Source organism: Oryctolagus cuniculus, chromosome 16, assembly GCF_051225735.1.
Source record: "Oryctolagus cuniculus isolate XC-2025 breed Fujian yellow rabbit chromosome 16, ASM5122573v1, whole genome shotgun sequence".
Classification (NCBI taxonomy): Eukaryota; Metazoa; Chordata; class Mammalia; order Lagomorpha; family Leporidae; genus Oryctolagus; species Oryctolagus cuniculus.
Window position 1 is genome coordinate 43,942,739 of NC_142882.1, and position 567,978 is coordinate 44,510,716.

The following is a 567,978-nucleotide window of genomic DNA, read 5'->3' on the forward strand; positions in this document are numbered from 1 at the left end:
ATTGTGGCTCCTTGCAGTGGTTTGGATATGCCCAAAAAGCTCCATATGCTGGAAGCTCGGTCCCTTGTGTGGTGACAGGAGGGGTGTCTGGGTCCTTAAGATGTGGGGCCAGTTGGAGATGATTGGCTGATTTGGCAGTGACCACCCTCATGAAAGGTTTAATTCTCAAGGAGTAGGTTAGGTCTCAGGGAACTGAAATAGTGGCCAAGAGAATGTGCTGCTGTAAGAAAGGCAGCCTGGTCCTTCCTTGATCTCTTCTTCCTCTCTGTGTCATCTCTTCGACAGGAGCTCCCACCAGGTAATGCCATCTGCCCTGCCATCAAGCAGCTGGAAGGCCCTCATCAAGGCTGACCACATGATGCCACCTGCTACACCTTGGACTTCTAGCCTCTGAAGCTCTGGCTGAATCACCATTTTTCTTTATAACTTACCTAGCTTCCAATATTTTGTTTTAGCCATGTAAAATGGACTAAGACACTTCTCTTTTACAAAACTCCCCAGTTCTATCTTTCTCTAACCATTTGTCATGTCCTTGAATATACACCTGTTTTAGACTTCTTTATACTACTCTTATATTTGTAATCCATTTGTAGTATTAGTGAAGTTTTTCCTGTGGGCCCATAGTCTCCTTGGTTGAACTGTGAGTTTTGAATGTAAGGCAGTGGCTCACTGTGGGCCCCACACAGTGCCCTGCAAAGTCTGTGAAACCATCTCACCCCACCATCCAGGTGTCCACAAAGATGGTGGTGGAGTTTAGAGAAGAAAATACTTCCAGCATTAACTATCATAGAGTACATTGCTGTACTGAGTGGAGACACAGTCCTTTTACTCATTGATAATTTTCACACCATGTTATTTTTAAATCTGTTCCTTTAATATATATGCGTGTGTGTGTGTGTGTGTAGGTCTTATTATAAATAGAATGGCTAAATACACATCCTAGTTTTTGACAGAGCCAGAGAAAAGGATCATGCATAATCATGGATATCATGAAAATACTATCCACTGGTTTTCAACATTTTTGACCTCCAAACACATCCAGCTTTAATTCTATTTTCCACAAACTTTTAAAAATCCGCTTGTATTCTGTGTGCCTATAAAGTATACAGGAGTCATTCACTCACCAAAGCATTAAAGCTCAAACACTTCACTTCTGCTACCCAAAATGGCACCACTTCTGCCCCCAAGTGACTCAAGTCTGGCAGCCAAACATGAAAGCCTGGGTGCCGAGTGTCTGGCAGCCGGCCCAGCATTCCACCCTGCTGTTTCAGAACACCATAAAATACGGACAATTTAATCTTTTCAAATCATTTGGTCACTGGCTGTGATTTCCGCAGAAGAACTTCAAAGGAGACAGGTACCTTTGTCAGCACTTGCTTCAACGCCTTGAGTACCTCAAAGCCTGTGGAACATATTCTTGGGATTAGGCTCCGAGTGAGTGTGTGGACGGCCTAATAGGTCGCCTAGGCAATAGGGAGGTGCTCAAGGTGACCTAATTAAGAGATGATGGTGTCAGTCCAAGTCATCACATGTGGATGGGACACTGCTTGTTATCATAGAGCCACACAGAGATTGTGATGTGGACTGTGGAAATCAGTGCATAAAAATAGTGCTTACTTCTCACCTGGGGAGGAAGCACATTTACTTAAATATACTCTGAGCCATAACCTCGTATAAATCTGTGTGAAATACAGATTGGATCATTCCATCTTATGGTCACTTGGAAATTTATAGCAAACCTGAAAGCTATCATTGCACCATTTTGGAGGATATGGTATGATTTATGTCAATAATAATGCTGATCTTATGTGCAGACAAATTCTATCTACTGAGAGCAGCTGATTTCCCTTGACCAAAGCGGAGACCATATTTCAAATTAGGGAGGGCAAACTCAAAAGTATCCCAGCCCAGGACCCTATCGCCCTAGTCAAGCAAACCTTATCATGATGGCTAAAACTCTGAGACATAGTTCATAATTAAAATATTCTCAACTTATGTTTTTTTTTAAAAAAAATACCAAAGCAACACATTTATTTGACTCTATTATGCATACACATGCATACATGAGTGCATTAAATAAAAATTACTTTTAACTTAAATAACACAAAGTAGTATGTCTCTTCTATATTTTTGGGGTCAACAAAGATCCAACACATTCAAGGTTTTGCTGAGAACCCTAGGGTCATTTTTCTGTTCTCAGTTTGGTGGCATATCTGTCATACAAATATTCTATTTGTTTCATTTTTTTTCTAATTATAAGGTAATTTAAATTTTCATCTATTAATTTTTATTTTACTTGAAACTCAGAAAGAGGAAGAGACAGGGACTGAATCAAGAGCCAAAAACTCCATCTGGGTCTCCTACCTGGATGGCAGAGACCCAAGTCCTCAAGCCAGCATCCGCTACTTCCTGCATCTGCATTAACAGGCAGCTGAATGGCAAGCAGATTAGCCAGCATTTGAACCACGTAGTGACCTAACTGCCGTGCCAAATGCCTGCCCTGAGGATAACTTTTAATTCTCTTAATCTTAGTCTCCGTGTCACTCAAGCCACTTCTTTGAGATTTTATTTCTTGTTTTCTTTATGTTATACTTTCAGTGCCAATAATATTTACTATGTTCTTCCCTACCAACACAGAGCTCCATGATTTGTCCTAATAGCACCCTCCTCCCTCCGATATGTAGCACTGCTTAGATTTTCAAATTCTATCTCTGATTAATGCCAACCAGTTACTTTCTCAATTACTTTTCCTAGGCCCATCATTGGAACCATCTTTATACTGCTTTTCCCCTTTGACTGAGAAATTGTTCCCGCTGTGTGTATTCTCAGGACTACATGATTCATTCCTAGCAAATTGCCTCTTTTCCCAAACATCAGGTCACCCAACCTGGACAGTGATTTGGACCAAGAGAGCCACAAGGGCTAAAGACATCTAAACCAGGTGGTGGAGGAGGAAATGAGAATATCCATCACTCTCCACATGATGGCCCACTGAAAACCTGCAGAACCAAATCTACTGTGTAGTGTAAACCCTCTCTCTCCTTGAAGACTGGTGTCATTCACCCCTACTACCAAGGGACCCAACATGGTACCTGGCTCTTCTCTCAATGAATTTTTTCTTCTATATTGTAACTCTAATGTCCACCAATAGAATATTTTTTAAGATTTTTTTATTTATTTGAAAGTCAGAGTTACACAGAAGAAGAGGTAGAGGGGCGAGGGCCTTTCATCCATTGGTTCATTCTCCAGTTGGCCACAATGGCTGGAGCTGTACCGATCAGAAGCCAGGAGCTTCTTCCAGGTCTCCTACATGGTGCAGAGGCCCAAGGACTTGGGCCATCTTCTACTGCTTTCCCAGGCCATAGCAGAGAGCTGGATCGGAAGTGGAGCAGCCGGGACTCGAACCAGCGCCCATACGGGATGTCCGCACTGCAGCCGACGGCTTTACCCGCTGAGCCACAACACCAGCCCCACCAATAGAATATTAATAGCAGAGAAGTAAATCGTAATGAATCTCATAATTGTGATAATAATTAGAAAAAGTGGTGTTGGTGGTGGTGACCACAATTTAAAGACATGGGAAAAATAATGAGACAATATGTTCTAAAAAACACCATAAAAAAACAATATGTATATATGACCAACTTTATGTTAAATAGTATGAAGACATAAACCTTAGTATAGTTCATACCTACAGAGCTGGATAAGCAATTTTTTAAGATTTTTTTTCTTTGTGTTTTTATACATTTGGTGAATTTGTATTTATTTCCTATATTTTGATACTTTTTAAAATTAGGACTAATGCTTCTATATCAAATCTAGAAAGGAGAAAGTCTTTTAGCTTAGCTTTGTTTGTAGAAGCTGGGAATAAATTTAAAGGAACCCATAAAATAAAACCTGAGATTAAAGTGAATATTTAGTAAAATGAAAAAAGAGCTAATTATTTTTAAAAAATCTAATTGAATACCAAAAAATATGGTCCTTTGGAGTAGCACAGCATCATGGAAAAAGTGTTAATTAGAATTATGAAGAAAAACAGAAAAAGAATAAGAACACATTAAACATAACAAGTTCACAGAATAAATAAAGTTCTAACAAAATTCAGCTTAATAATATTTTGGAACTAAGATCAATTGATTATTTTATAGAAAGTATAAATTACCATGCTTACTGAAGTTATATAAAATCTAATGGGAAAATAACTATAAAAATTTGTAAAGCTGTTTTTAAAGAGCTAAATCAGAATTTCTTTGGTAAATCTGTAGAAATCCTTAAAAGCAGCAATAAAAATCCTTTGCCATGAAAATGTTTCAATGGACAAAAGAAGCTTATATTGTGGATTTTTAATATAACATACAAAAAAGAAAATTACCACGTAACTTAAGTTATTCAATATAATTTATATTAAACTTAAGTTATATTGAGTTATAATTATTATATTATTGAATATATTGAAATATAATTATTATATTAAGTAAAATTTGTACAACAAATATTATCACATTGCAATGAAACATACTATACAAACATAATAAAGTAATGCACATAAGAGTCCACTAGTTTTTTAAAATACCCTAGAAGTGTCTCCCATATAAAGCCTGTTAATAGTCACTATATTAATAGATTTTTTATTTTTATTTATTTATTTATTTATTTTTGACAGGCAGAGTGGAGAGTGAGAGAGACAGAGAGAAAGGTCTTCCTTTTTGCCATTGGTTCACCCTCCAATGGCCGCCGCAGCCAGCGCACTGCGCTGATCTGAAGGCAGGAGCCAGGTGTTTATCCTGGTCTCCCATGGGGTGCAGGGCCCAAGCACTTGGGCCATCCTCCACTGCACTCCCTGGCCACAGCAGAGAGCTGGCCTGGAAGAGGGGCAACCGGGACAGAATCCGGCGCCCCGACCGGGACTAGAACCCGGTGTGCCGGCGCCGCAAGGCAGAGGATTAGCCTATTGAGCCACGGCGCCAGCTTAAGTCACTATATTAATAGATAAAGTAATGAAAATGGCACATTAATCTTACTGTTAGTGAATAATCATATGATAAAATCCAATATCCATTACCAAGTCCAGAATAAAATTTAGCTGATCTCTTGAACTGAAGGCATGCAATGACCTAAAAACATAAGATCACAATATTCATGTCAGCAATACTGCAAAATTATCAATACAGAAACATTGGGGAGTGAAACATTGTGGCTCTATGTTTGGTGGATATTTTCAAGTTATTACTAAGGCAACCTAGCACCATTTATCAAAATTTCCATTATTTGACCCTCTGATTTCTATTTTTATTTTTTTTTAAAAGATTTATTTATTGATTTGAAAGTCAGAGTAAAAAAAAGAGAGAGGAGAGGCAGAGAGAGGGAGAGAGTCTTCCATCCGATGGTTCACTCCCCAACTGGCCACAATGGCCAGAGCTGCACCGATCCGAAGCCAGGAGCCAGGAGCTTCTTCTGTGTCTCCCACACGGGTGCAGGGGCCCAAGGACTTGAGCCATCTTCTACTGCTTTCTCAGGCCACAGCAGAGTTGGATTGGAAGTGAAGCAGCCAGGTCTTAAACCGGCGCCCGTATGGGATGCTGGTGCTTCAGGCCAGGGCATTAATCTACTGTGCCAGAGCGTTGGACCCAACCCTCGATTTCAATTCTACATATTTATTCTTCACAAACACACAGGTGGCCAATATTTCTGTATGGAGTATCTTTTGTGACATGAAAAGTCTTAAAACAACATAAATACTGTTCAATGGAGGAGAGATTAAACAAATTAGCATATGTGCTAATAGAATTCAGCCATCACAAATAACACAGTAAGATACATAGGAGACACTTGCAAAAAGAAAGAATGCTGCAGAATAAAAAATAGAATATGACTATATATGACTTACAAATGGTATTTACATTAAGAAATCATGTCCAAGCAGAAATGACGTGAAATCCACAGAATGCATGATGGAAACGGGCATGGTATCAGTATCTGAATGTTGGTGTGGAAAGAGCAAAGAACAGTGGATGTTACCTTGTTACCCTTATTTTATATAGTTCCATATTTTTAGAATTTTTTTGTATGAGTATGTACTATTCATATTATTTTAAAATTAAAAACAATAGAAAAATAGAAGTTGTGAAAACACCTATGTAGGTATAAAAATGATCAGACAGGCATCCTCTGAAGATTTTCTTGCAATGACAATTATTACCATTGGGTAAGGCTTTCAGTAGCATCTTTGAATTGTGTAGTATGCATATTCATGGAGATAATAACAAGAATTTTAAACTTTATTCCATAGCTATATAAGCCGAATGGACAAAAATGTTAATGAGAACACTCACTGAAGAATTATTTCTAGTATTTAATATTTGGAAACAAGTTATAATATATATAAATATTTGGAAATACATACATATTTGGAGATACTTATAGTATGATCTGCTTATTTATCAAAGGAGCATTTTGCCATTCTAACATCTTAGAACACATCTCTAAGTATGGCAGAAGAAGTGGCCTGGGACTTATTAAAGAAGAAACTGCAAGACAGGGCTTAACATTGCATCTAGTTTTTGTAAGTTAACAGTAGTAGTGTTATTTGTATAATGATTGTATGAACTATTGATGTATGCTCTGTTAGTGCATATGTGTGAAAAGTCAGAAATAGTATACATCAATCTGTTGTCAGGTAATTGTATAATCTTTCTTATGTTTGAGGGCTGAGATGGAAGGAGTTCCCTAAATCTCTGCTCTCCTCCTGATCAACGAGCATTTGTTGACTGTTCAAATCAGAAAAATAAGAATATATTACCTATGGTCATTCAAAACTGCCTACATTTTAGTTGGCCTGCCCACACAAACATTATACTGAATGTGAAGGGTAAAATTAAACATGCTGCCTTTGCAATAAAAGAAACGGAAGTTAATCTAATACCTGTGAATATCTTTTAATTCAATGCCATGTTTGTTACAGTGCGAATATCCCAGAGCTCAAAGATCTATCCGCACACACCATAGCACTACTGTAGCTGATGTCAACAGGTGGGCATGGCCCCAGATTACTGTCAGAGAACGCAGTTTCTCTCTGTGTAGCCCTATCCACCGTAAATACTGTCATTAATTCCTATATCGGGGGGCCAGCACTGTGGCGTAAGGGGTAAAGCCGCCTCCTGCAGTGCCGGCAACCCATACGGGTACCCATTCAAGTCCCAGCTGCTCCACTTTCAATCCAGTTCTCTGTTATGGCCTGGGAAGGCAGTAGATAATGCCCCAAGTACTTGGGCCCCTGCACCTGCATGGGAGACCCAGAAGAAGCTCCTAGCTCCTGGCTTCAGATCAGTGCAGCTCTGGCCATTGTGGCCAGTTGGGGAGTGAACCAGCAGATGGAAAACCTCTCTCTCAATCTCTCTCTCTCTCTCTCTCTCTCCCTCTGCTCTCTGTGTGTAACTCTGACTTTCAAATAAATAAATCTTTAAAAAAATCTCCATATCATTTCTTAAATATTTATTTATTTGAGAGGCAGAATTACAGACAGAAGCAGAAAGAGAGAGGTCTTCCATCCACTGGTTCATTCCCCAGATGGCCACAGCAATGGAGCTGGATGGATCTGAGGCCAAGAACCAGGAGCTTCATCTGGGTCTCCCACATGGTTGCAGGGCCCCAAGCACTTGAGTCATCTGCTGCTACTTTCCCACGCCAATAGCAAGGACCGGGATTCGAAGTGAAGGAGCCAGGACTTGAATTGATGCCCATAGGGGATGTTGGCACTGCAGGCAGAGGCTTAAGCACCGGTCTCTAATTCCTAGATCTTTTTTTTTTTTTTTTTTTTTTTTTTTTTGACAGGCAGAGTGGACAGTGAGAGAGAGAGACAGAGAGAACAGAGAGAAAGGTCTTCCTTTGCCGTTGGTTCACCCTCCAACAAAGCCAGGAACCAGGTGCTTCTCCTGGTCTCCCATGCGGGTGCAGGGCCCAAGCACTTGGGCCATCCTCCACTGCACTCCCGGGCCACAGCAGAGAGCTGGCCTGGAAGAGGGGCAAGCGGGACAGAATCCGGCGCCCTGACCGGGACTAGACCCGGGGTGCCGGCACCGCAAGGCGGAGGATTAGCCTATTGAGCCACGGTGCCGGCCATAATTCCTAGATCTTAAAATCAGTTTTGTTTTATCATTTAATAACGTAAAAATGGTTCTCAATGGCCAGATTTTTCATCCTCACCTCTGTAGGTTGTGGCTGAGAATTTTATCTTTCATAGAATCCTGAAGGTAGAAATAGATGGGTGGCATTATTTTTACTCCACCCTTCCTCCACTGTATGTATCATCTGTACACTCTTGAACAACCAGAGCTTAAATTCTCTTTAGAGAAACTCTGTTCCTTTAAGATATTAGGACATTGAGTCTGGAATTCCTGAGGATATTAACAAAGAAGATTAATTGTTTTCAGAAGATTTTATCTATTTCAGACTTTGGCTATAATAAAAATTTCTTTTTTTTTTTTTTTTTTTTTTTTTTTTTTGACAGGCAGAGTGGAGAGTGAGAGAGACAGAGAGAAAGGTCTTCCTTTGCCGTTGCTTCACTCTCCAATGGCTGCTGCGGCCCGCACTCTGCGGCCGGTGCACCGCGCTGATCCGAAGGCAGGAGCCAGGTACTTCTCCTGGTCTCCCATGGGGTGCAGGGCCCAAGCACTTGGCCATCCTCCACTGCACTCCAGGGCCACAGCAAAGAGCTGGCCTTGAAGAGGGGCAACCGGGATAGAATCCGGTGCCCCGACCGGGACTAGAACCCGGGGTGCCGGCACCGCTAGGCGGAGGATTAGGCTATTGAGCCGCGGCACCAGCCTTATAATAAAATTTCTAAACATTGCTTATTTGTGAAGCTAATTTTTTTAAAAATGAAAAATCTTGGTTTTGTAAATTTAGGCTGTATTTGTTGTTAGGAAATATATTTTAAATATATACATTATATCACACTGAAAACAGGTGATAAAAGCTTGCTTAGAAAAGGGTTCAAGTGCTTGGGCACTCATCACTCACAAGAAAAACTGAGATGGATTTCTGGACTCATGGCTTTAGCCTGGCCCAGCCCTAACTGGATGCTGTGGTCATCTGAGGAGTGAACCAGCAGATGAAGGAGTCAGAAAATACAAACAGATAAACTTAAAAAAATGTTTACCATGATCCCTTGGAATATATGTTCAGGAAAAAAAAATACTGTCTTGATAATAATATCTACTTTCTCTGGTTTAATTTGTACTTAATTCTGGAGATTTCAAGTTTCCCAGACATGAAGTATTAAATAAGCATCTTAAATAAGCATCTTATGGGGACCGGCGCTGTGGCGCAGCAGGTTAACAACTGGCCTGAAGCGCTGGTATCCCATATGGGCGCTGGTTCTAGTCCCGGCTGCTCCTCTTCCAATCCAGCTCTCTGCTATGGCCTGGGAAAGCAGTAGAAAATGGCCCAGGTGCTTGGGCCTCTTCACCCATGTGGGAGACCCAGAAGAAGCTCCTGACTCCTGGCTTCAGATCGGCGCAGCTCTGGCCTTTGTGGCCATCTGGGGAGTGAACTATCAGACGGAAGACCTCTCTCTCTCTCTCTGCCTCTCCTCTCTCTGTGTAACTATGACTTTCAAATAAATAAATAAATCTTAAAAAAAAGCATCTTATGAAGCCTAATTTTCATGTTACATTAAATCACAGTAAGGAAAAAAACTCTCAAAAATCTCAAGTATACTAAAATCCAAGCTGATATGGAAAATAACATGAGGAGGTAGATACATATTCTTGGAGGTTTTTTGTTATAAAGTCAGATTTGACAAAGTAAGATTTGGATGACTGCTTTTTTTGAACTTACACACAGAGTCACATTGTATTTTATATGTACTTGTATACATATAAGCAGGTACTTAAAATAGTTCATGGAAGAATGGAGTTAAGAGAAAATGTGAATTTTCCATGCATCTTTGGGGGACCCTCGTGTGTAATGTGAACATATTCAGGCACATTACCCCACATGCAGACACACATGCGCCTGCTACAGCATCTCTTGGAATCAAAACACCACTTCTCAACCACAATCGCCCTCACTCAACCGTTTCTAGGCAAGGTAACTCTCTTCTCTAGTGAGGCTGCTTTTTAATTTTGAATCATTTCCTCTGGATTTCCATGGCAAAATTTATTTTGTAATATTTATATTAAAAAACACTGAATGGCCTTATTAGCTGCAAGCTATAAATGCCACAAAACAGATTTGAAAATTGGAACACGCCCAACATAAATGGTTGCCGACGGTGGATGGGCAGACGTACGGCACAGGGCAGTAAAGCCACCACACAATATGAGGAAAATCATTAAAAGATCTGGAAAGGCATCAAGATGGCTGGCCCCTTTGTAGTCCCAGCACAAAGACTGAGCCTTATTTCTACATATTTTCCCTGGTGGGGAATAACAGCTTGAAAACAATCCCAGATGTATTCATTTGTGTAACTATTTGCTTCTCGTAGCATATAGGCATGGAAAAATTACTGAAAGGCCTCAGTTCTGGACTTGTATTTTTTCAACGTCAGGCTTTGAAAAATAGCACCATTTTTCTTTAAAACCGTTCATTTACCTGGAATGTTGGCCGGCAGGCCTATAATATGGACTTGGTTTTGTTAAGATTGAAAAAATGCCCAATGGCAAGAGAGGAATGGGCAATTGCAGTGGATAAAACTAAATATGAACCCAAACTCAGCTGAACAAAGGTCCAAGCAGGGTAAAAAATAGTGTGTTTTTTTTTTAACAATTCTAAGCCAGCTGAGGAACTCTATATTCTGTGGAAGAAACACAAATTTAGAAAAAGTAAGTGATCTAGAAAGTTTCCTTTAAAGATACTGAAAACAGGAGTCAACTTCCTTTTCAAGCATTTTCTGCCTTAAAGGCGTCCTGTCATTTTAGATGATTCTGATATTGGGACAAGAGCATCAACAACTAATTTGGCCATCAATTTTATAACATAAATAGATTTACAGTTATCTATCCAGTTTTTAAAGTTTTGAACATTTGTGTAATGTTAAAATGAATGATTTCTCTTAAATGCATGTATAATCTGGCTTCACTTGTGCAAATGGTCTGTGAATTCTGCTTTCTACAATCGAGTATTCACTAATTTTATAAATGCAGTGTGTGTGTGTGTGTGTGTGTGTGTAGAAGAGGAAAGAGACTACAAATCAGTGTACTATTGCCTTCACTTGGTCATGTGCTTTTGATGCTATTTAAAAGAACACCAGGAATTTAAATATTGAGTGATATAGACAACTTCTCTTTGTAAGCATTTCAGTGTGACATACATGTTGGTTGTTACTGCCATTGCTTTATAACCTCACTGTTGTTTAGAATGAGATGAGGTGTGTTGGAATTCATCATCCGTTTGACAAACGTTTAACGAGCACCACGGTTTGCCAGGCACATTCTAGTAACAGTTTTCCACAGTGGTAACGAAACCTCAATACATCACTTGTCCAACAGGCTTCTGCACAAAAGCAGCTAAAATCATTTTTCGGAATATTTTAGGAAGACGATGTGAGACAAGAGATTAAAAGGAGAGTCTTTTCTTCACTTCCAGATCTCTCGGTATCTTATAAACATTACATCAATCCCCACGTAATTTATGTAAAGGACTTATCACTTGAGCATGTGGGATTGATATCCTGCCCCAAAGAGAAAGCTCCCTTTGACTCAAGCCTTCGCCTGCCCTGAGACATACGATTAGCCACATGACGATGACACCAGGAGGTATGGATTGGATTAATTTCAAACAAAAATAAGGAACTCAATCTAAACTATGTAAAACTCACCTCACTCTGATTTATTGCTTTCTTCAGACCATTGAAGCTGCAAATAAAATTTATGAGGGAAGAACAATAAATTAGGACTGGATAAAGGCATGATTTTAAACCTCGAGTTGCTTGTACAGTTAGATTTTAACACATAAAATTGGGAGCATAATACCAACAAGTTAATAAAATCAGCCGAGTGCTGACATGTAAAAACATTTTTTTTAACAATTGGTTGGCCGATCAGTTAGCCTTGTTGACAACTTGAAATTTCGAAAATGTACTTTGCTTACATTCAATGAACATTAAAAATGTAGAAAAGTTCATAAATACATGGAACAGAAGTTCATTGGTCTTGGGATATATTTGGGGGGTATGGAAGCTGCCTTTAAAGTTAAAACTGTAAAATTACCACATAATAAAAGCCTGTGCTTTGAACACTAATTGCCCAGTTATTAGGGAAAAAGCCCTCTTTTCCTACTCTGAGGAAGGTGTGATGTATGAGCTTTCTTTGGTTTCCCTGAGATGTGTTTTATGTCTTGGTTCTACCGCTCTTTTCCATGTCTTCTTTATTTTAATTGTACTAATATGCATTAGTATCAAGAAGGCATTAGCTCTATGATGATCCCTATGGTGTTTTAATTGAGAGTAAATTGCCTTCCATAAATGGGACCTCCTTCTGGCCCAAAGACCCGGCCCACCCTGGTGGTTGAGGCACAATTGCTCATTTGAAGAGTTAAACCAAGGCACCCTAGCCCACTTTGTCAGCTGCCTGGAGGGAAGTTGTCAAGTCTGGGACCCTGCTGCTTTATTCCTATAACTGTGTTTGAGAAACACCTCACAAGTGGAATTGTGGTTGCCTCATCCAGAAAATGTGGAAAGGATTAATGTGGCATGTAAAACAAATCACTCCTGAACTCAGCTGAGAAAGTGGGTATTAAAAGCACTCCAGTCAAAAGGGCTTTAGTGAGAGGGTCACGGTGATATACAGTCAGCACATGTTGGGTTGGTAATGCTGCAGGGCCTTTGGAAATGGTAATGGTGCATGGGTGTAAAAGTCTTTCAAGACCTCTTAAAGGCACATGTGTTTCGTGAGCGTGTTCGCCAAACAAGGAACCTGTTATGGGTTAGATTCACTGAAGCTTTTAAACTTTATTGATTGGTTTGTAGGATTCCAGGTTCACTTACTGCTTTAAAAAAAAAAAAAAAACTGTTGATAAACACAGGCAAGAATCTCGCTTTAATCTTAACCTTATGGATCAATAAACAATGCGGGCTGTTGCCTCCTCTTCGATTATAACACTCGCGATTTATTTTTACTATAGAAGTGTTTGCTGGTTTTCTGAGTTAATGGACGGTCCATCTATGATGTTCTTCTAAATCCAGGTGCCTTGTAGATTTATTTTGAGGGGGAAAAATTGGGAGGGGGAGAGACCTGAAGATTTCTTGCTATTTGAAATATGAACCATAGCCTTAATAAAAACGTGTGGGTTTCAAGTTGAGAAAGAACAAATAAACCTGCTAAGTGTAATTTCATAAACTGAGACCGTTTTCCTCAGTATTTCCACTTTTGGAAGGAATTCATTCATATCTCACATTATAATGCAAATATATCATTGTAGCCAAGGTTCAGCGAACTTTTTAAAGAAAAGAAACAGAATGCAGTAGCTTGGTACCATTTAAGTAAAGTGTCTCCACCTATTCTCCTGGCCTTAGTTTATATTTGCCCTTTATAATGAGATGCTTGGATTATTTTGAATAAAGTTTTACCATGTCGGTTCATTCATTTTCCTAAATAACCTGGACCAAAGGATCATGCAAAATCTTTGAAAAGATGAAAGCAGAGGCAGAGGTTGCAATAAGCAGGGAGTGATGCATTTGAGTACTTGTCAGCACATAGACAGAAACAAGCATGTGTTTCTAGGTAAGACCTGACACAATAGTAAGACAGGTAAGCAGGAAGTACCAGCAAACTAACCTAAAACTCACATCAGTAAAGCTAAACAAAAATATTACATGAGGCTGAAAAAGTCAGGAAGTTTTGGGGTTTGGGTTCAACACACCCAGGTTTGGTCCCAGCTTATAGCCATGACTGTGAATATTATATTTTTTTCACCATAATGCAAGCATGATATTATTTGTTACCTTTGCTTTACTGCAGGCCTGGTAAAAGTCAAGATCAATAATTTCTCAGGAACAGTTTCCCTAGACACTGAAATTACAACCAGCCTGAGGGACGCAGCAGATATAAAATTTCTTGCCCTCTCTGTAAAACTCATAAAGCATCATCATTGCCCTGTTTTTAAATTGAACTTCCTGTCTTGGGCTCATGCACGGTGCTGCTCTCTCCCTAGCACATTTGGCCAGGAGGAGGGTGAAAGGTATGCGCTCATGGTCAGTGCGTTGAGTATGAAATGGAAGAGCAAGGCGCTAAGTACAGGCTAAGCTGTTGCTACCTTGCATTTCACTAGGTAGCGTGAAACACTGCGGCGATGGCTGCTTTGCAACAGTGAACTCAGCTGGGAGCCCCGAATGTGCACAACAGTGGCTGAAAGGAACATACACAATTTCCTGTGCCAAATCATCTGTATAAGCAAGCCACTCCTCCTCATGGGGGTGGGGGTGGGGGTGGGGGTTTGCCCTCACCTCCTTTGGATATGCAAATGCATTTAATCCACATAACTAGTCTCCAGCAAATAGGAGTCTGTGGCCACGTCTTCCTACTTTGCTTAGTTACCCTACCAGGAACGGCCAGAACAACACAGGATTTCTTCATTCTCTATGCTCTCTAATTTGTACCACTACTGACGAACCTCAAACCATGCAAAATTGCCTATTCTAGGCTCAGAATTTTTCCAAATGAGCTTCTGGTTGTGTTAAATATCCAGAAGATTAAAGTGCAAGGTTTGTGTGTTTTCCACAATGGACAAGGCGTTTACTTTTTAGACGAGAATAATGGCAGGAAGTAGATGATCTTGACAACAATCTGTGTTTCATGGTTGAGTATGTGTGAGACTGTGCCTGCGTGTGACATTTTTTTTACCACTTTAAATTGGAAGTGTTCTGAGCCTTGAGTGATGGATTCTGTGAGGTCTAACAGAACCCAGAGCTGGGCGCTGGTAACTGGGAAATCATGAGCCAATTGTTTCCCAGTGTTCAGTGGAAGTGACTTTGAATGCTTCCCCAAACACACTAATTGGAGACCTGGACTGTGTTGAATTTTGCAGGTCTCCACATCTCCCAGACCAAGATGTGCTGCACACCTGTACAACAGATGACCAATTTTAATGTGCAAAGAAAAGCCTCCCCCCATAAGAACATGATGTTTCTTTCACGTGGTGTACATACAATTCAGCAAAGGGGTTGAATCATGCCACTTAGCTGTAAGTTTTCATCGCTGAAGACATTTTATAGGGCTTAAATTTTATATAGTCCAGTATCAAGTAGTACCACTAATTGCACGACTTCAAAGTAGACATATGAGCTCTACTTTGATATTATTTTAGTGGCAAGCCATCGCTGCCCTTACAATTGTTCCTACAAGGTCCTATATTAACATTATTACTGGATATTTTGTTTAACTTCAATTTTAGTGAAAATGTTGCCTCCTGCTTAGAATGAGAATTTGAAGACTGAGATTAAATTGATAGAGAAAATCAAGTCTGAATCGGTTTATGGCCCAGAGGTACATTGGGAATCCCATAAAGCATTGTTTCAGGAACCTGGTTAGTGTTCTGTGCACCTGCTCAATGTTTTTTCATCATCACAAATGTCAAAGTGCTCAGTAAGTCACTGGAGTTTGAATGACAGCCATGCACTAAGCAAGCAGTTATGTTTTTTCACTACCAAATTGGACCATAAATGATGAAAAAGAGGTCAAAAAGGAAGTATGGAACCATACAAATTTGAAAGGGGAAACTGCTAATAGCCATAAACCCGGTGCAATCAAAGGCTTGGCAAGTCATTGCAAATTACCTGCTCTGTGAATTACTGATGGCGGAGCGTTATGATATAGAACTTTCTAACTCCTTTCATCTGTAGTAACAGGGCTTCTAATAGCTCATAGATCAAAAGCAAAGCTCTGCCGGGGGGATTCTGATACAAACACACTAAAGTTGCTCAAGCATAGTGTACATGAACAAGACGTTAATGCACAGCTAATGTGGCTTTGGAAGGACTTGTTACTTAATCTAGTGTATGTGTTCTGTGGATGTAGCTCACCCATCTAAGATTTATAGAAAAGGAAGATTGGAGGGGCATGCATGACTAATTTAAAAGGAGGAGTGAAATCTTGCATGATACTTTGCATTAGGGATTAAGGTAGTTTGGTATCTTTCAAGCAAGATCTTGGTAATCTTTCAAATGCAAGGTACCAAACTCCTAAATCCTTTCCATCCAATTCAAGACTCAGACGTGTGGGAGTCAGGAGCACTCAAAAATACTTCAGCTAGTATTTTTGCTATTCAGGTGAATAGCTATGTCAACAATCTCTCTTTGCTCTTGCCTCTTTGCTGGAGATCAGGAGTGTCAACTAAATGAGCAATTTTATTCTAGGTAAAAAAAATACTTTGCACAATGAAAGATTTTGTAACAAAGATTTGGCTGAAGTGCTGCCCAGTTAGATTTTGTTCTGACACAAACGTGGCTCTGGTGCCTAGGAGGGAAAGTGAGGCAGACAGATGAGGTAGGTAGTTGCTAGAGAAGAGATTTCCTGTTACACTTGGGTCCTTTGTACTTGGTAGCAATGATATGCTTGAGATGGAACTCATTTTCTTGTTGGTGCTTACATCTTAACTCTTATATAACTCTCTTTAATTCTTATGTATGAATAACCTATTTTAATTCATGTTAGTCGTTGATCGCTTGTTGCAAATACAGTGGTGAAATAAGATATAGAGCATGTGTATTTTCATAACGAAATGCACTTCAATGCACACGTGGGTAAAAATAAAGAACCACAGGTTATAAGAGATGTAGAAGGTTGAGTGAGTATTTGAATGGGATGCTATTGGAGAGGAATAGTCAGAAAAGACTCTTGGGAGAAGTGACATCTGAGCTGGGGTATGATGGATGTGAACAGGCTTACCTGGTATGGATCAGTGGTTGAGAAAGAACAAGGAGCACAAAGCAACTGGATCATGGTGACCAGGGCGGTTATCCAACACTACCGTGGTGTGCACCTAGATGGCAGCAGTGGAGGCAGAAAGGAAAGAAAGTAATTTGAATTTTTTGTACCACAATAAACTTAACTTTTAACTCCACTTTCCCACAAAAAAATTTGAAGTACACTCATATATCCACTGGTCAATAAATTACAGTATTCATGGACCCTATAATTAATACAAAGTAAGAAAGACCAGGGTAGGTGTTGAGTGGAGCAGTTAAGATGTTGCTTGGGACACCCTCATTCCATATTGGAATCCTTAGATTCAAGTTCCAGTCTGCTCCCAATTCCACCTTCTTGCTAATACAGACCCTGGGAGACAGCAGTAATACCTGAAGTCTGTCAATCCCTGATTCTCATGTAGGGAATCTGAATTGTGTTCCTGGCCCCTGGCTTTAATCTGGTCTGGCCCCGGATGTTGCAAGTATCTAGGAAGTGAACCAGCAAACGGGAGTCCTCGCTCTTGCTCTCCCCCCTCCCTGCTTTTCAATAAATAAAATAAATTTTACGAAAGAAAAATATATGAAGGCTATACCTGAAATTTCTTTTAAGGCATTTGAGAACAGCATCTGGAGACTCTCTCTAATCAGATTACAAGGGGAAGGCATGAGGCAAGCATGAAACTGGATAGACAAATCAGAGACCTCTGGAGACATCTCTGTAATAGAGAAAAGTAAGTGTCTACAATAGTGGCCCCCATAGATCCAAGGGCCAGGCTCCTGGGAGAGCATTTAATAGATAATTCTAGATAGTTTTGCATCATATGTCACTTCTAAATGCTGATAATTTATAGATGCATGGGTAGTTCATTATATTGTGCAGGTTAGTCCTTAAAGCCTCTTTCATTGTTTATAATTTCTCAGAAGATAAAGACACTTTAACTTATGAGTAAGTAGAGTGAGAGGAACAACATGGATCCATAAATTACCAAGAGCTGATACTAGAAAAGAAACGTAAGTAGCCAATATGCTGTTACTAGGCTTCCTTGTGCTGTTTTGGACATAGCATACCCAGAAATTATATTGTCTAGCTTGGATGAAACCAGAGGATTTAAGACTGTCTATAAAACTGGGAAAAAAAGCATTATATTTTCCTTTTTTAGAAAAGTTTTTTACTTCTTTATTTGAAAGGCAGAGTTACAATGAGACAGAGAAAATGAGATCTTTCATCTGCTGGTTCACTCCCCAAATGTTTATAACAGCCAGGCCTGGGGCAGGCTGAAGCTAAATGCCAGAAACTCCATCCAGGTCCCCCATGTGGACAGCAGGAACCAAGCGCTTGGGCCATTTTCTACTGCTTTCCCAGGCACATTGGCAGGGAGCTGGATTGGAAGTGGAGCAGCCAGCACTTAAACCACTGCTCATCTGGGAAGCCTACATTGCAGGCCATGGCATAACCATTGCACCACAATTCCAACCTTGGGTTTCATTTTCATAACATGATGTAATGACACAAAGCATTAGACAAAATATTAAATGTCAAGTCTGAATCGCACTTTCAATTAAAATTTTCAAATTTCCAGCAGGAAACCTGAGTTGACTTTCATGTGCAAATGACTCCCATTAGGACATAAGCTTGAAGAAGAAGTCCTTGTCAGCAGCTGGCAAAGGCAGTGTTGGCCTTTGTCAAGGTCATGGTGATTGTTCCTCCAATTCGACATTTGCACCTAAGATATTTGAAACTAAAGCTGAGATTTTTGTCTGCATCAGAGCAGTCAACATGCAATAAGCTTAAATGTTACAAGGGGAATACACATGCCAGATATGAGCATCCCAAATGGTGTCAAGGCAATGCTTGAGGCTGCCACTCACAGCTAGGCTTACTAAGAGGTTTGCAAAGTTCTCCTTCCTCACAGGCTGTGTGTCCCAGCCTTTGGGTCTCAGGAACTTGACCTCAGCTGTGCTGTGCTAGCACACTCTGACCCTGAGTCCTGAGTGGATGTCTACCCATGCAACAGTTATTTCCCATGGAAAGTGACTACTGATTGTCCAAAGCCTTTAGCACAACTGTGCCTTCCCTCTGAAACAAGTGCTCTGGAGCCACCCATCCATGACCTTCTGAATGTTCTTCAAGGCTAGAGACTACTTAAGCAGGACATCAGCCACCCCAGGCCCCACGTGCACTCTCCAGGACTGTCAATCCTAAATGTGCCTCCGAGGCCTCTTGGGATATTTTGTGTCCGAGAAGTGTTGCTCAGTGACTGCAGACGCCTCCTTCCAAATGCATCACTTATATGCACAGAATATTTGCTCATTGTATTTTACTGCAATAAAAGCAAGGGTTTCTATTTTAGCATTGTATTAGTCTGTTTTTGTGTTGCGGTGTCAAAACACCTGATGCAGGGTTCTTTTAATTTTTTAAATTTTTTTTTTATTTGACAGAGTTATAGACAGTGAGAGAGAGACAGAGAGAAAGGTCTTCCTTCCGTTGATTCACTCCCCAAAAGGCCGCTACAGCGGGCGCTGCACCGATCTGAAGCCAGGAGCCAGGTGCTTCTTCCTGGTCTCCCATGTGGGTGCAGGGGCCCAAGCACCTGGGCTATCCTCCACTGCCCTCCCGGGCCACAGCAGAGAGCTGGACTGGAAGAGGTGCAACTGAGACTAGAACCCGGCACCCATATAGGATGCCTGCACCGCAGGCAGAGAATTAACCAAGTGAGCCATGGCACTGGCCCCTGCAGGGTTCTTTAAAGGAGAGGGAAGTGGGCTGGGCATTAATGTAGCAAATAAGACCCTACTTAAGACACTCACATCCCTTATCAGAGTGCCTGGGTTTGAGTGCCACTTCTGTTCCCCATTCCAACTTCCTGCTAATTCCCACTCTGGGAGGCAGAAGACGATGGCTCAAGTACTTGGGTCCCTGTCACCCACACAGGAAACCTGAAAGATTGATTCTGGGCTCCTGACTATGGCCAGTCTAACCCCAGCTGTTGAAGGCATTTGTCTATGGAAGATGGATCTTTGTGTATCCACCCACCTCTCTCTCTCTCTGTAATAAATGAATAAATAGGTAAAAGAAAGTAGGCATTTAATTAGCTCATCATTTGGAAGCAGAAAGTGCAAGACCAGGCAGCCCAGTCTGCTCAGCCTCTGGTGAAGCTCCCCTCAGCTGATTCATAGCATGATAGAGAATCTAAAAGGAAGCAGCTGAGCATAGAAGGGGCTGCCATTTGCATAGGCGGCCTCACTTTAATCCCTTAGGATGACCTAAGTTATTTTCCATGGAAAATACCTTAGTATTTGTAGTACCTTGCATTACAGCCCAGCTCTTAAGGTTTCCACCATCTCAACACGTTCAATGGGAGATCGAGGTCCCAGCCTATGAGCATCAACAGAACACACTCCAACCATGGCCAGTCATAGAAAGCATATTCTGCTTTCTCTTATAGTAGAACTTGGAAAGTCAGACAGACCAAGGAGAAGCGGCAGAGAATTCTCTTGGGACCAGGCACAGTACAGAGGCTTGCATTCAGGCTCCGAATTTTCAGTGTTCATTCTAAGGATGCATCAATGGAAGGACGGAAATTGGGCTGGAGAGAGAGACAGGACTACCCTGTATTCTAATGGCAGTGCTACTCAGTAGCAATGTAGTATAAGCTACCGTGTAATTTAAAATTCAAACTTTCCAGCCAGGCACATTTCATAAGGTGAAAGGATGCACACGAATAGTATGCTTTATATAATCCAACAAATCTAAAATATTTCTATTTTAATATGAGAACATAATCAACATGTTTTCTTAAGATTTTTTTTAATTTTATTTATTTGAAAGACACAGTTACAGAGAGAGGTAGAGACAGAGAGAGGTCTTCCATCCACTGGTTCACTCCCCAGATGGCCACAACGGCCAGAGCTGCGCCAACCCAAAGCCAGGAGCCAGGAGCTTCTTCCCAGTCTCCCACGTGGATGCAGAGGCCCAAGGACTTGGGCCATCTTCTACGGCTTTCCCAGGCCATAGCAGAGAGCTGGATCAGAAGAGGAGCAGCCAGGACTAGAACCGGCTCCGATATGGAATGCCAGCACTTCAGGCCAGGACTTTAACCGGCTGTGCCACAGCACCGGCCCCTCAACATGTTTTAAAAAAAAAAAAAAAAAAACTATTAAAAATATTTTACAGCCATTTTTCACACAGTCTTCAAACCCTTAATGGACAGGACATCTCCATGAAGACTAATGAACTTTAAAGTTTCACTAGCCACTGTAGCCAGTGGCTACTGTGCTGGACAACACAGCCCTCAGGTGTAATGCAAGCGAAAGTCACCCCCGTGATTGGTTTCCTGATGAAGACAGTCCCCTTGGCTGGGTGTTGTAGTCCATGCGAGACAGGCATCTAAGCCAGGCATGGAGTGGGGACGTTGCTAGTCAGCCGTTGCCTCATCACGTGTATGTAAACTCTGGTCTACTCTGGGTCAAGCTATGCCCCAGCAGAGGCATGAGCTGGAAGGTCTTTGGGACACGCTCATACCCAAGTGTCTAGAAGGAAAAGGGAAAAAAAGTAGAAGCAAGGAGAAAGCTAAGCAGCTGGGTTCTAGGGAGGGATGCTGAAGTCCCTCTTCATTAACACAGGTTAACACCTGCATTTGCCTCTTTCTGAGGAACACAGCAGTACACCAAGTCCTTCCTTTCTTTCATTTTCCAAAGAAGTAAAAAAATGAATTCAGATGGCACACATTCATTTCTTGTCTCAAATAGTAGTGGAAATTTTACCAGGATGAGAGAGGAGGAAGAATATGCATTGAAAGTATGAGAAAAGAAACAAATTTTTCAATTTTGATCAAAACAATGTTTCCATTGCAACACAAATTGTCAATCTTCTTTAAATATTCAATTGTGCATGTTTAAAAATATCACTGCAGGAGCTAGAGTTGTGGTGCATCAGCTTAAGCCACTGCCTGAGATGCTAGCATCCCATACAAACACCAATGTGAATCCTGCTTGCTCCACTTCCAGTCCAGCTCCCTACTAATGAAAGCACCTGGGAAAGCAGCAGAAAAAAAAATGGCCCAAGTCCTTGGACCCCTGTTACTCATGTGGAAGATCTGGAAGAAGCTCCTGGATCCTGGCTTCAGCCCGTGCCATCCTCAACTGTTGCAGCCATGTGTGAGTGAACCGGTGGATGGAAGATATCTCTTTCTTTCTCTTTCAATCTCTCTCTCTTTCTCTCTCTCTCTAACTCTGCCTTTCAAAAAAAATAAATATATCTTTTCTAAAAAAATATCATTGCAACCATTCTCTCCTTGTGTATCTTACCCGATACTGAATTTAAATTTTGTCCCTGTGATTGCCAGTCCCTGGCTTGGTCTGCTACATGTGCACATTGCTAAGTTTCCTGTTTCCTTTTCACAGGATTTATTTACTTCTATTTTTCCCTTCATATGGGCCCAAGGCATAGACAGAGGTGTCGTAAAAAGCAATATATCAAAACCAAAAGTGTATGTTTTTCTATGTATAGAGGTAGTATACTATTTTTGAACCACCATCCATATTTTTCAAGTGTTTCTCCATAGTGTGTATTTTCTTCTAAAAGAGAGAAAGAAGGAGAGAGAGAGAGAGAGAAATTTGAAAAGAATTGCAAAATCTGTCTTGGAACTTCCACTTTAAATTCAAAACAGATCCCCAAACGTCTACTGGGATATATCTCTAGAATGACAAAGAATGTACACCTGTGATTACCTAAACCAGCCAAAGAATGGCACCATTGCTTCACATAAATGTGGTCACAGATATGTTTTATTTGGTTATAGAATTTTACCATAAATCCCATGGCTCAGTGTAGAATTCTATCTGTCCTGCAGGTCCACTTTTTGCCGTTAGATAACATTTTACAGCAAATGTCTGATGTATTGCTTCTGTCACCTTTTGACCACTAAGGGGTCTCAGAACAGCACAGTGGGTGAACAACAGGGAGACAAAGGGAATTCTCTGTCCTTCAGGCTTGGTCTGTGCATATGGTCATGATTTTCCAGCTTTATGATAATGAGGGGAATACATTTATTTCCCCCTCTGTGCCTGCTCAAGCTGATCCTTCATTGTTGAATTCAGCTGTTGGCCACAGGTAATACAGACCTGTTAAACAATGGAGGGGTCATGAGCGAGGTGGCCAGCTGGCTTTTACAATAAATAATTGTGGGCAAATACTGGCAGGTTTCAAGAACAGGTTCAGAGATGCGTGAGCCAAATTGGATGGTCATCTTGAGATTTCCAAGGGTTGAGCTGAAAATAGAAAGAGCCTGGGAGGTGTCAGCCTAGGTTGCCCATTCAGCCCCAGGTAGGGTAGCTCTGCACCTGCCCTGAGTTCATTGCAATAGAATTGTACCTTTTTGCCTTTTTTATAATTGCACACTTCTTAAGGCCTTCCTCTGTTGTTTCCATAATTGCTATGACAATTTGGATGGTTTTGTAAGACTAAATTTTCAGAAAGCTAATTAAACGTCAATGTGATTTCACTCAGATTCAACAAAGCTCAGTTTTCAAATTCAGGCAAAGAAAAAGAAAAGCAATCCGATTTGTTTAACTGGAAAAAATACAGAACAGTTTATAACTGTTTGAGTGAAAGATGGACAAATGGCCAGTAAAGCACAGGAAAAAGTGTTCAAGGACATTAATCATGAGGAAAATAAAAGTTAAATCCACAATGAGATACCACTAGATATATTCCAGAAGTTTTAAAATTTAAAAGACAGAAAATATCATGTTGGCCAGCCTGTGGAGCCATCATAACGTCCACCCACACCATGGAGATGTCAGTGGCGCTAACACTTACACAGGGTCTGGCAATCTCTTTATAAAACTAAACAAATGCCTATCACATGATCGAGCAACTTCAACTCTTAGATATTGACCCAAGAGAAATGAAAATAGAAGATTACAAAAACATTCATAGAAGCTTTATTGCTGAAAGCCAAAAACCTAGAAAGTAGCTCAACTTTTCATCAACAGATGACTGGATCAACAAACTAGCAGGTTCATACAATGGGATTCTATCAAAAATACGAAGAAATATATCACTGCAGGAACATAGATCTATCTCAAAAACATTATGCTCGGGGGAAAAATCACATAAGAGAATTGGAAACCATGTGATTCATTTAAGTGGCTTTAAAATTAAAAATGGGCAAAAACTAATCTATGATGTAGATATCCAGGTGTTTTCAGATTTGGCAGTCAGAGGGCTAGGAGGTGAGGATGAAATTGGATTTTACACAGTACTGTTGGATATCTCAAAACTGGTTTTAGTTACACAGGTGTACATACTCATCAAAAAAAGCACCAAACGAGGGGAGGGCATTGGACCCAGCAGTTAAGACGCTGGTTGGGTCACTTGCATCTGATATCAGAGAGCCTGGGTTCAAGTCCTTATTTCAGCATCCTGCTAATGCCCACATTGGGAGGCAGTAGGTGATGGCACAAGCACTTAGGGTCTCTGCCACCCATGTAGGAGAACTGGATTGACTTGCCTGTTTCCACTCTTAGCTTGGTCCAATCCCAGCTCTTATGGATATGCGGGGACTGAACCAATGAATGCAAGTTCTTTCTCTACCTTTCAAAAAATTAGACAAATAATTTTAAAAAATTGATCCATGGACACACAAGACTTATACATTTTACCTTATAGAAATTTCACCTAAACAACAAATCAATAAATATTGAGGTATAATTGATGATGAACATAATAAGTGTGCAGAGGTAAAGGGTGCTAATACCTAAAATTAACTTTGAGATGAGCAAGAATAACATTGAGTGAGAGACAGACTGATGAGTGGATGGGGAAATGTCAAATGAGAAAATCTAGGTGCTGGGAACATGAGTGCTAAAATTTAAGTTCTTCCTCTATATATGTAGCAGCAGGAAGATACATTGGCTTTGAAGCCAGGGGCATCAAAGTTAGAATTTTTTGAGGTTACCCATCATTAGCTTTGACTTGCTGGAAGAATTGAGTCTTGGTTTCAGTGTGAACCAAACACCCAGATTACTGGCACGTACTACTGAGCATGTTTCTGAAGAATAACCAAGGCACGTGGGTATCAACAATTCTCTCTCTCTCTCTCTCTCTCTCTCTCTCTCTCACACACACACACACACACACACACAATAGGATAAGACAAATAGAAACAAAGTTTAATAGCATTTAAAGGAAAGTTGAATGAGGAATGCAATAATAAAATAAGAAGCTGGAAGGAAGGTAGCAAACTATATAACTTCTGACTTTTCCTTTATTGCAATTTTTTTTTCATTTGTTGCCCAACATGGGTTACAGACTTCTTTCCTGCTCCCCTGCCCCCCACTGTTCCCCTCCCCAGGCTCCCCAAACACTGAGGCGGTGACAGCGATGATTATTCCTAAGCACAAACCTGAATGAAAAGCCCCATTATGGAATTTTTTTCACTTTTCCTGCAAATCTTCTCGCAACCTTCTCATAAATAAATGGGGCTAGAGTCAAGGAAACTGGACTAAATCCCTCTCTTACCACTTGGACTCTTCCCAAATCATTCATCATGGGCCCAGGCAGATGGGGCTTCTTTTTGGCTTATGTCTTGGGGAGATCTGGCTGTGGTAAGAAAAAGACACAAAGGAGACCATGCACAAATATCCAGGGCATTTTTACCAACCTACTGCTTAAAAAAAATACATGCAAGGAGACTGTTGTCAATAAATCCTCTGCGCGCTCGTACCAGAGGTGCTGAAAATTGCCTGGTGAGTTCAGAATTGCATCTAGAACTTTCTGCAGGAAGATGCTCTGACCAGGGAAGAAGAGAATTTCTGCCTCCAGTTTTCTACAAAGATCTCTGAGTTTCCAGTGGTTGTCCTTGGACTAGAACTCACTGGCTCTTCCACCTTGAGGGTTATTTCAATACTACTATTGTTCCCAGTGAGGAGGATGACTGCAGGGCACTGGGCCAGTGTGAGAGGGCAAAAATATTCCAGTCCCCCAGGAAATTATGGACGGTGCATATGCATGGTCCTGGAGAAATATATGGACGGTGAGAGTCAGAAAATCCATGAGAGATTGCACTGTGCAATTGCTCCTAAGTCTGCCTGGAACTCCACGTTCTATTTTAAATCTTAGAAATGAATTTTATGCCACAGTGAGAAGAAAAGGTAAAAGGGGACTAAAACAAAGAATAAAGCTGAAGACAGAACAACATTCCCTTTCACTCGAAGAGAAAGCCTCTTCATATTTTTAAATGCTTTATTTAGGAGACATAAAGTTATTTATAGGGCTTGGGACTGGTCTCTCTCCTTGAAAGCAGTCTGCCTGCTTGTGGCTGGGGCCATGAGCCTTTAAGTAAAAAATGCATTTTTCTATTTTAATTAAACGTGATCAAAGGTGCCCTTACAGCAACTGAATGAGCATGTGCTTTCCCAGTTCTGCAACAGAGTCTATATAAGGATATAGCCATGGGCTCAATGTCTCTGTTGTTGAGTCAGTAGTCCCTTCTTCCATGGACGACCAGAATTTTCCATTCTTTGAAACCTCGTGGTTTACTACACAGATGAAACACACCTGTTTCTGATATACAACCACCTTCGATTCTTGTTAACTGTAAAAAAAAATCATGAAATGGAAAAAAATCTGTGTTCCCTCTTCTGGTGTTAAATATAATTTGGGGTTTCACATTGCCGATTAATAGAAGCAAAGACTCAGCACTAAATCTGCATCCAGACGCAAGAGAGCGTAGTAAATCTGCAAATGGATATTGAGCCCTCACTGTGCTGTCTGTGAAAGTCGGGCCATGAAAACACATAAACAAAAACAATAGTAAGCAAAGAACTCAACAGATAGCGTACGTGTGTGTGTGTGTGTGTGTGTGTGTGTTGGGGGGTACTTTTATACAGGGTTGTCAGGGAACACCTTCCCTAGGAACACAAGATGGGACTGGGAGAGTCTGAAGAATGAAATTAGGGAAATAGAGATGCAAGTGGTAATAGATTCTTGGAGAAAGACCTTGCCCCGCAAAAGGAGCACCAGAAATCTTGGAGGGTGGAGGGATGGGGTCTTAGTCCTTTGTAGAAAACAAACAAGGGAGAGGCACTGTGGCATACAGTGGGTTAAGCCAGGGCAGGCCCTGCAGGCATCCCTTATGGGTGCAGGTTCTAGTTCCAGCACCACTTCCAATCCAACTCCTTGCTACTGCACCTGGGAAAGCAGCTGAGAATGGCCCAAGTCTCTGGGCCCCTGCTGCTCATGTGGAAGACCCAGAGGAAACTCCTGGCTCCTGGCTTCAGCCTGGCCCAGCCCTGGTCATTGCAGTCACTGGGAGCGAACCAGCAGGTAGATCTCTGTCTCTATTTCTCTCTATATATAAAACTCTGTCTGTAAAATAAAGAAAGAAATCTTATAAAAAGAAAGAAAGAAACTCAGTGTCTGCCTAAGTCACTGTGCCTACATAAATGAGAGATGGGTTCAAAAAGGAAGCAGGGGACCTAATTATTAAAGAGCCTTGTAAGTCACTACTAGGACTTTATTTTACCAGGAGCAAGATAGGAACTTCTGGAGGGGAGGCCAAGAGGAAGTTTTTATCTCAGTTTTGTTTGTTTGTTAAAAATTTATTTATTTATTTGAAAGTCAGAGTTACACACAGAGAGAAGGAGAAGCAGAGAGAGAGAGAGAGAGAGAGAGAGAGAGAGATCTTCCATCTGCTGTTTCACTCCCCAAATGGCCAAAATGCTCAGAGTTGCGCCGATCTGAAGCCAGGAGCCAGGAGCTTCTCCTGGGTCTCCCACATGGGTGCAGGGTCCCAAGGACTTGGGCCACCTTCCACTGCTTTCCCAGGCCATAGCAGAGAGCTGGATTGGAGAGGAGCAGCCGGGACTCGAACCGGCACCCATGTGGGATGCCAGCACTGCAGGTGGCAGCTTTACCCACTGCACCACAGTGCCAGCCCCTCAGTTTTGTTATGATGTAATGTCAAGGCCCACGTGGTCTCTGAAACAAGTTAGCAAGCCATGGAGTCTCTCTAGCAAGAGAGAATTCTGACCTAGACCGGGGTTGTGATGTGCAACGGTGAAAAGGGCTCTGACTCTGGACATACTGGGGAGCTAGAAGTAGCAGAATTTGTCGAAAGATCGGATGAAGATTTGTGAGAACAATGAATCAACAATTTTCTAAGGTACTGGTTACCATGTACTAAGAAAGATAAATATAAAGGTGTCTCCATTTCCTAAAGAGAGGGGGATTTGGGGCCGGCGCAGTGGCTCAATAGGCTAATCCTCCGCCTTGCGGCGCCGGCACACGGGGTTCTAGTCCTGGTCGGGGTGCCGGATTCTTTCCCGGTTGCCCCTCTTCCAGGCCAGCTCTCTGCTGTGGCCCGGGAGTGCAGTGGAGGATGGCCCAAGTACTTGGGCCCTGCACCCCGTGGGAGACCAGGAGAAGCACCTGGCTCCTGCCTTTGGATCAGCGCAGTGCGCCAGCCACAGCACACCAGCCGTGGCGGCCATTGGAGGGTGCACCAACGGCAAAGGAAGACCTTTCTCTCTGTCTCTCTCTCTCACTGTCCACTCTGCCTGTCAAAAAAAAAAAAAAAAAAAAAGAGGGGGGTGGATTTGGAATGTATACTTTGGAGACATTTCATTTGGAATGCCAGTTAAAGTTGTAAGCAAGGAAGATTTCGTAGGCAAATGGACACATCGTCTGGAGAGCAGGGGTGAAGCCCGAGTTGGACATTTCATATTTGAGGTTCATCAGATTCTCGTAAAATTCAGTGAGATCATGTGGGGTGCAAGTAGCCATAAATCACAAGCAACAGCTGAACTGTACTGCACAGACTGTGGACCAGGCTCACCACACCCACCACGGAAACAGAGAAAGAGAGGCCAAGAAGAGATGGCTATTGAGGGAGGTGGAAATTAGGACAGCATGGTGCCCTGGAAGCTAAACTGGAAACTATACTTTGTGCACAGGAAACAAAAGGTGATGGCATAAAAAATATTGCCAAGTGTCATCCTGCAAGAAGTGTGACCAGAGAGCTGTCGGGCGAGTTCCTCCGTCACATGTGGTAGGGACTTCCTGTCCCGCCATTCCCGCGACAGCTGTGTGAGTTAGGCGGCATTTAAGCCTGAAGTGGGAAGCTGGGCAGAAGCTTTGTGGGCAGGAGGCGAGCAAAGGAGGAGAGCTGATGCAGGGGCCTTATTTTACGAAAAAGGAAAGAGAAGGGACAGATCTGAGGAGCAGTGAGTCGCGCCAGTGGGGCTGTGGATGCACAGCTTCCTTTCCGCACACCTTGAGGGTAGGATCGCTGGAGCCAAAAGAGGTTCAGGCAGTGCTGTTGTCACATGTGCATTTGTGCATTTGTTTCTTTATACCAGATCTCCAGTGGCCACGGCTACAAGAAGTTTTAACACAGTAGAGAGACTTACTGTTTGTTTGTTTTGTTTTTTTTTTTTTTTTTTTGACAGGCACAGTGGACAGTGAGAGAGAGAGACAGAGAGAAAGGTCTTCCTTTGCCATTGGTTCACCCTCCAATGGCCGCCGCAGCACTGTGGCCGTCGCACCGCGCTGATCCCATGGCAGGAGCCAGGTGCTTCTCCTGGTCTCCCATGGGGTGCAGGGCCCAAGCACTTGGGCCATCCTCCACTGCACTCCCTGGCCACAGCAGAGAGCTGGCCTGGAAGAGGGGCAACCGGGACAGAATCCGGCGCCCGGACCAGGACTAGAACCCGGTGTGCCAGCGCCGCAAGGCGGAGGATTAGCCTGTTGAGCCACAGCGTCAGCCCTGGTTTTTGTTTGTTTGTTTGTTTGTTTTTTATCTTTTCTCCCAATCTAACTGTCACCTAACAGATCTTGTATTTTCATCTGTCCACATAGAAACAGCTATATAGGACATCCAGCTCTATCCATTTAGCATTGATTGGGTCTCATTTCCTGTCACTTCTGATGGGAAGAAAAAAAGAACTAAAATAAATATACAAAAACATTCACTGCAATGCCAACTCCCTGTTGTGTGCCAATTCTGCACACAGGGCAAAACACAGAGACGGGGAAGATGAAGAAGATAAGACACCCTCTTTGGAGAGTTGCACTAATTTATTAGTGAGGACAGTCTGAAAAGAAAGAAAGAAAGAAAAAAAAAAAAGAAACGCAAACTATGGAATTGGAACTTGGCACAGAGTACTCTGACCTCTGCCCCAGTCTCACGGAGATGAAGAAAGCTGTCTTGCTTACATGCATACACAAAATTCCTTCGGCATAGCAGTTACCATCTCTGGGGTCTGCTTAACTCACAGCATTAAAGAAAGAAAGACACAGCACAACGGATTACAGGAGATTTTTTTTTCCAGTGGCAGACAGGAAATATCTTAATAGATTCCGTTCTTCAATATATGAATATGATAAATGTTCTTATATGTATTTTAATTTTAGCACCAATTCTCAGGTCTTTTCCCGCATTTTTGTATGTCCGTGGCAGACTGGGACAGAGTCAGAGGACCCACTTCCAGTCCAAACTCAGTCACAGCTTCAGCCCTTGAGCCTCTTCACACCTCATCCCACTGGTGTGGAAGCAAGTGGCAAAGGTTCCACACTTGGGAGCCATGCAGACTTAGCAACTGTATGAAGCTGGGCAAGTGACTGAACCGTTTAGGATTTCACTTGTTAAACTGCAAATTAGGGAGCATAGCAGCTCTCAGACAGCGTTGCTACGAGGATGAAAAGAAATCATGTATGGAAAACTTCTGGCCCAGGGCAGACACTCGATAAATGCTCATTTCCTTCCTTCTTTAAACTTGACTATTTCAGTTCCAATAGAACGTCAAGACCTTTTTCTCCTTAGTTATGTTAAACACCATTTAGGGAAGAAATTACAGGGTTTTACCACGATTGCTTGTTTTACAGCGTTTTTTTTTTTTTTTAAATTGGCATCTAAGTCTTGTAGAGCCTAAGATACTTTCTATCTTTAGGGTAAAAATAAAGAATGGGCAGGGAGAGTGTGCTATGTGTAAGAGTGAGGAGAACTCTGATGTTTCCTGTTGGAGAAACTTGAAGATTATTTGGAGGGAATAAAGGGAGGATGGAGGGAGGGAGGGAGAAGGGAGGGAGGGAAGGAAGGAAGGAAGGAAGGAAGGAAGGAAGGAAGGAAGGAAATTAATTAATAAAGCAGTTACAGGGTTTATAAGTTAAAACTGAACCAAGTAAGAGAGAGGTACTTGCTGTTCACTCTCATTGAAGTGGATTAGGTATTACTCCCAGCATAACAGTCATCTTTCTTTCACCCAAAATAGAAACACAATTTTTTTTTTCTGTACAACTAAGTGAGTATATGGCAGGAATGTCAGCTCAGTGAATGATTCTGTGCTCTATGTAAGAGGAAATGTATTCTTTACTGCTTTGACCTTTCTCTTTTTCATATTTTGCCTGGCTACGTATTACAACCCTTCCTTTCAGTTCGCAATTAAAGGCTAATTTGCAGCTGCCTCTATAAAAACAAAGCGGCCCTCCTACAAATGAAAATGTTAAATTCTTCTTGTTTGATCCTGTGCAATTCACATCATCCAGTATCGCACAGCTCAGTGTGTGAGACACATAAAACGCCTCAAATATGAAAAAAAAGACACACAAGAAATAGCATCCCTTGGGCACTCTTCATTACTCAATACTTGGGTTTGTTACACAGTATAATGTATAAATGAAGAAAAAGAGGAATAGAGAGGTAGCAGTAATTTACACCTGTTTAGAAAGTTTGGCACTGTAGTCCTAGGGATAGGGAGCCATTTGCGGGGGGGGGGGGAGGGGGGGGCAGGCAGCAGCGTAACCAGAGCTATGAGAGCGTGAAGATGAGATCATGGACCAGCAGCAAGTCTTCAAATGCAGACACTTCTGGATTCATGAGGTGAGAATGAGCAGCGCAGAAGGCTGTAAAATTCATTTGAGTGTTTGAATTTGTTAACACACATTCTCAAGCCGTCTTTGGTATGAGATAGTACTCAGACTGTAAGGAGAAAAAAGAAAAAAGGAAAACCCTGTGGAAAATGTTCTGTTAATTGAAATCACGATGATCTTCAACATCAGAAAGACAATTAAGTGATTCCAATTTTTTTTTAGACAGGTAGAGTTACAGACAGTGAGAGAGAGACAGAGAGAAAGATCTTCCTTCCATTAGTTCACCCCCCAGATGGCTGCTATGGCTGGTGCACTGTGCCGATCCAAAGCCAGGAGCCAGGTGCTTCCTCCTGGTCTCCCATGGGGGTGCAGGAGCCCAAGCACTTGGGCCATTTTCCACTGCCCTCCCAGGCCACAGCAGAGAGCTGGACTGGAAGAGGAGCAACCGGGACTAGAACCCGGCACTCGTATGGGATGCCGGCACCACAGGAAGAGGATTAACCAAGTGAGCCATGGCACCTGCCTGATTCCAATGTTTTTATGTTCCATTGTATGTACTGTTTTGGTTTATTTGGTATGGTTGAAATTTGTCCTTTTTTCTTTAAACTTTTTCTTCAAGACAAAAGCAAGAATTATCAAGAATTTAATAATGACTTAAGAAAACTAATTTATGTTATGGTGACATGATCCATGCACCTTCTTACTTTCCTCCTGTAAAACTCAACATAGATATTATTTCAGCTCCAAAATCAGGAAAGGAGAATGGGAGATCTATGTTGGTCAATAATTTCTTTCAAAACAGGCAACTTGAGATCTAGGACTCAGACGATGAGAATGGTAAGGTGAGAGAACAAAGAGGAAATGAAAGCAAGATTGCCTTTCTGAAGCCTAGCATGTATTACAAAACAGCAATGTGCATTAGGAAAGTATGATTATCTTTGATGGACCTGAATAGCCAACCAGAAATGCAAAAAGCCAAGCTTTGGGCTAAAAAAATATTACAGAGGAATAATGGTAAACGTTGTTAAATTAGGAGGGATATAAGGAAAGATGGAAAGCATTGCAAGGGCTTTAGCTATGTAGACCAGGGTTTTTCCAGCTCTAGAGCACACAAAAATCCCTTAGGACCTCGATTAAAATAATACAGCTGTGGAATCAGCAGTTCTGGGTGAGAATCCCAATTCTGCAGGTCTGGCAACTTGCTGGGCAATGCCAGTGCCACTGGCCCATGGACCACATTTCGAGGAGGAGAAACTTTGACCAGGATGAAGGAAGAAATGTTTATCTCAGGAATTATAGCTACAGAAGTCTGAATATCAAAGGTGCACTCAGCCCAGTGGCAGCCCCTATTCTGATGGAACTCCTGCTATGAAATACAAATAAAACTGTGGAACATTTCCAAATAATCACAATATGACATATTACTAAAAGGCCTAACTTATTTCAAAGTCAACCTCAAAACAGCCTGGGGAGTAAATACTTTTCTTCTCCTCACTTTATGGGAGACAGAACCAAAGCTTGGAAAATTTAACTGATCCATCCAAACACACAAAGGATTTAGAAGCAAAATTCTCAACCTGGCATATCTGACTCTGGAGCCTAAATATATATTTAGTCAAGATTAGTACAATTGTGAAGCCTTCTCTAATATATTTTTATCCATCTTGCATACAAAGAACTAGTTCAAAAGATGCTGTAAGGGATATAATTATGCATGCACTTTGGGGCATGCCATTGTCACTGTCACTTTCCAAGACACTTTGAAATAACTGATGTTGACATTAAAAATAGTAAATACCTGTTGAATAGGAGCTTCAATGTAACAAGTAATCAATTGCCAGAAGCAGAATGAATAAAAGATGAGGATAAACCACTTTGTAGATCCAGCCTCTTAGACTAAAGAAAGGACAGACAGGTCTACAAAAGACCTGCTGGGGATTCCAGAGACCTGAACATATGGGATAGCTCTGAGAGCTTCGCATCTGAGAAAATAGCCCTTAAACTTTAGAATCCCAAAAGGACTTTTACTGTTGAAGGGCACACTATTAAATATTTTATGAATTCTGTTATTTTTGAAGGGTGTAATCCTTTCTAAGGTGTGTTGGCCCTAGCATCATTGAACCCGTCTAGACCAGAATTAACTAACAGTCATCATTTTCACCATGGACATGTTATGTTTGCTTATTTCACACTGTTTAATATACTCCTTCCTGTTAAACTGCATCACGGTGCCCACAGCACCTGTTGCTTATTTTTGCCAGGATGAAAATATTCCTTTCTCTGTATTATTCTTGTGTAAGGATAAGACGAACTTGCCAAGAGTTGTCATTCTTGAATACACCTGCCAAGTGTCAGATACTTTAAGAGCGGAAATGCTTATAGCATGTGCTGGGGCTGCTGCAGCTATCCTTTCCAATGCCAGTATTTCACAAGGGGTTGGGAATATTCAGGGTAACAGATTCATCCCTTGATACATGCACACGTGATTAAACACCCATGAGAATTCATCATACAACACATCCCAAGCTAGCTTTGGCCAAGAATCTATTTACTACTTGACACTTTCAACTTTTTAAAATTGAGGATAAGTTTCTTTGATTGTATTTACTGCTTTGTTGGCAGCGCCTAACATGAATGATGGCAGTAGGCCATATACTAAAAAAAATTTTTTTTTAAATCCTTCAGATTGAGTTTATCGTTAAGATAGAACCTTCCTGCTCATTTTGCTAAGGTCATTGCTTTTCTAAGGAGATCTCATTTCTTTCCACTCTTTTGTGGGTCATACACCCAGATTAATGCCAGTGCTTCTATGATATAGTATTCAGAGGTGAGCTAAGCTGAGATAAATAGCAAGGGTAAAACTATCGAAGTGCTAGGCTGCAGACCCTGCGAACACCAGCACATCCTCAAATCCAGACAGCAGCCAATCTCCTCCATAGGTTTCCCTTGGATGTAAGGAATATAGCCGATAAAGAAGCATCCATCTTTGAGTTCTAAGTCAGGTATCTAACAGGGTAATGATGGGAAAGGAAGGTGCTGGTTTTCCAAGACTTTCTCATCTCTGCCCTACCAATGCTTTCAGATTTTTATTGGAGTGGAATGGAGGGGAAGAAGGATAGAGAAGTGCTAGGTGTTTGGGTGTTCCCTGAGGGTCCATTGTGGCTGGGGCCTTGGTCTCCAGGGTTGCAGTACTGGCAGGTGGATCCTAGAGGGAGGGGCTTAGGTCATGGTGGGTGTGCTCTTGGAAGGTAGCTCTCAAGCAATCCCTTGAATGCCTACAAGAGGATTGTTATAAAAGAATAGGAGGCCTGCTCCCCTCTTACTCTCTCTGAGTTGCTCACTTGAGATGTGACCACATACCTGAAAGTATGCTCTCACCACTGGCATCCAGCATCCACCATGGAGCTCAAATTAGAGCTAAGCTGATGTAGGCACCATGCCCTTGAACCCTGAACACTGTGAGCTAAATAAACTTCTTTTGCTCATGAGTAGTTTGTCTTGGGTGTTTTGATATAGTGCCAAAATGCTGATAATGTAAGAAGGCCCTCTAGAATGTTGGCAAGTGGCAATTGCCAAGAGAGAATAAGGAACAGGGTCCAGAACTGCAGCTCAGCAAGTTAAGCCACCACCTGCAACACCAGTTCAAGTCCCGGCTGCCCCACTTCCAATCCAGCTCCCTGGTAAGGATCCTGGAAAAGCAGCAGAAGATGATGCTGGTGTTTGGGCCCCAGCTCCCATTCCCAGATGGTGTTAAAAAAAATCCTGGCCTCAGCTATCTGCTGTGGCCAGGGAGTGCAGTGGAGGGGCCCAAGTGCTTGGGCCCTGCACCCCATGGGAGACCAGGATAAGTACCTGGCTCCTGCCATCGGATCAGAGTGGTGCGCCGGCCACAGCGCGCCAGCCACAGCGCGCCGGCCGCAGCGGCCTTTGGAGGGTGAACCAATGGCAAAGGAAGACCTTTATCTCTGTCTCTCTCTCTCTCACTGTCCACTCTGCCTGTCAAAAAATAAAAAAAAAAAATTTAAAAATAATAAAAAAAATTCCTGGCCTCAACCTGCCTCAGCCTTGGCAATTTGGGGGAGTGAACCATGGAACATCTCTATCTCTCCATGTCTCTCCCTCTCTCCATGTGACTCTGTCTCTCAACTAAGTAAATACATTTAAAAAAATTAAAAAAGGAAAACTAAGGAACAGAGACACCGTTCTGCATTCATCGCTTACCACGTTGTGAAGGACAAATGGAGCCTTCCCAGTTTTGTTTTGTTTCTTCTTTTCTTTCTTTCTTTTTTTTTTTTTATAGGCAGAGTGGACAGTGAGAGAGAGAGTGTTGGTTCACCCTCCAATGGCCACTGCAGCTGGCGTGCTGTGACCGGTGCACCGCTCTGATCCAAAGCCAGGAGCCAGGTGCTTCTCCTGGTCTCCCATGCGGGTGCAGGGCCAAAGGACTTGGGCCATCCTCCACTGCGCTCCCGGGCCAAAGAAGAGAGCTGGACTGAAAGAGGGGCAACCTGGACAGAATCCAGCACTCCGACCAGGACTAGAACCCAGGGTGCCGGCGCCGTAGGCGGAGGATTAGCCTATTGAGCCGCAGCGCCGGCCTAGCCTTCCCAGTTTTGTACCATTCCTGGGCAGCCCATGCTCTCCATCCATGCTCACACGCATGTGTATAGATGGAAGGACATCAGCCTCCCTTCCTTGCTAAACATCAAAAATCCATGTAAAATTTTCCTACAACCCACAGCAAAACTACTCTCTGCAGTAGCCTTATAGCAGGACCATCCCACTTCACTAAGTGTGTTTTCAATTTTGAAACATGCAACAACATATTCCTAGATACTTCTCTCTCTCCATCTCTCCCTCTCTCTCTCTCTCTCTTTCTTCCCCCTCCCTCCACCTCTCCTTCTGCTTATACTTCTACATCTCCCTCTCAGTGTGCAAGTACCACTCATTGTGAAGTTCAAGCTGTTTCACAATTCAAAAATGAATTGCACATCCTAAGACCTCCACTCTTAGAAGACACCTGACTTCAGTTCTCTAACAGCAAGCTTTAAAGAACCTAATCCTCAACACTTTCTGACTGCAGCACCAAAATGGAACCAGGGGCTTTTCTCAAAGGAAGAGTTCCAATAACGTGATTTGTTGTTGTTGTTGTTGCAAGTCTACTAAAGTCTGCATGGATGACACGCGTCAACTCCTGGAGTGGGAGGTCTTGCTCCTGAGTGACATACTCCTTATCCTGAATTACCTACGGGGCCTCAGTAACCACATCTCTTTGGCTGTGAGTTATGGTTCAGTTACAAGTAGGATTTTCTCTGAGCTCTTTGAGACACTTAATTTGTAACTGATGTTACTGATGACAGAAAAACAGCATTGGAGTAAACTTGAAGACACAAAGCATTTTCACGTATACTCAGAATAAGCTCATTTTGCCCCACATGGGAGCAGAGTGCCTGCAAGGAATTCCTCTTGGGCCCCATGGGCTGCAAGTCTATGATGCAGCTGATAGCATGACTGGATGAAGCAGACAGCAAAACCAGAAAACGGAGTGCACGTGGCTTTCATTCTACTGAGAGGAACATGCCGGTGGCACTTGGAACTCTTGCCTGGGCCCCTAAGTCAGAGATCACCGAAAGGAATTCTGCACGCCATCACCACCAAAATCATGAAGGCTAATAAGGACTTCTTTCCAATGAAGCAGAATAATTCGAAAGCTCTGTCTTGTCCCGTCACATTGTCTGATGAACATTTCCAGAAGGAAAAGCTGTTTGTTTTGACTGCTGCAGTGGAACACATGTCGAAAAATAGGGCAAAAGGCCTCTTCTTCAATAGACAGCAGTTCTACTTGTTAATAAAAAGTCAGCTAGGACTGAACGCTGTGTCTCTCTCTTTTCCCTTGCAATTTAAAAGCCCTCCCAGATAAACCTTAGTGGTATACAACTTGGATCTGACATCCTGGCTTTATGCTTCTAACTGTTTATAACTCAGGCAAGGAAGTCATCTATCTTGACCAATATAGCTCAAACGTATTTTCTATGTTAATTACACGTGTTTGGACTGACAGTGCAGTGGTACTATTTCATTTCTTTAAAACAACAGAAGGGGTGCCTCTTTAACTCAACAAATGTAGGTAAAAATGCTTCCCAGGGTAAGTGTAATGTGTCTGGAAATTATAAAGTCACAGGCCAGAGAGTGAGAGCTTGCTATTCCACAAGGATGTCTTATGTAGATTAAAAACATGTTGGAAAAGTACAACATAATTGTCAAAAAATATCTGATTATAATAATATATGCATTGGATGCTCTAAGAAGATTGGCAACCTAAAAATAATCACCAGTGTTAAAAGGAAGCAGAGGCATTTTTTACCTTGACCCAATGGACATGTTCACATGTGGGCTGCGTCTTTGAGCAGGACCTCAGCCTTTATTTTACACTCACCAGAGCACCCGCGGTTAACCCCGTAATGGCCAACTGCTAGTTATTAGCCTACATTTGGTGCACAGCTGCATGGTTGTACTCCCTTTATTGTCATTTCAGCCCTCAACCCATTAGCTGCCTGGTGACTGCTGGCATGCAGAGCGGCCTTTGGTTAACTAAATCCCCATCGGGATCACAGCTGTTGTAAAGTATGCGGTGACAAAAATACTCATGTGCAATGCATTGGAGATAAATCTGTAAGCCCATTTAAGGGAAACTTGAAAAGCAAATGAGGGGAGCATTAGGTTTCCCAGCTTCTGAAACATCACAAATTACATATCTGTTATTTGCAGATTACACTTTATGAAATTCTGGTGCTTCCTGCTTCATGCAATGCATGATGAGAGCTAAGTCTCAAGGTGGTAGATACAGTTCTACAAAAAGTTTCCTACTTTCCTTCACTCAACAGTAAGAGAATGTGTATCATTCCATTCTTTAAGAAAAGTCCTCCACTTGGCACAACACCAATCCCTGTGTCAGTTTCTCCAAGCCAGAAGACCTGGCCCAGGGGTCTTATATGTGGGAATGAATCACACCAAGCTCATTCACTTATTTGCAGCAGGCAAAGCTCCTGGGTCTGGGTCATCTCACAGATGGCCTGGGTAGAGCACCATGAGTAATTCCAGGATCAGAATTGTCCACCTATGTCCACTGATGACCTGATGACAGTGGAAGATTGTGCTGCTTTGCTACAAGTAAACCTTTCAAAGCAGAGAAAAAGCATAGACAAAAATGACCTATGCTAGTAATAAGACGAAGGCAGAGAGATCTTTTTCTCTGCATTAATGTCTTGGTCACTTTGTCTAAACACAAAAGCAAATGACAGATGTGATCTTGGACTGAGCTTCAGTCCACCAAAGAGGAGTTGTTTCTGGTTAAAGCTGATCTAAAATTTTGCTTGAAAAGTCCTGTGTTGGTTAATGGAATCCTTACCCCAGCCAGATTCTGCTCTGTTCATTAAACTTTTCAGAGATGTTACTTAATGGTCAGTGACCTAGATTTTCCTCCCTAGCTGATTAGTTTAAATGTGCCTTAAACACTTATTGTTTGCCAGGCACTGGAGATAACCATGGATGCGTCTCAGTCCCTGGCAAGGAACCTAGGGTGCAGAATCTTGGAATCTCCTCGTGTAAGCCTCAGCCCTATGAGGCCCTCAGCAATGCAATGAGAGGAAAATGCTATTGGCTCTTTGTGTCCAACTCCACAACTTGACAAAGCACAAGAGGACTCCTGAGGGGTGTGTATTCACAATGCACTAGTGAATTATTAACCGACTTCTCAGTGATGTTTGCTGAGGGGAAAAAAAGACAGTCAATGATCAAACAGCTATCTGGAGCATAACCATTGCATGAGGATACATAGGGTAGAAAACTGTACACTCTGTTCTCAAAAAATCCACAATGGAGTGCTGTGGCGAAGCGGGTAAAACCACCACCTGCAGTGCCAGCATCCCATATGGGTGCCGGTTTCAGTCCTGGCTGCTCCACTTCCAATCCAGCTCTCTGCTATGGCCTGGGATAGCAGTATAGGATGGCCCATGTCCTTGGGCCCCTGCACTTGCGTGGGAGACCCAGAAGAAGTTCCCGGCTCCTGGCTTCGGATCAGCACAGCTCTGGCTGTTGCGGCCAATTGGAGAATGAACCAGTAGATGGAAGATATCTCTCTCTCTGCATCTCCTTCTGTCTCTATGGAACTCTGACTTTCAAATAAATAAATCTTTAAAAAAAATCTACAATGAAGTTCGAGAAGGATTTTAATAAATTAAAAATGCAATAGAATGTCTTGCAATGTGTGTGCATGCATGTGTGTGTACATGTGTAATAGCTGACTTAAAAAATAAGAATTGTGAATTTTATGTATGAAGCTAGAACTGCCTGGGAAAACTTTTTCAGATTAGAACCTCATCACCTCATGTCATGCTTCTGTATGTCCACATGATGTTCGGCTTCAATGGATCTTCCCCATCCACAAGAAAAAGCACAGAGAACTATATGGAATCCAGGAGTCGAGTGCCTCTCCACTCTGCTACCTGACACCCACTAACTCATCTCATATGTTATCACGAACTGTGAATTCTAGCGTTCTCTTCTGTTCATTTCCCTTTGTTCTCCCATTTGTCTTTTTTTTTTTTTTTTTTGACAGGCAGAGTGGACAGTGAGAGAGAGAGAGACAGAGAGAAAGGTTTTCCTTTGCCGTTGTTTTACCCTCCAATGGCCGCCGCGGCCGGCGCACCGCGCTGATCCGATGGCAGGAGCCAGGAGCCAGGTGCTTTTCCTGGTCTCCCATGGGGTGCAGGGCCCAAGCACCTGGGCCATCCTCCACTGCACTCCCTGGCCACAGCAGAGGGCTGGCCTGGAAGAGGGGCAACCGGGACAGAATCCGGCGCCCCGACCGGGACTAGAACCCGGTGTGCCAGCGCCGCTAGGCGGAGGATTAGCCTAGTGAGCCATGGCGCCGGCTCCCATTTGTCTTTATTTCCTGCCCTTCCTCTCCTTGCCTCCAGTATGTTATCTCCTTCTAACCCCTCTCTCTGTTGGATAATACTGTTATGAGGTGAGTCAGTCTCCCCAAAACTCATGTAACTGTTTAAACGCTGATATCTTTGTGGTAAAGGCTGATGGGTGAAGGGTGGAGTCTTGATGGCATCTGACAGGTGGGGCCTGTGGAAGGTCTTTGGGTCATGGGGTGGGGGGGGGGCATGCCCTTGGAGGGTGGTTCCTCCAGCGAAGTTTGATCGTGGGAGTGTCCAGTGTGACCCAGGTTCCTGCTCCTTCCTGCCTCACCATGTGATCGTACCCCTGTACCACCCATGTCAGCCTCCATTAGATGCCAGACAATGGGGCCTCCCAGCTGTGAGCTGAAATAAGCCTTTTCTCTCTGGAAGAGACACTCCTCTCAGGTATTTTAGATGAAGTAACAAAAAGCCAATGAATCCAGCTACGCTGCTCATTGACAGCAAGTCATAGTTTATAAAAGCAAAATTTCCCGTAAACTTAACCAAGATTCAAATCAAAAGAAAAAGAACTTTCTAGATTTGAATATGAGCTTTCACCTGCATGAGAAGACCTATGAGATAGCTTTTTTTACAACAAAAATAAAAAACATCAAGCTAAGGGTTCAAGGTTTTCCTCTTCTCTATTGTCATCAGAAATGCAGGCTCTGAGTTCTTATTGAGACACCCACCTGGTCTGTCAGGTATACTCTCCTCATTATTTCTTTTTTTTTTTTTTTTTTTTTTTTTTTTTGGACAGGCAGAGTGGACAGTGAGAGAGAGAGAGAGAGAAAGAGAGAGAAAGGTCTTCCTTTTGCCATTGGTTCACCCTCCAATGGCCGCCGCGGCCGGCGTGCTGCGGCCAGCGCACCGCGCTGATCCGATGGCAGGAGCCAGATACTTCTGGTCTCCCATGGGGTGCAGGGCCCAAGCACTTGGGCCATCCTCCACTGCACCCCCTGGTCACAGCAGAGAGCTGGCCTGGAAGAGGGGCAACCAGGACAGAATCCAGCGCCCCAACAGGGACTAGAACCCGGTGTGCTGGCGCTGCAAGGCAGAGGATTAGCCTAGTGAGCCGCGGCGCTGGCCTAAACTGCTATTTTTTTAGATGTATTTATTTATTTGAAAGTCAGAGTTACACAGAGAGAAAGACAGGCAGAGAGAGAGAGAGAGAGAGAAAGAGAGATCTTCCATCTGTTGGTTCACTCCCCAATTGGACACAATGGCAGGAGCTGCACCGATTTGAAACCAGGAGCCAGGAGCCTCTTCTGGGTCTCCCATGTGGGTGAGGGGCCCAATGACTTGGGCCATCTTCCACTGCATTCCCAGGCCACAGTAGAGAGCTGGATCAGAAGTGGAGCAGCCGGGACTTGAACTGGAGCCCATACGGGATGCTGAAGCTTCAGTGTAAAGTCACTGCGCCACAGCGTCAGCCCCTAAACTGCTATTTTTAATGACTCCTGCAGGGCCATGGGTTCCAACTCCCTCCTATGTTTTTCTAGACTAGCAAGAGCATGCCTCCTGGCCCTTCTGGCCCCAAAGTTTCCCATTTTCTTACTTGCTAAATTGAGGCAGTTTCTTTGCCCAGCTGTTTAATATCCTCTTGTTCTAAAGCTGGGGTCAATATCTGCTTTGTTAAACTTGTTAGGTCCAGCACTCTCTGATCACCACTGCCCTCCACTGTGGGTCTGAGGCCCAAAAGGATAAAACTCAGAAACTCTGCTGTACTTTCTAAAATGTTGTAGATGGCTGAGTTACTGTGCACATCTATTTTTTTTTTTCTCTTGACAGGCAGAGTGGACAGTGAGAGAGAGACAGAGAGAAAGGTCTTCCTTTGCCATTGGTTCACCCTCCAATGGCCGGTGCCCCGGCGCCCTGCGGCCAGCATACCGTGCTGATCCGATGGCAGGAGCCAGGTACTTATCCTGGTCTCCCATGGGGTGCAGGGCCTAAGTACTTGGGCCATCCTCCACTGCACTCCCTGGCCACAGCAGAGAGCTGGCCTGGAAGAGAGGCAACCGGGACAGAATCCAGTGCCCCGACCGGGACTAGAACCTGGTGTGCCGGCACCGCAAGGTGGAGGATTAGCCTACTGAGCCACAGCGCCAGCCTGTGCACATCTATTTTAAGAATTTTTGTCATCCAGTTGGAATTCCTTAAAAGTATCTGTGATTACCTTTATGGAGCTTTGTCTTTTAACAAGATGTCGGGGCTGGTGCTGTGGCATAGTGGGTAAAGCTGTTGCATGCAGTGCTGGCATCCCATATGGGCACCAGGTTCAGATTCCAACTGCTCCACTTCTGACCCAGCTCCCTGCTAAGGCACCTGGGAAAGCAGAAGAAAATGGTTTAACTCCTTGGGGCCCTGTACCCTCATGGGAGACCCAGAAGAAACTCCTGACTCCTGGCTTTGGATCAGCCCACCTCCGGCCATTGTGGCCATCTGGGGAACAAACCAGTGGATGGAAGATCTCTCTCTCTCTCCTCTCTCTCTCTCTCTCTACCTTTCAAATAAATAAATAAATCTTTTTTTGAGAAATGTAGTATGTTCCATGCCTAAATGTTTTGTTTTCCAGGCTTAAGGATACTGATGGCATGTACTAATCCTTTTAATCAAGGTTTTTCTGTGCTGTTGTAACTGACACAAGTAATGAGAATTTTTTGCATCTTGGGTTAGGTTTCATGTGTTTTTCTGTTGCCAATATTGAGCCTTGATTATTTGGAAGAACTGATTATTAAAGGAGTTAACATTATCTGCCTATTTTTTGATGATTGAGTGAATACCTTAATTCTGATTAGATCTTGCCCACAGCTTTGGTTAAAGTATTCAGGTTAAATGTACGTTATCAACTTAGTTGTATTTTAATTGAATATTTTGAGCCTCTGACAATTCTTTAGACTTAGAATTGTAAACTGAGTCTTCTGACTCGGGGGCTTCCAGTCTGATCCCTGGAAGAATGAGACACTCAACTTGGTGAGGTAATAGTTGTCTGATTTAACTCAAATTATGTCAAATGCATTGTAAGGTTATAAAACAATGGAAAATTTATGTTTATATAAAAGTCCAATATTTTGCACACTGGGGTTAGTCACTGTTAATATGATGTGTCAGGGTTGATCCCATGCCCTGTAGCTTTTTTTTTTTTTTAACAAAAGCTTGTCATGTGCATTGTGTCAATAAGGGTAGTAGAGATGTATGCTCTCTGCTTCATTCCCAGAGTCTGCACAGGGCCTGGTTGGCTTTGAGACAGGGAGCTGGCCGCTCTTCCCCAATGCACGCCTATCCTTGCCTGCCACCCTCCTCATCCCTTCCAGGCACCTAGGTGTCCTGGCACTAAGGGTTGAAGCCCCACATCTGCAAATCAGGGTGATGCACCCTTTGGTGGTCTCTAGCCCTGAACAGGGTAGCCACATTTCAGATGGGGAATTACCCAGCAGGCATGTGTTGGGTGCACGAGCACATGTCATTCTGGCCACAGAGCCACAGCTGGCTGAAGTAAAGAAAAAATAATGAAAGCAGACTTTGGTTTCACCCAAGCCACCAGGCTTACAGATCAGATTTCTTATCTTTAAAGGGGGTACTGACGAAGGCTCAGTCAAGTTAGCACTGAGTACTCAGACATTGCTAGGCCACTATATGGATCACGGAGAGGTCCAGCCGAAAGGGAGAAGGAAATAACATAAAAGGAGACCAATCTGGCCAGGGTGATGGACTCCCAGCTCTGGAGCTTTTGTCACTTATCACAAAGAAATTCACTTTGTTTCTTTTACAAGATTTATTTATTTATTTATTTGAAAGAGTTACACAGAGAGAGAAGGAGAGGCAGAGAGAGAGAGAGAGAGAGAGGTCTTCCATCTCCTGGTTCACTCCTCAATTGGCCTCAACAGCTGGAGCTGCACCGATCTGAAGCTAGGATCCAGGAGCTTCTTCCAGATCTCCCACTTGGGAGCAGGGGCCCAAGCACTTGGGCCATCTTCTACTGCTTCCCCAGGTCATAACAGAGAGCTGGATCAGAAGTGGAGCAGCCAGGACTCGAACTGGCACCCATATGGGATGCTGGCACTGCAGGTGGCAGCTTTACCTGCTACATCACAGCACCAGCCCCAATAAACTCATTTTTATTCTTGCAATGAAGAAGAAGGAGGAAGAGGAGAAGAGGCAAATTAGTGATATAAAGTTATGTTGAATGATTGCTTACAGTTTCATTTAAGACTAAAGCAGCCCAGTTCTCACATTCCTTATACTAAATGAAAAACAAAGAAGGTACATTAAGTTTAAAAAATTACTTTTTGGGCATGGCAAAAATAAGTTAGCTGCTATATTAGATGCTGTGATCACAAAGATAAATAAGTCATTAAGACACAGTCTTATACATCAAGACGCTTCAAACAACTGGTGAAATAGAAAATAACTCAAGAGGCCGGCGCCATGGCTCAATAGGCTAATCCTCCGCTTTGCGGCGCCGGCACACCGGGTTCTAGTCCCAGTCGGGGCGCTGGATTCTGTCCCAGTTGCCCCTCTTCCAGACCAGCTCTCTGCTGTGGCCCAGGAGTACAGTGGAGGATGGCCCAAGTACTTGGGCCCTGCACCCACATGGGAGACCAGGAGAAGCACCTGGCTCCTGGCTTCGGAACAGCGCGATGCGCCGGCCGCAGTGCGCCGGCCACGGTGGCCATTGGAGGGTGAACCAACGGCAAAAGGAAGACCTTTCTCTCTGTCTCTCTCTCTCTCTCACTGTCCACTCTGCCTGTCAAAAAAAAAAAATGACTCAAGAATTTGGTTGTAATAGAAATGGATTAAAATATGAAGAAAAGGTGTCATAAAAATACATTATGTGGGGTGAGCACCATGACTCAGTGGGTTAAGTTGTCACTTGGGATGCCCGCATCTCCTATTGGATTGCCTGGGATCAAGAACTGCCTCCACCTCCAGTTCCAATACAACTTCGTGGTGATGCACTCCGGAGGCAACAAGTGATGGTTGAAGTGCTGGGTCTTAGGCATCCATGTGGGAGACCTGGATGGAGTTCCTAGCTCCTGGCTTCAGTTTAGCACAGTTCTGGCTGATGTGGGCATTTGGAGAGTTAGCCAGTGCATAGAGAGGGGAAAAAAGATCCAAGAAATGTAACTAAAATTCATGTTACTAAATAAAGATGCCAGCTCTCTCCCATCACAGGAGGAAAAATTTGCAGTTTAAGGTGAAATAAATTGCTTACTGACTTAAAGACAGTACTCTTCACAGGAGTCTAACTGAATCAACAACACACAAATGACATTCACATTGTCCAGTTAGATCTAAAATTATCAACATACTAAAAGAACAAATAAAACAAGGGAAGAGAGAGAGAGAGAGAGAGAGAGAGAGAGAGAGAGAAACAAGAGAGTGGGAGGAGAGAGGAGAAAGAAAGAGAGAGAAAAGAAAGAAAAAAATATGTAATCCTTGTGACTTGCACTTAAGAAAAAAAAATCAGTGAACATGTATCTCATGACAATCTAAATGTTAAAACAGCAGACACAGATTTTTAAGCAATATGTTCATAATGAATGAAAGTGTAATCATGAAAGAGAAACAGAAAATGTAAGTAAGTACTAAAAATTCTAGAACTAAAAATAACAGTATCTGAAATCTAAAAACCACTGGATAGACTTAGCAACACAGTGTATGTCTTAGAAGAGTGAACTTACAAGAAAAGCAAATAGAAGCAATCCAAAAGAAGAATACAAAGAAAAATAAATTTAAAATATAGAGTCTCAAAGGCTTGTGAGGCAAGATTAAATGGTTGAACTACAAAAATTAGAGTCTATAAGAAGATGAAATGGAAAAGTAGCATATCAAATATTTGAAGAAATAGTGACCACAATTTTCCAAAATTTGAGGAAAGACTTAAATTTACAGATTCTGGTATTTTAGTAAAGCCCAAGCAAAGTAAATACAAAAAAGGACATCAAAACCAAACTTTTTGAAACCATAAATGCACAGAGAAAATCTTGACAATGTTAGAAAAATAATAAGGTATTCCATACCTAAGATCAACAATTCACCTTATGGTTACTTCTTATCAGAAACAGTGGAGTCCAGAATATGGTAAGATAACATCCTCAAGCTGTTGGAAGATGATGTAGAAGAAGGAAGGTTTAGAAGATTGCATTAGGAAAATGGGCAGTCAAGTGTTAAGAACACACAGTTGCAAACACTTAGGGTGGTATTTGACCTCATGGTTAAGAGGCCACAAGCAAAGACTGCATCTTATATTGGAATACCTGGGTCAAACACTCCACTCTTGATTCCAGCTTTCTGTTGATGCAGATCCCAGGAGGCAGCAGATGATGGATCAAGTAATTGAGTTTCTGCCACCCATGTGAAAGACCCAGACTGAGATCCTGGGATCCAGCTTTGGCCCGGCCTGGTCCTGGCTGCTGCAGATATGTGGAGGTTCAATCAATGGCTAGAAGCTGTGCTTCTCTGTTCCTCTGACCCTCAAAAAAAAAAAAAAAAAAAAAAAGAGAACCAAGGCCACATCAACCCTGAAGCAAGGAAGCAAATGAAAAGTTGTCTTACAGAGAACTATGAAGAAAGAAAGCAACAGGAGACATCCAGGGAGACACAGAGAAGTGTGCTCTCAGGAAGCCAGTCTGGTACAGAATTTGAAAAGGGAAAGTATAGTCAAATGTTCAAGCAGCAGAGTGATGGGGTAAGAGCAGGACTGAAAATAACCCTTTCAACTTGCAGTTTGGTAATTAAGTATGACCTCAGCAGGAGAAATTTAAGTGGAATGCAAATCAAGTGCAGATTGCAAGAGGTTGAAGACTGATTGGGTGGGGAGTGAAAACACACAGTTCAAGAAGTGTAAATGTGAAGAGGTGAGAAAGAAGTAATTCCACAGGGGAGGCAGAAGCATAGCCAAGGTAAGTCACATGCACTATGGGGAGGGCTTCACTGTTTTTATGTGCTGAAGAAAGCAACCTTTGAGTAGGAAAGACAAATACATAGGACTGGCTGCCAGGAAAGTGCTAGGATCAAGAGCATGGGTATAAATTTACAGTTTAAGTTGTACCGACAGGATTTTACCTTCTGAAACCATGGACAAGAAAAAGTGAAACTATAAGTGAATTTGTCTAATCCTTTTTTTCTGTGAAACTTGGTTGAGTTTAGAATGTCGCACGTCATCTACCTAAAGAAGAGATTGAATCTAAAAGGAGGTTCTACTTAACGAGATTGGATCTAAAAGAGGGCACATCTACAGAAGAGAAATAACCCAAAGTCTAGAGAAGTGTCGCCTTGCAGATATTTCTCAAAAAGACATTTGGGGGGCCGGCGCTGTGGCACAGTGAGTTAACACCCTGGCCTGAAGCACCAGCATCCCATATGGGTGCTGGTTCAAGACCCAGCTGCTCCTCTTCCCATCCAGCTCTCTGCTGTGGCCTGGGAAAGAAGTAGAAGATGGCCCAAGTGCTTGGGCCCCTGTACCCACGTGGGAGACCTGGAGGAAGCTCTTGGCTCCTGGATTTGGAATGGTGCAGCTCCGGCTGTTGCGGCCAACTGGGGAGTGAACCATCGGATGGAAAACCTCTCTCTCTCTCTCTCTCTGCCTCTCCTCTCTCTGTGTAACTCTTTCAAATAAATAAATCTTTAAAAAAAAAAGAAGAAGAAGACATTTGGAGGAGGAATTCTAGTCACACCCACTCAGCAGAACTAGAAGTCCTCGTCTCCCATTTATTTTCCCTAAAATCCTACTCATTTCAATATGGCAGCTGCTCCTAATAGGCCAGATTATTAAAACTTTCCAAATTCTTTCAAAACTTGTTGTTTCGTCTCTCTTGCCTCTTTTTTTCCATCTTTTTCTTTCTCAAATCTCTCTTCCTTTAATTACATGAATTATTGCAGCCTTCCAAAGTTGTACTCTTCTATTGAAGCCATTTTCTAAATCAACAAAGCAAAAACCTCTTATCTAGAACCTGTCTAATGAATGAAAAAAATAATAATAAAGAATAAAAGCCTCTCTCCTCATAGGAAACAGAAAATGAGGGAAAGCTGACAACCTTTTTAAGATCTGTCAAATTTACAGTAAAAGGAACTCTAAAATCTAATTATACAGCAGCAGATTGATTGAATTAATTGTACTGAATTCATGTAATAGAATTTAATTCTATAGCTTGTAAGACTGTTTATATATACCATATGTGTATGGTTTAGATTTAATATCACAGAAAGACATTTGCTATCTATTTATTAGACTCAAAGATCCAAAGTACAAATAGTATGCTATTGATCCCTAACATGTTATCATTAGCTATGTAGCTATATCAAAGTATTCTCATATCCTTTGTCCATTTTTTAATTGAGTTCTTTTTTTCTTATGACTGAGTTGAATCTTTGATATATTTTTGGGTAGTAACTCCTTATCATAATTTGCAAGTATTTTCCTCCATGCTGTAGCTTATATCCTCACTCTGTCACTGCAGAAGTGGCTTAAGTAGATACAATCCTGAATGTTCTATATGCTTCTGGCCAAAACTCATGGCCAGACACTTGCTGAACAACAAGGTGTGCTTCCTCTTTAGAAGAGAGAGAGAGGGCTGAGCATACTTACACATTAAGTATTCAGAACTACCCCCCTTACAACTCATTCCTCTTCCTCTAAAGAGCTAATCCTATCAGGGCTAATCCCATCAGGCTTGAGCCTAACATGACTCACATTTTTATTTGAGGTAAAGCTAATTCTAAGCATCCCAGACCATCTAGTTCTATGTCTATGACAGCTGAGGAGCTTTGTAACCTAATAGAACCAGGCTGCTACTTACTATCTCACTTTGGGCCATTCATATTTCTAGTATTTCAGGTTCCTCGTGTATAAATTGGAGAGGTAACATCATAAGAATGTTAGGGAGGGTTACATTATGATATTTGCAAATCATTTAGAGTGATGGCTAGCAAAGGAGAGTCCACTTTGAGTGTTTGTTAGCTAATTAAGTAAACAGTTATTCCCCTTAATCTGGATCAACCCTGCCCTCCTTCCCAAGTCTCTTTCTAGATCTGTGCAATTCCAGAATAGGCAGGGCCCACGTGTGATCTATGCAGTCACACAGGTCCCACGGTTAGAAAGGCTAATACTCAATATAATGCCCACCTGTCTCCACTCTGAAATTCTTATTATTACTGAACATTATGCCCCACATTTTCATTGTGCATTGGGCCCGGCAAATGCTATAACCAATCTTGACAATAAGCCACCCCTTGTAACTTCAAACTGTTCTCTGGATGTTCTCGTCAGCTTCTTGCCTTGGCTCCCTCTGATGTCACTTTCCTTACAACAGCCCTGAATAAGGCCGGCACCGTGGCTCAATAGGCTAATCCTCCACCTTGCGGCGCCGGCACACCGGGTTCTAGTCCCAGTCGGGGCGCTGGATTCTGTCCCGGTTGCCCCTCTTCCAGGCCAGCTCTCTGCTGTGGCCAGGGAGTGCAGTGGAGGATGGGCCAAGTGCTTGGGCCCTGCATCTGCATGGGAGACCAGGAGAAGTACCTGGCTCCTGCCATTGGATCAGTGCGATGCGCCGGCCGCAGTGCGCTGGCCGCGGCGGCCATTGGAGGGTGAACCAACGGCAAAAGGAAGACCTTTCTCTCTGTCTCTCTCTCTCTCTCTCACGGTCTACTCTGCCTGTCAAAAATTAAAAAAAAAAAAAAAGCCCTGAATGGCCAATGATTTTCCTCTTATAACCTGTACGTCACAGGACCAGAAGGCACCTGGTGAGGGTATGGGCTGCTTGTGGTTTTCTTCCTTTCTTAGTCACTGGCTCCCCTCTGAAGCTTGTACCATTAGGATAAACTAGATACGACATCCCCTTCCCACCCTCAAAGTTGCTCTTGATTCGTTCCTCTTTTTCTGCCATCATCCTGGACCTCACAATGCATATGTATGACCCCTTCAAAGTCTGCCTATCAGGTCCTTTCCTTCCTCCCTCCAGTCCCTTTTCCTCCACCCCTCCCCGGCTGGCAGCTACTCTCCTCACATTGCATCAACACTGTACCTGAGAGTGATTCTCCTCTAGCTGCCACCTGCTGCCTCTGAGCATGATCCTTCTCTCCTCTCTTTGAAACATCGCAGCCATTAGCTTTGCTTCTCACTCTGTCAACTTCTGCACCCTCTTTCCCTGGCTTTCAGTGAATGTTTCTTAGCAGAAATAATTCCCTATCAACTATTTTAACTTGTTTGCCACCTTTTTCTCCAGCATCCTGCCCTGGAAAAATCCAAAGCTGAAATCATTTTAAATTCTTTCCATGCCAGCACCTGAGAAGCTGAATGAAAGAAGGAAAGAAAAAAGGAAGGGAGGGAGGAGGGAGGGAGGGAGGGAGGGAGGGAGGGAGGAAGGAAGGAAGGAAGGGAGAGGAAAAAGAAAACAATTAGAAAGAAATTAAATCCCTGCTAAAATTTTCACGTGGGTACTCAACACACCTAGCAAACCTCTTGAGTCTCCCTTCCCACCCAGTAGAATCACAAACAACCCTCTTACATCCTCTTCAAACTATTGCCCTATTCTTCTGATCCCCTACTTCACAAAGTTGCTGGAATAATACTCCCTTGATCCTTTTTCCTGTCCTTCACTCTGAAATGAATGATTCTTACTCCCGGGAATCTTTGATGTCGATCACTCATGACTGCCATCTTGACAAGTCGACTCCTGACTTGACGCTGATGGACATTCTATGTTCCTTCTATGTTCTATGTTCCTTTCGGGGAATCATGTTGTCTTCCTTGTTCTTGTTTCTTGTATTGCTATGCTTATTTGTGGAAACAGTTGTTGGTTTTCTCCTCTGACAGCTTTTACCTTTACAATATGCCTCTGTGGCTTGGTGGAGTGTCTGCTCTCCAGTGGATACCTTGAGGCATATGCTGGGTGGGATTGGGGAGCTCTGGCCAGTACTTGAGTGTGGGGGAAGAGTCCAGGGAGACACCCAAGCTAGGCATGGTAGATCTCCTCTGTAGTAGTAGGGGTGAGGGGTGCATCCTGTCAGCTGGTGTGGTCACAGCACCAAATCCTCTTGGTCAATGTGAACCAAATGCCCAAGCTAAGCCCACAGTGCCTAGGCACCCAACCCATGCAGGCACATGAGCTTCACAAAGGATCTCTGTGCTCCTCAGTGTGAGCATATAATCCTGACCCTCTGAAGCCACACACAGCAACTGTCCAAAGACCCAGCCACACTCTGTCTCAGACGCTATTACACACAGAATTCCCAGAGTCACAGGGAGCAGGAGACCCACTCTCAGTTGCACAAGCCTCCCACATCTACAGAAACAGCTGTGGCATGCCCAGAGCCAGCTTCCTAACTGATAGAGGTTGGTTAGTGCTCTGCTTTGGCAAGTCTGGTCTGGATGCCTTGATAGAGCAAAGGGGAGGGGAGCACTTCAAGGGTATAAGTGGGTGCCCCGTCCCCGGCCAACCCTCCAAGCCAGACGCAGTCAGGAAGGACCATGGATTTATTCCTCTGATAAAATCTCAAGTTACACGTAAGCCATAGCAACCTCTGCTGGCCTTATTAAGATGGTGTTTCCTCCCTGCTGGTTGTCGGGTGCTGTGCTCCAGGAACATGGTGGTCCCTCCAGCCACTGGCTGTGGGAGTCACCAGCAATGTCCTGTCCCTGCTGTTCCACGGTGTCTCTCTTTTTTTTGTAGAATGTCCAATGAAAACTTCTCTCCAACTGTCCCTCAGGATTCAAGTTCCTCCCCTTTTCTTCTGTTATCTCCCTGCAGTCAAAATCAGCATATTTCTTCCCTATCCAGCCATCTCAGATCTCCAAATTATCAGTATTATAAGGGGAGAGAGAGAACATTTGGAAATGATGGAAAATAACAGAACAATTGACAATGATGGGAAAGTTTTATAATATGACTGCTCAGTAAATCATATCCTAGTCACATGTAGCTACTGAGAACTTTAAAGCATCACTAATACAATTAAGGAACAGAATTTTAAAATCTTATTTAATTTTAATTAATTTAAATTTAAATAACAGTTCTGGCTACTGCCTATCATATTGGACAGTCTAGATGTAGCAAGAGTGGGTCCAACTTTGTTTCCTTTTGGATAAATAGCTAATTGTCAGCTTCCTCTCCCCGCCTCTGTGTTTTTTTTTTTTTGAAAATTTGTTTTATTTATTTGCAAGATACAGTTATAGAGAGGGAGACAAGCACAGAGAGAGAGAAAGGGGGAGGAAGGGAGGGAGGGAGGGAGAAGTGAGGGAGGGGGAGAGGGGGGGAGAGAGAGAGAGAGAGAGAGAGAGAGAGAGAATCTTCCATCTACTGCTTCACTCCCCAAATGGCCATAATGGCCAGGGCTGGGCCAGGATAAAGCCAGGAGCCCAGAACCCCATACAGATCTCCTACAAGAGTGGTCGGGGCCCACATACTTGGGCTATCTTCTTTTGCTTTCCCATGCATATTAACAGGGAGCAGGATCAGAAGCAGAGCAGCTGGAACTTGAACAGATGTGTGTCGCAGGTGGCAGCTTACTCTGATGCACCCAGTGCCCTCTGAAGCCCCATTATTTTAAAAAAGCCATTCCTTTTCCTCTAACTAGAAATACTAATGTAGCCATATGTGAAATGTTCACACACAGACATCTATTTTTCCAGATTCTCTATTTGTTCTCGTGTCCATGTGGCTAAGCATCATATTGATTTGATTATGGCGATTTTGTAGTCTGAGAAAGATACGCACAACATGTTTCCCAGCTTTTTAAGCTCCTGCATGTCAACTGTTCTTGGCTATTTCTTCTTGCAGTGGAACTGTACTATCATTATATCCCATTCTAAAATCAGCACTTGACGAAGTTTAGAAATTCCTCAAGTTCACGGAGTAATTTTCAAGAATTGGCATTTTTCCTGCTTCATTCTTCTCTTTTGAGAACAGAGAATGTTTTTCTATAGTTCAGATACTGTTTTATATCCCTCAGTGGGATTTCACAGATATTTCTGCATACATCCTGTATTTTTTAATTATCTATTAGAATATTATGTTGTTTATTAAAACTAGGATTTTTTTCATTTTCATTGTTATTTGCTTACAGATAAGAGATAAAAGCTCTGCTCTTTATGTATTTATACTTTTTCTATCTTAATAAACACTTATTCAAGGTTTTTTCCATTCTTTAAAGTTTAACAAGAATTGGGATTTTTTGACGTACATTATTATCATAAGAAAAAACTTCCTATGTTCCAATTTGTAGACAAATTTTAATATTTTACCAAGGTAATGGTGGAAGCAGAAATTCTCATCTCAGTTTTCATGTTAATTAAAATGAGACTTTGTGATTCAAATGATTATTTTGGCTTGGATAAATCATTTTGTCATATTGTATAGTTTTTAACTATTTAATTTAGAGTTTTTATTTTAATATTTTGTTTGAAAGGCAGAGAGAGAGAGAGAGAGAGAGATCTGTCTTCCATTTGCTGTTCACTACCCAATATATGAAACAGCGAGGGCTGGATCAGGCTGAAGCCAGGAGCCTAGAATTCAATCCAGGTCTCCCACATGGACGGTAAGGACCCAAATTGTTGGGCCATCATCTGATGCCCACCAGGGTGCACATTAGTGGGAAGTTGGATCAAAAGTGAAAGAACTATGACTGAAACCAGGCGTTCCAATATGGGATGCATGCATTCCAAGCAACATCATTAGCCCTGAACCAAAATCCCTCCCCTAGAGTTTTTATTTTAAGTGCTTATTACATTTTATGATTGTTTGCAGAATTTGTTGAAACTACTCTACAGCTTTGATATTTTATCTTTTGATGCAACTGATGTGATAGATTTCTTGATATTAAAATGTTCATATTTTACAATGATTTTTGCATTTATATATGAAGTGGGACTACACTTGTGATTTATGCTAACTTTATAAGACCTTGGAGTTTTTTTACAATGGTCTGTAATAGGTTAAACAACCTGAAAGTCATCTTTTTATTTTAAGGGTTCAACTGAACCCAACTATGAAAAGCACACTCAGTGTTATTTTCATTCATGGTAATTTTTAATTATCCCAATTGATCACTTTTATGATTATTAATTTTTATTTTCTCCTAGGATAATTTTGGAATTTTAAATTTCACAATAAAAATATATTTATCTAGGTTTTTAACTATATTTCTATAGAATTGTCCAAAATATCTTATATCTCATTCCCATTTTTGTATACATTGCTCTCTTCTATTCCCCTAATCAGACTTCTCTTTCTTGCTTCTGAAAGAAGCATCTCTGATCCCCAGAGATCTCATTTCCCCCTCAGGGGGTCTTGGTCTGGCAGATGCTGACATGATTCCATATGGACTTTCTCTCTTGCATGACCCATAGCAGATGTGTTGAATCACCCAGGTACCTTTGGTTTCCACAGCTTCTGAAGGCTCACCATCCATGGCGAGCCAGTCCCCCATGGCTTGGGGTAGATGGTGTCTTGAATACACCTGACCCATTTGCATTTCAGCTGAGGGACCCTTGGCTATAGGCCATGTAGTCCTTGCTTACGGGTCTCAGAGGCTACATGACCGCTGGGAAAAGCGATAAAGGACATTCTGTTTTCAGGACAGACAGAAACAAAGCCTTGGGTTGTCCCCAACAGTTCCTCTCTAACTCAAAATGTTACATTCCCTAGGAGGGACAGGAACAAGGCCTGGACTATTTCAGGAAATCCCCCTCTGTCTCAGGATATGGCATTTCCAGCACACTCTATGGTTATTCTGAGAGCTACATGCAGGAAGGGGTGGAGAGGACTGGGTTCGTCCAAGGCCACCTGGAGAACTGTCCTGCGGGGGCTGTAATGACCATGCCCTTGGGAATGGACCGGAGTCCTGGGTTCTTCTGCTTCTTTCCCAGGGCATCTACATCTGTCCTCCATGCAAAGAGCTATAAGCCTGAGGGTTTTGTTTATTTGAAGATTTATTATTTATTTATTTGAAAAACAGAAGCAGCAGAGAGAGAGAGAGAGAGATCTTCCATTTGCTGACTCACTCTCAAATGGCTGCAATAGCCATGCCTGTGCTGCACTGAAGCCAGGATCCAGGAACTCCAAATGGGTCTCCCCCTTGGTGGCAGATGGCTCAAGTACTTCCCTTCCCAGGCACATTAGCTGGGAGCTAGATCAGAAGTTGAGCAGCCAGGAATCAGTCACTCTGATATGGGATGTCACTCTGATATGGGATGTTGGTGTCAAAACCAGTGACATAACTCATTGTGCCACAACACCAGCCCCTTCTTTTCTTATTTTTTGATGTGGAAATAAAAGGGAACCAAAGAGTTGCCAGAATGCTCCAGACCCATACTTCACCAGTCTAATAGTTTGTTCCACTTTGGGAGACAAAAAAGGGCCCAAGTAAAAATGGGAAACTTTGAAATAGAAAATAGAGAAAAGGCAAAGGGACACTGAGTTGTGCCAGGCACCAGGCCACTTCTATCTTATGTAATCCTGAGAATTACTGCACAAGGTAGAAAGGATTAACCTCATGTATATGAGAAGAAACCTGTTTCAGCAGCAAGGTGAGAAATCACCCATGAGCACTAGTCAACCCAATTCAGTCAGACCCCAAACACCATGGTTTTGTCAGAGAGCTCTTTTTTCATCCTTGAAATATCATTATTTGTCTCAACATACTGACACCCCAAAACATGTCTAAGTTTCTCAGCCTGAGTCTACAGTAATAAATGGTATAGAGTGGGTACTGGAATTTTCTGTAGTGAAATCTAAATTATTTTTATTTTCACCACAACTCAGTTCCCCCTTATTCATTTCCATAGAATTAAGGGTTGGCAATTTTAGAAAATTCACAGGGTTCAAATAGATAAAAGCAAATGTCTTTGCAACTTCTTAGCCATAAGGCAATTCCTGGCAAGCTCTAAACTCCTGCCTTGACATGGTCCAGAACTGCTCAATCAGACAACATGGCACTTTGAATTGAGCCCTGGAAGATGCTCACCAAAGTTGGCAACAGAGGTGTGTCTGGTGTGAACCACCTGATCCTTCCAGAACAGCTCCTGTCCTTCCAGTGTGCCCTATTGAAATGCTTATGAGTAAATCATCACTCTTCACAGACTGAACGTTGCCCACACACAGATTCCCGGACCCCTCTGAGTCTCTTATCATGCCTCCAGAACCAAACTCTGTTGACTAAAGACCACCCAGGAGTAGCTTTTCAACTGGATGTAGCCAAATTCAAATTCCCAGGGCTAAACTGTGTGGTCACCCAAGACCACACAGAGATGGGAGAGCAGATCTAGCAGAATTTGGGTTTGGACTCAACTTCCAAAGAATGTCTGACGTCTTCTCTAGCACTGAGAAACCAGGCCAGAAAGGCCAGAGACTCTCCACAGGCAGGATGCTTTGGAGCAGTCCATCATCCCACCACTTGGCTTCGGTGGAGCGTATGGGCTTCAGCTGTGCTCCTCTGAGGGTCATGGCCTGTGGATTCAAAAATGGGAGCTTTCCAAGAAAGTTATGAAAGCCATCTTTCCAATATAGCCTACTGATATTTGGAGGAAGCATTGACCCTTCTTTCCTCTCAGTTGTCTTTGTCTTATTGCTGCTAAGTTCATAATATTGTACTCAAGTTGTTAAGTAGAAAGTAAAAATTGTTAACTGGAAAATTACCTAGTGCTTGCAATTTTTAGATGGTGTGTTTGTGTGTGTGCATGTGTGTGTGTGTTTGCTATAACATTGGCTTTGTCACTTGACTTATTTACTCCCATGAATGTTTTTGGGAATAAAACAATCAGAAACATCCTAACAAAGATCCTATCAAAATGACTCCTTGAATTGACAACAGTAGGCTGGGATTTAGTACTGTTCTCAGTCTGTACAGGTACTGTTGTTTAGCTTTATTTCCTTGTATGTTTCTCTTTCCTATGAGCAAGGGTAGAATAAGCATATTGAACCATTCCACAGCCGAGAAATTTTGACCTGAATACATATTGCCAGTGCCACATTTCAAGTGTTTCTATTAAATGCATCAAGAAACTCCAAATGGGTGTTGTTATATAAAAGAGACATTTATTGTGGATGGTTGTAAAGAGATACTAGTATAGTTACATTATAAGTCAGTATATGATCTAACCTAGGCATAGACATGCCTCCGAAAAACTCAAATATGTCCTTCAACCATCAATCAACTCAAAGCCTGAAGGGTAATAACATTACACTTATGGTGCTCCACCTTCCCCCAAACCCAAGAACAGGTGGTTTTGCCATTAATTAAATAACTTAAAATTTCATCTAGATAGATAAATGATTGTCCAAGTGATAGTTTTAAGGAAAAGAGAAAATCCTGCTAGAGGTGTCCATTTCTTAACTAGGAAGAGGGGTAACCCAAGAGTTATTTGTCACCTCCCATGTAGAGTCACTTGTGCAAGATAGAGCCACCAATTAAACCGGAAAACACTGCCCTTACACTTAGTAGGAGAAACAGCTCATATAGATGAGAAAGAGTGTATAGCAAGATTGTACCTGGTTGGTTCAATCCCCAGAGGTGTCCAGTTCTACTACAGTAGACTGCTACTTTCAGTAACCTTCTGGTTTTCACCACAACTGCTCTGCAGTCTGGGCGTCTCATTATACATCCACATCCCTGGTTAGCAGACAGACTAAGAAAAGCTCCAATTTAGTCATTTATGTGTCAGCAAGCAGGGAGCCCCATTTCCTCATTGCCAGAAAACTGACTTCTGCAGCCCCAGGAGTGATGGCTGGACATTTACAAGCCATTTTCTTTGGCTGACAGTTCTGTTTTTAAACCCTTAATGGAGCATCTGCAACTACTGTTTTGTTGAACTAATTTCAAACACAGTCGTGTTTCTAGTAATCTATGACAGTTTTAAAAGTTTGAAGAGACCAGGAGTTGGAGACAACAGTAGAGCAGATGTGTTTCATTGGGGACTTGTTAGCATCTTACTAGGCTGTGTTATAAAGAAATTTCAGGAGGCAAACATCGGGTCAGGGAGAAACAAGTCCCCTTTAAACATACATAATTCCAAGTCAAGTGATACAATGAAAACGCATAGTGCACCAAATCCCTAGCTCAATGAACAGCAACCACAGATACATATAAAATAGTGTGAGTGACAAAAAAAATTCCTGAAAATACCACAGTAGATTTTTAAAAATATTTATTTATTCATTGTTAAATTTCCATTTGAAAGGCAAAAAGAGAGAGAGAGAGAGGGAGGGATCTTATAACTGCTGGTCCATTCCTCAAATGCCCCCAACAGCCAGGAGTGAAAAAATTATAATCATTTGAAAGTAAAATGACCACTGGTCATCTATGATACACCAGACAATGTTTTTTTTTTGTTTGTTTTTTTTTTTTTTTTTTTTTTTTTTTGGACAGGCAGAGTGGATAGTGAGAGAGAGAGAGAGAGAGATAGCGAGAAAGGTCTTCCTTTTGCCATTGGTTCACCCTCCTCCAATGGCCGCCACGGCTGGCGCGCGCTGTGGCCAGTGCACCGCACTGATCCGATGGCAGGAGCCAGGTACTTCTCCTGGTCTCCCATGGGGTGCAGGGCCCAAGCACTTGGGCCATCCTCCACTGCACTCCCGGGCCACAGCAGAGAGCTGGCCTGGAAGAGCGGCAACCGGTACAGAATCCGGTGCCCCGACGGGGACTAGAACCCACTGTGCTGGCACCGCTAGGTGGAGGATTAGCCTATTGAGCCACGGTGCCAGCCCCAGACACTGTCTTAATTCATAGGACTCATTAGTGACTCAAGAAACTGATTCTAAGGGACCTGCATTCTAGTGGTTGGGAGGCAACGGACAAATCTTTTTATAAGGTGGCATGTGCAAGGCAAAGAAAAACAGGTGGGACGGCCAAAGGAGCTTCAAGGGGTGTGAGGTAGTAGAATTCGGGTGGCCAGTACACTTTTTTGACAAGGTGACATTTGAACAAGCACAGTCTATTTTGACCTCTTCATAACTTAATTTGTAAGACTCTAGTTCCAAATCAGGTCATATCCACAGGTGTAAGGGATTAGGACTTGAACTCTTGTTGGAGAACACAATTCAACCTGTGGATAGGAGATTTCTTTTCCTGAAGAGTAGAAGACAATAAGGATGAACCTGAGAGCAGTTCAAAGCTCATGGAGAACAGACTGCAGACCCAGCAGGTGCGCCCTCTGCATTCTCACCTATCACTGAACCGCACAAAGGTGGGTTAACTTTGCATCCAAACACAATGTCATTTTCAATTTGTTTCGTGTGAGATTCTGTGATTAGAAATTATGGCATTAAGTAAGTGTGCCTTTCCCTCTAATTATATTGCTGAAATATTATTGATTTACTATACAGTATTCAGTGTGTTTGGGGATGAGAGTTGTTATGCCCCTCCCCCAAACAATGTATTATTTCGGGGAAAATAAACTATTATGGTAGAAAGTAACTGAATATCCACAAGTAAACCTATATCTTCGGTATAATTGCCAACCCAAATATATATTTTCATCAGAAAATACTGAAAGCATCACATCTAATGTATGCCGCTAAATGTTCTTAAATACCTCCACAGTCTAAAATTCTCTCCAAGGAGATTCCAAGGTGGCAGAATAGGGGATGACATACTGCACTAGGCTAAGGATAAAAAGTAAAAACAACAACAACAACAACAACAACAACAAAAAAAAACTTGTAGGAAGTGCACTCTCAGGGGAGAATTAGGAAAACCACACTGGAAATTCTAAAAAAAGAACACCATGGACCTGTGTGGAAGATGCGGACACATGGCACAAATACGGACATCACACATGAGTGCAGCAGCTAAGAGCTGGGGCAGGTGGCAGCTCAGAGATGGAGGTGAGACCAGACTGTAGCAACCCATGGTGATATAGCCAGAGGGAGAGTGTAGTGTGAGCCCTGCCTGGAGTCCTAGGGGTAACGGTTACCTGTGGACCCAGTGGAAGTAAAAGAGACACGTATATCTCACCTCATCCTCCCCACAACAGTGCCTGCTGCCTGGCTGAGAAAGGACGAGTGCCATCTTGGGCTTAGGCAGCAGCTGTGGAAGCCTTTTTGCAAGCACACAGCAACTGGCTGAGACAGGACGCCATCTTCTCAGCAGTACTGACTGCAGTGCCAGGGAGAGAGCAACATCTGGCCAGTGGATCTTCTATACAGGTGTGATCCAGAAATTCTGGAGAAGTGAAAAATCTACGGTCCCCACTGACTTTGAGCCTGGCTTGGAGGATTGACAGGTGGCTCGGCACCCACTTAAGAATGAGAGGTGCCCCCAGCCTCCCGACATACCGCAGGCTCGGGGGCTCCAACCGCCTAGTGGAGCTGGCTCAGGGAACATCTTCCTCTCTGTTGATTGGAAAGGCTGGCAGGGCAGAGCAGAAACTACACCCAGTGACTGTGGGGCTTTGTGTGCTGAGGCTGTGGGGCTACGCGAGAGGGTGCAGGGTGTAGCCAGGTCTCTGGGCAACCACCGGGTATGGCTGCACACGGTAAGATTTCCTTGGTTGCCTGGGGCAGTAGGGGATGGCCCAAGTGCTTGGGCCCCTGAAGATGCATGGGAGACCACGAAGAAGCACCTGGCTCCTGGCTTCGGATCTGTGCAGCACCAGCCATAGCGGCCATTTGGGGAAGACCTTTCTCTCTGTCTCTCTCTCTCACACTGCCTGTAACTCTACCTGTCAAATAAAACAGAATTATAATAAAAAGGTCAATCCCATTCATAATAGCTCCAAGAAGAATTAAATACTTTGAAATAAAGTTAACCAAGGATATCAACAATCTCTACAATGAAAATTATAATACATTAAAGAAAGAAATAGAAGACATTAAAAATGAAAAAATCTTCCATGTTCATGGATTAGAAGAATTAGTGTCATCAAAATGTCCATACTGCCCAAATCAGTTTACAAATTCAATGCAATCCTAATCAAAATACCAGTGACATTCTTCTCGGATCTAAAAAAAAAAAAATGCTAAAATTCATATGAAACACAAGAGGCCCCAAATAGCTAAAGCAATATATATATATATATATATATATATATATATATATATATAAAAGGCCGGCCCCGCGGCTCACTAGGCTAATCCTCCACCTTGTGGCGCCGGCACACTGGGTTCTAGTCCCAGTCGGGGCACTGGATTCTGTCCCGGTTGCCCCTCTTCCAGGCCAGCTCTCTGCTGTGGCCCGGGAGTGCAGTGGATAATGGCCCAAGTACTTGGGCCCTGCACCCCATGGGAGACCAGGATAAGTACCTGGCTCCTGCCATCAGAACAGCGCGGTGCGCCGGCCGCAATGCACCGGCCGCAGCGGCCATTGGAGGGTGAACCAATGGCAAAGGAAGACCTTTTTCCTCTGTCTCTCTCTCTCTCACTGTCTACTCTGCCTGTCCAAAAAAAAAAAAAAAAAAATTAAAAAAAAAACACACACACACACAAAGCCAGAAGCATCATAATACCAGATTTCAAGACATACTACAGGGCAGTTATCATCAAAAGAGCCTGGTTCTGGCACAAAAACAAATAGATAGACCAGTGGAACAGAATAGAAACTCCAGAAAGCAATCCATGCATCTACAAGCAGCTTATCTTTGACAAAGGAACTAAAATCAATCTCTGGAGCAAAGACAGTCTTCAATAAATGGTGCTGGGGAAACTGGATCTCCACATGCAGAAGTATGACACTAGATCCCTTCCTTACACCTTATGAATCCACTCAAAATGCATCAAAGACCTAAATCTATGACCCAATACCATCAAATTACTAGAGAACACTGGAGAAACTCTGGAAGACATGGGCATAGGCAAAGACTTCTTGGAAAAAAACCCAGAAGCGCAGGCAATCAAACCCGAAATTGACAAATGGGATTACCTCAAGCTGAGAAGTTTCTGCACTGCAAAAGAAACACTCAGCAAAGTGAAAAAACAACCAAGTTGCAAAATATGCAACTGATCAAGAATCTATAAAGAGCTCAAGAAACTCAACAACAACAAAACAAACAATCCAGTTAAGAAATGGACAAAGGACTTGAACAGGCATTTTTCAAAAAAGGAAATTTAAATGGCCAACCGACCTTAAAAAAATGCTCAAGATCACTAGCTATCTGGGAAATGCAAATCAAAACCACAACAAGGTTTCACCTCACTCCAGTTGGAATGGCTCTCATACATAAAAAAAATAAACAACAAATGCTGGTGAGGATATGGGGAAAGGGTACCCTAATCCACTGTTGGTGCGAATGTAAACTGGTGCAACCACAGTGGAAGACAGTATAGAGATACCTCAGAAATCTGAACATAGACCTACCATATGATCCATCCATCCTACTCCTGGGAATTTACCCAATCAAAAAGAAATCATCTGAAAGAGTTATCTGTACTCCTGTGTTCATTGCAGCACAATTCACAATAGGTAAGATATGGAATCAACTCAGATCTCCATCAACTGTTGACTGGGTAAAGAAATTATGGTATATATACACCATGGAATACGAGTCGCTTTAAAAAAAATGACATTTTGTCTTTTGTAACAAAATGGATGCAACTAGAAACCATTATACTTAGTGAAATAAGCCAGTCCAAACAAGACAGATAAAATTCACTTTCCCTTATTTAAGGTAACTAATAGAGTACCTAAAATGCAATGTATTAGAGTGAAATGGACATTCTGAGATTTGATGACAGCCCTTGTCTCTTCTGTTGAGGGACAGTGTTTTTTGTTCTTCATACTATTTGTTGAGCTCTTTTACTTAGTGTAAGGTTAACTTTATGATCATTAATTAAGCTGAAAGTAGATCTTTGTAAAAATTAAGAGTGTGAAAAGGGGAGGAAAGAGGAAGAAGATTTGGAGCATGGGAGGGAAAGAGGGTAGGGAGGGAAGTATCACTACATTCCTAAATCTGTATATATGAAATATATGAAACTTGTATAACTTAAATAAAATTTTTAAATAAAAATAATAAAATTCCCTCCAGTGGAATGAGAAGAAAAATGCTCCAATGTGGTCCTGGATGGAGCAGGTAAGAGATCCTCCAGGTGCATTTTGTCTTTTTTAAATTTTAGTTTATTGTACTTGTTTGAAAGGCAGAGACAGAGAGTGACACAGAGAAAGAGAGACAGAGACAGAAGTGGAGAAACAAGGAGACAAGACCCCAGGCTCACATCCCAAATACCACAATAGCCAGGGATGGGCCAGGCTAAACCAGGAGCCTGGGATTTAATCTGGGATCCCATGTGGGACCCAGTATTTAAGGTGTCATCTACTGCCTCCCAAGGTGCTCACTGTCAGGAAACTAGACTGGAAGCAGAGGTGGGAATTGAACCTAGGCACTGTAATATGGAACCCAGGCTTCCCAAGCAGTGTATTCACTGCTAAGCCAGATGACCACCTCCTCCATATCAGCCGTGATGAGTTGAGCTACATCCCCTCCCCTAAAAGATATGGGGCCCTAACCATACTACTTCAGAATGTGGTCTCACTTGGACACAAAATCTCCATAGACATAGTCAGGATGAAGTCCTTAGAGTGGGCCCTAATCTAATGTTTCTATGTTCCCACCAAAAACAAAACAAAACAAAAAGGGAATGGGGTGGGGGCTGGCATTGTGGCATAGCAGGTAAATTTGCCACCTGTGACGCAGGAAACCCATATGGGTATTGGTTCAAGTCCCAGCTGCTCCACTTCCAATCCAGCTCTCTTCAACTGTGCCTGGCAAAGCAGTGGAGGAAGTGGGAGACTTGGAAGAAGCTCCTGGCTCCCGCCTTTGGCCTGGCCCAGCCTTAGCTGTCACAACCATTTGGAGAATGAACCAGCAGAAGGAAGATCTCTCTATTTCTCCTCTCTCTCTCTCTCTCTCTCTAACTGTGCCTGTCAAATAAATACAAATAAATTTGAAAGAATGAGGAATTTGGACAGAGACAGAGACTGAGTGAAGATGAAGGCAGAATGCCACATAGACATGAAAGCTAAGACCAGAGTGATACATCTGCACACAAGGAACTGAAGATGAGAAACAAACCACCCAAAGTTAGAAGACAAGAAACAGTTCTCCTCTCACATCCCTCGGAGGAAATCAACCCTGCAATCCCTTGAACTTCAGCCTTCACAACTGGGAGGCAACACATTTCTACTGTTTAAGGCCCCAAGAATGTGGCACTTTGCTGTGACAGCCCTTCCAAACCAACACTCCAGGCCTGGGGTAAAGAGGGTTGATACAGATAAGACAGAAAAATCTAGAGCTGTTGCACACCATGGTCTCAATCAGTGCTGAGTGTCTGGAGTCTGCTCTGCTTTCTGCTACAACCCTGCCCGCACCCTCTCAGGGCAGCGTGGCCCAGCTGTTGCCTCGTGAGCCATGGGAGACAGAACTCAGTCTCCTGCAACAAGGGTGCTGATGGGTGAGCTTGTGTCTCTTTTCTTTCACTTCAGCTGATGAACTCCAGTGAGAAGTCTGGGATGGCCATGAAATGCAACATCCGTGTGACAGTAGCTTCTTCATTCTTAGTACAATATCCAAGCTTTTATTTCTTCCTTTGGGAAAAGAGGATGGGGGAGGCAAGGCACCCAGCTGAAGATTCGTTTTTCAGCTTCATTTGCTCAGAGGATGACCAATAGGCGGGAAGCATATTTCATAAGCTAGACACGAGAAACAGTTCATGCAGTTTCCAGAAGTTTATTCAGTGGACAGGTGCCTCTGCATCATTCTTCTCTTCTTTTGTCCCTTCCTAGAACATGATTATAATGTCCTGAGGTACAGCAGCCATTTGGGATTTTGAATAAAAGGCTAAGAGATTGCCCCTGGCTTCCCTGATCCCCTCGTGCTGGTGAAGAGATATTGGCATCTGCCCATCTCCAGCCAACAGAATGGGGAAATCGGAATTGTTCAATGTGGGTAGCAGAGAGTTGTCAATTTTGTGGGCACTAAATGAGGGCAGGCAGTCAATGCCTGTTTCTCTGATTCACCAAGACTTCTGCAAAGAGCTTCAGAAGTGCAAGTGCAGAAAAAGTACGGATTTTTAAAAGGAAGGACTTGAGGAATCTTTATTCTTTGGGTTTATGGTCACTCTGGAAACCCAAGAAACGACTAGAGCACAGTCTGAGAAGAGGCGTGATGCTGTGAAAAATGGGAAACTTTTTTTTAAGATTTTATTTTTTATTTATTTGAAAGAGTTGCAAAGAGAGGGACAGATAGAAAGAAACCGATTATGGGGAACATTTTGAAAGATGCTCCAGAACTTTGGAACCTGTCAAGTCACCTTGTTTTTCTTTTTCTTTTTAATGGATAGTGCTACATGTAACAGATTAAATAACAGTTACTCTTTGCTTCTAATAATTTCTGTTTCTTTTCTCCATTCAAAGGAAAATCAAAGGAAATACAGGGGAGTAAGCTATCATCTGAATCATTCTAAACTGAAGGTACAATCTTATTTCAGATTAGGTTTAGGTGGCAGCATTTGATACCTAAACAGTTAAGACATTCTTTGGGACATTCTCATCCTGTATCAGAGTACCCAAGTTCAAATTCCAACTCCACTTCCAGTCCAGGTTCTTGCTAATATGTACCATGAGAGGCAGCAGATGAATGCCCAAGAACTTAAGTCCTTGACACCCACGTGGGAGACTTCAGTTGAGTTTCTGCCTCTGGGTTTTGGCACAGTCCAGTCTCAGCCACTGTGAGCATTTAGGGAGTGAATCAGTGGGTGGAAGATCTTTCTACATCTCTCTTTCTCCCTATTTTGTCTCTCTGGCTTTCAACTAAAAATAAATAATACAAATACTGGGGGGAAAAAGGCTTACATTATCTTTGACATCACGTTAGAAACACATTGCCAAAATGCCTCTTAAACAAGTGAGCTTTAAGAAATTTCCCCACAATTTCCTAGTTAAGAAGCTTATTAAAAATCTATACTTTTGGGGCCAGTGCTAGGGTATAGCAGGTTAAAGCCCCGGTCTGCAGTGCCAGCATCCTTTATGGGCACTGGCTCAAGTCCTGGCTGCTCTACTTCCAATCCAGCTCTCTGCTCTGGCCTGGGATAGCAGTAGAAGATGGCCCAAGTGCTTGGGTCTCTTCTCCGAAGCCACCTGGGATATCTTGAAGAAGCTCTTGGCTTCAGATCGGCTCAGCTCCGGCCATCTGGGAAGTGAACCTGCAGATGGAAGACCTTTCTCTCTCTCTCTCTCTCTCTCTCTCTCTCTCTCTCTCTCTCTCTGCCTCCCTGTAACTCTGCCTTTCAAATAAATAAATAAATCTTTTTAAAAATCTATACTTTTGCAGCAATTTCCCTTTCCAATTTTATCCTTTCACATAAGAAGTCTTAGCTCAACTCAGTAGCAGGAACACCTGGTCCTGCTTCTTTAAGGGTGTCTTCTTCCACATGAGAAAGCTTCCAGGATGGTGCCAATACTGTGCACAGTGGATTAAGCTGCATATGAGCACTGGTACAGATCCCAGCTGCTCCACTTCCAATCTAGTTCTCTGCTAATACACCTGGGAAAGCAGTGGATGATGGGCCAGTACTTGGGCACCTGACACCCATGTGGGAGACCTGGATGGAGTTCCCAGCTTTCACCTGGCCCAGCCTCAGCTGTTGCAGCCATTTGGGGAGTGAACCAGCAAATTAAAGCCCCCTCCCTCTCCTTCCCTCCTTCCCTCCTTCCCTCCCTCTCCCTCTCCCTCCCTCTTCCTCTCTCTCCCTCCCTCCCTCCCTCTCTCCCTCTCCTTCTCTCTCTCTCCATCCCTTTCCCTCTACCTCTTTGTAACTCTGCCTTTAAAATCAATAAATGAATCTTAAATGGAAACAAAAAGATGTTTAAAAGAGGGAATAGAGAAACAGAGAGAATTTCCCTTTCATTACTTTACTCCCCCAATACCCATAACAGCCAGGATTGGGTCAAGCTGAAGTCAGGAGCCTGGAACTCAATCCAGGTCTCCCACATGGATCACAGGGACCCAAGTACTTGAGCCATCATTGCTGCCTCCCAAGGTGTGCATTAGCAGGGAGCTGGAATTGGGAGAGTAGCCAGGGCTTGAACCCAGGCATCTCCATACGGGATGCGGTTGTCCCAAGCAGCATCCTAACTCCTGTGCCAAACACCCACACTGGGAAAATATTTTTAATTGACACCATCCCAGAAAATTCAGCCAGAAAAACATTTTAGCATAGGTCCTACAGTGCCTGTCAGTCCCTCACTGACAATCTTAAGCAAAAACAGACTTAATTTGAGAAATATAGTATAATTCTTGGCCATAGAAACAAAACATTAAGTGATTCCAGAATTCTTATCTTCCTCTCCTCCTAGTTGCAGATTTTTAGTTTAGGACTAAGAGTCTGCTGGAATTTTTTTAATTGTATTTATTTAGGAGGGAGAAAGGCAGAGAGACAGAGAGAGAGATAGAAAGACGTCCCACATCCTCTGTTTACTCCCCAAATATTCTCAATGGCTGCAGGTGAGCTGGGACCAAAACAGGAGCTGGGGAGTCAATTCAGGTCTCTCACACAAGTGACAAAAACCAACTTGCTTGAGCCATCACTCACTATCTCCCAGGGTCTACACTTTTCAGAAGCTGGAATTGAAAAGCAGAGCTGGGTACAGACCCAGGTGCTCCAAGGTGGTTTGCAGGCATCCTTCCCAGCACAACAGCTAGGCTAAATGCCCTCCCCTCTGCTACTGTGTTAAGTGTTCCTTATCCTCATTCAAGCACCCTTCTCTTCATGTCCATAGCTGTTAGTTTCCTACATACTGCTTCTAAATGACGACTCTCTTGAGCTTCTTCACAGTTAGGAAGTAGATGTCTCAAATGCGTGTGGCGTCTTAGAATAGAAGACTTCCTGTTCATTATCTTGTTGGTGGAGAGGTTGCTGAGGTAGAGAGTATCATAAATTGGCATGCAGAGACAGGGTCAGAGTGGCTATTTATAAATCAGCCAGGGTTACATAGGTGTAAGAGAAGGAGCCGAGACTCACTCCTGTCGGCTCCCATTCCAACTCATATGCACTTCTCTGTACACCCCTTCTGTTATGGCTCCTGAAGTAGTTACATGTACTCCACCTGTGAGGAAGGCAATTGAAGTCACTCACTGCAGATAGAATTCACCCCCAGGCAGACCTGTCTTCCAGCTGAATTCTTATTATTGGTGAAAATTTATGAACGTAAAACAGCATAGAAAAAAAAAGTCTGCTCGAAATAAGTGTTACTCCCAACAATTAGGTCATTCACAAAAACTCTAACATTTAAGATCTTTCATTGAAAGGCGAACATAAAGTCATTCTTAAAAGCTGAACAGCTGACAAGCATTTCCAGGGGTGTCTTTTGCTTGAATTATGTGTTTCCCTTGGAGAGTTTTGTGAAGCCAGGTACAGGATGTCATAACAGTGTCTGATTGGTTCAGAGGCGTTTTGCTCTTAAATTTCCAGGATGTCTAACTTGTTTTCTCTGTTCCCCTATCTCATCAGTTATTACTAAGAAAACTCAGATTGCTACAATCTTGGAAAATGGTCTAAAATGTTAGTGAAGGATGACAATTGGTGGCAAAACTCCAGATCTCTTTTTCTGTTCCTACTTCATTTTAGCTCCTTGTGTAGTTGTGAGACTCCGGTTACCGTAACCACAAATACAAGGTTGAGTAAGCACACCCACAAGCCACAGCCCACAGAAATCAAAGCACATGTTGCAGGCTATGGTCTGAGTAACTGACGTCAATATCTGCAAGCTTAACCATCAGGTTTATCTGCATTTTCTCTTGAATGTTTTTATTTTTCTTAGCCAACTCTGTAGGAGAGTATCCTGGGATAATATATTAAAGCAAAACATTAAACCATTCCTCACACCAAGAAATCATTGCTTTAATTATGCTTTCAATAGATACTTGAGTGCTAACTCTGAAACAGACACTGTGGAAAACACTGGGGATATGATATAAACTGCATAAATATGGTTCTTGTCTCCATGGAGCTCACAGTCTGACATAAGAAATAAAAAAGAAAAAGTCAAACGTGACAAATGATACAAAGGTGATAATACAGTTTTCTATGAGGTAATTTAAAACAAAAAATTTCCCTGGGTATATCAAAGGCCAAACACAATTCATATATGTTAGGGTTAACGCCACTCAAACTCTCTCTTAAGAAAGCATTTAGGAATAGGAGCTGGCATTGTAGTTAGTGGGTAAAGCTGCTACCTGCAACACCGGCATCCCATATGGGCAATGGTTCGAGTCTTGGCTGCTCCACTTCCAATCCAGCTCCTTGATAATGCACCTGGGAAAAGCAGCAGAAGATGACCCAAGTGCTTGGCCTGTACAACCATGTTGGAGACCTGGAAGCAGCTCCTGGCTCCTATGCTCCGGCCTAGCCATGTGGCCATCTGGAGAATAAACCAGTGGATGGAAGATTCTCTCTCTCTCTCCTCCCCTTCCCTCTCTCTGTAACTTTGCCTTTCAAATAAATAAAATAAATCTTTTTAAAAAAGGAAATCAAGCAGTTAGGAATAAAAATAAATAAGGATGATGGTATAAGGATAACCATGAGCCTGCTATAATGTAAATAAAAATATTATTTTCAAACTTTAACCATTAAGTTTTGTATTTTGATAATAGAAATATAGTGTATTACAATATTTATGATAACATCTTTATATACATGAAGAGGTGTTTTGATTGTAAGTATAGAGTTAAATCAAAAGATAGGGACAGTCGTTTGGTGCAACAGTTGAGTCACTGCTTGGGGCACCCACATTCCATGTTGGAGTTCCTGCTTAGAGTCCCGGTTCCTTCGCTTCCACTCCAGATTCCTGCTAATGTACGCCCTGGGAAACAGCAGATGATGGTTCAAGCACTTGGGTTCCTGTCACCCACATGGGAGATGCAGACTGAGTTCTGAGTTCCTGGCTTTGGTCCAGCTCTGACTATTGCAGGCATTTGAGGAATGAACCAGCAGATGGAAGATCTCTGTCATTCTATCTCTCTCTCTCTCAAATAAAATGAAAATATAGAAATAAATTTTTAAAATGGTATATTGCTTTATGCTAACACTTTTTTATAACAGTGAGATGAAACCTGTCTTGTTCCTTGTCTTCAATCTGATGCACTTAAGGGTGTAAGTCTTTGAGGTGACAGAGGCAGCCACAGTCAATTAACATGATATGAAATGGGCAGAATGTGTATATTTATAGTAAAGTGGTGAGCAACGTGGACAGTGCTTTAATGTGGTAATACAATGACATTCCATTTTCAAATTATTCACCTAAATTATTTGGGTTTTTTTCCAATTTAGTTGCTTATTTGAAAGGCAGAATTACAGAGAAAGGGAGATCTTGCATCTGTTGGTTCACTCCCCAGATGACTGCAACTGGGGCTGGATAGGGCTGACGCCAGGAGCCTGGAACTGTATAAAGTTTCATACATAGGTGGCTTTCTTCTGCCACTGCTTTCCCAGGTGTTCTAGCAGAGCTGGATCACTAGTAGAGCAGCTAGGACTTGAACTTGCTCTCATGTGGGATGCCAGTGCTTCAGGTGCTGCTGCCCCAAATGCTGGTCCCCCCCCCCCAAAATTAGTTGTTAAGAAGCTGTATGCAATAGCCTGATACTAAGTCTAATCATCAAAAATAAGCAAGAAATGGGGCACATTGAAAGTTGCTTTCCAGTGATCCCTGTTAAATATAAGAGTGGGAATAAGAGAGGGGAGAGATGTACAATTTGGGACATGCTCAAGCTGACTTGCCCCAAACGGTAGAGTTAGAAACATACCAGGGGATTCCAATTCAATCCCATCAAGGTAGCATGTACCAATGCCATCTCACTAGTCCATTTGATCAATTTCTGTTCACAATTGATCATAATGATAGGACTAAGAATCAAAGGGATCACATAAACAAGACTAGTGTCTGAAAATACTAACCGATAGAACAAAAAAGGGAGAGAACGATCCAACATGGGAAGCGGGATACACAGTAGACTCAAAACAGAATGGCAGATGTCTTAAACAGCACTCTGGCCTCAGAATCAGCCCTTAAGGCATGTGGATCTGGCTGAAAAGCCCATGAGAGGAGTATTTCAGGCATGGAAAGCCAAGACACTCGGGGGGGGGGGGGACCTAAATGAAAGATCTCTGAGAGTGAAATCCCAGTGTAAAGAACAGGTCATCAAAGAAGGAGGTGCCTTTCTCTGAAGGGAGGAGAGAACTTCCACTTTGACTATGAGCTCGTCTAAATATGATCAGAGTCAGTGAACTCAAAAGGCTTCCATAGCCTTGGCAACTCATGACAAGAGCCTAGGGTGATTACTGATGCCATAAACAAGAGTGTCAATTTGTTAAGTCAACAACAGGAGTCACTGTGCACTTACTCCTCATGTAGGATCTCTGTCCTTAATGTGCTGTACATTGTGATTTAATGCTATAACTAGTACTCAAACAGTATTGTTCACTTTGTGTTTCTATGTGGGTGCAAACTGTTGAAATCTTTACTTAATATATACTAAACTGATCTTCTGTATATAAAGAGAATTGAAAATGAATCTTGATGTGAATGGAAGGGGAGAGGGAGTGAGAAAGGGGAGGGTTGCGGGTGGGAGGGAAGTTATGGGGGGGAAGCCATTGTAATCCATAAGCTGTACTTTGGAAATTTATATTCATTAAATAAAAGTTAAAATAAAAAAGAAAGTTGCTTTCCATGACTCACCAGACATCCATAGTGAATCTGAGATACAACCAACATACCCTAGGCAAGCCCCCAAACTGATTGAACCATGCCAGGAAAAGAACTTTGATCACAGTAGAATCTCCACTGTGAAAATCTTAGCCTCATGTTAATGACTTGGAAAATATGACAGCAATCACATTTAATTGACAGTAGAACATCGATTTTTGTTTAGGTCTGCACTGCTATAAGTCAGCTTAGAAAACTTGCCATAGGAACTTTGTTCCAGTCATCAAGATGATCGACAACCAGAATAGATGATAATAGATAACCCAAGTATTAACTAGCTAGGTTTTTGAGATTTTTATGATGTGAAGTGCCCTCCAGTTTCAACAGTAAGAATCAAGGCTACTGAAGTTTAGTGTTGACTCATCCTGGAGTTGTTGCAGTACAAGTTGAGTAAAGCAATGACTTGTAGAAGACCTGTTTCTTCCTTATCTTTCTGACACACATCCCCTTGATTGCTGGTACACATTTCACTGCAGGGATCCATGAAACCAATGCAGATCTGTACTTTCAGAAACTGACAAAGGTTAAAATCCTCCAAACCACAGAATCCGTGATGTTTGCCAACCCCAGATTTATCTGTCCAAAAGAAATACTCCTACATTCTCCCTCTAGTCTTATCTCCTGAAGGGCTACCAACTCTGACAGCTGCTATACTCACAGCTATAGCCAAGCCCATTCTAGAGCAAATAGTGCCAAGAATAATCTTTTTTTTTATGTTCACAGTTCCCAAGGGAGTAGTTGTCAAATGGCCAGGAAATCCATCTGTGTGGCCAACCCACAGAGAAATATTCTTATCTAGTGTATATTTATTTTACTACTTGGTATATCATAAATATGATCCAAATTTCTCTTTTTCATGGAATGTTAATATATGTGTTCTGATCAGAGGCCGGAAGTCTCTGCCATTCCAGTGCTTTTAAGAGAGTAGCAAAATAAAAAGTTTCATATTGTATCCAGATATTTTTACTCTATTCATTTTTAAAAACCCTACATGCATATAACCAGCCCCACGTTATATTAAAAAATAGAAGAACATTTTATTTCTTAAGTACATTTCAAAGGAAAATATTGGAATTCTGGAATATTTTTATATGGAATATGGCATATGTACATGTTTTAAAAGATTGTTGAATTTATTAAAAGAATAATCAGATATATATAATTGCTTCAAATATCTAATCATGGGGCAGGCGCCATGGTACAGCAAATCAAGCCAACACTTGAGACACACACATCCCTTAGCAAATCCCATATCATGTCTGGGCTACTCCAGTTCCAGCTTCCTGCTACGGCATCTGAAAAGCAGTAGGGATGGCTCAGTATGTGAGTTCCTAACACCCACTTGGGAGACTTGGATAGAGTTCCTGGCTCCTGACTTCAGCCTGGCACAGCCCTGGTTATTGCAATCTTTTGGGAAGTGAACCAGCAGATGGGAGATCTCTGTTATCTGTCTCTCCCAGTCTATCACTCCGCATTTCAAAGAAATAAATATTTTTATAAAATATAATCACACTAGGGAAATGTTAACTATGACAATCTAAACTTTTCTATATTCAGTCTAATGTTTAACTCCTTTTCACTAATCCATATACAATCTTTCACTCAAAATAATGAAAAATAAAATTTATATACATATTTTAATTTCTTGGCACTTTCTCTTTTGAAACTTCATGTTTTAAAAGCAATTAAAATGGGACTTTTCAAAATTTTCAGCTTAAGAAAGTTGAGCACCCTCATGCCTGTTTGCTTCCCCTCCTAAGACAACCCACTTCAAATGACAGTAAAGACAGTGAGAGTAAAACCTATACTCTCAATAGTGACAGAAACAGAAGAAGAATGAGGAGGCCAGCAAGGGGTTTAATAAGAACAGCAGAAAATAGATGGGGAGAACTCCTTTCCACTGTTGTTTCAGACTTGGAACCCTAATATAACTTGTCCTCAAATTAACTCATGATACAGCACACAAATGCACAATACCAATTAAATTCATGTGTCATAAAAGGAAAGGAATCAACATATGAAAGAGTTGTCTGTACCTTCATGTTTATAACAGCTCAGTTCAACCCAGATGTCCATCAACTGATGACTGGGTAAAGAGGAGTAGGAGTAGGTAAAAAGGAGTAGGGAAGTATCTTTATGTTCTTAGAATTGCATCTATGAAATACACAAATCATGTTCTCTTCATATTGATTTTTTTAAATGCTAATTTACAAGGTGATCAAATAAAATGAAACACTTGGGAATAAATTGAACAAAATGTGAATACTGAAAGTAACAAAAAAAAGTAGGAGAAAATGAAGAGCTAACTATATGATGAGATTTACCATGTTAATGAGCCAAAAATTTAAGTATTGTCAAGATGTCAGTTGTCCCAAGTTTGATCTTTAAATGCAACTCCACCAATTAAATTCTTGCAGATCTTTACATTAAAATTAATAGATATACTGCAACAGTGTCTTGCCGGGCTTTGTATCAAATCATTGTCAAACAAATTGGTAGAAATTATATACCACTATAATATTTATGATTTTGTGGATATTTTAAAATTTACTTTATTTGAGTGAAGTTGAAAATCTTGTCATTTGAATATTGTTTATGGAGCCTGCTTATTTTCCTCCTGGACTACAGTCTTTTTAACATTTATTTGTTAAACTCTTTTTTTTTTTTTTTTTGACAGGCAGAGTGGACAGTGAGAGAGAGAGAGATACAGAGAGAAAGGTCTTCCTTTTCCATTGGTTCACCCCCCAACACAATGGCCGCTGCAGCCAGCGCACCGCACTGATCCAAAGCCAGGAGCCAGGTGCTTCTCCTGGTCTCCCATGCAGGTGCAGGGCCCAAGCACTTGGGCCATCCTCCACTGCACTCCCGGGCCACAGCAGAGAGCTGGACTGGAAGAGGAGCAACTGGGACAGAATCCAGCGCCTGACCGGGACTAGAACCCGGGATGCCGGCGCCACAGGCAGAGGATTAGCCTATTGAGCAGCAGCGCCGGCCTCTTTATTTAGTGGAGTCATTACATCTTTGACTATAATGTAAATTTAAAATATATTTCCTCAAAAATAATCAAATATTAGGTTGGAAATATAGAAAAACAAGTAGACATCAAAATTTACCCGCAAATACAAAAGGCTATAAAAAACTGTTTTACAAATCAAGAACAAGTGTCAAGTACTTAGATCACATGGTTCCATGACTTATTCTAACACTACCATCATCATCATGACAGTCTAGTATTGGTTTCAGATCAATGGAAGAGAAGAGTGCAAGAATGGACCAGTATGTAAGTGGCTAATTAATTAACAAACATGCCAAGATAATTCTTAGGGTAAGATTAAAGTGTGACAAAGTGACAAAGTGTACTGGGACAATTGATATGTGAGTAGGGAAAATCAACTTTAACCCTCATAACATGGCAAGCACAAAATTTAATTTGAAACATAGTATAGAAATAAAAAGTTATGTGAATCCATTGTGAACTCTTTCAATGACAAAAATTGAAAAATTTTGGAGTACCAAGCAATAGAGAGTATGTGAATCAACACATTCTCTTGGGCATTCATGTTAGAAATATCTTGTGTTTCTACTGCATTATAAAATATTTTTGCAATATCTTTTGAAATTGGATAATAGTATAATCTATGGTCTATCCGCATTGTCATATGAGCATATTCAGGTTAACTTGTACATGTGTGATCCATGAAATACATATAACAGTATTCATTTCAGCACTTTATAATATGAAATAATGGAAGTATTAAATGTATATCTTCAAGATGACAAATTATAGTATATTCATACAAGGGAGAATTATACTATAGTAAAAATAAGCTAACCAAAGCCACATGAAACAGTTTAAAATGAATGTTATGGAGAAAATGTTAAGAAAAATAGGTAGCCTCAAAAGATTACATACTTCACATTATTCTGTTTATAAAATTCAAAACAAATTGAACTTACATTAATCTTTTCAGCTTTGATTCCTTGCAGCAGAAGATGGCCCAAGTGCTTGGTCTCCTGCCACCCACGTGGGAGACCTGGATGGAGCTCCTGGCTTCAGCCTTGCCCAGCCTTGGCCAGTGCAACCATCTGGGGAGTGAGCCAGGGTATGGAAAATCTCTCTCTCTCTCTCTCTGTCTCTCCCTATCTCTCTGTAACTATGACTTTCAAATAGATAAATATTTTTTTAAAAAAAGTAACAGAAATGAAAAATGAATAAGCACATGAAGAGCATAAATATATCTTTTGTCTCTAAAGAAAAAAATCAATTTTCAGGGAAATTATAAAAAAATGAAACACTGAGCTACCAATGAATTAAAGAAAAGTTAATCCTGGGCCATGGCTATGGGCGCAGTGGCTAAGCCTCCACTTGCAGCTCCAGCATCCATACAGGTGCCGCTTCATGTCCTGGTTGCTCCTCTTCTGATTCCAGCTCTCTGCTGTGGCCTGAGAAAGCAGTGGAAGATGGCCCACATGCTTGGACTTCTGCACCGCATAGGAGACCCAGAAGAAGCTTCTGGCTTCTGAATTCTAATGGCATAGATATTCTCATTTTTTATCATTTGGAATAAAAAAAGTTTATATGAAGAAATGAGATCTAATTTTTTGATCATCATCAATAAAAGAAAGAAAAATCCTACTGGAATTGTTTAAATTTGAGACCAATTGTGGCTACATAACGGCCCTGGTACTGTGAATAAAGTATAGCACCGGCTGTCATATTGGAAACTCCATAGTTAATATTCCAGAGAACACAAGCAATGCCATCGTGATGTTTTCTGGAATTGAGAAAAACAAGTAGGAGAAGAAAAAAAAATGGAATTTCAAGTGGCAATTCCTTCGGAAAAGGACTGTGAATAGAAAGAACCTTCTTCTTCTAGGTGATCATTTCCTGTGTGAATAAATCATGTTCAGAGAGGTTAAGAGCACAAAGCCAAAATAAAGAACCTCGTGCCCCTGGGTCCAGTGTAGCTCAACAGGCTAAGCTGTCACCCGTGACAATTTCGTCCCACAAGAGCGACAGTTGGAATCCGAGCTGCTCCACTTCCCATCCAGCTCCCTGCTAATGTGCCTGGGAAAAGCAGCAGAAGATGGCCCAAGTGCTTGGGCCCCTGCACCCAAGTGGGAGACCTGAATGGAATTCTTGGCTGCTGGGTTTCTGCTATTTGGGGAGGGAACCAATGGATGGAAAATTCTTTCTGTCTCTCCTTCTTTCTGTGCAACTCTGCCTTTCAAATAAATAAATAACTATTTTAAAATAATTTTTCTTGTACAGAACTGATATCATCCCAGGGATTGGCCAACACTGGAGCTTCATCTTACGCCTTCCACTCAAGACTATTTTTACTCCTGTGCCAAGGTGCTATCCCGTGTCCTATTGTGTAACAAATATCTGTTTCCCTTTGCTCCAAAAGAGGCTAAATAAGCCCAAGAACTGAGTGGCAAAAAGTTATCTTAAAGGCTTATGGAATATTTTACAATCATCACGGTAGGTGGGCTGAGTTGCCCACATCAGTCATGGAAAGGCGACAGAAAGAGGTACCTGAGAGCCCATGGGTTGGTCAGAGCACAGCTGAAGTGAGGCATCCTTCAGAGTTGTTGTAGACTGCACTTAATGTGAACACACCCACAAGAGGTGACTGCAATGCTCTTGCTCTCACAGCCAGCAGAGATCAGAGTCCCTCAGTGAGTCCACCTCACCCTATCCCTGGTTAGCCCTGCATGAAATTTATTCGGCTTGCCTTTGTTTTCAGATTTAAAACTGTCCTGGGGGACAAAACATTTTCTTTTGAAGGAATGCTAAGTTGCAAACCCATCCCCTAGCAAGGTGGCTGACACATGCTCCATTCCTTGGATGGTTTTGCTACTGGTGCTGTTAAAAGATCCCAGCTCTCTGGATGCTGTGAAAGACAGAGGACAATCTTGTCCAGAGACTAAAATCTATTCTCTTCCTCCTGCAATTAAAATAAGAAAAAGGGAGTGTTCCGATCGTGTTCCTATCCCTAGTTCTAATTCAGTCTTTCATCTTTCTTTCCAAGAAATTCCCGCTGGCACACGACACCCCAGGAACAAGGAAACCCCAAATCACATCTTGCTAAAATTATCCCTTGTGAACAAGTATTCCGTGTAGTACAGAATTGTACTAAAGTTTTTATTAATAGCCCAGTTTTGGGGCTGGCACTGTGGTGAAGTGAATTAAAGCCATTGCCTGCAGTGCTGCCATCCCATGTGGGTGCCAGTTATAATCCCAGCTGCTCCACTTTCAATCCAGCTCCCTGCTAATGCACCTGGGAAAGCAGTGGAGGTTGGCCCAAATCCTTGGGCCCCTGCAACCATGTGGGAGACCCAGAAGAAGCTTCTGTCTCCTGGCTTCAGATTGGACCAGCTCTGGCCATTGCAGCCATTTGGGAAGTGAACCAGCAGATGGAAGACTCTCTCTCTCTCTCTCTTTCTCTCTCTTTCTCTCTCTCTCTGTAACTCTTCCAAATACATAAAAATTAATCTTTCAAAAAATCTCAGTTTTGATTTTCTTATTTCCAGACTCATTGCACAATTTTTTATCTTGTCTTTATATTATCTATAGCTCTGTTTTATCAGAACTGAATGAATCTTGGGCTTTGTATTATTTTCACACCATGTAAAGAGAGATGAGGAAATAATTCCCCAGTCTCGGCCTTGCACAAAGGAAGGCTCAGTTAGGGAGCACTGCCAACCTCCAGACAAAATCTGTTTATAGGTTAGGAGTGCTTGCCATCCCTGCAGATCAGATGTCCACAAACACATTGCTGTATCGCCTCCTCTGACAGCTGCTGACTTAGGGGCGGTGACTTCACATCATCTCCCAGCTCACTGGATTTGCTCAAACATCCCATTCTCAAGCAAAGAGCAGGTTTTCAAAATTCTACCTGAACCTGCCCTGGGAGCAGCACGCTCTCATGTTCAGGGGCAGCATGTGGCTGATGAAGTATTTGGTCTAATCTCGCAAGCATCCCGAAGCACCTGCGGGCGTGGAGGCAGAAACACACTTGCGCAATGGTGTGTGTGGTGCTGATCTGTCCACAGCTTATGCACCACTCACACTGGCCTGTGTGCTGTGCCTTCAACATACCACGTGTGATCCTGCTTCAAGATCTTTTTATTTCCTTGTCCTCAACTGGAGATAGAAAGATGGTTTGCCTCTTCCACAACTGCGTGCTCAGACGTCGCTTTCTTAGTGAGATGTCATCGGGGCACTCGATTTAAAGTTACAACTCTGCCCTCCCAGCACTCCACAGCCTTATCTGTTTCTCCCTTCTCTGTCACACTCACCACCTTCTCCTGGTTTCTAGATTAACTGCCTCTTATTATTCTTGAACACCAATATGCACGACACTCCAAGATGCTCGAAAAAACATTTTTAATAAATGAATGAATTTAAAGATGATGTAACTGATGTCAGCTTATTATCTGGATATAAAGTTCAATGTGTCATTTTTTCAGCATAAGGCTGAAAGCTCTGTGTTCTTTCTAATATCCAATTGCTGGGGTTCCCCCTCCCCCAACAGATTTTTTAGCAACCCCCATGTCCAAGTATTAACATCTCACTGACCTTCTTTGTCAATTCTTGTTTGACATTTCCTAGCTCCACAAAGAGGGGTTTTCCAAGACAAAAAAAAAAAAAGAAAGAAAAAAGAAAAATCTCACAAATAAAAAAAAATTGGCCCTGCTGCAAGGATGAAGGGAAAGTGCCCCCAAGAGATCACGTAGACAAAAGGCAAGAAGAGCAGGGGCCAGGGCTGGAGGAGAGAAAGCCCAGGGCCCAAAGAGTTCCCTGCTCCTCTCCCCAGATGAAGTCTCTGGTCGGAGCCGGTCTACCCCACTCAGAGGGCCACTAGGATCCATGGCTGCTAGCCAGTGCTGTGCTGAACTCCCCAGCATACTGTGTCCTGAGCAGATGTCCGCAGGGAAGGGATGATTTCAGAAGATGGATCTGCCCCCGATGATTTCTCGTCTGGCCTTGGCTGGGGGACTTTTTCCATCTCCCCTAGTTTTTTTTTTTTTTCAGTCTAGATTTTTATGAGTTCTGAACAAGAGTATTTTAGATGTCCCTAGTAGCTGAGATCCAGTCTTAGACAAAAGTCCTCTAAGACTGAAATATAAATAGAGAAGCCTTCAGGATGACATCATGCTGTATGCACACCAGAAGTGACCACAAATAACCTACAATAACCTTTAAAATTAGTTTTTTCCTGACTTCATAAAACAATATTTTATTTGGCAGGCATATATTGGCAAGCTTCTTCAAGAGCTCTATTTGTTTTCTGTATCCAGGAAGACACAACCACTGTTTTCACATAGGTTTCCTTCTCTGCTGTGGTTTTGCCATTTTCTGCTTCTTTATGAGTGGCTGCTGCAGAATGTTTTTCTTGGGGACGTTTATTAAGAGCAGAAGGATATGAATGAACAACCATCCTTATAACAATGCAGGGCGGGTTTCTCCTTACCTTTCTCCCAAGTTCCAGGGACAGCAGTGGAACCGATCCACCACAACCAACTCGCTCTGTCCTGGGTTCTCTAATGTGTGGCTGGAGAACATATCTGAGAGTCCATTGAAGGAATTTGGTCCACTTGTCCTTTGATGCATTCCTTACATTCAAGATTAGACAGAGAATATAGCACCATGACACAGCTTGAAAAGAGGGTAAATCTCTTCCAGGCCAAAAAAAATTAAGCTCTAGCTTTGACAACACGGTCCCCTTAGAAAATAAAAGTGATATATTTTTTTCTAAGTATGCTACTGTATTAGAAAATGCTTTCTGGGAAGGAGGCAGGAGAGTGGAAAAGGAAGGAGGGAGGGAGAGTAGGTTGGGGAGGATGGAAAGCATCATTTTGTTCTCAAAACTGAATATATGCACTTCATGATATTTGCTTTCTTTGCATAAATAAGTACATAAAAATCCTTTTCCGAATCTAAGTTCCCACCCCTCGGTTTTTCAAAATCCTCTGCCATTTCCTAGAAGACGAAGAGGAAGGAGTATAAAATCTTCTCAAAGGCAATAAAAACAAAAATAAATATTTCTCAAATAAACAGCACTTCCAGCCTGTGCCACCGTATTTCATTTTCTTCTTTCTACCCCTGCTCACCATCTTCTCTCACACAGGCAGAGAGGAAGGTTCCAATAGTTAACCTTGTACTGTTGACCCAACCAAAATTAACTGGCTATGTAACAATTTAGTTGTCCATATAAAAACAGGAAGAGAGATTTCCCCAAGTAACCTTTATTCACCATGAGAAAAACAGCTGGCGCTCTCTCTCTCTCTCTTTCTCTCTAGCTGTGGCTCTCTCTCTTGCTCTCTCTCTCTATGTAAGCCCAGGGGGCATGGATGAAAGCATGTATGCTTTTTATCTCTTCTCTTGCAAATGGGTGGCTTTTCCAGTGGAAGTGTGCCAGTGCATAAGAAAGTCTCGTCAAAATATTTAAAATTCTATCTTTATAAGATGAGGTCGTTGAAGCAAAGCTTTCTCACCCCTGTTATGCGCAAAAAAAAAAAAAAAAAATCACGGCAAAATAACCATGGAAACCTACACCTCTTCCTCCTAGGAAAGGAGGGAGCGATTAATAAGAAACACTGCCCTTCCAACAACACAAATCCGAGCCTGAGTACCAGACTTCTTTTGTGTCCCTGCTTTTCAGTAGTTCTGCTACATTTCCCACAGTGCACTGCTGGGATTTTGTATTTTTTATTTTCGCTACGCATGCTCACACATCTGTTGCACATGTGTGATCAACCGACCGGAGTCCGAGCCAAATGTCCTGCAAAAACGGACGGAGTGGGTAGAGCATTCCTTGGAGAGTCAGGCACTGCCTCTGGTGGCCTGCCTCCAAGAGCAGTGGTGTAATAAAGAAAAGAAATCTGCTCATTTGAATTGCATGGAAATGAACTGTGTCCTCCCCTCAAAGACCATATGGGAATGATCCCTGGAGGGGTGGCGCACAACACCTAGGGCTGGCCGACTCCACTGGACGGCTGTAAACGAACCTGTGGAGTCAGACTGGGAGAGGCAGCCGGGCGGATGAGAAGCATGCAGCCGGAGGCAGGAGTCCTATCTGGTGGCCCTGCGTCACGTCTGAAGGAGAGAAACTCCATGGAAGCAAGAAACGCCAGCGAGCCAGCCGTCTTGCAGAAATCCTCCGTCTCCCATTAAAAAGCCATTCTTGGATCTCACCTCCGGTAAAGTGAACCCTGCTGGAGACAAGGCATTGCACCTGAGCAGTAGCCAGAGTTCCTTTGCAAGCAAATGAGCTCCGTGAGACTCAATGGACCTCTGCAAAGCAGAAAGGCAGTCTTCATAATCAAACCTGCACCAGAGCCCGGAGCCCAGGGACAGAGAAACCGGAGACGCCGGCTGTCCTGCCTGTGTTCTGGCAGGTCCCCTCAGTGAACCTGATCCAACCACATGTAGCTGGTGACCTGCAGCAGACCTGTGACATCCTTAGGGGCCACACAAACACACACCTCGATCTTCTCTGATGGGGAGGGATTCAGATAACATCGGGAAATTTGTTATGAGATACAAATACATATATAAATACATCAAAAGATAGGAAAGAGTAAGCTAAGTATTGCTGTGTTTTTGGAGTATGGTCCTTAATTACAAGAAAATCCTCATCGCTTTTACTAGTTTTAAAGTTTTCATTTATAGGAGCCGACACTGTGGCCCAGCGGGTAAAGCTGCCACCTGCAGTTTTGGCATCCCCTATGGGCGCGGGTTCCAGTCCCAGTTGCCCCATTTCTGATCCAGCTCCCTGCTAATGTGCCTGAGAAAGCAGGAGAAAATGGCCCAAGTACTTGGACCCCAGCACCCACGTGGGAGACCCAGAAGAAGCTCCTGGCTCCTGGCTTCAGATGGGCCCAGCTCTGGCCCTTGCAGCCATTTGGGGAGTGAACCAGTGGATGGAAGACCTTGTCTCTCTGTCTCTGCCTCCCTGTAGCTCTGCTTTTCAAATAAAATAAATCTTTAAAAAAAATTTTTCATTTATATCAAAAGTGCAGTCCTGATTCCTTCTTTCATCTTCCTTGAGAAAAAGAACATAATTTCAACTCATTCAGTCTAAAATCAAAATACGTTATATAGAAAAAATTGGGGAAATCACCTTAGACAAGGTGTTAATCTTGCTTGTACTTTTTCTGTTCCAATCATCTGATGATAATGATGGTGCAAGAATTCCTAAGACTTTATTTCCTTCTCAACCTTCATTTTGTTGTTTTCTCTAAGCTCAAAGTGAAGTTATCCATATACCAAAATTTAAATTTTGAATCAATGTGAATTTTTTTCTAAGTTTCCTGAAAATTGAAGTCTCATTTTTCCTATCAGATATGACTTTGTATTTATATTTCTAAGATTTCATTACAATAATTTTGAGGAAATTCTGTGATCGTTACTTATAAAAGCAAGACATTGTGTAATGGGGTAATAGTAGATAGTACCTCCTGAAAAGTCTTACTAACAGCAACTCATTTAATCTACACCAGGACCCAGTAAGAGAGATATTAATATTAACTCTATAATTCACAGATGAGGAAACTGAATTCTATCAGAATTTTGTGATTTGTCCAAAGTCCATAGTAGATAGTATGCCTGAGGTGCAATTCCATCTCTGTTGTCTGGAGCCGATATTTGGGAGTGCGCATGACACCACTGTACTAGAAGAGTCTTTGGGTTTTTTTTTGTTTTGTTTTTTTGTTTTTGTTTTTTTTTTTTTTTGGTTTTTGAAATAGGATCTGGCATTGTCACTTTAAACCTGTCTTTCCTATATTCCAAGACTATCAAAAGGGGAAATTCTAGTTACTTCAACAACGTTGTAGTTCTTCTAAAACATCTCATGGGGCCAATGCTGTGATATAGCCAGTAAATCCAACACCTGCAGTGCCAGCATCACATATGGGCGCCAATTTGAGTCCCAGCTGCTCCACTTCTGATCCAGCTTTCTGCTATGGCCTGGGAAAGCAGTAGAAGGATGGCCTAACTCCTTGGGCCCCTGCACCCACATGGGAGACCTGGAAGAAGCTCCTGGCTCCTGGCTTCGAATCTGTGCAGCTCCAGCTGTTCTGGCCACCCGGGAAATAAACCAGCAGATGGAAGATCTCTCTCTCTCTCTCTCTGCCTCTGTCTCTGCCTCTCTGTAACTCTGCCTTTCAAATGAATAAACAAAACTTTAAAAAAAAAAAACTATGTCACTAAATATTTTTCCTTTCTTCAAATCTCAAGACTTCCTCTGATTGAAGTGCTAATCCATTGTCCCTCTGTTTCTTCAACCTTTTATTCCCATGGGAAAAAAGCCAAAATTCTTTCACCTTTCCATAGAAGTCATTTTTTTCTAAATCAATGTATTTTGCTAAAAGTAGAGCTCTTTGAGTAAAACTCATGTAGGTAAATAGCTGTTGTTTTAAAATATTTTGAAAAAACTCAATGTTTTTAATGCAAGTCTGTCCATAAGGCTTTGCCCTCTGCTTGCTTATAAGTCATTTCTACTTGAGGCTCTCTATGAAGATTGGGAATCGCAAAAATGGCTCTTGGAAACCACATGGCAGTAGATAGCATTTCCACAGATAAGTGTATTTCATAATTCTCATAATAGCAACACAGATTTTTTTCACTATCATCAAATTTGATAGTGACACACCAAGGAAATGTCAGCCACTCTTCACTGGTGATAAAGAGGCCATTGGATTCTGAGGCCATTCTCCAATCTATTTATTGCAACCCTGTTCCCTGTGGCAACAGGGAAGCCCTGAGTACAAAGTGTGTGGGAAGATGTATCTCATTTTCACAGATCAGAAAGCTGAGCAGAGATATTAAATTCTATTTATGAGGTCAATGAAAATATCAGCAGACCGTGATGAGCCAAATCTCCATCCCACAAAATGTCTAAAAATACATTGGACTTCCAAGTGCTATGTAACTTGTATTTTAAGACATTCTGCGAAATGAACGTATTCGCAGAGCCACGCCTTTCGCTTCAGCACTGAGACTATCAGTGTTTATCAGAGGCACGGGAAGTTCCCAGCCACCTGCCAGCTGATCTTGGAGCAGAGAACGGAGAGGAGCCCCCCTGTGTATTTTTTTGGCGCACATCTGTCTCCAGAATGTACAGCGTCATCTGTGCTAAGTAAGCTAAAAATACTAAGTTTGTTCTTAGCTGGGGACCAAACTGTAGAAAAGCACATTCTCACCCTTTGCAGCTCAGATCTGCCATTTGAAGGATGGGACTAACTGTCCTACTGCAAGTTTTGGGTCTAGCTGCCCTTTTTTTTTTTTTAAACTGATTCCAAGGGTGGCTTGATTTGTTCTTTTGGGGGCACTTATAAGAATCTTCCTGAATCTTCGTGAAAGGCTTAGATGTGTTTTACTAAATCTGAGTAGCCATATTCACACAGGAGCATTTCCAGGTTTATAAGAAATAAACTCCTCATCATACAGACAATGTGGGTTAATATTCTTGGAAATTCTTACCTGAACTTTCAATTGTGAATTGAAGAAATTAACATGTATAGCATCCTCATGTGTGTGTGTGTGTGTGTGTGTGTGTGAGAGAGAGAGAGAGAGAGAGAGAGAGAGAGAGAGAGAAGCAAATTAGCCAAAAATGAGGATCTTGCAGGCCAGCCCAAGGATGCCTCAGAGATGTTTCAGTGGGAATGCCTGTGCCATCGGCATACAATGAACCATAATGTGTGTGAAAACGCGAATCTGAGTTCAGCAGTGCTCCTCCTTGCTTTCTCTTCCTTCCCCTCCCCTCTCCAAGTCCTTTCACTTCCTAATCTGCCTAATCAAATGCTAAGTCAAGAGCAAGAGCCACAATTAGGTTTGTCAATTAAAGCACAGAGTTCAAAGTTGACGCCAGAGTGAGTAATTGCTTTTGAAAACCACAACCAGCAGGCAGCTGCCAGATCTTTGCAACAGTTTATTTAACCTCAAAACATCTGATCAATTTTATTATCTCCACAAGAAGGAAGATGTCCCGGAAAGAAAGGCTTCACTATATGACACATCCTAGATGTTTGAAGGGAAATTCAAGTGCTCCATCCCTGTAAACAGCCTTTCGCCAGCGCCTTGCAGAGAAAACAAACCGAAATCGCACTCTCTTTGCTCAGAAGTCAGCAGAAACGAAGAACAGCATGATGTTCAGCCCCGACTGGGAGTGTGCAGCAGGGGCCAGGAACAGACAATTTACAAAATTACAAGGTTTAAAAACATCCAAGCATCCGGCTCATGATGTTGGGAGTTTTTATTCATCCAGAGAAGAGACAGAGAGGAGGCTGCCAACCTCACCAAAACAAAGAGGATCGCGTTTCCAGGCTGCTGCCTGCACTCTGCTGACCTCAGGACTCTGAAATCTGCCCCGTGGCTCCAGGGATGGAGAAGCTGGAAGCGTGGATGCTGAAGCCGAGCCTCAGAGCTCCCGCTCCACCCAACAGCCCCTAGAGGGGTTTCTCCCAGCTCCTTCTTCCGTTCTGACCCCTCCGTGTGCACCCCCGCCAAGTCCTCCCTGCAGCTCTCTGGGTTCCATCCCACAATGCCTCAGCAAGCACATCGCAACCTAACAGATTAAACAGACTGCACGGATGATCCTGCCAAGACGCGATCTTGATTAAGGACATGGGCTCTGGAGGGGTCTTCATGGAGTCGAAGGCCAGTTCCACCATTGCCTAATGGGACGATCCTGAGCACACAACTTCTCTTTGCCTTGCTGCCCCCTCATCTCCAACCCCATGGTTTGTTGTGATAACTGAACAATGACCACCATGCGTGAATGGCTCAGGACCAGCATGCACCCAGAGCATATTCTCTGAGAGAATTGGCTGTTGGTTTTTTGTCATTCACTCAGAACACTGTCTTCAGTTTCCTTTGGCCTGGAAACCTGGACTATTTTTTTTTCAAAGATTTATTCATTGGGGGCCGGCGCCGTGGCTCACTTGGTTAATCCTCTGCCTGCGTCGCCAGCAACCCATATCGGTGCCAGGTTCTAGTCCCGGTTGCTCCTCTTCCTGTCCAGCTCTCTGCTGTGGCCCGAGAGGGCAGTGGAGGATGGCCCAAGTGCTTGGGCCCCTGCACCTGTGTGGGAGACCAGGAGAAGCACCTGGCTCCTGGCTTCGGATCGGCGCAGCACTGGCCGTGGTGGCCATTTGGGGAGTGAGCCAATGGAAGGAAGACCTTTCTCTCTGTCTCTCTCACTGTCTATATCTCTACCTGTCAAATAAAAAAAATCCCATAAATGCGAAATATGGACTGTCTTTAAATTTAAAAAAAGGGATTTATTTATTTAGTTGAAAGTCAGAGTTACACAAAGAGAGGAGGGGCAGAGAGAGAGAGAGAGAGGTCTTCCATCTGCTGGTTCACTCTCCAATTGACCGCAAAGGCCGGAGCTGCACCAATGCAAAGCCAGGAGCCAGGAGTTTCTTCTGGGTCTCCCACATGGGTGCAGGGGCCCAAGGACTTGGGCTATGTTCTACTGCTTTCCCAGGGGCAGAGAGCTGGATCAGAAGAGGAGCAGCCGGGACTCAAACTGGCGCCCATATGGGATGCCAGCACTGCAGGCAGTGGCTTTATCCGCTACACCACAGCACCAGCCCCATCCTGCACTATTCTTGTGCCCTTGCTTTGAGGCCATGCTATAAGAAAGCTTTGCTACCACTGTGTACTTTCCCCTTCCCTGCAGCTGAACCATCTTAAACAATGTCCCTGAAGGTTCTAGAATACCAGTCACTCCCTACTCTACTTGTCTCCCAATATTTCAAGAAGACTTCAGAAAGTTTGCGGGAAAATGGATATTTTGAAAAAACTACAAGAGGATTTTATTTTTTGCACCAATATAAATTCATCTTTTCATTGCATTTTTTCAAAAACTTTTTTAAAGTATCCTCATACCATTTTCCAAAGATAGAGGTATAATGAGGTACAAAGACCAATCACTACACACACAAAAACTCTTTTTTGTTAAGATTTATTTATTTATTTGAAAGGCAGAGTTACAGAGAGGCGGAAGCAGAGAGAAAGAAAAGAGGGATCTTCCATCCGCTGGTTCATTTCCCAAATGGCCACAACGGCCGGAGCTGGGCCAATCCAAAACCAGGAGCCAAGAGCTTCTTCTAGGTCTCCCACATGGATACAGGTGCCCAAGGGCTTGTGCCATCTTCTATTGCTTTCACAGGCCATAGCAGAGAGCTGGATTGGAAGTGGAGCAGCTGGGTCTCAAACCAGCAACCATAGGGGATGCTGGCATGGCAGGCTTTAACCCATTATGCCACAGCGCCGGCCCCTACACACAGAGACTCTCAGTACTACATCTTTTCTGACCATTCTGACAATGTCAACTTGAAAAAGAATTTTGAGACCAAACAATTTAGAAAGATTTTGGAGGAAAGAAGCCACGCCTTTCAAAGCAAAGGCACTTCAGTATCCCATGAAACATAGGAACACGGCCTAAACTCATACTTTGGGTTTCATTTTCTGTTGATTTTCTTTTATGTCCAGGGCACATCCTCCTCTAGAACCTTGCTGCTGGGCTGGCGCTGTGGCATAGCTGGTAAAGCCGCCACCTGCGATGCTTGCATCTAATGTGGGTGCCAGTTCAAGACATGGCCGCTCGGATCTACCTCCCTGCTAACACACCTGAGAAAGCAGTGGAAAATGGCCCCCCAAGTGCTTGGGTCCCTGCTACCCATGTGAGAGACCTGGAAGAGGTTCCTGATACCCAGCTCCCTGCTTTGGTGTGGCCAAGCCTTAGCTGTTGTGGCCACCAGGGGAGTGAAACAGTGGATAGAAGATCTCTCTCTCTCTCTCTCTCTCTCTGAAACTCTTTCAAAATAAGTGAAAGCTTTAAAACAATTAAAGAACCATGCTTCTGATATCTTTAATTTGTATGAATTATTGTGTGTGTGTTCTTTGTACATTTTTATGTGACGTGCATTGATTTATAATCTAATAACCAGCGAAGTTATCAACAAGGAGTTCAACTCATTCAGTTTATTGCTTTCATTCATTCAACGGACTATTCTTACAATACATTCACGTTATTTTGTGTATAGTTTGTTTGTTGCTTTGAATTACCAGAGTAATCTAGAGTGTGTACTTACTATATTTTTCTGTAACCACTCTATTCTTCACACTTGATCTTAGCCAAAAGGCCGAGAAGCGATGCCACTCTATTCTTGACATTTACTTAACAACAAAAAATATTAACAGTCAATGGTTAGTCTCATATTTGAACAACTTGCTCTAAAGTTAAACGGTTCTGGGAATGCAATGAGGGAATCCACCCATCCCATGTTTTCTGTAATTTTCCAAACAACTGATTCTCTCTTTCACTTTCTAGTAAAGAGGCACTCAGAAATTAGCATATTTCTTTTTTTTGGTTCGAAATCTGATTGTTGGCAACCAATGTTTTGTCAATGAAAGTAAATATCTTTCCAGGACACTGAGCAACATAAAAAAAAAAAAAAAAAAAACCCAGACATCTCAAAAGCTCTGTGCAAACGGTCAGACCATAAATAAAAAGTAAATAACAACAAACCAGGTGTGCATCTAGTATACACATGATTTTGTTTATAGAAATGTAGGAAATGCATTATACCCCACAGCTGTCAATTCAAGTGTTTGCATTGTAGCATTATTTGTCATCATAAAACACAGAAAACAGTTTTAAGTGTCTATCGTAGGAGACTGGGATTTTATACAACGAAAAAAATGAATTCTGTGAGTGGACACAGAAACATTTTAAAAATTCATTGTTGGTAGAAAAGGCAGATCACTGCACAGTACTTTTCAAATGCCTCCAGTTTTACATTGAGAGAGAATATACGTGGATGGTGTGCGCACACACAAGAGTGCAGGTGTTTGAAACAATCTGGAAAGATTCAAGCTCCCCCAGAGAACAGCAAGTTCCAGAGGAAGCAGAAAACGCTTGTTACCTTTCAATGTTTATCCTTGCGTCTGCTTACATGTTTTTGGTTGTTTACAACCAGGATATATTCATTTCATACTGAACTTTTCTAAGGAGAAATACAATGATAAAAATATGACGCATAAGCCTGGCTTTTGAGATGGGCTGGAGACGTGGTTTTGCTGAGAAGTGGAGGGATGGAGGAACCAGTCTGGCCACGCTATCGCTCAGGGAAGAAACGTAGATGCGAGAAATGGATCCTGCCTCAAAAAGCTCGCCAACCGGCAATGCCAAGTCAAAGCAACACAAGCCTCGTTCTCCCCACGGCGACACACCACTTGCAAAGCTCTGGGACTTTCTGTTTGAGTTTTTGTTTCATTGCAATGAAAAATGGACAGAAAAATATTTCCATTTAAATAGAAGAAATAATTTTCAGGGAACTTGAGGAGTCAGGGGAAAAGTTTTTTGTGGTTGTTGATGCTAACACTAACTAGCAAGGAAAATGAGTTAGAGTGATTTTCAAATAGGTAAGATGTTAAGGAGTTAAGGTTTGTTTCATCTAAAGCATTTATGAGACAATCAACTGCTTTTTCCTGCATGAAAATTAGGTAGTTTCAAATTTAAGATGTATGCTTACTATGAAAGGTGCTGATATCACAATTTTTCATAATGATTTTTACTTTGGAACTTTTCAAATACTGTTTTATGCATCAGTGTTTCAAAATAGATTATATAGCCGGCGCCGTGGCTCAATAGGCTAATCCTCCACCTTGCGGCGCCGGCACACCGGGTTCTAGTCCCGGTTGGGGCGCCGGATTCTGTCCCGGTTGCCCCTCTTCCAGGCCAGCTCTCTGCTATGGCCAGGGAGTGCAGTGGAGGATGGCCCAGGTGCTTGGGCCCTGCACCCCATGGGAGACCAGGAAAAGCACCTGGCTCCTGGCTCCTGCCAGGATCAGCGCGGTGCGCCGGCTGCAGCGGCGGCCATTGGAGGGTGAACCAGCGGCAAAGGAAGACCTTTCTCTCTCTGTCTCTCTCTCTCACTGTCCACTCTGCCTGTCAAAAAAAAAAAAAAAAAAAAAAAAAAAAAAAAAAAAAAAAAAAATAGATTATATAAAATATTTTTAGTTTTTTTCAACTACTCAGTCTCAAATTAGTTCAATCTAAAATATTGACCATATTTCAAGAAATCTGGGGGGGAAATGACACTTTTAATGTTAGTATGAGGAAGATATTTAAAATTTAGGTAATCCATCCTTGGAATAAGTAGTGCTTTTACACTTGAGAAATACACATTTCACTTTTATTAAGGCGGGTACCCTCTTAACGTGAGAATTAAATGTTTGATTTTGTTACCATATAACCAAAACAGATGCCCAGTGAAGTATTTCTCTTAAATAATTTGTCTGAGAAGTCAGTAACAGAAAGTTTCAGACCAACACATATATTAATTCTATGTTAATTGTAACCGCAGCAAATAAAACAATAACAACAGACCTAACAATATACGTTGATGCACACTCACCTCCCCAGATGTTCTACATTGTTGGGAGCAAATAATTATATGGACTGCATTTCCGCACGCTGATTATAAATGGAACGTTTTATATAGAAAAAGAAAAGCATTAATGTTACATACTATATACTGAACTAATTTTTTCCCATAGTTTTTCTTATCAAAATATTTCCAAAGATGTGAATAAAAAAAATATGAGCGTACCCTCTGAGTATTTGCCCTTGAATCTTGCTTTCTATTAGCTTACTGCGGTGGAAGTGACAGGAAATATTTATGATGTTATACTCCCTCTAGTGGATACCTTTCAAATGGACTGTTCAGCAACGTCCCTCCCACTGCCAGGCATTTTTCGAGTCCGGGTTTCCGTGATGATGAAAGAGCAGGGTCTTTGCAGGTTGCCACAGTCTGGCCACGGCTGTCGCTGTCAAGCCAAGGGTGCCAGAGATACAGGCACCGTAGGGTCAATCAGCTCAAGCCCTTCCCACTTGTCACTACCTCAAGGAGTGAATGGAATGACGTCTTGGAATGACTATTGTTAGAAATTATGCTGACACCAAATCCAATCCCACTTTTTCCAACATGCACTTCTTAGGTATCTTAAACAACATGGGAAGAGTTTTCTTTCTTTACCATTTTTCTTATTTTTACAATATATTTAGAAAACATCTCAGCATAAAAATAACTACTAGACAAGTAAAAAAATAGCATTATGCAGTCATTTAAAAATATATATTATTTCAGGCATGGGTAACAAAATAAGAATGCATTATTAATAATCCATGAAATTGCAAACATAAAATGGTTATTTTCTTTTCCATTATATGGTGCCATTATCCATCACATCCAAAACTGAATGTTACACCCAATAGCAACTAGTTTATGCAGAAAAATATGCTCAATAAATGTTTAATTTGAATGGTTTGTAAAACTGTCTTTCTCTTTGTGTTAAATCACATAGTTCATTGCTATTGCATGGCAGATTTCTACTGCATGCATTGAGTCAAGTGCAACGCTCTGTTTTTGCCAACAGTGGCTCAGTCTGGGCTGAGCCTAAAAGAATTCACAACACAACCAGAGGATGAAGCAAAAATAAGAATACAGAGTAGCAGGACGGAGTCAGTTAGCTGACTTAAAACACACCTATTCCACCAAGTGCCCAAATTCACCTTCCCAATTTAAAAGGCTCATACCAGAGTGCTACAGTTTCAATAAGTTTCCCCCAGCCCCTCAAATTGGGAACTTAAATTCCAAGCAGCAGTATTAAGAGGTGGCACCTAATGGGAGGTTTTTAGGGCACAAAGAGCCCCATCCTCATGAGTGGATTAATGCCAGCTACAGAAGGGTTGCAGGCTGCGAGTTCTCTCTTGCTCGCTCTCGCCAGCTCTTTGCCCTTCTGCCACGAGATGATGTGCTGACTCCAGAACTGCAAGAAATACGTTTCTTTTTATGTCTATATAAGTCTGTGCATTCTATTAGAGCAACACAAAATGGACCAAGACACTGAAGAATCCTCAAAAAAAAAAAAAAAAAAAACAGAACTAGGCTATGATCTCGTAATAACCACTACAGGGCATATATCCAAAGGAAATGAAATCAGTCCATCGAAGAAGAAACACCTGCTCTCCCATGTCCACTGCAGCACTGTTCTCAGTAGCCAAGATATGGAGTCCACCCGTTGGCCAATGGATGAATGAATAAGGATTATATATATTATATACTCACACCATATATACACACATGCATATATATGCACAAACACACAATGGGATAGTTTTCAGCCTTGAAGAAGGGAATCCTCTCATCTGTGACAACATGGATGAACCTGCAGGACATTTTGCTCATAAAGGAAGCCAGCACAAACAGCTCATGATCATGCTTTTATGTGGAATCAGAAAGACTGAAACACATAAGACCAGGGAATAGAAGGGAGGTAACCAGCAGCTGGGCATGGGGTTAGGGTAGGCTATGTGTTACATTGGTCAAAGGTTATAAACTTGCGGTTAGAAGATGAATAAGTTCTAGAGACTTGATGTATAGAACAGGGTGCCTGTAGTTAATAAACATGTATGGTGTATTTGAAATTTGCTAAGAGAATAGCTCTTAAGTGTTCTCACCACAGAAACACCTCCACACACAGAAACTTTGTGATTTGATGCTGGTAATCATTTCTCAATGTACACATAAGCCAAAGCATCACATTGTAACTAAAGTCCTCCAGACACCCATGTTGCTGCAAATGATAGGATTTCATGCAAGAATAGCATTCCACTGTGTATATGTAAGCACTTGTTTTATTCACGGACATCTTGCATCTTGGTTGACTCCATATTTTGGCTTTTGCCAATAGGGATGCTTAAATGTGAGAGTTCAAGTATCTCTTCAGTATAATGATTTCATTTTCTTTAAATAAACACCCAGTAGTGTTCTTGCTGGTTCATATAATTCTGTTACCATTTATTTGATTTATTAATTTTTTAGATTTATTTTATTTGGTTGAAAGAATTAGAGAGGGCATGGGGAAGAAATCTTCCCTCTGCTGGTTCACTCCTCAAATGGAAAACAGTATGAAAGTTCTACAAAAAATGGTAACAGAGGGGTCAGGAGTCCCATACAGGCACTGGTTCGAGTCCCAGGTGCTCCACTTCTGATCCGGCTCCCTACTAATGCACCTGAAAAAGCAGCTGAGGATGACCCAAGAGCTTGGATCCCTGCAGCCTTTGTAGGAGACCCAGATGGAGTTCTGAGCTTCTGGCTTTGGTCTGGCTGAGCCATGGCTGTGTGGCCACTTAACAGTGAACCAGTCCGGCCGGCGCCGTGGCTCACTAGACTAATCCTCCGCCTTGCGGCGCTGGCACCCCGGGTTCTAGTCCCGGTCGGGGCGCTGGATTCTGTCCCGGTTGCTCCTCTTCCAGGCCAGCTCTCTGCTGTGGCCAGGGAGTGCAGTGGAGGATGGCCCAAGCCCTTGGGCCCTGCACCCCATGGGAGACCAGGATAAGTACCTGGCTCCTGCCATCGGATCAGCGCGGTGCGCCGGCTGCGGCGGCCATTGGAGGGTGAACCAACGGCAAAGGAAGACCTTTCTCTCTGTCTCTCTCTCTCTCTCACTGTCCACTCTGCCTGTCAAAAAAATAAATTAAAAAAAATAAGAAAAAAAAGAAGAGTGAACCAGTAGATGGAAGATCTCTCTTATTCTATCTCTGTCTTGCTCTGTGTGTCTCTCCCTCAAAAATAAGTGTATAACTCTGTCTTTCAAATTAATAAAAGAATTTTTAAACATTTGTTTATTTGACAGGCAGAATTAGAGAGAGGTCTTCCATCCGCGGGTTTACTACCCAAGATGGCTACAACGGCTGGGGCTGTGCCAGGCCTGAGCCAGAAGTCAAGAGCTTCATCCGGGTCTCCCATGTGGGTTCAGGGGCCCCAGCACTTGGGCCATCTTCTGCTGCCTTCCAAGCCACATTAGCGGAGCTGGATAAGAAGTGGAGCAGCCAGGACTTGATCTGGCACCATATGGGACGCAAGCATCGTAGCCAGCAGTTTTACCCACTACACCACAATGCCAGCCCCATAAAAGAAATCTCTAAACAATATAAATGGCTTTAAAAGAAGGAGGGGGAATCCATAAGCTGTACTTTGGAAATTTATATTCATTAAATAAGTTAAAAAAAAAGGAGGGGGTAGAAAATCATATTATATACTTTATTTATTTATTTTGACAGGCAGAGTGGACAGTGAGAGAGAGAGACAGAGAGAAAGGTCTTCCTTTTTTGCTGTTGGTTCACCCTCCAATGGCCACCGCAGCCGGAGCACCGCACTGATCCGAAGGCAGGAGCCAGGTGCTTCTCCTGGTCTCCCATGGGGTGCAGGGCCCAAGCACCTGGGCCATCCTCCACTGCACTCCCTGGCCACAGCAGAGAGCTGGCCTGGAAGAGGGGCACCGGGACAGAATCCGGTGCCCTGACCGGGACTAGAACCCGGTGTGCCGGCGCCGCAAGGCAGAGGATTAGCCTAGTGAGCCCTATATACTTTAAATATATGCTATGCAATTTTAATTTTTTGGTATCCCTCAGTGAAGCTGGAAAAAAGTAAGAGATTTCATCCCCCAAGGCCCACCCTTATGCTACAGTCCTCGCTCTGCCTTTCTCAGCAGTCACAATGCCTTTGTCATAGAAGCCCAAGCTGTGTTTACCCCTGGGGAAGGTGAAGCTTGGGCTGACTTCTCAGGCTCACCAACACTGATTAATTCCCCATTGCTTCACGTGGTTGAATAATTTGCCTTTTGGGTTATTTGCCTCTAAAAGAAGCAATTTGGTGGTGAGAGGGAGTCCAGAAAAGCATGGATGTCAATGAGTTGTGGGCAGGGGGTTGTGTGATGATGGGAAACCTTAGCATGTGGGGGTCCTCTCCCTGTATGGTGGGAGGGAGGGTCTTGGAGGGAAAGAGTTAGGGCCACCAGGGACGGGACACTCTCTTGTCTAGGCCAGCTCATACCTGCCATCCCATAGAGAAGAAAGCTTAGCCTTTCCTTTCAGAAGCGATGTGTGCCTACTCTAGATGAGCAATACAAGACTTGACTGTAGCATTTCCAACTGTATCTGCCCTAGGTCATCTCATCAGTATGATTTTGGAAAACCATTGCATGCGGGGGCCCGGTGGGGGCCGGGTGGGAGGCAGAGAAGACCTATTGGGATAAATGGGTAACTACACGTGTGCAGATTTCTTTGTATAATACATTGTGTGCCAGGCACTGATGCTTTTACAGCTGAAAGTGACATAAGCACATGGAGCAGCCCAAAACAATGTTTACCAAAGCATGACCTTCAACTTTCACCTGCAATGTTTGCCAACACAGGTAACCCAAGGTCTAATCAACCCGAATTTCTAGGAATGCTTCCTGGTATATAAAATGAGACAATACAGTTTGTGGGGGGAAAATGTAATTAAAGATAAAATTCTGAAATCCTTGCATGGTTTTTTCATATAAACATTTTTCCATTAACTTTTTGAAAATCCCTCATATGCATGGATTTCAAACATTTTTGCGGCCGGCGCCGTGGCTCACTAGGCTAATCCTCCGCCTAGCGGCGCCGGCACACCGGGTTCTAGTCCCGGTCGGGGCGCCGGATTCTGTCCCGGTTGCCCCTCTTCCAGGCCAGCTCTCTGCTGTGGCCAGGGAGTGCAGTGGAGGATGGCCCAGGTGCTTGGGCCCTGCACCCCATGGGAGACCAGGAAAAGCACCTGGCTCCTGGCTCCTGCCATCGGATCAGCGCGGTGCGCTGGCCGCAGCGCGCCGGCCGCGGCGGCCATTGGAGGGTGAACCAACGGCAAAAGGAAGACCTTTCTCTCTGTCTCTCTCTCTCACTGTCCACTCTGCCTGTAAAAAAAAAAAAAAAAAAAAAAAAAAAAAAAAAAAAAAAAATTTGCACTAAAATACATGCATCTTTTAATTCCATTTGCCATGAACTTTTTGAAGTTCCCTCACATTTAATAAAAACCTCAACTGACTTTCTGTATAAATACTGAAGCTTGAGAATCAGTACCAAGGATTTAGAAGGGTGGGAGGGATGTGGGTGTGGGGAAGTAAGCTTGAAAATACCAGTCATTGGTGCAGATGCTAAGAACCACTTAGAACACCCACAAGCCATATTAGAGTGTCTGAGTCCTGGATCCACTTGCAACTCTGGTTTCCTGTTAAGGTTGCACCCCAGGAAGCAGCAGGTGATGGCTCAAGTAGTTGGGTCCCTGCCACCCATGTGGGAGACCTGGGAGACTTCAACTGAGTTCCAGCTCCTGACTTCCACCTGGCCCAGCCCCAGTTGTTGCAGGCACTGGGGAGTTAACCACCAGCAGTAGCTCGCTCTCACTTGCTTGAGCTCTCTGTCTCTCTCTCTCCCTCTCTTTCTGCCTTTCAAATAATCTAAATACATAAAAATTAACGTATCAACCACCATGGGAGAAACCAAGCAAAAACTTTTACAAATCCTTGAGAAATTGGTATTTGAATACCAACATATTATTTCTCAATTATATTTCCATCCTGTTTGGAAAACAGATTTGGTTTCTTAGCATGAGCACAAAATTCCATAGTTGATTGCTATTTAGAGGTCATATTGAAAATGATTTATCTTTATTTATTTTTTATTTTTTATTTTTTGACAGGCAGAGTGGACAGTGTGAGAGAGAGAGAGAGAGAGAGAGAGAGAAAGGTCTTCCTTTGCCGTTGGTTCACCCTCCAATGGCCGCTGCGGCCGGCGTACTGCACTGATCCGAAGCCAGGAGCCAGGTACTTATCCTGGTCTCCCATGGGGTGCAGGGCCCAAGGGCTTGGGCCATCCTCCACTGCACTCCCGGGCCATAGCAGAGAGCTGGCCTGGAAGAGGGGCAACCGGGACAGAATCCGGCGCCCTGACCGGGACTAGAACCCGGTGTGCCGGCGCCGCAAGGCAAGAGGATTAGCCTAGTGAGCCGCGGCACCAGCTGAAAATGATTTATCTTTAAATTCTAGAGCCACTGTGAGTCCAGGGAAATGACAATCTGAGAATCCCAAGGTAAACTGAGAACAGCTGAGGAAGTAGACAAGTGCCACTAACTGGAACGATGGATGTGTTCATTTATTAGTCCATTCAGCTACATATTGAGCAGTTAATATATACAAGGTGTTATGTTCAATGATGTAAATATCAAGATGCATAGAGAAACGCATTGTGTTGTGCTTCCAGAAAATTACATTATAAACCACAGAAATCTCCATGTGTGCAACTTTTCAACAGATTTTATTTCAGGCTGATACTTTATAATGTATCAAGGTTTTTAGTTAAGCGAGAGAAAACCATGGGGACGAGCAAGTGGGGCTGTAGAGATCAGTGTTAATTGCTCACAGGTTCCTAACAGAAAGTAAACACTACATTTCTCTATAGGAATGATCTATTTAAATACGCATTTGGTGTGTCTTTGCTAATTGACCTATTTAGCGAATGTTATTAGTCACTGCAATGTAATTACAGTTGTAGTCAGCCCTCAGCTTTCTCATGCTAATCTGGCATTTTCTAAAGATTGGTCTACTGAGACTTATTCACAGGAACACCTGGGTTTGGGAGTTGGCCTTTTTTCTACTTTCCTTAAAGATGAGGGGACTTAAAAAATTTGCAGAAAAATGGAAGGAAAAGAAAAAGTTTAAATTGGTGCAAAGATTTTTTGAAAGGCATGCCATTATTTTCACATTCATTTTCCATGAACTCTTTGAGGATCCTTTGTACATGTAAGTACAGTCTCCCTCATTCCCAACAGTGAGGCCACTGAGGACGCCCTTTAGATGACTAAGGCAGTCTCGCAGCACCAGAGCCTCACGGGAAGGATGTTAAAGCATCATCTGTTAGCAGTCTGGACAGTGGTTCAGCACTTTGCTGTTGTTTGAAAGCAGTAAGAAAAAAAAATCTTCTGAACAAATATCGTGTATCTCAGAGACAAAAGCAGCAGTGTTGTAAAAGTGCCCGTAATTAAAACACACTCTCCATTCATACAGGAGGTTGTGGGCAGAACGTGAAGCACCACCTAGACTGATGCTTTTATTTCCTAATCACTATTTCAATAATAAACCTGGAAGAGTATTGACTTAGATTTCTTTCTGCTGTCAGAATATTTCCAGATTGAACACTATACAATGTACTTACATAAAAATACTTGATGTACACTCAAATCCATTTCTTTTTATAACTTCCCGGTGTTCTGAAGTCTAAACTTTCACATTAAATCCCAGTTTTTCACTTCAGACCAATTGTTCCTCCTTCTGCAAAAGCTAGCATCCCATATGCTTGCCAGTTTGAGTCCTGGCTGCTCTGCTTCTGATCCAGCTTCCTGTGAATGAGCCTGGGAAAGCAGCAGAAGATGGCTCAAGCGCTTGTGCCCCTGCACCAACATGGAGCACCAGGGTGGAGTTCTTGGCCCCGGCTTCAGCCTGGCCCAAGGCCCAGCTGTTGTAACCATTTGGGAATTGAACAAGCAGATGGAGAATCTCTTTCTCTCTCTGTCTCACCCTCTTTCTCTGTCACTCTGCCTTTCAAGTAAATAAAACAAAATCATAAAAAAAAAACCTCACTTTATTCTCAAACATCCACTTCCTATGAACCTGAACTCTAAGTCTAGTGCATCCCTGGCCTCTTATCCGCACATATCATAAACAGTGGGCAAAATCAGCTATGCCATTTTTAATCTAAGTAATTTAGGCAGACACTATGAGAATCTTGAGAAAGAGAAAATTTAGCTTCTGATACTTTATTTTTATTTTAATTTTTAGAGAGAAAAGGAGGGGGAAGATCAATCTTCCAGCCACTAGTTCATCCCCCAAATTTCTGCAATGGCCAAGGCTGGGCCATGCCAGAGCCAGGAGCCTCTTCTGGGTCTCCCACCTGGATGCAGGGGCCCAAGGATTTGGGTCATCCTCTGCTGCCTTCCCAGGAGCATTAGCAGACAGCTGGATTGCAAGCAAAGCAGCTCTGACACGACCAGCGCCCATCTGGGATGTCAGTACTGCAGGTGGCAGCCTAACCTTCTATACCACAGCACCAGGTCTGTTTTCCAAGTCTCCTCTTTGCCACCTCCTGCATGCTTACCACACTATAGGAGAACAATTTGTTGATACAGAACTGTTTCTACTGCTATAAAGGGTTGGGATGGCTTTTAGGATTTTAGGGTTTCAATTTTAACTGTTCAGCAAAGGAGCTGTGTGTTCCACTGTCTGGAGTCCAGTTTTCTCTGTGAAATAAGCCATTGCCCCAGATAATGTCTAACCCAATTAAAATTAGCTCAAACTGAAAATAAAGAATGGAACTTCAGATGTGTTCCAGCCTAGAGATTGGGATTTTAAAGGCAATCAAATCTTGAAAGTTTGCAACAGCCAAGAACTGGGAGAGATTTTTCTTGCCCTCCAAGGTCAAACCATCGGAAGTACAGCCATAGTATCACCAGTGTATTGAGTAAAATTGTACAGAAGGCAGTATATGCCTTCTGTTTGGCTGTCTCCTTCGTGATATTGGCAGTTACTCATCTGTCTCTCTTCTTTTTCTCTGCCTGCTCACCTATGAATTCCTCAGGCAGGCATCCCCAGTGGACTGTGGAGCCCATGTATGCAAATAGCCACAGACATCAGACAACAAAGAGGCAAAGAGGTAGAAGGTGGTCCATCAGAGTGCATGTTCTTCTCTGAGTGGCAGCGACTCCTCACAGGGAGTTGCCTTGCAAGGAAAGACCCCTCCTTGCAGGACAGCTGCATTTTTATAAGAAAATGCCCTAATTTTCACATGGAGGCAATTATTTTGTGTTTTCAGTACAGATATGATACATCAAATTGGAAAGCTAAATCCTGCTGGAGGTTTCTTCCAGTGTGTAAATGGTCCTTGTACGGCCAATGTGACGTCACCCCACATCAGGGGTACACATCAAAATGCTCTCATGTACATGTGAGAAGAGTAGTGAGAGTATACAGCATTACGACTTGCGTTGATATTTTTCAAACATGTTGGCATTTTATTCTTATAATTTTATTGCAATCATAGAGGCCTTGATATTAACTTGTTTTACTATCAACACATCCATAAAATTCCTTCAGAAAACAATCCGGACACAAGACAGGTAGGAAGAAAGATTTGGTTTGTGCATTATCACAGTGAGGTCAGTCTGGTCATGGCTGAGAGCCTGAATATCACAAGATGTGGAATCAACAGATGCCAGACACCATGCTTTAAATGTCAGTGTCAATAATAGCAAACACGGCCACACTTCCCAACTTCTGTGGAAGACTAAAGCCTCACACCACACATGCGCATGCACACACACATGTACAAACACACACACGTGCACACACACTTACGTAATCCATAAGTACATATGCACACATGTAGATTCACATTTCCCAGTTCTGTTCCCCAAAACAGATCTCAGCCCACAGGCTGACCTGCAAACCCAAAAGCAAATTCGACCACCAGATGGAGCTTAGCCTCCATTAAAGCAATGGTTATGCGAGGAAGGGTTTCCAGAGCATGTGAGAATTCTTCGTGTAACCCAGGAAAAGATTCAAGCAGAAAGGCGTACTTTCAAGGCGACCGGGCAACTTAAAGGTCTGTTTCGAATGCCAGCTTCCACAGGATCCACAGGATTCCCGGTGAGCGCTAAATTGATCGGATGCTGAGTGGCTGCTCATAAATGATCAGACAACTGACTTCCTTCCTTTCTTTCTGCTCCATCGCCTTTGTATTTGAACGTTGTTAAATTCCTACACATTTGAGTGCCTGCCCTTAAATACAATGAGAAGTCATCACTAATACAGAGTCTCTGAAGTGCAAGCACCAAAAGAAATAGCCCTGAGGATGTAAAAAGTGAGCTGAGCTACACACTAGAACCCATACATCCCATTGGACGACATAAAATGCAGTATGGAAATCACCCAGTGCAGTGCCTGAAATAGTCAGCTGGAAAAAAAAAATTACTTCTATCCTAATCTCAAAAGAGACACCATTTAACAATGAATCTCTACCAAACCAATGGGCTACATGTCTTTGAGACGCTTGTGGTGTGTTCAAAGCATGGTTGGGTCTTGCAGGGCAACCAGTTATAAGGCAAGGCATGGTGCTATTCCTCAGAGAAGACGGGATGCCACTACACAAATCAGGGAACCCAGATTTGGAATGTAAACTGGATGTTGAATTGTGGCTATACAGCCTGTAAGTACTAAACGGACAGAGAGAGGTCAGGCCAGGTGTACTCGTTAAGCAGGAGCAGGAAGAATGGTAAGAAGTGGGGAACTGAACCAAGAGGGAGCAGGTGATGCACTACCAGGAAGAGAAGAACCAACCAACCAGCCAACCAACCAACCAACGTGCAGCTGCAGGAAGGGGGAGCAGGGTGTGGTGAAGAAAGCCACAGGTTGCCGGTGCTTGTGAGCTTGAAAGGCAGAACTAGCCTGCAGTCAATGAGGATTAAGATGACAATTTGGTGAAAAGGCAAATGGTGGATCTGCCATGGAGAGAGTTCAGCAGAGACCAGTTGAAGTCATGGGTCAAGTGTCAAGTGACAGCATTCTTTGCAAAGCTTCTGAAGGAAAAGAAAATGGGGGGGTGGGGTAAGTAGTGGTCCATACAATGTCAATTCTGCCCAATCTTTCGTACCAATGGTTCTTCTAGATTCAGGAAAAATAAGATGTATAAAACATGCCCTCTACTCTGAAGTTGCCTGGTGGAAAAATACCGTTGGTTCTAAGATAAAGTACCACCTAAGTACAGATGGAGAAGAATCAAATTTGACATGTGTCGAAAGATGCTAACATCAGTGTCTCCAAAGGCCAAAGGCAAGTGAACACAGTGCTGGTCAGAAAATGGCAGGCGGTTTGCTCCCGTGTTGGACATTATGACCTGCAAGACTCGTCAAGACATGGGCATGAACTGGAGGGATGGAAGGGGGAGGAAGGAAGAGAATCTGGATTCCTGGGGTGCTCAAGGAAATACAGGCGACTGCATAGAAAAGGGCCCGAAACACCAAAGAAGGGCAAGCAGAAAGCACAGGACAAAGACAAGAACTGAGGGAATAAGTCAAGGTGGGGGGCAGGGAATACAGGCTCGGCTTTCAGTGCAGCCTCACTGAAAAGTAAGATGCCAAGGATGATACACTGTATTCAGCAGGCAATTGGAGATAAGAGCTTGTCATTCACGTGCTATTCACTGAGAGGGAGCAGGGGTCTGGGAGGGAATCAAACACTGCATGGAAAGAAGCAGCATTCAGGGCCGGTGCTGTGGCTCAATAGGCTAATCCTCTACCTAGCGGCACCGGCACACCGGGTTCTAGTCCCGGTTGGGGCACCAGATTCTGAACCGGTTGCCCCTCTTCCAGGCCAGCCCTCTGCTGTGGCCTGGGAGTGCAGTGGAGGATGGCCCAAGTCCTCGGGCCCTGCACCTGCATGGGAGACCAGGAGAAGCACCTGGCTCCTGCCTTCAGATCAGTGCGGTGCGCCGGCCGTGGCGGCCATTGGAGGGTGAACCAACGGCAAAAGGAAGACCTTTCTCTCTGTCTCTCTCTCTCACTATCCACTCTGCCTGTCAAAAAAAAAAAAAAAAGAAGAAGAAGAAGAAGAAGCATTCATTGCTTGCACCCTTTGTGATAGCTAGCACACAGACAGGCCTGCTGGAGTAATTCACTGCTGTCTTGCTCCCTGTACTTTTGCCTCCCCCCTACTATTTAAAGCTCGACTCCTGGCTTTATCATTCCCTGCCTTAGACATTTTGCAAAGGGAACAAAGCAGGGAGATCCTGAAGTTACAGAGTTACAGCTAAAATGCAACATTCCTTAGATTGTAGTAGTGATCGCTGGGGAAGGAATAAGAGAGGGAAGGAGGGAGTCAGAAAGAGAAAGATGGGAGACGTTTGAAAGAGATTCAGAGATCAGGAAGGGGAGGAAGGGACCCAGAAACCCAGGCATCTGGGGTGTGCTGTGGCCCCTGCCTGCTAGACCTGCAGAAGCAGTGGGGTCCTCTGTCGGCTGTAGGGATGGGTGACGACCAAAGGAACACTTCTGATGCTTTGATGCTTCTTATAACCCAGAGATTTTATAGTCCCTGAAGCAAGAAGAGCCTGAGGAATGCCTGAAGTGGACTTTTCTTCTTACCCCACAGGATTGGGACTTAAAATAAAGGATAAATGGAGGTAACCTGTGTTTTTCCGACACATGGATTTATGAATTGAGATTCTAACACGGTAGCATAATGGTTCTCAAGTATCACTTAATTTATCCATTAAGTCTGGCATTGCCAAACAAGTTTGTAAATCCCTCAAGGGTTTATAGCCCACCTCATAAAGGCTTAATTTAGGGATTATTGATATGGCTGCTAAACTGGAAATATATTGTATGCCTGAAAGGAACATTAGTAAGTTACTGCTACTCTTAATGGAAGTTGGAGTTAACCAGAGAGCTTGGCCTCAGGGAGACTGTATCTGAAAGGCAAGCACAGAACGCTTCAATATAAGATGTCATCGTTCAATGGATCAAGATCGAAGGAGGATGCGCAGCCCCACAGGGGTGTTTAGGGAAGGAGTTCCATGGGAAACTGTCAGTCCTGGGTCTATAAGGAAGCAGAGCATTCTTGCAAACCAGATGCCAGAAGCATCCCTTCCTCGGAATACCACGGACTTCACTTGTACCATGGACACCTTTCCATTGCCATCATTTTCATTTGTTTTCCTCACCCTTCCAGAAACCTTGTCAAGTTTCCTTGCAGGGGGGCAGTGCCGTGGCTCACTTGTTTGATCCTCTGCCTGCGGTGCCGGCATCCCATGTGGGTGCTGGGTTCTGGTTTTGGTTGCTCCTCTTCCAGTCCAGCTCTCTGCTGTGGCCAAGGAAGGCAATGGAGGATGGCCCAGGTGCTTGGGCCCCTGCACGTGCATGGGGACTGGGAGGAGGCACCTGGCTCCTGGCTTTGGATCAGCGTGACGCTGGCCGTTGCAGCCATTTCGGGGGTGAGCCTATGGAGGGAAGACCTTTCTCTCTGTCTCTTTCACTGTCTATAACTCTACCTGTCAAAAAAAAAAAAAGTTTCCTTGCAGAATTTCCATGAGACCTTGTGGTCTTGATCTTAAGGGACACTCAGTAAATAATTAGGGACCAGGATTTGCTGTGCTACTCAGTGCTCATCTTAATGGACTAGGAAAACACATATGTTGCTAAGGACTAGCTCTGTGGCTCAAAGCCCATAGAGGAATGAGAATCAAAACAAAAAACTGGAACACAATTGAGTAAGTAGACTCTAAATATTTTTTCCATCACCAGATCTTTTTTTAAATGTTCTGTGGGATCACGTTCAGATCCTAACTGATAAAAAGCAGTGCAAGCTTCAGGAAAGGGTCATGCCTCTCACTCACTAGCTGTGTGAGCCTAGAATATTCCCTTGGCTTCTGTGAGCCTCAGCTGCTTGAGGAATATCTGGCTAATTCAGAGTTTTCAGGAAAGTTGCATCAGATAGTACATGAAAAATTAATTGGCAAAGACCAAAGCACAACTGAATGGTAATTATTATTAAATAATTAGATAGTCTCCAAGCTACTCCTTTGACATAACAAAAACCACTGATATTAAAAGGAGAAAAAAAACAAATTCTGTCTTTTACATACTTTGCCCAACCTTGTGTTTCTTGGTAAAATTATACTCTTCAATTCATTGAAGTTTCATGAAATATTGCTCTCAGTTAGCTGTTAGATATTTTTGAAAAAAAAAATATAAACCTTGACTGTGGCTTAAAATTTAAAAACATCCAGAGGAAACGTATCTATAGGCACATCATTGTGGGTTTAGCTTATTGAACACATGAGCATTTTTCTTGATGAGAATGGGTAATGGTACTATGATAGCATAATAGTAGGATGGTACCATCACCTATTCTGGGGAGGATCCAACCCTGATACAGGAGGTACAGCAAAGCTCTTTGGATGGGGTGCAGTGTGCTGGAATGAGAAGGCCATGCCAAGATGGCCGCTGGCAAGCTAGCGTCAGTTACTCAGGAATGGCTTCAGAAACCCCCTGGGAAACCACCTAGCAATGGAGCCTGCCTAGCAACAGGCTGTGATTGGTTGGGGTATAAACCACCCCTTGACCAGATTGGCTGCCTCGGCTATATAAGCTGCTGTACCAACTGAAATAAACAAGTCTGCAGGCCACTCATCTCTGGCCCACTTTCACCCGACTCCAGGGGTCTGTGTGGTGACTCCACGCCTCTTGCTTCCACAGCAGCAGTGCAGCAGAGGACAGGCACTGCGTTCTGGTTTAGGAGTAGTGGGGCTCACACATCCAGGACCTTAATGTGCTTCTGAGAGGGAACTCAAGGGAGATTGCCCTGATGGGAACAGCAAACCTCCTTTTGCTTCTCTCAGGGGGGCAGAAATAGAAAGAATTTCTTTTGTAATAGAAAGATGGCGGCTGTTTCAGGGAGAGTGTGTCAATCGCATGAATCTAAGATTAAGTTCTTTGAGAGATCTGGAAGGGCACTCAGGGCTGACTCCTAAGTGTGTGTCCGTCCTGAGCTGGGACACACAGAGATGAGATGAAAACAAAGGGTGTAAGAAATGGAGGGACTTCTACAGCAAGCATGAAATCTCGAGGGGGAGACCCCCCAAGTCAGGCTGGTTTCCAGCTTAAACCATGTGGGCTCCTATTGTAGTAAGTTGAGTTAAACACACACACACACACACACACAAATGGAAGTGTAATTTTATTTTATGTCACAGGTTAATGAGACTACTATATCTGGGGAGTGCACCAGCAGATGGAACCATATCTCTCTCTCTCTTTCTCTGTAACTCTGTCTTCCAAAGAAATATTTAAAAATTAAAAAATAAAAAACTATACTTTGCTGTATTCACTGATTTATGCAATTTATAAACAGAATCATTAGTGACATATAATTACACATTGCACACATTTAGTATGTTACAAGAACATAAACAGTGGCTTCATATTTCAAGAGCTGTTTTATATTAAGCAACCAATAAAATGTAATAAAATAAAAATACAATTCCATTAAGGCAACATATATATGATTTGGGAAAGAGTAGTGTTATGTATAATTAACCCAAATCTTTTAATACTAAGATTCTCAATCCAGAGTCAAGAATAGTGGGTCTATAGTTGATTCTCTCTGCTATCTTATTATATTATATCATACTGCATTTATGCTAAATTCCTGATTTATGGCAGAACTTACTGATATTCCCGCTGAAATGTTCAAAACTCTTAATGTGTTTACATATCTTGGCTTCTTTCCAGATTTACGTGAACAGTGACTGATCTGAGAAACAAACAGACGGAAATGTCTTTGAATAGCATTCTTTCCCCGTTGGGTCATACAAACTTCCATTCAGTAGGACAGGCAACTGAATTCCTAAACTGGGCAGTCCTATAGTACATTTTTAAAACTCAGGTGGGATTAAAGAGAATGATTTTCTATTCAAGCACGAAAAGAAAAAGGAACTATGAACTTAACAAGGTCTTAAAAACACACACAGGATGGAAAAACAAATTCCTCCAAACTATTGAAGAAAATTAGTAACACACAGATTTTATCATCTATTTCCTTCTCCTCAAAGGGATGTTTTGTTATCCACTTAGACTGAGAAGCTTGCTTTCAACAAAATTCAGGGCTCAGATGCAAAGAATAGAAAAGGAAAAAATATAAATAAAAACCTGACATACCAATATACCAATGGATTTCAATAGCCCATTTTATAATGAGGTAGAACAAAGAACACAATGGATAACTCCAGGATGGCAAAGCTCCAAACCCTCATTCAGTTCATCTACAAGATGCTCTGCCAAGCCCTATCCAAATAACCCAATTATTACTGTCCACAGCCTAGTGGAAATTCTTACAAAATTGGCTCCCATATTGGATCTCCAGTCATGTCTGCACTCGGGTCAAAATAATCACCAGGATTTTGTTGTTGAAGTTTTGCCTCTGGGCTCAACAGCAATTTTGCACAATGGAAAGAGGGAAGGCATCCAGGTAAAACTCTGGATGGAAATTTAAATCAGAGTTCTCAAACCACAAGCAAAGGGGAGTCCTTCCTACATGTGACCCCATTCCCAAAAATACTGGCCAGTGGAAGTCAGGAATTCTAGATTTCCCAACTCTATTTGGCTTCCAGTGTCCCAGTGATCCAAAACTCTTAAATCTCTGCATCTGCCTTTTTGCAATGTCTTATCAAAAGACTGACATAGACCTACATGTAGGGACCCTGATAGGATTAACTAAGGATACATTGGGATAAACAAAAACTGCATTTGACTAGCCAGGCTTCTCTATGCTGCAAAACAAACCCAGCTGTTTCAACAACTCTATGGATTTTTTGGTAGCATCTTAAGTAGAGAATCTGCATAAGGTCTTTCAGCAGCAAAGCCATTTCTAAAAGCCAAGCTTCCCAATGTTTCAGGTGGAAGGGCAAAAACAATGTGGCTCCACTCTGGCCTTGATCCTCATCCCCAGTACCATTCACCCTAGAATTTCCCAGTGGAGCACACAGGGGTGGACAGATGGGATGAAGAGAAGCTCATGGCAAGCGAAGTCTTCATGCTTTCTTAGTCCTGGGCATTTCTCTGGGCTTGCCTTTCTCTTGTGAAACTGGCAAATGGATTTCAATGTCTTTTCATGTCTCCTGTGCTGCCGAGGCACAAATGACTACATGCAACTCTTATTTATCATGGAAAAACTTGCTTCTACTTCTACTTTTTTGTTCTAAAATAGTATTTTGCATCTTTTTAAATTTTATTAATTTTATTTGAATGAAATAGACAAGAGATAGAGAGAGGATGAAAGAGAGAGATGAAGAATCTCCCATCCATTGGTTCACCCCCCAAATGACTACAACAGCCAGGGCTGGGTCCGCCTGAAGTCAGAAAATCAATCTGTATCTCCCACAGGGGTAGCAGGAACCCAAGTACTTGGGCTGCCACCTGCTACCTCTTAAAGTGCACATCAGTGGGAAGCTGGAGTCAGGAGCAGAGTCTGGACTCAATCCCATACAATGCAGTATGGGATGTAGGCATCCCAAGCAGCGTATCTGCCTATACTCCTAATGTATACCCTTGCTTCTAACCTTTTCATCTTTTTTTTTTTTTATCCAAGTGTGTCTGACATTTATTGCTGGAGAAAATCCCCACAACTTTAGAGCTCAGAGATGGTGTTGATGAAAATCTGATGTGTGGATCAGTCTTTGATTTTACCAGTACATGCAGATCCAAGGAGGTTCCAAAACACCAGCACTGTGGTACGGTGGGTTAGGCTGTCACTTGAGACTCCTGAACTACATATCAGAAGGCTGGTTCAAGTCCCAGCTGCTCTGCTTCTGATTCATCTTCCTGCTAATGTGCCTGGGAAGGCAGAGCAGGATGGCCCAAGTGCTTGCGCTGCTGCCACCCATGTGGGAGACCGGGATGGAGTTCTTGGCTCCTGGTTTCAGCCTGGGCCAGACATAGAGGCTGCAGCCATTGGGGAGGACCCAGCAGATGGAAGATCTCTCTCTCTCTCTCTTTCTGTCTCACCCTCTCTCTGTTTCTCTGCTGTTCAAACTGAAAGTGTGTAACTTCTGCGCCCTTGTCAAGTTGCACCATAATGAATCGGGAACCATGTGTATGTTTTTGTGTTCAGAGTGTCAAAGGGCAAAAGAAAGGCTACAGAAACTCTGAAAATTAAAGGGCTTTGCCCATTTTTTTTCGCTCGCTATTAAAGAAAACTGAAAGTTGGCTCTTTGAGAGACGTTCTTTAAGAGATCTTAAAACAGTATGTTTTTAATACAGTATAGCTTAGTGCTTAGCAATGTATGATCTGAAATTAGATTCCCACTTGTCTCACTAGCTCCTTTGTTGGCTGAATAACTTACTCAGAGCAGGTGCAACTTGGTCTGCTCATCTCTTAAACAGTGATAGGTTGACTTGTTAGCACACAGAGTGCTTATAAAGAATAAAGAAGTTATGTACATAAAACACTAAACGGTTTTTGGAAAACAGTAGTCAGTGAGTGTTAGCTATTTTCATTGTCATTTTATAGGCCCATATCTTAAACCCACAATCGTTTCCTATTCAAGTGTGTTTCACCTCTCTTGGAAACTTTTCTACAACATTCTGGTTTATTTTTCTCCTCCAGAAACTGCTGACAGGAACCTCAGAGCCTTCTGATATTTTGGGATCACTCTCCCCAGCTACTCTCCTACAGGTATCCTGCTTTAGCAAGCTACATCTCTAGATATAGCTGAGACTTTGCAGGGCAGATACATCACACACTGGCACGGACTGTCTTCCCGTGGCTACCAATAAGTGTTGTAAAAGATGCTCAAAACTCAATACGAGCAGAAACCTATGAGATTTAGTGAGCTTGCACCTGCTGGAGCAGTCACCTGACCTGGGCTTGGTGGCTCCATGGGTCCCAGCTGGGGTTTTCACGCGTTTGTGGGTGAGTTGGAGGCCGGCTGTTCCAGGCCCCTCTTCTTCCTTCTGGGGGCGGAAGGCTGGAACAGGCATGTTCTTCTCATGATAGAGTCAGAAATGGAAGACAGCAAGCAGAACTCCTGAGGCTGAGTCTTAGGGGTTTCACTGCCACTTCTGGTTCGCCCTATAGAGCATAGCAGGTTTAAGAAGCATCCCTAAGTCAAAAGATGAACATACATGCCTCCATTGGAAGGTAAGGGCAGGGAGGAATATTTCTGACACTAGACACTGTGAATGATCACGATACTGTGTTTCTCTGTGTTTGAGTGTAACTTTTATATTCTTAGCAACAATTATAATTGCTAGAAAGCCCCCTAAAATTAGGGGAAAAGGAAAAGAATCCATTTGAGACTTCTGGTTTTAGAATTACCTTTTAATGCTTACTTATCTGGACGGGGGGGGGGGGGGGGGAGAGAATATCTTCCATCTGCTAGTTCACTTCCAGGGCTGGGCCAGGCTGATGTCAGGTACCAGGAACTCCATCTGGGTAGCAGGGACCCAAGCACGGGATGCACCATCTGCTGCCTCCCAGGGTGTGCAGTAGCAGGAAGCTTGATTGGAAGCCAAGGCGATACTCAAACCTAGGCATTGAGATTTGGGATGTGGGGGTCCTAACCGGCTGTGCCACAGTGTCCAACTCTAATTTTTTGTTTACAAAATAGACTTGAACTTAAAAACTTCTATCTTTCTATTATATAAAGCACCAACACTTTATGAGAATGTAATATTTATTTAGTTGTGACTAATTTATATTGAAAAAATATATACATACCTTAAATATAAATGGACTCAATTAAGGATATTAATAGTTTAGCTATTTATCACTTATATGTTGTATGTAGAGAACATTTTTAGACTATTTAGTGGTTTTACTTTTCATCTTAGAAATATGCTTACATTTTTCCACAATTTTGATACTAAAACATACTATATATATAAATGTTACAATGCCAGATAGCACCTGCAAGTCACTTCCAGCTCACTGATGTTAAGCCATACTCACAAACTCTAAATGAATTTAAAATTTTCATCTATTCCACTTATTTTCAAATTAATTTCTAAAAATAACTTCAATCTGGTGCTTTCCAAATTGTTTCCTTATTCATAAGCACTAAAATGTTGTGATTTATCCTTTCATGAATACATAATTAGTTTGAACATGAAAACAAGGTGAAATTTACATATGTTAAAATGGTATGCAATTTGATCTTTATAAAATGACTGCTGAATTTCTATATATAAAATAAAATTTAATAGTTACAATTATAATGCACTGTCATGGAAAATTGTGGTAAACCTTTGAAAATGCTTAAAATTATGACATTAGATAGGGATCTGACTCTCAGAGATGAACACAATTGCATTCAGTCATCTCAAATGGAGCACATTTATTTATTTATTTTTAAAGATTTATTTACTTATTTGAAAGTAAGAGTTACACAGAGAGAGAAGAAGAGAGAAAGAGGTCATCCATTTGCTGGTTCACTCTTCAGTTGGCTGCAATGGCTGGAGCTGAGCTGATCCGAAGCCAGGAGCCAGGAGCTTCTTCTGGGTCTCCCACATGGGTTCAGAGGCCCAAGGACTTGGGCCATCTTGTACTGCTTTCCCAGGCCATAGCAGAGAGCTAGATCAGAAGTGGAGCAGCCGGGACTCGAACCAGCACCCATATGGGATGCCGGCACAGCAGGTGGCGGCTTTACACGCTACGCCATAGCGCCGCCCCCAAATGGAGCACATTTATTAAATAAACTATCTCTTATCAATATAATTAATTAAACCATTGCTCAGATTGTGTTCCATTCCTAAAAAGACTGACTTTCAATTACATTTAATTAAAGAGCATAAATTTAGAAAACAAGTAGTCTTTCCATAATATTTCCCTGAGGTAGCAGCAATTTCAATGACTCTAAGGCATAAGTTCCATTTCTTTCAAAAAGACTTTGAAAATAATGTGGGAATGGACCATTTTAACTACAGTAAGCACACTTAGAGTCAATCAAGTCTTCTCTGGATCTCATTACAAGCAGTATAGTAGCTGATCTTCATCTGCTGGTTGAAGATTCTCTCCAGTCCCTCAACTCCTGGCTACAAGCTCTATGTACTGGAAAAGTGGCTGCGTTTCTTTTTTTAAGATTATATTTATTTCTTTTGAGAGGCAGAGTTGCAAATAAAGAGAGAGATAAAGGTTTTCCAACTGCTGATTCACTCCGCAGATGGCTGCAACAGCTGGAGCTGGGCCGATCCAAAGCCATGAGCCAGGAGCTTTATCTGGGTCTCCCATGTGGGTGCAGAGGCCCAAGCACTTGGGCCACCTTCCACCGCTTTCCCAGGCCATAGCAGAGAGCTGGATCGGAAGAGGAGCAGCCAGGACAGGAACCTGGAGGAGGCTTAGCCTACTATGTTACAGCACCTGGCCCAAAATGAACATCTTTAGCTCTGCTTTTCCACACTTGAAGAGTACTTCACACTAGCAAGTTGTCTACATTTGCAGCCCCATGACACTGGACAAAGTAATTAAGATCTCTGAGCCTTAATTCACTCCTCTGCACAGAGACGGATACAACCTATAAATATATATTTATAAATGTGATATTATGTTCAATATATATCTAAATGTTCAGTGCTGCCAATCACTTTGCAAACTATAAAGGAATGCATGCTATTTTTCTTTTCTCTAAGCATAATGTCATGTTTTCTTAACTAAATCTAATTAACACCAAATGTGCTGACTGCCTAGGAAAAAGTCATTCTAATTGCTCCAGGATAAATTCTCATCCACTATAAAATCTCTTTGTGGTGTTAAAAATGATGTTAGCTCAGCCAGCAGCCCAAAGCTGCTGCATTTTTTTTTTTTTTTTTTTTTGCTGCAAATCCACTCAGTTTCCCGCCTTGAAAGCCCTGAGAACTTGCTCCCTCAGCCTTGAGGAGTCTCCCAAAGTCGCCCAACATTTTTGCCTAAGGACTTCCAGGGGTGCCTGGCCTGAGCGACCCAGAGGCTCCTGCCCCCATGCAGCCTGCCTCTAACTAGGGCACAGTCCTCCCAACGAGAATCCACACAGGGCTCACACCGTCAGCCTTGACAGCCTGCCCTGACTGCTTAGTTCAATGTTTCTTAGCATCCCTGGAGACGGAGGGAAAGAGGGGGGAGCCCAAGAACTGAGATCCAAGCCCAAGTCCAAATGACACAGTTCATTTAGGAGAACAAATTGCCCCAATTACCCCCAGCCCATTCTATCCCACTCAGTATTACTTCCTCGTAAAATATAAACTCTCCTACTGGATACATATGAGAAATATGGGGGTGGGGGGGTGGGAATTACACAAAATGTTACAGAAGCCATTCCACAAGGTAGATAGTTTACAGTCTCTCACTGAACACATTTCACCCAAGATTTATAGTTCCCACACGCAACTCCAGCCCTGGCCCAACCTCATCTGATCTATTTTCATAAAAATACATGTGGGTAGAGAGTAAAAAGCATCTCTGATGACCGGATACCGGTAATCGTGAAATGTAACATAGGGGAAAATATTAATATTTTAAAAGTATAAGCCAGTGGAAATGTAAAGTGAAAGAACTGATTTTAAAAAGCAATGGCATCTGGATTTAAAGAATCATTTAACTCTATGATGGACAATGGTATTTCTAGTCTTACAGAAGATGGCCAAATACACACTGGCTAAAATCACATTTACAAAGCTTTCCAGACTTCTTTAACACTTAGAAAAATCAGAGACCCTGGAAAATAAAGTCAGAATTCTATTTTGCAAATGAAGGAAAACATACACCTTAGAAATGAAAGAAAAGAAGACTGTATTTGCTTTAGGGATCTAGAGTAACATGCGGCCAATCGTGAAGACATTTGAAACAAAGAGCTCCATTTCCTGTTGTTCTCTTCAGGGTTTTCAAGGTGGGGGGAAATTCCAGAACAGAACAAAAAGACAAAATACCACATAGAGGGAGGGAAGGGACACTTTTAGAATAATTCGGAAGCTTGCCCTTTAGCTTCAGTAGTGTGAGTTATCAGTGAACAGCGAGTGAAGACAGCAGGCCCAGTTTTCTACATCCTCATTCTCTGCAGGCTTAGCTCGCCCACCACTATTACCCTTTGACCTTTCACACCTCTGTGAAAAGGACCTTTAAGTGTTTTATTTTCCGCTACTGCCTTGCCTCTGGTTCAGGCAATTTATAGTCCCTACACACTGAAGTACTTTTTATGTCACAGATATAGACATTCCTCCAGCTTCTATAATCTGTGCACCACATTTGACAAGTTATAAGGAACAGAAGACCCACACTGTGTCTCATACAACTGGGCAAGCGCAATGGAGAGGCGTAGCTCGATGGTTCTGAAAACCTCAGAGGTCATTTTCTCGTCACATTCTTCATGCGACCAGCAGCTGACCAATGAGCCCGGGGTTTCTGTCTTTGATTAACGCGGCAATAATGGCGGCGCCTTGCTTTAAACTTTCCTGTAGCGTCTGCTCATCCTGAAAAGAAGGGGTAAAGCAGTCATTATTTCACAAGAAAAAAAAGGGTCACCCCTCACATCCAACAAGGAGCCCCCTGACTGTGGATTTTTATAAACTCAGACCACAGCCATTGGCATGGACTTAAGTCCCCAAAGGAGAGATGCTTTCACCAGCACTTGTCATTACAGACACACACACACACACAAAATACCAGTCCAAGATACCAAGAAAAACACTGACATAATTTCCAATGCTAACAGAAAGAAATAAAGGATTATTTTCCCTTGATCCGATTTCTGAGCAATTTTGGCGCTTCACTGAAGTGCGGATGCTTCATGGATGAGGCAAGCCTTTTTCTCTTCTTTCTGCATGTCCTCCGACTCTGTTATAGACTGTTTGTTATGAGTACTGGTGTAGAGAGGGGAAAAAAACCGTTGCTTGTGAATTAAGGTTCCGGCAAAATCTTGACAAGAGTAATCTCATAGGTCGCTAAAAAGTGATTCCACCTTTGAAATTTGACTGCCTGTGGAAATCTGCTTATCCTGTAACTGGCTAAGCCTCTTGAAGGTAGGAGCAGGTTATCACCTGGATAGAAAAGGAGCCGTGGAGACAGAGCTGTTGTCTTCACATTAAGGTCTCTGTGTTATGAACAGTGACAGGGAGAGGGTAAGCGGTCTCTACACGTAGCCCAATGCGCAAGACCTCACTTGGAACCATTGCCTCCCTTCCTTGCTGTTTCCTGCACCCACATATTCTGGGATAGCACGTCTAGGATGATGCCTCTCCACCTGCTCCTGCAGCAGAACCCTCTGTCCTCCGTTACTGGAGCAATTTCTCGGCAGTCTCCTGGACCCCACGTCTCACAGACCAGTCAAAGCACTGCTTTTACATTGCAGATCTGAACATCTCACCCTCCTCAAGGCTTCCTCTAAACCCCAGGAAAAAGGGTGACCCCTGTAGGTGGAAACAGCCTCTTATTTTTTTTTTAAGATTTATTTATTTATTTGAAAGTGAGAGTTACACAGAGAGAGGAGAGGCAGAGAGAGAAAGAGAGAGGTCTTCCATCTGCTGTTTCATTCCCCAGCTGGCCGCAATGGCTGGCACGGCACCCATCCGAAGCCAGGAGCCCAAGGACTTGGGTCGTCTTCTACTGCTTTCCCAGACTATAGCAGAGAGCTGGATCAGAAGTGGAACAGATGGGTCTCGAACTGGCACCCATATGGGATGCCAGGACTGCAGGGAGTGGCTTTACCCGCTACACCACAGCGCCAGCCCCCACCTCTTCTTGAGGTTCCCTTACATCATTCAGTTCTCAGTGCCTATAGCCACGTGGTATGGTGTGGTATGGTGTGAAGACTGACTGAATGGGGCCTGCGCTGTGGTGCAGTGGGTTAATGCCCTTGCCTGAAGTGCCAGCATCCCATATGGGCACCAGTTTGAGTCCCAGCTGCTCCTCTTCCGATCCAGCTCTCTGCTGTGGCCTGGGAAAGCAGTAGAAGATGGCCCAAGTCCTTGGACCCCTGCACTCTCAGGGGAGACCCAGAAGAAGCTCCTGGCTTCAGATCGGCTCAGCTCTGGCCGTTGTAGTCATCTGGGGAGTGAACCAGCAGATGGAAGACCTCTCTTTGTCTCTACCTCACTTTGTAACTCTGTCTTTCTAGTAAATAAAATAAATCTTAAAAAAAAAAAAAAAAAAAAAAGACTGCTATTTGAGCTCCTGAGCTAGGGCACTGGTTGATGCCTTTGCCAGCAAAGCTTCCCGCACCCTTCCTGGCTCAGCTGATCCTGATTACTCTTTGGGGTGCTGCAGCCCAGTTGGGGTGTCTGAATCTGTAGCTGTGAATTCCTCGAACACACTGCATGCTATTACTCTCCTTAGTCGACCATCTATTCTACCAGATGATGAGCTGCTTGATGTAAAGAATTTTTCAATTTATCTTTGAATATGGAACACTTAGCTAGATGCCTAACACATGGGTAGCACGCCATAAATTCTGACAAATGCAAACCAAGGGTGGCTCTGGCTATGATAAGGAGATCATCACTCTTTGTTGATGTTAACTGCTTGTTTGGTTACTTTGTTTACTCTTATTTGAAGGTTTAACTGGGAGCCTGGCAATAGTACAAGGAAACATATGATCCAAGGGTCACCACCACCTCTGCCTCCACTAGCCCTGGCCCTGGGTTCCTGATGGACCTGCTGTTTATTTCACCAACGCCCTTGACTGTGTCCTAAAGGGTGAAGCAAGGAGCAGAATGGTGACTGCTTTTTTTTTTTTATAAAATGACATTTCTTTAGTTTATGAAACCTTTTATTTAATGAATACAAATTCCGTAAGTACAACTTTAGGAATATAGTAGTTCTTCCCCCAAAACCCACCCTCCCAACCCCACTCCCATCCTATCCATTCATTATTAAGATTCATTTTTAATTAACTTTATTCAGAAGACCAACTCTGTACTTAGTAAAGATCTCAACAATGTGCACACACACACACACACAGTATAAAGAACCGTAAGACAGCACTTCAATATTGGATTTCAAAGGCTGTTCTGGTTTCCAGATTATCACGAGAGTGAGATGACATTTGAACAGATCATTTTAAAGACAAATGTGTGTGGATTAAAATATGATACACTTCTACAGGAGCAGAAGTCATCCATGCCACATCATACGTAAACACAGTGCTCCGACATTGGGAAAAACATAAACCAACTATTGACAAGCATCTGTCTCTCATAATGATAAAACTCATCACGGTGGTGCAGGCTCTGTAATACATACCTACTTCCAAGTTTGGTTTGCTAAATGAAGACATAACACAGATGACGATAATTAAGGCTTCCCTTGAAAAACAAACAGAAAAAGTCTACCTTGCCAGCCCTTACTTGTCATAATAATTAGAAGGTGGCACAGGAATAAATAAAGAAATTAAGAGAAAGTTGTTTAAGATCCCAGGGCTAGAAAAATCACATTTCTAGTCTTACAATAAATCTTCTGCATTCACTCTGATAGCTCCAAAATGTGTATATTTCTAGTTAATAAGAAATTTCAGAGGTTCTTTTAAAGATTAGTTTACACTATATTATTTTACAGGATTTATTTTTTGAAAGATCAGAATTCAGTGAGAACAAACTATGTCACTCCAGTGAACAGAGCTCACTGCATCATTTTAGTTCCAAAAATATGGAATTTTGAAATCTATTAAATAAGATGGTCGACACACATACTCTCAGAAAATCCTAGTATACACAATTTAGATTTCAAATTCATCAAAAAATTCCCTATCTCTATATAACAATATTGATAACACAGAAAAATACCAAAAAAATCTTGAAAAAGCATGTCTTCTATGAGTAGTGATGCTGGCCTTTTGTTCTATACCTGTTAAGTGCAAATCAAAAACACATTGAGAAAGAACCTGTTACAGTGGCTTTGATAAGCGTTAAAAAACTAAAGATAAGCGTTAGCAGGGATGTAGAGGAAAGGGAACCCTTAAACCTGTAGGTGGGAAAGTAAATTAGCATAGCCACAATGGAAATCTATGTTCCTCCAGATATCACAAATAGAACTACCATGTGACACAGCAATCCCACTTCTGGGTGTACTCGGATAAGCCAAGCCATTGAAATCAGGCTGTCCAAGACATGTCTGCACTCACACATTCACAGTAGCACCACTCACAACAGCTGGGGGTATGGAATCAACCTAAGGGTGCATTAACAGCTGAGTGGATAAAGAAAAATACAACAAAGTCCCATTCAGCCATAAAAAAAGAGAGAGAGAATGAAATCCTCTCATGTTCAAAAACACACGTGAACCTAGAGAAGTTGTTGAGTAAAATCATCCAGGTGCATGCAGGCATCTCATATGTAGAGTATAAAAGGGCTGACTTTGTACAGGTAGAGAGTAGGATAGCAGGTTACCAGGGGCTGGGGTGCGGAGTTAGGGGAAGAGGCAGAAATGACTATAATCAGATAGAAAGAATACAAAGCAAACAAACCAAATATCCAGAATAAGCAATCACACAGAGAGAAAGTAGAGAAGTGACTTCGGGGCTGGGGTACAGGTGTGAGGGGACAGGCAGGTAGAGGGGACAGAAACTGGCAGTGACCTCAGTGGTCATGGGGGTGGTGACCACAGCGGTCATAAGGGTTCTTTGGCGGGGTGATGAAAATGTTATAAAATTCACTGTGGTGATGGCTGCGCCATGCTATTAGTCAACGAGAAACCTCTGAGCCATATGCTGGAAATGGGCAGGTGGTAAGTGGATTGTGGTAAGTGGATTGAATTCCATCTCAATAAAAGTTCTGAAGGGCCCCTGCTGTGGCATAGCAGGTAAAGCCGCCACCTGCAGTGCCAGTATCCCATGAGCGCCAGTTCGAGTCCTGGCTACTCCACTTACGATCCAGCTCTCTGCCATGGCCTGGGAATGCAGTAGAAAGCAGTAGATGCCTGTAAGCCAAGTGCTTGGGCCCCTGCCACTATGTGGGAGACCTGGAAGAAGCTCCTGGCTCCTGGCTCCTGGCTTCAGATCAGCACTGCTCCTGCTGTTGTGCCCAACTGGGGAGTGAACCAGCAGATGAAGGACCTTTCTCTCTCTCTCTCTCTGCCTCTCTAATAAATAAATAAATAAATCTTTTAAAAAAAAAAGTTCTGAGAAAATAAAAAGCATTTCTTGTTGCAAGTGGACATGCAACGAACAATCTTTTAGTCCTTGAGGAGAGCAGGGAGCAGACAGGCAGAATAGGTGACCACTTGTTATCACTCACAGGTATGAATGTGCAGGGGTGGGGGAGAGGGTTCCCTTGTGAGTTCCAAATACCACTGGAGAAAGTTTTTTTTTCACCTAGCAACCTTATTTATTTATTTATTTATAATGGGGAGGGGGGAGCAGAGAGTAAAAGGAACAGAGAAAGTTTGCATTTTCTGGTTCACTCCCCAGATGCCTGTAAGAGCCAAGGCTGAATGGGACCAAAGCCACGAGTGGGAAATCCAAGCCGTGTCCCCCACATGGGGGGCAGGGGCCCAAGGACTTGAGCCACCACATGCTGCCTCCCAAGATGCACCTCAGCGGAAGGCTGGAAGTGGGAGTGCAGCAGGACTCAATCTCAGGCTCTCTAATACGGGAAGTGGGTGTTTACAGCCCCAACCTGAAAACCTAGAGCATACACTTGGGGAGTTTAAGGACAGTCAGAAGGGCACTGGATGCTGTGAGATGTGTTGATGGCTGCATTTTCTCCCACATCTAAATCTCTGACAGGGCTGCCATCGCTCACTTCGTCATCCAGTTCACTTCATAATCATGTCAAAGTTTTGGAGAAAACTTTTTTAAGATTTCAAACTCTACCCCCTTCAAAAATAATGCAAATGAAACTTTCAGTTGAAAATACAGTGTTCACTCTTTCCTTTGTGCACGACTATAATACAGCAAAAATAGAAGCCAGCTAGATAGGGGAGAAGTATACACTGCGGCAGTCAGCTTTCTCTAAAATGTTACCAAGAGTTATTTTTGGATGATGGATTTATGGCAATTTTTATTTCTTCTTTGTCCTTTGCTACATTGTCAAAATTTCCATAATGAACAAATTTCGTTCTTACAAGAAAAACAAGTTATTTTTAAAATTTAGCTTCATGACTGCTGAACTTCAGGGAACTGAATTTGATTTGTGACCATATAAAATCAATAAGACAGAGCACTGTCCACATTTCCGAAAGATGCTTCTCTCCATAAATATCTTCAAAACCTGTACTAAGAAAATATTTTTTTGTTTGAGAATTCTAATCTCCAATAAAAGGCCAAAAAGGAACCATATAAATAATTCACAATGTCTTGACTTTCTGGTGATTTAGATTTTAAGAAAAATATCAGGCAAGTGACGTTAAAAGTAACAACAACAAATCTGTACTTAATTTTACCCAACTCATAACAATTGTTCTCTGAGATCTTAGAGTTGCTTACCAGCTGAATTTTAAAAACAGCAGAAGCTATATTTATATATGTGTGTGTGTGTGAGTTTACATATGCTGCTTTTCAATTTCTATCACCTCAAACTGAATAATTTAGTAACAGAACTTAGCATTCTCATCTAGAAATTTACACTTAGCCATTTCTCTCTATCACTTGTAATTTCAACATTAGGATGAACAATACCATGTGTGGATGGAATATGTATACCATTCTATTTTAAACATAGAAGGTGAGTCTAAATTTACTCCCCAGCCAATTCAGGTTTGTCTCTACGACTCTGCCCCTAGTCTTTTCCTATGTGTGTCTGTTGTTGTTGTCATTGTTGGTTGGTTTCTTGTAGGGATTATATCCAGCATCTTCAGCTGAGCAAGGACAGACGGCTGCCTGCAGAAATTCTCAGGGGACCGCTAAGGCTTTGGCAAGCCCTTGGGAAGCCAGGGTGCGTAGGAGACGTCTTCAGTTTCCCGCAGGATTGAGACTGACAGCAGCACCTGCATAATTCATGGAAGCTCTTCCCTGACCCCACCCTCACCTTCCACCTCAAAACTTGGGCAAGGGAAGCCTGCAGTTCCAGAAGTAGATTGCTAATAAGTAGCAATTTGCAAGTCCACAAGTGGTCAATTTCCTAGGCTGTCCATGCCCTCACCATTACTCCTAACCGTCTCTTTCAATTTTCTGAAAAGACAACTTCTGGAAAAATTATTCCCAGAGGGCTTAAACTGGAAGGAGTTTCAAGACCAACATTTTAAGATAGTGAACCCCATCAGTTGTGCAACACAGATGTCAGTACTTGAATGAAAGAAGTGGAATTAAGTTTATGGTAGGCTGTTAGAATCGCATTTATGTGGATTTTGTAGAATACTATCTCAAAGAATAGCAGGAAAAGCTATGACATCATTGTTCTCCAAATCTTTATGGACAAGCTGAAAGGAAATCTTTTAGAGATAATCATCCCCCTCCATATAACACTCCGAAGGAACACAATGTACTCTACTAAAAAGGAAAACTATAAAGTGAAAATATGCGTATACATACTTAAGCTTTAGATGTCTCAGGAGATTAAACAGTCATTCTTGAGGAAAAAGTACTGCATTGTCTCAGTGAATTCCATACCCAAAGCCTAATTCAATTTCCATGAGCTACAAAACTGTCCTAAGATTCAGACTGCTCATAGTTTCACATTAATATCCTGCTGCCATCCTCGTTTTTGGAAAACTCTTGTCAAGATTATTCTATAAATGCTCCAAAATTTCAATACTCTAAAAAATCATGAATATACTCTTTATATCCATATCTACCTGCCTATCTCCACCCATCCAGCCATACCATGTACAATATCAAGCAATTGGACAGACATACTTTATGAACCTCTAACTAGTTTGTTACATTTATACTATAATTAAAGTCAAATCAAAATAATTTGAGACTAAACTTTTTGGTTGGTACACATTTTGCTGATATGGAAAAAAAAAATCTGATGGAGACACACTGTCCCCTAGTGGAGATGAAAATAAATGTTCAGTGCTTATAAATCCCCAAAACCCTGGGAAAAACCAATCCCTTGTTGATCGGGCTTGAGAGAAACACAATAGCTCTCTTCAAATGAAAGTCTCCCAAAACCTAAATAATAAAATGTTGGGTTTATTCATTAGCACAATCATCATCCAACAGTTTTATTCTCCTTAACAAGGACTGCTCTGTGCCTATCACAGGGCCCTGCAATACAGCTCAGTAAGTACTTGTGGAAGGAGATAATGAAGGAGGAAAAAAAAAAAAAAAAGAGTTGACAATAAAACTCTGGAGGCAGCAGTGACATTTGCTGAATCGGAACAGAGGACAGAGATGGGAACAAGCTGTCCTCAGCCAGCATGGTGAGAACAGACTACAAGGTGAAATGTGGTTGGCCAGAAGGACCAGACCTCTGGCCCAGGACACAAGACAGCAACCACTGTGTCGAGTATTTCTAGATCCAGAACTTGTCAGTCACATTTGTCACTGTCACACCCCATTTTCTTGAAATATCATCCGTAACGTAAGTTCCACTACTTAATAAAGTTGAAAATGTGGACTCATGTATGATGCCCCTTTGAACTAGCAACAAGGCTCTGATCCTAATAAAACTCACCTAGTTTTCCACTGTAACAACCCTCAACAGCCTTGCTCCAGCCACTGTAAGGCTGTGTCCACACCATCCTACACCTGGGTCCCTCCAGGGTGTCCCAATTGGCTGCTTTTCTTTGCCTGTGCCCACTGCTTTCCCTCACTAGAAAAATCACTCCCCTACACTGAACCCACATTATCTTCAGCACTTCTTCTTAGCATCCTGGGCCCTCCATGATCCACCCAACTAATCCTGCTAACTGTAATTCTCGCCTTTACTCTAAGAATCATACTCTTCAGATCATAATTGTCTGATCCTTGTTATCCCTGCCCCCCAGTAAAATGGTTTCCCAATAATTGTGTTTCCAATTCACATTAGTTTTTCATGGGTCCAGCTGTGATGACTTCCCTTAGGAAGTAACTTATAGCAGTTTTTCTCCGAATCCCTTACAGATAGTTAAGTCTCCATATCCATAGGTTTCATATATATGGATTTAACCAACCATAGGTCAAAAATATTTGAAACAAAATTTCTTCTTCACTGAACACATACAGAGTTTCTTTTTGTCATTATTCCCTAAACAATTAAGTATGACCACTATTTGCCCAGCATTTACACTGTATTTAGTATTATAAGAAATCCAGGGGTGATTCCAATTATATGGGAGTATGTATATGGTTGACGCTCAAATATCGCATCATACTATAGAGAGGATTTGAACATCTGTAGGTTTTGGTATCTATACGATGGACTTGGAACAAACCAGTCCCCTTAGACTACTAAGGAACAACTGCATTTTCATTAGGTTTGCATATATATGAGTCTTATTTTCTTAGCTAGATTATAAAGTCCTAAAAGTCTTCTCTCAAATTATATCCTAACCTTTATTCCTGCCAATAGCAGGAATAAAGATTTACTAAGTAGGTGAGCATCTGGCACAGTACTTTAAGATGAAACTTGGGATGACCACATTTCAAGTCAGAGTGCCTTCATGCAAGTCCTGGCTTCATTTCCAATTCTAACTGCCTACTAATGCACATCCCGGGAGACAGCAATGAGGGCTGCCTCCCTGCTGTACACATGGGAGACCATACTGAGTTCCAGGCTCCTGGCTGAAGTCTGACCCAGCCCTGGCTGTTGTAGGCATTTGGGGAGTGGGGATGGGGTGTGTGAACTTTATTAGTAGGCTAGTATTCCACAAAGATTTGGCTTAACTGACCATTAAGACATCTTTGAAACTTCAAGTATTTATTTTTGTTTTTAAAAATAATGTTGTTTTTTTAAATTTGTATTAATTTGAGACAGAAGAGAGATAGAGTATTTCCATCTATTTGTTCACTCCCCATAGGGTTGGAAGAGCTGGAGCTGGGCCAAGCTGAAACCAAGAGCTGAGAACTCTATCTTGGTCTCCCACTTGAGTGGCAGGGGCCCAAGATCCAAGTACTTGAGTCATTACCTGATGTCTCCCAGGGTGCATAACAGCAGGAGGAAGTTATAACTGAGAGCAGATCCCACCCAGGACTCAAACTCAAGCACTCAGATATGGAATGTGGGTGTTCCAAGCAGTGTCTCAACTGCTGTAACAAATGTCTACCCTGTAAAAATTCTGAAGTATTTAGATAAAGAATACATCATTATGTAAATCACCACCTAAAAAATCATAACAGAAAAAATTTGTACATGGAAATGGGTAAATGTGTTCAAAACAAGGCATTCATGCCAGGAATTCATGTAGATTCTTCAGTGTCCCTCATACTCACCAAGATGTACTTCAAAGGACAGGAATGACTGACATGGAACTTCTCTAAAATTCTAAGTGCCAGAACACAGTGGAATCTGAGGACCAGATTGTTACATAACACCCTGGCTATCTGTCAGAGGAAAAAGGAAGAAGAACTTTGGGGATGTGCAAGGACTCCAGGGGTACACCAATCAGTGGAGCCCTTCTTTAAAATAATGTTTAAAAATTTAATCAATGATGAAATAAGTGAGGAGGAAAAAGAATAGGAATTTCTTTATTCATCCAATGACTGTTTGTTGGGCATACCAGGCTCTAAGTTATATGAGAGTACTTTAAAAGGTTTGTGGAAATGGAATTAAAAGATAAGCTTATTTTGATGTAAGGAAAATTGAAATCCACACACATTGTCCACAAACTTTTGAAGTTCCCTTGTATGTTGAGATGTGAATGGATAGATGTGGCTTTTCTCCTTATGGAACATATACTCAGGCAAATAAGACAAATATATAAACACTAAAATGCATTCATAATTACAAGCCATAAATAAAACAACAGACCAACTTAGCAGCAAAATAAATTCAGCACAAGAATTCTCGGGGCAAAATATTTTAAAATCTCTGTCAAATATTTAAATAAATATAGAATAAAAATGAGCAAGTGAGACAATGTTCTCAAACATGCAATTTTCTCAAACAGAAAATTCAACTTTTACAGATGAAAACCAATGATGAATTCAAACAACAATAATCTCAAAGGATAGATCACATGAGGGGTCAGATACAGTTGAAGATAGCATTATTGAAACTGAAGACAGAGTTGAGGAAATGACTTGGCACACATGTCAGAGAAGATCAAGGAAAGGAGGTTAAGAGACTTGGCAGAAATGAAAAGAATGTCTAATGTCTATTTAAGCAGAATCCCAGAAAGAGAATAAAGACAGTGGAGGAAATGATAAAGAGGGCATGGTATAGAATTTCTACAAGCTATGGAACAAGTGAACTCATTTGTGAAGGAAACTGAGGATTCTCGGGCTGGGTAAACGATAGACAAATTCTAGGGAAAACAAAAACAAAAAGCAGAAACTAATGCCTGCCCCCAAATCTATCAAACTTGAATGCCTGTACTGCTGCCCACACACCCACACTCTTTTTTTAAAGGATGAAGACAAAATACAGGCTCCCTCTGATGAACAAAACCCAAGTGCCTACCCCTAAAAATCCTTCTGACAGTAAAGAATGCACCTGCTATGGAGAGAAAATAACCTCAGAATAAAGGTTTAACAGGCAGGAAGGTATGGACAATAAAGAAATGGCCTTAGGACAAGTTGATGAATCTAAAGGCAGTGGTCTTCAGAAAAATACAAGTAATATCTGAATGTAGGGGACATTTAAAAGAACAAAACAAAAATCTTGGGTGAGAACATTGGCATTTAGGTTGTAAGAGAGTGATCAAATGTAAAATATTCCGAGATTGATGAAAGTTTTGGGACAATGATTAAAATGTTAATATCAAAATTTCACATAAATATGTAAAATAAGATTTCAGAAGACCTCCTAACTGTTTAAAAACAGGACATGAAACTTTGTATCTGCTGAGAAAACAGTGGAGTGAAAACAACTGGAGCTTCCAGGTGTCTAAAGCCAATGGCGACTCAGAGTGTTTTCTTTAATCATTGCCCCTAAAGACCCCTCAACCGGGGATGGGGGCACACAGGGCATAAGGGGAAGTCCCTAGCAACAGAAAGCAAGGGGGCCAGGCAGCCCTCCAGGAACAGTATCTGAATAAAAAGAAGGTCCAAAAAATGACACACACACACACACACACACACACTGTCAACACAATCTCAAGACAGCCAGTTCCTAAGGCTAAAGGGAAAAACAAAGCAGAGAGAGAAAATCACCCAAGTTTGCACAGGGATGTCTTATGCTCCCGTCCTATCACAAATGTTTGTGGCAATCAGAATAGGCTGGTGACACACGGAAAGGGTGTAAGGAGTGGCTGAAGGGTATCAAGTCGACCTGAGAGTACCACGGGAAACATTAGCCTTAGGCAAGTGTGAGGTCTTGAAAAGTGCTGGAGTGTAACCAGCATGGCTATAGGGAAGGAGCTCCACATTCTGCTGGGTTGGAGGCAGCAGCTTTCTCCTGGGGAAGAAAACCACAAAAAGGAAGGGAGAAGCAGATTTGTTGGTTGAATGTTGTAGAGGAGCAGAAGGGGAAAAGTTAGGGCCATGAAGCACAGAAGTGGACCAAGCAATGGGAGGACGCACAACCCAATGAAGATAAATTGACCCAAGAAGTTGAATTTTGCTACACTGACAGAAGGGGGCAGCATTGAACTGGAAATGCTGTAAACTAATTAAGGCAACAAATTCAGTGAGAGGCGTTAATGAATATATACAATTACACAAAATTTTAAAAAATTGAACCACCAAAACGAACATCCGGAATACTCTCTTCACTCAAGAAAACACAAGGAGGCAGAAAATGTAAGATCATACTCCGGCTGGCGCCACAGCTCAAAAGTCTAATCCTCCACCTGCGGCGCTGGCACACTGGGTTTTAGTCCCGGTCGGGGCGCCGGATTCTGTCCCAGTTGCCCCTCTTCCAGGCCAGCTCTCTGCTGTGGCCAGGGAGTGCAGTGGAGGATGGCCCAAGTGCTTGGGCCCTGCACCCCATGGGAGACCAGGAGAAGCACCTGGCTCCTGGCTTCGGATCGCAGTGGCCATTGGAGGGTGACCCAATGGTAAAGGAAGACCTTTCTCTCTGTCTCTCTCTCTCTCTCACTGTCCACTCTGCCTGTCCAAAAAAAAAAAAATCATACTCCAACATGAATGGCATTTTTTTAACATGGCTCTGACTTTCAAAAGCATGCTAGTGTTTGTTTCATACACTCCAAAAAATAACCATCATAATCCACCAAGATAAGAGAGTCATAGGACGTGTAATATTAACAATGTCAAATGAACCCAAATGTATTACAGATAATCAAACTGGAGAGAGTGCTAAAGACAATAACTAACCTAATTGCATTTTATTCCACACGCAGAGACAAATTGCCACACACATGTATTATATTTTAAGTAATACATCCCCCCCACAGGTATGGTTAGCAGTTTTAAAAATTACACTTATGCATGCTCTTGACTGATAAGAAACAGATAAGAAAACGTGTTTTTGTAGACAGGGTTACATATAAGGAAAGGCAGGAGGGCTAGAAAGGTCCCATGATTGGATTGAAAACAAAGATGTCAGTTTGAACTCATGGTCTGCAGCTAGATGATACATGATATAGAAATACACACAGATGGAGACACAGAAACAGATGCAGATGAGCATGTCTGAATGTACAAAAATATACACACTCCCTAGGACTGTCCACTGAAAGAACTTACAAACAATGGTATGCCAGAAGCAATGGGCACCCTTAGCAACAGATCTTGGTATCTAAATATCATTCTCTAATGCAAGAAAATTGAGTTTCCTGGAAAAACTGCCAATTCCAAAAGGGGATAGGGAAAAGAACAGGATGGTTCTGAAACATCTCTTGGTGGCAGAAAGTGAGCAGGTACTCAAAATCCAATGAGGATATTGGGAAAGAAGACAAGTGAAAACTGGAGATTCCAGGTGCTTAAAGCCAATGCGGACTCTGAGTGTTTTCTTTGATCATTGCCCATACAGACCTCTCAACTAGGGATGGGGGCATGCAGGGCACAAGGGAAATCCCCATGAACACAAAGCAAGAAGGCATGTAATGGCAAAATCTGGGAAAAGGGGTAAGAATATAGTGCAACTATAGTTGCTTCATTAAGCATAAAACAAAACTAACACCCAGAGTCCATTTACACAGGTAGAGAGACAAATACATTGAGGAAGCAAACAAGAAAGCAGAAAGGAGGGAGGGGTGAGATATGAAGAGGAATGCGGGAAAACTTTCTTATTGTGGAGTGCCAATTAATACATTTTGGAAGAATGATGGAAACTGAAAAGCATCATCTGACTAGCAATACCATATGGACTTCTTGAATCATCAATGCATACTAAAATTACTAAAAGAAAGTCACGATTAAAGTTCAAGATAATTACATAGTCTAACTGTATCTCCCACAAGATAAGTCTTAATTATAATGGAAAAAAATAAATTTACGGTGGGGAAACCTGGCAGATGCCACCTTAGCCAAGTGATCAAAGTTAACATTGACAGCAGTGAGACAGACAGACATCCTGTGACATAGCACGATGAGAGGATGCAACGTTACTTTCAGGGCACTCTTGTCCAACAGGCATAGCTTGAATTGACTCATGAGAAAAGAATAGAGAACTCTAATTTGAGAGATATTACCCAAAAGTATGGGCCAGTATTTATTAGGAGTACAAAGTCACAAAAGATACAGGAAGATGCATCATCCCAGACCAAAGAACAAGAGACCTGACAGGAAAACACAGCATGTGTTCCAGGATTGGATGGTGGATCAGAAAATGTACACTAGTGGAACAAGTAACACAACTTGAGTAGGGTTTGTAGATTAGATCAGAAAGTTGCATCAACAATAATGCCCCAATTTTGATGGTGTGCTGATGTAAAATGTCAACATGGAGTTTCTGGATCAACAGTATAGAGGAATACTTTGTACTATTTTGAAACTTTTTTTGAGTCCAACATTATTTCAAGATGTGAATTAAAAATAATAGAAAAAAAATCAATGAAAAACAACTAACAAAAATCTCAAAATGCTAAGGAAAAGCACAACATATAGCTACAAGTTAGGTGAGGGAAACAAGCCCAGATATTTTTATCATTTCAATAAAAGTAAGTGGACAAAGTTCACGGGCTGAAACGCAAAGACTCTCAGACTGGATTATGATGAAATGCAGCCATACACCTTTATGACAGCCACACCAGAAACAAGGACACGGAAAGCTAAATGTTCAGTGACTGAAAAAGCTGTGAGGAATGTTCAAAAGCTCATAGAAAATGAGTACTGTGCAAAGAATTATGCATGGATTTAAAAAAAAAACATACCGCCACATAAAATTAGCTTTTAATTCCATTTTCCATAACTTCTGAAGTTCCCTCCTACCCCAGAGAGATGCTCATAATAAGACAGCTTGACTTCTTTTATTCTTTACCAAAGTGAGACTGAAACGTCATAAAGAGGGAAACGCCACCCCCTGGTATTCTCAGATCATTACCAGTCAAATCGGTAACACCCCTGGGGGACTTGGGGCCCTTCACCTTTGTGTCCCTCATTGCTGGCTCTGGATCACCCAGCTGCAGCAAGAATCCCCAGCCTTTGTGTCATATCAGTGTCAACAGATGATCAGAATCCTCACCCTGACCACCCCAGCCTGCCTTCAACAAGAATCCTCTCTAGGCTGGTTAGCCGGAAACCCCATCACCCGTGATGGTTTCTTACTAATTTTTTTTTTTTTTAAGATTTGTTTATTTATTTGAAAGGCAGAGTTGCAGAGAGAGACAGAGAGAGAGGTAGAGAAAGAGAGAGGTCTTCCATCTGCTGGTTCACTCCTCAGATGACCACAACAGCTGGAGCTGGGCTGATTTGAAGTCAGGAGCCAGGAGCTTCTTCCAGGTCTCCCACGCATCTGCAGGGGCCCATGGACTTGGGTCATCTTCTACTGCTTTCCCAGGCCACAGCAGAGAGCTGGATTGGAAGTGGGACAGCTGGGATATGAACCGGCGCCCATATGGGATATGCTGACACTGCAGGTGGCAGCTTTACCTGCTATACCACAGCAATTCCAAAACATAAAATCTCACAGGTGTTGATAATCAGGGTAGGCTGTTGGATTATACAGAGCAGTGTCTCAAACAGCAGCCAGAAAAGCTATGGAGTCCTTGCTGTCCAGATTTTGGTTTCTATCCACTGCTCCTCTGTATAATCCCTCATTTTTGTTATAATCAGACTAATGCACCATCCTCTGCCCTGCAAGGTATCAGCACCATAGTTCCTTGAATAAAGTCTCATTTACTGTCACTAACAAGCATCAGAAGAATTTCTCTTTAACTTTACAGGAAAAAGGAACAAACTATTCAGAGAGAAAGACAGACAATGGGCTTACCAGGTTATGAAGCAAAGCAATACAATGAACAATTCTTCAAGGATAAAGGCGAATTTTTTTGAATACATTTTTAAAGTAGATCACAAAACCTTCAATGAGAAATAGTAATGAATAAGGTTAAAGATGGTACCGAATTTTTTTTTTCTTGAACGGGAGTTACAGAGAGAGGAGGAGGAGGAGAAGAGAGAAGAGAAGAGGCAGGAGCTTTTGGTGGGTCTCCCACAAGGGTGCAAGGGCCCAAGCAGTTGGGTCATCATCTGCTGCTTCCCCAGGAGCATTAGCAGGAAGCTGGATCAGAAGTGGAGCAACCTGTTCTCGAACTGGTGCCCATGTAGGATACCCATATAGGATGCCCATATAGGATACATTTGGAGGTTTAATGTGCTACACCACAACACAGGCTCTTGAATTTCTCATTTTACAACAAAGACAAGCCAATTTACATTCAATTATCACTGACTTCAAGTTAATAAGAAATAAAAAAGTAAATATACATAGATAACCCAAAAGCAATCATCAGCAGTATAAAAGAGAATTATTCCTTACAAGGGAAAAAAGTAAAGGAGATAAACCCAAGAGGTAAATTCTAGTATTTAGAAAGTTATACCAATAGAAGTTGGTTAACGTAGCCAAAGCCACATAGATAATGACTGAAAAATCCAGACTGCAAACAAGAATCAGCATCTAAAAAGGCCAAACACTAACTGCTAAACCAGGAAAATTCTTATCCCAAAGAACATGCTTATAAATGATCAAGCAAAGCTTATATCCATTAATTTTTTTGGTGCCACTTGATATCAAGTTAACAAATCAAAACTGTGTCTTAAGATTTGAAGCCATTCAGCAGCAGAAACTGACTGTGTGGCCTGGCACCAGCTTTCCCCCCACAGCATGCAAGTCTCCTCCAGAAATAAGTAAAAGGTAACAACAACCACAAGGTTGAGTTACCTTTTACAATGGGAACAAATGAAATAATTCAAACTCTTGGGTCAATAACCATGACTCCAGAATTTGCCACCCCTAGACAAAAGGGAGAAGCAAGCCCTTGTCAGAGAATGCTGGTAGAGGAATTTTATAAAGTTCTACACAACAGATGTAGAGAACATGAGGTATGTATTGAAAAAGTCAAAAGCAGTGTTCTCTCTGAGGGTCTGTAGTTGCAAACACCCGATAAAGGTAGCCCAGAAGCTTGTCAGTTTCAGGAGTGATTTTACTGTAAAACCAACAGCCACAGAGGACAACAACTCCGAGAGCCAAGTTGCTAAAGCAAAGGCAAAAACCAAAATGCAGACCAAAAAAATACATTGATTTAACTGTCACAGCTGGTCGGCTGGTGGGTTTGGGTTCCCTGGCAGGGTCTGTTTTATGTTGAGAAATGATGAGTGCTTGCTTTGCCTGCTGACATGTTTTCCGCGAGGTGCAGGATGTGGGATTGGGAGGCGACGCTCAAGTTCTGCCCCAGTGTTAAAACAAACGGAGAGAGGCCTGGATAAAACGTGAACAAGGGCACGAGGACATGTCCCATGGCGCCCTGGAAACGCTACAGAGGGAATGCCAGCGTGTTTTCCAGACGCACTGCCTACAGCGCAAGCATAACGTGCCAGTTTCCTGCAGATGCTAATTGCATAAAGAACAATTTAAGTGTTACATAGAACACACACAATCAAAAGGAAAAGGAGGGCTACGAAATCGTTCTTCCTTTTAACTGTTTATTCATTCTGATTGGGATTGGAAGGCCTTGAAAAGGCACATGTCTGATGGCTACAAATAATTAAAATACTAGCAAGGGGCAGTAATAATTACAAGAAAGGAGATGTCTGTCTTGATTATACACACTCCCAGTGAAAAGAGCAAGGGAGATTTCTCCATACTAAATACTGCTGTATGAAAGCAACAGTGATTGATAATCTTCACAGAAAAATATTAAAAGACAAAAGGAGATGCGAGTTCAATAAGAAATTCTTACAAGAAATACAGCCCTCTCGTGGAGAGAAATATGTGGTTTCATGACTTGAAAAATGCCAGGAAAAGCTTGCACTGGGAAACCCTTGCTGGCTGAGATGGGCTTTGTTTGGATTTAAGCACTTACTTGGAAATAAGTCATCACTGTAGAGACAAAAGCAAAAACAGGAGCTCATGTGAACTAGTGAGGAAAACTGTACTTTATTCTGCTTTCTTAGAGATCTTAGAGATGTTTACTTGGGTTTTTAAGTGATAAGCCTGGTAAAATTAAGGAAAAGAAGAACAGGAAAGGTTTCTCTAACTGGAATAGAAGAAGCCTCAGGGCTGGCTCTCCATCCTGATTCACACTAATCATCTTCAATGGAAGGTGACAATTTCCTTGAACCTTCCTGTGTAGCATGCATTACCTTTCTGCCATTAACAAACTATGTGGGGGTCAGCTCAGTGGTGCAGTGGGTTAATGCCCTGGCCTGAAGCGCCAGCATCCCATATGGGAGCCGGGTTCGAGGCTCAGCTGCTCCACTACTGATCCAGCTCTCAGCTAAGGCCTGGGAAAGTAGTAGAAGATGGCCCAAGCCCGTGGGCCCCTGCACCCGCATGGGAGACCCAGAAGAAGCTCCTGGCTCCTGGCTTTGGATCAGCACAGCACCGGCCATTGCGGCCAATTGGGGAGAGAACCAGCGGATGGATGACCTCTCTCTCTCTCTCACTCTGCCTCTCCTCTCTCTGTGTAACTCTGACTTTCAAATAAATAAATAAATCGTTTAAAAAAACCCTATGTAGTCTAACTACAGACAAGAAATTAAGCCAATGCTTTAAGAGGGAAACAAAATAGATGTGTTTAAAAGAACAGTAAAAAAAAAAAGTCTAAAATTTGCTAGGCATATTTTAGCATAGCATTGTAAAACCAAAAAAGATAGGGGCAAATATTGTGGCATCAGGGTTAAGCTATAGCTTGGGATATCCACCTCCCATATCACGGTGCCTGGACTGAGAGTCCTGCCTCTGTGTCTGGTCCAGTTCCCTGCTAATGTGTACCCTGGGAGGAAGATGATGGCCCAAGTCCTTGGGTCCCTGCCACTCACATGGGAGACTTGGACTTGGATTGACTTCTGCCCGGCACATCCCTGGCTGTTGCAGGCATTTGGAGGCTGATCCAGTAGATAGGAGCTCACATTCTCTCACATTCTCTCACATTCATTCATTCTCTCTCTCTCTCTCTCTCTCTCTCTCTGTCATTCTACCTTTCAAATAAGTAAAAAACTTTTTTTTTTAAAAAAATAAGGATTTTAACTGAAAAGAGATCCCTGTTAGGAATTTGGAAAACATTATGCTGCATGAAATAAGCCAATCCCAAAGGAACAAATACCATATGTTCTCCCTGATCGGTGACAACTAACTGAGCACCAAAAAGGAAACCTGTTAAAGTGAAATGAACACTATGAGAAATGGTGACTTGATCAGCCCTTGCCCTGACTGTTGATGAACAACTTAATATGTTATCCCTCTTAGTATTTTTTTTGTTTGTTCTACTTAATACTTTAGGTTGAATACTGTAATCAATACACAATTATTCTTAAGTGCTGAAACTTAACTGAAAAGTGATCACTGTTAAATATAAGAGTGGGACTAAGAGAGGGAAGAGATGTGCAATTCGGGACATGCTCAAGCTGACTTACCTCAAACGGTAGAGTTAGAAACATACCAGGGGATTCGAATTCAATCCCATCAAGGTAGCATATACCAATGCCATCTCACTAGTCCCAGTGATCAATTTCTGTTCACAATTGATCATAATGATAGGACTAAGAACCAAAGGGATCACATAAACAAGAATAGTGTCTGCAAATACTAGCTGATAGAATAAAAAAGGGAGAGAACGATCCAACATGGGAAGTGAGATACACAGCAGACCCATAGAATGGCAGATGTCCTAAACAGCACTCTGGCCTCAGAATCAGCCCTTAAGGCATTCAGATCCAGCTGAAAAGCCCATGAGAGTATTTCAGGCATGGAAAGCCAAGACACTCTGGGGGGAAAAAAAAAAAAAAAAAAAAAACTAAATGAAAGATCTCCGCGAGTGAGATCCCAGTGGAAAGAACAGGTCATCAAAGAAGGAGGTACCTTTCTCTGAAGGGAGGAGAGAACTTCCACTTTGACCATGGCCTTGTCTAAATATGGTCAGAGTCGGTGAACTCAGGGGGCTTCCATAGCCTTGGCAGCTCATGACAAGAGCCTAGGGTGATTACTGAGGCCATAAACAAGAGTGTCAATTTGTTAAGTCAACAACAGGAGTCACTGTGCACTTACTCCTCACATAGGATCTCAGTCCTTAGTGTGCTGTACATTGAGATTTAATGCTATAACTGGTACTCAAACAGTATTTTTTACTTTATGTTTCTGTGTGGGAGCAAACTGCTGCAATCTTTACTTAATGTATGCTAAACTGATTTTCTGTATATAAAGAGAATCGAAAATGAATCTTGATGTGAATGGAAGGGGAGAGGGAGTGGGAAAGGGGAAGGTTGTGGGTGGGAGGGACGTTATGGGGGGAAGCCATTGTAATCCATAAGCTGTACTTTGGAAATTTATATTTATTAAATAAAAGTTAAAAATAAAAAAAAAGAGCACACGATAATGCAAATTATTTCTAGCATCTCACAATATTAGTTTGGTTGCTTATAATAGACTTACTAATAAAAAAAGGAATTACAAGAGATTGTAAATATTATTGATAAATGCTTTACTTTAACATGCTTGACATTTAAACACGATAAAAAGTGACATTAAGCTTCTAAGTTCTTATTTTCCTTCCCTTCCAAACAAAATAATTAGTTGGTATTTCCTTCAGTCTGGTACATTCTAATCTCCAGGGTATGTTAAAGCAGGAAATCAGCTTAAGCTATGAAAAGAACATCAAAGATGGAAGAGCCACAAGGGACTCTGAACCGAGGGAGGTCCAAATGCAAACTCTGTTTGTCTCTGGACTGTCTGGTTTGTCAAGGAACAGGATGCCAAGACCCAGCACTTAGAGCTCTGTCCAGCAACATTAATCACAAGAGGCACAGAATATTTTCTAACAATACCTGTTGTATAGTCTGTAGCAGATGGCCACATGGCGAAGATTATGCGACGACGATGATAAACTCTGAAACAAGGACTGCGTCCCAAGTTGTACAGTGTGTAAGACATATGGGAAGAAGTCACAGTACCACATTAAACTCTACAGAAATCCACACAGTGGGCGTTTAATAGGGATTCTGAATTTGTGGTGGTTTAATTCTTCACTTACAACTTCTTCCCATTCAGAAAAATGGCTTGACTAAAATAGGCAGAAGTTTTCCCCAGCACCCAGAATTTTACAAAATAAAAATTTAATTTAATAAGCATGTATAAATCTGAATTAAATTTGACTTACACAACACATATTCATCATGTTTTTAAACTGCTCATCATCACTTCTTGGCTTTTGGGTTAAGATCATGTGCAAACTGCTAATCATCTCTTTCCAAGACCCACTTAGAGATCTGAGTTGATATTTAAAATATTGCCCCTTATTTTCATTGATGGGTGCAGAGAGGAAACCACAAAAAAATAGTTCCCTGCTTTTGGAAACTAAAATATGCCACTCTCTATAAATACACAGAAGGCAGTTTTGATTATGTTAAATGCAGTAATTACTCAATTTCTTTATTACCAGTAAGAAAACAGTACCAAGCAGAGCTTCACCATTTATTCTGCGGTATTCTACATAATGTACAACGTATCTAAACATGACTCATGTTTTTCACACAAACCCATAGGATAATTTAGAAACACATTAAGAATAAAATCAAAGAATCAAACAGTGGGTAATTAACCACAAATTTAAATATGTGACAAAGATAATAGCCAAGACAGATGAGCTTTCCATGACTAGACTGCAAGTAACAAAAGTGTGTTATAAATTATAAGCACATTTTAAAAGATGGAATCAATTATTTTTTTTTAATTTTATGAAATAGGTTGTCCAATGGATGAAGGCCTAAGAATATATCAGAAGGACAAAATCTTATGGTGAGCATTTGTTTCAAGAAACCATTAAGAAGCTAGATGAAGATGACAGCCTGGGAACACATGCCTTCCCCACTTTAAGCACATGCAAAGGTTCAGCGGCGGCAGTAGCAGTGGCGGTGTTCGATGCACTGTGTGTACATGCACACACATGGTAAAATCAGAAAAGAAAGCGGGATGCTATGATATGACCAGGACCTCTGGAGAACTTTCGAGCAACAGTAAGAGATCGATCTGAGTGGAAACAAACACCACAGACCGAATCCACAAGGTAAGAAGGCAACTCTAGATTTATTTAAGCTCCAGGGGAACAAATCCCAGGAACAGGAAAAGACCTCGTGCTAATGTGCAGGGGAAGAACTCATGGCACTGTATCAGCAGTCACTGCATCAGCCCAACCACCATTCTCCACCTGCACTAAGGAACTGGCAGTACTCAGCATCTCACAGGGACGACTGGCCCAGAGGAAGAGAGAGAGGAATCTAGGGAGAAAGGGATTCTCCCTTAAGAAAACAAGCTATCAGTACACAAGACCCAATGCCTCACATGTTCTCGCACCTCACAGTCACTAAAACATGCTTTAGTTAATTCCAGAGATCAGCAGGAATCAAATGTTCAAGGAGGTCCACTATCAGGAAATAAAGCCACCATACTGAACAAAGAGAAATGTTTTTAATGGATGGCTGACATTTAAATGAGGAGTAAAAATCTTCTTACATCTAAAATATCAACAATTGGGCATGGAGATATTAAAACTAAAAGTATAATCACTCAAATGAAAATTAAACAGATCATATAGCAGAATGACTACACATGAAGAAGACAAATCAGCAACCTAATAACTGAATATAAGAATACATGATTTGAATGATAAGATACAAACATTCCAAAAATGCTGTGCTAACAGTGAAATGAATACTGGAGTTCTGTCACAGAGCAGTAACACAAGACAAAGGGAACTGAAATAATGATTAATCCCCAAACTTGTACAGGAAAGGAATTAAACTGATAGTATTAAGACTCAAAAGTAAATGGCATTTATATAATGAAAATAATGTGATCAGTAAATATTGTGTTAGCTGAAAACTGTAATGTGTAGGCAATGCTCTCTTACTACAATACATTACAAGAAATAAGAGTGTATTCTCAAGTCTAAATAGAAGCCACAAACTATTTTTTTTTTGTGGTTTTAGATAATTTTCCTTTTTTTTTTTTTTTAATCTTTTATTTAATGAATATAAATTTCCAAAGTACGACTCATGGGTTACAATGGCTTCCCCCCCCATACCGTCCCTCCCACCAACAACCCTCCCCTTTCCCACTCCCTCTCCCCTTCCATTCACATCAAGATTCATTTTCGATTATCTTAATATACAGAAGATCAGCTTAGTATACCTTAAGTAAGTATTTCAACAGTTTGCTCCCACACAGAAACATAAAGTGAAAAATAATAGATGATTTTTTTAAAATGATGATGAAATCAGATCAGACCTATTGTCATGTTTAATCCCAGTGAGAGTCAAGTTGGGAATTGAAAATTTCTTTCTTTCTTTTTTTTTTTTTTTTTTTTTTACAGAAGATCAGTTTAGTGTACATTAAGTAAAGATTTCAGTCGTTTGCACCCCCATAGAAACACAAAGTGAAATATACTGTTTGAGTACTCGTTATAGCATTAAGCCTCAGTGTACAGCACGTTAAGGACCGAGATCCTACATGAGGAGTAAGTGCACAGTGACTCCTGTTGTTGACTTTACCAATTGACACTCCTGTTTATGGCATCAGTAATCTCCCTATGCACCAGTTATGAGTTTCCAAGGCTATGGAAGCCCCTTGAGTTCTCCGACTCTTATCTTGTTTAGACACGGTCATAGTCAAAGTGGAGGTTCTCTCCTCCCTTCAGAGAAAGGCACCTCCCTCTTTGAAGACCTGTTCTTTCCACTGGGATCTCACTCACAGAGATCTTTTTGCCAGAGTGTCTTGGCTTTCCATGCCTGAAATACTCTCATGGGCTTTTCAGCCAGATCCGAGTGCCTTTAGGGCTGATTCTGAGGCCAGAGTGCTATTTAGGACATCCACCATTCTATGAGTCTGCTGAGTATCTCACTTCCCATGTTGGATCACTCTCCCCTTTATTTATTCTATCGGTTGGTGTTAGCAGATACTAGACTTGTTTATGTGCTCCCTTTGACTCTTAGTCCTTTCATTATGATCAATTGTGAACTGAAATTGATCACTTGGAGTAGTGAGATGGCATTGGCACATGCCACCTTGATGGGATTGAATTGGAATCCCCTGGTATGTTTCCAACTCTACCAATTGGGGCAAGTCAGCCCGAGCATGTCCCAAATTATACATCTCTTCCCTCTCTTATTCCCACTCTTATGTTTAACAGGGATCACATTTCGGTTAATTTTCAACACTTAAGAATAACTGTGTGATAATTACAGAATTAAACCAGTCATATTAAGTAGAACAGACAAAAAAAAAATACTATGAGGGATAATGTATTAAGTTGTCCATTAGCAGTCAGAGCTATGCTGATCAAGTCACCATTTCTCATAGTGTCCATTTCACTTCAGGAGGTTTCCTTTTTGGTGTTCAGTCAGTTGTCACCGATCAGGGAGAACATATGGTATTTGTCCCTTTGGGACTGGCTTACTTCACTCAGCATGATGTGTTCCAGATTCCTCCATTTTGTTGCAAATGACTGGATTTCGTTGTTTCTTACTGCGGTATAGTACTCTAAAGAATACATATCCCATAATTTCTTTATCCAGTCTACCGTTGATGGGCATTTAGGTTGGTTCCAGGTCTTGGCTATTGTGAATTGTGCTGCAATAAACATTAGGGTGCAGACCGCTTTTTTGTTTATCAATTTAAACTCCTTTGGGTAAATTCCAAGGAGTGGGATGGCTGGGTCGAATGGTAGGGTTATATTCAGGTTTCTGAGGAATCTCCAGACTGATTTCCATAGTGGAAGCCACAAACTATTTAACACTACTCAACATCTCACCCCAAGAAAACAAAATGAACAAAGAATGAAACGAGAGAAGAATGACTGAAACGTTACCTTAAGGATTTCTCTCAGAATTACAGGAAGCACAAGGATAACTGGCATAACAGCTAAAAGGTATCATTGTATCTGGGTTCTTGACCAATGTAATAAGACAAGACAAATAAATAGGACAGTTTCATACTAGAAAGTAAGACATAAATCTATCCACTGTAAAAAAGTAGTCATGTGAAATAGAAAAGAACTATGCACCAAGTTGTTGGGCACAAGGTAAACCTACAGACTAACGTGAGCTTCCATATATAAAAAAGAGTAATTTATAAAAATCAATACTTTCAAAAATTCCATTCACAAAATTGTGTACCTTTCAAAACACTGTCTATATTCAGTTGTGAAATGTAGCTTAAAGAATGATGATCACATGGTAAAATAAAATTAACACAAAAACTCATAAAATGAACACATAATGAATTCCTTAAAGAAGTCAGTTTAAAGCACTGACATTTCCAAATTGGAACTGCCTAATCCACAACAATATTAGCAACTGGGACTCAAAACAAGTAATTTGAATGGACATTCATAGAGTGTTCAAAAATCACAAATCACAAAGCAACTATAAAGTTAAATTTTACCCATCTCGTGCTTTTAGAGCTAATGTTACCATTAGTATGCTTCCTTTGAATTCATTCTGAGTGATAAAATCACCAACTATTATTACTATGTTTTGCTCAAGATATCAAAGGAATGAATTTATGTTACTTTTGAGGCTGCTTTAGTCTTCAACTATAGCCACAAAGAAGTTAGTTAGCCACTCCCAGATATTATGTGGGAAAAGAATAAAAAGACACGTTTTGGAAAATTAAATTAAAAATTTATCTCAAGTGTCCCAAGTAATACCAGTGACTAAGAATGCCATTTTCTCTTCTTTTCCCAGAGTTATACATAGGACTTTAAGAAAGGGTATCTGTGGTTACAGGAATCAGAGAAGGGTTTAAATGCAAAAAACTGCCAACCTGGGTTAAAGCTAATGTGTGACTTTACTATAAACAGGAAAGCCAGAGAACAAAGGGCTTCCAATACAAAGAAGAGAACCAGAAGACAAGGAACACAGTCAGAGGAAGAACTTGGCAAGGAAGATGGATTCTGGCTGGAATGTAAATCATGAGAGCTCTGAGTGATGGGGAGAAAAGTGAGCAAAAGAAGAGCGTCTACACCAGATGGAAAAGTCGAACCCAAACAACGCACTGCTTTAGTAGCATTCTGCCAGGGATCAAAAGCCAAGAGGACTGAAATTGTCACAAGTGTGATAACTACGCAAATAAAAAGCAAAATCACTAGGGCCAGGAATAAGATGAGTAGAAGAAGAATGGACACCAATTTATGAATGGCAGCACATGATCCCAACACCAGAAGTTAATTACTTTTATTTCATGATCAAATGCATGATGCACAAATTATTCCAATCTTATAGTATACTTCTAAATAGGAAACACTGGTGTATATTGCTTCAATTATTGTAGCTAAACTATAAAAGCAGGCAAGTAAAAGAGTCAATTTTTTTAGCAACCCATCAATTTTAATTAGTATTAACAAAGCCACTATTTTGAGGAGGAAATGACACTGATCCCTCTTGTCACATCACACCCCCTCTCTCCGCTCAAAGGGACTCTAGTTAGCCAATTCTCAGCTCTTTCAATGTGAGGTCTTCTTTCTCAATGCCTCCATGCCTCTCTGTAATGTGCTCCTTCTTCTACCTTCCGATCCCTGCTTAGATGGGAAAGTTGCTTTTCCTTACATTCCTCTTCTTCAACAAAGGCTTCTTGACGTTCCTGTCATAGCCCCTGTTCTTTTTAGCTCCTGTCTGTGTCCCAAGTTTGTATTTCTCCTGGACTGAAGCTCTTTGCTCTAATACCAGGTATCGAGTTATTCCATTTGTTCTTGCTCAGAATTCCCTCCTGAGTGTCTGTCATGATAACCAAGCCAGAGTAGGTACTCCGTGTTAGGAAAAGGGTGATAATTGGTGCCTCCGCACATGGGACACCAAAATGTTAGGAAAAGAGGTGAAGAACAGAGAGGAGACAGAAAACGAACTCGCAGCCAGGTTGAATTTATTCGGAGAAAATCAACTCACAGAGGTTGACCAACTGCCATCATGCTCACAGAGTGCACATGTGGCAGAGGCCCCGACCGCAGCAGGCTGGGCCTTTTTATTTCTTAGCTGGGCTAGGGGTCGGGTTGGGAGGCAGTAGGCGGAGAAGAGCTTCCCTATCCTGGTTCTTCAAGTCTGGCCCACTGGCTTCCAAACCTGGGGAAGAATGCAGGGGGTGGGGTGGGGTGGGGTGGGGAACCATACAGGGTGTGAGACTGAACTGGTCTCCTGAAAGAAGGTGGGGCAACAAGCACCTAAAATGGCTAAGGCTTATGTCCTTGTTCCCACACTCAGTACATATTTTGAGTGCATAAATGTAGAAGGAACGAAATGTAGGCTTCTGGCTCTTTCTGCTGCAGAGGTTTTGTAATTTTTTTTCAGCACGTAACTGTGGGGAGCAACTCGGACTAGACTAAGTTACTGGGATTAAGACTTATTCTATGCATCTGCTCTCCCACAATATGGCGCTGGGAGAGGAGTAAACAACTTCTACACAGCTGCCTCCAGTTCGACCAATAAACAGCAGGACCTGCTCCTGATTGGAGGAGAGCAGCGTACTCGGTGTGTGGGTAGCAGAGTTGGGATTGGTGGAAGAGGACTATAAAGGAGGAGAGAGACAACATGCACCAGGAACATCTAAGGGGGAACATCTGGATACCATCTGAGCAGCCCCCGAGAGAGCCGGCCGGCAGTGTGCCGCTCCCCAGCGGAAGTGGGGAAAGTGGCAGGGGGAACCGCCCCTCCACGGAGGTGGAGGGACGGCAGCCAACCCGGGAAGAACCAGCAGCAAACCCGGGGAGGGCCGAGCAGACAAAAGAACAGCGCAGGGTCCTGTGTCGTTCCTCTGTGAAGTGGGGGAGCGACACGTAACCTTTTTTTTTTTTTTTAAGATTTATTTATTTACTTGAAAGGCAGAATTACACAGAGAGAGAAGGAGAGGCAGAGAGAGAGTGGTAGAGAGAGAGAGAGAGGTCTTCCACCTGCTGGTTCACTCCCCAACTGGCCACAACCGCTGGAGCTGCGCCGATCCGAAGCTAGGAGCCAGGAGCCAAGAGCTTCCAGGTCTCCCATGCAGGTGCAGGGGCCCAAGGACTTGGATCATCTTCTACTTTCTACTGCTTTCCCAGGCCATAGCAGAGAGCTGGAATCAGAAGTGGAGCAGCCGGGACTTGAACCGGTGTCCATATAAGATGTTGACACTGGAGGCGGCAGTTTACCTGCTACGCCCCAGCACCGGCTCCAGCACGTAACCTTTTTTCTTTCCCTACTCTAAGTTTATATTTCTTCCCCTCCCTCCAATCCTTTTTTCCTGCTCACGGACTCCCAACTGCAATAAGGAGGAAGGCTGTTTCTGTTCAGGGTTTCAGCCCACTGGACAGGAGCGTAAGACCACTCCTACTCTCAGCACCCATTCATCCCTGGTGGATGGCAGCTTCCCATAAGACGTGGGACAGGCAGGGAAAAAGGCACACAATCAAATAAGTTACTATGGATGGCTTTCAAATTTGGCCCACATTCTACCTTGGATCTTCTCAAATTCCATCCACAGCGTGCCTATCCCATTCCTCTAGAAAGTCAGTGGTTCTCATCAATTATTGCAAACAACACATAATAGTGAGGTCATGGTACTGTCAAGTGTAATAGACACTTTACGATTTCTTTTGTTACTGTGAATGGATGTTATTCTGTTCTGAAAACAAAAGAAACCATCATTTATTTCTTTAATGGTGCAAAATTGGTTATTTTCCAGGCAGGTGGGATTTAAAAACAAAACAAAACAAACAAAAAACAAAAGCAAGAGCAAAAGGCTCTCTCTAAATACTCTGGAAAACCACCTTCTGCAAGGCTTGCTGGGCAGTGATGTTATGCAAAATGCAACTGGGTTTCTATAACAAAGGAAAGAAGCAGAGATGGCACCTTAGTCTGCTCTGCCTGGCATAGTTGATTGAATTCTCACAACAGAATTACCCAGGTTACCCAAAAGAAAAACTCTTTGAGTGACAATGGTTCCTACTGTCCTACACTACCTGTTCCTAAACTGAGGACTGCATTTCCAAAGGGCAAATGTCAACTTCCTAACACAAGTCCAGCCCTCGTCCTACCAGGTGGCAGTTCCTTGGAAGGATCCCTGGTATGTACTTTTTCCTGTTTACTTACTGCTGAGCATAGTTATTTACTTGTGGGAGGTAAGTAAGGACTCTCTGATACCCTGCTTTTTAAAATTAGAAACACCTTCAATTCTCTTTCTAACTAACACTTGGAAAGTATTCCCAGGAGTTGGGGCTTTAAAGATGAGGCGATTTATTTGTACCCCTCCCCCAAATTCCTATGTGGAAACCTAATACCCAAGGTGCTGCTATCTGAGGGTGGGGCTTTGAGAAGCAGAGCCCTCATTAGTGGGATTAGCGTCCTTATAAAAAGAACTCCAGAGAGCGCCCAGATCCTTCTGTACTGTGAGGACAGAGTGAAAAGACAACCTCACATGAACCAGGAAACAGGTCCTTCACAGATAGAATATGCCAGCACCTGGACCTGGGACATCGCAGCCTCCAGAATTGTGAGAAACAGGTCACATTGCTGCTAAGCCACCCAGGCTGTAGCCTTCTGTGATAGCAGCCTGGGCAGAAGACAGAATACTGTTGCCAAGAAGTAGGATTTCCAGTAGTAAATATCTAAAAATGTAGAGAGACTTTGGAACTGAGCAAATAGGTGGAGGCTGATGTTTGAGGTGCCTGCAAGCGAAAGCTTACCCTGCCATTTACAGCCCTCTGGGGAGGGCTCAGAAAGAAAAAGACAGCTGCAGAAGAAGCCATGATCTTCCTACAGGATGCCCAAGTATTCATGAACAGGATGCCAGTGCATACATGGAAAGCAGAAAGGCCTTTGGATGAGGCCTTACAAATGAGGAGCAGGTTATTGGAAACTGGAAGACAGGTGTTCCTTGTAAAGCGGCAAAGAACTCAGCAAAATTACACTCATGTTCTAGTGTTTTATGGAAGGTAGTGCATGCAAACAATGAAACTGGATCTGTTTTTCTTTTTTTTTTCTTTTTTATTTTTTTGACAGGCAGAGTGGATAGTGAGAGAGAGAGACAGAGAGAAAGGTCTTCCTTTTGCCGTTGGTTCACCCTCCAATGGCCGCCATGGCTGGCGCGCTGCGGCCAGCGCACCGCGCTGATCCGAAGGCAGGAGCCAGGTGCTTCTCCTGGTCTCCCATGGGGTGCAGGGGCCAAGCACTTGGGCCATCCTCCACTGCCTTCCCTGGCCACAGCAGAGAGCTGGCCTGGAAGAGGGGCAACCGGGACAGAATCCGGCGCCCCGACCGGGACTAGAACCCGGTGTGCCGGCGCCACTAGGTGGAGGATTAGCCTATTGAGCCGCAGCACCGGCAAAACTGGATCTGAAGACGGGAACTTGTTCCTGTCGACTGCCTACAGTAAAATATGAGAAGACATGGAGTTGGTAATCAAAAGCGGAGTGAATCTTAGAGATTTGGAAAATTCTCCATTTATCCATATTGAAAGGAATGGCACAGACTGTTCAGGAAAGACATAAGGTAGGGCCAAGTAACCATTAGAGAAGAAGATGAGTATGGACAAGCAAGCTCTGTTCATCAGACAATGTGGCGTCAGGATGGAGGAGCCACTTCAGTAGAAGCTGGGAGATATCAATCTAGACACTGGGGCAATAGTGTAGACTAGCCATCTCCACAGAGGCCGGGTGCTGCTCATCAAGACAACAGAAGAAAGTCACTGAAGGCAATTTGTAGATTAACTGGACTTCCTTTCCCCACGTAGGCTAGGAGTGCAAGGGCTCTGGGGACAAAGAAGCCTCAAAGGAGGGGCAATGCAGGTGTGGGTGCAGGTGCAGGTACAGGTACAGCTGCAGCTCTGAGGGCTGGGATGAGGCCTGGGCTGACAGTTGCCCCACTGTGGGACACTGATACCAAATTTTGGCAGCACAACTGTACACAGAGCCCAGGGGCACCTCCATTCAGATTTCTAAAGATATTAACACAGAGTGTTAGATTGGAGACTCTGGCCAGTGGAAACAGAGCCTAGGCAGCCAGGTGGGGTCACTGTAGATGGCCCCCAGTAGGGAGTAGGCCATCTACAGAGAAGTCGAGGGAGCAGATGATGCTTGTAGCTGTTGGGGGTCCAACCCCAGCCTTCCACAGCTGTGTGGGTAAGACTACCACCAGGTGGCCCTGGAAGGCACAGCAGGGAGCTCACGAGGCTGACTACCTAGAAAGTCTAATAAGACTGGCACTGCTGGGTTTTGGACTTACTTGGACATTGCTAGCTTGTTCTTCTTTCCTCTTTCTTGTAGAATTGGCAATGTGTATTTTATGCCTGTTAGCTCACTGCAGCTTGGAAGTATATATAGTATATTGGTTTCACAGGCTCACAGCTAGAGAACAATCGGCCTCAGGAGATCGTAACACGGTGATGAGCACGGATCTTAACAGAAGTATCTCACACATAGTGAAGAAGGCACAGAGTCCCTCAGGGAGCAGAAGAAGAACTGAGAATGAACCAAGACTGTGTAAAGGGAACTATTACCTAGAAAATGCCATTACAGAGGAAGAGCACATGTTAACAAGGTGGGAAAGAGCTGGAAGGCCAGAAAAAGATGCTTTTCCAAGAATTTTCCTGAAGTTTTAACACATAGGTAAAACCAATACAGGGATTAAATGGTAAAAGAAAAGGCCTAAGAATATGGACGATACTGATTCCTACGACTTGTTTTTGTAAATGATGATGGAACAGCATGTGGGTACGTGTATACAAATTCTCCTTCTCTAAATATTATGAATGCCTCTGCACAGTTAAGTCTAATCATAAAGAAAGATACTGTGAAAATGCCATAGGTAAGTGAATACCACATCAAACTTTTGTTAAAAAAATAGTATCATTTCGTAGTACAATTGATGGCTTACTATTATTCTTGTTTTGGAATATGGGCTTTTATACAGCATTTCCTTAAAGTGGAACTGACTTTTTATTAAAATGAATAAATAACACTAAGTGCCCTTGGCCAACATCTCAAGATCGTTATTATTCCAACTCCTATGCCTGAGCAAGCGCTGGGCAAAGATGGAGAAATTTTTTCTTTCTGAAGGTTGTGCTTTTATCAGTTAGTACCTGCTCTTTGAATTGTTCACACTTTTCTGGAAACAGAAAACTTGGCCACAGTTTTCTCAAAACAGTCATTTTTTCAAACACATAGGCAGCAGGTATTAATGCATCTAAACAAGTTCAGCATGAGCAAACCTCTGATTGGTCCTGCAGTGTTTTGTGGGCAGGTAAGACCATTACATATGAGCCGTCTGTTAAGTTTTATGCTTAGTAATTAGGTTATCTGAGAAAGTTGCTTCAACATATTTGGAATTTGCTTCCTCAGCTGACAGCAATTACTGACTGCGAGACCAGCAGTAGTAATTCTTCAGCCCCTTTTGGGATCCACAAGCTGGTTACCAACACCTAACCAAGGCACGTTAGATAGCAACAGTATACAAAGCTAGAGGAAAGGTTACTCTTTTCCATTAAAAAAAGAGAAAAGTCCCTGTTCATAAATGATTCAACAGCCAAAAGAGAAATGATCGTTTTACTGTCGTGTGCAACTTTATCTGGAGTCAGAACAGAACCTTGAACTTGGGAAGTAACAGCTCCCACATACTACTGACTACATCTTGCCCAGTCAGGACATGCATCTCAAAAAGCAATTTCCATATGAGCCAGTGCAAACATTTCTGGCTTCAGAAGTTGTTAATTTCCCATGAAACACTGCCTCCACACTATTTTTAACTTGTGTATGGTAATGATTATCTGTTTATCTCTGAAGCATGAAAATGCTTACAGCACCCTTCATGATGCAATTTCCTGTCCATGACCATTGCAGATGGAAGTCACATCTCCCTCCCAGGAGCAGAAGTTGAGAAGTGCAGTGCTTTTCCAATTAGCTTTTTTGCCTCCTAAATTCTTATGTTATTGGGCCTATTTATCAATAGCTTTTCAACTTTACCTTCTTAGATCAAGAAATGCAATTACATGAAAGCAATTAATGGGAAAGAGATTAAATGTCAAATAAAGGTTATAATTCATCTTGACCATGTGAGTAGAAAGCTGAGTGTCGAAACATTTATTATAAACTAGAAATTCATATTTTAAAAGTATAGGAATCCATTCAAGATATTTAAATGTAGATCTGAGCTAAGATTTCTTGCATGCCCTTTACCAAGTGTTTTAAATTAACTTGTTTAATACACTTAATAACCATATGATATGAATATTACTTTAGCTTTACAATGGGGAAATTAAACTACACAGGCTAATTATCTCATCCAAGTTTACAAAGCAAATAAGTGATGTCCTGAGCATTAAGTTCAGTTCCATTCAGATTCAAAAATAATTTTCTTTTTGGGACTTGAGGCTCTGTTCTTTTTGAAGTTCAAATAGGATCTAATTATAAGCTAGACTGACTTCAAATACATAGATCCTGAAACAGCATTACAAATTAATGCATACATACCACAGGGTCTTTATTCTTAAGGAACTCATAATTCACTGTTGGAGGCAAACATTTTCATGTCCATAATATGCCTTCTAGGGCTGTCTCCATTATGTCAGCTACAACACATGTCACCTACAGGTCACATGTGGAACAGCACTGTTTATTTCAGTGGAGTAAGAAAAGAATACTTAGAAGGGTACATCTATTCCTATGTTGTATGTGAATATACATAATTCATGTACATACATGAGTTACATACATAAATATATTAATAAGATCTAGAAACTATTCCAAAGTTCGTTTAGATTCTGAGGTATACAAGAAATTCCTGTATCTGAGAGCTTTGCACCCTATCATTTGGGCCAAGTTTGAATCCACTAAAATAATTTTTTTAAAGACTTATTTATTTATCTTAGTTTGAAAGGCAAAGGGACAGAGAGACAGACAGAGGTCTTCCATCCACTGGCTTGCTCCTCCCAATGACCACAACAGTTGACGCTAGTCCAAGCTGAAGCCGGGAGCCAGGAACTTCCTCTGGGTCTCCCACATGGCAGCAGGAACTCAAGTACTTCAGCCATCCTCCAATGCCTCCTAGGTGTATTTGCAGGGAGCAGGATCGGAAGCAGAGCAACCAGGACACAAACCAGAGCACCAGATGGGATGCAGGCTTTCCAAGCAGTGGCTTAACCACTGCAGAATGATACTATTACTCAGGTGATGTTTGAAAAAGACAACTTATGAATGGGATCCGTGCCCTGATAAAATAGGCCCAGAGAGCCGCTGTGTGCTTTCCAGTAGGTGAAGACATCAGCAGCAGGCACTGCCTATGTACAGGAAACAGGTCTTCCACAGACACGAACTCTGCCCGCTTGCTCATCTTGGACGGCCTGCTCTCCAGAACTGAGCAATGCACTCCTGTGGTCTACAAGCCATCCAGGCCACAGGATGTGGTCAGAGCAGTCCCAAAGGACAAAGGCATCTTGGGAAGGGAGTGGAATGCATGCATAGAAAGAGACTTCTGTTCTTCATTTGATATACTTCTACATTTTAAAAATTGCATTTTATACATATTTATATATTACATAGATTGTATATTATATAATTATTTTATACATTATAAAATTTACACAATATTATGAATTATAACATGTATTCATTTTTTAAAAAAATAACAGTACAGGGGCTGGCATTGTGGTATAGCAGGCGCAGCCACCTCCTGTAATGCTGGCATCCCATATGGGTGCTGGTTCGAGTCCTGGCTCCTCCACTTCCAATCCAGCTCCCTGCCAATGTGTCTGGGAAAGCAGCAGAGGATGGCCCAAGTTGCTGGCCCAAGTGTTTGGGCCCTTGCCACCCATGTGGGAGACCTGGATGAAGCTCCTGGCTTCTGCCTGGCCCAGCCCTGACCATTGTGGCCATCTAGGAAATGAGCCAGTATCAAAGAGCTCTCTTTCTTTGTCTCTCTATCACTCTAACTCTTTCAAAAATCTTAAAAAAAAAAGCATACCATTTAATCAAAGTTAAACATTCAAAGGAGGGTTAGATTTGAGAGAAAGATCTAAAATATTTTACCTAATTAGCATATAATTAATAACACCCTATAACATTTAGATTAATTTTTAATCATCGAACAAGAGATTTTATTTTCCTTTCAATAACAGACCAACCCTTTAACTGAGGTTTTCATTAGAATAGCTACTGTTTTGATGGCTCCATTTTTTTTCTATGAGCAATTTCATATACAAAAACAACTGGGGAGTAAACCTAATAAATAATTCTGAACCAGATTAAATATAACCATGACCTTTGCTTTTCCATTGCCATATTTCATGCAGTATACAAACAGCCCATGATGAATTATACAGTAAATTCTTGCAATTATAATCTTGAACAAAATATGAGATTTACTACACATTAAACTAGTGATGCTTCATTAAAACCTTAAGAAAATATCTTGTAGGAAAAATGATTTACAACATAAGCTTTATTCATTTTTGAAGTGACAAAAATTAGATAACATAGATATTAACACAACAATAAAACCAGTTTACCCTGAAAATCATCAAAGTGAATACATCATGAAGTATATCAACTACTCATATGTATCTGGCATCTTTAACTGATATGAAAACAAGATCATGGGGCTGGCGCTGTGGCACAGTGGGTTAACGCCCTGGCCTGAAGCACCGGCATCCCATATGGATGTTGGTACTAGTCCCGGCTGCTCCTCTTCTGATCCAGCTCTCTGTTATGGCCTGGGAAAGCAGTAGGAAATGGCCCAAGCCCTTGGGCCCCTGAACCTGCATGGGAGACCTGGAAGAAGCTCCTGGCTCCTGGCTTCAGTTGGGCACAGCTCCGGCCATTGCAGCCAATTGGGGAGTGAACCAGTGGATGGAAGACCTCTCTCTCTCTCTCTCTCTCTCTCTCTCTCTCTCTACCTCTGTCTGTTAATTCTTTCAAATAAATACAATAAATCTTAAAAAAAAAAAAGAAATAAAACAAGATCATGATTTCTAGGGCATATCTGCTATTTTCTCACCACCTATAATAACAAGCCACTAGGAAGGATATACAATTCACAGCCGAAATTTCTAAAAGGCCTCAAGAGAAGAAATGTGTTTAAGGGGGTTACAAGGAGAGGTTACATCCTGGGTGAAGGGGAGAAGTTTAAAGTATTCTTGAGTGTTGAACAAGAACAACAGAAAATAAATATGAGGACTTGAAGAACTACTCTCCAAAAATATTTTAGAATCATTCAAAAGCTGTCAAGAAAACATCAGAGGTTATGCAAATTACCCAACAGTGCATACTTGCCTGCTCCATGGTTATCTATCATTAGTGAGCTTTGAGCTTGTCAGAGCTGTAATCCTACCTAAGCTCCAAAACACAAACACAAGGGAAAACGCAATGTGATGACCTGGATATACTCTGCTCAGTACAGAAAAACATCTATAGGCCACGAAATCATTAAAACTAAATGGATGTCTCTTTAAAATTATCTTGTACTTTGGCCAATGGTAGGGAGTAGGAATCATTCATTAAAATATCTGTCGAGCCTTGTAAAGGGTTTATTTACTCTATGAGTACATCACTTCATAGAAGAATCATTAAGACAGTTAACTGGAGAGGAGACGCCACAGTGTCAGAAAGACTACAAGGGAAAAGCTGAGGCTAGCCAAGCTCTGAGACTTACAAACACCATGACCTAGGGTAGTTCTTCAAGTTTGTCAACTTTTTCTGCATGTGCAAAATAGAGATACAAAGCTTTCCTTGTTTGGTGGCCCCATCCCCCTGCCCCAACTGCCTATCCACACTAGAATTTTTCTAAGGCTTAAGTGAGAAGGTTGAGAAAGATCCCATCAAACCTTTTAATTTGATATACACATTTTATTACTGAATCACCTGACATTCCTGGGGGGAGCAGGCAAATTTGAACCCTTTACTTTATGAGTTTTTGTGAGCAAGTACTATTGATACTAAGATAATTAAAATGGAAATGCTACATAGAAGCCAGATTTTTTTTTTCTTACTCTCATAATTAGATTGCACTTGCCTTCAGGTCCCGGGTGCCTGGAATACACCAGCACTTACACAACAATCGAATGATAAACAAAGGAAGGGAAATGCATCCCTGTGTTACCCAGACTCATAGCTGCCCTGTGACTGAAGCTTTAACACAACTTAAATATTCCTAATGCTGAAACTTGGGGCCAAGAACTCAATCTGGGTCTCCTATGTGGGTGGCAAGGACTCAACTTGATGTTTCCTAGAGTATGCATTAGCTGGAACTGGAAGTGGAGCTGAGACTCAGACCCAGTCAGTCACTATGGGATTGTGGGCATCCTAAGAAATGCCTTACCTGCTGTGCCAAATGTATGCCCATTGGCATAATTTCTTATTTTGGTATTCAAACACTAACATCTAGAATGGTAGATTTTCCAGGTGGATACTGAGCTACATGATATGCAGAAGCATCATATTTGATGGACTTGTTCTGGTCAGCTATGTTTCCCATAGATATAATTAAATGTATGATTAGTATAATCTTGCCATCATGAAGATTTTTGTATCTTTAAAAAACAAGTAGAATTACTGTTTTTGATTAAGTATATCAAAGAGAAAAAAATCTAAAGAAGTTAAGTACCATATAATACTATGACTGGTTGAAGAAGTATAGACTTTGTGTACTTTAGTCATATAAATTACTCCACAGACACATGAGGAAATAAGCCATTGAGCTGAGCTGCCTTGGTTGAGGATCCAGGGTGAGGGACAGCAGTGACATTTTCCCTCTCTGGCCTGCTCTCCACTCAGAAGGCCCAGGAAACATGGGTCAAATCTTTTCTTAGCACATAGTCTGAAAACCACAGGCTTAAATCATCCTTTTTTATCTCAATGTTATATATCTTTCTCTATATCTTTCTCACTGGAAGATGTTCACATGGTATGAGTCTTTTGAAGATATCAAGTTCTATGGGTATCGAAAATTTCCCAGTTATATATATCTGTTTCGATCATCTAGAATAAGTTTATTTGCACATTTCTGCTATTTCTTAAAAATAGAACAGCTTTCAACATTTGGTGGTGAAAACTATTCATTTGCTTATTTTTTATTCAACTATTTATTGAGTGCCTAGTATACTGTAGGCATAAGGATAAGAGTGGAACGTTTCCCAAGAAACAAGTACCAACACATGACACTTTGCACAAGAATGTCCAAAATTGGTCAACGGACCTACTGTTAAGAAAATCCCCTTAGTAGATCCGCCTGCACTTGTGTGACTGGATTCCTGATTCCTGTATCTTCCTCCTTCCATGTTGGTGACCTACCCCAGAGGTCAACAAACTCTTGCCCTCAGATCAAATCCAGGCCACCTCCAGTTGTGATCAGTATCACTGGAACAGAACCATTCATTTACTATTTGTCTGCGGTTGCTTTTGCACTATAACATCAGGGTTAAGTACTCACCAAACAGGGGCAGGCTTTCTGGCATGGTGAGTAAGGCCAATGTCTGAGACCCCAGTATCTAATACAGGCTCTGGTTTGTGTTCCAGCTGCTTCACTTCCTATCCAGCTCCCTGCTAATGGCCTGAAAAAGCAGTGGAAGATGGCCCAAGTATCTGGGCCTCTGCCGCCCACAGGGGAGACTTGGAAGAAGCTCCTGGGTCCTGGCTTTGGCCTTGCATAGCCTTGTCCACTGCAGCCATCTGGGAGAGTGAAGCAGCAGATGGAAGATTTCTCTCTGTCTCTCCTTCTCTCTGTAACTCTTTCAAATAAATAAATAAATCCTAAAAAAATAGCCACAAATGCTGGATCTTCTTTAGGCCAATTATAAGACCTTCTTTATAAGATTTTCTTTAGACCAATTATAATGACTTATAAATAAATGAGATATTTTGACACCTGGGTTTCAAATATACAACGTACTAAATAGTTAATCAACATTCAACACCTGAACTTCATAAAAATTACCAAGAAACAACTTTTCCATATTTTCTTCTGTAATTTATGTAAATAAGGTAATAAATAAAACCTAAATTAGTTAACAGCTGTACAGAAATTTTGATTTAGTATTCTACAAAGACTAACACATCTGAAATATTAAGTACAAGACATTTAAGCAAGCTATGTGAATATGAATATTAAAACATTTCATTTTAAAGGGCATACCAGAAATCATATACAGTCTACACTTCACTGTAATTCTTACCCTTCAGAGCCTACTAATTATCAGTGTGTTCAGAAGATTAACTACATTTAAAACTGTATAAAGAGACGAACTCAAGCAAAATATTTGTGTGTGATTTTATGCAAACCTAGATCTTCCACTGAGTAAAAATATATGCAAGGGGTCCTCTACCAAAGACAAATATTCAACCTGTACATTTAACTTAGGCATAGGACTGCATTTAATTGTATATTTTCTTCTCTCCAAAAAAAAAAAAGTTCCAAATAGTACTAAATAGTTTGTACAGGAAGAGAAAGACCTATACTTTGAGATGCTTGGCAATTTAAATATAAATGCTGTAGAATTCTGAGCTATTGTTGGTAAAAATAATTGTTCCCCAAAGTTCATATTTCTTAAAGAAAAGTAAAATTCATGGTAAGAGCTTTCCTAGGCATGTATTTCCAAACCACTTTAAATTTTATTGGACACTTTCACAGACTACTTAAAACACAACATCTGATGTTATAAGCATAGATCTCTAATAAATCTCTAGAATAATGTATAATTCAAAATTCTATCATGGTGTTAAATTCTGATGAGATGTTAGGCACTTCTAGATTCTTTAGAGCTTTAATACATATCAGATCACCAGAGCACAGAGTAATGAATCTCAGTGCTAGCTTACCTATAATTTGATTTCTTTACATCCAAATAAGGCTTGCAACAGCATTTCACCAAAGTGATTTAAAGGGGAAAATAAGTACACAAAACATATATCAAGAACAGAATTGTCAGTTTTATGATACAGTCGTACATCACTGAGGGATGGGGGAAAGTTCTGAGCAGTGCGTTAGGTAATTCCATCCCTGTGTGAACACTGTAGCGTGTACTTACCCAATCCAGGATGGCTCTGACGTCACTAGGTGACATGATCTGGTGGAGTCACCACCACATATGTGGTCCATCCCTGATGGAAACACCACTGCTTGGTACATGACTGTTATATGCAAAGTCTGCCACCAAGAAATAATGTTAGGAAAAGGAAGAGAGATGTTTGGTCTTGTAGTTGGCCGTGTTAATTGTGTGGAAAGAACCAAGGACACTTACTAGCATGAAATAAGATACAAAGTCTACTTCATGATCATCACCACCACCCTCACCATGTCTTTAAAATGAAACAGACACAGAAAAACCTCCACGACTGACAAATTTCCTTCTGAGGGTTAAAGCACCTAGAAGTACAAGAGATAGAAATGTATGCTCCTCCCTATTCATAAATTATGAAAGTTGGTGAAAATTCCCTCTACTCAGCAAAACTTTATTATAAGACACTCAAGGAATTAGAAATATCCTAAACAACAATTTCAAGACTAAAGTCATTGGAAATACAGGGCCAGAAAATTGTAGCAGAGAAAGCTATTGTCTGGATTCACTTCAGCCAGTGTTAAATAGGATAAGTGTTTAGCACTGAAACTTGTTAATGATTACCAGAAGAGAAGCACCAATAATGTCATCAGATGGGTAGCTACTGCTCATTCCCCCAAAGGAATTTTTGAATGCTGGACACTTCCTTGTGATGGAAATAATATGAATAAAGCCTATTTCAGTCTGAGAAAGGATAACTAGCCATTGGTTTCCGTAATCATGTCCAAGGCACGAATGCATTTAGCATTGCACTTGCTGAAGTTAGCACAACATGGAATGAGTACTAGAATCAGGAGACTGGGTTGTGTGTTTAATCTGTGCAACATGGGGCAGTGCTTGGAAAACGTGTTACTAGAGGAAGAACACAGAAAACTACTGCAGCAGTCCTGCCAAGAGGCAAGGAGTCCTGAACTCAGAAGGAACAAAATGCGAAAGACATTTCAGAACAACAGAAATTATCGGGATTCAAAGTATCTGGAGGGTGACAGTAGCAAGAGGGCAGAATAGGAGGTCCCCAGCCTATGTCACCCCTCAGAAACACACCTGGCAGCCACCATGAGACAACAGTGCCTTTGTGGAGAAAAGAGAAGAGGTCTGAGCATCCTGGTGACACCCAAGGCCGAGGAAGATGACTTACAAAGGCAGGGCTGTGCACCTGTCGAAGGCCAGCGACCTCACTGTCAGCCTGTCTGTGTGTGAGACAGGCCCCAGCTCACCCTGCCTGCAGCCCTGCAAACAGTCCCTGGCAAGAGACTCAGGAGGGGCCATTGTCTGTGTGCAGTACAGGGCCTGGCCTGGCTTGTCTACAGTCCTCCTGTACTCTGCCATTAAGAGACCCAGGAGGAGCAACACCCATCCATGCCAGCCAACCTCAAGCCCGGCAGTTCCGGAAGCAACACTGTGAGCTGGGGCCATCCCCACTCTACCTCTGCCCACAGGTGGTCCTGTCTGCCCTGGGACTGGCCCAATGGACTTGGGAGGAGCCCAGGTTCAGAGACACTCCAGGTAACACGCCTGCCAATTTCTGACCCAACTTCAATCACTCAAGTAGCATGGTGAACCAGCTCCAGCCTTATACTCATCCAGATAGGAGGCACTCCTCCCTACCCAGGATACCCAGGGATCCAGCTGGAGACATCCATACACAGACACACACACACACACACATGCACACACACACACATTCTCCTGGTAATCTCAGGCCTGACTGCTGTTCCTAAGTAGCAATGCACCCAGCTCCAGCCATGGTCTATTGTGATCTGGATGCAGAATGGCCTGTTCAGGGACCAGTCTCAGTGGGAATGGAGGTTGGGGCAGGGTTGGGGTGGGGGCAAAATACATGGACAGGGACCCAGTAGAAGCCACATCCTCCTGTACTCATGCTAACCATGGACCTGACCAAGGACCTAGAGGCAACCACGAGACATTGCTGTAACCAATTTGAGCAAACTTCTGAAGGCAGTAACATTAGCCATGGACTATATCTGCCTAAACCAGTATGTAAAGCCTGGAAGAGATCTTTTTTTCAAATGCATAGACAACACAGATCACAAAGAATCAAGCAAATGTAACACCACCAACAGAAATGAATAAATATCCAGAATGGATATCCACGGAGCTCATGAAAAAGAATGCACAAAATATCCATTTTAATATTCAATAAACTGCAAGAGAAGAAGGATAAAATATTACATGGAATCTGGAAAACTCTATGAGAATAAACAGGGAAGTTTTTTTTTTTAATCTATAGTTCTCTAAGACTTTTATTTAAAATTACAACCAGTGTTCTCCCAACCAAAAAAAAAAAAAAAAGCATGATTTAAAATTATGAGGTTAAACTCCAGGAATTTTCCCATTCCCCATTGAATTCTATAACTTCTTGTGTTATTAGTAAACATATTTTGTTTCAAATCCTTGCTGTCATAAATTGTAAATGACCCTCACCACTATTGGACATGGATGCATTAGTTACCACAAATTCAGCAGCTTAAAGTACACAAATTATTTCACAGAAATCTGACACAGGCTCTCTGTGTTAAGGGCTCTAGGGGAGAAACCACTCCCTTCTACTCCCACTTTCTGTGCTACCCACATTCTCTGGCTCATGGCTCCCTTCTAACTTCTTCAACTTTTATGGATGTTAATTATCACATTTGGGCTCACTCAACAAAATCCATGGTACTCTCCCTGTCTGAACACCAACCACAGAGCCACCTTAATTCCACCTGCAGAGTTCACTCCCATCGCCACGCAAGCTGACATCTTCACAGGTTCCAGGGCTCAGGACCTGGACATTTTTGGTGGGCTAAAAGCATTGGCCACAGCTTACACTTTGAATGCTGTTCGTCTTTGTCTGTGTTTATAATCAAAGTGTTTCCCTTTAAAGAATGCTCATAAGTAAAAGTTTCAAATAGCAAGGAAAATAGCAAATGGTTTGTTTATAGAAAACTGAAGACAAAAGCCACAAGCAGGTTAAAAGAAGGTTTTCAGCATAACTTGTCATTTTAGCAATTTTAACAGAACCCAGGAAGTCTATGATCATCAAATCTGAAATCATAAAAAGTGAATGACCAGTCTCGCTCTTTACCTTCTAAAGGGGCAAACTCTGGCTTCCAGAAAAGCCTTTCCCTGACACTTGTTATGCACCTCTCTCTTATAAACTCCCAGGAATTCACCTGTTTGCAAAAATGCCTTCCATCAATAACTTGATATAAAGACACGTGGTTAAAACAAGACCCAGCTCAATTTCCCATCTCACACAGTTAGAAACATACCAGGGGATTCCAATTCAATCCCATCAAGGTGGCATGTACCAATGCCATCTCACTAGTCCCAGTGATCAATTTCTGTTCACAACTGATCATAATGATAGGACTAAGAACCAAAGGTCTTCTTCATTGCCTTCTTAGGGATAACGTCAGTTATGCAAAAGTTCCTGTATTAACAGGGCTCAAGAATTAATCAAGTAATGAGATCTCCCTTTCTAGAAACAAAATATGCAATTTTCCTACCTGAAGTTATGTTCTCTAAGCTCTTTCAGGAATGCAACATGGTTGCCTTATTCCCAGTGCCTATCACAGGTCCTGGCACGCAGTACTGAGTCAAAAAGTATGTGTTTGAAGAATAAATAAAGGCTTATTAGTAGATACTCTGAACCTTCCACCACTTTCATTCTTACTTGGCTGACAAAGTCTCCTACACCATTATGTAAATTTTGCTTTAGGTAAAAATTCAACATTCAGTTGTATTTTACAAATATGCATTACAACTATGTACACGGGTTTTCATACCCTTCAGTAACACAATAGTCACTTAGTTCTGGCTCTTGTTCTTTTTGGTAAATGTTTTTCATTCATTTTTTTTTATTTAGTTGAAAGGCAGCAACGTGGTGGGGGGGGGGGAGAGAGAAAGAGAGAGATTGATTTTCCATCTGCTAATTCACTCCCCAAATGCCCACAATTCTCAATGCCTGTGGTCTTTCAGATTTTTCAATTTTAGTGCATTTGATGTTGACATCTATTCCATGTCTCAGGTAGAACTCATAAGTCTCTCTCCATCTTCAATGTGGTCTGTCCACTTACTACTTAAAATGCCTTGTTTAGTATTTATATGCCCATTTTATTCCTCCCAATGGAATTTCTTACATGGTGCATGTGTGTAATATATAAACACACATTTCTAACTTATCTATATATAAATACATTCAGCATAAATGGACGTATTTTTCTCTTAAACATATATCTCTAGAAAAATTAGGAATAATAAGTTTCCTTTCTCTTTTCTAAAATTTTTACTTACTCATTTTTATTTTATTTTAAAGGTAGAGAGATAGAGATATTGCATCCACTAGTTCACTCCTCAAATGCCTCCAACAGCCAGGGCTAAGCCAGGCCAAAGCCAGGAGCATGGCCAAAGCCAGAAGCTTGGAATCCAATTGGGTTTCCCAGTTAGGTAGTAGGGACTCAAATACTTAAATCAACCTCTGCTGCCCCCCTCACCCCCTCCAGAGTGCTTATTAGTAGGAAGCAAGATCAGAAGCAGAGGAGCTAGGACCCAAACCTGGCCAGTCCAACATAGGATGCAGGTGTCTCAAAAGCAAGTTAACCACTGCACCAAACACCTGCCCCAGCGGTTTTCTAATCAGAAATTGTAATTCTCACTTCCCATTACATTTAATTCTTTTCTTTTTATCAGCAAGGAAATATTCATGAATTCTGGCCAGGAAAAAATACATAGAGTATGATTACAGAGTAAAAGTAAGATAATACAGTAAGTATATAATAATTATTATATGCAGATTACTCATTTAATCATCTCTGTATCCAAAAGAATTTACAAGATGCAAGGTTGTCTTCCAAGGGCTGACTATTCACCTTGTCCTTCTATGTGATGGCCTAGAAATGGTTGACACTGGGCGCAATCATGAAACTACCAACAGATCAATCCTATCACACTTCCCATCACAGAGAAAGAAACTTCCCATGTGCCGACAGTGACAGGTGGTCCTTAGAACTGGAGCATGTTTAATTCTGAACAATCGTGAACTAGATGATAATAGTTGCATTGCCCAGGTAAAGTCGCCCATGCCTGAGAGAACATGGCTATTTGGTGAGGGAGTCAGGACTTGAAAGTCAGAGTTACAGAGAGAGGGGGAAAGACAGACAGAGAGAGACAGAGAGACAGACAAAGAGAGAGAATTTTCCATCCGCTGGTTCACTTCTGAAATGGCTCCAATAGCCAGGGCTGGGTGAGGCCAAAGCCAGGAGCCAAGAGATTCATCTGGGTCTCCCGCATGGGTGCAGGGGCCCAAGGACTTGGGCTAGCTTTCACAGATCATTATCAGGGAGCTAGATTGGAAGTGGAGTAGCCAGGACATGAACCAGCACCCATATGGGATGCAGGCACTGCAGGTGACAGCTTTACCCGCTACATCACAGCGCCGATCCCCCCTACTCCTTTTTCTAAGCCTTTGTAACACACACCATAGTCACTTCAGGAGAGGGAACTGATGCAGACCTTTAGAGTGGGGACAACACTTTTATTTTTCTTGCCTAGTAATATTTTTCAAATGTTCGTCAGGGCTCTCTTAATTAAACATGCCTGCCAAAATTCATAAAGACTAGTTGATAGGTAATAGCAAAACCAGCAGATAAGCCATAAACCATATGCAGAATGTTCCACTTCATGCACAGGAGAAAACAATCTTAAATGGAAAACAAAAATAAAATTCTGTTTTTGAAGTGTTCCCTTCAGGCTTGAACCATTTGTAGCTAGAAAAAAAAAAATGAACATCGAGAGTTAAGGATCAGTAAGTCTGAAATTTAATTTAAAGTAACCATTCCCAAGTTTTAAAATTTCTTCCAGTTTATTTAATTTCCACTTAATCTTCACAGAGGATGAAAATACTTTAACTTTCAAGCAGCCTCTTCAGGAACACTGTATGATATCATTGAAATAATACCATTACTGTAGGCACAGGAAAATCAACAGCGGGCTCAAATTACAATGTGGTGTACTCACAATGAGACCAGACATGAAATTAAAGAATAATGAGGTCCACATATGGTTTGTTTCACCAAGTCACCAGGAATCAAGTCAACGGTGCTTTGGAAGGAACTGGGTTGACCGGATTCAATGGATTACCATAACTATATGTGGGTTTTTTTGTTTGTTTGTTTTTACATGCTTTCCAGAGAAGTGATACACAGTCAGGTCTGCTCAGGGTCACATGTAAGGCAAAGGATTTAAATAGTGAAGAAGCTGAAACATTTGCCCGGTGTCCTGTCACAGCCTGGAACGGCCACGCACGTCTGGGACACCATCACAGAAGATACTATATAGAACAGCATGCCAAAGGAAATGCACAGGAAACATGCTCATGTCCTGATCATGCCATGGTCGAAACGTCTTGTGAGGGCGTCAGAAGCTCTGAGAACACACGTTACATAAATACGTGCACAGGGAAAGGGTTCGGTAGTCATGCAATCAAAACACTTATCTGGTGCTAGTTCTTAAACGTAGTAATGCTTACTCAAAATTCAAATATGTAGCATCTCTATAAATTGAACTAGCTCTGTGGCAGCCAGCCATGGGAACCATAAAAATCCTAGTGAAAAGTGATAGCTACTTCTGTAGATTCTATGCATGCTATCACAAAAAGGGGCATCTGGTGTTACTGCAAGAAACTCCTTTATTTACCTTCTTGGGAAACTCTACTTTCAATCAAACTGAACTCAGTTCAATTTTCCCACATGGGACTGAGCGACCCAAAGACTTGTGCTATCATGACTTTCTCCCATCATCGGACGCCTGGTTGAGTCTCAGTGACTCTGCTTCCAATCCAGCTTCCTGCTAGCGAGCAACCAGGAAACATGAGATGGCAGCTGGAATATTTGGGTCCCTTCCACCCAACGGGAAATGCAGATGGAGTTCCAGGCTCTTGGCATTGGCTTGGCCCAGCCCCTCAACTGTTGTGGGCATCTGAGGATTAAATTAGCAGAAGAAAGAAGCTCTCTCTCTCTCTCCTCTCCTCTCTCTTCTCTCTCTCTCTCTCTGCTTTTCAAATAAATAAACATTCAAAATAAATTAATTCCTTCCTGATGTTTCCAGAATGGGGAGAACAGCAATGCTAAAGAAAAGAACAGTCGGAGTTGTGGCTGTCAGTCAGGAATGCATGGTGAGTGAGCTGCACCTGCTGTAGGACAGCAGAGGCCCATGTCTCATCCTCTCTGTGCTGCTCCCACAGAGCACCAGGGGCTGCAGATTAGTAGGAGCACAGAGTTACGTCTCACCGTTCTGGAGGCTGAGAAACCCAAAGCCAAGGTGCTGGCCACGGGGCCTTTTGCATCATGTGCTCCACTGGAGTAAGGGCACAGGAAGAGGCAGAGGAAGGAGCAGGGTGACAGGGAGGGGGAGGAGACAGAGGTACAAAGGTAGAGGAGAGAAGGGAAGGGGATGGACAGGTCATTTAATAAGGAGCTCACTTCAGCAGGGACAGCATTAACCCCACGGTCTGTCTGTCCACCTCTTTAAGCCTCAGCTCCCCAGCTCCCCATGCTGCACTGGGGGTTAAAATTGCAACACAGGCTTTAGGGGAAACCATTTAAAGCACAACACATCTGTCTCACAATCCCTCAGGAAAACAGGAATCAAACAGTGCCTCTGGTGGTAGAACTGTGCTAGGACAGCAGCAGGACAGCCTCCCAGGGACAGCAGGAGGAGAAGATAAAGGGCTTGGACCGCAGTGCCTGAAGCAGCCAAGGGTGGTGGATCCTCTTGTAGCCATTTTAGCCTCTTTCAAGGCATGGGATATTCCATAAAAACAAGCAACAAACAAAAGTGGAAACAAACAACCTAGTTAAAATCTATGCAGTTACCTTGAGAAGAGTCTCCAGATAGTCGGCCTTGAGCTTGGCCTTAGGTCTCAACTGTCTGAAAGAATGTAAAGGAACTGTGCCTCTGTGGTGATCTGTTATTTGAAGCAAAATTAAATGAGAAAGTAAAGGCACACCCTGATACAGGAGTAGAAATACCGTCAGGGCTGGCGCTGTGGCATAGTGGGTAAATCCACCACCTGCAGTGCCAGCATCCCACATGGGCGCCAGTTCTAGTCCCGGCTGCTCCACTTCTGATCCAGCTCTCTGCTGTGTCCTGGGAAAACAGTAGAAGATGGCCCAAGTCCTTGGGCACCTGAACCCAGGTGGGAGACCCAGAAGAAGCTCCTGGCCCCTGGCTTCGGATCTGCGCAGCTCTGTCCGTTGAGGCCATTTGGGGAGTGAACCAGCAGATGGAAGACCTGTCGTTTTTTCTCTCTTTCTCTCCCTCCCTCTGCTTCTCTCTCTGTGTAACTCTGACTTTCAAATAAATAAATAAGTCTTTTTTTTTTTTTTTTGACAGGCAGAGTGGACAGTGAGAGAGAGAGACAGGTGAGAAAGGTCTTCCTTTGCCGTTGGTTCACCCTCCAATGGCCGCCGCGGCCAGCGCGCTGCGGCCGGCGCACCGCGCTGATCCGATGGCAGGAGCCAGGAGCCAGGTGCTTTTCCTGGTCTCCCATGGGGTGCAGGGCCCAAGCACCTGGGCCATCCTCCACTGCACTCCCTGGCCACAGCAGAGGGCTGGCCTGGAAGAGGGGCAACCGGGACAGAATCCGGCGCCCCGACCGGGACTAGAACCCGGTGTGCCGGCGCCGCTAGGCGGAGGATTAGCCTAGTGAGCCGCGGCGCCGGCCCAAATAAATAAGTCTTAAAAAAATACCATCTACCTGTGTTTTGTTACTGTCAGCAGAGAGCATTCTGGGTACATTATGCATATTCCAATAAGCATAAATAATATATATTTTCTAATTATAAAAAGTATTCATTGCATAAAAGTAGGAAAATACTTCTAAATGTGTTAAAACAAAGAATATCTATTATCTTCCTAGACATTTTAAAGTGTATTTTTTTGACAGAGTTATAGACAGTGAGAGAGAGAGATAGAGAGAAAGGTTTTCCTTCCATTGGTTCACTCCCCAAATGACCGCTATGGCCGGCGCTGCGCCTATCTGAAGCCAGCAGCCAGGTGCTTCTCCGGTCTCCCATGCGGGTGCAAGGCCCAAGGACCTGGGCCATCCTCCACTGCCCTCCCGGGCCACAGCAGAGAGCTGGACTAGAAGTGGAGCAACCAGGACTAGAACCCGGCACCCATATGGGATGCCGGCACTGCAGGCAGAGGATTAACCAAGTGAGCCATGCACTGTCCCCCAAAGTGTATTTTTCTTATATGCTTTTCTATTTGTGTATTTGCATTCATTTACAAAGATACTCTATAAATTGAAAACATACTTACTGCAGTGTCTGATCTTCCTGTTTATGATATATTACATTATTTTATGAGAATCAAAGAAGACTGCATGTCAAAAAGGGTATCATGCATTCTATGAACTAGTTCTCAGTGAAATTTGCCAGGCAAAGACTCGTAAATATTATAGAGAACTTCAACAAATACTCATAGTCTGCCACGGTGCTTTAAAGATGAGTTAAAGGGCCAGCACTGTGGTGTAGTGGGCTAAGTATCTGCCTGCAGCGCCAGCATCCCTATGGGCACCATATGGGCTCCACTTCTGATGCAGCTCCCTGCAGATGGCCTGGGAAAGCAGAAGATGGCCCAAGTGCTTGGGTTCTACACCTGTGTGGGAGAACAGAAAGAAGCTCCTGGCTCCTGGCTCTGGATAAGCCCAGCTCAGGCTGTTGCGGCCATCTGGGGAGCGAACCAACAGATGGGAGAACTCTCTCTCTCTCTCTCACTCACTCTTACTGTCTGTATTTATGCCTCTTGAGTAAATGGATAAGTCTTTAAAAAAATAAAAAATTTAAAAAGTGAGTCAAAACATTTTAAAAATTGTAATTTATTATATACTATGCTGTTTTATCTATTACAGATACTATAGTGCTCCTCAATGAAAACATAATCAAGTAAATGATTTTGTCCCAAAATTTCATGGAAGATCTAAACAAGCTAAAAGACACACTCTTAATAGTATTTAAGGTGCTGGGGCCAGTGCTGTGGCGCAGCGGGTTAATGCCCTGGCCTGAAGTGCTGGCATCCCATATGGGCGCCGATTCTAGTCAGCTCTTCTTCTGATCCAGCTCTCTGCTATGGCCTGGGAAAGCAGTAGAAGATGGCCCAAGCCCTTGGGGCCCCTGCACCTGCATGGGAGACCTGGAGGAAGCTCCTGACTCCTGGCTTCGGATTGGCATAGCTCCGGCCGTTGCGGCCAGTTGGGGAATGAACCAGCGGATGGAAGACCTCTCTCTCTCTCTGCCTCTCTTCTCTCTGTGTAACTGACTTTCAAATAAATAAATAAATCTTAAAAAAATAGCATTTAAGGTGCTGAAGAAAATTAGAATAGCAGAGAAAAGGATCTATGATCAGTTCCTCCATAAACATTTTCAAAATTACCACAAACACAGAATAGTTATATATGCGATTATGAGTGGTACTGATATGTTATAAACTAATAGAAAAGATAGTCAGCACTTTAGAAATGTTAGGTCATATAACTCCAGCATTTCACATATAAATAAGTAAAGGAATATTTTATAATCAAACAAGTCAGGGAAAGAGGCATATAATATGAGTTGTGAGCAACATTAATTTTCTGCAGCCTAAAATGTATGCAAATGGTAGTGATGTTTTATAAAAAATACTTTATATGGGATTTATAAATTGTGTATATATAAATAAGCATGACATAATTTGAAAATCAACTTTTTTGTTTATGTGAATCTTAATAGTCTCAAATAATCAATAACAACTCCCCAGTGAGACGCTCCAAATGCTAGAAGAGAAATTCCAGTGGACAAATGCTTTACCTCCTTAAGTATGAATTAAAGCAGGCATTGCCATTATTTTAGAGATGCTGTGCTAATTATTTTTCTTACTTTAAATAAATACTTACAAAATCAGTAGGCACCATTAGGACTAAAATGTGGACAAATCGAGGCCAGGACACAGCAGAAAATATTCTAATCACAATTTCTCCTGTAATTTCTAATAAAGCAATCTTTCTTTTTATTGGACAGATAGAGTTAGACAATGAGAGATAATAAAGCAATTATATCCTTTGTTTTTTTGGTATATCACAAGGAAAGGCACAGTCTTGCCTATAAAGTTTCTGAAGTTATGTATATGAATTTGAGACTATCTGAAGTCAGGAGGGAGTTACAATTTAAAATATGCTTTCTCCACACAGGTGTCTATACACACACACACACACACACACACACACACACTGCAGTGCGTGTACAAAAGAAACAACTACAGTCTTCGCATCCAAGAGTGTGATTAATATTCATATTTGTACAGAATCGACACAACCAACTCAATACAAATCTTGTAACATCTAGTTTTCAAAGTTCCAGAAAAGTAGGTCAGTTTTATTTCCTACCTTAAAAGAGCTTTTTGTTTTCAACTTGCATATCAACAATTTTTTTCAGAAACCAAGTCAATACTCCATGCTCTTCAGCAATAGATTCTACACTGTCTGTGTGATAGTATGCTTAATTGTAATTACCTTAATTTAAAAAAAAGACACTTTGGATTTCATATTCTCAAAATTCCAATTTTACAGGAGCATGTTGGTGGCATAGCTTGTCTGAATTTTATTTATGCTTTGCTTTAAGTAAAACCAATGATGTGAATTTTGGTTTATCCAGTAACATAAAAAAATAAAGATTTATTAGCCTATCAGAAAAATTCATTGTCAATTTCTCTTCTTATCTTCTTTATATAAATACCTGTGAGGTATTTAAGCTATACTACTACTACTACTACTACTACTACTACTACTACTACTAAGTAGTGAGCCGCGGCTCACTAGGCTAATCCTCCGCCTTGCGGCGCCGGCACATCAGGTTCTAGTCCCGGTCAGGGCACCGGATTCTGTCCCGGTTGCCCCTCTTCCAGGCCAGCTCTCTGCTGTGGCCAGGGAGTGCAGTGGAGGATGGCCCAAGTCCTTGGGCCCTGCACCCCATGGGAGACCAGGAGAAGCACCTGGCTCCTGCCATCGGATCAGCGCAGTGCGCCGGCCGCAGTGCGCCGACCACGGCGGCCATTGGAGGGTGAACCAACGGCAAAAAGGAAGACCTTTCTCTCTGTCTCTCTCTCTCACTGTCCACTCTGCCTGTCAAAAAAAAAATAATAATAATATAAATCAAGGTTCAGCAAACTACAATGTGTGAGCTACATCTTGCACTGTGTTCTATTTTTGTACAGTCTATGAGCTAAGAATTGTTTCTATATTTTTAAAGGGTTGCAAAAAAAACAGGAAAAGATATACATGACAGAGATGACAGGTAGTCGGTGAAATCTAAACTATTCATAACCTTATCTTTTATGCAAAACTCCTGCTGCTCCTTGATTATTAAGTAAATTACTACCCTTTCTGAAATTCAAGAACTCAATTTCAGAATGCATTTACCACATAAAGTGAACTGCAAACAACATAGTTACCTACCACACCCTCTTTCCTGTGCAATTCTCACACAAAGGAACCCGATCTGTTCGACACATCATAAGCAGCAGGCAGGTATGATTCAAGATGCTTCACTAATTGTATCCCAGAGTGCTGCATAGTATTAACTTTATGATGTCCATTTCACAAAGGGGATCCTGAACCTTCAGGACACAAACGTCCTTTTGGTCAAGAGATAATGTTCACATTGTACTAATTTGCATAAGTCACATTATCTCCTCCTAAACTGTGAGCTCTGTGACTTCTCTTACTGTGATAAACTTCAGGGAAGGCAGAACTTAGCAATGACTACTGAAATTAAATATCCAGAAAAATATGATGCTGTATTTTAACTTTTTATTACAAATAATGTCAATTTGACATCTGTTTTATATAGTAGAACATGGAACTTTTAAGCACTCCATCCAGAATTATAGACATTCATTTCAAACAACTGTATCTGGAAAACCTTTAATTGAGTCACTATTTGAAATGTTCGGGCTTGTGTCTCTCAGGTCATTTCATATATTCAGGGAGTCTAATAACAGACAGCAGCAAATAATTTGATGGTAGCTGGGGTAGCTGCCTGCTTCCCATTTCTTGAAACGGGATGAACCAAAACCCCCCAAAAAACTGCATCTACAGTTTTTATTTCAAGGAATTTAAATATAACAAATGGGGATAGTGCTGTAGCGTAGCAGGTAAAGCCGCTGCCAGCAGTACCAGCATCCCATAGGGCACCGGTTCGAGTCCTGGCTGCTCCACTTCCAATCCAGCTCTCTGCTATGGCCTGGGAAAGCAGTACAAGATGGCCCAAGTCCTTGGGCCCCTGCACCCATGTGGGAGCCCTGGAAAAAGCTCTTGGTTCCTGGCTTCAGACCAGTGCAGCTCCGGCCATTGCGGCCAACTGGGGAGTGAACCAGAGGATGGAAGACCTCTCTCTCTCTCTCTCTCTCTCTGTAACTCTTTCAAATAAATAAATAAATAATCTTAAAAAAACACACATTTATTGAGCACTGGATAAGTTTCATGGGCTTATTTCTCTAAGAATTATATGTTGAATGTGAGGAGATGTTCATAGAGAGTGTATCATCTCTAAGTACTCACAGGAACATAACTAAACTTTTACCTTACAAGTGTCGAGTAAAGATGCTTGCCCAAGTAGTACATATATGACTGATCACTGATAAATTAGTGTCTTCTTAGGCTTCTGACCCAGATTGGAACTGGAGAGTCTACTCAAAATTTCCTTGTTCCTGAGTTTATAAAATATTGAGGTAGTCCTCCTTGGGCAACGCTTTTATATAGGACTATTTTAGCAGTGATTTTATTTTCAAAGTTTGAAAAGGAAGGTCAGTTTTCATTATGATTCTAGGTTACACTTGGATACAATGCATCATTTCTACTTTATGTGTCTTGTTCTCTAACTTCTTTCTTTTCTAAAGCTATGAACCAGTTATTGTCAAACACACATACACACATACATATGTGTGTATATATACATATACATATATACTATATATAGAATATATATGTATGTTTATAGTATACATATTCTACCTACATCAATTTGCCTTCTCCAATAGCACAAAAAAATGCCTGCAAATTACCCTGCAGCCATATGCAAGCAAGTGCCCAATGGGTTACCTCACTGGATATGCTACAGACCAGTTCATAGGTTGTTGAATTCATGTGGTTAGTAATATGTACAAGCTGATTACCAGAAGCTACAACAGAAGATAGGAAACTCACAACATACAACAAAGGAAAAAGGGTTCCCCAGCTTTGGTTAGTTTGAGAAGAACTTCTGCCCAAGTTATGGCAGGGGGAAGTCAGAGCACAGACAAACATGATTGAGGCCAATGCAGATACTCTATACATTTCCTAGGTCCTAGAAAACTTTTGGGAAATTAAGCAAACACAAATGGAGGTACACCCTGTATATTCTTGCTGAGCTGGTGGAAAGCAAAATATAGTTACTATGTAATTCCACTGTCTAGACTCTAAAAAGACACGTGCTAGGGCCCCTATATTAAAGCATTGGCCAAGGTACAGACTTAAACACAGCTCTAGGACCAGCACTCATTCTCATTTGACTTCCTTTGCTTTACCTAGGTAATGGCCACAGCTCTATCTCAGACAAGATGTTGGCCAGTATTGCCCTCACCTGCACTTTGTAGCCAATAGTACAGATATTGGTAGCTTAAAAGAAAAGATTTTGCAAAGGAGTTAACATCTTTTCTTGTGGTTTGCATGAGTAAATGAAAGAAAATCCCCATATGGCCCTAGTCTTGAGAGTCAGGTGGTAGAGGTTTGGACCACATGCAGAATCCTCCCTCTGGTGACGCTAGGACTTCCACTGAATCTCCCCATTTTCTCCTCTCCCACAGAGAACGGGTGTAGGATATTATTGATGCCAGCTTAGAGCATCAAAGAGGCACTAAACGAATGGTGTGATTCACGAATGAATTTACAGATGACAGGTCTACATCTAAGAAAACCCCATCCTATGCCACGCCGAACATTTTTACTTTCCTGGAGAATACCTGCAGATGGCAGGAAATTCAGTCTTCAAGACAAAAACAAATGGTCAAGAGTTTAAAAAAAAAAAAAAAACTTTTGGGGGGAACCTTAAGAAGCTGATGGAACTGCAAATGTTACAGAGGAGTGCTTGCATTGACAGATACAGAAGGTTCCATGAAATTTTAGGGTGCTCACTGATCACCTGAAATCAAGCCAATAAGTCAAAATTAAGAATCTCTGATCTAGCTGGCACCGTGGCTCAATAGGCTAATCCTCCGCCTGCAGCGCCAGTACACTGGATTCTGTCCCGGTCACTCCTCTTCCTGTCCAGCTCTCTGCTGTGGTCCAGGAATGCAGTGGAGGATGGCCCAAATGCTTGGGCCCTGCACCCCATGGGAGACCAGAAGTACCTGGCTCCTGCCTTCGGATCAGTGTGGCGCACTGGCCATGGCAGCCATTGTGGGGTGAACCAACAGAAAAGGAAGACCTTTCTCTCTGTCTGTCTCTCTCACTGTCCACTCTGCCTGTCAAAAAAAAAAAAAAAAAAAAAGGCAAATCTCTGGAAATTTCACGGCCGGGCCAAAGAAGGAAGAGAAGGAGAAGAAGAAGAAATTATAAAACTAAAAAAAAAAAAAAAGAATCTGATCTAATCCAGTCCTTTCATTTTATAAATGGCTCCAAAGAGATGATATATTTTTGTCCAACACAACATAGTAAGTTAGTAGCACACATACTTAGGATTTTTTTCCCACTCCCAAACTAATGCCCTAAATGTATCCCATTGGTAACAAACCTTCAAAAAAAAGTTGCAGGCACGTTCACAGAAGGAAAAGAAATCTTCCAGAGTCAAACACTGACCCCTCTTTATTTTCTCCAAAGAACCAAGAAGTGAAATGTATGAGCGTGCTCTTGTTAGCCTGACCTGGACAGACGTGGGGAAAAGAAGGAACTCGGGCTAAACCCAGGACCTGGAAGGACTTCTGAGAGTTGGGGGAAGGTTCTCATATGGAAACAATATGATTCTGCAAGAAGGCTGCATTTATTAGGATAAGACGAAGTCATCCAGAACATTACGGTAATTACATTAATAACATAACATTAATTAGATTTCTAAATCAAACCACATGTTGCAGCTCCCTCTTTGAGCCGCTCCCTCTCTCCCAGGCCCCACTGTGCTTGGTGTCACCACCATGGATGCTGACAGCAAGCCAGAAACATGAACATTATCCCAGCATCCTCCCTCTCCCATGGCCTCTCCCTCTCTAAGAATAGTCGATTCTACCCCTAGCATCACCCCATGCTCTCCTCCTTATCATCCCTGCCATCCCAAGTCCGAGGCCCCCCCTCACCTCCACACCTGGCCCTGCTTCCTTCATACTTGCCTCTCTCTGCATCTCCCACATCACCCAGTTCATCCACTCAGCTGCCTTGGAAGGGATCTTTGTATAATGCTCTGGCTTGACCCCCTTCTGTGGCTTGTTACTGCAACTTTTTTTTTTCATTTTATTGAGTCTCTAAAACAATTTCAAAATCTTATACAATAATTACTTTGCATGGTTTTAAGATCAAGAGAAATGTTGATTTTGCATCATTGTATTAGCAGAGTGTGTAACAAAAGTAATACCACAATCTTTACATTTAGTTTATTTAAAAAAAAAATTGCAGGTGCTCTCACTGTAAAAGAATACTGGTCCTTTCTGTTCCTTACGTATGAAAAAATATGCAGGCATATTGAAATGTAGACTGAGGGGTGGGTGTTTGATCCAGTGGTCCCAAAGCTGCCTAGAGTGGCCACATCCCTGTGTGTGACAGCTCTGCTTCCAATTCCAGCTTCCAATTAATGCACACCCTGGGAGGCAGCAACTGCTGCCCAAGTGTTGGGTCCCCACCACCTTCACGTGTGATCTGGATTTATTGTCATTTCCTGGCTTCAGCCTGATTCAGCCCTTACTGTGGCAGGCATTTGGGGGAGTGAACCAGCAGATGGGAGATCTCTCCCTCTCTCTCTGTCTTTCAAATAAATAAAAATGGATAAAGTAGAGAGATGCTGTGGAGCAGCGTGGAAAGTGTGGACATGCAGCAGTGACTCCTGCAGCCAGCCGGGGGTTGGAGGAGCTGCCAGTTTCTGAGAGCAAGGTGAGTAGCAGCCCGTGCCACTGGTGATACTGCCTGAGTGAGGACCTTGCACGCCACAATGACTCTGAGTCCAGCCTGGAGCCCTAGCAGGGAGCAGGCTCCCCATCTTCCCCTAAGTTCACCTGATGTCCAACAGAGAGAAAGCACCATCCTGACATCACTAGAGGCTGCAGCAAGAAGGGGATCTTATCAGAGGGATAAATCCACATTGCCCACTGAGTTTGGCCGGGAGGGTTGGCAGGGGCTGAGCACTCATTTAGGACTGTGAGGTGCCCCCATCCTCTCAACCTATCACAGACTCTGAGGCTAAAACTGTCGAGGCAAAGCACCCATATTCAGAAAATCAACAAAGAACCAAACAACAGAGCTAATCGACACTATGAACCAAATGGACCTAACTGATATCTACAGAACTTTTCACCCCACAGCTGCAGAATACACATTCTTCTCATCAGGGCATGGAACTTTCTCTAGGATAGACTACAACATAGGCCATGAAGCAAGTCTCAGCAAATTCAAAAACACTGAAATTAAAACATGCATCTCCTCTGACCACAATGGAATGAAGCTGGAAAGTAACAATTTGAGAATCTCTAGAAAATATGCAAATATATGGAGACTGAACAACATGCTCCTGAATGAACCATGGGTCATAGAAGACATCAAAAAGGAAAAAAAAATTCCTGAAACGAATGCAGATGACAACATAACATATGAAGACTTGTGAGATACAGCAAAGGCAGTATTAAGAGAGAAGTTTATAGCAATTAGTGCCTACATCAAGAAATTGGAATAGCATCAAATAAACGAGCTATCAATGTATCTGAAGAACCTAGAAAAAAACAAGAAGAAACCAAACCCCAGATTAGTAGGAGGAAAGAAATAATTAAAATTAGAGAATAAACAAAATTAAAACAAAAAAGTACAAAAGATCAGTGAAATGAAGAGCTCATTTTTTGAAAAAATAAACAAAATTGATACACTACTGGCCCACTAAGCAAAAAAATAAAAAGACAGAGAAGATCCAATTCAATAAAATCAGAGATGAAAAAAGAAATATAACAAAGGATCACACAGAAATAAAAAGAATCACCAGAAATTGCTACAAACAGCTGTATGCTAACAAATTGTAAAATCTAGAAAAAAATGGATAGATTCCTGGACACATACAACCTACCAAAATTGAGTCATGACTACATAGAAAACCTAAAAAGACCAACAACCAAGATGGAGATGGAATCAGTCATAAAGACCCTCCCAGCAAAGAAAAGCCCAACCAGATGGCTTCACTGCTGAAATCTACCAGACTTTTCAAGAAGAACTAATTACAATTACTCTCAAACCATTCAAAACAAATGAAAGAGATGGAATCCTCCCAAATTCTTTCTATGAAGACAACATCACTTTAATTCCAAAACCAGAAAGAGAACTATAGACTAATATCACTGATGAACATAGATGCAAGAATCCTTAACAAAATATTAGTTAATTGAATCCAATAACACATCAGAAAGATCATTTACCGGGACTAGTGGGATTGATCTCTGGTATGCAGGGATGTTTCAACATATGCAAATCAATAAATGTGACATATTACATTAACAAACTGAAGAACAAAAAGCATAAGATTATCTCAATAGATGCAGAAAAAGCACAACCTCCTTTCATGATGAATACCTTAAGCAAACTGAATATAGAAGGAACATTCCTCAACACCATCAAGGCAGTTTATGACAAACTCACAACCAGCTTCATATTGAATGAAGAAGAGTTGGAAGCATTCCCACTAAGATCTGAAACCACACAAGGATGCCCACTTTCATCATTGCTATTCACTACAGTTCTGGAAGTTTTAGCCAGAGGCATTATGGAAGAAAAAAAATCAAAAGGATACAAATTGGAAAGGAGGAAGTCAAATTATCCTTGTTTGCAGATGACATGATTCTATATGTAGGCAAACCAAGACTCCACAAAGAGACTCATAAGAGAACTCATATGAGAATTCAGTGGGGCTGGTGCTGTAGCATAGCAGGTAAAACCACTTTCTGCAGTGCCAGCATCTCATATGGGCTCTGGTTCGAGGCCAGGCTGCTCCACTTCCAATCCAGCTCTCTGCTGTGGCCTGGGAAAGCAGTGGAAGATGGCCCAAGTCCTTGGGCCCTGAACCCATGTGGGAGATTTGGAATAAGCTCTTGGCTCCTAGCTTCGGATAGGCACAGCTCAGGCTACTGCAGCCATCTGGGGGAGTGAACCAACAGATGTAACACCTCTCTCTCTCTCATTCTCTCTGCCTCTGCCTCTCTGTAACTCTGCCTTTCAAATAAATAAATAAATCTTTTAAAAAATTCAGTAAGTTCATGTAAACATGCTTAAAAGATGAGGTAGAAGCAGGATTAACACAATTATTCTGGGTCAAATCCAGGGCTATTCTTGACAGCTCTGTTCATTCACTGGCGAAACTCAGTGGGTCCTGTGGTGTCTTATAGTTGACCTAAAAAGTGCAATCACTTCAGCTCTTTCTGGAAAACAAAGATAAGGTCTCACAGCAACAGTTCAGCTCCTGTGGGTGGGAGCCTCCTCCTCTCCCCTTGCACGGCTACCATCACTCTTCAGCTTTCCCAGCTGTCATTCAGATTTCACCTTCCTGCCCTTGGGTCTCTCCTTGGCAAAGACCCCTTACTCTGCTCGTCAAGGTCACTGCTCTCACACCCTGCTGCAACTTTCCTACTTGGGCAAATACTTAATCTTTCACCTGAGAATCCTCTGCGCAAATCAATGCTGACAACACCATCTACTTTGTAACACATTAGAGACCTTGGGCAGACAGGTCTATTTAGGCAGATTACAACTGAAGGGTGGCCCTTGAAGGCATTAAATGCTTGGATAGTTGAAAATATTAAACAGTTCCTTTTTACTTGAAATGCCCTTTTCCCTTAGTTTCCACAATGTTCAGTTTGCCTGGTTTTCTTCCTACCTGGATGGTGACTTTTCAGCAGGTTCACTCCCTCCATCCATCCCTTAAAAGCTTTAAGCCCCTGTCCCAGGCTGCCTTCTCACCTTTCCCTGTCTGGCTGGAACACTCTATCATATCTTACAGCTTCACCAACCCATAATCTGACAGACTTAGAACGCCCTGGCAGCAATAATGACAATGACAATGACAATGACGACTCACATTTTACCTGGCACTCTCCATGTTTAACACACTTAATCCTTACGGCTGCCTGATTAGGTAAACACTGTGCTACTTACTACTATTTTTATTTCAGCTGCAGAGATGTACAACATAAAGGCCAGGGAGGCTTCAGGAACCAGGCTGTGGCCATGCCACCTGCTGGTCTCAGAGCCAAGATCTGAACCAGATCTCTCGGCCTCACAGCTTTCTCACGGAAGGCTGGGATCGGACAGTGATGCTTTGCTACGTTGTAGTCCCAAGCCTTGCTCCAAGTCCCCAAGATTAGCCACAATATTCCCTGCAGCTCAGTTGACTAGCTGTCCTACTGAGAGGACATTCTTGTCAGCGGGGGATGAAAGTTTTATGGGAAACACTGCTTTACCTTAGATCTCCTGTTTTGCTGGCTCTTCAGTGACTGAGAACGTACAATGCAGGTTGAGGTTATTAATGGAATTTATTTTTTATAACATTCCTGGAGTAGTTTTATTTTTTTTTTAATGGAAAACATAGCAGAACCTCTAGAACCTAATATAGTAGACCATGGCAGGCACTTTGTAAAGAATATTTTTTCTTTTTTTAAAAGATTTATTTGAAAGGCACAGTGGCAGAGAGGGAGACAGAGAAAGACAAATCTTCTATATGCTGGTTCACTCCCTAGATGTCTGCAACACCTGGGAAGAACCAAGCAGAAGCCAGCAGCTTAGAGCTTCATCTTCATCTCTCACATCAGGGGCAGGAGCCCAGTTACTTGGGCCATCATCCACTGCCGTCCCAGATACATTAGCAGGGAACTGGATGGGAGTTGGGACAGCCAGAACTCAAAACTGGCACTCCAATATGGGATGCCTACCACGACACAGGCCTCTAGAGTAATTCCATACGTCTATTTTCTCATACCTAAATTTAAGATGTGTGATGCTACTACAAAGAGTTCTTGGAAAATGCAATTAAAAATAAGCTTAATTTGGTCCATTTTGAAATCCATCCACACAAGAGTTTTCAAAAAGTTCATGGAAAACCCATAGTACAAAAAATCTCTGTGTGCACTTCAATTTTTTTTGCACCAAAATATACTTATCTTTTAAAAAAAAGAAACCTGGTTTGAATAGGATGTGCCTCCTAAACTCACACCCCACAGTCCTAAGTTGATGGTAGCCAGAATGTGGAAGCCTACTCTCATTATGATGTTTAGTAGCATGGTCTACTGCAAGGTCCTTAGGTCGCTGAGGCACGTCCTTGGGAGGCTGTTCTTGCAAGAGGGTTGGTTGTAAAACCTTCAGGGCTGAGCGCAGCCACTCTGCTTTCCAGCTCACTCTGGGATCCTTCCTCCACATGCTGGCCACCAGACAGCCAAATAGGGCCTGTCCAATCTTGGACTGAGAACCTCCAAAATTGTGAGACCAAATAAACCACTTTCCTCATAAGGAACTTACCTTTGGAATTTCCTTGTAGAAACCAAAAGCTAACCCAGGACATGTTAAATTCTATTTTCTGATGAGCTTTCTGAAAGTCCCTTGAATAACTGCTCTCTTTGTCCCCCCTCCCCGCAAGAAAAACTTGAACATGTGGATATTCTTAATTACTAAAGTCTGTAAGTTTTTACTTATGGTTACATGTTGACAAGAAACACAGACTCTATCATCTGTTTAAGTTATACAAGTGAACTTGCAACTGGAACTAGAAGCTTAATATATTCAAATTTGTCTAAAGAGCTAAAATCATTTACTTGACATCTGGGAACAAGCAGCTATGCTTCTAAAATATGTTCAGTCGTCACCAGTTCCAGGAGTTAGATCAATGCCATAGACATATTCTTGCCATGGAAGAACAATACAGGACTACATAGGCTCCAGCAGTTGTCTATGTATTGGACTCCCTAACACACAAGGAGAAGGCACCAACTAACTGATGTTCTTATGTTCACTGTCAGATGGAAGCCACATGTGAGCAAAATTCAAAAATAGTCCTTTCCTTAGAAAATACTTAGAATGTGGTTACAAAACGCCATACTTGTTTTCTTCCACCTCTCTTTCTTGTTCTCCCTCCACCCATCCCACTCCCACTTAAGACTGCTATAAAAATCGTCAGCACCCAAACATGTTGGTAAATCCGGTCAAATACACCTCTACAGGAGCTCTGCCAGGCGCACTTGCAGAACTATGCATAGCCCCAGGTGTGAGTCTTAGTGCACCTCTCACTGTAAAATCTTCAGGTTGAACAAGGCCATGCGGTTTCAACGGCTTTATCTCAACTCTTCCATCATTTAAAGAGCTTCAAGGGCATCCATTAACTTTTTCTTAGTTGAAAGAAAGTGCAGAATTCCTCTGATCCCATTCTTTCTAAACACGAGCATTTATTAGCCACCGTTTATTTCTTACCCCTTCAGTGTTATAATACCCTTGTTTGTACACAAAGTGAAAATCGTGTTGGTGCTCAGCAGGCTTTGTTAATTACAGCATTTTTGCCTGTTTTAATTTGTAAAGTCTTAGAGGAAAGGAGATGTAGCTGATAAACATTTCTTTATTTAAATGGCTCTTTTTAATAGCAGGAGGAGTAGGCAGTCGCATAAATACCTAAAGAAAGTAAGCTGCACAACGTGCATTGGTTGCTTGGGCTTGAGTCCTGGTTCCACTCTTGATTCCAGCTCACTGCTAATGTGTCCCTTGGGAGGCACCAGGTGATAACTCAGGTACCTGGGACCTTGCCACCCATGTGGGAGATCAGGACTGAGTTCCAAGATCCTGGCTTTGGACTGGCCAAACCCTGGCTGGCTGGGACACGAGGAATGACCCAGCAGATGGGAGCTTGCTCTCTCACTTAAATAAAAGTAATTAATTAACTAATTAAAAATACTTCCTCAAGAGTCTCTGGAGTCTCCTTACAGCTACTGTGCCAACTGCAGACTCTTCTGATTGTCTTCCATGACTCTCACAGCAGGTCTTCTTGGTAGGTCTCTAAGCTTCTTTAGTAGGAACTTGGCAGCACTCTGATACAAGCTTCAAACTTCTTCCCCCTTCCCGATGTCCTTTCGCTGCTTTCTTCCAACATGACAATACAACCCTAAGCTTGGGTGCAACCTCTCCGGGAGAGCTCTCCCCTCTTTTCCAGCCTACTTCCATCACCAACTTCTCCACATTTGTAGGAAGTATGACAGGCCACACACATACTGGCAACCAATTTGCATAGAGTTTCCTAACTGATTGGGTTGAATTCATCCAGTCCTGCCATCAAATTTCAAGCACTGCAAAGCACAGGGAAAATATCGTCCTTTCTTTGGACATCTCTTGACAGATGATGCCTGTATCAGGCATTGAATACAAATATTCAGCCAGATGAAGACATTCCCTATCCCAGGCTTTCCAGGTGGACTGTACAGCTTGAAATTAAGGCACAGGGTCCAGGTTGCCAGGTCACTTGCTGACCTACAGGTAGGCATTACTTAGGTCAGTGCAGTGCACAGGGAAAGGGAGGGACTTGCAGATATCCTAGCTTTTACTGACTACTTGTCCTAATTAATGAGCAAGTCCATCTCTGAGCCACAGATGCCTTCACATGAAATCAAGGATAGAAAAGATTCACATTTCACCAACTTCTTTAATTCTCTTGAATACACAATACCTACCCTGCCTCATGGCTCTTCCCTCTACCTGAGAATGTCTTCCCTGTCTATTAACCTGCTTAATTCCTACCTATCCTTAAGTATATTTTTAACGAAGCTTTCCTTAATCCTCTCTCATCTCACTTTATTTATTCAATGTACATCCTTCCCAGTAGACTGTAATCTGGAAGAAAGAATGGATCACATTGTGTAATTATACATTGTATATCCAGTACACTGTGTAAATATGAAAATATTAGTTATTAAATGCTTCCTTCCTCTTTCCTCAGGTAATGTGGGAATTATTTTTAGCTCAGTACCTGAAGTGATTGTTCCTGTTCCTTGAAATGTGTTCCTTCTCATTTGATTATGGCCACCAACTAACAGGCAATAACTTGATTGTGAAAAATATGTTACTTACATAAGAAAGTGACAAAAATCAGGCAAACTAATACAGACATGGGTCTACAACACTGATAATCATGTTCATTGCTAAGGTAGTATCTCACTTGATACTCGTAAATAATGCTTATATCTTGATTTAATGTAGACAGATTTTTTTTTAAACCTGTTCATGTGAAATTATAGAATTAAAAAAATACAGGGAAAATATAATGTACTATATAAGAAGGCAAGTCTGGAATCTTTTTTTGGGTAAAAGCCATTATTAAAATGCACTACCCTGGGATACATTTCTATAATGGAAAATATAAAAATATTAAATTGATAGTAATTAACATTTTCACACTCAGCATCAGTGTTTTCAGTGTAACTCTACATGAATAGGGACACAGACTGGCAAAAGTCCTTAAGAATGACATAAAATATGTACACACATATAGCATTGAACAGAGAACTGGCACTGACATTCTCATGGAAACGAGAATGCAGTTGTCGACAAAACATGAAGATTCTGCCTCTATTTAGAAATGCTACTCAGGACAGGATGATTTGCCTAGCGGTTAAGACATCCACCCACCACGTCCGGAGTCCTAGATTGATTCCTGACTCCAGCTCCTGGCTCCAGTTTTTGGCTAATGCAGACCCTGGGAGGCAACAGTGAGGGCTCAAGTACCTGCATTTCTCCCAGTCATGTAGGAAACCTGGCTTGAATTCCTGAGCTCCCAACGTTGGCCTGGTCTAGTGCCAGCCACTGCGGACATTCACGATGTGAACCAACAAATGGAAGCTCTGTGTCTCAATTACAAATATAACAAATTTAAAAATGAGGTACTAATATGACGGTATCTAGCTAAAATTCTTAAAAAAAAAAAACCCTCAAAGGCTGTACAAATAAATTCTCTTGGCCTACTTTGTGCACCACTGAAGGTTAGGGTTAAGGAGTATACTTTAAAAAATGGGGCTGGGGAGAGAAATGCATACTGTGTGGCTTTATTTACACAACTGTTAATGAAAGTAAAGTTTTCAACAAATGAGGTGCTGATAACTACTCCAGCAGTTACAATCACATTTGGCTGAAGGTCTTGGCAAAGCACAGGTTCCCCGAGGGGCTTCTCAAATGAGATCAGAACCCCACACAGCTAAGGAGCTGTGGTCTCTGCACATCTGTACAGGAACTTTTATTAGGGAAGTTTCAGCCATAGAGAATTTGAGAAAGTGAAATCCAACTCGGAGGAACATGACTTTCTGTCCTCCTTAGAGAATTGCATTATCACATTTGTTTTATATAAATAACAAAGACTACGAAAATTACAACTTATCGCCACTCTAACTCCTAGCTTCGGAAAGGGAAGACATCATTCAAACAAGAACATTCTACAGTGGGAGATTTAAAACTATATGTACAATATCAATAAAAAGAATCTAAATGATAGGAAAAAACATGAGATCAAAAAAATCAACCCATTTTCATTCAAAACAGTATGAATAATGGAAAGTTAAAACAAGCTTCAGCTGTTCACTTGTCTAACCCTGCCAATCTTTCATTTAATGTAGCCTTATAATTAAACATTGCTAATCATAATCTAAAACTGAATGCCACAGCCATGAATTATATCTGTATCAGTAAGCATTTTGCATTGCAATGAAATATCTGAGGCTACTAACTCCACAAAGAGAAAAGATTATTTAGCTCACAGCTTTGGAGGTCAAGTCCAAGATTGGGCGGTCCCTTTTGTTTGGCCTCTGATGAGGGTGGTGAGCGAGAGAGGCAGTGTGTGCGGGATCACACAGAGAGCCAGGAGGCAGAGGGAGAGGCTGGGCCCTCAGGTCTTTATCACCAACCCTGGCGGGGAAGAAATGCCTTCCAGGGGTCACGTCCCCAGTGACCTGAGACCCTCCCAGGCCCACATCCCAACCTCCATAACCAGGTCAAGTGTACATCCCCTGGGTACTGCTAACATCTGGTTCTGAGGTTTGAGGGCCAAAGCAGATTCAAACTGTAGCAATATCTGAATGTAATGTTCCCCACAACCTGTATTCACAGGAGAGCACTCTCACTCAGACAAAACACAGGCAGTGGATGGAGGAAATACCAAGGCTCACAATCCAAGGAAGAAAATCCAATTGAAGGAGACCATGTCACGTGTGACCTCTGTGGTGTCACGTTCTCACTAGCACTTTCTCTAGGACAAAAGTGCCAAACTCAGATGCTTCTTCAGAACAATCTGCTGAAATGAGGTATTTCCAGGAATAACCTTTGTGTCTGTTTGCATGATGGCGACCATCACTCTCCTTAGATCCAGAAAACAAGCAGTGATGTACTGAGGGGATAGGAAGACAGAAGCAAAAGCTGACACACACTTAGGAGTTCAGATTTCGACTTTCCCAGTAGAGATCACCATACATTGGCTTTCAGCAGCTAGAATTTTTTGGTGACCTGCAGTTAGCATGTTTTTAAGATTTATGTATTTATTTGAAAAACAGAGTTAGAGAGAGAGGTAGAGACTGAGAGAGAGAGAGGTCTTCATTCATTGGTTCACTCTCCTTGTGGCTTGAGATGAGCTAATCCAAAGCCAGGAGCTTCCTCTGGACTCCCATGTGGGTGCAGGGACCCAAGGACCTGGGCCATCCTCCATTGCTTTCCCAAGCACACTAGCAAGGAGTTGGATCAGAAGTGGAACAGCTGGGACTGGAACCGGCATGATGCCAGCATTGCAGGTCAGGGCTTTAACCTAATGCACCACAGGGCCAGCCCCTGCACTTAGCACTTCTAATTAGAGTATATGTTAAAGGCAACTGTTAGACCCTAAATAAATTATAATAAGCTATGATAAACAATTAAAATACTGAAATATAAATCCCCAAAGTAGGAGATGATTGCTTCTATTAATTTATATAACTAATTATTTGTCTTATCTATCACAGAGATATCTGTGAGATACAGTTGCTTCATCTGTGAGAGTTTAAAAAATAATTTGCCATTATTGTCCCATTTCCTTTCTGAGGGTAAAAAGTAAGGAATTAAAACTCTTACATAATTAACCAACAAACAATTAAGAAACAGGCTGCTATAGTGTGTGTGAGTGAAACTGATTATCTTGGAATTTGATTATTGTTTCTAGCCCTTGTCTGTATTCTGCTGATCAGTGGTCTTTCTACTTTTTTTTCTTGTTGAACTCTTCATTTAACAGAGCATTAAGTCTTTAACTACAAAATAAATTAAAATATTTCATTACAAAAATGAAAAAAGAAAGAAGGGAAGGGGGAGGGAGGGACATATCATTAGACTCTTAGATTCTATCTATGAACTAAATGAAATGTTTTGTGGAATTTTTAAAAATTTTCTTTTTTTTAAATTAACTTATTTGAAAGGCAGAAATAGAGCAAGGGATACAGAAAGAGAGACATGGAGAGATCTTCAATTTGCTGGTTCAAGACCACACCCCCACTTCCACCCCCATCCCCAGATAGCCAGAGCTGGGCCAGGCCAAAGCTGGGAGCCAGGAACTCAATCCAGGACTCTCATTTGGGTGGCAGGAACCCATGTACTTGAGCCATCACCTGCTGCTTCCCGGGTTGTACATTAGCAAGAAGCTGGAATCAAGAGTAGAGTGAAGACTTGAACCCAGGCACCCCAACATGGGATGTGGGGATCCCAACAGCAGCCCCACCTCCTGTACACTGTTCACTTGCTAACTCTCTCGCAGTGCCTCTGCCACCAGACAGAAGATGGGCAAGGAGAAACTACAGGGCTTGGTGTGCACTGTTCTGGAGCTGGGTGTGTAGTCCTCAGGCTGCTGTAGAGACGGCTGCATCCTTGGAGACCAGGCAGTCTGTGGCCAGGGGAGTGGGTGGTGCAGGCCGAAAAGCAGAGAAGAGCAGAGGACAGTTTCATGTGACGACAGGGGAAATACAGTAGGAACGTTCTGGCTGGAGCACCAGCCAAGAACTCGTACTTTGAATGGACACATTTGGATGTGTAAGTCTTGTCTGTCGATTTTTTTCAACTAGGGTTTCTAATGCTAGAACATTCGATAAAACATAGTCTATTAATGTTCCCAAGTGAGAACCACTCAGTAGTTTTTATTTTTGCATATTATTTATCTGTGATGGTAGACATTTGCCTCAGAGAGTTCTATGATAGGTGTGCAGATGGCAGATCAAATGTCCACGTTCCTCTCAAGCTCTCTTTGTTTTAGGAACACTTACACAAGACCTGAGTGATCCTTGAGTCAGGTACAGATCTTTCAAGAAACACCAACTGAAGTGGCAAAAAGTCATCAATACATTCAAAATACAACAGAAATGCTTTTCTCTCTAGGAAACTAAGACCGTCTTCTTATTAAAATGCATGCTGTCCATGAAGGAATTGTTGACATGCTTTGTTTTTAACTGGAGAAATCCACATTTTTAATACATTTTAAGTATGGAGTCGGTACTTGACATATTAAATTAGTTTAGATATGCGTTCCTTGGAGGTTGGTTAGTGTCATGGACTGAGCTGCCCATGGGCATCACCTGGGACTCTTACTGATGCCTGAGTCCTGTCCCAGAGCAATTCCGTGAACCTCTCCAGGGCCAGAGCTCAAAGAGTCTTTCAGGTTGCTCAAGGTGATTCCGATGCAGGCTGGGGAGGCGGCCACTGGTGTGGGCTCCCATCTGCTCCTTCCGTGGAGGACATGACAAGGTGATCTGCAGAGTATTTCATTGTGAAACGCTGCAGACCTAAACCTAGAACAATCACTACACTTTGTTGGAAAACGTGTGGAGTACGTCCTTCACAATTCAGAATAAGGCAAGTGTTTTTGTTCTCATCACCACTTTTAATGGAATTGCTCAAGCCCTGGTCAATACTATAAGAAATGAGAAATAAGACGATGCATAGCTTGAAGTGGGGAATAAAACTGTTCATCATTTCCAAAACACTTCATGGTATACTTGGAAAGAGGAGTCAGATCAACCAAAGAAACTCTTAAAACCACTCGGAAAGTACAGCAAAATGTCCAAAGGTAGGTATAGAAGAATGGCACTTCCCTAATTTAGCAGTAAATAGATAAAATGAGGAACCATTCAGTATAATAAGAATAATTATAAAGTATGTAGGAACTAATTTTTAACAAGTCTTATTTGCTCCCTATAGGAAAAAAAAGGGGGTTAAAAATTAAAAGGCATAAATAATACTGAATTCAGAGATATTCCGTGATCTTGGATGGGATCACTGAATATTGTTAATAGCTTAGACCTGCAAGTAAAGCTATATCTTCAGTGGGATATCAATAAAAATTTCACCTGCATTTCTTTATGAAGACTGATTAAAAGGAGCAAGCATCTGGCACAGCAGTTAAGGTAACCACTTGGAACACCCACATCCCATACCACAGTGTCTGGGTTTCGCTGTTCCTGCTAATGTGCACCTGGGAAGCAGTAGGTGACGGCTCAAGTACTGAGTCCCAGATACGCACACGTAAGACCCAGGTTGAATTCCAGGCTCCTGGTTTAGGCCTGAGAGTATCTTGTCTATCTGTCTCTCTCTGCCTTTCAAATAAAAATAAATATTTAAAAAAGATTTATTTATTTATTTGAAAGTCAGAGTTACACACAGAAAGAGAGGCAGAGAGAGAGGTCTTCCATCTGCTGGTTGACTCTCCAATTGGCTGCAACGGCTGGAGCTGTGCCGATCTGAAGCCAGAAGCCAGGAGCTTTTTCCGGGTCTCCCATGTGGGTGCAGGGCCCCAAGGACTTGGGCCATCTTCTACTGCTTTCCCAGGTCATTGGAAGTGGAGCAGCCGAGACTCGAACCAGTGCACACGTGGGATGCTGGAACTGCAGGCGGTGGCTTTACTCACTATGCCACAGTGCTGGCCCCATAAAAACAAATTTTTAAGAAATTTTGAAAAGAATATTGATTAGGAAAGGGCTTTGAATAAGCAACTCACTATATTGGGAACTGATTCAATTCTTACCCAAAACTACAAACTATATTAGCAGCTGGGCTCCAAATGGAGTTCCCAAAGACAGTCAACCAGTGAGTGAAGGGGATATAAAGCAGGAGAATCAATTAACATTGTTATCTGTGGGGAATGATTTCCTAAGAACTCCAAAACAAACAACAACAAGCTGGACCAAGCTGGACCAACCTGTATGACTGCAATTATGAGACACATTAAAAACATGCTTTCAGGGCAAGTCCTGATGGAACTTGGAAAACTGAAATGCATCATTATCTCAAGAGTAGGGGAAGTGCAAGGAGCAAGCTTGTAAACCTTCCTCTTTGGAAGGCTGAGGTCAAAAATCCTTTCCTGTAAGGAGACAGCTGATGAGTCTTTCAGGCTTTGCTGACCACAAGGCTCTGTTGCCACTGCCCAACTATCTTTGTGGGAGGAGCCTTAGCACAAAGTAGGTGGCTGCATCTTAACAAAACTGCAGCCAGAAAAACAAGCAAAAGACAGACCTGCTCCATGCGCAGCAGTTTGCAGATCTTTGTTTTAGAAGTCCACTCTGAATGAAGTCAATTACAAATCAAAAGCCATCTGTCTTCATGCATAGTCACAAGGAAAACATTAAATGCGGATAAGATGATGGTAAGACATCATAGAATTAGAGGAAGATAAAAGTACACCACAAAATATTTAAATTGCTTAATTTCAATCTTTCTTAAAAATTTTTAAATTATTTTTATTAATTGAAAGGCACATACACACACAGATGTTCCATCTGCTGGTTCATGCTCCAAATGCTCACAAAAGCTAGGATTTGGACAGGCCAAAGGTGACAGCCTGGAACTCAGTCCCAATCTCCCATGTCGGTGGCAGGGATACAGTCACTTGAGCCATCGCCTGCTGTCTCCAGAAGTATGCACATTAGCAAGAAGTTAGAATTGGAACCAGAGCCAGGACTTGAACTCAGGTACTCTGATATGAAATGTGGACATCCCAAACCATGTCTGACTGGCTGGGTGAAATGCCCACTCTCTTAATTCCAATTTTCAACAAGTGTGCACATTTATATGGGATTCCTTAAAGAAACTCAATAGATCTTAAGTTATGTAGAAAAATTATATCTCCCAGTTACTGTATTCCAAAGGGGGCATCACCTTTACATTATTCAGCAGAAAAGTTAAGATAAACATAATCATTAATCTCCAAGCTACTCTCTTCTGTGGGTAACACAGCTGAACCGCAAACCTTTCCGCCCACGTTGTAACCAGTGAGAAGATACACCCCCGTTGCCAACTTGCAGAACAGGGGATAAGTGCTGTTGTTTCTCCAGCACCATCTGGAAGTCTGTGGTAGTTACGTTCTCCCATGGCACAGTGGAAATGCACCACGTGTGTAGGCAGGCGGTGGAAACCAGTGAAAACAGTTCCCAGAGACACAGGCTGAACATTAAAGTTAATTACGTGAATCTGAGAATCTACCTAAAGGAAAGTCAAACAGCTGAAAAACACTGAAAAGTTTGCTACTTAGAGGAATTCAACTGACCGGATTGAAATATAATAGAAATCCAAACCACGGTACTTTCTCAAGTATTTGGATTTAAAACAAGCAAAATATTTACAGTGCATGAGAAGTCATCATGATATCTTGATATACTGCTTCAACAAAAGTGATTTTTCGTGACTGTATTTTTAGACATACTTGTTTTTAAAAGAAATTAATTTCTAAGGAACATTTGAGTATAAGCATTGCTCTAATTCCCTTTCATCTCTGATGACAACAGAAAATCCGAGACACAGAGACTCAACCTCTTCTCCATCTACTTCCTCTGTACGCACCATCAGCAGAGAACCAGGAGAACAAGTTGTGTCCCTCAGAATCTCCATATTGATCTTCCTCTTTTAGGGGGAGATGGGGCAAGTCCTTTACTCTTTTTTCCATCATATTACTTAAAAGCAAAAAGCATTTCTCCTATTTCCTCATCTGTAAAGTGGCAATAATAAGAAAAGAAGGTCACAAAAATTGCATGAACAATGTGCTAATAACGTCACAGATGAAAGAGAAAAATAGAAAGATAAATTATAATTGAACATTTATTGCAACAGAATAGATGTCCAAAGGTTATGGCATTTCTTTTGGATCTCTGGATTTTTATCTGAAACTAAACTAGATAAATGACTCTGCTATTGATGATAAGGACACATTGCATTTCAGAAGATATAGATGGTATGGCAGTCATATGCATCTGAATGTAGTATCAAAGACACTGGTGAATAATTTCTTGATTTTGTAGGCATGATCCCTTTACCATCTTGCAAAAAAAATGGAAATTCATGCATACAAGGTGTCTTCAAAAATCATGGAAATGCACATTATGAAAAAATTATGGCTGGATTTCAAAGGGTTCTTTTGCACCAAAATAAACACCTTTAAATTCCATTTTCACAAAGTTTTTGAAATACCTTCAAACAATTAGAATCAATGTACTTTTAAATCTTACCCTTACAGATTGCAAGACTTCTTATAAAGCTGAAGTAATAGCTACAAAATAGTACAGGAAAAAGGATACACACACATTGAGGGTATAAAATGAGTCCAAACCCACACATAGTACGATTGTCATTGACCATGTGAAGAAAGTGCCAAGGCAACTCCATTGAGAAATGATAGTCTTCAACAAACAGTGCTACCACTTGATCTCTTTATGGAAAGAAGGGTGGAGGGAACCAAAACCTATCACACACATCTTACACTAAAATGTACTCAAATCAGAGTCAGTGAACTCAGGGGGCTTCCATAGCCTTGGCAGCTCATGACAAGAGCCTAGGGAGATTACTGAGGCCATAAACAAGAGTGGCAATTTGTTAAGTCAACAACAGGAGTCACTGTGCACTTACTCCTCATGTAGGATCTTTGTCCTTAGTGTGCTGTACATTGAGATTTAATGCTATAACTAGTACTCAAATAGTATTTTTCACTTTAAGTTTCTGTGTGGGAGCAAACTGTTGAAATCTTCACTTAATGTATGCTAAACTGATCTTCTGTATATAAAGAGAAACGAAAATGAATCTTGATGTGAATGGAAGGGGAGAGGGAGTGGGAAAGGTGAGGGTTGCGGGTGGGAGGGACGTTATAGGGGGGAAGCCATTGTAATCCATATTCTGTACTTTGGAAATTTATATTCATTAAATAAAAGTTTGAAAGCAAAAAAAAAAATTTACTCAAAGGGATCATAGATCAAAATATAAAACAAAAGTGTTTAGAAGAAAACATAAAATTCTTTTTACCTTGGATTAAGCAAAAATTTCTTAGACAAAACACCAAAATCAGACTCTACAAAAGGAAAGAAATGGATAGGTCTGGGGCAGGCATTATGGCACAACTGGTTAAGCCATCACCGGGATGCTCCTATTCCATATCAAACTGCTGCTTTGAGTCCTGGCTCCTCCACTTCTGAACCCCTTCCTGCTACTGCACCTGTCATGGGTGATGGACAAGTACCTGGGTCCTTGCCATTAATAGGAGAGAGCCAAATAGAGTTCCTGGATCCTGGTTTCATCCTGGTCCAGTCCCAGCTGTTGGAAGCACTTGGAGGGTAACCCAGCAGACAGAAGCTAACTCTGCCTTTCAAATAAGTATGTAAATAATTAGAAAACTTAACATATATATATATATATATATATTTACTTTAAGAAATACCATTACAAGAGTTAAAAGACACTGGCCGGCGCCGCAGCTCAATAGGCTAATCCTCTACCTAGCGGTGCTGGCACACTGGGTTCTAGTCCCGGTCGGGGCGCCGGATTCTGTCCCGGTTGCCCCTCTTCCAGGCCAGCTCTCTGCTGTGGCCTGGGAAGGCAGTGGAGGATGGCCCAAGTGCTTAGGCCCTGCACCCCATGGGAGACCAGGAGAAGCACCTGGCTCCTGCCTTCGGATCAGCGCGGTGCACCAGCCGCAGCGCGCCAGCCGTGGCGGCCATTGGAGGGTGAACCAACGGCAAAAGGAAGACCTTTCTCTCTGCCTCTCTCTCTCACTATCCACTCTGCCTGTCAAAAAAAAAAAAAAAAAAAAAAAAAAGAGCTAAAAGACACATTAAATACAGGCAAGGGACTTGTATAAAGAACATAAGAGTCTCCTAAGACAAAATAGAAAAATAACCTGATTTTTGAAAATGGGCAAAATAGTTCATGAGATAGATAATTCACTGACAGCACCGCACAAATAGCAAAGGACATAAAAAGATGCTCAATCTTATTTGCCATTAGGGGAATCAAATTAAAATCACATGAGACACCAACACACGTGCATTAGAAAGGTTAAAATAAAAACAATACTGTGCATGAAGCTGTGATGAGACTGGAAATTACATATTGCTAGGATAAATGCATCTAACACTGTAGAGCTACTCTGAAAAATCAGTTTAGAGACTTTTTCATAAAGCTAAATGTGCTCTTTGCAGCAGCCACACTCCCCAAAATACCTGTACATGAATATTTATGCCAGCATTATTTATATTATTTGTACTTCAAAATCTTGAAACAAAACTAAATATCCTCCAACAGGTTCTACAAATCCCCACTGGGTACATCCACAAAAGAATAATTCAGCAGTAACAGCCACCACCTATTGATTGACATAGGCAGCAGCATGGATTCAGTAGCAATGTATTACGGTAAGTGAAAGAAGCAAGACTCAGAAGGTGACATATTATTGGATTCCACTGTAACAATACTGTTGAAAAGCCAAAACTGCAGAGACAGAGAAGAAATCAATAACCGCAAGACGTTAGGGGTGGGGAGAATCATTAAATGGTCAGGATGAGGGACTCCTGTGGTGAGGGAAGTCTTTTGTATCCTGGGAATACTGGGTATTAGTCCATATACTTGTTAAAATGTGGAGAGGCATATCACAGACAGATAATCACAAGTTTCAGAAACAAAAGAAAGGTCCGAAATATCAAATACACAAAAAGACGTGTCTATGGTATGTTCACCTTGGGATAAATCAGAATTAATTCTCTTCTTTTAAAAAGTGATGATGGAGTAGCTTCTGTTCAGCAACATACAAAAATCACAGCTTTGTGAAGTACAGTTGAGGTTATAGGGGCCGGCATTGCGGCACGGGGTGCAAAGCCACAGCCTACAATGCCAGCGTCCCATACTGGAGCAGCGGTTCAAGTCTTGACTGCTCTGCTTCTGACACAGTTCCCCGCACATGGCCCTGGGAAGACACTGGATGATGGCCCAGGTACTTGGGCCCCTGCGACCCATGAAGGAGCCCCAGATGGAGTCCCAGGGCCCGATTTCAGCTTGGCCCGACCCTGCCTGTTGTAGCCATTTGGGGAGAGAACCAGTGGATGAAAGATCCCTTATTCTTTTATCCCTCTCTTTTTCTGTTACTCTGCCTTTCGAATAAATGAATCTTAAAAAAAATTAAGATTGTGGAGAGCAAATGATCAGTTAGGATTAGACATATTCACTTAGGGCTGATATCCACATGTATGAAGGGAACACGTGCACTAACCCAGAGAAGAGACTGGTATCTGTATATGTTTCTACCAAACACTCTTCAACATTAAGAAGTTCACAGGCATGACTTAAAAATGCAGAGCAAATAAATGTCAGGGGGAAAAACACTCTCTAAAAACAAAACATCCTGGAGCTGGCATTATGGTATATACCAGGTAAAGCTGCTGCCAGCGATGCCAGGATTCCATGTGGGTACCAGTTCTTGTTCCAGCTGTTCCACTTCCAATCCATCTCCCTGCTCATGGTCTGGGAAAGGCAGAAGAGGATGGCCCAAGTGCTTGGGCCCCTGCTGCCCTCATGGGGGACAAAGATGAAGCTCCTGGCTCCTGGCTTCAGCCTGGCCCAGCTTCAGCCTGGCCCATCCTTGGCCATTGTGGCCATCTGGGGAGTGAACCAGAGGATGGAAGATCTCTTTTTCTCTCTCTCTGTCTCTCTCTCCCTCTCCCCCTCTTTCTCTGTAACTCTGACTTTCAAATAAATAAATAAATCTTAAACAAGATACCCCAATTAAAATAGTCTACATAATTTGAATGATCTTTCTTTTTAAACAAAAGTACATAGAAGCTAAATAACAATGATAAATATGTTTATAAAACTAGGCATCTTCCTCCATGGGCATCAAAGGGAGGGCTATTTCTCTTGTGCAATTGCTGTGAACCTATCACAGTGAAGGTGGTTCTTCAAAGGCCTGCAACTTCTAAGCACATTCCTTTTTTTAAAATTTTATTTAATAAATATAAATTTCCAAAGTACAACTTTTGAATTATAGAGGCCCCCCCCATAACCTCCCTCCCACTTATTGAAGGAAACATAAAGACACAGCGAGATTTAGAAATATATCAAAGGTGTTTATCTGGTGTTTATCTCATGCATCCTGAAGCCTCATCCCAACTATGACACCATGCTGGAAAAGCAAGCTAACTGCAGGGCAAAGCAATCAGAAAGATGATATGGAATAATGAATGTAAAACATTTCTACCTGGGGCATAATAGGCCAAGCGTCTGCCAGCAGCCCCTGCACCCATATAGGCAACAGTTCTAGTACTGGCTGCCCTACTTCTGATCCAGCTCCCTGCTATGGCCTAGGAAAGCAGTAGAAGATGGCCCAAGTCATTGGGCCCCTATACCCATGTGGGAGACCCAGAAGAGGCTCCTGGCTCCTGGCTGTGGATTGACTCAGCTCTGGCCATTGCAGCCATTTGGGGAGTGAACCAGTAGATGGAAGGCCTTTTTCTCTGTCTTTCCCTCTCTCTGTCTGTAATTCTACGTCTCAAATAAATAAATAAATATTTTTTTAAAAAAGCAGAGAAATATTTCTACTTGATTAAATTATTTTGACTTCATGTTTTAGAGTTCCCTAAACAAGTTTTTGTTTTGTTAGATTATTTTTTTCACTATTCTCCTATTTTGGTGTGTGTGTGTGTGTGTGTGTGTGTGTGTGTGTTTTAACTCTAGCACTGAATTTCTCAGCAAACATTCCATTCTGTGAAAATGAAAAAGGATGGGGCCAGTGCTGTGGCACAGCAGGTTAAAGTCCCAGCCTGCAGCATCGACATCCCATATGGATGCTTTAAACAAAAAAAAAGGAAAAAAAAGAAAATGAAAAAAGGCTCCATTTCCAGAAAAACAACTCTAGTTTGTGAGTGGCAAATAAACCAATCCCAGAAGCTGTGATCACATTTGCACCCAGCATGAAAGAAGCTCTTTAGGTATGATTAAACAATGATCCTGGACCAGGGAGGTTATCCTGGATTACCTTTATCTAAGCAGGGCCAATGTAGTCCTAAGAGTCCATGTAAGATGGGAGGCAGGAGGGGAAGAGCTGGAAAGAGATGTGCCAGTGGACAGAGACTGGACAGATGTGCTTTGAAGATAGGGGAGGAGCCAAGAGTTAAGTAATTTGGCAATCTTGAGAAGCTGGGAAAGAAAAGGTACTGGATTCTCACTGAGAGCTTGCAAGGAATGCACCTGTTAACACCTCGCAGTTAGGGTCTGTGGTTTCTAGAAGTGTAAGGGAATAACCTTGTTGCAACCACTAGGTTTGTGGCCAGGTGTAATGGCACCGGTAAGGAAACCAATCCACTAGCATCTGTTTAGGCAGTAAACATCCACGGCTGTTTGTAGAGGCCTTGGGTTTGCAGCTATCATCAACCAATTACAACTCTCCTTTACGTCAATGGATATTTGTCTAGAGAGACCAGCAATGATGGCTGAATCTATCACGCATTCATATGAAAAAACCATCTATGCTTTCTGAACATCAGTAATGAAATCATTACATTAATACATTAAATATTCTAAATAAGATACAGAATCTGCTTTGTTGTTAACCAGTTACCACCACCACCAACTTCTATAGGTATAACAGTAAACTCATGATGCTAACCAGGTCAGATCCTAAAAGGTGGCTTCTTTACCACATCTCTAGCTTCAAAATATAGATAAAACATGTTATTTGATATCAAATGCACCAAAACTCACAAAACATGAACCTAAAGGCATGAGACTGATCATTTTCCACCGCTATAATCCAAGCTGTCTTGTCAGAGTACATTTTTTCAAAATTACATTCTTTTAAAATAATGGAAAATTTTTCTCAATTAATAAACAGTATACTCATAATTTATTAAGTTAATACAAGGAGATGATGCCTGAAATACCACAGCCTATATATAATAGCCCGTAAGATACTTTTATATTAAGAAATAGAAACATTTGAAAATATTAACAACACTATTAGCATACAAGACTATATTCTTACACAGAAATTGCTTTTTAAAATCAGAACGTTCTGTTAACAGTAAACAACTTCCAGATTTTCAAGCTGTTTTGTTTATAACTCACATACTTTCATATGAACAATGCAACTGATCTCTAACGAGCAACAGAAATAGTGTCACTTTGATTATCTACATTTATTTCTCAAGCTGTAAACCTGGTCTTCAACTGCCATAAAGATTGATAAATATTTATCACAGAGCAATAAATACAAACACATGTAATCCGTAGTCTGTAGTCACTTCATAAAACACTTTTTCTCATCTGGCTGAAAGAACTCTTGTCTCTTCCATACTTGGTCAACTAATTGGTGTTTAGGTAATATTAACAGGGATAATAGGAAAAAAATATTTTATCCTGGGGAAATTATAAGATGAAAATTATTCTAATTAGTGATGCTTGGGAAATACAAGAAGGTTTACTAGGAATTTGCAGAAGAGGATTTTGGACTCCTGGTCACAGGAGTAAGATTCCTCCTTAAAAAAAAAGAAAGTAAAAATCAAAAGGAAATGCAGATTGTCACCATGGTTGTAAACATCATTTCAAGTAAGATCCTATTAAGTCAGCCCATTGGGAACAAAGACCCTTGCAAGGACAACATGTTAAATAGGTGAGGTTCCTCATAAAGTCTTACAAGTAAACCTCCAATGTTAACTTGACCAAAATTGTTTAAGGACCTGGGAGCTAGAAAGTCCAATTCCCCCATTTTAATAAAAGGAAATTCACACTCAAAGGATGATATTTATTTGTTTATCTTCTCAGAACCAAGTTAATTAGCAGTGAAGCATCAGTCATGGCTCCCTGATTGCTGTGTCCTCACCTGTCAACATTTTTAATCAGTCCCAAAGTTTACTGTGAATTGTGTCACTTGTTGTCTTCTCTTGGATTTCTTCCACCTGCCCTGTGCCCCTCTGATCTCAGTCTACTGCCTTGCCTCAAGTTTAAAAACTCATGACAAAGAAAGGCCTGATGACCCATCTAAACCCTCATGGAGCTGCACTCATCAATTGGGCCAACAACTTTTAAACTGAAGCAACAACAACAAGAACAAAATGCCTTTAGATTTATTTAAGCCACTTTCTGTAAATGTCCAAGGAAATTCTTTATCAGTAAAGACCTTTGTGTCTCAAGTCCCAGAAAATCCTAAATCACACATGCTGACAAATCCTTGGTGGGCAGGACCCAAGCTTCTCATCTCACCTCGATCTCTCCTTCATTTTGATCCACTGTTAGCAATACCAGCTTCACCTTAAGGGCTTTTTTTATTGATGTAGAAGGTATGGAGATTTGCTGGTTTACACATGATGGGGTTTCCCATGGGCTTAGGAGTAAGAAAATTTCCCAGAAGCCTCTAGAAATGTCTCCTTATATCCTGATGGCCAAATTTCAGTCCTGTCCTAAAGCAACCATCACCAAGGGACACGAGAGTATCTAGTTCAACTATCCTATCTCTGGACCCAAGGGTAGGCTGGATTTTTCTGGCACAAGGGTCTATGCAACAGGAATGGATACTGAACAAAATGTGGGCTCTGAGCAGGCAGCCATCAATGTTCACAGCACTTTTAGCTACAAAATTTCCACACACAATATTTCTTTACCACTTAGGTCTTTTCAACATTGTCCAGTAGTGCTCACTTCGGCAGCACGTATACTAAAATTGGAACAAAATTGTCCAGCACAACCTCATGGTTCCATCCCTTCCTGAAAGGAAAGAGGACCCTAAGTCTCATCTGGCCCCAGGATTTCCAGATAAGAGCCAGTATCTTTGGAGACCCAAATTGCTTGGAGAACTCCACCTAAATGATGAAATATTTACTCCTCACATTGGCATACTAATCACAGTGGGGAAAACAAGCCAACACAGCCAGAGTAACATGCCAGAAAAGGGTCACATGACAAATAACCCAAAGTAATCACTGGCTCCTAGCATGCTCATAGCTGTGTTCCTAGACAAGGAAAGTGTAGCTATCCACGTCTGGGATGAGAACACGTTACCGCACAGCCCATATTTCTGCTTTCTGAAAGGGGTACTCCCTCATCCATTTTCATCCATGGTCATATTAATGAAAGTGTGTTGGAGGATGCCTTTTAAGGGAGCCATATAGTTATCAGCTCATTCTTCAGAAAACTGCAGAGCTTGGGAATTTGTGTTATGGGTTGAACAGTCACAATCTGTTGTGAGGACAAGTGTTTGGAGCAAGATTTCTGAAAAAAAAAAAAAAAAATCTCGGGAGTCTTCCAGCATATGTGACTGTAGTCAAATCTAAGGGATTGTAATACAACCAGTGAGCTCCTTAGACTCATTCTTGGAATCTATAAACACTAGTGTCCAATAGGCATAAGGTTCTATAACTGTCCATTCAACCATTTGCAATTTAATGGCCTCTGCCATAAGGCAATAAAAAAAAATCCCATACTGAATTCATAGCACATAACTGTCTTTCCCTTTGAGGGTGCAGACCATGCTTAATGGAAGGCCCCTAAGGAAAACATAGTGATTAGGTTTGTCTTCTGCTAAATTCCCCACCCATTAAATACCCAAACTCATGACCACCATAAGACCTGAGTTCAATTGTTCAAACCCTGACAGATTCAAACTACCATGCCATCCTCAACTTAGAGTTCAGTCCAGGTCGGCGCTGCGGCTCAATAGGCTAATCCTCTACCTGCGGCACTGGCACCCCGGGTTCTAGTCCAGGTCAGGGCACCAGATTCTGTCCTGGTTGCCTCTCTTCCAGGCCAGCTCTCTGCTGTGGCCCCGGAAGGCAGTGGAGGATGGCCCAAGTGCTTGGGCCCTGCACCCGCATGGGAGACCAGGAGGAAGCACCTGGCTCCTGCCTTCAGATCAGCGCAGCACACCAGCTGTAGCAGCCACTTTGGGGGTAGGGGGGAGTGAACCAACAGAAAAGGAAGACCTTTCTCTCTGTCTCTCTCTCACTGCTAAATCTGCCTGTCAAAAAAAAAAAAAAAAAAAAAAGGAGTTCAGTGCATATACAGAAAGACCTTTCACGGTCAAGCTGCACTGCTTTCTCTCAGTTTTCAAGTGAGTTAGTCTAAGTTCCTTTAGTGTACCTTGCAAACAGCCAACACAATCTGGTATTATTAACTTTTCTCACCAGTTTTCTCTAAGGTTGCATCATCTATGACACATGGCCAATTTCCAAAAGAACAATAAAAGTTTTTTTCATTGTTTTGTGAAACCAACAGCCAGGGTGACCTACATCCCAGCCTGGAGAGGTAAGATTTCACTGACCTATTCCCCTGCTCCTGCACCTATTCCAACACATTTACAATCGTATCCTGGCAATGCTGCAATCCATATGCTGAAGGCTATACCACAATGAATGTATTTTGCTGCAAAGAATGCTATTTTTGAAAGATTTATTTGTTTTAAAGGCAGTGTTACAGAGAGAGAAGGAGAGTCAAAGGCAGAGATCTTCCATTTGCTGGTTCACTCCCCAGATGGCCACAACAGCCAGGGCTGGGCCAGAATGAACTGAAGAGCCAGGAGCTTCTTCCAGGTCCCCGTAGGGGTAGCAGGGACCTAAGCACTTGGGCCATCTTCTGCTGCTTTCTTTTTCTTCTGCTGCTTTTTCCAAGCCAACAGCAGGGAGCTGGATCAGAAATGGAGCAGCTGGGACACAAACCGGTGCCCATATGGGATGCCACCATTGCAGGCAGCAGCTTCATCCGCTATGCTACAATGTTGGTCCCAAAGATTATTCTTTATGCAAATAAGATTATACAAGACAGACTTCTCTTGGCTCACAAAACAGAACTCAGACATAGAATACATTCGAGGGTTTTCTCATTCTGTCGTTTGACTATGCCACCAAGTTCCTGTGCTCTACTTCTCTGCTTTGCCACATTTAGTGTTGGCTCCACTGATGGGTGGCAATATGTCTAGAAAGCTTTGTGAAAACACAGAAAATACAAAACAGAGGAGACAACAGTATACAGAGAAAGCAGACAGACCTTCATGTTTTCCTAAGATCAAGGACAACTTTCCACAAGCCTCCAGCAGAATTCTCTTTATGTCCTATTGACTAGGATTAGTTTCAATGCCCATTCCTAAACTAATTACCAGTATGGGAAATAGCATTATTATAATTAGATTAGACTAACAATTTAGGGTAGAATGGATGGAGGAAGCAAACCACCATGACCACAACAAATACTCTGCTCATTGTTCAAGTAATTTTAGATCTAATGAACATATGGAAGACTATTTTGTAGCACGGACCCTTGAATGATAGGGTTACCTACTAAGTAAACATGAAATGTCTCCACTCTAAGACTTGCCGACAGCATCTTCCAAGCATTCCCAAGCAGTGTTAATCAGGATGACACAATAAACAATGGTCAGAATTCTCTTTATATCCTATTGACCAGGATTGGTTTCCATGTGTATTCTCAAAGTAATTGTTTATTGCCATCTCTCAGGACTAAATATTCTCATTATAGGAATCAATCCTGTGGCAGGTTCCAAGGACACATGGGACTTTGAGAAAAAAAAAAAAAGTAGACTTCACTTAATTCCCAGCTCTGGCTGTTACCAACAGTTTGATCTAAAGCAGGCTGCCTCGACTCGCTGAAGGTAAGTTTCCTTACCAGCCAAACAAGAATACTAGTACTATCTCAGCTCGCAGGCTATGGAGTTTCAAGTAAAGTCATGTATCTAGCATCTGCCCCAAGCCTTGTACACTTTGGATAATCAACTTATGTTTTCTTTTCCTTTCCTACACACAATTTATCCTCATGTATTCCCTCAATTTAAATCAACTGCTGTCACCCAGCATAAATACTCACACAGATTAGGTATTCCAGTAAGACAGTAGATTATCCTGCATGTACGGTGGTGGGTCCTTATTGTTTCAAAATCCATTAATAATGTTGTTCCCTAAAGCATCTTATTGAAGTATACCTATGTTATGGGGTCGGCACTGTGGCATAGTAGGCTAAGCCACCACCTGCACCGCCTGCATCCCACGAGTTTGAGTATGACTGCTCCACTTCTGATCCAGCTCCCTGCTATGGCCTGGGAAAACAGTGGAAGATGCCCCAAGTGCTTGGGTCCCTGCACCCACATGGGAGACCCAGCAGCTCCTGGATCCTGGCTTCAGATTAGCCCAGCTCCAGCTGTTGTGGCCATTTGGGGATTGAACCAGCAGATGCAAGAACTCTTTCTCTCTGCCTCTCCCTCTCTCTGTTGCTGTGGATTCGTTCTGAGAGGAGCAGAGTCACCACACAGACCCCAGGAGTTGGGTGAAAGCAGGCCAGAGGCAAGCATCCCGTAGACTCATTTATTGTAGTTGGTACAGCAGCTTAAATAGCCAAGGCAGCCAATCCGGTCAAGGGGTGGTTTATGTCCTAACCAATCACAGCCTGTTGCCAGGCAGTATCCGAAGCCATCCAATCACAGCCTGTTGCCAAGCAGGCTCCATTGCCAGGTGGGTTTCAAAGGCATTCCTGAGTAACTGATGTTCACTTGCCAGTGGCCATCTTGGCACGGCCTTCTCATTCCACCACATTTCCCCCTTTTCGTTTATTTTTGAGCAATGGGAGGCATGATTCTTGGCCATACCATTGTTGACCCCGTTTCCATGTGGTCTCCATATGTGGCTGTGCCTGTCTTAGGTTGTCCCTCAGGGGGTCTTACCCGTCATTAACTAACCAGCACTCAAGACGCGAGACCACAGGAGTGCTTGCTTGTGGGGAGCAACTCGGACTAGACTAAGTTACTCAAATTAAGACTTATTCTATGCATCTGCTCTCCCACAATATGGCGCTGGGAGAGGAGTAAACAGCTTTTACACAGCTGCCACCAGTTCGACCAGTAACCTGCAGGAGCTGATCCTGCTCCTGATTGGAGGAGAGCAGCGTACTCGGCGTGTGGGTAGCAGAGTTGGGATTGGTGGAAGAGGACTATAAAGGAGGAGAGAGACAACATGCACCAGGAACATCTATCTGGAGGAACACCTGAGCAGCCCCCGAGAGAGCCGGCCGGCGGTGTGCCGCTCCCCCGCGGAAGTGGGGAAAGTGGCAGGGGAACTGCCCTTCCACGGAGGTGGAAGGGTCGGCAGCCAACCCGGGAAGAACCAGCAGCAAACCCGGGGAGGGCCGAGCAGACAAAAGAACAGCGCAGAGTCCTGTGTCGTTCCTCCGCGAAGAGGGGGAGCGACACTTGCTCAGATAGGGGTAGGAATGAGGAACAATGGTAATCAGGAATGGCATGACCGCACACAGGCTGTGGGCCATTTAAGTGGCTGACCAGAGCTAGTGGGGTACAAAACAGTAATGGATGTGGCTATGGGCAGTTCCTCAGGGTAGAATGATAGGGCAGGTGTGTCTGCTAACAAGGCAGACTCTCAGTCTTGTTCAGCTAGTTCTGATTGACTGTCAGTTGCAGGCTTGATGTTTCTGGCTGGTGCCCAAATGGGCTGTCCCGCATTCTCTGGAAAGACACAAGCATATCCTTGGTTCTTGGTTAACAGGAGCCTTTTTACAGGCTTTGGAATCCAGGGCCCAAATTTAGTGTCCACTTTGAGATTAACAACAAACATGCAGGTGGGATGGGGTCTAGCAACTGCCCTGAGAGCCTGGGGTGCCTGGGGACTGCCACAAATGTGGGGATCCTCACTGGGTGCGGATGCGATGACCTCACATGGGTTATTGCCTCAAGGTCGTCTAAGTTCATCCCACGGGTATTTGGGGGGTGGCTGACTAGGCATTGCAGCATTGTCGGCTGTCATTTCATTTTCACTGTCAGAGCTCTCTCTCCCTAAGTCATCAACTGTTGCCTGTGAGGCAGAGACCTGGAGTGACAGGCTCTTATCACTCACAGATTCACCATGTTTGGTAATCTATGTGGATTTCTGAGAGGGGGGTATCTTTCCCATGTTTGAGCACTTAAGAGCGGCGTGACATGCCAGCTCTAGCCAAAGGAAAGGCACGCACAGCACTGCTGCCATAACAAAACAAATTCCTAGCACCTCAGCGGCTGATGGCATTCGGCAGGGGTTCCCTACATTAGACAAACAGACAGTGGTGTATCCGATTGTAAATATGTCCTGTGCTTAGTGGGGGACTTCCTTGATTCGTTAGGTCAAGGCCGTATGCCCACACGGTATCGCTGGAGCGTCACCTCTCTCGAGTGAGGGATGATGACTTGGTTCTGAATTCTGGGATGATCAGTCCCTTATGTGAATTTGCCAGGCGAACCGAAAGTAAAAGGAGAAGCCAAGAAGCAGCGTATGCTTCTGGGCGGTGTGTGCCTAACCTGGGGTCCCTTAGACCAAGGACAAGGACAAGGAAAGGGGCATAGGAGGGGGTTCTGCGCTCACCCTCACGAAACCAAACAGCACACAAAACACCAAGGGGCCTACTTGCCGAAATCAAGGGGGGACCTCACCGAGTCCGACACACTGTCTCTCTCTCAGTCATGTTGGCGTCAGATGTTGAGGTTGATTTGTTCTGAGAGGAGGAACGGTGGGGGCAAGAGGTACACAGTCACCACACAGACCCCGGGAGTCAGGTGAAAGCAGGCCAGAGGCGAGCAGCCCGCAGACTTGTTTATATTTCAGTTGGTGCAACAGCTTAAATAGCCAAGGCAGCCAATCCAGTCAAGGGGTGGTTTATGCCCTAACCAATCACAGCCTGTTGCCAGGCAGGCTCCATTGCCAGGTGGGTTTTTTTTTTGTTGTTTGTTTTTGTTTTTTGACAGGCAGAGTGGACAGTGAGAGAGAGAGACAGAGAGAAAGGTCTTGCTTTGCCGTTGGTTCACCCTCCAATGGCCACCGGCGCACCGCGCTGATCCGAAGGCAGGAGTCAGGTGCTTCTCCTGGTCTCCCATGGGGTGCAGGGCCCAAGCACTTGGGCCATCCTCCACTGCACTCCCTGGCCACAACAGAGAGCTGGCTTGGAAGAGGGGCAACTGGGACAGAATCCGGCACCCCGACCGGGACTAGAACCTGGTGTGCCGGTGCCGCAAGGCGGAGGATTAGCCTATTGAGCCATGGCGCCGGCCAACCAGGTGGGTTTTAAAGCCATTCCTGAGTAACTGACGTTCACTTGCCAATGGGCATCTTGGCATGACCTTCTCATTCCACCACATCTGTCTATAACGCTACCTCTCAAATAAATCTTTTTTAAAAAAGTATATATATATATATATGCATGTGTACACACACATATATTTCCACAGATATTCAAAAGCATACAGATTTTCATAATAATCTCATCAGTCATACAAGAGGAAAGTTAAAAAATACATAACATTCCTAATTTACACAGTAAAATTATTAAAATTATACTATTACAATTTCCCAGTTTTGAAAAAATAATCATTACTAAAGAATAAACCCACATCATCATTTCATTTAATTAACATCAATGCCTGATTACTAAAGCAACTCAGGAAAGAAAAAGAAAAATTGAATCTCTAGAAGCTTCCCTACAGACACGAATTTCAACCGACTTCCAAACATTCTTCATTGTTTCTATAAAATGTTATAAATGGGTTGCACAAACAACACACAAATATTTTAATTTACTGAGCAACGTGTAACATAAATGCTCCTAAACTCTTTCACTCACACCTATTTAATATCTATTTTATTGTGGTTTTCACTTAGTATTTTTCTGATATCCTGTTTATCTGACGAGTATTACATTTATTAAATAAGTGGCTTCATTATGACCTAAGCAATAGGAAGACATGAGTAATATGAGTATTACTCTGAAACAAACAGCAGAAATATTGTCTGGGAAATACTTCTTCGCTGCTTCTCAATGGCAGACACCCTAGGAAATAAACTTCAAATGTATATGCAATGTGCTTTTGTTTAATTATTATTCCGCTTTAAAAGGAAAACAGTAATTGCAGTAGTTTGTCTCCTACAATAGTCTGTGTTAGGAATTTTATTTGGTTTCTCTTGTTTCATCAATGCTTAGGGTGAGTTAAGTTTTTACACCCAAAGTTACACCTCTGCATATAATTTTGATTTTCTTTCTGAAAAAAAATATTTCCCCGGGTTCTCATAATTGTTACAAATATTTTATAATCAATTCAAAACCTCCCATGGAGGACACATATCCATTTACTTAATTAGTCCCATAGAATTGTTTAAATGATTTCCCCATGATGGTTGGACCTTTTTTTTTTTTTTTTTTTACGATTTATTTATTTATTTGAAAGTAGTTACAGAGAGGCAGGGAGAAAGAGAGAGAGAGGTCTTACATCCCCTGGTTCTCTCCCCAGTTGGCAGCAACGGCTGGAGCTGCACCAATCCGAAGCCAGGAGCTTCTTCCAGGTCTCTCACGCAGGTGCAGGGACCCAAGGACTTGGACCATCTTCTACTGTTTTCCCAGGCCATAGCAGAGAGCTGGATCAGAATTGGAGCAGCAGGGACTCGAAATGGCACCCATATGGGATGCCTACACTGCAGGCGGTGGCTTTACCCACTACGCCTCAATGCCGGCCCCAAGCTGGACCACTTTTGTACATATAATTTTCTACACTTTTGATACTTAAATGGGATAGACTGCCAAAAGCGCTGGCCTTACCTTCTTTGTTATAATATGCTAATTCTGGCACAATAAGGGTAGTAGTGTTAACAAAAACAGAAAGATATGCCCAGTACTTTTGTTTGTGGCTCCTGCGTGCCCCGCCCCCCATTTCAAGGTTAATTGAAAATTAGGAGAGTAACAGGAATTGCAATGTGCGAATCACTTGAATCACACATTCTATGTCCTATGGAGGTTTGGAAAATCAGGCAAGAATGAAGTCTTCAGATGTGAAGTTCTATAGGAAATACACAGCGCAAAGTAGCAGCAGCCACGACAATGCGAATCAGATGGCAACTACAAAAGGACACACATTATTTGAATCATGAACTCCACTTCTGAGAGGAGAGGATTTCTCTGTTCAGGAAGGAAGGCACATGAGCACCTCATGTGTGTGGCAGCATTGGTGGACTACGGGACAGTCCTGCAGGATGTCAAACTCCATGTGTCTGCACATTCACAGAAACACATTGTATTACAGGTGTAGACGGATCCACGGAGAGATCCACTACAACGTCAGCGTTTTCTCCATCCCTTCGCCACTCACTCAGTGTCTGCTGGCCCCTGCGAAAAGCGGCAGGTCACTACCAAACATGTCCACACCATCAAGTTATGGTAGTAGGGTCCCCATTCAGTTTCTCAGCAGCCCTCTCTCATCTCCCTGTGAATACAACTCTCTTTCCTAGCCTCAGCCTGCTTTTTTATTTCTCTTGCGAGTACCTGTTGGGAATCCACTGTGTGCCAAGTACAATGACGGGAGGGGATTAAGGTCTGGTCCCTGCTCTCATAAGGGTCTTCTTATCTGGAAGATAAATCATGCTCATTTGTCTGATTTATAGAGCGGTCACTTTCTTTGGAGAGTTTATAGAGTGAATGTTTATGTCCCACTTCCCCAAATATATATATATATATATATATATATATATGGTGAAAATATAATCCTAAAAAGTTGGAATTTCTCTCACCCCAAGATATCTGGAAGAGGAATCTGTGGGAGATAATTGGGCCTCATGAGTGCAGCTCTCATGGGTGCAATGAGTGGCAGTCAGCTAATTTCTGCCACCCATGTGTGTTTGTCAGGATGCTGGAAGCAGGCCCTCACCAGAACCAACTATGCCAGCACCATTGCCTTAGACTCTAGCTTCTAGAACTGTGAGAAATGAATTTCTGTCATTTACAAGCCATACAGTCTATGAGAATCTGTTCTGATGTCCTGACAGAAGGAAGACAGACAGGGGGTTGGGCTGGAGTCTGTTGGTTGATGCACTTGTTATTTTTCAACAAAAATAAATGTTCAAAATGATACCCTGCTTGGCTGAATTAGATATTGGAGAAGTCTTTGTCTCAGGACATGGTGCTATACAATTGGTGCTGATTAAATAATTTTAGTTCCAACTTTCTAACAACAATAAGGGCAAGAACAGAGTGTGCTCCTGGTGTTCCTAAGTATTCCTGGAAGGTAGAGCAGAGCAGTATCTCCGGAACTCAGAGGATGCTACAAAAAGAGGATGTGGCCCCAACACCAAGGGAAGCGATGGGTTCAGCAATGTTACTCAGTCCGTACAGGAAGCTTGCTGACAGAATCTGCCAGGCAAGAGCTAAGGGATCATTTCAATGCTCTAATTTTACTAAAGAAATAATGAAAAAAAAGAAAGTTATTTTTGCAGAAAAGATGAAAATCACGTATATTTCAGTAGGAGAAAGCTCCCCTCTGAGACTGCCTTGATTTCTACTTTTTAAGGTAATCATCTGAAGAGGCTCTCATACTCAGTCAATGAGAATCTTCTTTTGTTTTTAATTTCAGAATGGCAGCAAAGATTAAAACAAGCTATCAAATAATTTTTACTTTCTCATCGAGGATTATTCAGCGATTCGCAGAGCAACACGGTCAAGATCAGGCTTGCTTTCCTCAAGTGTCGCCCTCATGCTACCTGACTTATCCCTTATAAAATACCCTAGGCCAATTACACGTAAGTGCCATGCGGTTTGCCTTCTGTTCTGCTCATATGTTTTCAATTAGTCATGGTACAGTAAAAGCATGCACACAGTCTCCAGGCAAATTTCTAGGGGATTTTCTGTTCCTAAAACTTGAACTTCATTATGATATTTCTGGATTATGGCCCAATCGATACATTTACAGTGTTCTGTTTAGACAAAAGACATTTAATTTGCATTTCAATAAACCACACTAGGGTAAGTATTATAACAAGGCACATACAAAAAAGTGGGACACTTTCTTGAATCTTTCTCAAGCCTAACTGCTGCTTAGCAATTAAAAAAAAAAAACTCTAGATATTTTATTTTTCTGTCAACCTTCAAAGATTCAAAGCAACCCATTCAACGTAAAGTGAGCGCCAACAATGTGTACAGTGCCACTGTGGGCATCCTGAAATAAATGTTAATACACAAAACATAAGAAAAGTACCTGAGCAGCCGTATAAAGAGAAATAAATGGCTCAGTAGACACAAGCACCTACACAGCTTGGTAATATTCAGGGGACATGGGATGGACAGCAGTGAAATAATTCCTCCACCAGGACTGAGGGATGGATGAAGAGACAGGGATTTGATGACAGAATGGAGAGGAGACTCTTCTTTACATAGCAAAAGCAGGAATCGTAGGGCTGGCGCTAATTGTTGCATTGGAAATCATTAAGACAGCGTCAAGGCTGGGAAGCGCTGATAACCCAGATGAGCACTCCAGGCTGGGGTGGGATCTGGCCTGTGGGCCCTGACAAAGAGGAGCTGAATTCATGCCGGAGTGGTCTGTACGAACGTGGACAAAGCCGTCACTGCAGTCCCTAAGTAACCCACATTGTGCTATCTTACAGTCAGGGTAACAAGAAGGAACAGATGGTCTGAGGCAGAGAGCAGGCATGGTGCAGTAGGGCTGTTAAGTAGATCAGCATTAGGGTGTACAGTGCATGATAGAGACAGTAACCCCACTTCAAAACCATATTCACTCACTTAAATAGACACACTGTGATTTTTGAAAATATCTAAACCTAAACATATATGCATAATACACAAGACAAACAATGCCTCATATAGTATGGCAGCTGTTACTACTAAAAGCTTAGCTATCAGTTGGGCACAGGATTCTTCTCAGTGTCTGACCCTACTGGCAGCATTAGCGTGGGCAAATCACAAAACACTTGGAGCCTTGGTTTCCTTGCCTGTGAAATGGTGATACTCCCCTAACAGGGCCACTGCAAGTATAATGCCAGCTGACCTCGGAGTTCAGTTCAGAGCAGTTCAGCACAGGGACCCAGGAGACCCTCAGTAAAGAATAAGTCATCATCGTCTGCCCAACTTTTCAAAACAGGCATAATCTATGCCGGATTGTATTTACTTTTATAGACATTTCCCTCCAAAGGAAGGCCTCACAAATATAACCTGAAGACCATCACTGGAATTGGCATTTTTCCAATTCAAATGTATTTACTAAGTAAGACATAACCAATTAATATGCATCAGGGCATTAAACTCTTTCACAGGTCCTTACCAAATTCTATGATTTAAAAGACCCTAATTTAAGATCTTCCGGTCCTCATCATAATAATAATAAAAGGCAAAAAGAAATAAAGATAACATAAGTACAGATTGATATCTTACATAGATTTCAAGGCTTCCAATTCCATCTCTGGCAGATACGCAACATCAGGACCACCATAAAACTCAGCAAAAGCACAGTTCACACTCCCAAACTCCTCCACAGCAACCGGGATATGAGAAAAGCAGGGATCCCCTTGGAAGGAGCAAAACCACAGCAAATGGAGAAACCTGAGGACTCCCAGCAGTGGGTCAGGCACAGGAAGGGCACCACCGTGCTGTGACATCAGCTCATTTAGTATTCCCAGAGGGAAAACGCTCACGAGGCAAATGTAGGACGTACAAGCATTTCTACCCAGACCACACCACAGTCTGGGAGCTGGTGGCTGCCTATTCACTGGAAGTATCAGCCATGAGCATCAAGATGTTCGAGCAGGCACTGCCCCATTCCCACAGGCACACAGACTCTGAATCAGCAAGACAGCCAAAGGCGCAAGTCCTGCCAAAATATGAGGATCCCCTCTGTTGCCAGTACCACACAGGTTGAATCAAACACAATGGTTACAATTCCAAACTGATATTGTGCCTGACAGCCAACATCAAAGATCAAAATAACATGATCTAGGATAATTTATCGAGAGTACGTGTTTAGTTAATGAGAAGCAATGAGTTGGAGACTAGCAGTAATCACAGAGGAATGAATGCTCTTAGGAGTGGGAAAGAAAATTGCGTGGGAATACAGAACACACAGGGCCTCCCCAGCGAAAGTAGCCAAGGAAAATAGTGGGTTTTGGAACCCTTTTAAAAGATACAATAGCTTTACCTCATCAAAGCTGAATACGTTGATTTCTATCTTTCTTCTTCTCAATTTTCTTAAAAAGCATGTAGCTTTAAAACTATTGAATATTAAAGTAAACAGTAGAGGGGTTTTTACTGATGGCAATTACATGTTCCAAAATTTCTCCTACAATAATCCAACTTTACTCTATCAGGAATTCCCAACCAAAATGCCTGGGAAGCAGAAGAGGATGGCTCAAGTACTTGAGTTCTTGCCACCCACGTGGGAAACATAAATGGAGCTGGTGGCTCCTGGCTTCAGCCTGGCCCAGCCCTGGCTGTTGTGGTCATTTGGGTAGAGAACCAGTAAATGGAAGATATCACTGTGTCTGTCTGTCTGTCTGTCTCTCTCCCTTCCTCCCTCTCTTTCTCTCTCTGTCACTCTGCTTTCCAAGTAAATAAAATACAAAATGAGGTTCTAAAAGCCAAAAACATCTTTATTTTTAAAATGTCAAATTAAAAAGTGAGTTCAAACACAGAAGACTAGACTTTCAAACACAAGTCTACAATGCAAGTTCCATCAAAGATAAATGTCAAGCTAGCTTGCAGACACACAAACCAGATGTCTATCTGCAACCTTGTGCATATACCTTCAAAGGGGTCTGTTTTAATTATTCTCAATGTCTCCCTGAAGATGTCCAGGCAGAGCTATGCTAGAAACCTCTTGGCAACTGCTGATTTTAGTAGAAGATTCCTCTATTTTGGAAGCACCGATTTGTATAACACATAATGCAGAAAAGTTGGGATTGAAGCTGTTATGGGCAATAAGAACAAAAGAATTAAATACACTGCACCTTGGATCCCCGTATTATGAAATGAATCAAGTAACTATAATTAAACAAAAAGCATTGCTCAATAGATTTGTTCCATTTGGCTTCCGCTGAGTAACTGACAGTGAAAGGTAATCCCTCTGACAGACACAGGTCTGATCATGATATTCCTCCTGTTAAACTTTCAAAGGTTTCCCTTGACTTTAGAAAGACAATTTTATTGTGGTTTTCAGAACCAACTTCAGTCTGGCAATCTTGTAGTGTGGAACTGACGTTTGCCAAACACATTTGAGAACAAGAACTCTTCTCAACTTTGGAGTTACTCAAAGACAGCACCTCCCAGATGAACTTTCAGTCTTCACCAGTTGAATAATACCTGATGGTACTTACGATGTGAGGAGTGCCTTTAAATCTCTCTCTTGATTATAATTCCACATATTCGAAAGCAATTCATAATCTACAGAAAATTCTGAGAGCAGGCTAGATTTGAGAACTGGTAATGGCTTTGCAGTTCATGCTTTAGGAAGCAACCTACAGTGAACAAAAAGTAAGGAAATAAGAATTTCCTGTACAAGGACACTTCAAAGGTCCAAGGATAATTGGAAATAAAAGATAGGCTTACTTTGGTGCAAAAAGTTTCTGAAATATCTGCATAGATTTTTTTTCATAATACATATGTTCCATTGACTTTTTGAAGACCTCTCCTATTTTTATTGCAATGCTATTGCCCAAGCATGTGCTCTACAGACCGAGTGTATTCAATACTTATTTGCTAAAGGAATGGACTTATAACCACAGTTCAGTTCCCAGGCTATGGGGCTTTCCAGGTTGCTCCCACTAGTGGATTCCACACTGCAAGGTATTCAGACACTCAGTCTATCAGTTTCTTCAAGCATCTGTCTAAATGCCATCTTTCTCTTCTTCATTAGTTTATTTGAAAGGCAGAAAAAGAGAAACAGAGAGAGTGAGCGAATGTGAGCCAGTGCTACCATCCTTTGATTCACAGCCCAAACACCCACAGCCAGTGGGAGCAGGGCTAAAACCAGGAGCCAGGAACTCAATCTTGGTCTCCCATGTGGATAGACCATCATCTGCTGCTTCCCAGAGTGTACATTAGCAGGAATCTGGAATTGGAGGTGGAGCCAGGACTCGAACCTATGCACTCTGATAATGCACTATGGGCTTCTCAAGTGGCATCTCCCACTGGGGATGGCGAGAGTGAGGAGGATGAGGAAGCAGGCATCTCCCTCACATAATAGCTGGGAGGGAATGAACCAATTACTGTAGAACAATGGGAAACATGTATTAGAAATGTCACCTTTCGCCGGCGCTGCGGCTCACTAGGCTAATCCTCCGCCTTGCGGCGCCGGCACACCGGGTTCTAGTCCCGGTTGGGGTGCCGGATTCTGTCCCGGTTGCCCCTCTTCCAGGCCAGCTCTCTGCTGTGGCCAGGGAGTGCAGTGGAGGATGGCCCAGGTGCTTGGGCCCTGCACCCCATGGGAGACCAGGAAAAGCACCTGGCTCCTGGCTCCTGCCATCGGATCAGCGCGGTGCGCCGGCCGCAGCGCGCCAGCCGCGGTGGCCATTGGAGGGCGAACCAACGGCAAAGGAAGACCTTTCTCTCTCTCTCTCTCACTTCCACTCTGCCTGTCAAAAAAAAAAAAAAAAAAAAAAAAAAAAAAAAAAAAGAAAAGAAAAAAGAAATGTCACCTTTCATCTAATGTAAAAATAAGTTCAAGATGATCAGAAACCTAAACATAAGAATTAAAAGTCAAATTTACAGAGACACAGTGCTGTTGGATTTCTAACACAATGCACTGAGCAGCAGAGGCCACTTGTGAAAGGCTATATTCTGTACTATTCCTTTATATGAAAGTCTAGGCCAGGGAACTGATACAGTGAATAAACACCGAAAAACTGGAGAAAGACAAGAAGGATGGTGGACATGCTCTGTGTGTTAATGGGGGGGGGGGGGGCTTTAGGTAGAGCCCATTCCTCTGATGTGATCCATAGTTTCATTATAAAGACAAGCTATAGTTAATTACAAATGATAAGCCAGGCTGCTCCATTTTACAATGTTTCTTTCTCTCAACTGTCTTCAGACTCCCCAGTGAGGTAAGACTTCTCGCAGTCATAGATACAATTGGGTAATTTTATGTGTCAACTTGGATAGAATACGGTTCCTAGTAGTTTGGTTTGACATCATTCTGGATGTGACTGTGAAGATGTCTTAGATAAGGCTGACATTCACAGTCAGCAGACAGCAGGTAAAGGAGAGCACCCTGCATTACACAGGTGGGCCTCGTCCAGTCAGGTGAAGGCCTCCACAGCAGTCAGTGAGGTTGCACAAAGATGGCTCTCAGCCTCAAGGCTGCATTATGGAAATCCCGCCTGAGTTTCCAGCCTGCTCACCTGCCCTAGACAGACTTTCCAGTTCTCCTAATCCAGCATCAGTCTCTCTCTTTCCTTCTCAGTCTCTCTCCCTCTAAAGAACTCCGGCTGGTGCAGAGTTCTGAAGCAGCCAAAGTGTGGGAAACAACACAGGCGAGACGTGCCAGCGCTGTGCCCAGTCCAATGCTTGTGCTCACTGAGGCAGAATTTACACACTTAATGCAGAATGCACCTTGTAAGGATAAGCTCAGTGAGTCTTGACAAGTACATACAGAAAGTAAACATCCCCACCCCCATTAACACACAGAGCATGTCCACCATCCTTCTTGCCTTTCTCCAGTTTCTCGGTGTTTATTCACTGTATCAGTTTCCTGGTCTAGAACTTCCTATAAAGGAATAGTACGGAATACAACCTTTCACAAGTGGCCTCTGCTGCTCAGTGGGTTGTGTTAGAGATTCAACACCATCGTTCTGTTATCTGCAAATTTGACTTTTAATTCTTATGTTTAGGTTTCTGATCATCTTGAATTTATTTTTGCATTAGATGAAAGGTGAAAGTTGACATTTCTAAGAAATGTTTCCCATTGTTCTGCAATAATTGATTCAATGTTTTGTTCTTTCCCTTCTGAATTATCTTTTTTTTTTATTTATTTTTTTGACAAGCAGAGTGGACAGTGAGAGAGAGAGACAGAGAGAAAGGTCTTCCTTTGCCGTTGGTTCACCCTCCAGTGGCCGCCGCAGCCGGCGCGCTGCGGCCTGCACACCGCGCCAATCCGATGGCAGGAGCCAGGTGCTTCTCCTGGTCTCTCATGGGGTGCAGGGCCCAAGCACTTGGGCCATCCTCCACTGCACTCCTGGGCCACAGCAGAGAGCTGGCCTGGAAGAGGGGCAACCGGGACAGAATCCAGCGCCCTGACTGGGACTAGAACCCAGTGTGCCGGTGCCACAAGGCAGAGGATTAGCCTATTGAGCTGCGGCACCAGCCCTGAATTATCTTAATACTTTTATCAAATATCCTCTGACTATGGGATGGCATTTGGCACAGACAGCAGCTGGGATGCCTGTAACCCATATGGGAGTGCCTGGGTTTCATACCGTGCTCCGCACCTGATGGTAGCTTTGTGCTAATGCACACCTTGGAGGCAGCAAGCTGACAGCTCAATCAGTTACATTCCTGCCACCCACATGGGAGACTCAGACTGAGTTGTCTGCTTCAGGTTTTGGCCAACGAATTTTGGGAGTGAACCAGCAGATAGGAACTGCTATATATGTATGTGTGTGTGTATGTGTGTGTATATATGTATTTACTTTTATATATTCATATTTATATATTATAAACATTATATATATAAAAACCACATTTTTAAGTCAACTGACAATACATGTGTTGGGTCTATTTTTAAACTTTGTTTTGGGGTGTAGCTGGTAAAGCTGCTCCCTGCAGTGCCAGGTTCGAGTCCTGGCTGGTCTACTTCCAATCCAGCTCTCTGCTAATGGCCTGGGAAAGCAGCAGAAGATGGCTCAAGTACTTGGGCCCCTGCACTCTTGTGGGAGACCCAGAGGAAGCTCCTGGCACTTGGCTTCAGATTGGTCCAGCTCTGGCTGTTGTAGCCATTTGGGGAGTGAGCCAGCGGACAGAAGGTCTTCCTCCCTCTCTCTATAACTCTGCCTTTCAAATAAATAAATAAATCTTTTTTAAAAAGTTTATTTTGTTCAATTCCTCTATTTATCTTTCTTAAACCAATTCTATACAGGCTTGATTCTACAGCCTGACAAGTCTATAAATCAGTAAGCATGAGTCACCCATCTTTGTTATTCTTTTAAAAGCTATAACTAATCTGTGCTCTTTGCATTTCCGCATAAATTTGGGAATCTGCTTGCCATTTTTCAAAATAAACTTTGTTGGTATTTTGGCTAGGCCTGCATCTAATTATAGTTTAACTGGTCGAAGACTGTCATCTTGTCGACCCATAAACACAATAGATATGGAATCTTCCAAAAGTTCATGGAAAATATGTTTTTTGAAAAAAAACTGCAAAGAGTTCAAAAAACTTTTTGGCACCAAAATAAACTCATCTTTTAATTCCATTTTTCCTTGATCTTTCTGAAGTGGTCTTGTACATCTTCATTCACTTCAGAACTATTAATACTATTAAATTCCTCTTAGTGATATTTTGTCATTTTAAGCATAAAGGTTTTGAACATTTTTCTACACTTATATTCCTAAATCTTTTCTATTTAATCATGCTAATGTGACTTATTTTTTAACTTAAATTTCAATTTTTTGTTGCTGATATATGAAAGTAAAATTGACTTTTGTATATTGACCATATATTTAACAAAACAATAATCTTCTGAAGTTACTTAACTATGGAACGTTTGAAAGAAACATTTGCTAAAACCTTGTAGAATTTGGGAATGCATTTAGCCCAATGATTAAGAGACAGGTTAAGAAGCTAGCAGCCCATACTGGAGTATCAGGATCAATACTGATTCCAAACTCTTGCTAATGTGCATAATGGAAGGCAGTGGTGATGGCTCAAGTCACTGGGTTCCTACTCAAGACAGTGACCAGGATTGAGTTTCTGGCTCTCACTTTCAGCTCCAGCCCAGCCTTAGCTATTGAAAACATTTGGGGAGTGAGCTAGGAATAGGAGCTCTCCTCTTTCTCTGTTTCTCTCTAAAATAAATAAATAAATAAATAATAATAATAATAATAATAAAAACTATGGAATTATGGGACTGGCTTTGTGGCATAGAGGGTAAAGCTGCCACTTGCAACACTGGCAACTCATATTGCATGGGTTCGTGTCTCAGCTCTCCACTTCTAATCCAGCTCCCTGCTAACGCCTTCAGAAAGCAGCAGAGAAGGGCCTAAGTGTTTGGACCCCTGCCACTCATGTGGGAGATGTGGATGAAGCTCCTGGCTTCATGCTGGCCCCGCACTGGCCATTGTGGCCATCTGGGGCATGAACTAGCAGATGGAAACCCTCCCCCTCCCCCGTAACACTGGCTTTCATATAAATAAATCAGTCTTTAAAAAAAAAAAAACTATGGAATTAGCATTCTATGTAGCACAGTGGAAAGTTACTTCTAAAATAAGCTTGTGTCACCAAACAACTCTTATGTTTATAATTTATGAAATACTTGTCCTCTCAACCACATCTTCATAGAATAAAATTTTAAATAATTTAAATTTAAAAACTTTAAATTTAACATATAATTCCACTATTGTTCAAGCTGCAGCTCACAGCAAATTTGCAGCACTGCTTACACCAGCGCAGGACAAAATATCTCAGAGTGCGACTTCCCTGTGTGTGTGCACTCTGGGGTTTGAACAGGGCAAACTCACTGAACACTGCCTGCTTCACTCACACAGGATTCTCTCTCTCTCTTCCACAGGAATCTTGGGCCCTCCTGATCTCCACCAACATTCTCCTCCTTCAACCAAATAGCAATCATTTTTTTTTTAATATGATGGAGTCTGTTGACTTTCCTTAAAATGGGAAACATGGGGCTGGTGCTGTGGCTGTGGCATAGCAGGTAAAGCTTCCACTTGCAGTGCCGATGTCCCATATGGGCACCAGTTCGAGACCCAGATGCTCCACTTCCGAGCCAGCTCTCTGCTATAGCCTGGGAAAGCAGTAGAAGATGGCCTAAGTGCTTGGGCCCCTGTGCCCATGTGCAAGACCTAGAAGAAGCTCCTGGATCCTGGCTTCAGATGAGCCAAGCTCCGGCTGTTGAAGCCATCTGGGGAGTGAACCAGTGGATGAAAGATCTGTCTCTCTCTCCCTCTCTCTGTCTTTCTCTCTGCCTCTCTGTAACTCTCTGCCTTTCAAAAATAAATAAATCTTAAAAAATAAATAAATAAAATGGGAAACATGAATGGTAAAATTTTAGCCTAATTGGCCATTTCATCTTTGATGTAGAATTAGACACCTGTTTACCCACATAGAAAATGTCATTAGCAAGCAGACAGGGGGTTCTATAAGAGGACAGAGGCCCTTCAATCCCTTTAGCACTCTGCTGCTTAGGCCTGGAAGAGACCTAATTTAGACTGTGAGGAGGATACTGGGGAGGGTGGGCCGAGCTCTTAATTCTCCCAACACAACACTGTTGCAAGTGGATGAGACTTTTATCTCTGGTTCCTTCTACAACTCTAAACTGATTCTGCTTATCAGATCCTTGAGGGGCAAACTTCTCCCACTCTGCCGCAAAGATGTTTTGTATGCATACAACACAGAGAGACTCTTCTTTTTTATTTATTTTCCAAGTCTCAAACTCCCTTATCCAGTGTCTAACCAAATCGCTTTGCCTCTTAACCTTTCCCTAACATCGATGATGAGGTGTTTAACGAAGGAACATGTTACAGAGCTACAATACATCAACACAAAGGCACTATCAGAAAAGAGAAAAGGTCGCAGAAAAAACATTTCTGTCAATAAAAATAATAATAATCCACTGAGTTGTGTGAGTATAAGGTAAACTTTCTTGCTTTCCTTTAAGGATCAAGAGAAAGGGGTTAAGAAAGACAAAGCTGACCCAAGTGAACAGCAGTCGGATGCACCCTACTGCCATGAAACCTAGGCAACCTTCTAAATTTAGGCAAAGTTGAGTTTAAAATCTTTCTCTTCTTCTTGTGTTTTGTCTTTGGTGGCGGTGGCAGTGGGGAGTCAAGAGTCAGTTAAGAGGGAAGAGTGGGTTTCTGATGGCTTTCTGATGCAAGATCATCATTATCAACTCCTCCCCTATTAAGAAACCTGGAGGTCAATTAAAAAAGGCATGAAAAACACTACTTACAATGTTCTTTATAATACACAATTAGGAGCTCAATCCAAATCAAAGTAAAGCACACAATGATGCCTGTAGGCAAAGATAATTAAGATCAGCCAATTACTGTGGGCAGCACCTGGAAACAGCTATGGGGCCCTGGCGCCCTCTGCAGCCTCCCACCTCGGGGACCAAGCTGACCACCTCCTGGGGAATCCTCAGCTGCCTGCCGGCCAGGACAAGGGGTCCAAGCAAATGCATTCACAAATCTGCTTTGTCAAGCTGTTGCCTGGCACAGATGAAACTAATGATGCTAGTATCCCCTATCGGACAGCTGGTTCCAGTTTTGGCTACTCCATGTGTTCAGCTCCAGTTCCCTGCTGATGCACCCGGGAAGGCACGGGACAGCCCAAGTGCCAGGGCCCCTAACATGGATGCAGGAGACAAGGATGGAGTTCCTGGCTCCTCTATCAGCCTGGCTGAGCCTAGGCTGTTGTGGCCATTTGGGGAGTGAACAGTAAGATCTGTCACTCCCTTACTTTCTGTCGCTCTGCCTTTCTAGTATATAAAATTAATAAATCTTATAAAACAGATCTTCCTCATCAAACTGTGGATATTCCATTTCAAAGCCTCTTTCCTTTCTCACGACTGATGACAGAGACTGGTCCTTGGGTCCCCAGCACACCCGTGCCTAATTCCTTCATTTCTCTCTGCTCCACGTCCCACCACTGGTGCGAGAGGCCCTGCCACCCCCTAAGACGAACAGAGTCCTACCTCCAATACACCAACGAGAGGAGCCTGGTTCACAAAACAATCTGAAAAGGAATGCAAACCAGTTTGATTTTCAGGTAAACATCAAAAGCCCTCTAAATGTTAGTAACACAGCAGGGCTTCTAATTTCTGTCTGTGCCTACATAGGTCCATGTGTGTTTATAAAACACCTAGTTTGTTTTTTACTGTGTAAAGTCCTTCTGCGAAAGCCTCACTGATCAGGTGAGCACAGGTGTGCATCTGTGGTCCCCCTCCTTAGCTTATGGGATGTGGAGATCCTCAGTTTCAGGGCCTGGCTTCCTTACCACTGGAGGGTAGAGCTATCATCACCCACTTCAACTGGATAATTCTCAAGTTTCAATGAAACTCGTAACAAAGGGCGTGGTAACCGTGCTCAAAAAATATTTGCATGCTTCCCTACTCTACGAATGACTGATTTTATATTTTTAAAGGATCTGATTTTTTAAAAATATTTATTTATTTATTTGAGAGGTAGAGCCACAGAGAGAAAGAGACAGAGAGAGAGAGAGAGAGAGACAGATCTTGCATCCAATGGTTCATTCCCCAAATGGCCACAAAGGCCAGAGCTGGGCTGATCTGAAACCAGGAGCCAGGAGTTTCCTCGGGGTCTCTTATGTGGGTGCAGGGACCCAGTGACTTGGGCCATCTTCTGTTGCATTACCAGGCACATTAGCAGGGAGCCGGATTGGAAGTAGAGCAGCCGGGACTTGAACCGGTGCCCATATGGGATGCCAGCTCTACAGGCAGCAGCTTTACCTACTATGCCACAGCACCTGTTCCCCCATAACTGATTTTAACAAATACCATTCAATTAACAGTGTCACTAAACTAGACAACGTGACAGAAGAAAATAAGCACACGATCAGAGTTACTGCGGTGATCCTAAGCTAGCACCACAGAGGAATGGCTACAGAGAGCACACGTGTGTTCCAGAGAAATGCGAGGTGTTCCTGGATTCCGAGGCCTGCTGAACTTTCCCGACGCCTGGGTTTGAGACCCCGGAGGGACAGAGCTGAGTCACATCTGAAACAAAAGAGCCTCGGCATCCCACCAAGCTCTGATCACAAAGCAGCAATTGCTCTTGGGGTTATTTTCCCGCACCGGCAAGGACAGGGAAGCCGCCGAGATCACTGGGGGCTTTCTTCCTGTTTCCATAGCAACATGTCTTCTCACACCCTAATGATGTATCATCTTATATACAAAATAAGCAAACCCTGCTGATTACTCAAATGCTGACGGTCGTGTTTTAGTGAATCACAACAGGCGCTTTGTTCATCTGACAACAATCGTTGGGAAAAAACCTTTTTGGAAAGAAAAGCAAAAACCTACCCCTAGCCTGGTCAGACAGCGTATAAGGTTAAAGGGGTAAACATGACACACCTACCTCATGAATGCACCATTGTGAACCTGCGGGGTGCTGGAGGGTGAGAGCGGTGAGAGGGAGAACCTAGTTATGAAACCACACGGCGCACCTGGGCCTGACAGGAGCTGACAGCGGGGACATGACGGGGTGCGGGTAGGGAGGGGGCGCTTTTGGACAATGGTTCATGATTTCAGCTTAACTCTATGGAAATACCTTCTCTCCACAAATGAAATTAAGAAACAAGGAAATGTGCATTTAAAACCCCTAGCACTGGCCGGTGCCATGGCTCACTAGGCTAATCCTCTGCCTGCAGTGCCAGCACCCGGGGTTCTAGTCCCGGTTGGGGTGCCAGATTCTGTCCCGGTTGCTCCTTTTCCAGTCCAGCTCTCTGCTGTGGCCTGGGAGGGCAGTGGAGGATGACCCAAGTGCTTGGGCCCTGCACTTGTGTGGAAGACCAGGAGGAAGTACATGGCTCCTGGCTTCAGATCAGCGCAGAACGCCGGCCACAGCGTGCCGGGCCGTAGCGGCCATTTGTGGGGGGTGAACCAATGGAAAAGGAAGACCTTTCTCTCTGTCTCTCTCTCTGTCTCACTCTCTCTCTCACTGCTGCCTATCCAAAAAAAAAAAAAAAAAAAAAATCTAGCACTGTCTCATATACCAAAAAATAAAGTGTGTGTGTGTGTTGGGGGATTACAATTCTGGAAGGCAAATGTCCTTTACATCTGTGGATGTCACATTAATAATACCTTACTGTGTCTTGGAGAATTGGTCATTTTCCCATTGGTTTTACATAATATGGGGTGAGAACTGAAGAATGCCCAACAGGTGACCTCTCCATTCCAAACTCTTCACGGAGACAGTCAAACTCTAACATAAATCCCAGAGGCTAAAGCCCTCTCCCTGGGACAACCCCCTCCCCAACACCGAATCCCAGAAGCCCAGAAGCCGCAGGAGGAGTGGCCACTGTTCTAGCTCATGGTCCCTGGCTGCCATGCTTACAGCATTCCCTAGAAACAGCTGTGAATTTTTCCTCTGTCCCTTTGGGATGCGTTTCCTACAGCACAGGTGTGTTTCCCAGTGCCCGGAGAGGCATTCTTCCGCAATGTAATCAGAGGGAATGAGGTGAGTCTAAACCTCCCACTGCCAGTGGAAAGACATAATGCTAACGTCCCTACCCTCCCCCTTCCCCCTTCCCGTCCTTACAAACTGCCCATTTCCTGGGGCTGCCACTGTGGCATGGTGAGTTCAGCCACACCACTTCCAGCTCCAGTATCCCATAAAACCTTGGTTCCAGTCCCAGCTGCTCCACTTCCAATCCAGCTCCCTGTTGGTGCACGTGGGAAAAGTAGAAGATGGCCCAAGTGCTTGTGCCCCTGCACCCATGTGGGAGACCCTGATGGAGCTCCTGACTCCTGGCTTCAGTCTGGATCGGCTCTGGCTATGTGGCCTTTTGGGGAGTGAACCAGCAGACGGAAGATCTTTCTCTTTCTCCCACTCTCTGTGTAACTCTGCCTTCCAAATACATAAATTTTTAAAAATAACAATAGTAATAACATACAGCTAGTTTCTTCCTATTTTATTTCATTTCAAAGGCAGAAAGAGATCTCCTACCTGCTGATTCATTCTCCAAATGCCTGAAAACAATTGGGACTGAGCTAGGCCAAAGCCCAGAGCTGGCTCAATCTGACACTCCCATGTGGGTGGCAGGGATCAAGGAGTTGAGCCCTCACGTGCTGCCTCCCCAGGTGCACACTAGGGGAAGCTGGAATCAGGAGCGGGGCTGGAACCTGGAACCAGGAATTCTGAAAGATGCCACAAGGCATCTTAACCACTGAGCTAAATGCCCACCCTGTGGACCTCTCCAGAAAACACAGCTGGTCTGTCCCCGTTCACACTGGTACAACTCCAATTTTTCATGGGGCGTCTGCTCTCCATCTTCTCTACTCCAGGTGCCTGGCACCAGAACAGTGATCGACCTCACCTCTGCGGTCAGGTGGTTGCCAAATAAAATCTATTTCCACTGACTTAACCAACCTCTCTCATTAGAGGATGGAATTGGGGTCACTGTGTTAAATGAAATAAGCCAGATACAAAAAGACCAGTACCTCAGATCTCATTCATATGTGGAACCTAAAGAAGTTGGTTTTTCTCTGTGATGGTGCTTTTTATTTGTGTAAAAGCGATGCCCAAATACCTTAATTTTAAAAATTTACATTAGTGGGGCCCATACTGTGGTACAATAGGTTAATCCTCCGCCTGCATCCCATATGGGTGCTGATTTTAGTCCCAGCTGCTCCTCTTCCAATCCAGCTCTCTGCTAGGGCCTGGGAAAACAGTGGAAGATGGCCCAAGTGCTTGGGCCCCTACACTCGTGTGGGAGACCTAGAAGAAGCTCCTGGCTTTTGGCTTTGGATCGGCGCAGCTCCAGCTGTTGCGGCCATTTGGGGAGTGAACCAACGGAAGGAAGACCTTTCTCTCTGTCTCTTCCTCTCATTGTTTGTAACTCTACCTCTCAAATAAATAAATAAAATCTTTTAAAAAAATTCACATTAGCTTCATGGTATAAAGTTTTCCCAATAAAATGCGTGAGAAAAAAATAAAAGACCTACTGAATGCCCTTGAGTCTTCTAATGATTCTAAACACACACATGTGTGTATAGCATTTATCTTCCAACTCTGCAGAATGAGGGTCCTCTCTCCCCTAAAAACGCAGTAATTTATAAAGACCCACCAAATTCAATTTGCTACCATTACAGTAAAATTTTCTTGACTCATGTTTCCACACAGACCTTGCATTGCTCCTAAGCGTATGCTCAAACCATATATTAACTTTTCTGAAACTTGAGTAAGGATTTTGTTCTCACTCAACAGTAAGGATTTTGTTCTGGCTAGAGACTGCGTTATGGCAAGTTCACTGGGGGTGTCTCTGGAAAGTTTCCAGCTTCTCTGCGTCTCTTGGGCCTGAGTCCATCAGACATTCCACTCTGACTTACTCCAAAGCCATTGCCTTCACGTCTGTAAACTTCCAAAACAAGTGGCTTTCTCCCACAGACACTGTGGTTCCCTACAATAAATGCATTTCCGCCAGCTCATGTGAGTTCTTAAGGTGAGAAGCAAAGAGCTTGTGTTTGCCTACTCACTACATGATTCAGCCCTCACCACTGTGGTTTGTTAAATTCATGCCCCAGCGTGACTATGAGTTGTTTGACAGCATGGATTTTGAAGAGCATTCTCTCCCACTGGCAACTGGAATTATTAATCTGCAACCTTGAATCTATGTGGCCTTTCAAAAAATGGCTCTTCCACATCAAGAGCAATATTTAATCACATTAGCTACATGTACCATGAGTGCCTAGAAACTGGCTACATATGTATGTATATATACATATATTTAAAATATTTTCTGCATGACATTCATATTCCTTCAAATTCATATCACTTTTGAAGCTCCAGAATGATCTGACACATAAAAATTCAATAAAAATCTAACTGCCTCATTTGATTTCTAAACACCAGCCAATTAATTAAACTGCAGCTGTCTCATGTCTTAAAATTTCTTAAAAAGTAATTTGCTTGCAAACAATTCAAAATAGTCTCACAAGGCTTTTATACGAAGTATAAGCATTTTGTACAGTTAAATGTCTAGCATTGTGAAAGATTAATAAACTGGCAAATCACCAATTCCCTTAAGCAATGATGCAAACCTAGCAGACAACAAAAGTTCACCCAACAACGTGGCGAGAGAGCGTCCATAAACCTGAATCAGAAACAGCCAGCACACAGACACATTGCTTCACAGTTCACCATGGAAGGGTAGCGCTCAGTTCGTCCAACCAAAAAGAACCTTTATCTTTGCTCTTTCATTTGCCTTTATTTTCTCATCTAAACCTCTTCTCTTGGTATTTTTGGGCTATGTCTAAGGAAGAAGATAAGTACTTCCAAAACACATTTAGATATACCGAGTAGTCAAATTCACTGAAAGGAAATGAATTGAAATGATAATCATATATACTGTAGGCTGGAAGGGGAGATTAAGGATACACACACACACACACACACACACACGCCTTAGCATAGGTCTATTTAATAAAACATTGGAAACTTCTAACAACTTGTTTCCTTTCTGTTGAAACTAAAGTATATGAGCAAGTGGATTCTATATGTAAAACTTTTTAAGTCTTTAAATTTTAAAATTTGCCTGTAGCTTGTTAACATTTCTATACAGATAAATACTAAGGTATTTCAAAAATTTCATAGAACAATAAATTAAAAATAAGTTTATTTCAGTTAAAAAAAATGAGAAATGCACACAGGTTTTGCACAAAAATGCATTTTCCAGGATTTTGGAGACCACTCACATAATTTATAAATTACGATAGAATCGTTTCTTACTTACCAGTCCTTTAAACCTTTTATTTCCCTCTCTTATCTAACAGTGCAAGTTAGGGTATCCACTAAAAGACTGAATAGAAATATTATTGTGGCCAGTCTTTTCTTGCTTTTATTTTTTTAAAGATTTTATTTTTTTTATTTGACAGGCAGATTTAGACACTGAGAGAGAGAGAGAAAGAAAGGTCTTCCTTTTCCGTTGGTTCACCCCCGAAATGGCCACTACGGCCTGCGCGCTGCGCCGATCCAAAGCCAGGAGCCATGTGCCTCCTCCTGGTCTCCCACGCAGGTGCAGGGCCCAAGCACTTGGGTGATCCTCCACTGTCTTCCCGGGCCACAGCAGAGAGCTGGACTGGAAGAGGAGCAACCAGGACTAGAACCCTGTGCCTATATGGGATGCCGGTGCCGCAGACGGAGGATTAACCTAGTGCGCCATGGCGCCCCTCTTGCTTTTATTTTAAACATAATACTTCTAACATAGTAATTTTAATGCTTGCTTTAACTGTTATTTCTTATCAAGTTAAGGAATTTTCATTCTAACGCCAGTTTGCTAGGAGTTTTTCAAGGCTGTGTGCTGAATTTTATCATGTCTTTTCTCCAAGTACTGCAACAGTATTATCTTTCTTTTTTACTCTGAATATATAATAAATTACTACAGTTAGATTTTTAATAATAATCTCTGAATCCCTGCCAATCACTTTACACTCACGTTTATGAATATTGGCTTCCAATTTGGAATGTATTAACTTTTACATCTCAATAAGTTCAACCTAAACCAACATAAATATGGTTTAACCACTGTATTCTGTTCATGTTTTACAAGCTTTCAGGAATACAATAGCTATAGCATAGACAGCGACCATCAGAGAGGTATGGTACTTAGAAGAAGGAGAGCTACTGCTCAAACCTATGACTGTCTCACAATGCTTAGGTGTATTTGTTCCTTTTTTTTCACTCCATAAAAATCTCGTGCACATCTCTCAACAAGGGGGTTTGAGGGCTTCATCTATGCCAACCACCACTTGGGTACTGCAGATAAAAGCAGTGAGCCAGGGAGAAGCAATGCACCTTCGCTGAGTTCAGCTTTTAGATGAAGGACAGAGACATTCAGCATCAGTGAGTAAAGCATGGTGTGCCGGACGGTGTGAAGTTGCCGTGGAGGGTAGGTCTAAGGGGTGAAGGGGTTGAGTCCCAAAGGGGAGACAGGCAGGGTCACACGTTCAACACAAACTGCAGCATACCTGGGCAAAACCAGTATGAGGAAGAGAAGTGAAGCTAGGCATCACAACACAACACTCTCAACATACAAAAGCTCTACTTGCATTTTATTTTGGAGGGGGAGAGACTGTATTTTCAGGACTGACATTCAGAACAGTGGTTCCCAGCCAACTTCTTTCCAATGCAACAAAAATAAGGAACACTGCTTCTGGTGTGACCCAGCCTTCCCTTCCTCACTTAGGGAGCGTACTAGAGTAAAGAGAAAACTAGCAGGCATTACTACTGTAGCAGCAATTTTTAATCCTTCCCAAACATTCGAACTATTTTTCTAACAATATTCAATTGGTTGTGCATTTCACAAGAGATTAAAGATTATTGTGGTTGGCAACATGGTTGATTTATTTATTTATTTGAAAGTCAGAAAATTCACAGAGAGAGAAGGAGAGGCAGAGAGAGAGAGAGAGAGGTCTTCCATCCACTGGTTCACTCCCCAGTTGGCTGCAATGGCCGGAGCTGGGCCGATATGAAACCAGGGGCCAGGAGCTTCTTCCAGGTCTCCCACGCAGGTGCAGGGGCCCAAGGACTTGGGCCATCTTCTACTGATTTCCCAGGGCATAGCAGAGAGCTAGATTGGAAGTGGAGTAGCCAGACTCCAACCAGTGCCCATATGGGATGCCGGCAATATAGGTGGCGGCTTTACCCTCTACACCACAATGCTGACCCCATGGCCATCTATATTTTAAAGCCAGATGAAAGATTGCCTGTCATTCTGCATAGATGCTCAGTAGGTACCCCTAGTTGCCATCACTTGGACAGAAATGTTGACTGTCTTTAGTTCACTCATTAATACAACTGGAAACTGCAGAAAATAGTGACAGAGAATGATCTATCATGTGCATCGTGTCTGTTCTCAGTCCTGCAGGAAAGGCACCCTGCCTTTCTCCATGAACTCCATGCAGTTTGGGTGGGGCTCACTGGGTTCCAGGTGTGAGCAAATTACACAGGCCTGCTTAATTTTTAAAATTCCCATCTGGGTTGCAGTAATTGAACCAGAAAATAAAGGCTGTGTTTTAGAAACAGGTCTCACAGAAGCTGTGATCAGGATTTTCAGTGAAAATCTTGGGGTAGGGGCACACTCTTTGCACTGAGTTGACTAAGCTGATAGGATATCATCTGGGAGTGGTGGGTCGTTAACCCTGGTACTACTTAGAAAACCATCTGAGAATAAAGAATCCACCAGGATGAGACAGGAGGAGAGAGACAAAAGAGACGATATTACCCTTGTTACATCTGGGTTTGACGAAGCCTAAAGCCGTAACCTTGGACTGCACAGCTGTGTGAGTGTTATTAATCTGTGTTGCAATTCTGAAATTTATAATCAAAAGTCCCCAACCAATAAACCAAGTAGTTCATCAATTTGTTCAAGTGGCTTAAAATCAACTCTGCCTTCCTCTTCCTCTAGTTACCTGTAGCCAAAACTGACATAAACACTGCATTTTTAAAAAAAAATGCTTAAATCATCATAAAATTTTTTTCAGGAACAATGCTGAAATCTATATGTTACCATAAAACCACATAGAGATTTGCCACATACTTATTAATAGACTACATATTATTGAGGGAAAAAAATCACTACATTCAAAATTTCAAGAAAACTGGTTAAAAATTAAAGCATGAAGTCAGAATTCACACTTTTATGTTATTTAACAAATTGTGTCAAGCATGTATTTGCTATCTCAAAAATTGCCAATTTACCTAAGTTATAATCTTAGAATCTGAAATTCTTACATTTTCCTTCTTAAATAAAATTTTTAATGAAATTGGTAGTTTGGCCAAAAAAAATTTGTATGCATCTCATCTAAAGCACCAGAAAATACGTAGTATTTGAATTTTAGCCAATGTTAATCTGAATCTACTTAATATCCAAATAATATAAAGTGATAAAAACTTTGTGAAGGCAAGGAGTCCACACTCCTTAGCTGTGCATCTCAAACACTGGATATTTAATAAGACAATCAATCATAGACTTGCATGATGTACACTCAAATTTAGCACTGAAAGTAAAACAGAAAGGTCATGGGGAGAAAACCTCCCCTTCCATCATAACCCTCATTAAAATCAACAAATATGGGCTGGCGCCGTGGCTCAATAGGCTAATCCTCCACCTTGCGGCGCCGGCACACCGGGTTCTAGTCCCGGTCGGGGCGCTGGATTCTGTCCCGGTTGCCCCTCTTCCAGGCCAGCTCTCTGCTATGGCCAGGGAGTGCAGTGGAGGATGGCCCAGGTGCTTGGGCCCTGCACCCCACGGGAGACCAGGAAAAGCACCTGGATCCTGGCTCCTGCCATCGGATCAGCGCGGTGCGCCGGCTGCAGCGGCGGCCATTGGAGGGTGAACCAACGGCAAAGGAAGACCTTTCTCTCTCTGTCTCTCTCTCTCACTGTCCACTCTGCCTGTCAAAAAAAAAAAAAAAATCAACAAATATGCAACACAGGGACCTACTAAACTGATGTCTGTGATTCTCATGAAGTTTTTTTTTTTTTTTTAATTATAACCTGGTAGGTTATCTGAACTTACTGATTTTTCTTCACTGTACTTTTATTCAGGAGATTTGACGTTTACAAAGGCCTAGAGGAGACAGCGCTGTTGCTGCATCTTGGCACAGATGCTCTCTCAGGTGAAACCTACAGACCCACCTGCAGGGAATCTCAGGGCCGAACCCAGGGTTCCAGAAGACAGAGCCTCCCACCAAAGCAGCCACACGTGGTAGCAGAAGGAAACACCTGTCTGTCACAACTTATTTTCATGAATTTACCACAAGGGCCACACTAGCTATAGCTTAGCTAACTTCTGGAAAATAAGTATCTGTGAACATTACTAAAGTCTACACAAGAAAAACGATGCATTTTGAACACCTAATTGACCTGCTACGATTCTTACTGTGAAACCTCTGCTCAAGTGAAATCTACCTTTTGACTTCCTCAAGATGATGTGCAATGAGCATTCAAAACAATCAAAAACAAAGCAAAACAGCCGGCACGTGGCTCACGAGGCTAATCCTCCGCCTTGCGGCGCTGGCACAACGGGTTCTAGTCCCAGTCGGGGTGCCGGATACTGTCCCGGTTGCCCCTCTTCCAGGCCAGCTCTCTGCTGTGGCCAGGGAGTACAGTGGAGGATGGCCCAAGTGCTTGGGCCCTGCACCCCATGGGAGACCAGGAGAAGTACCTGGCTCCTGCCATCGGATCAGCGCGGTGCGCTGGCCGCAGCACGCCAGCTGCAGCGGCCATTGGAGGCAAAAGGAAGACCTTTCTCTCTGTCTCTCTCTCTCACTGTCCACTCTGCCTGTCAAAAAATAAAAATAAAAAAATAAAAATAAAAATAAAAAACCAAAGCAAAACAAAAAAATCTTGCCTTTTTTTCCACTAAGGTCTCAGAAGTAAGGGAAGAAAAAAATGTGAGGCAAGGTGAGCAGCACTGCTTGTGATTTACTTGACTTCAGGAAGTGAATGTGTGAGAATGACCCACGTTATGGTGATGCTGCTGGCAAGGCCTGGCCACCGCCTTAGTCTCTCTGAAAATCTGTAATCGCGATACAGCAGGAACAGCTACAAAAATCAACTCACAACCATCAAGGATTTATATCTATGATGTGATGCCATCAAATTACTGTAGGTAAACATTGGGGAAACTGCACGACACTGGCATAGGCAAATAATTTTTGGAAAACATATCAGAAACACAGGCAAAACAAACAAACAAAAAAACACCAAAAGCAGACAAATTGGATTATATCAAGTTGAAAAGTTTCTGCACAGCAAAGGAAACACTATCAAAGTGAAGAGGCAACAAACAGAATAGGAGAAAATATTTGAAAACCATGCAACTGACAAAAGATTAATATCCAAGACATATAAAGAGCTCAAGAAACTGAATAATAACAAAATAATCAAGAAATGGGCAAATGACATGAACAGGCATGGAATAATATTCATCCAAAAAATAATGAATTCCTTCTTTTTTGCAACAAAATGAATGCAACTAGAAACCATTATACTTAGTGGAATAAGCCAGTCCCAAAAACACAAATGTTATGTTTTCCCTGATCTGTGGTAACTAACAGAGTACAAAAAAATGTAATGTATACAAGCAAAATTAACATTTTGCGATTTGATGATTGTTTATAGTTCTTGCCTTTGCTATTGAGGAACAGTATTTTTTTCTTCTTACTATTTGTTGAATTATTTACTTACTGGAAGATTAAGCTTACAATTATAAAATAAACTAAAAGTATGTCACTGTAAAACTTAAAAGAAAGAATAAGAAAGGAAGGAGAATATAGGGTGGGAGTGTGGGCAAGTAGGAGGGTTGGGTGGGTAGTGTCACTATATACCTAAATCTGTATATATGAAATACATGAAATCTTCTCACCTTATATAAATAAAAATATTTTAAGAAAGGATGAAATATAAATGGCCAACAGACACATGAAAAAAATGCTCAGGATCACTAGCCATCAGGGAAATGCAAATAACCCCAGTCCAGTTATAATGGCTATCACCCAAAACTCAAAAAATAATAAATGCTGGCGAGGATATGGGGAAAATGGTACCCTGATCCACTGTTGGTGGGACTGTAAACTAGCACAGCCACTGTGGAAGACAGTATGGAGATTCTTCAGAATGCTGAAAACAGATCTACCATATGACCCAATAACCCTGCTCCTGGGAATTTACCAAAATGAAATAAAATAAGCACATGAGTTATTTTTACCCTCATGTTTATAGAAGCTCAATTCACAATAGCTGAGATATAGAATCAACCCAGATGTTGATAAATCAACATCTGGATAAAGACAATGGTATATATACAGTACAGAATACTACCTATCCATTTAAAAGAAATAAATTCTGTCTTTTGCAACCAATTGGATGCAACTGGAAACCATTATGTTTAATGAAATACGCCAGTCCCCAAAAGACAAATATCATGTTTTCTCTGATAATGTGGTAGATAATACAGAATACAAAAAAAAAGGTATAAGAATGAAACTGACATCTTATGATTTGATTATTGTTTTTAGCCTTTATTTTACTCCTGTGGAACACTGATCTTTCCACTTTTTTATTTGTCAAACATTACAGTTGGAGGTGCATTAAGTCTGTAATTATAAAGTACACTGAAATTATGTTATTGCAAAAATTAAAGGAAAAGAAGGAAGGAAGGAAGGAAGGAAGGAAGGAAGGAAGGAAGGAAGGAAGGAAGGAAGGAAGGGGATTGAGAATGGGAGGGAGGGAAGTATGGTTATCGTAGAATTGAACCCATGAGATCATGATATCTGCTCTCTATATAATAATAGCAAATATATATATAAAGAAGCCTTAAGTGAGGCTCTCAGCTCTGCTGCTGTCTTTGTCTTGTGAGGGTCTAACAGAATGCCATGGACCCAGTGCTTTAAAATGAACAGATATTTACTTGGCTCATGATTCTAGAGGCTGGGAAGTTCAAGGTCCAGAGGCCACATACTTGCTGCATCCAAGCATGGCAGGAGATACCACACGGAGTGAGGTGGGGCACCGCCATCCTTGCTGAGGATCCCACTCTCTCAGTAAGGGCACTCACCCATTTATCAGGGCAGAGACCTCAAAGACTGATCCACTCCTAAAAGTCCCACCTTTCAGGGCTGTCATTGTGGCACAGTGAATTAAGCTGCTGCTTGCAATGCAGGCAACACATGAGCAGAGAGTTTAAGTCCCGGCTGTTCTGCTTTGGATCCAGCTTCTTGCTAATGTGCCTGGGAAAGCAGTGGAAGATGGCTTAGGTGCCTGGGCTCCTAGCACCTACGTGGGAGACCCAGATGGAGCTCCAAGGCTTCTGGCTTTGGTTTGGCCCAGTGTAGGCCATTGTGGACATTTGGGAGTGAACCAGCAGATGAAAGATCTCTCTCTCTCTCTCTCTCTGTCTCTCTCTCTCCTCCTCTTCTCCTTCTCTCTCAGTAACTTTGCCTTTCAAATACACAAATAAATCTTTTTTTGAAAAGAAAGAAAAAGTCCCACCTTTCAACAGTGTTTACAAAGAGGATCAAATTTCCATCTTATGCACTCTTCAGACACCTTCAAACCATGGCAACTCCCCAGTCACTTGTTGAAAATAACTAAGCCCCTTAGCCTCACTGTATTTAAACAGTAGCTTACACTGGTAATTTTCAGACCAAATGCAATGCCTTCATTACTGAAGCTACTATCAGAAAGTAGCTCAGAAAGATGGGTTATCACATGTTTTAATATTTGCTCTATGATCAGCATATTTTTTTTAAATTGTTAGCACTGTCAGCTAAAATGTTAGATTTAGGGATCATGCCTATCCTTTCTCCATGGTGTAGAACTGAGAACTGAGTAATTAAACTGGGGGCAACTTCTCATCTAGGGTTTTAATTTGTTCTCATGAGGACGATTTAAATCCAAGTAAGTCTATACTGAGGCTGGACTTTCTTTAATTAACAATAACAAAAAAGACCACCCTCTCTGAAGAGCCTAAATCCTATAATTGCATCAAACTATCTTAAACACATCTTAAATATGGAGTCAAAAATTTAATAAAGGCCTAAGAGGATTAAGGTGATGAAGAATATGCCACAATTAAATTTTTTAGGATTTATATATATATATATATATATATATATATATATATTAGGATTTATATTGTTAACTTGAAGGGGAGAGTTATGGGGGTAGAGGGCTAGATCTTCCATCCATTGGTTTACTCCCCAGATGGCTGCAACTGTCAGGACTGAGCCAGGAGCTTTATCCACATCTCCCATGTGGTTACAGGGTCCCAAGGACTTGAGCCACCACTGCTTTTCCAGGCACATTAGCAGGGAGTTGCATCACAAGTAGAGCATCCAGGACTCAAATCAGCACCCATATGGGATGTTGGCATCGCAGGTGGAGGGAGGCTTCACCGGTTATGTCAAAATGCCAACCCTGACCACAATTAAATTTTAAACCTTACTGTATTCAGCAGAAATTATTATTCATAGTTCAAATTCACAGCTGAACAAATCAAATCAGAATCTAAGATACTTGACAAGTAAACAAGCAAGAAATGGCCTGCCTCACTAGACAGGAACTAGAAAGATGCAGTAGAATGCAGATGCATCACAACATCATATGTGCAGATGCTCTCATTGAGTACAAGAATCTTGGATGGAGCTTGATATTGGGTGATTGGTGTCTTTCCACAACAGTGTTTCTTTCCTAGAGAATGAAATTGTTTTGTTTTCTTACTTTACAGCATAAATGGAAACTCAAGTTGGCTCATATCAGCAAACTCAAGGTGAAGCCACATCAGTAGGTGATACATAGATTATCTCAGTGGTCCATATTGTAAACCACTTTGTTTCAGCTTACAAGCTGCAAACGAAAATTACACATCTCTTATTTAGATCTTCATTTGGATATCTCCAGTAAGAAAAATTAAAGCAAGTCTAACAGCAAACTTTCAGCTGTGTTTCTGAACCCCTCTCTGGAAAGATTTATCCAAATGCCCTATCTGGTTACAAATTATTTTCTATTACTATTCCGAAGCCTTGAGGCCATACATAAACACAAATTCTGAGTCATATTTTTAAAAAGAGGCAAATTCATTGTGATGCTCTTTTAAGACACAATCCCCTTATTCCTGATGGAGTTTCAGAGTGACGCAGTGATTACACCTACAACATAAACAACGATGGAAGTATAATCATGGTGAATGGTGTCTTTGTATAACATCTGTGTTTTTCCTGCCTGTTAAAATCTAGAGTCAAAAAGGAGTTACTTAGACATGTTTGTTATTGAACCAACTCATTTTCCAATGGCACTGATATATAATTGTCATTCTCCATTCAAGTAAGAGGAAGTTGCACCTTAATTAAAGTGTGTTTCCTTACCAGTTGTCAAAGGTGAGGAATGAGATGGGTGAAAAACTAATAAACTCCCCTATCTTCTATACACAAAGCTACACGCTAAACATTACTCATCTCGCTCTGATTCCCTATTAAGAAGGTCCCTCTCTGGTTCTGTTGTGATCATAATGAGAAATGTAGACGGGATTCTCAGAGACAACGAGCACATGCTCGAATCTGAGAAGCTGGCATTTCTAAATACCAGCTGTTTGTGGCAGGAAGGAAGGGACTTACACAGGACCAAATGCTACACTCCCCAGTTCTCTTCTCTGGAAAGTGGTCCTGGAACCAACTTGGTAATTTTGCAAATCATTTACCTTTGATCTCAGTGACATCCAAGGTTTAGTATGAAATAGGCACCAGCACTTCAAAGTAGTCAGGGCTGTCCTCACTGCTTAACAGCCATTTAACCTCTCATTTCTCCTATCTAGTTTGACTTTCTCCCCTCCTTAACGTTCTCAAGTTCTCCAGCGTGCACGTGACGGTCTCCACTTGACTCAGTTCAACACCGCAATTGGAGAGTTCTTTGGACAGCTGCTTCTGCACTTTGCATAATTAGTGTCCCATAAAGTGAAAATAAACAGAAAAAGATATCTCCCTTACTCAGATGCTATTTAAGGAAACACCACTGTAAGTAGAACACGTATAGCACATTTTATCCCAAAAGGGCTGAAAGAACTCCACAGGCATCAGAGAACTCTTGATTTGGCAGGACTAACTAGACAGTTGTTCTCTCTGCCTTTTCATCATGTCTATATTTCTCACTACTTAATCACTTGAAATATCAGAAACCTGACAATACCTGAAATAAAAATCCCATTTTCAATTTTTTGCTGAGTAGTACTGCAGTAGGAACTTTCCTGGGCAGAGTTTACAGGAATTAGATGACTCTCAAAGAAGTTTCTCCATGTGATCTATAAGTCTGTAAGCAGGTCCTTCTTGAAAGTCACCAGTTGTCGGATTAATTGGCTTTTTAAATAATTTCTAGTCCTCTTGAATGACCACAGATAATCTGCTTTCTTGAAAGGATTTGTCAAGGGCCGGTGCCACGGCTGAGTAGGCTAATCCTCCGCTTGCGACGCCTGCACCCCGGGGTTCTAGTCCCGGTTGGGGTGCTGGTTCTGTCCTGGTTGCTCCTCTTCCAGTCCAGCTCTCTGCTGTGGCCAGGGAGTGCAGTGGAGGATGGCCTAAGTGCTTGGGTCCTGCACCCGCATGGGAGACCAATTGGGGGGTGAACCAATGGAAAAGGAAGACCTTTCTCTCTGTCTCTCTCTCTCACTGTCCACTCTGCCTGTCCAAAAAAAAAAAAAAAAAACCAAAAAACAAAAACAAAACAAAACAAAAAAAAGGATTTGCCAGGCTTTGCAACACAACCTTCTGGGTTATGTGTTATTGGTCAGTTATGAGCTATTACTAATGAATCTCGCATGAAACACCATCATTTTACAGCAATTATTGGTTTACTAACTTGAAGTAAAATAATACAATCTACCTATAAATATAAGGGTACTTCAAAGGGTTCATGGAAAATGGATTTAAAAGATAAGCTCATCCATTCAAATACATTTTTTTTCATAATATATATTTTCCAGGAACCTTTTTAAGATCACCAGTATGATTGTGCCCCTGACCCCCAGTAATATAATGCTTTAACTGCAATACAAAGTACAACTAAGAGAGTCTAAAAATAATCCCTTATGACATGGGCCACGATAGTGATGAAGCCTCACAAAAACAAACCAACAGGAATAAGGAAAATATTAAATATTTTTAAAATGACTTAATTTTTTAAAAAAGGTTTTATTTTCATTTTATTTGGAAGAGGGGAGAAAGAGAGAAAGAGAGGGGGAGAGAGAGAGAGACATGTTTCGTCTACTGGTTCACTCCCAAAATGCTTGCAATCAAAGCCAGGACCCTAACTTATTTTCTTATTGAGATACCTCAACTCTGTATATTTTCGTAAATTTCATGCTAGATTTTAAGTCAAAGTCTAATTTTTAAAAAGCCCCAATGTCCTCTCTCTATATAAAACATCACTTCCACTGCTTTTACAGCATTTGTTCTTTCATACTGAAACTCTACAACTACATATGAGCTAGAAGTGCTATTATATTAGATCTATAAAAGTGAGGTCTATAATTCCACAATTTCGAGATCATGTAGTTTTCCCTGTTCCTAATGATCCTATAAATTCTGGTCTCTTCTACTAATTTCTGGTAACACATTCAGCCTAGTAATAATACACAATAAAGTACTAGAGATCCCCACGAAACCTCCTTACATGCCACATAAGAGCTGCCCCAACTCACCGGAGGAAGTTATCTGCAGCTAATTCACATGAGGAATTCAATGAAGCAAAGTAGAGAGGGACTACACACAATCCAGTCTTGTTAAATGAATTTAAAATGGGTGCCCTTGTACTTTCAAAATGCAGCGTTTACCAGGCTGAGATTTCTACAGGGGCTGAAACCCTGTGTGGAGCAAATTCTCCCCAGTGGTAGACAGCGGCTCACAGTGGACACTCAGAGCAAACCAATGACTGGCCTTAGAATGAATGGAAATAAGTCAATTTAAAATACAAACTTTCAGGCTGAGCCATGTCAATCTAAAACACTGTAGAATGAGATATGCCTTTGAAGACAGCATGTAAGAATACATGACTATAATATGAAACCTTGTTTATTTTTTAAGTTTAAGCATGGGGGCAGGTATTTGGCCTAGTGGTTAAGATACCAGTTCAGATGTCCGTATCCCAAGTCAGAGAGAGTGGACAGTGAGACAGAGAGACAGAGAGAAAGGTCTTCCTTTTGCCGTTGGTTCACCCTCCAATGGCCGCCACGGCTGGCGTGCTGCGGCCAGCGCACTGCGCTGATCCGATGGCAGGAGCCAGGTACTTCTCCTGGTCTCCCATGGGGTGCAGGGCCCAAGCACTTGGGCCATCCTCCACTGCACTCCCTGGCCACAGCAGAGAGCTGGCCTGGAAGAGGGGCAACCGGGACAGAATCCAGCGCCCCGACCGGGACTAGAACCTGGTGTGCTGGCGCCGCAAAGCGGAGGATTAGCCTAGTGAGCCGCGGCGCCGGCCCCCAATTTGTTTCCAGCTTATGTAGACAGTAGGAGGTAGCAAGTGATGGCTCAAGTGGTTGGGTCTTTGTTACCCATGTGGGAGACCGAGACTGCACTCTGGGCTCCTGGCTTTGGCCTGGCCCAGCTCTGGACTTCGTGGGCATTTGGATAGTGAAGCATTGGATGGAAAATCTTTCTCTCTGTATGTGTGTCTGTTTATCTCTTTACCACCCCTCCTTCTATCTGTCTCTCTCTCTCGCTCCCCTGCCCATGCTTTCCAAATTAAATAAATATATATAAAGAGGGGCAAGTGTTTGGGGTATTTGGCCTAGTGGATAAGCTACCAGATCAGTTGCCCACATCCCATATTGAAATGGTTGGGTCTGAGTCCCCTTCTCTACTCCCAACTCCAGCTTTCTGCTAATGTACTCTACAGAAGGCAGCAGGGATGGCTCAAATACCAGGGTCCCTAGCAACCATGTGGGAGACAAAAATTGAGCTCCTAGCTCATGGCTTGGGCCAGTCCCAGGGCTGGCTGTTGCAGGCATTTGGGGAATGAACCAGCAGAAAGGACCTCTCTCTCTCTCTCTCTCTCTCTCACACACACACACACACACACACACACACTTTGCATTTCAAATAAATAACGAAAATCCCACGGGGTGGGGCCTCTGAGCCCCAGGGTACCTAAGGCAGAAGAACCAGCTCCACCTGCTTCTCCGTGTTGCCTCATGAGCACACACAGTCACCAAGAGACTCAAAGTCAAGTATGAGTCTTGGATGTCCTCTGCAGGACACACAAGCCCCTCAAAACCCAGGTAATACAGAGAGGAGAGCATAAGCGACTCTGAGAAGCTCATGGAAAAAATGGAATTAAATGGAAAACATATTTTGGTACAAAAATATTTGAAATCCATGCACAGCTTTTTCACAGTTCACATGTTTCATGAATCTTTGAAGTCCTCTCATAGGCACAGAACTGAAAAAATATAAACCAATCTTTCAATGCCATTTTCTATGAACTTTTTGAAATCCCTTCATGTTTAACTATAATAGAATGATCTGGGTTATAGTCTGTGATATAAAATCAATTTATATAATTTTATCTAAATTAATGTTGTTACCTGGAGGAAAAATAATATCTCATTTTATCATTCCATTTCAGAGGTTTATACAATGACTCAAGTAAGTCTCATACAAATAATCATGCTTTAGAAAACAAAAATGTATAGGCGATTTTCTTCTTGTTTTACATGCCTTTCTGGATCTGTGACTGGAGGAAGAACAGAAGGAGGGGACTCAGGAGCATGCAGAGAGCTTGGTCTGCCTCTCTGACTACTGCACAGCCAGTCCCAAAGTCCTCATCCTATGGGAACACTCACAAGGCCAATCATGGCTTTCACAAGTTGTACCTCCCATGACCGCTCCAAGGAGAGGGCAGGAAAGCAAAAACAGGAAGTGGATGGGCGGAGACAGCGCCCGCCTGCCTTGCTGCTTGCTGCCGCCTTTTAATATTATACTACTGGCTTCAGAAGCCTTCTTCCCTGAGTCCTGATCCCCCAGCCCCACTCCACTGCCTTCGATTTTATCTTATTTTTGAAACAACTTTATTTATTTTTTGAAAGGCAGAGTTACAGAGAGGAGAGGGAGAGAGACACAGAGGGAGAGAGGGAGAGAGAGAGGTCCTTGGCATAGCTGGTAAAGCTCCCATTTTATTTTGATTAAGATGTCTGAAGAAAAGAGCTACTCCTCTATATGCTACACTAAAATACCTCATCTAATGAATAATTCCCCAGGTGGAGTTTGTGATTGCATGTGGAGAGGAGAGAAAAACCGAACTCACGCATCTTGTGTCACCTACACATCTTGTGTCACCTGATGGACCCAGTGCACCTTCCTGCGTCTCCACCTCCCCATCCCACGCAGCATGCAGTGGGGAAGCTCTGACAGCTGCATTTTTATACCTGGAGAACCAGGTACCTGGAAAACTTGCATAACTTGTCCAGGGTGCCGTGGCTAGGTTTTCAGTTTACAGGGAATAGGCACAAATTTTGTAGAAGAAACAATCAGTTCTAATACTTATGGGAAACTGTCCAACCTTGAACCTGTGTTCCTATCTCTAAATCTGTGAGCATATGAAATGCACAGATGAAATAGAAAACTGTACAGGACTTCTATATTTTATAGATGACAATATTTCTATTGCATAGAAGTTCACGAGCAAAAAATTTATTGAGAAATGTATACTCGTAAGTTTTTTTTTTTTTTCTTTTACAGGCAGAGTGGACAGTGAGAGAGAGAGACAGAGAGAAAGGTCTTCCTTTGCTGTTGGTTCACCCTCCAATGGCCGCCGCGGATAGCGTGCTGCGGCCGGCGCACCGCGCCTATCCGAAGGCAGGAACCAGGTGCTTCTCCTGGTCTCCCATGGGGTGCAGGGCCCAAGCACTTGGGCCATCCTCCACTGCACTCCCTGGCCACAGCAGAGAGCTGGCCTGGAAGAGGGGCAACCGGGACAGAATCCAGCGCCCCGACTGGGGCTAGAACCCGGCGTGCCGGCGCCACAAGGCAGAGGATTAGCCTAGTGAGCCGCGGCGCCGGCCAATAAGTATTTTCATTTAAGAGTTATTGTGAGAGTATTTGATTTCAATTAATACTGCAAACTGTAAGCGTGAACCATTCATGTCAAATATATTAGGTCTATAAGTCCTCTGCTACAGCATTAGATAAAGATTTTCAGATAATTAGAACATGTTCCCCCAACAATTTTATACCATGGGCCACGATAATGACTTGCATGGTAAAGTTGGGTTAACAATGATAAGTGAACATTTTATATAGGGAACTATTTAAAAAACATCACACTGTACCCCTCTAACTCTGTACAATTATTATATAGAAACTAAAACAAGGGGCCGGTGCCATGGCTCACTTGGTTAATCCTCCACCTGCAGCACCGGCATTCCATATGGGTGCTGGTTCTAGTCCTGGCTGCTCCTCTTCCAGTCCAGCTCTCTGCTGTGGCTGGGAAGGCAGTGGAAGATGGCCGAAGTGCTTGGGCCCCTGCACCCACATGGGAGACCAGGAGGAAGCACCTGGCTCTTGGCTTTGGATCAGCGTAGCTCGAGCTGTAGCGGCCATTTGGGGGGTGAACCATTGGAAGGAACCTTTCTGTATCACTCTCTCACTGTCTAACTCTATCTGTCAAATAAAAAAAAAAAAACTGAAATAAGACATAAAGAGTGGACTGTGATCCTTTATTTGGATTAACCTATGAAACCTCCAGTCAGGTTTGCACGGTTACTTGAGAATGAAGGGTGGGACCTGATTTGAATTCACTCAGCAGACCGTGAAAGGAAACTGTAGTGCATAGAGCTCCAGTCTAGATGACTCAAATCTTCCCTGATTCACGAGAAACGTCAGGAGTTCGTTGTTGGATCACGGTGTCAGAGAAAGCTTCATGTGATGCATGCACAGCCAAGTCAGCACCACGACCCAGAGGCCTAACCTCTGGACAAAGGCATGCGCTTACATTATTCATTTTCTTGGGGCTGGCGCTGTGGCTTAGCAGGTAAAGCCACTGCCTGCAGTGCCAGCATCCCATATGGGTGCTGGTTCGAGTCCCGGATACTCCACTTCTGACCCAACTCTCTGCTATGGCCTGGGAAAGCAATGGAAGATGGACCAGGTGCTTGGGTCCTGTACCCATGTGGGAGATCCGGAGGAAGCTCCTGGCTCCTGGCTTAGGATTGGCACAGTTCTGGCCATCTGGGGAATGAACCATTAGATGGAAGGCCTCTCTCCCTCTCTCTCTCTCTCACTGTCTCTGCCTCTCTTAAACTCTGATTTTCAAATAAAATAAAATAAAATAAAATAAATCTTTAAAAATTATTCATTTTCTTTCCAAGATTGATAAACTATTCTAAATTCTGTTTCAGAAAAATTAATAAGTGCTTAACTACACTGACATAGCTAGAGAATCATCCATAATTTTGCAAGCAACCTGTTATCTAAAAATGCACACATTAAGGAGAATATTTGGAGTTCAACACTACTTGTGGTAGATTTCTTTTTAAAAGCAGTCAAGAAAATATGGAGAAACTGCAGAAAAAGTATAGTTCAACACATTTGTCAATGATTTATAAAGCAATGATCAGTGATCGATCACTGACACACTGGAGAACATTTGTGGAGAACTTGAAAGGAGATCAATTCCCAATCCTTCCCAGATCATTTTTTAAAGGTGCACACAATATATACACATACATATATATATGTAAAATATATGAAGCAGAAAATTATAGCTAATATATCACATATATATTATGAATCAAAAACAAAAACACAGAAACAACAGAATAAAACTAAGAAGTTTAAAATCACCCAAACACAGAAAAGTCTTTTGCCTATGTGTATAGAAGAAACCTACACAAACACAAATGGGGATTAGCACCATCATGTGTAAAATGAATTTTTTAAAAGCTTAAGTAATTCTATTTAACCATAAACATCATATAAGTCAACCCTGTGGAAGTGCAGCCAAAAAAAAATCCAAGGCCATCTATGTTCTCAGGAATTTCTTACACAGAACAAGGCAGGTCTTATTGAAGTCAAAGAAACCACGTGTGAAGCACAGACTTTGAAGACAATACAATCTGTTCACTCTTCCAAGGAGGAACTATCAACAAACTGAAAACTTACCCAAGGAAGAGCACTTGATGTTATGCCTTACCAAAAATGGTTAAAAATCTAGAAAGACTTCATTCATCAGAGACTTACAGGACTATCCAGGATAAATCTAGGAAAACACACTAATGGCAACTACAGAGGAGGATTAGACGTAAGAGTCAAAACTCATGGTAGAAACCCCACAGAGAGTTCTATCTCATTGAACAGTCAACGGCTTTTGTGTAGGTCTTTCCAATAAACAGAAGTTCTACTTTCCATGTTTAACATATCCTTAGCAATGACAGAATGTCTGGCAAGTAAGCACTCAAAGCTGCCGATACCCAAATATCTACACAGAAAAGGTTATGCCAAGGGAAGGCCATGCCCAGAAATCCAGGGCACAGTGTGAGGAGTGTTCCCAAAGCTGCCTGCAGGGGACACAGTAGTCATGAGCTGTCCATGAGGTTAAAGGGCCATAGGAAGCAAATGGGAACTGGCCTACTTCGTGCCTGCCTGGTTTGGATATGGGAAATAAATGCTCCTTAGAATGTTCAAGACTTGCGAGAAGCCCTTCGTTAAAAAGTTCCGTTATCTCTATTTATTGACAGTTCCTCAGTTTTTTAATGGCATATCCGAGATTTCTCTGAGGGTCTTTTGGTAAGTTCTGTTTCATGTCATTTTGTACTGGACGCTAGATCAAGTTATTGAGTCAACTCCCACGTGAGTCTTTGCAGACAAGAGCACATTCTGTATTTAAGACATTCTCCCTTAAGTGAGACATCTTCACTACTGCATTTTGAAGAGAGAGCAACACGTTAAGTCAGCTATACTGTCTTCCTCTAATGTTGAGAGAGAGAGCCTGAAGGGCTAACATGCTGCGATCCTGAATTTCCAGTAGTTTTAGAAGGGATCTGGCTTAGCAGACAGCAGCTAAAAATGTGTCTCATCCCAAGTAATGGGTTCTACAGGTCTCTGCTTTCCAGGTGCACTTGTTCAGTCGAGGAGCTTTCTCAGGTATAGTGCTGCACAGGTATGTACTGTACCTATCCCATAAGTAGCACAGCACACCAGGAGAGTGAACACTCAGATTTCCAGGTTTAGTAGGTAAAACCCAAGATGCCCTGGTAAGTGTGAATTGCAAATAAAGGATTTTTTTAATGCAAGCATGCCCCATGTCATGTTGCAGGCACATTTACCTCTGGAAGTTGTTATTTATCTGAAATGCACATTTATGTAGGCATCCTATGCTTTATCTGGCAATGCTCTCTCATTGGAAAGTTAGCTACAGTATATGCAGATCCTTCCTGCCTGGCCTAGGTCATGAAACACTGAGTGTTTTGGGAATTGTACATGATCTCTAATCTCTCTGTTTTTTGGAGATTTGCTTAAATAAATTATTTTATATCTGCACAATATAGCTTTAGTAGTATATGTCCACAACTCCTTTGCACAAGGTAAGGAAAATAAACATTTATTTTTTCCAGGATAATATGCAGTGTACAACCAAAAGAAATGACAATTTATTGAAGAGGAAATACTTCTGACCTGAGTTTTTCCCCTTACTATGCCAGCTACCCATCCTTGGGCAATTAAATGCACCTCCTTGGGCCATCCCGACTTCAACAACCCCTAAAGCAATACAATCCAATAATCCTGTTAAAGTTGAAATTGTTCTTTCCTTGATGACCAAACTGAAGTCACAGTTGCATATTTTGGAAGCAGAGTAAATGATCTCAAAGGTAAAGAAACGAAAGGATAGGCTAAACAAGGGTCTTTATATCTCATGTCCCATTGCTTCAAATTTTGGATTTCAAATTTTAGCACACAGCTAAAAATTCACCTTATTTCATTTCACAAAAACAGCTGTCACACATCACCCACAGAGAACTTTAAATACCTGTCATTCTCTAGACAGTCAGTACAGAATCACTTTTACTCTGCACTATCAGAAAAACAGCTGACTGTTACAAATCTTAAAAATAAAATAACAAAGCAGTTGACCAACATGCTGGAACTCTCATACAGTACTTCCAAGAAACTATAAAGCTACGGATGAAAGCTACTGGTGCACAAAAGGCAAACTCATATCCTGTAGAGCATTCTCCAGATGCTTTGGTTCCATTTTTCTGCACTAAGAGTCTAGCACACGAGCTCTTTTTGCTTTCACTTTAACTAGCTTCCAGCTCTCGGAGACAGTAACAGTAAACATATTTCTCTAGTCCAATTCCAAGTCTTCTCATAATCTAAATGCCAGACATTGCTTTCAAGTGACTAAATGACACATGAGGGGAAAGAAAGTGCTAGACTACGCATATTTCTTAACATAAAAGTAAGCAATTTCAGATTATCTCCCTGGCTAAGAGTCTGGTGGAACTGCCAGTTACACACAAGAATTCAGTTAAACTTGAAATTTAAATTTAAATTTCAAATTTGGAACACACTTACAAATCATACTATTTGTCTGAAATTCAATTTTAAATGGGAACTGCACATTTTTATTTACTAACTCTGGCAATTCTGCCTGGGCTGCCTAGTTTGAGATATTTGTCAACTCACATCTTTGCCTAAAACATGTCTTTTTTCCCTTTATCTTTGCAGTCTACAGGTTCTATCGATTACAGAACATAACCAGGTATGCAATTTTCTAAGAAATCATTAATATCCCTAACCTTTAATAAAGTAAGGGTCTCACCACTAAAATTACAGCTCAAAGAACAAACAATTCAGAAAGTATGAGAATTTACTTACCTGTGGGTAACATATAAGAAGCCCACATAGTAAAATATTTCTTTTTTTCACTTCCTTTGCAAACTCCCTAATCCACATAAGGCTTTCCATTTTCTGACCAAGAGGTACTGATTTAAAATCAAGAAAGTATACCTGCAAAATAGAAAAGACAACAAAATATCATTCTCAACTTTCTTTTGGGGGAAAAAATGAAAGAAGCTCAAAACAAAATTACCACATCATAATTATTTTTATTGTACTTATTTCTAGTTGTGTACCACGCCATAAATATTTATTTAATAAGGTCAGTGAATGCCTCTTTATTAATACAAATACAGTAAACACTCATTAGAATTCAGTACTGGAAAACATACAATGCTAATATCCTATCACATCTTGTATCACAAACAGATAATCAATTCATTCAACTTAATTCATAATTTATAGTTAGACTAGATATTTCTTACATTATAAATGTGCTAAAAATTAGTGATCTAAATGAAAGTCAAGGGGAGTGATTAAGTAAAGTTTTTTAGAAGAATCCTTTTCAAAGTGATTAATAACTGGCATTTATAACAAATAATTATCTATTTCTTAAATACAGAAGGAATATATAGAATACTCTTTTTTAAGCAGTACTTTTCTCAAAAATATTCAGATGAGTACTTTGTAAACATTATTTTTCAATTAAATTTTGAGAATCTCAGGATAATCTTCCCTCATTCCTCAGAATTATTGAGGCTGCTTCTTATTAGACACAGAAACCTGAATCACAGGGCTGGCAGGTTAAGCTGCCACCTGCAACTCTGGGATCCCTTATGAGCACTGGTTCCAGTCCCAAATGCTCCACTTCCAATCCAGGTCCCCACTAATGCACCAGGGAAAGCAGCAGAGGATGGAAAAAGTGCTTGGGCCCCTGCCACCCATGTGAGAACTGGATTGAGTTCCAGGCTCAGCCATTTGGGGAGTGAACCAGAGACTGGAAGATCTCTCTCTCTCTCTCTCTCTCTCTGCCTTTCAAATATATAAATAAACCTTTGAGAGAGAGAGAGAGAGAAACTAAATCACAACACAGCCTCCAAAGAAACTACATAAAATGTAAATGCATACATAGAATGCACATTCATGAACATGTGTAATCTGCCACAGTAACAAATTTAGGACATTTCTGAAGAATTGTGAACTGTCTTACTGTAAGTATTTACTAACCACCCACATTTTAACATAAACTCTTACAACACCCTCACCCTCCAACACTAAGCCGCCCCTTCTTCCCTTCTCACTAGAATGGGAACACACGCTGTAGAAAATACACAGCCATTCATCTTATTATGTTGAGGTGGGCATGAGATATTTTCTCCTTCATAAAAACTGCCTTCTGTTTTTCCAGGGAAAATGACTTCCATAACATCCCTTTTAAAGAGAACTATACAATGACATGGAATACATATTAATTTGATAACTATTGCAATAACTACTTCTTGGAACGTTTCCTTCAATGTACTTAATTGAAGACATAGACATAGCTACTTCCTCCTGAACTCTCAGACACCAAGTACTACTAAATGTTCAGTCCACCAAGAAACGAAAAGTAGAGACAAAGGAAGAGAAGAGTGAAGTTTCTGAAAGGTGAGAAGCACAGAGCCCAGGCGGCAAGTACTTCTATGTGCTGGCCAGCTGAGGAAGAGGCTGTGTGATTCTGGACCCTGAGTGCCTCCGCGCTCTGTTTCCCTGGAATTAACAAAGGTGGAGCTTTAGCCGTTTCACCAGGCCACTGTGAAATGGTAAGGAAAAAAAAAAAAACCTCCCTCTGGAAAGCTGTGCGTGGGCTGGAGAACTGAACAAACTGCACGCGGCCAGGTCTCCCTTCCCTGCAGTTCAACTTCGAGCCAGCTGTCGTCCTCACTGGGACCTGGGTGCAGAAAAACCCAGAGGCAAGAGACGCTGGTTGCCATGAGCAACCTGAGCTCCCCCACCCCACCCCCGGGAGGACGGCCATGCTCCCTCTGCTGTGGGGAGTGGGGTGCCGGGGAGATGCAGACACATGCACCCCTGTGCGCTTTCCTTCCTGCCCTGCAGTACTGCATGAGGCTGGGCCAAACAGTGCCTAAAGGCTCCTTCGCAGCTTCTGAGCTGAACTTTCCGTTGCTACTAAAGGGCTTGTTTCCCACCCCAAAGCAGGCCACTGCTTCCCGCCATGCTGGGTTTGCCATGATGGTAGGAACTGAGGGTTGGGAGGACTGAGGGTCTAAGTCCTCTCCTGAGCCTGCGCTGCAGGATGCCCACACATGCCCACACCCGCCAGACTGGGAACAGCACTGCCGTCTGAAGGCAAACACATCGAGATGCTTTTTCTTAAAAGAGACAATAAGGAATTATTTTTTATTCCAAGGTATAACTAGATAAATAGATTTGTTTACAACCATTCTTGGTGACATACTTTTTTAAAAAAATACAACCAGGCCGGTGCCGCGGCTCACTAGGCTAATCCTCCGCCTTGCGGCGCCGGCACACCGGGTTCTAGTCCCGGTCGGGGCGCCGGATTCTGTCCCGGTTGCCCCTCTTCCAGGCCAGCTCTCTGCTGTGGCCAGGGAGTGCAGTGGAGGATGGCCCAAGTAATTGGGCCCTGCACCCCATGGGAGACCAGGAAAAGCACCTGGCTCCTGCCATCGGATCAGCGTGGTGCGCCGGCCGCAGCACGCCGGCCGAGGAGGCCATTGGATGGTGAACCAACAGCTAAAAGGAAGACCTTCCTCTCTGTCTCTCTCTCTCACTGTCCACTCTGCCTGTCAAAAAATAAAATAAAATAAATAAATAAATAAATAAATAAATAAATAAAAAATAAAAAAAATAAATCTTTAAAAAAAATACAACCAACTTCTTTGCAAATAGCAGACACATACTTCAACGATGACGACTGAATTTTTTGGTGGATAATGTACATGATTAGGCAGAAATAGGCAAGCTCACACTGGTAGATTATCAAATACTCAGTCCAAATCCCTTTTGTGGCCCCCACCATCAACTTCCCGACCAACTCCCCTGTCACCTCTGTCTGCCTGACCAGCCACCTGGTCAACTACCTGACCAGCCCCTCCTCTGTCTTGAATTAGAGCATGTGTTCCCAGGCCCAGTGCAGTGGCGTAGCTGGTAAAGCCTCCACCTGCAGTGCCAGCATCCCATATGGGTGGCGGTTTGAGTCCCGGCTGCTCCACTTCTGATCCAGCTCTTTGCTATGGCCTGGGAAAGCAGTGGAAGATGGCCCAGGTCCTTGGGCCCCTGCACCCAATTGGGAGATCCAGAAGAAGCTCCTGGTTTCGGATCAGCTCAGCTACAGTGGTTGGGCCATTTGGGGGGTGAACCAGTGGATGAAGACTCTCTCTCTCTCTCTCTCTGCTTCTGCCTCTGCCTCTGCCTCTGCCTCTGCCTCTGCCTCCCTGTAACTCTGCCTTTCAAATAAATAAATAAATCTAAAAATGTGTTCCCATCACAATATTCAGTTTCAGGTAATTTGGCTGGTACTGAGAGTATCCAGTCTGAATTATCAAAACAAACACCCGTATCTCCTTTCAGGAGGCACATCCTGGTAACTCGGGACACAGCATTACCACCCAGCTTTCTATTAAGCTCCTTCCCAAGCACAGCTGACTTACTGCATTTCTTCAGGGCTCTCCAGAGTCACAGTCACAGACCCCTTACCAGAAGTGATCAAAGATCCTGGTTCAAAGCTTGATGCACCAGCAATGTGGGCTAAGGCTGCAGCCAATGCCTTCACTGGCCTCTTTCTCTTCTTACCAATCTCTGAGCTGACGGCTGGAAAAAATCTACAGCAGTATTAAGAGATGGAAGCCAGAGAGCTGATGGCATTCATGCTTTTAGACTTAACTAAATCCACTGTAGTAGGGAAAACATACCCGTTTAAAAGTAATTCTTGCTTTTTGTTCCACATATCTTAGTTAGTTGACCTCTTTCTCTTCGTTGATAAAAACATATGCAAATCCCTGTCTGGCTAGCTCTACCTGTGCGTCCACAGTGATGGATACAGGACTCAACATCCCATGGAGAAGAACTTGGAATCATCAGGTCAACCTCAGGAATGTCCAAACCCTGGGCAGCCACATTGGCTGCCACCAGAATTTAAAATTACCTTCCCTGAAGCCTTTCAGAGTCATTTCTCTCCATGACTGTGCAAGGTCCCCATGTAAACACTGGGCATTCTGTTTCATGTGCAGATTCATGGCCATTTCAGATACATTCTTTCTGGTCTCACAGAAAAAGTCTCCTTTCAGACCCACTGTACACTTGAGGAACACCTCCAATAACTGCTGGCCTCTGAAACCAATGGCAAGGGATGTCCAAATGTTCCACAGTAGTTGCAGCCTCTTGAGTAATTTTTCCAATGAGGTCAATCTGTTCATATCTGAATTTCGTTTTTTGTTTTGTTTTTTTTTTTGCAGTTTTGTATAGGGCAAGTTTCAGAAGAAAGTAAAGTCTGAGGATTGTCTTCAGAATCAGTTTTGTAGGATCCCTGGATAAAATCTTCAACTTGCTCAGCAAAACCTAATCTAACATTTGATCCACTTCTTCAAGCACAACATGGTGTAGTTTGGAAAGATCCAACCAACTGCTCTGCAAATGGTCTTTGATGCGACTAAGCATCCCAACCAAGATGTCAATATCATTTTGCATATGAGTAATCTAGCTTTGATATGATGTCCCACCATAAAAACATGCTGCACTGAGTTTCCTAGATAGAGCTTTGAAGTCTTTGGCTACTTGGTTTGCCACATCCCTTGTTGGAGCCCAAACATCCCTTGGTGAGCAGCTTTTTTTTTTAAACTGGTTCTTGTTTTTCTTTGGAGCCTTTCAATCAAGAGAATGGCGTGCTTGAGCAATTAAAGCTTTTCCTTCAGTAGGACACTGCTGCTAATGATAGACTTCATGAATTAAGGAAAATAGTGCATAAAAGTGAGTAACGAGCCAACAATTCATACTGCTACAAACTGCTTGATTTCTATGTTATGCCATCAAACCAAGTACTTAAACTTATATGGAAAGTTTAAGACATGACACATCCAAGACATAAGAGAAATGTTACAAGTCCCTTTCCTGAATACTTGACTACAGGCTAAAAGCATTGCTATTTTATACAGTCAACTTTAAAAGAAATACAGATATGCATCTTAGTCTTACAAATACATACTCACATTAACAAAATGTAAGCATGAAGCAGTTGGATGCATCTCGAAATTCCTTTACTGCAGGTAAAGGCGTGATGACATCACAAAAAACAGAAGACACTCTCGAGCAAAAGTTCCATCCAGTACCATGAAATTTAAACATATACTTTACATACTTGTACTGCTACTAATTTTGAACTTCTAAAACACATAACCAATTATGAATTCCAGGGAAAAAATATTTTGGTATACAAAATAAAAACCACAATCAATTTTAATTTTAAAAAATCAGGGGAGGTTTATACACAGCTGAAGGTTGGAAAATGATCATGCAAACTTAGGAGAAATGTAAATGTTTTGCCTTGATAAAACAAACTTCCATCCTATGCATCTTTGTATCCAGTGAAAAGTCGAAAAATATTTTGTCTAGGCTGAGCTCTGCAGATTTGCTTACGGTTACATGAAGTGCGTAGTTTTTTTTTTTTTTTTTTTAACTCTTTTTGTGCTGTTACCTAATTAATTACATGGAAATTGCAGAGAAACATTTCCCAATTAGCATGACATTTTGAACAGTTCTCACACAAGCATAAAGAAGATAAGGATTATCTTTCTACCCTCTCCAAAAAAGTATGTCTAATTTCATGTCGATGAGAAGCAGTGAATTCACTCCCATAAGCTGGTGGACTGCTTAAACATAGAACATGTGGATGGCTTAGTGGCCTTGTGAGTAGGCGAGGTTTCTGGAAGGCAGGGCGTGGAGAAGGCTGCCCTCTGTCTCCTGTGTTCCCACACTCCACCCTGCACATGCTTTAGATCTGTCTAGCAACCATTCAGTGTATTTCTGGTCCCAGGTGAGTTCCTTTTGATTTTCTTTTATATATATATATACACATTAACAAACAAGTGATTCTCAGTTGTCTGGGAGGGCAGGTGCAAGGGGTCTATAACTAAATATAGTACACAATGATCTCTAAACCCCACACTGAGCACTGCCATCTCATTCCAGTGTCCCCATTACTGGAAAGGGAGTCAGGATTATAGTATGGGGGTAAATACACTGCCTGTTTTTGTGACTCAGAAGAAAGCCAATCTGTGAGGCTTAGTCTATGCCCAAATAAGGCATTGTCTGATGCCCACCAAAGAGGAAGGAAGGGTGTTCACTCCAGAAAGTTGTAACTGTCAAATAAATGCATTAGGGAGAACAGGTAGGCAGGTCACAGACATTCCCTGAACCTATACCATAAATACTACAGAGTGAAAAACCTGTGGGCATAGAAAATAAATCATGCAAATTAGGCCCAACATCTCCAAAGCATTGCTTCTCAAAGGAGCTATGACAGAACTCTCATAACAGAAGAAACTAAAGATCAAAATAGGAGTTTATCTTAAGAATTAGGGAAAAAAATAGAAAAACTTTGATCTTTCCTTAAATTGCTATGAATTATGTGAATTCTATTCATGAAAGTTCTTTAATGAAATGGGCTTTTAAAAAGAAGAAAGAACATTTCTATAAGATTGAACCAATTCATTAAAATAGGGCAAATTTAAATCAACATCATCATAAAAGTCAACACATAATTCTGATGAACAGAAACTAATTATGTTATAAACAACCGTGGAAACAGAACAAATGCTGAACAACTCATTTACAAATCTTTACACACACACACACACACACACACGCAAAACTAGTAGATTGAGAAATAATGGCATTTAACACAAGATAGTAAATAGTACTTCACATTAAGTTATTAACCATACAAAAGATTTAAATGTTTCATTTGATGCAAAGAACCAAAAATTAAATGAGTTTTATGATATCAGTACAAATGTTATATGTGTGTACACATATTTTTTCAAGCCTTCATTAACAAGATCAAAGAATAATGAAACCAAAATGCTGCATTTTCAAGTCATTAGGAAAATCACTTAAAAATAATTGTTTACAATCAAAAAATAAACATTTCTTCAAACTACTTCATAAGGCAGTCTCTGCTCTAAGAAAATATTTAATGATTGCTAGTGCATAATTACATTCACCTACAATCAACTCAATTAACAACTGTACCAGCTTTAACTGCCATCAAAAGTTAAAAGCAATCCCAATTACTAATGTGAATCACTGATTTATTTGGCTAACATTATTAGACAAAAATAATACACAGTTTGATCTCTTTGCAAAAACTATTAGAATAGAAATGGGAAATTTCAGAAAGGTAGTGGTTATCTTTTGCAACTTCACTGAAAGAAGCCATCAGACCTCCCATTGGGAGTTCTGGCCACTATCTTACCTACCTGTACTGCCCAGGAACTTTCATTCCTGCCTGAATGGCACTACTAAAAATCCTGCTGTGAGCAATTAGAACGGCAATAGGCAAAATTACATGACATCTGAGGGGACACAAACTGAGTTTTCCCTTACTGGTAAATGAAATACATTCCTGAAATACATTCACGGTGAGTGAAGAGTGGATGTACAAAACTCAACTCAAAATTGACATCAGCTCAGTTCTTTACTGCCCAAGTGTGAGCAGCAGGGTGACAGGGACCAAAATTATCTTAGTATATGAGAAAACTATTTTAAAGACATATACATCAGGGCAGGTGCTATGGCTTAGCAAGTAAAGCTGCCGCCTATAGTGCCAGCATCCCATATGGGCACCGGTTCGAGTCCTGGCTGCTCCATTTCCGATCCAGCTCTCTGCTTTGGTCTAGAAAAGCAGTAGAAGATGTCACAAATCTTTAGGCCCCTGCACCCATGTTGGAGACCCAGAGAAAGCTCCTGGCTCTTGGCTTTGGATCAGCCCAGCTCCAGCTGTCGCGGCCAAATGGTGAGTGAACCAGTGAATGGAAGACTTCTCTCTCTCTGTCTCTCTGCCTCTCTGTAACTCTGCCTTTCAAATTAATAATTTTTTTAAAAAAAGACATATACATCATAGAGTGAAGAAAGAATAATGCCTAAAAGGGAAAAAAATGATGCAAGCCCTACATAGGCCTCACCTTACTATCTTCAAACAGTTTCAGCCTACTGCACTGCAAGACCTTTAGGCTACATCTCTGGGAGTTGAGAGATGAGGTTGAGAGTCTGTGAGACCACTGTGGGTCGAGTTCACAGGACAAGGTACTTGAGAGGACACAGCTGCACAGAGAGAGAACTAGTGATCAATACACACACAAGCCAAAGTCAGCTGAGGATGGGACAAGAACCACCCAAAAGGATTAGAAGGAACAGTGCCTGATGTACACCCAGGATTGACACCATGGTGCTAGCCATGTGTCAGCACAGGAAAAGATTTGTTTTATTTACCTTATTTTTATTTATTTATTTGAGAGGCAGAGACACAGTGAGAAATAGGAAGACTCCTCAAACAACTGCAACAGCCAGGGGTTGGCCAAACCAAAGCCAGGAGCCAAAAAAAAATCAATCTAGGTCCCTCATGTGGGTGGCAGGAACCCAACCAATGGAGCCATCACTGCTGCCTCCCAGGGTCTACACTAGCAGGAATCTAGACTCAGGAGCACAGCTGGGTACTATAATCAAACAAGCAAACTGCAACCAAACCCAGGTACCACAAGGTGGGACATGGGCCCCTTACCTAATTGCCCACAGTGCCAATGTCTCAATTTCATTTCATTTCATCATATAGAATACTAAGAAGGGTCAAGTCTTACTTGTGGGGAATAAATAGCCCTAAACTAAGTGGACAAATGATTCCTAACTAAAAAGTCATAAAAATGAAAGCTAAATGTATCAAAGTGCTTTCAGTTAACTACATCCTGGAATGAAGTCCAAAAATATTCATAAGAATACAGAAATATCCAGCGCCTGGCAAGTTAAAAATCACAATGCATAGCAGCTAATCAAAAATATCAGGCAGGGCTGGTGCAGTGGCGCAGTGGGTTAATCCTCCGCCTGAAGCACCAGCATCCAATCTGGATGTCAGTTCGAGTCCCGGCTGCTCCACTTCCAATCCAGCTCTCTGCTATAGCCTGGGAAAGTAGTGGAAGATGGTCCAAGTCCTTGGGCCCCTGCACCCACATGGGAGACCCAGAAGAAGCTCCTGGCTCCTGGCTTCAGATCAGCACAGCTCCAGCCATTGTGGCCAACTGGGGAGTGAACCAGCGGATGGAAGATCTCTCTCTCTCTCTGCCTTTCCTTCTCTCTGTGTGTAACTCTGACTTTCAAATAAATAAATGAATCTTTAAATAAAAATCAGTCATTAAAAAATTAGAAAATGCAACTCATTTATGGGAGAAAATTAATGAATCAAAACCACTCCAGAGCTGATACTAGAATTTAACACAGTATTATATTACCAGTGTCCCAATTGTTCAAAAATATGTATGAAAGACAACAAGTTAAGTACAGAATAGCAAAGATGAAAAAATAGAACAGAATCAAAATTCTAGAGATGAAAACTACACCTTATATTTTCAAAACAAAAATACTGGGGCTGGCATTGTGATGTAGCAGGTAAAGTCACTGCCTGAGACTTAGGCATCCCACATGGGCATCAGTTTAAGTCTTGGTTGCTCCACTTCCGATCCAGCACCCTGTTAATTCATCTGGGAAAGCAACAGAGCATAGCCCAAGTGCTTGGGCCCCTGCACCCACATGCGAATCCCAGAAGCAGCTCCTGGCTCTCCTGGCTTCGTCTGATGCAGCCCTAGCCATTGCAGTCATTTGGGAGACAACCAACACATGTAAAATCTCTGCCCCTTCCTCTCTCTCTCTCTCTCTCTCACTCTCTCTCTGTTCTCTCTCTCTCTCTCTACCTTTACTTTTCAAATAAATGAAACAAATCTTTAAAAACAAAACAAAATGTCACTGAAGAGGATTCACAGCAGATTAGATAATGCAGCACAAGAGATCCCAGAACTTAAACAGAAACTATTGAAAATGGAGCAGCATGCAGGTGGGGAAGGAAGACTGAAAAAAAAAAAAATCATCAACGATCAGTTTCAAACACCATGACATACAGGTCACTGGACTTCCTAAATGAGGTGGGAAGAAAACAGAAAGAAAAAATCTAAAAATATAAAGCTGGAACCATTCCAAATTGGATGAAATGTTAAATCTACCTATCCAAACCCTTTAAGCACACACAGATAAAACAGTGCCCGGGCAGCGAGAGGAGGGAATTATCACCCATGAAGAGGAGATGCATACTTCACACTTGACCATGATCTACTGCAGATGTTAGAATCAGCAGGAAAGGACATTAAAACTCTTGTTGTAACTGATTCCCATGTACTCAAAAGATAGGTGGAGAAACATAAGATTCAAAACGGACCTGAATTCCACACCTAGAGTTGAAAAACTGCAAAACATAGGTTGAAAAATGCTGTGTTTTTTGGTTTATAACTCAAGAGCACTCTGTGTGTGCACGAAAAAGTCCGAGGATGCCACCATCACAGTGTGGCGCCCAACTCCACTGAGTTCCCGTGGGGGCAGAGCCACAGCTCAGCTCCTGAACCTGGCCACAGCTGTCACAACAGGAAGCTAAGCAACAATAAATCAATGCACCAAATGTCACACTATCCTGAAATCCTGTAAACTTTTATATTACAAATTACGTTTTGTTGGCTGGCGCAGCAGCTCACTAGGCTAATCTTCTGCCTGTGGCACCGGCACTCCGGGTTCTAGTCCTGGTCAGGTTCTGTCCCGGCTGCTCCTATTCCAGTCCAGCTCTCTGCTGTGGCCCAGGAAGGCAGTGGAGGATGGCCCAAGTGCTTAGGCCCTGTACCCACATGGGAGACCAGGAGAGGCACCTGGCTCCTGGCTTCAGATTGGTACAGTGCGCCAGCCGTAGCGGCCATTTGGGGGGTGAACCAACGGAAAAGGAAGACCTTTCTCTCTGTCTCTCTCTCTCTTTCTCACTGCTGCCTGTCAAAAAAATATATATATAAGTTTTGTTTGACTTCCAATTTGTGACAAGGGCACACACGTTCCTCATTTGAGAGCTTCTGGACCCATTTAACTGAAGAAAATCACAAGCAAAAATCCTCCTTCACTGATCTTATTAACATCCAACAGATCAATCAGGCTAATATATAATCCAAATAAAATACAGAAATTAACAGAAACGAAAATTCAACTACTATTCTGTAACTTTGATTTCTTTTTTTAAAAAAGATTATTTATTTATTTATTTGAAAGTCAGAGTTAAACAGAGAGAGGAGAGGCAGAGAGAGAGAGAGAGAGGTCTTCCATCCACTGGTTCACTCCACAATTGGCCACAACGGCTGGAGCTGCACCAATCCGAAGCCAGGAGCCAGGAGCTTCCTCCAGGTCTCCCCATGCGGGTGCAGGGGCCCAAGGACTTGGACCATCTTCTACTGCTTTCCCAGGCTATAGCACAGAGCTGGATTGGAAGTGGAGTAGCTAGGTCTTGAACCAGCACCCATGTGGGATGCCAGCACTGCAGGTGGCAGCTTTACCTACTACACCATAGCACCAGCCCCAGCTTTGATTTTAATCTTTTGTCTTCATCAAAATATTTAATTGTAAACATATACATAAACATATACATAAGTGTTAAAATTTTAGTTAAGAAGGACCATTAGTGCTCATAAGTATAATATTTTGTTTGCTAAAAATAGCAGTCAGTATACCACTTAGAAATTTAACTTGAAGAAATAATAAAGGATGCTTCCTCCAAAAAATGTTTGAGAATCATTCTCTAATTTCCAGTTTGGGGACAAAAAATGTCCCATTCAGGAATGAGAAACACTTAAAAAATTAATGCTATGTTTTTAGAGCACATACAGAAAATATTAAAAATAAGACACAAGCAATCCATAAGGTATGTTTCATAAAACAAAAAACAGGTATCATTAAGCTAGACAATTATGATTTTAAAATGAAAAAAATCTTACCAAAAAGCAAAAAAAAAAAAAAAAGGAAAATTCAAAAACTGACCTACACTTAGTGTAGGTATTTGGTGCAGTGGTTAAGTCCCTGCTTGGGACATACTATACTAGAATGCCTGGTTCAAGTACCACCTACTCTGCTTCTGATTCAGCTTCCTGCTAACACACCTGGGAAGGCAGGAGATGATGGCTCAAGTCCTTGGCCTCCTGCCACACATGTGGGAGACAACAATGGAATTCCTGGCCCCCGGCTTCAGTGACATGGGGAGTAAACCAGTGGATGGAAGATCTCTTTGTGTCTCCCTCTCTGTCTTTATGCCTTTCAAATAAATATATAAACCTTTTAAAAATATACATACTTTGCAAAAACTAAAAACAGTTATCTGTAAACTAGGCAATTATGATTTTAAAATGAAAAATGTAAAATTTTAAAATTGAAGTCTACTTGGAGTGAGAATTTGATCCAGTAGTTAAGTTGTCACTTGGGATGTCCGTATTCTATATGAGTATCTCCTTCAAGGCTCGGCTACTACAATTCTAATCCAGCTTCTTGCTAATGGACACCTTTGGGTCCTTGCCACCCATGGATTTCCTGCATGGAGTTCCCGGCTCTTAGATTCAGCCTAATGAGCCCTGGCTGTTGTGTGTATTTGGGGAATAAGCTAGAGGATGGAAGATACCTTTCTCTCTCTCTCTCTCTCTCTCTCTCTGACTCTGTGCTCCAAATAAAAAGAAATTTAAAAAAAAGGAGGCTAACAAAATCAAGACAGCAACATTCATACAGTCTAAATTTGTACATGGGAAGTCATGCCAAAGGAACTCAGAAAGAGCAGTACTAGTGTCGTTCACAGAATGAACCCACTCATTGTGTTACAGTTTCTGTTTTATTTCCTCACACCCTACCTCCTTCATTTCTGCAAGTCACCACTCAACACTGAGCAGCCCTAGACTGGGACAGGGTGGGAGGCGACAGAGCTCTGAAGGTCAAGTCAGAAGGCATTTCTGAGCTTTACACATGCTAAGTTTGGAAGTGGGAAAGAACCACGTGCACAAAAATATTAGGGAAAGACCCCAAGGGGTCTCATCATGCCTCAGATTTGAAGAATCAGGCAACAGAACAATGGCAAAATCGAACGAGATAGAAAACCACATGGGTAACATGGTGCATGTGGAGAAGTACAGGAAGTATGGTGTTAACAGAGGGCAAACTGTTCACCAGGCAAGGTCCATAGGGGATGTGAGCTTGTGGAAGGTTTCAGCTATTTGACACAGTTCCAATCAGTAAAGACTCTGATGGTACCTATAGTGATGTCAAACCTAAAATAGAGTTTAGATGGGTGGACAATTCTTGGAGGGAAGCAGAATTCAAGATTTTAAACTGCAAACCTTTGAATATTTCTGCCACAACGGTGAGGAATCACAAAGATTAGAAATTAAAGCGAAGCAGACATTATGGCTAATACCTTAAATCATGCAATGAGATGATGCAGACAGCATAAGTCTATTTAGGAAATGTCTAACAGGTGCAAGAATACTTCCAGAAGTTCATGAAGAAAGGAAGATAAAATATAAATTTATTTTGGTCCAAAAAATTGCAATCCATGCATCCAAGGGGTCTTCAGAAACTTCATGGGGCGGGACCGGCACTGTGGTGCAGCAGGTAAATCCTGCAGTTCCTGCATCCCATATGGGTACCTGTTCTAGTCCCAGCTGCTCCACTTCTGATCCAGCTCTCTGCTATGGCCTGAGAAAGCAGCAGAAGATGGCACAAGTGCTTGGGCCACTGCAACTGTGTGGGAGACCTGGAAGAAGCTCCTGGCTCCTGCTTTCAGATCAACACAGCTCCAGCAGTTGTGGCCAATTGAGGAGTGGACTAGTGGATAGAAGACCTCTCTTTCTCTCTCTGCCTCTCTTCCTCTCTGTGTAACTCTTTCAGATAAACAAACAAATCTTAAAAGAAAAAACAAAACTTCATGGGAAACACATGTTACTTAACACCATGCCTGGATTGCAACGTTTTTCCATCCCCCCAAATAAATCTATTAATTGCATTTTACATGAACTTTTGAAGTTCCTTTGCATTTTAGGTATGGGTACAAAGGCTGTTTAGTGTTGAAAATTTAAACCAAGATCAGCGAAATATTACCCATGGACCAAATCTGGCCTGCTGCCTATTTTGTCAATAAAGTTTTATTGGAATACAGCCGCATTCATTCTTCTACATATAAGCCTGCGGCTACTTTGGCTGCACAACTGTACAGTTAAGTCACAGCAACAAAGACTATATTATTCACAGAATCTAAAATGTTTACTCTCTGGCCCTCTATATGCAAAATTTGCTCACTTCTAATTAAAGAAATTATCTCACACCCAGGCAAAGAAAGGACTTGGGTTACCTCTTGTAAAATGAGAGTATTCTACTAAATGATTTCCTAAGATCCTTTCTCCTCCAGCTACATAGGTTTCCATTGATCAAAAAGGACGTGCACAGACAATAACAATAGCAGTTACATGGCAGAGTGAAATGAGAACTTGCTTATTTTTAAACTGGGGATAACTGTGTCTATGATAATCAACTCCCAGGATTGCTCTGAGGATTAAATGAGATCATTTACTTTAAAAGGACGGTGACTCATTTTGTCAAGCATTCAACAAGCGTCTCCTATTGCTGATGTTGACACCATCACCCTAAAAGGAAGCACTTGCAGGCCACATTCATTGGGAGGGTTCTGAGAATTATAGGTGCATTGGAGTTCCACCTCCAGAGACCAGGAACTCAGTTGGATTCTTGCTGGTGGAGCCAACAGCTCATTAGTCAGTCACTACCACAAACCCATGAAGGTGGAAGACAGATAGTGCTCTCCCAAGAGACTCTCTCCAAAGGAAATACTCGGAATATTCCAAGAAGACACTTAGGTGATTTTAACCAGTCTTGTCATACCATTCTCTCTACTACCTAATAGACTGTTTGATGTACACTCAGAAACTATTAATTAAACACCCATGGGACAAGCATTCTGTCCCACATGAAACTTCACTTAAGTGAAGTGTTTGTAATAAGCTAATTATTTTTAGATTTATTCAGATTACTTTACTCAGTTAAGGAAATAGCTTTATTTGTCTATTTTTATTTCCTAAAATGAGAGTGCTAAGAGCTTAATCAAGTGCCCGCGTTAGGCAGGGGAAGTGCTCCAGAGGCAGAGACATCACTGAACTCTGGTCTGTCTCCCCGAAGCTTCAGAACCTCAGCCAGAGGAAGAGGCAAATTAGCCTGGACAGTTCTCCTCCAGGATGTGAGGGGAAACTGAGATCTGGAAACTGATGGGGTCCTGCTTGGCGATGTGGGAAGAACAGCATCTTCCCCTAGATGGAAGAGCACAGAGAGTAGTCAGAACAGCAAAGAGCCAGGGGTGAGCCTGAAACAGAAGCTACCAGACCTTGGTCAAGGCTGAGGCTGCCGACCAGTCCGGCCTGAGGTCAAGCTGGGGCTTCTCCAGTTGGACATCATGGAGCAGCCTTGCCCAGTAGCAAGCGATGTGGTCAGCATTGCACACATTCTGGAAGCAGTGCAGGAGGAACAGATTAAGTGACGGATTTCCTGGTGCTTTGGGTTTAGTTCAGAGATCATCACTGCGGTGCAGCAGTCCAAGTAGTGGTGGTGGCTAAGAACAAGGGAGTGTTAATGACCCAAGATCTGTAGGCTGACATCCTGATCCCAGCAGTATTGGTATTAGGAGGTAGAACCTCCAAGAGGTATTTAGGTCATGAATATGGAGCCCTTGTGAATGGGACTAGTGCCTTTATAACAAGAGCCTGGAGAGGTAGCCTGCTGTCTTTTTGCCACCTAAAGGATACCACAGGAAGATGGAAGTTGACATCCTGGAAAGGACCCTCAACAGAACCCAACCATCCTGGCACCCTGACCTGAGACACCCAGGCCCCAGAACTGGGAGAAATCAACTTGTGTTGCTTCTCAGATACTCAATTAAGGAGGTAACTGACTAAGTCAAGGAGTTGTAGAGGGAATGAGCAGATGTGGAATCAAGATACAGTTAAGAAACTCATGCATGGAAAACTGGTGTTTGGTCAAATGAGAGAGAGGAAGTAAGTATAATCTCCAGTTTTATCTCCCGAAGCAGATGAGTAACAGTAAGAGCAACACTGGATGAGAATCTTTTTGTTTCTCAAGGTTGAACAGGCAGTTGAGTATCTCAAACTTGTTGGCAGAGTACAAGTGGGAAGATTTTATTCGTGTGCAAAAGCTTGCTGTTTGTGTGTGTGTGTGTGTGTGTGTGTGTTGATGCAGAAACTGCTATCCTAAAGCTGATTTGAAAAGACACATTAGACACCTCTATGGCTTCCTTAATACATGACTTTTAATATCACACAGAATTCCAGGCATATATGCAATTTAAAAATATATCTTTTATAATACAATGACTTTGCCAACTCTTACGTAGTGTCTGAGTGATGGATCATGCTTTTTTATGAAATCTTTTCTGTACTAATACTTCATGTTCTGAAAAAAATAGGGAAAAAACCATATTCTATGGGTTGACTCATTAGCAGGCAGGAAGATGGTAAGAATATTAGTAAGTCTCAGTGCTGCTCCCTTAGGATAAAAATCTACAGCTAGAAAGAGATTACTTCTGCAGTGTTCCGGAAAGCTTGAATCATTCTTTTACCAGTATAGAAATGTAGTGGAATCAGAACAAAAAACTTTATGATAAAAAAACATTCTTTGGTTTGAACTCTGCTTGCAGCAGGCTTCTGTCTGATGCTTTTGAAAAGTAGAAAATCGAATTCTTTAAGCACCAGAGGTTTAATTATATGAGATTCTGAAATTACATGCTGGGATGCTTAATTTACTGGTACCTACTAATGAGAAATGTAGAAAATATGTTCAAAATAGTCCTGGATGGGGGAGGGGGAGGGGGAGGGGGAAGGGTAGGCATTTGGCTTACTGGTTAAGAGGCTGACATCACACACTGGAGTACCTGAGGTCGATTCCTGGCTTTAGCTCCTGGCTCCAGCTTCCTTGCAAATCCAGATCTTGGGAGGCAGCAGTGGTAGTTCAAGTAATCAGGTCTGTACCATTCAGGTGGGAAAGCTGGACTGAGTTCTTAGTTCCTGGCTTCCAGCCAGCCCAGCCCTGGCTATTGCTGGCATCTGGGGAATGGACCAGCAGAAGGGCACTCTTGTCTATCTTTCTACCTGCCTCTCTGTCTCTAAGTGAGCTTGAAAAGTTAAAAAAAAAAAAAATAGTGGCCGGCACAGGGGTGTAGTGGGTAAAGCCACAGCCTGCAGTGCCAGCATCTGTGGGGAGCAACTCGGACTAGACTGTTACTGGAATTAAGACTTATTCTATGCATCTGCTTTCCCACAATATGGCGCTGGGAGAGGAGAAAACAGCTTCTACGCAGCTGCCTCTTGCCAACTTGAGTGATGACCTCCAGGAGCTGATCCTGCTCCTGATTGGAGGAGAGCAGCGTACTCGGCGTGTGGGCAGCCGAGTTAGGATTGGCGGAGGAGGACTATAAAGGAGGAGAGAGACGGCATGCACCAGGAACATCTAAGGGGAACATCTATCTGAAGGAACACCTGTGCAGCCCCCGAGAGAGCCGGCCGGCGGTGTGCCGCTCCCCCGCAGAAGTGGGGAATGTGGCAGGGGGAACCGCCCTTCCACGGAGGTGGAAGGGACGGTAGCCAACCCGGGGAGGGCCGAGCAGACAAAAGAACAGCGCAGGGTCCTGTGTCGTTCCTCCACGAAGATGGGGAGCAACAAGCATCCCATATGGGCACCGGTTCGAGACCCAGCTCAACTTCCGATCCAGCTTTCTGCTGTGGCCTGAGAAAGCAGTAGAAGATGACCAAAGTGCTTGGGCCCCTGCACCCACATGGGAAGACCCAGAGGAAGCTCCTGGCTCCTGGCTTCGGATCAGTGCAGCTCTGGCAGCTGTGGCCAGTTGGGGAGTGAATCAGCAGATGGAAGATCTCCCTGTCTCTCTCTGTCTCTCCTTCTCTCGTGCAACTTTGAATTTCAAAGTAAATAAATAAATAAATAAATCTTTTAAAAAATACATTGGAACGGGACTAACGTAAGAGAAAGGCTTAAAATAACCCATGACTCTTGTTAACAATCAAAGAATAGAAGGTCTCAATCATTACATTGGGGGCTGGTGACTGTGACATAATAGATTAAACCTCCGCCTGTGGCACCGGCATCCCATAGGGGCACTAGTTCGAGTCCCAGCTGCTCTTCTTCTAATCCGGCTCTCGGCTAATGGCCTGGGAAAGCAGCAGAAGATGGCTCAAGTGCTTGGGCCCCTGTACTCACATAGGAGATCTGGAAGAAGTTCCCGGCTCCTGGCTTTAGGTTGGCTCAGCTCCAGCCATTACAGCCATCTGGGGAGTGAACCAGCAGATAGAAGACCTCTCTCTCTGTGTCTGTACCTCTGCCTCTCAAATAAATAAATAAATAAATCTTTTTTAAAAATTACTTGAAAGAAGTACCATCCCACCTGATTTATGATTAGCACGACTGTTAAAATCTGAATGGCCCTGCTTAATCTATACATAGGAACCATGCACTACGAATCATATTAAACTAAAGCAGTGCCCCATCATTCCCTAGCATACAAAATATTTGTGGAAAGAGAATCCTCTCCGATGCCATCGAGAGCATCTCACTCTGATTACGAACAGTTTCTGGACTACATTTCCCAGACATTTAGTAACCTGAACAGGTCAAAAGACACTTAACTATTTGTAGGGATTGGCATTTGGTGTAACGATTAAGTAGCCACTTGGGAAGCTTGGATCTCATGAACAGAGTGCCTAGGTTCAAGTCCTGGCTGCCCTACTTTCCCAGAAGGCAGCACATGACAGCTCAAGTACTTTGGTCCCCAAGCCATGTAGAACACCCAGATTGAGTTCCTGGCCTGGCCCAAGCTGTTGCAGGCATTTGGTAAGTGAACCAGTAGATGACTGATTTCTGTCTTCCAGTCTGTCTCTCTACACCTTTCAAATAAATAATTATTTAAAAATCACTTGTTATTTGTAGAGTTAGTATTTGTATCTTGAATTCTAATTCCAGATTTGGTACCTTTACTTTGTCAGTTTCCCAAATCTCTTTTCTCCATGAAATAAAGCACTTTTAAATACGGGAAATAAATTCAGGTTTAATTATTAATTAATTAATTTGCAAAATATAATGTATCTGTATTATTATTCATTTATACTATATTAATTTCTTATCTGTATATAGCATGTAACTTTAAAATAATATAAGATATTGAAGATGTATTTAGTTCCATCTTTGTAAAGAAGGAGGGTGACTGAATTATTTCAAAGGCCACCTAACGATATTCAAATTGAATTCAGTAGTGCAAAAATATAGTGAGATAAATTCTGTGACATGTTTTTGGAAAACTAAATAGCAAAATCAAATGTTCAACTCCTTACCTAGGACTGAAATTAATGTAAGCTAACAAAGATGCCTAGTTTCATTTATTTTTCCCTTCGTGCATTTCACATTGTTTTATAAACCAACTTACTGGTATAGTGTTGACAAAGAAGTTCACGAGCAACTTTGCTCATCTGACCAACTTGAATAAACTGCTCAGAATGTGAAACAAATAGTGATTCCAAGCCCTATACTAAAGAATAATTCATTCATGAAATTTGGTAAAAGTTGTTGAATTCATTTCACTTGCCTGTGCCAGAAGAACACCATTCTATCTGAAAACAAACAGCCTTTATTCATCAAGAGAATGACTACCAGGAAGGAGTGTCCTGGGAGGATCAGTTCTGTATACAGCACCAGTTCCATGTCCATCACAATTCATCTCAGGGAGTTCCTGTGTCCCACAACACAAACTTTCCATTAACCAGTTAGCCATAAGCAAAGATTTCCTAAAACCTACAAAAACACAGTCAATTCCTTCTATTCAACGCCTCCTACAGGAACGATTTCATCATTCCTCATTCTTTGTGTTAGTAATGAATTCCTTCATGACCGCAGTTGGAAAGGGGTTCTGAAGGTATTTTTAACTGGTATTTATTCAGGTTTTATTATTGATTTAGGCAGGAAATACCTGAGACTTACTGTACAAGTATTAACAGCAGAGAAGGGAAAAAAATTTGAAGAATTTGCACAATTGATTTTATTTCTGCTGCTGAAGTAGCATTCAAGTCATGCGAGAGAAAACTTTAATATATCCTAAGTGAAAGCATAAAAATTCAACAGGCAATAAAGTTATTATAAGTGTCTGAAGGAAAAAACTAAAAGTATCCCTCAGGCTGTGCAAATAATAAGGTTGGGTCTAGAGTGGAAAAGGGATTTGGACCTGCTCTTGAGGGCAACTGTCATCTATTAAACTGATACACAGAAGCACTCCTTTATAAAATAAGACAAATAACCCAGGGACCTGAAATGCACAGACTGTGAAAAGTACACTCGATATGGTGGCAATGAGGACTGGGATAGCCAGCTCTCTTTTCTGGCCTTTCTAAGAATGTCTGCCTTGAAAACACATTTTCTTCGCCTAGTAATAACAGGGTTAACAGAGTGAAATGTATAGAAGGAGCAATTAAGTAAAAGGTGACAAGATACATATTTGACCCGGTAACAAATTTCATAGAACCATAGATTTTTACAACTTAAATTCAGTAAAGACTCAATACCCTGGGAAACTAAAATAAGCAGCCATTAGTACTTCAAAGAGAGAGTCACTTTGTATTTCCAACTGTCATTTGGTCTTTATTAGGAAAGACCACTAAATACATCCCTGTGTGGATAGGTATATTTTTAATCTTTTTCCACTTTATTATTTAACACATTCATGAGAGCATAAAAGTAGCAAGTGTAGATGAAATATTGCACATTGGTTTGACTCTGTTCCTGGCTCTGCCTTGGTGAGCTGTAGAAACTTCTGGAAGCAATTTACATCCCTGGGACAGGTTCCCCAGATGTGCAAGTATCAAGTGTCAATGGATGGTGGTTTTCTAATTTTTTTATTTGCTGACATGTTCAAATATTAAACATTTTTAAGTGTTTTAAAGATCATATATTCTCATCTGTTATGTCAATAAACTACCTCCTAGTAACTAGAACTAAATTAGGTGCTTTTGAAGGTTTGTATTTTCCAAGTATTAGAATTCCACTTAGTAATTTATGTGCTAAAGTAAACTCTTGAAGAGATTCCTGTCTTTCATAATGTACCAGTGAAATCATTGTCAACATAGCCAGAGAGACACACAGCTCTGATCTCATTACCCAGACAATTACAGCAAAATTATTTGCTGTGGAAAACTGACAAAAATTTTACCAAGTAAAATCAAAGAGCTTACTTCTCTTCTCCATTTTGAACTTTTACTTAGATTTATCATAGATTTCTTCCCACTTTTAGCCATTAAACTTTTATCTGGTTATCAAATAAATCAGCCACGTAATCAAAAAAAATAAACTATAAATTATATTGTCTAATTCTTTACGTGGTAAGTACCAGGGGGTATTTTGTAGAAACTTTGCCAGAACCTAATAAATTAGAATCCTTCTTCAATTTGTTGGACCATGGAGGTATCTTAGAGGGGTCTACTCCAGGTTTTACATTGTCTTTGCTAGAAAACAAGCTAGTTAGTTTTGCCTCCTGAAATCATTTGTTCTCCATCTCTAGAAAAGAAAAATGGCTCTCTAATCATTCATTCCTTTTTTTTTTTTTTTTAAAGATTTATTTTATTTATTTGAAAGACAGAGTTACAGAGAGAGGTAGAGACAGAGAGAGAGGTCTTCCATCTGCTGGTTCACTCCCCAAATGGCTGCAACAGCCGGAGCAATGCCAATCCGAAGCCAGGATCCAGGAGCCTCCTCCAGATCTCCCACATGGGTACAGGGGCCCAAGCACTTGGCCATCTTCTACTGCTATCTCAGGCTGCAGCAGAGAGCTGGATCGGAAGAGGAGTAGCCGGGACTAGAACCAGCGCCCACATGGGATGCCAGCGCTTCAGGCCAAGGCATTAACCCACTACGCCACAGCGCGGCCCCTCTAATCATTCCTTCCTTCCTTCCTTCCTTCCTTCCTTCCTTCCTTCCTTCCTTCCTTCCTTCCTTCCTTTTTTTTTTTTAACAGGCAGAGTGGACAGTGAGAGAGTGAGATAGAGAGAAAGGTCTTCCTTTTCTGTTGGTTCATCCTCCAATGGCTGCCGCAGCTGGCGCACTGTGCTGATCCGAAGGCAGGAGCCAGGTACCTCTCCTGGTCTCCCATGTGGGCGCAGGGCCCAAGCACTTGGGCCATCCTCCAGTGCCTTCCCAGGCCACAGAGAGAGCTGGACTGGAAGAGGAGCAACCAGGACAGAACCAGCACCCAATGGGGACTAGAACCCAGAGTGCCAGTGCCGCAGACAGAGGATTAGCCTAGTGAGGTGCAATGCCAGCCCAAAATATTGTAATTTTTAAAATATAATGCAAACATTTTTAAATAGGAAAAAAAATCTCAACAAGCAACTTAGTTCTTTCCAAGAGAAAGTCCCAATGTTTTCTTTTTCTTTTTTTTTGTCACTCCTCATGGTGAAATTTTGTTTCCTTCTCTAAGTGGATGTTAAGGTAATAGCCTCTTATCTGTGCAAGTTTATCTTAGATAAACCTCTCTATATTAAATATGTCCTTACCTATTTTGCTTTTCTCAAAATCCAGGAAGGAGTGGGACATGCAAGCAAGACCTCTGTAGATTCCAATTATGCTAAATACCCATGTGCCAAGAACACAGAATCATTACCTGCTGGCTCACTCAGTGCTTTGCCTCCTCCCGGCAATGTTTATTCTGGATGAAGTTGAAAGTTACATGTCCCTTACAAATGACCGTGGGGTGACAAACACCAGGGAGTTCCACAGTATTTCTCTCTATCTACGTGAGAAAAGGTAATGTAGGCAACTTGTATACTAGCCCAGGAGTGTTTGTGTCAAATGCATCAGCGAAAGAGATCCCCAGCTTCATTGTCCTCTAAATATCTGTCCTGTAGAGCGAGCGTGATGACACGACAAATGTGCTTCCCTGGATGGGTTGGTCAGCTGAGAAACTTCACACTTTTACTTTGCAGGTGACCGATTCTTACTGTGTTGCTCAGCTTTTGGTCACTAAAACAAAGTCCCTGAAGCAGGCTAACTTCACAAAGAGGTTCCTTTTGTCTCACCGTTCTGGAAGTTCACAGTCCAAGACTGGGTGAGCCCCACTGGTTCAGCTAGGTGAAGTGTTCTCACCGGCAAAGAACCAAGGTGATGAGGGGATCATGTGGCAAGAGGCAGGGAGCTCGGGCTGCCATTGCTCTGTCCTTTCCTATCATAAAACCACTCCTACTGATTCACTGGGTGAGGCCCTACCAGTCTCACCCAGTCCAGACACTCCCCAAAGGCCCCACCCCTTCACACCGTAATTGGATTAAGTCTCCACTCCCTAGGTATCAATGACAGGAGACAAGGAGCACTAACCTGCTGCATAAGATTATGAGGACGAATTTTCAAATGGTAGAACCTACTTAGCCCTCCATTCTTCAGGGGGACTGAAATTGAAAGTTGATAACCCTTGCATGGGAAAAAGGACCAGAATACCACATCTCAGGCCAAAACAAAACAGGCCTTGAAACGTTTACGAACACATTCTCGTAACTGAATCACAGAACTCTTCATGTTGCCAAGTATCTTCTGATGACTAAATCCACCGGTTTAAGGAACCAAATGAATGACCAGGCTCTATTTTGAACATTCTTTTCTGAATTGAAAGTGCTAAGGAATTTAAAGCCTTATTAAAACCAACAAACACCTCTGTGGGAGTTCCTTATTCTCCTGCCTCGGTCTTCCAGAAAAGGTAATACCAGGCGGATGCAGCACGGCCACTCTGGCCCTTGAGCTGCCCATATACACATCTTTCCAATTACACACATCTGCATGCATGTGTGCATATGTATTCACACTTACGCACCCAAACACTACATGGATATATGCATAGTTTCCCTCTTATTAATGTGCAAACTTAAGATATCTAAGTGGTTTACTTTATAATTATCACTGTACTTTTCATATATCTATTTATTTGGGAAAAAGTTAATGGCTCTGCCAAATTTTCATTCCTGGGAAAAGTGAAAAGGCCTTTCGGTCATATTTGGTGCAAGCGGTTTTAAGGAGAAGAGAGGAGAAAGCCTGAGCGGCTGTATTCAGAATCGCTCACGGGGCAATTCAAACACCCAGGGCCTTCCCCTTGCCCCCTCCTCCGAGAAGCCCCCAGTCTCCACCCACCCTTCCCAACAGGAAAACACTCCGTGTGAAGGGTACAGATTCTGGATATGTCCTTTTATTTATTTATTTATTTTTGACAGGCAGAGTGGACAGTGAGAGAGAGAGACAGAGAGAAAGGTCTTCCTTGTCCATTGGTTCACCCCCCAATGGCCACTGCAGCCAGCGCACTGCGCTGATCCGAAGCCGGGAGCCAGGTGCCTCTCCTGATCTCCCATGCGGGTGCAGGGCCCAAGCACTTGGGCCATCCTCCACTGCACTCCCGGGCCACAGCAGAGAGCTGGCCTGGAAGAGGGGCAACCGGGACAGAATCCGGCACCTCGACCATGACTAGAACCCGGGGTGCTGGCGCCGCAGGCGGGGGATTAGCCTCTTGAGCCACGGCGGCAGCCCTGGATATGTCCTAATGACACACTTCATACTGAGGATAAGAACAACCTTCAATATTGCCACACGGAGTCTGCCTATGCAACGGGTATACAATGAGTATGCAATTATTGGCTGTGGAGCACCAATGTCCCAGTATAAGATGAACATTCTGCAGCATCTTATGGTATTAGATTTATAATTCTATTCTCAAACAAGTTCTGTAAGACATTCCCATCCCACTAGGAGACTGCCCATCTTTTCTCCTAGTCTGATGCACAGCACCAAGAAGCCAAGAAATTCTGGCATGTGTTTGCACACACATAAAATGGAACCCAACAGAAGTCAACGGAAAATTAAATTTAAATGCTGATGGGGGTGACGATGCGGTAGCACAGCGGGTTAAAGCCCTGGCCTGAAGCGCTGGCATCCCATATGGGCACTGGTTCTTGTCCCGGCTGCTCTTCTTCCAAACCAGCTCTCTGCTATGGCCTGGGAAAGCAGTAGAAAATGACCCATGCCCTTGGGCCCCTGTACCCACATGGGAGACCTGGAACAAGCTCCTGACTCCAGGCTTCAGATTGGCGCAGCTCCAGCCATTGTGGTCATGTGGGGAGGGAACCACTGGATGGAAGACCTCTCTCTCTCTCTCTCTCTCTCTCTCTGTCTGTCTCTACCTCTCTCTGTAACTCTTTCAAATAAATAAAATAAATCTTTAAAAAAAGAGCTGATGAAAACATTGGAAAGGCTGGGGTTGACAGGCAAGAGTAGCAAGGAATAGAAGTACTAAGGGCTTCAAAACTAACAGTATGCATGTGTGTGGGTTCATGCATGCACTGGTGTGTATTTGGCAGAGAGGGAACAGCAGAGAAAAACTCAAAAATGAAGATGTCAAATGAAGGGCCCCTATTGCCTGGGGCCAGGTATTGCCATTAAGAAAAGGAGCCAATTTACAGATAATGCGCATTTGTGATGGCTCAGACACCAGGACTTGGAGTCGTCACAAGTGCTCCAGTGGAAGTATCTGGAAAAATGCTGGAAAACATAACTGCAGCTAGGCAGCAGGCTGGAGCAGAAGCGAACACGGAGTCGTCTCATGCAACGTAAGAAGAAGAGCAGCAAGACTAATAAACAAAAGAACACTGCATGGCGGCCAGGGGCCCAGCGCGGTGCCATAAACCACAATCAATGCTCTGCACTCGCTGCTCTTCTTCCTTGCGACACCAGCTTCCTTTCTATGCTGAGGAAACCCAACCTCAGAAAAGCTATGCCGCTTGGCCAAGGAGCCTGGGTATTCTGAGCTCAAAGGCCTCCTGTTCGCACTTACTCCATTGTACACCCTCTTCAGCATAACTCTTGGGACCATGGAGTGAATGAGATTCCTCAGCAACAGCACGACAAAGAGCCAAACAGAACTCTGAACAGACCTTTGTCCTACAGACACTCGGAGTCCTCCAGCATCTGGGACTTCCCATCCCGCTCCCCAAATGCTCTATGAAAGCCTCCGTGTTTCAGGGAAAATCGTCACATGTGGGCCTTGGGATTCCATCATCAGCTGCCACCCTACAAACTGTCTTCCGGGCATATAACCAAATAAGCAGGCCAGGGAATTAACTAAATTCCCCTCCCCTCCAGCTGTTAATTTGTTCCTACTTGCATTGCTCAATCCAGTTACTTATTTTCACGGCCAATTATGATCTCTACTCCGTATTCATTACCTTCTCTAACGGGAATCACGTTTGCACGGTGCAGAATGGTTCTGAGTATCAGGAACCTAGAACTGCTGAGCACTTTAGACCTTTAACCTTTGAAACCCCTTCCAAGGTGAGCATTAGTGTCGCAGTTACGATGTCAATTGGGGCACCACATCCCATATCGGAGTGCCTCATCCCAATTCCAGCTCCCTGCTAATGTACACCCTGGGAGGCATCAGGTGACAACTCAAGCAGTTGGGTCCCTGCAACCCACATGGGAGACCTGGATTAAGTTCCAGGCTCCTGGCTTCAGCCTGGCCCAGCCCTCGCTATTATGGGAATTGAAGAACAAACCAAGATCTGTTGCTCTCTTCCTCTCTCTCTGCCTTTCAGATAAACAAAATAACGAATAACTTTTTAAAAAACATCCTTCCCACAGCAAAATGCCACTTTCTATCAAACCTGCTCCTGCCTGGCTTTGCTCTCTGGTCCTGTCCTTTGCAACACCATTTAATAGGGCAGTCAAGTAAAATCTGCAGCAAACACACAGGTTTAGTCTTCTACAGAAAAACCCTCCAAAATTCTCGTAGCTCATCCTAGGAATTCTCTTTAATCTGCTGCTCACTTATTTTTGCTTTCCATGGAACTGAGAAGACGGCCAACCCAAGAATATATTTTCTTTCATTGGAATTTTTTTTCCTCAAATGTTTTTAATTTCGGGATTTGTTCTCTTGCAGCATCTTGATAGTATGCTATATCCAGGTTATATGCAGTCAAATGAGCACTTTCATGAAGGAAAAGAAGCAACACTGATGGCTAGGTTGAATTATTTTCCAAACCTGTCAGTCTGATCAAACAATGGCAGTGACAAGGGAAGCGACGTGAGAGGGTGAGCCCTAGGGCCCACAGACACTCTCAATTGGAAGAATGTTTGTTGAACAGAAACAAGTGGCATGGAAGGAACTTGTACAGCTTTACGGGAAAAATATGCATTAATTCACTTACCAAGACGACGACAACCGGATATAAAATGGAAAGACTGCTCTGCTCCAGCACACTCAGTAACTGCTGGGTTTCTGGAAAATCTGAGGCTGCACCCTGAAAGGGCAAGAAAAAGAAGTGGAAAGAAGTTCTGAAACGATGTAAGACCTGGGTGAAGTGGAAAAACGGAGATTTTACATAACATTCAAAATATTTGTCAAGTCTGAGTTTTAATTTTAAAACAACTTTAAAGGATATCCATAAATTTTATATGCATATATTAATATTTGAACTATTTATTAATTCAAAGCCATGTTATTATCTACTTTATACCAGAATACAAAACAAAAAATTGAGGGGCTAGCAATGCAATGTAGCAAGTAAAACCGTCTATGTACAATGCTGGCATCCCATATGGGTGCCAGTTTGTGTCCTGGCTGCTCCATTTCCAATCTAGCTCCCTGCTAATGACCTGGGAAAAGCAGCAGAAGATGGCCCAAGTGCTTGGACCTCTGCACGTACATGGGAGACCTTAATAGAGCTCCCCAGCCCTGGCCATTGCAGCCATCTGGGGAATGAACCAGGGGATGGAAGATTCCTCTCTCTCTCTCTCTCTCTCTGTGTGTGTGTGTGTGTGTGTGTCTAACTCTGCCTTTCAGATAAATAAATCCTTTTTTAAAAAGCCCACACTATTGAACATAATGTCTAAAGAAATATTACCCGCTCCTTACTATAGAAATTACCTTGCTAGAAAATGTCATTTTCCTATTTCAATAAGATAAAAAGTAAAGTGCCCATTAAATAATACACTTATCAAAATATTCAGTTTTTTAAGAACCAAGAAAGAAATGTGTTCGCTTCCACTTTGCATTCATACAGAACATCATACAATCTTTTTTTTTTTTTTTTTTTGACAGGCATAATGGATAGTGAGAGAGAAAGACAGAGAGAAAGGTCTTCCTTTTTTCCGTTGGTTCATCCCTCAATGGCTGCCGCAGCCGGCGCGCTGCAGCCGGCACACCGCGCTGATCCGATGGCAGGAGCCAGGTACTTATCCTGGTCTCCCATGGGGTGCAGGGCCCAAGCACTTGGGCCATCCTCCACTGCCCTCCCAGGCCATGGCAGAGAGCTGGCCTGGAAGAGGAGCAACCGGGACAGAATCCGGCCACCCGACTGGGACTAGAACCCGGTGTGCCGGCGCTGCAGGTGGAGGATTAGCCTAGTGAGCCGTGGCACCGGCCATCATACAATCTTAATCCCTTGGGTTTACTACTTACATTCACACAAACAAAATTGTAGCATTGTGGTAAGGTGATCTGCTGGATATCTCTGCCTCCGTGACTCCGAACACCAGACACGATTTTCACATTCTACAAGGAAAACATATGGAGGAAAAATACTTAGGAAGACCACACAGACACAGAAACAACTTTCTCACTATGAGGCCTGTAATTACTACAGGAGAGGCACAAAAGCCATGTGCATCAGGCTGCCACAAAAAAGGCATTGGACGTGGACCATAAATAACAAACATCATTCTATCAACTATGACATGGGAAATGGGTTCGGATAGGAAAAATGCAGAGGAGACACAGAATCTGTTCAGGAACAGGCAAACGTTAGGGATGATGTCATCCGAGGAACTCCTTGGGGAGGATGTTGAAGATAGAAACAAAAAGATGCTCAACTCCCTGGATGCACGTGAACTGCCCGGTTACAGAGAGAGAACAGGGCTGACGAGGCCCTAGGTGACCTAGAGCAGAGAGGGCAGTGAGGAATTATGATACGAGGGGTAGAAAGAAGACTCACATTAGGGCCATAGAAACAAGGAGGAGACTTGAATGACCCTTGGACGAGATCAGAAGGAACGGGGCACGCATTGCACAAAGTTCCCTAAAAGACATATATTCCACATAGCTTAGTATTCTAATTTCCTTACTTCAAGTTTCTCCTATAAGAACAACATGAATAAAGACTTATGTATTACTAGAGAGGGGATCTGCTCTAGTGACACCTCTGTGGTAACAATTCCACGGGAATGAACACGGCAGTGGTTCACACTGACAGGGCCTTGATACAGTTGATGGTTCTAGAACACAATGATATTCCTCATTAAAACATCAGATTCTGTACTTCCAAGAACATTATCTCCACAATAGCCTAATTTCATATAATGTTCACAAAACATCAGAAAAGAACAGTTTCCAAGTCTTACCTTCCCTACAGAAATTAGTCACTGCAAAAAATTTAAGAATTTTAGTTCAATTTAAAATTTTTACTGACTACAAAGTTCACAGAGAACATTGTTTTAAAAACGTAATCATCAGCGATGTGCCAATACCATAAAAGAAAAGAAACCAGCTTCCTTTATGCAATGGGCATCATCTAGCTATTACCGGGAGATAATTTTCCATGGATCTGTCATGATCCAAACATTTTCAAAAGACATCAACAGCTAACTTGTTCCAGACGGTCTTTTCAAGGATGTCTGCATGGCAGGCAGAATTGCATAAATAGATGTGTCTCGTGCTAGAACACATTTGCTTATTTTCCATAGAGTAAAGATAAAGACATCTCTTTCTCCCTGGAGCCAATTTGCCTGACATTCCCAAGTGATAATGATGATGATGTCTCTCTCAGGACACCAGGGCAGGCAGATGTGTCAGCAGCCCATGCAAGAGGCTGGGGCTTCCCAATAACAAGGTTCTTTTAATGCACCCCACTGCCTAGCAACAACCAAGCATCCCTCGCTGGGAACCGGAATTCAGAGAAATAGTACTACATCATTATTCCTGCTACTGTTAGGGCAGGGAGTAATAATACACTGGGTTTTCTCTGATGCTGGAGGCTCAGGTCTTTGCCAGTAGCTGTGGCACTGTGCTGGGCTGAAGAGTTGGCATGGAAGGAGGGTATGATCTCAGACGCAGCCAAGTTTCTAACTTGATCAACAGAAGCAAGACAACTGATTATCAGATTTTAATTTCAACAAATGCACACAGTGGATTCTGAATTCAGAAAATAAAATGACTTTAAGCTTTGCTTTATACAAACACACACACACACACACACACACACACACACACACAGACTGATTTAAGTGTTAAAAAATGGATAAAATACTTGAGAATAGGGCTGGAGATACTTTAAGACAGAAATATTCATGCTTTTACCATAGGAAATGTTTGATAATATTTTTTACACTTTGTCACCAGTTTTTTTTTTTTAAGAAAAAGGATCTTTGTCAAGAAAGACGTTATACATTTTTAAAATTAACAATGTATAACAGTTTTAGAAAAGGAGAAAAAATCAGCCAAAACATGACTATAAAGAAGTTATCACTGTGAATATTATATTCCAATAGTTATATATGAATAACAAGCAGAAAAAGCAAAATGATTAAGGACTAAAAGTTGGGGGTGGCAATCCACATGCCGTGATGATTAAATTATTTGAGGTGAAAGCATGCTACATGTGGTAAAACTGAAGGGATTGCTAAACTCCAACAATTCTTCATGTGTAGGAATCGGATAAAAACGTGGGATTTTTAATGATGCTTCACTTCATTTTTGAGTCAATGTAAACTGACTTCATGAGGTAAAAGGAGAGAATGCATTGTAACTTCCACGTACAGCCTAGCTCTAATCAATCATTTTTATCCTGACAAGGCTTCTTAGATTTGTATTTTAGCCTATAGCCATAATTTAGACATATAGCATAATTTAGACATATGTCCATTGAAGGAAACTGATTTCTTAACAAAATCACTTTACGCCTAAATTCTTCATTTTAATTCACTTGTTTATTGGAAGAATTTCATCTGCAAGCAGTTTATTTCCACAGTCCTCGATATTTTTAGGATCCTTGAATTTTAGCTTCTATCCTCCAAGAATAGGTTGCACAGGGATAAAAGTTTTGTTCACACATTCTTTTCCTCACAGATTGGTGGTCTCCGTGCCACTACCAACACCTGCTACCTCTGACATGCCATCTGTCATTCACCCATCAATGTCAAGCAGTTTTCTAAGAAACAATCATTGCCATTATCTTTGAAACCCTTGTTCCATTTATTTTTTTTTTCTTTAACAAAAGGACAGTTTGGGTCCTGGTAATGTTCCTTTGGCCTCCACTTTCTGTCCCTCCAAAGTTTAAGGCTTCATTACACCAATGCCCCTGAACTTGGGATGGAGCTGCCTCATAAGAGACTAGCGGGTCATAGAGGCTACCGTAAATTGAATACTCATTTAATACGTGCAACCAACGGAACACGCTGGCTAAAGACCAATGCACTCTACAGAGTATCTGGACGGTGGGGTGACAGGGAGCTGAGCTGTCACCAACCAGCAAGCACCTCGAGTGGGGCTCTTACTGCAGATCCCTGCCCAGGAAAGCCCAAAGTTCAAAGTGCAGTCTCTACAAAAGGGGTGTGGCTTGTGCACCATCGTAAAACCAAAACCCTGTAACTCAAACCAAAGTGAGTGGGGGATTGTCCGTATTAGAGTTCACATCACAGAATAGTCAAAGGCCAGTCAGGAGACCTCCTGTTGGTAAATTTTAATTTTTGTTATTTTTACTTAGGTGCCTTCCTGAGGGACTTCTTAATGAAGGAGTTCAAAATTTTAACCAGAGTAAGCTTTAAGATCAATTATTATTTCTCAGTTTCTGCTTAAGAGTATGCCTGTTGGGTATAATAGAATCAGCTCATCACTTTGAGGAAATTTTCTCCTAACGTCCTTGAAAGCTTTGCTTTGTTTCCAACAAAGTATCCCTATGTTGGATGCCTTTAGTGACGTCCACCTCTGTTCTATTCCAGATCTCCTTTACCTTCATCTTAGACTATATGCATTATCTCCACTCTCCTCTTTGCTGTAGTCACCTGACCTCACAGGGCCCTTGCTCCTACTTTACTGAAGCACCTAGTTCTGTATCAGTGCTGCTCCAGGCTAGTCATTCAGTCACTACCCATCTCTCGCAATGCCTTGACTTTCTTCAATCCAGATTCCTACTGAATCCCCCTGCAGAAGAAACAGGTATGAGGATATTTCAGGGCTGGGGAGGGAAGGGCTTGAGGTTTCATCCAGATTCACTTCATCTGATTGTGCACACTGTACTGTCTTTATTTCCATGGGAACGATGGAGTTTCCAGATTATTTTCTATGAGTTGGAGGGCTGGCAAGTGGTGGGCGCTGACAGCTTTCCCTGCCTCTGTGGACGGGCCACAGAGACCCGAGGGATCTTCTGCCCAACAGAAGTCTTCCTTTGACTGCTTCCTGGCATTCGCTCTACCCCCTTAGACTGCTTGCCCCTCAGTTAACAATGTTAGGAATTCTCTCGACTGAATGAATGGTCACTTGGCCCCTTCCCATGTCCAGAGATGGAGGCATGAGCAAGAAGGCACCAGGGCCAGACAATTATCTTCAGTTTCTTCCTTGTTAGTTTGAGATGTATGCAGGGAGCTGAATCCCTCAGCTTGGGTTGCTGTCAGCTACCAGGCTGGCTTTTATTTACTATTTTTGGTCTTGTTTCTAAAGCACTGAAGAAGAAAAGATTTTGCAAATTATCTACACTCTATCACATTTACCTTTATTGGCACTGTTATGTTTAAGAATGTAAAGGAAATATTTTCTTTAGTTCCACATTGTACATTTTTTAAAAGGGAGAAATTATTTACTAAACATTAAGACTGTCTGAAGACTATTCCAAAAACAGGTTCAGTTCATTTGTCTGATAAAGAACATATAATTCTATGGATATACAAACTACAGGTTTGTGTGTAATTCCTATTAGATTAAATCCAAACTAGAAAATTTGTTATTAAAGTTCTCCATAATCCACTAATGTCCTTACATGTTCAGATCCTATCTCCATCTTCAAAATAAATCTTTTAAGGCCATTTTCCTCTATTGTCATTAACACTGGACTCCTTCCACCCATGAAAACTTCAGCTCATGTTGCCCTTCATACAAACTTCTTTATGACAGTTATTAAATATCTGTTGAATGCAATCATTAGCTGTTAACACTTAAACTCTTAGAATAGAAGCCATTTATGTATGAAAAGCACAGTGCCTGGCTACAAAGTCTTAATTGTTACTGGCATTACAATTAAAATATATTGGCTTGGCTATTCTTTGATAAATTAAAAACACTGGCTGAAAGAGTCATTCATTAGCTAATGTCCATGAAGAAATGCACAAACTGTATTTTCGCAAAGACTGATAGTGTATTTTGTGACCTCTTCTAAAAAAAAAAAAACACATAATCAAACTGTAATGCTTTTCTTCTTGAAATTGAGATCTTAATAACTGTTTCCAGTTTTATGTAAGCCTTGTAGTCCTACTGCTGTCTTCCCAACCAGAAAACGATTGATATTTCCCATGCTTCAGTGAAGAAACCCCAATCTCACCTAAATATAGCAAAGGAGTCTTTGACGCCTTCGATAAACAAAGACCACATGAGACAACACTATTGGGTAGTTTATGAGAAAATTCTGTGGCATCCTCTTCAGCTGTCATTCCTGGTGTTTCCACACTCAAACACAACCAGTGGAACGATCTGCTGGCTAGCAGAACTTCTTGTTCTGTAAACAGTTCGGTTCGAAGAACATTTAAACAAAATATAAAACAATCTTGCAAGGCGGATTTGTGAAATGAGTCTATGAAGAAGTTGAAATACTCTAATACTCTCGTTACATCACAGCAGACAAGAACTTAGAAAATATTTACCAGAAACTAAATGCAAACATGTGCAGATTCAAAACGCTTTCTTTAAGCAAGGCTGTTAGGAAGGGCGATGGGTTATCAAAGACAGAGCTCTCACTTCAAGCAAAGTGAAGCCTCACCTAAGGATGAAAGAGTCTGATTCCAGCTCCATGACTCAGAGGTTCAAAATGTGTTTCTGAGAAGCCAGCCCTTTTTATACAGAACTTGCTGGCTGGGTCATCTCTGAATCTGAATGTCTCACCTTCCTCACATTCAAAGATTGGTGTCAGCATAAACAAGGGAATTGCACAGAGATGCATTTTCTTCCCATCCATACACATGCTAATAAGCATAAGTCTTTTGTGGTCTACCTACCATTCAGCATTTACTTTATTCTTTTTTAAAATTTTTTTCCCTTGTAATTAGAATCAGCTTGTAGGGTTTTTGTTTTGTGTTTTTAGTTTAGGGGCAGGAACTCTGGAGCCAAGTTTCTGGGTTTGAATCTATCTCCAGAACATTCTTGCTGTGTGACCATGGTAAGTCGCTGTGGCTTGGTTCACCCATCAGTAAAATGAGTGACTCACAGGACTGCTTCTTAATTAGAATTAGCTAATTAACCTGTGAGCAGTAAGGATGAACTTCTCCAGGGCTTCTCTATAGGTGGCCCTGCTGGAGAGTTTCAGAAAAAAAAAAATGCTACAGCTTTAGGGTGATCAATTTTGATAGAGCTTTGAGGTGAGAAGTGGATCAAGATACCAGTTTGCTATACAAGTTCTAGGAAGGATGTCAAAATGGTCATGTAAAAGGTGTACTATGGAGCCGGCGCCGCGGCTCACTAGGCTAATCCTCCGCCTAGCGGCGCCGGCACACCGGGTTCTAGTCCCGGTCGGGGCGCCGGATTCTGTCCCGGTTGCCCCTCTTCCAGGCCAGCCCTCTGCTGTGGCCAGGGAGTGCAGTGGAGGATGGCCCAGGTGCTTGGGCCCTGCACCCCATGGGAGACCAGGAAAAGCACCTGGCTCCTGGCTCCTGCCATCGGATCAGCGCGGTGCGCCAGCCGCAGCGCGCCGGCCGCGGCGGCCATTGGAGGGTGAATCAACGGCAAAGGAAGACCTTTCTCTCTGTCTCTCTCTCTCACTGTCCACTCTGCCTGTCAAAAAAAAAAAAAAAAAAAAAAAAAGGTGTACTATGGAAAAACTATGCACAGATTTCAAAAACCCTTGGCACCAACATAAACTTATCTTCTAATTCTGTTTTCCTGGGGACTTTCTGAAGTACCCACCCAGTCCCCTCCACCACGGATGCTCATCCGGCAGACTGCACCTGGGGCCCTCTGTGGACTGTCACATAGGACACAGACCACAGCCACAGGTCCTGATGGCCTCCCAGGCCTACAAGGCTGGTGGACAGACCAGCACTGTCAGCAGGGTCTGCCACCCAGGCTGCTATCAGATGCAGATCCCTTATCACACCAGGGAAAGGGCTGGCGCTTCCCACAACAATTAAAAGCTACATGAAAATTCAAAGAAAGGGAGCAGGGTGAGTATGACAAAGTGGTTAAGGATTCCCATTTCCCATCCTGGAGTGCCTAGGTTCAAGTTACAGCTTTGCTCCCGATTCCTGCTAGTGCAAACTCTAGGAGGTAGCAGGTGATGGCTCAAGTAATTGGGTTCCTGCCACCCAAGTCAGAGCTCCAGAATGAGTTCTGAGCTCCTGGTTTCAGCCTGGCCTAGTCTCAGCTGTCTTGGACATCTGGGGAGTGAACCAGCAGATGGAAGGTCTCTCTCCATCTGTCTCTCCATCTCTCCTTCCTATGTCTCACACTGCCTTCCCACCCCAAAAAACAAAAAGCACAAAGACTAGTTCTAACATTTAGCTCATTTAGCCTTCAAGATCATTTTGCAATCCTATAATTCAGTAAACGCTGTCCCCATTCCAGAGTCCATGGACTTTACCCAAAAACTACTGTTCTAGAAAGTCTAAAGTCAAGTGCACGTGCCATCAGGTCATTCATCTTTATTTGCTTCCGTGTATGTAAAGTGCAACAATCATCCTTGTACATGCTGCTATATATTACATGCTTGATACTATTCCACTGAGTCTTTATTTTACTTATACTTACAGATGACACTTTCATTCCATCATCCATTATCTCTTTACCTTTATTGAGGTATTTATCATTTGCTAGACTCTGTACCAAATATCTTAAAGAGTTATACTATTGAAATCACATAGCATACCTATGCATAGACAGTTCTTATCACTTTATCTTCATGTTACAGATAAAGAGGCTCAGGAACAGAATTCTAAATATTCTATCTGTGATTGCACAGCCTGTATGGGGGTTGATATTTAGATTCCAGTCTGTTGGATATAAGCCACTAACATACCTGGGCATGGTGTTATTCTGAGGAATATTACTGTGTGACACTCAAGCCCCACAGTCAACCCAGAAGAAATCATTGAGCTAGACAAAATCATTTGAGTACTAAGAATTTCAATTTCTGAAACATAAAATCCCTTAATTTGAATTATTTTTCTGGGTCCTGGCCACAGAAGAAAGTTATTAAAATGTGTCCTCTAATTCAAGTCTTCAGGTTTGATCTGGGGGAAGAGCCTGCTGTTTCCTAACCACTTTATTCAGTACTCGCTGAGCAGTTGGTGGCAGAAGGGACAACTGTGATAGTCCCATATACAAGAACAGTCTCTCTTTGTCCAATTCTCTCTCACTGTTAAAATTCACTTTGAAGGCCAATTTTTGTGAAATAAAACTCTAAGGACTGTGGAATGGAAAATAACAAACCTGTATCCTAACAAACCAGAGCACCTATCATAAAGAAGTCAAGGTTCACATTTTAGTAAATAGATTATACATCCAAAATTGGATAGCATCTAAGAGAAACATAACGCTATCAAACACAACTCTGCTGCAGCATATCTCCTGTTGCACAGTGCTACAGATTATTTAACTAATAGGTTGTAGTGAATGGGAAAGGACTGGCATGAAGTCATAGATCATGTTTTGAGGCACATTTTGAGTAAATCAGCTAAAATGACAAAGGATGGTTTGTTAAAAAGGTACATTGGTCTCTTCATGTTTTAATAGAAATGCATATAACTCTTGCCAGGTGGAATTGCTACGCTGACCTAAACAAATCCTATCTGAAATAACTAAAATACAAAGTCACAAAGGGTAAAGTATCCTAGCTATTGATGGATTCACACAGAATTTCATCCATTTGACCAATTAATATGTATCAAAAACTATGATTCAGACACTAGCGAATATACTAAAATTCTATCAGTGAACTAGGTGAGATTCTGTGCTGAAGTAGTATCACACTTGGTAGGCAAAATAAAGTGTCGACTTGTTTTTCTCAAATTTCAGTATACCTAAAAATCCCCAGGATCTTACTGAAAATGCAGATTTTCATTCTCTTAGATGTAGGGTGCAGTGTAAGGACTGACATTCTATCATGCTTCCAGTTGACTTCAACACACCCAATCCCTGGATCACACAATGAGGCCGTGAGTGATTAGATCTTTTGAAACTGTGTTAATCTACCAGTCCTCTATCATTCTGAGTAGATGGATGTTTACTGAGAGTATGCCTCCATTCATAAATCAAAAGGAAATTTTGTCCTGGACCCACCAAAGCTATTGCTTGTCTGTATCCTCTAAGATAAATTACTACATCTATCAGCATGGCAAAGGTTAAGTGACTAAAATTAAAGAATTCATTACTTCAACTGGATTTTCTTTCAAATCCTTGCCAAACTTACATCAAGATCTTATTTGCACATACAAAGTTTGAAGTTTTTCTAAGTAATTCAGATGCAGCCCAGATGTGTACATGTATAATTAGTCTATTTCCATATAAATTTGCACTAATAATGTACAAGTGATATTTACTCAAAATGCTATCATTTGAAATTACTAATCAAAATACATACCAACGAATGTCATTGCCAGGCATTTCTGCAGATGAGCTAAACTGTCATTGGAAATCTATAAATAATTCTTTCAACCTAGCTTTATCTTCATTAAAGATTACAAGTGTGATATTTAGCTTTACCTCAAGCCATTTGAAAACTTCAATGTTCTTGAAACACAGCAGGTTAAACAAGCAGCTCTTAACTTGGGCAGCTTTGCTCTGGAGAAATTCAGCAACATCTCCATGGTCTCTCCTCTCAAGAGGGCCATGGGCCATGGAGGGACAACTGGTGCCTGGTGGCAGGATGCTATTAAATAACCACAATGCGCTCACAGGTCATAGCCCTCTCAACAAAAATGGACCAAGATGTCAACAATGCCACGACTGCAAAATCCAGGTTCAAGCAAAAAGTTCTAGTGTTTGGTCTTCAGCATTTATTCACAGATGAAAGACTGACACCAAAACTGGAGATATGTTAGCAATGTAAATGCTTCACTCCAGAAAATCCTTTGTACAAGGAAAATAATAAAATGTTAAAACTGCACTTTATCAGACAAATATTTCTTTAAAAAAAAAAAAGCTAGAACTCTATTTCTTTTTTTTAAAGATTTATTTATTTATTTGAAAGTCAGAGTTACACAGACAGCAGAGGCAGAGAGGTGGGGGGGGGGGGTCTTCCATCTGCACATCTGCTGGTTCACTCCCCAACTGGCCACAATGGCCAGAGCTGGGCCAATCTGAAGCCAGGAGCCAGGAGCTTCTTCCAGGTCTCCCACGTGGGTGCAGGGGTCCAAGGACTTGGATCATCTTCTACTGCTTTCCCAGGCCATAGCAGAGAGCTGGATCAGAAGTAGAGCAGCCGGGACTCGAACCAGCACCCATGTAGGATGCCGGCACTGCAGGTGGCGGCTTGACCCACTAAGCCACAGCGCTGACCCCTCAGACAAATATTTCAATACAAGTTTTTAAAATCCCATGATTTTGCTTTTGTACCACATAGGTGACAACTGTGTTCAAAATGTTCCATTGAGAGGCTGGCATTGTAGCATAGCAGGTAAAGCTGCTGCCTGCAATGCCAGTATCCCATATGGGCGCCAGTTTGAGTACTGCTGTTCCACTTCCCATCCAGCTCTGCTATGGCCTGGGGAAGCAGTAGAAGATGGTCCAGACACTTGGGCCCCTGCACCACGTGGGATACCGGGAAGAAGCTCCTGGTTCCTGGCTTCCAATTGGCGCAACTCTGGCTGTTGTGGCCATCTGGGGAGTGAAGCAGCAGATGAAAGATCTCTCTCTCTCTCTGTAACTCTGCCTTTCAAATAAATAAGTAAATCTTTAAAAAAAAAGTCCCAATGAGATTAAAATGTATATTAAAAACAGATTCTCCACTAAACCACCTCTATTCACCATCTAGCACTTATACCATCCATAATTTTAAATAAGATGGTAACAAACAGGGAAACTAAAATGAATCATCACAGCGATGAGTAGCTTAAGAGTTCTTTTACAGTAATCACAAGGAAACTCTACTCTAGTCTTCTAAGGAATATTCAATACCATCCCAATACTTGTTCAACCTGAAAACTGCCTCTATATTTTTCCAAACCCTGCATGGCACACTAGTTATTTTTCACTATTGTGTTTCCTTGAATGAGAAATATGCTTGCTATACCTTTATAGAAAATAAAATTTCTATTTCCTATGACTTTGCATTACGAGTTGACATTTTAACCTATTGAACAGATACCATTTAGCCTATAGGTTCAAAATGCTGAACAAATATTCAGGATACACTCTACTTTGAACAAAATAACAAAATCACTCTCCTATATGACTTGTTTGTGCAGTGCACAAACATGTGCATGTCTTGGGATATTTTGCAAGCAGTATATTTCTGGACAGCATACAAAAGCAGACTCAGACCTCAATACAGAATCTGATTGCAGATCCTAAGGATAAACATTAGAATGGAGCTTATGGGTCCATTTCTTCACCCACTACCAGCCCCCACCACAGACTCATGTCCCATCATTGTCCCTTTCTCTTCCTGACACGAAGCTGTTCACCAACACTGTCTCCAGTTTATCTAGTCTGAGCAACGTGTGCTATCTGCCCTTCTCACAGTGCTTTCTTCTGGTTAGGAAATCAATTAGAACTCCTTGGGTGTACTCTGTGGTTTCAACTCTTCTCAACGGTTCACATGATTGATGGACGCCCAGCGGCTACCTCTTTATCTCCAAAAATGCATTTGGCGGATGTCCAGGGAGAGGGGTATTGCAGAAGCTTGCATGTTCATCATCCTACCTTCATTAACCACAACTATTTATCTGGCTCCCACCACATACACAGCTCTGCGCAAGGGATCTGTGATAGGAGATGGTGAAGGAGATATGCCCAACAATAAATAATCACCAAAAAGGCCGGATGTGCAGAATGACTCCACTGTTGGGAAGTGGTGCAGGGGGTTCTAACAGCCAGAAAAATGGACACAACCTCATGGGGACAGCAATAGTCAACTAAGCCTTAAAACATAAATCGACAAGTAGGGAAGACATGCAATCAAATGCAATGCTCGGTGCAAAAAAAGGGCAGGAAAGTACACAATTTCAAGACATGAGCCAGAAAGCATATTGGGCCGCAGTAGGCATAGCAAGATGAGAAATGCTCAGTATAGATTGTGGAGAGTTCTAAAAGACTGATGAAGCTGTAAAGGCTTTCTTGGGCTCCCATGTACTGAGTAGTCATTGCTAGAATATCAGGCCGGCACTGCGGCTCAATATGCTAATCCTCCGCCTGCGGCGCCAGCACCCCGGGTTCTAGTCCCAGTTGGGGCACTGGATTCTGTCCCGGTTGCTCCTCTTCCAGTGCAGCTCTCTGCTGTGGCCCGGGAGTGCAGTGGAGGATGGCCCAAGTGCTTGGGCCCTGCACCCGCATGGGAGACCAGGAAGAAGCACCTGGCTCCTGGCTTCGGATCAGCGTGGTGCGCTGGCCGCAGCGGCCATTGGAGGGTGAACCAACGGCAAAGGAAGACCTTTCTCTCTGTCTCTCTCTCTCACTGTCCACTCTGCCTGTCAAAAAAAAATTAAATTAAATTAAATTAAAAAAATAAAAAAATAGAATATCAAAGTAAAAGCGAGAGGGGCTGGCGCCATTGAGCAGTAGGTTAATCCTCTGCATGCGGCACCGGCAGCCCATATGGGCGCCAGTTCTAGTCCCGGCTGCTCTACTTCCAATCCAGCTTTCTGCTGTGGCCTGGGAAAGCAGTAGAAGATGGCCCAAGTCCTTGGACCCCTGCACCCACATGGGAGACCCAGAAGAAGCCTCTGGCTCCTGGCTTCTGATTGGCGTAGCTCCGGCCATTGCAGCTACCTAGGGAGTGAACAAATGGAAGGAAGACCTTTCTCACTATCTCTCCCTCACTGCCTGCAACTCTACCTCTCAAATAAATAAATAAATAAATAAAGTAAAAGCGAGAAGGATAAAGATTTTTAATCCAACTGGACAAGTATTTAGTTGTAGGCCTTGGAAACAAGTTGTCGGAGAACAAGATGGTATGGATAATTCACTCTGAGCAGAGCAGAAAGGGGTGTATTTGGTTGCTTCCCTAGAACCATCAAATCCATGGCACTGTTATTTAGCTAAAGCCACCAGGACAATATACTTTTTGGCATGGTAAAGTGGACTTATACTGCATGCAAACAGTTGAAATGAACTGCATCCCTGAACTAAATTATTAGAGGAAATACTAACTAGCAAGTATAAAATTACATTTTAAAATCACATATCCTATGAGAGCAAAATAAATCAGTAAAATGAAGTGGAGTCACAGTGAATACGTTTTCAAACTATGGTTCAAACAGCATTAGCAAATTGGTATATACATATTAATTGAAATAAACTGTTGTAGGTTAGTAACTAATCCACAAATCAAAAGAACAATATTTCTTCAACATTTTACAGAGATTTTTCCCTCTCAATCTATTTACCATATGCGTAAAATCAATTTCCCCTCAATTAAAGCAGAAGAACTGACTTCACAAATAGAGGCCTAGGACTACATTTTGGCTGTTTGTCATGTTTTTGTTTTGTTAACTCCACATAATGATTGTCTAGAACTGGTGCGCAATGACCTCATTTCTAAACAGACAAGGATGCAAAAGATTATTCTGCAAACGAACCATCTGGTTCCTCTTGGAAGGGTGATATTTCAACAGGTTCCTGTATCCCAAGAATACACAGAGTTTAAAAGGTGAAGATAGGTCAAACACATGGAGAAAAAAAAAGAAAGTGACATGTAGAGAAGATTACTCTAGCTCCCTCATTAATAATCCTATTATAAAACCATGACAACTAATTATAGCTACAAACTAATTTTATTAAACACCAGCCTGAACATAATTAATACCATCTTTAACTATGTTGTCCAATAATTCAGAATTTTTTTTAACTCCTAAAAAACTGATCAGAAAATTTAGCTAATACCCCATATAAACCAAAAATATTTAATGGGATGGTCTTTAGCTATTTTTTGTAGTCTTGTACACACTCAAACATGTAAATAACATACTCAAATGGATTAACTATTGTTGCAACTGTTCAAAGTCAGAGAGAAATGGCTTTATCATGTCATTTCACTGCTATTGATGGTGCTCAGTTTCAAAAATGAAAACCCAGCATCTGCAGCCTAAGACATTATGTTATTAGGGATCAAAATAAGCATTAAATAACTAATTAAATAACTATTCTGGATGGGTTATAAGATGCCGCAATGCCATAATTTGCTCTGTTTCTTTCATTTCTGCTCTTCCTCTTACTTGGCTCTCTGTTTTTGATGTTTTGTTTGATGTATGTCATATACACTGAATTTAATGAAGTCTACAACCAAAGGCACAGATCCACACACTGTACACAATCTTGAGGGCATTAGGAACAATGAACTAGGCGTCGCAGCACAGCCTCAACAAAATCAGAGAGAACAAATGATTTTCAGTTACAGGGCCCTGGTCACGTGTGGTCACACTAAACAATAATTAAACTCTGCTCTGAGAAACAGCAGGGTGGACAGGCAAAGTGCATAAATGTCCCTTTCTGTTCAGAGCACAGATGAACACTCTTTAAGGGCTCTATTTCTTTTATCACAGGAATGAAAACTTTGCTGGACTTGCTTACATGTGACTAGGGCTAATGTGATATAAAAACTTCCTCAAGAGGCGGCAGCCAGCATGCACATTTTGCAAATGGAAATCAGATGATGAACTTTCCAGGTCAAGTGTTCTATCTCTTCATTTTGCTCTTTAGATACAAATAAAAATGGAACTGCTGGGGCAAGGACAAAACCCTTAGATCTATTTTGGCCTAGCACCTGCATGACTGGAAGCAGGCCCCCAACTCCCTGCCTTTTTCAGGTGGCTCAGCCCTGCTCTGCCTCAATCATTGTCCAGACCACTATCTTAAGAATCCAGCCATCAGCCCAAGCTCTCCCCAAAGAGTTCAGCCTTAGTCCAGAACCTTCCAAGTCATGCCACTATCTTTAGGGATCAGCCACTAGCCCAAGCTCTCCCCACTATCTCAAAAGCCCAACCTTAGCCCAGACCCTCCCGAGCCCTTCAGAGTGCTTTACACTACACAAACAAGCCACTGGTTTGTTCGAGAAGGCGCCCTCTGCTGTACGTTCACAGGGAGTGAGCCCCTCTCAGCTTTGTTCCTTGAATAAGCCTGTGCTGGCTGAGAGTTCCTGTCTTGCCTCCTCTTTGTCCTGCTCTTCTTTTCTTACAGAATCAGTAATAAACTCACTGTGCCCTAAAAGGCTGCCTTGGGTCTGACCCTTCTCCACGCCCATCTTCCACCACTCTATCCCCACCCCCACTCACTTCACCCTATCCACAGAACCCTTACCCTTACCGCAGTCCCCGAATGAAGCCCCTCACATGCCTTCCACCCACTATCCCTTCCCATTTGCTTTTACCAGAGAAAACCCCTGAATGCCCTTCTAGGTTCAACTCGAGGCCATGTCTTCCAAGAGATCTCACTCACTGCCCTCTACTTCCACCTAAACCCTATCCAGTCCTATTCCTTCCTTCCTTCTTTCCTTCTCTCTCTCTCTCACCTGCCTGCCTGCCTGCCTGCCTTTCTTCCCTCCTTCTCTCCTTACCTTCCCACCATCCCTCCCTCCCTCCCTCCTTCCCTCTCCCCTTCCTTCCCTTCCTAATCATTTTCCAGGGCCTCCCCCTAGAAGCACAGTTCACTTTGCCCTTAGAACACACATCACAGTCATGGTACATCCCTTTGCATTTCTGCTTGTTTACTGTTTTAGCCCAACCTCGATGACAGAGGACACACTTGCTTAGTTCAGCCCTGTCCAGTCACTCTCTCTCTCTCTCCATATATACATACTTATTTACATGTATAGATAATGATAGGCATTTATTATTTGATAAGTAAATTAGGGAAGTAAGCATCTAAGGAAAGATTATTCACACCTCCTTGCTTTTCAGCATTTGTTGAAAGGGAGTGAGAGAACTAAGTCCCTTTTCTCTGAAGTGTCCCCAGAGGGCTGTCTCCTAGGAAGGTGGGTGGTGCTGTGAAATACTTCAAAGTGCTTAAGAAAGAAGGAACACAGCAAGACTAAGAATAAAGTCTCATCGTTAAGCATGTCCAGGAGGGGTGGGAATGAGTGTCTTGCCCAGGGAGCTCCCCCATGTACCTTTCAGCAACCTCGCCTGTGTATTTGGCATGTATTCTTACTGTAGGCCTGGGTGCTTGGCTCACCCCTAGGGTATGTCGCAAAATTCTGGCACCGAGAGTCACAATCAGCACACCCAATCTCTTCCTTTAGTTTCAATGGGAAGCACTTTTTTTTCTTTTCACATCAATAACACAATCCTCCCATTGTGAGTCAAGCAGCTCCACACCCACTGCTCTGCCCACAGACTTCAATGGTGGTGACTTCATCTTTCTTCTGTTCCTTTTCAAAGGCAGACAAAAGCTCTGGGAGATTAAAAAAAATTTCAAATATACCTCATTTGGTATAAGATAAATTTGGCTTTACCAGGGAAGGGAAAAAAATTCTCTGAGAAATTAAATAAGTCCTTGCCCAAGAAGTCCCAAGGGGATTTCTCTCAGACTTTAGATAAGTCCTCCGTCAAACTGAAAATTCATGATCTCGTCGTTAATTGCAGTTTCCATAGAGAAAATCTGTTAGTAGAACCACGCTGCAACCTCAGTGTCGCCACTCTCTAGCTCTAGCATCTTGGACAACTCTCAGCCCACCAGGCTTCCCTGTCTGTACAGATAGAAAGGGAAATCAGTTATTTTAAAGACAAAAGTTGGCTGGGGCTCACTAGGCTAATCCTCCGCCTGCGGTGGCAGCACCCCGGCTTCTAGTCCCAGTCGGGGCACCAGATTCTGTCCCGGTTGCTCCTCTTCCAGTGCAGCTCTCTGCTGTGGCCCAGGAGTGCAGTGGAGGATGGCCCAAGTGCTTGGGCCCTGCACCCGCATGGGAGACAGGAAGAAGCACGCTTTGGATCGGCGCAGCACACTGGCCGCAGTGCGGTGGCCATAGTGGCCATTCTGGGGCGTGAACCAATGGAAAAGGAAGACCTTTCGCTCTGTCTCTCTCTCTAACTCTGCCTGTCAAAAAAAAAAAAAAAAAAAAAAAAAGTGCATAGTGCTGTTCCTGACACAACAAAGGTGCTTCATAATTGCTAGTGCTAGGGCTGTTTATGAAAGGAAACATGGTGGGAAGTCTTTCCATGGTTTCATAGTTTGTTGGCAAATTTAGACACCAGGAAACAGTTCTAGGAATGACGACGCATCCGAGATCAACCAATACTCTCTAAGTAAGAAAACAGGACAACCGAACATTGGTGTCAGAAGTCCCACATCAGTTCTTCATTAAAAAAATACATAAATAAAAAGTCTAATGCTTCTTCTGAGAGAAGAATGTGACAAATAAGAAGTGTTGGAGAAACAGTGATATGCTTTTGTTCTGAATGGATCTATACGTCTTAGATTTATTTACTACATGAATGAAATCCAAACTTGAAGTCAAACCTATTTTTTTAATTCCCAAGTTGCAAGTTGTTATGCACATAGGTATTGACACATGAATTAGACATTTGTATTTAAGAGAGAAATATAAGTACTCAAAAATTAGATATGGCTGGGAGAACCATTATGCTATTCTCTCTACAAAACAGACAGTACAAGAAGCGCTTCAAAATCAAAAACTTGTGGACGAAATTAAATGCAAACCCACTTATTAGCAGGTAGGGAAAATGTGCCCAGAAAAAATGTAAGAAATCCAGGGGAGCTAGACAAGAACCACTTCCTCACTGGGTCATTTCTGGATGGCTTAGTAGGAAATCCAAGGAATAACAACAAAAACCAGGCCTGTGTGCATGCCAATTCAAAGCAGAAGACAAAGGAGCACCATCGAGGTGCTCATGTCACTGGTGACACGAGAGTCTGGGCGCAAGGAACACTCTAAATGAGTGAGCTGACGTCAAGAGCTGACTTAGTCCTACAGCAGCCTGAGTCTGGCCTAGACTCACACAGAGGCACACAAGGAATCCGGCACAAAGAGCCAAGGAGAGGAGGATGGTGACTGAGGTGGAAGCACTGACAGAGAGAGCACAGCCAAGGACAGGCGTTCTGCACAGCAGTACAGATGCTCCACCCACTCCATGTTACAGCGCCTGGCTCTGAGTCCTGCCTCTGCTCCCCATTCCAGCTTCTGCAAATGCACACCCTCGCATGCCCTGGGAAGCAGCAGGTGATGATGTCCGCATGTCCAGACTGAATTCTGTGCTCCTGGCTTCAGTCTGACACCACCACTGCTGCTGGGGACATTTGGGAAATGAAACGAGTGAGACCTCTCTTTCTCCGCTCCTATCGCTTTTCAATCCTCGCTCTCAAATTACAAGGAAGGAAGGAAGGAAGAAAGGAGGGAGGGAGGGAGGGAGGGAGGGAGGGAGGGAGGGAAGGAGGAAGGAAGGAAGTTAGGAGAGAGAAGGAGCGAGAGAGAGAGAGAGAGAGAAAGAGGGCGGGAGAACGAACCATATCTACCTTTTCTTATTGGAAACAACTCTAGAAAGAATATTATGCTATAAGATTATTTAAAAATAAATAAAACTCTATTACTTAAAAAGAAGCAAAAGGAGAGAATAAAATAACATTTATAAATTTATTATAAGAAATAAAAGAGTATAAAGAGCAAAATAATGTCCCTGCAAGAATGCACACATATCAGAAAGATCTAGTTCCAAAACAGATGAAAACTGAAACCAAATACTTTATAATAAGCTAACAAACTGTAAGACAAAGTTAGAACTATGAAGGCCAGACCACTTCAAGTCATACCTATACCACTTGAAGGCGATAAGGACAACAAAAAATGAAGAAAATCACTTATTTCAGAAACGAAGACTAAGGTGGAAACATTACAAAAGTGGATGCACAAAACAGAATAATACATAAAGAGAATTATGGAAAGGAGGGAAACTTGAAAATGAAAATGGAATTAAGGGTTTAAAAACAAACCCAAGAGAAGGCGACAGCTATAGAAGATGGACTAAGCATATAAAATATTCATCAAACAAGAACCTTTCTAAAGAATACTAAAGAAATGGAAGAGACAACAATATGACATAAAAAGTTTTATGAAATAAAACATTTCAGACTACATACACACAAAAGAATATACTGTATACCTAGGAATATCAAACTGAAAATGGCCATCACTGAGAAAATTCTAGTAAAACAATTGGCCTTTCAAGGAAAAAACATTCTTTGGATATCCGGGCAAAGAGACTAAGCCACTTTTAAAAGAGCAAAAACAACAAAAATCAGGTTTTTGTCATATTTGATCAAAATACTGTATAACAAAAGAAAAGGGAATGGCATATTTAAGATGCTCAAGAAAAAAATATCTAAACACAGATTTATCTGGCCAAAGTCACCTTGAAGGTTTTGAACCACAGAATAATTTTATTCACTGGGAGAAACATGAGAACACCATGTCCAGGAGCCCTCCCTGGAGACTCTCACAGAATTAGTTTCAGAAAACCAAAGTGATTTGTGAGTTACGATGTAAGGATTTGTGGTGACCACTAAAGACAAGTCAGTATTTACTTACACAACAAGAATGAGAACTTTAAATATATCTCTTCCATGCAACCCACTCAACACCTTGATAATACAGATGTCGCCACATTTTCAATGAACAGGCAAGGAGAGAACAAAGCTGACACAGTACAGTCTGATATGGGAGCCTGCTCTTTCCAGCTGTGCTGTACAATTACACAGCCCCCTAGAATGTACTGTCCCCTTCTGCTTTGGACTAGATTGCAGCATTTTTGGTGTTAAAAAAAAAAGTCATCACATGTTGATCAAAAATTCCAATTGGAAGTTGTGTATTTTAATGAATATAGGGTAGTTGTTTTGGAAAACAAAATATTTTGGAGCACAAATTTGTCATAAAAATGATTAACTGAAGTCCTAAATGGTATGAGATATACAGTTTCTATAGTCACACATACTTATGGCTACTTACATTTTCCTAACCATAATAATGGATAAAAGATTAATCAGAAGATCAATCAGTTGCAAAATGAGGGACAAACATTCACTTTCTCAATATCACAATTATCTGATTTTTTTTGTCACCATCTGTTGCTTTTTAAAAATTTTTTATTTCATTATTTTATTCATTTGAGAGATTGACAGAATTCCCAGTCTCTGGTTCACTCCCCAAGTACCTGCAATGGCCAGGGCTGTGCCAGGCTAAAGCTCAAAACCAGGAACACGAACCAGGTCTTCCACATGGGTAGCAGGGACCCAATCACTTGAGTATCACCTGTTGCCTCTCAGGGCCTACATTAGCAGGAAGCTGGAATCATGAATAAAGCCAGGACTCAAACCCAGGCACTCCAACATGGGGTGTGGGCATCACAACCAACAGTTTAATCACAAGGCCAAATGCAGCCAACAAACTTTTCTAAGCATCTAGCTTGTACCAGGCACTGCAGCCTTTGAGACAAGCTTCAGCCATTGGCTGGGAAGTACGTACACCATGCAGGGCTTTCTGAAGGAAATCACATAGACATTGGGGAGAAAAATCTACAAAAAAAATGAAAGAGTATATTTCATGTCGTAAGCATTGGCAGACCAAAGGATCTCACAAAGGCAAAAAGATAACAAGAATAGGATTCAGGGCTGGTGCTGTAGTGCAGGAGGTTAAGTCACCACCTGTGATGCCGGCATCCCATATGGGTGCCAGTTTGTGTCCTGGCTGCTCCACAAATTCCAATCCAGCTCCCTGCTGGTGTACCTGGGAAAAGCAGCAGAAGATGGCCCAAGTTCTTGGACACCGGCCACACACGTGGGAGACCTGGATGAAGCTCCTGGCTCCTGGTTTTGGCCTGGTCCAATTCTGGCCATTGTGGCCATTTGGGGAGGAAACCAGTGGATGAAAGAGTTCTCTCTTGCTTGCTCTCTTGCTCTCTCTCACTCTGTAACTGAAAGTTTCAAATAAATAAATCTTTAAAAAACAAAAATCTGTGGTGAAAGTGGGCATTTAGCCTAGTGGTTAACGCCAATATCTCTTATCAGAGAATCTGGTAAGATTCCTGGCTCCAGCTCCTTTTTCCATCTTCTTGCCAATGCAGACCCTGGGAGGCAGCAAGTGATACCTGAAGTAGTTGAGTTCCAGCCACGCATGTGGGTAGCATGGAATTTGTTTCTTGCTCCTGACTTCAGTCCCCAGTTCCAGCCCCAGCTGTTGCCGGCATCTGGACAGCAAACTTGGGGCTGAGAGTTGTCTGTCTGTCTCTGTCTCCCAAATAAGTGAAATTTACAAATTAAAAAAAGTCTATGGGAACCAAGTAAAAATTACCAAACTCAGTATCTGAATACTTACATTTAATTCTTTTTTTAGCACTTCTTCAAGAAGATAGCCCACACGTTCTGTATCTTCTTTTGTGTCCATAACCATACAAATCTCTTGCGAGATTCTCTCTGAGATAAAAAAAAAAAAAAAAGGAACAATAAAACACGGACCAGCATCCGAGTGTGGTAAAATCTGTGCTTACCTGAGGTTCATAGCTTTGGGCTAGAAAAGGGAGGTTTTGGCTTCAGGTCAAGGGAAGTGACCAAGCATTATGCACTGAAATGGCCTTGATGAGCTAGAACACCCCAGTCAACAAATCTACATGTTAGTCACTTTGTGGGGGTTGGGAGGAGGTCAAGCCACTGAACAATCAACAGATGGATGAGATCTCAAGAAAAACAGACAGGAGTTGGCACTGTGGCATAGTGGGTTCAGCTGCGGCCTACAGCCCAGCATACCATCTGAGCACCAGTTCCAGTACTGGCTGCTCCACTTCCGATCCAGCTCTCTGCTAATGCACCTGAGAAAGCAGCAGAAGATGACCCAAGTCCCGGGGTTCCTGCATCCACGTGGGAGACCCACAAGAAGCTCCTGGCTCCTGGCTTTGGTCTGGCACAACCCTGGCTGTTATGGCCATTTGGGGAGTGAACCAGTGGACAGAAGATTTTTTTCTCTCTCTCTCCCTCACTCTAATTCTGACTTTCAAATAAATAAATAAATCTTTAAAAACAAAAAAAAGACACATTGACAGGGAGTAACTAGAAGTGACAACAACTTGGCTACCAACCGATCTTTAAATGTTTATAAATTGTCCCAAAACCAGAGAGATTTTCATCTCCTTGGGAGTTTCACTTTCTAGATAATACATCTCCTGCCCCCAGACTCACTGTGCCACATGGATCATCGGCCAACTACAGCATTTTACTTTGCATTCCTACAGGATTTCAACTCAATACCACAAACTTCTTGTGTTGACCATGACCACAGCAAGTGAAAATGAAAATCGCTGAGAGAATTACAGGAAATTTATCTGTACTCCCATGTTTATTGTAGCTCAATTCACAATAGCTAAGACATGGAATCAACCTAAATGCTATCATCTGAAGACTGAATGAAGAAATTATTGGAAATGTACACCATGAAATACTATACAGTGGTAAAAAAAAATAAAAAGGAATCCAGTCATTTGCAAAAAAAAAAAAAAAAAAAGGAATGAAACTAGAAAATATCATACTTAGTGAAATAAGCCAGTACCAAAGGGACAAATACAATATGTTCTTTCTGACCTGTGATAACTAATATAGCACCTATGAGGCAATCTATAGAAGTGAAATTGACACTTTGAGAAGCAATGACTTTGAACAGCCCTTATCTTGACTGTTAGGGAACGTTTTTTTTTTTTTTTTTTTTTTCACATTATCTGTTGAACTCTTAACATAGTTAATCATATGTGTATAAAGTTAATTGAAAATAGATCTTAGCAAAAAAATAAGAGTGGGCATGAGAGAGAGAGGAGGAAGACTGGTGTTAGTGTGGGTACGAGGGTGGGCATGGTGGAAAGAATCACCATATTTCTAAAGTTGTAATTATAAAGTGTAGGAAGTTTGTAACTGTAAAGCTGCACAGTTCTGCATATATTCCTACAGACTTACTTCTAAGGGTACAATTTAAAAACTATCCATGGAACCCAAAATCCCCTTAAGCTGGGTGGTAAAAATAGCATTTTAAGTGCTAAAGTGATCATATGGATAGGATTAAGTGTTAACATGATCACATAAATAGGATTAAGTGTATGGTAATAATAATAGAATTGAAAAGGAGTGAATGTTCCAACCTGGGAAGCAGTCTACACAGCAAACTCATAGAATGACAATTGCTTTACATGCACTCTGACCTCAGAATCAGTCCTTAAGGCATTTTGGTCTGGCTAAAAAACCCACTAGAGCATTTCAGGCATGGAAAGCAAGACACTGTGACCACAAAGGTCATACATGAAGGACCTTTGAGGGTGAGACCCCAGTGGAAAGAAGTGATCATCAAAGAAGGATGTACTTTTCTCTGAAGGGAAGAGAGAACTTCCACTTTGCTTACGGACTTGTCTAAATACTGATGGAGTTTGTGGATTCAAAAAGTTTCCATAATCTATGCAGTTCATGTCAAGAGCCTCAGGTGATCATTGGCATCATATGTAAGAGTGTTAATTATTAAATTAACAGGAGTCACTGTGCACTAACTTCCCATGCAGGATCTCAGTCCTCAAAGAATTGTATTATGAGAGTTAATAGTAAAACTTGTTCTTAAAGATTTATTTCATTTTAGTGTTTAAGTGGAGGGTATTCTTATTGTCTCATAAGTTATAGCTATGTCTAAGTGCTCACAAAAGATGTATCACTCTTGGGTGCTTCTTTAAAGTTAATTAAGTTTCTCAAAAAAATAGTGAAATTAACTTCAAAATGCAAAGAAGTTGAACAGCCCTTGTCTTGACTGTTGAGGAAGTTTTTGTGTGTGTGTGTGCAAATTTATTGAACTCTTTACTTAATATAGAATTGGTCTTCTGTGTATAAAGTTAATTGAAAATGAATCTTAGTGGAGAATGGGACTGGGAATGAGAGAGGGAGGAGAAGGATGGGTGGGAGTGTGGGTAGAAGGGTGGGTATGGTGGGAAGAATCACTATATTCCTAAAGTTGTACTCATGAAATGCATAAAGTTTATATTCCTTAAATAAAAGGTTTCTTTGGGGAAAAAAAAAAAAAAACAAAGACTTACAGTAAACTTAAGTCTAAAGTTTGACTGGCATTTGACTTGGTTGTTTTTGACATGAGCAACTCTATATAACATGTACCAAGTAACCATTTACCTAGCAATTGTTCATGAGTCCTCCAAAGCACCTGAGGAAGGATCAATCATTTAAAACAACAACATCACCAATTAATACTCCTACTACTACAACCAGCTTACCAAGAATGTGTTGTGTTCCAGGACTACCTGCAGTCTAAATCCTAAAGCCCATGATGACCCTCCAAGAACAAGGTTATTCCCGAATCTGTATAACACATTCGATAACATTCATTTTGGAAGAATGAAGCAAGCTGCCGAAGATCAGAAGATATCAAGTAGTAGGAAAAGGATTCAAATCCAAAGAAATAATGCTTAGGAATTCACTGCTCTTCTACAGCACCAAAACAGAAAGAAAGGAAGAAGACATAGCATCTATTAAAAAAAAAAAAGCATTTTGATAAGAAATATCTTAGTATTTCATAGTCATTATTCCACTTAATGCCTCAAAATAAACATGAGAATACTTCCAAAAGTTTCTGGAATAATGGAATTAAAGGAAGTTTGCTTTGTTGCAAACACACACACATACAAAGAGGGTTTTTATTTCATATTTTTTAAAGGTTTGAGTACTCTGTAGTATTTGTACATTTTGGGGGGAGGGTACAGTTCAATAATTCAATGCATACATACAGTGTGAACTGATCTTACCAGACAATTAGCCTTTCATTTCCTTACTTTTCCTGTGTGCTTGGAGCCTGCCAGCTCCTCTCTTCCTATCCTTTTCGTTGTATACTGTTTTACTGTACACCACACTCACTCCACTGTGCTGCAAAACACCAGATACTCTGCACTCACTGGGGGGCATTTGGAACTGATTGCCCAAACTCCCCTCCACCCTTCCTCTCCCCACCCCTCCCAGCCTCCAGGAATAGCTATTTTAAATTCAGACTGACTGCTTCATTTAACTTCCACAAATGAGACAGATCATAAGGTATTTGCCTTGCTGTGTCTGGCTTATTTCACTTAACAAAATGATCTCCAATTCCGTCCATTTTGCTGCAATTTTCAGGATCTCATTCTCTTTATGGTTGAGTAAGTACCATTCCATTATACACACACACACACACACACACCCCACATTTTCTTTATTCATTCATCCTCAAGCAGACACCTAGGTTGATCTCATGCCTTGACTATCGTGATAGTACAGCAGTAAACCTGCAAATACAGATGTCACCTTCACACGCAGATTTACACACCCCCATTTATTATTGTTTTTTAAGTTTTTTTTTATTCACTTGAAAGGCAGAGTTATAAAGAGAGTGAAGGAGTAGGGGAAGAGAGAAAGAGAAAGAGAGAGATCGATCTTTCCTCCACTGATTCATTCTCCAAATGGACACAAGGGCTAGCCCGAAGCCAGAAGCCTGAAACTCCATCCAGGTCTCCCACGTGGGCAGCAAAGGCCCAAGCACTTAGGCCATGTTCCACTGTTTTCCCAGGTGTGTTAGCAGGGACCTGGATCAGAAGTGGAGCAGCTGAGACCTGAACCAGTGCACATATGGGCTGCCAACGTCACAGGCAGTAGCCTAACCTGCTGTGTCACAATGCCAGCCCCTATATTCAGTTTTTTGAGGAGCCTCTATGTTGTGCTTGGCTGTATTAATTTATACTCTTGCCAACAGTGAATAAGGTTTTCCATTTCTTCACATCATTGCTTTCCTCTATTTTGACTTTTGTGAATAGCCCTTGTAATTGTAGTGAGACGACACCTCATTCTGCTTTTGATTTGCATTTCCCTGAAGGTTAGGGATATTGTGCATTTTTTCATGCATTTGCTGGCCATTTTTATTTCTTTCAAGAAATGTCTGTTAAGGTCCTTTGCCCATTTCTTAACTGGACTGCTTGTTTTGTTGTTGCTCTTGCTGTTGTTGTTGTTGTTCTACATGCAGGTCTTTGATGCACTTGAACTTGATTTTTGCATGGGGAGAGAGGTGGAGATCCAGTGTCAAGCACATTCAGGTTCCAGCAATGTTAATGGCAAAGATGGTCTCCACAGTGTGTTTTGGCGCCTTTGTCAAAGATTGGTTGGCTGTGAATGGTGCGGCAGAGGGGAGGGAGGATCCATTTTGGGGACCTCTACTCTGTTGCATTGGCCCATGTGTGTTTTTACACCAGTGCCATGCTCTTTTTGTTATAATAGCTTTGTAGTATGTCTTGAAATCTGGAATGGTGATGCCTCTAGCTTTGTTCCTTTTGTTTAAGACTACTCATTGTGTTTTGTGCTCCCATATCAATTTTAGGATTGTTTTTCTGCTTTCATTAGAGTGTCATTTGAAATTTGATTAAGATTACATTGGGGCTGGCGCCGCAGCTCACTAGGCTAATCCTCTTCTGATCCAGCACTCTGCTACTCTGTGGTGCCGGCACTCTGGGTTCTAGTCCCGGTTGGGACACCGGTTCTGTCCCAGTTGCTCCTCTTCCGGTCCAGCTCTCTGCTGTGGCCTGGGAGTGCAGTGGAGGATGGCCCAAGTGCTTGGGCCCTGAACCCACATGGGAGACCAGGAAGAAGCACCTGGCTCCTGGCTTTGGATCAGCACAACGCGCTGGCCGTAGTGGCCATCTGGGGGTTGAACCAACGGAAGGAAGACTTTTCTCTCTCTCTCTCTCTCTCTCTCTCTCTCACTGTCTAACTCTGCCTGTCAAAAAAAAAAAAAAAAAAAAAAAAGATTACATTGGATAGCATGGACATTTTAATAACGTTAATTTTTCCAACCCATGAACATGTAAGTTCTTTCCATGTTTTTGTGTCTTCAGTATTTTTCATTATGGTTTTATCTTCATTGCATAGATAGTTCACACCCTTGATTTTAAGCTCATTGCCAAGATATGCTCCTCCTTTTCTCAAGCTATTGTGAATGGGAAAGCAATCCATGGGGGAGACCTACATGAAGTTCCAGGCTCCTGGCTTCAATATGGCCCTGGCCATTGAGGGCATTCAGGGAATAAACCTGCAGATGGAAGATTGATCTCTCTCTCTTTCTCTCTCTCTCTCTCAGTCCCTCTTTCTGTTACCCTGCCTTTCATATAAATAAAATAAATCTTAAAAAAAAAAAGTTTGGTACAATTTAGCAGTGAATATCACCTGGGCCTGGAATTCTCATTGTTGGAAGATGTTTTATGACTGATCCAGTCTCACTACTTTTATTTATCTGTTCAAGTTTTCTACATGTTTATGGCTCATTTTCTATAACCAGAGATATATACCTTTCTTCTAGATTTTTCAAATTGCTAGTATACAGTTGTTTATTTTGTTTTGTTTTACATTTATTTATTTATTTATTTGAAAGGCAGAGTTACAGAGAAGCAGAGGCAGAAGCAGAGAAACAAAGAGAGGTCTTCCATCCACTGGTTCACTCCCCAAACGGCCACAATGGCTGGAGCTGGGCCAATTTGAAGCCAGGAACCAGGAGCTTCTTCCAGGCCTCCTACATGGGTACAGAAGTCCAAGAACTTGGACCATCCTCCACTTCTTTCCCAGGCCATAGAAGAGTGCTGGATCAGAAGTGGAGCAGCCTGGACTGAAACTATATAGGATGTTGGCACTGCAGGCGGTGGCTTTACCAGCTACACCCATAGTACCGGTCCCTGTACAGCTGTTGATACTAGACCCTAGCGACCCTTTGCATTTCTAAAATTGCAGTTTTATATCTGTTTTTTCATCTTTCACCTTGAGTCTTTCATTTCATAGTCTAGTTAAAAGTTTATCAAATTTATCTTTCCATGAAACTATCTCTTCAATTAATTATTTATATTCATTTTCATTTATGTTTGAAAGGCACAGAGACAGAGATAGAGAAACAGACAAATACTCCATTCACTAGTTCATTCCCCCAATGTCCTCAAACAGCCAGGGTGGGTAAAGGCAAAGCCAGGAGCCCCCAATTCAAACTGGGTCTCCTATATGGGTGGCAGGGACCTAAGTACTTGAGCCCTCACCACCAACTTCCCATTATGCACAGTAGCAGGAAAGTGACATTGGAAGCAGAGCAAGGACTTGAACAGGGCCCTCCTATATAGGATGTAGAGATGTCCCAAATAGCAGCTGAAGTGCTGTGCCAAATACCCATTCCTCATTGATCTTTTGTATTGTTTTTACAGACTATATTTCATCCATTTCTGCTCTGACCTTTATTATATCTTACTTTCCTTCTTTGTGCTACCCTTGAGTTAGATTCACGCTTTTCCAGGTCCTTGATATGCACAGTTATGCTGTTTACTTGGTATTTTTCTATTTTTTGTAGATGTTTGTTGCTATAGACATCCCTATGAATACTATGTTTGCTGTATGCCATAAGTTTTGTCACGTTGTATTTCAACTCTCCTTAGCATCAAGGAATTTTTCAATTTCCCTTTTGATTTCTTCTCTAAGTTATTGTTCGTTCACAGGCGCATTTTTCAGTCTCCATGTATTTGTTTAATTTCTGGAGTTTCTTTTGTTGATTTATGGTTTTATTTCATTGTCAGAGTTAGATGATTTTGATTTATTTAAATTTCAACCATCATGAAAGAATGTATAGGTTTCTCATAAAATGTATTTTCCATAAACATTTTGAAGAATATTTACATTTTTTAAATATTTATTTATTATCTGATGTATTAGCTAAACATTATAATTTCTTTTTTCATTCCCAAGGGTATTTCAGTGCAGATCCTCAAACAGTTCATTTTTTTCTATTATGATGCTTATATTATAATAATTTCTGTAAAGGAATGTAGACATATTCTTCACTGCTTTGCAACCTACAACTTCAAGTTGTAAACTTGATATATGTAAAGAAAGCCATTCAAATGAATTGAGAGGATTCCTGTATTCTGAAGACAGATCTGCTATATTTTAAAATTTTATATTCACTTGCCTTACTAAGTTACTAAAAATTTTTTCATCTGTTTAAGACATTGTGCAGCCATCTGTAAGGTCCCTACAAATGTGCAAATGTCTGTAGTTCTAAGTTACAAGATCCTAATAAAATTCAAAGCAATTAGGCACGTAAATAAATGTTCCAGAAAGTATCACAGGAATATCATATCAGCAAAGAGATAACAGGTGGCAAGACCAAGTAACACTTTATAATAAAATTAGTCTAAGATTGCTTCTTGGCCTTTTGGCTAAAATTAAGTGTGAAATTAGTCTAGGAGGGACCAATGTTGTAGTGTAGCAGGTAAAGCTACTACCTGCAGTGCCACCATCCTGTATAGGTGCCGGTTCAAGACCTGGCTGCTCCACATACGATCCAGCTCTCTACTACGGCTTAGGAAAGCAGTAGAAAATGGCCCAAGTCCTTGGGCCCCTGTACCCCTGTGCCCCTACACCTAAGTGGGGGACCCGGAAGAGGCTCCTGGCTCCTGGCTTTGGATCAGCACAGCTCCAGCCATTGCACTGCAGCCAATTGGGGAGTGAACCAGCAGATGGAAAACACCCCCTTCCACCTCTCCTTCTCTCTCTGTGTAACTCTGACTTTCAGATAAATAAATATTTAAAAAAAAATTAGTCTAGGAGCTCTCTCTTGAAATGTGAATACATTTTGAGCTGGGCCAGGTGCTTTGACAATTTAGATAAATAAGGAAGAAACATAAGCTTCAGATGTACCCCAAAAGGCATTAACATAACACAGTGTGGCCAACCATCACCAGAATCACTTGAAAAGCGTGGAATGATGTGGTAGTGAATTCCACCATGCATACATTCAGCGAGACACAGAAGGGCACTCCCTTATCCTCTGGGATACTAAAAGCTCCTAATAGTTTTGATCAGATCACTATCACACAGACATCTTTGCTTGAAAACAAAGTTAACCCAAACTTGTGCAGCATGATATTCAGAGAAATTTGGATATAGGTATCAATGATTTTGCCAAATTTATCAAATAACACATAAGGAATAATCCTTAATTATTATCATTAGTTATTACAGAATGGACTTTCCCTTCCTTGTTACAGAAAATATTTGACTTTATATAATCCTAAACTCTACCTTATGTCAATCAGCAGTAATCAATTCAGACTGGCATTTTACTATCATCCTCAAGAAATGCAGCAATGAAAATTCATTTGTCATTAATAGACTATGTTTCAGATATCCTACCATGAAAACAGTTTGCTTTGGTTTGGTTTGTTTTTGTTGTAGGACTCTTTCATTACCACATAAACCTTACCTATAATTTCCACAAAAGCAACTGGTGAGTTTTGCACTGAAATATCTTCAAAATAACAAAACTTCCAGTGAAAATTATATATTCTCCCATTTCTAGAAGACTTCATTAATTTCTCTCAAGAATGTTTCATAGTTTCCAGTGGGGAGTCCTTCTATAGTTTTTGTTAGATTTATTTATTTATTGTTGATGGTTAAATATATATATATAATATATGTAGTTTTATTTGGACTTTTTAGTCAGGAATCTTGCTAAATTTACTTATAAACTTTAACAGTTTAAAATTATATTTTAAATTCTTTATTAAAAGAATGCTGATTGTGACTAATGAAGTTGTATTTCCTTCATTCTAATCCATAATTTTACTTGATAATGAAAACTTAAGTTTGTCTCTATATCCATGAGAAGCAAAAGCCAGGAATTTTACTTTCTTAGAGGTCCTATCGTATTTTCATCAAGCAGATACTATACTCACACACTGAGCTAAGAAGTTTTCCTTTTAAATTTTCTGCATCACTGTAAATTGATATTATTTCTTCTTTTAAATAGTTTTACAAAATTTTCTGGTAAAAGCTAACTGTCAGGGCAGGCACTGTGGCACAATGAGTTAAACTGCAGCATGGGACACCTACATCCCATACCAGAGCATGAGTATGAGTTCTGATCCAGTTTCCTGCTAATATGCTTGGGAAGCAGCAGAAGGTGGCTCAAGGGCCTGGTCCCCTGCTGCCTGTATGGGAGACCTGGATGGAATTCCTGTCCTGCCTTTGGCCTGGCCTAACTCTAGCTGTAGCAGGCATTTGCATAATATGTCCTTTACTACTCATAATGAAAGATTCTCAATCTGTCTACAGTCACCCAAAGCCTAGACAACACTAATCATCTTCTCTTGTCTAAGTCGGTGGTTCTCAATTGGCTTGTGCATTAAAATTATGAGAATTTTTGTTTTCCTTTTACATTTCCCAAATACTATGCCTACAGCCCATCCAACAAGATTCTAGCCACCATCTGAAAGCCTCGTCTGTTCACTACAGATCTTGTATAACATGGGGGTTATAAAAGGTTTATCTCTATAACGTATTCACTCAGAAATTGCCTACTCTAGCTTGATTTCCCCCCTAGTGATGTAACTGTTGGAAGAATTTTTCAGTGCAGCAACTGCAGAATGGTAACGACGTGCAAAAGTTGTGTTGCGTCTCTCATTGCTCAAAGACTTAGGTATGACTGATATGAAACCATGAAAGAAACCCAAGGAACCATTGCTCTTATGTGCATGTCTCCCCAGAGTTCATAATTCAGTGATTCCTCCTACAGTGTTGTAAGAAAAATTGTCTACATAAAATACAGAGGATCGTGTGCCAAGCAGCCAAGGAAGAGTTGCTGATTGTCAGAGGAGCACTTGGGCTTTGTGAGTTTTCACAACTCTGACATGCTGCAAAGATTAAAATTGATTATAATTGGGGAGGAAAAAAAAAACCTGGAAAGGAATGAAGTTTCCTTAGAGCTAGAGTATGAGAAAATAAAGAACTCCACTGTAGATGACTGAAGGAATATTCGAGGACCCAGGCCTTGGGAAGACCCTGACCTTCTCCAAGGTCTTTAGCTGAAGAAAACCTGATTATGCTGATGCTTTTTTTTAACGAAAATGTTTTATCAACTGGATTTCCCACTACATGCTGTGTCTCCAGTTGACAACAAGAAAACCAGATCTGCAGAAAATGGATCTGGGTGACTTGATAGTGGATGATTTGCATAACAGTCAAGTACATGTCTTCATACTTCTCATTTAATTTTATTTGTATACGAAATAACACTACTGACTATGCATATTTTATACCTCTCAATAAAAATGTTAATATAGCAAACTAAAGTAAAATAGAATTACAGATATATTTTTAGGTGATCCGTTGTACCAACTGTTAAATTATTAGAGAAAATTTTTAAAACTCTAAACAAATTCAAATTAATATCTGAACAGATGTTGATAGTAATATTTGGTAGTATTTCACATACGTGAAACGAGAGCAGGGCTGAAGATCAATCAGCATGCAAAGTCAAGTTTTCCATGAGGACTTCATTGTTTGTTTGTTTGTTTGACAGGCAGAGTGGACAGTGAGAGAGACAGAGACAGAGAGAAAGGTCTTCCTTTGCCATTGGTTCACCCTCCAATGGCCGCTGCGGCCGGTGCACCGTGCTGATCCGATGGCAGGAGCCAGGTACTTATCCTGGTCTCTCATGGGGTGCAGGGTCCAAGCACTTGGGCCATTCTCCACTGCACTCCCTGGCCACAGCAGAGAGCTGGCCTGGAAGAGGGGCAACCGGGACAGAATCCGGAGCCCTGACCTGGACTAGAACCCGGTGTGCCGGCGCCGCAAGGCGGAGGATTAGCCTAGTGAGCCGCAGCGCCGGCCAGGACTTCACTGTTTTAAAAGATTAATATTAAGCATACATCTGTAAAATGATGGTTGAAGGGCCAGGACATGAATGGGAAGACATCATTGATGACTTCCGTGAATGAGGCACTGTTGGCTCAAAGTTGAGTAAGACTCGACAGCTGCCTTTAGTGAATTTGTTCAACTAGTAGATAGATTTTAAGATTTATCACTCAATGTAAAATAATCACTGAATTTTATACACAGATTTAAAAAAGAAAGGTAAGAAGGGGCAGTGTTTTGGCACAGTGGGTTGAGGTGCCTTTTATGACATCAGCATCCCATGTCAGAGTACAAGTTCAAGTCCTGTCTATTGTACCTCTGATCTAGCCTCCTGTTTATGCACCTGGAAGAGGGCCTAAGTGCTTGAGTCACTGCCACCCACATAGGATACCAGGATGGAATTCCTGATTTCTGGCTTCATCCTGGTCCAGCCTCATCTCTTGTGGATATTTGGGGAGTGAACCAGCAAACAGATGATGTATTTCTCCCTCTCTTTCGGTCAGTCTACATTTCAAATAAATAATTTTTTTAAAAAAAGGAAAGGAAATGAAAAAAGGCAAGAATCAGTTACAGCTGGTGCCGCGGTTCACTAGGCTAATCCTCCACCTTGCGGTGCCAGCACACCGGGTTCTAGTCCCGGTCGGGGCGCCGGATTCTGTCCCAGTTGCCCTCTTCCAGGCCAGCTCTCTGCTGTGGCCAGGGAGTGCAGTGGAGAATGGCCCAAGTACTTGGGCCCTGCACCCCATGGGAGACCAGGAGAAGCACCTGGCTCCTACCATCGGATCAGCGCGGTGCACTGGCCGCAGCGCGCCAGCTGTGGCGGCCATTGGAGGGTGAACCAACGGCAAAGGAAGACCTTTCTCTCTGTCTCTCTCACTGTCCACTCTGCCTGTCAAAAAAAAAAAAAAAAAAAAAAAAAGAATTAGTTACTGAAAGATTCTACACCAGTGGATTCTAATGAAGAATAAATGAGTCAAAAATAAATGTGACATTATATATAGTGCCTTGTACAGGTAAACATAGCCAATAAATGTTGGTAAAAATTATTGCTATTACATTGTTTTAGCGATTATGAATGTTGCACACATACATTCAAAAAGATCCATTTTGTCTACTCAAGATATGAACCATCTTTGACTTTGAATGGTCCCTCATGGTCTTAAAACTACAGTGTGGTAAACACTCCATGACAACTTCCCGCCAACCCTTCACTTCCATTCGTCAACTTTCATCATACATGCAGTAATTACGTGTACTAATGGAATGCATACTTAAAATAACAGAATTATGGTTCCTAGCTTTCATCCCTGAATTTCTTTAAAACTGAAGGGGATGTGCACTAGTTCTCACTATCCAGGTCTTAATTTGTCCATGAGATCTGGGCTAAGGCATTCTGTGTAATTGCTATTAATGATTCACAAAGATATACTGACAATATTAATTGGGAAATTTTAATTCAATTAAGATTTTCTCAAAAGAGAAAATAGTAGAGACTGTGCTTGCACAGGCATCATGAAGTTGAGAACGCGAAAGAAATGTCACTACAGGAACAGAGCTCGTATAAACTGATCCTCTCAATCCCAGAATTATTATCCTGGTATCCCCAACTCCTGGAAAGGGGGAAGTGCACAACTTATTTAAAGTTGTCTTTTTTTCATGAAATACAAACATCTTGCCAAACATAATATGACTAATCCTGATAATTTTCTCAAAACAAAAATATTTAACAACTTCCTTGAGGTTAATGATGAAATCAAAACACAACAGAAGCCTTTGAAATTTTTAATCTTCTATCAATATAGCACTTCTTAGAAATTTTTAGAAGTTAAAATAAAAAAACCACTGCCAGACCATTGTATACCTCAAAATATAAAAACTCTAACACAAGATTCTAGCCTCTGTTCCTTGTTCAAAAAATATCTAAGGATAAGTTACACAAACGTTAGATTTATTGCTAAATCATACCTCACCAGTCAAGTGAATGACCAATGTTATCAGAGCTTTAGGTTTTACATCACCCTACCTTTAAAAAGAAGCTTTCAAAAATCTTCCTGAAAGGCTACCTGTGCCAAAAGATGAAACAGTTAATGCTAAAATGAGTAGGGCTTCCTAAAAGTCACTTTTAACAACTGTGCTCTGATTGACACCAAATGGTTCTTAATTTATCTATGACATCTAAGTGTCACATAGCTCAAGGTGAGTTAACAGAGAGAACATTATACCAGAATATGAACTGAAGTCTACAAATTTGTATTTTTTAAAGATTATGAGCTTTTTAAAATAAATTTGTATTAAAAGCTATCATCATGATAACATCATTCTCTCACAGGAGGTAGACATACAACTGGAAGTAATAATTATGCCTAGGAAAGCAATAACACACCTTAATTTTACTGGCCATGATGGCTATTTTTGTGTGTCTGACTTAACTGAGCCACTAGATATAATTGCTATTAATGATTCACAAAGATATACTGACAATATTAATTGGTAAATTTTAATTTCAATTAAGATCTTCTCAAAAGAGAAAATGGTAGAGATGGTGCTTTCACAGGCATCACGAAGTTGAGAACGCGAAAGAAATGTCACTACAGGAACAGAGCTCGTATAAACTGAACCCCTCAATCCCAGAATTATCCTGGTATCCCCAACTCCTGGAAAGGGCCCAGATATTTGGCCACACATTATTCTAAGTGGGTTGGAGAGGGTGCTTTTGGATGAGATTAATACTGACGACAGCAGACCATAACATGAGCCATCCTCATCCAATCAGTAGAAAGCCTGAGACCCACCAGCCTGCATAGTTTCATGTGCCAATTCCTTGTATCTGCAGCTACATATCCTCTGTTGGCATTTCTCTGAGGACCCCTACTCCACTGGGAAACATCCACCATTCCTCAACACATAACTGGTGATTCCAAAGTCTTCCTTTACCCTAGACAAAGCCTATGTGATTCCTATATGATCACCCACAACCCCTTGGGGACAACTGCCTGCGCTGCCCTTTCATTCTCTTGTCTAACTGTCCAGTAAGGTCCACAACAAGCACCATCTCTCTTAATGACCAGAGCCAGTGCTCTAGTGGTAACTTTGGTATATGGAGAGGGGCAGAGAGATATGGGGGGTAACATTACCAAGGAGACTTTTTAAAAATACAACATCCCCAAATCTCCAAACCCCTGGTTCTAATACACAATAGTATCTCTCTCAAACACATATTTGCACACAGACAACATTCTAACATTCATGTAAATCACCATACCACCGAATATGAGTAGTCCTACAGAGAAGTTGTAGGATATAAAGTTTCAGAAGAGGAAAGAAATTTATACATAATGTGAACCTAATATGTTTTTCTTTTCCTTCTTTAAGTTTACTTGAGAGAGAGAGAGACAGGGAGGGACAGAGAAGACTTCCATCTGCTGATTCATCTCCTAAATTTCCACAATGACTAGAGGTACTCTAGGTCAAGACCTAAAGTTGGAACTCAATCCAGGTCTCCTACATGGGTAGCAGGAACCCAATTAATTGAGCCACCACTGCTGTCTCCTAAGATCTGCATTAGCAGGAAAACAGTCTGGAGCTGGAGCTGGGGATTAAACACAGGTAATTCTATTTCCATTATGGGACACAGGTGTCTTAACTGGTGTCCTAACCCTAGGCTAACTGCCTGGCCCTGATACGTTTATTCACAGAGCTGATGTCCAGGAATTACGCACCAATTGAGCCATGCCAGCTCCTTACAGTAAGCAACCACAGTGATAGTCAGTAAATGCACTCTTTAATGCTCGCCTCATACGTGGTGTATTTCCTGGCCTGTGCTTTTTACAATGGTAGGCATTTTCAGGTAGTACTTTAGTCCATCATCACACCAAACAGCATGAATTATTTTATTTTATAGATGAATAAAGGCAGTCTGTGAAGCAAGTAAGTTGCCCAAGGTCCCAAGCATCAAATTGCCAACTACAAGCTCCTAACTCAAATGCATGCTAAGTTAACATCCAGAAACATATTCTTTCCTTTAACACAATCCTGTACTGGATCTTGTTTCTTACAGATTTTTTATACTTTTTTATCATTTTCTCCCACAAGATCACAAACTGTTAAATTCCAAATTGCAATTTCCCAAAGCTTTAGTACAGCATACCCACGAGAAGATCTCAAACACAGTTTTTCCTAGGCTCTGTGATAGGTTCATGACCAACATACGTTGTTACAACCTGAATGACGCCCTCCACACACACACACACACACACACACACACAACCCTATATGTTGGAGTCATAAGTACCAGTACCTCAGAATGTGACTGCATGAGAGATAAGGTCTTTACAGAGAATAATCAAGTTTCAATGACACTGGTAGGGTGCCCATGAATATAATAAGCATCCTAAGAGGCAGTGTGCACACAGACCAACACTGGGGAAAGACCATGTGCAAACAGAAGCTGCCATCTGAAGATCAAGGAGAGGAGGCTTCAGAAGAGCTCAGAGCCACCAAAAACCTGCTCTCTGGCATCTACCATCCAGATTTGTGGGAAAATAAGTTTCTCTTATTTACGCCACCCCGTCTCTGTGCTATGTTGTGTAAGCATACTTCAAAATGTTCATGTGCCTGGCTCAAGTCCTTTTCTTCTCCATGTCCAACTCCACTGCCAATACAAATGTTGATTGGCAGCAGATAACGGCTCAAGTACTTGGGGCCCTGTCACCTACGTGAGTGATCCAGATTGAGTTCAAGGCTCTCAACTTTGGCCTGGCCCAGCCCTGGCTATTAAGGGCACTTAGGAAATAAACTAGGTGATGGAGATCTCTCAATGACTGTCCCTCTGTGTTTCAATAAAAGAAAAATAATTTCCAAAACAAGTTCCTTCGGTGCCAAAAAATTTTGAAATTCTATGGATAATTTTTAACATAAAGTACATTTTTCACACACTTTTTGAAGACCCCCACTTACATGGATTTCAATATATCTTGGCATCAAAATTGAACTTCTTTAAATTCCATTTTCCACAACATTTGAAATACTCACATATACACATCCCCTGACTTGAATTTAGTGAATGTAATTTGGCATTGTGAAACATGTAAGAATCATGTTTTCTGAATAGGCACCTTAACAGGCACCCATGTGAGCATGCACACACACACAGGCACAGTACATACACATTATTTCCTCCTTATTTTCATTTGAGAATACAGATATAGGCACACATCTACTTGTTTCTACTCAGAAGTAGAAAATACTCAATTACATACATCAAAGAGTCCTACAATCAAGCGAAAGTTTTTGACAGGGAGACCTCACTGTGGATGGAACAGCATCTGACTCCACAAAGTTGTGCACTTGTTGAGACCCCAAAGTCTTAATTTATTTATTTTTTATTTTTTATTTTTTTTTTATTTTTTTATTTATTTTATTTTATTTTTTTTTTTTGCGGGCAGAGTGGACAGTGAGAGAGAGAGACAGAGAGAAAGGTCTTCCTTTGCCATTGGTTCACCCTCCAATGGCCGCCGCGGCCGGTGCACCGCGCTGATCTGATGGCAGGAGCCAGGTGCTTCTCTTGGTCTCCCATGGGGTGCAGGGCCCAAGCACTTGGGCCATCCTCCACTGCACTCCCGGGCCACAGCAGAGAGCTGGCCTGGAAGAGGGGCAACCAGGACAGAATCCGGCGCCCCAACTGGGACTAGAACCCGGAGTGCCGGCGCCGCAGGCGGAGGATTAGCCTATTGAGCCGCGGTGCTGGCTGAGACCCCAAAGTCTTAATGTCAATGGTTAATGTATTCATATTAATGGCAGGTCTAATGATGGCCTCTGAGAGCTAAGAATAATGTAGAGTCTTTTTAGGTAACTGGATACTTGCACTTAGAAGGTGGTTCTCCCATGCGAGTTGGATACACAAGCATGGTGCTCCCTCCCTCCTTCTGCTTCCTGGCTTGCCATAGGATGGTCCCTCCACCCTCCTCTAGCCTTATCTGATGCCTGGACAAATGTGACTGTTGGTGTTGGATCTTGGATGGTGAAGCTCCAAAACCACAAGATGAAATACACCTTGTTCCCTCTTAAGGTGCTCGACTCTGGTATCTTAAAGTAATGAAAAGCTGACTAATACAAAACAGTTGCAGTATTTTTATTCAATAAAGACTTTTAAAATCATTTCTTTCAAAAAGAACAAAAGGTAAATCTGGAAAGAATGTCTTTCTAACCAACACTCCACACATAAAAATGGAAGAACTAAATAAAAAGAACATGAGCCTTTAATACTTTCAACAAATCAGATGAGAAGGTAGCATCATAACCCCCTAAATGCATCCAACAAGGATGCGAGACCTGACCCTTCAGAATCTATGCGGATCTATGCAGAAGGAAGCAGAGGGAAGTGGCAGAACAGTGTGTTGGACACATCAGCCAGGAGAGCCACCACCAGCCTGACTCACAAATGCTCATGGAGAATCAGAACAGGCCAACTCAAAAGCACAGCTCTAACAGGAGGGGTCCTCCCCAAAACAATGACTTCCTGTGGAGTTAACACAGACAGCACTGGGTAGAGTTGAAGGTACTGTGTATTCCTGTTTCTACCCCAGGGTTTCCTTGCAGTGTGAGATCCGACTGGAGGAGAAATTGGACGTAGAATAAAAATCACACAGGACAGAAATGATGCAAAGGAAACAAAGGAACACATGAAAGTCACTGAGCAGCATAGCCAAATCACTGGCTCATTTCTGAACAAGCAGTTAATAAACCCAGGGGGATTATTCTGTCCTAGAAAATTACAGTGAGCACATTAAGTTGCTAAATTCAAGCCAAAATGTCATGAAGGAGATGACATTATCATGCCTTCTTTATAGATTTAAATGGCTTTCTGGGGTCACACAACTATGGATTTGAGGAGCTAGGAGTCAAACCAGGTAACAAGGCTGTTAACCACGCTGCCTGCTAACACAACCTAAAAACAGGAAATTTCCCAATTCTGCATGCATTTGATTGAAGAAGCATGTGCCAGATGGTATCACATGTTCATGGAGTAACCAGGATTCTATGCAGTTTCCAAAATACCCTTTTCTCTTTCAAATGTTAAGGGATGTAAGTGAAAGTGGCATTACACCAAGGAGAACATTTATTCCTCTGTAGCTGTTTTTAATGAAACAATTGGCAAGCTTCAGTGCCTAATTATCATATTTCACTACTTAAAGCTCCCCCTTTTCCTTTGAATAAAGTCTCTGAAATACAGATAGAGTTGCAGAACTGCTACCCATCAGATCAGAACCCAGCAGGACATACTTTCTCAACTTGCAAGCAGGAAAACCACCACTGTGTGTGGTGGTGATTTTCATCATTTTTGCACATTACAGATGTGTGGAAGCACAATCAGGATACAGAACAGTTCAAACATCTCAAAATAATCCCCACCCCCAGCTTCTCACCCCCAGGCAAACTCTGAACTATTTATTATTACTCTTCAGAAACATCCTATGAATGGAATCATACACAATGTAAACTTTTGAGACAATCTTCTATTATCACTCAGCACAATTCCCTTGATATTAATCTAAGCATTTTCTTAAAGATTTATTTATTTGAAAGGCAAGGGGAGAAGAGAGGGAGAAGGAGGGAAGGAGAGTGAGAGTGAGTGAGAGAGAGAGAGAATGAGAATGAGAATGAATCCTCTGGTTCACTCCCCAAATGCCCACAACAGCTAGGTAAGGCTGGGCCACGCAATAGCCAGGAGCTCCTTCCAGGCCTCCCATGTGGTGGCAAGCACCCAAGTACTTGGGCTATCACCTGCCTCCTCCCAGGGCACTGGGCACTTTAGCAGGAAGCTGGGTTAGAAGCACAGAATTGCCGAGACTGGAACTGGGCATACTGATATGGGATGTGAGCATCCAAGTGGTAGCTTAACCAGCTGTATCACAATACCTGCCCCAAATCTACATTGCTTTGAGGGCCAACAGTTAATTTCTTTCCATACCAGCAAAGAATCCATTGCAAAGACAGACCATAATTTGTCAGTTCCCTCATAAAACAGCATTTGCATTGTTTCCAACACTTAGTGATTCACAAAACAGCTACCATCATCATTCAGACACAGACTTGAATGTGAATGAGTTTTCCTTTATCTAGAGTAAACCCATAGGAAATGATAGCTGGTTCCTACAACAAATACATAAAAAAGGGCACTTGGAATATACTTGGAAAAGATCACCAAAAGCAAAAAAGTTTATTTGGGAACAGAAATGTGGAAATTCATGCAGAGTTTTCTCCTTTTCCATCAACTTTCTCAAAGGCCCCCTCGTACATACACCTATGATAAAGGACATCTTTGTGCAGACAGATCCAACGGGAGGGAGTCAGAGAAGATACACAGAAGGTGCTCCTCTTCTTCTGCTTGTGTCTTTGGTCTGGAAGGAGCTGATGGCGGCAGAGAGCCGGGAACAGTATGACAATTCCAGCCATCTTGCCTGCAGGGTGCGTCAAACAGTGCCACACTCCATATCCTGAACACCGATGTTTGGAACGTATCGCAGCTCCATCTGTCAGGCTCCTTTGAAATTCTCTGAGGTTTCCATCAAGTTGCAGGTATCAGAGAATTTCTTCAGAGCTCTCAATGCCCCTGGTTTACTGTTCATTGCAACCTATAACTCAGCCATCTTTCGCTAGAACAGCTTACTGACATATAGACGATGTGGTTTCACTCCTGTTCAATTCCAGAGTTATGCTAACTAAAGCCCTTCATAGGAACAGGAGGGATAATGTATAAGTCTAAAAGTTAACAAAGGAGACCCACATCTAATATGCCACACACTCGGTTTTTTTTTTAACTTTTATTTACTAGATATAAATTTCCAAAGTACAGTTTATGGATTACAATGGCTTTTCCCCCCCATAACTTCCCACCCACCCACAACCCTCCCATCTCCCGCTCCCTCTCCCATTCCATTCGCATCAAGATTCATTTTCGATTATCTTTACATACAGAAGATCAATTTAGTATATATTAAGTAAAGATTTCATCAGTTTGCCCCCACACAGAACACAAATTGACAAATACTGTTTGAGCACTAGTCATATCATTAATTCACATTGAACTACACATTAAGGACATAAATCCCACATGGGGAGTAAGTGCACAGTGACTCCTGTTGTTGACTTAACAAACTGACACTCTTGTTTAAGGCGTCAGCAATCTCCCCAGGCTCTAGTCATGAGTTGCTAAGGCCATGGAAGCCTTTTGAGTTTGCTGACTCTGATCTTATTTAGACAAGGTCATAGTCAAAGTGGAAGTTCTCTCCTCCCTTCAGAGAAAAGTACCCCCTTCTTTGATGGCCCGTTCTTTCCACTGGGATTTTACTTGTGGAGATCTTTCATTTACGTCCTTTTTTTTTTTTTTTTTTTTTTTGTCACACACTCGTCTTTTAAGCTTCCTCTTATTTTACTTGAAACACTGGATCTCCTGCTATACATAAAGTATACCATCTTGTGTAAAGGGTTAGAAATATATGGAATTTGGGGGGTCGGCACTGTGGCACAGCGGGTTAATGCCCTGGCCTAAAGTGTCAGCATCCCATATGGGCACCAGTTCAAGACTCAGCTGCTCCACTTCTGATCCAGCTCTCTCCTATGGCCTGAGAAAGCAGTAGAAGATGGCCCAAGTCCTTGGGCCCCTGCACCCACGTGGGAGACTTGGAGGCTCCTGGCTCCTGGCTTCAGATCGGTGCAGCTCTGGCCATTGAGGCCAACTGGGGAGTGAACCATCGGATGGAAGACCTCTCTCTCTCTCTCTCTCTCTCTCTGCCTCTCATCTCTGTGTAACTCTGACTCTCAGATAAATAAATATTTAAAAATGCAATTTGGGGCCTTTTTTATTTAATGTCACAGAACAGTAAAAGTACAGTTTCTAAAATGCACAATTTCATCTTCAGTATATGACCCACACCCACCAACATTCGTGAGAAACAAGGACTATCTAGATAGATGCCTCTGTCAATTTTTTTTTCGTAGTTGGTGTCCTGTGGACACAAATTTATTAGACAGGCACCATTGCCAGAATGGGTACACACAGCAGCTTGGGAGGAAGGGGTGGGGGCGTGGCCAGCAGGGCCAGCCTGAGGTCCTGAAGGCAGGAGGCTGGGGCAGTGGTGCAGAGTCCCAGTTAGCAGGCAGGCAGCTCCTTATTCATGGGTTTCGATGCCAAGAACTGGTTGGAAACCTGGGGCAACCTATGGAGGGTGCAGGTGCCTGGCTCCATGGGCACGTGGTGAGGGCAAGATGATGTCCCCACCAGGCTGGCAAATGACCACTGAGAGGCATTTTATGGAGTGGGGAAACTCAGAGATCAATGGCATTGGGATGACAGGGCTGGCTGTGATGCTGGGGCAAGCCACACCTGGCACGGTGAGGAGATGAGCAGGCGGGGCCCTGGGAGCCATGGACCAGGGTCTGTGGCTGACTCCTCTGAACCCCTCCACAGTGAGAGCACCGTTGTCGAGTCCAGGCCTGGGGGCTCGGCTCACTGGCCATGACCTCCACACAGCACCGGCAGCTCATCCAGGCTCTGGTGCAGGAATTGCCCCCACCTGGGATCCCCAGTCTGTCTCCAGGGCCCATGGGGAAATCTCATGTTTGGGTTCCTCTGAGTCCTCCTCCACATGGTTTGCAAGGAACAGCACCTAGAACAGGCTGTGGTGAGTTTACTCACTGAGCTACAGGTGGGCACCCCAGAAGCAGACCAGCATCCACGCCAGGAGGTACTTATCTGAAATCCAGAAGCAAGGGTCTTTGGAGAGGAACTTCTGGAAGATACAGTTATGGCCCAGAGCTGTCAGTGCTGGACGGAAGGAAAAGTCCATTGCCCCCACCCGGAAGGCTGCAGCCCCCCAGCTTCACCTGCATAGTAACCACAGGAACAGTGGCAGGCTTTGGGGCATCTACTAATGTGAGGTGGGGGCAGGGCAGCTTTGAGGCCAGAAGCCATCTGGCCTCTGCCAGTTATCCATCGGTGGGGACTCATCAAAGCTCAGGATGCTGTTCAGAAGAGAGCATGTTGAAAAGCTTGTGGAGGGACCAGCACTGTGGTGTAGTATAGGTTAAGCCTCTGCCTGCAGGGCTGGCATCCCATATGGGCACTAGTTCGAGTCCTGGCTGCTCCACTTCCAAGCCAGCTCTCTGCTATGGCCTGGGAAAGCAGCAGGAGATGGCTCAAGTGCTTGAGCTCCTGCACCCATATGAGAAACTCGGAAGAATCTCCTGGCTCCTGCCTCCAGCCTGGCACCACCCCTGCCATTGTGGCCAGCAGGTGGAAGATCTCAATCTTTCTCTCTTCTCTATCTCTCTATCTATCTCTATCTCTCCCCTCCTCTCTCTGTATCTCTGCCTCTCAAACCAAATGAATAAATCTTAAAAAAAGAAGTTTCTGGAAAAAGGAATTAAAAGATGAGTTTATTTTGGTGTAAAATCTTTTGAAATCTATGCATAGGCTTTCATAACATGCATTTTCCAGGAACTTGTTAAAGACCCATGATATTTTACAAGTAACTTGTAATTACCATGGAAGACAGATGACAGAAAATCATAAATACAAGGTTAGTTCCAAAAACAAATGGGGACAAAATTCAGAAGTCTGTCTTCAACTCCCTTCTAGGCATCCAACATCATGAGATTGTTCTCTCCAGCCTCACTGCTGACTATCCTGAAACTTTAGAGTTCTTAGATGAAGAAACAACTGACTTAAATCCAACCGTAGTCATTTCCAAAGGACATGTCAAGCTGTAATCCATTCAGAGTGAGGGCCTTCCATCCTGCTGAGTTGCTGAATCAAAAGCCAACTTGAGGGGCCTACATTTTGTGTAACAGCTAAGGACGTCGGTTGTGACTCCCTCACCCCTTATCTGAGTGCTGGGTTCAAGTCCTGCCTCTCTGCCTGATTCCAGCTCCCTTCCAATGTGCATCCTGAGAGACAGCAGAGATAGCCAAGTACTTGGTTCCCTGCCGCCACGTGGGAGACCTAGGTTGAGTTTCTGGTTCCTGGCTTTGGCCTGGCCCAGCCCCAGGTGTCTCAGGCCTTTGGGGGAGTGAACCACAGGCTGGACGCACTCCGTCTCTCTGCTGCTCTGAGCACCTTGCAAAGAGGAAACCATTAGAACTGGGAGGCGTGAAGCAAGCAGCAAATAAAGGAGAAGCAGCCCCCACATTGGGCCTACAGGACACGTGTACCCCAGTGAGAGCTCTTGAAGATGTGTGAGAAAACCATTCACACCAGCTTCAAGGTCAAAGTGGTCTCTCTGAGAAGCCAGCCCTATTGCAACTGGGCCTGTTTCACCAGGAGGGAGGCCGGTCATTTGCAGGGAGATTTTCACGTGTTTTGTATCATCAGATGTTAGCTTCATATTTTCAAATGAGTCACGGAATACCCAATGAAGTTTTCTGCTTTGCAGCTGACAGCAGGGTTCGGGCATGTGTCTTCCTGTCCCCTGCACGCGCTGCTCTGCACGAGCTGTAGTAAAAGCGTATTACTGTTTTCTGAGGGATACTGTATGCTTTTGCTCTTCAAAGTGTATATTCTTCCTCAGCTGAGAGCAATGAATTTGAAGGACATGCAATTTTCGAGGGTTGCTGAGTCATCAGGATATTTACAAAATGTGCTATTGCTTTGAACAAACAGCATGTTTGGGGTTTCTTTAGTTTTCTTTTTTCCCCCATCACTACCTACAGCAGAGTGAGGTATAAGAGGCTGGCTTCTGTCTGTTATCAAGTCTTAGTTAGCCAGTTGCTTAATCCCTCGTTGTGACCTTCTGAATTTTTGGAAATGACAGATTTATTTGGCCATGTTTAAACTATTATTTCACTGATGATAAATTAAGGAAATTATAAAATCAAACAAACAAGTGAATTCTACTTTCTCTAATCTTGCCCCAAATATTTAACTTTCCAATTTGCATGTATTTTACAATAAGATTTCAAGGGAACCAAATTGTTTTAAATCATATTGCAGCCTTCCTGTTCTTGCTAATTAAGGCTTGACGCAAGTGTTCTTACAGATTCGCGTAAGATACAGTCACAGTGCTATTTTTCAAGAGAGGGCAGAACAAAAACTATATTATGTACAAAGAATGGGAAAATTTGGGAAATTAAGTATCATAGTCAAAAACCCGTAACATCAAAAATTAAGGTTTCTATGTAAATGTTAGCTGTCACTGTGCATTGTCCAAAAAGCATGGTTAACGATGCAAACAGCATCATCGCTGAGTATTTAACAAGAAAAACCTGATGAGGACGTACCACAGCTGTAGGACACTGTCCAGCCATGGACACAGGAAACCTGATTTAAAGTTCCTCATCTTTCAACTTGATTCAAAAAATTCAAAATGATTTTGAACTAAAAATGCCACGATTTCAAGGAAAAATTGTAGAAAATCACAAAAAAAAATTATAGCATTAATTTCTTCACATGCGTAAAACAGATCCCAACACAGGAATTCTCAGTAACGCCAACCCGAATTTTTTCAGATGTGAAGTTATTTAATTTCTTGCAGCCACAGCTACTCTCAAGACACAAGCACAAAGGATTCAGCTGACTTCCCACTGGTATAAAGTTCCAAAAACTATATGAAACAGAAAAAGGAGGCACGAGGACCTAGAACTTGACTTTTCCCAAACATTTGGCACTGAAAGGAATCTATCTGTATTTTTGATGTCTCAAAAACACATCTTCTGAATAAAATGTAAATTTCTGAAGCATTGAAGGAGGTCATATATCAGAGTAGGCAATGTCAATTAAGTTCATTTAAAATAAAGTAAATGCTAAAAGCACTGCATAGTGACTGGGGAAAGACAAACTTTTATGGGAACATTAACTAATTTTAACAACTATTAACTAAACTAAATTGAAATGATTTTCAATTTTAACTATTTTATTTTCTGTTTTTATACAAACCACCATAGGAAAAGAGGCACCACGAGGCAGTTTTATAGCATGAGCTTATTTGGGTTTTTGTACAATTACAACCGTGAAAGAATAAATTAAATTATTTTCACAATACTCCTTAACCACAAAATGGAATGTATTCAAAGGCTGATGAAGGATGGAGGTAGGAAATAAATGGAATCTTTCATTTGGAAATTCCATAGCATCTTTTTCTCCTTAGAAGATTTTAGAATATCGACCCTTCTGCCAGAATGCGGTGAGCATATTAAGTCAAGCGTGGGCTGGAACTGTGTGTATGGCTTATGTCAATCTAGATACATTCTAGGACATTCCTGGCTGGCATCTGTTGCCACTTTCATGGAGTTTGGGTTCGTCTGAGCCTGCAGAGCAAACTTGGGTGGGCTCAACCCACTTGTTCGATCCAAGCACAATACCTCTTTGTTAACTGGGTGTTTACGAACGTATCAGTCAACCCTGTGTCTTGTGGCACTGATTAATAACGCCACTTCTAGAAACGTTTGTCTTGCACTCACTCACAGAAGGAGCTTGAAAGAGTTAAACATGAAAAAACAATGACCAAATCCAACTCTCTACCACAGAAGAAGGAGTATCAACAATGTTTTGTCGTACAAAAGTTGTGCCTGGGTACTTCAAAAAGTTTGTGGAGAATATAATGAAAAGTAAGTTTACTTTGGTGGGAAATATTTTGAAATCTGTACTTTTCAGATTACACACATTTTCTGTAAACTTTTTGAAGATTTCTCACAGGAGTAAAGTGTGATTAAATGTGTATTTCAACACAGGCCATGTGAATGATAAATGAGTACCACTTTCTATCCATATGGCCTATCATCAACAAATTCACCATGAATGAAAATCCATGTAAACGTACTGCTGAAATAAATTAAGCTTAAAAATAAAAACTACCTAGGGGCTGGTGTTGTGGCATAACAGGTAAAGCTGCCGCCTGCAGTGCCGGCATCCCATATGGGCACTGGTTCAAGTCCCTGCTGCTCCACTTCCGATCCAGCTCTCTCCTAGGGCCCGGAAAAGCAAGAAAATGCTCCAAGTACTTAGGCCCCTGCACCAGCGTGGGTGACCCAGAAGAAGCTCCTGGCTCCTGACAGGTGCAGCTCCGACAGTAATGGCCATCTGGGGAATGAACCAGCAGATGGAAGACCTCTCTCTCTCTCTCTCTCTCTCTCTCTGCCTCTGTCTCTCTGTAACTCTTCCTTTCAAATAAATAAATAAATCTTTAAAAAAAATAAATAATAAAAAATACCTAACATGGAAGAAAAATCAGATACAGAGACTTAGTATACACCACAACTTGAAGATTTTAGAAAAGGAAACACAAGTTAAACAAGATTTTTTGTTTCTCCTAATATCGAAATTCCCAAAGATGTTGACCTGACTTTAAATTAAGATGGGCCAAAATATGCAATCTATTTTGTTGACTGTAAACCTGAGCGGACAAAATGTTCTTGCAAGACATGACACAGGGGCTGGCAGTGGGTTAAAACCCTGGTCTGAAGTGCTGGCATCCCATATGGGCACTGGTTTGAGTCCCAGCTGCTCCACTTCTGATCCAGCTCCCTGATGATGCACCTGGGAAAGCAGTAGAGAATGGCCAAGTTCTTGGGCTCCTGCACCCACATGAGAGACCTGGAAGAAGCTCCTGGCTCCTGGGTTTGGACTGGCTTAGGTTGGGCCATCCTGCCATTTCGTGAGTGAACCAGTGGATGGCAGATTTCTCTTTCTGTCTCTACCTTTCTCTGTAACTCTGTCTTTCAAATAAATAAAATAAATGTTTTAAAAAAAGACATGAAATGGCCGGCACCACGGCTCACTAGGCTAATCCTCCACCTTGCGGCGCCGGCACACCGGGTTCTAGTCCCGGTCGGGGCGCCGGATTCTGTCCCGGTTGCCCCTCTTCCAGGCCAGCTCTCTGCTGTGGCCAGGGAGTGCAGTGGAGGATGGCCCAAGTGCTTGGGCCCTGCACCCCATGGGAGACCGGGAGAAGCACCTGGCTCCTGCCATCGGATCAGCGCGGTGCGCCGGCCGCAGCGCGCCGGCCGCGGCGGCCATTGGAGGGTGAACCAACGGCAAAAGGAAGACCTTTCTCTCTGTCTCTCTCTCTCACTGTCCACTCTGCCTGTCAAAAAATAAATAAAATAAAAAAATAAATAAAAAAATAAAAAAAAGACATGAAACATATTTATCTGAGAAGTCATTTATAGAGTCTAAAGAAAACTAAACAATAATTACATTAGAATATATTTTTTTCAATTTGTATTTCTTTTACTTGAATGGCAGAAAGAGAGAAACAGATATACCGGGAGCTTGCTATATAGCCCTGTGCTGGTTCATTCCTCCAAATGCCCATGACAGCCAGGGCTGGGCCAGGTCAAAGCTGAGAGCTAGGAACTCAATCCAGGTCTTTCATGTGAGTGGCAGAAACCAATCACAAGAGCCTTCACTGCCACCTCCCAGGATCTTCATTAACAATCAGGATCCAGAATCAGGCACTACAACACAGGACACAGGCACTCCAGGCAGTGTCTTAACTACTATGTGAAATGCTCACGCCCAGCATATAATTTTTGAGCAGCAGTAACTGGTATTCAAGGGACAAAGCAGTGCAGGAGAGACACGTTCCGGAATACCAAGCACTCATATCACACCATGTGCAAAGTGTCCTGCTACAAGAGGAAAAGTGGCATGCCTGCATAATGAACACTGAACCACCTAGGTTGCCAAAAAAATTAAACAGTACTCAGCCTACCATTTTAACCCTTTTTTTAAAACCCTTTTTATTTTTATTCTTTCTCTAAGCATGCATAGAAATCAGCCATTTCAATAGTACAGTTTTCTTTTTTAGTTTTTTTCTTTTATTTATTTACTTGAAAGAGTTACACAGAGAGAGAAGGAGAGGCAGAGAGAGAGAGAGAGAGGTCTTTCATCCGCTGGTTCACTCCCCACATGGCCACAATGACTAGAACTGCGCCAATCCAAAGCCAGGAGCCAGGAGCTTCTTCCAAGTCTCCCACACAGGTGCAGAGGCCCAAGACTTGCATCATCTTCTACTGCTTTCCCAGGACGGAGAGCTGGATCAGGAGTGGAGCAGCTGGGACTCGAACCAGCACCCATATGGGACGCCGGCACTGCAGGTGGTGGCTTTACTCATTAAGCCACAGTGCCAGCCCCAGTAGTACAGCTTTCTTACACACCTGTGATGCTCCAGAAAGCCACCCTGTGTCCTCAGGCAAGCACTGGGAATAAGGTCTCCAGTCTTAACTGTATGATCTCTCTCACCAGGCCAGCTACAAACACAGTTTCTACCCAGAGGAATGAGAGCTGGGTAGGCTGGATTTTATAAACCACTGGAATCCCCACCCATGGAGATACTGAAGCCAGTGTCCACTATAGCATCAAGCAGAGGAGCTGCATGATGTGTGGAGATATAAAATGGTCACAGTCAGACTCCAGAGCAATGCAGACCGGAGCTTACATTGTGAATCACACTCTTATTCACTGTGCAACCCACAGGAAAGGATCAAGCCTGAGCCTCGATTTTCCCTCTTACAAAATGGAAGCAATGACATCTGCCTTACAATGTTATTTTAAAAGAACAAATGAGACATGAGACAACATACAAAAGGCACAGTTCACAATAGCTAAGATATGGAATCAACCCAGATGTCCATCAACTGATGACTGTATAAGGAAGCTCTGGTATGCACACACATGCGCGCGCATATGTGTGTGTGTGTGTGTGTGTGTGTGTGTGTGTATACAGAGAGAGAGAGAGAGAGAGAGAGAGAATGGAATACTACTCAGTCACGAAAATGAATGAAATCCCATCTTTTGCAACAAAAGTGATGCAACTCAAAACCATTATACTTAGTGAAATAAGCCAGTCTCCAAAAGACACATACCATATGTTTTCCCTGACCTGTGGTAATTAATAGAGTACCAAAAATGTAAAATATATAAGTGAAAGTCACATTTTGGGATTTGATTATTGTTTACAGCCCTTGTCTCCACTGTTAAGGAACAGTGTGTTTCACTTTTTACTGTTTGTTGAACTCTTCACTTGGTGCAGAGATAATTGTATGAGTATCACGTAAACTGAAAGTAGACCATTGTAAAAATTAAAAGATGGAAAGAGGAAGGTGGAGGGAGGGTGAGATTATGGCTGAGAGGAAGGGTAGGGTGGGAAGTATCACTGTGTTCCTACATATGTATATAGGAAATTAGTTTACCTTAAAACATTTTTAATTAGTTAATTTTAAAAAGACACCTGACATGAGAGCTATGTGTTCAAGTCTTAGTTTTCTTTATTTTTTATTTTTAAAAGATTTATTCATTTATTTGAAAGTAAGAGTTACACACAGAGAGAAGGAGAGGCAGAGAGAGAGAGGGAGAGGCAGAGAGAGAGAGAGAGAGGTGTTCCATCCGCTGGTTCACTCCCCAGTTGGAGCTGCACAGATCTGAAACCAGGAGCCAGGAGCTTCTTCCAAGTCTCCCACACAGGTGCAGTGGCCCAAGAACTTGGGCCATCCTCCACTGCTTTCCCTGGCCACAGCAGAGAGCTGGATCGGAAGTGGAGCAGCCAGGATTCGAACCAGTGCCCATATGGGATGCCGGCATTGCAGGTGGGCACTTTACTCACTACACCACAGCACTGACCCCTATTTTTTTAAATTCTTTATTTATTTAAAAGGCAGAGTGACAGAAAGAGAGAGAGAAAGGGACAGACAGAGAGAAAGATTTTCTGTCTGCTGGTTCACTCTCCCAAATGACTGCAACAGCCAGGTCTGGCCCAGGTTGAAGTCAGGAACCAGGAACTTTATGCAGGTCTCCCACATGGTTAGCAGAGACCCAAGTACTTGGGTCATCATCCGTGGCCTTTGCAGGTGCATTAGCAGGGAGCTGGATAGGAGGCAGAGTAACCAGGGCTTGAACTGACACTTTGACAAGGGATGCTGACATTACAAGCAGCCGCTCCACCCACAGCACCATATCACTGGACCCCAAGTCGTAGCTTTAAGCATCAATAAAAGAACAAACAATCTGCTCTCAAAAGGAAAAGAATAAAGGCACAAGGCAGAAACAGGCATACTGGATCCCAATATGCATCTGTTGGGAGCAGGCACAGTGGTAAGGGAGGAAAGAGCTGCATCCTCCGCATCCTCCCTTAACTTGTAGAGCCCGTAGAATCTATGGAAAGAATGTAGCTGGAGCTGTTGGCGTATCACACAATTCAATGTGATACGACTCAATGTCAGCAGACACCAAAAACAAACAGAAAAAGACACTTCTGCAACCCCCATTGAATCACAATCTGAAACAGGTTCATTCCACATGACAGGCAAGGCTGAAACCCAACGGCTTCTTAGAACCAAAACAAATGTTTCCATATATTACTTTGGTGGCAAAACTGGTGCTGAAAAACAGATTAGAAGCTCTATAGTTTCTATGATGGCACTGAGTGCTGAGGTCTCAAATCCCCGGGTATGGGATGCAATGCAACAGATCCTGACGGTGCAGAGCATTCCAAATTCCAGATCACAGGGAGCCCACAGTGCCAGGCAGGAGAATCCAAACTTGCTTACAGGTAAAAGGGGGAGATTGCAGGAAAATTACCCTCACAGAGACCAGACTTCAGAATTTTCTATCTTCTCAACCCAGCACTTGTTCTAGAACTTGTGAATGTGCTATAATATGGGAGCAGTGACAGTACACACATCACTGAGCTCTTGAAGAAGAGATAAGAAGATAATACACGTGGAGTGCTTCAGGAAACATCCAGTACAAAATAATAGTAGAACCCCCCCCCCCAAACGACTCTGGACATGCGCTAGGTATGATGGTCAACCTTATGGATCCTCATCTGGGCTCAGATGGCTGGCAAAACACTTCTGGGAGGGGGGAAGGTATGTGTGTGGGTGTGTGTGGGGGGGGTGTGTGTAGGGGTTTCTAGCAGAGATTAGGATTTGAAGGGCTGGAGTGAGTAAAAGAGATGGTGCTCACCAATGCGGAAGGTATCACACCACCCTTTGAGGGCCTGGATGAAACAAAAGGCAAAGGAAGGAGAAACTCTGCTTCTGGTGCTGGCCGAGCCCCCTGCTCCTGCCCTAGGACATCGGTGTACCTGGCTCTGGGGTCTGCACTGAGATTGGGACACACACCATTGGCTGCCCTGGTTTCAGGCTTCTGGTCATCCCACCAGCATCCCTGGGCCTCTGTCTTCCAACAGGAGATCCTGGAACTCTGCCTGCACACTCACACGAACCAACCCCTCACAACTCACCTTTCCACAGACCTACCTCTATGTGTACCTGCTCGATTTTGTTTCTCTGGGCAACTCTGACTAACACATGGGGAGAAACGCGTGGCTCAGATCATCTGCTGTAACACCACATTTTGAAATCTCAGTGTCTTCAACGGTCCAAGAGTTTCCCTTTCTCTGTGCCCAGGGGTATTTGTGTTATCACAAAACACTGAGTGCACATCACGAAGACAGGGGGTGACCTCAGGTGAAGAAATAAGCATCTGGAGCTGTCAAGAAGAAGACATGATGGGGCCAGCACCATGGCTCACTTGGTTAATCCTCCGCCTGCGGCGCTGGCATCCCATATGGGCACCAGGTTCTAGTCCCGGTTGCTCTTCTTCCAGTCCAGCTCTCTGCTGTGGCCTGGGAGGGCAGTGGAGGGTGGCCTAGGAGAGCAGTGGAGGATGGCCTACGTGCTTGGGCCCCTGCACCCACATGGGAGACCAGGAAGAAGCAGCTGAGTCCTGCCTTCGGATCAGTGCAGCGCTGGCCATGGCGGCCATTTGCAGGGTGAACCAACAGAAGGAAGACCTTTCTCTCTGTCTCTCTCACTGTCTATAACTCTACCTGTCAAATAAATTTTGAAGAAGAAAGAAGGAGGAGAAAGAAGGAGAAGAAGGAAGGAGGTGGAGGTGGAGGGGGAGGAGGGGGAGGAGGTGGAGGAGGTGGAGGAGGAGGAGGAGGAGGAGGAGGAGGAGGAGGAGAAAATCCATGCAATGTCATTTAGGACCAAGTGACCATGAGAGGCAGCCCAGAGAAATGCTTGTAGAATTTACAGTCTGGGGGCCGGCACTGTGGTGCAGTGGGCCAAGACTCTGCCTGCAGCTCCGGCATCCATATGGGCACCAGCATCCCATATGTCCAAGCTGCTTCACTTCCACTCCAGCTCTCTGCTATAGCCTGGGAAAGCAGCAGAAGATGACCCAAGTGCTTGGGCCCCTGCGCCTGTATGGGAGACCTGGAAGAAGCTCCTGGCTCCTGGTTTCAGATCAGCTCAGCTCTGGCAGTTGCAGCCATTTGAGGAGCAAATTAGTGGATGGGAGACCTCTCTCTCTGTTTCTCCCTCTCTGTGTCTACAACTATACCTCTCAAATAAATAAATAAATAAAAATCTTTAAAAATAATTTATTGTATAAACTAATTAGTGACTGGTTAAAATGTGGATCTGATGAATTGGGGCAGGGCTGGCGAGTCCACCTTCAAGTGCTCAATGGTCACAATGCTGCTGGAGCTAGGGTGCTCCCTGAGACGATGGAGGGCCCCAGAGCAACACGGGAACCTCCAAGGGAAGTCGCAGAAACACGAATCCAGCAGCGGGGTAGGGTTGTTTTTTTTTTTTTTTCTGCCAAGAGCCATTTGGACATTTATAACATCATATGCAAGCCATACAAAGTACCATCAACTTAAAACTTAGCCTGCTGTAGATGTATTGAATTCTGAGTCTTGCCTGTGAGGTTGCCTTGGTGGGGCCAGAGCAAAGGCCTTCTCGGGCCTTCTATAGCTCGTGGGCTGGACACTCCCCAGGCCTTCGGGGGTGAGCAAACTCCTGGAGTTTGTTGACCTGCATCACCTGTTTACACCCTGCCAGTCAGATGATCTTCCCTGAGAACAGAACGCTTCTAAAATAACCTTAATATAAAAGTACCGCACTAGAACCTGCCCCCTACATAAGAAAAATGATTTCTTAAATCAGATCTCCTTCCAGCAAATTTAAACTGTAAAACGTAGGCGTTTATGTTTTAAAGAAGTCTGTTCCAATCATGTGTAGGTGCAAAAGTACTGAAGTTTGTAGACCCCTCAGTTGAACCCCTGATTAACCATTCACAGAAAAGATTGCTTCCACTATACCTTGGTCACACAGCTATGACCCTGTTAAAAAAAAAAACAAATTGAGTTCTGTGTTTCCTTGTGTTGAGAAACTAACAGAAAGCACATCATGGTTTAGCCATTGCCTACAGAGTAATATTTACACGTCACCTGGTGGATACATAAATATATGTCAACATTTTGATTTATAGCTATAGATGCTTTGTTTATATACACAGGTGCACAAATTACAGTACGTTAATGATTTGAAACACAATACCTTGTAAGACAAGGAGTTTGAGAGCAAAATGCACATGTAGTATTATGATCAGAGGAGATATTTCCGTCTTCTGAACGTGCAGCCAATTTGTTATCACATAGGTGTTCACAAAATTTTACATGAGCCAATGCAGTCACAGTTAAGTGGTTCTTTTCTACTTCAGTAAAAGTTTGAGTTTGAAAGTTCACCTCTCTTCTTTTTTTAAAAAAAAGATTTATTTATTTATTCTAAAGTCGAAGTTACAGAGAGAGGGGGAGAGACAGACTGTTTGCTTTTTAGGCTGAAGCCAGGAATCAGGAACTTAATTTGGGCCTCCTGCGTGGGTGGCAGAGCATCCAAGCATTTGGGCCATCTTCTGATACTTTCCCAGGCCATTAGCAGGGAGCTGGATTGGAAGTGAAGCAGCCAGGACATGAACTGGTGCCCTTATGGGATGCTGGTGCCACAAGCAATGGTTTTACCCCCAATGCCACAATGCCGGCCCCAGAAGTTCACCTCTCAATCGAAACCTTGAGCATAGCCATAATCTGTTTTCGAACAAGTCCATTACAGACACATTGTAAAGCACTACATTTGCCTCAGAACTGGGGTGAACACCCCAGGTCTTATGGGGTCTACATATTTTGAAAAAGTGGTTCTCACTTTGGGGTAATTTTGTCCCCTGGGGGACACTAGGCCATCATTGTGGGGTGAGGATGAAGGATGGATCTTTGTCACAACTAAGGGAGGGAAACAGTGAAGGGTGCACTGTATCTGGTGTGCAGAGGCCCAGCATGGGCTGAACAGCCAGCCATGCACCCAACAGCTCCAACAAAAAAGGGTCACCTGGCATGAAACACACCATGACAGTGCCCAGGCTCGGAAGCCCCATGCCAAGGACATAGGCTACAAGAATCCAGCCTGGTGGTCCCTGGTGCATCTTGGCTACATTCTCAGCATTGCTAAGCACAGTAATACTTGTGGAATACAAAATGACCTGCCTCTGTGCAGCTGGAATGTTAGAGTTATGAATGTGAAGAAGGGACAACAAAGGACTTATTACACGTGTCACATCTAAAACTATGCAACAAAATTGCAACCATTGCCAGACCAAAATGGGAATTTCAAAATTATCCAGTCCAATGGCGCTACCTTGAGAAAGCAATGTCCCTCCAGGGGAAGATGCTGTCCTATGTACTGATGGGACAGCATTAAGTCCTCTCAAGAATAGAAAGGAAATGGCTTGAGGCCAGATTTCAATATAAATGGTGAAGATACCACATCCCCTGGTGATGGGTTTGAGTCTCAGCTCCAATATGTGATTCCAGATCCCCTGGGTGATTCCTGCTAGTGTGCACCTGCTGAGGCAACAGGTGATGGCTCCAGTACTTGGGTCCCTTCCACCACCAAGGGAGACCCAGACTGAGTTCATGGCTCTCAGATTTGGCCTGGACTGGCTCCGGATGTTGTGGGCATTTGGGGAGTGAATCAATGGATGACAGATATCCATCTGTCTCCCCCTCCCTCCCTCCCTCTCTCTCTCTCCTTCTCTCTCTTTCTCTCTCTCCCCCTCTCTCTCTATCTCTATCTCTATCTCTCTCAAATAAAATAAACTTTTAAGAATAATGAAATACCTTTACAATATATATCATTATTAATATGTAGCATGTATTACCCCCATAGCCCATCCTGGAGTAACAGTGTTCAGCTCTGGCAGCTGACTCCAAATTCCTCCTAACGATAACCCTGGAAGACAGCAGTGATGGTTCAAGTAATTGGGTGGGAGGCCTGCATTGAGCTTCTGGCTCCTGAAGCTGTCCAAACACAGCCCTAGCTGTTGCAAGCATTTGGAGAGTAAATCAGAAGACAGGAACTCTCTCTCTCTCTCTCTTTCTCTCTCTCTCTCTGCCTTTCTTCGCCTCTCAAATAAATAAATGAATGAGTTTTTAACAGTTGTTAATATATCACTGTGACTATTATTACTGTTTCACTTCTAACACAGTCTCAACATAACAGACTTCTATCAAATGAATGAAGTATTTCCTTTGTGAAAAGTAAAACCAGGCCAGAGCTGTGGCAGTGCCAGCATCCCATAGGGGCACTGGTTCAAGTCCTGGCTGCTCCATTTCCGATCCAGCTCTCTGCTATGGCCTGGGAAAGCAGCAGAAAATGGCCCAAGGCCTTGGGCTCCTGCACCCACGTGGGAGACCCCAAGGAAACTCCTGGCTCCTGGAGTGTGGCCATTTGGGGAGTGAACTAGGAGATGGAAGATTCTCTCTATCTCTCTCTGTCTGTTGCTCTCTTTTACAGAGTTACAGAAAGACAGAGGCAGAGAGAGAGAGAGGTCTTTCATTCACTAGTTCATTCCTCAAATTGCCACAATGGCCAGAGTTGGGCCAATCCGAAGCCAGGAGTCTGGAGCTTCTTCCAGGTCTCCCACACAGGTGCAAAGGCCCAAGCACTTGGGCCATCTTCCACTGCTTTCCCAGGCTATAAGCAGAGAGTTGGATAGGAAGTGGGGCAGCCAGGACTCAAACTGATGCCCATATGGGATGCGGGCGCACAGGAGGCTGTGCTGGAATGAGAAGGCCATGCCAAGATGGCCACTGGCAAGCGAGCGTCAGTTACTCAGGAATGGCTTTGAAACCCACCTGGCAATGGAGCCTGCCTGGCAACAGGCTGTGACTGGATGGCTTCGGATACTGCCTGGCAACAGGCTGTGATTGATTAGGGCATAAACTGCCCCTTGACCAGATTGGCTGCCTTGGCTATTTAAACCGCTGTACTAACTGAAATAAACGAGTCTGCAGGCTGCTCGCCTCTGGCCCGCTTTCACCCGACTTCTGGTCTGTGTGGTGTGTGTGGTGACTCCACACCTCTTGCCCCCACCATGCTCCTCCTCTCAGCATGAATCCACAGCAACAGGAGGCAGCTTCACCGGCTTTGCCATGGCATCAGCCCCTAATTTTTTTCTTTTTTTAAGATGTATTAATTTATTTGAAAGTAAGAGTTACACAGAGAGAGGAGAGGCAAAGAGAGAGAGAAAGGTTTTCCATCCAATGGTTCACTCCTAAGTTGGACACAATGGCCAGAGCTGCACCTATCCAAAGCCAGGAGCCAGGAACTTCTTCTGGGTCTCCCATGCAGGTGCAAGAACCTAAGGACTTGGGACATCTTGTACTGCTTTCCCAGGCCATAGCAGAGAGCTGGATCAGAAGTGGAGCAGCCAGGTCTCAAACTGGCACCCATATGGGATGCCGGCGCTTCAAGCCAGGGCGTTAACCCGCTCCCCCCCCCTTTTTAAATTACTTTCAAAACACAAACAAGAGATAGATATCAAAGGCCCACAGACATTGATCCTTCTAAGACTGCAGGGATTTAAGCTGTCATCAGAAATTCTGAGCTGGCTTATGGTTTTGAAACACAGGAACTTAACGATCATGAGGCCAAACTTACCCTTAATAATCGACTCTGCAGCGGACAGATCTCGTTTGTAGGTCACCTGAAGGAGAAGACAAGCCTCATTAGACTTTAACCCAAGTAGGAAGCAGTGTGCCCCCAACGAAACTTCTCAAGTGTACAGAAGCTATAGAGACAATACGGACACACTCCAAATTAGAACAGCATCAGCAAACTCACATGAAAATACATGCTAGTTCTACAAATGGTTGAAGATGTGTTTTCTAATCTTCAAAGACTGTGAAGCACTGGTGGCTGAAATCTTATGAACATAACTGAAGTATTACAGTAAAAGGAAATGTGATTGTATATAAATAGAAGTGTTGGCATTACTGTTTAACAGTAAGGTTTATGCAAGAAAGGAAGGGCTGGGGGGACGAAGTCTGTGCATTCCAAAAATCTCCAAGCTGCACTCCTAGTTGAAATGTGATAATTCACAAAGATCAATTCACTTTAAAGAGGACTTCTTTCTCAATTGAGTATACCTTTATGTACACAGACAAGGTTCGCCTTTTAAGATTTTTCTTAAAATGTGGCTCTGACATAAAGTGCATATCGGGTCCAGCCACGTGCCTAAGAGCAGTGGGGATCTATCCTTGCACACAGCTTCCTTGTAACTGCCCCTGCTCCTTGCTATGCAACCTTCCCTATTGACAGACACTCCCCAGACCCACCCAGAGAGCCCAGCTGGACAACGTGTAAGTGCACTGCTTTGCAGAATCAGCCCTCCTGCATCACAGGACTGAGAGATGGAGAACATAACAACCAGTATTAATAAGGACTCTGAGTTCTTAGAAGCCCCTATGTCAAGTACCCAGATGCTTACGATGCAAATGGTCTAAAAACCCACTTTGATAAATATCCACCAAATTAATAACAAACTTGGGCATTCTTCTTCCAGATTAGCTCATAACTGGATCTGTGCAGAAACTTCATTCAGCTCAAGTGGGCCAGTGCACTTAGAACCTCCTGCTATCCTTTCCTCCTACCAAGTAAATCGTGGACAACTATACCTTACCCTCTGGAAATAAAACAGCAGCTAATGGGGTAAGACACAGAGGAAGTTGCTTGAGTATTCAACCGTTCTATTAAAATCAAATGTGACACCACATGTTTTCTGTAAAACAAACACATGCCAACCAAAACTATTGACTCTCAGGAGGAAAACTCTTGATTAACGATGTAATTCTGCTACATGTTGGGCATCCCCGATCTGAAAATCCAAAACCTGGAGCTTTTTGAGCATTTAAGTAATACTCAGTAAATTTCAGATTTGGGGGCATTTAAGATTTTGAATTTTTGGATTACAGATGCTAGACACATGAAGGCCACACAAATATTCCAAAATCTCAAAAACTCTGAAATCTGAAACATTCCTAGTACCACACATTTGGGATACAAGATACCCAACCTGTATCTGGAAAAAAATAAATAAAAACAGACATTCAATGTCTACATCATGCATTTCACCAAATTTTATTGATTTATTCATTTGATGCAAAAATATTTATCAAATACTATGTCCTAGGCTCTGCTCTAAGTGTTGGTAATACAGGAATGAAATGTGTAAACAAAGACCCCTCGAGAAAGGGTATAAAGTTGAAGAAAATTAGTTTAATTTGTCTTGAAAATCTGAAGTTAACTAATTACATGAAATCAGGCCTCATTACTAGCTGCCTTTTAAATGAGAAACATTTTCTACAGTAATTGCTAATGCAGGATAAATTGAGACTGGAAATTAAGGGGAAGATACTAATTATCGTAATTCAATTTACATTCGCCCTTGCCTTCTTTGAGGTGTAAAACTACATTTTAGGTGGCTCAGTGAGTTCAGCGGCCACTTGTAACACTGGCATCCTATATCAGACTGCCGTTTGAGTTCCAGCTGCTCCACTTCCAATCCAGCTTCTTCCTACTGCACCTAAGAAAGCAACAGCTGATGGCCTCATGATGCTACCCAAGTGGGAGACTGGGCTGGCGTTCCTGGCTCCCAGCTTCAGCCTGGCCCAGACTCAACTGTTACAGCCATCTAGAGAGTGAACCAGTAGATAGGACTTCTCTCTCTCTCTCTTTCTCTCTCTCTGACTCTCCTTCTATCACTCTTTCAAATCAATAAAATAAATCTTTTAAAGAAAAGTGGATTATAACTGGAATGATTGGAAAACTGTCATATTTTCATAGAGAAAATTATTCTGAAATACTAAAATGACTTTTCTAGAATACTTGCAAGAACTAATTTTTGCATTGGAATCAGTCTTATCAATAAAACACATTTTTTAATCACCTAAAGTTTTTTGTTTCTCCTGTAATATTCTGTAATTAACTGTGTAGACATGAGGGACTCTCAAACACCCTTTCCTCTGTCAATTTGGTCCTAGTATAGCCTCTGGATATACAGCCTTTTGTGGCTTTTACTAACAACGTCTTCATAAAGCCTTGACAATGCCTCAACTGTACCTCTTAATACATATTAATTTAATGAAAATAAGCTGCAAACTTTCAAAGAATTCTTTTTAAGAATAGCCTTAATTTTTCTCTAAAATGGAGCTAACGCATTTCAAAGGGCCTATTACTGAGAAATGTTGCAATTCTGAATTGCTACGTTACTCATTCTCCCAGCTTTTACGGTAAGACGGGTTGCCCTTTACTCACTCTGCTTTTATAGGCACAACGGCAATCAGCTTTGAAGTGGATTTTCTCCCATCAGCGTGGTGGTTTTCTTTGACCTTGCACAATACTCTATTATGGAAAATAATTACCTAACAAAAGCAATCAGCCCTGTAGTACTGGAAAAGAACTGCAACCTGTTCATGTACTTGTTTGCTAACTGCTCAATGGAGAACAGTACAGGTACGCTGTGCAGGTGCGACTGTGGCCAGATGTCGGCCACTCACCTACTTCAGCTCTATTTTGGTCTATTTTGTTTGATTGTATTTCTGTGGAATATTTCATCTGAGTAATGCTTGCTTAAATAAATATATATTATATAAATATATATGTTATATAAATATAAGTGTGTATATATATGTGTGTGTGTGTGTGTGTGTATATATATATATATAGGTATAAAGCCATTGCCTGCAGTGCCAGCATCCTATATGGGCGCCAGTTCGAGTCCCAGCCACTCCACTTCCGATCCCACTCTCTGCTATGGCCTGGGAAAGCAGTAGAAGATGGCCCAAGTGCTTGGGCCCCTGCACCCACATGGGAGACCAGGAAGAAGCTCCTGGATCCTGGCTCTGGATCAGCACAGCTCCAGCTGTTGCAGCCATTTGGGGAGTGAACCAGCAGATGGAAGACTCTCTCTCTCTCTCTGCCTCTCCTTCTCTCTCTGTGTAACTCTGACTTTCAAGTAAATAAATAAATCTTTAAATTATTATTATTATTATTATATAACTCAGTAGGGAAGAACCCCTGAAACTTAGAACTGCAGACCTAACTGTCTTCGAATTGCTAGGCTAGGATTCACCCAGCTATCGCAAGGTGCATTTGGGCTAGGATCATGACACAAGCATTTACTGCTCTTTCCAGACTGAGACACTAAATATTAAAATAGACATTTCAGAACAGAGCTGAGGGGGCCACAGACACCATGGAACATTGGTTAAGCTACCACTTGCAACGCCGGAATCCCATATCTGAGGGCAAGTTCGAGTTCCATCTTCTATTTCCAGTCTAGCTCCCCGCTAATGCTCCTGGGAAAGCAGTGGAGGATAGCCCAAGTACTGGGGCCCTTGCCACCTATGTAGGAGACCTGGATGGAGTTCCTTGCTCCTGGCTTCAGCCTGACCCAGACCCGGCCATCATAGCCTTCTGGGAAGTAAAGCAGCAGATGAGCGATTCGCTCTTTCTCTCTCTCTCTCCATCCTTTCCTATCTCCCATCTCCCTCCCTTTCTCCCCTTCTCTGTTACTCTGCCTTTCAAACAATTAAATAAATATTAAAAGAAAAAAAAAAGGAACAGAGCCAAGTCCAGTGGGCCACCATCTTCCTTAAGTTAAGGATGACTCAGTGTTTTTAACCTTTCCTTCACAGGAAAATGAATGTGTGACTCCAATAATTAGAGGAAAAAGTCAGCAAAATTTACATTTTACAAATACAGCATGTTTTAGCGATAAATATTTTTGACGGTTTACTTCCATTTCTTCAATTATGTACATCTAGAAAATTCTCTTCTTCAGCATGGATAACTATATGAAAACCTCTAGAAAAGAAGCAATGTCACCACATTGTATCCTTGAGGTTAAAAAAACAAACAACAAAACTATTTTGCTTCTTTTATTTTTAAACAAAGATCCTAGAACACTTGGATCTAAAACAAAAATGTAGTTCCCTTCAAAAGGAATCCTCAAAAGTCACTGCCCCCAGTAACGCTGTGATGACACAGACTCTACACAAAGCCCTTTTTTTTTTTTTTTTTTTCTGACAGGCAGAGTGGACAGTGAGAGAGAGAGACAGAGAGAAAGGTCTTCCTTTTTCCGTTGGTTCACCCCCCAGTGGCTGCTGTGGCTGGCGCACCGCGCAGATCCAAAGCCAAAAATAAGGGACAAGCACAGCTCCAAAGGACTGAGAGTGTTGCACAGACTAGAGGAAATCTTGGCTGGCGGGAATGTCTGCAGAGTCTGCCCAGGCGCCGGCACGCAAGGGAAGCGGGAGGGTGGGTCCTAGTGCAGGAGCCAGCCCGACCCCTTTGGTGGGGTTCACTGTTTTACGGAGGAGAGTGGGGTGCTGTGGTCATTCCAGGGGGACAGTGGACTCTACCCTGCATGGCGATTGGAAAAACCTGACCTGATGAGTTCTGCAGACCCCAGAGGAGCCAGCAGAGGAAAGCTGCCATTGACCCTGGATGCTTCTTCTGTACATTCACTCTCATCAAAATACATACGCAAAACGCAAAAGAGCCGTCTTCCTGGAATATCGAGTGGCAGCTGAAATGAAAACCCTTCCTGCAGTCAGCCAAGATGTCCAATCACTCTTCATACCATGATGGTCTGAGCACCCTGACTTCCATCACACAAGAGAGGAAGACCCCTCCGCATCTCAGAATTCACTCGGCAAAGCGCCTCTCTCTCATGTCCAATGTGCCACTCGCTGTAGACTTCCGGATCGTGTTCCAGGTACGCGGCCCTGACACCTAGGTCCAAAACCAGGCGCCACACAGTAGTACTAAGGCTTTTTTTCAGATCCCAATTTTTTAAGGATTTTTTTTTTTATTCATTTGAAAAGCAAAGTTACACAGAGAGAGAAAAAGAGACCTTCCACTCACTGGTTCACTCTCCAGATGGCTGCCACAGGCAGGGCTGGGCCAGACTGAACCCAGGAGCCAGGAGCTTCTTCTGGGTCTCCCATGTGGGTGCAGGGGTCCAAGGACTTGGGCCATCTTTTACTGCTTTCCCAGGTGCGTTAGCAGCTGGATTGGAAGTGGAGCAGCCCTCATAGGGGATGCTGGTGTCACAGCCAGCGGCTTTTCCTGCTGTGCCACAGTGCCGCCCCCAAATTATTTTTCAAATGACAGCAAGTTTTGGAGTTAGTACAGAATTAAGACACTAATTTCAAAGTATAGATTCCATTTTTTGTGGCCTCAGAAACAATTAAAATGCTCTCTATTCACACCAAATAAGACCACAAAATTAAGAAATGAAAGCCTATAGAGTGCCATCAAAGGAACTAAGTAAGGGCTAAACAGATAAGAAAATACTGAAAAGATGTTTGCAGCCAAATGATTTCACTCCCACTCAACAGAAAAAATGTAGTATCTAAAAAATGAAAGAAAAAAAAAACACCCAGTAACTGCTATTTGTTAAGACATTTTGTCCAACTGCAGGCCTCTGAGAGTCCAGGCTGCCTGTGAAGCACCTCGGTCTTCAAAGCTCATTCATCAGAAGCTCCCTCATTCATGAGATGCCAGTCCCCGGTAGCCTAGAGGAGTGTCACTCCCTTGGCAGGTGTTTCCTAGGGCTCGGGAGACCCAGTGTGACAAACCCGGTGGCTTCCAACAATGAGACGTGCTCTCTCACAGCTCTGGAGCCTGGCAGTCTGAAACCAATGCACGGGCAGGACCACATTCCCTCGACAGGGGCTGTGGGAAACGTTCCTTCCTGGTTTCTTCCCAGCTTCCATGGTCACTGCCAATGTGTGCTGTCCCAAGGCTCGCAGATGCGTCAGCCTGGCCCTGGCCTCTGTCCTCACACAGCCATCTCTCTGGATCTGTGTCTCCTCTCCTGGTCTTATATGGGTTTAGCTGCCCCCTGACTCCAGGACAACCTCATTTTAACTTCACTACTTCTGCAAACCAAATAAGGGCATATCCATAGGTGCCAGGAGCTGGGACTTGCACATCCCTTTAGAAGGGCACAAGCCCACCCACCCACAGAGCAGGTGTCACGAGACTCATCATGGGGCAAAGAGAGGCACTGTGGAAAGGGCAACCACATCTCAATGCGCTGACATTTATCGCACAGAAAAGGGAGCAAAGAGTAAGATATATCTGAGGACTAACATTTTTTGGTGAGAGACAGAAGTAAAATATGTGCATTTCAGCAGGAAAAAAAGGGAAAAGAAGGGGAGGGGAGGAGAGGGGAGGGGAGGGGCGGGGCGGGGCGGGGTGGGGAGAGGAGGGAGAGGAAGGAAGAAAGAAAGAAATGTGTGAAAATGCGAAAGAGGGGCCGGCGTGGTGGCATAGAGGGTAAAGCCAAGCCTGCAATCCTATATGGGCAGAAGAACTGAGCCTTACCCTTGCCACAAGAAAGGGTTCACTTCCTCCTGGGGGATAGAGAGCAGGTCAGCCACTGGGTCAGAACTGGGCAGACACTCTCCCAGCCCAGGGAAGCTGGGGCAACCACTTCAGGCCTTGGAAGGAAATGTGGCTCTCATGGGACGCGCAGAAGTAGCTTCCACTCAACTGAGTGGACGGGACAGAGCAGGCAAGGAAAAGAGGAAAAGTGAATAAAACAGAATTATCTCAAGCTGTGTTGTCTTCATGCCAAGCGACTCCTTAATGGCTTCCTAAGCGCAGGGAGGCGCCTCGTCTTCCTGTGATTTCTCTACCACCATGAAACACTAAGGGGCCAGTGCCAGTACCACTCCTCTTACCTTCCACAGGTCAGGTGATCCCTCCACAAGTTTGGCTTTAGTGTCACTGTACTTTAGAGCCAGTTGCAAACACTCTGTTCCAAATTCCAGGTCATAGTCGCTACACTGTTTTAGAAAGAAAAGCAGACACACACAAGAGTTAATAAGCTAAAACACGATTTTAAATAAAAAAAAAAAAAAACACCTCACACACCATTGAAGCAGCTAATGATTTGGTTATAAAATAATCATTCCTAGACCCCTATGAACAAAACAAAATAAAATGAACAGTAAAAAGGAACAATGCAATCATTCGAAGAATTCCAAACCTCTTCAAGAGTTCCAGGTGTCAGATAAGTGTAATACTCAATTTCCTTTGCTCACTTGCTATCTTCCCAAACCCACTGATAAAAATGCCTAAACCCATGGCTGGGGATTGCTGTATCAGAACTTTAAATACATTGGTTTATAAAACTCAAATCCCAGCTGATGAAGAAAGGGAAGAGAGGATAGGGGATTAGATGGGGGGAGTGAGGGAAGTGTGGGTGTCTTCTTGAAACTTTATCTATGGAATGCATGAAACCTCTCTTCATATTAATTTAAAAAAATTTTAGGGGCCAGCGCTGTGGCATGGTAGGCTAAGCCTCCACCTGCAGCACCAGCATCCCATATGGGCGCTAGTTTGTGTCCCAGCTGCCCCTCTTCCAATCTAGTTCTCTGTTCCTGGCCTGAGAAAGCAGTGGAAGATGGCCCAAGGCCTTAGGTCCCTGCACCCATGTGGGAGGCCGGGACAAAGCTCCTGGCTCCTGGCTTTGGATCAGCCCAGCTCAGGTCATTGCAGCCATCTGGGGAGTGAACCAGTGGATGAAAGACCTTTCTCTCTGTCTCTGTCTCTCTCTTACTCTGCTTCTCAAATAAGAAAATAAAATCTTTAAAAAACATTTTTTTAAAAAACCCAAATCCCCTATTTTATATTTACATCATGGTACTTGCTAGTCACAGTTCTCTCACTCATTTTAATATTTAAAATATCACTAGCTCCTTTTTAGAAGATTTACACTTCGTTATTGAACATGGAAACAATTCAGTCTTTCATCATGAGAAAAAAAATGCAGTGGTCTCACTTACACTCAGGAAAATGTCCACGAATGCCTTTCAGCACTCTTAGCAGAGGTATCAAAACAGCTCAGCAAGAACACAGTTCGGCTGAACAGTACTCACTGAGTGCCCACCCTGACTCTGAGCTCTGCACAAAGTATCAGCTACTGAAAAGGTGGATGACACCCGTGCCGTGTCCACAGCGAGCCAGGTTCTGAAGGGGAGGCTGACTTTTAACCAGTGATGTGCCCCAGAGAAGGCCACGCTGAGGGAAGGGTCTGTAACTGCAGGGTTCAACCATGGATAACACTGGGAAGTGACACTGCTAAGCTCAACAGTAGCAAAGTGGCAGAGCTTGAAGACATTCTGCAGGTGTGCATTCTTCAAAAGGGCATGACCATCTAGAAGGAGGACTTCATGAAGGCAACACATATGGCTAGGGCATTTAGCACCCTTTGCTGAAGCAAATGCCTACCTATAGTAGCCTGTGAAATCAACAAATAATAGAATCATGGAGAGTCCGAATTTGACCAGAAGAGTCTCGGTTCACATGTTATTCTGTTTGGATATATCGCATGACACATATCCTAGTTAATTTCATATTTTGGATGCCAGTTGAACATCCTTAATATAAAATACTCTGTAAATAAGCCTGTCCCAAAGGGACAAATACCACGTTTCTCCCTGATCTGTGATAACTAATGGAGCACCTAAAAGGCAATCTGTAGAAGTGAAATTGACACTTCGAGAAGCAATGACTTGAGCAGTCCTTGTCTTGAATGTTGAGGAAGTTTTTTTCTTCTTCTTCTTAATAAAGAATGGGACTGGGAATGGGAGAGGGAGGAAGTGGTGGGGTGGGAGGATGGGTATGGTGGGAAGAATCACTATATTCCTAAAGTTGTAATTATGAAATTTTTACTCATTAAATAAAAGGTTTCTTTGGGATAAAAAAAAAAAAGCTATTTTTTTTTTTGACAGGTAGATTTAGACAGTGAGAGAGAGAGACAGAGAAAAAGGTCTTCCTCCCGTTGGTTCATCCCCCAAATGGCCGCTATGGCCGCCACGCTACGCTGATCCAAAGCCAGGAGCCAGGTGCTTCTTCCTGGTCTCCCATGCAGGTGCAGGGCCCAAGCACTTGGGTCATCCTCCATTGCCTTCCTGGGCTACAGCAGAGAGCTGGACTGGAAGAGGAGCAACCAGGACAGAATCCAGTGCCCCGAGCGGGACTAGAACCCGGGGTGCCAGCATTGCAGGTGGAGGATTAGCAAAGTGAGCCGCCACGCCGGCCAAAACATTTTTGAGAATGCAAAAAAATAAATCTCCATGGTTGCATTTGCAAATAAAATTAAATACTCTGAAATTCGAAAGTTTGATCACACATATGAGGCCACAAGTGGAAAATTCCATACTATGTAACTTTGTTTCATGTACAAAATTATCAGGATATTGTGTAAAATTACCCTCAGATTATGTGTATGAGATGTATATAAAACAAATCCTGAGTTTAGCTTTGGGTCTCATCTCTAAGGCAGATCATGATGTGTAGGCAAACATTTCAAAACCTGGAACAGCTTTCACCCTGACCACAGTGGATAAGGGGACCTCAGGCCAGCATATCAAATCTCAATGACCCAGCAGCACGGCATTACCCAGCACATGAGTGAGGTGTGCACAGGTGGGAACAGTTTTCTCTTTCACTGATGGTGAAATCCTAAAGACAACTACTATAACCTTGATTCTCTTTCTGACCTGCAGGCAGGACAGCAAACACATCCCCGGACAGTCTTTTTTTTTTTTTTTTTTAAGATTTATTTATTTACTTGAAAGGCAGAGTTACAGAGAGAGAGAGAGAAAGAGAGAGAGAGAGAGAGCAAGGTCTTCCATCCGCTGGTTCACTCCCCAGATGGCCACAACGGCCGAAGCTGCGTTGATCCAAAGCCAGGAGCCAGGAGCTTCTTCCGGGTCTCCCATGCGGGTGCAGGGGCCCAAGGACTTGGGTCAACTTTCACAGCTTTCCCAGGCCATAGCAGAGAGCTGGATCGGAAGTGGGGCAGCTGGAACTTGAACTGGCGCCCTGAACAGTCTTTTCTTTCTTTTTTTTTTTTTTTTTTTTTGACAGGTAGAGATATAGACAGAGAGAAAGATCTTCCTTCCATTGGTTACTCCCCAAATGGCCACCATGGCCAGTGCTGCGCTGATCCAAAGCCAGGAGCCAGGTGCTTCTTCCTGGTCTCCCATGGGGGTGCAGGGGCCTAAGCACTTGGACCATCCTCCACTGCCCTCCCGGGCCACAGCTGAGAGCTGGACTGGAAGAGGAGCAACTGGAACTAGAACACGGAGCCCATATGGGATGCCAGCGCTGCAGACGGAAGATTAGCCAAGTGAGCCATGGCACCAGCCCACCGTGGACAGTCTTAAAAGTGCTCTCGGATTGCACACTGAGAGGAGCCCACAAGACCAGATCCTTCCTTCCTGGTGTGACACAGCCCACACGCAGTGCACTGTACTAGCCCAGAACTCAATGGCTTGCAGACTGCAGCAGCCTGTGGGACTCTAATCACCATGGCCAATGGGAAGCACAGACAACTGCAGGTTAAGTACATGGGAAATATGGCCAGGAAATGGGGGCCAGGTAATCTCAGCAGAGAAACTAGTCTGAATTTATCACTGTGTTGGGTGTTCTTTTGTAATGAGCCTGTCTTTAGCTATGTATTTTTTTAGCTCAGTGCTAAAATATTAAAGACTAATTTTTTATTTCTCAAGAACATTGACAATGGATTTCAGCTGTTCTTAAGATAAGGAAAACTGCTGGGGTCGGCACTGTGGCGTAGTGGATAAAGCCAACGCCTGAAGTGCCGGTATCCCATACGGGCGCCAGTTCGAGTCCCAGCTGCTCCACTTCCGATCCAGCTCTCTGCTGTAGCCTGGGAAAGCAGCAGAAGATGGCCCAAGTCTTTGGGCCCCTGCACCACGTGGGAGACCTGGAGGAAGCTCCTGGCTCCTGGCTTCAGATCAGCGCAGCTCCCGGCATTGCAACCAATTGGGGAGTGAACCAGCAGATGGAAGACCTCTCTCTCTCTCTCTCTCTCTCTCTCTCTGCCTCTCCCTCTCTCTCTGTAACTCTGACTCTCAAATAAATAAATAAATCTTAAAAAAAAAAAAAAAAAAAGGACTTAAAACCCAGGAGAGCTCAGGTCACAGGACAAACCAGGAGCCCACAGTCTAAGAAAAGGGCTGCCTCGCCCAGGCTGGAAAAGATGTGTCCACCGGCTCAGCTGAGGCAGAACACAAAGGAAGAGAGGCTGCGTGCCACAGAGCCACGTGAGAGGAAATCAGCTAAAAATCTCAACAGATTGCTGAAGTCTGGTTAGCAGCCACTGAAGAGAACACAGAACCCCTGGAAGCCACATCCACAGCAGGTCATAGGTCCCTGCAGGCTCCTCTCTGCTGATCCCCTACTAGGGATTCACGAAGTGGCATCCTATTTTCTGAAATTGACTGTGATTAGACACATATTCCAAAGTCAAGGTAATCATTACACATACACACACATACCAAAAAAAATAATAATAATTAAGTTGCAATTAATGACTCAATAGCAGCGACAAAATGCAATCATAAAAATTGCTTCATTGATCCAAAGGCAGGCGGGAAAAGTAAGAAAATAAAGCCCAGATGGAGCAAATAGAAAGCCAGGAAGACGGTGACTGTAGACGACAAAGTTAATACTGAGCAGCTGCACACAGAGCTCGCTGCCTTTCACCAGCCCGCGCAGGAGGTCACAGTGGCATCTACCGCGAGCACACAGATGCTGGGAACCCTCTGCCTCCCCAGGGTCTAGCAGGTCTCTCCTAAAGCAGAAGCCATAAGGACACATATCAGAGGCCCTGGACACAAGGGCCAACCCAGCCATGTGACAGTAACCAAGACCCACCTGCAAAACTCCCCACATCCAACCAACCAGTCCCTACAGTTAGAACACAAGCAGAAAACCCAGCTCTAGCTGCCACCCAGGGAAAGACTAACATGGAAGATAAGGTCAAAGGGGCAAAAGCTGAAAGAGTGGGCATTATAGAACAGCAGGTTAAACCCCTCCTGGGTAACTAGCACTCCATATCGGAGTGCCTGAGCTACCACGCTTCCCAATCCAGCCCCTGCTAATGCACCTGGGAGGTAGCAGACGATGGCTCCAGTACTTGGGCCCATACCACCCACATGGGAGACTGTGATGGAGTTCCTGGCCCTTGGGTCCTGACTGGCCTAGCCCCAGCTGTTGTGGGCACTTGGGGAGTGAACCAATAAATGGAAGCACACTCTCGCTCTCTCCCTCTCTCTTTCATTCTGCTTTTCAAATAAAAAAATTTTTGATAAAAAGGAAAAATCTATAGCAATTTGAAGAAGATGAACTGTGCAGTTTAAGAAAAAAAAGACCACTAAGAAACCTAGAAAGACGAAGTATTTATAATCATCACATAAAACACAGTAACAATATATGGACTTCGAAAAACAATTTATACCAAGGTAAATGTATCCATTAAATTCATTTTCCACAAATTCTTTGAGGTTGCATTTTATTTTTAAAATCATTATTATCTTATCTTCTTTTTTTAGGAATAAGCTTACCAAAACAGTGAGCAGAAATTTTTAAAATGAGTTGCCTTGGAAACAAGAAACACCAGAGAGATAACTTTTTAAAAAGATGATCACATTATAATCCCTTTAACTGACAATATAAAAGTATTATATCCTAATTAAAAGTGTTTTATTAGTAACAGAAAAATAGAGTAATATTTAATAGTAGAAAATTAAAGCAAAAATTAATTGGATGAGTCATTTATAAAATTAAATATCCAAGTGAAAAGAAATTGAAAGGTAGGAAGAGAGGTGGAAAAATAGGTAAGAAAACAACCAAATAATTCAATATATTCCAGAAAGGAGATTCATGAATTCTCAGACTGAAAGAATTTGTGGAATACAGAAGCTCATAGAGGAAAACACACCAAACCCAATTAGCAACAAAAATTCTCTTCCAAAGAAGCAGGAATGCAAGCGGGGCAGGACTTCTGGGTAGCAACAATGAAAACAAGAAGAAGCGCCTGGTTCGTCACAATTGTAAAAGTAATGGCTTTCATCACCAATGTGTATTCTGCCCTTGTTGTTGGATGAAACAGTCACCAGATGCCATCCGTCTGGGTGATGGACGGGGTTCCTGACGTCACAGGTGTCCTTACTGATTTTCTGCCTGGACCTGTCGGTTCTGACAGAGGGGTGCTGAAGTCCCGGCTGTCACACTCGATTCCTGTATTCCAGTTGTGCTGGTCTCAGCCTCAGGGATAATAGGCTGCGCTGTGGATGCATGCACCACGACCCCTCCTCCTCCCTGACAGCCTCCTGCAACGGACACAGCTGCTCCCCTCTGCTTTTGGATCAGAGCTATCAGGGCATCTTCCATCACCCGCTCACTTTTCACCCAAATGTGTTTTACACTAAACACAGGCATCCTGTGCTCAAAAGAGCTGGATTTTTTTTAATCCACTCTGATAATGTTTATATCACTGAGGTTCAGGGTGATTACTGCTTTCTATTTGCTCCCCTGGCTCCTTGTTCCTGTTTCTATCTTCTACCCTTTCTCTGGCTTTTGTTGTTTTTGATTTTAAGATTTTATTTTATTTATTTGAAAGAGTTACAGAGAGAGGTAAAGACACAGAGAGAGAGAGAGGTCTTCCATCCACTGGTTCACTCCCCAAACAGCCACAATGGCCGGAGCTGAGCTGATCTGAAGCCAGGAGCCAGGAGCTTCTTCCAAGTCTCCCACGCAAGTGTGGGGGCCTACGGACTTGGGCCAACTTCTGGATCAGAACTGGAGTACCTGGGACTCAAACTGGTGTCCATATGGGATACAGTGCTACAGGCTAGGGCTTTAACCTACTGTGCCACAGCACCAGTCCCTGGCTTTTGTTTTTTGTTTGTTTGTTTGTTTTGACAGGCAGAGTGGACAGTGAGAGAGAGAGACAGAGAGAAAGGTCTTCCTTTTTGCCATTGGTTCACCCTCCAATGGCCGCCGCAGCCGGCACACTGCGGCCGACGCACCGCACTGATCCGATGGCAGGATGCAGGTACTTATCCTGGTCTCCCATGGGGTGCAGGGCCCAAGCACTTGGGCCATCCTCCACTGCACTCCCGGGCCACAGCAGAGAGCTGGCCTGGAAGAGGGGCAACCGGGACAGAATCCGGCGCCCCGACCGGGACTAGAACCCGCTGTGCCGGCGCCACAAGGCGGAGGATTATCCTAGTGAGCTGCGGGGCCGGCTCTTTTGTTGTTTTAATTCAACATTTATAACCTAACTTTTTTCTTCATAGCATAACACTTATACTTTTCTGAGCTCTTTTTTAGTGGCTGCCCTAGATTTGCAATGTACATTTACAACCATTTTCAATATACAAGACTATTTTCTTTTATTTTTAAAGATTTATTTATGTATTTGAAAGTCAGAGTTACACATAGAGAGGAGAGGCAGAGAAGAGAGAGAGAGGTCTTCCATCTGATGATTCACTCCCCAGATGGCCGCAACGGCCAGAGCTGTGCCGATCCAAAGCCAGGAGCCAGGAGCTTCCTCCAGGTCTCCCACGGAGTGCAGGCCCAGGGACTTGGGCCATCTTCTACTGCTTTCCCAGGCCATAGAAGAAAACTGGATAGGAAGTAGAGCAGCCAGGTCTCATCAGCACCCATATGGAATGCTGGTGCTTCAGACCAGGGCATTAACTCGCTGCACCACAGCACCGACCTCTACAAAACTATTTTCAAACAACACTGTGCTGTTTCACCAGTAGGGCAACCACCTTAAAATAGTGGCTCCCTCCCACACCTTCCATCACTGCTGTCATTCATCTCTCTGTACACATACACAACTGAGCACATCACGAAGAATGAGAAAACTAAGCGTTATTTTACCTGCAATTACTGCTTCAACAAAGCACTCTAGATCCAAGGCTCTGACCTGTATCATTTCCTGCTCTCTAAAGAACATCTCTCAGCATTTAAGACAGCTCTAAGGGTAAGAAATGTCCCAGCCTTTTGTTTCTCTGAGAAATGTTTTTTTTTTTTTTTAAGATTTATCTATTTATTTGAAATGTAGAGTAACAGAGAAGCAGACAAGGGAGAGAAAGAGAATCTTCCATCTACTGGTTCACTCCCCAAACGCCCACACCCAACTACCTGGGGTATCATCTACTCCTTGCCAGGGTGCCCCTTAACAGGAAGCTGGATCAGAAGGGAAGCAGCCGGAACTCAGATCAGCACTCCAGTATGGGATGTGAGTAATCCAAGCGGCAGCTGATTTGCAACATGGATGCTGGAGTCAGGCAGACTTGAATGCCAACAGTGGTGCTGCCACGGAACAAGCGTGGGACCCACAGGAACGCTATTTCATCTGTCTCTGGGCTCAATCCACTTTCAGGAATGGAAGGCGAGTGTTATTACAGGGCCCAAGCACAGCAGCACATGTGAGATGCCTGGAACAGTGACCAGCTTACAGCAAGCCCTCGATAAAGCCTTCACCATAGAAACCGGGACTTGAAAAGTAGCCAGAAGCCTATCAGTCATGTCCAACAGTTGTGCAGATTTCTACTTTCTCTGTAGGGAGATTGGGAACAACTCTGACAGTGGACACTGTCTTCACTTTCTCCCTTCCCTTTCCCTTACACCTGGGTTCTCTTCACAGAAATGGGCGACTCCTCCCTGTCTCACAAAAGGCAAGATGTCCTTTTCATGGCTGGGTAATATTCCCGTGTGCACACTTCTGTCATCACATTTTTTTTCTCCATTCACTAAAAGGCACCTTGGTTTATTCCACATCTTGGCACCTGTGAATTATATCTCAATGAGGTCCCCATGAACATGGGCATACCGCTCTCTGGGGGCTTATTTAATTCCCTTTGGACAAACACCGAGAAGTGGGATTTCTGAATCCCATGGCAGTTCTACTTTAAATTTTTTTAAAAGATTTACTTATCTATTTCAGAGAGTGACAGAGAGAGAGAGAGCGAGCGAGCGCAATCTTCCATCCACTGGTTCACCGCCCAAACAGCCATAACAGCTGGGGCTAGGTTGGGTGGGGCCAAAGCCAGGAGCTGCTTCCAGGTATCCCACATGGGTGTGTAGGGGCCCAAGGACATGGGCCATCTTCCAGTGCTTTCCCAGGCACATTAGAGGGGGCTGGATTGGAAGTGGATCAGCTGAAACTTGAACCAGGGTTCATATGGGATGTAAATACGGCAGGTGGAATCAAAACTCACTCTATCACAACATTGGCCCCCTACTTTTAACTTTTAATCTTTTGAGGACCCTTTGTACTGTGTGCTGTAACTGCTGTACCAATTTACATTCCTACCAAGAGAAGACAAGGATTCCCCTTTCTTCATATCCCATCACTCATTATCGTTTGTCTTTTCATCCCAACAAAGGTGAGGTGGCCCTTATCTTCACTTGAATAGCTGATTTCTGTAATCAACCTGGAAACCTAGCATCCCTCTGTGACTCTTCTGGAATTTTACTTTCAATAACACAGTCTTTTTTTTAAATATTTATTTGACAGAGTTACAGAGAGGCACAGGCAGAGAGAGAGAGGTCTTCCATTCACTGGTTCATTCCCCAATCAGCCATAATGGCCAGAGCTGTTCCCACCCAAAGTCAGGAGCCAGGTGCTTCTCATGGGTCTCCCACGCAGGTCCAGGGGCCCAAGGACTTGGACCATCTTCCACTGTTTTCAGAGGCCATAGCAGAGAGCTGGATTGGAAGTGGAGCAGCCAAGACTTGAACTGGCGCCCACATGGGATGCCAGCACTACAGACAGCAGCTTTACCTGTTATGCCACAGGGCCAGCCCCCAATAACAGTCTTGACCAGAACCTCCACCCCATCCTCCCTCTTACCCTGTCCCCACACTAAATTAGCTCTTCAACTTCACTCAACCCCCATGAAACTTCCATTTGTAACCAAGAGGTTACAAAACCCCCATGTTCCAGCCACTGCCCTTATCAACATGGAGACTATCGTGGATGGCACAGAACTATTGATTACTGGCAACCCCAAGTTCCTTGCTGCCTGTCCTTATAAACTGCAACCACTCATCAGTTACACGACACACGCGGTTCTTCATTTGCAGTTCATGCTTCCATCAGTCATCCATGCACATGGTTTACAGACTGAAATACCCCTACACTCTGTTACCCCACCTCCTTCACCTCCCTTTGTCTTCTCTGGAGGCAATAACCATCCCTTCTCTTTATCCTAGTGTTTATTTCCATGTGTCATGGGCAGCCTTCACAGAGAGGCAAATGCTCACAACAGCCCAGTGGCACGGAGCAATCAGCTTCCATTTCCCAGCTTACACAAGTTGTGGGCAGGCTGGGAAGACCACACTTCGGGCTGTGGCAACTCTGACCCATGTGTCTATTCTGCAGCTCAGACTGAGGCAGAGGAGCCACCAACCCCAGATAGCAACACAGCAGCACATGAGCACACTCTGCCTGGCATCACACTTGGTAGAGATGTCCAAAGGCCATGGAGGGGGAGCAATAGTGGAACTCTTGTTTAGAGGAATCAAGACTAAAGGGCCCATCGCTTCTCTTTCATACCTTCTCTCTGAATAGCATTCTTGGGCTGCTGCCTCTTCGTCTTTCTACCCTAGCCACTCTCTGTGCAGAGCAACCCTGTCCTCTTGCCTCCCAGGCTCGCTGCAATATGCACTAATACTTCTCAGCCTCATTCTTGCAATAGCACCATTTTGGCTACATCAACAATGAATGTTGACATCACGGACTGTGTAAACACTACCCATGACTGAGCCATTTAGTAAAATTCCTTTCCCGCGCAACTCTTTGTTTTCCCTGGAATTAGAGTTCACTTTTGTTTTATGTGGTTGGATTTCTACATGCTTGTAACTCACTCAACACAAAACACTAAGCTGCCTGCCTAAATATACTCAAGATGTTCAGATACGTAAGGCATTTCTCTGATTTTGTTGAGTCCTGACAAAGCCACTGTTGGAGTCTTCTGACCTTTTCCAGCATGGTTGTTGGCCCTCCCTGCTGGTCACACACCCATCACCCTGGGAGCTCTCTCCCCTCATCTCCACCATGGCTCTCAGGAACACCAAGCTTTGATGTCCCATGCACTTTTCTTCCTTGATCAACAAAACTAGAGGAAATCTTCCACTTAGTTTCGTTAGAGTAACTGGGTTAAGATGTTCATGGAAACTCTGAGGTCAATACTTGGAGGGCTTTCTCCTTGGACTGGTCAGGCTACCTCAACTGAAGTCTTCTGGTGTCCAGCCAGGATGGAAGCCCAAATCACCAAGATGACAGAGGCTTAGTGAGAGCCTGAAGCATTTTACATACATTTGCATTGTTTGAATTATGCAATGTATTTTAAAATTGCATGAGCGGCAGTTATCCAATCCCCATTCAGCAGTCAGCAGGCACACTGTGTCAGTCCCTGTCTGTGACAAGGCACCAGGCCTTCAGCCACAGCCAGTTCTCCCAGTAGGCAGAGAGTGCCTCACTCCCTCCTGCCTCTGTTGCGATGGGAATACAGCAGGAAAATGAGAGATTGGCCTAATTCTTAAACAGCTTCCAACACACCCACTCATTTTGTGCCCCCATCCACCCAGTTCCAGAGGTACCTGCTCCTGCCAGGCCATGAACTCTGAGGACCCTACGGCAGATAATTTCACTTCTTGACTTGCTGCACTATTTGCTTATCATCTGGCCTTCTCAAATCAGCGAAGTCTGTCACCACTTGCTTTCTAGCTGTGTAATTTCTCATTGCCACCTTCCCTATACCTGATTGTAAGGGTTTATGCCATTTTTTTTAATCCCCTTCTGGTTGTTCTGATGAAGTCTCAGCTGTCAGCAGAATCAGATTCAGGTTGGGTCAGCTGTCTCCACCCAGAAACAGGAGGATGCACATTCAAATTAGGTAAATATTCCAGACTGTCTTCCACAAAGGTGGTTTCAATTTACCTTCCTATAAACAATCCATGAGAATGTGGCAGGGTTGTTAACATGAGGCAGATGAATATGACTAAGAGGGACTGAAAAAAAATCACTGAGAAAAATGTTTTGCATATAACTCAATTAGTTTTCTGGGAAGGGATTCCATGAATTTCAAAATCTTTAGAATGCACACCAAAAAGTTAAGACCCTTGTTGTCTACTAATCATGCAACAGACCATGGCTACCAATAACCTGAATACATATCTAACATCATTCACAGGACTATTTCTGCAAGGCAGCCTCGGATGTTTGCCCAACAAAGAACAATCTACGCATCAGAGTAAAACTAAATTAAAGGCATGCTCACACAGGTTTCTCACTCTGCAGCTACAGGGCCACGCTCAGGATGTTTCAAGTAGAAACAAATAGACTATCTTACAATTAGGTAAACAATGAACACCTGCATCCAATTTATCATCTGAAAAAATCAAACCTGAAGCATTTTACATACATTTGCATTGTTTGAATTATGCAATGTATTTTAAAATTGCATGAGAGACAGTTATCCAAGGAGCTTTGTCCTAACAACAGATCAGATCATTTGAGGAAGAGATAAACAGCTTCAGACTGCCTCCCTGGGAGGGTGATAATACAGACACAACCCTTATTCTTCAAGGAGCAGTGCAGATCTGGCTAAGGACAAGATTTATTCTTTGGGGACAAGTTTTTACATAAGTTTCCACAGAATCACATTCACCAGTGTCTTTCAGATTATCAATGGGGAAAATAAACAAGCCTCACCATGTACTCAATATTTTTCAGCCCTACCCAGCCAGAATTCTACTAACTGAGACGTACCATCATCTATGTGTGCCAGTTAAACATTGTCAGTTAAATATCATGTGGGTGATAATATTTCTTTTTCTGTTTCTTTTTTCTGTGTTTCTTTTTCTGTATCCAAATACTCTGGAGGAAGAAGTCCCATGGTGGAAAAACTTTAACCAGTAAGTCTAAATCTGCATTTTTACCCATTTCTGCTGACTTTCACAATCAAATACTATCCAACACTATTAAAAATAACAATTTTATTGGAAGAGCCAGTGCTGTGCTATAGCAGTTAAAGCTGCCACTTGCAGTGCCAGCATCCCACATGGGTGCCGGTTCAAGTCCCAGCTGCTCCACTTCTTACCCAACTCTCTGTTATGGCCTGGGAAAGCAGTACAAGATGGCCTGAGTACTTGGGCCCCTGCACTTGTGTGGGAGACCCAGAAGAAGCTCCTAGCTCCTGGCTTCAGATCAGCCCAACTTTAGCTGTTGCCGCCATTTGGAGAGTGAACCAGCAGATGGAAGACACCTCTCTCTCTCTCTGCCTCTCTGAAGATAAAATTAAAAAAAAAAAAAAAAAAAAGAATTTCACTGGACTAGTTTATTCTCACAAATTTTATCAAGTAAACTGATAAAAAAAAAATAGGCAATTTTAGAGTTAGAACACTGCCATGATACACATATGTAAATCGCTAACCTTATACAACAATGAATGAAGTATATGTAACACCTTTACCCACTGTTAACAACTGAAAAAAAAAAAATCAAAATTCTGTATCATGAGTCAAGCCAAGAGTAAGAAGGTTTAAGGCGTATGCAGGGAGAACCACTACAAGACTGTTGCCATACATAATCTCAGCAACTGAATATGAGGATCAGATATAAATCCAAGCAATACAGAGAGGGAAGGGCCAGTTCCAATAATCGTTCAACAGGACTGGAGATGTTATTACCAGAGTAGGATGGAGGGAAAAAGAGCAGGTTCAAAGCTTAGGCTGATGGGATCAGATATTTAGGTCACCTCTCGGACAGCAAGTAAAAATACTTACGGGAAGTGAAAATGCATGACTGATATTTATGAGTGAAACACGGGGAAACAACTTGAAAAGCTGGGGAGCAATATTTAAGGAATATTTGCTGTGGAGATACAAAGCACTGAGAAGGAGAAGTAAGGCTACGAGACAACCATAGAAGCAAGGACAGCCTGAGGACATCTCTACTGCAACGTTGTTCAGGGACTGGGGTGGGGGCCCACGGAGCAGCACCAGCAATTTTACAAGACTGGCTTCCACTGGCTCCGTGTAAATTAATACATCGCAAACTGCACACAATTGAGTCCAGTCTAAGCAGTCAAACTGGCACAATCTGCTTTATACCCTAGTCTAGGTATCTCAAGCCCTTTATTTTCCAAAATCATAGTTCTAAAGTTATTTTCTCACTTTCTACACAAACAACTTGACCAGGAGCCTCCAGCTGACCTAATCCTTATACTAATCTTTCAGTCCCATCTACCTTCTTTTTAGTTCTCATATCCCACTTGATATGAGAGTACTTAAGTAGTCTGTGAAAAAGTGGAATTCATAGAGAAGTGTATTGTGATAAAAAATTTATTTACCTCCATGAACAGTTTTTTATAAGAAGGATTTTCCAAGTATTTTTTAAAGGCCCCTCCATGTTTTCAAATTTTTCTGGCAAGTCTTTCACCTTGGAATCCAGTTTCCCCAACATCAACTCTTGACTAAACATTGCCCATGAAACTGTTTCCAAGTTACTGTCACTCTCCATGACTTCTTTGCCTAACATTCATTGCTTTCTATACTCTACGTTCTTCCATATTGACACAAGTTACAACAGAACAAGAACTGAACCTCCCTAAACACTCACACATTAAGGTGAACGCTCACTAAATCAAGCTGACTGTTATATGCAACATGAATCTCAAAATCACTGCACTCTATAAGCCAGACACACTCAACTAGATCTCACAGATTCCATTTCTGTGACATTCCAGGAAGGCGAAACTGTAGAGACAGAAGACACGGCCATGATGGCTCAGTTCTGGGGGCAGGAAAAGGGAGTTGACCACAAATGGGCACACAGCAACTTTCTAGGGTGACAGAAACATTCACTGGCGGTGGGGTACGGGACTATATACCTTTGTTAATATTCAGCAATTCCACAGTGGGGCCAGCTCTGTGGTGTAATAGGCTAAGCCTCTGGCTACAGCATTGGTATCCCATATGGGTGCCAGTTTGTGTCCCGGCAGCTCCTCTTCCGCCCAGCTCCCTATTGATGACCTGGGAAACCAGTGGAGGATGGCCCAAGTGCTTGGGTTCCTGCACCCATGTTGGAGACCCAGAAGAAGCTCCTGGCCCCTAGCTTCAGATCAACCCAGCTCTGGCTGCTACAGCCATTTGGGGAGTGAACCAGTGGATGGAAGACCTCTCTCTCTGTATCTTTCTCTCTCTCTTTGTAACACTGTTTCTCAAATAAATAACTCTTTAAAAAAATTCAAGACTGAGTTTAACTTCATATGAACGTTATATCAGTAAACATGAGTTTAAAAATATATAATAAGGGGGCTGGCGCTGTGGCATATGGGTAAAGCTGCCGCCTGCAGTGCCGGCATACCATATGGGTGCCAGCTTGAGTCCTAGCTGCCCTACTTCCAATCTCACTCTCTGCTATAGCCTGGGAAAGCAGTAGAAAATGGCCCAAGTCCTTGGGCCCCTGCACCCACATGGGAGACCCGGAAGAAGCTCCTGGCTTCAGATTGGCCCAGCTCCAGCTGTTGTGACCAACTGGGGAATGAACCTGCATATGGAAGACCTCGCTCGCTCTCTCTCTCTCTCTCTCTTTTTTTCTTTCTCTCTCTCTCTCTCTCCCTCTCTCTCTCTCTCTCTGCCACTGCCTCTCTATAACTCTGCCTTTCAAATAAATAAATCTTTAAAATATATATATAATAAAATAATGGTAACATTTATCACTGCAATGACAACTTTAAAAAGAACATGCTATCAAATTTACCAAAAGAAATACATAAGACCTTTAGGGAGAAAATAAAATTAAATTAAAAGATATTTCTTCAAGACAGACAAGAGTATTAGGCATAGATGTGACACTGGAAAGATGACAGTTCTTTTCAAATTTACCCACAATTAAATTGCAAATCAAATAAAATCTAAACTGCTTTTCATGAAACTTGAAGAATTAGTCATAAAATTTATGCAAAGAATATAGTAAGGAAATACCATATTGCCTTTGAAATAGAAGAATTAGGAAACATGTTCTGACATATTGTTATAAATACCCTAGCTATAAATACCATATTGCCTTGAAACTTTAAATAACGTGCTATGTATTATGTTTCTTAGTACATAACATTATAGTAGTCAGTGACATTACTATGTATTACAATGCACTGTAATCAAGTTCATGTATTAATAATGAGAGGACAGAGAACTGGCCTATGGAACAGAACACCAGAAGAAGATTCTTGTGCTTATGAAGCCGAGACATGGCTGGAACCACAGAGAAGTAGAAAGTCTAGAAGAAACCGTCCTATGAACAGCACTGGTAAACGTGGTTATCCCCATGGAAGAAAAGAAATCATTCTGTACCTCAAATCATGTACTGAAACTTGACAAATACATGCAAGATGACATTTTTGTGACCTCAAAGCAGAATTTCTTATGAAAGACAGACAACCTCAATTATATTTAAGAAAAGTTGTCTACCCAAACAGCCAAGAAAAAGAAAAAAATGGCATAAAGTAAGAAAAGATATTTATAGCATTAATAACAAATTATTTTCATTGAGAAGAGGTACATTGAGAGAGCAGCAAAGGATGGACCAAGCCCTTGGATCCCTGCCACCCATGTGGGAAACCTAGATGAATTCCTGGCTCCTGGTTTCAGCCTGGCCCGGAGTTGACTGTTGCAGCCATCTGGGGAGTGAACCAGCAGAAGGAAAATCTCTCTGTCTCTCCCTCTCTCCCTCTCTTAAAGGAAGCATCTAAGTCATGCTTCCTGCTAGGAAAGCGTCAGTCTCATTTATTTCCCTCCCAAACCCCACTCCACAGATTCTGCTGATGGGTCTGTGCGTAGGAACGTATCCTTAGGCAGCCAATCGATCATGTGAATGGTGGCTACCATCTAGGTTAATGAACTAACAAAAAAAAGGTACATAGGGCAGATTCTAGCTGCAAGGAACTTGAACTAGAATAAAATGAAAGAACTCACAGCTTGGAAAGGAAGTCATCCAGTCTTCTTGGAGCTTGGGAACTCCAGTAGAACTTACAGGGAAACAGAAATCAAGACTATGTAGATTGGGAAGCAAAAATAACAGGTTCGTCATAAAAAAGAAAAAGAAAAAAGAAAGTCAGAAGCAACTTTCATGTCTTGACAACTTGGAATTCACCAAGCAATTATATTTTTCCAATCATTTAATGCCTTTGTAGGAAAACATTGAGTGTCTCTTCTTTGAAAACACAAGAGCAAGTCAAGAAGATTCAATGGACTTTGGAATGTTCCAGGAATGATAATAATCACCAATAGATGGAATTACCTAATACTCTCCTGAAAGAGGACTGCACAAGTGTTACAGCATCAATGATGACCATTTGCAAATGGACCAAATTACCCAAAAACCTTTCCCAAACTGAAATGTCAAGGAATTATCAGACCAAGGAAAACCTACAAGAGTGCTGCCTAAATACGCTATTCACAGGACATTCTCTAGAATCTCAGCTCAGTGGTATGAACACTGAAGAAATCAACACATAATGGTTTAGGATACCCTATGCTATCAGGCATTCAAAGGATCACATTTTTAACTTTAAAGTACATTTGTGTGGGGCTGGCGCTGTGGCATAGCAGGTGAAGCCATTGTCTGCAGTGCCGGCATCACATATAGGTGCCGGTTCAAGACCCAGCTGCTCCACTTCTGATCCAGCTCTCTGTTATGGCCTAGGAAAGCAGTAGAAGATGGCCCAAGTCCTTGGGCCCCTGCACCCACATGGGAGAACAGGAAAAAGCTCCTGGCTCCTGGCTTCAGATTGGCACAGCTCCAGCCATTATGGTCTATTGGGGAGTGAACCAGCAGATGAAAGACCTCTTTCTCTGTGTCTCTCTCTCTGCCTCTCCTTCTCTGTTTAACTCTGACATTCACGTAAATAAACAAATCTTAAAAAAAAAAAGTATACTTGTACAATGGAACTCATCTACCACAGAACTCACATCAATAGGAAGGGCATGTATTGCTTTGAGAATAATAATTGTACTATATAGTGGGCTTTGCAACACTAACAAGATAAGAAATCATCTACCCAAAAACTACTGTTAAAAACTTACTTTGTGCTCAAAATCTTAGTGTGTTACTACAACAAAATATCTGAAGCTGAGTGAGGAAAAAACAAAAGAGATTTGGAAGCCCAGGATTCTGGTAGCTGGAAGGTCCAAGAAGTACAGCACCAGCATCCACCGAGGGACCCCGACCCCACCTCTCGGCCACAGCACTGCACAGAAGAGAAGACAGGCAAACAGATGTGAGCAGATGGGGGCCAAGCAGGCAGAGTAAACTCACTTTCTAACAACCTGCTGCTGCAAGAACTAACCCAGCCCCGTGAGAACCACTCTGGGAGACTCAATCCAACATCCAAACCATAGCAAATATGCTGTAAAGCATGGAAATACGCTCTCGGTAAGAAAAATTAGAAAAAAGCAAAAAAAAAAAAAAAAAAAAAGAGGCTCACTAACAGCAGCACTAAGGCCCAAACAGGGCTCCTGGCCACCCCAGCCAGCTCTGAAAGGACCATGATCCCTCCCTGACTAAGAATTATTAGTTCCCAAGTGCAGACATTTATTCCCTGCTGGTAAAAGCAGTCTCTTCCCTCTAAGGGATTCTCATGATACTAAGCAGACGTCTAACAGACACAGGCCTAGATGAAGCACAAAACACAGCTTGCTGATTAGCTTTCATTGTGACTATACCGAGGATGGGAAACACATGCAGGTACTGCAGAAGGAAATCGCTCTCAAGATGTGGAGAGCCTGGGATCAGGATAGAGCATCTGTCCCACAGAGCCGACCTCGGAGGCTCTCTTCCTCTGAGAACCTACGCATGAGCAAAGACTTATTCGTCATCCAGTCCATGTGAATTAAAGTTATCTTCATTCGTAAGCACTGGCACCACAGAAAAGCTGAAGCAATATTACTTGGGAAAAAAGGGGTTAACCTATAGTAAATCCATTTAACAAATTCTGTGTGTATTACATTCCGAAGTTTAAAAAAATAAAAAGATTCATTACATACTTACTAGTCTTTGCCAAATCTTGTAGAGTTTAAGTAGATGGTTTTTTTTTTTTTTTTTTTTTTTTTTTTTTGGATAAAAGTATAATGCTTGTGAAACATCTCAGGATGAATACACTGGAGACTAAATCTTTCAATCACCCAAATAAAGAGCAAACAGATATAACTGACATCGTCCCTGATATAACCCCAGATTGGCCCAATTTTGCCCAGGGTCTAAGGGTTACCAAATCACAGAAATTCTATTGCATTTGCATCAGCCAGTACCGTTTCTGGTTGTCTTGCTGCAATGTTTAAAAAAAAGGTAGTAATAACATTTAAATCTCAATGTCTTTCCACATTAGAACAGTGGAAATCAGAACCCAGATAAGCATTCTGGATTGCTGGTGTCAGGTTTCAATCTGATTCCATTTTTCCCAGGACAGCAGTAGTATTTCAGAGCATGTTTCCCATTCCCACTGCAACGAAACAAGAGCTCCTGTATCTTCCCGGCTCTCAACGATAGAAGGAGCCTCGACTCACTCCCAGTTAAACTCTTTAGAAAACCTTAGGAAAAGTGAGAGGAAGTGGCAGGGACTCCAGGACATCGAGTTACACCTTTCTTCAGGGTACATCTTAGGCACACAGGCAAAAAGTGACTGTAAAGGCACCACCATCGTAGAGATCCACCTGCCTTCCCTGGGGTGAAAAACTCCTTCATGCCTACATGCAATTCATTAAAAGTGTTCCTAATGTAAGCTCTGTTTTGCATCTTAGAACCAATGCTTGCTGGGCCAATGCTGTGGCCCAGCGGGTAAAGCTGCTGCCTGCGATGCTGGCATCCCATATGGGCACCGGTTCAAGTCCCGGCTGCTCCACTTCTGATCCAGCTCCCTGCTAATGAGCTTAGAAAAGCAGCGGATGATTGCCCAAGTGCTTTGCCCCTGCCACCCACATAAGAGACCTGGAAGAAGCTCCTAGCTCCTGGCTTTGGCTCGGCCCAGCTCCAGCCATTTCAGACATTTGGGGAGTGAATCAGCAGATGGAAAATCTCTCTCTCTCTTTTTCTCTCGCTGTAACTTTGCCTTTCAAATAAATTAATCAAATTAAAAAGAAAAACAGTGCTTTTACAACAACTTACACAGCTGTCCCTCAGCATCTGTGATGGACTGGCTCCAACACCCCCCAGACACCAAACCCCACAAATGCTCAAGTCCTTTACATAGAGTCCGCATCTGCACAGAATTGACACACACCCTCTCACGTATTTTAAATCATCTCTAGATTAATACCCAATGCAAAGTAAATGCTATATAAGGAGTTGCTGTATTTTTCAGGAAATGATGAGGGAAAAGTCTGCACATGTTTGGACATAACATTTTTTAGAAGTACTTTGAATCCATGAATGTGGAATCTGCAGACCCAGATGGCTGGCCGCATGCACACAGGCACCACAGGAACACACACGCCTGCCCCTGGTTTTGTGGGAAATGGAATCTCACCACGTCTGATCCCAGGGTGTCCCAGTCACCAACATGCTACAGAATGCTGCACCAGGTTCCTCGCCACACCTCGTCTTTGTCAGGACTGAAGGGAAATTCTCCAAAATGTTATGATCTCACCTCTCCCTGAAAATTGGGGTGGATTTCCTGCCTTCATTTACCTCATTGTATCTAATATCTTTTAAACCCATAGTCTTTAGAGGGAAGGGAAGCTGATGAATCCTTTGTGCACCAACTGCAGGCCCTCCCAACTGCAGGGTGAAAGCACCTGCCAATTTATTCACAGGACACTTGTAAGGCTTCATTTTTTTTTTATTTTTTAATGGGTGCTCCTTCTGTTGTTTGTTCCTTTATATTATTTTATTGAGTCTCTGGAAAGATTTGAGAACCATGCCTTTCTTAATTTTTCACCAAAGGAACTACACCTCCTGGACATTTCACAGTGCAAAAACGCTAATTAGGTCCAGAACGGTCTGAGCAGCAGACTGCATTCAAAAGAGCAGCCAAGCTGGCGCTAGCTTTTCTATCCATTTACAACACCAGCTCCCACTAAAGTGCATTAGTGGGATCGTAATGCTCTTACAAATGAATACATTTTTACGTTGTGTATGAGAACCACCGACACATAGCTCCCTCCCTCAGATTTCCGTAATGAAATACGCACTTCAACGGTGCTCTGAGAGGACACACGGCCATTTGAGTTCTTCCTGCCTCAGCGGCCTGCCAACCATCAAGTAGCACTGCGCATACGTCGGGCCACAGGGGGAAATGGGGACACTCAGTAAATGGCTTTCCACACAGCCTGGTTGTATCGCCTGTACTTGATTCTCAAAACACACCATCACGCCACTGCGACAAACTTTACAAGATGAGAAATCTAGCAAGAAACACTGTTAGTTAAGGAAAATACTTTCATTTCAAAAATGAAATAAAACTTGGATTTCTTTTTTCATACGTGGTTTGAATTACTGATTACCATCCTGAGTCATTTAATGATGTCCATGTTCTGAGAAATGCATCAACAGCTGAATGATGTAGTCTGTGAACAACATCGAATGTATTCACACAGACGGAGATGGTGCAGGTCATCCATGCACCGTGGCCTCCCCATGTTCTTGGGAGATGCAGTAAACACGAAACACATGAGGCTGCTGCCGGCCTGACCCCACAGATGCTTCTACAGTCAGATTTATTTTTTTTTTAAGATTTTATTTGAGAGGCAGAGTTACAGACAGAAAGAGAGGGAGATAGAGAGAAAGATCTTCCATCTACTGGTTCACTCCCCAAATGGCCACAATAGCCAGAGTTTGACCCATAAATGACAGTGATGATACAGGGATTAAGAGAGAGAGTAACAAGGACTATTTTGATACCTGTGAAAAAGTATAGCTTTATTTGAAGATAGTTGTAAATTTATACGGCAAACTCTATGGTGAAAAAAAAAAAAACTAAAGGAAAAAAGATGGTATAGCTTATACCTTAAGAAAAAGCAAGGTGTAAATGCTCAATTAGACCAAAAGAGGCAGAAGAAAATTCAGATACAAATGGAAACGGAAGAACTAACAAAGGCTACATACATAAAATGTTTTTTTTTAAAGGCATTATTAACCCAATTATATCAATCATGTCTAAGGTCTAAATATACCAATGAGTCAGAGTATACTGACAAACAAAACTCAACTCTGCTGTCTATAAGAAACTTACTACAAAGGCATCCATAGATTAAAAGTAAGTGGACGGGTAAGCTATGACAACACTATTGAAGAGTGGAAGTAACTAAATCCATTTCACACAGAGCCAAATTCAAAGCAAGGGAAGCAATCAAAGATAAAAAGGGACATCTATTGAGATAATTATATGGTTTTTCTTCTACAGTTTGTCAATGTGGTGTATCACGTTGATTGATTTGCAAACATGCACCATCCCTGCATACCAGGGATAAATCCCACTTGGTCTGGGTGGCTGATCTTTCTGATGTGTTGTTGTATTCTATTGGCCAGAATTTTATTGAGGATTTCTGCATCTATGTTCATCAGGGATATTGGTCTGTAATCTTCTTTCAATGCTGCATCTTTTTCAGGCTTAGGAATTAAGGTGATGCTGGCTTCATAGAAAGACTTTGGGAGGATTCCCTCTTTTTCGATTGTTCTGAATAGTTTGAGAAGAATTGGAGTTAGTTCTTCTTTAAATGTCTGGTAGAATTCAGCAGTGAATCCATCTGGTCCTGGGCTTCTCTTTGTTGGGAGGGCCTACTTCATACTATTGGTTGAACTCTGTAATTAACACACAATTATTCTTAGGTGTTTTAATTTTACTGAAAAGTGATCTCAGTTAAATATAAGAGTAGTAATAAGAGAAGGAGGAGAAATACAATTTGGGACATGCTCAAGCTGACTTGCCCCAAAGGGTAGAGTTAGAAATGTGCCAGGGGATTCCAATTCAATCCCATCAAGGTGGCATGTACCAATGCCATCTCACTAGTCCAAGTGATCAATTTCAGTTCACAGTTGATCATAATGATAGATCTAAGAGTCAAAGAGATCACATAAACAAGACTAGTGTCTGCTAATACTATCTGATAGAATTAAGAAGGAGAGAACGGTCTAACATGGGAATCAGGATACACAGCAGACTCATAGAATGGCAGATGCCCTAAACAGCACTCTGGCCTCAGAATTAGCCCTTAAGGCATTCAGATATGGCTGAAGAGCCCATGAGAGTATTTTAGGCATGGAAAGCCAAGACACTCTGGCAAAAAAAAAAAAAAAAAAAAAAAAAAAAAAAAAAAAAAAAAAAAAAAACTAAATGAAAGATCTCTGTGAGATCCCAGTAGAAAGAACGGGCCATCAAAGAAGGAGGTACCTTTCTCTGAAGGGAGGAGAGAACTTCCACTTTGACTATGACCTTGTCTAAATAAAATCAGAGTCAGTGAACTCAAAATGCTTCCACAGCCTTGGCAACTCATGTCAAGAGCCTAGGGTGATTACTGACACCATAAACAAGAGTGTCAATTTGCTAAGTCAACAACAGGAGTCACTGTGCACTTATTCCTCATGTAGGATCTCTGTCCTTAATGTGTTGTACAATGTGAATTAACGTTATGACTAGTACTCAAACAGTATTTTACACTTTGTGTTTCGGTGTGGGTGCAAACTGTTGAAATCCTTACTTAATTCATGCTAAATTGATCTTCTGTATATAAAGATAATTGAAAATGAATCTTGATGCAAATGGAATAGGAGAGGGAGTGGGAGATGGGAGGGGTGCGGGTGGGAGGGAAGTTATGGGGGGGAAATGCCATTGTAATCCATAAACTGTACTTTGGAAATTTATATTTATTAAATAAATTTTTTTAAAATGGGGATTAAATAATACTCTTTTAAAATATTTATTTATTTGTTTCACAGGCAGAGAGACAGAGCAAATGTATCTACTGGCTCACTCACCCAGATGCCTACAATGGCCAGAACTGGACCAGGCAAAAGCCGAGAGCAGGAAACCCAACCTAGCTCTCCCAAATTGATGGCAAGGGCCCAAGTCCTTGAATAGTCACTTGCTGCCTCTCAGTGTGCACATTAGCAGGAAGCTGGAATCAGGAATGCATCCAGGGGCCAGTGCTGTGGTGTAGCTGGTTAATGCCCTGGTCTGAAGCGCTGGCATCCCATATGGGCGCTGGTTCAAGTCCCGGCTACTCCACTTCTGATCCAGCTCTCTGCTGTGGCCTGGGAAAGCAGCAGAATATGGCCCAAGACCTTGGGCCCCTGCACCTACATGGGAGACCTGGAAGAAGATCCTGGCTCCTGGCTTCAGAGCAGCTCAGCTCCGGCCATTGTGGCCAATTGGGGAGTGAACCAGCAGATGGAAGACCTTTCTCTCTCTCTCTCTCTCTCTCTGTCTCTGTCTCTCTATCTCTCTCTGCCTCTCCTCTCTCTGTGTAACTCTGATTTTCAAATAAATAAATAAATCTTTAAAAAAAAAAATGGAGCGCAGCCAGGACTCTAAGGTAAGCACTCTGATAGAGGATGTGGGAAGTTGGTCCCACACACATTTCTAAACACTATATCAATCAAAGTAAAAAATTCCTGAGAGAAATTGTAAAATGTCTTGAACTAAATGAAAATGAAAATAGAACTTAACCAAAAATTTCAGATGCAGCAAAAGCAGTGTGCATGGTTCTTGAAAATTTATAGCATTCAATGCATATTTTAGACTTAAAAATATGCTTGCTGTCATATCCCCCAGTTACATGCTAGAAACAATACTCACTGCAACAGGGTGGAGAGGCAGGGGCCTCATAAGAGGTAGTCAGGTCGCGAGGGCTTTGCTCTCAGCATTAAGGTCATTATCATGGGAGTAGGCCAGGTATTTTCAGAGTGGGCTTCTTAAAAAGCCAGGTTCAGCTCCCTGTTTCCTGCTCCTTTACTCTTATACCCTTGCCTTTCCAACTTCCACCATGGGATAACACAGCATGAAGTTCCGACCAGACGTTGGCACCTTGATTGAATTTCCCAGCTCTGGAACTTTGAGACTAAAACTTTTCTTTACATGTTGCCCGGCTTATAGTATTCTGTTACAGCAACACCAAATGGATTAAGAAAGACCTAAAAGCGATCATTTAAACTTCCATCATAATAAATCAGAAAAGGACAAATTCAAACACAAGTAGAATAGATGATGAAAATTAAAGCAAAAAAAAAAAAAAAAGCCAATGCAATGAATAACCAAAAAAAAATCAATAAAGAAAAAAAGCAAAAGAAGGTTCATTGAAAAGACCAATAAACTCAAGCCTGGCTTAAGAAAAAATGAAAAAAGTATAAATTATTAAGAATAAAATACAAGGGTGGGCATAACAGCCTAATTCAGTTTCTACAAACATGATGCCCACAGATTTGATCACCTTAGATGAACCAATTTCAAGAAAGAAAAAATCTGCTAAAACTCCCAAGAATAGATGGAGTTTGCCTTTATCTGTTAGAGAAATTAAATAAACACTAAATAATCTTTCAAAGCAATAGCACCTTTTCCATCTAAGTTCGGGGTGAATTCTACAAAATTTTTAAAGAAGAAATTATACCAATCTTCTAAAATCTTTCAGAATATAGAAGCATAACTACTTTTTAACCCATTAACTCATTTCAATTCTGTGACTATTTTGACAATATTTATTTCACAGTTATCATAAGTTGTATGTTTATTATTCAATTTAAGTCTTTATACATGCATAGAATGATGGGATATAAGGGTTAAATTTAATACCAATATTACCATAATTCCCAAAAAAGATATTACAAGAATATCTCTCCTGAACATAGACGCAAAAATTCGTAATAAGATATTAGCAAACTGAATCTAATAATGTGTAAAAATAACTATACACCATGACCAAGTGGGATTTATCTCAGGTGACTGAGGGTTACACAACATTAAAAATTCATGAATGTAATCCATCACATCAATAAGCTGAAGGGGGAAAAATCATGATTAATCAATAGATTAAGAAAGAATACTCAAGAGTATCCAACACTCATTCATGATAAAAATCCTCAGCAAACTAGGAAAAGAGGATGGTTCCTCAACCTCATAGTGAACATCTATAGGAAACCTACAGCTCACATTATAATAAATGGTGACAACTCACAGCTTTCATACTAAGATCATTCTCCTATCCATCACCCCTTCTCAACATCATACTGAAATTCCAAGTGAACAAGAAAAGAAGATAAGTATTATGATTCAGAATGAAGAAATGCAGCTGCCATTTTTTGCAGGTGGCATTATTATTTATATATAAAATCGGAAAGCATCAACAAAAGACTCCTGGAATTAATATGCTATCACAGTGAAGTTGCAGGATACAAGGTTACATGGTTAATGTACAAAGTCCATCACTTCTTCATATACACAAGGAACAAGTGGAAATAAAAAGAAAGGTGATCAAGATGGAAAAATATATTATTATAATTTACAGTAGCACCCCAAATATGACATAGGTAGAGATCTATATATAAGATGCACATGAGGAAAACTACAAAACTGGGGACTGAAATCAAAGCATTAGTAAACAAGTGTAGTGATATTTCATGCTCACGGAAAGGAAGATTGAATACTGCTAAGATGACAGTTCTTCCCAAGTCGAGTTGTAGATTCAATGAAGTTCCACTGAAAATTCCAGAAAGCTATTTTGTAAATATCAAAAACTGATTCTACAGTTTATGTGAAGAGGCAAAAATAGTCACATTAACCATCCCAATATCAAAACAGAAGATGAAAGTAGAAGGACTGGCACCGACCTCACAATTTACTGTACAGCTACTGTAATCAAGACAGTGTGGTATTGGCAAAACCACAAAAAATAGATCAATGGAACCATCCACATAAATCTAAGTCAACTGATCTCTGACAAAGGAACAAAACACAATAGAAAAAAAGTGTTTTCAACAAATGATGCTGGAACAACTACAGGCAGAAAAAAAAAAAAGGGGGTGGGGAGGTATTTGGCACAGAGAAAAAATGGCACTGGGATGCCTGGGTTTGAGTCCAATTCTAGCTTCCTGTAATGTAGATGCCAGGAGACAGCAGGTGATGGCTCGAGTAAGCACTGGGTTCTCTAACACTCATGTGGGAGACGCGGATGAATTTCATGCTCCTGGCTTTGGCTTTGGCCTGGCTTCATCCTGGCTGCTGAGGGTATTAAGGGAGAGAAGCAATGGATGGAAGATATCTCTCTCTCTCTCTCTCTCTCTCTCTCTCTCTCTCTCTCTCTCTCTCTCCCCCCTGTGTGTGTGTGTGTGTGTGTGCGTCTCCCCCACCACCACACATCTTTCAAATAAAATTAGTAAAAATAAATAGATAAGACAAATATACATACATCTTACACAACTCAAAATGGATCACAGACCTCAACAGAAAACAGATAACTACAAAACTCCTAGAACATAACACAGGAGAAAATCTAGATGAATTTGGGCATGGTGATGGCTTTTTACTACAACATGAAAGGAACAATTCATGAAATAAAGAATTAATAAGCTGGACCTCATTAAAATAAAAAAATCTCTGCTCTGCAAAAAAAAAAAAATCAGGACAATAAAAAGACAAACTATATACTGGGAGATCTTATGTGCAAAAGATGTATCTGATAAAGTGCTGGTACCCAAGGTATATACTGAACTCTTAATTTAAAATAATAATAATAATGATAATGAATGTACCAAAGACCTTAACAAACACCCCATAAAGGAAAATGAAATGTGAAAGAAGTACACGAAAAGATGTTTATGGGCCACCACTGTAGCAAAGCAGGTAAAGCCACTGGCTGCAGTGCTGGCATCCTATATGGGTGCCGGTTCATGTCCTGGATTCTCCACTTCCAATCCAGCTCTCTACTAAGGCACCTGGGAAAGCAGCAGAAGATAATACAAGTGCTTGGGCCCCTGCACCCATGTGGGAGACCTAGAAGAAGCTCCTGTCTTCAGATTGGTCCAGTTCCAGCCACTGTAGTCATTTGAGGAGTGAACCAACAGATAGAAGATTCTCTCTCTTTATCTCTTTCTCTCTCTTCCTCTCCCTTTCTCTAACTTTGCCTTTCAAGTAATAAATAAATAAACCTTTTTTAAAAAATGAGATTATTCACATGCGATAGAATGAACAAAAGCCACAACACTGACAACAACAAATGCTGGTAGGGTGTGGAGCTCCTGGAACCCTCACTTACTCATGGTAAGAACATAGACGGGAATTTCCAATTTGGAAGAGAGTTTTGTAGTTCCCCACAAAACTAAACATATTCTCTCGCCACATGCTGCAGTGTCTCGCTCCTTGGTATCTACCCAGAGGAGCTGAGAATATGTCTGTTCAAAAACTTGCACATGGATATGTATATCAGCTTTATGCATAACTGCTAAAACTTGGAAGTAATCAAAATTATCTTTCAGTTAGTGAATGGACACAAAAATTGTTGTACATCTGGATCATGAAATATTAATCACTGCTAAAAAGAAATGAGCTATCAACCCATAAAAGGACATGGAAAGGGGGCCAGCGCTGTGTCACAGAGGGTTAAAGCCTTGACCTGAAGTGTCAGCATCCCATTTGGGCGCCAGTTCGTGTCCCGGTTGCTCCTCTTCTGATCCAGCTCTCTGCTATGGCCTGGGAAACCAGCAGAAGATGGCCCAAGTCCTTGGGCCCCTGCACCCATGTGGGAGACATGGAAGAAACTCCTGGCTCCTGGCTTCAGAGCAGCGCAGCTCTGGCTGTTGCAACCACATGGGAAGTGAACTAGCAGATGGAAGACCTCTCTCTCTGTCTCCACCTCTCTCTGTAACTCTGTCTTTCAAATAAATAAAATAAATCTTTAAAAAAAAAAAAAAGAACATGGAAGAACCTTTAACGTGTTTTGGTAAATGAAAGCATCCAATCTGAAAAGGCATCACATTGTATGATCTCAATGGTACACACTCACAAAGGCACATGATGGAGATGGTAAAAGGACATGTGGTTGGCAGGTATGGGTTGCAGGGAGGGAGGAATAACGGTGCACAGAGGATCTGGGGGCATGAAACTACCTTGTACTGTATTGAAATAGCAGCTACAGGTCATCATGCACTTGCATTAACTCAATATGCAACAGCAAGAGAGAACTCTAATGTAAACTATAGACTGAGGGTGACAATGACACACCAGTGTAGGTTCTTCAGTTGAAACAAAGGTACCACCTAGGAGGGGGGACATGGATAATGAGAGTGGCCACACTCACTTAGAGGCAAGTTATAAGGGATATTACCAAACCTTCCTCTCAATTTCACTGTCAATCTACAATTCTCTAAATCTAGTCTTTTTAAAAAATTAAAAGATAAAAAGATTTGCTTTGTTAATTTGTCACTATTTTTAACCTGTTTTCCCTTAACCTTTAACTCAAGCAAAAAATCAAAATAAATGAATGAACAAAATGATCTATAAGTCCTTCCATTTACTGTAGAGAGCTGCCTTACTTTCTCAGGATGCTGCACTTGAAATCCACAGAAAATGTTCCTTATGCAAACAATTCCAGCCACTTTATGTCAGAGACTTGAATTACTGATGTGCTCTCTTAATTGTCAAAGGTGGGGTATTATGTCTACAGTTTCCCAGATATGTTATATCCTAAGACCTTTTTGCAACATTTCATAATATATTCAGGAAGGAACTTCGGGAAACAACGATGTAACCATTCCTAGCTCAGAGCAGCTATGAAAAGTAGCTTTGTCACTCTCTTTCTGCAGACTGTGCTCAAGTCTCTGGCTACCTCTCTCTTCCTTGTCTTTACCTTGTTCCTTCCTCTCTAAGTATCTTTCTTTTCCTCAGTCTACTTTTCTCATGATCTGCCTTTTTCTGCATATTTATCTCACTTGTACTCTCTCTGCCCTAACCCCTTCCATGGCTTGTCTATCACTCAGTTTCTCTCTCTCTCTCTCTCTCTCTCTCTCTCTCTGCCTCTCTCTCTCTCTCTCTAACACACACACACAAAAGTGCCATACAAAAACCTAGCAATCTGTTTCATGACAACCATACTGTGTATTAATAACCAGCCCATTTTTAACAAGTGAGACTTTGGTTAAATATCCTAAGAATTTATTTTCAATTCAATAAAGAAAGGTGAGTTTCTTTATTTTTGTTTTAGTCATTTGTGTTACTGTTCCCAGGAATCTCTCTTAAGTAAAAGCTTCAACATCCTGCTTATTAAGTCCTAGAGTGAATTAAGCCACTAACTCCCTCTAATATGAAAATGATCTATTAGTCTAATGGAAGAAAATATGCTAAGTTGAGAGATCAGGCAAATCACATCTATTCAAAGGTAATTAAAACATCAAATCAGGCATGAACTTACATTTTAGAGAAAGACATTTTAGAAGACAATGACATTTTAAAATGTGTATTTAGTACTGAAATATGAGTATATTTAAAATTTAAAATATGACTGCTATGGCACATAAATAGTGTACATAATGAACAATGAATTGGAATATTTACATATTTCACTGTTGACACTCAAACACCAAAGCATGTGCCAAATAAAATGTATGAAAATCAAGTAATCTAATTACAAGTTAAGGGCGCTGATTTGAAATGGATAAGCAGCTCAAAAAATTCTCTCCTGCACAAAATCAATGAGAACTTTGGCAAAAGATTTTCAAAGCATGAAACAATTTGGGGGCTATGTAGCAAATGTAACCAGCAAATACAACCTTGAACTTCGGTGATTATAGCAGAATCGTGGGTTTTTTACTTCCCTTGTTTTCTCCTCACTGCCTCCCTTGATTTGGAGTGGCCTTGAAAACCAGAGCCCAGGTGCCAGCCCTGTGGCGAAGCAGGTAAAGCCACTGATTGCAGGGCCAGCATCCCATATGGGTGCCGGTTCAAGTCCCAACTGCTCCACTTCTGACCCAGCTCTCTGCTGTGGCCTGGGAAAGCAGTAGAAGATGAACCAAGTGCTTGAGTCCCTGCATCCATGTGGGAGACCTGGAAGAAGCTCCTGGTTCCTGGCCTCTGATCGACCCAGCTCTGGCTGTTGTGGCCATTTGCGGACTGAACCAGCAGATAGAAGACCTTTGTTTCTGTCTTTCCCTCTGTCTGTACCTGAGGCTTAGCTGCCACTGAACTATCTACATACAGTGGCCTATTATATACTAGCTAAGCTGCTGCCACAGCCTAGACCCTATGGGGCCAAGCTTCTGGGATTCCTCCCAGAAATGGATGCACTCTGCTCTCCAGACCTGAGCTGAAGCTGTGGTCATAACTCAGGAAAACAGTGCCTGGGCACGGCCATTCCATCTATATGCCACCCCCAACCCCAACCCCAGCTGCTCAGGACCTGACCTTGGTGCTTCGGTGGAGCTGCCCCACTGACCCCTCCAAATCACTGCTGCACCATGGTCCTTGGGGCTACAGCTGAAGCTGTGCGGTGACTCCCAGGGAAATGACACCTTCACCGAGCTGTTCAGCTGTGTACATGCAAGGGCTGAGTGTGCAGGTACCATGTGTCCCTGAGAAACAAAGCACTGACTTAGCTGAGACACTTCTCCTATAGGCAAACAACCCTACTACACTACCTCTCTGCAACAAGACCAGACCCTCAGAGACTGAGCTGCTACGACATCCCCCTCCCAGGGAATACAGCTGTCACTGGAATACTCCCTGTGTACCAAGTACCAAGTAACAACTGGGCACTGCATTCCAGGGTCCTTGCATGAGTGCCTGACATCAGGGGGACCATATTCCACCCTTCCAGGGTCCAGAGTCACCACTACATGATGCCTTACCTCTCAGAGCCTGAAGAAGCTAAAACAAGGCTGTAAGAGCCATGATCACGTAAAAGTATTTACACATTAAACCCACAGAAATCAATACAAGGACACAGGAAACATGAGAAAGCAAAGAAACATGAACCTGAAAGGGAAAGCAGTAACTCTCCCAGAGATAGAAAGTTATCAACTGCCTATAAAGGGATCCAAAATAACAATTTTAAGCAAACTTAGCAAAATACAACTGAATGCTCTTAGAAATAGTTAGTTCAAAGAAATAAGGAAATCAATTAACAATCTAAATGAGAAACTTAATAAAGAGATAACAAAAAAAGAAATTTTGAAAATGAAGAGTCCAATAAAGGAAATAAAAAATACAATAGACAGTTTCAGCTGAAGACTAGATCAAGCAAAAGAATCTCAGAATTTGAAATAAGTCTTCTGAAATTACCCAGAGGGAAAAGAAAAGAGAATGACAAACAGTGAAGACAGCCTACAGGACTCGTGGGACATGATTATGTGAAAAAAAAGATTCACATTATGGGAGTTCCTGAGGGAGAAAAGCTAAGGATAGGGACATAAAGTATATTTAATGAAATAATTGCTGACAATTTCCTTAATCATGGAAGAGGTATGCACATCCACATTTAAGAATCTCCAAGCTTCCCAAAAAGATTCAGCTCAAAGATATTCCCACACAGACACACAGCAATCCAACTGTCAGAAAGCAGAGACAAAGAGAGAGCTGTACAAAGAGCAAGAGAAAATACCAAATCCACATATCAGGGAATTCCCATTAGACTGTCGACAGACTTCTCAGTAGAGTCCCTGCAGGGCAGGACAGACTGGGATGACACAGTCCAAGTCTTGACAGAACAAAAATCCCAGCCAAGATTCCCACACCCAGCCAAAGCTGTCCTTCAAATTGAAGGAGAAACGAAGTCTTTCCCAGGCATCCAAAGACTAAAGGCATTGATCACCATAGACCAGACTGACAAGAAATGCCACGAGAGTCTTACATTTAGAACTGGATTACAATGATAAAAAGAAACAAACTGTATAAAATTCACTGGTAGAGCAGATACAGAAAGAGAAAAAAAATCAAGCCTTTTTACTACAGAAAACTGTCAAATCACAAAAATAACCAATAAGAAAATAAGAACAAGTGATATACAAAACAAGCAGAAACAAATAAAAAAATTCACAAGTTCTTACTTATCTATAATGTTGAAAGTAAGTGCATTAAATTTCCCCAATTAAAAGATAAACTGGCTGAACAGATAATAAAAGAAAACCCACCTATCTGCTACCTTCACTGGTGGGAGACACACATAGATTAACGAGAAGGGATGGAAAAAGATTCTGCACAAGTGGGAAAAAAAAAAGTGAGCACAAGTAGCTACAATGATATCTGATAAAATATACACTTTAAGTCAAAAACTGTTTAAAAAAAAAGAATATTGTATAATGATAAAGGAAACAAGTCATCAAGGGGGCAAGGGGACATTACTACTGCAAATAGTAATGCAAATAATTATGCAAATTACTACCCAACCCTGGAGCACACACACATATAATAAACAAATATTACTAGATATAAAGGGAGACATAGGCTCCGATACAAAAATAAATGAGGACTTTAACACCCTACTTTTAACAATGACAGATTATCCAGATGGGGAAAAAAAAGTATAGGACAGACACATCTGCAATCAGCACCTGATACTCAGACCACTAGACTTGGTAACTCTGTTATAATGGAACTCACAGCCCTCCAACATTTATAAAATAAGTAGAATTATCCCATTTTATATGTAGGAAAATAACTAAGAGTACATGCAATCTGCTGATAGACCTGGGACATTTATCCAGGTGTTTTGTTTTTCTTTTTTCTTTTTCCTGCATAGTCCAAATGATTTCCTTTAATCCTCTCCTTCATTATATAAAAAGGGCTTTGTTTACTTACTGCTAAACTCAGTTCCATATTAAAGCACTATTTCTCCATTTTTATATGCATAAATGCCTTAATATGTTATTTAATAAACATTTAAAATACTGTCACACCAAAACTAGGCACACAAGAAAGATAATAACTTTCAAGTAAAAATGTAAAACTATTTTCATCATTTCTTTCTATTTCTTTCTATTGAGTGGCTATCGTGTACCAGATACCTTCTCAGCCTTGAGGATGATACAGTGAAAGACACAATGTTCCTGCCCCATGGACTGCACACTGCAGAAAGATAAAGGATCAAAGAAGTAAACAGGGCAACTAGGGGTTACAGAGAGACATGTGTTACAAATGAGATTTGGAAAAGAATATGAAAAACCATAGATAGGAAGGACTCCTAAGAATTAATTAAAGGGTACTATGTGAATTCATATAAAAATGAAATTAAAATAATTATATTTTGGTGACAGAAAAATAAAAAAGTGAAGTCCATGCATAGCTTTTCTCATAATCCACATTTTCCATCAAATTTCTGAAGATTACTTGTATTTAAACTGCAACTAAGGGGTTGAAATTAAGCCAGAGTATAAGAAAAAGGGCTTATATTGGTGGAGAAGAAGAAATGTGGACAGTCAAGCTCATAATGCTGCTAAAACCACAAGAATGTTACAGGTTCAGCACTTACTTTGTTTATGCCTGAAAGTTCATGGCAAGAGAAAAAGGAAAAGGAAAGATGTTAGGAATAATCAAAAGAAGAACAGCAGAAGCCACAGCTGGTGTTTGTTTAACACTATGGTAGATTGGATTACTGATCCTAACATTTTCTTCCTCCTAGGTACTCACACCATTTTGCAGATGTGAAGTTACCAGCTCAATGTGCCAGTATTAGGCTTGGTCACAAGGAATGCATTGTCCAAAGGAATATGAGTAAGAAAGGGTGTCAGTGTGTTCTATCCATATGTGCTACTTATGAAGAATCACATATTACCAACTGTTCTCTCACACCTCCTACCAATACTGCAAAAACCTGTCCTGGGGAACTACCACTATCCCTTCAGCCTGGGCTCCAGATGGAACAGAGAAAACCTGAGCCCTACCCTGACTGTGGAATCTCCCCTACCACAACGAGACAAGCAGCTACAGAGCCACCCAACATCCAGTCAACCTGCACACAGGTAGTCAAAACTGATTGCAGTTTACTGTCATGGAGATATTTGTACATAATAACAGCCAACACATACTTGTAATATTATGTACATACTTAGGCATCATGAACACTACACAGATTAACTCATTCAAATTTCCCAACAAACACATGGACAAATACTAACGTTAGCACTGTTGAGCAGATACAGGAAACTGAGATTGACAAGTTAAATAATCTGCTAACAGTCACACAATAAGTAGAATCGAGCTCAGCATGTCCAAAAAAAGATTTAATACAACATTAAGAATTAATGATAAGGAAGCAAAATATCTGTATACTTAAAACTATAAGATGTTAATGAAAGAAACTGAAGATGAAACAAATTGAAGGGTATCCCATGTCCATGGATTGAAAGTAATACTGTTAAGATGTCCATACTACCCAAAGAAATCTATAGATTCAATGCAGTCCTTATCAAAAAAATCAACATCATTCTTCACAAAATTAGAAGAAAAAAAAAAGGATACTAAAATTCACATGGAAATGCGAAAGGACTCCAAATGGCCAACCACCTTAAGCAAGAACAAACAAGGAGGCGCCACACCATCACATTTCTTTATATACTACAAAAATACTGTAACCTATCAAGTGTAGTACCAACCTAAAAACACACATTTACACTAATAGAATGGAATGGAGAGCTCAGAAGTAAATCCACACACTTACAGCCAACTGATTCTCAGTAAAGGTGCCAAGAACACTGAATGAGGAAAAGACTGTCTCTCCACCAAATAATACTGGGGAAACTGGACAGTCACATGCAGATGAGTGAAAATGGGCCCTGGTCTCAAGCTTTATGTAAGAATCAACTCAACATTTGCTGAAGACTTACACATAAGACAGGAAATCAGGAAATGAGTGGAAGGATTCAAGGAGAAAGCTCCACGACCATGGTCCACGCACTGATTTCGTGAATAAGATCCCAAAGCACAGGCAACAAGGACAAAGTAGACAAATGAGATTATATCAGACTAAGAAGCTTCTGCATAGCATAGGAAACAGTGGAAAGACAACACAAAGACTGAGAGGAAATATATACAAATCCTCCATCAAACAAGGGGCTGATATCAAGAAATATACAAGAAAATCAAACTACTCAGTAACAAGAAAACAAATTACCTTATCGAGAAAGTGGTCAAAGGACCAGAATAGGCATTTCTCAAAAGACAGTCAAAAGACATTTTTAAAAAGTCTAAATACGGCTCATCAGAGAAATGCAAGTTACAACCACAACGAGATGATTGTCTCAGGCCTGTTAGAATGGCTATTATCACAAAGATGAACAATAACCCTGGTTATCTGCACTCCCATCGTCCCTGAAGCATCAATCACAGTAGTCTAGACAAGGAAATGGAGTGCTTCTCAGAGGGCAAAGGGGCTGGAAAATGTGGTGTCCTGTACAGAGCACAGGACCCTTTGGCCTTCAAAAGTCACAGAAGTCTGTCATCTGCAGCAGGATGGATGAACATAGAGGACATCATAGGAAATGAAATAAGACAGCTGGGGCCAGCGCTGTGGCATAGCAGGCTAAGCCACCATCTGCAGTGCTGGCATCCCATACGGGCATCAGTTCTTTGTGTCCTGGCTGCTCCACTTCCAAAAAGCTTCCTGCTAATGTGCCTGGGAAAACAGCTGAGGACAGCCCAAGTGCTTGGGCCCCTGCACCCACATGGGAAACCTGGAAATAGCTCTGGTTCTTGGCTTCAGCCTTGCCCAGCCCTGAATGTTGAGGCTATTTGGGAAGTGAACCAGTGGATGGAAGATTTCTCTCTCTCTCTCTCTCTCTCTCTCTCTCTCTCTCTCTCCCTCCCTCTGCCTGTCTGTAACTCTGCCTTTCAAATAAATAAATAAATCTTTTAAAAAAGAAAAATTATTGAATTAAGTTCAATTTGACAAAAATATGTTACCAAAAACATATCACTGTTGGGTTACATTGCAAGGATACAACTAAGAGGTGACCCCAAGCTCTTAAAAGAGATGGATATCCCTTTTACAAATAAAACTGAATAAATTCCTCCATCTGTATTAGTAAAATCATGGCATGAATAAAACCTGCAATCTACTGAAAATGCAGCAATGAACGAATAGTTGAGCTTTTCTCTGCACATAGCGTTTCAGCCTGCTTTGTATAACACTGCGACATGATACAACATGACTTGTAATATGCTTGAAAACAAAGGACATGTGTGCATTCCACAATCCAGCTGAATCAGGAATGCAGCAAAGAGACCAGCCTGCTTCCAATGAAAGGGAGAAGTCTGAGTGACTTCCTGGTACTCCTAATTCCATTTAATATTCTGTGGTAGGGAACACACACACTGCACAAAATGATGTAACTCGTCTTCATCTGTCTAAGGAGGCTTTGGACATTTATTCTTTTTAACTTTTTTAACTTAACAAAGAAATGTGAGATTACCGAGGGGAAAGGAGGGAAAGTTCATCTGTAGCTCTTCTGGGGGATGGAAGACATCAAATTTTTCCTTGTAGCTTTCTTATTACCCTCAAGACTATTGTGGCTAAGGAAAGGGCATGTTTCCAAGAAAGGGATTTGGTGTCATGAAACACATACATTTAATGGGAGGTTCCTGAACCTCCCCCCGACGGAACTGCAGCCATCAAAAAACAAGGGAGTGAGTCGACTTTTTTTATTTCATATATTCCAAACGCATTTGTACCCTGAGGGCAACAGGACTACTCCACAAAGTTACACCAGGAGGATGAAAATTACACAGCTATAAAGACAGACCGTATGCTATTAACGACGCACTGCTGAACGGACTCCCAGCTAGCCAGCTAAGGAAATATGAGCCTTTTCATATTTGGCTACCAACCTTATCATCAAGATATTCCTAATTCTATGTTTGATCTGCACGCATCCTCAAAATGCATTAGAATAACACCATGTCACTACTTCAAGACTCAGTTTCAGGGAATGTAGCACGTATTAGCATCAGAATTCAAATGTTACCACGTTTTTGCCACTTTATAGATACCTACCCCGTGCATAGACCTTGATTTCTTATCTAAAATATGAGAGTATCAGAGACTAGTGGCTGTGACTTCCACAGAGTGCATCTTCAATGAGCTGGTTTCCCTTCCCCTAATATAACTCAAAGAATCCCATGACAACTTAGCAAGGGAAGGGCACCCAAGGGCAAAGCTGGAGAACCGACCATTTCAATCAATTTCAAGTAACCTAAAAGTCTTAAAAAGGTGTATGCACTCCTTCCCAACCGATCCCCAGTTTACTCAGATTCCCAACTTCCATAGCCACAAGGCTTGGCAGGGCCAGTGTGGAGGCACAGTGGGTTAAGCCACCACTTGCAACACCAGCAGCCCACATAGGAGGGCCGGTTGGAGTCCTGGCTGCTCTGCTTCCAATCTGCTCCCTGCTAATGAACCTGGGAAGGCAGTGGAAGATGACGCAAGTACTTGGGCCCCTGTCACCCACATGGGAGACCCAGATGTATTTCCTGGCTTCTGGCTTTGACCTGGCCTAGACCTGGCTGTTATGACCATTTGGGGAGAGCAGATGGAAATTCTCTCTCAATCTCTCTCTCTCTCTCTCTCTCTCTCTTTCAAATGAATAAGTACATCTTTGGGAGGGGTAAAGTATCTTGGCTACAACAAATGCCCAAATCAGAAATGCAGTCAATGCAGAGGACAAATAGCTCTAAGTTTCAGGGCAGGGATTTATTTATTCCTCTGTTCAGTGAATAACACATCCTAATATCTAATTGCTGTGCAAAAATTAATTTAGGGTAAGGAAGGAATATGCCATTAAATCAAGAATTAGATGATTTGTTTTAAGTATATTTTAATTCTGTATGCTAAAGGGTCATCAAGTCAGAGCTAAAAAGAATCTGAGACTCTAGTCCAAACCCTTCATTTACAGGTGGAGAAAGAGCAAGAAACTACAGTCTGTGACCTGCATTGTTCAAGGTCACTGAGCTGGAAACACAAGAAAGCCATTCTTGACTCTCAGCATCCTCACTGCTGGCCACTGATGATGGTCCCTAGTATCAATGGTGGCACAGGCTTGAGGTGGGAAAGTGTGGGTGTTAGGATAGCCTGGCAACAGGGCAGGGTGGCCCAGCAAAGGGGACGCCCACTCAAACAGTGGCTTGTTTGAGCAGATAACTGCTGGATGCTCCAGTTCATTCAGCATGATAAGTACATTTGTGTTCCATAACCACCTGGACTCATTCTAAGCTATTTATTGTTTTATACATAATTTTTAGAGATAAAATGATTTGATCAGTTATATTGGTGTTAATATCTTCTCTTAAAAAAAGATTTATTTTATTTATTTGAAAGGCAGAGTTACAGAGGGGCAGAGACAGAGAGAGAGAGGTCTTCCATCCACTGGTTTGCTCCCAGATGGCCACATGGCCAGAGCTGTGTTGATCCAAAGCCAGGAGCCGGGGGCCTTTTCAGAGTCTACCATGTGGGTGCAGGGGCCCAAGGACTTAGGCCATCTTTTACTGTCTTCCCAGGCCACATCAAGAGCTGAATCGGAAGTGGAGCACCCAGGACTCAAATCAGTGCCCATATGGGATGCTGGTACTGCAGCTCTGCCACAGCGCCAGCCCTGCTAATATCTTCTTATTTATTTGACAACTTACAGACCCTAGACAAACTAAGTAACATGTGCAATCGCAACCAGAAAAGAGCAAAATTTTACAGAAACAGAAAATTCCAGGTTACTTACAAATCTATCACAAAACTACAAAAATTAATTTTTTATTTCAGTTTCTATAATAATCTAAAAATAATCTATGTGCGGGGCCAGCACTATGGTGTAGCAGGTAAAGCTGCCGCTTTACTGGTATCCCATGTGGGCTGGTTCAAGTCCTGGATGCTCCAATTCCAATCCCGCTCTCTGCTATGGCCTGGGAAAGCAGTGGAGGATGGCCCAAGTCCTTGGGCCCCTGAACCCACATGGGAGACCCAGAAGAAGCTCCAGGCTCCTAGCTTTGGATCGGATCAACCCAGCTCCAGCCATTGAGGTCATTTGGGGAGTAAACCAGAGAATGGATGACCACCACCTTCTCCTCACTGTTTTGCTCACTTGTGCTCTCTCTCTCTCACTCTCTCTCTCTCTCACTCTCTCTGCCTCTGCAACTCCACCTCTAAAATAAATAAATAAATCTTTAAAAATATATACATGTAACATTTTGGTAGGAATTGAACAAACTGAATACTAATATGTAAGGTTCATTAATTTTCTTCTATTTCTATATATTTCTTTTTTTTTTTTTTTTTTTTTTGACAGGCAGAGTTAGACAGTGAGAGAGAGACAGAGAGAAAGGTCTTCCTTTTCCGTTGGTTCACCCCCCAAATGGCCGCTATGGCCAGCACGCTGCAGCCGGCACACTGCACCGATCCGAAGCCAGGAGCCAGGTGCTTCCTCTTGGTCTCCCATGCGGGTGCAGGGCCCAAGGACTTGGGCCATCCTCCACTGCCTTCCTGGGCCACAGCAGAGAGCTGGACTGGAAGAGGAGCAACCAGGACAGAATCCGGCGCCCCAACAGAGACTAGAATCCGGGGTGCCTGCACCGCAGTTGGAGGATTAACCTAGTGAGCCATGGCGCCGGCCTATTTCTATATATTTCTAACCAACAAGAGAGATATCTTCTTTTGGAGGGGGGGGAGAAACGTCAATACTCAGAAGTGCAGCAAATCCCAAGCAATAACAAAGTAACAGGAACTCAAATCTGTCTGATTACACACACCCTGCTGTTACATTAGGGCTGTGTTAGATCGCAGGCAGCCACAGATGCTTGGAGGGTGAGGAGTGTCTTCTTCCCTCTGTATGTGGGCTGATCTCTGATTGCTGCAACCTACAGAATAAGCAGAAGTGATGGGAAGGTGATGGATGACAGGAAGGGTACACGTTAGTTTCTTGAAAGCCAGCATACACTCAGGTTCTCTGATCCGTTCTTCAGTCCATTGGTAGTCACAGCCAGTGGGTCCATTACATTTTTATTCAGGATATTATGTTTGTGTTTTTTATCTCTATGATTTCCATGTGATTCTTGTAATTTTACCTTTTCCATGTTAGTCTTTAAACTCCTTCCTTCTCATCTATTACATCGACCTTTTCTTATGGATTCTTCAACCCACTTAATATAATTATTTTAAAAGTTCTATACTGCTATTGCCAGCATTTTGGTCCTTTTTGAGATTATTTTCTTAACATGACTCACATTTTTTTTCTTTTTTAAAAAAGATTTGTTTATTTGCTTATTTGAAAGGCAGATTTGCAGAAAGAGAGAGAGAGATCTTCCATTCACTGGTTTACTCCCCAAATGGCTACAATGGCCAGAGCTGGGCCCATCCAAAGCCAGGAGCCAGGAGCTTCTTTCAGGCCTCCCACACAGATGAAGGGGCCCAAGCACTTGGGCCATCTTCCACTGTTTTCCCAGGTGCACTACCAGGGAGCTGGACAGGAAGTGGAGCAGCCAGGACTTGAACCGGCACCCAAATGGGATGCTGGCACCACAGGTGGTAGCTTTACCCACTACACCACAGTGCCAGTCCGGACATGACTCACTTTTGAAAATATTTACTTAGTTTTCACTACATACTTAACACTATAGGTATGTTGCATGGACTACAGATCCTGTTTACTTCCTCCGAAGGGTGTTGAGTGTGTCCAGGGAAGTGGTCTTTACACCTAAGGTGTAGTCTTTTCTTGATAATCAATGAAAAGTGAAAGATATTTGCCACATTCCCTTTGGCACAGCATGACTTGAACTCTGAACTCTGCCTCCGCTCTGATGAGTGCCTGAAATCGCTGCTCACCTCTTACAGCCTCCTACTCATGCTTCTGGGACTAATGTTTCCACCTGTGTCCCTGAGAGCCCTGTTCCAGGTGCCCACAGTTTAAGAGTCACTGAACACTTTTCCATGATTTCCATAGGCAGGTGCGCCTGCCTCCCTCCTCTAGGCTCCCCTAAATTCTGGGACATCCCCCTCAATTCATTCCCATCTACTGTAGTAGCCGCAAGCTCCACGCTCTGATTTCCCTGCACAAAAACAGAGTAGCTATCTCCCTTCTCACTACAGGAACCGAGAGTTGAACTCACAGGGAAAGCTACCAGTCAGCAGTCACCGGGGAGTCACAAGCTGTGCAGGCTGCAAAGAGAAGATTCAATGCAAGGTACGGCAAAAAGGTCATGCAGGTCATTTGTCACATGGGATGCCCACATTCCATATCTGAGTGCCTGGGTTCAAGTCCTGCTTCCGCTCCCAATTCCAGCTTCTTGCTAATGTACACCCTGGGAAGCAGAGGGATGGCTCAAGTAGTTGAGTCTCAGCCACCCACTTGGGAGGCCTGAACTGAGCCAGGTTCCTGGCTTCCAAATGGCCAAGCCTCAGCTGTTGCAGGCATTTATGGATTGAATCATCAATGGGAGAAATAATTTTCTTAAGGTCATGGAAAAAAATTCAAAGGTAATTTATTTTGTTGCAAAAATAAACTGAAATCCTTGCACACTTTTCTCACCTACCACGCATTTTCCATGAACATTTTGAAGACCCACTGTAGAAAGCATTAACTACTTGGGATGGTTTGACTACTACAAAAGAATGACAAAGAATTTGAAAAAAAAAATCTTTAGTCAGAAAGGCTACCCAGGGAAGGGTGCATACCCTCTCCAAGGCTGAGGGGCAGACCTCATGGGAAAAGGTATGGCTGCAAACCAGCAGGTGCCCGAGAGATTTCATGACCTGAACAGGGCTGATGGTGCAGCAGGGTGAGCAAGCCAGCACCAGTACATCAGAAACCACAATGCAGACTGGCAGCTGGGAGCCCACACCAGAACACTCACCAGCCTGAGACTGACAGACGTGGGGCTGACAAGCTAGAAGCCTACTGCTAGGGGACTGGAGAACCAACACTGGTGGGCACAGAGCTGCAGGCCAGGACTGGAAGGCAGGAAAACCTCCAGCAGGTGTGCGGGGGCAGAGCTGGGAGCAAGCAGCTGCGACAGAGGTAACTCCACCAGGTGCCACCCCATGGCAAAGGCAGCTGTGAAGCAGCAGGGATAGGATCCATCAGAATCAGGAAGAGAAGCCCCTGCAAGCAGGCAAGGTCCCTACAGCACTCTGCTGACAGAGCAGAGAGAGAGAGAGCTATCCAGGGCCCACAAAGCAAAGCAGGGTAGATATGAAGTTGAGAGGCACCACAACACTAAGTGGCAATCACATCAAAGAGGGTCCCTCCCTCAGACAGACTTCCTTCCACGGGCTGAATCCTTTCCAACTGTTGCCTATTTCAGGTCACTCTTCACCACCTTTACTGAAAGGAGTCAAACACCCCCACCACTCATCCATCTGTAGCTGCAGAAATGCAACAGAGCCGGCCGCGGCAGCCATTGGAGGGTGAACCAACGGCAAAGGAAGACCTTTCTCTCTGTCTCTCTCTCTCACTGTCCACTCTGCCTGTCAAAAATAAATAAATAAATAAACAAAAAAGAAATGCAACAGAGTGTATAAATGTTATCTACTGGGGCCGGTGCCGTGGCTCACTAGGCTAATCCTCCGCCTTGCGGCGCCAGCACACCGGGTTCTAGTCTTGGTCAGGGCACCGATTCTTTCCCGGTTGCCCCTCTTCCAGGCCAGCTCTCTGCTGTGGCCAGGGAGTGCAGTGGAGGACGGCCCAAGTGCTTGGGCCCTGCACCCCATGGGAGACCAGGAGAAGCACCTGGCTCCTGCCATGGGATCAGCGCTGTGCACCGGCCGCAGCGCACCGGCCGCGGTGGCCATTGGAGGGTGAACCAACGGCAAAAGGAAGACCTTTCCCTCTGTCTCTCTCTCTCTCACTGTCCACTCTGCCTGTCAAAAAAAAAAAAAAAAAATGTTATCTACTGGAAGGTTAGAGATAGAAATTACTCTGCTGCTACCATGATTTGAAAACCCTGGGCAATGGCATGACAGACTCTGGAGAATACAGTAAGCAGAGAACTGCCACTATTTTACATTTCAGTCCACCTCCGGATCCTGGCAATCAACAGTGCACACAAATTTCACTAACAGGGTACACTTGCCCAAAACATTCTCAGTGAGAAAACTAATTTCCACTAGCTCTAAAAAAAAATTAGGAAATTTTGTTTATTCAATGGAATATGAAAATGACCCTTACGCAAGCAATGCAAAACCTAACCTCCAGCTCATAATGTGAAATATTAGATTCTGAAAATACTTGGGGTCTTCAAGGAAATTCATGGATAATGCATCTCACAAAAACAAAACTGTTCATGGATTTCAATGTTTTGCACCAAAATAAACTTATCTTTTGATTCTGTTTTCCACAGACTTTTCAAAGTACCTACGTATTGATGTCCACAAGCAACAATGTCCATGAAACAATGATATAAACCCTGAAATCATGTGTAAGGAAAATATTGCACTTTTTTGTTAAAAGACTATAACACTTAAATACTTTTTGAACGGCAAAAACTATTTTAAACTTGCCTGGTTGCTACAACAAAGGTGGCTCACAAACATGTCAGCTTTAACATTCAACAGCTACTCTTTTTCAAAGATTATATATGAATTTTCAGTAGTCTAGGCAGCAAACCAACAAACCAAAATACTGCAGGAATCACTCAAAGGCAAAATGCTTGTTATATGCTAATACCTTGGAATACACTAAGGCACCTATATTACAAGCCCAAACAACTTTAGCATCAAACACCAAGGAAAAGTATTATCTTGTAAGAGATATGTGTTTGTTCTTAAAATGTATTCTTTTTTAAATAAGAAAATAATTTAGTGGGGCCAGCGCTGTGGTGTAGTGGGTAAAGCCACCGCCTGGGCACCGGTTAGAGACCTAGCTGCTTCACTTCTGATCAACTCTCTGCCATGGCCTGGGAAAGCAGTAGAGGATGGTTCAAGTGCTTGGACTCCCTCATGGGAGACCCAGAAGAAGCTTCTGGTTCCTGGCTTTGAATCTGCTCAGCTCCAGCCGTTGCAGTCATCTGGGGAGTGAACCAGTGGATGGAAGACCTCTCTCCCTCTCTCTGCCTCTGCCTCTCTGTAACTCTGCCTTTCAAATAAATAAATAAATATTTATTTAAAAATAGAATTTAGCAATGATTAAAAAAAAAAAAAAAACAGGTGGGCATTTGATGTGGTGGTTAAGCCATAGCTTGATATACCTTCTTCCCATACCAGAGTACCTGAGATGGAATCAACTCAGCTTCTAATTCCAGCTGCCTGATAATACGCACCATGGAGGCAACAAGTAAAGGCACGAACGGCTGGGTTTCTGCCACTCATGTGGGAGACCCACATTGAGCTCCTGGCTCCTGGCTTGTGCCTGACCCAGTCCTGGCTATTGCAGGAATTTAGAGAGTGAACCAGCAAATGGAAAATCTCTCTATGTCTGTTTCTCTTTCCTTCGTTGCCTTTCAAACAAATGAAAAAGAAGTATGTTTTAAGCAAGTTTCTTATACAAAATCATTTTAGACTTTTTAAAAATTATATCTTTGAGAGAGGCAGAGATGGACAGAGAGCGAGGGACAGAGCTTCTATCTGCTGATCACTCCCCAGTTGTCCACAATGGCCAGGGCCAGGAGTAGGAGGCTGAGAACTCAATGCCGGCCTCCCATGTAGACAGCAAGAACCAAGGACTTGTGCTGCCTGCCAGGGTCTGTGTTGGCAAAAAGCTGGAATCAGGAGCCAGAGCCAGGGATAAAACCTCATGATTTGGGGTGCAGGCATCTCAACTGCAGCTTCAGTGCAAGGCCAAACACCTGCGCCTTGTACTGACATCTAGGTGAACCCAAGGTGTAGTGCAAGCTGAATTAGACGACATGTCAGTCAAGGAGCAGACCTCCATCATCACTCTTGAGGGTTAAGGGATTCTAGGAATCACGCTGCACAGAGTTGGGAGAGGACCTAGGGAAGGGATGGACTTGGAGAAGTGGGTGGAAGAATCAGAGAGGGGACTCCTGACCTAGCTCTGCCATACCAAGCACACCTAGGCCCCACAGGAAGACAGAGGAGCATGGACAGGTGCATGGGAAACAGGTGCCTGCATGTGGTGACCAGCCCAGCGTCCGGGGAGAAATCCAAGGCTGCTCCTGGAAGACAAGCTCAATGATGGATTCAGATGGCAAGGACAGGCTGGATCTCTTCATGTCTGCTGCCAGCAAAGGAGTCTTGGGAGAAAAACAGCTTCTGCTTCACTTTAGCCTTGCAAACCTTACTGCCACGGCTCTACTGGATAACATAACCTAGAAAAATACTTCCCAGTTCAACCAGAACCAACAACAGCAACACTAAGCACAGAGGAACAGCACATAATTCAGATAGAAACAGGTAAGAATTTATGAATTCTCCTGCTTCATAGACACAGCATGTGAGAAAGGTGTGAACAAAACATCTGAATTCTTTTGAAATCCATCTTCCTTCATGATGTAACATGTTGTCAGAACAGCTACCATACTTTTTCTACCACTCGGCACATTTCTAAAGTAAAAGAACCACAAATCTAAGAGGTTAAAGTTCTTACATCTGCCTAGGAGATGGGTTTTGACCATGAAGTGCTAAACTTCTATCCAGATGTTAACATATATGCTATACCCATTAATGTAAAAAAAAAAAGACTAAATGAGGGGGTGGGCATTTGGCCGAACAGTGAAGACAGCACATCTCCATCACAGCGCCTGGGTTCTATTTCCTCCCAATGCAGACCTTGGAAGGCAACAGAAGTCTCAAGTAATGGGTTCCCGTCATCCACACGAGTGAGACCTGGATGAAGCTCCCGGCTCCCAGTTCAGGCTGTTGTGGGAATCTGGGGAGTCAACCAGTGGGTGGGAGGCAGCTCTCTCTCTCCCCTTCTCTCTCTCTCACACTCATTCTCGTACTCGCTGTCACTCACTCTCTCTCTCTCTCTACCTCTCAAATGAGAAGTTTTGGAAAGGACTGAGATCAAAAGTTAACTTCTGTCATCATCTGATTCCACAGGAACCCACACCACAAAGGCCTTCCCTAAGAGTTCATGAAAATCAGAAAGTATTTCATTTTGAACTTTGTTTCTTGGTGGGAACGGGAGAGGGAGGAAGAAGAAGGGTTGGAGCATGGGCGGGAGGGAGGAGAGGGTGGGAAGTATCACTACGTTCCTAAATCTGTATATGTGAAACACATGAAACTCGTGTAACTTAAATAAAATTTTTAAAAAGAAACAGAAAAATGGCAACTCTTTGCTGGCACACAGGAAGCTCAGGATGCCATCGCAGGTGGTCTACAGGTCTGTCAGCCTTCACCGAATGTCAGGACCGCCTGGGCACTGTCAGTTCTTGCCACACGCCAAGCCAAGAGCTTAGCTGTCGGTCAGATACAACTCCTCCGTATCCACCCGGGGAAGCTTCCCAATGCCCTCTGACCTGCTGCCCTCGCTGCCTGCCCTCCAGATGTCTGCACCTGTTTGAGATCCACAGCCTCGCAGCAAAATGCCAACAAGGGCAGAATCACGCCTCTCCGTTCACTTCCCTTTACTCCAAAAGGCAGCCTTTCCTGCCAAGTTCTGCAACAAATGGATCATGACTTTAAAAGATAAAACAAAAAGCCCTTGATGCCACCAAGGGACTCTTCTGCCCACCACTTAAGCCAGAATGGCTGCTGCTGGTGGAAGCCCCTTCTCACACATTTCATCCCCCACCTTCAGCCCCAAAATAAAAGAGATTTCCAGTAGCCACCCAAACTGACAGTGCTTTTCCCAGGATCTGATATCTCTGATGCAATGCCATGAACTCAGCGCAAAACACAGAAAGTAAGAACTCTCATTTTTTGGAGTCCCTGATATGGGATAAGTTAGATAGATAGTTTAAGTCCAAGAGCTGGAAGCCACACCTCCCTTGCTCTGTGTTACCATACCCACCTACCTGTCAACCAGATGACCCGCTAGGATGTACATGCCTACCTGGGACCTGGGGGCAGTACCATGTGACCACTCCCCTTTTCTAAGCTCACAAGAAGCCCCCTGCCCCTCTCTCCTCCTGACCCCTAGTGAGCAGGGTGCGGAAGTCCCTCCCTAAAGCCTCATGTGCCTGTGTATTCTCACTCTGTAATTAAACCTTATCAGCAGAGTATGGTGTTTGTGCCTATACTTAAGAGTTCTTCTCTTAGTAAAAGGCAAGAATCTGGAATAGAAATTTACGCGCAACCTAGCCCAAAACCTCTCTGGTCTCTGATCTTTTGGCTTCTGTTCTCCTTAGCTTGTGTTTGCCTTCTGCTCTCAGAATACCAACTGGACTGTATCTGCATTGCATTTTTAAAAAAACCATTGAGTCTAACTAAAAACAGTGGGTCCTATCTTGCGAAGACACAGTTCATAAAGAATAAGTGTGGGAGCCGGTGCCGTGGCGCAGTAGGTTAATCCTTGGCCTGCAGCGCTGGCATCCCGTATGGGCGCCGGTTCTAGTCCCGGCTGCTCCTCCTCCCATCCAGCTCTCTGCTATGGCCTGGGAAAGCAGTAGAAGATGGCCCACGTCCTTAAGCCCCTGCACCCACATGGGAGACCAGGAAGAAGCACCTGGCTCCTGGCTTCGGATAGGCATAGCTCTGGCCATTGCAGCCATTTGAGGAGTTAACCAATGGAAGGAAGACCTTTCTCTGTCTCTCCCTCTCACTGTCTGTAACTCTCTCAAATAAATAAATAAATCTTTATTAAAAAAAAAAAAAGAAGTGTGAACCAGGGTGAGAGGAACAAAAGACAAAAGTGTGGCAGTAACTGCCCTCAGTCACTGAGTTTAACCTGGATTAAAGAGCTAAAGGTGGGGCCAGCACTGTAGCTTGGCGGGTAAAAGCCACCACCTGTAGTGCCGGCATCCCGTATGGGCACCAGTTCAAGTCCTGGCTGCTCCACTTCCAATCCAGCTCTCTACTGTGGCTTGAGAAAGCAGTAGAAGATGGCCCAAGCCCTTGGGCCCCTGTGCCCGTGTAGGAGACCTGGAATAAGCTCCTGGATCCTGGCTTCTGATTGGTGCAGCTCTAGCCATGGTGGCTACTTGGGGAGTGAACCAGCGGATGGAAGACCTCTCTCTCTCCCTGCCTCTGCCTCTCTCTGTGTAACTTTCAAATAAATAAATAAATCGTTAAAAAAAAAAAAAAGAGCCAAAGGTAAGAGCTTAAATCTACAGAACTTTTTTTAAAGATTTATTCTGGTTCACTCCCCAAACGGCCACAACAGTTGGAGCTGAGCTGATCTGAAGCCAGGAGCCAAGAGCTTCTTCCGGGTCTCTCACGTGGGTGCAGAGGCCCAAGGACTTGGGCCACCTTCTACTGCTTTCCCAGGCAACAGCAGAGAACTGGATCGGAAGCAGAGTAACTGGGACCTGAATAGGTGCCCATATGGGGTGCTAGCACCACAGGCTGGGGCTTTAACCCGCTACACCACAGTGCCGGCCCCTCTATATAACTCTAGTGAGGAAACACAGGGATAAAATTTCATGACACTGACTTCGGCAGTGATTTCTTGGATATGACACCAAAAGCAAACATAACAAAAATTAAAAAAAAAAAAAACCTGGACTGTATCTTAATTTGAAACTTCTAAGCACCAAAAGGCATAATCAACAGAGAAAAAGGTAACCATGGAATGGGAGGAAACATTTGTAAATTATCTGATAAGAAGGTAATATCTGGAATCTATGAACTCCTATATTCAGCAAAACAACAACAATCCAATTTAAAAATTGACAAAAAAAAAACTTAAATGGGTACTTCTTTTAAAAAGATAGATAAATGGTCAATCAGCACAGGCAAAGAAGCTCAAGAGAAATGTACACGCAATCCATAAAGAGATAGCACTTCACTGTGTTACCATTAGGATGGGAAGAGAGAGAAAGAGAAGGGGAAGAGGAAGAGAGAGGAGACACGAGAGGAGAGGGGAGGGAGGAAAGAAAGAAGGAAAGAAAAAAGATGAGGCCAGCACTGTGGAGCAATGGGTTAAATTCCTTTTCCGCAGCACGGGCATCCCATATGGGTACCGGTTTGAGTCCCGGCTGCTCCACTCCCAAACCAGCTCTCTGCTGTGGCCTGGGAAAGCAGTACAAGATTGCCCAAGTCCTGGATTCGGGGCCAGCACCATGGCCCTGCAGGTTAACACCCTGGCCTGGAGTGCCAGCATCCCATAAGGGTGCTGGTTCAAGTCCCATCTGCTCCACTTCCGATCAATCTCTCTGCTATGGCCTGGGAAAGCAGTAGAAGATGGCCAAAGTCCTTGGGCCCCTGCACCTGCTTGGGAGACCCAGAAGAAGCTCCTAGCTCCTGGCTTCGGATTGGTGCACTCAGGCTGTAGCGGCCATTTGGGGAGTGAACCAACAGAAGGAAGACCTTTCTCTCTGTCTCTCTCTCTCACTGTCTATAACTCTACCAGTCAAATAAAAAATCTTTAAAAAATAAATTTTGTTTAAAAAGGAACATGTTATCAAAACATTGAGAAGGACAAAAAAATTCCATGCTTAAAACTTTTTTAAAGTTACCAAATGTAAGAGAATTCTCTGCCTGGGTACCTGAGGTGAGAGAGAGAGAGAGATGCTAATTATGAAGTTAGGCATATGATCTTTATACTAAGCGTGTAAAGAAACACAAGGCCTATGGTCTATCTGCTAAACCCCAGGAAAGACTGAACACCCAGGACGTCTGCATCAAGTTACAGAGACATTAATCCAACCCTCATGTTTTTATCTCGGTGAGGCCGCAGGTCTGTCCATCGCACACATCCTCTGGTTGTGCAGGTCATCCTTCCTTCTCTTCAGCGTCACATGCTCCCTTGTCTCTTCCCTCCCCTCCTCTCCCCTCCCTTCCTCTCCCCTCCCCTCCTCTCCTCTCCCCACCTGTCTCCTCCTCTCCCCACCTGTGCTCTCCCCTCTCCTCCCCTCCCCACCTCTCCTCCCCTCCCCACCTCTTCTCTCCCCTCCCCTCCCTATCTCTCCCCTCCCCTCACCCCCCCATCTCTCTCCTCCCCACCCCTCACCTCCTCTCCCCTCCTCCCCCCCTTTTTCTGATCACCTGCTGCCTTCAGATACAACTTTTAATTATAAACATAATATGCCAGCCGGTACCGTGGCTCACTAGGCTAATCCTCTGCCTGCGCGCCGGCACCCTGGGTTCTAGTCCCAGTTGCAGTGCCAGATACTGGTCCCTGTTGCTCCTCTTCCAGTCCAGCTCTCTGCTGTGGCCCGGGAGGGCAGCGGAGGATGGCCCAAGTACTTGGGTCCCTGCACCCACATGGGAGAACGGGAGGAAGTAACCAGCTCCTGGCTTCGGATCCACGCAGCGCCGGCTGTAGCGGCCATTTGGGGAGTGAACCAATGGAAGGAGGACCTTTCTCTCAGTCTCTCTCTCACTGTCTAACTGTGCCTGGCAAAATAATAATAATAATATGCCAATAAACTGAAAGATGATCAATGAAGCATGAATTCCTAGAGAAGATGTGAAGTGTGAACATTGGCAGGAAAAAGAAAGCCTAGATATTCAATAACCGCTAAACAAAAATTTAAATATTAAACAACTGGAAAAGCTGCCGTGTTCTACCATATTCTAAGGCTCAAAGCGTAGAAACTTTCACTGGGAAACACTGTGAAAATCTCAAGAATACTGCTGCATCTCACAAAAGCTGTTCAGGAAAACAGAGGAAAAGTGACCCAGCTCATTACTTTCTAGTATTTAACCTTCCTTTATAGCAGCTTTATCACTGTTCTTTTTTGAGATTTATTTTTGAGATAACCTATTTTTAATTTACATTATAGTCAAAGGCGTAATGTGCCACTCAATAAAGAGTTCAACAAGTTAAAAAGCAGACCATAGTTAGCAGGAATCTAGGCAAGGGCTATAAGCAACAATCAAAGGAAATAGATCATTTTTCAGTGAAAATTCAATAGGGACAGGAAAAGAAACGGGAGGACAAGTTTAGTTAGAAACCCCCGGGGAGAAATTTCCAAATAAAATACTAAGTAGCTAAATCTAATGGGGCAGAAAATGCTGCCCCTAGTTGTGTTTGCCCCAAAATCACATAGTTCAAAACACACATCTGCCTTATTAATTCACATTAACAGACTAAAATAAAAAGAATCATTTGATCCTGCTAGATACAGAACAGCAAAGTTCCAAAAAGACTTTATCTACATATGATTTTTTTAAGAAAAAAAGGCTTTTTAGAAAACTAAAAGTTATATATTTAAACTAACAAAGACTTTCTAATTGAGAAATGAGACATGGTATCTTCAATGGTGGGAAAATTGTCTCAATTGCTTTTTCCTACAGTATCTACAACGTGATACTGAGGTCCTGGCCAAAGCAAGAACCAAAGAAAAATTATAAATAACGATTTGGAGGAAAAAGACAGATTTGCTTTTATTTTCAGACAGTGTGTCTTATATAGATATATAAAATTCAAGTACAAACTCAAAAACAAAGTTCAACAGATCTGCCTGCTAAAAACTCAATACCACAAGAGGAAAAATAAATAACATATAACAGCAAATCAATTAGAAAGCAGGACAGGAAACAGCATACATCATGGCAGCCAAAAATATATAATTAAGAAATTACTCATAAAGAATGCATAATACATAAAGTAACAATCTTTCACAGAACATTAAAGATCTAAATAGAAGCTATGCCCATAAATGACACAATTAAAAATGTAAAGTCATCAACTCTATCTCTAAATTAATTTATAATTTCAGGGAATACCAGTAAGACTTCCAACAGAGGAATGTAACCGCCACTTCCTACCTAGAGCAAAGTAACCCATAGATTTCCAGCACCTCATATGCCCACCTGCGGTTCTCTTGGTCTCACCAGTCTCCCAGGCCCTGTGCACCAGCCTGACTGGCTGTATGTAGGCCCATGTGGTCCTCTCTCTGAGCACACAAGCCGGCGCCTCTGCTTTCACACTGTAACCACCCCTGGACACAGCTGATGCACCACGCTGCAGGTCCTGGGATCTGGCTCCCATGTGACTTGAAAGGGCCAAGGTGGTACAGCCAGGAGCTCTTCCTGGGGTGACAAAAAGTGTTCACCAAGAGAAAGCTGGCAGAGTTCTGTCTCTTGGAAGAGGCCATTGGAAGGAAGAAGGCCAACAGTTGTGGATAAACTTGTCTGGATCCGTCTCACGGGATGAGGTGCCGGAGCTGTGTTTGTTTGTGAAGCACTGGCCAGATGGATAATAAATCACCTTGCATCACAACTGATGCCTGCCTAAGGCTCTATTTGCTAGGAAACCTGTGCTGAAACAATGTCAAGGAAAATGAAACAAGGTGTCAGTGCCACAGGAAACAACCCAGGAATTCATGAATAATGAACCCAGAAATCAGTCTATGTATACAAGGGTACACCAAAAACCTTTTGGAGACATGGAATTAAACTTAGTTTGGCCCCAAAAAAAGAATTTGAAAGCCATGCAAATTTTTTACAATTAACATTTTTTTTCATGAACTTTTGAAGGACCCTCACAAGCATGGATCTCAAAATTATTTTGTACCCAAATAAACTTATCCTTTAGTTCCACAGTCTTATATATTAGAAATTGGCAATAGAGGGGCCAGCGCTGTGGCATAGTAGGCTAAGACTCTGTCTGAAATACTGGCATCCTGGATGGGTGCCAATTCGAGTCCCAGATGCTCCTCTTCCAATCCAGCTGTCTGCTATGGCCTGGGAAAGCAGGAGAAGACAGCTCAAGTTCTTGAGCCCATGCACCCACTCCTGGCTCTTGACTATGGATTAGATCAGCTCTGGCCATTGCGGCCATTTGGAAAGGGAACCAGCAGATGGAAGATCTTTCTCTCCCTTTCTCTGTCTATAACTTTATCTCTCAAATAAATAAAAAATAATCTTTAAAAAAAGAAATACGCAATAGAGGCACAAATTAGCCAGAAAATATTGATTCATTATTGTTGAGCAAACTAGTCAATTTATAAAAATGAAAAAAGGGAGGAGCCCTAAATTAGAGCAGATTCTAAAATGACCTCAAAATGAATTAAGCACCAATAATTATACAACTGTGGCATGGTTAAGAATTTTTTAGACAAGACCTCATACTTGCCTGCATCAAGATGAAGCACATTAGAGACAACATTAACAGGAAGGCTAAGAGAAGATATTGTAACATATAAAATCAAGAAAGGAATAACATCTAGACTATACAAGCATTCCAGTGATATCAACAAGACAGAGATGAGACACCAAAAAGAAAGTAAACAAAGATATTAATAAGCATTTTTGTAACTTGTTCATGAGTGTCTTAGTCCACAAAGGGCTGCTGTAACCAGGTAACTGAGCCTGGGAGAGCTGCAAGCAGAACAAGCTCTTGGCTGAAACAGAGGCCCAGAAGTCCAAAATCAAGGCACCAACAGGTGCGGGTCTGGTGAGGAGCCTGTTCTTGTTGTGGCCTCACAGGGCAGAAGGGGCCAACAAGCACACAGGCCTTGTTAGTTAGTGCCCTAATTCCAGCCCTGTAGGCAGCAGGGTCTGCCAAAGGGGCCACCTCTTACTGCTGTCACATGCAAGGCTTGGTTTTAATACATGACTTTTGAGAGTGGGAAAAAAAAAAACATTCAGGAGAGGGCCTTGTGAGTGGAGGCATCTCCTATCAGAGTGCCTAGGATGGAGTCCTCCCTCCTCTTCCAATCCTATGGAGGTCCCTGCTAATGAGCACCCTGGGAGGCAACAGAGGATGGCCCAATTACTTGGATCCCAGCCACTCATATGTGGGAAACCCTTTTGTGTTCCTGGCTTCTGGCTTCTGCCTGGTTCAGCTTTGGTTGTTGCAGGCTTCTGAGGAATATACCAGTAGATGGAAGATTTTCTCTTTCTCTCTCTCTCTCTCTCTCTCTCTCTCTCTCTCTCTCAGTTCCTAGCTTCTGGCTTCTGACTGGTTCAGCCCTGGTTGTTGCAGGCTTCTAAAGAATGTTCAAGTAAATGGAAGGTATCTCTCTCTCTCTATCTATCTCTCTTTCAACTTAATAAAAATAAGTAAACTTTTTCCAAAAACATCCATACCATAGCAACAAGGAACACAGGTAAATGTGAAAACACAGAAGCTTCAGCCACATTAGCAATCAAATAAGTTTTAATTCCAATACACAAAGTCAATAGACATCAGATGGAGGAAAAATTACAAAGTCCTATAACATTAAAAGCTAAAGAAGACATGGCTGAAACTGTAACCACTAATCAATTCACAGGACTAAACTTCCTAAATGTATATAAACTTAGAGAAGTTTATGGAACTAGAGTCACTTAAATGGATCACCACACACATGAACCAAACACGAGGCAAAAATAACTTCTTCCTGCTAATGATGAAAACAGATTCCTGGGGGCAGAGATGATTCCACTTAAAGATGCTACCAGCCAAAGTCACAGAGTCATCTTTTCCTATAACTCTTGGTAATTCTTTCCAAAATGGAACCAAAAAAAAAAAAAAAAAAAAAAAAAAAAAAAAAAAGCAAGCCATGGCTGTATGAGCCGACCTTGTAAAATAATCATGGAAGAAACAATAAAATGCATGAGGAAGGTGGCAAACAGGGAGAAGCAGGACGCTGAAGAGCATTTAACACTTTGCAAAGCCCACGCCAAGAGGTGAGTTGACTTCATCTGATCAGGAACCATAAATGATACATGGATCCTACATTCACCAACACCTGGGATGAGCCACTGGCAGCTGTGGTCTGCGACCAACACTTACGAGGAGCAAAGCGATGCTGTGTAGAAATGATCAAGGCTGAACCTGTCAGCTCCTTCCCACCAAGAAGGTCATCTTGAAGCTACTCTCTTTCCACTTTTGCTCAGCTTTTTTTCCTATTTCCCTTCATTCACTCTCCCTCAGGATCTTTTTGTTTGTTTGTTTTGTTTTGTTTTTTATTTGACAGGTAGAGTTATAGACAGTGAGAGAGAGACAGAGAGAAAGGTCTTCCTTCCGTTGATTTACTCCCCAAATGGCTGCTACAGCCAGCGCTGTGCTGATCCGAAGCCAGGAGCCAGGTGCTTCCTCCTGGTCTCCCATGCGGGTGCAGGGCCCAAGCACCTTGGCCATCTTCCACTGCCCTCCCGGGCCACAGCAGAGAGTGGGACTGGAAGAGGAGCAGCCGGGACTGGAACCGGTGCCCGTATGGGATGCCGGCGTTGTAGGCAGAGGATTAACCAAGTGAGCCACAGCGCCAGCCCCTCCCCCAGGATCTTGTCGTCATTACTCATCCCTTTCCTGAATTCTCCATTTATTAAAAAAAAAAGCCTAAGTCCATCCCCCTCCCATGTCTCCCCAGGACCCTTCGCAACACCCTGTGTCACAAGAGGCTTCCTCTGAGACTCTGTTCAGAGGCTCTTGCACATCATCACCCCCAAATCCATTCCAGACCCCCTGAGCACAGCAAAGACCTCCTCCATCATCACTTACAGTGATGGGGAACTACGCTCTGCAAAATGGGATCAAAACTTCTGAGAACAGGGACACTCAGCCACTTCTCGATAAACCCTGCTCTTCACTGAGTTCCTCACTCGGCAATTGAGTGTCAGCGTGTGCCCACTTAGTACAAAACACAGATCCTATCAGTTGTGATGCAAGCAAGGTCTGGGCAGGCTAGGGATTCCGAAGGGGAATTCCTCTTATATTCCTTTGCCTTTATGGTTCTATTATAAGCCGGTTCCCAGAAATGTGAGTGGCAGGGGGCTTTAAAAATCAGGTTGTGAGGAAGGGGCCTGTTTACTGTGTTAAGGGTATGTTTACACTCTAAACAGACCCACTACAAACAAAATACAGCATCTTGATGTCCATGAGAAGAGTGCATTTCGACAGAAGTACGTAGTGAACACCTCAGAGGACAATGTGGTAATGGGTGAATCCTGCCAAATCTCTCTCTTCGAGACGTAATGAACAAGCCATCTCCTAAAATCCTGTGCACATAAGCACTTAAGTGTCAGAAATGAATCGCAACTGGCACTCTGACGACCATACCAATGTTCTCCAGAAATGCGGTTATGTAATTTGAAAAGCTTCTTTGTTGGAAGCATCTATTACTTTTCTTGAAATCGCACAGGAGAGAATTTCATGTCCGAATAAGAACACTCTGGATGACTCCGGGCTTTCCATGTTCCTGGAGACTATAGAATTTTCACCACTGAATTTTTATTCTTTAAAGCCATTGTTATTTTCCTAAGAAATCTTTGGCTAATGTGTCATTAAGAATTCCCAGTGGCTAAGGGAAATCATCTTCAGCAGCACCATGAAACCAAACAAGAAGTTCCTACGTACAAGTAAAAGTCTAAAACCAATCAAAAACAAATACCTAAGTATTTGTGTGTCTCAAGTATTTCTCACACTTATACATTTTGATGATTTTTAACCCAGTCATAAGCACTAACAACTCCTCAGTGTGCACACATGCAACTAATCTTTCTACTTTCTTTAGAACCATGAAGAAATAAATTAATGTGTGTTTATATCATTATATCACTAAAGTAACACCCTGACATGAACAATTGCACACTTAGTAAAACATCTGCAAAGACATAACTCTTAGTGACCCTTTACAATATCTACTAATGAATGTCACAATGTAGTTGATTCCTAGAAATATAGGCTGAAATAGAACTAGCATTTACAATAAAGCAGCAAACCATCAATTTTATATAAAACTTTGCTGTATGTCTAATTTTCTAGATTGATTTCTTAAAGGTTTTAGGATTTAGAAGTATAAATGTTTACTTTTTATAGAAAAGTTCATCTCTTGTACCCAATGCAAAGCTGTTAACATAGTGATTGACAGTAATGTTACATAAATATATATCCACATATATGCATACAAGGGTATTTTACAAAGTCCATAGGAAATTAAATGAAGGCTTATTTTGGTTCAAAACAAAGTTGAAATTCATGCATAGCTTTTTTGTATGTTTTCCATGAACTTTTTCAAGACCCCTTAAGCATGCATGAATTTAAAAAAAAAAAAAAACTTGCACCAAAATAAACTTTTTAAATTAATTAATTCAAGAGAAAGAGAGAGAGAAGACTACAGACAGAAAAAGTTCCCAATCACAGATTCATCCCCAAATGCCCAAAATGGCCAGAACAGGGCCAGGCCAAAGAAAGGATCCAGAAATTCAATCGAAGTCTGCCACATGAGAGACAAGGACCCAATTACCTGAGCCATAGTCTCTGCCTCGTAGGGTGCACATGGAGTTAGAAAGCAGAGCTGGGTATAGAACTCAATGACTCCAGTACAGAACACAGGCATCGTGACAAGCATCTTCACTGCTAGGCTAAATGCCTGCCCCCAAACTCACCTTTCAATTCAATTCTCCACGAGCTTTTTGAAATACCCTCACTTATATGTATGTCCAAAGTCCATTCACTCAACAATATTCACTAAGAGTCCAATGTGATCCACAAACCCTTCCAGCTGTAGAGATAACAGAGAGGACAAGACAAACTCCTGCCCTCCTGAGACTGACATCCCAGCAAGGGCAACCAATGCCAAAACACAGAGGTGCCAGGTAGTGCTAGCCAGTAAGGAACTCTAAACAGGTGCAGAGAGAGAGAGACCGCCATTTTCTGCAAGATCATCAGGGAAGACTTCTCTGAGCTGGGGACATGTGAAGAGAAGAAACAGGGATCTAGGCAAAGTGGCCCGGGCAAAGGGCAGGGCAATATGTTGGCCTGTTTGTGTGTATTTGTATGCACACACACCTTGTTACACTGGCTCCGTGAACAGATATGCACTTGGTCTCCGTAAAATACCAGGAAGACTGCTAAATATAAAATATCCCTGCCTCCAGGGGTACAGAGACATTTCACAGATGACTTCCCAAATAATTACTGAACTGTGATTCTCATGCTGGGAAAGAGGGGGAAGGTGTCAAACACAAGGAGAAGACATTTCGAGTTGGCCTTACCTAGGCTGGGCCTGGGACAGGAATGGCTTCTCTATGGAGAGATAATTAACCTGCAAACCTGCATCCGTATCTTGAAGCCATATCAATGCCTGAGCTAGTCAATGCTTTACAGTTTCTTTCTTCTGAGTATAAGTTTTTATCCCAGTTTTCCATGAATACTCAAAGAGCCCTAAGATACATTTTCCTTGGGATAGAATTATATTTTTTATGCTAAAGTAAGAAATAAGAATGAAAGATGATATTGACCATTTCAAAGCTCTTCTCTTTCCCAAAGCCTGACTCCTCATACACCTTCCTCATTCAGCTAATGACCTGCTTCCCAGACCCAAGAAAACAAAACCAAGAAGAGACAGATTCCAGATCCTCCCACCAACCTACTGGCAGCTGCAGCCACACACTCTTCCTCTCATATTCATCCTTCCAGCCAAGGTCAACTTCAACACCCCCTCTCACTCCAGCACCATCTTCTCCTCCCTACTGAGTCACCCCACCAGCATATCAGTATGCTGTTACACCACACAGCTTTAAAAATAAAAACTCCCCCATCCATAACCGCTTCCAGCGACCCTTCCATTTCTCTGCACAGTACAGCTGAGAGCTCCTGCAAAATGCGGCCTTCCTATTCCCTTAAATTCACTCCACCAGGTTTCCGCATCCACCACTCCCCTCTAACACCGGTGGTCTTGCACAGTTAAGGTTTACGAGAGTTCTCAGTCCTCATCTGGTTTCACTTCCTATGTAGCATAAATCAGTTGTTCGATCCTTCGGGAAATCCCTTCTTCATTGGGCTTCTCAGACATCACCCTGTCATCCTGAGGCCATTCTTCCAACCCGTGTGCTAATTCTCCACCTCCTGTGGTATGCTGGATAGCACTCCCACCCCAAAGACTTCTCGTCCTACTCCCTAGAATCTGTGAATATGTGAATTTATACTCAAAGAGACTGTAAAGACATCCTTAGGGATTATGAAATGGGGAGAACGATGTCCCCACAAGGGTTCTTATAGGAGGGAGGCAGGATGATCTTGGTCCTAATGGATGTGGCAATGAAAGCCAGACTTTGGAAGGCTGGAGGGTTGGAAAAAAAGGGCATGAGATGAGGAGAGAGGCTTCTAGAAAGAAGAGCACAGATATGTATGTACCCCAGAGCCTGCAGAAGGAACACTGCCCTGCCAGCACCTTGATTGTCAGAATGGTAAGAAACAAATCTGTTTTGATTTAATCAGCTAAACTCCTGGTAACATCTTACAGCAGTCACAGGAACCAATGTACGGACTCCCCAACATCAGGACCTTAACTCAGCCTTTGGACTTTTCCATTCTCTTGGCCCTGACTTATTTGGTGACCGTGAACCCCGAGGCATTAAATTACTGTATGACAGGGGCCAGCACTGTGGTGTAGCAGGTAAAGCCACCACCTACAATTCTAGCATCCAATATAGGCACCAGTTCAAGTCTCAGCTGCTCCTCTTCCGATCCAGCTCCCTGTTATAGCCTGGGAAAGCAGTGGAAGATGGCCCAAGTCTTTGGGTCCCTGCACCCACATGGGAGACCCAGAAGAAGCTCCTGGCTTCAGATCGGTACAGCTCCAGCCATTATGACCATCTGGGGAGTGAACCAGCAGATGGAAGATTCTCTCTCTTTCTCTCTCTCTCTCTCTCTGCCTGTGCCTCTCTGTAACTCTGCATTTCAAATAAATAAACAGATCTTTAAATTACTGTGTGATGAGAACTCCCATATATCTACAGCTAGCTGGACCTTTCCAGCAAGTTCCAGATTCATCTCTCTATCTCATGAACATTTTCACTTCTGTGTCTAACAGGAATCTCAGACTCAGTAGGTCCAATCCAATGCCTGATCTGCTACTGCAAGGCCTTCTTCTGCTCTAGCTTTCTGCATCCTTGTAACAGGCACCTATTTTCTTCTTGTTCCCCAGAGCAACCCTGGGGCCAAGCGTACACACCCAAAAAAAAAACCAAGACAACCAGTAACATGAATTAATTGATATTCCAAAAGAAGCTAGCTATCTTTAGCTTATACTTTAATTAACATAATGTCCAAGCAGATGTGCAGAATGTCCGCCATAGTGGACTTAGAGACTGCCCTCTGTGGACAGACCTGCTTGCAAGGTAGACCCTTCTGCCAGCAACTGGGCTTAACTGAGAAGGTGGCTCCCTGTACCTAGACCAGATGCATAAACACTAGTGTTTCGACTGCACATGTGCTTTCCTTCTGAGAACCCAGAATTTTTGTATGTGTTAGCCAGAGAATGACTGTGTGTCACATCCCAGCAAACACCTTGGCCGAGTCTGACAGTTTTCTCTAGGCACAAACATTGCACACATCTGCTGTGTGCAATTTAATTGCTGGGGGAGAATGTGCTTTGCATGGCACTTCAGGGAAGGGAAAGTGCATGAAGTGGGGTGCGAGTGGCTGGTGTTATGGTACAGTAGGGTGAAGCCATCACCTGCAACACTGGCCTCCCATATCAGACCTTCACTTTGAGTCAGCTTCCTATTCAGCTCTCTGCTAATGTGCCTGGGAAAGCAGTAGAAGATGACCCAAGTACTTGGTCCCCTGCCATTCATGTGGGAGACCCAGGTGGAGTCCTAGGCTCCCAGTCTGGCCCAGCATCAACGGATGCAGTCATCATTTGGAGAGTGAACCAGAGGACACAGAATGGCTCTCTCTCATTCTCTCTCTCTCTCTCATTCTCTCTCTCTCTCTCTCTCCCCCTTTCTGTCTTTCAGATAAAAAAAAATATTTTAAAAAGGAGGGAGAGGACTGCAAGTGGATTCCTCCAGACTGGAAGTTCCTACTTTAACGTAATAAACCTTAGCCCTTAACGCAGCTACATCCTGAATCTACTACGTTTCACAAGTTCTCCAAGCAGAGGGGTGGTCCGGTGAACCATAAGAACCAACATAAGAACAGCTTTGCTAAGCAGCCCCAGCTCTCACCTGCTGATAGGCCTCATAGATCACGTCAAACAGGAAGGCCTGTGGCATCTCACTCGCCCGGTGTGTGGCGCGCTCCAACGAGTGGTCCAGGCAACCGTCAGCAGAGGCGCTGATGACAGTGGACACAAGAGGTCGAATTGCTCCCGCTGCCTAAAGAACAGAAAAGAGGCAAATGGCACAATTATTTCACCCCCACAGAGCAGGTTAAAGTGAAACTCTGAATTGCCCATCTTACATGTGTTGGTTTACCTTACGAATCAAATCTTTATTTCAGGTCAAAAAAATCAGTCTCATAGTATTATAATTAGATATGCTAAGAGGTAGAAATTACTATAATTATTTTCATTGTAGATTCAAAAATCCTTTTCATCTCAGACCTGTGATATCCAATATCTAAAAGGGATACTAGGATACAACTGGGTTGTCGCTCCCCCTCTTCACGGAGGAACGACACAGGACCCTGCGCTGTTCTTTTGTCTGCTCGGCCCTTCCCGGGTTTGCTGCTGGTCCTTCCCGGGTTGGCTGCCGTCCCTCCACCTCCGTGGAGGGGCGGGCCCCCCTGCCACTTTCCCCACTTCCGCGGGGGAGCGGCACACCGCCGGCCGGCTCTCTCGGGGGCTGCTCAGATGTTCCTCAGGTAGATGTTCCTGGTGCATGTTGTCTCTCTCCTCCTTTATAGTCCTCTTCCACCAATCCCAACTCTGCTACCCACATGCCGAGTACGCTGCTCTCCTCCAATCAGGAGCAGGATCAGCTCCTGCAGGTTATTGGTCGAACTGGAGGCAGCTGTGTAAAAGCTGTTTACTCCTCTCCCAGCGCCATATTGTGGGAGAGCAGATGCATAGAATAAGTCTTAATTCCAGTAACTTAGTCTAGTCCGAGTTGCTCCCCACACTGGGTGAGAGGGATGATGTGAAAAACTGATGTGAAGTAACTGAAATAGATTTCATAGTAATATTTACCAAGTGGTGTGCCCCAGAAGGTTTCACACATTGGATAATTAGAGAAATAGACAACCTCCCCTAGATCCCCAAAATGAGACCAAAAACAATCCAAGTAACAATGAGGTTATGTGTTGTTCTAATTCCTGTTTAAAAAAAAAAAACAAAAAAAAAACAGCTCTTTTCTAATCAAATATCCATTGATTTTAATTGCTATGAAAAAAGCAATAAATCACTAATATAAGCACCTCTCATGAAAAAAACACCCCCATGCCTGATAATTTTGCCTTTTATTTTCCAAACAGTCCCATTATAATACAAACTTGAAAGTCAATTCAAGGAAGCTATCTTGGTAAAGCTGCCTTAAAATATGATTTTTTTGTTTTCTGTTTTTTCTTAAACTTTTATTTAATAAATATAAATTTTAAAAGTACAACTTTTGCATTATAACTGTTTTTCCCCCATAACCACCCTCCCACCTGCAAACCATCCCATCTCTCACTCCCTCTCCCACCCCATTCTTCATTAAGATTCATCTTTAATTATCTTTATATACAGAAGATCAATTTAGTATATACTAAGTAAAGATTTCAACAGATTGCACCCACACAGACACACAAATTATAAAGTACTGTTTGAATACTAGTTTTACCATTAATTCGCATAGTACAACACATTAAGGACAGAGATCCTACATGGGGAGTAAGTGCACAGTGACTCCTTTTGTTGATTTAACAATTGACACTCTTATTTTTGATGTCAGTAATTACCCAAGGCTCTTGTCATGAGCTACCAAGGCTATGGAAGCCTCTTGAGTTCACATACTCCGACCTTATGTAGACAAGGCCATAATCAAAGTGGAAGTTCTCTCCTCCCTTCAGAGAAAGGTACCTCCTTCTTTGATGGCCATTCTTTCCACTGGGATCTCACTCACTAAGATCTTTCATTTAGGTCATTTTTTGCCACAGTGTCTTGGCTTTCCATGCCTAAAATACTCTCATGGGCTTTTTAGCCAGATCTGAATGCCTTAAGGGCTGATTCTGAGGCCAGAGTGCTGTTTAGGGCATTTGCCATTCTATAAGTCTGCCGTGTATCCTGCTTCCCATATTGGATCATTCTCTCATTTTTAATTCTATCAGTTGTTACTAGCAGGCACTGATCCTGTTTATATGATCCATTTGACACTTAATCCTATCTTTATGATCAATTATGAACTTAAACTGCTCACTTTAACTAGTAAGATGGCATTGGTACATGCCAACTTAATGGATTCAGAGTCCTGCGATTCTAGCTCTACCTTTAGGGGTAAGTCCAAATGAGCATGTGCCAAATTGTACATCTCCTCCCTCTCTTATTCCCACTCTTATTTTTAACAAGGATCAATTTTCAGGTAAATATGATTCTATGGGAGCCGGCACTGTTGTGCAACAGGTTAAGCCACTGTCAGCAGGACTGGCATCCCAGTGCTAATATGGATGGTAATTCCAGTCCCAGCTGCTCCACTTCCCATCCAGCCCCCTGCTAATGTGCCTGAAAAAGCAATGGAAGATGGCCCAAGTGCTTGGGCCTTTATACCCACATGGGAGACTTGGATGAGGCTCTTGGTTGCTGGCTCTGGCCTGGCCCAGCCCTCGTCATTGTGGACATTTGGGGAGTAAACCAGTGGATAGAGGATCTCTCTTCTCTCTCTCCCTTTCTCTCTGTAACTCTGACTTTTAAATAAATGAATGAATCTTTAAATATATATGCGTATGTGTGTGTGTGCATATATGGTTCTACGGTAAGCAGTTAACCAAATCTTTTCATGCTGAACCTAATACATCCTTTTTCTACACAATTGCTACATAGATTTGCAGCCTATGAAGCTGATGCACAAATAGAACAAGTATGGTCTTGAGGAGAGCAACATTTGAGCAAGAGAGACTGTCCACATTCTGGTTTACAGAAGCCAGGGAGCTGGCAGAAAGTCAAAGCTTAATGGACAAGCCAAGTAGATGGTTTACAAGTTGCGCCGCCACCACATCCAGTGCCTCAAAGAGAAATCTGAAGCCCAGACATGGACGTAAAACATGAGGAGACATCCAGGGGTGACAGAGAAGAAAGCAGTGTCTACGTCCAAGTAGTGTCCAAGTGAAACATAGCTGAAGAGCCAGTCCAACTCCATCAGCGGGGCTTATAGGAAAAGAAAGCCACAGGAACTTGTACACCACTCTTATTCCCATTTCATCTGAAAAGCAGAGAGAGACAGACAGATTTTCCATTCATTGGTTCACCCCCCCAAATGCTCACAGCACCTGGGATTGTACCAGGCTAAAGCCAGGAGTTCAGAACTCAATCTGGGTCTGCCATATAAGTGACAGGGACACAATTATTGAGCCATCAGTGCTACCTCCTGGGGTATGCATCAGCAGGAAGCTAGAATAAGGAGCAGAGCTAGGACTTGTACCCAGGCACTCTGAGAAGCGATGTAGGTGTCTCAAGTACAATGCTTTTCAAGGAAAAAAATTAAATTGCCTTGGCAACCTCTTACAGGTTCTATTGGAATTATATGCCAGGACTTGAATTAAAAAAATATTTAAAAGGGAACATGAGATATCCAGAATGACTGTAGGAGTAGCTCCATACTCTCCCTAGCAAAACAACTTGAAAAACATTTTAGAAACAGCTACTTAAAGCCTTTGAATATTGCCCCAGGGACACCCAGCAAGTGAAGAAATATTTGTTCAAGAAAATCTACTAAATCTGGGTAAGAACAGGTAGTGTCTGTGGTACTTGAGTCATGACCTGTTTCTTCTTTCATCTCTCACCCAGCTCAAAGTGACAAAGCACAACCCAGGGCAGGGATGGCTACAAGGACAAGGGTCCTCTCTCCAAGCTCCCGGTTAGAAGGGCCAGGAGCCAGCTCCTTCCATTCCCCTTGGCACCACAGCACAGAGGCTAAAATCCAGATAAATGTGGTCTAGAAGCTGCAGCCCCTCCCCCAAACAGCCTTCAGTTCAGCTGTGTGTGCCCTGGGCATGGCAGAATGAGAGCCCTCATCATCCTTTTCCTAGATCATCTGTAAGAGCTGAGCCCCCACGCTACAAGAGAAAAGGCAAAAAGAAGACCAGAGACTTCCACTGCCTCCATGCTGTCCCCAGTCATGAAAGGGTAAGAGCTCACCCATAGCTCTAGGGCAGTGATGCAGGGGAACAGTCTTGGATAGAGAGCTATGAAGCTCTCCTCAAAGGAAGTCACTTGATTTGGGACCAAGGATGAGAAAGTTCCAGCCTAAGTGTATCCCCTTTTCTCCACTGAGAGAGAGAGAAGAATGAGCTCATCATGGTAAGCAATTAAGAGGAACCTGGTAGCTACATGAGAACAAACCAATAAACTGTACACCAGCTAGTTAACCAGAGAACACTAGAGAATGACACAGACAATAAGGGCTATTCTGGGTTCACAGAAACATCAAATATTAGCCTCAAAAACTACTCCTGAAAAGGGGTCAGAATTCGGTTGGATCAGACTGTAGAGCGATTGATTGCCCTCAGCAATGTCAAGAATAGGGCTGAACAAGTAACAGGCAATGAGTGGAAGTTAACAACTAGGTGTGATACCAACAGAGGCAGACCCTATAACAGAGAGATTGGGGAATGTGAACACCAAAGAGAGCCTGCTCAAGCCTTGGTCACCCCAGGATGACTACACACACAAGCAAGCTTCCATCCTCTGAAAAGTGACATCTCAAGTTTGTCCGGTGTAGGAGAGAAGGCTTCACTACAACAGATCAGCACAGTCACAGACAAACAGGTGAACAGCAACAATAATCAATCCTGGGAAGGCAGGAGGGGGAGAATGAGTATCCAGAACTTGATAAAATTGATTATCTGAATAGGCCGTTTTCAAAAACAAAAATTTAAATATACAACTCCAAAGAGAAAAATGTGACCTACACATAGGACAGGGAGTAGGGGGCCTAGAACAGGGCCCAGGTAGCAAACTTAGCTGATGAGGGCTATCTTTAAATATGCTCAGATGACACAAGGAAATCACACTTTAAGAAGCGAAGCAAAACATAACAATACCAGTGTCAATGCTATCAATATTGAGAAGATATTTTTTAAAATAGAAATTCTAGAGTGAAAAGTATAGTAACTAAAATGAACAATGTACTAGAGGAACTCAGCAATAGGATAGAACAGAGGAAAAATCAACAAACTTAAAGTTAGATCAACACAGATACTGCAATCCAAAGAACAGAGAGAAATGAGGGACAAAAAATGAATAGAGCCTAAGAAAATAGAGGACACCATTCCATCCAGCAATGATTATTGGTAGTACAGAAGAAGAGAGAGAAAAAGGAGAAAAAATAACTATGTAAATTGTGACTGAAAACTTCCCAAAGATAAAGAAAAACTATTAGTCCATCCATTCAAGAAACCCAGAAAACCCCAAGTAGAATAAACCAAAGAAATCAACATCCAGACACATTATAGTAAGTCTGGAAAGCCAAAACAACAAAAGAAAAGTTGAAAGCATCAGCAGCAAAGTGACCAACAAGGGGACACCAACAAGATGAGCAAGCAACAGCTCGTCAGAAGTAACAAAAACCAGAAGGCTGTGGGTTCACACGGTCACTGGCAAACTTTCCTTAAAAACTTTATATATTTTATACCCAGGGCCCAGTGCTGTGGCGTGGTGTGTGGGGCTGCCGCCTGCAGCACCACTATCCCATATGGGTACTGGTTTGAGTCCCAGCTGCTCCTCTTCCAATCCAGCTCCCTGCTAATGCACCCAGGAAGGCAGCGAAAGATGGCCCAAGTCCTTGGGCCCCTGCACCTACATGGGAGACCCAGAAGAAGCTCCTGGCTCCTGGCTTTGGAAGGGCCCAGCTCTGGCTGTTGAGGCCATTGGGAGAGTGAACCAGTGGATGCAAGACCTCTCTCTCTCTGTAACTCTGCCTTTCAAATAAAATGGATAAATATATTTTATATGACTACTTGTCTTCTTTCAGCTTCATGAACAGCACAATGAGGAAGGAAAACACAGAGCCATATAGCAGTCACGATTCTATTTCGCAGGACTAAGGTAACAAAATTATGTAATTCTGCTAACATGTATATTATAGGACCTAGGGCAACCACTAAGAACATGAAAATTTGAAATGAGAATATAATAAAGGGATTAAAATATTACAATAGAAAATACTTTTTATAAGATTTATTTATTTATTTGAATGGCAGAGATACAGAGAGAGAAGGAAAGGCAGAGAGAGAGAGAGAGAGAGAGAGAGATCGTTCTTCCATCCACTGGTTCACTCCTCAAATGGCCACAACAGCTGAGGCTGGGCCAGGCCAAAGCCAGGAGCCAGGAGCTTCTTCTGGGTGTCCTATAGGGCTGCAGGAGCTCAAGTACTTGGGCCATCTTCCACTGCTTCCCCAAGTGCATTAGCAGGGAGCTGGATCAGAAGTGGAGCAGCTGGGGCTTGACCAGCACCCATATGGGATGCCGGCATTGCAGGTGGAGGCTTTACCTGCTATACCACGAAGCTACCCCAGAAAACACTTATTTAATGTAGAAGCAAAAAGTAAGTTCAGAAAAAACAAACAAAAAAACCTGAGATGTAACAAAAGCAAAATATAAACAACTAGACATAAATATAAATATACCTAAAATTCACTAAATATGAATGCATTAAGCAACCCAGTCAAAAGGCAGAAATTGTCAAACAGGATTTTTAAAAATCCAACTACAAGTTGCTACCTACAGGAGACATAATTCAAAAAGAGACCAATAGGCTGAATGTAAAATGTTGTAAAAAGATACATCATGCAAATAGCAGCCATAACACAACCTCAAGTAGCCACATTATTATTAATATTAGAAAAAATATGTATACTCTAAAATATGTTAGTAGAGACAAATAGGGCCACCTCATGATGAAAAGGACACTCAGTCAGGAAGATATGAGAATTAAACGTATTCAGCTCACAGCAAATCCCAAAAATGCCTAAAGCCAAACTGACAGAATTGAGTGGAGAAACAATTCAATAACAGTACATGAAAACATCAATTCTTCACTTTCAATGATGAGCAGAACCAGGCCAATCAACACGCAAACAAAAGATTTTTAAAAGTGCTATAAACCACAACACACATGTACGGAACACACCACTTAACAGTAGCAGAGGACATATTCTTCCCAGTGCACATGGAACATCATCTAGGGCAGGTCATGTGCTGGGCCACAAAACAAGGCTCAATAACTTTAAAGAGCTGCAGTCTTAGTAAGTGTGTTCTGATTAGAATCACATGAAATTAGGAACAACAGAAACAAAGTTGGGACTTTCACAAACATGGAAATTGAATAACACTACTGAAAAATCACTGGGGAACTTGATAACACACTTTGAGATGAATGAAAATACAGCAATATAAAATCACTCATGAGATTCAGCTAAAGCAATCCTTAGTGGAAAATTTATAAAACAAACAGAGAATTCTGAATTTAAAAATGTAATTTGCACCTCAGACACTGAAAATAAAAATAAGAAAACTAAAGCTAACGCTGACATATGGAGTAAATAAAAGGTGACTGCCTGAGAAACAGAACTGACACATTTTTAATCAGACTAACAAAAAAATACTCATATTGGGAATGAAGGTATAGATATTGCTACCAATCTTACAGAATTAGAAAGGAATATAAAACTATGAACAACTATAGTCTATCAATTAGCAAATAGATGAAATGGACAAATTCTTAGGAAGATAGCACCACCCAAAACTGACTCAAGGGGCCAGCGCTGTGGCTCACTTGGTTAATCCTCCACCTGCGCCGCCAGCATCCCATATGGGCACCGGGTTCTAGTCCCAGTTGCTCCTCTTCCAGTCCAGCTCTCTGCTGTGGCCCAGGAGGGCAGTGGAGGATGGCCCAAGTGCTTGGCCCCCTGCACCCACATGGGAGACCAGGAGGAAGTGCCTGGTTCCTGGCTTCAGATCGCTGTCAGATTGGCTTCATTGGTTAATTATGCCAAAAATTTACAGACTTTTCCCAGAAAAAAAACTAAAGCAGGAAATGTTTCCAGACTCATTCTGCAAGATGAGTAATACCATCACACCAAAACCAAGGAAAGATTCCCTAAGGCCAGACAACTACAGGTCCATTCCCCTTACGCGAACAGATGTAAAATCCTCCACAAAGGCAGATGGTCCCCCAGAAATTTCCCATCAGCTGGTTCACTTCCCAAAGGCCCACAAGAGCTACGGCCAGACCACATGGAAGCCAGGATCCTGGAACCCAACTCTGCTCTCTGACATGGGTGGCAGGGACCCACAGACTTGAGCCATCATTTGCTTCTTCCCAGGGTGCCCACCAGCAGGAAGCAGAGCCAGTACTCGAACCCAGTGTGAAACGCCCACCCCTTACATGTGCATTTCAACTTAAACATATAAAGCCCGTCAATCTATGAAAAGACACCCATCCCACTAACAAAATGCTCATTTAAACCACAGAGAAAGCAAGCATTCCTCACCAACAAGGGTGGGAAAAGGTCTAAGCACGTCACGTGATGGTGAGGATCCAGAACGGCCTGTTCTGTTCACTGCTGATGGCAGAGAAATTTGATAGGAGTTTGGAAAATAATTCAGCTCCCTCTGGTAAGCTGATGACCTACAGATGTCACAACTAGAGCAGTCCCTGCACACAAGCACCAGAAGACACGTAAACAACACTGATACCCACTACGTCCAATTAGCAGGACATTAGGAGAAACACAAATGTCATCTATAAAATCAGTGGGAGCTGGCACTGTGGCGTAGCGGGTAAAGCTGCTGCCTGCAGTGCCGGCATCCCACATGGGCACTGGTTCAAGTCCCGGCTGCTCCATTTTCGATCCAGCTCTCTGCTGTGGCCTGGGAAAGCAGTGGAGGATGGCCCAGGCCCTTGGGCTCTCGCACCTGTGTGAGAGACCTGGAAGAAGCTCCTGGCTCCTGGCTCCTGATCAGTGCAGCTCTGGCCATTGCGACCATCTGGGGAGTGAACCCGTGGAAGGAAGACCCCTCCCTTTCCCTCCCCCTCCCCCTCTCTGCCTCTGCCTTTCTGTAACTCTGCCTTTCAAATAAATAAATAAATATTTTAAAAAATAAACAAAATAAGTCCATTGAGATATACAGTAGGGGTGTGAAAGAATGATAGCTTCTCTGATTTATGTGAAGACATTTCCCCAAATATTGCACAAAAGCAGCATACTGTCCAAAATGTATGTTAAATGTAAGTTTAAAAAAAATCATACAAGCTGGCGCCGTGGCTCACTAGGCTTATCCTCCGTCTTGCGACGCCGGCACACCAGGTTCTAGTCCCGGTTGGGGCGCCGGATTCTGTCCCGGTTGCCCCTCTTCCAGGCCAGCTCTCTGCTGTGACCAGGGAGTGCAGTGGAGGATGGCCCAAGTACTTGGGCCTTCACCCCATGGGAGTCCAGGATAAGTACCTGGCTCCTGCCTTCGGATCAGCACGGTGTGCCGGCCACAGCGCGCCAGCCATGGCGGCCATTGGAGGGTGAACCAACAGCAAAGGAAGACCTTTCTCTCTGTCTCTCTCTCTCTCACTGTCCACTCTGCCTGTCAAAAAAAAAAAATCATACAAATGGAACCAAATACTCTTCAAGGAAACGTTTTACACAAATAAAGAGAAAAGCAGGAAAACAAACAAAACAACGTTCAGGTAACGTTTATCATCGGGAGGTTAAATAAGATCAAGGAGAAGACACAGCTTCAAAGCTGTGCTCTACCCACGTGGTGGACATGGAGGTGGCCAATGTGCCCCACATGTTCTCAATATTTGAAAAGGAAAACAGGGCTGGTGTTGGGGCACAGCCATCAGTTTCAGTCCCAGCTGCTCTGCTTCCAGTCCAGCTCCCTGTTGATGACCTAGGAAGGCAGCAGAAGATGGCCCAAGTGCTTGGGCCCCTGCACCCACGTGGCTCCTGGCTTCGGCCTGGTGCAACCATTTGGCAAATGAAACAGTGGGTGGGAGATCTCTCTCATCTGTGTCATGCTTTCAAATAAATAAATACATAATCTTAAAAAAAAAAAATAAAGCAACAAGAGAAACTTCAAAAAATGTCCAGGAGCTCCTGAAGACAAGCTCCTCATGAGCAGAAACCATCCCTAAGTAAGATACCCAGAGAGTGGGCCTGGTGAGTGCCAAGAGCTCTCAGGTCTTATCCGTGCCAGCGTCCAGATCAGCTACACATGAGAGCCATGTGCAGAAGACACAAAGGCCCAGGCAGCAGCCAGATCAGGGGCCTCGCTAGAGCAAAGGCCAGGACAACAGAGCGCAGGGGAAAGGAGTCCCCTCTCTGGCAGTCACTTGCTGACAGTCACAGCAGACAGAGAAGACACACACGCTGATGCTCACGGGGTGACCTCCTTAGCTCTGTCCGACGGACCTCTGTTCAGGGACAAACACCCAGTGACTCCTCATGTTTATCATGTTTCCTGAAGCTACAGTATCAAAATCACAGACGACGTCAGTTAGCTGTCGCCAGAAGACTGCTCTCTGGGAAGCCTGTTACAAGAGGCGTCACGCCCAAGCCAGCAAATGCGGCTGTCTCCTGAGGTATTAGCTTCCTAAGCCGGGAATAGCAGCTGAACTGCTCAGCCCACAGTGGCTGCCTGCCTCCCAGGCTAATCCATCAAAATATTTCCACATGTCAATGCATGGGAGGCATGACAGATACGAATCATGGAGCGCCGAGAGAACCCCACCTCTGCTGTTTACTTTTAAAAGTAAAATGGAACAATACTTAGGATCCATCTACACAGCAGGTGCCAACATGCATCCCTCCTCGGGCATCTGCGTTCAAGCTAATTATGTTGGCGTGCAACTGAATCCCCCAACCGTGCAATGGCAATTGTAGCCAACTGAGTTCTCTCCACCGAAAGACCACTTAGTAACTATTTACAAAACAGCACCTTCAAAGCTAATCACTGGCAATTATGCAATTTTGAGTATTTCACATTTTTATAGAATACTTCCAATCTCCTATTCTTGACAAATAAATTGAAGAATAGATAATTTATTCAGTATTGAAATAGAGCTGATTTAGAAAGACCCTTGTTCAAATAACTGCACTACTGTAAGAAGCACCACTAAAAGTAGACATTCAGCAAAAAGGAATAGGACAGCCTCCATTTTTACATCCTAAACTTTAATTCCTGGAAATTAAAGTAATGCCACTTATCATAATTCTAATATGATCTGCAGCATTATCCTTGGGTATTGTAAACTTATTTCATCTCAATCCCTAGATATACCCATCTGTCCTGGACCCACTTCCTCCCCAACTTTATTTGAAGGTAATTCACGGATGAGAAATACAAGAGTAGGCAATTTAAAATAATTAAAGCAAAACAAAAGCTTTTCCCATGGTAGCTTCTCCAGAATCAAAAACAGATCAGTGTTCACCTCATTCCTTGTCATTCCAGGCATTGTTCAGTACTGAAGCCGGGCATTTAAATGTTTGTCAGAATAAAGCTAAAGTTCCCACTAAATACATAGATTATATCTCACTGTTTTCTCACAAATAAAGCAACTGTTTAGACCTGGCATTTAAACCAGTACCAAAGCTTCTTGCCAATAGACAATGATATGAGATCCATTGATCCAGGACAGATAAATCTACCTTAGCCCCATGCAGCAGTAAACTCTGACTTCAGCACACCGACCACAGCCAAGCAATATCAGCCATGGTCAGCTCTACTGAACGTCAAATTTCCTGATGCAGAGTCTGCTCTCTGGCAGCTTATTTCCATCTCAATTTTGAAATGTATACCCAGAATGCAAAGCTTACAGTTGTAAAATTAGGTAGTAGGAAAGTCATATTGTTTCTGATGCATACATTTTGACTGTAACAGAATTTCCAAAGTGCCCTTAGCATTGATAAATGTAGATCACACACACACTCATACCCCATCTAACTTTCCAGTTACTTATACAAATTTCACTGTTTCTTTTTAGAAATGGTGAAAATGACTCAAATATTTCTAATTAAAAACCAATTAAAAATATTTGATGAAGAAATGGGTTCCTTTCTACAGAACAACTTATATCTACGTGAACCATTACTTTTAAGTCTTCTGTAACATTCTACCACTACTAAAGTTCTTTATCTGTTCAAGAAACACAATATCTAGAGGCCTTTTTAAACTGGCATTGTAACTTAATGAGTGATTGGGTACAAGCAAGCCATTCACCTTGCTAAGAATAAGGATAAATTTGGGCAGATGTTTGGCACAGCAGTTAGGATATGGGCTGGCATGCCTGTACCCCATATCTGAGGCTTCTTCACTCCCAAATCTAACTTCTTACTGATACTCGCCCTGGAAGACAACAAATTGTGGGGAGCAATCCGGACTAGACTAAGTTACTTGAATTAGGACTTATTCTATGCATCTGCTCTCCTACAGTATGGCGCTGGGGGAGGAGAAAACAGCTTCTACCCAGCTGCCTCCAGTTCAACCAATAAACTGTAGGACTTGCTCCTGATTGGAGAGCAGCGTACTCGGCGTGTGGGCAGCCGAGTTAGGATTGGCGGAGGAGGACTATAAAGGAGGAGAGAGACGGCATGCACCAGGAACATCTATGGGGAACATCTAAGGGGAACACCTGTGCAGCCCCCGAGAAGAGCCGGCCGGCGGTGTGCCGCTCCCCTGCGGAAGTGGGGAATGCGGCCAGGGGGAACTGCCCTTCCACGGAGGTGGAAGGGATAGTAGCCAACCCGGGAAGAACCAGCAGCAAGCCCGGGGAGGGCCGAGCAGACGAAAGAACAGCGCAGGGTCCTGTGTTGCTCCTCCACGAAGAGGGGGAGCGACATACTGGTGCCGTGACTCGGATAGGAAACATAGGACGGATAGCAAACTTAGGAGGGAAGAAACGGGAAGAAATGGGAAAATACCGGAGAGAGAGACTAGCAAAGAGCCTAGGTGCCGGAAGAAGCTATTGAAAGCCTAGGCATAGACTCAGATATGGACTGTGGGAAAGAAGTTAGGATTGACAGCGAAAGTGAAAGCTTTCATAGACTCGGATGCGGACTATGGCGGGGAAGCTAGGAGACTGAAAGCGAAAGTGAAACCTGGAGGAGGCTTGGACTCGGATACGGACTGTGGGGAGAAGCCAGGAGAAATGAGAGGAATATTGTTGGAAGAAAACTTAGGGAAACATACCGGGTAGAGAAAAATGTTAGGGAAATTGAAGCCGCGGGGGGCAGGCCGAGACGGATACGAAAGCCACTTTGGGATTCTCAAGTTAGCCCGGGAATAGGGGGCGAAAAGTTGAAACCAGAAGCTGAGACGCAAGCCAGATTGGGATCCGTCTGATTAGCCCGGGGAGCAAAGGACGGGAAGCCAAACCGTGGGGCGGAGACGTACGCTGGGTTGAATTCGCCAGGCTAGCCCGGGGAACTTAGATTGAATCCTAGTGGCGGACACGTAAGTTACGCTGTGTTACTCGCGGAAGCCGCCGCGTGCAGAGAGAGCACGGGGCGTGAATAGATAGGGAACGGGGCTGGCGTAGGCCGTGGTTCAGACGCGAAAGGGTTAAGCGTGGAGACCGCGGAGTGCGCGAAGCCGAGCCGCGCAAAGCCGGGAAGCTGCGCAGATGAGAGAGGCGCGCGGGCTGAAGCGGCGCAGAGCCGGGAACCCGCCGGCGGGGCGAGGTGCCGGAAAGCCGCAGGGATAAGAGAAACAGAAGTTTAGAAGTAAAGTGAGAAAAATAGGAATGCTGGAAGATAGAAGTAAAATGGGAGAAATAGGAATGCCCGGAGATAGAGAAATAGAGAAATAAAAAGGCCTCCCTACAACACTGCAATGTGAGAGCTTGGATTCGGTCTGCCTAATCAAGTGAGGCGATGAGCACCTGCGGGCAGCTAGCAGCTTATGCGCCGCAGGTCACCGAAGACAGGCACGAATTAACATCAGTAAGGCTTCCCCACAATACAACAATATTAAGCTTGGATTCGGTCTGCCTGATTTAAGGCGGTAAGCGCCAGCAAGCAGCTCGACCAGAGTATGAGCTGCAGGTCACCGAAGATAGGCACGAACCAACACTAATAAGTCTCCCCCACAATACGGCAATGAGAAGGCTTGGATTCGGTTTGCCTGATAGGTTTTGTAAGCCCCTGCAGGCTCGACCAGAGCATGCGCTGCAGGGCACCGAACACAGGCACGCATCAGCGCCTAAAAACCTCCTCACAACATGGCGAAGAGAGGACCCGGATTCGGTTTGCCTGATAGGACTTGTAAGAGCCTGTGGCAACTCTAGCAAGTAGAGCAGAGTGTGTGCCGCGGGACACCGAAGACAGGCGCGTATCAACGCTAAAAAATAAAAAGAAAGGGGGATCTGTGGGGAGCAATCCGGACTAGACTAAGTTACTTGAATTAGGACTTATTCTATGCATCTGCTCTCCTACAGTATGGCGCTGGGGGAGGAGAAAACAGCTTCTACCCAGCTGCCTCCAGTTCAACCAATAAACTGTAGGACTTGCTCCTGATTGGAGAGCAGCGTACTCGGCGTGTGGGCAGCCGAGTTAGGATTGGCGGAGGAGGACTATAAAGGAGGAGAGAGACGGCATGCACCAGGAACATCTATGGGGAACATCTAAGGGGAACACCTGTGCAGCCCCCGAGAAGAGCCGGCCAGCGGTGTGCCGCTCCCCTGCGGAAGTGGGGAATGCGGCCAGGGGGAACTGCCCTTCCACGGAGGTGGAAGGGATAGTAGCCAACCCGGGAAGAACCAGCAGCAAGCCCGGGGAGGGCCGAGCAGACGAAAGAACAGCGCAGGGTCCTGTGTTGCTCCTCCACGAAGAGGGGGAGCGACACAAATGATGGTCAAGTGCTTGGGTTCCCATCATTCAAGTGGGAGTCCCAGATGGAATTCCTGGCTCCTGGCTGCATCCCAGCCAAGCCCTGATGGAAGCATACTCTCTTTCTCTCTGTCTCTGTCTCTCTCTCTTTCATGTAAAATAAAAATTAATGAATATAAAAGAGAATAAGGATAAATTCATGTGCATAATATTATGATCAATTATGATCCAGCCAGATTAGTGGTTCTCAACCAGGGGAGAAATAAAGAAGCTGCTTTCCATGCTACATTACACAGGACAGCCCCACAAAGAATGATCTGATAACACATCAACTGTGTCACGCACTGTTCAAATTCAGGGAAAAAAAAAAAAACTAAGTTCTGGAGCCTGTTCTCAGATGCAAAGCTTCATTGTTTTAAATACTAGATCAGCAAACCAACATAGGAGACAAATAGCAGAAAAGTTTGTTTTAAGAGGTTCAAGAAGTCCCTGGCAGTTAAAACACTGAGATAAACACACTTTACATGGGTGAGTATGAAAAGTTGTGGCAACCAAGTCAGTGTCCAAGTTCTAGCCTCATACAAACTTGGAGGCATCGGCGGAGGGCAGGGCAGAAGCACAGGCATTCCAGAAAAGCCGACGAGACACAGTATCAGGACAAGGAATGACGATAAACGTCTACAAGGCGCTTGGGTCTTGTTACCTGCCAGGCCCAGGCAGTCTAGTTCCCGCAACGTGTCATCAGTCTATAGCTCCCTCTCCAGCTCCACAGCCCACATAGGCCTGCCTCATCTCTCATCTGCATGAATGCTGTAATTTCTAAACTAATTTCATTTCCAAGCCATCATCTATTCTGCAGAACCAGGGAGCGTCACCTTTCTACAATCCAGATCTGATCATGTTGTTTACCTCTGTGGAGAGTCAATGCCTTACGCCCTGCCCCCACAACCTACAGAGCAAAATTCAAGCCAGAGATGAGGGAGGGTGACTGAATTCAGAGTTACAAATGATGCCCACGGGAAAGGCAAACTTGAGGGGTTCTGTCCAGTTGGAAGTTGAATACAGAAGGTCTGGAACTCAGGAAAAAGGCCTGGGAATGAGATTTGGAGATTCCGATGTGTCAGTGGGAGTTAAAACATGTGCATGCAAATGTATTATACCCATCAGAGAACAGTCTCAACAGGTTACAAGCCGCACAAGTCTATTCATTTAGAATTCCAGAAAAGGCGGCCAGCGCTGCGGCTCAATAGGCTAATCCTCCGCCTTGCGGCACCGGCACACTGGGTTCTAGTCCCAGTTGAGGCGCCGGGTTCTAGTCCCGGTCGAGGCTCCGGATTCTGTCCTGGTTGCCCCTCTTCCAGGCCAGCTCTCTGCTATGGCCCGGGAGTGCAGTGGAGGATGGCCCAAGTGCTTGGGCCCTGCACCCCATGGGAGACCAGGATAAGCACCTGGCTCCTGGCTCTTGCCATCGGATCAGCGCGGTGCGCCGGCCGCAGCGCACCGGCCGCGGCGGCCATTGGAGGGTGAACCAACGGCAAAAGGAAGACCTTTCTCTCTGTCTCTCTCTCTCACTGTCCACTCTGCCTGTCAAAAAAAAAAAAAAAGGAATTCCAGAAAAGGCAAAAATATGTGAACAGAGGACATATCATTGGTTTCCTGAGGGAGTCAGGGGAGGGTCTGAACACAAAGAGGACAGAGGAGAGAATGCTCTGGGGTGTTAGAACCACCCTGTCTCTCATACACCACACGCCACTTCCCAGAAGTGAAATACACTCTATGTAAGTGGGCTTTTTTATTTATTTGAAAGTCAGTTACAGAAAGAAAGACAGGGAGAGAGGGAGGTTGTGAGGGCAGGGCGTAAGGCATTGACTCTCAACAGAGGTAAACAACAGAGGGAAAGGAGGGAGAGAATTCTTCCATCCGCTGGTTCACACCCCCAAAAGGTGCAATGGCCAGGGCTGGACCAAGCCAAAGCTAGAAGCCAGGAGTTTCTTCCGGGTCTCCCATGTGGGTCCAGTGTCCAAGCACTTGGGCCATCCTCTACTGGTTTCTCAGGCCATAAGCAGAGAGGTGTGTAGGAAGAGTAACAGCTGGGACTGAAACCTGCACCCATATGGGATGCCTGCATTGAAGATGGTGGCTTATCCCACCACGCCACCTCACCAGCCCCTGTATGCTAGGTTTTTAAAAAATAAATAAAACAATGTGGCATGATTTAGGATCCTGAATTAATTGCTTAGTGGTAACAGAAGCATGTTAAGGGAACCACACCAAGGACGAGAAAAGGCATGTGATCAAACACAACAGTCAAAAAGATAAGAGGAAAATAGAAACCACAGGAAATATAGCTCCAGAAGCCACATAGGGAGAGAACTCCAAGAAGGAAGAGCTAGGTAATCCTGCCAGATTTCACAAGGATGGATTCTGCTTTAACTCCAACTGGTGCACGGTGATATCAGCCAATTCTGACAGTAATCACCAGGTGTTAGCACTAAGTCCACAAGTTAAAGGGTGCCCCTATTCCAGACACAAGCCCAAGTGGGGTCTCCTCAGGCCACCCACACTCCTAACTAACCAGCTACGAACCCAGCAGGGCTCCCAGGGTCCCTACACAAGCATGGTAATGTGCAAGAAATGAGGAGAATGATAGCTTCCCAGTTTTACTAAGAAAGATACAGAATACACCAGTCATTAAATGAAGAGATATGTGGGGTTACAGCTGGGAGAATCCACAATGCAGGCTTCCTGGGCTTGCTCATCCATTCTGCATATAATCAGGCTGCACCACCCTCCCAAGTGGAAGCTTCATGAACCAGGAAACTCCCCCTGAGCTTAAGGGTTCAGTTTTTAATAGGATTTCATTATATAGGCATGACTGACTGAATCATTGGCCAGCAAACTCAACTTTCATGTCCCTTCCTTTCCAGAGGCAGGGCTGGTTCAAAGTCTCCACCCTCTAAACACATCCTCAACAACTGTTCTGGCAATCAGCTTACCTGGCAAGTCCTGTCATTTCATTAGCATGAGCTCAGGTGTGACCCAATGGGCTCATGAATAACAAAACTCTCCAATTACTTCAAAAATCCAAAGGATTGTGACTCTTCCTCCCAGGAACCTGGGACAAAGATCATGCAAATTCTTTACTGTATACCAGACTGAAAATGCACATTTGGAGCTGGTGCTGTGGCGTTGCAGGTAAAGACGCAGCCTGCCGTCCAGCATCCCATATGGGCACCGGTTCGAGACCCAGCTGCTCCAATTCCAATCCAGCTCTGTGCTATGGTCTGGGAAAGCAGTAGAAGATGGCCAAACTTGGGCCCTGCACCCACGTGGGAGACCCAGAAGAAGCTCCTGGCTCCTGGCTTCGGATTGGCATAGCTCTGACCATTGCAGCCAATTACGGAGTGAACCAGGGGATGAAAGACCTCTCTCGCTCTCTCTGCCTCTTCTCTCTCTGTGTAACTGACTTTCAAATAAATAAATAAATCTTTAAAAAAAATAAGTTTATTTTGGTGCAAAGAAAAATCTTAAAATTCATGTATTTTTTCATAATACACATTTTTCATGCACTGCTAGGAGACCCCTCATTATGCATGAACTCCTTGTATACGTTACCACAGGATCTACAAAACCCCAAGCCAAGAATTAACATAAAGGAACACGAACCTTTGCTTCAGACACACCACCACTACTACCACACCCCAACAGATTCCTGCTGGGGCAGCCCTGCCAAGCACGGGCTTTAAACACAAACTACAAAACCAAGGAGGAAATAAACCATGCACAAAAGGAACAGAAATGAAAAGTTAGAGAACTGAACAATCAAGGACTACTATTAGCTATAATATATTATTATGTCAGATATTAGGACATAAAATGCAAAATCAACAACAAAAAGGAGACTAATCAAGTTTCAAAAGGAACCAATGGAACTCCAAGCATTTGAAAATTATTGAAATTTCAAAGTGCCTTAAAGAGGAGATTAGGGCTACAAGAATGAAACAGAAAACTGAAGCTGCCCAGGATGCAGCAAGCTAAAAAGATGAAAACATAAAAGAGGGGCCGGTGATGTAGCATAGTGGGGAAAGCCACCACCCGAGATTCCCAGCATCCCATATGGGCACTGGTTTGTATGCCAGCTGCTCCAGTTCTGATCTAGCTCCCTGCTAATGACCTGAGAAAAGCAGTAGAAGAGGACTCAGGTGTTTGGGCCCTTGCCACCCACATGGAAGACCAGGAAGAAGCTCCTGGCTCCTGACTTCAGCCTGGCACAGCCCTGGCCATTGCAGCCATCTGGAGAGTGAACCAGCAAAAGAATCTCTCTCTCTCTCTCTCTCTCTCTCTCTCTCTCTCTCTCTTTCTCTGCCTCTCCTTCACTGTAACTCTTTCAAATAAATAAATAAATCATTAAAAACAAAATTTAAAAAAAAAAACATAAAAGAGAACTGACAGCAGATAAAGACAGCATAAGAGTCCAGTGACATACAGTAATCTGTAAAAGTGGGAGAGCAAAAAAAAAAAAAAATCAACATTTAATCAGATAATGACTCAGAATTTTCTAGAATAAAAGTACAAATGAAAGTTCATAAATGACAACAATTCCAAAGCAAAGGGAAAAAAATAAATTAAATCTAGGACCATCATAGAGAATGAACACCACTCATGAAAAAGAAAGAATAAACACTCAGAAAGGGCACATTCCACTCTCAAGAGAATGTTACTGGATAGCAGATTTCTTAAAAGCAGCATAAAAGCCAGGAGACAGTGACATAATCAATTTTCAATGAAAAATTTATGTATATATAGATATAAAAGTTTTATACCCAGATAAACTGTCTTCAACAGTAAAGGAGAAATAACCCTGAAAGGATATAGCTCCTGGCTCTATGGCAGCCATCTTGTCTAGGAAGTAGATCCTGGTAACAGTATTAAGCTTTTGTACAACAGTAACCTTACTGCTGGGCTTCAGTTTGGACATTTTAGTCTTTAGAAGTCACACATCTCCACCAATATTGTGGTTTTTTTTTTGTTTTTTTTTTAAAGAACAAAATAATCTGATAGGGCTGGCACTGTGGCATAGTGGGTAAAGCCGCCACCTGCAGTGCCAGCATCCCATATGGGCTCCAGTTCAAGTCCCGGCTGCTCCACTTCTGATCCAGCTCTCTGCTATGGCCTGGGATAGCAGTAGAAGATGGCCCAAATCCTTGGGCCCCTGTACCTGCATGGGAGACCTAGAGGAAGCTCCTGGCTCCTGGCTTCAGATCAGCCCAGCTCCGGCCGTTGTGGCCAACTGGGGAGTGAACCAGGGGATGAAAGACCTCTCTCTCTCTCTCCTTCTTTCTGTGTAACTCTGACTTACAAATAAATAAATAAATCTTTAAAAAAAGAAAAAGAAAGAATAAAATAGTCTGCAATTTAAACTATCAGCATTATCTTTAGCATACATAACCCCTCACGAAGGATAATCACATTGTAATTTACTTAGGAAAGGATTTATCTAAAAGGAATCTTGGGAGCAGAGCTTGAAAATTAAGAGCTCACTGGGGCCGGGGCTGTGGCGTAGTAAGTTAATCCTCTGCCTGCAATGCCAGCATCCCATGTTGGCACTGGTTCAAGTCCTGGCTGCTACACTTCCATCCAGCTCCCTGCTAATGGCCTTGGAAAGCAGTGGAAGATGGCCCAAATGCTTGGGCCCCTGTACCCATGTGGGAGATCCGGAAGAAGCTAGTGGCTCCTGGCTTCGGATCAGCTCAGGTCCAACCATTGCAGCCATTGGGGGAGTGAACCAGCAGATGGAAGACCCATCTCTCTATCTCTCCCTCTCTTTCAAACTCTACTTCTCAATTAAATAAATAAATTTTTATAAAACAAAAAGAAAATTAAGAGCATAGAGTTCAACAAAGTGAGTCCAAAGGAGGCCACAGAAATAGTGTTACATGGCTCTAAGAGAAATCGGTGGCATTTTCACATCAAAGGGCAGCATCTGAGTCAGACCATGCTATGGTTTGACGTGGCTTGTCCCCCCGTGGCCCATGATCCTACTGGGTGGTCCACAGGCCACTGCAGGTGCTGCCTTCAGAAGGGAGTGCTGCCTTCCTGGAGCCAGTCCTCTCTCAAGAGCAAGTTGTTACAATAAGCCTGCTCCAGCCCAGAGCCTCTCCCCGTCTTCAGTTTCAAGATGTGATTGCTTCCTCCTGTGCATGCTTCCACCACCTGCACAGGGTCCTCCCAAGGTTTTCTTTATAGAGTTAGGCTGCCTCAGGGATTTCATTATAGCAACAACAACAACAACAACAATCTAACTAATACAGACCACCCTTGTACAACTTACTGATGACGGCTTACAAGGATGGCAGTACTTTCCAACAACTTAAGAAGTTCAACGGCTAAGATGAGTCTCTGGCCGGTGCCGTGGCTCACTAAGCTAATCCTCCGCCTTGCGGCGCCAGCACACCAGGTTCTGGTCCCAGTCAGTGTGCGGGATTCTGTCCCTGTTGCCCCTCTTCCAGGTCAGCTCTCTGCTATGGCCCGGGAGTGCAGTGGAGGATGGCCCAGGTCCTTGGGCCCTGCACCCACATGGGAGACCAGGAAAAGCACCTGGCTCCTGGCTTTGGATCAGCACGATGCGCTGGCCGCAGCGCGCCAGCCGCAGCGGCCATTGGAGGGTGAACCAATGGCAAAAGGAAGACCTTTCTCTCTGTATCACTCTCTCTCACTGTCCACTCTGCCTGCCAAAAAAAAAAAAAAAAAAAAATTTAAAAAAAAAGATAAGTCTCCTTTAACTGCCTGTAGCAGTTAATGAAATGGAACAAGGACAAGCATGGTGTAGAGGGGTCAAGCCATCACTTGTGATGCCAGCATCCCACATCAGAGTTCTGGTTGGAGACCTGGTTACTCTGCTTCCTATGCAGTGCCTTGCTAATGCCCCTAAGAAAGCAGTGGAAGATGGCCCAAGTGCTTGGGCCCCTGCCACTCACATGGGAGACCTGGAAGGAGTTCCCGGCTCCTGACTTAAGCATCCTCCAAACATAACTGTTGCAGCCATTTAGGGAATGAACTAGCAGATGGAAGATGCCTGTGTGTGTATGTGTGAGACTCTGCCTTTCAAACCAACAAATAAATCTGTTTTTTTAATAATTGAACAAAAGGCCTCTTTTGCCTTTTCAGACAGCACCAAAAGAATCATTTTATGAATAATCTCTTTAAAGTACGCTAAAAGAATACTTGACAACAAAAAATCACAAATGATATTCTTCCAAAATGTCATACATGGAAACACATATAATTTTATATGTAATATAGTATCCACTGGAATTTTTTATTACCCAAACTACAGTCATCCCCAAAAACCTTTTCAAACGATACAAACTTTATTCCTATTCCTAGAAATTATAAATCCCAGAGCACATGTTTGGCTCAATGGCTAAGATACTTAGGACACCCACATTCCATATCAAGTCCCAGCTTACCCCTGATTCCAGCATCCTGTTAATGTGCATCCTGGCAGGCAGCCAGAGATGGCTCAAGTCTTTGGGTCCCTGACACATACGTGGGAAAACCAGGAGGAATTGCAAGTCCCTGGCTTCAGCCCGGCCCAGCCTGGTCTGTTGCGGACATTTGGGGAGTGAACCAGCAGAAGGGACATCTCCACCTCTCTATCTCTCAGCCTTTCAAATAAACAATGAACAAAGAAGTTTTTAAAAAAGAAAAAAGGAAATTCTGAATCCTGGCTCCTTTATTCTCTCGCCCCTCCCTGGTGGCTGATCCAATTGGTGGTCTTCTCCACCACCACCACCACCACAGAGTTCCCTGGGGAAGCAGCAGCTGCGGGGGGCACAAGAGCTGTGAGGCAGTTTGTGATCACTGATGGCTCCGTGACCAGAGTCGTCACTGCCTCAGCACCATTTGGAAGATGTGTGCAAAGGTGAATCAAAACACGCCGTTTAATCTAGGGACGTCTTAGACAGTTTCAAATTTAAAATGAAATTAATTCATGTTACAGGAGGAACAGATGAGACTAGCGAAAATCTCCTGACTATGACAACTCCAATACACGAGGATAAATAAAGGTAACGCATAGGCTATCTCTAATAGGCTAAGCAGATTTTGTTTCTTTTATTTCCTGGGTATGAAGGCTTTACTCCTATTGATCTACAATCCTTGAAGGAAACTACTATTGAGATGTCAAAAGTCATCTTAAAATATCATTTTTAAGCATCTAGCATTCTAACAGTCAACAGAATTTCCAATCCTAAACACAGCGTTACAAGATAAGAACCAGTATATTTTCCTAGGTGACAAAAATGGAAATCATCACTAGTAATTAGAACACTTGAGATTTGGACTCAGGTCTGTCAAACTTAACAGCCTCTTTCTGTTAAACCATCCCGTATCTGTGCAATTATTGTGATGAGGTCTCAAGTTGACACTGCAACTTACGTGTCATACACATTACCATGTTTATAGAGTTTCATGTGGTACTGGAAAGAAAACGAAAATCAAAATAACATGTTCTACAGAGCACAGTAGGTCTTTTCTGACCCTGGGTTTATCTTGGAGAAACGCAGAAATAACTTGGTCATCTCAAAATGACTCACTTTGAGGAATGTGAAGATCTTATAGGGCTGCTGGGAAATACACTACTTCTGAAACACTCAAAATACAAAGACTGAGCAGAAGGAGCTGGACTTCAGTTCACTGCACTCCCTACACTTTGGGACATGCCTGGCCTTTTTATGTAAATGCAGACTTAATTTTCACTAAGGTTCCAGGTGTGTCTCTGGCCCAGTGACATCTGCATTGCCTTCTCCTCCAAACAGCGCATCCTAAATGATGACAGCATTTCAATCTGGAATATGATCAAAAATGAGGAGAGCATTTCAATTTAGATTTGCGCTCGAGAGGGAACCACACTTACCCCATGTTCCTCTGCAGCCAGTGCAACTTGCAGGAGGATGTCTTCCTCCACGAACGGCCTGACAGCATCGTGGATGATCACAACTTGTGGCTTGGAGAGCTTGCAGCCAGGCTCATCCCCTGCCAGGGCTTTGAGGCCATTGAAAATGGACCTGTGGCGCGTCACCCCAGCCTCTGCCAGTGACACACGGGTGTGCTGATACTTCTGCACGATGCGCTCCATGACACCCATGTTCTCAGCGGTCACGGCCACGACGATGTCCGTTATCCAGCAGACTCTGGAAAGAGAAGTTTGCACATGGTTCACCCGACTCTTGGACAGCTGGAGCTCGTGACAAAGCTGAATTTCAGCACAAGCATTGTTACATTTACACAGGGAGATTAGATGCTGAAAGCGAATCACTTGTGTGCACTTTCAGTAGGTCAAGTACAGAGGTTGATGAAGAAGAGACAGTGAGCATGTCACACAGCAGCCAGAGACGGTGTTCCTCGTTATATATGGAGCATCTCACATGACCTAGCACATGCATGGACTGCATGACATGGTGGCAAAGGTGTGCAATTTCCCACTGAAGCTAAGCCTCAGCAGACTGGCTGGGAATAGTCTGTAAGAGGAATGTGCTTTAGAATTTGTATTCTTCTTTCAATAGAATAAGAACAAGTCAAGCACTTCTGAATTCCAAAAGGTGGCTGTCTCCTTGCAGAAGTCCACTGAGCTGCCAGCCAATCACATGAATACCATCAAAACTGGACAACTGACCATGCACCAACCTCGCCTACATCGACATGAAGCACACAGCCTATGTGGGAAAGCCATCAGAATTGTGTGTACAAATAAGACTGAAGAAGAATAGGAAAACTCGTGTAAGTTAATGAAACAGTGTACACCTACTCTCACGTGCACTGCATACTGTATGTACATACTGCTGTATACAAAATAGAACATACACACTGTTGTGTACAGAACACACAGGAATTATTGTTGTTGTTGTTGTGAAACAGTCCATGGCAGGATGCACTGACACACAGTGCTGCAGCCAGTGCATACCACCACGGGACTTCTGGATCACGGTAGCCTGGCTGACCTCCCTCCAATGCCAGGGCAAACAGGGACCAGCATCACTGCAGGTGCAAGAATCGGTCAGCAAGGGGCCTGCACCAGGACAACCACCTCACCCCGAGGTAGCAGCATTAAAAGGACATCCCTGGAAACCTGTAATGGGAGGGTGGGTGTTTAGTGCAGCCGTGCCACCCTCACTTGGGACACCTGCATCTCCTCTGGGAGTGCCTGAGCTCAAATCCCAGCTCCACTCGTGAACCCTGCTTCCTTCTTATGTACTGGAAGGCACCAGGTGATGGCTCAAGTACTTGGGTTCCAAGCTCTGGGCTTTGGCCTGGCCCAATCAAAAATAGGAGATCGCTCATTCTCTCTCTCTCTCTCTCTCCCTCCCTCCCTCTCTCCCTCCCTCCCTCTCTCTCCCTTTCAAAATAAATATATAAGTTCTAAAATAATGGGATCTTGGCTGGGAGATCCCACATGTGCATGCTAGAAGGGCAGAATATCTTGAAAACAGGACAGGCGTTATGATGTCCACATCCCACAGCCTGGGTTCGACGTCCGCCTCTGGCTCAGGAAGCCAGCTTCCTGCTAACATGCACCCTGGGAGCCAGCAGGTGACGGCTCAGCTGCGTGCGTCCCTGCCACTCACGTGGGAAATGCATTCTGAGTTCCCAGCTCTCGGTTTTGGCCTGGCCCAGTCTTAGCTGTTGCAGGCATCTGTGGAATAAGCCAGTGGATGGGAGTTTTCTGTCTCTGTCTCTCTTTCTCTCTGCCTCTCAAATAAAATTTCTTCTTTAAAAAGCCTGGGAACATTTCTTAACATGATAGAAGAAGGTCCTGGAAGTAGCTGAATAATGAACCTATTCCATATTTTCTCTGATGAAAAGTGAAGATGGACGCTGGGTTGTTTCGCTTGATTATCAGCAGTCTCCAGCATTCTGTTACTGAGTAACCCCTCCCCTGACTCAAAACCCCACTCTGCCAGTGGCTTTGCTGCTGCACTGGTGAACAGAACCAAGAAATACTCCACAGGGGCACTGCTTTTCTGTTGTAAATCCATTTCCTTAATATTTACTGGGCACCAAATCCATGATCAGCATTGAAGATGAAATAAAATAGGCAGTTGCTGTCTTCATAGAGCTCACAGTGGGACTTTTTTTATTTATTATTTTATTTGAAAGAGTTACACAGAGAGAGAGGTCTTCCATCCGCTGGTTCACTCCCCAATTGGCCAATCTGAAACCAGGGGCCAGGAGCTTCTTCTGGGTCTCCCACGTGGGTGCAGGGGCCCAAGGACTTGGGCCATCTTCTACTGCTTTCCCAGGCGCATTAGCAGAGAGCTGGATCAGAAGTGGAGCAGCCTGGACTCGAACCAGTGCCCATATGGGATGCCAGCACTGTAGGTGGAGGATTAATCTACTGTGTCACAGCACCGGCCCCCACAGTGGGACTTTAATACATGCACCAATCAAAAGCTACAAGCTACTATCAGTTGTTCATAGACAGACTAAAATACACATACCAACCAACGGCTACAAACCATGATCAGGGTGCTAGTACAAGCACTTAAACACATGCACCGACCAACAGCTGCAAACCACAGTCAGGTGCAGTGAAGGAGAAGTCCAGTGTTCAAGACAGCATGGTAGAGTGCCCGACCTCACTAGAGCATTGCCTTAGCGAAGAGAAGGCTGCACTGAGAACCCCACGGTGGACCAGCCAAAGGGCTGGAGAGGTAGGGAGAGGGGAATGTTCCAAGCAGAGGTCATGACAAAGTCCTCGGGGCTGGGAGGAAGTGGGGAGCTCGAGTCCCCTGGGCAAGAGGAAGAAGAGCACTGAAGAGGCTAAAGGCTCAGACAAGCACACGGCCAAACCAGGAGGCCTCCCACGTCATTTATAAGGGTCTAAACCTTTAATCCTAAAAAAAAATGCAAAAAAAGCATTCATCAACAACCTTTAATTAAGCAGGTGAGTGCATTTACACTCTTACACTTTTTTTTTTTAAGCTTCTAGGTACTGTGCTGTGGGAGGCTTGGTGGGCAGCATAGCAGACCCTGAAAGCTGCCCAGGTCCTCCTTCCTGAAACTGGTGGATATGCTACCTTGCAGGCTAGAGATTAAGGATTTTACAACAGGGAGATGATCCTGGATCAGCTGGATGGGCCCAAGGTCATCGCAGGGGTTCCTTGAAGTGAGAGGAGGAGGCGGAGCCCAAGGAGCAGAGCACGTACCCACCGGCAGAACGTGAGGCCCAAAACCCAGGAAGGCAAATGGCCTCTGGAATTTGGAAAAAGCCAAGGAGGTGGCCCTGAGGCCTCCAAAAGGAACACAGCCCTGCCAACACCTTCGCTGTCGTCCTGTGAAAGCAGATTCAACGTTTTGACCTCCAATACTGCACAACCAGAAATTAATAAAAGAGAGGATAAATTTCAGTCTGGCTGTAAGACAGGGGACAGATTGGATGAAATGAGAAAGGAAGGGAAGAGACCAGGCAGGAGGTTACGTGGTCCAGGCAATGCAGTGACAGTACCCTGGCTACCAGATGGAGCTTGCACACAGAGATTGAAGAGATAGTGCAGAGGTAAACTATACCGGTCAGCAGGAATAGGGGCAAGGTGCATCAGGTGTCACATAACGTAAAATAACAAGCTGGGGACAGAGGTACGAAGCAGCAGGTTGAGCCAATGCTTGCGACCCCAGCATCACAGATCAGAGCACCAGGGAAAGTCCCAGCTGCTCCACTTCTGATACAGTTTCCTGCAAATAAAAGCCCATGCAGACAAAAGAAGATGAGCCGAGTACTTGGGCCCTTGTCACCCATGTGGGAGACCTGGCTGGAGTTCCTGACTCCTGGCTTCTGCCCAGCCCAGCCCTGGCTGTTGCACCTATTTGAGGAATGAACCAATGAATGATCTCTCTCTCCCTCTCTCTCCCTCTCTCTCTCTCCCCCTCCCCACCCTTCCTCTCCCTCTCTGTCACTCTACCATCCAAATAAACCTCAAAAAAAAAAAAAAAAAATAACAGCTAAGGGCCAGCATGTGGCATAGCAGGTTCAGCAATGCTGGCAACCCATATGAGCTCCAGCTCAAGTTCAAGCTGCTCCACTTCTGATCCAGCTCCCTGCTAATGTACCTGGGAAAGCAGTAGAAGATGGCCCAAGTGCTTGAGCCCCTGCTACCCAGGCTTCAGCCTGGCCCAGCTCCAGCCACTGCAGCCATTTGGGAAGTCAATCAGCACATGAAAGATTTCTCTCCCTCTCCACTCCCTCTTCGACTCTTTCTCATAAAATGAATAAATCAAATTAAGCACTTACTACATTTTAAGTATGTTTCAACTCACGTGATCTTCACAGAAACACCACTACACTGTCCTGCATACAACACAGGAAACAAATCACAAGGAGATCTGAACACATGAGTACATTTTATTTTTCTATACTATCTTCTTACTCCGAAAAGGACTTGGAGCAAAACATTTACCACTTTTCCTTAATATAACTCTCCACCTTCTAGAACGCGAATGCTACACAGTAGACAGCATCTGCTTTGCCCTCGCCTTACAACACCTAATTCCTAGGCCATGTTCAATAAATATTTGTTGAATGAATAAACCCTGGATCTGTCTCAGCTACCAGGAGCAGTGAAACATCTTACAACACACTGTAGTCTCCAGGATTGTGAGAACTAAGAAAGCTGTCCTCATTACCCTGGGTAGCTACCAAAAAGAAAAAAAAAATCAATCATGAAAACAGCTTTTCCTATGCAGTGTGATTTTGTTGATCATCTAATTTTTTCCTAAGTATTTGACTCCACTCTGATTTCCAGGTTCTAAGGATCTCAGAGAGTCAGAATTACTTCTGTTTGTTTGTGCAAGGTGTCCAGCACGTAACAGATCTTCCCAGGCAGATGAATCGATTAAATCACAGGCTTTTATTGGGGTTCCGCTCCCGGGTGAGGTTCACCGGTCCCGGGTTTCAGCACCATCTGCAAGGTGTCCGGCGCGTAACAAATCTTCCCAGGCAGACGAATCAATTAATTCACAGGCTTTTATTGGGATTCCGCTCCCGGGCAAGGTTCCCCGGTCCCAACAGAGCAACAGAGCGGGGACCGGGGAAGTCGCGCGTCAGAGATTGGGAGAGCTCCTTTTATAGATTCAGGGCATGGGAGTTAAAGGTTGAGGCGGGTCTGATCCTCATTGGTTGACCTTTAGGCACCTGCAGGGACCCTGACAAGGACTTTTCTTCCCCGGAAGTAGGCCTCTCCATTCCCGGAAGTATAGGCCTTCCCTCCTTGCGGATCCCAAAGCTACCAGTTTGTTTTCAATTTTTACTTATTTATTGATTTGAGAGGCTGAGCACACGCACGTGAGAGAGAGAGCCTATCTGCTGATTCAACCCCCAAATGCCTGCAATGGCTTGGGCTGGGCCAAGCTGAAGCTGGGAGCCAATGACTCATTCCGGGTCTCCCACATGGTTAGCAGGAATCCAAGTACTTGAACCATCCCATTGCCTCCCAAGGTACACATTGGCTGGAACTAGAAGTGGAGCAGAGATTCAAACCAAGGAACAAGGATAAGGATGTGGGTGTCGAAGCAGCATCCTAACCACACATCTGCCCCAGGTTTATTTTACTCTAGTGAGACACCTTGAGAGGATATTAAGCACACAGAAGCAAAAACAAAGCAATAGTATTCACAGAATGTCAAAGGACAGTCTGCAGCAATCCATACAGGCGACGAAGGGGACTCGAATAGCACTAAGTGCAGGCTGGTCTGTTTTGTAACCCATGCCTTTTTCCTTTCGTTGCACACTGAACAGCTGTGCACTCACCCTGAACTGACAGTTTGGAGTGTATGCCACTCTTAAAGCCCCAGCAGGTGCCAGCTGACAGCTGCTCAGCAGCTCCTCCCATGGAACTTTCCAGCAGCCAACCCCACCCCTCTCCCCCAGGTCACCGTACCAGCCTCCTTGCTGCCTCCCAGTTCTCCTCTGGTCCCCGCCCAATCTGTTCCCTCTGCTCCACAGAACCTTTCCCAAGAGCAAGTGAGGAGCTGTCCCCTGCTGGCTGTGGAGAGAGGCTGTTGGGGACCTGAGCTCAGCCTGCTTCAGGCCTATCACCCAGTCCCCTGCCTGCCCCTTACTCTCAGACAAAGCTGCTCCAGAAAAGGAGGGCATCACACTCTCTCTCGCATGCAGGTCTCTGCCTGTGCTGCCTTCTCCGCCTCTCAACACAGCCCCTGAGCCTCTCTCTCTCTCACCCAGCCCTGGCTGTTGCAGCCATCTGAGGAGTGAACCAGCAGATGGAAGGTATCTCTGTCTTTCTGCCTCTCCCTCTGTCTGTCACTCTACCTTTCAAATTAAGTAATTTATCTTTAAAAAAAACTGCTTTTAAACAGTAGAAAGTTATTAAAAGCTTGTTTATTAACAGGATATCACATTAACCTCTTCTTTTTAATAGAAAAGGAGTCATAAGTATATGTTCAACTAAATCAGTGGCAGAATTTTTCTATAAGAGATTAACATGTCCCCTAACCTATTTCACCAGAAAGTCAGTTAAAAGCAATGTGTAAAGAGATCACATTACTATTTTTAATGAAAAAAACTTAAATTTTAAAATACAATACATATAATATAGACAAATTAACAGGAGAAAAGATGATGGGATATCCCTCAACATGAAGTAGTCATTCAAATATCTACTCCCAATTCTACCAGATTGCCTTAAGATAGATATAAAACAATTTCCTATGCTCCAGCCAATGGAAAGCCACTGAAGTAGGAAGACATCAACAGTTACGAACAGGTAGACCTGCAGCCTTGAACTATTCCAAACAACTGTGGTAGGCTCTCATGCCAAATGAGGGCTTAAAGCTAATGTTTCTGTAAGAACAATCAATGGGTCATCAAATCACCAAGTCTAGACCAATTCTGTGAAATAGGAATTCAAGGGAAAAACCAGAATTCATAGCACATAATCGGACTAGGTTGTTTTCATAGAATTTTGTTTCAACACATGTGTGTGGCTTGTCACTGAGCCATGAGGCAAAAAGTAATCTTTATAACAGGTCACCAAAAAAAAATTTTTAATTAATTAATTAAATAATAAAAAGAGCCTTGTATTAGACCACTCAAGAGGTAATGGGCTGATTATGCTATTTTGTTCAGCAAACAAGGATACATCTAAGTACTTGCAAGCCCTTCTAAGTACTGTTTGTATTCCAAAGAAGTCGTTCACATTCTTTTCTAGTTATAGAATTAAAAGCCTTTTACAGCATTAAAATTTAATCATGTAAAATCATGGGACTGAAAAAGACCTTCGGTACCTCACACAGTGCCTACGGGACAAATACTTGCTGAAGCAAGGGATCCAGCATTCCCCTCTGCTAAAGGCAGGTCCACACCAAGCCTTTGCTGGGGCTTCCCTTCCAGCACATTCCACAGACAAACACAAACTCGGTCCCAAGCTCCCTCACACCTACATTTTGAGGAAGAAATGTACTAAGCCAGGAGTGATGCACTCCAGGAATAACATCAGTATTACTGAGAAAGGCCCTATGCTCAACACTTTTCTGAGAGCACTTTACAACAGGGCACCTGAACAAATGCTTCTGCAGACAGACAGGGAGATCAGACCCTGACAACACCACTGAACTCTTATCCAGGCTGTAGGGGTTTGGCCTCCAAGGCACAGTGGCTGCTGTCTGCCCTGGGTCTTCATGGAAGTTTGGCCTTGGGATGGCATTGCGGCCATCATCCCCAGCTCCCATCTCCCCACACCCACGCCCCTGTTTCAGAGGCACCATATTGGCCCCGTGTGATGAAGCTGGCTCCCAGTTGCTGTTGCAATGTCAAGTCCCCTTGCCCTGGCCCATGAAGGCCTACAGTGACCACGCTTGCAGCTGGAAGCAATCCCATAGGGCCTTTGGAAACTCAACATGAGTGTCTCACCCGACCTGCACAAAGCATGGTAGCCCTATTTCTTTCCTTGATTCAGGCTGGGTCCTTTTGTTAATAAACAACAGGACAACAAAATTTCAGTTAAACTCATCTATTTGACCACTCAACAAAAAGCATCCTGAAACATCTTCCTCCTTCCGGGTCCCTAACCGGGTTAATCACCAAGACCTGTCAGCTTTTACTTCCCAAACATTTCTACTGTCTTCCCTAGGCCGTTCCTACCACGTCAGCTTAATCCAAGTAATGAATACTCCTTATGTGAACTAACACTCACACTCTTAATTCTGCTCCACAGAATTTGCAGTTTTGAGAAATATGGTAGGACAGTACAATTGCTAAAAGAACACAGGAAAACAAAACTTGAAAAGGAGAAAGCAAGCAATAAGAAAGTCAAATAAACTCTAAGCTAATACATTGAAAAACACACCTGAGCATCTTAAACAACAACTAAAGATGGACTTACTTTGATTTTTCTGGGCAGTAAAATAATAAGGCCACCCAATCTCAATCACAAGACCAAGTGTCCCTAACATAAACGCATAGACCTCATATAGTTCTGCAAAATCTACTTTTTTCAGATTCGCCTGGGGTTGTCTGACGGAGATGAATTCACTGTTAAAATTGGTTGCAATGCTAAAATACTAATATACAATGATTCCCATTCTCATTATAAGGTCTCAAACACTTCCTATCTACGCTATTGCACATCTTCCTGTAGAAGACTTATATGACAAGCCAAGTTATAAGATTTTTGATGAGCATGGAACTGTATCAAAAAATAAGTTATCTAGTCAAGCAGTGTGGTGCAGAGGACTAAACTGCTGGTTGAAACGCCTGTATCCTATCGGAGTATTTGGAATTGAGTCTGAACTCCACTTCCAATCCAGCTTCCTGCTAATGCACATCCTGGGAAGGCAGTGAATGATGGCCCAAGGACTTGGGTCCCTACTACCACATAGGAGACTTGGATGGAGCTTCAGGCTGCTGCTTTGACCTGATTCAAACCTGGCTGTTGTGCCCATCTGGAGAGTGAACCAACAGGTGGAAGATGTCTCTATCTCTCTGTCACCCTGCCTTTCAAATAAATAAAGATCAATCAATAAACTTAAAAAGAAATCATCTTAAGCAATGCAAAGCTCAAAAGCAAAGGCTCACGGCCGGCGCCGCGGCTCACTAGGCTAATCCTCCGCCTAGCGGCGCCGGCACACCGGGTTCTAGTCCCGGTCGGGGCGCCGGATTCTGTCCCGGTTGCCCCTCTTCCAGGCCAGCCCTCTGCTGTGGCCAGGGAGTGCAGTGGAGGATGGCCCAGGTGCTTGGGCCCTGCACCCCATGGGAGACCAGGAAAAGCACCTGGCTCCTGGCTCCTGCCATCGGATCAGCGCGGTGCGCCGGCCGCAGCGCGCCGGCCGCGGCGGCCATTGGAGGGTGAACCAACGGCAAAGGAAGACCTTTCTCTCTGTCTCTCTCTCTCACTGTCCACTCTGCCTGTAAAAAAAAAAAAAAAAAAAAAAAAAAAAAAAAAAAAAAAAAGCAAAGGCTCACAAGCTTTGGGGAAAGCTCTCCCAGGTCGTGCAAAGATCCACTGGCAGAGGTATTCCAACCCAGCCAACCATCACACATGTAAACGTGTGTAGCTAAAGTTTGCCTTGTTTGTTGTAGTTGTCATCTTAGTCCATTTTTCAGTTTATTCCAGGTTAACCAACCTTACTCAATGACACTATCAGCCCTTAGAATTTTTTTTTAAAGATGTACTTATTTGAAAGTCAGAGCTACACAGAGAGAAAGAGAGGCAGAGGGAGAGAGAGAGATGTCTTCCATCTGCTGGTTCACTCTCCAATTGGCCACAATGGCCGGAGCTGTGCCGATCCAAAGCCAGGAGCCAGGGGCTTCTTCCAGGTCTCCCACGTGGGTGTTGGGCCATCTTCTACTGCTTTCCCAGGCCATAGCAGAGAGCTGGATTGGAAGAGGAGCTTCCAGGACTGGAACCGGCTCCCATATGGGATGCCAGCACTGCTGGTGGTGGCTTTACCCGCTATGCCACAGTGCCAGCTCTGTCCTTAGAAATTTAAAGTCAGAAATTAGATTACTAGCAAGAATTTTTACTTCCTACTTCAGATCCAGGGAATATACCGTTTTAATGTAAAATTTAGATAAATTGAGTGAGTTGTACAATTTTTCAGAGCTGTATGCCTCCACCAATAATACCATTGTCACATGATTTTGTGGAGCAACAATTCCATGTAGAAACTCGGGTCACAAAGTAATCGTTATATTAGGGTCTAATCTAGTTTTTTGTTAGTAAAATGGGAAAACCAAATTATCTCTGAGTTATAACCTATGGTTCAATCAGTTAAGTTCCCTTAAAAGCCAAAATAAAACTTAGAAAATTCTAGAAACATTTAATTGGAATATTATTATCTATATACTGATTTATTTGAGAGGTAGAGAGAGCTCCCATCTGCTAGTTCACTCCCCAAATGCCTACAATGGCCAAGACCAAACCAGGGGCTAAGAATTCAATCCAGGTCTCTCACACGGATGGCAGGAACTCAAAATACTTCAACCATGCTCCTCTAAGTCTGTATTAGCAAGGAACTGGAGTCAACAGTCCGAGGTAGAAATCAAACCCAGCTACTCCAAAATGCCTGCCCCCATTAGCAATATTTTAATAACTTCTGAAGAGTCTGTTCCCAATAAAACCTAGAAATTAGTTGTTATAGCTGATCCTTGAAGTTATACCCCTTATGTACAAATCTAGACTGTCAGCTATATAATCTTTCAAAAAAAAAAAAAGAATATTTGGGCACATGTTATAGTGCAGAAGGTTAAGTCGCCACCTGCAATGCCAGCATCCCATATGGGCATCTGTTCCAGTCTTAGCAGCTCCGTTTCCAATCCGACTCCCTACTAATGTGCCTGGGAAAGCAATGGATGATGGTCCAAGTTCTTGGGCCCCTGCCACCCACATGGGAGACCCAGATGAATCTCCTGGCTCGTGGCTTCAGCCTGGCCCAGCCCCAACCATTAAAACTATTTGAGGACTGAGCCAGCAGATAAAAGATCTCTCTCTCTCTCTCTTTCTCTCTCTCTCTCTCTGTGTGTGTGTGTATCTATCCCTCTCTCTCTGTAACTCTGCCTTTCAAATAAACAGATATTTCAAAAATCTTAAAAATAAAAAAGAATATGGTATATGAATATACAAGGAGGTCTTCAAATGTTATGGAAAGCGTATTATGAAAAAGTTATACATAGATGTCAAAATTGTTTTATAGCACAATCTTTTAATTGCATTTTCCATGAACTTTTTTGAAGCCTCCTTGTATTATTTAATGGGAGAAATTAATGAAAAATGAAAGGCAGTAAATAATGCCAGCAAAGCTCAGGATGACTCAAAGGAGATAGAAGAGCAGTATTCAGGCCAGCACTGTAGCGCAGCAGGTAAAGCCACCACCTATAACACTGGCATCCCTGGTGCTCCACTTCCCACCCAGCTCCCTGCAAATGTGCCTGGGAAGGCAGCAGAGGATGGCCCAAATACTTGGGCCCCTGGATGAAGCTCGTGGTTCCCAGATCCAGCCCGGCAGAGCCCAGCCCTGGCCATTAAGGCTCTCTTTCTTTCTCTCTCTCCCTGTGCCTAACTGTGCCTCTCAAGTAAATAAATAAATCTTAAAAAAAAAAAAAAAAAAAAAAAAAAAAAGGCAGTAACCAACCAGATTTGACAGGTCCAAGAAAGTTAAAGCCTGCAGGTGGAACACCTATAAAGAAGCAAGTTGATTAAAGGCCCAAGACCTTGGACAGGTGCAGAGGGTGCCGTGGAAGGCAGGGTGGACACTTGAATAGAAGAAAACCAATGGAAAGGTGCTGAAGGAGATTCCCAGATCTCTGGCAGACACTGCAGGCCTCGTCTCTGGATTGAAAGAGCACACCCAAAGCCCAGGGCGAGGCACTGAAAAACAAAAAGGAGATGAGAAGACTGTATTTCTGTCACCTTAGCGCTCAATGTAGATGACCAAGGAACTTTGCTACCACTCAAATGCACCACATAGAAAAGTAGCTATTCTACCCAGAACTTGGACGAGACCTTGAGAGAAAATCCATTTCACGAATGAGCTGGGGACCTCAGATCATGTGCCTCTGTCTTCTCTCTGTTGAAACTGGGAAAAGACGTATTTTTCTAGTTTATCCACATTCGACTTGTTCTATTGAAATTGACCAGAAAACTAGTTATTAGGTTAAATGAGACTCAACACTGTCTCTGATCCCTCCATTATGTGAGGCACACTGGCTAAATGCTTTCTCTGGGAAAACAGAAGCTCCAGGTTTCAGTATATCGAAGTTACACAGGGTATGGGTATACACAGGGCATTCAAAAAGTTCATGGAAAATGTGTATCATGAAAAAATTACACATGGATTTCAAACGTCGCACCAATATAAGACTTATCTTCTAATTCCATTTCTCAATTGCTCTTTTTGATATTTTTATTTGAAAGGTGGAGACAAAGAGAGAGAGTACACCAGATGGAGATATTCCATCCCCTGGTTTACTACCCAAAGGCATGCAACAGCCAGGGCTGAGCTAAGCTGAAGCCAGGAGCCAGGAATTCAATCTGGGTCTCCTGCATGCATGGCAGGGGCCCAAAGAACTTGAGCCATCCATAGCTGCCTCCAAGGGTGCATCAGCAGGAAGCTGGAATTGGGAGCAGAGCCAGGACTAGAACCCAGGTACTCCAGTATGAGATGCAGGTATCTGTGCCAAACACAACCTCCAGCCAAGAACTTTTTGAAGTATTTTCATACATCATCACTTCCTCAATGCACCTACATGAAGGAGCAAAAATAAACCCTTGTTTAAATGGTGATGTTTAACCAGAATCAAGATTCACCCTGTACCTTTTTCTATTTCCCTATTCCTAATTTAGGAACTTTTGTGCCAAACCTTAGGAGTTAACCCTTTCCCTTTCCTAAAACCTAATTAATCCAAAAAAAAAAGAAATCCCAAAACAAAAATCAACCCAAAACAGTCATTTTTTAACAAATACATTTCCTATGTAAAGAATAACTTCTACAGGGGCTCGTAATGTGGCACAGCTGGTAAGCTGTGGCCCGTGACACCAGCATCCCATATAGGCACCAGTTCAAGTGCCAGCTGCTCTGTTTCCAATCCTGCTCCCTGCTAATGTGCCCAGGAAAGCAGCGGAACATGGTACAAGCGCTTGGGCCCCTGCCACCCATGTGGGAGACCTGGAAGAAGCTCCTGGTTTCAGCCTGGCCCAGAGTTGCAGCCATTTGGGAAGTGAACCATGGATGGAAGATGTCTCTTTCTCTCCTTTTCTCTCTCCCTAATTCTTCTAATTAAATAAATAAATCTTTAAAAAAAAAAAAACTATAAAAACTAAAGACTACTCATGAGAACTTCTCAACTCTTTATTAATGAGATAGTAGAATCTAAAGCGAGGAAAATCCTACCTTCTGAGGGACAAATAAGAGGAGCTTTGAAATCAAAGTCCGGGTATCACATTCAGCTCTTAAAAGACAAAGCGAGTGGACACCTCACAGCGTAACCTAGATGACTGACAGCAGTGACATCCAATCACACCTTGTTTAATTGGAGACACTGAGAACTGTGCTTTCTTTTTAATAAGTAGTGAGCACAGATGACTTCTCCAGCAAGCAAAAATAGGCGTATCAGACACTTTACGCTTCTATTTCTGTATTTTTCTGTATTTTAACTGCAGAACATCTTTTGTGATGAGATGACTGTGAACTTGGCACTACTCTAGGACAACATTAGTAGGCTGTGGGGCCCATATTTAATCACAAGAAAGAGATAAGGACTTCCATTTGGCAAGCACCAAAGAAGCGCCCACATACCACCCTGTAAGGCATAGTTTCCAAGAATTGCCTGACATATACCCAACAAATAATCACATTCCAGGAGTTCTTGAAGCATTATCCTAGTGACAAAAACGAACCCTGAGGTATTTCAGAATGGATATTTTGATCCGTTACTATCACTATTAGTTAGAATTTCATAACTGCTGTTCTCAAATAAGAAAAACAGAAAATAGGTACTTTGGCCTTATTTTCCATCAACAAAATCTCTCCAGATATTTTTATTTTAAAGTTGTGATTGTTTTTTTAGCATCCACTTATGTTAGACTGCCTCAGAAAATGCAAAAAAAAATGCAAATACAAAAGATTTTTTTCCATGGGAAGGAAATGTGAAAATGACAATAAACCCCTACATCTAATTACCTGAGTGGACAAAGACCCTGTTGGCCAAGACCTACTAGGTCCCTCAGGATCACCTCCTAGGTCATCTATGACACTGCAGTAAATATAGACAGAGAATTCATAGCACGGGTTCAAGGATCCCACCACCACCATCCAGAGACGTGCAATACTACAGAAGCAAGAAAGGTAGAAGTGTGGCTCTTTACACTTCCTCCTCCGAATGCCAGTGTTCAGAGTGAAACAGCCCCAGGAGAACCACGTGGGCCCTCTGGTGTCCGACACACGTGCAAGCAGTGGGTGTGTGCGTGGTGGGGTCCCTTCCTGGGACTGGGGCCTCCTTAGCTGGTGGCTGTCCATCGCCATCTCCTGCAAAGGCTGTAGGTGCTAAAGGATGCTCTCCACCGTGAAATGCACGCGGCTCACCGCAGCCAGTCCCAGGTTTCACCTGCCACACCACAGCTCAAACAATTCAACACCTTGGCCAGGCCAGGGGAAGACTTCTGTAAAAGGCCACTGCTTCCTCCCACCCCATGGCCTCGTCCCAGGCTAAAGACAAGGTGCTTGGCGCTAAAAACAAGGTGCAAAGAATAAAGCTGGTACCCCTCCTCCTCATTGCTCCTTCCTTCATTTCCCCAAGCACTTAACCTCACTCAGTCCCTTTTCCAACAGGACAAACGCGTGTTGGCCCCGATTGCCACGCTTCAATTCTAAACTAGCCCTGACCGGCGCTCCCACGTCCACGCTCGGCCCCCAGAAATAAGTGCGTCCAGATAGCAGGTGCACAGCCGGCCCAGGTGAATGAGGGAAGGGGCTGGCCGGCCGGGCACCGACGACCCGCTGCGCGCATGCGCAGGGCCGGGCGCGGCTCCCTAAGGCGCGCCGGGCTTCTCCGCGTCCAGCCTCGCGCTCTCCTCAATCCCGCTCCACAACCTGCGCTCCCCTCTACCTCAGTATCTGCTGGGGCTCTTATAGGGCTCCGCATGGGGGCGGCCCCGGCCCCTGGCGCCCGTCTCCGGAACGCAAGCGGGAAGCGGGCTCAAGGCCCTGTCAGGAGCCCGCGGTGGCTGTGGCGGCGGGGCGCGCGTTACCTCTCCAGGGCCTGCAGGGTGTAGCTGATGAGCGGCCTCTCCAGGATAGGGCAGAACTGCTTCGGGGTCCCGACGCCCATCCTCTCCCCGCAGCCGCCAGCCGGCAGCACGGCCGCCACGGTCGGCATGCGGCGCCCGGGCTCGCCGGAGGCCGCTAGGGCCGCGCCGCTCACGCAAGGCCCCGGCTTGGCGGGCCTGGAGTCGCCGGCCGCTCCTGGCTCCATGGCGGCGGGCGGTGTGGCAGGGACCCCCACCACCACCACCACCACTCGACCCGCGGCTGCTTACTGCCGCCGGCCGGGGGTCGCGAGATGGAGGGACGGGTGCGCGGGCGGAAGGAGCCGCCCCGGGAACGAGGCCGGTCGTGGCGGGTCCTCCGCGGCGGCGCGGCGGCTGTGGCGGCGGGCCCAGCGCCCCCGGGCGGGCTGGCTTCCCGCCTCTGGGCTCCTGGCGGGCAGGCCGAGGGTCGCCACTCCCTGCGGGTCTCCGAGCCCGGCGAGCTGGGCCGACGAGGCGGAACAGCCGTTCCGTGGGCAGGGGCGGCCGGGACTCCGTCCCTCTCCTCGCCGCTGCGGGACTGGAGCCAAACCCCAGTGTGAGCGCGCCTGGGTCCCATGGAAGCTCCCGGGGTTTCCTGGGTGCACTTCGGGAGGAGAGAGGTGCGCTGACGGAGGTTGCCCTGAAACAACCCGGACCCCCGAAGGGTGGTGGTTCTCAAACCTGGCTGAGCGTTATAACTGCCGGGGCGGGGCGCGTGGCTGTGCCTGTGTCCCCGCCGAAGACTCTGGAACTTAACCGGTCCACTCCGTGGGCCCAGGCTGCTCAGGTGAGAGAAGCAGCAGGCACACTTTTGGGACCCAGACAACGCAAAATAGATGTGGACAAGCAGAAACTGTTAGATGAAGTCTCTGGCATTGCAGACTCCCTGAGAGCAGGGGCCTTGCATTTTTTGGCTCATGTCTGTGTGCCCAGCTCCTGAGGTGTGACAGAAGCATGATATTCATGGAATGAATTGCTGATTGACTAAACGACTAATCCAAGTGTCTATAATGGCTAATTCATACTTAGCAACCTTCACCTGACAATGACTAATGTAAGATTTATAACAATAACTTTTAAATGCTAAAAACATCTAGAGATAGTCCAATTATCATTTTACCCGCTAAAAGCACGCAAAAATACAAGTTCTCTACTCTCATCCTCTTTGTTGTTATTGAAAGTATTGTTTCACTTCTGTTTTTGTTTTTTTTTTTTTTTTACTTGTTTTTTGAAGATTTATTTATTTGGCAGAGTTATGGAGAGGGAGAAACAGACAGACAAGAGATCTTCCATCCTCTGGCTTACTTCCCAAATGGCTGTGACGGCAGGATCTGGGCCAGGCCAAAGCCAGGAACCAGGAGCTTCTTCTGAGTCTTCCATGTGGGTGCAGGGTGCCAAGCACTTGGGCCATCTTCCACTTCTTTCCCAGGTGCATTAGCAGTGAGCTGGATTGGAAGTGGAGTAGCCAGGACTCCAGCAGGCACCCATATGGGATGTAGGCACTGCATGCTGTGGCTTACCCAGCTACACCACAGCACCAGCCCCAATTCTATTGTGTTTGTCTTCAATAGCTCTTCCACTAGTTGAAATGTATCCGACTCTTCACTCTTAGATGAAGAGCGGACATTGTGATGTGTAAACTTCTTGTGATTTTTTTATTGCTAGAATTTCTTTCTAATTGGGTCTTGAAGTCTCTCTTGAGCATGGCCATAAGCCACATTGGCCACTCTGGGAGAGCCAGAGTCGGGGATCTGATTACTTACAGGTCTAGCACAGAACAGGGAGAACCCTGGAGGCAGACAGGAGGTCAGGAGACCACAGGGCTTGGCCAGCAGCAAGTGGGCAGCCAGCAGGAAAGGGAGGACTTGTGCACCCTGCCCTTTGGTTCTCAGGCCTTAGCCATTAGAGTTTCCAGAGTTCGTCATGAATGGTCGAGTTTAAAGAAAATAAACACTCAAGGGGCTCTTAGATGATGCTGGTGTTGACTCAAAGTCAGCAGCTATCAGATGAGGAGCACATAAGCTACACTGCGAACCGTCAGGCAAGGAGGGAAGCTGTAACCAGGCCACAGGTGATGTGTTTCAACAATGTATGTCATGCTGAGCCCACAGCTCTATTAAACAAAATCATGACAAACTCAGCTTTGTAACTCCATTGCCACATCTGTGGCCAGCCTATGCTCTTCATTCAGTATATATTTGTTGATTAACTAGATGGCTAATTGAATAAATGGGTCTGTAAACCAAAAAGACAAATTATTGATATTGATCATTAAACCTGTCTTTAAAAGTGGAGTTAAAATTATTCTTCCTTTTATTGGTCTTGAGGGATGCAAAGTGTAATAGTAAAGATCTTATTATAGGGGTTAGAGCTGTGGTATAGAAGGTTAAGCCACTGCCTGCAGCACTGGCATCCCATATGGGCAAAGGTTGGAGTCCATCCCAGCTGCTCCACTTCTGATCCAGCTCCCTGCTAATGTGCCTGGGAAAGCAGCAGAAGGTGGCCCAAGTGCGTAGATCCCTGTACCCACATGGAAGACCTAGGGGAAGCTCCTGGCCAGTCATTGTGGCCATCTGGGGAGTGAACCAGCAGATGGAAGATTTCTCTCTCTGTCTCTCCTTCTCTCTCATAAATCTCACTTTCAAACACATAAATAAATCTTAAAAAAAAAATCTTGTTATATGAATTGCCATAGTATCAAATAATTAGACCCTGACAACTTTTGCACAATTTTTCCTTAGGACAGTCAGAATACAGCTGTTCCAATCCATTTACAGACTTCGGATCTCCAGAACCATAAGAATAAATTTGTATTGTTTTGATCCACTCAATTTCTGATAATGTGATACAACAGCAAGAGGAAATGAATGCAGTTTTATACCTGGGAAGAGCTGCAGTTTATATTCCAAGTATAATTTCCAAACACAGCTGTCCATAGTGAGAAAAATATGGAGGAAATTGAAAAAATAAAGCACTGGTCATTTTTTAAAAAGTTTATTTATTTGAAAGTCAGTTACAGGCCGGTGCCGTGGCTCACGTGGTTAATCCTCCGCCTGCAGCGCCGGCATCCCATATGGGCGCCAGGTACTAGTTCCTGTTGCTCCTCTTCCAGTCCAGCTCTCTGCTGCAGCCCGGGAAGGCAGTGGGAGATGGCCCAAGTGCTTGGGCCCCTGCACCCACATGGGAGACCAGGAGGAAGCACCTGGCTCCTGGCTTCGGATCGGTGCAGCACGCCGGCCGTGGCAGCCATTTGGGGGGTGAACCAATGGAAGGAAGACATTTCTCTCTCTCTTACTCTCTCACTGTCTAACTCTGCCTGTCAAATTTAAAAAAAAAAAAAAAAGTCAGTTACAGAGAAGGAGGTGCAGAGGGAGAGAGAAGTGTCTTCCATCTGCTTGTTCGATCCCTAGATGGCCGCAATGGGCAGGGCTGGGGAAGCCAGAAGCCAGGAGCTTCATCCAGGTCTCCCACATGGATGCAAGTCCCCAAGCACTTGGGCTACCTTCTGCTGATTTTCCAGGCCATTAGCAGGGAGCTGGATTGGAAGTGAAGCATCCAGGACATGAACTGGTGTCCATATGGGATGCCAGCACTGCAGGTGGGCAGCTTTACCTGCTAAGCCACAGGGCCAGCACTGTGGAGCTTTCTAATATATCTTGAAGTCAGATAGTGTCAGTCCTCTACTTCATCTTCAATGCTGTGTGGCTCTTCTAGATCTTGCTTTTCCGTGTAAACTTTAGAATCAGTTGGTCAATATTCCCAAACCAATTTACTGACATTTTTGCTGGAATTGCATTAAAACTATAGATCAACTTGGAAGAACTGATATCTTGATCATATATACCACATTTGAAATTTGCTTTTTCAAATCCTGGAACTGGAAATAGAGTAAGAGTCATATATTATAGTAGACTTCTCCCTGGAAACAAGTGTGGCAGGCCAGAAAAACAGCCAAAGAAACCATCAACAGAGAAAGGCAAATCAGATGGTTGGCAGGCGAAAGGGCTCACTTTGACTTCTGGAAATGCCTAGTGTATTTCAGCTTCTGATTGCAACCTGAGTAGAAGCAAAGATACCCCACATAGGAATAATAGTAGCCAAAGCAAGTGCGGCTTTGCCTGGAGAAGCCGCACAATGGGAGGTGAAGCTACATTTGTAGCTCTCAAGCTGGCCACACATGAGAATTATCTCGGGGGTTAGGGGAGCGGGGCAGTTTACAGGTGCTGCTGCTGCATCAGAACCTGAGACGGAGCTCAGAGGGGCCTATTCTGATGAACACCTCTGTCGGTTATCACCCTACCAATATGAAAAACCGGTCTAGTTTAGCAGCTTGTAACTAATCAAGGTGAACAGTGGGCAGTGGTTGTGTAATGGGTCAAGCACTGATCAGGGAATGGATTTGCTTTTACTCCTTGGTAATAGAGGCTTGTTGAGTGATCGCAACTAATTGCATGTCAGGCACAGAACTATGTGCACATGTGGGTAATAACTCCTTCAGGTCTCACGTTTCGTAGCAACTCTGAAATGAGTGGCCAAAGGAAGTGATGCACTGTGACCCCAGGACTGTCAAAACCGTATTTGACCCTGAAGGAGAGGACAACATTTCCAACTTGCTATCAGTAATCCTCACACTGAGCATCATCTCTTTAATGCCTCTTTTGACAAAATATTACAACAAACTATTCTCTAGTAAACAATGAGCAATATCTCCTGGAACAAATTTTCCAGGATGCGATGAGATACAGTAAGTGAAGAAAGCACTGAAAGCCAAAACATGCCATAGAAATAATGATCTTTTTAAGCCTTAAATGATGGCTGTTACACCATCATGCCTTAATATCAGTTAATTTTTCCTCCAAGTACTTCTATTCACTGATTTCATTATCTGAATTTAGTTTCTATTACTTCAAAGTAGTTACTTCAAAAATTACCCTGAAAATTTTATGACATAAGCCAAAAAGAAAGACCACAGTTCTTCTTGAATAGAAGTGGTAAATAAATGAATAGATTGAAATTGAGTTCTCTATTCATGATGAAATATCCCCCAAAATTGTATAGTGACCATTTTTAATGGTCTTTGTAGTTGAACCTCAAAAAGTTTTTTTAAAGTGTTAAATATGTTGAATTCATTTTTCAAAGAGACTTAGAAAAACTTGGAGACATCGTTACCCTTTGCAAAAACCATATTTTTACTTCCCCAGTAATTTGTCCTTACTTGGATAGAGACCAAGGCTAACCACATTGCAAAATTCCAGAGTCACTGTGCCCAGAAAATATACCATAAATGTTGCCTCCTGGAGTGGGTAGTACAATGGCCCAGATGGAAACTGACATTCATTATCCTGTTACTTCTGATTAATAATTTTAGAAGACTGGGGGAGGAGAGGCAGAGATTGTGTGTGTGTGTGTGTGTGTGTGTGGTTTTGGGTTTTAAAAAGCAATTATATACTTTTAAATTGTACATGTTTTAGATCCTTCAAAGAACAGATGAGCAAAAATTTGTTTCTTTCCCACCTCTCTCTGATTGAAAACCCATTCATTGAACTAGCATCCAAAAAATTGAATTTCAATATGACCATAAACTTGAAGTGGAAAATGTTTTCTTGTAAAAGGGGTGTCTGTACAAATAATAAGGAATTGAAATGGGCTCAACTAAAGAGTTTGTTGTAGAGGGAAAAGTGATCTCTTCATGAATGGGACTAATGTTTGCATGGAGTGTTGTAGTTATTGTGGCAGTACAAATTATATTATAGCTAATTGGGGGATTGAAACACAATGTTTCCATGTTTCAGACTCCCTGCAACCACCTCCCCAGCCTCAAACCACCCCCCCCCCACTGTTAACTGATTTTGTGTAATTGCCAAACCACAAAAATCACAAATCTAAATATTTCTTTTTTTGTTGTTGTGGACCAGACATCAATTTGTTCAAAATTATCCTGCTTATAATCATTGACATTCAAAGTTCATGAGTGTCAGGGTGTCAAAAAGCTAAGAAGTTTAATCCAGAAACAAACTGGTAGAAGTGGGTGTGGGGGCGGGTGTTGTGGCACAGCAAGTGACCACAAAATCCCATATCCGAGGTCTGGTTTGAGTCCCGGTTGTTCCAATTCTGATCCAGATCCCTGTTTATGTGCCTAGGAAAGCAGCAGAAGATGGGCCAAGTGCTTGGGTCCCTGCCACCCACGTTGGAGACCTGGATAGAGTTCTGGGTTCCTAGCTTCACCTGACCCAGCCCTGGTTATTATGGTCATTTGAGGAGTGAACCAGCGGATAGACCATCTCTCTCTCTCTAACCCTCCCTCTACCTCTGTAAACTCTGCCTTTGTAATAAAGAAACAAATCTTTCTTTAGAAAGTATGAAAAAATTGCTCCTCAGATGTTTCTGGGTTGCTGATGTAGCAGACAGCCAGAACTCAAAGCAAATAGCAGTAGCACCTGCACTGTTTCACTCACATCTGGTATTTTAGATTCCGTTGTCTATTGCAACAGTGACCTCCAGAAAAAGGTATATGTACCCTGAACAGTGGGCAAAACTATCCATTAGGGTACAAGAAGTAAAACATCTATTGTGGTTTTTTTTATTTCTTTCCTTTTAAATTTTAACTTCTCTAAGTTTCATAGTGCATTTAAATGTTAGTACAGTAACCGATAACACATGTAGATTACTTAAACTCTAAAAATATGTTAGTGCTGTCAGTGCATGTGCTAAAAAAATTTTTAGTTCTCAAGATATGTCTAACAAAGCTTAGAGTTACTGTTTTGTAATCCTATACTCCTTTTTGTTTTTTAAATTTACTGTATATGGGTGAACTGGTCATCTTTCTATTCAATTGTTATTTGTAGTGCTTGCCTGTATTACTGCTGGATTTTTTTTTTTTTTAAGATTTTTAAGAGAGAGATTTTTTTTAAGAGAGAGAGGTCTTCCATCTGCTGGTTCACTCCCCAGTTGGCTGCAATGGCCAGAGCTGTGTTGATCTGAAGCCAGGAGCCAGAAGCTTCTTCTAGGTCTCCCACGTGGGTGCAGGGGCCCAAAGACTTGGGACATCTTCTACTGCTTTCCCAGGCCATACCAGAGAGCTGGATCGGAAGTGAAGCAGCTAGGACTTGAACTGGTGCCCATTTGGGATACCAGCACTGCAGGCAGCGGCTTTACCAGCTACACCACAGTGCCAGCCCCTCCTGTACTCCTTACAGCATTTAAGTAGTCACTGAATCTTCGTGAACCTCTACTATCTTTATGATCTTAGAGAAGTTTTAAAAATCCCTCTAAGCCTGTTTTCCCCTCTGGAAAACAGAACAAATGACATTGAGCATACTGAGACTGTTTCAATTCTGTGAGGAGAGTTTTATAAGAAAGAAAGTGCTAGTCACCTTTTTATGCAACAACATGAGAATAAGCAAGGACCCATTTTTGTATCCGCAGCACTTTTCCCAGTAGCCAGCAGATAGAAAATGTTCAATAAAAGTATGATGGAATGAATGAATACAGTATCATTATATTCTTAAAGAAAGGAGTAGATGCAGTGAAAAACATAAAAGAGCAGGAACTGGAAGAACCAAGTTCAGTCTTGCTCCATTCCTGGTCCTGTGGTGTTTGAAAAGTCATTTCTTTTTGCTGACATCAGTGGCTTCTATAAATTGGACCCAATAGTATTTTCTGTCCTTCCTCGCAGGGTTGTTGTCAGCATAAAATGTATGTGAATTGTATAGATGACAGTTTGTCATGAACCTCTGGTAGAACTCTACATTCAAGTCAGTTATTATTTCTTGGGCTTAAGTCATCTTCCCCAGCTAAACTGTGCCTCACTGGAAGGAAAGACCCCTTCCTGCCCAAGGTCTTCATTGCATTTCCTTCAGTGTCTAACACAGTCCTTTATCCATAATGAGTCCTTAAAAAAAAAGACTTATTAAGGAATGGAAGCCTTCTGTTCTCAAGGTTGTCCTTACTTTTCAACAAAATCATGGTGGTGTTTGAGGGGCTTCAACCAGTACCAGCTTGTGTGCCCCCAAACACGTTCTTTCAACAAAAAGGAAAATGGGAACGAAGACATGCTTGTTGATGCTCTAGGCAATGTGTGCTGCCCACAGAAGTGTGGGAAGTCTTGCCAATAGCCAGCAAGGCCATCTTTGTGGTCTACTCTCTATCGTTCTTCCATCGAGTTTGTCCCTGTGGTGTTCCTTAGCCGTCTCATTCCAGCATGCAAGCTCTGTTGAGGACCTTTGTTTAGTATATGTGCTGCCAAAGTGAGCACTGTGGAGGACCTTTGTAACTCTACAGCATCTCTCCTGCCAGAAGAATGTCTTGTATATCCCAGCTACTCAATAAGAACCCACTGAATGAAGCAATTCATCTATAAAAATTAATATGTGGACTCAGAGCCAGCGCCGTGGCTCATTTGGTTACTCCTCCACCTGCAGCGCCGGCATCCCATATGGGGGCCAGGTTCTAATCCTGGTTGCTCCTCTTCCAGTCCAGCTCTCTGCTTTGGCCCGGGAGTGCAGTGGAGGATGGCCCAAGTGCTTGGGCCCCTGCTCCCACATGGAAGAGCAGGAGGAAGCACCTGGCTCCTGGCTTCGGATCAGCGTAGCTCCGGCCATGGCAGCCATTTGGGGGGTGAACCAACGGAAGGAAGACCTTTCTCTCTTTCTCACTCTCTCACTGTCTAACTCCATCTGTCAAATAAATAAATAATAAATGAATAAATATTTAACAAAGAATATGTAGACTCATTAAAAAATATGAGCTATGTATTCAGCCATTCATTGGACTGAATTCAGCAAAAACATTTCCCCAGTTTTCTTCATTTTTGGAAAAGATTGAATAAGCTAGAATTTGCATTAAATTCTTTTTAAGTATTTCAGGTACCCCCCCCTTATTCAAATTTCACTGCATTTTCTCTCCTGTGTTTATGTGTGTGCATGTTTGTTTTAAACCTATATAGTTATAGATAAAGATGAAGACACGGATATAGATATAGACATCTTTTGATTAAAAACTAGTCTTATCTAAGTTCCTAAATGTTTTTAAGCTTTACTTATTTGTTTGAAATGCAAAGTAATAGAGAGAGAAAAAGATCTCGAATCTATTGATTAAAACCTCCAAATGCCCCCCAACAGCCAGAATTGGGCCAGGCCCAAGTCAGGAGCTAGAATCCCCACCCTGGTCTCCCATGTGGGTGGTAGAAACTCAGGTACTTGAGCCATCATCTCCTGCCTCCCAGGACACACATAAGCAGGAAGCTGGCTTGGAAGCAGAGACAGACCTGAGTACTAGCCATTATGATAGGATAAGGATGCTCAAGGCAGTGGCTTAACCCACTGTGCCACAATACCTGTCTGTAAGCTCCTAACTTCTGAGAAACATTTCACATTGGAAGAGAAGACAGACCAATTGCTATATATTTGAACATAAATGCTTGTTCTCCAGAATATGCCTTCCCTTAAACTAAGTAGTTTTTCCCCCAGAGATGTCATTCAAGAAACTATTTGACACACAAGCCAGAGAAGTTATAGAATGAATTTTAGAATTCAACCATCCAAGATACCATTGTATTTACTTTTGGAAATTGAATCATGAATTTGAAGATTAGAAAATAATCACATTTTATGTGCTGTTTAAATTTGCTTTCCCTAATACTCAAGGTTTAGATACATTTTTCTCCTTCTCCACAGAAGCATTTTTCTTGAAGCAATTAAATGCATATTATCTCTACAGGACTTACTTGAGCAGAATGAGAATACTGAGGGGTTTTGTATATTGGAGTTTGTATATAGCTGTTTAAATGGCCAGTTAAAAATTCCTTTCTCTTTTCTCAACCTGCCCGTCTCCTTTTTGGATCAATTAATGAGGAGTGAGTTAGCCAAAAGGCAAGGAGTAGAATAGATGAGGAGAGGAGAAGTCCTGGATAAAGAGGACGAGATACTTAAGTCGTAAACAGTCAAGACTTTATTTAAAATAGCTCTCTTCAAAGAAGACTTCAAATTGTTTTCTTCTTACCAGACTGGAGAATTCCATTTGTCAACATCACTTGTTACTCATACAAATGGTGTCAACTAACAGCCGGCAACAGGCAGGGCTCTGGTGCCAAGCCAAGAACTTTGGGAGTACAGAATAAATGAAAATGAATCTTTTTCTGATCAATCGGGATGACATCTCTTGGAGGTTGCTTAGTCTGTTGCACATTAACAGCATGTTGTAAACACATTTTGTGCTGCTAAAAATTGTTTATAAAAAATGAATTTTTCTGGTCACAAGTTAATTATGGAAAAAAAGTGATGATGAAGACTTAGTTATTACATATCCTGGAACCTCAGCTATATATCATAGGCAGAGTAGTGTATTTCAACCTACTTTTGGATGGATGACTAATTGGGGCTACTCAAGTAGAACTTAATTTAGAGTTCAAACTATCAATATTCATTTACTATAGCAGTGCAGTGGGGATCTTTTTTAAATTGGCAGATTCAGCTGTCATTATTAAATAGATGCAAGAAATTTGCCAGATGCTGAAGAGAAAATCCATGGAGAAAAAAGGATGCTTTTGAAGTCTGAAAAAAAAAAAAAAGACACAATATTTGGATCACAGCTACCAAAAATTAATTTATAAATAGGTCTAAATTAGATCTGTCCCTAATGAACCAAAGTATCGCTTCCCAGATGTTCTGTCACTCATCCTTGCTTTGAGTCATATATGCTGACAATTAGCGCCTCCTTGGGACAAGGGAGACAAAAAAAGACAGTGGGTGCTAGCAGAGTGGGCTGAGACACCCCTAGACACGGTGGGCAGAATAATTACCATTCTTAAAGCAAAAGAATGCAAGGAACTCCACATGATTGTCCATTACTAAAAAAAAAAAAAAATCTCAATGTCAGCTGACTAGTCTACAACATCCCCAGCAGAGTTGCAACACCGGCCATGGGACAAGTATCATCGGTCATGAATGACGAATAGCAGCTTTGATTCACTAAACATTCTGTGTATTTTGACTATCATGGCCAAACAAGGTTTTTTTTGTTTTTTTTTTTCCAGTATGTCTTCTCCATAGTAGACATGCAGTAATATTTTCTGCATGCTCTTCCCTTCCTTCATAGTACCATTTATTTCCTTTTCTTATCCACTGATTTGTGTTCCAATCCAATCAGTAAGTAATCAGGGTCATTCTTCTTAGGCAGGATGATGCTTTTTATTGAACTCTAGTGTTCACACAGGAAAGCACACATGCTATTAATGTAGAGCCCAATGAATTTTCACAAATTGAACACATCTGTATAAGCAGAGCCCAAATTAAGAAAATAGAAGAGAAAAATCATAACAGCACCCCCAGGAGATGCCTTGTGTTGTCTTCTAAGTTGATATATGAAGGGACTATAAAATATTTGTGGGAAAATGGAACCAAAAGATAAATATAAACCCTATTTCTCAACACAAACTCCAGCAAGTCCAATATACTTTTTTGCAAGCGATGATTTCAGTCATTCAGTCCAACCTTAAAGAACTGAGAACCCTGGAAATCTAACCATGTCTGTGCAAGCTGTTTTTTCATTATTAATTGAAGAAAAATGGGTACCTATTAGAGACTTTTTGAGATGAGGAAATACAAAGAAGCCAGAAGGAGTCAAGTTCAGTCTTTAAGGGGCATGCTGGATGATTTCCCATAGTAGTCGTTGCTCCGATTGTGTTTTGTCTTCAGGATCATACTGGGAAAGCTATGCTTCATCTCTTATTCCAATCTTCCAGTTCTTTAAAAAAATGATTCAGGGTCTTGATCCTGATTTTTTAAATCTATTTTTATTTTTTAAGAGTTATTTTATTTATTTGAAAGACAGAGTTACAAGGAGAGGTAGAGCCGGGGGGGGTGGTCTTCCATCTGCTGGTTCACCCCCCAAATGACCACAATGGCCAGAGCTGAGCTGATCCGAAACCAGGAGCTAAGAGCTTCTTCCAGGTCTCCCAGGTGGGTGCAGTGGCCCCAGAACTTGGGCCATCTTCTACTGCTTTCCCAGGCCATAGCAGGGAGCTGGATCAGAAGTGGAGCAGCCAGGACTCGAACTGGCACCCATATGGGATGCCAGTACTGCGACCCACTGTGCCATAGTGCTGGCCCTGATCCTGTTGTTTAAAATTTCCATTGGAAACCCTGCTCTTGTCTACAGCTGTTCTGGAAGCAACAGTTTGGGCATTCAGCAAGCAGAAAATTTGCTTTACTTCAATTTTTCAATCAGAATTGTGTAAGCTGAACCAATTGAGATTGCTATGGCACTAGCTATTGTTTGTTTCTGCTATTAGTAATTGGTCTTAATCAATTAGGATACAAACAAATTTAATTTGTTTTGAGAAAATTGATGTGGTTGTTCAGTCCTGGAGGCCTTCATTATCAACATCATCTCATCATTTCTTAACATGAGTTATCCATCTGTTAACTCCTGATTCCTTTGGGGCAATGTCCCCATAAACTTCTCATAAAACATCAGTGATTTCACCATCCTTCCACCCAAGCTTCATCATAAATTTGGTATTTGTTCTTGTTTCAACTTTATCAGAATTCATATTTCTCTGATAGGAGTTTGTAGCACATTGAAGGCTTGTTCTTAGTGTCTCAAAATGGATTCCTGCAAAGTTTTTTCATAACATACATTTTCCACAAACTTTTTGATGACCCCTTTATTCTTATCTATCTAGCTATTTTTATCTATATTTAGATATGAATATATACACAGGTATATATGCTGATGAGTGTTCATGCATAGGTTGAGTGAATGACAGCAATGGCTCAAGGAACAGAAGGGAAGAATATTTTGCCATTGCAAAGTAGTTACAGTATATATGAAGTAGTATAGTATTATCTGAATGTGGAACTTACTTGTAAACATATGTTGTAAAGGTTAGGTCAATCTATAAGAGAAACATTTTTTTAAAAAAGAGGAATAAATTAGATGTTAGGACAGGAGAGAAAATGGAATCATATAAAATGCTCTAATCAAACCACAAAAGATAGAAAAGCTGTGAAAGACAAACTATGGCACAGATGAGACAAATAGAAAACAATAACAAATATATAATAGATTACAATCCAACTATACCCATAATCACTTAAGGATCAGTGGTCTGAAAACATCAATAACTGAAGGGGATGATCAGAATGTATCAGAACACAAAGCTCAACTGTAAGCTATTGATAAGAAATATATTTTGAGTATAAGATACAGACAGATTAGTGTTAAAAGGATGAAGAAAATTATACCCATTAACACTATGAAGAAAATTATACCCATTAACACTAATCAAAAAAGAGAGAATAGGTATATTAATTTCAGAGACAGTCATCTTCAGAACAAGGAAAGCAAGAAGGACATTGCATAATGATAAAGAGGAAGCCAGCAGGCCCAGATGACCAATCCATAATCTCAAAATTCTTCTGGGTCTCCCATGTTGGGTGTCAGGGACCTAAGGGCTTGGGTGCTCACCTGCTGCCTCTCAGTGTGTGTGAATAGGAAATTGACATGGAATGCAGTAACAAGGTGGGGACCCATGCACCTGGAAGGGTGTGTGTGCATCCCTAGTTGGATCTTAATCCCTGATCCTGATACCTGCACCATTTGGTTTTTATTTAAACTCTAATGAACTTTATCTGAATGCTGCTATAGAGCTTTTCTGTTTCTGAATCTTTAAACATGCACTGCATGAAAACATGAGTAGATGTATTTCAGGAATGAACTACAAAGATCTTATACTTCAGATTTTTTTCAAAATGCTGTCTAAGAAACACTCTCCAAGAATCCACTCTTTTGCAATTGTGACATTATCTTAATTTAAATCATCAAAGAAATAAACACTTGAAACTAGAGTAGATAATTGAATTTTAATTTGTATCTATTTTATAATTCATCAGTAGGTATGCAAGAATAGTTTGAAAACATGTCTTTGGAAATAAATGGGGATACATTTGTTACAATATCCCTTAAGAAGTCAAAATTGATGGAATATATTGAAAGATTTCAATGGCCAAATTAGAGAGAGAGAAAGCGAGAGAGAGAAAGATATTTCAACAGCTAGTTCACTTCCTAGAAGTCCACAGTGACCACGGCTAGGACAGGCTAAAGTCAGGAGCGAGGAGCTTCATCGAGGTCTTCCACTTGGGTTGCAGAAGCCCCATAGAGGGTGGGCCATCTTTCTCGGCTTCTCTTGGGCCATTAGTAGGAAGCTGGATCAGCAGTGGAGCATCCTGCTCAGGAACTGGTACCCCCACGGGGGATATTGACATTCCACACAGCAGCTTATCTGAGTATGCCACAATGTTCCCCCTCTTCCACCCAGTCCTAAAACTTTAAGGATTTTTAAAATATCTTTTTCAAAGGCAGAGCAATAGAGAGGGGAAGAGTCAGGGAGAGAGAGAGATCTGCTGGTTCACCCCATAAAATGGCAGCAACAGCAGGGGCTAAGCCAGGCTGAAGTCAGAAGCCATCAGCTCCATCAGGAAGTTGGATCAGAAACACAGCAGCTGGGACCTGACCCACACCATCCGATGTGGATGCTGGTGTCACAGGCAGTAGCTTAATGCCCTGTGTCCTGACACCGGCCCCTCCCCTCACATTTTAAAAGGAACTAGTCATTCTCCTGCAACAGCACTTAAGCACTTCACTTCTGATGCTTGTACAGTACCAGGGGCCAGTGTAGATCATCGCTGTGATAATTCTTATCCTAGATATGTGGCAGTGACCCGGATGCGGCCAGCTTTGTGGGACAACATGGAAAGCCACCCCCTGAGACACTGGCACCCCATCTGGCACCCATTCGTGTCCCGGCTGCTTCCCTTCTGATCCACTCTTTGCTTATTGCCTGGGAAAAGAAGAAAAAGTGGACAAGTGTTCAACTGCTCTGACCTCATAAGGACCAACTGTCATGAAATACAAATTCATGCCAGTCCCTGCTGGACTGCCATTGGTCCCTTCTCTATGAGTCTTCTGTGTGGCCTGCTTCCCATGTTGGATAATACTCTCCTTTTAAATTCCATCAACTGTAATTTGATTTCTATAATGGGAAATCCAGGCTAAAAATGAACAATATGCATCGAAATGAAAATGTATTTCTAGACATTGGCAATCCCAGATCAATGGTAAAAAGCACTAAAATACACACAAAGTTTTTTTGAAATTTAATTCAACATGATGCTGGAAAGCCTACCTAGAGAAACTGGGCAAGAAAAATAAAGGACCTCCAAATTGGAAAGGAGGAAGGCAGACTATCTCTTTGGTAAATGACATGATCTTAGAAAACCCCAAAGGTGCAACCAAAAAGATGATAGAACTAAGACATTCAGCAAAGTGGCAGGCTACAATGTTGAGGTTCAAAACCGGTAGCACTCTTATACACCGATAGTGAATCATCTGGAAAAGAAACCTAGAGAGCAATCCCATACCCAATAGCTACAAGAAAGAAAAAGAAAATACCCAAGATAAATGTAATCAAGGAGACAAGCTATTTCTACAACAAACCTAATAATCATAGATGAAAGAAATTGAAGAGAATTTTTAAATTTGGGAATAGCATGCAATACTTGTAGGTTTATGGACTACAACACACCATTCCAACACATGTACACAGCACAATCTGATCCTACCAGACAATTAGCCTCCCCAGAGATCTTATGTCTTTATGGCTTTGGCGTCCTGTGCAGGGTCCTGTTGTTCAGCCTCAAAGATCTCTTTCGTGCAGAGCAGTCCTAGTGGTAACTGTGTCCCTCCAAACTTCATGTTCAAACTTCAAGGTCAATGCTACAGTATAAAGAGGTGAGGAACACAGGACTGGGGTTCCACTCTCCTTTATAGGATGAGAAAGTTTCTTCTCTAAAAAAAGACATTTATTTACAGAGAGTGAAGGTGGAAGACAGGGAGAGTGTGTGGGGAGACAGAGAGAGAGAAAGAGAGAGATAGGTTCTAACTGCTGCTTTACTCCCCCAGTAGCCACAATTGCCACCTCTGGGTCAGGCCAAACCCAGGAGCCTAGAACTCCATCCAGGTCTCCCACACGGGTGGCAGAGGCCCAAATATTTCATCCATCATCTGTTGCTTTCCCAGGCACAATAGTAGGGAGCTGGTTTGGAAGTGGAGCCAGGCCTTTAACCAGCACCCACATGGGATGCTGGTGTAGCAGGGTTTAACCTGCTGGACTGCAGTGTCAGCCACAGGCTACCTGTCTGTCTAAAAGGCTTGACTGGGTGAGGTCTGTGCTTTCACCATCTGAGGACACCCCAGGAAGCCATGATATTTCCTCAAAATTTACTGGGGAGTTTTGAACTAAGGGTACTTTTTTAAGGACTACAACGCCACTTTGCACATATGTACTTGGCTTCAATCAACCACAGTAAACCACCAGCCTTTCCATCTTCCCATCTCTCTCTGAAAAAGGCTCAGCAGCAGCAGAGAGGGAGCGCTTTCCAGACAACAAGTCTGCTGGAGCCCTGACCTCATCTTCCAGCCTGCAGAACAAACACTGAGGAATGAAGTTCTGTTCTTTATTCATGACTCCATTCAAGACACTCTGTTGGAGTAGCCCAAGAACCCTGAGACATCAGGAAATGCCTCCATTTCTCCCTGCGATTCTAAGGACAATTTGGAGGAAGCAGCTCTCTCAGCTGATACTTACTTGGCCTTCCGTACCTGGACTATACCAACCCAAAGCTACCTTCTGGTCCTCCAGGGATTCTAACAAGAAATCTGGTGATGATCTTAGGGGGAAAATGATAATGATAATGAAAAATCCCTTCCTCTCAGCTCGGCTGATGTGAATAATGTGCCTAGTGGTGTCATGGGCAACAGAACACTTGGTCAAGGAATTCATGATGCCAGAGAAGCTGTAACATCATTCTGAGACCTATCATTCCGAGATTCAAGGAAATGGGACATGTATCTAGATTGTAGACAATCAAAGGTCTTAAAGACCCCACGGTATTTTTCACTCTTTAAACCAGAAATGAAAAGGCTATAGGTGATACTATGTGTTTTAATGTTCAAAAAATAAACCTCAATCTGTATCTCCAATCTAAGCCAAAAGCTCTTGGGGTCTTTGAAGATATTGTTTAAGAGGAAGTTTGTTGAGAAAACCCCGAGGATTAGCTGTGGCTGTGATTGGTCCCCGCCCATCTCTGACTTCATAAGGACCAACTGTCATGAAATAGAAAGTCATGCAAGTCCCTGCCGGACTGCCATTGGTCCATTTCTCGCTCTGACGTCATAAGGAGCCCTGTGATGACAGGATTCCACACACCTATATAAGCGGCTCCACGGCCCAGGTTTTTGTCCGCTTTACCAGGGAGCTATTTTGGTGACCTGTGTGACTTGGACCCATCTTTGCGTGCGCTTGAGCTGGTTGGTGTTGGTGTGCTGTTTTGTTTGTTTGTTTCTTGTTCTATTTGGTTTTTTCTTTCCCCCATTTGGATTTAGTTTGTTGTTTTCCTCCTATTTTTTTTTGGCCCATTGTGTCTTTTTTTGCAGTTTTTTTCGTTTTTGGCTTCCCCACATCTTTAGCTAGACAGTGCGGCTAGATCTCTGAGTGTTAGTGTAGCTATTTAGTGTTTGTTTTTTTGGAGTTTCTCTGGTTTTTGTTTTCTGTTTTGGTTAGATAGGACTTAGTCTTGCCACTGTGTTTGATAAGTGTAGTTAGTATAGTTAGTGTGGTACGGTAGTCAGATCAGCAGGTAGTCCCCTTGTTGTCCCTTTATTTTCTTAGTTATTGTAGTTAGGGTAGCTCCTTAGTTAGTGTGTATGGACAGGAATATTAGCCAGAGTAGTGCAGAGAGTGTAGTTAGGGACACCAGCCTGGAAGGCCGTGAGGGTCTGGATGCCATCGCCAGGCATCAGCTTGGTCTCCAGTTGCTGTCGGTTCTGGGCCGGGGCAGCTTCGGCCTGGTGGTGCTGGCCCAGCAGGCGTCCAGCCAGCGGCAGGTGGCTGCGAAGATATTCCTTGAAGACTCCAGTGACCCCTTCGGCACCAGGCGAGTGACGCAAGAGGCCAGCATCATGCAGCTCCGGAGGCACCCGAACATCGTGGAGCTGCTGGAGGTGGGCTGGGTCGGCCATTACCACTGCCTGGTGATGAAGCTGGTGGACGGGGGCGACCTCTACCAGCACGTGATGAGCCGGGGCGGCCTGCCAGAGCCCGAGGTCATGGTCATGTTTGCCCAAGTCCTGGAAGCTGTGGGCCACTGCCACGCACAGCGGGTGGCGCACAGGGACCTCAAGCTGGGGAACCTGCTGCTGGACTCTCAGCTCAACGTGAAGCTGGCGGACTTTGGGCTCAGCTGCCATCTGCCCGAGGGCGAGCTGGTGCAGGGCTTCCGCGGGACCCCGGAGTACAGCGCCCCGGAAGAGTTCCAGCCAGAGCCCTACGACCCCTATGCCGCAGATACCTGGAGTCTGGGGGTCATCCTCTTTGCCATGCTGGCGGGGGCCATGCCCTTCAGCGGGAAGGACTTGCGGAGCTGTGTGACTGCATCCAGAGGGGGAGCTACGAGCTCCCATGTGCGGCCAGCCCAGCCCTGGAGGAGCACCTGAGCTCACTCCTCAGCCCGGACCCCTTGGACAGGCCTACGGCGGAAATCCTTCACCAACAATGGTGGTTGGAGGGAGCCAAGGGCGAGGAGGTGACCGTGGTGCAGCCCCTAGGGGTTCCCGAGGACCCAGAGGCCCAGGAGTACCTGGCGGGCCTGGGTCTGCTTCCGGACGCTGGAGCCTCGGAGCCATCTGGCCCTGGGGGATCCAGCCGGATGTCCCTGCAGCTGGACTCCCGGAGCCTGGAGCAGGTACAGCCCCGGTGTCAGAGTGCGGGTCTTTCATGGTCTCCCCGGGTTTGGGGGCATGAGGGAGGTCCAGCGTGCACCTGTCCTTCTCACCTGCCTTCCCCTGTCACCTCAGGGATACAGGGAGCCCACGCCAGAGCCTGAGTGCATGTCCCAGGCGGAGTCGGATTCAGAGGCAGAGCTGGAGTCAGAGTCAGAGCCAGAGCCTGCGTCGCAGCTGCAGTCGGAGTCGGAGTCGCCATCCCAGCCTGAGCCGGATCCTGCAGTGTCCGCCCCCGTGCTGGCCATTTCCCTCCCTGGACAGCTGCAGGAGAGGAGCTCTGGTGCCAGCCCAGCCCCCGAGCCCGTCCCTGTGGCCACCCCCTCCACCCCCAGCCTCAGGAGCAGTCCACACCTGGTGGTGCCAGAGGTCCCAGCAGCTGAGCCTGAGGAGGCTGGGCCCTCAGCATCGGCCTCTGTCCCAAGCAAGGGCCGGCAGGGGCTGGGCAGGAGGATTGGAAGGAGCATCCTCAGATTCCTCCTGCGTGCCTGCTGCCTGCCGGCCCCAGCCAGAGGCCCTGGCCCCCACAGCCGAAAGGTGGCCCCCAGGTAGCCTGCCTCAGTGTGCAAGCTGAGCTGCCGGAGGGCTCTCATTTCTTGAGAGCTTTCTGTGCTTCTCGTCAATAAAAATCTAAGCTTTATCCATGGAACTGTCGTGTGTGTTGTGTTGGGTCCCTGTGTGCACCTTGGCGTGGTTGGATGGAGTTGACTACCAGATGGATCTCCCCTGGACAAGGACGGCCCCCTCTCCTAGCTCTGGGGCTGACACACAGGCTGACCTCCTGGACCTGAGAAGAGAGGGATGACTCCCGGAAGCTGACTGGGGGTGGGTGGGGGTAGATGTGGGGTAGAAATTGGTGGGGGATTGGGTGTGGGGTGTGGGGAAGGTGGGAGGGTCTGGGGTGCGGTAGTTTAGGGGGTAGAGGTGAGGGAGGTGAGCATGGTGAGGTTTGTGGAGGGGGAGGGAGTTAAGGGAAAGAGTGAGAGGCTCAAACATGCACAGTTGCTGCTACACAGGAAGGAGGGTCCCTGCATCTGTGACAGAGCAGGGAGGTCCTACTCATTAGTGATGTGCATGGAGGCAGAGCTGAGAGTGTCCATACCCAGTGTGCACCTGCATTGCCAATGGAGAACAAGACCCCACCCTGAAGGCCAAGCACTCTGACATCACAGTGTGTGGGACTGGCCAGGTGTGGACGCAGACAGCTACCGGTGGGAGCTGGGCAGGAATTCCGACTGTGGCCTGGGTTCAGCAGAGAACAGAGGGGGCCATGTAGCAGCGGTTTCGCTGCAAGTGTTCCGGACACTGAGTCATCTGGCCCAGCCTGGCCTTCCAAAGCTGCTGTGCAAACAGGAGATAACAGTAGAACTGGGGGCTGCCTGCAGAGCAGAGGGCCCCTCGGGGTCTACCTGGGGAAGCTGTGGACACGGAGCCCTCCACACCCAGGTTATTTGTCTTAGCTCCATGTTTCCTGGGGTTGGGAGCTAGTTCTAGGGAATGATCATTTCTTTCAAATCTGAAGGTAACATGCATGCTCCACCAAGATGGATCACAGCCCTTTTGCTGTTCTGCCTCCTCCCGGGACAGAATCGGGGCTGTGAGTACTTCAGCTTGAGTGGGTGGTCAAGCCATTCTTGGAGGGCCTCTGGGAAGTTACAGGGAAAAGTGACTTCAGAGGAATCTCAAGGGCACCCCCAGGACTGACAGATGGTTCATGGTGATCCTGATGGGATAAGGCTGTGAGCCGTGTCCAGGGCAGACACGCAGACACTCTGTGTGAGCTCTCTGCACACTCATGACCTGGTTACTGTTTTCAGAATGTGAAATGGGAACACAGGTCCTGCTGGTGTGTGTGCACCTGCCCGAAGCCCACAACACAAGGACAAGTCACTAGAAGCAGGCCTTGTTGGGAGTCACAGAAGTGTGCCGGGCAGGGCCCCGGTTACACTTGGTTCTCCTGACCTTGCTGCTGAGTTTCCTGTGTGACTGGTTTCAGTATCCTGGCTCTTTCCCCATGGTGTGTCTCCCTCCAGGAGCTGTGGCCTGGATACCTGTGGGAGGCTGCGCCACTTCTCTCCCTTAGGTTTTCTGGACCCTGGGTGCCAGAAGAGAGATTGATGGTGAAACACAGCAGCCCGGAGAATTGGCGGGCCGGTGCCTTTGCTAATTCAGGTTCCGTGGCCCCAGTCACCTGCATTTCCACGAGAGACAGTGAACGTGTGGTTGGGGAGGTGCCTCAGGGGCTTTCTCTGGGGAAGTCTTTCCTTTGGGGTGAGCTACAGTGGTCATGGCCAGGTATAGAGATGGGTCCTACCCATTCAGGTGAGATTGTCTTTCACACCGAGGGCAGGGCTGGGGAACAAGAAGCAGGCAGGGTTGGCCGGCGCCGTGGCTCACTAGGCTAATCCTCCGCCTTGTGGCGCCGGCACACCGGGTTCTAGTCCCGGTTGGGGCACCGGATTCTGTCCCGGTTGCCCCTCTTCCAGGCCAGCTCTCTGCTGTGGCCAGGGAGTGCAGTGGAGGATGGCCCAAGTGCTTGGGCCCTGAACCCCATGGGAGACCAGGATGAGCACCTGGCTCCTGCCATCGGATCAGCGCGGTGCGCCGGCCGCAGCGCACCAGCCTTGGTGGCGGCCATTGGAGGGTGAACCAACGGCAAAAGGAAGACCTTTCTCTCTGTCTCTCTCTCTCACTGTCCACTCTGCCTGTCAAAAAAAAAAAAAAAAAAGAAGAAGAAGAAGAAGAAGAAGAAGCAGGCAGGGGTGGGGTGGCAGGCTTGGTGCCCCCATCTGTTCCCTGGTGTGGATTTTCTTTATGCCCAGAAGTCCAAAGTGTGGACTCCCACTGTTGCTGTCCTTCAAACCTATGCAGGGCTCTGTCCCCTTCAGGGCAGGACTCAGCTCCTCCCTTCTCACTGGGGACCTTCCCTCACCTGCTCCCTGCCTGCCTTCCCTCTGCACACATTGGACGGCCTTGTTAGATTCTGGTCTCTTTCCTCTCTGGGAAGTCAGCAGGCCAGAGTCACCAAACCTGAAGCTTGGATCTGCATCTGGGTCTCTCATGCTGGGTGTCAGGGATCCAAGGACTTGAGTGTTCACCTTCTGCCTCTCAGACTGCGTGTGAGTATGAACTTGAAATTGAATGCAGTGCCAAGATTCGGACCCAGGCACCTGGGCAGGGCGTGTGTGCATCCCAAGTGGGGTCTTAACACCTGCCCCCGACACTTGTACTTGTCTGGATTTTATTTAAACTCTAATGAACTCTATCTGAATGCTGCTATAGAGACCAGAGCTTTTCTGTTTTTGAATCTTTAAACATTCGCTGCATGAAAACATGTTTAGGTCTGTTTCAGTGCCAGGTATTACTTACAGAAATCTTACATTTGAGCGTTTCTTCAAAAGGCTCTCCAAGAAATACTTTAATCCACTCCTTTTTTTAAAACAAATATTTTCATTTTTAAGTGGCATAATTACACACACACACACACACATGCACACAGAGAGAGAGAGAGAGAGAGGGAGAGAGAGAGAGAGCTTCCACCTGCTGGTTCATTCCCCAAATGGCTGCATAGGCTAGGTCTGGGCCATATCAAAGCCAGGAGCCAGGAATTTCTTCCAAGTCTCCCATGTTGGTGGCAGGAACCCAAGCACTTGGGCCATCTTTTGCGGCTTTCCCATGCTCATTAGCAGGGAGTAGGATTGGAAGTGGGGAAGCGAAGACTGGAACAAATGCTTGTAAGGGATGTATTGCTGTGCCAAATGCTGGCCCCTAATCCACTGTTTTGTGTTTGTGACATTGTCTTTGTCTCTGTTAAAAATAAAAAAAATAAACAACAACAACAAACAAAACAGCTGAAGGAAAGGATGGCTAAGTGAATATTAATTTGGAGCTACTTTGCAATTCCATAGTAGGTATATGTGAATAGAGAAAAAAAATTTTTTTTCTTGCAGAGTGAAGGGGGATATAGTTTTGGTGCAATCTTCTGAACAAAGAATCTTGCTGGAAATCTGTTTCCCCTCAAAGTTAAAAAAATTATTTATTTGAAAGTACCACATAAAGTGGGAGAATTGAAGAGAGAGAGAGAGAGAGAGGGAGAGAGGTCTTTCCTCCACTGGTTCACTCCCCAAATGTTCAGAATAGGTTGTGAATATTTGGGGCAGGCTGAAATCAGGAGCCAGGAACTCCATCAGGAAGCTGGATCAAAAACGGAGCAGCTAAGACCTGAACCAATATGGGATGCTGGTGTCACAGGTGAGGCCTTAACCCACAGTGGCACATCCCTGGCCCCTCCACTCATATAAAAGAAAGAAGTGGTCCTCCTGAATGAGCTCTAATGTACTTCATCTGTGGTGTTTTGCACAGTTCCTTAAGTTACTTGGGCCAATAAGACAGTCTCTGTGCAGCTCATCATTGTGATAGTTTTTATCCTAAAAAAAAAAAATGTGTCATTCACCCAGGTGTGGCCAGTGTTGTGGCCAAGGGGGTTACATGGCCTCCTGTGACACAAGTACCCCATATGGGCACCGGTTCATGTCCCGGCTGCTCCACTTCCAATCCAGCTCCCTGCTAATGCTCTTAGGAAAGCAAGGGATGATGGACTGAATACTTGGGCCCCTGTCACCCACGTGGGAGACCCAAATGGAGCTCTCGGTTTCCACATGGCCTAGCCCAGGCACTGTAGGAGGCTCCTTTACCTGCTATGCCACAGCGTCGGCCCCCAAAGATAGTATTTTCAACAAATGTTGCTGCAGAAATGAATCTAAACAGACTTAGCACCCTTTACAACAATTAATTAAAAATGTAATTGATTTTGAATAGAGCTAAATATAAAATGAAAAGATAGAAAGCTGCTAAAAGATAACATAGGAGAAAAGTCTAGGTATGGTGATGACTTTTTTTTGATTTGTTTATTTATTTGAAGACAAAGTTACAGAGAGAAAGAAGGAGAGACAGAGAGAGAGATCCTCCATCCACTGGTTCCCTCTTCAAATGGCCACAATGACTGAGTGGGCCAGACAGAAGCAAGGAGCCAGGAGCTTCCTCTGGATCTCATGGGTACAGGGGCCCAAGGACTTGAACCATTCTCCACTACTTTCCCAAGTGTACCACAGCACGGGCCCCAGTGATGACATTTTAGATACCACACAAAAAGCACTACTTATAAAGAAATGATTGATAACCTACACTTCATGAATATTAAAAATTGCTGCTCTGTGAAAGACAATTTCAAGAGAATAAGAAAGCAAGTTGTATATATGGAAAGTTTTGGCAAATGCAATACCACATAAAGGCCTGTAATCCATAGTCACAAAGAATTCTTAAAAATAAGAACAAAAATAATCTCATTAAAAACTAATTGGCACATTAGCTATCTGAATGGACACCTCACCAAAGATATGATATCATTGGGGCCAGCACTGCAGCATAGCCACCACCTACAGCACCAGCACCCAAATGTGCAACGGCTTGAATCCTGGCTACTCCACTTCTGATCCAGCTCCCTTTTGGTGGCCTGGGAAAGCAGTGGAAGATGGCCCAAATCCTTGGGACCCTGCTCCGGGATGGGAGACCAGGAAGAAGTTCCTGCCTCCTGGCTTCAGGTCAGCCCAGCTCTCGCTATTGCAGCCATTTGGGGAGTGAACCAGCAGATGAAAGATCTCTCTGTCTCACCCTCTCTCTGCCTGTAACTCTGCCTCTCAAATAAATGTGAAAGAAAGAAAGAAGGAAGGAAGAAAGGGAGGAAGGAAGGAAGGAAGGAAGGAAGATGAGATAAAGATGCCAAATCAGTATATGAGATCATATACTGATCAAAATCAGTATATGAGAATGTGTTGCACATAAGACTTGGAAATTGCAAATTGAAACAATGAGATACCACTACACAATTAGAAGACTGGCCAGAACCCAAAACAGTACTAGCACCAAGTAATGGTAAGGACACAAAGCAAAAGGAATGCTGCTGCATTGTCATGGAATGAAGAACAGCACAACCACTTTAGAAACCAACTGAGCAGCTTCTTATACAAGGAAGCATGCTCTCACTCTAAGGCCCAGCAGTCTTGCTCACTTGCCTCTGCTCAAATGAATTCAAAACTTTGCACACAAATCTGCACAACAATGTTTTCAGTAACTTTATTAGTGATCACCAAAACTTGAGGGCAAGGAAGACGTCCTCGATAGTTGAATGGATAGATAAACGGTGGTACTTCCAGACAAGTACCACTGTTCAGCACTAAAAGAAATGCACTATAAACCAATGAAGAGACACAGAGGGGGCAGGCATTTGGCATGGTCGATAAGACACCAAGCAAGATGCCCTGACTCCAGCTTCCTGATAATGCAGACCCATAGAAGCAGCAGTAATGCCTCCAGCAGTCGGGTCCCTGCCCACACATGTGGGAGACGGGTTGAGGTCCCAGATCCTGGCTTCATCCTGACAGCCTCACTGTTGTGGGCTTTTGGGGAGTGAACCAGTAGATGGAAGTTCTCTCTCTCTCTCTCTCCTTTGTCTCTCTGCCACTCAAATACAATTAAATAAATAAATAAAATGTAAAACATTTTTGTAAGACACAGAAGAAATTTAAATGTATCTTACTAAATGAAAAACACCCAGTCTCAAGAAGCTCCATTTTTTTGATTCCACTATATGAAATATTGATGGGAAAAAAAAAGCATGGAAGAAGAAGTATAAAGATTGGTACTTTCCAGGGATTCATTGGGGTGCAGGGATGAATAGGCAGAGAACAGAGGAAATTTTTAGACAGTTAAATCATAGAATTTGAGAGCATTTTTGTTGTGTTGTTGATTTAAAAAAAAATTTCCATTTTATATGAAAGGCAGGGAAGCAGAGAAGATCTTCCACCTACTGGTACACTCTCCAAATGCTGGGGACAGGCAAGGATGGGCCAGACCAAAGCCAGGAACCTGGAACTCAATCTGGGTCATCCACATAGTTGGACAGAGACCCAGATACTTGTACCATCACATGCTGCCCCCCAGGGTGCTCATTAATAAGAAGCTGGATCAGAAGGTGAGGAGCACTGCTTGAGCTCTTGAGACTGGGTGTTTTTCATTTAGTAAGATACATTTAAATTTCTTCTGTGTCTTACAAAAATGTTTTACATTTTATTTATTTATTTAATTGTATTTGAATGGCAGAGAGACAAAGGAGAGAGAGAGAGAGAGAACTTCCATCTACTGGTTCACTCCCCAAAAGCCCACAACAGTGAGGCTGTCAGGCACTGCTAAGTGGTATGTTGACTGCTGTGCTGAACGCCCACCCTAGAATTTGAATTTTAACCAAGGCTGGCGTTTCTGGTTTGGAAAGTGCACTTGGAGGGCCACTGCTCTAAGCAATAGAGAATCTATTCTTTGCAATCTCGAGCCTCTTTTCTCAACAATGTCCTTCCTCCAAAGACTTTAGCAGAGTCAGGTTTCACACAAGCACACTGTGGGCTCTCTTTCCTGTCTCCTGTTATTTTTGTTTTGGTTTTTTTTTTTTTTTTTTTTTTAAGAGTTACAGACAGAGACAGGGAGACACAAAGAGAAAGGTCTTCCATCTGCTGGTTCACTCTCCAAACAGTTTCAATGGCTGGGGCTGCACCAAGCCAAAGCCAGGAGCCAGAAACTTCTTCCTGGTCTCCTGCATGGATGTAGGGGCCTGAGCACCTGAGCCATCTTCCAATGCTTTCCCAGGCCAATATGAAGAGAGCTACATTAGGAAGAGGAGCAGTTAGTACACAAACCAGCACCCATATGGGATGCCAGCGCCTTATGTGGGGGCTTAGCCTACCATGCCACAGTGCCAGCCCCAGAACCTCTTATAACTCAAATAACATGGGTAATTCTCATCTACATGAAAGGTATGTTAGCCAAAATGAAGAAATGGAGGCAGAACAGTAAATGACTTTGGTCAAATCAAAGATAGGTTTGGAGGTAGAACTTTGGAATTCTCGCTAGTCATCTAATTTTAATATGAACACTATTTGTGTGCCACTCTTGTCTTCCCAGAAATCGGGAAGATCTTGTGCAAGAGTGAACTATTTAATCACCTTAGGCCATTGCTAATGCACATAAAATCTCACCTGGAGTAGAAAAAGAGAATTTATTCAAGAAACAACAAATTACAATATATAAAGGCTAAGGGAAAGGGCTGTCTAATGCCTTAAGGTTCAACTTAAAATATGTCAATATTGACACCTTTTTGGCTATGACTTCCAAAAAAATTTATGAACACTGAAAATTACAACCAAAAGAAAGAATAAAATAATCCTAATAGAACTGCCTGACTCAACTAGCCCTAAAAATCTATTTTGATGCATGAAAACTGTTGCAAACACGCATCAATTAGACTCACACAAAACCTGCTTTGTTTCACCCACATTGTTGAGATTTTTCTGCCTTATTAAACAATGATTCTTTGTGCTTAGGGCAGTGTGCAGGCCCTACTGTAACTAGTCATCTGTCTGAGCTCCCAACCCTGCTTGGGACACTGGATTAGCAACTTGGGAATTTGACACTGAATTGAGATAATCATTCTGGAAAAAAAAATGTTATGCTAAGTAATAAGAAACACTAGGGCCACCACTATGCATGGAACTGTCTTTCCATAAATCTCTGACATATGCTAGATTCGATTTTCACACTGCACTGCCTCTTCCAGCAAAACTCACCAATACTCTTCAATTTTCTGTTAATTAAGTTATAATTGTCTGGTTAGCACTCAGCCAGCCAGGAATCAGGAACTGACCACCATGCCCACCATCCACAGGCTTCTTCACCCTGGCTTGGGGGGAATTTTCCACAGCGGGAAGGCTAAGAGGCAACACTCTGGGCTTTCTGTTCTTAGTCTCAAGCAGCTCTTCCTGTCTCTTAGCCACAGTTAGCCTCAGCTCCCTCACCTACTTGATTTGGGAAAGTAAGAATAATTCCTCCTCATCGAGACTGCATTAATCTCTTCTGTAAGGGCCATGAAGATAGTACAAAACATAGCCTGTGCCTCTTAAGAATTTTCAATTGAACTAAAGAAAAAAGTTTTATCTAAAACCTCGTGCAATTAAGTGCTTGATGGTGTAATTTAGGTTGTAAGGACAGGCAGTAGAAGATAAAGGCAAGCACCCAAGAGATATTATTTCTATTTCCACTCCAAGAGAATTTATGAGATTTGCAGGTGTTGTTATTACGGAAACTGCTCACTGATCAGAGCTGGTGTAACTTTTGTAGACAATGGTTTTACCCATGGAAAACAAACACAATACAAGAAGGAAAAGGCTGGATATCACTTCAAAATGACTAAGTCATATCTTATTTCTACTATGGAAAATAAAGAAATTATTCTTTTCCATCTGTAAGAATGAATATTTTGATTTTCTTAAGGTATTTTTCCTTTCTAACATAATAAAGACATAAGTGAAGAATTTTTTAAAAGATTTATTTATTTATTTGAAAGGCAGAGTTACACAGAGAGAGAGCAGAGGCACAGAGAGAGAGAGAGAGAGGTCTTCCATCCGCTGGTTCACTCCCCAATTGGCCGCAATGGCTGGAGCTGCACCAGTCCGAATCCAGGAGCCAGGAGTTTCCTCCTGGTCTCACACGCCGGTGCGGTGGCCCAGGGACTTGGGCCATCTTCTACTGCTTTCCCAGGCCAAGGCAGAGAGCTGGATTGGAAGCGGAGCAGCCAGGTCTTGAACCGGCGCCCATATGGGATGCTGGCGCTTCAGGCCAGAGCATTAACCCACTGAGCCACAGCGCCAGCCTCCATAAGTGAAGAATTAATATCTAAATAAATACAGTTGTTACTTGGGAATAGAAAGTTTCTAAAGGCTGTAAAACAATGCTGCTAAACATATCAATGAGATACTGGTATAAAAGTAGTTTCATCACTTTTTTTATGCCAGCAAATTATGTCAACTTCATCTTTAGCAGCAAAACCTCTGTTAATATTTGTGAAACCCAGAATAAAATATTCTTCCTGATCTATCAGGCATATTTACCTGGAATTTTGATGTTAATTTTTAGGATGGTGTTCAATACTTTGTTTCCATTTTCATTATCCTTCTCTGGATTTTACTCCATAAAATTATCTTGGCATACAGAAGACAAATATGTGACAAAGAAATTGGTAGATAAGGGATGGATTAATCACTGTGTGTATCAAATAGGGAACTAATTTGCTATCCACAAGTAGAGATGACACAGAGCATTTTAAGGGGTGTTCACTTAATTGAGAAATGGGCAAGAAATGCTTCAAGGTATACTTCAAATGTGCAGTACAATACCTTTTATAAGTTTTCTTAAATTATATGGAGTTTATGATTTCCAGGGATTGCAGTCACTCCAAACTGTTGTTACATTTTTTTCCTTTGTATTTATCTTAGTCTGTTCAGGTTACTAGAACAAAATACCACAAATGAGTGACTTATCAACAACAAATATTTACTTCACATGGTTCTGGAGTCTGAGAGGCCCAACAGCAAGGCACTGGCAGATTTGCTGTCTGGTGAGAGCCTGTTCCTCACAGCTGGCACCTTCTCACGGCATCCTCCAGGGGAAAAGGCACTGGTTGGCTCTCTGTATGAGTAAGGTCATCTTTAGGGTTCAGCCTTCACAACCTAACCTCCCCCAAAGAACCTGTCTCCTAATGCAATTCCATGAAGGATTAGGTTTCAATGCATCAATTCTGGGGTGATACATTTAGACTATAATTTTTTAAGGTATAATGAACAATTGGAGTATAAAAAGAAAATCTATGCTAAATTTTGCCTCAATTCATTCAATACCTGTTTTCAAACATAATGTGTGTTTAATACACATAATGCATTAATAAGATTAGACGTAACTTATAGATAAACGCATAAAAATATATTGAAAGGGTTGCTCAAATTCATTTTTTCTTGTGGAAAAAAAGAATAGTAAGACACTAACTTTAGAGAGTTATAAGCCGTAGTTCACAAGAATAATGAAGAGAGAAAGCAGAATAAAACATGACCTGAGGGGCCAGAGCTGTGGCGCAGCGGGCTAAAGCCCTGGCCTGAAGCGTCGGCATCCCATATGGGCACTGGTTTTAGTCCCAGCTGCTCCTCTTCTGATCCAGCTCTCTGCTATGGCCTGGGAAAGCAGTAGAAGATGGTTCAAGTGCTTGGGTCCCTGCACCCATGTGGCAGACCCGGAAGAAACTCCTGGCTCCTGGCTTTGGATCATTGCAGCTCAGGCCATTGCAGCCTTCTGAGGAGTGAACCAGTGGATGGAAGACCTCTCTCTCTGTAACTCTGTCTTTCAAATAAATAAAATGAATCTTTTTTTTTTTAAAGTGGTCTGAACACTTCAGACTGGATGGAGACATTTTATTGGAATTATGGAAAGCAGGAACAAAGGGAGTGGAAAGCTGCTAGAAGAAATGAACTGGGGAGGGTGAGTCCTAACTGGTCCATTGGTTAAGTAAACAAACACAAGATAGCAGTCAAGGCGAAGTGCAAAGGCAGAAAGAGTGAATGTGGAGAATTGCCTCGTGTATCAATGTTTGTGTTTCCCAAGTGTAGGAAATAAATAGAAAATGACAACATAGCCAACAAACACAAGCTCAAGATGATTTGAAATGAGAATGGATAAAAGCAGAACCCAGTCAGAGAAAAGCTGCCTCTGAGAAAAACTTGCAAAATGCCAAAGTTTTGTATCCTTGTTTAAAAAAAAAAAAAAAAAGATTAGCCGAGAATATCTCCCAAAGAGGCTTCTGCTTTCCGCCCTCAGTTGTGCTGCCTGGATAACTCTTCCTTCTTTCCCCTGTTCTCTCTGTCCGGGTCCTCGTCCACTTTCTGGACTGAGGGCTTGGAGCAGAGGAAGTCCTGCCCAAGCCTGCATTCCCCCTCACGCAACTAATTAGTCTCCACTTCAGAAACACAGCAACAATGACAACAACAGTAATAATACCAGTAGCATCTAACACTGTGAGCCCTTACACACAGAATTCTTCTGAGGTAGATAGATGAGGAAATTGGGACAAACATTGCTCAAAGAATCAAATTTAAAAAAAAAAAAAACAGATTAATTAATGAATGAATTTGCAAAGCAGGTGACAGATAGAGAGGGAAAGACAGAGAGATCTTGCATCTGCTGCTGCATTCCTCAAATCGTCTCATCAGCCAAGTCTGTGCCAGGCTGAAGCCAGGATCCAGGAGACTCCCTCCTAGTCTCCCAGGTGGGTGGCAGGGGTCTAAAGTACTTGGACCACTATCCACTGCCTTCCCAGGAACATTAGCAAGAAGCTGGATCAGTGGTGGAGCATCCAGGACTCACACTGGCACTCCAATATGGGATGCTATAGGATCCCAAGCAGCAGCTTAACCTGCTGTGCCACAACTATGCATTACTATCTAACAATTCTCCAAGTAAAATGCAAGTGAAGTTTGGAAAGTTTTCTCATTTGCTCTTCCCCTTGTGTTCCCATTCCTAAGATTCCAACATTCTAGAAACTTTATCTGGATTCAGTAATGTTACCATTAATGGATAAAGCCCAACATACGGCCTTTCCAATGTAAGGCAGTGGAATGTGAGGAGAAAGAACTGTTCCAGTTATGGATGCTGTTCTTTCTGCACACTCAGTTGTAGCTGAAGGAGAAGTTGCAAAGCTGGCAGGGCCTTTTATCCTTCGTACATCTAAAGACTGTGCTTGGCGGTGCAACCACTAAGCCAAGGCTGGCACAGCTGTTCAATCCCTGTCGTCTTTTATCTATGCAGTGCTTCCCCCGAAAGTGCGTCTTTGAAATGGTGAAAGCCGCATGCTTCGTTTCCCATCATTCCGCATCTATGCCAAGTTTCAGGATGGGCTTTGATGTGTCTCTCAAGTGGCTTGGCACCCCACTGTCATCATTCCCTGGATCACTGTCCCACTCCGTGAAACACTTGAATCACGGCCCCACGTGGGGAGACCAGCTGCAGATGAAGCAGGATGATGTCCTCCGACTGCAGGGCCTGGCTCGTGGGCCATGCTGATGCCCTGAATGGGTAACAGTTGCGCCTTCTGCAATCACAGAGGAGTTAGGCAGCCAGCTCACCTCTAAGCCATAGAACTTCCACCATGAGGCTTTCCTTCTAAAGTTTTAGTCTCACCCTAGATCGCTATGGCAGCCAACTTAAAAAGCTGCCAGATTCAAAACTCTTTCTTTCTAAGGCTGAGACATACATTTACCATAGTACATATTTAAGTTCTAGATAATGCCTCCTGGTGAGCATTTCACATTTGATGAGTCATGGTTCTGTTAATTTTAATGAAGTTGGGAACTACATGGTTTCCTCTTCCAACTAATGTCCCATTTCAGAAGTTGAGTGATCTCTCTGAAACAAATCCCCAAATAGGAATCGAGGAGTTCTTAATCATAAGTTAATGACCACTGCATATTCTAATATGATTAAAACATGCAACAACATTAATTAAAGAAAAGACAAACAGCCAATCCCTATCTCCTACTCTAGAATATAAAATGTGTGAAAATTTCTCAGAGGCTATAGAAATCTGTAGCAAACATTCCTCTCCTTTTCATATGCTGCATAATGATATTACTAAAAAATGTTATTTCAGCATTCTTATCTTTTTGGCTTTAATGTACGTGGATTTATTTCTCCACGGACATGAAATCTGACCTTAGAGTAGGGCTTCCTGAACTCTAAGAATTTCTCCCAAATTTGTCTCTTTCAGAGTTTTATCTCCCGTATAAAATAATGAAGTGAGCAGATTCATGCTGGAAAGGACCTGTCAAGCATTTTAATATCTACATTTTACCAACTAAAACAGCAGCAGAGAATCTACAGATAAGTCAATGCCAGCCACGTGCAATCCACCTGCAGATGTTATCAGAACAGGAAGCCCAAGCTGGCCTCTGTAGATTCCATTCATCAGCTCCCGGCCAGCAGTCTCCCAGTGAGGCCAATGGGGAGGAAGGACAGTGACAAGGTCGCCACTCTCCTGGGACTTTCACAGGGCAGGTCCTTCTGACTGCCCACCTTCTCTCCCCTTCCAGGCTCTGATAACCTCATCCTTCCCTCATGTTTTAGGGCCTGGGGTGGTGATAGCTTTGCCATTGCTGGCTCTGGGCTCCTGTACGTGGCCTTGTACTTTCCCCCATCCTAACTGGTACCATGAGTTTCCTTGTAAATAGACCCTCCCCCACTTAGTCTAAGCCCTATTCAGCTCTCTGCTGTGGCCTGGGAAAACAGTGGAGGATGGCCCAAGTCCTTAGGCCCCTGCACCCATGTGGGAGACCAGGAAGAAGCTCCTGGCTCCTGGCTTTGCATGGGTGCAGCTCTGGCCATTGTGGCCATCTGGGGAGTGAACCAGCAGATGGAAGACCTCTCTCTCTTTCTCTCTGCCTTTGCCTCTCTGTAACTCTACATTTCAAATAAATAAGTAAATCTTTTTAAAAAGTACTGCCGATATTTTAAAAGTAGTACAATCTGTATAAAATATTTAGACTTTCAGTGGGATTTGGCTACTGCATACAGGAGCAGATTGGAAGCTCTTTTTCTTCTGACAGTTCCCCTCATTTTCCTTGGCCTCTGTGCCAACTTTTTGGTCTTCATCGGCATTGACTTTGCAACCCTTATCCTGATGACTTTTCTCTTCCAGATATGTTGGCTTTTAAGAGAAGTCTAAAGTGTTAAATGCTAGAAATGATCTTCTCAAGCCAAAGTTTAGGGTATCAGTCGTTATGGGAAAGCTGGAGAGGGGTTGTTTTGGTTTGTGTTTTAACCAGGGAAAGGGACCAGCAGGGCTTCTGATAGCCTTGAACAGTGACAGCATGTTGGAAGGTTCCTACTCCGGGCAGAAGTCCTGAGAGGTTGTGGCTTTTCAGAACTCATTCCAGAGCTGGGCTACGCTGTTGATTATGTGTCCATACGAGCCTTTTTTCCCTGTCGTCAGCATTTTCCACCTGTTCGTTCCAGTGCACAGTACAGCTGCTGTGGTACTGTGGTCCTCTTGCCATTGAACACGCTTATCATTACTCCTAATAATAAAACAGATAATAAACCACAACAGAAAGATCTTGAACCCCGTAACCACACCTGTTTCAGTTTAATACTATTACTGTATCAGATGTGTGTTAACTCTAAAAGAACACAATGATCAAAGAAGAACCTTGTTTCAGCTCCAACATCTGCTGGAAAGCTTTCCCTTGGATTTTTCCTTCATTATATGGATTCAGGAATGGAGATACAGTTTACATTTACACAAATGAAATTTGGGTCTTTAAAAAGAATTGTTTCCCTCAATCAAACAGTAATGACTGAGAGCCAACTAAACTTCTACAGCAACAGCACGGCTTCACAATACCACAGTAATCATCCACCGTAATCCATAAAACACTGCATAGTTGGAAGATTGCATTGCTAGGACCTTCCCATATGCTGCCATGCAACCAAGCAAATCATTCTATCATCACATGGGTCTCTCCAGGGCAAATTGATTATAATGGCATTATTTCAGAAGTGTGAAATTACTTCAAAATATCTTCCTATGTGTAAGGTATAAGCAATATGGAGAGGCTTAGATGAATAACTCTCTACATATTTTGTCTGCTGAAGTTGTCCACAACCTTACCTTTTAATCTCATGCTATCATCTGCAATAAAATGATTTTCACTTAATTCATGGAACCAATCATAGTGGGAACTTTTATGTTTAATATGAATCTTTAGAAGATGGACTGAGAAAAAAACAACTTAAAACCACTCAAGCAGTTAAATAATCAAACGGAAAAAAATTATAACATTTCTGACAATTTTATACACAAAGTTTTTTTTTTCAAGAAGTGAATGGTAAGATTACATCTTCTTAAAAATAAAGGTTTGGGGCCGGCACTGTGGCTGTCATCTACATGTGTCAGCATCCCATATAGGTACCAGTTCGAGTCCTGGCTGCTCCACTTCTGATCCAGCTCCCTGCTAATGTGCCTAGGAAAACAGTGGAGGATGGCCCAAGTGTTTGGGCCCATGCAACCATGTGGGAGACCTGAAAGAATCTACTGACTCCTGGCTCCTGGCTCCTGGCTTCAGTCTGGCCCAGCCCTGGCCATTGCAGCCATTTGGGAAGTGAATCAAAAGGAAGATTCTCTCCTTCTCTCTCTCTTTCTCTCTCTCTCTCTCTCTCTCTCCCCTCTGCCTCTGCCTCTCCCTTTCTGTAACTTTTCCTTTCAAATAAATAAACAATAAATCTTTTAAATTATGATGAAGTTTTTAGTTCTGTCTGGCAGGCTTTACAGTAATAAAGATTTTTTTATGTCATGTTTTTATGATTTGTTATAGTTTACCTTAAACATCTGCAGTGATATTACTATTCCCTTCTGAAATATATTCTTCCTGTTTTGAATTCAGATAGTATAATTTGGGTCATGGATCACAGCAAGGATGCCCTATGAGTCTTGCTCCAGAATAATATTATAAGCACTTACTTTTGCATTTTACACTAGGATCTTTGTTCTTAACTGGATTGCCCCTTTTCCGCTGGCATGTTTTTAGAACCCAGAAGACACAGACAAGATTTCAACAATTACTAAATAAAGGAATAGATGAATGAATGAGTTTCAATATCTTCAAATTGATTGGCTGGAATTATCATCCTCCTGCTTATATCACAATATGTATGGTTATGATTTTTAAAAGAAATACTTTCTGTGATGGTGTTATTGCATAAAGAGTTGAGCCAACCTCTGTGACACTGGCATCCCACGTGGCACTGGTTTGAGTCCCAGCTGCTCCACTTCCAATCCAGCTACCAGCTAATGCACCTAGGAAAGCAACATAATATGACTCAAGTCCTTAAGACCCAGAAGAAGCTCCTGGATCCTGGCTTTGGCCTGGCCCAGCCTTGACCATTCAGTCATCTGGGGAGTAAACCAGCAGTTGGAAGATCTCTTTCTCTCTCTCTCTCTCTCTTGCTCTATCTCTCTCTCTCTCTCTCGACCTCTTTCTCTCTCTCTTCCTCTTTCTCTGTAACTCTGCCTTTCAAACAAATAAATAAATATTTTTAAAAAATAAAAACTTTCACCAAAAATGTAACGTTTTTATTTTCCCATACAACACAATTCTTCAGTGAGGCATTTGATTCAATGTTTAAGATGCCAGTTTGTCTGTCTCTTTCTCTGTTTGCCTTTAAGCGTGCGCACACACACGCACACTATGCTAAATGGAATACTACACAGTAATAAAAAGGTACAAACTACAAAAAAATGTAAAATGTATTAATACTATTAAAAATAGACAAAATTAATCAACTCTTAGGAGCAATAGGGTCAACAACCAAACGGAATGACAATCCATTGATTTTCAGTGTGTTTGGAAATTTTATCTTTGTTTTGCAGTAAAGGAATTTATAGCAAGAAAAATATGTTAAACCATGTGAGTTTGAGGGCATAAAAAAGCAAAGAAATTATTTTATAGCTTATAAACTATAGGTGAAAAATAAAAATAGGGAAAAAAGAAGCTATTATACAGAAAGCTCATGTCAGTAAAACTTGTCAACTGTTTAACATAAAATGTAGTGCTGTACAGAGGATTGTTAAATGGTCCCAGAAAACCAGGTCCAGTCTTTTAGGCTGTCTTTGAATACCAAATTTAGGTTAATATATTAATAATTAAAATAACTCAAGGATCATTTTGTGACAAATTTGCCAATATTGTAAGGTGAAAATTTTTTAATTTATGTGAATTTTTTAATGATTTGTTTATTTGAAAGTTAGCGTTTCAGAGAGCAGGAGAGACACACACACAGAGGGAGAGAGAGGTCTTCCATCCACTGGTTCACTAACCAGATGCCCACAATGGCCAGGGCTGGGCCAAGCTAAAGCCAGGAGCCAGAAGCTTTTTCCAGGTCTTCCAAGTGGGTAGCAGTTGGACCATGTTCAGTTGCTTGTCCCAGGCCATTAGCAGGAAGCAGGATCAGAAGTGGAGCAGCAGGGACACAAATCAGCGCCCATGTGGGATACCAGTGTTGCAGGCAACGCCTTTACCCATTCATTACCTGACAGTGCTGGCCCCTAAATTTTCATAAGTTTAATTACAATACATTTAGATTTTTTCCATTTTCTTTCTTTTTAAAAAATATTTATTTATTTAATTGAAAGTCGGAGTTACATAGAGAGAGGAGGAGAGGCAGAGAGAGAGAGAGAGGTTTTCCATCTGCTGGTTCTCCCCAATTGGCTGCGACGGCTGGAGCTGCACCAATCCAAAGCCAGGAGCTAAAAGCTTCTTCCAGGTCTCCCACACCAGTACAAAGGCCCAAGGACTTGGGCTATCTTCTGCTGCTTTCCCAGGCCATAACAGGGAACTGTATGGGAAGTGGAGCAGCCAGGACTCGTATTAATGCCCATATGAGGTGCTGGCACTGCACGCAGCAGCTTTACCTGCTATGCCACAGTACTGGCCCTTCTTTTCTTTTTTAAATATTCATTCATTTATTTGAAAGGCAGAGTTACAGAGAGGCAGAGAGAGAGGAATGAGTTTTAACAACAATGGCCTTTGACTGAACATGTCTGTGTCACTGACAATGTCACCGAATGTACACATTTGTCTCAGATTCAAGCCCCCAAGCCTACTGCTAAAAGTGAAATCAGTAATGCAAGATAACCCTTGGTTTGCAGCTACTAAAAGGAAAATATTTTAAGTTCCTTCATATGAACCCCCCAACTGTTTTGCTGTTCATTTGTTAACAGGAAATAAATCCTTCAGCAAGTAGGCCAAAGAGTGTGATAAACTATCACTCAGTCTAATTTGCTTTGGAAATAATTATGCAGTCAGTTTGGCATTAATGCATTTAAATCAATTCCTGAACTTGGAAATGGAAGCATCTTCTCACTGGGATTTCTGCAGTAGTTGTTATCCTAGAGCTCTCCAAGACAATTTGCAAAATATGCAGAAAAACACCAATGTGGTGTTAGCTATCGAGTCAGGAATGAAACATGATACTGACAAGCAGAACATATTTTGGGTTCTCTATTCCAGAAAGCCTCCCTTTGTGTCTGTAACAAAGATTTCCAGTGACTAAATATCTCTTTAATTCACATAAGGAGGCTAATTTCAATTCATCTTAGAGCTATATTTTAATAGGTTCCAATGAAACCAAGATGGCAGTCATCCGGACCTGCCTGCACAAGGAAGGAAACATATTCTAAAGAGACCTGCTACTCTCTAGCACTAAGATTCTAAGCTAACTCCTGTGTTTCTACAAGCTTCCATCAAAAACCTGCCACGAATTTCATTTTGTATCAGGAATGTATAATAGTAGGAAGCATATAAATGCTGAATTTAGAGTATGGAGTGAATTATTTCAGTACTAAAAGATATTTTCAAGAGTTAAATCTAACCCAAATGATGCTTTAATTACCAACATATTGAACTGGATTTTGATAGCTAAAATTCTAGGGTGATGACAAAAAAAAAAAGAAAAGAAAAGAAAAGAAAATTGCAACGTGCTGAATTAAACTTTAAAAATCTTTACTTTTATTCAGTAAATTGGAAGTGTTTTGATTTTACACCTACTAAATATTATTTTCTCCAGTCATAATGTCTTAGTAGTGATTATTCCATGGATTACATACTAAAAACATCATGTTCAATAGCTCACAGGGCCGGCACTGTGGCATAGCGGGTAAAGCCACTGCCTGCAGTGCCAGCATCCCATATGGGTGCTGGTTCAAGCCCCAGCTGCTCCACTTCCTATCCAGCTCTCTGCTGTGGCCTGGGAAAGCAGTAGAAGATGGCCCAAGTCCTTGGGCCCCTGCACCCGTGTGGGAGACCTGGAGGAAGCTCCTGTCTCCTGGCTTTGGATCAGCGCAGCTCCGGTGTTGTGGCCAACTGGGGAGTGAACCAGCGGAAGGAAGACCTCTCTCCCTCTCTCTCTCTGTAACTCTGACTTTCAAATAAATTTTTTAAAAGATAAAAAATATATAGATCATATTACATAACAAAAAAGTTTTTCTAAGATCATAGTAGATGTTCTGGACCAGCTTATAGGGTGGTTAAGCCTTTATATTTTTTTAAGATTTTATATATTTATTTGAGAGGTAGAGTTATAGACAGAGAGAAAGTTCTTCCTTCCATTGGTTCACTCCCCAGATGGCCGGAGCTGAGCTGATCCAAAGCCAGGAGCCAGGTGCTTCTTCCTGGTCTCCCACGTGGGTGCAGGGGCCCAAGGACTTGGGCCATCTTCTACTGCTTTCCCAGGCCACAGCAGAGAGCTGGATTGGAAGAGGAGCAGCCAGGACTAGAACCAGTGCCCATATGGGATGCCGGTGCTGCAGGCAGAGGATTAACCTACTGCGCCATGGTGCCGGCCCGGGTGGTTAATCCTTTAAGATCATGTGGTAAAACCTTATTCATTTGATAAAGGACAGAGTGAATTAAAATTCACTTTTTAAATTAAACACACATACCCTAATTTTTGTTGCTTTTCAGAAAAAATATACAATGAGATAAATATGGATTGCATATTCTCAACTAATGACCATTTTTAATTATTGTAAGTCAATGTCATAAATGATCAGTAATATCAAAGTTTTTGAAAATAGATATTTTCAAGGTCCCATGTCCATATTTGGTTTAGGGCTAGTTAACTAAATAAATTATTCATTTGGATGCAAGTGCACTTCAGTTAATTCACAGAAAAGAGTTTTATGCATAATATGCATTTGCCATGGACTTCTTGCATACCCTTCATATGTGCTACTAATTTTTCCTTCATTCTCTTTTATTTGTATGTTTGCAAAGAGTATATAAAATATACTCATAAGTATCCATGAATCTATAGCTAACCACCACTAGAAATAGTGCTTTATCCATAGCAGCCAAAGTAAATTTGACAAGTAAATCCTTCTAGGGACAGATCCTGTGAATATAAACTTGAGATGAGAACCCGCTAAAAGGATCATAACCCATCACTCTGAAGTGTTAGTTGCTAAGGCAACAATAGACTTCTGCAGAGTTTATCAGATTGGAGCGTGTGACTTAGAGGGAAGAATCCAGAAATAAGATCAATAATTCCAGCACAAGTGCTTTTTAGCATTTAAATAACATTGTAATGAGAAAGCTACTCTTTTCACTGGCTTTCTATTTTCACTTCATGGAGAGACCATTTCTACCCAGGCCTTTCTTACAGATGACTGACCTTCTGTGCCATTTGATGCTAAATACCACATCACAAATGCATCACTGATGTGAGAAGGCCTGAGATGGATCTGTGAACTGAATGTGACCATGAAAACTAGAACCAATTCCTGGCTTAACAGAGACGACAGAAGTCTTGTTTATAATGTGATTTTGTTTCTGTCTGTTTTTTTAATACACTCATTTGCTAATGCACTATCAGTAATCACATCAATGAAAATTTTAGTATTTTATAACCACCAAAATCTTTATTTTGTGTTTTAGTGGTAAAAGACAATTACATAGCCTTCTTTTTATTAAAAAAAGATTTATTTATTTATTTGAATGGCAGAGTTACAGAGAGGCAGAAAGAGAGAGAGAGAGTCTTCCATTCGCTGGTTCACTCCCCAGACGACCGCAACAGTTGGAGCTGTGCCTATCCGAAGCCAGGAGCCTCCTCCAGTTCTCCTACACAGGTGCAGGAGTCCAAGCACTTGGGCCATCTACCACTGCTTTCCTAGACCACAGCAGAGAGCTGGATTGGAAGTAGAGCAGCCAGGACACGAACCGGCACCCATATGGGATGCCGGCACTGCAGGCAGTGGCTTTACCTGCTATGCCATGATGCCGGCCCCAACATAGTCTTCTTGATTGAGAACAGCACTGTCAGCTCATGTCCTCTTTCTGTCTCAGACCTTAGGATAGCATCCCTAAGGTCTATGGAAGATGCTATTTTGTTAAGGAAGGAGAAATGGTTAAAGTGCTTAAGTTTTCTATGTTTTCTTAAAGATCTCACATTGAATATCCCATTTCTGCTATATTCAACCTATGGCATGATTATTGTGAACTGTTCATATATTAATATGATGATATCTTGTGAATAAGATTTTAGTTATTAAGACTAGAAGATAGAGGCCAGTGTTGTGGTACAGTGGGTTAAGCCACACTTGTGGTACAGGTACCCAGCTGCTCCACTTCTGATCTGGTGCCCTGCTAATACACCTGGGAAAGCAACAGAAGATGGCCCAAGTACTTGAGCCCCTGTCACCCACATGGGAGGACATTTGGGGAGTGAACCATTAGATAGAATCTCTCTGTTTCCCACTCTCTCTCTCTCTCTCTCTCTCTCTCTCTGTGTGTCTCTTGCTCTTTGTTGCTCTGCTTGTCAAATAAATAAATAAAACTTTAAAAAAAATACTGAAAGGCAAACCAGTAATAAATGGTGAAATATTTATTTGGTGGTATGATGGTTAGCATTATTATAAAATCTAAAGATGTTTTCTTATCTTTATATGTGTTGAAATTTTTCTACCTCCTGTAAGAGACAATAATAATGTTTTATTTAAGTTACTATGCTATGTGTATTAGACAACCAATTTTTAGACTTGTAATTTCAAAAAAGAGGAGCAACCCACTATAAAATAGTAGTAATATGTTCAATATACAAAAAAAGGAAAACTCAGAAAAATCTTATCAACATGTAACCAAGCCTCTTTGATTTTCTTCATTTGGAGTGATGCAGTCATTTGAATTGACACATCAGCCACTTAAACAATTTGCTTCAAGATTGAAGAGTTGGGGCTGGTGTTCTGGCGTAGCAGTAAAGCCGTTATCTGCGATGCCAGCATTCCATATGGGGCGCCAGTTCGAGTCCCAGCTGCTCCACTTCTGATCTAGGTCTCTGCTAATGGCCTGGGAAAGGCTCAGAAGGTGGTCCAACTATTTGGATCCCTTGCCATCCACATGAGAGACCCGGAAGAAGCTCCTTTCTCCTGGTTTTAACTTGGCCCAATACTGGCCTTTGCAACCATCTGGGGAAGGAACCAACAGATGGAAGATCTTTCTCTCTCATTGCCTCTCCCTCCATCTCCGTAGATTTGAAAATTTTGTTTCAAAAACAAATAAATCTTTTTTAAAAAAAAAGATTGTTAATGTTGCTTAATATAACTACATGCCAAAAATTTAAAAATCGGTGTTTGTATTCTTTATCATTTTATTTTGTTTTATGTTTTGGTTTGAGAGCCTTGCAATAGTATTCAAAGTTCCCCAATGCAGGTCAGACATGTGCACTTAAGACTCCGCTGAGGATGCCCTCATCTTGTATTGGAGTAACTGGACTCCAGTCCCAGCTCCACTTCTGATTCTAGCTCCCTGTGAATGCGCACACTGAGAGGCAGCAGATGGCGGCTTAAGTACCTGGATCCACGACATCCACTGGGAGACCCCCATGGAGTTTCTGACTCCAGGTTCTGCTCCCATCTGCCCCCACCCTCGCCACTGCAGATATTTAGGGAAGGAACCAAAGGCTGCAAGATCTCTGGAAAACTTCTCTCTGTCTCTCTGTCTTTCAAACTTGAATAAAATTCCCCAAAGTAAGATATTGATTTCCTTACAATTCCTTCCTTTCTCAAAGGTAGCTGCACAGTGAGATCCCCAGGAAAGCTTTCAAAACTGTTGATACCTGAGTGCCACCCCAAGAGATTCTCAAGTAATTTGAATGGAAGCCTGTGTGCTGGGTCTTACAATAGCCTAACCAGGTGATTATAATGTGCGCCAGACTTGACATCCACTACCCTACTGGATGTCAATCTGATATTCTCATTACAGCCTACCACTGGGCTGCCACCCAACTTTTGCACTCATCCTGTTTTCTGAAGCCATGGTCTGCCTTTCTCTCTCTTCCACAGATGTGTCTGTCAAGTCTTGAATGTCACTTAGAAAAAAAAAATCATTGCTCACCGGAGTCCATTTATTCTACAATTTCTGCCAACATGTGCCTTTTTATTATACACATTAGAAGGAAGGACAATCACTTTTAGGAGTGTTTATTTTTTGTTGAAAGATACCAGTGGGATTGAAAGTCAAGTCAGCTTCCAATTGCACAGTTTAAACAAGGAAGTTTTACCTATTTCAGGATTACAAAGCATCTCATGGATTTAGAAAGATTCATACTATTGACAAAGTCCATGATGCAACATAAGCAATAAAGGGGCTAAATTATTTATTTTACATATCTACAACACATACTTTCATATTTTCTGCTCAACCACAAATCACAGAGGCAAATATTTAAGTACATGAAAAAGCTTCAAAACATTAAAAAAAAAAAAAGAAAATTAACATTTTGAAAAAAATCACAGGTAGAAAGCTCAATTAAATAATAACATTGACAAATAAATAGTTAATCAGCTTTACTTATTAGCTGCTGCCAAGCATTTCTGGCATTCCACTCCAAGCAAGAGTCAGCATGCGGGGTACAACGTCCTACTGGGAGACTGGAAAAAGCTACAGGGCTTGTTTTCAAAAGTGAAAATGTCAGGAGCTCTTTCACTCGCATTTTACATAGGGAAGATCATGGGCGGGCCACCGGACCTGTCTGAAATGCAACTGTGGATAGTTCATGGCTACCATATTTCTTTTCTTTTTTTGTTTCTTCTGTTGTGAAGGTTGTTTTGGGGGATGGGGATGGGCTAGGGAGTGGAAGGTACCTGAAAGACTCTTCTGTCTTACAGATCCCTGCATAGGATCAACAACTTTTAAGAGCAGGAGGCGTGGAATTGAATTGCAAATTGCTCTGATTGGTCGTGACCTCATGAAAAACTTAAAAAGGAAAAAAATAAAATAAAAACTCTCCTTCCCACCCCCACCCTCATTCACCTCCCCCAAGAAGCTCCTGATACTCAGGGCAGCTCACTGGGTGCGATCAAAGTAGAAAGCGTCAACTTTCAAGTGAGACACAGCAATGGCAGGCTCCAGTCTCTCGCAAAGCAAACCCAGTCTGCAAAGCAGAGGGTCGGTGACCCCCGGTCAGTCCCGGTCCGAGAGCGGGCGCCCTAACTCAGGCTGTGCTTGCCGGCCTTGCTGGCTCGTTTCCGCTCCCTGGGGTGCGGGGCGGGCTTGGCCGGGGACACGCTCTCGAAGTTGTGGCTGGACTCGTTGTGCTGCCGGGTGTACCGCTTGCACTTGCAGGCGGTGACCACGGTGACTTTGTAGGTGCGCGTGCTGCCGTCCTGACACTGCAGCTGGATCCTCTGCGTGCGCGTCTTGTCGTTGACGCAGCGCCACTCCTGCGCGCTCCTCCTGCTCCAGAACTTGGTGCCGTAGCCTCCCCCGATCCAGTTGGGGAGCACGGGTAGCGGCAAGCACTCGCCGGCACACACGAGCTCCTTCAGCGGGCTGATGCTGGTGCACTGGCCGTCGGAGATGTACTTGGTGGACCGCAGCTCCCGGCAGCCCACTTGAACCCGAGCTGCGGAAGACGGAGAGACAAGGCATCAGAGAAGAGGACCCAGGACGGAAAGAACATCTGAGCCCTGGCGAGTTACCAGGTAGCGAGAGGACGCCGGCTCTGCCTGCAAGCTCACAGAGACCCTGTCGTGAGAGTTACTTGGCTGTGAGTGACTTGTGCCGCACAGGGGCCTGATATTTTTTGGGTGTTTCCATAGCTGACTGCTTATTAGAGTGTTTGAAAAATCCCACTTTCTGAGTCTGGCTCCCGCAGTCAAGATTTAGCGGCTCTTAACATTTGTGTGCAAACATTCATTCTTCAACCAGTTTAGAACAGTATCCTGTAATGTTCACTCTCTGATGGGTCCTATTGGTTCATGTCTGCAAGTGCTTTTAATTAGCTTTTTAAAAACTCTGTTGAGAAAACGTGGGAAGTGTTTCAATGCTGCCTACAACGCATGTGCACTCTGTAGGATTTTATTGCAATTATAGCGTTCAGCTGCAGAAGATCATACATATGTGTACAACATCTGACATCTTGCATATCAAACTTAATAACCGCATTTCAAACATAAATTCCCAAGCTGTGTTTTAAAAATACAAATTGAAAATGTTTGAAATGCAAAATGCCACCACAACTCAGCATTTAAAGAATATAAAAGCCCCTAAATCAGGAACGTATGGTTACCATAACAACTTGGCTACATTTCCATGAATTTTATGGGAGGAAAAAAACAGTGCCTTAACATGTCTGATTTACAACTGCAAAAGGAACTACGGTGTTCATTTCCTGAATATTGGCCATGGCAAACGTTTTATTTTAGTTATTTAGATTTGATAAGTATGTTCCCTAATTGGCTGGGTTTTATTACATGCCTAATATAATTAAAGCAAAAAAATTAATCTTGAAAATATTTGCAGTTTTCCTTACCCTTGCTTTGTTATCTAAACTTGAACAGAATTGCCCAGAACAAGCTTGAAAATGCATCAAGGCTTATTAACCAGTATGACAAAAGAATGTTTTAAAGTATAGTCAAATGTAAAAAGTCAAGGAAGGGCATTGCAATGGTTTTACATAGAATACTAAAGCTACCTCAAGGCAGACACTGAATCAGGAGTTTAAGTTCATCTCTCTACACCAGAATTTCTGAGATACATGTATGTTCACACACACATGCATATAAATCTAAAGGTGTGTGATGAAAATCAAAGGGAGAACTGTTTGCTGGACAGAGTGGTGGGCTTGCCTCACTCGGATTCCAGCTCACCTCACAGCTGCCTGGGGAATGCACCTGGAAGCAGCCGGAGATGACTTTGACCTGTCTAGTTTTTGTTCCTGTGCACACAGAGAGCCAGTTTTTTTTTTTTTTTTTCCAGTGACAGTTCACTGCCAGTGAATCCCACTACGTTGCTCCGGAATCTAATAACAATCAGATAAGTTCCTATGTGCTTGAAAACAACCATCTTGGTGAAAAGTTCAAACACGCTGACTGTCTTGGAAAGACAGTAGCCGCTGTGTCAGCTTTGACTTCTCAGAGGTCAAGACTCCTTGGGGTGGTTGAATGGAGCTGGGAGGAGGGGCAGAATATTTGTGCAAGATTTCCTGTGCGCTGTGCTGTTTCCCCCTGATTATAAGCATGCAAACTCTCCTCTAGGAAAGGAATGAAACAAAAGCTAGAAGACATTTGAATCCCCCTAACTAGTGGTTAATTAGTGTGCCAAGTCAGCAGACAGAAAAGGAAAAAAAAAATGCACCCGGCACAAAACATTACTGTATGTTATTCCAAATCCCTTAAGTGATAAGAATGTCCCCAGTAGTTCACAACAACACATAATTACTTAAATTTTGGCCTATTCATAAGAAATTATTTTAGAAAGATATGATTCCCCCATGTGTTTCAGTTTTATTCCCTTTTACACTGAGCATAATCAAAACTTTCAACTCTTTTTCATTAGACACACTTCAGAAATCCATGAGAACATCTTTTTCTCCAAAAGCTTCCTTTTCCCTCTGCGTGGTTTCTTAGGCATACTTTTGGTTAGTTACCTTGATCCACTTAATCAGAATAGCACAGGTCTTGAAACAAACTGACCAAACAATGCAGAACAATGCTTTTAAAATTTCTCATTGTCCCTGGTCCTAGAGAAGCAACAGTTTCATTCCTGGAAATGCTTTCTTTGTGGATGTCTGAAAAACTTCAGTCTGCGCTTGGATTGGCAAAGCACTGTTTCAGTTACATTAACTCTAACATCACCACCCTGGCAAGAACGCCACCCTACACGTGCGACAGATTACTCGCAGACTGTTGAACAAAACATGTACGGTTCAGGTTAGTTAGCAATGGAACAATTGGACAGGAATGTGAGCTGATGCCGCCAAACAAGAAGAGAGAAGAATCTGTACAAAGAGAAGGCACTTACTGTTTCGATCCAGTCCCGTGTGACTGAGATGCCTGCCTCCGTTCCTGGCTTGATTCAGCGTGCTGCTGCTGTTGGGGTGTGCTGGGACAGGCTTCACCACATGTGGATATAGGATTTCGGTGGCATCATTTTTAAAAGCCAAGCAGCTTTTCATGAGGATGCACGCGAGGGGAATGAGGGACAAATGAATGGCAGGAGGAAGCATGGTGAGCAGAGGTTTGCTTGGGCTGGAGAGCCGGCCAATTCCTCCGCGGCTGCTGCATGCGCTGGAAATGTGCAGTCCCTCCTCCAGGTTGCCTTTATATAGTCACAGAGGTTTGGCGTGCATTCAGGTGTAAAGTTGTGGAGAGCTGCGGAGTGCAAACACAGAGAAGGGGTGGGATTCCTGTGTGACCCTGCAGAACACTTTTACCAATGGAAAAAGAAGACAGCAGGAAAGGAGGAGCTTGCTAACACACAGATCGCCTGAAATTGCCAGACTTGGGTTTCACTCCTGGGTGAAGCGGAGCAGGCAGGCGCATTCTATGGCAACTCCGGACTCGCCCTGTGCCGCTTCCCAGGCTGCATCTAGTTCACGTTCCGGTTGGATTTGAATGAGAATCTACTGCCTACTGCCGTGCCTTCGGAGAGACTGGCTTTCCCACAGTTGTCCCGTGCTCCCCTCCCGTAGTGGGTTCCTGGGGGCAGGGAGGGAGTTCATCCCGGATACCAGGAGGGATCCACGTGAGTTTAAAGAGGGGAGGACTTGCATGAAGCACCCAGTTAGTCTAACATATTTTCATTCTCGAGAAGCAAGCCAGCGATTGCTTTACTTTAAAGGATGAGGCGCAAAGCGAAAATCTGCCCCCTGGACACACTTAAATAATGCAGCTTTGATCTGTGAGAACCACTGCGCTGCGAGGCAAGTTACTGCCAGGGGTTCTGGGTGGGGGGATGATAGGCGGAGCTCTGTCTACACTAAAGTCACTGGTATCGATTTTCCTCTTAGAAATGTGCCACAAGCATTCACATCCATAGCATCGTTTTACATGAAAGAAAGTCGTTTGTGACAGGTGAACGTTCAGCCAAGTCAAAATAATTTTACTCGAGTTTTTTACTTGCTGCAGAACATATTTGCTCGTTGTTACCCAATATTTTGTTCCTGACTGCCTTTGACGCTGCCCCTGAAATAAGAAACAGAGTATTTTTCTAAACTAGTTCATGCACTCACCTGGAACAGATGTTCCATTAATTAACACGGGCCACCCATCCCTGTCCCTCCACACCTCCCCAAATCATGAATTTCCATCTGATTCCTGGGACATTCCCACTAGGATAATGTGATTCCATTGAATCACTTTTCCAGTTACAAATCAATTTTATCCTTTGTGTGGCTACTAAAAAGACCTTATAGCATGGGTGGTTTTTTTTTTTCTGACTTGATAAGCATTTGCCTGTTGTAACAGCTATCTATCTTTCATCTATCCACCTGTCATTTATCTATCTATATATCCACCATCTAGGTAAATTTATCTACCACCTATATTGCTAACTAGCGCTCTCTCTCTCTCTCTCTCTCTCTCTCTCTCTCTGCCAGTCCATCTATATGGATTTCTTCACAGTGACACTGCTGACACTTTGGGACAGTTTTTTGTGTTGGAGGCAGGGAGGTTGTTCTGTATGTGGAGCAGCATCCCGGCTTCTACCCACTAGATCCCAGTAACACCATCACTCATACAACAACAGCAAAATAGCTTCAAATATTGCCAAGTGACTCCTAGGAAGGAAAACCAACCCTGATTGAGAAACGTAGATCCCTTACGTCACTATAAAAAGAAAGTAAAAATAAATACAGGACTACTTTTGGGGGTGGGTATTTGGCACAGTGGTTAAGACCTCACTTATGCTGCCCACATCCCACACCAGAATGCTTGAGTTTCAATCTCAGCTCCACTTCTGACTCCCGGTTGCTGCTTTAATGTGCTCATAGGAAACAGCAGATGATGGTGCAAATACGGGGTTCCTGCCGCCGGTGTGGGAGACCCAAACTGGGCTCCTGACTCCAACCTGGTCAAACCTTATCTGTTGTAGACATTTGGAGGGCAATTGAGCAGATGGAAAATCCAAACAAATAAATAAAAGTTTAACAATAAAATTTAATGATTTAAGAAGACTAATAATAGTAATGATTTATCAGGATTTTTTTTAAGAGAAAATGATTCTATAGCTTTGTTTTAAAACAATGACTGCCTTTCTGTTAGAGATATATGCTGAAATATATGTAGATGAAATGATACGGTGTCTAGAATAACATGGGAGAGGGTGGGTAAGGGTGTGGGTGCAGAAGGACTGGTTGGTGGTTGTTGGGCAGGATGACAGGTATTCTGTTCTGTTTCCTTCTGTGTATGTCTAAAATTCTACATAATACAAAATTTACAGTCCAGAGTCACACAATCAACTTAATGTATAAGTACTTCCTAATAACAATCAGATCTCTCCTGAGGTTGCAAGCATTTATTGTAACATCCTTCCTGGAAAATAATCTATCAGTTAAATTTGTGCAACTAGAATCTCTATTGGACATTCTTCTAAGATGTCAAGTCTTGTTATTATCTGTGAGTTGGATGTTAATTACACAAAGTAGGTGAATATTGGCCATTGACCTGTAGACTCAAGGCCTATGAGAAGTAAAAGGATCAAAATAATCTAACCTATTCCCCACAAATTTTATCTTTTCTGTGTCAGGAGCAGGAGATATTTTAAGATGAATTTCATTACCAGGTTTGGCTAATCAGAATTACCAAATAACCATAATTGTTCTGCATCCTTGCTTCTGTAGGCTCAGCCTCAGGATATCACCTTCAAAAGAAGCAAAATTAGGGGAAAAGGCAATGTCATTGGTGAATGCATGCAAGAAAAAATGTGAGCTTTTAGCTCCAATATATCTTGGAGCTTTAGCAAAACCACTTTAGTAAAATAAAAATAATCATAAATTTAATGTTCAACAGTTATTCTGATCAGTTTAAAGCAACCCCACATCGTCATACTCTGATAAGATTTTGGGTGCAGGTGCTTAATATCATAATTCTTGGAGCATCCTTCCCTCATCCTGTTCTTCCTTAGCTGATACACATTTTTCCTTGAAGCCTCAATTTAGATGACACAAGAACTAGGAAAACATCTCTTGTCCTCTACCTCTTCAAATGTCAGTTCAGCATCCCATGCATGGGTACCTAAGTAACTGGTGCTTGATGATTTTGGCAAGCCTCATGCTGGAAGAGTCATGTGAAATACATGACTACGCAGATTCTTTAAGAAATACAGAAATACACCATTTAACATAAAAAAGGCTTGGCTAACATTTGTGGCACCCAGCAACCCTGTCCTCATGCTTTTCACATTTTTGCAGCAAGCCCTTTTCCTTGACTGTGGGCTGAACTTAGAGACTAATTCCCAATGCATGGATGATGCTCATGTGATGAGATGTGACTTCTATGACTCGAGTTCTATCCTGCTCTAACTCTTTTGTTTGACTGAAGCCACCTACCATGATGGGAGCCCATGTGGCAATTAACTGATGTCTGCAGCCAACAAGGGCCTGAAGCCATCAGACAATCATTCATATGACCAGAATTCTAGCAACAACCACATGAGTGAGCACGGGAGCAAATTTCTCTCACAGTTAATGCTGCATAGGAAACTCCAGCCCTGGCCTACACTCTCACTGAGGCAGGGTACCCACAGGAACTGTGAGCAGCTTGGTGTTTTAACTAAGTGTTGGGCTAATTTACTATATAGCCATAGATAACAAAACAATATCATTTGCATAAAAATGAAACTATAGTAATGAAGCCATTTTGTGAGTTATACTAGGGCCTTATTCTGATCTGGCTGAAAAGCCCATGAGAGCACTTCAGGCATAGAAAGCTAAGACACTGTGGGGAAAAAAAAAAAATCCTATATGAGGGACTTCTCAGTGAGTGAGACCCTAGTGGAAAGAAGGGGCCATCAAAGAAGGAGGTACTTGTTCTCTGAAGGGAGAAGAGAACTTCCACTTTGCTTGTCTAAATAATGACAGAGATTGTGGATTCAAAAGGCTTCCATAGCCTTGGCAGCTCATGTCAAGAGCCTCGGGTGGTCACTGACGTCATACATAAAAGTGCTGTTAAATTAACAACAGGAGTCACTGTGCACTAACTTCCCATGCAGGACCTCTGTCCTCAATGAGTTGCATTATGAGAGTTAACTGTAAAACTTATTCTCTGACAGTGTTTTATATTTTGAGTGTATGTGTGCAAATTGATAAAACCTTGACTTAGTATAGAGCTGGTCTTCTGTGTATAAAGTTAATTGAAAATGAATCTTAATGGAGAATGGGACTGGGAATGAGAGAAGGAGGAAGAGGTGGGGTGTGAGTGGGGGTGGGAGGGTGGGTATAGTGGGAAGAATCTCTATATTCCTAAAGTTGTACTTATGAAATTTGTACTCATTAAATAAAAGAATTCTAAAAAAAAATACTTGGGCCTTGAGACCATCAGATGTGATTGTGCAGCATTCACTCTCTTTTTTTAAGGTTTATTTATTTATTTGAAAGGCAGAGTTATAGACAGAGAGAGGGAGAGACAAAGAGAAAGGTCTTCTATCTGCTGGTTCACTTCCCAGATGGCCTCAACAGCTGGGGCTGGTCCAGGCTGAAGCCAGGAGTCAGGAGCTTCTTCTGGGTCTCCCACATGGGTACAAGGACCCAAGCACTTGAGCCATTTTTCACTGTTTTCTCAGGCCATAAGCAGAGAGCTGGATTGGGAAAAGGAGCAGCTGGGACACAAACCAGCACCCTTATGGGATGACCGTTGCCAGGGAGAGGCTTAACCTACTCGGCCACAGGACCAGCCCTGCAACATTCTCTCTTCAGGGAGCTTTGAGAACCATTTTCCAGTCCACAGTAGACTCAGTGTACCACTATTTAGAATCTAACCTTGGAATTAGAATTATTACTACTGGTCTCATATGCAAAAGCTGGAAGGTAATTTTAGTGTTCCAAATAGCATTGTTTATCATATGATTCCTGGAACTAGAATCAGAAATCTGCATTTGTATCTTATTTCCACCCTTCACAATCTGTATGAACTTGAATGTATTTCCTAAAGCTTTTAAAAAATATTTATTTATTTATTATTTGAAAGGCAGAGTGGCAGAGAGCGAGAGTGAGAGAGAGAGAGAGAGAGAGAGAAAAGAGAGAGAGATCTTCCATCTGCTGGTCACTCCTCAGATTGCTTCAACAGCCAGAGCAGGGCCAAACTGAAACCAGGAGCCCAGAACTTAATCTAGGTTTCCCATGTGGGTGACAGGGGCTCAGGTACTTGGGACTATCATCTGTTGCCCTCGCGGGAGCATCAACAAGAAACTACATCCAAAGCAGAAGAGCAAAGCCTCAAAGCAGTGTTCTGATATGGGATGTCCAGTTGCAAGCAGCTGCTTAACCCACTGCCCCGTAATTTCCTAAAATTTCCAGCCCCAATCTCTTAAAACTCTGTTAAGTTAGTTCTTGCATTTTCATAACATGACCAGCTTCACCTACCTCACAGAGGAACAACAACAACAAAAAAATCTAGTGGCCGGCACCACGGCTCAATAGGTTAATCCTCTGCCTAGTGGCGCCGGCACACTGGGTTCTAGTCCCGGTCGGGGCACCTGATTCTGTCCCGGTTGCCCCTCTTCCAGGCCAGCTCTCTGCTATGGCCCGGGAGTGCAGTGGAGGATGGCCCAAGTGCTTGGGTCCTGCACCCCATGGGAGACCAGGATAAGCACCTGGCTCCTGCCTTAGGATCAGCGCGGTGCGCTGGCCGCGGTGGCCATTGGAGGGTGAACCAACGACAAAAGGAAGACCTTTCTCTCTCTCTGTCTCTCTCTCACTGTCCACTCTGCCTGTCAAAAAAACATTAATTAATTAAAAAAATAGCATAAAAATCTAGTATAAAATGGAAAAAAATAGCCATTGAATGTGAATCTAAGAGTACTGTTTCCCATTAGAGTCTTCAGGTGAAGCACTAAATAAGAAAAATTACCCTGGAAGAACAGAAAGTTGAGAGAAGAAATTGGTCAGTCTGGCAAAGAGGTAAATGAAGAAAGCAATAATGGCTAAAAATAAAAATCACCTCAACATTATTTTTGTCTTTGACAGACAGGAAGAATCAGAAAAAAAATGAACAAAAAAATTTCAGTGAACACAAGAATGAACTATTCAAGATTACTCCCTAATGTTTAAGGGGAACAAAAATAAAAGGTAGGGGCTGGCACTATGGTGTAGCGGGTTAAGCCACCACCTGCAGTGCAGACATCCCATATGGGCGCTGGTTCGAGTCCTGGCTGCTCCACTTCCAATCCGGCTCTTTGCTATGTTCTGGGAAAGCAGTAGAAGATGGCCAAGTCCTTGGGCCCCTGCACCTACCTGGGAGACTTGGAGGAAGTTCCTGGTTCCTGGGTTTGGATCGGGAAAGCTCCGGCTGGTGCAGCCAATTGGAGGGTGAACCAGAGAATGGAAGACCTCTCTCTCTCTCTGCCTCTCCTCTCTCTGTGTAACTCTGCCTTTCAAATAAATAAGTAAATCTTTTTTTTTTTAAAAAAAGGTAAATTTATTTTGGAGGCAAAAAAATTGAAATCCACACATAGTTTTTTCTTGGAATTCTCTTGAACTTTTTGAATACCTTTTAGGGTGATGGAACAGAGACATAAGCTTCAGCCATTCTTGTTCATTGCCCAAAAGATAGATAAACATTGGAATATATTCCTTGCCCTTGAATCTCAATTGGGTCTCACACCCTATTACCTTTACACCCCACCCCCTGCATTCTTTCCCAGGTTCCCAAGGTCCCACACAGCCACCTGAAAGACCAGTTCCAGGAACTCACCTCCACCTGCTGCACCCTACCCCCTCCTCCATCCCTAGCCCTCCTAAAATATAAAAAGGCCCACCCCTGGGGCTGGGGCTTTCTACCTCGAGTTCCATCAATGTGCACTCCAGTAGTTGGTCACCCGCCTCTACGAATTTATTTTCCCTGAATGAATTTGGCCTGGCTGTAGATTTACATACTGCTTCCTATTCTGTGCCTCTTTTCCTAACACATGGATTGCAAAATTTTTTGCACCAAAAGAAACTTGTCTTCTCATTCCAGTTTTCCATGGACTTTTTTTTTTTAATTAGAAAAGCACAGAGAGACACACTGAGATAGAAACAGACTGACACACAGAGACATAGAGAGAGCACACCCATCTGCTGATTCACTCCCCAAATGCCTGCAATGCCAGGTAGGAAGCCAGGAACATCATCCAGTCTCCCTTGTGAGTGCAGGAACCCAATCACTTGCACCTTTGCTGCTTCCTCCCAAGACTTAGACTGGCAAGAAGGTGGAATCAGGAGCTAGACCTGGGTGTTCCACTCAGACACTGTCACGTGGGACACAACCATCTCAACTGGCATCCTAACTACTAGCTACGCACCCACCCAATCCCAGCCTGTATCTGCTGCACCGTGGATTTAAACTGTTTTCAGAATGTTCTAGTTAATAGGCTAGAACTTGTTAAATGGAAACGTGATTAACCATGAAGATAAATCCCAACAACCTTCTACAGACCCTCCTCTATCCAAATCCTTAGAGGGTGCATATTTGGTGCAATGGTTAAGACATCACCTGAGAAGACCAGGCCCCATGTCTGAGTGCGTGGGTCCCCAGTTCCAGCTTCCTGCTGATAAGCAGGATGGTACCAGCAGTTGATGGTTCAAGTGCTTGGGTCCCTGCCACTCACATGGGAGACATGGATTGAGTTCCTGGTTCCCAGACGTTTGGGGAGTGGTACAGAGAATGGGAGGACTCTCTCTCTTTGTGTGTGTGTGTGTGTGTGTGTGTGTGGTAGGGAGAGGTAGAGGTGTGTCTCTGCCTCTTAAATAAAATAAATAATTAAACATTTTTAAAATCCTTACAGAGAGAACAAAAAATTCAATCATTTCATATTAACAAGTATTTAGCCCAGGACTGTCAAAAATGGCCTAGTTACGGAAGGTAAACCTCAGGGCTGACATTATGGCATAATGGATTAAGCTGCTACCTGCAGTACCAGCATCCCATATGAGTGATGATTTGAGACCTGATGGCTCCACTTCCAATCAAGCTCCCTGCTAATGCACCTAGGAAAGCAGTGGAAGATGGCCCAAGTCATTGCACCCATGTGGAAAACCCAGATGAAGCTCCTGGCTCCTGGCTTCCATTGCAGCCATTTGGGGAGTGAACCAGAGAAATAAAGGATCTCTCTCTTTTTATGTCTCCCTTTCTCTCTCTCTAATTCTGCCTTTCAAATAAATTAAATAAATCTTAGAAAAAAAAAAGAAAAGCAATAAAACACAGACCCCCTACCATTTTCTTCCCTCTTACTAATGGAATCTAATCTCTCTGGACAATTTTCTTTCCTCTTCCTTTACCTCCTTTATGAGCTGTCTCATAATTTATCTTGTTTAGGTGCTTTTTAAATTTTTTTTAAAATTGCTTTATTTTCATTTATTTGAAAGGCAAAGAGACAGAGATCATCCATCCACTGGTTGACTCTCCCAAATGCATGCAAATAGCCATGGCTGGGTCAGGCCAAAGCCAGGAGCCCAGAACTCAATCCAGGTTTCCCATGTGGGTAGCAGGGCCCAAGTACTTGAGCCAACACCTGCTACCTCCAAAGATATGCATTAGCAGGAAGATGGAATTGGAAGTGGAGCTGAAACTTGAACCTAGGCACTGGGATATGGGATGCAGGCATTCCAAGAAGTGTCTTAGCCACTGTGGGAAACACTCGTGCTCTTTGATTTTATCTGTGGTAAAAAAGTTTCTTTCATTTTTAAAATTTTTTTAAAAGAACAAGTTACATGACTTTTAGCTATCTTTTGTGATTCTTTTTTTTTAAAGATATATTAATTCCTGGCCGGCACTGTGGCTCACTAGGCTAATCCTCCGCCTTGCGGCACCAGCACACCGGGTTCTAGTCCCAGTCGGGGCACCTGATTCTGTCCCGGTTGCCCCTCTTCCAGGCCAGCTCTCTGCTGTGGCCAGGGAGTGCAGTGGAGGATGGCCCAAGTGCTTCGGCCCTGCACCCCATGAGAGACCAGGAGAAGTACCTGGCTCCTGCCATCGGATCAGCGCGGCGGCCATTGGAGGGTGAACCAACGGCAAAGGAAGACCTTTCTCTCTCTCTCTCACTGTCCACTCTGCCTGTCAAAAAAAAAATAATAAAATAAAATAATAAAATAAAAAAAGAAACCATTCTAAAGATATATTAATTCATTTGAAAGTTACACAGAGAGAGAAAGAGAGGCAGAGAGAGAGAGAGAGGGAGAGAGAGATGTCTTCCATCTGCTGGTTCACTCTCCAAATGGCTGCAACGGCCAGAAGTGTACCAATCTGAAGGCAGGAGCCAAGAGCTTCTTCCAGATCTCCCATGTGGGTGCAGGGGCCCAAGAACTTGGGCCATCTTATACTGCTTTCCCAGGCCATAGCAGAGAGCTGGATCGGAAGTGGCGCAGTCAGAACTTGAACAGGTGCCCATATGGGATGCTGGTGCCGCAGACAGAGGCTTAGCCTACTATGCCACAGTGCTGGCCCCCGAATGTTTCTTTTAATGTACACTGTCCCAACATGGAATAACATTAATTCTGACAACTCAAGACAGGTTTCTCATACTCTGCACAATTGACATTTGGGCTGGATATCCCTTTGTTGTGGGGCTACCCGGTGCATTGTAGGATGTTTAGCAGCAACCTGGGCTCTACCTATGAGATGCCAGAAGGATTTCTACCATGTAGAAGTCGCTCATGTAAGTGCCAGGGAGTAGGTTAGGATTTCAGCTTCCCTCTGACTGTTCAAATGAGGAACAGCAGTAGGGTATCGTTTTTATTGTCATCTACCACCTTGCTCAGAAGAAATTGACTCCTCCTCCTGTGCATCCAGCCCTCATAGTCTCTGAACAAAACCTGACCATACTGGCAGCCATGTTGAATATCCTCCCCTACTGGTAGGTGGGGACTGGAATTAGCTTTGTCCCACTAGCCTGATGGTTGTTCTAAAACAGCATTTGTTAGAAATACAAATTCTGGGGCTGCCTGAGTCCTGAGTGAACCCTTGGGAGTGGAACTCAGGAATCTGGATTTCAACAAGCTCCCCAAGTGACTCTGGTGCATGCTCAAGTCACTGGTGAATTGTGTTAGGACACACATGTGTCCTCATGGCTTATCCTGGCCCTGCGGCCCCAAGAACAGTTTCTTATTCTGTTTAACTGGGTGCTTGTTCTAGATCCTTCCAGTTTGCCCTCTTGTGGAAGCCCTGACTTGCAGGTAAGCCCACTTAACCAAAACCTAATCCCATTTCCTTATGCTGTCTTTATGTCTTCCTAGGGACTTGATACTCTCAGTGTTCCTTAGTCACTGACTATGGCTTTTTTCTACAGAAAGGAGCACCTAGAACCACAAGATTACTACCTACAGTGACACCAACCCTCATGAGACATTTTGACAGCCATATCTGATTTTCTGAGATCACTATGGACCCAGCTGTAGAGAAAATACTTTGATCATTGAGGTTTTCATTGTTGTCCACCAGCCTTAGGGACATCACACAGTCAAAGCAGGCTCTGAGTCCTGGCAACAGGGCAGTGTTGCTTCACTCTTTCCTGAGATGTCTCTTATTCGAGTACCAGCAGGCTTCACAGCTAAGCCTAAGTTGGGTATGATCTTGCCCTGTGAGCACAGGTGTGGCTTTGGAGACTCCAGAGTTTGAAATTGCCTGGTATGTCAGAAACCTGGACAGCAAACAGAATTTAGTAGAGAATTTGGCTCAACAATGCTCTAGTCTTTACAGTGAGATAAAATTGTTGCACAGACTTCTAATTTCTTTTTTTTTTTTAATATTTATATTATTTATTTCAAAGACAGAGTTACAGAGAGAGGTAGAGACAGGGAGAGAGGTCTTCCATCCAATGGTTCACTCCCCAGATGGCCGCAACAGCCGGAGCTGCGCCGATCCGAAGCCAGGAGCCAGGAGCTTCTTCCAGGTCTCCCATGTGGGTGCAGGGGCCCAAGGACTTGGGTCATCTTCTGCTGCTTTCCCAGGCCACAGCAGAGAGCTGGATGGGAAGTGGAACAGCCGGGACTCGAACCAGCGCCCATATGGAATGTCATTGCTTCAGGCAAGGGCATTAACCCACTACACCACAGCGCCGGCCCCCAGACTTCTAATTTCAATTTTGTTCTTTTTCAATGAAATAGCTTGCCTTTGAGTTACGCACAAGTGGAAGCTCTGGTGTAGGGAATCCCACAGCAATGCCATAGCTGGAGTGAAGGGGATAGGATAGAAAAGGGAATAAGTTGATTCCAATACATTGATTGGAAATGTATATGGGAGCAGATCATTGACTATAATCCTGCTTTGCAAATTTTAGAGGCTTGGGTTTTATTATATAGACAATGGAGAGCCGTTGAGGGATGTATTCAATATGTAGATGCGTGTGCTTATTTTTATTTCCAGAAAATGAAAACATCCTGTAACTTCCACCCAGGTCAAAAGACGAATCACTTCGAGCACTTGGAAGTTCACCTCCAATTGTTACCAACTACTTTCTTCATTCCCCCATAAATAATACACTCTCCTGACTTCCAACACCAGCGATGATTATTTGTGAGTTCTTGAACTTGATATAAATAACTTTGCTTAGTTGTTATGCAATAATGCATTGCATGAAGACCCACAATTCACTGGTCTACTTGATTGAGATGCCAGGGTTTAACTATTCTCAATAGCACTATTATGAACACTCTTGTACGAGTCTTTTGATGCACATGGACACAAATATTTGTCTACATCTATATATATATATATGTAAAGATATAGTTGGATATAGATAGATATCTCTGACAAAATATATAGTTGTGAAATTGATGAGATGTAAGATGTGTGTATGTTCAACTTTAGTAGCTAATACTAAAGATTTTAAAATGACTTTATTCGTTGACATTTCCATTAGCCATGACAAATGTGAAACGGAGACAAGCTCAGCCCTGTGCTTCAGGACACAGAATCCAGCTGCCATGTGTCAAACAGTCTAGGAGTGACCATAGAATGCAGAACTGGAGGACTGCTTTGCTCAAACACTGTGAAAAAAGATTCTGAACTTCAAACACAGAAAGGCTAGGACAGGTCAGCCAATGATTGGAAAGAAAGACAAAAATGAACATGGGTTTTATTGCAATGAGTTTGCCACCAGAATATAGGTGTTGTGAAAACCACCACTAAATAAAAGCCAAAATGGGAAAGGAAAACACTCACATCAGCATTGTCATCATTGGACACATAGATTCGGGCAAGTCCACCACCACTGGCCATCTGATCTGCAAATGTGCTGGCACCCACAGAAGAACCATTGAGAAATTTGAGAAGGAGGCTGCCAAAATGGGCAAGGCCTCCTTCAAGTAAGCCTGGGTCTTGGATAAACTGGAAGCTGACCGTGAGTGTGGTATCACCATCGACATCCCCCTGTAGATCATCTCCCTGTGGTTTCTCTGACTATCCTCCCTGTAGACCAGCAAGTGTTATGTGACTCTCATTGATGCCCCAGCACACAGAGACTTAATCAAAAACATGATTACAGGCACATTTCAGGCTACCTGTGCCGTTCTCATTGCTGCTGGTGGTGTCAGGGAATTTGAAGCTGGTATCTCCAAGAATGGGCAAACCCGTGAGCTTGTGGCTTACACACCAGGTGTGAAACAACTAATGTTTATGTTAACAAGATGGCCTTCACTGGGACACTCTACAACCAGAAGGAATATGAGGAAATTATGAAGAAGGTCAGGACCTACATTAAGAAAACTGGCTACGACGCTGACACGGTAGCACTTGTGCCAATCGCTGGTTGGAATGGTGATAACATAATGGAGCCAAATGCTAATGTGCCATGGTTCAAGGGATGGAAAGTCACCCACAAATATGGCAATGTCATGCTTGAAGCTCTGGATTGTCTCCTCCCACCGACTAACCCAACTGATAAGCCTTTGCATCTGCCCCTACAAGATGTCTACAAAATTGGTGCTATTGGTACTGTCTGTGTGGGCCGAGTGGAGACTGGTGTTCTCAAACCTGGCATGGTGGTAACTTTTGCTCCAGTCAACATCACAACTGAAGTCAGATCTGTTGAAATGCACCATGAAACTTTGAGTGAGGCTCTCCCTGGGGATAACATGGGCTTCAATGTCAAGAATGTGTTTTGTCAAAGATGTTTGTCATGGCAACGCTGCTGGTGACAGCAAAAATGACCCACCTGGCTTCTATCCAGGTCAAATCAGTGCTGGGTACGCCCCTGTACTGGATTGTCACACAGCTCACATTGCTTACAAGTTTGCTGAGCTGAAGGAAAAGGTTGATCTTCATTCTGGAAAGAAACTGGAAGATGGCCCTACATTCTTGAAATCTGGCAATGCTGCCACTGTTGATATGGTTCCCAGCAAGCCCATGTGTGTTGAGAGCTTCTCTGACTATCCACCTCTGGGTCATTTTGCTGTCCATGATATGAGACAGACAGTTGCTGTGGGTGACATCAAAGCAGTGGACAAGAAGGCTGCTGGAGTGGCAAGGTCAACAAATCTTCCCAGAAAGCTCAGGAGGCTAAATAAATATTATCCCTAATACCTGCCCCAGTCTTAATCAGTGGTGGAAGAATGGTCTCAGAACTTTTTGTCTCAATTGCAAAATAGTAAAAGACTGGTTAATGATAACAAAGCATTGTAAAACCTTCGGAAGGAAAGGAGAATGTTTTGTGGACAATTTTTTTTGGTCTGTGCCTGTTTTAAATTATTAGTTTTTAAAATCAGTGCTAATTTTTAATGGAAACACCTTGACCAAAGATCTGTCACAGAATTTTGAGACCCATTAAAACCAGGTTTAATGAGGGAAAAGAAAGTAAAAATTGAGTTTTCAATGTAGCTGTGTGGGAGACAGTGGTGTCAGGAGAACCAGAGACCTCGTGAGTATAGACTGAGTTAGGATGAGGTTAGGGTGTGGGTGGGAATCTAAGAGTAAGTGGCAGAAAGACAACTGGAAGTGGAATTTAAAAAATTCCTCCAGGTATTAACAGCAATTCCATTAAGGTGCTTTTCCACAGCATTATTATCACAGATGCTGGTTTAGAAACCTACCATCAAATAATACTGGTTTAAGACTTGTTTATATATACACAATCACCTAATCATGCCCCTAGAGTTTTCATTAAACTCTCCCCATCAGTAATTTCCAAGTAGGGTGAACTATAGATACAGTAGTTTAGGTTCATAAGATGCATGCCTTATGTTTTATATGAAACCATAAATTATAAATATCTCTTAGATACCTTTTCATTGACTGTATAGCTAGTGGCTTGGTACAAGTTTCTGTCACCATTTGCCTGACCCACTGTCAAAACTTCTTAACTAATGCACTCTACACAATACATCCAAAGTCTTTCAAAAATGCATATCTTGGGGCAGGCTACTGCTTAGGATGCCTGAATCCCACATCAGAGTGCCAGGGACTCCGTTCTGCCTCGGCTTCCCATCCAGCACCTGCTAATGTGTGTTAGAGACAGCAGCATATGACTGCTTGAGTACCTGAGTCCCTGACACCCACATGGGAGACCCACATGGCGTTCATGGCCCAGCCCTGGCTGTTGTGAATATTAGGGAAGGAACAGTGGGTGGAAGATCTCTCTCTCTCTCTCTCTCTCCTCTCTCTCATTCTCTATCTTTCAAATAAACAAAAAGGAATAAACATTAGAAAATTAACTACAGGGCTGGCACTGTGGTGTAGCACATAAAGCCGCTGCCTGCAGTGCCAGCATCCCATATGGATGCTGGTTTGAGACCTGATTGTTCCACTTCCCATCCAGCTCTCTGCTATGGCCTGGGAAAGCAGTAGAAAATGGCCCAAGTCCTTGGGCCCCTGGACCCATGTGGAAGACCCCGAAGAGGCTCCTAGTTCCTGGCTTCAGATCAGCACAGCTCCGGCTGTTGTGGCCATCTGAGAAGTGAACCAGTGGATGGAAGACCTCTCTCTCTCTCTCTCTCTCTGTAACTCTGCCTTCCAAATAAATAAATAAATCTTTTTTTAAAAAAATAAAATTAATTAACTATGAATAAAAAGTTAATTAAAGTACATATCTGAACATCTCACTTAAAAATCTGTTGCTCCCTTTATTTTCATAATAAACAAACACCTCCATGAGTCAACCATCCTCATTTCTTTTTTTTAATTAATTAATTTTAGGCTGGCGCCATAGCTCACTAGGCTAATCCTCCGCCTAGCGGCGCCGGCACACCGGGTTCTAGTCCCGGTTGGGGCGCCGGATTCTGTCCCGGTTGCCCCTCTTCCAGGCCAGCCCTCTGCTGTGGCCAGGGAGTGCAGTGGAGGATGGCCCAGGTGCTTGGGCCCTGCACCCCATGGGAGACCAGGAAAAGCACCTGGCTCCTGGCTCCTGCCATCGGAACAGCGCGGTGCGCCAGCCGCAACGCGCTGGCCGCGGCGGCCATTGGAGGGTGAACCAACGGCAAAGGAAGACCTTTCTCTCTGTCTCTCTCTCTCACTGTCCACTCTGCCTGTCAAAAAAAAAAAAAAAGAAATTAATTAATTTATTTATTTATTTGAAAGTCAGAGTGACACAGAGTGAGAAGGAGAGGCAGAGAGAGAGAGAGAGAGAGAGAGAGAGAGAGGTCTTCCATCCACTGGTTCATTCCCTAATTTGTCACAACGACTGGAGCTGCGCTGATCCAAAGCCAGGAGCAGGAGCTTCCTCCAGGTCTCCCACTGTGGTTGCAGGGGCCTGAGCACTTGGGCCATCTTCCACTGCTTTCCCAGGCCATAGCAGAGAGCTGGATTGGAAGTGGAGCAGCCGGGTCTCCAACCAGCACCCATATGGGATGCCGGCGCTGCAGGCAGCAGCTTTTTCCGCTATACCACAGTGCCAGCCCCCACCCTCATTTCTTACTATTCCTTCCTTATGATTTCTGCCTCAGGGTAGTTTCTCAGACTCACTTTTCTATTTCATGCATGCAGGCCTTTGGGTGTCTCATTTCTCCTGCCCAGGACACCAGTCCTTCCTGTGAAGATTCTTTTCATGATGCAGAATTCTGCTCTGGAATATACAGACATAAACAATGGAAAAAAAGCAGACAGTTGGAGCAAAGGGAAGCTTTTCTGAACATGTAGGATACTGGTCGCTAAGAATCATTTACTATTTTAGTGTCAATAAAAGTATGTGACTTCCAGTCATAATATACACAAAATGTGTTTAAATCAATAAAACAATTTAAAATATAACAAAAATTAAGCACTTAAATTACAGAGGATTGAGTGCAGATTTTCATCATAGAATATTTTCTTAATTTATGAGGCCTAAAATTTTCAAATTTTCTCACAAATTTATTTCTTAATGTCCCGTGGCAATAATAAGAAAATTAACATGATTGCTTAATGAGAGAAATACTGAAGCTTATTTAAGAATTTATTGAATGATTAAAATGATTGATTTTGAATAAGATTTGCAGAATCCTATTTTTCAAAGACTAAAATTATAAAAATTATGAAAAACAACCAATGTAATAATTGGTTATAATATTGGTTATAATTGTAATAAATTGCTTATAATAATTGGTTATAATTGTAATAAAAATGTAAACAATTAAATTAAAGAATAAAATTCATCTTCTCATCTGGATTTCAAGGCTGTTTTCCATAAATGACCACAGGTAATGTTTTTGTGAAATTCTTAACATCATCCTGCATTTACAAGTGTGTTTAGGCCTACAGCATAGCCATTTAAATATATTTAAATTTTTTTATACAAGTGATTTCTCAAATGACACTTTGCATTTGACACTCTATCCTGAACAGTTTCCACTTTTTAACCCTTTCCTCGTTGGGCTATGTGGACGTGCTGTAGCATTATTTATCCAGCTGTCTACTGACGCACAGAGTGCTTCCAGAGTTGAATGTGGGGGGACCTCTGTCCTGAGCCAATAAGTGTTTATTCCTCTGGTTTTCTGATTGTCTTTATCCGAACCTTTGGGGAAGCAAGCGAGTTGGGAACGCAAGACTGGGATTGCACCTGTGCAATTCCTGACAGTGTCCCGGAGGAAGGCTTCCGAAACCACATTCACCAGCTGTTCCCAAGATTCAGGGAGGAGGGACTGTGCAGACTGGGTATGGGCGGCTCGCAGGACCCAGTTCGGATGACTGCAGCTGGCCATGCTGGGGGTGGTTGGGGGGAGACCCCCAGTGCTTCAGTCCTAACAGGAGGAAATTCGCCCAAAGTCCTCAGTGAGGGACCAGGGAGGGAGGGAGGCAAACAGAAGGCCAGAGTTCTCACATACAGTGACTCTGAACCATAGCGAGGGCATTCGCCCAGCAGCTGAATGGTCCCCATCAGACGACCTGGATTCAACGCCAGCTCCAGCTCCTGCCTCTAGTGTCCTGCTAATGTGGAACCTGAGAAGCAGCAGTGATGACTTAAGCAGTTGAGTTCCTGCCACCCATGCAGGAGACCTGAACTGAGTTCTGAGCTCCCGGCTTCGGCCCTGGCTCCGCCCCAGCTCTCACAAGCATGTGGGGAGTGTTCCATATAGTGCTCTTTTATCTTCTAGTAGCTACTTGTGCAGTTCTATGGTATCCATTCTTTCCTTTCAAAAATAACTCCAGGGTGAGTGTTTAGCCTACTAAGTTAGATGTAGCTTACAATGTCCAGGTCCCATGTTGCGATGTTGGGGTTTCATTCTAGACTCTGATTCCCGACTCCAGCCTCCTGCCATTGTGGATCTTGGGAGGCTCAGTGATGGCTCAAGTCACTGGGTTCCTGCCACCCACGTGACAGACTTGGATTGAGTTTTCAACTCACAGTTTCAACCTCAGCCTAATCCTGGCCATTTCAGGCATTTGGGGAGAAAAACAATGGATGGTCAATCTCTCGGTCCATCTGTGGCTGTATGTGCGTGTGTGTCTGTGTGTCTGCTTCTCTCTGTAATTCTGCCTTTCAAATAATAAATAAATAGCTTTAAAAAATTTTAAAGAAAGATAACTCAACAGAAGTAAATCCACCTTCACTAACATCTCAAGTTGCTAAAGATTTATTATGGCGCTTTAATTTCATAATGACAACAAGCATAGTCAGTAACACATATGAAAAGACAAGACTTAATAGTTCATTTTGAAGGGGAAAAATAATTTTTATGGGAAGGCAATGCCTGTGTTATGACTGTTATTTTTTATTTCCTATGGCTTTTACCTTTAATTGGGACTTTTGCAATCTTTACTGAAAGTTTTCATCTTGCTTAAAGTTGGAGAAAGATTAAGTGAGTTAAAAATCTCATGGAAACAATTTCATCATTATTCTCTGATTAAGAGGCATTGATTAAAATTGCTTTCAACAAGGAAAGACAGAAATGATCCTTAAAATGTCTTATGGCTTAGAATTTTATTATGTCAACTAACAGTTTACATTGTCTTCAGGCCTAATTGGCCAACGTATTTATGTAGCACTTGAGGGATGTCAGACGCCTGTGCCTGGGGTGGCCAGGCTGTTCTGACAAACAGCCAGGAAAGAACTTGAAACAGAGTGGGGACAGTCCACTTCTGCCAGCACGTCACAAGCTATTCAGTGACCATCTGACTGTTCTGCTGATTTGGTTGCCATACTTGGTAGTCTGAGGAATCTGGCTGGCTTCAGAAGTTGAGCAAAACAAAATACAACTGTGCCCAGCCACACCCTAGGGTGACTGTCTCCAAATACCAGTGCAAGTCCAAGGCTGAAGCACTTGAAAGGCTTGTATCCCAGTAGATCAAATCTTTATAAGACTGAGCCTTTAAAGAGAACCCTTAAGCGCATAAATGTTGTCATTTGCAGCGGTGTTTCGATGCGATTTTTCCTTTCCAATTATAAAGGTGGCTAATGCACATGATAATTACAGTTCCTTAAAATTTATTCACTCCCGAGCAGATCAGCTCAGAAGTGTTGGCACCGTTTCAGGCGTCCTTAACAACTGCTTGCCAAACCACTCTTTGATCCGGTGAAATCATCACAGGATTCAAAACAAGGCCTACAGCCTTTCGAGAATTCACATCTGAATGCCTCATTTCTGTCATTTCGCCTCCCTGCATTCGGTCTAAAAACTGATTTTTCTGTAGCAATGGCAAAGGAGTAAATGTTTCCCCCCCGTGGGATCTATAGTATGCTGTCTTTGTTTGCATTTAGCTATCATTTTCATTAACATTACGTGGAGGGTTTGTTATGAACAAAGATTGCACCTTGCCTTGCTGTTATAGATCTGAGCTACCTCCTCTGAATTCACTGCACAAGGCAGGGAAGGGCAGTTAAACAGGTAATTACAAGATTTTTTTAAAAAAGATTTATTTATTTATATGCAAGGCAGAGTTACACATATGGAGAGAGAGAGAGAGATCTTCCATCCCCTGGTTCACTCACCAAATGGCTGCAACAGCCAAGACTTAGCTGGGACTCCTGGGACTCCTCATCTTCCACTGCTATTCCAGGCACATCAGCAGGGAGCTACATTGGAAATGGAGCAGCCGGGAAGCTCAAATGGGGATACCAGCATGGTAGGCAACAACTTAACCAACTGCACCATAGTGCCGGCTCCACAGTGTAGGTTTTTAAGTAAAGGCAAGACACAGAAGGAACAGAAATAGGGCTCAGCGTCCCCAGTGGAGTCCAGAAAGCTTCCCAGGGGAGGTTACTGTTGAGCAGAGCTTTGAGGGCAGATAGCAGCAACAGGTGACAAAAGGCAGTGCTGGAGACAGAAGCAATAGCCTACCAATGAGGAAGCGGGACAAATTCCAGAAGCTGAGAAGGTTTTTGCTGGTCCTGAAATTCTTCCCCTCATGGAGTAGCTGGAAAAGAGCTCAAGAATACCCTGTTTTGTTTTGTGTGTGTGTGTTTTTAAGATTTATTTTTTATTTATTTGAAAGGCAGGATTACAGAGAGAAGAGAAGAGGCAGATCTTCCATCCACTGGTTCATTCCCCAAATGGCTGCAACGGCCAGAGCTGGGCCAAGCCAAAGCCAGGAGCCAGGAACATCTTCTGGGTCTCCCACACAGGTTCAAGGGTCCAAGCACTTGGGCCATCTTCCACTGCTCTCCCAGGCCACAAGCAGGGAGCTGGATCGGAAGTGAAGCAGCCATGCCAGCACCACGGCTCACTAGGCTAATCCTCCACCTGCGGCGTCGGCACACCGGGTTCTAGTACCGGTCAGGGCACCGGATTCTGTCCCGGTTGCTCCTCTTTCAGGCCAGCTCTCTGCTGTGGCCCAGGAAGGCAGTGGAGGATGGCCCAATTTTTGGGCCCTGCACCCGCATGGGAGACCAGAAGGAAGCACCTGGCTCCTGGCTTCGGATGGGCACAGCGCGCCGGCTGTAGCGGCCATTTGGGGGGGTGAACCAACGGAAAGGAAGACTTTTCTCTCTGTCTCTCTCTCTCACTGTCTAACTCTGCCTGTCAAAAAAAAATAAAAATAAAAAAATAAAGTCAATGTGGACTTGTAGAAGACTTGAGTGAAGAAATGACATGACATGATCACCATGGGGTCTTGGATGGATAACGCTAAGGGACTGTAGAAAAGTTAAATAAGTGTTTGCACAGGATGAACACATCTAGAATGAAACTCTTGGGGTCTCAGGAGAAAAGCTGGGCCTGGAAATAGCACTGGGGAGTTTGAGCCTCGCTCTCTGCAGGTCAGAAAGTGGGGGTTGGGCAGGACAAGGGTTTGGCCTAACACTGGAGATGTATGCATCCCGCATTGGAGTGCATGGGCTGGGTGCCCACCTTTGGCTTCTGGCTAACGAAGACCCTGCAAGGCAGTGGTGATGGAAATAAATGAGTCCCTGCTACTCACATGGAACCCCTGGATTGAGTTCCTGTCCTCTGGCTTCACCGTGGCCCAGTTTGGCCATTGCAGGCATTTGAAGACTGAATCTGTCTCTCTCTTTTTTTCTTTCTCTATATTTATCTCTCTATCTCCTTTTTTTTTTTTTTTTTTTTTTTTTTTGGACAGGCAGAGTGGACAGTGAGAGAGAGAGACAGAGAGAAAGGTTTTCCTTTACCGTTGGTTCACCCTCCAATGGCCGCCGCGGCCGGCGCGTTGCGGCCGGCGCACCGCGCTGATCCGATGGCAGGAGCCAGGAGCCAGGTGCTTTTCCTGGTCTCCCATGGGGTGCAGGGCCCAAGCACCTGGGCCATCCTCCACTGCACTCCCTGGCCACAGCAGAGGGCTGGCCTGGAAGAGGGGCAACCGGGACAGAATCCGGCGCCCCAACCAGGACTAGAATCCGGTGTGCCGGCGCCGCTAGGCGGAGGATTAGCCTAGTGAGCCGCGGCGCCAGCCTCTCTCTCCTTCTTAAATAAATAAATAAGGCTTTAGTCTGTCACTTTGGTGTAACCAATAAAGCAGCTGCATATGGCCCATCACATATGGGTTCCAGTTCGAGTCCTGGCTGCTCCACTTCTGATCTGGAAAAGCAGTGAAAGATGGCCCAAGTGCTTGGGCCCTTACACAAAGCACTTGGTAGACCTGGAAGAAGTTCCTGGCTCCTGGCTTCAGCCTGGCCCAGCCCCACTATTACGAATTGAACACCACTCCCGTGGATTTGGCCAAAGACCCCTGGATGACTCTCTTGCTACCACGTGTGTTTTAAATCCACCAATGAGTATTACCATCTCTTTCCTCAAGTTACATTGAGGCTCTACTCACTCCTCACCATACTCCTGCTACCTTGGTCCCAGACAACAACAGGGCGCACAAGAGCAGGAAGCTAGAATCAGAGGCAGAGCTGGGACTCAAACCCAGACAATCTGATATGGGATATAGACACCCCATTTGGTGTCTTAAATGCTTTGCCAAACACCCAACCTTGGTATTTTATATTTTAGACTGCTGTTGAAATGGGATAAATATTTATTGAAAATTTTCAAATTTGGCAATTGGCCTTGTAATTGGCCATGGCAATAATGCCTTTTTACACTTTTTCAGGTATTTAGTTGTTTCCTGGTAATCATGTCATCTGTCCATAAGGATAAATTTATTTCTTCCTATTTAATATTTACATGTTTTTCTATTGTATATTGCTATTCACTTTTTTCTGGCTAAATTTCTCCATCAATGTTAAATTCTAGCCGTGATTATGGACAATCTTGTGCTGTTAATGAGTTAACTTGTTCGTATTTTATCATTTGGTTTGTAAATAGGATGTCTGTAGTTGCCTTTTAAATAAACATTCTCATTTTTTCTCATCCGTTGGCATTTCCAGTTAGCCTGAAGCTAACTGTACATTCTCTTTATTAATATTTCCTTAAAGTGGATCCAGCAATGATTCCAGCCATCACAGCAGTGCCCCCTCCACTGCTGGCTTCATTTACCCTGCTGACTTGGGTACAACCAGAGTGTATTTCCTCAAGCTCTTCCCCTACATCACTGGCTTCTGGCTCTAGGGTTTCCATGATGCCACAGTATGAACCCACTTGCACCCACTGGAGCAACCTGAAAATATGGAGGGATTCAGGCCCTTTGGGGTTCTATCACTATGGACTATGAAGATGTGGGAGCCATGGAGCTTCTTCCTTCTTTCTCAGCGTGAACATTCTGTGTCTTGGCAGAGCATCCCTGGGGATGGTGTCACCAGACACACACACGCTGGCCTGCTGTAGAAGATGTCCCCTTGTGAACTTCTGCGACCCACTTTCCTCCTGCTGTGGCTCATATCTGCTGTCTGGGCACATAGTCCCAAGGAAACTACCCACACCTAAATCTGTCTCTTAGACTCTGCTTTGAGGCTAAGTCACCCATACTTCTCATGTGGAAGGTTTGTCTACACCTGTGTGTCCTCGTGGGCATGTATGATCACATACAGAATCCATGCATCTTATGGCTGCTGACTATACCTTCAAGGCTACGAGGACTGCTCCTATTGCCAGGGTCAGCTAAATATGTATGTTCATTTTGGTTCTTTGTGAGTGATTTTCTCATGTTTCTTATTATATAAAATGTGTTTGGAATACTGTGCAAGGTACAGTGGTCTTCTTGTTAAGGTTCCAAACAACTACATAAGTTTTAAGATAAAATCTAGCCTTTCCACACAGATTTTGTCTCTTAACAATTCAGAATTTCGGGAAAATTATAGATTAACAAAAGACATCTTCATGCGCTTATACTTCTTCATAGATATCATGAATTATGATCAATTAGCCAAATACACACAAATATAAAGATCCACTGAGCAGAAGAGGTTGCTTTTTTGTAGTTTCCTGCCTGGACTCAAAGCTACTGGTAACATGACACACAGACGCTTGTCACAACCCAGTGAACCGCAAGATTCTTGTGTTGTCGTAAACCTTAAATACTGGGGTCTTAAATCTGCATTTCAGGAACACTTAAATCAGAGATACATTTGTCAACACAAACGCTTCAAGTTCTTTTATTGTAAATTTATGAACAATCTTGCTTATTTTTAACTAAGACTTTCTTATTTTTAGCTAAGGGATAAGACATACAAATTATACATATGTATGGGGTACCTTGGAATGTTTCTGTCCATGTATACACTAGGTAAGATCCAACCAGGGAAAACATAACTATGTCTTCAAACATCTAGTATTTCTTCATGGTGAAGCCATTTACAATCCTTTCTTGTAGGTCTTTTTTTTTCTTTTTCAGAAAAAAATATACATCAACATTATACCGTCACCCTACTGCATGAAAGAACCTCGGAACTTACTCCTGACCCCTTATAACTTAGTACTGGTTAACTTAGTACACTTTCCCCTACCCTCCTTTCCCCAGCTGCAGGTAACTACCATTATACTGTTAGTGTCTATGAGATCAACTTTAAAAAAATGTGTTTTTTTTCTTTTGTAAGAAATCAGCGAGGTCACAGCCATGTCAGGGGGAGCTGCAGGACACAGCACTCAGATTGGTGACTGATATCATCGCCTTAATCTCAGTATCTCAGTGGGTGAATAAGTGAACCTGCCCCCCTCCCAATTCTGCTCCCCCCATCCATGTGCCCAGGAAGCTGCTTCTGGACTCCAGGTCTGTGTCACTGTCACAGGGCTTTCAATCTGCACCCACGGCAACACTACCAAGGACTCCTGAGGCTTTTAAAAAGTGTTTAATGCCCAATAGCACAGGTCCCTTCTCAGTACCTCTTTCCTCCCAAATGGGTTGCTTCAACTTCTTTGCTTACTTTGCCAGCTCAGCCTTATTTTTTTACAGATATAAACATGTATTTGTTTATTTGGAAGGCAAAAGTACAGAGAGAGAGAGAAAGAGAGAGAGATCTTCCATCTGCAGGTTTACTCCCCAAGTAGCCACAGCAGTCAGGGCTGGGCCAGACTGAAGCCAGGGGCCAAGAACTCCATCCAGATCTCCCATGTAGGTAGCAGGGGCATAAGCACTTGGACCATCTTCTGCTTTCCCAAGAGCATTAGCAGGGAGCTGGAACAGAAGTGGACTGTCAGGAAACAAAATGGCACTCATATGGCATGCCTGGGTTGCAGGCAGTGGGTTAACCCACTGCACCACAATGCTGGTCCCCCGGTTGAACTTTAAAATCACTCGTTCAGGGCCAGGATGGTGGCATAGCAGGTTAAGCCACCACCTCTGACGTAGGCATCCCATTTTGGAGGCTGGTTTGGGTCCCTGCTGCTCAACTTACAATTCAGATCTCTGCTATGGCCTGGAAAGCAGCAGAAGATGGCTCAAGTGCTCAGGCCCCTGCACCCAGGTGAGAGACCCAGAAGAAGCTCCTGGCTCCTGGCTCCTGGCTTTGGTCTGGCCCAATCCAGGCCGATGTAGCCGTTTGGGAAGTGAACTGGCAAATGGAAAATATCTCTCTCTCTAACTCTCTTTCTGTAACTCTTTCAAATAAAGTAAAAATCACCTGGTCAGCTTCTCCCTGAAACATGGCAGACCCAGAGACACCTCCCCACAAGACGCCCCTCAGGAGGGTTGGTGGCCCAGCTGCAGGAAGCACTCAGACAGCTCCAAACTGTCGATTCCCCTGGGGCCCCAGGGAGGAAGACCTGCTGGTAAGAACCAATCATCTCGATGCCCCACGGTGACTGGCTGCAGTGGCTCCTTCCACAGCATGGCTGCTTCATATCCTACCTTTCCTTCTACTCAGCCTTGCTACTTTCCCCTGTCCCCTGTGCGGGTCCCTAACAAATTCTATCATATCCTAAATTCCAACCCAACTGCTCTGGAGAGCTCAACCTGTGACCAAGTTAATAGGTGTGGTGTGAGGTCTTTTTTTTTTCTTTTTACAATTTATTTATTTATTTTTTCATAAATACAACTTTAGGAATATAGCAATTCTTCCTACCATATCCACCCTCCCATCCACACTCCCACCCCTCTTCCTCTTCCCTCTTAGGTTCCCGTTCTTATTTTTTAAATAAGATCTATTTTAAAGAAATGTATTTATTTATTTGAAAAGCAGAGTTACAGAGAGGCAAGGGCAGAGAGAGAGATTTATTCCATCCACTGGTTCACTCCCCAAATGGCTGCAACCGCTGGAGTTGCACCTATCTGAAGCCAAGAGCCAGGAGCCAAGTCTGCCAAGTGGGTGCAGGGGCCAAGTGGGTGCAAGGACTTGGACCATCTTCTACTGTTTCCCAGGCCATAGCAGAGAGCTGGATCAGAAATGGAGAGCTGGGACTGGAACAGGCACCCATATGGGATGCTGGCACTGCAGGCAGCAGCTTTACCCACTATGCCATGGTGCCAGCCCCTAAGATTTATTTTTATTTGAGGAGTACAAGCTTCATGCTTTTCATAAGTACAACATTAGTAATACAGTGATTCTTCCCACCATACCTGCCCTCCCACCCACACTCCCATCCTTCCCCCTCCTCCCTCTCCCATTCCCAGTCCCATTCTACACTATGATTCATTTTCAATTAACTTTACATACAGAAGACCAGCTCTATACTAAGTCAAGGTTTTATCAGTTTACACACACACACACACACACACACACAAAACTGTTTTGAGAACAAGTTTTATAGTTAACTCTCATAATACAACTTATTGAGGACAGAGGTCCTGCATGGGAAGTTAGTGCACAGAGACTCCTGTTGTTAATTTAACAATTAACACTCTAATGTATGACGTCAGTGATCACCCAAGGTTCTTGACATGAGCTGCCTAGGCTATGGAAGTCTTTTGAACCCACAAACTCTGTCAGTATTTAGACAAGGCCAAAAACAAAGTAGAAGTTCTCTCTTCCCTTCAGAGAAAAGTACCTCCTTCTTTGATGGCCACTTTTTTCCACTGGAGTCTCACCCACAGAGATCCTTCATGTAGGACATATTTTTTACCACAGTGTCTTGCTTTCCATGCCTGAAATGCTCTTGTGGGCTTTTAGGCCAGACCAGAATGCCTTAAGGGCTGATTCTGAGGTCAGAGTGCTACATAAAGCAATTATCATTCTATGAGTCTGCTGTGTGGACTGATTCCCATGTTGGAACATTCTCTTCTTTTTAATTCTATTTGTTATTACTACCAGACATTTAATCCTATTTATATGATCACTTTAACACTTAATCCTATCCATATGATCATTTTAACACTTAAGATGGTATTTTTACTACCCAGATTAATGGGATTTGGGGTCCCATGGCAAGTTCTTAAACTGTATCCTTAGAAGTAAATCCATAGGAATGTATGCAGAACTATACAGCTTTACAGTTACAAACTTCCTCCTCCCTTTCTTATTCCCACTCTTACTTTTTACTGATATCTATTTTCAGTTGACTTTATACACATATGATTAAATCAATGGTAAGTAAAGAGTTCAACAGGTAGCATAAAAAAACTGCTCCTCAACAGTCAAGATAAGGGCTGTTCAAGTTATTGCTTCTCAAACTGTCAATTTCACTTCTACAGATTGCCTTTTAGGTGCTCTATTAGTTATCACAATTCAGGGAAAACGTATGGAATTTGTCTCATTGGGTCTGGCTTATTTCACTCAGCATGATGTTTTCCAGTTTCATCCATTTTGTTGCAAATGACCGGATTTTGGTTTTGTTTTACTGCTGTGTAGTATTCCATGGTGTACATATCCCACAATTTCTTTATCCAGTCTTCAGTTGATGGGCATTTGGGTTGAGTCCATGTCTTTGGTATTGTGAATTGAGCTGCAGTAAACATGGGGGTAGAGATAGCTCTTTCATATGCTGATTTCATTTCCCTTGAGTAAATTCCCAGGAGTGGGATGGCTGGATCATATGGTAGGTCTATATTCAGATTTCTGAGGTATCTCCATACTGTCTTCCATAGTGTCTTTACCAGATTACATTGTGGATTAGTGTACCTTTTTCCCCACATCCTTGCCAGCATTTGTTGTTTATTGATTTCTATATGAAAGTCATTCTAACTGGAATGAGGTGAAACCTCATTGTGGTTTTGATTTGCATTTCCCTGATGGCTAGTGATCATGAGCATTTTTTCATGTGTCTGTTGGCCTTTTGGATTTCCTCTTTGAAAAATGCCTGTTTAAGTCCTTTTTCCATTTCTTAACTGGGTTGTTTGTTTTGTTGTTGTGAAGTTCTAAGATCTATTTTTAATTAACTTTATATACATACAATTAACTCTGCCAATTATTTAGAAGAAAAAAAATAACTTTAAATACTAGATTCTTCCATTTAACAACATGAGATGTCTCTGATTTTCTCTAGATTGTCTTATCTGTTGCTTAGCAAACTTCTCTTCACATAGGGTTTACATATTTCTTTTTATGGTTTTCCCTAGTGTTTTTTTTTTTGCATCTGTCATTATTATTTTCTCTATTATGAGCAGAGCTCTTTTGTTCTGAAGTTAAAATGTTTTAAGTGAAAAGACTATAAGTATTTATCAGAGTTATTATTAATTGTTTCACAAACAGATAGACACACAGAGAGAACTCTCATCTGCTAGTTCACTCCCCCAAATACTTGAAATAGCTGGGGTTGGGCACAGGCCAGGACCAAGAGCTAGGAGCTCAGTACTGGTCTTCCAGGTGGATGGTTGGAAACCATTTACTCGAGCCATCACTGCTGCCTCCCAGGGTGTGCAGGGCAGGAAGCTGGACTCAAACCCAGGAGTGGAACTGGAACTTAAACCCAGGCACTCCATTTTGGCATATAACCAAATTCCAGCCCCCAACATGATGTTCTGAAATATATATGCGTTGTGAAGTGGTTAAATCTAATTAATTAACAAACGAACTACCTCCCATAGTTCTCATATGTTTGGTGACAAACACCATCCACTCTGTATTGTTCAATAATACAATAGAATTTCACTAACCATGTGATCATAGTGTACAATGGATCTGTCTGTTGGACTTGTTCCTCCTACTTAACTGTAATTCTCTATCCTTCTACACAAATCATAATATCATACATATATTCACATAAGTTATTCGGGTAATGCATATGATGGAATGAAATAGGTTACACACCAAAATTAGCTTTTTTTAAAGATTTATTTATCAATTTGAAAGGCAGCATTACAGAGAGAGGAGAGACAGAGATTTTCTATCCACTGTTTCACTCTCCAAATGGTCACAACAGCCAGGGCTGGGCAAGACTGAAGCCAGAACCTAGGAGCTTCTTCCAGGTCTCCCACATGGGTGCAGGGGCCCAAACACTTGGGCTATCTTCTGTTGCTTTCCCAGGCACTTTAGCAGGGCACTGGATGTGAAGAGGAGCAGCGAGAACTTGAAACTCATGCCCTTATGAGATGCAGGCATCTCAGGCAATGGCTTAACCAGCTATGCCACAGCACCGGCCCCAGCTGTTCTAAAACAGAATAAATTTTGCTTTAAAGAATAATATACAGGGGCCAGCACTATGGTGCAGTGGGGTAAAGCCCTGGCCTGAAGTGTCAGCATCCCATATGAGTGCCTATTCTAGTCCCGGCTGCTCCTCTTCCGATCCAGCTCTCTGCTATGGCCTGGGAAAGGAGTAGAAGATGGCCCAAGTCCTTGGGCCCCTGCACCCATGTGAGAGACCAGGAAGAAGCTCTTGGATCTTGGCTTCAGATTGGTGCAGCTCCAGCCGTTGCAGCCATCTGGGGAGTGAACCAGTGGATGGAAGACCTCTTTCTCTCTGCCTCTCCTTCTCTCTGTGTAACTCTGACTTTCAAATAAATAAATAAATCTTTAAAAAAAAAGGATAATATACAAACTTAGGGGGAAAAGAGTCAAGAATACAGAACACACTGTCTATCACAAATGAATTTATTCACTTAGCCCCAGTGGTTTTGATGGGAAACATGTTCTTGGTGTTAACTTTGACTATGCGTTGAGATGAAGTCGACGACAGGTCACAAGAAGGCCCTCAGCCAGCGAGTGACTAAATATAGCTCCCTGTCTGATTTCGTAGAATAACACAGAGAACTGAAGCTCCTGTGAATTTTGACAGTAGGCATACTTTAACTCTAGGATATGATACTACAATATCCTATGTCAGATGAATATTTTTCCATAGGCTCTTTATACTTAATAGGACAATGATGAAAATTGTTCTAATTGGTTAATGCATGTATTTGAGAGGTAGAAAGACAAAGAGAGAGAGAGATCTCCTACTCACTTGTTCGCTCCCCAAATACCCTCAGTGGCCAGTGCTGGGTGGGCCAAAGATGGGAGCCAGGAACTTGGTTCAGATCTCCCATGTGGGTGGCATAAACACAATCATTAGAGTCATCACTGCGTCACTCCCCAGGTCTGCATTGGCGGGAAGCTACAATTTAGGTTGCTCTTGTGTGTGCCAAACATGGGCAGCATTTACATGACTTAAGTGTTGTCCTTTTGAGATCACTGCCAAGTCTGATTTTTCTGTCCCTTCCTCCCTGAGAAGATGGGAGGCAGCTGGTCTCCTTTAACACGTTCCTTTTTTGTTTCATGTGCTGAGTGGGTTCTATTCTGTGCAGCTGAGCACAAGGACTGACAGTTAAAACTTACAGACTCTTACTCCCTGCCAGCACATACTCTTAATATGGTGCAAGAAATACTGCGAGAAAACCTGAGGATAATGATCAAATCAATTGTCTGAGCTCACCAGCTAATAGGTCTGGGGGCCAGGATCCCAACCCAAGTAATCTGACTCCAACCCTGGAGCCGCATTTATTAATGTCTTTTAAACATTGTTGATCCCTATGGCAAGAACTCTGCTAAATTCTAAACAGGCACTGTGCCACCCAAACAAGTAGCTATTGTTAGAATCCAAGACAGTAAATGTTTGATTCAAGTATTGTTGCTGAAGACATAATTCTCAGTCGAGGAAGAACCAGTGAGCTGTCTTTGCTAAGAACCACACTGGTGGTGCTCCAAAATGTCCAGTGACTTTCATGTCTCAGGATTTGTCCCTGGATTTCTTGTCCGCGGATTTTACAAGCTTCTACCGCTAGGTGATTCCATTGATGAGCAAAGAGAGGAAGACAGATAGTTACGAGATGCACCCTTCTTCCTGTCCGCCAGAGGTGTCAACAGAGCTTGCTCCAGCTGTGGCTGCTCTTGTCAAGTTTGCACAGACCTCTGGGCAGGGGAAGAATTTTGCAAGCATAGCTGATTCTTGAAGATATCTTCCAAATAAACGAACGCTGACAAAGGTTGAGATGGATGAGATTTGGGTTCTTGGACATTACCTACCTGTAGGGAGTTTAAGCCATAAGTCTCTCAGTCTGGAAAAACTAGATCATTAGACGGAGACATGTGTCAGTTCAATTTTTAGATGGGTCCAATTTTGTTGATATAAGGTAACAGACATAATACTTAAAAAAACCTGTGTATACTTTATATGAGTGAAGTTGAACTCTTTTCCTTTGATTATTGTGGATAGCTTATACCTAATCTTGATAGATTACAGTCATTTTACTTTTTACTTATTGAACTCTTTATTCAGCAGAGCCAATATAAGCCTTTTCCTACCATGCAAATTAAAATTATGTTAAATCAACAAATAATAAATAAAATATTTTTAAATGTGAGGACAATCCTATATAACCTACTATTTTTGAAAAGACAGGTCACGGGGGCTACACTGGACATGTTAACACCTCACAAGACAGAAAGGTAAGGACTGCCAGACAGCCATTTTGTTACCAGCTGTGAGTGAGATAGGGCCTTTATGATTTACTCTGAAATAACAAAACAACCTGCAACAATGCGCTGTTTCTCTGCGCCTTATGAATATAAATGAACTTGATTCCGGACGGAACAAGTCACGAGCTGTTGCTGTCAAGCAGCCAAAAGGGGGATGATTGATTGCTTCATGCAGAACCTTGCACGCGGTAAAGGTGCTTGAAATGCCAAACACTGCCAAGACAGCCACTACTATTGAATGTCGTTGCAATATTTACCCAGGACCAAGGGCCCTTGAGACCCAGTCATCACAGACTTCTCAATATTTTTAGTACTTCCTTAAAAAAAAAAAAAAAAAAAACTACCCCTGCCTTCCTTTAAAGTATGTAGATTAGAAAGCAAATTTGATCAGCTCTACAAGCCAGCAAGTGATTGCTTTCATGGGTTTTTTTTAACCATAAGTTAATAGAAGTAAGGGGTTTATTTTGTTTATAGCCAATTAAGGAGAATGTTCCATCCCCAAAAGTAAATTGACTAATTTTTAATTTACTTAGATTCTAACATTATATCATCATATAATTAAGTAACTGTTTATTACTGCAAAGCTCATTTTCCAAATTTCTGGCTGGTTAAAATCATCTTGGGGAAACGAAGTTCCCGATATTTCCCTGCATGCACAAAGATGATGTCTTAATTTGGGTTCCTCCAAACGTAGGTCTCAGACATAGACTTAACTTGGTCTCTGGGCATTTGCACAGGAAGTAGGAGCAAAGCAGTAGAGCAAAAGCAGAGACAGAGGCTTAGAGGTTTGGACTGGGCTACTGTGGACAACAGGCGTCACACAGCCTGGGCCTCCAACAAACGGCGTCCAGTCTGCATTCAAAGGACAGGTGCTCATCATTGCCCTTCGCTGGCAAAGAGTTTCCTGGGACAGTGGCTGCCTCACCCTGCTGTGCTGTGTTGTGTGTTCACAGGTCAGGGAGGTCCCTCTGGCTTCTGAAAGCACTGAGGCAGAAAAAAAGAAACCCTCCTGGCTGGAGATGCCAGATAAGACCCAAGACATCCAGTTAAAATTGGATTTCAGCTTAAAAACCACAGACGGTTATTATACGTATTACAAGAGATGCATTAAAAAATTATTCCCTGGTTATCTAAAATTCAGATTTCACCAGCTCAAAGTCTTGCCGGAATCTGACTGCACTCCTCCTTGGCATGTGCCTGCACTGGGATGCTGTCGGCGTGAGTCTGAGAGTGCCCTGAACTGACTGCTAAGAGCAGAGGTGAGTGAAGGGCGGGCGAAGCAGGGACTAGGGGCATCTGCCATCTACAGAGAAGCTTTCCTTGACCTGAACGGTCAGAACCCCATGTGGACTCATTCTTCTGCTTCTGCACTTTTCTGTTCAACACTTCTACTGCCTCTAACAGGCCTCCACTTTACCTCCCCACAAACAATCCTTTTAGGGATGGGCATTTGGCCTAGGGGTTAAGATAGCCATATCCCATGTCCAAGTGCCTGGGTTGGAGTCTTGGCTCCACTCCCAATTCCTGCTCCCTGCTAGCGCACACCATGGGAGGAAGCAGATGGTGGCTAAAATAGCTGGGTCTTTGCCATGCTGGTGGGAGACCTGGATTAAGTTCCTGGCTCCTGACTTCAGCCTGACCTGGCCTCAGATGCTGTGGACAACTGGGGGTGAACCAGCAGATGGTTTTTTTTTTTTTTTTTTTGTCTGTCTGTCTCTCTTCCTCTCTCTTTCACTCTCTGCCTCTCAAATAAACAATTGTTGTAAAATACTATTGTTAAAAAAAAAAAAAGATTTATTTGAAAGGCAGAGTTCCAGAAAGACAGGAGCAGAGAGAGAGAAAGAAGAGAGGTCTTCCATCTGCTGATTCACTATCCAAATGGTTGCAATGGCCGGAGCTGAGCCGATCTGAAGCCAGGAACCAGGAGCTACTTCCTGGTCTCCCACATGGGTGCAGGAGCCCAGGGACTTGGGCCATCCTCCACTGCTTTCCCAGCACTAATGCGCTTTCCCAGGCGCATTAGCAGGGAGCTGGTTGGAAAGTGGAGCAGCCAGGAATCAAACCAGCGCCCATATGGGATGCTAGCACTGCAGGCAGAGGCTTTACCCGCTACACCACAGCACTGACTCTGTAAAATAGTCTTTCTGTTTGAGTCTGAGTAGCACCAGCCTTGCTTTTTGAATCCTCTCAAGTCCTCTTAGGTGTGCTCATGTCATTTTCTCGTCGCACTGTGACCACAGACACCTTGTGTGCTACCAGCATGTGTCAGTCCAGGCCTTCTGAGAGACGGACACCAGGACAAGATTAGCTATGCATGAGATTTATTAAGGGCACTGACACCTGTCAGGGGAGATGGGGAAGGGCAGGGGATTGGGGCTCACCAGATTGTGTTGTAGGGCTGACCACAGGTGCGTGAGAGAGGCAAGGAAAAAGTATGGGTAGAACTAACAATCTTAGACTGCAGTGCAGTCCAACTTGTTGTTTTAAAATCTTTTTTTAAATTAATTAATTTATTTGAAAGTCAGAGTTACACAGAGAGAGAGGAGAGGCAGAGAGAGAGAGAGAGAGAGAGAGAGAGAGAGAGAAGGAGAGAGAGAGGTCTTCCATCCACTGGTTCACTCCCCAGATGGCCACAATGAATGGAGATGTGCAGATCCGAAGCCAGCAGACAGGAGTGTCTTCCAGGTCTCCCACGTGGGTGCAGGGACCCAAGCACTTGGGCCAGCTTCTACTGCTCTCCCAGGCCACAGCAGAGAGCTGGATTGGAAGTAGAGCAGCTGGGACTATAACCAGCATCCATATGGGATGCCGGCACTGCAGGCTGCAGCTTTACCCACGACGCCACAGTGCTGGCCTTGACCCCAGGTTATTTCTATAGTTCCTTAGAGTTTTCTCGCAGTACACTGGTAAAATACAGCACCAGCAGCTACTTGGTAGGGCTAAGGCCAAGCTCTCTCAGCCCTCAGTGAGCTACCATTAAGGCCTATTGTGACATGCATCCATGCACAGTCACTTTTTAGACGATTCCCGTGCCACATTCCCGAGGAAGGAACCCATGTCTCCCTTCCAGGTTGCAGGACTGGTCCTCCTACTCACGTTAAGTGTTAGATCCCTGCAGCTGTGGGGGATCCATCTCTATTTGTCACAGACGGCAGCCCTACAGCTCATTGGCTCATGGCATCTGTCAGTTAAGGACCCAGGAAGGGCTCCTGTAGGCTGCCTGTGTGTGGAACCTTTTGTGTAGTTGCAGTCAGGTTCAGGTTCAGGTTCATACAGTCATCTGAAGATTTGGTTGGGTCCAAGGTGACTCACTCGTTGGACTGGCAAGTTGGTTGGAGGCCTCGGATCATCTGCGCAGAGTGGATTGAGTGTTCTTACATCATGGCTGCTGGCTGTCTCTGCAGCAAGCGAAGATGATATGACCATACACTCGGGCCGACACTGTAGTGTAGCAGGTAAGGCTGCCACCTGCAGTGCCGGCATCCCATATGGGCACTGGTTCAAGACCCGGCTGCTCCACTTCCCATCCAGTTCTCTGCCCCATCCAGCTCTCTGCAATGGCCTGGAAAAGCAGTGGAAGATGGCCCAAGTCCTTGGGCCCTTGCACCCACATGGGAGACCCGGAAGAAGCTCCTGTCTGCTGGCTTCGGATCTGTCCAGCTCCAGCTGTTGCGGCCAACTGGGGAGTCAACCAGCAGATGGAAGACCTCTCTTTCTCTCTCTCTGCCTCTGCCTTTCTGTAACTGTGCCCTTCAAATAAATAAATACATCATTAAAAAAAAAAAAACAATTCACACACCATCACATATACCATGTTCTGTTGATCATGTAATGCTGGCACACAAATATATAAATACCAGGATTTGAGGGCCATGTTGATCTAATGTAGAATATATGTATCCAGAAGTAATTACAATCAGGGGAATATAACCTTATTCTCACGCCCTACCCTTTAAGGTATGGGGTGAAGCTAAGATGTAAGAAGGCAGCTCTCAAGCAAAATTCAGCTCAAAGTCACATTTGACTAGGCCTGCCAAGTGCATTGAATGAAGGCACAATTGCATGCCTCTACAATAGCTCTGGTTCTCCACCTCACCACCCTCCCTGCAGCCTCCAATCCCACCTGACAACTAAAGGGCATTATTGTCCTTCCTGCTTTATAGAAACTGTGATTATGAATGAAGAGAAGAGAGGGCCCTGGGGGAAGAGGGGCAGAGAGAGGGCTCGTGGAGCAAACTCTGCAGGCTGGCCTGCCTCTCTGTCCAGGATCCTATAAGAACTCACAAAGATCTTAGCAGTATCACAAAGGCGTTAGCATAGACGAGAGAGTGGAGTTTGTGAAACACTGAAGAAGGAAGTGGAAACTCCTTCTCAGGAGGTCTTTAGAAGTAGGAATGATTCTAATCTGTCAGGAAAAATTTAGGAGTGGTTTCTCTGGAGGGTAAATGAGTTGGTTTATTTAACTTCTCAAAGTTTCCTCTACAATTTTTTTGACCCCCCCCCCCCATCTATGAGTTTAAAAAGTTGTCCCCTTCCACCCAGCCCTGCATACCCAAAGCCCCTTAGGTGCAGAGCAGATCACACATCTCTCATGAAGCTTAGCAATTCTATCTTCTGGGAAACGGGAGCCCACCCACACTGAGCCACGGTGATAGGCCACAAATCTACGTACTGGCTTGCTATAAAATGCCTGTCATTACATTTTTCCATTTGTTGAATTATTTCAAAGTCTGGTCATTAGTGTTTTTTTTTAAGTTTCCATCATTTTGTATCTCTTTTCCAAACAAGTATTCCCCATGCAGAAATAGTCTAATTATCTCTTAGAATATCCAACAATATATGTATATTTTAAAAGCTCAACACATCGAAGGAAAGAAAAAAGTAGCCTGTAATTTATGCTTTATCCAAGCCTCATCATTTTCAATGTGTGTGTTCTCATGTGAAGAAATCCAATGCTTCCAACATATTCTTTGAATGTTTTGTTTTCTTTTCCAAACAAACAATGTGATGATCAATTTCAATCTCATGCCCACTTCTATACAAGTGTGTTTCCCATTAAAGTTCATCATAACTTTTCCAAATGTGTTTTCTAAACAAATCAAGATTCTTTTATCCCTACATAGTTAAATAGTCTTGATTTAATTTGCAAAAAATGTCACATAGCAGAGGGCAACAGAAATTGTAGATGTCTGAGTGCCACTGTTAAAAATCTTACTGTACTAACAGAAAGATAGAACACACATTACCTTTCATATCAAAAAAATCTAAAAACATTCTTGATTCTATGTTTCCCTATGTGGTGCTGTAACTTTCTATGTGTTCACTCAACAAGTCTCAACTTTTAAAACCAGGTCTTTTTTGGGGTCAGTTGTCCCAGTAAGTTTGAAAAACCTCAAAATTTGGAAAAGTTGAAAGAATTTCACAAGCACCATCATTGTGAACGGTGCCTTTCACCCTCACCAGGCCCAGTTTGATAAACATAAAACAATCACCCCTACCCCCAAAGCCTAACACATAGTCCACTTTGAGAAAGCTCTGTTATGTTGTCTGTGTGTCCGTCCAGACAAGAAAATCAGACAAGCTTTGTGTTCTGTGGGTGAAATTATAATAGCACCAGATTAACAAATAATAATGGCTGCAATGGATTAGAACATACCAAAATGTGGGAATGCTTGAATTCATAACAAAACTCTAACAGAAATTTGCTTGTCACCCTTGGAGGTTTCAAGAATCAACTCACTATTCTGAAAATGAATCCATAAAGGGCTAAATAAATCATTTGTCCTATTGTCCCTCTGAGAAATATATTTCTGGGTAGCTAAATCACAGACAAGGGAGTTATGTTTAGAAAATGACAGTAATAAATACAGACCAAATGAAAGAAAAGTCACAGTTCAGCAATCCTCAAAGAAATAAAGGAATCAGACAGACATCAAGGGCTGTTAAAATCTTTAAGTGAGGGACTGGTGGTGTGGGATAGCAGATAAAGCCATCGCTTGCAATACCAGCATCCCATATGGGCTCCAGTTTGTGTCCCAGTTGCTCCACTTCTGATCCAGCTCCCTGTTAAAGGCCTGGGAAAAGCAATGAAAAATGGCCTTAGTCCTTGGGCCCCTTTACCCATATGGGAGACCCAGATGAAGCTCCTGGCTGCTGACTTTGGCCTTGCCTGGCCTGGCACTGGCTGTTGTGGCCATCTGGGGAATGAACCAACAGATGGAAGATTCTCTCTCTCTCTCTCTCTCTCTCTCTCTCTTTCTAACTCTGTCTTTCAAATAAATACATACATCTCTGAGTAAAAGATTGATAGGGAAAGCTATAAAGAGATGATGAGGCTGACACAGCCTGAATCCTCTTATTTAGCTTAATATCACCAAATAATGGGACGGAAGGTACTGTGGATCCTCTGGGCAATTTTAGAAGAGGGGTGCAATGCTATGGATAAAGTAGTCCTACTCCCCCCACCCCAGAAACTGCACTGGAATCGAAATCAAACCTGACTACATTCAGCTCTCAATATTCAGAAGACTCCAGGCGATACACGCATGTGGGAAATAGTACCACAAGGAAGCAAGCCACCAAATGCAAAAGGCAGGAATCCCATGCAGAACCAATCAGCTGGCTTATTCAACCACTAATGAATATTACGGTGGTAAGCTGAAGTGGAGGGAAAGAGAAAACAAAAGGAAAATGGCTAGTTTCTCGCTTGTGTGCTTACTTTTACAACATGCAAATAATATAATGGTGGAAAGAGGTCTTCAAAGTGTTTCCCACCTCCAGAGCTTCTGAGATGTTCCCTCTCTCCCTCCCACCCCCCTCTAACATTCAGTTGAGAATTGACATTTAATAGGGGAAAAATAAAATGGACTTAGGGCAGAGACAAGAAAGATCTCCAGGGTACCAAACGGGCAAAATGAATGTAGGATCCGTCTTCTATCTGCACCCCCCAAAGCCGTGCCCTTTTTCTCATTGAGAGGATACAGAAAACGAATCTCAAAAGTGATTGTACCTGGGCATACTCTGTCTTCAGCTGAGGCAGACAGAGCAAAGAGCTCGCTCTATGGGACCCAACGCAAGAAAACCCAGGAGGGTACACAATGAAACTCTCCCTGGGAGTGTGCAGGCTTTGCTTGCTGCCAGCCTCCTGAGACAAGCTGGCGCTCTCCAAACACGGAGGCCTCTGGTGACTCACGTCCTGGGAATGCTAAACAGAGCTTCCCTGAGGAAGCCACCAGGTCCTGGAGAAATTTGGCAGGGACTTCAGGCTTCGCAGGGGGTCTTGTGGAGACAGCAGGGTAATGAGGTCACTCGCATTCAGGAAGAGGCTCCTCGCAGAGACAGGATTCGAGGCTGGAGAACAAAAGAAAAACAGTTGGCAAGAAGAAGTGGTACTGAGGCAGTGGGGCCCGGGAGAGCTGTGCGGTGTGCTGATCCAGCAATGGGTGGGACTGTGGCCTCAGGGTGCCTGGGACATGCAGAAGGGGGAGGGAGGGTGGTGAGTGGAGTGGGGTGGAGACAAAGAAGAAATACAGAGACGGTGGTGGTCACAGGAGAAAGGAAAGGAAAGCAAGCATGCAAGTGGGCGCTAAGCAGAGTCACTTCCTACACCTGTAGTGGGCAGCCCATTCCACATCTACCCACTCTGGAAGAACAATAGCCCGGTATGACAGCACAGGGACTCAAGTTACCTTCTCCCCAAGATGGGCTTTTTTTTTAATGAGCCCTTCAACTGTTTGGATTTTTCTTTCATAAGTGAACACTGTTCTTTTTTTAAAAGATGTATTTATTTGAGAAGTAGAGTGACAGAGAGAGGGAGAGATGTAGAGAGAGAGAGAGAAAGAGAGAGACAGAGATCTTCCATCTGCTGGTTCACTCCCCAAATGGCAGCAATGGGCTGCTCCATTGAGCCAGGAGCCAAGAATTTCCTCTGGGTCTCCCACGTGGGTGCAGGGGCCCAAGTACTTGGGCCATCTTCCACTGCCACTGGATGGGAAGTGGAGCAGCCAAGACTCGAACAAGCACCCATATGGGCCACCAACATTATTTTTTTTTTAGGATTTATTTGAAAGTCAGAGTGACAGAGAGAGGGAGAGATGAAGAAAGAGATCTTCCATCTGCTGGTTCACTCCCCAAATGGCAGCAATGACCAGGGTTGGGCCAGGCCATAGTCCATAGCATATAACTCCATCCCAGTCTCCCACATAGGTGGCAGGGGCCCAAGGATTTCGGTCATCTTCCACTGCCTTGCGAGATGCATTAGCAGGGAGCTAGATAGGAAGCAGAGCAGTCGGAACTTGGCTGCCATATGGGATGCTGGCATTTCAGGAGAAGGCTTACCCTGCTACACCACAACACTGGCCTCGCCTACCTCTCTCTCTCTCTTCCTGTGAGTTTCTGTGCATGCACATTTCAACTAAATAAATAAAGGGTTTTTAAAAAAAAAAGTTTCACATATAATTTTATTATACAGGCAAGGTTAATAAATATTGCCCTAGTAATATATTCCAGTGTTCATGTTGCCTAAGTGATACTTCAATCTGTCCCATCTCCGTTTATTTATATGAAGGGCGAGGAGAGATTGGACCTATGATATCTGGGGGCACATTTACTAATAAAGTAACAATGCCAAAAATGATAGAGCCAATCTAGGTTTATTAGCATACAAATAAATTAACATATCATCTAGACTGAGTGACCTATTTTGGTTGCAAGTGAAGTGTTCGTGTTACACTTGCTTCACATGGCGTACAGGAACATTATGGTGTCCATAGCAGAAGCTCAGTGGCAGAGCCAATCCAAGAGAGCTAGAGAGCGTAGGAAGACAAGAAGGCAAGCACCAAACAGGAAAGGAACTAGAGCTGTAGCAAGATGATGACAAGTAGAAAAAGGAAACAAGAGGGGTCAGTGTTGTGGTGTAATGGGTAAGACCACTGCCTGCAGTGGGCAGGCATATGGGCACTGGTTCGAGTCCCAGCTGCTCCACTTCCAATCCAGATCTCTGCTATGGCCTGGGGAAGCAGTAGAAGACAGCCCAATGACCCCTGCACCTGTATGGGAGACCCAGAAAAAGCTCCTGGCTCCTGGCTTCAGATTGGTGCAGCTCTGGCCATTGCAGCCATTTGCTGAGTGAAGACCTCTCTCTTTCTCTCTCCCCCTACCCCTCTGCCTCTGCTTCTCTGTAACTTTGCCTTTCAAATAAATACATAAATCTTTTTTAAAAATCACCAAGTAAGAAACTGCCACAGCCAAATGATCCATCAGCTACACCAAACTGATATTGCCAGCATTTCCCCAGATAACTCCAGGAACCTTATCCAATCATGGTCAAGAAAAACATTGTTTCTATTTAACTACAAATAGCTATGTCAATCATAAAATCAAAAAAAAAAAAAAAAAAAAAAGGTGGCAGCAAGGGGGAGGGGCAGAGCTAAAAGATGGACTGGCTCTTAGATATCCAATGATTAGAATAAGATTTTATGCTCCTGCGTCAGCTTAAATATTTGTATTGTCTTGAACTTTCCTGGAATTAGTCTGTAAATTCAATATAACCCTAGTCAAAATTCCAGTTGGACGTTTTTCTGCCTAGAACCGTTCCCAAATTCATTTAAGTTTCTGGTTGCCATAGGTCACTGCATTTTACCCCAAAGTTTTAGCTGTTTACTGTGTAGCCCGATTGGCTTAGGAAAATACTCAATACCACCGAAGCCCAGTGGGGGATTTGCTAATAGAAGCATATATGGGTAACCACCATGCCACTGTGAGAGAAGGAGTATGCCCGGGGTCTCTCCCACCCTGGGTTACCTTCAGAGGACAGAGTTGAGGAGCCCAGGCATTGAAACTTGCCCATCACCATGTCCCAGGAGCTTCCCAGAACCCTCCCAGTCACCTACTGGATCTTGTGACCAACAGGAGGGAACATCTTTGGTGGGAAGCTGAGTCTTTCATCTGACCCCAGGCTGGGCTGCACAGGGACTGGACCTGGCTATCATGCTGTTGGACGCAGCACAGAGGTTGAGTGTTGCTCCTTTATGACAAGGAATGCCATTTGGCAACTGGTGTGAGAAAAAGAAGCCACCAAACCAGGAGGGCCTTACCAGCTGGCTTGGCGCCCTGCGTGTTGGTCTCTCACGTGGTCAGAACCAAAACGCAGCCTCTCCCCAGGAACTGCACAAGGTTCAAAGGCGGCCAACCGTCAGGTTAACCTCAGCCACTCACCTTCCCACACCTGGAGCTGAGTCTCATCCTTACAGGCAATCATAGCAAGAGCCATGGTCCTAGAACCTGGGCATGTTGCCTTGAACTTCTTTGGAAATGAGTTAAAGCAGGCCAACTTGTTCTGAGTAGACCATCCATGCCTGAAGGCTGGCCGGTCCCCAAGGAAAGCTCCAAAAAGGAACCCTGAGACTTTGGAGTCATTTGAGCCATTCCTTCTATGGAAGGGGCCCTCCAGGGAGCAGAAGAGTGCCTGGCATGGTCTGTTGATGTCTTCAGGATGGATGATTGGTAACTGTGTCTCCCTCTGTGATTATTTCCTAGTTTTCTCCTATTAAAGGTGATACTGTAGGGATGTGTGTTTGACGGATGGTACGCCTCTGGTTAAGGTGCCTGTGTCTCATCTCAGTGTGGCTGGGTTTGATGCCTGGCTCCGGCTCCTGACTCTAGCTTCTAACGCAGACCCTGGGAGAACCCAAATAGTTGGGTTCCTGCCATCCATGTGGGAGACCTGGATTGACTCTTAGTTCCCAGTTTCAGCTGGCCCTGTCCCAGTTGATATGGGCATGTTTGGGGGGTGTGAATCAATAGGCGCTCCCTTGATTTCTCTTTCTCTTTTCCTCACCTTCTCTCTCTCCATTTTTCTCTCCCTCTCTCCCCTGTCTCTCTCTGTCATGCCCCAAAAAGTGTAAATATTGCAATAATGTATATTTTTTCTTAACCAAAGACAACAGTTCTTTTTTTATATTTGACAGGTAGAGTTATAGACAGTGAGAGAGAGAGACAGAGACAGAGAGAAAGGTCTTCCTTCCGCTGGTTCACTCCCCAAATGGCCGCTACGGCTGGTGCTGCGCCAAGCCTAAGCCAGGAGCCAGGTGCTTCCTCCTGGTCTCCCATGTGGGTACAGGGGCCCAAGCACTTGGGCCATCCTCCACTGCTTTCCCAGGCCACAGCAGAGAGCTGGACTGGAAGAGGAGCAACCGGGACTAGAACCCAGTGCCCATATGGGATGCAGGCGCTGCAGGCGGAGGATTAACCAAGTGAGCCACAGCGCCGGCCCCTAGGGCAACAGTTCTTCTGAAAGATAAGAAAAAATGAGCCAGGTCGAATAGGGTACCTCCTCCCTGTCCCTCTTACAAGCTCTGTGAGCCCTGGACCAAGTACTTAACTCTGTACGCACCGGTTTTCAGCTCTGTAACATGAGCCTACTGTGGAAAGTTTGCAGACCATACAGCAACACAGGAAGTGTCCTGCCACTCCAAATTGCCTTCCAAAGACTAGAACAATGCAACTGAAGGACTGACCCAAAGTATCTCGACATGAACTCCTGAAACCCTAGCTATTCCATTCTAAAGTCATTTCTGACAAAAGAGGACCAGATCCTTATGTTTTAGATTCCTGATTGGTTAAGTATGACCACACAGCTTAAAAAGGTGAAGATGTCATTTCAAATTGCTGTTCTCTATTTCTGTAACTTGAGATGCTGCTGATGGAAACGGAGAAGAGTTGTGCAAACTTTTTGGTTTTTGAAGCCCATGCATATCAGCTGTATTGTGTACTATGGCACGAGGTTGTTGCACCCATCCTTCTGTTTTATTCTGACACCTCCCATTTTTTTTCTGAGTGGAAAAATCTCTCTCTCTCTTTCTATTTTTACTTTGTACATAGCTATTTGCCCTATCAACTTACTTCTCCAAACAGACTGTTACAAAGATTGTATCTGAGCAAGGTTTTAACTCTTTTTTTTAAGATTTATTTATTTTTATTTGAAAGTCAGAGTTACACAGAGAGAGGAGAGGCAGAAAGAGAGAGGTCTTCCATCCAATGGTTCACTCCCCAGACGGCCGCAACAGCCAGAGCTGCACTGATCCAAAGCCAGGAGCCAGGAGCTTCCTCTGGGTCTCCCATGTGGCTGCAGGGGCCGAAGGACTTGGGCCATCTTCCACTGCTTTTCCAGGCCACAGCAGAGAGCTGGATCAGAAGTGGAGCAGCCAGGTCTCGAACTGGCACCCATATGGGATGCTGGCGCTTCAGGCCAGGCCGTTAACCTGCTGTGCCACAGCACCGGCCCCAAGGTTTTAACTCTTGATAGAGCAGACGCAACCGCTGCTCGGGAAAGCAGTCTTTGGGGTGAAGGAGGGCACAGGTATCAGAGGCCGAGGTGGGTGAGGATGGCATCTATGCACACACTGAGGCCAGCTGGGCACTGAGGGCCTCAACATAGTGCAGAAAGCAGCCCCCTAGAAAAATGTCCATGTGGAAGAAGTGCAGCCTGGTTGGCACTATGGAAGCTCTGGTAGTGTGAAGAGGGCATCTCCACTACAATATGGAAAGACAGGCACAGTCAGTAAGTCTCCAGGCTGAATGAGGGGGGCACTCACCTGCTATAGACATCCCCAGAGCCTGCCAGATCCCAGCAGCCCATATAGGGGCTGGTTTGAGTGCTGGCTGCTCCACTTCCAATCCAGTTCCCTGCTAATCTGCCTGGGAAAGTAGATGAGGATGGTTCAAGTCCTTGGGCCCCTTCACCTTCATGGGAGACCTGGAAGAAGTTCCTGGTTCCTGACTTCAATCTGGCACAGTCCCAGCCATTACGGCCATATAGGCAGTGAATAAGTGGATGGAAGCTCTCTCTGTTTCTCCCTCTCACTCTCTTTCTCTCTCTCTCTCTGTAACTCTGCTTTTCAAATAAACAAAATAGGTTTAAAAAAAAAAAAAGCAAAAACCAATCTGAGCGGGAGTTGACCTGGTCCTTCATCTGTGTGTATGTGTGTGTGTGTGTGTATGTAAATATATATACACACACACACACATATATATATACACACACACTATATATAAATAGTCCAAACTGTCTAAGATAGTCATCCTGAAAACAGTACAGAAAATCACTCATGGTGCTGGTGTTGTGGTGTAGCAATTAAAGTCATTGCCTGCAGTGCCAACATTCCATATGGGCAACTGGTTCATGACTCGGCCGCTCAAGTTCCCATCCAGCTCCCTGCTGATGGATGGGAACATCAGTGGAAGATGGCCCAAGTATTTGGGCCCCTGGAACCCTCATGGGAGATCTGGAAGAAGTTCCTGGCTCCTGGCTTCAGCTTGGCCCAGCCCTGGCTGTCACGGCCCCTTGGGGAGTGAACCAGCAGATGAGAGTTGAGTCTCTCCCTCTCTCTATAACTCTTTCAAATAAATAGATAAATAGCAATCTTTTCTTTCTTTTTTTTTTAATTTTTTTTTGACAGGCAGAGAGGACAGTGAGAGAGAGAGACAGAGAGAATGGTCTTCCTTTGCCGTTGGTTCACCCTCCAATGGCCGCCACGACCGGTGCGCTGATCCTAAGGCAGGAGCCAGGTACTTATCCTGGTCTCCCATGGGGTGCAGGGCCCAAGCACCTGGGCCATCCTCCACTGCACTCCTGGGCCACAGCAGAGAGCTGGCCTGGAAGAGGGGCAACTGGGACAGAATCTGGCACCCCGACCGGGACTAGAACCCGGTGTGCCGGCGCCGCAAGGCGGAGGATTAGCCTAGTGAGCCGCGGCGCCGGCCAGCAATCTTTTTAAAAAAGAAAATCACCTAATAATGAAGCAGAGTTGCCTGGCTGTGTTCTTGATCCTCTCAAGTAGAAAAGGCATCAGGTAGAGAATTATTCTTCTGTTTAATCTCTAAGGACTGGTGAATATTGAATGTCGGGGTCCATCAGTGATAGGAAGGACTATCAGATCAGTGTTTTCCACTGCTGCAGAATAGAAGATAGTGCAGCTCAATGGTTGGAGAATTCAATCATATTTTCCTGCCATCAGTTTCAACCAGCACCATCTTCTCCTCTCAACCTGAAGCCTTGGCTCTTTGTTCAATGGCCTCACCACCTGCCCAGCCAACATAACTCTAGAAAATGAGTCTTGGCCAGCGCCATGGCTCACTAGGCTAATCCTCCGCCTTGCAGCGCTGGCCCACCGGGTTCTAGTCCCGGTCGGGGCACCGGATTCTGTCCCGGTTGCCCCTCTTCCAGGCCAGCTCTCTGCTGTGGCCCGGGAAGGCGGTGGAGGATGGCCCAGGTGCTTGGGCCCTGCACCCCATGGGAGACCAGGATAAGTACCTGGCTCCTGCCATCGGATCAGCGCGGTACACCGGCTGCAGCACGCCAGCCACGGCGGCCATTGGAGGGTGAACCAATGGCAAAAATAAGACCCTTCTCTCTGTCTCTCTCTCTCATTGTCCACTCTGCCTGTCAAAAATTAAAAAAAAAAAAATGAGTCTTGGTTGTCTACTAATCAAAGCAATTCTATACTCCTCTGGGCAGAAATCAATCTGGGTGGGCATTTGACCTTGTCCTGGCCAAGAATGTATGAAGAGAAGCATCCAGAAGGTTCTAGAAGGTTTTTCTTTTCTCAGTAGGTGACAATGGGACATAGACCATCTTTTTCCTCTCAGTAGTAACATGTCAGTTATGAAAGCTGGGAAACTGCTATTGCTGTCTTGTGATGGTAGGAGGCAACCCGAAAAGCAGTCCAGCTTAGAGGAGGGTGGGATTTAAAACTACGAGGGATTTAGAGTTATGGACCTCATTGTCTGAAACACAGATCTGTTCCCTCCAAGAACAGTTCCCCCTTTGGGTTTCTGTTAATGGAGGCAAGAGAATTCTACACTGTTTATAAAAGTACAACTTGGTGTCTTGATATTGTAATGGAAAAGACCCTGACTGGTCACAATACTTTTGCTCACAGATTAGCAAATATCTCAACCCACAAGTCTGTGAGTGACTTTACACATGATAAATCAGAGGGATTTATACCCTGGGTTATTGAGAGTGACAACCAGAATAAGATAACTCTATAAAAACCACTATTAAAGGATTCAGAGCTTAGGAGCTGCCCCTTCACTGGGCGAAAGCCATCATCCAGACAATGAGATTTCTCATCGGGTCTTTCTTGTGTGGATCTCCAGACAAAAGCCTCAGGGTCACTCCACAAGCTAAATGAAGCTTCCTAAATGTTCATAATTAATTCAGAGCTTGAGCTTGTTATGTTGCCATAGCTATATAACTGAAGTGTCATCCATATCTAAGTAACAACTTTAAGCTGATAGAAAAAAGTAGCTTATTCAAATAAGAGTAGTATATGAAAATATGAGATGGAAGGAAAAACAGCTGGAGGGTGAGAAGAATTTAAGCTATGAAGGCTAGAATTTCTTCGCAATGAAACTGTCAAGTGTGCCAATCTAAGGATGTTCTTGTTAAATTTTCTTGTCAAGGGACTTCCGACAGACAATTCCTGAACTTTTAGGGGAAAATCTAAAAATACCAACAACTCATGTCAGAGAATAGCATAATTTTGATAGGGGAAATCTTGGGCCACACCAAGACAAACAGTTATAGAAATGCACGTGTGATACTGAGTCATTAATTTGTAAATGACAGCGATCGGAAATGAGGGATTTTCTTCACCCATAACACATCGTTGTTACTAAAGCCATGATACAAAATATAGCTAAAGTCAACAAAAGGAAACCGAAAAGGAATGCGTGTAATTACACCAAAGACAGGATGTGCGACGTGTTTCACCACCTAATATTACAATAGGTAGGCGGATTAGCTAATTACACAATCTGTCCTAAAAAATACAGAAAAGATTGTTTAAAATAATCCCATATGAAGGGCTAAGTTGACTTCCTTTTGTTGACTAGGATTCACACATTAATGACAGTATTTCCAAAGTTTATGAGTAAAAGTAGGAATGCAGTAAAATAGTTTCTAGACCACCTACATCTAGCATACGTTAAATGACAGAACACATTCCTTTTAGTCAATGCTCTTTGTAGAGTGTTCCCCAGTTACCAATAGAAACACAAACAGGGTATTCAATTAATTCACAAAATGTAGCTGTACTTCAAGTTCTTGGCAGCCATCCAATAATTTTAACATAAAGAGTTTTAAAAGAGAGAAAGAAAAACAAAGCAATTCCCACAGAAATAATTTCAATTTTCCTATTAGTTTTTCATTTGGTGGGAGAAGTCAATAGATGCACGCTCTGGGCAAGTATTACAGCAAAAATAAGGGTAAATGCAGTCAGGATGTAGATTCAAGAAATGACACGTAACTGTGGAAAAAGCCATGGTATCAGATATGTCCACAAGATAACATGATAGCACCCGGTGTAGTCAGAGCCTCAATTTAAAGCAGAAAAATTGAATGCAAACAAACTTACATCAAAGGGAGATATGTTGATTTGTGTAACAACACTACAGTAAAACCAAGTGTAGAGAGCTAGCTAGAACCAAGGACTCAAACAACATTAGACTTGATTTTCTCTTGTACTGTGTACCAGTTTTATTTTCTTCTACTCTCAATTCACTCTGTTTTTCAAGAAGAAACATGGCTGGGTGCAGCTTCTAGATTCATATCCTGACAGCTTAATGATAAGACAATGTAAAATTCTAAGGAAGGATTCTGATTGGTCTGATCTTCGTGATTGACTGATAGCTGTAGTTAGGGTTGGGAAGCCCAGTAAAGTTCAGGTTCCCATCTTTAAACCAAAGACTGTGGCCAAGAAAGTGGGTCATGTAGATCCTATTCTTAGTCATCAGCTCTTTAAATCTCTTGTTATGAAGAAGGTGGAAAAGTGAATTGTAGTGCACATAGGAGAGGTCCTAGTTGGCATTATTATGGGAAGTACAAAGATAGTGTGCACAAAATAATCAGGTCCTAAAGATAAGCTATAGAATGGAAGAGAACATTTACAAATTCTCTGATAAGGTCTAGTGGTCAGCATACATAAAGAACCCTTCCAACTCAACAACTGAAATGCAAAACAGCCCAATTTAAAAATGGGCAAAAGTCTTGAACTAATGTGTCTCCAAGGAAGATATGTATACGGCAAAGAGCATTATTAGGTGTTGGGAAATACAAATCAAAACCATCATGCGGTGTTGGCAAGCACTGGGGAAAATGGAGCCCTCCTACAATGCTGCTGGAATGTCCCTGTTGCAGTCCCTGTAGGAAAGAGTTTGGTGGCTCCTCAAAAGGTGAAGCATTGGATTAGTACATAACCCAGCATTCCACTCTGTGGAACAGAGCCCCCAAAACCCAAAACAGGTGTCCCAAGACTTATAAACAAATGTACTCAGCAGCACTATCATAATACTCATGGTTGGAAGCAATCCAAATGGCTGTGGATGGATGAAGGGATTAACAAATTTTGATCTATCCATGGGGTGAACTATTGTTCAACCATAAAAGGAGTGAAACATGTGTGATGTGTGCAGTGCTCAAAAGCATTTAGCTAAGTGAAAGAAGCTAGACATAAAAGGTCACATTAGTATCACTCCATTTCTGTGAAACATGCAGAACAGGTAAATCTACAAGGACAGAAAGCCAATTAGCAATTTCTGGGGCTGATTAAGGGGAGGTATGAGGAGCAATTGCTTTAAGTGTCTGGTGTCTTCTCGAGAAACAATGACAGTGTTTTCAAACCACCTAGAGGCAGCAGATGCCTTGTGAAGATAACCTATAGGATGGAATGACAACAGATTGTACACTTGAACATGACTAGCTTCATGTTATAAGTTTCATCTCAATGAAAAATATTTGTAGAAGATTATTGGGTTATGGACTTTATTTATGGACTTATTTTCTAGACAGAAAAACTAAATTCTGAAAAAGGATTTCAGTGCTTTAAACATGCGTACTATTTGGCAGGCAAAATTGTAATTTCTGTAAATTTTACTTTCTTCATGAGGAAGACTTTTAAGAGAGTGATGTATTCATTAGCCCACTATAGAATACGACTTACGTGTCTTGACATTTTCTCCTTTTACTCTACCCTCCTAAAAAAACTTAAGCCACTTAGTTATATACTTACTGAACTACTAATTTCCATTCACATAAAGTTAACCAAATATCACTGGTGTCATTGAACAATGCTGGAACAACTGTTAGATGTTCTGTGCTCCGCCTCACCATGCACGGCTTCCTTTTCATCTTTTTTTTCCCCCCTTTTCCCTATCCCCTCCTTTGCTACCTGGATCCATTAAACTCTTGATGTCACGGAAAGAAGCCCTAATCACACTGGCAGCAGTAAAAAGGAGGCTCCCAGAGAAAACTGTAGGAAAAGCAAAACCTCGGGGGTGATTGGAGCCAGGCCTTCCGACTTGCAAGTCTACTCTCTCTGTCACGCCCAATCCTGCCTCTCTTTGTGTATTGGCTTTGTGCCAGCACCTTCACAAGGCTGCAAATCTAGACTGGGAGCACCGAGTTTTTATGGCAGCTGGTTTGAAGCACCTCCCTTTCACCCCATGCACCAAGGAGGGCTCCTTCTGTAGGGCTAGGGTGTTGTCCAAACACCTGACACCTGACACGGGGCAGAGGCCACTGGCAATCATTCGCTAGTCACCCACATAACACAGAAGGGACACTGCATGCCGTGAAAAACCACACCCAAGGCTGCACAGAGGAGGGTCCCGGGTGGAACAGCAGGAGGCCCTCTGTGGTGTCCTACAAGGGGGTGGCCCTGGTTCCCGCAGCTGAATGTGTCAGCCTGGCAGGGAACTGAAGTCTTCCCCTCAAGCCTGAGCAGAAGCTGCCTCTGCTCTGTCTCCTGCTGAGCACTGCTTGGCCAGGGCGCCTCAGCTGTGGAGCGCAGTAGGGAAAGGAACTTTGCGTGCAGCCGTTGGGGACCTTGGCCATTCCAGGTGTCCGCTTTAGGCTTCACACTACACGGCTTTGTCACAAGGAGTGAAAAAAAAAAAATCTAGGCAGTTTGGAGGTTCATTGGCTCAGGCTGGCTTGGCTCACAAGCCCCACCGTCAGTGCCAGGGGTGTCACCAGCTTTGCTGGTCCATGGGACTGGGGATGAAATGGTGTCTCCAAAGAGGGACCTCTTTTTCTCAAAAGGTAGTAAAATCAGACAAGACCCCCTAAAATCTACACTAAAATGTGGCCCCTTAAAGTTCCATAGAAATGCTATCCGGGGTGCCACATGCGCTACCAGAATTTGGGGTGCCTTATGATTTCACCACGGGCTTATTACTAAATCCCCGATATTAATAAGCCCGAGAGGGTTCTTGCCTAATATTTAGAGAAGAATTCTAGATACCAGCACAGATAAACGAGGCAGCATGGTATGTTTTAAGCTTTTATTTAGTGAGAAAGATGCATAGGAGAGTGAGAGCTTTATTTAAGAGAGAGAGGTAATTAGGGGTTCATACCAAGCACCAGGAACCAGCCACATGGAAGAGCATCTAGGCCAGGAAGGCCTGAAGGCCATGTGTCCTGGAGGCACAGGGCTACAGCAAGCCCCTTCCTAGCAAGAGGTCAGGGAAAAAGAGCCGGCCGGGCCACACCGTGACGCGGCTTTTAACCCACTTCAAAAGGGGAGTGGTTAATTAACCTGATTGGCTGGTGGGCACCCAGGTGTGGCCAGGTAGGGGAATGAGGCCACACAGGGGCGTGGTGAAGGCGTGGTCTTCCAGTTCACAAATCTGATCAATTTTAACCTGTATGCCTGCCTGCTTCAGTAGGGGTGCTGAGAAAGGAACATCACTCCTCGCCAAGATCTAGCCCTGCCTTGCTTTCTCTTCTTCCCTCCCTCACTGGTTTCTTGGTTTCCCACGCTTTCACTATCTCACCCTCCCTTCCCCTTCTCTACCTCTTTCCCTTCGCTGTCAGTTTCCTCTCCTCTCCTCTTTCCTTTCATCCCTCCTTTCTCTCCCTCTCCGCTGTATCCTCCACTTCTCACTCTCTTGCCCATAACGCCGCCATCCTGGGGATAATCCAGGACTCCAAAGGCCACCCTGAGCTGTCACCTATACGAGGGGTAGTGTTATGGTGGCTGTCACCTTGAGCTCGTCTTCTTTCTGACTTCTCCAGATCTCTAGATAAAGAGTAGAGAACCCCGAAGAGCTTAAATTCAGATTCCTGGAAAATCTCCAACCTTCTTGGCAGAGCAAACCCCGCATTGTGAAAAGAGATTTTTCTCTCTTTGTTACAACCACAGATGAATTCACGAAACAAAAAGAAATTATTTTCTAAAACCTTAGAACTTTACACTTGAGATGCAAAAACCTCTCTTTTGCATTTTTTATGGAAAAGAGTTCTTTTGAACTCCTTCCAGCACGCATTGCCTCTCATTAAAATGATGATTGAACTTTGCTGGGCTATTTGTGTTGTGTAAAAAGGTGGTAATGAAAGCATCCTTCAGAGGAACCCAGGAGGACTCAGGGAATGCAGGGAGCGGAATGGTTTGGAATTAGGTGTGGAGGCAGTGAAAATGCTTCAGGCTCTAAGGGAGTAATAGTAACATCTTTAATCGTTTGATTGCCAGTCAATAGCAAGCAGAACAAACACAATTCAAGTAGGTTTAGAGCAACGGGTACTGAGGCTATGTTCTTCCCAGCTGCCATTCCCTGGAGGGCGTCTGATTCAAATCCCCAGCCCCTGGGGCTTACAGCAGGCTTTACAGTGAAGGGGATTAGCCAGAATCCTGGCTTCCTCCTTGAAAGTGAGTGCCTGTCCATGTCCGGCCACCCGCGGTGCGCTGGGATCTGGGAGCCGATTTGGGTGTCTCTTCTTGCCACTATGGGGTATGGGTGTGGACGAGCAGCTTCTACAAGGGGACCTCTGCACTATCCAGGCCCTCAAGGGAGATGATTTCCAGGCTGAGCCTTCTTTCTGAAATTTACCTGAAAAGTGATGAGTGTGTAGAGAAGAAAATTCCAGCATCCTCAAGCACTTGAGTTCCAAAGCATCTTAGAGAAACCCATATGTTGATAATGAAACTCATATGTGGAGGGTGCTGCCAGATAACAACCCAAAAGTGACATAATAACTATGCTTTACAGTGTGTATTTAAGTATACAGCATGTTGGAAACAATGATTCATAAAGTGAGAAAATAGTTATTGATTTGATAACTGGATACATTCTGACAAATTATTTCTTTAAGTCAATGTTCAATTTAGATTGTTACAGTTTAATAGAAATCCTTTTAACATTATCCTCAGGGCAGTGTTTGGTTTAGCAGTTAAGATGCTGTTGGGGAAGGGCCAGTGCTATAGTGTAGCCGGTAAAGCCACCACCTGCAGTGCCGGCATCCCATATGGGTGCCAGTTCTAGTCCCAGCTGCTCTACTTCTGATCTAGCTCTCTGCTATGGCCTGGGAAAGCAATGGAAGATGGCCCAAGTCCTTGGGCCCCTGCACGATCATGGGAAGACATGAAAGAAGTTTCTGGCTCCTGACTTTGGATCAGCCCAGCTCTGGCTGTTGCGGCTATTTGGGGAGTGAACCAGCAGATAAAGGACCTCTCTCTCTCTCTCTCTCTCTCCCTCCCTCTCTCTCTCTCTCCCTTTCAAATAAATAAGTACATTTTTTAAAAAAATGGGAATGTCTGTGTTCGAGTCCTGGCTCTATTCGGATTCCAGCTTCCATCTAATGCACACCCTGGGAGACAGTGGTGATGGCTCAAGTACTGGGCCCCTGCCATCCATGTGGAAGACCTGGATTGAGTTCCAGGCTCCCAGCTTAAGCCTGGCCCAGCCCCAGCTATTGTGGGCACTCAAGAAGTGAGTTAGCAGATTGAAGATTTCTGTCTATCTGACTTTCTCTGTCTTTCAAATCAAGTTTAAGTGTTTGAAAGCATTCTCAAAGTAAATTATTGTCTCTTATAAAGAAAAGTGAAATGTATTTTTACACTCATACATGTGGGTTGCGCACAAATAACAACCAAAGAATGCCTCTTTTTTTTAAGATTTATTTTATTCATTTGAAATACAGAGTTACAGAGAGAGGTAGAGATAGAGAGAAAAAGGGGTTTTCCATCTGCTGGTTCATTCCCCCAAATGGCTGCAACAGCCAGAGCTGGGCTGATCCAAAGTCAGGAGTCAGGAGCTTCTTCCAGGTCTCCACATGCGTGCAGGGGCCCAAGGACCTGGGCCATCTTCCACTGCTTTTCCAGGTGAATTAGCAGGAAGCCGGATAGGAAGTAGAGCAGCCGGGACTAGAACCGGTGCCCATATGGAATGCCGGTGCTTCAGGCTGGGGCTTTAACCCACTGTACCACAGCATCAGCCAGGAATCTACCTTTCTATATTTAAATATAAGCCAGAAATTTTCAGGGTGAGAAATGTCGGATTTCTACTACATCTGGGGACAAGGACAAAGATTCTTTTGAGAAGGACTTAGTTTGACCAAATAAATGTCCTTTTTATATCTTGTATATATTCATAACTTCAATTGATATTTGATATATAGCATATACATACCACATAATAATATAAAATAAGGTATTTATTGCTGCATAGCAAGTCGCCATGAAACTCTCATTACCCCTGCTTCTGAGTGTCAGGAGCCTAGGTATTAAGCTCAGCTGAGTGCCTGGGCCAGAGCCCCTGCCCACCCTACACTGCCCCACACACACATAACACATCAAGGCTCCAGTTTTATCAAGGCTGTCCTGGGAGACGATCCCTTTCCAAACGGCCCTCTCAGGGCTATTGGTGGTTCAGGTCCACTCTGGCTGTGGGCCAGAGATAGCAGTCTCTGGTCCTTAGAACTTCACTGCAGGGCAACACACAACGTGGCAGCCAGTTTTCCTGAGAATGGGCTGGGGAGCCAGGAAGAGTTGCTCAGGAGAACAGCAGCCCTTTAGTGACCTGATCACAGAAGCCATGGTTATCTTTGGCATTCTGTGTTAGCAGTGAATCCCTAAGTCCAGCCTATGTGGAAGAGAGGGGAGCACACCAGATAGGAAAACCAGGAGGCAGGAATCACAGGCGGCATTGTCAAGGTCTTGTACTGTGTGTGTGTGTGTGTGTGTATGTATACGAACATGTCCATATATAACACACATGCATGCATGTACACATAAATACACATTCGTGTGTGTCAGCATACATATATGCCTATGTGTGTATACATATTTAGAGAGAGTGTGTGTCTATGCCTCAACAACCTGACTGTAGTATCATCTGTGGGATAAGATACAGCATTCTGCCAGCATTCCCAAGCCTCCTCTGCAGTTCAGGATAAATTTCTTGCTGTGAATAATTCTCACCAAGTCTAAATTGAGTGAAGTGAGCAAAGAGTTAGTGATTCCCGGATTTTATGCATGGAAATCCTATCATGGAAATTCATTCTGGAAAACTGGATGCTTTCCAGAATGTACCTTCTCTACTTTCAGGCAAGGGCCCTCTGTCCTTGGCTCCCTGGTTTAGAAGGCCCAGATTGATATATTCCTAGAGAGAAAAAGACATGATCCTATATCATCCAACAATATCATTGGGGAATTTCAGTACTGGAATGCTAACCTACACAAAGGCCGTTCGTTCTGGACAGATTTTGGTGCAGAGGTTACGTAGCTGCTTGGAGTGCCTGAATCCTGTATCAGAGTGCCTGGTTCAAGTCCTAGCTATTCTACGTCCAGTCCAGCTATTGCTGCTGTGCACCTCGGGAGGCAGCAGGTGATGGCTCAAGTACTTGGGTCCCTGCCACTCACATGAGAGATCCAGGTTGAATTCCAGACTCCTGGCTTTGCTTGGCCCAGCCTTGGCTACTGTGAACATACAGGGAGTGAACCAGAAGATGGAAGCTCGCTTGCTCACTCGCTCACAAGTAAAATGAAAATAAATGCAATTTGTAAACATTCGTTATAACATTATTTGTCATAACAGAAAGCTGGACAACATAATGCCTATCCAAAGAGTGGTGACTCAGTGAATCCTGAGATACATTACAAGGGAAAATACTGTAGCCATTCTATTCAGTAGCTCCGAGGGCTGACTCAGAAAGATGGAGGTCCATAGGATGGTAAAGGAAAATACAAAGGCTAAAGGACAAATTGCATAGTCGGCTTCATGTTTAAACAACAAACAAACCTATAGAGGCAGAAGCAAACACTAGCCTGCCAGTTTCATCAATGCCGGCAGATTTCAAGATTTCTGGGTCAGAGACTAATAATAACAAAACAGCAAGCAACACACTAGCATTTGCATCAGTTCTCTGAGTTGCAATCCCCAAATGGGCCTGGTAGTGGGGCGCGTAGAGTGGGTTCTGTTGCAGATGAGAATCCTGAGCTTAGGGAATCCAAATTTTTATACTGGCAGTATGTCTACCTAAGGGACGGAGGGGTTACTCTTCAGTAAAACAAAACAAAACAAAAATCTTTTTTTTTATTAAAGATTTATTTATTTATTTATTTGAAAGGCAGAGATACAGAGAGAGAAGGAGAGACAGAGAGCAAGATCTTCTATCCATTGGTTCACTCCCTACATGACCACAATGCTTGGGGCCGGGCAGGCCAGGCCAAAGCCAGGAGCCAGGTCTCCCATGAGTGTGGCAGAGGCCCAAGTCCTTGGGCCAGCCCACAGGGAGCTGGATCAGAAGTGGAACAGCTGAGACTCAAATCAGCGCCCATATGGGATGCCAGTGTCACAGGCCCCTAGAAATCCATTTATTTCAAGGTCTTTATTTGTTCTCTCTCTCTCTCTTTTTTTTTTTTTTTTTTAAGAAAGAACTTTTTTTTAATTTGACAGATAGAGTTAGCAGTGAGAGAGACAGAGACAAAGGTCTTCCTTCCATTGGTTCACCCCCTCAAATGGCCGCTACAGCCGGAGCTACGCTGATCCGAAGCCAGGAGCCAGGTGTTTCCTCCTGGTCTCCTATGCGGGTGCAGGAACCCAAGCTCTTGGGCCATCCTCCCCTGCTTTCCAGGACCACAGCAGAGAGCTGAACTGGAAGAGGAGCAACCGGGACTAGAACCTGACGTCCATTTGGGATGTTGGCGCCGCAGGCAGAGGATTAACCAAGTGAACCACGGCACCAGCCCCCATTTGTTCTCTCTTTAAGAAAAATTGGCGCCGGCGCCTCGGCTCACTTGGCTAATTCTCCACCTGCGGCGCCGGCACCCTGGGTTCTAGTCCCGGTAGGGGCGCCGGATTCTGTCCCGGTTGCTCCTCTTCCTGTCCAGCTCTCTGCTGTGGCCTGGGAAGGCAGTGGAGGATGGCCCAGGTGCTTGGGCCCTGCACCCCATGGGAGACCAGGAGGAAGCACCTGGCTCCTGGCTTCAGATCAGCGCGGTGCGCTGGCCGCAGCGCACTGGCCATTGGGGGGTGAACCAACGGAAAAAGGAAGACCTTTCTCTCTCTCCCTCTCTCTCTCTCACTATCCACTCTGCCTGTCAAAAAGAAAGAAAGGAAGAAAGAGAGAGAGAGAGAGAGAGAGAGAGAGAGAGAGAGAGAAAGAAAGAAAGAAAGAAAGATAGATTGGCAACCTAACTGATCATGAAGACCGAAATAATGCAAAGTTGGTTATGGAAGCATTCAGCATGCAAGTTCAGGAAGGCAGCTTTTGGGCACAAATTCATTCCCAGGTATCCTCACATGGGGGGGGCACACGATTTTACAAAAGAAACACCTTTATCAAGGTCTGCAAAGACACTCTTCACCTCCGGGGGTGGGGTTGTAGCCTGAGAAAGTCAGCCTGAAATTAAAAAAAAAAAAAAAAAACATGTAAAATGTGCATTCTCCTTTATAATCGATCTTGTTCTAATATAAAAATAAAGTGGCTCCCCTAACTCTGCTCAAATCTTGGCATCTTATTTACACTGCAGCAAGACGCCCTGTGCTTGTCCTGCGGCGTTCGCGCCCTGGCTGGCTGCCATGGCCGGCAGGGCTGTGCATACCCCAGTTTGAAAGCGCTATCCTATCACGTATGTGGGTTTGCAGGAGAAGAAAGAGCCCTGTGCTCCAAGTCCGGGCATGCGGGCTTCAGTCTCAGCTCTGACATTAACTAGTTGTTGGCCAGCTTCAAATCTCTTGGTGTCGCTGGGCCTTAGTTTCTTCCATAGTGAAATTAAGAAGTTAGTCCTGGCTCCACTCCTAATGCAGACCCTGGGAGGCAGCAGCCATGGCTCAATTGATTGGGTTCCTGCCACCCACATGGGAGACCTACACTGACTCCCAGCCCCAGCCTCAGCTCCGCTCCAGCCATTGCAGGCATCTGGGAATAAACCAGTGTATGGGAGCCCGCTCTCTCTCTCTTGGTCTGCCTGTCTCTTAGATAAATGAAAAATAAATTAATGAAAAATGAAAAGCCCCTCCAAAAATCCATAATTTAACAATACTCTCCTTCACAAGTAGTATGTATTGGGCACAGGATAAATGATTCTTGTCAACTTGTTGACAAATAATATTTAAAATATTTTAAGGCATTTTTTTTGACAGGCAGAGTTAGACAGTGAGAGAGAGAGAGAGAAAGGTCTTCCTTCCGTTGGTTCATCCCCCAAATGGCTGCTTTGGCTGGTGTGCTGTGCCAACCCGAAGCCAGAAGCCAGGTGCTTCCTCCTAGTCTCCCATGCGGGTGCAGGGCCCAAGTACTTGGGCCATCCTACACTGCCTTCCCAGGCCACAGCAGAGAGCTGGCCTGGAAGAAGAGCAACTGGGACATAATCCGGTGCCCTGACCAGGACTAGAACCTGGGGTGCCGGCGCCGCAACCAGAGGATTAGCCTAGTGAGCCGTGGCACCGGCCAAGGCATTTTTTTTTTAAAGATGTATTTGTTTATTTGAAAATCAGAGTTCCAGAGAGAGAGATATGGAGAGACACAGAAAGAGAGAGCGAGAGAGATCTTCCATCTGCTGTTTCACTCCCAATATGGTCACTACAGCCAGAGCTGGGCCAGGCCAAAGCCAGGAGCCAGGAGCTTCATCTAGGTCAGGTCTCTCACATGAGTGCAGTGGCTCAAGTACTTGGGCCATCTTCCACTTTTTTCCCAGGCCATTAGCAGGGAGTTGGATGGGAAGTGGAGCAGCCAAGACCTGAACAGGCTTGGCATATGGGATGCCAGCATCACAGGCAATGGCTTTACGTACTATGCCACAACACTGGCCATGACAAATAATAGTTTTTTGAGAACAATTTTCCAATTAAAAATATCTGAGGGAAAAAAATTATGGGACCGGGTGTTGTGGAGCCCTGGGTTAGGCTGCCACACTTAGAATGCCAGCATTCCATATCAGAGTACCTGCTTTGAGTCCCAACTACTCCTTGCATCCAATCCAATTTCCTGCTAACACACCTGGGAGGCAGCAGATGATGGCACAAGTACTTGGGACCCTGCCATCCATATTGGAGACCAAGGTGGAATTCCTGGCTCCTGCCCTCAATCTGGCCCAACCCTGGCTATCACCAGCATTTGGAGCCTAAAAGAGTAGATGGAATATCTCTGTCTTTCTGTCACTCTGCCTTTCAAATAACAAATCATTATGAATGTTATGGCTGTCATTAAAGCTAGATAATTTTAAAAATTCTCTTCCTAGTTTTGTCTTGAATAATTCCAGTGATCAGTGGGAGTGTTTTTTCCTAAGTGAATGAGAAATACTTATTAGTAAAATAATCATTATCATCCATTTTCTACCATGTTGAATGAGTGTAGGATGAACAATGTATCTGCTGCAACCAATAAACATTCTTTTTATTGTTGTTGTTTACGATTACTTTCTTTATTTGAAAGTTAAGTTACAGAGAGAGAGAGAGAGAGAGAGAGAGAAGGAGATACAGAGAGAGAAGGGTCTTCCATCCCCTGATTCACTCCCCAAATGGCCACAACAGCCAGGGCTGGGTTAGGAGCTAGGAGCTTTTTCTGGGTCTCCCACGTGGGTGCAGGGGCCCAAGCACTTGGGCCATCCTCCACTGCTTTTCCAGGCCATCAGCAGAGAGATGGGTTGAAAGTAGAGCAGGGGCTGGCGCCCTACCTGTGGCGCCAGCATCCCATGTGGGCACTGGATAGAGTCCTGGCTGTTCTACTTCCAATCCAGCTCTCTGCAATGCCCTGAGAAAGCAGTAGAAGATGCCCCAAATTCTTGGGTCCCTGTACCCATGTGGGAGACCCAGAAGACGCTTCTGGCTCCTGGCTTTGGATCTGCTCAGCTCTGGCTGTTGCGACCATTTAGGAAGTGAACCACCGGATGAAAGACCTTTCTGACTTTCCCTCTCTAACTCTTCCTCTCAAATAAAAAAAAAATCTTAAAAAAAGTAAAAAAAGGAAATAGATCAGCCAGGACTTGAACCAGTACTCATATGGGATGGTGCCACTGCAGGTGGAGGCTCAATCTTCTATACCAGATCTGGCCTCATAAATAAATGTTTAAAAACCACAAAACAAATGTTTCTATTTCTCTTCCTAATAAGAGATGTTGTTGTGTTTCTTTATTTTTACTTCTGAATCAGCTTAAGGTGAAAAGGCTTAAAAATAGAGGATAATATTTTAGTAGAAATGAATTGGTTAGAAGTTTACTTTCACAAGACAAAACTATTTTGGATATGGCTCTAAAAATCACATTTGTGTCAGGTACAAAATTGGACAAGTAATATGCATTCCCATTTTTTCACATAGCATATTAATAATTGCTACCACCTGGGGGTAGTATTGTGGCAGAATAGGGTAAGCTACTGCTCACAATGCCAAATTGCCATATCAGAGCGCCGGTTCAAGTCACAGTTGCTCAGCTTCCAATCCAGCTCCTGGCTAATGCTCCTGGGAAAGCAACAGAAAATGGTCCAAGTACCTGGGCCCCTGTACCCATGAGGGAGACCTGGATGAAGCTCCTGGCTTCTGGTTTTGGCCTGGCCCAGCCCTTTAGGAAATGAACCAGTGGATAGAAGATCTCTTTCGGTGTGTTTCTCTCCCTTTCTCTCTCTGTAGCTCTGCCTTTCAAATAAACAAACACATCTTTAAAATATAATACAATAAATTTTTTAATCTGAAATGCTATAATACATATTAACAACAAAAATGGAAACCATCTTTTATTACATACATTATTTTCTCCGAGGACCATTCTTCTCTTTGATTTTCATTTCTGGAATAAAAACCTCTTAGTTGTACTTCTCAGATAATTACTCTTTCCACGATAACTCAGAAGACTTCTACCCCCATCTGACCCAAATATGTTTTATTTATGTTAAGATTTACTTTATTTATTTGAAAGAATTACATAGAGACGGGGGGGGGGGGGGGGGGGGGAGATGTTCCATCCACTGGTTCACTCCCCAAATAGCCGCAAAGGCTGGAGCTGGGCCAATCTGAAGCCAGGACCCAGGAGCTTCTCCCCGGTCTCCCATGCGGGTGCAGGGGCCCAAGCACTTGGGCCATCTTCTACTGCTTTCCCAGGCCATAGCAGAGCTGGATCAGAAGTGGAGCAGCCGGGACTTGAACTGCATGCTGGGGCTTTAACCCACTGCACCACAGTGCTGGCCCCCAAATATGTTTTATTTCAATGTGTACCTGATGCTTCCAATGAGACATTTGAAAATGCTCTTTTCCAACACCATTCTTTTGTGTAAGTAGGGCCTGACCCATAAGAGGAAAAGAAAGGGCAGGGCAGGGCAGGGCAGGGCAGGGCAGAGCAGGGCAGGGGAGGGGAGGGGAGGGGAGGGAAGGGAAGGGAAGGAAAGGGAAGGGAAGGGAAGGGAGGGGAAAATCAAGGTTGGAAGGGACTGGCCACAGAGCGGCTCAATTCACCCATTTCCTGCTCAGCTACTAAACCAGTATGCAATTCTGAGGCCAGTAAGTTCACCAGAGAGCTCCTTTTTCTCTGCACACCCGGAAGCTAGGGGAGCCTTAAGACCGCCACCCCATCTGCATCCCAGGTCTGGTCTGTAGGAGGCCGGAGCTGCTGGTTGTGGTGTAGCAGAGGGAGCACTAGAAACTCACCCCCAAAATAAACAGCTTCGTGCAATATGGTGGGTTTGGTTTTTTTGGATTTTTTTTTTTAAGCAAAATGTATGCCAAAAGCCCCTATAATGAACAAAAGTGGCAGATTTTTTTTTTTTTTTTTAATACAAACGGGACGCGTAACGTTGACGCTTTTCCCTCTTGGGTCAGCCTGCGCTGACCAGGAGTCAGCAGGGCATCGCTCCCCACCCCCACCCCCGCCCTGCCCCCCGGGGGTGTGACCACACTCGCCTGCCTTTCAGACATCTACCTTCTCTGGACCTCCACTGCGGGCGGCGATTGCAGGTGCGGCCCACGGGTGACGTCCCAGCCTGGGGTCCCTTCCGCAACCGGGCACGGGAGCCGCAGGCGTGCACGTCACAGAAGTAAGTCAGCAAGGGGCTTCAACGCCCTGGCCAGGCCGGTCCCCCCGCCAGGCCGTAACCGCGGGTAACGGGACCATGAGCCGGTGGCCTGGCCAGGTGCATCCTGGATGCGGGCGGCCGCCCTGTGTCCTGGTGCCTGGGGCGCGGAACCCTCGGGCCCGCCCCTTCCTACTCTCCAGCTTGCCAAGCAGCCGCCGGGTAAGCTGGGAACTCTATTCCAGACTCTGGCACCTGGGGGGCCCGGTGAGGAGTGGGGGACTCCACCCAGGCCCAGGGGGAGGGGCCCATGGACTGTGCGCAGAGCTCAGCAGACAGGGCCGGGTCCCAGCAGCCTGGATGGACTCAAGCAGAAGCCCACAATTCTTGAGTGGTGCCAATCAGACTTGAGAGCAATGCAGAGGATGGCTGGAAAGATCTGAGTCCCTCGACTCTGGGGCCTGGCTGACCCACTTGGGGCTGCTGTGATGTTAGCCCAGCAGAGAGCTGTATAGACCATAGAAGGCTACAGCAGGCTATGTCCAAAGCCCGGTGTGAGTAGCTTGCAGTGAAGGTATAGGAATTCATCCCCGGGAGCAGGTTTTCTGCTACGGGTTTTCATAGACTTTATTCTTCTGAGATTTAGTGCTCAAGATCTTCCTGGTTCACTCCCCAGATTGCCTAAACTGTGGGGTCTGGGCCAGGAGCCAGGAGCTTCTTCCAGATCTCCCAGTGAGTGCAGGGACCCAAGCACTTGGACCATCTGCTGCTTTCCCAAGCCATTAGCAGGGAGCTGCATTGGAAGTGGAACAGCTGAGACTCGAACTGGCGTCCAAATGGGATTCCGGTAATGCAGGTGGAGACTTAACCTTCTGCACCACAGCAGAACCCCCGTGCCTCCCAGCCAGCTTTCTCGTCAATTTCCTGTCATCATCATCACCGGTGATGTAATGTGCTGTAACTTACAGAGACATGGTGTGAAGACTATGACGTCTCACCATCTGACCCCTGCAACCTCAGGGCCCAGAGCTGGGGATGTGGTCCCAGGCCAAGCCCCAGAAGCTGAGGCTGGGGAGCTCCCAGGTCCAAGGTCAGGGGAAGATGGATGTGCTAGCCGCAGAAGAAACAGCGTTTGCCTTCCCACTACCTTTCTGCCCTATTTGGCTCCTGATTAGGCTGGACAATGACTGCCCGCATTGGTGAGGGTCATCTTTTCTCAGTCCACCCATCCAAGTCCACACTCTTCCTGAAACACCCTCACAGACATGCCCATCTGGGCGTCTGATAACCCAGTCAAGTTAATTCACATGATCAATATCACACCATGTCTCTGTAAGTTACGGCATATTATGCTGTGCTGAAGTCACATATAATTTACTTCACCAACATAGATACTGTATACTAAGACAACCTGTGGTGTTTACAGCTTCTTGTTTGGATTTACCTGTGTACTTCCAAGTGCTGGATGTGGAATTGCTGAATAAAGTCACAGGTGCATTTTTAATTTTAACAGATGTCTGCAAAATTGAACTCTGCTTTGGCCTTCAATCCATCGAACACTTGCAAAGTTGTAATTCACACAGTAAATTTCTCTGAAGATTTATTTATCTATTTGAAAGTCAGAGTTACACAGAGAGAGAGAGAGATACAGAGATGGAGAGAGATCTTCCATCCACTTACTCACTACCCAGATGGCCGCAATGGGTGGGGCTGGACCAGGCTGAAGCTAGGAGCCTCATCTGGGTCTCCCACGTGGATAGCAGGGCCCTAGACATTTGGGCCATCCTCCACTCTTTCCCTCCACTGCTTTTCCATGAGTTACTAACATCCTTATACTGTGGGAATTTTTGGTGGAGAAGAAACAATTTTCATTCCCATAGGTTTTGTTAAAAAATATTTTATTTATTTATTTGAGAGGCAGAATTACAGACAGAGTGAGGGAGAGAGAGATCAATCTTCCATCTGCTGGTTCACTCCCCAAACAGTCCCAACCAATCCAAAGCCAGGAGCCAGGAGTCAGGAGCTTCCTCTGGGTCCCCCACACAAGTACAGAAGCCCAACCTAGGCCATCTTCTACTGCCTTCCCAGGCCATTAGCAGGGAGCTGGATGGGAAGTGGGGCAGTGTGGAATCAGTGCCCATGTGATGCCAACATCACAGACGGTGGCCATGCCAGCTATGCCACAACATCAGCCTAAGCCTGATACCTTAGATATTTTCACTTAAAACCACAGATGAATTTGCCTAGGCCTACACTGGTGGACTTTCTAAGCCCCAGCATCAGTTCCTACAACAAGGTATGAATTCTGCAAACCTTTAGACACAGCTTGCTTAACAAGGAGGCAAAGTTTGGGTCTACACGTTTGTAGCTGCTCCCTTCTCTTGAGTTATCTACCACTTTAAGTACTTGATCATTCCCCTAGATTTAATTCTCATAAAAGTCTTCCACCAAGTTTGCCACTTTACCATCCACAACAAATCCTACCAGAAATTTTGACAATAGCTTTGACTCTGATCATCAGAATTTTTGTCGGATTTCAGAATTGCAACAATTATACTTTCCATTTTGCTGTTGAAGAACCTTAAAAATCAAACCAAGATGGAGTGACTTAAGCTAACACTATTAAAAACAAGAAGTCACCTTTGCCCCAAATAAAAACTAAAGTTTAAAATTACAGCCCTAAACTTTTTCCCCCAAAGCTAAAATTAGGTGCAGCTATAAAATAAGGGACCCTATGCTTAGCTAGCTGCGACACTTGTGCCTGGCTGTGCTAAGACCTAACCCAGTTTGTATACCTCCTAATACTCAAATAATGGTTTGGGAAGCGGGACGCCGCTCTCCCACAAGGGGAACAAAGGGAGCGAGACGTCGTCCCCCCTCAGGGTGAACAAGATGGCGCTGGCAGGGAAAGGAACTACTAAAGAAGTAAACAACAAAATGGCGACAAGGTGCATGCCTCCCATGTGATCCCGTAGCTGATTGGACAGAAGACGCATGCCCTTCACATGAACAACTCGTGAATTGGACTGCTGTGTGCATGGACTCTATAGTGCTTTTGATTGGTCGCTGCGGGTATATAAACTGTGTGGCTTGTACTGGGGGCGCTCTCCAGACTCCCGAGTTCAGGAGGCCCGTCTGCGCAGATGCTGAATAAATCCTCTTGCTTTTGCATCAGCTGGTCTGGAGTCTGAGTCTCTGGGGTGTGCCTCTCGATGTGTTAGCATCCTCACTCCGTGGGTCTAACACTGTGTGTGGAGGAGCAGAAATGTATAAATGGGCTGTATTTTTTTCCACATCATTTTAGGTCCTGTGACTTATAAATGTTATTTTGTAGTTGTGCAATAATGAAGAAAGCAAGGCACTTCCATAGCAGTTACTAGATTTATGTTTTCAAAACAAAACCTATGGGAGTAAGGGGGCAGCGCTGTGGTGCCGTGGGCTAAACCTCTGCCTGTGGTGCCAGCATCTCATGTGGACGCCGTTCGATTCCTGGCTGCTCCACTTCTGATCCCGTTTTCTGCTTTGGCCTGGGAAGGCAGTAAAGATGGCCCAGGTGCTTGGGCTCTTGCACCTGTGTGGTAGACCCAGAGGAAGCTCCTGGCTCCTGGCTTCAGATCAGTTGCAGCTGTTTGGGGAGTGAACCAGCAGATGCAAGTCTTTCTCTCTCTCTCTCTCTCTCTCTCTCTCTCTCTCTCTCTCTCTGTAATTCTGCCTCTCAAATAAATAAATCTTAAAACAAAAAAACCTATAAGAATAAAAATTGCTTCTTCTCCACCAAAAACTCCCATGGTACGAGGATGTTAGTAACTCATAAAAAACAAAGACATTACTGCTTGCCAAGCAAGGGGAAATATATGTATTCATTTATTCAGAAAAAAATGACTTTTTTGTATTACTTTCAGTGACATTTATTGAGAACTGCCTCAATGCCAAGCATTATGTGTTGGGCTCAGAAAGGAATCTCTTGTAGTGGTAACCACTATATCCTACTCCATCCAGTTCCAATCCTGATCCCCTGTCTCCTTGCAAGTCTGGGAAATCTATTAAATACTAATCCTTCATGTTGGAAGACACATTCACGAATAATTATTTAAAGGCCAAATTAACCTGCCTCCTACAGAATTAAAAACTCTTCTGGTATATATGTTCACATGTTCATTTTTTATCTCTGATGAAAAATTATTTACGCATCTATGTCCAGGATTAAGGATAAAGAAATTCCCCCACAAAAAAAATGAGTGAATAACACATAATTGTAGTGTCGGAATTTATCAGTTTAGAGGAGCTGCCTGCGTTTCACCTTTCCTTTGATCTTCTTGTAGATGCTAGTGTTATTGACTGCAAATGCCTGGGTAGTTTTGCTCTTTGGAATGTGGTTTGACACATTAATTATATGTTCTCAGGCAGTGGAAGATCAGCTACAGATATGTGGCTACAAGAGGGACTCTGATGTCTTGGAGCTCTTCCTTTCTCAAAAGTAAGTGAAGTCAGTGTATTTTGGCAAACTAGGGAAGCGTAGTGTGTGCTAATGTTTTAGAAATCCACATTTTTTTTCACTTTTCCTCCCTCATCAATGGGGTAGGCCACCACACTTACCCATCACTTTCTCATTTGCCGGGATCCAGGATTTCTGCTGGAGAAGCAAACATACTGAAATGCACATAGGCAAAGACCAGTGGAGCCATGTTGAACTTGAATCCCAGCTCTGTCTCTTCCAGTTGGAGGATCCCACCCAGCATGTCACAGCACTTGTTAGGATCACCAGGAATAGCCAATAAAACTAGAGCACATCTAGTTAAATTTGAATGGCAGAGAAGCAACAGATATAGTTTTTAAAAATAGAAGTACATCCCAAGTGATGTTTGTGTTTTAAAAATAGAAGTATTTGGAACATTTGTTGTTTCTCAGAAATTCGGATGGAACTGTGTATCCTGTATTTCATCTGGCACCTGATTCCTGGTGTATGACAACACTGCCTTATTCACGGGCTGTTGTAAAGACTAGGGCAGTTACTAGAAGTTAGAGGAGAACCTGCTACACAGTGAGTCCTCAATTATCATCAGCGTGGTTAATATTATTACTATCATTAGGAATAATGGCCCACTATATGTCTTTACTATAATACTGTAACCACTAACAACCTCTACACTGGTTTCACTGGTAAGTAGGAAAGCCCTTCTTTTTTTATCAACAGCTTCCTTTGACTCCACTTAAAATCCCCAGAGTGGCACAGGGCAAAGTCGGTTTTTCTGTAGAGAAGTTCCAGTGCCTGAGAAAGAACACAGGTAGAGAGGAAGAGGGAGTTCTGGGTAGGGTTGGGCTCTGAGAGCATGGTTTTCCCTGGCCAACAAGTGACACCCTAGGCGGCCATGTCTTATGTTTTAGTAGCCAGGACCCAGCTATACATTAATTGTGTCTTCCAGAGTTTGGGTGCTACAAGCTTCATCCCCAGTGCAAGTGTTGAGGGGTGGGAACTTGAAGAGGTGACCAGGATGTGAAGGAGAGTGGAGAAGAGAATAGATGGTGGGAAGATGGCAGAGGGGCAGGCGAGTTCTACAAAAGAACACACATCGATCAGTGGAAATGAATGACACCATTAGGGAAAGCATCACTGGGGCCAGCATTGTGGCACAGTGGGTTAAGCCATCACTTGCAATGCTGGCATTTCATATTGCAGTACTGGTTTGGGTCCTGACTGCCCCACTTCTAGTCCAGCTCCCTGCTCGTGAGCCTGGCAAAGCAGCAGAAGCTGGCCCAAGTACTTGGACCACTGTCATCCACATGGGAGACCCAGATGGAGTTTCTGGCCTCCAGCTTTGGCTTGGCCCCACCCCAGCTATTGCAATCATTTGGGGGAGTGAACCAGTGGATGGAAGATCTTTGTTTCCCCTATCTCTCCCTCCTTCTCCCTGTCTCTCCGTCTCGCTCTGTCACTCTGCTTTCCTTTTAAAAAAGAAAGACAGGAATCGCTTTATAAACACAAATCTATTGATGCCTGTTGGGTCTCCTTGAGGGCAGATCACTGTACAGAACAGCCATCAATAGGCCTGCCAGCTATCTTTACATTGCTTCTGGTGCCTAGCTTTCTTTTCCTCCTGGCTTTTGTTAAAGCAGACCAGAGGATGCAAGTCAAGGGGGTGCTTAAGTCCCATTTCTAATCTTTGAATAATTGAAGCTAAGGCCATTGAGTAAATAGATGTTGAGAAACAAGATACATGGCCTGAGTTTTGGGCAACATACAGTGGACAGACCTGGCTGTTACCAGCTTAACCAAATGACTGACTTGGCTTCATTCACTCCTTCTCTCTTTCACCAAGAATGGGACAAACCAATATTCTCCACCTCCTGCTGCTAGGCAGTGCTTACCACTGCTGTATTTGAAAATTTATCTACCTAGGGCTGGAACTGTGGCATAGAAGGTTAAGCCTCTACTTGCAGCACTGGCATCCCATATGGTGCCAGTTCGAGACCTGGCTGCTCCACTTCCCATCCAGCTCCCTGCTATTATAGCTGGGAAAGCATCAGGAGATGGCCCAAGTGCTTGGGCCCCTGCACCCACGTGGGAGACTCAGAAGAAGCTCCTTGCATCTGGCCTTGGTCTGGTCTAGTCCCGGCTGTTGCAACCTTCTGGGGGAGTGAACCAGCATGTAGAAGACCTTTCTCTCTCTCTCTCTCTCTCTCTCTCTCTCTCTCTCTCTCTCTCTCCTCTCTTTGTATCTCTGTCTTTCAAATAAATAAATCTTAAAAAAAGAGGAGTTATTGATCTTTAATTCAGTCATCAGAGAGCAATCAGGAAACTGTCTTGAACCCTTAGGAAAAAATAATTGTTAACAGGAGAAAGGAAAGGAGGATAAATTCTAAAAGACTAAATTTATACTGACTGAATGCCCTGCATGAATGTTGTTGAGAGTCAGGTTTTACTAAAATTACAAAAGAGATGGAGGGTCAGTGGGAGAGATTTGATGTGAATAGCCTATCATATGATATTATTGAATTAAATGTAATCTGCCCATGTGTGATTGCAGTATTGAGAGTATGCAGAAAGATGTCCTACTTTGAGGGATACGTGTGCTGAACTAGTCAGGAGTGAGAGCACTACAATTTAAAGCCTGATATGTGTTTTCAAGTGATTCGCCAGGAAACTTATCACCCAATAAGTATATATATTGGATAAGTAGAAGGTGAAAAAGTGTGGTACTGTATTTAAAAGTACGATGGCATTGTAAGTGTCCATTGTAGGGGCTGGTGGCATGGCTCAGTAGTTTAATCCTCTGCCTGCAGCACCGGCATCCCATATGGGCGCCAGTTCTAGTCCCGGCTGCTCCACTTCCTATCCAGCTCTCTGCTTTGGCCTGGGAAAGCAGTAGAAGATGACCCAAGTCCTTGGACCCCTGCACCCATGTGGCAGACTCGGAAGAAGCTCCTGGCTCCTGGCTTCAGATTGGCACAGCTCTGGCTGTTGGTGCCATTTGGGGAATGAACCAGCAATGGAAGACCTCTCTATTTGTCTCTCCCCTCACTGTCTGTAACTCTATCTCTCAAATAAATAAATAAATAACCTTTTTAAAAAAAGTGTCCATTATAGTGCTTCTTCAGCTTCTCTTGGTTTGAGATTTTTCAATATAAAATTTGGTGGAAAGGGGTTAATTGTGCCTAGATATTTTGTTTGAATGCTTTAGATATGTTTTTCACTGGGAAAAAAAAAGATAATTCTAGCCCCTCAGAATCCAAACATAAAAAAATCATGAGAGGATGTTATAATAAATGAGTTGATATATGTAATAATAATTAGCATTTGTATATTAAGTACTTAGATAAGTGCCTGGCATACAGTGTAAGGGTGCTTCCAAAACCTCATGAAAATGGAATTAAATTTAAACACCTAAGAATAATTGTGTGTTAATTACAGAGTTCAACCAATAGTATTAACTAGAACAAAAAATACTAAAAGAGATAAAGTATTAAATTGTACATCAACAGTCAGGACAAGAGCTGATCAAGTCACCGTTTCTCATAGTGTCCCTTTCACTTCATCAGGTTTCCTTTTTTGTGGTTGGTTAGTTGTCACCGATCAGGGAGAACATATGATATTTGTCCCTTTGGTACTGGCTTAATTCACTCAGCATGATGTTTTCTAGATTCCTCCATTTTGTTGCAAATGACCGGATTTCATTGTTTTTGACTGCTGTATAGTATTCTATAGAGTACATGTCCCATAATTTCTTTATCCATTCTACTGTTGATGGGCATTTGGGTTGATTCCAGGTCTTAGCTATTGTGAATTGAGCTGCACTAAACATTAAGGTGCAGACAGCTTTTTTGTTTGCCAATTTCATTTCCTTTGGGTAAATTCCAAGGAGTGGGATGGCTGGGTTGTATGGTAGGGTTATATTCAGGTTTCTGAGGAATCTCCAGACTGACTTCCATAGTGGCTTAACCAGTTTGCATTCCCACCAACAGTGGGTTAGTGTCCCTTTTTCCCCCACATCCTCGCCAGCATCTGTTGTTGGTAGATTTCTGAATGTGAGCCATTCTAACCGGGGTGAGGTGAAACCTCATTGTGGTTTTGATTTGCATTTCCCTGATTGCTAGTGACCTTGAACATTGTTTCATGTGCCTGTTGGCCATTTGGATTTCCTCTTTTGAAAAATGTCTATTGTGGTCCTTGGCCCATCTCTTAAGTGGGTTGTTTGTTTTGATGTTGTGGAGTTTCTTGATCTCTTTGTAGATTCTGGTTATTAACCCTTTATCTGTTGCATAGTTTGGGATAAGAGAGGGAGGAGATGTACAATTTGGGATATGCTCATTTGGACTTGCCCCGAATGGTGGAGTTAGAAATGTGCCAGGGGATTCCAATACAATCCCATCAAGGTGGCATGTACCAATGCCATCTCACTAGTCCAAGTGATCAATTTCAGTTCACAATTGATCACACTGATAGGTCTAAGAGTCAAAGGATCACATAAATAAGACTAGTGTCTGCTAATACTAACTGATAGAATAAAAAAGGGAGAGAACAATCCAACATGGGAAGCGGGATACACAGCAGACTCATAGAATGGCAGATGTCCTAAACAGCACTCTGGCCTCAGAATCAGCCCTTAAGGCATTCGGATCTGGCTGAAGAGCCCATGAGAGTATTTTAGGCATGGAAAGCCAAGACACTCTGGCAAAAAAAAAAAAAAAAAAAAAAAAAAAAAAAAAAAACAACAACAAAAAAAACCTAAATGAAAGATCTCTGCGAGTGAGATCCCAGTGGAAAGAACAGGCCATCAAAGAAGGAGGTACCTTTCTCTGAAGGGAGGAGAGAACTTCCACTTTGACTATGGCCTTGTCTAAATAAAATCAGAGTCAGCGAATTCAAAAGGCTTCCATAGCCTTGGCAACTCATGACTAGAGCCTAGGGAGATTACTGACGCCATAAACAAGAGTGTCAAATTGTTAAGTCAACAACAGGAGTCACTGTGTACTTACTCCTCATGTGGTATCTCTGTCCTTAATGTGTTGTCCAATGTGAATTAATGCTATAACTAGTACTGAAACAGTACTTTACACTTTATGTTCTGTGTGGGTGCAAACTGATGTAATCTTTACTTAATATATACTAAATTGATCTTCTGTGTATAAAGATAATTGAAAATGAATCTTGATGTGAATGGAATGGAGAGGGAGCGGGAGATGGGAGGGTTGCAGGTGGGAGGGAAATTATGGGGGGGGGGGAAGCCATTGTAATCCATAAACTGTACTTTGGAAATTTATATTTACTAAATAAAAGTTAAAAAAAATGGAATTAAAAGATAATTTTATTTTGGTGCAAAAATTTTTTAATGCATGCTTTTTCATAATATGTATTTTCCAGGAACCTTTTGAAGTTCCCTCATATGCATAGATTTGGATAAATTTTTTTCCAAAATAAATGCACATTTTAATTTTATCTTCCATGAACTTTTTCAAGTACCTGCATATGAGCTCTATTTAAACATTTGATAAATACAGACATGTATGCATGCGCGTTTGGAAGGTACAATTTCTGCCCTGAGAAATGAGATCTGGATACTCCAGGCCTCAGGAGACCCACTAGGGTCTGCCCCTTTGTTGAGTGAACAGCACCTGTAACAGAGACCAGGGCATCCATAGCTAGAGTCCCACACACTTCAAGACAGATGGAAAATATCTTGATCCTTCAACTAGCAAGCAAAAAAGGGAAAACAAAAGCCTTTACTCAACCTGTCTCCCGGGGTCCTGTGATTTCCATCTCTTAAGTCAGTCTAGGCAATACAGGGACCAACCCCAAAGTGAGCCCGCTGTGGGAGGAACCTTGGTGCTTCCCACAGCTATTTGAAAGTCCAGAATGTTCTTCACTGACTTTTCCTGTCTGCTCCTCTTCTGTCTAATCTGCTTGCATTGGAGGATGGAATACATTCAGTCGTAACGCAGTATCGCTTCTCGGCTTTTTGGCTAAGATCAAGAGTAGTCCTAACGAGGTGTGTGTTTCTGTGCTCTCCTTTAAGCAGTAGCTTTATCAGGCTGACAAAAATCATAATCCAAAGAAGTAAAGGTATAATGATAGAATTGCAAGTATTAGCAGGTGAATGTGCCAATGACTTAGCAAAAAAACAGAGGCCTGGCCTCTTACTCCCAAGCAGTACTGGCCACACGACCAGCCCTACCTTTGAGGATTAACCATGGCTGAAGTCAATCGCTGATGATGTTTACTTTGTTTTTTTCTTCTTTTCAGAGAACTGACAGAGGTCATTGATCTTTCCAGGTTTAAAAACTTAAAATACTTATGGCTTCATCACAACAAGGTAGTGTTATCCTTTATTCCTAAATCACTAAGATTTTACTATATTGATTTTATGCTTTTGATAGAGCTAGCGTCTAAGTGCTTTAATGTTTTATGCTTAAAATGTAAATCTAGCTAAGAAACATATATATTTATATAAAACATATGAGGAATGTTCAAAACATTCATGGAAAATGCATATTATGAAAAAACAATTTATGCATGGATTTTAAGATATTTTGTGCAAAGTTAATATTTTAATGTAATTTCCATGAATTTTTGAAGTACCCCCATATATATCTTATACATAGACCTCTGATATGTGTGTGTGTCTGTGTGTGTGTGTGTATATATATATATATATATATATAGTAGATTTAAATAAAGACATTCTGTGAGATGCTATCCGACTGCAATTTTTTTCTCCTGCCTCTTACTTCCTTTCAAAGCTGTTTGGTGGAGCTCATTTCTTCCCAGGCTCCTGGAAGAAAACTCATGGCTTTTCTCCTCTCTGCTGGCATGCACAAAACCTTACAGTCCACTTGAGTAGTTAACTAACAGTCGTAGTCCCCGTCCATACAGGGGAATAGAAGAAGGGGCTGTCACTCTTCACTCACCCATGAGACACTCTCCACCCCTGCCCCAGAGAGGGTTCAGGCAGAGGCTGAGCCCACCAGGAGGTCGCGTTCAGCTGCTCTGCTTCCCCTCACCTCTAGCCCAGCTGTCTGTAGGTTTGGGATGGAGTGAGGCGGTGTAGAGGCAGAGGAAAAAGAAAGAAGGAAGCTACTTTGCTGGATACCACCCAGCGCCGCAGCTCAGGGTACCCATAGGGGTGCTTCATCCAGCTCCCAGGACTCACACGCCCTGGGTTGTTACCTCCTAGGTGCTACCCTCGCTGGAAGCATCAAGTGTCAGGCACCATGTCCCAGACTGCAAGGAAGGGGCCTTGACGTCGTGAACGATGGCCCTTGAAGTTTCTCTTCAAAGCAAGGGTTTAAGAGGCAGCCCCCTTCCCCCTCAGTCCACAGTGGGAGCCAAAGTGTGGGGCTCCAAGCTCCTTCCAAGCATGGATGTCAGACTGAGCTTAATTAGACTCAAGCATAGATGCCCATCACAGTTAGTCAGTGAAGAGGTTGTTTCCACTTTGAAAAATCTGACTTCCCACAGCTTGTATTTTGTTCATTATATATCGATATACCCAATCTTAGCATTCTGAATTTTGACTTTCAAGCAGCAGCTCTTGGAAACAGGAATAAAAATACTTGAGTTTCCAGCAGGAGCCCAGATTCGCAGCACTGAATCTTAAACAGCCACGCTGGTGACAATATTTCAATATCTCACTGCATCTTTCATCTTTATTTTTAACCAGCTGAGTGGAAATGGAAAATGAAAATGCTTTCTGTATTAACTACAAACGTGAGTCTCATAAGCTTGAAACACTTTTCTAAGAGAACAAACACACATAACTTGGAGGCCCAGGCAGTAATGGCTGAAATGGAAAAGTGCATGTCCTGCTTAAGGCTCTTTGAAATGGTCTGTCGAAAATTATCCTGGGTCATAGTACATGACCTCTGAGTTGCAAAAGTAGAAGTTACCAAGCATGGCAGAAGTGACTGGTCTTTGCTTTTGGTGTTTGTGTGTCTTGTGGTGTTCAGTTTTGAAGGAAAAGAATATGTAAAATGTTGGCATTGTATCAAAAAAGGGGGATGTAATTGGGGATTTTGTGAGTTTTTGTTTTTTGTTTTTTGTTTTTGTTTTTTTACTTTCTGGGAGTAGATACCGTCTGCCTTCCAACCACTCATTTAGCTTTCAAGCTGAGTTGCAGGTGCACTGTGCGCATAGGAGGGGATTATAAGCAATACCAACTGTTTTCACTTTCTTTTGGTTTCAGAGTAGGTGGGCAGGGAAGGGATACAGCAACAGACTGAATTCTTGTGCTTGCTAGTTCATATTTCCCACACCATCATCGCATACTTTGTTCTTTAACTCACAGAGTTGTTGAGTCCATATGACATTGAAGGGATGTCACATTTGCACTGAGTATTAAGTGTCATGGGAGAAATGGATAAGCTAAAGTACTTGTTTCTATGGATGGATAGCTGACTGGGTGTTAAAGTGCCTGAATATTTGTACTCCTTCAGACATCAAAGTTGTATTCCGAACACAAACTCAAACAGGTGTATCAGTACTTCATCAAAGTTAGTGTATGAAATCTTAACTATGAGTTTTCATTAAAATCTGGGTTATACTGTGTTGCAACCACAGAAGAAGCTATGCTGCCCCTATAACAACAGCCAAGAGGATTGAGGCAAAAATGTTAACACTGACACATGAAGATTAATATTTAGAACAGCAACATGTTGTTAAGGATAATCTGAATTTGTGACCAGTATCATTGTGACATCAGTGAATGTCTTCATTCAGGAAAAAGTAAGGCAGAAGCAGCAAAATGAAGAGAGCATACCTTTTTGTTTGTTTATTCAATGCACAATATGTATTGAAGCCTGCGAAGACATTGGCTGTCCACTCAGTGCCCATTCTCTTCTTCCCTTCCTGCCCAGCAGCGTCCGGGTTGGGTTTGGTTTGTAGTCTTCCCGCATTTCACTCAAGTGGGCGCCACCGTCTGGTTCTGGGGATGGATCGGGAGTTGTCTAAGCTAATGCGGATGCTCTCACTCTGCCAGTAAGCAAACGGGACCACAGCTCAGAGGCAACAGAGCTGTGAGGGCACAGCTGCTGCAGGCTTCTGGGAAAGCCTTCCTTATTCCAAAGAGACAGCCCCAGAAGAGTGGCCCTGTGTGCCCTCTGGAGGGTCAGTTACCTGGATGTAAGGCCAGGAGCTCTCCTCCCAGCCATTAGAGACAGGCAGAGCTCAGGCACTCAGGAAGCAGCTTCTCTTCGGCACATCTGAATTGCCATCACTTCTCTTCCACTTGGAGTCACAGTTAAAGGTTGGCTTGAGCACTGTGAGGCCGAGACAGCTGATCTGATGACGGAGACAGTGACTAAGTGACTAACGAGGGGGTCGCATATACAGCATGGAAATGCAGAGCAGAGGGGTGATTCCCATCCCGGGCAAGACAGAGCAGGCCAGCGTGAGATCCCATCCCCCTGCTTGCAATCTGACTTGATTTAAAGCTTATAAACTGTTGATTTCTGGAATTTTCTATTTTGTGTTGACCCCAAATGGAAGCCATGGAAAGAGAAACCATGGATATGGGGATGGCGAGGGACTACTGTACCTTGTAGGTAGTTTCGTTGTTGTTGTTGTTGACAGGCAGAGTTAGACAGTGAGAGAGAGAGACAGAGAGAAAGGTCTTCCTTTTGCAGTTAGTTCACCCGCAAAGTGGCCACTATGGCTGGCTCATTGTGGCTGGCATGCTGCGCCGATCTGAAACCAGGAGCCAGGTACTTATCCTGGTCTCCCATGCAGGTGCAGGGCCCAAGGACCTGGGCCATCCTCCACTGCACTCCTGGGCCACAGCAGAGAGCTGGCCTGGAAGAGGAGCAACCGGGACAGAATCCAGCACCTGGACCAGGACTAGAACCCAGGGTGCCGGCGCCGCAGGCGGAGGATTAGCCTAGTGAGCCGTGGTGCCGGCCTGTAGGTAGTTTTATACCAGGCTCTTGATCACAGAAGCTTTGTGTTAGCTCCAACCAGATCTATCTGTACATGAGCCTGGCTAGATATACTTATTCATTCGTTTATGTATCTCATGCCTTTTTCAAAAAAAAAAAAAAAAAATGTTTAGAGCAGCACAAACTTCATGGCAGAGAATAGGGCTGTTAAAGAACAAAACAAACGAGCATGCATTCCACGTAATTGGGGCTTTTAGATATTTCTGTTGCCTCTGGCAGCATTAATTATATCCCTGTGTCAACTGTGTCGAAGTACACTTTGCCAAATATTTAAAGCCTCCTCAGAAAAGTAAATTAACCTAAATAAGCCCTCACTGCATGGCTGCAAACCTTGTAGGTATGTGCAATAAATATCTAGTTATCATTTTCGATGATTCAACCAAGAAATACAACCCACTTTTGGAAGAACATATTCAAAAATTTCAGTAACTAGGAAATGAGAGGGGAAAACATTAGAATAAAATTCTGTTTGTATTAGTTAAATATAGTTACCTTTAAACATTTTTAAAGTGAGAATTTTATTTATGAGAACTGTGTATATTTTAACCAGAGATGGAAACAAATGCATTGTTTTAATCTATTGGATAGGAACATCCTAAAAATGAACTTTGGAATCCTGAAACTATATTAAATTTTTCTTTTTTCTCTTGCTCCTGTATAATTCAGCATATATCATGAAAATTCTCCCAACTCATTCTTGGAGTTCTGTGTAAACCTAAGAAATGCTATGATTTTAGTACTCAAACATACAACAATCTACTCCCTTTTTTCTTTAGATTGATTAATTGATTTGAAAGGCAAAGTGACAGAGAGAGAGAGAGAGAGACAGAGACAGAGAGAGAGAGATCTTTCTGTTCATGCTTTACTTCTCAAAAACCAGGGCTAGGTCAGGCCACAGCCAAGAGCCAGGAACTCCATCTGGGTCACCCATGTGGGTGTCAGGGACCAAGGCGCTTCAGCCATCCTCTGCTGCCTTCCCAGGCACATTAGCAGGGAGCTGCATCAGAAGCAAAGCAGCTGGGACTCTAACCATCACTGATATGGGATGTAGGATGGCTCAACCCACTGTGCCACAACTTCTGCCCTACCTTTGCATGAGCATGTAATTATAGAACTTTCCAGAACCTCACCATGTCATTCAACCACTGGCCTATGAATGTTTTTGCTCCCTTTTCAATCTTGACACTACTGACTTTGTCACCGCACACTGGGAGCAGTGCTGGTCTGTGCAGTTCAATCCCTCTACTCATAAGGGGTCAACAGATCCCCCTCTCTTGGGAGGTTCAGACACCATCAAGTGTCCCCTGGGAAGCAAGATCACTGCCCCCTGGAATCACTCACCAGACAATGTGATCTGTGAACGCTACTGGAAACATGCCACTCCCTGCCCCAAACTTCCAAGGGCTCACTGCTGTTTCTTTCAGCCAAATTCTAGCAGTCACCTACCAGATCCTACCCATGTTGGGCCTCACCCCCTACCATCTGACCTCACCCCCTACCATCTCTCCTGGCTCACTGGATCATTTCCCTCCACTGCTACTCCTACTTGAATTCTTTTAAAAAATATTTATTTACTTGAGAGACAGAGTTTCAGAGAGAGAGGGAAAGGCGGAGAGAGAGGTCTTCCATCCGCTGGTTCATTCCCCAAATGGAGTTAGAACATTTTCTACTGCTTTCCCAGGCCATTAGCAGGGAGCTAGATCAGCAGTGGAGCAGTCAGGATGTGAACCGGCACCCATATGGGATGCTGGCATCACAAGTGGAGGCTTAGCCTACTACACTACAGCGCCGGCCCCTCTACTTGGATTCTGTGGCCCCATGAACCCCCTTCACCAGGCGTCTGTTCACAGGTCACTAGAAAAATGGAAATCAAAGAAATGCTACCAGTACCTGCCAGAGTACCTGGAGTGAGTAGTTATTTAATAAATGGAATGTGGAACTGAGAGCTCAGGTTTAGATTCATTTCCATCACTAAGCAGGTAATGTCTAGTGAATCACACAGTCTCTCTAGAGCTGTCTCATTGTATGTGATGTGGGGTACGAATTCTTCCAGAGTTGTCACGAAAAAATGAGGAGATAGAATCTGTGAAATTCGCAACAAGGAAGCTCACCCACAATAGTCACAGACTAACTATTAGGATAACTACCTCCCCATCTTTAAAAGAGGCTGGTATATGGCCCTGCCACCCACGTGGAAGACCCGGATGAAGCTCCTGTTTCCTGGCTTCAGCCTGGTCCAGCCCTAGATGTTGTAGCCATCTGGGGAGTAAACCAGCAGATGGAAGATGTGTGTGTGTGTGTGTGTGTGTGTGTCCTTCTCGCTCTCAAACTCTGCCTTTAAAAATAAATCAATAATCTTTTTTAAAAATAATAGATAAATAAAATCAGCTGACTTTTGGACAACTTGAAAGAATCATTTCAAGAATTTGCTAGTTCTACCGGTTAGCAAAGCTCCCCACCATCCCAGTCCCTACATGTCATCCAGCAGGTACCACAATGTTTTGTTATTTATCTGCATTTCTCTAATTCACACGCTGCTCTTGCTGCTGCTTTGTGATTCTTCCTTCAGGGACAATGGATGCTCTGTTCCCACTAAGGAAGATGGGGACTTGGTTTCTCTTTTCCACCCTGTGCTTTACCACACACATACATACTTTCCATTCCCCAGTCTCCTGATGTGGTCTTGTTGTAATTTGGGCTAAATCAATATTCACTGTTTTGTATTGCCACGACCAAGTTTGCTCTTCAGAACTAAGCTGTGTATTAAACTCTATTTTTCCTTTCATTGTACTTGCTCCAGTTCCCTGGAGGGCAGAACTTTTATTTTTCTAATTTGCCTTTTGTTATGAGCTGACTTGTCTCCACCCCTGTCCCACCCCCAGTTCACATATGGAAGCTCTAATCCCTGGTATCTCAGCCTTTGGCTGTATTTGGAGATAGGGCATTAAGTGAGAAAAAATCACATTAAGATGCAGTCATTAGAGTGGCCCACGTCTTTACAAGAAGGGGACACAAAGGGGCAGACTTTGGCATAGCAGTTAAGATACCACGTGGGATGCCCATGTCCCATATCAGAGTCCCAGCTCTGCTGCCCACTCCACTTCCTGCTAATGTGTACCCTGGGAGGCAGCAGGAAGATGACCACCTATAAGCCACAGAGAGGGCCGTCCAAATGAAACCGAAATCCCACCATAACCTTGACCTTGAACTTCCAGCCTCCAAAATTTTAAAGGAAAAAAATCATGCTGCTCAAGCAAACCATTGTATGTTTTTTGTTATGGCAGTCCTGGCAAACTAATGTACATTTGTGTGCTACTGACATTTATTCAACCAAACTCCCTGGCAGGTGAACCAAATCTATTGAACACTTTCCTATTACTTTAATTTTCTTGAGGACACCTGCCCAGCCTGGCCTGCTTGGTTGTGTGCCTGTGCGTGCCTTAAGTCACCCTCTGTCACCACCCCGAGGGACCCTTTGCCTCTCTCCTTGTTGGTGTGCAATGGCTCTCCTCTGGAGGACATTGTCCAGTGGCTTCCTGGGAAGGGGTTGCAGGTGGGCAGTTGTTAACTTGTGCATGCCTACATTAGTCTCTATTGAGTTCTTATGCTTGGACGGGTATTTTGGCTGGTTGGGCTGATGGAATTCTGAACTGGAGGTAAGAACTCTCACTGTTGTCTTCTTGTTTTCAGTGTGACTGTTGGGGAGTGAGAAGCCATTCTGAGTCCTGCCCCTTGAATATGGCACACTTGCATATGTGTGTGTGTCTGTCTGTCTGTCCTGTCTGAGGGCCTATACGCTCTTCTCTTTGCCCTTAATGTTCTGATGTTTCACAGTGATGTGCCTGCGTGTGGGTCTATTCTAATCCATTGCACTGAACTCGAGGAAATTTCTACTTAGAACCTCTCTCTTCCATGTTTATCATTCTCTCTCCGGAACTTACATTATGTATATGCCACACTGCTGAACTGGTCCTCTGGTTTTCTGATGCTTCCCCTCATTTTCTTATTTTCTACTTATTTTCTTAGTTGTTGATCTCTGCTTTCTGGGAGATTTCCTCCTTTTTCTTCCAGCCCTCTTAATGTCTATTTCAATGTTTTTAATTTGCAAGGGCTCTTTTTTTTTTCCACTAAACATTTATTTTTATGAATAGTTCAAAAAGTTTGTGAAAAATGGAATAGAAAAATAGGTTTATTTGGGCTCCAAAATATTTGAAATCCACGCAAAATGAGTTCATTATACACATTTTCCCATCAACTTTTGAACATCCTCAAAGGCTTGGATTTCAACATTTTTTGCACTAAAATAAACATCTTTTAATTCTGTTTTCTACAAACCTGTTGCAGTACCTTTGTAGTGGCTGTATAATGATGGGTACGTCACCAAGCCTTTCTGTGCCTGCATTTCATCACCTTAACGTAGGGTAGTAAGAGAGTTAGTTCATATCTCCTGAGTGAAGGTTAAGTAAGTTAAATACATACACAGACACACACTTATTTGCTTGGCATGTACTAAGCCTAAATTCTGTTTATTATTATGCTTTGGAAGACTTCAGAGATGATTGTATTTCTCTTCTCTTTCTTCCTATTTCAAGTCAAGTACTTTTGGATGCATTTTAGACACGTTTTGGGTTTATTGCATAAAAACTAGAAATAATAGAGTATTTTCCATTACTCAATCTAATGAACTGATTTACTTCAAAATATTTTCCAATTAATGACTTCTGGATGGCTTATACAGAAGTCTCCCCAAGTTAGAGAGTCCAGTTGTGATGTAATATACACCAGTTTTTGGTTTGAGAGTACAACAGACTTGGGTTTGAATCCTCACTCTCCTACTAACTACCTCTGGGCCTTAAGAAAGCTGTTTAACTTTTCTGAGTGCCCACTTGGTGCTAGGTAAACTTGGGATAAAATAAATAACAGGATCGTTTTCTTCGTCTTAGATGATGCTGTAAAAATACCTAGGTCATTGCTTAGCTCCTATGAAGCACTTTATAAATATCCCTTCTTTCTTTGCCTGTAAATCAGCAGTACTCAGCTGGGAGTGACTTTGTTCTCTAGAGGGTATTTGACAGTGTCTACAGTCAATTTTGTTGAAAAAAGACTTATTTTGGGCCGGCACCATGGCTCACTTGGTTAATCCTCCGCCTGCGGCTCCGACATCCCATATGGGCACCGGGTTCTAGCCCTGGTCACTCCTCCATAGCTCTCTGCTGTGGCCTGGGAAGGTAGTGGAGGATGGCCCAAGTGCTTGGGCCCTGCACCCGCATAGGAGACCAGGAGGAAGCACCTGGTCCTGGCTTCGCAGCACTGGCACAGTGCCGGCTGTGGCGGCCATTTGGGGAGTGAACCAATGGAATGAAGACCTTTCTCTCTGTCTCTCTCAGTGTCTATAACTCTACCTGTCAAATAAATAAATAAAAGAAAGAAAAAAAGACTTATTTTATTGATTTGAAAGGCAGAGTGACAGAGAAAAGAAACGAATCTTCCATCTGATGATTCATTCCTCAAATGGCTGCAGTGGCAAGGGCCAGGAACCCAGATCTTCAACCAGGTCTCCCACTTGGGTGGCAGGGGCACAGGCACTTGGGCCATCTTCTGTTGCCTTTCTAGGTGCATTATCAGGAAGCTGGACAGGAAGCAGAGTAGTTGGGACCGCACTCTGATAGGGAATGCTGGTGTTGCAGGCAGCAGTTTAACCAAAGGCGCCAAAACACCAGCCCCTACAGTCACAACCCACAGTGGGGTTGTGTGTACTGCTGGCACTTAATGAGAAGAGGCTAAGGATACTACTTAATATATTACAATCCTAGGGCAGTCCTCAGATCCCCAAAACCAACAAATTATCTGGTTCAAAACAGAGGTTGAGAAATCTTGCTTTAAAGAATGCCTCCATTTTTAATTCAAACTGGTATGTTTCCCTAGTAGAACCTCAGTGGCTTACAGATGCGCAAAACTATTGGTGATGGTTAAATAATAATAGCTAGCATTTGTTGCGTATTTGCTACAGAGCTTTGAGTTAAGATATACAACCTGTAAAGTGTCACAGTCGCTATAAATATTATGGCAACCTTTAGAATCAATAGTGTTGATTTTTCTAAACAGGTAGTGATAATAACATTTCACTCTAATAATGGCTTGAGAATCAGGACAATGATTCTCCTGTTTCTGAAATTTTTGACAATCAGGAACTGTCTCTCAGTTCCTCCCAAAGCTTTCTTCTCCCATCACCGTTACTCTACTCATTAGCCCTCCTACCCCATGTTCTATTCCGCCATCTTTCCTGAAATCAAAGCTGCCAGCAGCACTCCTGTGCCTTGAGTCTTACAGTAGCTCCCCAAGGGTCTCTCCATCTGGCTTTGTCTCTTTCCACTCCACCGCCCCTCATCCCCTCACCTCAACAAACTGAATGTCCTTCCAATAGAGGTCCATGATGTTAATGTTCTTGGGAAAGCTGTGCTTCTATAACCAAGATGAACCTGTGGCGTTCATTAGTGTCCTGCTGCTAATGAGTAAGGCAAGAGAAGTTAGCCTTAACTCATTTGTGATGTTTGATTATTAATGTGTGGTTGGCAGGCAACTGGAAAAAAAAAAAAAAGAAAAAGGCATGATTCTCACTTTTCCTATGCCAAGGTCAAGTGTACTTGTTGTCAGAGTGGGGAGGGGTGGGAGGAAGAGCAGAAGGCAGTGAATGGCTGCCAGGGAGCCAGGGGGAAAGGCAGAGACAGGAAGCCAGTGAGGACCTTGACCTTCCTGCTTTGCCTCCTTTCTCCTACCTGAGAGGAACGTGGCTCCCGTCATCACTCCCCTCATCACATGTTTTTTTAAAATTTATTTGACAGGAAGAGTTATAGACAATGAGAGAGAGACAGAGAGAAAGGTCTTCCTTCTGTTGGTTCACTCCCCAAATGGCTGCCACGGCCGGCACTGCGCCAATCCAAAGCCAGGAGCCAGGTGCTTCTTCCTGGTCTCCCATGCGGGTGCAGGGGCCCAAGCACTTGGGCCATCCTTCACTGCACTCCTGGGCCACAGCAGAGAGCTGGCCTGGAAGAGGAGCAACTGGGACTAGAACCCGGTGCCCATATGGGATGCTGGCACTGCAGGTGGAGGATTAACCAAGTGAGCCATGGCACCAGCCACTCCCCACATCACTTTAACACAAGCCATAATTAAATTAGCTCCTGCGTGAGCACCGGCTTGATCTGGTAGAGGTGAATCTGTGTCATGACGAGGCAAACAGCACACGTGCCTTCCTGTTGCTAATTTAGAAAAAAAAAAAAAATAGAAGACTCATCGAAGAAGCCAGTTTTCAAACTCGGGATGCAAATAGCAAATGGCTTCCATAAGATATGAGTGAAGTTTTCGATAAGTCTTCACTATCAAATGAGTTGGCATCTATTTATCTGAATCTATTCATCAAGGGACATAGTTATACTTAAGGTAGAAATGCTAATATTAATAGTTCTTGCTCCAGCGAACTAAAAAAAAAATCAATTTTCAATCATGAGCATTCATGGCTGCATGTGTAAAGTACTAAACACTGGACTGAAAATTATTTCATGAAAATCTTCTCCCTTCTAGATCCTGTATTAAACAATAAAAATATTACCCTTTTAATTTGCCTACTTGCTACTTGTAGAACATTCAGCCCTTTCTTTAGGTTTTACCTACACTATTCAAATATGTCAAATTGTATGGAGATTATAGAGTCAATATCCAAAAAGCGATGATGTTTTCCTTGCAAGATGACAGAAAGATTTCTGATACACAGATTAGCACTGAATCCCTCCACATCATGTCTACAGCATGTAATAGTTCATATGAGGCATTTTCCAGACACTACTTATGACGAATTTAATTCATGCACATGAAATTTGGAACCTCATCTTGAAAGTAGAATGCAACTTCACCGTATCGTTAGGAGAACGGAGAGGTGGAAAGGGTGAGATCCTGGAGAAGCGTAGCTTTTCTCCTTCAGGAAGTCACAAACATCTGGAGATCAAATGGTTAACTGCGTAGGGCAAGGTGAGTGTTGGAGAGTCAAGAACTTGGAGGTTCACGAGCCCAGGGGTGGTTGTGAAGGACTTCTGGAAAAGCTCTCGGATCATGCG

General features: G+C 43.1%; 2 protein-coding genes and 2 pseudogenes across 11 annotated transcripts; 1 reads left to right on the forward strand and 3 right to left on the reverse strand.

Moving 5' to 3' along the window:
• Positions 1 to 112,226: 112,226 nt before the first annotated feature.
• CRPPA (CDP-L-ribitol pyrophosphorylase A) lies at positions 112,227 to 437,919 on the reverse strand. 9 transcript variants are annotated; one of them, XR_519724.5, is made up of 11 exons: positions 437,343 to 437,916; positions 422,006 to 422,282; positions 398,304 to 398,453; positions 336,314 to 336,418; positions 329,220 to 329,265; positions 292,048 to 292,145; positions 270,783 to 270,875; positions 269,530 to 269,622; positions 242,147 to 242,278; positions 209,195 to 209,335; positions 112,227 to 115,354 (listed from the first exon to the last, which is right to left on the reverse strand). XR_519724.5 is itself a non-coding variant. In XM_002720852.6 (10 exons), the coding sequence occupies exons 1-10, from the start codon at positions 437,564 to 437,566 to the stop codon at positions 115,250 to 115,252; spliced, it is 1,323 nt and encodes a 440-aa protein (XP_002720898.2). In that variant the 5' UTR covers positions 437,567 to 437,916; the 3' UTR covers positions 112,227 to 115,249. The 9 variants fall into 9 exon arrangements, 8 of the variants coding, with proteins under 8 accessions (XP_002720898.2, XP_051688526.2, XP_089171297.1 ...); XM_002720852.6 differs by lacking the exon at positions 209,195 to 209,335; XM_089315167.1 differs by lacking the exons at positions 112,227 to 115,354; positions 209,195 to 209,335 and adding an exon at positions 216,669 to 216,780.
• LOC149121712 (ATP-dependent RNA helicase DDX50 pseudogene) lies at positions 244,374 to 247,368 on the reverse strand (annotated as a pseudogene).
• A 42,168-nt stretch (positions 437,920 to 480,087) lies between the features above and the next one.
• SOSTDC1 (sclerostin domain containing 1) lies at positions 480,088 to 484,536 on the reverse strand. The gene is made up of 2 exons (XM_070059583.2): positions 483,992 to 484,536; positions 480,088 to 481,592 (listed from the first exon to the last, which is right to left on the reverse strand). The coding sequence occupies exons 1-2, from the start codon at positions 484,194 to 484,196 to the stop codon at positions 481,177 to 481,179; spliced, it is 621 nt and encodes a 206-aa protein (XP_069915684.2). The 5' UTR covers positions 484,197 to 484,536; the 3' UTR covers positions 480,088 to 481,176.
• Positions 484,537 to 495,531: 10,995 nt separating this feature from the next.
• On the forward strand, positions 495,532 to 499,611 carry LOC100338779 (elongation factor 1-alpha 1 pseudogene; annotated as a pseudogene). Its single transcript, XR_016222435.1, has 2 exons — positions 495,532 to 495,675; positions 496,022 to 499,611. The product of XR_016222435.1 is annotated as an elongation factor 1-alpha 1 pseudogene (transcript).
• Positions 499,612 to 567,978: the final 68,367 nt, after the last annotated feature.

Coding starts and splice junctions, on each gene's coding strand:
- CRPPA (XM_002720852.6), bottom strand. CDS start 437,566: ATGGAGCCAGGAGCGGCCGGCGACTCCAGGCCCGCCAAGCCGGGGCCT. Junction 270,876..292,047: donor TGCTAAAAAAAGAATTAAAT/GTAAGTATTCAG, acceptor TTTTCCTTGTAG/AATGTGAAAATCGTGTCTGG. Junction 242,279..269,529: donor ATCCGGTTGTCGTCGTCTTG/GTAAGTGAATTA, acceptor TCTATTTTGCAG/GTATACTTTCTTGATTTTAA.
- SOSTDC1 (XM_070059583.2), bottom strand. CDS start 484,196: ATGCTTCCTCCTGCCATTCATTTGTCCCTCATTCCCCTCGCGTGCATC. Junction 481,593..483,991: donor CACGGGACTGGATCGAAACA/GTAAGTGCCTTC, acceptor CGTCTTCCGCAG/CTCGGGTTCAAGTGGGCTGC.